We start from the raw sequence: 552,513 nt of genomic DNA on the forward strand, positions 1-552,513 counted from the left end.
GGGGAGAGGTTGAATGAAAAAAATTGATCTGGGAATTTAGCATTTAGACACAGTTTACAAAGCGATATGGAGGGGAGTCAAAAGAGCACAGGGGACCACAGGGGCCAGACACTTAACTTTACAATTGGTCATCTTCACCCAGCCGACTCAGCTGTAACTCCCATATGGAAATTGTATCCAAATATAGAAATAAGGTAAGCCTCATATTGGCTTTTCTTTCATGCTGTTTGTATGTACAGTGAACGGCTTTTCCCTCTAGCTTTTAAAACGGTTATTTGGTTTGACGATCAAGAGGCCGTGACGCGGCGCCGTGAAACGTACGTATCGTAGACGCAATGAAGACATATTATTGAGACGTCACGTCTCGTATGATTTTGTGCAGACGGCGAGGCTGTGCCGCTCAGAGATCGTGGATGAGAAGTTTTCTTCAGGCGTTTCCTCAACTATTGTTGGCTTCACACTGTTTCGCTCAGTCACACTTGCACACACAGCGACTAACAACAAAATAGAGGCGCACACGAAGTGTCCCTACTGCTGAAGGGAAAAAAAGAAAGAGAAAAAGGGAGAGAAAAAGAAATCGATCGCCGGGGATAGCGGTGCGCGTCGGAGGATCGTATCTTGTCAAAATAATATATTACCCTCATCCCCGGCTGATCGATGCGGTGGATTAGGGACGGAGGGCTCGCTCTCCCCTCCCCTTCTCTTTCTCTCTCTCTGTCCGCCGTTCCTTGCAGTTTAATATTTACCTCCGTGAAGGAACGGGCGCGACGGCGCTCACTCTTAATTGATTCCGACACTTGGGGCTCTGTGCGCGGGCTGCGGAAGAAGGCGGGAGTGGTGGCTGGAATGTAGAGAGTGTGAGAGGGAAGTGGTGAGGAACAAGCGAAAGAAACGAAGGTGAATAAAATAAGACGTAAAGGTATGAGTGTGAATACTAAAGGCCGATTCTCAGTTGATAAAACATGGATCCCAGAGGACGCAAATTATACAGGATGTTTAGAAGGAATTTTTGGTTTCATTTTTGTTTAAAGTGGTCAATTATATTAATTTATGTTACTTTTTATCTTGTGTAACTGTAATACAATTTGGGTATTTTTAATATTTATGTTTTTCATTTAAAGCGTAAGGGTTTTTATAAAGATCTTTAAGACAAACAGTTTAAATGTAAATTTTACCCAAAATGAAAATCTTTGCAACTCACCATTGAGTTTTTATCAGAATGTCCAAAATGCTTCAATCCAACAAAGAGTCTGATAATAGGTAGGGAAAATAAGAAAGGGCTATTGAGAAGAAACCTGTAGAGTAAACCGAGGAAATGGCAGAGAGCAAAGGAACTCGGAAAGGGAGAGAGATGAAGGGGGAATTCTGGCGAAGCGACAAAGATAAATAGCAAAATGTAAGATGCATGGGAAGAGAACAGAGGGCAACCATAAAAAAGAAAGCAAGAACAGTTGGGAGGGGGAGAACGAAATTGTGAGGTGACAGAGTAATATAAAGAAGGATAGACGGAGAACAGAAACGACAGAGGGAGAAGGAGAAAACAAGAGAGGCAACATATTTTTCGTTGAAGGAACTCGTGCAGCTGTCATCTTGTTCCGCCAGAGCGTAGCTATAAAATACAAGAGTCGGGCAGGCCACACTGAATGACTTATGAGTATATCTAGGCTTTGTCAATATTTCTTTCTGGCTTTCCGCTCTCTCCTTTTCTGTCTCACACATACATTCTTATAAAGGTTGTATGGGTGCCGTATTACCCTAAACTTCCATGCAAGAATGCCGTTGTGTTTTAATTAGGATAAGAAAAGTAGTAAAAAAGTATAAATGCTTAGAATTTGAACCCATGACCCCCAGCTATATGAAACATTCCAAAGTTTTACATTTTTTACGTGATTTTTGTATACTTTTAGCTCACACAACATAATTAATATTTATCTTCATCTGCACCTTACATATTTCATCTATAACTAAACAACTTCACCAGCTTAAACTGAGTGCACCCACTACATGTCCGGCCACACATCCTCCAAACTCCAGCCAACGTTCTCTCCCCTTGTGCTTCTATTAGTTTTGAAAACAGACCCAAGCTATTCCGAAACAAAGCAGATTGCTAACAAAATGCCGTCTTACATCCATCTACCTGACTTGTTGAGATTCTATTTCTCTTTGTCTTTTGTGTGCCTTCCATCTCCCTTTGTATATAAGCTTACACACCTCTATTCCCTCTATCCATTCATGCCCTACCGCCCCCCTCTACGTTCATCTTTCTCTGTATTTCCTCATCTCTGCTCGTATTTACCGCCGCTGCGGTTCTGGCTGTGGCAGCTCAGGGAGAGGTAACAGAAGTGTCAGGTGTCATTATTCATCTAATTCGGTAATCCGTCATCGCACACTCGCCATGTGTATGACGTATTATACATGGACACAGCGGGTGTAGTAGGCGCTGAGGTGGAGATTCGATTTGACACGCAGAGAGGTGGGCTGGTTGGTGGGGGATACAAGAGTGGAAATAATGTTCTGAGTTTGACTGAAGACAAAAGGTACTGAGAGTTAGGTTTTTGTGGCCAGATGCCAAAATCTGAGAGCAAAAAGTGACTTCTTTTATGGTCAAAAATGTACTTAATGTTTCATCTTTTCTACAATATACATTCAAATGCAGATTTCTTGTGTAACAATTTCTTATTCTAGGCCAGGCCCTTATAAATGAACCATGGTTTAAAATATCACAACATAAATTCAATTTTCCCCAAATGGAATAAAAAATAAAAAAAAAATTAGAAATAAACCATTTCATTTAATTTTTGTTTTGCTAACCCAAAACAGTGTAGATATGCAGTTTGTGTATAGTTTATTAGTTTTTTGGCTTATCTTGATTACTTTTTCCAAAGATATGGAGTTTATGAGGGTCACAAGCATTTTAATAAATTATCCCATCCTTACTTATTGTTTTGCCATAACCACAAAGGTTTAATTTCTTTTACATGTAAAGTGGCACAACGCTCAAATTTAACCATTAATACCGAAAGCTAAAATACCTTGTGTCAAAGAATACTATAGTCACATAGTGTCTAAAGAATAGGCCATGTTGGAGATGCATGCACAGTTCTGAACCCTTGTTAAAGAGTTTGTTGCAGATATGTTGCAGTCATTTTGTAACAGTCTGATTCTGCTCCTTTTGGAACCTACAGGTTTGTCATGCAAGTCTTCAAAAAAATCTTGTCCGGTTCCTACTTTGTGTGACCGACTGCCAGGTTACACAAACACAGATTTCGATCACAGGTTATGGTGAAATATGGTGAAGTTTACACAGGTCATTTGGATTTGTACCTTTCAGATTCACTGCACAAATTCACTAAGATGTTAGGGAATTAGTTAACTGTCCGAAAGGATAGAAAAAAAGAGGATAATGTTTTGCCTCCCTGCTGTGTACTCGCTCCATGCTGATTTTAGAATGAACATGAAGAACTAAAAATATTCTACTTTATAAAATGCTCCTAATTATTCCATGTTAGAACATATCTGCCTGTAAATAAGATCTACAAAGTTTTCTTCATTATGAATATGAAAACACAGACAAAAGACAAACCTCACCAACACACCCCATGTATTTGAACTCTATCTATTTCAAAGAGATAACTGTTTGAGAATTGAGTCGCAATTGCATCATAATTGACATACTGATTAATTTAAGACAACGAATATCCTCAGAAGGAAGTGAGGGGAAAAAAATCACTCTAACAGAATTTGTCATTATGAAATGACACGAGTATAGTACAAATAATATTAATTACAATAATACTTTTTGTGTGCCATATGCAGAAAGAACATCTAAAAGAAAGAAGTCAGGTTGAAAGCATTTTTCCCTAATTGAGAGGTTGAGAAGTTCAAACAAACATAGAGAGAGATAATAAATCAATATGTTTTCTGCCTGCATCAACTTTTTTAATTCCTATTAATTCCTATTCCTATTAATTTTAAACTATACAAACTAAACTTCTTATTAAAATAATTTTCTTTCAAATAATATGTTAAGCAGATTATACCTGATCTAACTAAACTGATATTGTGCAAGTCGAAATATAAAAACTGCAAAAGACTGAGGCAAAGACTTGAGCATCACTCTGTAAAGCAGCGGAAAGATTGATAGTTTGCGCTGAGTTTGGGGCAGAGCAGTCACTGTTTTAGCCCTCTGCGTAATCCAACACTTTATCACCATCATAATGACGGAGAACGCCAAAGAGAGAGGAGGGCAAAAGGAGAGCAAGGTTAAGTAGGTGCGGATTCGCCCGAGTTATTAGCATATGCTTGAGGAGAGAGCGCGGAAAATAAAGAGCAAGAGGGAGAGTGAAAAGGAGAGAGAATTTCTTCTACCATCAGGTATGAAAAAGCTAAGAGTGAAAAAGTGGATGAGGGAACCAGCATGAGCGACTAGAAGACAGGCGCATACGCCGAATGATGAAAGCTTGATTAAAGTAAATGAGCTAACTGAGCCCCCGGACTAACCTCTGTGACGCACACTGTCAAGAGGGGCAGAGACGGATGAGGTAGAGGTGGAGCTGAGGAGGAGGAGAGAAAGAAGAGTTTATAGAATAGAGATGTGTAAAGGGAAGTTCAGAGTGATGTTACTGACGCAAAGGAGTAGGCCTGCTCAGAAACTGCGGGGTGAAAAAAGATTTTTCCTTTCATTCCCATAGGAGTAGTTCGGGTTTTGTTCTTCACTGTAAAAACGTTATACAAAAGTCGAGCTTTGTTGGTTTAACAATGGGACACAATCCGCCAAAACATAATTTACACATTTATAAAACCGTGAATATTTTTTGTAAGGCTTACCCAATAAGTCGCTGACCGCTCACGTGCCAAATGGAAACTTCATAAATGTATAAAGCCATTGTTCACTGATTTTGAGAATAGAATTCTGATTTAAAACCATACAAATTTAAGTTACAGATGACATAACTTTATGGTTAAGCACAACAAACGGCATTTTGAGAAGATTATCTTCCTCCAATTAAATTACTTCGAATGTGTGGAACATATCATCATCTACACTTATGTACGAACTACGAAGTGTCTCTTCTTTACAAGAAGTTGTAACTGCAGAGCCACTTAAAATATCCACATTTAATTCGTTAATCGTACGTAGGGCTACTTTTAATATGTTGTCTAAATCCTTACAAATATCCTTCTAAACCCATATTTGTTTCGTGTTATTTGACAATAGGATATTTTATTAATATGTATCAAATTGTTACAATATGTACAATATATGTATATATTCACATTGCACACTATTTCCTTGTTTGGGGCAACAAAGTCCGGGACAAAGTGGTTTGTCATAACGGTGCACTTCAACGTTCTGAGGATGATTATGCTAAATGTTTTAACTACACAGAATGGTTAACCTATACAAAAAAATAGAAAAATAAGTGTAAAGGAAATGCTATTTTCTATTGGTTTATTTATTCCGTGTTTCTCTTATTAATTCAGTTCATAACGGGGCCTATTTATTTATTTGTTTATTTATTCTTGCCACCCCTCTTCCCTTTTTCATCTCTCTCTCTCTACAACGATTATCCTGCCGTCTAATTAGAAATCGATACAGTAAAGCCGGCGGGTATTTGCGATGTGTTTGTGAATGTTGAAAACAATTCCCTGGACAGAGGATAGAACAGGAAGAAAGTAAGCGCGCGCACACACAGCACCTCTGCCGAACAGAGACGCACTCAGCGCTCAAAGCTATTCGCTTTTTAAAAAAGCAGAGAAAGCCCAGGCTAAACAAGGCCAGAAAAGAAGAGCTTTCATTCTTTTGGCAACTACAAATGCTCGAGGGAGTCAGGCATATTCAAGTGGGATTTTGTGAGTGTAAATAAACGGTATGGCTGCCTTATGCGCACTGATGAATAATTTGATAAAATGAAAAGACGGGTCGTAAAGGGCGTGAAAGGCCCACTGGAAATGAATATTGACATTTCAAGAATCTCCTCTAGCTTTGACAGAGCGTTCATTCGACACCATTAAAGCTCAAATTAAAGTTATGGCTCATAAAAACCTCCTATTCCCCTGTTACAAAATACAATTTATCAACTAAAAAGTATCACTAAGTAATTAATGTTATGTTTAAAACTTAACTAAATAGTATTTTTATTATTTGGATCATTATTTACCAAATTACTATATTAAATACTGGCTAGTTTAATTGTGTATATATTACAACCATCATCCGTTACATAGAGTCGCTTCTTCCTTTCCCAATGAGATCTGATGTGAAGTCTCTGCAATACGGTAGACGGAGGCGACGGGTTAGCACTATTATTGCGCTACCAATCGAAGTTAAACGAATTAGCAGCTCGCGTCGCCAATGTGAAGAAAAGAAACTGAGAAAAGAATAGGACTGCGCACATTTATTAGTTTAGCGCGCACCGAATTCGTTTTTCACCCGTTTTCTCTTTATTTGCTCCCACCGTAATGTGTTTGTGTCTGTCCTTACTTGTGATTGCTATGTCTCTCTTACAAAATTGCTCTCTTTCTCCATGGGGAAATGTCGATTTAGATACCATACACCACTTTTTACAAGAGTTGTTTGTTTAAAAGGCGAGCCGGCCACTGCTATTACATTATATTTCATCAACCTATGCGACGGGGAAGCCTCGTTTCTCCACGTTTCTCTAGTTTCTACGGTAGTCGGAATGCGTCCGTGTGTCTTTCCACTTGAGCCTCTCATTAAACGTCTCTCTCTCTCTCTCTCTCTCTCTCTCTCTCTCTCTCTCTCTCTCTCTTTATGCTTCGCCATACTCCCTCTCTCTCCCTCATTTATACGCGCTTTACTCTCCCCTTGCCCATGGCTATATGATCGCAAAAATGTGTTTACAAAACTCGCTCTCGCGCAGATCAAACCGCTCCTGCGAATCAAAGAGTTTGAAGCGGAGACAGAGGGAAAGAGAGGCTGGAGAACGGGGAATATGAGCAGGGGCCCGTTCGTGTGTAATCTTCAAATTCTGTATGTGATTTGTGTGTGTGCATGTGTGTGTCTTCTGAGTATGTGAGATGATCAGCAAAAGACTGAAGGGGATGGGGGTGGTTGTGTGTGTGTGTGTGTGTGTGTGTGTGTGTGTGAGGGTCCATATGCATTTCCTTTGGCACAAATGACACCTCAAGCTTAAAATAACTTTCAAATTGCATCCTTAAACAGGAGACATATGAATGAAATATTCATTGACTTTTCTCTGTCAACACAATTTAGATATACTGGCTGGCACATTATATGCTGCCTTTGTAAAGCCTCCAGATCTTAAAGTTCATTATTACCTTTCAAGAGAACAAACACACTAAACCTATATGTTCAAATGTTAATTAAAAAAATGAACACTGTGTAATACACCTCTTAGTGTAGAGATAGCAGAATCATGCGAGAGTGTCAAGTGCAAGATTGACACATTTCAGTGGAAGTAAGGCCCAAAATGCCATTTCCGAGGTACATAGTATAGAAAGCTATGATGTATCACATACATTTTCTAAGTTATAAGATTAAATTGAGGTTTTAGGCCATATTTGTATACGAATGAAGGACAGGCAGTTATTAGAAGGAAACAAAAGGAGAGAGAGAGTGAGGCGACAGAAGAAATGTATTAAAGGAAGAACGAGAGGGCAACGAGGAATGAGGGGGCAGACAGACAGGCATGTGGAGCGATTATAGCAGGGTTTATGTATGAGCTATTGATTGAGTCGGTGGTGACTTCTTGAGTGGTTAATTCGGGAAGTGAGAGCGATAGAGAGAGTAACTCGCTGACCAGAGGGAGGAGGGATAAAGAGAGAGGGGGATAGAAAGTAGATAGAAATGAGGAGCAATGGCTTTTAAGGACGTTGACTGTATCTTTTATCATGCAGAACAGTAGCACAAAGGCTACATGTGTTCCATATTTTAAACGATAATGATATGAAGGACACATAAGGCATTTCGCCTTAAGCAGGACTCATTTACACACCAGAACTGGGTGATTTTTCTTTTAGAGTGTTTTGATGAAGAACTCACATTCACGTTTAAATTGCTTTGGTCACAAGACCTTGAGCATGCTCCCTTTTTCACTTCACTTTTCACTAGTCTCACTTTCCGCTCCCACTCTCATTTCTTCAATTATTACTTTACAGAAAGAACAATGTGTGTAGTTAACCAAATTAACCTGGTTTTGCTATAGTAACCAATTCAAGCATGATATTTTTAGTAAAACTACTGGTGATAAATTAAGTGTACCAAAATCATGGCTCTATTTCCCCAAGGGAAACAATAATTCAGGAGCATCTATTTATCTTGCAATTCGTTACAAACTGTATTTAACAATACAATGTGATACAGACATTTGGATCAAGTAGGAGTAACAATCACTATTGGTCAACATAAAATAGGCCTACACGTGTAGTGGTCCTGATATATAAGATTGAGTAAAACGAACCTTACCTATGAAATATGAGGAAGGATTAACGCAAAGAGACTTTTATATACTTGTAAAACATTGCCTTGTTATGAAGTGGGGAATCGCACAGCAATCTTTACATGAAGTATATACTATGCAGTAAAAACCTTTGTAATTAAATAATGCATATGACATGTATTTGCAAGTGAGAATCGGGGGATCATGCGTATATACAATAATATCGTGAAAATGTAAATGATCATGATCGAAAAATGTTTCACTGATGAACGATTACTGATTTAACGAACACCGAGCGAGTGAAGTTTTAAGGTCCGCGCGCTCTTTCGCGCATTTTCCGGTCCGTGCGCTCTTCTGCTCATTTTCCTTTTTCTCCTCTCACTCGCTCAGGTTTTGATCTCTCAGCCGCGAGATCAAAGGCGCTCTCTGGCTATTAGTCAGCGAGAGCCATTGATCCCACATCGATCCACGCGAGACACAGCCGCCCCGTGAACACCGTACGAGGCTCCCCAAAGCTCTCCCGCGCGTCGGGAGGGAGCGGGAGCAAGGAGAGAAAAAAAGATTTAAGGGGGGCGATGTGTGTATATTTTTCACTGGCGCGGGCAGAACCGAGCTCGAGCTTTTTCTTTGCCGCGGGACATGAAACAATGAGGCTCGAGCCGGTTTTAATAAAGCGCGCTTTCCCTCCTTTCAACTCTGGCGCGAGGCGGACGAGCCGGCAACGGAGAGCGATCGATAATTAATGACGATGAATAATTTAACCCTATCGATTGATACTTTTTCTTCGGTTTTTTCCGTTCTTTTCCTTGTATCTTTAGTCCGACGTTCTATAAGAAACTGAAAGCATATATCATGCCCGCTCCTATCACTCTGTTAAAGTTGAACAAGTTCTGTTCCACCTTTCTGACCAAGTTTCCCCAGCTCTGTCATTCATCCATGAGGTCCCAAACTCCTCTTCCATTCCATGCCTTCTACATTGTTATCTCAATTATGGGGTTCCATAAATAAACGTTGCTAGTTTGGTTTGGAAGATGATGCAGCACTGAACTTTTGATAAAAACATGAAACTTTATTCCTTATCCAATTGTAGTAGAGGACAATTTTGAGACATTATCAAATCTTCATAATGTGTTTAAATGTCCTTTATGGACTAAATATAAAGCGTCTACCAAATAAATGTAAACACTGCAGTCATATGCCTGTAAGGTATCACCTGTGTGCGTAAATATTTTTTAAACTTAAGAAAATGTTTGTATGCTATATTTTATTAAGCAGATGCAAATGACATATCCCTACAAGTCTGCCACTTAGTTTACATAGAAGCTGTCACTTTCTTCCTTTCTCTCTAACGTTCTCTGTTTGTTAGACCAGTCCCATCCCGAGTTCCCCATCTTGACCACCTCTCCTCTCACCCCTGTCTTCCTCTGCTCTCACTCTCCGCCTCCTTAACAAACACACAAGCCAGTCCCTCTGTTCTTTGACCCTGAGGCTGTGCAGACTGTCAGAGCAGAGTCAAGAGAGATCGAGAGAAAGTACAAGAAGGAAAGAGGAAGGAACAGTGGGGGAGAAAGAGAGAGATGGTGCTCAGTAAGTCCCTTTTCAATGGCAGCTCCAACCAAAAAGATGACACAGATACGGAGCGTTTGTTTCATGTCCTAGGAGAAGGGATTGAGAGGGACAAGACGAGGGACGGGAGGGCTGTCCATCTATCTGTATCCAGAACTAGAAATAACATCTGCCATCTGTTAGCCTGATTCTCTCTCCTTTCTTCCTTCCTTCACTCTTTAGTCAGCTTTTGGGGTATATCACCTTTATTTTATTTTGTGGTCCAGACACAAACCGGCAACCTTTCTTTTACTAGAAACATTAAAGTGCAATCAACAGCTTTTCTCTAAATGTAATTAATCACAGGGGTAAAAATGTTAACTCTGTAGGCCTTCGTTACTCCATAATGAATACACAATCAATGCATGTGTTTAAATGCTGTGAGGTTTGCAACCCAGTTTTATTTGATAAGATGAAGGAAAATTACTTTTTCAATTACTAATCAAACCTTGAACCCAACAAATATCAATTCAATAATTTGGATTCTACACAAATAAATCTTTGCATAATGCTTTTAAATTGACATCTTTATAAACATAACATGAATTACCTTTTTCATTTTTTATTGCGATTTGTATATGCACGCAAGAGCATTTGTATATTATGACCACTCTTTTTACATTTTATAACCTCGACGTGATACAGAAGTTTCATTAAAGCATGTTGTCTCGGGGACCGCTACTTTTTGTTGCCACGTCCATGTATCTTTTTCTGACTTTTCTTGTTTTGTGCGTGAGCATGTGGTGATTTCGCACACCCTGAATCAGTGTCTTCATATCTAGGAGATTGTGAGAAGATGTATTCCCTCGGCTGCTAGTTATAATGTTTCTGGGGGTGATAGGGAGAACTTGAAAGCCCTGTGCTGCCCAAATCAAAACTAACAAGGAAATGATGGGGGCTCCTTTATCTCCTCACTGGCCTGGAGGGGAAGTGCAGGGCGAAAGAAGGAGAACGAGAGAAGGGGGGCGTCCTGGCTTCCTCTTTGATTTGTAAAAAATGCATTACCTCCGAAATCAAACGGAAAATTACTGAGCAGCAGCAAAACATACAGAAGAGAGAAAGAGAGAGTGAGTGATGTTGGGTGCACGAGCAGGTAGGAAGGCAAGGTTTTCTTTGAATGGAGAGGCTGGACGATTATAGAGTATAGATTTCACGAAAGGTGGATGAGGAGAGGGGAATTAATTCTTACTGATCTTTCATTTACAGGTGCGATCCAATGCGGCAGGTTGAATTTATTACGGTGCAAATAGTTAATCTAAAGTTGATAGCCTTGTGCCACTATATAAAGAACTGTCCTGCGTTATACTGTTTTATTTCTAAAGGTAACTATAAATCAAAAACATGTGTTTTTATACCCTTAATAAACTAACAAAACATTGAAATGTGCAAAAGCTGTAGCAAGGAGACATTTAGACAGATTCTTTTATCTAAAAGCAACTTACAGTGCATTCCAACTCTACATTTTCTCAGTTTGTGCCGAGTCAAACTTCATGACTCTATGCAGTGGTAGCACCACACTTCAGAACTGAATTGATATTCACCAGCTTGATTAAGAAAGATACCGTAGTAAAGAAATAATGAAAGACGAATACTAAAAGAAAGATTGTGATATGTAGTCGGGGCCCAAGGTGGAGGGAAGAAATGGACAGTCCAACGAGTGAAAGCAACAAAGGGGATGTGTGTGTGCGCCTGTGTGTTTGTGAGAGAGAAGTGCCTGGAGTTAGCAATAATAATTTATACAAACACACCTCAATAATTCACGTTCCATTTCAATGCTGGAGGGAAGATCCAAAATTCACAGAGCATAATTAAATAGAGGGAGAGAGGAGAGGAGAGGAGAGGGGAGGGGAGAGGGAGAGGCCAGCATTAAAGATACTCTTGTACAGGCTGCTTTTTCTTCCACCCTAGCTTTGTAAAACAACCTTTATGAAATTGTGATGGCTGAAGAGAGATTGAATTTCTCCAGCCATGTATACTGAATTGCTGCATGGGGAGACGGATCTTTACTGAGGCTCCCAGTTGTTAGGATAGCAGATGCAATCTTCAATGATTTTTGATATCCTGCTTTGAAGTTATTTGTATGAGCATAACATCTGGAACAACAAACCAAGACTGCGTCTTATTTGTCTGTAGGAGTATTGCACATAGAAAATGCCTTTCAGTTTTGGTACATTACATTATGGGAATGTAGTTAATTTTGTTTTAAATAAAATTGGATAATAATCGTAAATGTCATCACTTTAAACTGTTTTCCCGTAATTCGGTCTGTTTTAAAATGCAACTAACAACCTATAAAAAAAGATGTATGGACTAAAGTATGGATGTTCTGTTCGAGACAGGTCTTTTTATCGTTGCTCTTTGTGAAAAAATGCCCAGTGATCTTCTGCATGGCTGAAGGGACGGCCTTCGGCGATCATATTTAAAGAAACCCTTCAAATAAAAAAGGCATTGATTGATTTCAGAGGCCACAGGAATGACATGCCCTCATGGTTTAGAAACGCTGTGTTCTGACACGCTGGTGTGTTGTGGGTCCGCAAGCACACGACACAAATTTGTTGAGCCAAAGTATTCTGCACTAGCCTTTAGCCTTGCTGTGCTTGTGTTCTATTCACTGACATCAAATGATTCTCACTCGCTTTTTCTTTTTTCTGTGTGTGTGAACGCAGGTGTAGTGGAGGTATGGACTGTAACTGTGTTAGTGACCTGCTGCTCACGCCACCTGTCCCAACCCTCTGGACACCAGGTGAGAAACTGGAAGAGCTGAGAGATGTTTATTATAACATTAGATGATTATAAGTTTGATTTTATTTGAATTTTTCTGTGTGACAAGATGGTAAAGATTTGGGCTGTCGTGATATCAGATTTTCACAACATGATTATTATCTGAAAAAATACTGTTTATTATTATAATACAATGATATATCGTGATCTATTGATTTTTGTCGGTCAAATTAATCTTTGGTTTTTGTTCATTTTATGTTATCAATCTTTTTAGACCAAAAATCTTGCAATAAAGCATTTAAACAGGTGCTGAATTATTAAAAATATGATCATATGTGAAGAATTAACACAATTTCGATAATCATGTTTTTTAATATCACGGTTATTGCCAATATACAGCTGTAGGCAAAACTAATAGACCATTACCAATTGTTGGTTAATCGGCATTATTGGTTACACTGTGACCATTCCGGTCCAGTGTCTGTTGAATTTAAACAAAATCCTCAGGAGTGACATAGTCATCCAACAGCGATGTGAAAGACTGACAGCATAACAAGACACATGAAAACTGTGATAAAGTGGACGTGTAAGCCTGGAAGCATTTCTCTGACCAACATGGCAGTGACAACAAAAATAGTTGAATTATATTGTAAATGTTTCAAAGATCCCCAGCAAAAGTTTATGGATGCTTCCTCGAATTCTATCACCTGTGCTGTTTTTGTATTAGCAACACAAACGTGCTGTTCTCTAGGCTGAAAATATCCCATTAACTCGCTATCTATCGCTTCATCAGTTATTTAGACAGGAATGCTCTAAGCAAGTAACAAAACCAACAGGCTTTATCCAAATCCTTTCGCTTACTTGCCTCACATTCCTCAGGCATCGCCTTCCCAGACTGGGCCTATAAACCGGAGTCAAGCCCAGGCTCCAGGCAGATCCAGCTGTGGCACTTTATCCTGGAGCTGCTGCAGAAGGAGGAGTACCAGGGGGTGATTGCCTGGCAAGGAGACTATGGTGAATTTGTGATCAAAGACCCAGACGAGGTGGCGAAGCTGTGGGGCCTTCGGAAGTGCAAACCTCACATGAACTACGACAAGCTCAGCCGAGCGCTGAGGTACAGTACGCAAGCCATTTCATATTCAGATCGGGGCTGTTTTCTGTGTGAATGCTTAATTGTTGCCTTTTATTGTTCTTTGAAGTCATATCAGCTGTTTATTCTAGATAATGGTCTTTTTTGGATATGCAACATTTTATTCTTCCCCGTCACGATGCTCAGTACCCGGCAAATGCCATAGGCCCTTCACCTTGTGAGGGGGATATTTAAAGTGCTACCTTGTCTCCAAAGAATATCAATACGGCCCATTTTGTGAAATCTTTAAACATTTAAATGGATTTTGGATGCTCTCTTACGCGAAGGTTCATAAGAATACTTTTTGAAATTAGTCCAAAATTATCCCACCTTATCCCACCAAACTTGCATCAAATCTCATCTTTAAATCTCAATGCACAATGTGAAATTTTTAAGGGTTGAACTTTGGCCTCGGGTGATGTGCGTTTTCCCTCCCTTCTGCTTTTCCTAATCCCGCAACTAACTTTTATGCATTTCTCATGGCTTCTCTTCTGTGGCTCTGGTCCTCCCCCCACTCCCTCTCTCTCTTTAATAGATGCTGTCGCTGGCCTCTAATTGTTATGAATAGGCGCCGGCCATAATTAGCCTCGTTGATTAGCCTTGCTTAATTGCTCAATTAAGAGGCACAATTGCCAAATAAAGTAAAAGCTTACAAATTATTGCTCCGGCAGATTGCATCACGGGTACTCGGGAAGGCTGCCTGACTGGCTATGGTGAAGTCAAGCATAAAGCACACTGAGATTAAAGAGCCTCCCTCTCATGCACAGGTGGACGTCCTCAAAGCACCGATGCTCACGATGAGTGCAAACACGTGATGGTCAGTGGAAATGACTCAAGAGTCCGGATAGATTATCTATCGCTTATTTCCAACTGGGCTCACATCTTGAGAGGCACGTACCCATGTGATGTTGAGGGAAATGTAAGCGGTTACTCATCACCATGTAGAACAGGAAGCTGACCCTAGAAAATGTATCTGTGGACGTGCTGGCAACCTTTACAGTCTGCAATTCATGTTGCGAATGATTCATCCGATGAGGATTTTAAAATCAAATTTTCTCATTGAAAGACAGCGCAGATTACATGAAAGATTTGCGAGACAAACATTTGTAGCATACTGTTATGTTCTCTTTTACTCTTTCATTTGTAAATTTTTCCATTCCTTTGTCATTTTCTACCCTGCAGGTATTACTACAATAAACGCATTTTGCACAAAACTAAAGGAAAGCGCTTTACCTACAAATTCAACTTCAGTAAGGTGGTCCTGGTGAATTACCCACTCTTGGACATGGCCAGTTCCCCCTTCCTGCTGGCACAGAACCACTTCAACGGGGGGACCGCCACGCCGGACTGCAGCCCCGTCACCCCCGAGGTATGAATAAGGAAAAGATGCATTGCACACATAGTATCTATGAATGTGTTAAAGAAAAAAATGTTACTGAATGAATTAAAACAGACAAAAACCTGAAGGGCTGACATGCACTGTGATTGCCGGTGTTTAATTATTACTATGTTTGTTTTGATCCATACTGTATAAAGCTCTCAGTATTTCCTTTGATGTGAGGGATCAAGCTATTGATTGTGTAGAGTCAATCAGTATGAAGGTTTATTTCCACATAGACTGAGGATGAAATGTATTCATTTGATTTCATACTCAATACTTTTGTTTATTGTGTGTACTTTCTCCAGTGTGGTATTATTTGCCCTAAATCCATATTAGAGCTTTAAGTGATCAATAAAAGTTTATATCTATAACCCAAAGTTACACTTTACATGATATATGTACTGGATACTGACGGAAAAATGTGTAATTATTTTAGCGCAAAGTTTGCCATTTCATCTTTATTTACGTTTTTTATTGAAATGATTACATGAAATGTTTTAACAATTTCGATAGAAGGTTAGGGGATTCTTACATCAAATACAGACAGCAAAACACACAGGTCTTTGAGAAAGTTATCTGTTGTACGTCTTGACTAGAGGTGACTGAAGGAGACAGATATAAATAAAGAGAAGGCAAAGAGAAAGCCAGAGGTGAGGAAGAAAGTAGAGAATGTCACCGAGGGCGTTAAGGGGCCTTAAAACAAAAGGAGACATTATCCCTTTCTCATCTCTCTCTTAGATGGCGTATTCATCACTGCCATTGATTGAAAATGAAAGAAATGTTAGAAATGAAAGGGAAGGTGGGGGTGTCAGATCGCTTTCGTGTAATTAAAGCAGTTTTGCTAAGCAATCGAGATTACGTAGAGCCTGGAAGTACAGTCCGTCTTTCTCGCTGACAGGAGGAGAGTGACAGAAATTATTGATCACCTTCATGTTGCTAATAAAACAGAAACGACATACAGGTTTCCTTTTTTTTTTTGAGTTATATTCCTGACCATCCTTTTCTGATCTGCTTCCAAAAGTCATCGCCCTGACGGTCACTTTGTTGAGTCTTTAGGAAAAAAAATGTCCCTTTCTTTTTAAGATCTTTTTTAGATGATCTTTTTTAAGGACAGACATCTTTATAGTTATCTTACTATTCATAATGATATACGATGGTGAATTTACACATGTTGTGTATACTTGATTGATTCAGTTTAGCTAGATCATTTATTTAGTGATTTTAATGGATTATCCTAATGGTTGAAAATAAACCAATAAAATTTGAATTACAAATAACCATCATAATTATGGTAATTTTATTCACTAAACTGATTTGATATTAGTAGTAGTATAATTGTAATTTTTATTATAAGCACTGTCATTTATTAATGATTTCTGTCATCTGTGTCCTTTTCTCTACTCGCTCTCATCTTTCTCAGGCCCTTCAGTCTTTATTCCCTCGTTTGCCCGAATCAGTGCGAGGACCCTCTCTGTTTGATCGTGCCGCAGGGGCCCCAGGACCTGATGGGGACAAGCTGAGACTGGATAGTTTTCCTTTTCTTGGCTCAGGTGAGACATATAGTATATAAGACAAATGTATTTTTTCAGTAGTTATCAGTCTTCTCTGGGTCACATTTCACCTAGAAAGGAAAATGATGTCATCAATAACTCGCCCTCAAGTTTTTCCAAATCTGTATAAATGTCTTTATTTGGTTAAACACAGAGAAGATATTTGGAAGGATGTTTGAATTCTTGGGCCCTATTGACTACCATAGTAGGAAACATACAATGGCAGTCAAAGTGCCCCAAAACTGTTTGCTTTAAAATATCGTCTTTTGTGTTCAACAGAACAAATACATTTATAAAGCAATTTTTCCCACCATGGTAGTCAATGGTGGCCAAGAACTATTTTGTTACAAGCATTCTTCCAAATATCTTTGATGAAAGAATGATTGCAGAATGTTTATTTTTGGGTGAACGGAGTGTGCTGAGTTCAGAAAAGTCATTAGTTTAATATGCGGGTGATAGATTTTGTTAAATGACTTGTCTGTAAATGAAAGATCCATGGATATTGCTTTGTATTTAAGAATGCTACTTCCCACTTAAATTCTGCATTTTCTGCTGTATTAAAGAACCCCCTTCTTGAGTGTTTACAGAATTCTGTGCGTGTGTACAGTACGCACGCCCTCCTTTGTCTTCGTCGAATGCTTTAAACATACATTGAAATATCAGTGTATCAGAATTTATGAGGGCATATGCGAACGTCTATATGACTCCCCACCCCACAAGACCCCCTCCCAACTTTGTTTGTCCTGAGGTCCTGTTTTGCCCTCCTCCTCTCCTTACCCCTTTCTGCTTCCCATGTGTACCCCCTGTCCTAATCCCTTCCCAAGCAGGAAGGCCCTAATTGAGGGTGCAGGCTTCAGTTTGTGGCCTGTGGGCGCCCATTACTGTGTTTTCATAAGCAAGTGAGGCCTGCCTGACTGATTCAATATTCATGTGTCTGCCAGCTACACTAGGCCCTACATACACACGCACACACACATACACTCCAGCACTGTCAAATTAGCCCTGCATAGCAAATAACACAGAGAGAGGGTGAGAAGATGAAAAGCAAGCGAGAGAAAAGGAAAGGAGAGTGAGAAGTGCATTAGGGAGGAATGAAAACCAGGATAGGTATCAGGATGAAAACTACAGTTAAAAAGGCTCTAATTTTCACGCTCTGATATATTTTTTATTTCATTTCTCTGTGGAAAAACAAACATACGTGTATTACGCTTTTATGATTCTCTTTCAGGATTTGGTTTACTTTACCGTAGTTTTCCAAAACTGCAGCATTCCCAGTTTTCCAGTCAATAATGTTCTCTGTAGAGGAACCCCAACATGTGATCTTAAGTATTAACCCCAGTTTCCTCTCCATGTTTGTCTGTTTCTCCCACAGGAGCTCCATGTTACTCCAAACCTCCCTCCCTGTTGGGTCCTTATCCACGGAACCCCTCTTTCGACTACCCCTGGGGCTTTAACCCATACCTCCCTGGGGCTTTCTCTCTCAACAACTGTCCCAAATTGCCCCCGGGCTCCCTTTACTCCTCGCACTTCTACCCCAACCCGCTGCAGTCAAGTCTGTCTCAGCTGCCACACCCCTTCTCCTCCCTCCTAACCCCTGGAGACACGACCGGAGCAGAACGCGCACAGACCGGAGGAACTAACGGCTCCGCAGGTGGTCAGCCTCCCAGACTCTGCATCCCGCCGTACCCAGGCATGCCAATTGGCCGGACTGAGCTGGGGAATGGGGGTATGAGCGACAGGGAAAGAGGAGAGACCATCCCCGGTGTCCCAGGAACAGGTGGGGGTCTCGGTCTGGGCTTGGGTCTAGGTTTGGGTGGTGTTGGAGTGGGAGGTCGCCAGAGCCCCTCTGAACGGAGAAAGGGTGTAAAACAGGATCCAGAGTCTGATTCTGACCTGGAGATCACAGACCTGAGCGATTGCAGCTCAGAGAATGAGAACGAGCCAGACTTCTCTTTGGGGAAGGAGCCAAGGCTAGGTGGTCGCTCGCACCTCCTAGATGCCAAATCCCGGGGTCTCGGGAGAGGTTTGCCCCCTCTCTCCTCTCTTCCTCCACCTGTGTCTCCGCATCCCCTTAAAAGCCTGGTGACTCCCCTGACTCCTCCACCTTCATCCCTACCTCCAGCCCTCTCTCCCTCGCTCAGTATGGTTGATAGGCACAGGGAAACAGAGACACTTAAACTTACTCAAAGTTAATATGTTCTGTCGTGTGATTTTTGACGTCTTGAAAGTTCTCTCGTTCTCTTATTGCATTTGTGAAATAATGCTGTATATTTCCATTTCATTTTGTCCCTCCCTTGTTCTGGTGACTCGAGGTGACTCCTCGCTCATGTGTTTCTACTCATCTTAATTTCAGTGAATTGCGCAGTGTTATAAATTATATACGTTGAGCCATTCTGAGACAATTGTTCAAAGTGATAGTGCAGCACAAAAAAGCTACTTTTCAAAGATTCTCATTCTCTGTTAAGATGAAAAGAGTAATGACGAGCTATTTTTATGTTAAGGCAGCACAGTAAAGGAATATGCATATCTTTTATTACAAACTTTCTGAATTACACTGCATTCTTGCCATGCTGAGATAGGCAGTAAGTTTGTTCTGCTTGGTGTACTTCACAGATCCTTTCAAAAGCTGTTAATGCTAAGCTCTGCAATACAGTACTGGCTGAACAGTTACACAAGCTAAATGCAATAATGGCAACACTGATAGTAGTCGCAATGTGATTCAGTTGTGTTGCAATAAAGCACTTATTTGTGTTACATTGTGCTGATTCAAAGAGATTTGGATGAATATGTGGTCAAACATTGCCATCTCGTGGTTGGTTAAATATATACGTATTGCAGCCCTGGAAAGAAACTTCTTATTTAAGAAAAAGTATTTATTTTAGTTATTTATCTTTGTTCATATTAAAATGTCTTTTTTTTAACTTTATAAGACTGAGAATGAGAGACAGAGTCAATACTACTCACGTCAGTGAATATATAAAGTTTGTATCTATTTCACTGTACATATTTTATTATTGTGTACATTGTTTAATAACATTTAATATGTGGGATAGTTGTATTGGTGTCATTTTACTCTGTACCTAAATGAAGACTGATCTTTACGACATGGAAATTGATAAGTATATATGTGTAGTGACCCAAAGTTGAACAAGAACGAGCACTTGTTTTAATACATTGCTAATCAGGATAGTTTAGACAGGGAAGTGTGCAAATGTTTGTCTGCTTTTTCCTAACCGTGCCCTATGAAAAATTTCCACAATAGATAATTTAACCGCACCAAGATGTCAATTCACGCACCTAATGTAATGTAGGCCTATCAGGTGTGAATATTAATAATAATTGCCTCATGTGTTGAGAAAACTGTTCATTTCTTAAAGCAATGTCCATTCAAATGTCTATGAAGTTTAATATTGAAGGTTGAACATCCAATTTGAATGTAAAGACAATAATAATAGGCTACACTGATGAGTTGAATGAAACATATGGATGAACAAATTAATAATTTAGACACTATTCCAAAACAATTATATTACTGGGCAAAAGTAGAAAAAGAGATTAAACTAGCCAGTGCCAACAATATTCCTTGGGTTCTAAGGAAGGATCTTAAATGGATTTAGATAATAAGAGTTGTTACATGATGGCTGGTCTGCTCCAGCCTCTGACTTGTCTGTACTAAAGATCGCAGCTGTACATAGACTTTGTGTATTTGTGTGTACACATTGAAAAGAAAATATACCATTTACCTTGCAGTTAAGCATTTTTCTTTTTCGTGTGAAATTTAAAACAGAAAGAATGACTGGAACAAAAAAATAGCAGAGTAATATCTTCAAGAGCAATAAACATTATTCTGGAGAATAAATTGTGCGAGTTTGGATTTTCTCTGTAGTTATGTGGATAGAATACATCCCACTTGCACATATTTTCTGTCTGTTATTGTGGTACCCCAACATTCACTTAAATGTTTCACACTCTAGAGAGTGATTGTAGTGATTAAATGTAAATAATATGATTCATTTGCAAGAGAAACTGCCCGCAGTTGAAAACTATGCATTTCCTAAGCATAGCGAAAATGACAGTGCAGGCATCAAGTGCACTATGCTTTGTAAAAAATAAATGTTAACCAATAAATAATATAAAATGAGCAAATGCCTGGTAATGACACACGTGCAGACAAACCGATAGCGGGGAGCAAATTTAGTGCAACACCACGCGGAACTATACGGTCGTACATGGAACGGATCTCGAGCTTTTAGCACATCTTTCGGCCTCTGGTGGTCGCAAGTCATACAGGAAGAGGCGGCGAAGCACAAAAAGTTACGTTTAAAACTCACAGTACATACTTTTTTTTTTTTGCGGGACTCATTCCCAAAACAACGGACATCTCTACATTAATGACCAGTCGCATGTTAATACTGCCAAAGTCGTGCTTATGAGTCTGTTGTCAAACATCGCGCTTCGTTTCCCCTTCACTTCCGCGTACAATGTTTTTTCCTAACGACCGACGACAACTTTAGATCAGGAAGCCTCCGCGGGCGCTTGTCACTTCGTCTCACCTTTTGTATAAGGTAAGTTTTAAGCTTAACGTCTCGGTTACAGATCGGTTAGCGTTTAACGTTTAAACAATGATGTGATTTGTCATCGAATGGAATTCGCACCCTTGGTTTGTATGATCCTGCCAGCTTGTGCTCAGCGAGAGGAATGTTGCGTTTGGCTACAAAATAACCTTTGCCAGCATTCCTGATGTTGCTGTGTTTTTCAACGAGAATATCTGAATTTCGCTTCATGGCGAAATAATGAGCAAATAAAACCGCCATCGATCTCTGACTACATGGGATGAAACGTCTCGAAGGGATATGCAAGAGCATTGTTGTCACAATACTCGTCCAGCCTTTGAAAACCAGCAAACCCTGGTTTCTTATATCACTTTGCATTACAAATAAACTGTCATTTATTACTTTATGCATTTATGATACGGTGATTGTCAACTGTATTTTTAATAGCGCTGGGAACAAATTTGAGTCCACTTTTAAGTCTCAGTTGTGTGTTTCTGCAATAGTTACATAAAGCAGATGTCAAGGTAAATTGATGCAGGCCATTGTTTACATTTTGCGTTTGTCTTAAATGCAATTTGTTGTGTAGAAATCACTGTAGTCCATTATACTTTTGGAGCACTTAAGGAACCTCGTTAGTCTTTATGTAGTTCTCAGCTACGACCATCTGACAGGTAGAGTGAACTGGGATTAGATTAGTTTAACCTTCATGGAGTGAGCCTTGTTCATATTTATTGGGTACATTTGAAGAGAAATTACAGTCATCAGTTAACTTGCCTGTCTCCCTTCTCATCCCACCGTTGTTGTAAATAAGACCGATATTCCATTTGCTTGTTTGTTGAATTCTGACCGTGTTTTTTATTACCGAGACTCAACAGAGAGCTATTCGCTTGAAACCAGTTTCAATGCAAAGTATTTTCCAGAACTGCTGTTACGATTTTCTAATCCTTTAAAATGTCATTACTGTTCAGATTAACCTGTTATGTGGTAAAACCGACGCGCAGAGTTCACAAGCAAATGCATTGTTACACTTGGAGCTGTTTTGTGGTATTGCTGAAGAACATAATAGAAAAACAGGAAGACGATACAAAGTCACCGAAAACAGGTTTAGATCAACGATAAAGGGCTTCAGGAATTGATGGCTTTAAGTGGTAAAGCTCTTCACAAAGATAATAATATTTTGTGGAAGATCTGGAATAGAGAAGCCAGTTGGATTAGTTGTGCAGATGAGCTGTGAAGTGTGGACTGTATGTAGTAAGAAACTCTATAATAAGAAGGCAAAAATGCTATTTTAGGATCCTGCAACTGTGCAATAATACTTGTTATACCATGGTCTGTTTGAATACTGGATATCTGATTGGCTGAAAGGTGTCCATTAAACGCCTTTAACGCACGGGTATATAATATATATAAAATATATTTTGACCAACGTTGGTAACCAAACAACATTGCCCCCATTGACTTTCATAGGATGGACACATTTCTCAAATGATCTTCTTTTATGTTGCTTAGAAGAAAGAGTCATATACATGTTTTGAATGACATGAGGGTGAATAAATTTGGGTGACCTATCCTATTAAGATGTCGTAGATGTGATCCAGCTGCTCACTTTAAATGTTTAGATTTGTTTGAATTAGGACAGATGTTGGAGACTTGTCTCCCACGTTTGTTTTTCAAGTCAAGTCAGGTTTAATTATAAAGCACATTTAAACATGGCGGAAGCCAACCAAAGTGCTGTACAACAGCAGTTTTAACATATAGCCGATATATATATACATCCAAGACTTAAAGAGAAATCACTGATAGATACAGAAGCTAAAATAGAATCATAAAACCATATTACAACGCACAACTCTAAGTATGAAAAGCCAGGGAGAACCGGTTGTTTTTGGGTCGGTATAACTGAAGCAATAGGTGCCTTACCGCTTCCTCTTCCTGTTCTGAAATCTATCATCTCTCTCTCTCTCTCTCTCTCTCTCTCTCTCTCTTGCTCTCTGTGTCGTTTTCAGTTTCACACTCAGAGGCAAGTACTATCTTGTCCAGCTACTGACTCTTTTAAAGGAATGTGGACTTTTAATTTGGGTGTCTTTTGTACATTCTTTCCTCTCTCTCACTTTCTGTCATGCACTGTGTTGTTTCACCACAGACCATTGATGACTGTGTTATTTCCTGCGCATTAGACAGTAGGAATCATTGAGTAATGCACATGACAATTTATTCGAAATAAAGTCCTACACATTAATATGGAACAAGTGAAAGGTGAAGTCAAATTCAAGTAAATAGACACACACCAGAAGTTCCATCTCCTTACTCATTTTATAATAGGTGGAGTCAGACTCAAGGCCAAGCAAGTGTTTTATATTTGTAGTTATTTTTCATTTTTATATAGTCTGGTCTGCTAAGTAAGAAATATAATTTTGATTTATAACATCCCTTTAAGGGAAATCTATTTAAGTGTGCGTAAATGCCTGTGAGGTGAGAAAACCACACAACAATTTCTTTTTTTATAGCAGATGACATACATTTGTTCCATGCAGCTATAAAGGAGCTTGTTGAGGTTTCTGGTGACATACTGTATGTTTACAGATAGTTACCAAAATAACAAGAGAGCAGGGTATTAACAGCAAGAAATGTTGTCCACATAGAGTGACTCCTATGTTTTGTATATATAATGTGACGTTTTTGGCACGCTTTGCTAAAGCAACAGAAACTGTTGGTTTTCCCAAACCCATTAACAAAGAACTACTATGTCTTGTAATGAGTAGAAGTAGCGGTGTATGTATGGGTTTGAAGTTTTTTTGGGGGAAGTGGTCAGTGGTTGTGTTCATTGTGATTGTATAATATGAATTAAAAGTGGGCGTGGTCACTTTGCCCTCATATTGATGCCGCCAGTTGAACGATGAAGAAAGTGACATGGTTGCAACACAAGAACATTTCGAGAGAAATTGTATTTCTGTTAGGGAGTTGTGGATATGAAGGGTTGATGTTTTATGAAGGATAGAAATGTAGAGTATACAGTTTTTATTTGCTTGAATTTCAAAATAGGAAAAATTCTAAATATTGACAGTCACTAACTTAACATTATGCCTAGCATCCTCTGTTGTGTTTAACAGAAAAAAATTAAGTTATCTAGGTTGTTTAATAGGGTGATGTATAAACCGATTAACTATTTGCTATCCCTTTAAGCTCATGAAAGAGAGCTGTCGTCTTACAATGAAAAAAGACAAAGATGATCTATTAAAATGTAATGAAATAAAAAGTTTAAAGAGACATAGTGGAGAAAAGACTGAGCAAAGCGACTACTGAGAACGGACTCTGTGAGTTGCTAACTTGTGACTGATAGCAGAGTTAAGATAATATAAACAGTAAGAGAGGGTATGACTTAGCACCTAGTCTTGTACAGACCAGACAATCCGAGAGGGTCCAGCCTAAAAATGTCTGTTTACAAAACTTTACAGCTGAAATCAACTATTTATTGCATCATTTGTGAAATTGCGAGTCACACAATAAACGTTTACCTAATAATCATTTAAAGGGTTAGTTGAAAACTCTATAACCGTTAACACATGTTTGTGTTCTAAACCAGTGTAACTTTTTTGTGTCCGTTCTTGACAGCCTCCAACCTCATTCACTTTCTTTCTTGTAGAAAAAGCAGTCGCAACATTCTTAAGAATTTTCCGTGTTGCGCTGAAGAGGTAAATGTGTCACAGTAGGTGAAAGACAACAGAATCTTTTTTGTGTGAACTACGCCTTTACATAATTTGTAACCCGGAATATTAAAGGACAGTTCACCCAAAAATGAAAATTCTATATTCATTTTCTCACCCTCCAGATGTTTCAAATCTGTATAAATTTCTTTGTTCTCAACTTCTGATGAACACACAGAAAGATATTAAAATGCTTGTAACCAAATTGTTCTTGGCCACCATTGACTAACATAGTAGGAAAAATGCTTAATGAATTTCTCGGTTTTGTTGAGCACAAAACAAGATATTTTGAAGAATAGGAAATCAAACGGGGTCCAAGAACTGTTTGGTTACAAACCTTCTTCCAAATATCTTTGCATGTGTTCATCAGAACAAAGAAATTTATACAGATTTGGAACAACTCAAAGGTCGAGTAAATGATGATTTTTTTTAGGGTGAACTATCCCTTTAATGCTTTTTTTAATGCATAAACATGTTGTATCATTTATAACGCTACCTTTCACTACCTTTTGGACAAATTAGAGTTAGTTCCAAGTTAAGCAAAATAAATAGTTAACCCAGGAGGAATTATTTATTGCCCTCCGTGTTTGTTTGATGTATAGGCATATGCCAGACAATGATGTGATGTTTTTTAGGATCCTTCTTCAGATGTCTGCCAATGTAGGCATGAACCAGTGAGGAGAAGCGGGTTGCAGTCAGGTTGAGTCAGATCGCCCAGGGTGGAGTGATGAACTGACAGAATGATGGATGCCGTGACGGGACCGCATAGGGAAAGGCGGCCGAGGATGGCGGAGGGCAGGAAAATGATTTGATGCAGTGATGCTGTCTGTGTTCACATCAGGAGCTGAGAGCTCTTGAGTATGGAGTGATCACCTGTCTCTGTTTTCACCAGATTTTTGGGGTATAAATATTGTTGTCTAGCTTTTGCATATTGTGTGGTTGGCTCTGGAAAAAGGGTGGGTTTATTTCTGGCTGTAGATCACAGCTTCCTGGCATTCCCTGCGCTCTAGCTCCCAACCACTGGATGTGAATGCGACATGATGTAAAGTTTCTGACAAACTGTGTTCCATTCAGAGATGTCCAATGTGAGAACACGCACAGACACGTGTACACAAAATAGCCAGCGTACACACTCGAACAGACTCGTATTCACACACACACACGTGCCAGTGGTGGAGCAGGTCTGTTGGGCAGTTGTACAGGCCAGGTTTGTGTGCAGTCAAAGGGCCCTGTGTTTAAACCAGGCTGATTACTCCTCATACTCAAGACCACATTTGGAAACAGTTAGAGGGAGATTGCAGGCTGCCATGGATTCTTTTACCAATCTGTGGTGCTTTGCTTCCCTGGTCGCACAGTACTTGCCTTTATTGCATCCAATGGACACTAGTTAACCCATATTAACTGTATCCTTACTCACCTGTAATGCAAATCAGCCCGTTAAAGGTAAGCCTAGCATGTTGGTGATGCATAACAGGCTCACATGCTGTTTTTGTAACACATTTATTTTGATCCCTTAACGGTTATTGTGTGTTATGCATGTGGCAGTTCTTACTCCGTTATAAGTTTAAAGGCTGAAGTATGGTCCCTCCGTTCGCATGACGCATTTTTAGTCATCAGAAGGGTGCTTGGTCGTCCACACACCATATCTGCGTGCAGGCCATGTTTTGGACTTCGCGGATGTGCCATGTACAACAGCACATGCGGGCAAAAAGTGCACTAGTCCACTAGGGGTAAATATACACACAGATAGTGTGCAGTGTGCCTTTGTAGAAGAAGAATGATACAAAACCAACACGCTTAAAAAAGGAGGCAAAGAAGCATATCCTTAGCCTTACTGATTCTTGTTGTCTTGCTGTTTGCTTGGATTGTTTGCAATGGCGAAAACACTTCCTCAATCATTTATTTACTGGGGGTCTGTGAATGACGTGACTAAGCCCTGCCCTCTGATGGTCTGGTAGAGCAACACATACTAATTTGTATTGCGCATGTGTTGAACTCGTATGTCCTCGCTTAACCCGTAATGAGTATACAGAGGAAGCTGTGCGGACGCGCTTGTGCGTGAGACCGATGCGGAAAGTCAAGTATGCCCGGGCCTTAATTTGCTCACATCAGCCCCCAGACAGAGCAGGCAGGTCACCGAGGGCACCTAAGAGAAGAGAAAGAGAGAGCTCTCGTGTTATTTAGTGGGTGGATGGTCATCAGGACATTTCTTGCATTGATGTTATTTTGGACGAGCTTGCTATAAGCCAACGGGTTTCGTTTATTCATATTTTGCTTATAGTTTGAGTGAAAAACAATGAATTTAATTTCGTTTTCTCAGTGTCATTTTGTCTACTGCATTGACATTAAAATGTATGAACAATTCAACACTTTCAACAACAACAACAAAAGGCAGAGCTAAATGACGTTATGTAGGAGAGATTAGTGGATTAGTAGTGTTGTTTTCACTATGCAGAGGCATATGGAGATCAACCATCATGTTCACGGACGAGGTAATGAATTCATTTTATTTTATGTCATCATAATGAATTAGGTTGCAATAAATGTTGAACGTAATGCTACGTTAGCCCGCGACTGATATTGGACTTTGTTGGTGCAGAGTCTCTGTCGAGTCCAAGTTGGTCGCAAAGCTCTCTCCATTTAGAAATCAACCCGCCGATATTAATCCTTGTTTTATTTCTTTATTTTTCCATAAGCCTGCTTGCCTCATTTGGCCTACGTTTACACTTTTTGGGGGGTTTCCTTTACTCACCAAAGAGTAATCGTGATCCATAATAACAGAACAACAGATGCTGTTTAACCACCTCCGCATGTGCGTGTTGCCGTAGTTTCTACAACCGGAAACTAAGAGCACCGGATATTAAGTCATTGATATGCAACACAAGGGAGACAAGGGACGGGCCATTGTTTTAAATAGGAATTTCATTTGATTTGCACATTCTTGGGAACATTTGGGATAATGTAAGTTGAGCACAATGTAAGTGTAAGTACACAACTGCATGAAATATATCACACTGTGCAAGTGATTTTGGATATTTCATAACAGAATTCTTCCATATTGTGGCTTTAAATTTAGAAGTGACAGTAGGTTAAAGGTTTTTTTTAGAACAGAGGTTGAAGGCATGTAAGAGGGTACTTTAAAGGTGTTGACCATTTGTTTCATTCTCACTAAAATAGGCTTTAGTTCATGTCTCACTTATGCAGTTTAAAAATTTCACTTGCACTCTTTTAAGTAACTTCACACAAAAACACAATTTTCACAGTGTCATGACCAAAAATGTTGCTATACAGTGACAAATGACAAAAGCATGATACTCTCTGCCCACCTTAACTCATTGGCCTTTAAGTTCTGGTTCACATATTAAAAATCAATGTTCTGCTTTCTTGAATATGTTCTCTTGCATCGCTTGTTGCTTAAGTCTTGTGTTGTTGCACCTTGTTAGGCCACAGTCTTTAGCTCAAATCCAGTTTTGTGGAGAAATGGTGTATAGGTAACCAGCCCCTGTCCTCGTTTTTATATAATTGAATTGCAGGCTGATTTAAGGTGTGGCCCTAAATTTTTTGTTTGCACTCCTAAAAATTTCAGTCAAGGGCTATAGTGCTCCTATTAAGTTAACAGTTAAAAGTTATTAAGTTAAAAAATTAAAAGTTAGTCTGGAGCCCTGCACTTAGATGAAAGTGGTGTAGAGAGGATGAATATGAAGGCAACGGCAAGATAAAGTGTTATATGTTAACACCTCTCAGCATCTCCGTTCTCTTCTGTGTTCACGTGGTCAGTGAGGCCAAATGCCTGAACGCCGCCCTTCCTCTGCAGCTGCCTCTGAGAGAAGCTAAAGATCTCTAATCTCCTGCAGTATTGAAATACCACACGGTCCAGAGAGAAACTGAGAGAGGGAGTCATTTCATAGTTTATGAAGAGATAGAGTTGGACATCATTAACCCTGCCTGTAACAGCCCAGCGCAGCAGTGTTCTCATTTTCAGTCCAGTCGAGATCCTCGCACATTATGGAGCAGGAGACTATCACCGTCACTATCTCTTCTTTATTGAAGAGAGGTTGCGTTTAATGCTCGCTGATTGGACTTGACAGCTGTTGAGATGATTTATTGAAAGCTGTGGGTGGATTAAAATGTCATTTAGGTCGTCATCTATCAAAATGACATTTTAGCATGTAATTCTCATAAAAGCCTGTTTTCATCTTGTGAATCGTACTGAAAGCTCATGGATTTCGCAGGCATCCATTATGCTTATGTTGAGAATAATGTAAAAAAAAGTTCTTACGTGAAGAAATGTATTTTTATAAAACTGTTAGTTGTGGTAATTTTTTTCCAATTGGTTGTGCTGCGTTTCGTAGCTGTTTTAAAATTCCCCAAAACTTGCAGCTGACCGCATGAGTTAACACTGCGCCACTGTATGTTGTTGCATCTTGCTCGGCAACAGCTTTGTTGTTTCTGTATCTGAGGAAGTACATGAGCTGTGTCCTTGAGTTCTCCACTTGAGGCTCCATCCTCTGAAGGATGCGGTACGGAGGGTCCTCAACCTACAATTAAACGAGACGTCCTTCTTAGAACATATTGGAAAAAAGGAAACAGGAAGTATGATGTTGCTATGCTCTTATGCATTGCGCTCTTAGCCCCGATTCAAGCTGCACTTCGTTCTCCTTTTTTTCCGAAGCGCCTGGACTTTGCGTCTCCTGGCGTCTGGTGTCGCTAAGCAACCATGGCCGCGATAGCCGTTGAGACGAGGAGGTAAAAGCAAAGGATATATGCATTTTTTCATCTCGATGAGGCGCGGACAATGCTGCAAAAAAGAGAGCGTGGCGTCGCTGCATATTTCTGTGAGACTGCTGCGCGTCTACATTTAAAATTACGAATATGCGTGCGGAAAAGACACAAAATGTGAATCGGGCCTTACACACTGACTACACCGGATGCGACGCGCCGCAGGAAACATGACACAACTAAGACGTAGAACCCATTATGATTGAAATTTTAGTCGACATGTGGCACGGTGTGACATGACACATAATGTGTTGTGTTGTGTCGCACCGCTCGCTTCTAGTGTAGACCGGGTGTTCCACCTCTCAAATGAATAAAAACGACTGACAGGATTTGGAGAAATTAAAAGTTGGTCAGTTTTACTCTAAACAATGGCAAAAGAGATTAAAAAAAAACTTCTTTCCTTACTGTTTTAAACGTTTAAAATCACCTCAAATCCTAATTTACTTCCTCTGTCTGCTGAGGAAATACTTGAAAACAGTTTTCTACACCCCATATATTTGTTTGAAAGTGCATCAAATAAAATAGCTTTGCTCGTGGCAACGCAAAGAATTGTGGGTTATCTCTAGGAATGAAGAATACACCTCATGCATCCTCCAAATTCCTGTGAAAGAAGGTGCCATTCGAAGGCCGCATTCAATGACCGGTGACCACAGCTTAATTTTTGGGTGTACTGTCCCTTTAAGCTGGTGTGAACTCCACAAGTTTGTGAGAAGCCTGATGTTATTTCAGCATGATTTGATAATATTTCAAAGAGCGTCTGATTTGTTCAGTGGACATGAGGAATTCTGCCCTTTTTGTGTTAACATCAACGTCACAAATTTGCTTATTTTAGCCTTTTTTTAATCCTAAACGTCTTTTTTTTTGTGTAAATTAGACTTTGTAAACCATCTTTGTGATTCTAGAATCAGAAAATTAATATTATTTTATTATCCTGTCATTAAAGACAAAAGATTATGGCTAGCTTGTTCTTTGTCTATAAATCTTTTCACTTTGTTATTTGACATGCACTTCTAACCTTTGTGTAGTGCTCTCTGTTACTCCGAACATGACTTTTACAGACAGGTTAACAAAAAATGTCTGATCGTTTCCTGAGGAAATTACACCCACTTCCTCTCTCTCTCTCTCTCTCTCTTCTCTCTCTCTCTCTCTGCGTCTCTGTCTCTTGCCCTCTCTCTCTCTTGCCTCCTTATGCTTGCCTGCACAGTAGACGCGGCTCTTAGGGGAGCTTTGAAGATCTCATAGCCCGGGCTGATGAAAGCAGCTGATAAACCCCAAACACAAACACAACTCCATTCGCAGTTATTTTAGGCCTGTGCTATCACACTTGCTCCAGTGCAGAGGACAAGGCCATTGTCTAAACAGCTGCATAGGGCAGTCTGGTATGCAAAGACATTCTGCTATCTGCTTTGTTGTCCCCAAGTTAGTGAACATGCACCACCGAGCTCAATCCAGTTGGGTTCAATGCCATTATTGATTCCCATTGAAATAGCTCTAGACTTAGATCATAAGAACCCTTTGTTTTATATTGGAGAGCTGGGGGACTAATACATCAGCAAAAAAACTGGCCAATGAACAAACCTTTTCTGATTCTCTCCAGCAGTGAAGATCTCATATACACGATTCCAAAGGCTGAAGATAATAAAGAAAGGGACACAAGGAATAAACAAAACAATGGCTCTTTTGCCCGCAAAGAACTAAAGCCACTGTTATCCATTCAAACCCGTTCTCATTGATGGAGCGTATCTGGGTCTGGTTGTTCCACACAGGTCTATCTGTTATTGATTTATTGGCCGGTTCTGATTTTGTCGTGCTTGGCTCTGTGTACTTGTTTCTTTTGCTGGCCTTTAGCGGTGCGTTAGTATGTATGTTAATTGTTTGTGTGTCTTCGTTTGATGATGACATTGCTCGAGTCATTCATGATCTCATGTCTTTGCAGGAGCTTGGTTAACCAGCGTTGGCCCGACATACGACAGCATGGATCGTGAAGACGCCCATAATGGGCTAAAGCCATCTGAGACTGCGTGTGTTTTTGCTTTGTCTCCATTCAGTGTCCAATTGGACTGCATTTCATTTGCAAACAGAAAAGGAATAATCCCAGTCTCCGATATCTTTTCCGCTATACCAAACAAACCAGCTTGCGTGCGTGTGTTTGAACTAAATGTATGGCTAATATATGAAAAATCCCCCCTCACTGCTTCATCACCCAGCCAGACTCCGCAATAAACAAATACCAAATATAGCCACTCGCATGAATACATCTTCACATGCATTCATTCTCATGCACACACCTTTCCAGACAATCACAATGAATAAGTAACTTATTTCTTATGGCTAAGTATTGGTGTCTGTCAGCATGACCGACCTAACCATACCCAATACCTACGTTTCCTTTTGGGTTATTAAGGGCTATCAACATAAACCATAGAAACTCCAGTCAATTCAATTAAACAGAACTTCATTCATTGTGTTTCACACTAAACAGACATACATAAACAGACATGCATAGCTGTCCATTTGGGATTAAATCATTTGTACACTGTAGTGTTTGTCAGCATCACCTCCTGAGAATTCAGTGTTTGTGTTTTTAGAATTGCAGGATTTTGAGTCTCTTTCCGTGGAGTTAATATTGTTGCACAACCCTGACAGAGGAAACTTGTTCTCAGCAGCACGAACAGTAGAACACTGTTACGCTCGCAGCCAATGGTTGGGTTCATTGGTCAGGCTTATGGAATATTGTAAAACAGATGGTGCTGATGCCTTCTGATCCCTTGATGCTGATTGGTCAATAATTGTGGTTTATTTACAATTACACACAACTGTGAACTTTTCACTTAAGGACTATTTGTTGCAGTGCTTAGCAGTTTTGTAACGGAAAGATGACGTTAAATGATTTAACTCATCAAAATATTGTTTTTAAGGTCCAGTGTATGACATTAAGTGACATTTTAGCGAACTGCAACCAACTGCTCAATCCTTCGCTTACAAAGATGTCAGCACATTTTCGCTTCTGTCCTGGTGGAGATAACTTTTTCACAAAATGTGCTCTGTAGAACAGTTTGTCCGTTAAGGGGCGACTGTAGAAACAACATCAAATATTCCATGCAAGGGCACCTGCAGCGTATGTAACAAAAACAACGCTTCGTTATGTAAGGTCTTTATACACCTCTAAAGACATAGTTATGTATATGATATTGATTTTCTATCAGTAGATTCTCCTTGATATCACAAAACCTTTGATTATACATTTAAATATATGTAAAAAGAGGTGTGGTATATTGTGCGATACACAGAATATTCTTCTGGGCAACCTGAGCTCCTGTTCACGACATAAATGTTTTAGTTAGCCTCGAGTCAAATATTTGTGGTGGCTGCTCAATATGTTCAATTGTGCTTTTTTATTTGGACCTGATCACAGTACAATTGCAGAAAAGTATTGTATGCGACATGTAACATTTTTGGTCTTCCTTTTAACGGCCATCTTCATAGTGTGTTGAGTGAAACCGTGTACTGAATACATCTCTTACGATAACTTTGTCTTCTTTATCGATCCTATTCTTATATTTGTTATGTTTGTTCTTATGTTTTATCTGCAGCGTGGGCTGTCTGGTGCTCAGTGTTTTAATCTAGCCATGAGTATAATAGGAGCAGAAGATGAAGACTTTGAGAATGATGAGCAACCTGTAAGTGACACAACCAAGCCACATGCTAACAAGTTCAATTAGTTGAAGATGTAAATAAATAAAACAAATAAACAATTTGACATATTATATTGACAAGGTATTTACAGTTTTGTTTAAAAAGTAATGTATAGGGGAGGTGGAGTATGTAAAAAGCTATAAATCCAATATCTTTTGTTTTTATTTTATCTTTTCCTGATCAGATGGTTGATGACAACTGCAGTCACTTTACCAGTATTGAACTGCTAAAGTCCAGACCCACCCACTTGCTGGTCTTCCTTCATCATGTCATGTTGCAGTTTGACTGTGCTCCCGTGGTAAGAACCAACATGAATTTATTTTTTATACTTGTAGAGAGCGTTCATGCTTGCATTTACTTTCGTCTGTCAGGATCTGTGAGTTTCCTTTTGTTTAGCTATGAACCCATGTCTGTTTTGTGTATGTTTACGGTGGGTGAAGGGGTATTGTGTATGTATTAGTACCTGTATTCAGATAAACCCCTTTCATATGATAACGCATGAGTATCTCTCCTTTTATTTGGCATGCAGCCAATGTGATCTACCCCAGGTACCGTCTCTATAAACCGAGTTCTCTTTCCTCGTTTGTGTGTATGCAACCCTAATTGATGCAGACATTCAGTGTAACCTTTGTTCCCATGCTTTGTTAAAGGAACAGTTCACGCAAAATTGAAAAAAAAAAATGTTATTTTGACCAGTGGATAGTGTCTACTTTGTAGTTTATTTACCCTTTTTACAAAAAGCTTTAATCTGTATGTCTGCTGCATTGCACATTTTTTAAAGAGAACATTTTCAGAGACGCACACAGAGCTATGACACGAGTACCACATGTACTAGTTTGTATATCTTGAGGCTGAGCAAATGATGACATCACAACTGTTCCTTTAATATTTCCTTGAGCAAGAAATGTTTTGTTTGGTTTGTCATCCAGCAATTCGGTCTCGCACCAAACAAACAGAATCAGTCCGTTTTCCCCCGTCTTCCCCAACACACTTTTCTCATTGATCAGCAAGTGTTCTGACACGGTGTGTAAAGTTTCCCTCTCCATCCAGTCAGTTATACCCACATCGGTGTCAACGCAGCACGTATTAATATCCCAACAGCCCTGTTAAAGTTCAATAGTATCAACACACTCACTTTCTCTGTTCTCATTGTCCAAATCCATCAGTTTTCTCCATTTTATTTCTCTTCTTTCTTTAATCTTTCAGCTGTGCTACCTTCATGCTGACCTCTTCAGGAACTTCAATGCCAAAGACACCAAGAAACACTTTGGAGAATTCTACAATACTTTTCTGGATAAAGGCGCGGTACGTGAAAGAGGAGCGTTCTGGACGCATGGCTGTCAGATTTGTTTATCACTGTACAAGTCTTGCTCTTTGTTCTGTCACAGCTTTCAGTCATACCTACCATTTATTGTGTAGTTTTTGTGTTGGGGTCCTGAAGGAATGTTCTGAAAGTGTTTTTTATTTATCATGTGGGGGATTTTCTGTCAATCAGTCAGAACTTTTAGCTGACTTGATAGTGGGTCAAGTGAGTGGATGCAGTATGCTAGAATAGTTGACAGAATTTTTTTTTCATAATTTATGTTCATTTCATCTTCTTCAGACACAGAGTGCTGTTATTTAAAAAATGATTAGGTTGTGGGCTTATTACGTGACAACAAAACAAGCTTATCTGTGGGCTAAATCCAAATATGGTGATGTCGGTTTCTTCATTTTTTATCTTCATTTATTTGGTCGTTCCCTCACCCTTCATACATCTATGTTCTCCAGACACTGTTTCCCTTTAAGTGTTTTCTTTGTCCTTTGCTCTCGGTCTCTCTTCCTGTCCCCTTAATCCAAATGTGCCATTTTTGTCAGTATCCTTTACTCTTCTTTTAGATTTTCTCTCTTTCCGTCTCAGCTGAGTGTTTGTCTGACCTTGACTTCCTGTTTGGGTCATGGGAATGACCTCACCGATGACCGCTTTTTTCTTTTTTCTCCATGTTGAGTCTTTCTCTATTTCTCTGTGCATGTTTTTTACGGGGTTGGCATTATGAGTGTAGACCTGTGTGAAATGATCTTAAACTTAAGATCTTAAACCTATTGGAGCTCCCTGGTTATTTGTATCATTGTGACCTCTGGTGGAGATGTGCTGTATTACAAATTGTGTTCCAAACAATGACAACGAGGGGTAACCCATTTTTCGGTGCCCTTTTTACACATTTTACATGTATTTACTATAAATGATACATTATCACATGTCACCTTAACAAAATCCTAACCATATCGTAAATGCAATAGCCTACACGTAATTTGAATACATTTGTGTACTATGTAACGAAATGTAGTACTGAAATGTATAATTACAGTGTAACACGGGCACTGTAAAATAAAGTGTAACCAAAAGGGGTAATGTGATGTTATAACAATCCAAATATGGCAAAATTGAATGACTGTCCTTCACAAAATTTGTATAATTTTGTATTATCCATTGAAATTAACAAGGAGAAATGGCTTTTCATACCGATTATTCTTATACATTGAGAGCCCATAAATACAATTATGTCACAAATATTTTAAGTTTAAATTGTGATTGTATAGAAAAGAGCTGTCTGAAGATTTTCCATATAAGAAGAAAAGTATATGTTATATAATGACATATTTGTTCTGTGTGGGTTTTATAGATTTAGGCTCGAAAATATTTTCTCTCTTTTTTCAGGTTCTCAGAGTAACCGTGCCAAGTAGTATAGCTTTTGAACTCGGTAAGACCTTTACCATCTTTGTTTTCTAGATTTAGTGTGAAACGCATCCATGCATGCAATGTCTGTTGTATTATTGTTGTATTGCCCCACTTAGCCCTCTGTCTCTCTTGTTATGCTCCTTCAGATCGTACACGTCCAGACATGATCAACGAAGAGCAACAGAAGCGCTGCACTCAGGAAGTTCAGATACAGCAGGCTCAAGAGGTACTGCGACAGCTGGAGGATTTCAGGTGAGATTTAGTGACCAGCCAGAGAATTTAGAGAACTCCTCACAGTCTCTTCCTTTTCAAAAAACTACATTTTATTGATCCCTAATAAGGTAATAGCTTATTTTAGTGGCACAGTAGTTGGCAAAAGTAAATGGGCCAGGTATGGTATTAAATCCTTCACAAAGCTGTGCTTCTGTCTTACAATTCAAGCACAACTTTTCAACAAGAATGCAACATTTTGGTCAGTTTTCCAAAATTATGCATCACTTTTCGTTATAATGTATGTGATCATAATGGTTTGTGTCTGTGATAGTTTTCATCTTTATTCCACTATACTATACTTTACTATAATGTCATCTCATCCCAATTGTTTTTGCACCACAGTATTAGTAGTTTCATTACTTGGCTTTTTGTAATTAGCGACTTTGAAATGCTTTGCATTCACATTCACATTTCTACAGTTTTCTACCGTCTACTGTTTGTTTGAATAGTATCAGTGGTGTCTGAGTATAAGATGGAAGTTGGTTGACTGCTTTGAGACCTCTGAAATGAACCGACTGTAAACACCATTTAAATCCAATTTCCATCTCCCATTTACTCATTTAATGCCTTTCATCAATGTAAGAATAAAAATGGAAAAGACTTAACATCGAAACCCCATAACAAGTAGCCTTACTCCATTATTTCTCGAATAGTAGAGGTGATCCAGTAACATTCCAGTCCTTCTTTCCTTCATTAGGCAGAAGAGGATGATGGGAATGACTCCTAATGACCGTGAGCTAAATGATGTGGAGTCTCATCGCCCCACTGACCGCATCCCCATGGAGATGAAGGAGAAGGCTGTAGCTGAAAGCTTGCTGGAAAGGATGGTTGAGGCCAAGTAAGCACTGTTTCTTGTGTTATTCTATTATTATACATACAATAATACATATTATTGTTTGGCACATGACTAGTGCACAAATGCTTTCCTGTGGACCATGTATTGGAAGCAGAATTTTATAGAAGCTTGGCCTGGTGTCTTATGTTTGGCCAGTTAGCAATTGTCCAGAATGCCTGTATTGTGCTTTTGTTAAAAATGTTTGGTTTATTTTCTGACATGGATTCTATCTAGGGAGATTACTGTTTAGTGCTTTGTTAGGTATCACATGTTTTTTTTTGGTGTCCAAATGAGTACAGATAAGTGAGCTCAGCATCAAAGCACAAATACTCTCATATTCACTATGAGTGAATTATGTGTAATTGTTTTTAACACTGGCAGAACTTCACAATTGAAGCCTTATGATGGACATAGCCTAGCATGTTATCGAACCCCGAACCCACTCTGACAATCTTCTTTGTGTTTTCCTGCTGAGACTTTCACCGTCTGCACAGTAGGGAAGAGGGTCGTTTGATCCAAACACTTCTCTTTTTGGACTAACTGTGACTGAACACAGCTATTGTCAAATCTGCATTCACAGCAGATCAGAACCCCTGAGCCTCTGTCGATATTCACTCACTGGCTCCAAAGTGATAGCTATTGAATGTGTCATACTGCACAGTGTCTTCTTGCTGCTGTGCCGTTTGACTCCTTGGAGTGAGTTCTATAATAGTCCTATCAGAATTCACACCACTCACTGTTGTGCTTCATGTGCACTTAGACCAACTCTGAGGAGTAGCTGATGTATCTATTTGGGCCTTCAAGGACTTGAACTTAATCCAGTTTTCTTGAAAAGAACATCATTAGTCTGTTTAAGTCTGTAGTCTGTATTTTGTCTTCCATAAAATTGTACCCCATAGAATAGGGTTTAAATTATCAAAATGTTTGAGAAATCATTAATTGAAGTCAATTAAAATCTGATTAAAAATTGAAATGTTACTTTAAAAGCAATAGCATTTGCAACATTTACATCATTTGAGGCTAAAAAATAACTTTTATTTAATTTTTACTGAAAATATTTGATATGTATGACAAATAAAGTAACAAAAGCACATAACAAAATAGCTAAAAATGAAACGCAAATAATATGAAACTACAAATTTAAAAATGTATAATCAGAAAAAGAATAATAATTCTCAGTCCTATTAACTTTATTTTTGCTAAAAGTAATTTAAATGTATTTAATTTTTTACTGAATATAAATACAAATGTATAAACAAATAATAAATTGACAAAAATGCATAACATAAAATAGTAAAAAATGAAACCAAAAACAACTAGGAAACTGAAGACAACTTTTAGAAATCTAAAGATATGAATTTCATAAAAATATAAGCATTTTATATAAGAAAATGTATAAGAATAAAACAAATACTCCGTCCTGCTACATCTTACTTAACACAAGACACAATAGAGTTTGTATATTTAATATTTTCTATCTTCTACTTGTATGGTGTTATATGCCATGCATGTCTATTTCTCTCTCCCATAAAGCTTGAAGTATGTTTTAAGAATACTTCAAAATCACTTTTTGTCCTTTTGGAGCTTAAAACTGTGTCCTCGCCAGATTCCAGTGTTTAGTCATTTGTGTATCCACACTTAAAACCAAAAAGGGGCGTGACATAACATTCAATTTATTACATTCATTATTTCAGTTAACTTTTCCTTGAATGCACATCAGTCTAAATGCCGTTAATTGCGCGGGTCAGTGAGTGCAGTCGGTTCATATTAAAGAGGTAACACGGGTCTCTAAGCATTAATATTACAGCCCGCAGGAAGTGAGATAGAAGGAGACTGTTGAGTCTTTTGTCTTCACTGAACACACACTGAAAATCTGGATTGAATTCATTATTTCTCCACAATGAGAGACAGCGGGGACACCGGTTCTCACTGCCGACTGTATACAGTCAAAGAGCCATGCATATCTACTACCTGAATACTAATACTATATAATGGCTGGATAATGGCCGTCTGAAATGTATATCAGCCTTCTTTTTTTTAAATTACACTTAAAAGTACTTATCACAAGAACTGTAAATGTCTTTAATGACACTGACTTAGGCTTTATGTGTTTTATTTTAAGTCACTGATTTCACAAAATGAGTCTGATGTTAGTTCCGTAATTGCTCTCACAAGTTTGAGTGAGCTTTAGTGAATGAGAAAAAAATTAGTTTCAGTCTTTTTGTGTCCAAAGTCATTCATTTGTTAATCCGTCTATACTACTAAAATTATATACTAACATACAGTAGTGTCATGGGTTTGATTTCCAGATAAAACTCATAAAATTAAAATGTGAACTTTGAATTCCCTGCAATTCGCATTGGAAAAGCGCGTTTGCCAAATGCATAAATGTAAGCGTTGGTCTTTGTATGCACTCAGTGAAGACAATTCACCGAATTTGCAGACTTTTCATCCTGTCGCATTAATTTCAGACTCCAGGTTCACGATACTTTAATAAACTTTAATAAAATGTAGTTTATTTTGCAGCTGTGCTAAAATTAACTTAAACAGGCTGAGAGAGCTGTATATATATATATATATGTCATGCCTGGCATCTGCTTATTTCGAAGAAAGACAGAGAAAATCAGAGAGGAAGTGGAAGAGAGAGGATGTCAGAAGTGCCACGCTGGCAGGAAGTCTCGGCTCTCTGGCTCTCTGCCAAAGAGAAAATGGCAAGAGGGATAAGGCAGAGGTCAGAGAGAAGAGACGAGTTTACAATCTATGCCTGACATTTTGATCACAAACAATAGCAGTGTCCAGTCACATTCATTCATTGTTAAAGTGATGTTATAAAGAGAAGCGAAATGAATGTAAACCAAAGTGTCTCACTCGTTTAATGTCTGTTTAGGGACTTGACACAGCACAATCTTCTCTTTATGTGTGGTTGTGTCAATATGGTTATTTAGTGTTCTTATGCACTCAAACAATCATCCTGTGTTTTCCTTGACACTGTCCTTTTAATCTCACTCTTTTTTGCTTCTTCATTCATTCTCCTCCCTTAGTTTAATGGCAATGACTTCACTTATAGAGCCTCTCATTGGCTGCAGTCACAGTCTGATAGGAGGGTCGAGGTTTTTGATTGGCCTGACATTGGAGATTCCTTATCACACTCCTCCTTTTTTATTTTTATAGAAAAACATAAGGCTCTGATTTTGATTTTCTTGCATGCTTGTTGCATCAGACAAAGATACAGTTAAATAGCAAGTTGCCGGATGCTTTGCTCGCTTTCTGGACATCGCTGTAGGACAGTCTTAGTGATTTAGTTCATTTTAAGATACTCTAGTTGTAGTAGATTGTTTTTAGTAAACTTCATTCTCTGCATTTTTATTTGACTTCACGTGTCATTCAAAACAGACTCGACTGGACTTCAGATTTTGATGCAGCACATTTTTTGTGTTTATTTCTTTTAGTTTTTTTTTGTTTGCAAGTGACAGAATATGTTCATTAGTTTATATTCTGAACAAAACAATACAGCAGTTAGTGTGATTTTGAATCAGGAGAAACTTGAACACTTCAGATTCCATCGTCCCAAAACAGAATTTAAAATAGGTCGAGAACGAGAAAGGAAAAATGTTACTTAACTTTAAGCGGTGAGTTCTTTATACCAGCATAACGTTGCATGTTTTCGTTCGTTTTAATCTTTAATTATTGCCTTTCTTACAGCCCCGCAATTGTCGCTGACAAGGACAAAAGGTAAGTTGTGATTTGCACGTCTTTTCTCAGTAGTTACTTTTGCAAAAATCATGTTTTAACACTGCCTCAAATTTTTTGCCTAAATATACCAGCAGTCACTTGCCTGCTGTTAAAAAAAGGGAAAAACATGCAATTCTTATTAAACAAGAGTCAAGCTTAAAGGGGTAGTTTACCCAAAAATGAAAATTCTGTCATCATTTACCCACCCCCAGATTGTTCCAAACCTGTAGACATTTTTGTTGTTTTGCTAAACACAAAGGAAGATATTAGGAAGAATGTCAATGTCAGTAACAAAACAGATCTCATCCCCAATCGACCTCCATGGTATTTATTTTCCCCTCTTTGGCAGTAAATGAGTGATGAGATTTGTTCGGTTACTGACATTTTCCCAAATACATTTCGTAGAGTTTAGCAGAACAACAAAATGTACACAGGTTCGGAAAAATCTGAGGTTGAGTAAATGATGACAGAATTTTTAGTGTTTGTCGACTTATCTCATTTAGTGAGTTGTGCACAAATGTGTCTGTGAGGAGGCTTGTGGTTGGATGCTTGCTGCATTGAAGTTTGTCATTCCGTCACTTAATCCATGTGTGTTATGAGAGACAATGCATGTGCCATGCTCCTCCCCCTGTCATAAGGACCTCCCCTTTCTTGTGGACTTGGGGAACAGCCCCCGTCCACTGAGGAACAGTAACAGTTTCATAGTATCATGATTTTTAATTCATAGAGTGAATTTATAGAGTCATAAAGTGAATTCATACAGTGAATTAGTGCTGGTCAACTCATGAAGTAACTTTATCTCTTTTATTAGTCACTCCATTTTTGGAGCAGTGGCCTTCTATATGAAGCACCTTGGAGTCAAGACTAGAGCACTTGACAACAAGAAGACTAAATCTGTATGGCGGCCATCCGTTCCTTCGGTGTTAAGGGTTAGTTGATTTTGTAGCAGAGCTATCTGTATATTGTTGTTCATGTATAATTTATTCTAATGTTTTCAATTTGAATGACCTTCTGTTTAACAGCCGTGGGGAGGTGGAAAACCCAGCAAACCAATCAAACCCCCCGCGATCAACAGTACGTATTCAGTAAAAGCCCTTCCTCAGACCCCACCCCCTTGCTTACGTCATATGTTTACTGACCAATCCTGCAGTATTATTTCTCAGCGCATAAACATATGCAACCAACCATTACGCTTATTATTTCAAACACATTTGGCCTCATTCATGAAACCTTTGTTAATATGAGTAAATTCCGAGTACTTTGCTTGTAAAAACATACATTCCCGAAAATTTCCTCTGGATCCTGTTGTGTATGATGGTTGGTCAATGTAGTGTTTGTCCCGCCTCTTCACCACTGTGATTGGACGCCTGTGTAAAAAAGGAATGTGACAAGCAGCTCTGCGTTTTACCCAAAGTTAAAAGGTAAAGACAGGGCAAAAAAACACATGAAATATTATTAAGATATATTGCTTCAATTTGCCATCAGTTTGTCCAAAAGAGTACAGAATGTATATTTTTACAAGGTCTGAAAGTTGGTCTTTCGTACCAACTAAGATTTTGGAAATACGAACATTTTTGTGAATACGAAAATTTACGTCGAAACGACTTTACGAACGATTTACAAAAAACGTTCTGATCCTGTTTCATGAATGAGGCCTGATGTGTCTGGCACCTGCATAAACCATTAAAACCCCCGCACACGAAACCACCCAAAGGGAGTTCAGTAGTTGCATAGTAAACCTTAGTTTCACACATTAGAATAGTAAACATCCGTTTTGTGTTGCTATTTTTCCCTCTTGCAGATGATGGTAAGCAATCTAGGTTGGACTTTGAAGGTATTATGGTCTGTTTTCTTTCGTGTAGAAAGTCTCCTCTTAGATGGTGCATTCCTTTACTAATAAAACCTAAATGCATGTTTATATGTTCCCCTTCAATCACTTGTTTGTGTTTTTTGTTTTCCTATCAATCAGATGTGGTATGGTTTTCTGTAGACTTTTCGTGATTAAAAGTCTTAATGCTTGGTTACAAATCGTCACGTGATCTCTGGTGTATTTGATGTAGTTTAATTGAAAAGCACAAATGAACACATAGATTTTAGATAATACTGTGTAGCATGAATCGTAGTCTTGCTGTATTTTTGTTCGGTGTTTTTCTGTCTTTCTTTCTCCTAACACTTTTTTGGAATGAAACTCTTAATTGCATTATATATCGCTTTAACAATCACACACCAATTATCTTTTATAATCATTGGGTGCTCTGTCTTTACTAAAGATGATTGATGTGTTGATCTCTCGTGCTCTCCAGCAAAGTCCACCAAACCTCCTCCACGAGTGTTGATAAATGACAGCATCAACAATTCAGGCCGAAAATCCACTGGGATCTGGTCAAGCAGCGTCTCAGAGAACCCTGATGTACCGAATATCCCCTCCAATGTGACTCCCAGCCCTGACTCTCAAATAGAAACTGGTGAGGAACACAAAACATTGTGGACCATATGGCACGTTTTGGGATGGAGAGAAATTGACATCCAAAAAAACCTGTCAAAGTAAATGGTTTTATGGTTGGAGATTTGTGTCTTTATTTCTGTAGGTGTCAACACAAGTCGCCTAGACCCCAAACCAGGGCCAGATGGGGGCAATGTGTCTCCTGTCAGCACTGGTCCAGGTCTCAGCATCAGTGAACCTCCCTCTTCCGATGACATCGTTGTGGAGGACAGTCAAGATGGCGCCAAGTAAGAGCTAGAAGAGTCTCGAAAAGATTATAAAAAGAGCACTTCCAGTTCCAGAATTTAGTGAGCTGCTTAAAGAGTTAAGATTTTCAAAGGTTTTCCCAAAAGATGCATTTTATTATGCAACCACCTTCCTTTGCAAAATTCATTGGCAGCATTGAATGTAGTCCCACAACTCATTGTATAAAGATGACGACTTGCAAACATAAATGACACCCACCTAAATAAGCGGTAGCCAGCGAGGCAGCTCACTATATTCTGGAACATAGTTTGTGTTTTAAATATAACAGAGACAGCTCAACTATTTAAACAGCTTAAAACACAAGTATTTAAATTGTGCAAGTTTAGTCGCAGTTTTACTATTGTGTTGTAACAAAGGGTGTGTGGTAAAACTCCTGTGCTGCTTTGACCTCAGTGGAGTGTGGTATGATACTCTGAGCGCTTTGTCTCTCCTTTGTGCTGCTGCTCCTGCTGCTGCCCGCAATATTCGCAAGCCTCCCTGTGGACAACGAAACCTACTTCAGGATAGTCCCTTATTGCATATACATACATACTTTCCTTGCCTGTCCTGAACCGTCTTTTCTTTACTGTATCATTATGTTTGTTTGTTCTTTGTCCCATCTCTTGTTCTGCTGTTTTGTTAGCTTTAGTTTGTGGTTTACCTGTCCTGCAGCTATTTTTTTGCCTGTGTAGTTTCCCGCCATGTCTAGATCTAGAGCTATCAAAATGTGCAGATATTAAAGAAAGTTGTCTGAATTTGTGAATATTGCTAGTTAGTTTTTATTATATTTTAAGTTGATAGTTGTTACAAGAAATCATGTATTCAATAGTTTGAAGCTTGAACTTTGTGGGGGTCGAATTGGCAACCTTTGGCCACTAGCCGTAAAGATTTAGGCAGTACGTCTCGCCACACTGCTTTGATAGGTTACATGTATGGTTGCACTATTAAATTATAAATTCTTGTAAAAAGCACTATAAAATTTTTTGCCTCAGATGTGATGCTTATGTTAAGAATATGGCAAGCAGTTGCCCAACACAACGTTAGTTTTTTTGTAAATTCTATCAGGTGAAGCCAAGCTTGTACTGCCCTTCTACGTTTCGCCAAAATAACAGTTGCTTGTACAGATTGTTGTGTACATTTCAAATTGTGTAACATCTGGTTTCATTATTGTTTACTTTGTCACAAAACAAGCAACTGTGCATTTTAATGTCCCTCTAACAACTGCCCTTCATGTGAAAGCATTGTTTGTTGTTGTCCAGCGTTCAACTGTAGCGTCATACTCTTTGTCATGCTTTGTTGTCGGTCTTGCGATAAGGATCTGGATGGTTCAGGGCAGTGTTGAGTTTAGCTGGCACAGGTTTGGTTCGGTGCTGTATGTTTATGTATGGTTTGTTCTAAGTTCTGATAAATGCAACAGGTAACTGTGCGTTGTCCTGTGTTTTTACAGAAGGACGACAAGGTGGGTGATTGTCACTGGGATTTTCTGCCAGACTCAACCTGCTACTAATTCACACATGCAACATACACTTCACTACAGTTTATGATTTATAACATTTATGATCAAATTTAGTTTTACCTTCTTTACCCTGTAATGATTCTAAGGGTGGCATATGAGAAACCTCGGAGTCTTTTAACATTTTTGTTTATAATGTCTTAGTCTTGCATGTCAAAATTTTGCAGTCAGAATGGATTTGCATACTCGATTTCAGTCAATAAATTCTCAGTGCGAATTTGGCATGATGTCTGGACAACGTTTATCCAAATTTACATCATTGATCAATACCAAGTTTTTTGGTTTCCCGTTGAGCCACACATTACAATTTAATTGACACCATGATTAAACTATCCTTTCTGAAATATAATAATATATTATTTTTGACCTTTTTAAAAAGAGCATAAAGAGGCTGCTTTTCAAGTAGATCATCATAAGACGGATGTAGATTAGGGTTGTCACAAGATACCGGTATCGACGAAACTTGTGATAATTGATGTTGTGATAATTCTATAATATTGTAAATAATTTAGCATCCTTTCAAAGTTTAGCCTTAAGACCACCTCACTGCAATTGCATTATGAGTGCGATTCATTTGCCAAAAAGAGGGGAAATCGCAAAATAACTTAAATAATAATACATTGATCTGTCAAATTCATCTTTTATTTATTTAATGAAAACATTTCAATTGATATCACAATAAAATTATTATTTCACATTTTTGTTGTCCTAGAGTAGATAATATTTAATTACTTCCTTAACAATTTTAAAGTCACTTCAGCTACTTTATCTGCAAACTCTTGTCATGCAAATTAGAAACAAATCGGACTGACACTCATACACACTGCATGGCTAAGTATGGTATATAGTTTTTCTCTGTGTCTACTTGGTCTCTGGGTTTTCTGTAAGTTAACCGTATGTATTGGGAACAGAAGTGCCTGCTGTTTATGTGAGCTCAGTTACCTGGCACTAATATTTTCTAAATGTAAATGGGGTGCAAATGATGCTTTACATAATCATATTTGGACAGTTAAGACATTAGAACGAGCTGCAGATGTTATGCGAAACCCAAAAGAGTCGCAGGTTGAGTTGGAGATGTTAAAAGTGGCTTAAATGACATATTTTTTTAGAATTTACTCTCATTCTTACTTTATCATTGTTCTATTTCTGTCATCTCTTCATGTCTGTGGTCTCTAACCGTTCGACCATCTGTCTATCCTTGTCTCTTATAAACCACCTTTGCTACCTCATTTCCTTTACTCTTCACTTTGATTTTCATCTCTCATCACTTCAACCCACCCTACTCTCCTCTTCTCTCTTACCCCTTGTTTCTTACCCCATTCCTTCTTCATCTCTATGTACCTTTCTCTTCCCCTGTCCCCTTCTCAACCCTCTCTCATGGGTGTTCAGGAACGTGCGCCGCAGCGAGAGCCTCTGTGTGGAGCGCCGTCACTCTCGCCGCAGCGGCTCCACCCGGGCCAAGCAGTCTCGCTCCCGTAGCGACGTGGACCTGCAGTCAACTTCCTCCTCCCACCCCCCCTCACCCTCCCCACAGACCTCGTAAGACAACAACTAACCATCACGCACATAATGCACATTCAGAAACTCATATTCATCCATCCACAGGAGACGGCAGCACAAGGGAGCTAATAGAGACTCATGGAGCTGTTGAAAACGTTTGTTGGTTGACAGGTGCTGTCATTCGACAATGAGAAGCAGCAAGGCGACAATGCACTGAACAGTAGCGAACCCTCAGGGCCCTCTAGGCCCTCTGTGGTGACCTAGACTATCGTAAAAACTAACATTTAAAAACGTTCAATTATTATTTTCAATAAATGTCAGATTTTCCCTATAAGATATGTATATTTGACTTCCTGGATGGATGCGGACTCTATCTACGTGCGATTTTCAAGTCCCACGAGAGTAATTCAAGATCACGGAGCAGTCGCAGTACTGCGATGTAATACGATGTTTGCGCAGCCTGAACGGTCATTTTGTGTTTTGCTAACTTTCCGCTATGTGAGGCGTTGTTCACCAGCAATCTTGTAAAGCGCAAAAAATAACTTTGTTATCAAGTCTCGGAAAAAAAGGACGTGGCGCGATGCGGCACGACAATACCATTAGAACAAGCCACGTGTCGCATCCGGTGTGGACATGGTTTCAGTCTTAAATTTAACCTATTGTGCATATTTGCTGTTGTTGCATAACAGTGACATTTTATCAGATAAATGGTAAATTAACTTCCGTCAGTTCCATACGTTTAGTTCACTGTAACGTGACCAGTTTAATATTAAGATTTATTATAATCATAGATTATTCGCTGGTGAATCTCTGTTTACTGTATGCTAGTGTAGGTTCTCTTTGCTGAGAGCGCTCTCGTGAAGTGTTGCTTTTTAAACTGTTATTGTGTATGTTAGTCTATGTTCGTTTCATGATCCGACTGGGAGGCAGTGTCGGTCATGTGTGTCTGCAACCTGGTGATTCCAGTTGAAGACCACAGACACGCCGATCATAATGCGTATGTGTAATAATGAGTTGTATTTGTATTGCGTGTTATCTTGGAGATAACAGTCTCTCTGTTGAACTGTCTGACTGCTGTTCGGCTTGTTGCGTTTCAAGTCCGGAGTAGCATTGTAAATGTATCATGTGGTAAGTGTGATGAAATAATGATGTATGCACACTTCTATTGGAAATCACAGTGAGGTAAAATAAGGTTAAGCGTGTGGGTTTGGGGGGCTGTTGTTGTGTTGCGTGTGCGCAGAGGGCCAGGGCTCAAACGTCACGGTTCGCTACTGGCACTGAATGACTTTTACTGCTGTAAACAGCTGTTAAACCTTTACAGGACGTCCTACATTTGTATCTCTTTTCACTTTGTTCTCTTTTGCATTTTTATTCGTCTCTCAGTGTGGAAGGTGGGCTTTTGCCTGACGGGCTCCTCGGTGGCCCCGCCTTTGGCCCCTTTCCTCAGCATGAGGAGATAGAGCCCCGCCTCCTGGAGCTTGAGCAGGATTCACCCAACTGGAGGGAACTTGCTGATGGTGACAATCTAAACAAACTGAGCAAGATGGAGATTAAGCGACAGGAAGTCATTAATGGTAAAGAGAGCAAAAACACACTTTTCCGGGCAAAATAAATAAGCGTAAACATGTGCCCACCAAAAGAAGATATTTTAAAGAAATTTGGTAAGCAAACAACACTGGTCCTCATTGACCTGCATTGTTTGGAAACAAAACCACTGAGATGTTTCTCAAAGTATCTTCTTTTGTGTTCCAATAGTATCCAGCAAAATCTTGGAGAGAAAAGTTTAGCTAAGTAATGGGCTTTCATGGTTTCTTTTGCTTGTTATCAGAAGCACTCTATTGTTTGTTCCGGAAGGTAAGGGCAGTCCACAAACGCGCATGTGTAGCAACGTTTGTTTATGTTGTCACTTTGAAACTGTTTTACAGGAAGGTAAACTTATTTTTCGAGTTTTTTTTTTTTTTACATTTTTAACACAATTTCACATGCCAGAGCATCAAGATGGTGCTCCCTGGTCATTATACCAAAGCAATGCTACAGCTGTCATTGAGCATGCAATGTGAAATGAGACTGAGATTCTTGGCACTTGTTTTTTTTCGTTGCTTTATCTCTTGCTGCATGTAGCAGGGGCAAATGGTGAAAGCTGTGAACATGTTTCTCTCTCTGTCTCTCAGAGTTGTTTGCAACCGAGCACGCACACGTTCGTATGCTGACCGTACTGCAGACCGTGTTTTATCGTCCACTGGAGAAGGGGGATATCATGTTGACGGAAGAAGTGTCTGCTATCTTTCCTAACCTTGATGAGATTATAGACATGCACTGTACGTTGACATAACTTCTTAAATATATTGATATATTGCAGGGTATTTTGTCTTATTGTCCAACATACATGCTTGAGTAGCCATGAACAGACATAACATATCTAAAATATTTGTATTTATTTTAGATGCTTTTTTTGAGAACCTGAAAAGACTGCGTCAAGAAGACAGTTACATTGTCAAGAACATAAGCATACCACTTCTAAACAGGGTAAACGGATTGCATTCCATCAAACACTAGTTTTAAAGACTCTGTCCGACTGTCAGAATTCCTCATGGTTGTATGAACTTGATTTCTTGAAATCTTGATCTCCGTAGTTCAGTGGCTCAGAAGGAGAGTGGTTTCAGAAGCTCACCGCACGTTTTTGTAGTCACCAATCCTGGGCTTTGGAGCAGATTAAAAGCAGACAGAAGAGGGATCCACGTTTTAATGCATTCATACTGGTACTTTAAACACTATGTTCAATGTTACCTAGACTTCTAAATAGTTAAAAAGTTGTGGCATGATATATTTACTGTATACTGGTGTAAATGCATTCCTTGTGCTGGGTTTTTTTAGGATGCAGAGAGTAAACCACAGTGTAGGAGACTGCAGTTGAAAGACATCATTCCTATCGAGATGCAAAGACTAACTAAGTATCCACTTCTGCTGGAGAACATTGCCAAGAACACAGGTGGGGATTTGAAATCTATTTCGTCTTTTTGTGACAAATTGCCACAAACAATTATTAAATAAATATAAATGACATTTAAAGTCCCACTGCAGTCGACAATTTATTCACTTAAAATTCATCTTTTAGCATCAAAATAGCATTTAGCACTTCATTCTTTAACATTACTTAGTGTTACTCTACCCTAATCTCGTTTAGTATTCGTAGATTCATGAATATGCATAAATAGGTCCCTGCCGCCAGGCAAGAGAACCCGCTAAAACCATAGATATGAATTTGCTAAAATGTCAAATGTTTTGACGTGATTGGTGGTTACAAGTTTATGATGTTGAAAACTACCTTAAAACAGCACTTTACCAAAAAATTCACAGTTTGTAACAATTTTGCAGTAAAAAATCCAATAGGCCAGTGTTATATATTTTGTTCAGCTGAGTTTCCAACTACTTGTTAATGGTAAGAAAGTCACCATTCTAAACAGTCTCACGGCCGTGCGCCCTCTAGGGGCGGTTTTACAAACTGTAGTTTTAATGGAGAAAATACTCAGCAATGGGTTTGAATAATAATTTTGCACTTATTTGTCTTAAAGCATATTAAAAACACCATAACGATATACGTACAAAATTAAACTTAGATCATCACAGAGGGACAATAATATTGAATACATGTATATTGATGAATGATACTGCATAAATAAAAGCAAAATAATTGATTTCTCACAGAGGATAAAACTGAAAAATCAAACATTACACAAGCAGCAGAATGTTGTCGCAAGATCCTCAACCACGTCAATGAAGAAGTTAAACAAATGGAAAACTTACTGGTAAGAGATAATACACAGACTTCGTTTTTTTATATAGTACTTATTTCTCTACAATTTGTTGAATGGGTCCTGTATTTGGTCGCATCTAAACAAATCGTGTAGACATCTAGACGTTTGTTTATGTTGTTAAGATGAAACCGTCTATAGAATGACCCAAGAAGATTTAAGTCCTCCCTATCATACATTTTTGTTCTAAATATCCACCCATGATTTGATTTTCTCAGATTTTGAAGGACTACCAGCGCAGACTGGACACCTCAGGACTAAAACCAAGCAATGATCTTTACGTTGAGTACAAGGTAAGATAAATCTTTATGTATCATATATGAATGTAAGCTACATATTCATAAACTCTCGAGTGAATTTTTATCTCTCTTCTTCAGAACGTAGATCTGACCACCAGGGAGATGCTGTATGAAGGCCCTTTAACATGGAAAGTGACCAAGGAGAAAGCAATCGGTAACCGCTGTTTTCATGCAGAAATATCTATCTCTCAATCTGTAAGCAATGCAGTATATAACAAATTAAAAAACAATCCTTTATCCTCCTGTGTTTGTGTATTTTTTCAGATGTTCACTGCGTGCTGCTGTCAGACCTTTTGGTCTTGATGCAAAAGCAGGATGATAAGATGGTTTTGAAGTGTCAGAGCAAAAGCAACATCGCCGTTCAGGAGGGCAAACAGATGTTGAGTCCGATTATCAAGCTGCAGTCGGTTTTCCTCAGAGATGTGGCCACAGGTCAGTAGAGTTTGACATTTTGGGTTAGAGAAGTACCAGTACTTCAGCAACAACCCAGTTGATACTAAAATGAAAGAAATGTAAAGACACTGTTGTTTCGGACCCCCAGATCCAAAGGCTCTATACGTTATCTTCACCTGGGACAGCGGAGCACAGATATATGAGTTAGTGGCTCAAACTGTCGGGGAAAGGAAAAAGTGAGTTTGTGAGGTGAAATTTAGCTTTTGATGTCCATTTGATCACGACTGGAAAAGCTAAATATTTTGTTTCAGCTGGACAGAAGGGATTAAGTCTGCAGTCGATGAGCTGAAGAAGATAAGAGGGAGTGGACTTGATAGACAGAGAGCCGGCAGCATGCCCGGCAGCGCTATTGGACCTGGATATGGACCGTTAGTTTGTTTTTAACAAATAGCAAAGCTCTACAGACCCTTTAAGACGAGTTTTTACCCTTTATGGTTCTGTTAATAAACACGTTTTGTTTTTCTCCTTTAGTTTCTGGAATCCTCCTCTTAGCCCCACAGAGAATGGTGCAGTTTTATTGAAAAGTAACAGTGGTGAGATTTTGTACATTTATTTTGCAATATTGGGATTTTTTTCTATTTTTTGCAATATGTTGGCTTATGACACTCTATTGATATTCAGAATATTTTTGGAAAAATGAGATGTACCAATATTCAAACCTATTATACAATATTCTGACCACTATTCTGACACAACAATAGCTAAATGTATTTAAGCATTATGTCAACGGATTCTCAAGTATCAGTTGTTTCATTTTTACCCGAATGCATATAAGGAATGAACTAAAAAAATATTTGCGCAAAGTATAAAAATAGAGTAAAATGTTGAAATAATCGTATTTACTACACACCATTTGAACACCAAATCTGCTTCTGTTTTTACTGTAGCACGATACAAGGACAATGGCGCTGATGAAAAGAGCAACATGTCTGAAGTTTCACTCATAGACTATCTAGCTGCCAATGGCATCGACCTGCTCACCCAAAGCCACATCCCTTCTGAAAAATTGGCTGCGGGTGCTTTGGATGAAAGTAAGCCTTTCTGATATTTTATGCCGTTCTATTTAATAAACTGCCCGTTCAAAAAAAGTCACCACCTGGATGTAACTCAGCAAATAGGTAAGAGCCTCCCATTGGATTGGAGGTCAAGGTTCAGCAGCGTAAGTGCGCAAAGAATGAGCCCAGCTGACTACCTGAATATAACACGGGTGTATTCCACGATGACAAATCCAGGATTCATCGTGCTCAAATTGTGAAAGAATGGTTCAGGGAGCACGAGACGTCGTTTCCACACATGGATTGGCCATTACAGAGTCCACACCGTAACCCCATTGAGAATCTTTGGGATGTGCTGGAGAAGACTTTGCGCAGCGGACGGGAATAAATGTTGGATGGGAATACAGTGCAGAAGCTTATCGAAACGATGCCACAGCGAATGCGTGCCGTAATCAAAGATAAAGACAGTCCAAAGAAATATAATAGTTTGATTTGATGGACGGGCAGTGTATATTATATCAAGCATGTACATAAACAAAGCATACTTACTTTTTAATAAATTAATTTAATTTCTGCCACAGTCATTTCTTTGAAGAGACTGCTGGTCGGGAGTATCAGCCTGTCGGATGATTCACTGGCTGATGGAGAGAATGAAGGGGCGGGGCCTGAAAGCCAGGAGACAGATGGCTGTCAATCATCAGGTACTGCACTTAATATATATGACCAAAGTATGCTTGCCAAAAATGTAATATTCACATTTTTTCATTTTATTATATTCATAAATGTAATGTTCCTTTGAGTGTCTCATTTCAGCGCAGATTGTTCTGTGAGCATGTCACAATGTGAATGCAGCTTTTGCCAAGTGGTTGAAAGATAGGGCAGTTATAACTTGATTGAATACAATATAACTAATTTCCCGTGAGGGCAGTTACACAAAAAGCTTAAATCTAAGGTTGAAAGTTGTCAAAAACTCAAATCCACCTGTTTGTTTTATTAAAACACTTTCCTGTTGCCGTGTATCTCAGGAAAAGAACAAATCAGATGCTGATTATACCACAGTATGGTAATATAGAGAGCTCTTTTTCCCTCAGTGGAAGAATCCAGCACAGATGACAAAACTGGAGGACAGGAGGGTGGAGGAGATGAAAGTAGTAAAGGAGAAGAAGAAAGAGGGATCAGCGCTCCTCTGGTGCTTTCTCAGGAGCGCATGGAGGAGGTGCAGAGGAAACTGCAGGTTCTTGAGGAACAACTGAAGAGACTGCAGGTCAGGGCATGAGTTTAAAGATGTATGAATGGAGGTCCAAGGGACAAGCTGCTTAAATGTTCAGGCCATAGATTATGAGGGCTGAAGAGAGGCTAAAAAAATGATAAATCTCTACTGTTCACAACAAAAGGGTTGGGAACAAGACATTCTTACTAATACAGTCGGTCTTTGTTGTGTGTTTTTAGAGTGTTGAGGATTACCATTATAAATTGCAAGAAGCACTTGGCAAATATTCACTTCAGGGGGGCCTTTACAACTGAGAAACATCACAACCTGCTGTTAAAGGTAAATGTAAAACTCCACGAACAAAATACATGAACATGTTTTATGCTTTAATGTCAATAAGGGTGATATTGAACATATTAATTAAAATACTATATTATTCTGCCATTGTTCTTTGGTTAAAATTATGTTTTATCTGATTTAATGTTACCAAATTTGGTTAGAGCATGACGCTAGCAACGCCAAGGGCGTTGGTTCGATCCCAGGGATTGCAAATACTCAGAAACCAATGTATAGTGCAATGCAATGTAAGTCGCTTTGGATAAGAGCGTCTGCCAAATGCATACATGTAAATGTAATGTGATGTATAAATCAACATCATCAAATATTGTCCAAATGCATCCCTCTTTAAAATGTTTACCTAAAAAATATGTGACAATTTAAGTTATTTGTGTTTAATTCTTATCTTCTGTTCTCTTCATTTTCAGATCACTGTGTGTGCTGGACTCTAGTCTCCAAGTGGCTTACAGAGGATTCAATGATTGACTATTACTGCCTACATTTGTCTGCTGTTCTCTTGTCTCAGCTCTACTTTCAGAAGATTGACCGCAGACTTCAGGCTGTTTCCAAGTCATTGAGACCTGAAATAGACCGGGCATTGTGAAATTATAGTGATCCATGAGCATGAATGCGTGCGTATGTGTGTCTGTTGAGTGACCGAAGAGTGACAGTCTTGCCAAAAGATGCCAAAGAAATGTATGACATCTAAAGAACGATTAAAGTAAGAAGTTAATGAAGTTAAACTTGTCAACGCATGTCAAGTTAGTTTAGTGCCAAGAGACTATCTATATTCATAAGAAACTTGCATCTCTGCAAATTTAGTTAGATATGATGCCGGCCCACAAGACAGTAGTTATAGAGTCAGGTTTTCTATCAGATTATACAAACAAATGATGTGCCATTTTGTTTATTGTTCAAATTAACAGTGAAGCTTCAAATTAGCTGCTAAATTTGATTTTTTGCCAATGAAACAATTGTCTCATCCAAAAAGACATGACTCTATTTTAAATAACAGAAATTAAAATGTTTGTGTGTGGAGTTCCTTGCAGAGCAATGTTCTATTTTGCAGTACCCTTGCATTGGTCAAACTAGTAAGACGAATAATGACATGCTGTTTGGTTTGAACAGGTTTGTAGATAAATTGAAAAATTCTGTCTCGTTTTACCAGAACGTCTGTGATTGTTCAAGAAAGAAAAGAAAAGTGTTAAGTTGAACAGTTCAGTACATGGATAGGAAGAGTAGATTTGGGTGAGTGTGAGGCTGGTTTACACACTTGACCTTCCAGAGTGAAGCTGAGATAGCTGGTGCAAGGTTCGATGTTAGGAGATCTAGTTGGAGTTTGATATGTGAAAATCTTGTATGAATCACTTCAAATGTACTACCTGCATAGACGGCTCAAGCATATTTGGGTTATAACATAGGAGGTCATGTATGACAGACTCGTGCATGTGTTTATTGGTCAAAGCAGATGTAGTCTGGTAGGTAGAGTCAGATCATATTCTTGTTTGTGTGTGCTCGATCTATGCAAAATCATGAGATGTGCGTATAAGGCATCAGTCATTTCCAGTCACGTCATCGCTTCTGAGTTTTGTTTTTAAGAGTAGTTTTGTCAGCCTAAGCTGGACCAAAGAGTTAAGACAGAGGAACATATACGATCATTTACTGGTTATGCATGAGCAAGTTAGATGAGAATCACTCATTGGGCTTAAACAGGGTTGGGGTTCGATCCGTTTACAGATTCCTCTCTAAACAGCTTCACCTCTCTGCTGGATCAACCATAAAGTGTTGAAGTGGTTTTGCTTGTAAAGGCAAGGAAGGCGAAGGAATTAAAAGTTGACTCAGAAATGAACTGCTGTATCTATTATAGAGAAGATGCTGGTCCTTATTATCTAATCATGTTTTTCGGTTTAAGGGACTTGCATATTCTCTCTGCACTCTTTGCCTTAAGTAACCACAGAAGACCACGTAAATCTGGGTGTTGATAGCATTTCAGAGTTTGGATGCGGTGCGTTTTCTCACCAGTACTGTAATTATGATCTTATGCAACATGCTTTTGTGATGTTATTCAACCCACTGCCTAGTTATGCAACATTGACCCGATTTGATATTGTAGTGTGAATTATATTGGTAGATCCAACTTATTCCTTTCGTTTTAAGTTGTTTTCTCGCTCTTTTATCAACCGTTTCCAAATGTTTTACTAATCTGAAGTCTTGCTTTCACATCAGAAGAACCAGCAATGTTGGTCCTAGTAGCTGTCAATCAGACCTGTTTTTCATCTTTTATTCTCTTTTAGAAGTAATGAATGAAATAACTTTTAAAGGTGGCTCAAGATGTTCGTCTCGCACTTTACCACCTAGCTGTCTTTCTGATCGCATAATTTTCCATTTGCTTGTGTGTTTTGTGTTGTTGTTTTGATGTTTTTTTAAACTTGTGTAATTGCAAGATGTACTATGCATTGCCTATTATAAAAGAGGGTAAGAGAGAGAAAACTAGGACATCCTTTGCCAGACTAAGCCTAGAAGGCCTCACTCAGTGTCACTTGGCAAGAGTCAGTTGCAGTTCATTTGCATGTGTGCAACTTAGAATGAAGAAATTATGTAATTGACAAGAGAGTTGTGGGTAAAGTATCTCTCTCGGCTTGTACACTTTTGATGTATCTATCTAATCACACATATATTATACATAGTGGTATAGCTGTATGTTTAAATCTATTTATAGGGTGCCTTGTGCAGATTTAGGTTTTCTTTATTCAAAGGGCTCCTTTAGTCCTCCTGGCCCTCTGTCCCTTCTCTTCGTTCAGCAGTGCTCTGTGTAATTTTACAAAATATTAGATGTGCCAAAAGCAGATCTGAAATTAACACTCACATCTTGAAGTGCATTGGACCATTGACTCCTACTGTTCAAAAAATTTCATTGCACCTATTTGTGGCTCTTAAAATTTGTTTTCTTTACCTCCCGACTCCCCAGCTAAAGTTTTGTTCAAATGATCTAAACCCTCATGCCTACATTTTATGTAATACTGTGTATAGAAGTTCACTGAATACAGGCATTCCATTAATGTCCGTCTATATAAATGATTATGCAAGAACTATTCTGTGTATTTGGGCTTTGATTTTATTTTGTAAGATACTTAAGAAAATGTAGGTACGTTTTTTAATATGTCTTTTTTAATAAATGAAGAAACATTATTTGAACTTTTATTGTGTTTATCAAATCATTTATTACATGATGCATGTATAAATGTATAATATTATTATAGCTGCTGTCCTTCTGGTACATTGTATGTCCATATTTTCTCATGTTATATTTTTTCCCATAAATACATATAAAATACATTTTATTTATATATATATATATATAAATATATATATATATATATATAAATATTTTAAACATTTATGTTTGTATTACTGTGCTGGTAACCAAAAGGGGAACAAGAAAAGTGGGTGTGTGTACACTACAGTAGATTATACAGGAAATGTCTGCAGTCTCTGAGAATTTGTAGAAGAGTTTACATTTCTGCCGTTGTGTTTAAGCATCAGCTTTGATTCAATTATCTGGTTTGGAAGATGGAGTTTGCATTGGTCCTGTCCTTGTCTTTTCTGGCAGGTAAATATAAAAATTTGTATCTGTTTATGTGACAATATTGTAAGTAAAATGTTTAAACAAACGGCGATAACATTTCTGATAGTTTGTACATTTTATGTTGACGAGTTCTGTTTTTTGTTAGTAATCATATGAGTTAAGGGTTATGTCATATTTTTACAAAACCTGTCATCATGATGATTCATTAAATTAAAAAGTACATACAGTTATGTTTAATCTACTACATAAGAACGAAGTCTCCATCTGCCCTTCTGTATGTTCTGCTTCAGTGGAGCTCATCTCCTACCCCAGCAGCTGTGATCTCAGTGCAAGCAGCATGAAGATTTGAGCTTAAAAAGCTGTTATTTTCATTTATTGTGATCTAAATTAATTTGAAAAGTTTTCTGTTAATTTTAACAGCAAAGTACCACATTTTCTGCTCAAAGTTTAGCTTAAAGATTTGGACATGCTGTTTGGGACAATATTGGAGATTTTGTTTGTAGATTAAACTGATGTGACATCATAGACTAGCCTGTAAGAAGAACGAAAGAACTCAAAAACGTTGTTTTGCTGCCACCACTGACACACACCCACACTATTTTATTATTTCATTGTTAGCTGTTGCCAATGGTAATCAAGCAATGGTGAAGCTGGACGCGGACCAGCCATTTCTGCGTGTTGCCTTGTCGCAAACGGCCTTAATCAAGTGCTGCTACAGTTGTAAGGAGAACCTCCATGTCACCTGGGTCATGAATACTCACATAGACAACGGAACCACAATGCAAAGATATATGAATCTATCAGATGAGGTGAAGACTGAGCCAATGACTGAAGTTGAAGGACTCAAATGCCATGGGTTGATTCTCAAGAACGTCCGTGTTGATGATACTGCCCTGTACCAGTGTTTCATCAATCTTACCTCTCCTCCCATATCCATCTATACTCATGGCACCTTCCTTCAAGTCTACAGTGAGTTAAAATTGCGATATACTGTGAGGGGAAAAATTATTCGATCCCTGATTTTGTATGTTTGCCTACTAACCATAAAAATGATGGACCCTTCATTTCTTTGTAAGTTTATTTTATCTGATAGAAACCGAATTAAAACCACAAAATCCAGAAAAACACATTATAAAAAGTTATCCATTCATTTGCATTTCCTTGAGTAAAATAATTATTTGATCCCTGAGCAAAAAATAACTTTGTACTTTGTGGAGAAACCCTTGCTGGAAAGCACAGAGGTAAGACGGTTCTTATAGGTCACCTGGTTTAAACACCTGTCATTTTGGTCCAATCCGCTTTAAATCTTTAAAGGTTCTTGGTTGTCGCTTGGCAACTTGAAGTTTTAGCATCCCTTACATATTTTCTAGGAGTAGTGTCTGGAGACTGGCTAGGACACTTAATGTGCTTGTCCTTGAGCCACTTCTTTGTTGACTTGGCGATATTTTGTATTTCTTTCCCAAATAATCGCACCAACAGCTGTCTCCTCACCAAGCTTGTGTCTGATATCCTTGAAGCCCATTCCAGCTTTGTGCAGTTCTACAATCTTGTCCCTGACATCATTTGACAGCTTTGGTCTTGACTGTGGTGGTTGAGAGGTTCAAATGGAAGATACAGGTTCTATTGACAGGCATCTTTTACATACATAATAAACTGACATTAGGAGTACTTTCTTAAATTGACAGGACTAATCTGTGTTCCATATAGACACATAACCGATCTGTGGAAGGTGGATGGTAGGGGACCAAATACTTATTTTTACTGAAATGCAAATAAATGTATAACCATTATGTCATGGTTTTTTTTCTGTTTTTTCTTGTTGATATTCTGTCTCTTATCAGTTTCAATACACCTAGCATTAAAAACCTACCTATTGGATCAAATAATTTTCCCTTCACTGTACCTCTTCATCCAACATGCTATATTTCTTATTTTTGTATGAGAGAATTCAGTTTTTCTCCATGCATTTCAAACAGGTATGCCATTAAAACTTAATGTCAAGTGACCAGATTTTGAGTGGTAGTATATAACACAATATTTATTCTCATGTTTAATGTGTTGTAGGCCTGCTGTCTAACATGGTACAGTCTTCACTATATCACTACAAAAGCCATAAACTTAACAACGTTTCCACTCTAGTGCACTGAAAGGCCACATTGTAAAATGAATGTTCTCCATAATTAAATCACTTTGCCGCTTTAGCCAAACAGAAGTAGCCCATTCAATGACATAACCCACTCTGAATGATAAAGTTTGTTAATAACTCTTGTTAGAGATCCAGAAGAGACCTATATTGTCAACTGAGATACAGGCATCAACTCTTTCAGTTTGTGTTTATTCTCACTTAATCTTTTCAAACTTTTGTTCCATAATCTGCTTTCAATGAAGTGTCTTGTCATCCCTAGAAGGTATCTTGTGATAACACATTCCAATTACTTCTCTTGCATTAGTACCGATGCAGAAGACCATCAACCTCAGCGAGAGTGTGAAGAACAGCATTATTACAGCAGAAGGGGTCTTACTGCTGCTGTGTGTGCTGATCCCTGGCACCATGCTCCTTTGTAAGGTGAGGCACACCTCTTACTTGAAGGCTTGGATGTAGATAAACAATATATGCTTTGACCTTGACATCATGATGTAAGTGACTGTGATGATTCAGTAATGATGACAGTGTATATTTACTGTACACTTTACAACTTTATTTCTCAAGTCAAAGAGGTTAAATGAACTGGAGAGGAAGAAAGACAGGGAGGAAGAAAATATCTATGAGGTATGTCCATTGCGTGTTCTTTTTGTATACTAATAAGATCTTTGCAAATCCTATGTGATGTTTTATGAGTTTCTACCTGTATATAAACTGTTAGGGCGAAGTGCTCTTGATGCTAAGCTCAATGCTCGTATAGCCAGTATAGCATCAATGCACTGTAATGCCCTTTAAATTATAGTGTCTACTAAAAGCATATGTAAATGCAATCCCTCTACAGGGTTTAAATCTGGATGACTGCAACTCCATTTACCATCAAATCCAACGCTCCCATGTGCAAGGCCCGTATCAAGATGTGGCCTGTGGAGAAATTCAGCTGGAGAAGCCCTAGATGAGCTGCGGATAAAAGAAAAAGTCAGATTCACAGAGAGGAAAGGGGAAAATAAGGAATAGGATGCGTCTCATCCTCTGTGCACTGTGGTTAAATACCTAAGTGTAACACTGTTTCATCAATTTTCATAGGCGTTGTTTTTATATAGGTATACAAATGTTTAAAAATCCAGCTGGCTTCATGTCGTTCAAGTCAAGTTTTGTTTAAATGCAATGTCATAGTAATAAAATAATATTAACATAAAGAACAAATGCTTAAATGCTTAGGTCTATCTCATACTTTACCAGTTACTCCATATGACCTGTTCACAGACTAATGTGTGATTTTAGCAATTTCAGTATGTCATTCTGTTTAACTGTTAGACAATCTGATAATAAAGTGAATAAATTATATATTAAATAAGTGTTTTGTTTCTATTTACTTCATTGTTTAACCCTGTCCTATGGAATAAATAAAAGTGAAAAATTGACTTACATATATTATTTTCAATGCATATGTCAGAATCCTGGACAACAAAACCAGTCTTTTGGGTAAATTTTCCGATATTGAGATTTTTACATAATCTGAAAGCTGAATAAATAAGCTTTCTATTGAGTTGTTAGAATATGACAATATTTGGCTGAAGTACAACAGTTTTAAACTCAGGAATCTGAGAGTGCAAAATGTGTATGTTGTTAAGAAAATAGCCTTTGAAGTTGGTATTCAGGGACACTGTGGTAGGCCATCCACTCACAAAAATATTGTTTGCATATATTTATGGTAGGGAATTTACAAAATATCTTCATGGAACATGATCTTTACTTTAGCATAAAAGAAAAATGGATAATTTTGACCCGTGCAATGTAATTCTGTCTATGTTCCCGTGCTACTTAACGGTTTTCTGATCCATGGTGACATATTATTATCATTAAGCTTTTATTATTATGTCTTTTCGTTACACAAGTACGTCACCTCACCACATATGGACAACATGATGGGCGTTACTCAGAATGAAATACGGTAAATTCACTGACGTGTTATAGGCTATAGGTCGTCGTGGGGGCGTGCCACTATGAAAGGTATGTCCAGACAAATGAGAGCGGGGAGGGGGATCGTTTTGTTTGAGGAAGATGGCGTCGGGGAAGAAGTCAGGGAGCGGTGTTCTTGAAAAAGCAGTTAACAGAAGGCGTTCGTCAAAACACAAAGAAGGTCCAATAGGTACATTTTGCTTTCATGGTTGTTCGGGGTCGAGCTGTTGCTTGTAAACGTCCGTCGCGCTGCTCGCTCGACTCTTCCAGAAGAACTGTCAAATAGAAGATTAAAGCGCGAGCGCTTACAGTAATGCGGTTACATTTGTTACACGTTTATCTTATGTTCTTATTCATTTGTAAGCCCACGATTAAATGTGCACCTATTTGTTCTTTCGAGTTGTGACAATGTCACCTGCTTTCTGTAAACCAACAGGCTTTTAATAGTGTGACATGTCTTTATAACTGTCACGATTTATGAACAGCGGCTGTATTATACAGTTATTGGTTATTCGCCAACGCCAGCTATTTTGTTAGTAAAGTTAGTCATGGATGTCATTGTAATTGCAGGAAGAGTATTCTGTTATGCTTTATGATATCTCAGATTAGAGAGAGCGTTATAAATGATAGAGACATGCCCAGGAGATATTTGCATACACTTTGCTATAAAGCATCAGTTAAATGTTACTTGTGAATATATGATGATAGCATGGTTAAGAGTACTTGGTTCATGAAGGTTATGCTATGATAGAGAGACATTTATTAATGTAATGGGGTTTTATTGTTAATATATGTTTTATTTATTCTGTATATACATGCACTTATTATTCTTCTAATTGCAAGTACTGTGAAAAATCATTAATAATAGCAGTCACAATAATGAAGTTTGTGATTCAAAAGCCATGTGCTTTTGAACTCTCTTTAGTATTGTTTTGTAGCGAATAATCGTTTTCCGTGAAGCTACCATTCAGGTGATTCGTGTTTGCTTTGGTAAGCATAGACCCTGTTCAACCCATCATATTTCTTGCCACAATAAGGAAGACACACAACTATGGATAGTAATTCAATGACTGACATCAAATCAGTCATCAATTATTTAAAAACTGTTTTTTTTCTTGTAAGTTGATTGATCTCGTGCTACATATTTTTTTAGGTAAGGAAGGTCCAGCGAACTGATATATTTGTGTAAACGCAACAGAGATTCTCTTGTTATTTTTAGTTGAATTTACAACACAAAATATCAGTGTATTACACAAAACAGCTTTCACAGTCGATTTTAAAGTCATGGAAGCTGTTACATGACGCTAGCAGGTTGGGTTCAGGATTTCACCATAGGCCCCTGCCTTGACTAAAGCTCAGAGGAAAATACATTTTTCAACTATTGGCAAATAAACTCGGGGATTATTACTCTCATAAAGGCACTATGTTCTCCATTCTCATAAAGAAGAAAGTTAACTACTATGTAAGAAATGTTTATACCTACTTATTGTCATGTTGATCAGATCATATACAGTATACTGTATGTGAAGGTCAGTGTCTACTCCTGTTTGGATGATAGTGGGGGAAACTCTGCTAACATGCATTGTTATTCCCTTCCTGTAGAGATGGTGTGACCACATTTACAAAGTAATGTGGGACAAAGGTCTGGTCTGGACTTTCCATTGTCTCTTGTTGCCAGATAAATTTATAAAGGATGTGGTCCTGTTACAGTACGTAGAACGACGAGAGAAAGTTTTTGGCTCTTTTCTTAATGTCTCAAGTATAAACATTTGAGGAACTATTGTGTGGTACTCTTGTGTGGTATACTGATCCTTGAGGATTTTAGGAAACACAACGACGTAAGATGTAAAATCCCCTTTTGTAGCTTATTCTAAATATAATACAGGTTTGTGCTAAAAAAAAAAAGACTAATCTTTGTAGCCCAGATATTGCATTATGCATAATACAAACACAATGTTCCAACATTTTTGTATGCAATTATATAATTATTTTATATAATAGGCAGTATAATTTGTATATATCTGCATTTATTAAAGTGATAGTTCACTCCAAAAATAAAAATTGTGTCATCATTTACTCCCCTTCGAGTTGTTCCAAATCTGTATAAATGTCTTTGTTCTGATAAACACAGAGAAAGATATTTTTGGAAGAATACTTGTCACCAAACAGTTCTTGGACCCCATTGAGTATCACAGTAGGAAACATTACTTTATGATTTTTTTATTCTATTGACAACAATATAAGATATTTTAAGGAATGTAGGAAAGCAAAAAGTTCTGGGGAACTTTTGATCACATTGTCATTTTTCCTACTATGGTAGTCAATGGGGTTGGGTTACAAGCATTCTTCCAAAAAATATCTCTGTGTTCAACCAAACAAAGAAATGTATACAGGTCTTGAAAAACTAGAGAGTGAGTCGGGGGAACTGTCTTTTTAAAGGGGTCATATGGTGGAAATATGTGTTTTTCTGTGTCTTTGGTGTGTTATAAGTTGCCCATGCATGTATTAGAAACGAAAAATTGCACAAATTTAAGTGTCGGAAACAAAAGATGCATTCTATCTAAAAGGGAATGCGAACTCAGACCTGCCTGAAATACCTCGTGTAACCACATCCCCACGTATCTACGTCACTCTAAGGTATGATTTGACTAAGACCGCCCAAATGATACGCAAGTAAGTTGGGCGTACTTGTAAATCTCATTGTATCTGCGGCGCCACAGCCATGTCGTGGAGATGCTGTGTGTTTAATTGCGGAAAGAAAGACTCTTTGTTTGCACTCCCAAAAGATGATACAACTAAAAATGAATTGTTACATTTTATTTACGACACGAAAATGCATGAAAGCTTTGTTTAAAAGGTGGGGCAATTCCATCCAATAAATCTTCACAGCCTGGCGCTTCAGATTCGCAGCCTATAAGTATATTTTTATTGTAAAAGACTTTGTTACGTACAAACGCGAGTTGAGTTTGTCGTGTGTTTGTGGCACATGTTTTTTCTTTGTGTGAACTGCAAATGCAGATAAGCGCGCAACGTGAAAAAAGACAACCTAAGTCATAATTATCAGTAATAATGCTCCAACTAGAGGCAACAAATGTTTTGTTTATAATGGGGTTGATTGTCTTTGTTGAGTCGCGACGAGACGTGGCGTTACACTGGTTGATCAAGAAGGGCCAACGCATTCACGTTATTTATGATGTTACCATTCCCTGCTGTAATGCGAGCTGTAAATCTCACACAAACTCTTTATAACGTTGTATATAAAAGGTAAAACAGTTAGCTATAGTTTTTAACTATTTAACGTAATATTTTTTTAATAAAACCTTGCCAATCCTTTACATTCCTGCCCGAGTCGCGGTTGCAAAGTTGAATCGGCTTGATCTTAATTTTCCGGATCAGATTCGAGCTCGAATTGATAAGGAAGTATCGATGCCATTTTATCACCTGTCAGTAGGTTTGGAACCTGATATTCCGAATACGGTAAGAGGTGTTACATTTCTGTGCATTATTCGACCAATCACTACGCACTAGTTAACTGGGCAATCATAGCAGACCGGCTTTTCAGAGCGATGAGCTTTGTAAAATATCAGCGCGTTTCAGAGAGGCGGAGCAAAGAGGAGATACAAACATGCATGGTATGTGAAAAATACATCGTTTTTTACCTTAAATCATCTATACACATTGTATTACATCTAAAGCAATAATATTTGTTTAATAGCTGCGTCAAATGAACCCTTTAAAGTGTTTCTATTGAAAAATGACAGACAAAGCATCTATCTTACTGATTAGAGCACAAGTTCATACAAAATTTTTACTATTAACTATTTTTATGTTAACTGACAGTTTTACAGTCTTACTTTTTTAATAACGTATCAAGAGTGGATCGTCCAGTTAGGGTGAAGGTCACTGGCCACCTCTGTCTAGCCAGCCAATAGAAGAAAAGGTTATTCAGACCATTAAGGCTTTGCATTTTAAGGAGCTGAGGGGTTGCAGGGGTCCCAGCTGTTGCAGGACACAGATACTATAGCATGAATCCTTCAGGATAAACTAAAGTGTGTGTGTGTGTAGCAGACGTTGAAATTTGTTTTCATTGTTAACTGGGTTAAAAGTCCTCCCACCAGAACAGAGGTAAGAGAGAAAATAACAAAGCTGTTCTCTCCAGGGAATGCCAGGAACAGGAATATAGGAAAGAGTTCACAAAAACTAACAATAGAACGATAAGACACTGACTTTAGCCCACCAGAATGAAGACAAAGTGACAGAATGTCACAACGTGATCCGAGAGATGAAGGGCTGGGCAAGAGTGGAAGAGAAAGTGTCCAATCAAAACACCCCCTTTCTAACTGTCTTACTGTCTTCCCCTTTTGTTTATCTTCCCATGTTTCTTCCTCACTTGCTCCGTGGCTGTGCTGGTGCTGTTTTTTGAGAGGACAGGACGAGCAAGGACTCCAGCATGAGTTCAGATGAGGGTAACGTTGAGTCATGGATCAGTCCCTGTGTGTGATCGTGTGTGTTTTGTGTGTATTTGCAGAATGTGCTCTGTTATACATGCTGGGATGTTTTTAGGTTGTTGATACTCACTTCAAGCTGCGTTTTACCCAATCTGTGAACATTAAAAATGTGACCATGTTCCTCTGCTGTGGGTTGTACTATACACTTTAAATAACAAACTTAAATGCTTTGTTTAAGCATTTAAGCGTTATTGAAAGAGCAGGTGTCGCATACACTACTTTGCGCTTAAGGGAAACAATGATATTGATACACTTGGTATGAAATAAGCTTCCTTATTGGTCCAATATTTTTTTTTTCTGGCTTTCACATCTGCTTTTCTTTAGTTGCTAGATAAGCACTTTGAGAGGCGTTGATTGATAAATGTCCAAATCTCTATTATCCGTTCCATAACTAAAATTGTACAAATTTGTTGCAAATCTGTTGGATCCTGATTTATTGGATACCTCCATAGAATTCCCTTGTAGAGGAAATTGACAGCATGCCACAAACGCACAGATCTCTAAAGCCTGGACATTCAACATGTTAATGTGTTAGTACAGTAATTGTGTAATTTTGTGCAGTAATTGTTGCTTTAAAGAATTGTCAGCCGCTTGTTAGTCTCCTTTATCCTTGTTATCTTGACTGTAGCTTGTTTACAAGTATATTTTGTGTGCGTTTCTTGATTTCTTGCTGTTAGCTGTATCTTGAGGTTTTTCATCAAGTAAAAGGATTTAGTGATAAATTCTCTAGTTGCACGTGGCAGTGTTTCCCCCCTGAAAGATTTAGATAATCCGCAAGTATTGTAGTTCAGTGAGTCAATACTCTGAACTGAAAGCCAGTGCATGACTGGAAGGAATTTCTAAACTTATTGCAAAACAGGATTTTATGCTATATTTACGCTTGCTGATTGATTTATGGCATTCAGTAGTCACTGTGACACAGAGATGATTGAAGAGTATTTCTTAAGGAAAGGGAGGTGGCTTGTTTGCTATTGTCATCAGAGAGAGATTACTGGCATGCTTTGGCAGAGGAGAAAAAAGAGACTTTGGAAAGTCTGAGAAGAAGCAACTGAGAATGGCCGGGTGATGGGAGGGGTTATTTAGTTTAAAAGGTAGAAAGATTAAGTCAGGGCAGCTTCAAACCCATATGTGCAGCAGATGGGAGAATATCTAGGGGATTTCGCTTGAAATAACAGGAAATGTATAATGCAACGGTTTGGTGGATCAGTAGCTCTCACACATACTTTTTAAGGGGTTGGATATGTGAAAAGCAAGGCTTTGAAATTGCCCAACTCAAACTAAACATTGACAATTAAACCACATTCAGATCGATAGAAACCTGATATATAAAATGGACTTAAATCATCCATTTTCAGAATTAGTGATATGACCTTGTCTCAACAAGTGACTTTGTCCCATTCCCCCAATCCAACTTTTCAACCTTTAGTTAATGTGTAAAGTTGCGGTTAGAGCATAAACAATACCTGCAAAATGATAAAGCTCAAAGTTCAGTGCCAAGTGAGATATTGTCTTTAACAGAATTCGCTATTCAAGGACTACAGAGAACGACTGGAATCGGACTACAGACCTCTACTTCCCGGGTAAAAGATGTCACTATTACCAGTGCTTTTAATAACCTCCACCCAAAGGAATACGCCAAGAATTCCGCTACACACATTCTAAGATAACCAACTCTCAGATAACAGCTTCCATGCCTTTAACATCGGCTGTGAAAGCTGTTCTGTGTAATGCACTGATATTGTGTGTGTGTGCGCATAGCCTACCTCTAAAACTCTTCTATGAAACGCCCTTTGAAGTCCTGCTTGCAAATGTCTCCTGGTCAATCTGCTTGTTTTATTATTCCAACTTGGGTCCAATATAAAAAGGAAACTAACGCATCTTTTATTAGTGTTAATTAATATAACCACCTGGCGCCATTGGGTTTGGTGTTATTTCCCTCGCCATAGTAGGAAAAACCGTAATCTCTAACAAAGAGTGACGTTTGCACATGCACTAGCAGACCTCCGTTACACTTCGATCGATCCGCATGTTTTTAACTGATAAAGTGAAGTTGACACCATTGAAGACAAAGTGTCCAGTCGTTTTGTTAGAAGAGGGACATTGGTTAACAATAGACTTGAAATATGTGAAATATAAAGCGTTTTTTTAAATTAGAAACATGAACATCCATTATTAAACACCCAAAAAACATAACCAAAGCCTCAAAAACAGCAAAAGAATGGCTCCTTATTTAATAAGAATTAGCATGTAAGTATAGCATTTATAAGGCTTTCCTGTAGCTCAGTGGTGATAGGATGGTGCTAGCAAGAACAAGGTCGATCCCAGGGATTGCACATACTCCGAATCAAGTGTATAGTATAATGCAATGCAATGCAATGCAAGTCCCTTTGGATAAAAGGGTCTGCCAAATGCAGAAATGTGCAGAGTTAATGTGTGACAGTACAGTAAAGCATTTGCTGGCTAACTTGTCACTCTGTCTGAAGTCTTAGGATCTTGGCTGCAGCTTCTGTCCCCTACTGGCCAGTAGTGTACAGCACAACCTGTTTTTTTCTATGTACATAAATGCAATGGCAGTTTTTGTAGCAGTCTGCTTTCTCACAATGAGAATGTACTATAGTAGTGTGTGTCCTTGTAGAGTTTATTTGTGGTATGGTTCTGTCTGTGTAAATTATAGGATCTGAGTGATGTTATAGACTGATGTACTTTTCCAGAGGCAGTTTTGTAATGCATTGATCTGTCTCTCTCTTTTTTGTCTTGGTGAGTGAGTATGTCATGTTTGTCTTTCTAAGAAGATTAGTTATGTGGTTGAGCTGTAACTACAGTCTATACAAATGCTGCATTTTTTATAATCTGTCCTGAGCTTAATCCTTCTCTATGCATTTAAAATAAAGTTAAATCATCATTTACTCACCCTGATGTCATTCTAAGATGTGTGACTTTGCCTGATTTCCAAAAGTCGTTGAACCACTGTTCTTTTCACACTGCATGACTGGGGTAGTATTAAGTTGCTGCAGTGTTCACATGAACGATGGATCGGCTACATGAGATTAAACACTGCATGACTTTACAATAGGTAAGAATCGCTAACAACTGTCTGGTCCGCAAACAACGTTTCACAACCAAACGCTTGCGAGAAGTGATACGTGATATCAGAGTTCTTGCGCGACATTGGAAGCCATGCTTGCTGATGTGGTCTCCTCCCCGAACCTCATTTTGCCTTGCCTTCCCATTGGCTGTAGGTTATCGCCGATTGTAATTTTTCAGTCAGAACTCCTTTCACACTGCAGGAGGTCAGTCTACATGTGGTCAGTTAGAAGTATGTCGGAAGTGGGCACCCGTCCATAGTACCAGAGTTCCCGACAGCTGCCGACTTTTATCCCAAAAATGTAATTCCACACCGCAAGAATCCGTATCGGTCCAGGGAATGCAGACCTCTAGTTCAAGTCTTGAGGCTGAAGTCATATGACAGTCACAAGTTATGTGGACTTTGGTGATACTTCTATAGAGTTTTTATTATAATTTTAGAGCCTCACTGCCTCAGTCCTTTTAAATAGAAGGAGTGGAAAGGATTTTCAACATTTGTGTTCCATTGCAAAATAAAGTCATACAGGTTTGGAACCACAGAGTGAGTAAACGAAATCAGAATTTTTATTTTGGGGTGAACTTTTCGATTAAAAGCATTGTTAGTGTATGCTTCAGTCTGAAGTAATTCACTTATCCTTAACTCATCTGATCCCTCTAGTGATGGACACCAAGGCAGTGTTCACTGCCCTCTATGATGTGTGTGAAGAGAACGCAGCCTTCTTTTCTGGGGGCATCAAGGCCCAAGCCGGGGACACGTCTCAGCGCCTGGTGGATTCCATGGCCACCATCCAGGAACACGCTCGCAGCCTGGAGCCCGTCATTACTGGATTTGCTGCCATCTACCACCATTTTGACTTTGACCCTCATGTTCCTGCCAATGGATATCGCTCCCTTGTTAAGGTAAATGTCAGACTGTCTTTAATGAGTTTAATGAGTTAGCTTAAGGGCGAGAGAAGCCTTTTACATTGTTTCTTCATTGCTGAAAATATCTGTTCCAAGTGCAATATTTTAAGCAGTAAGTCATCATGATTAAATGGTTTATTTAGTCAGTAGTTGTTGGGCTCATTCCTGACTATTTCTACAGTAATAGACTGCCAAGAGCATGTTTCCTTATCCTTCAGCTCGCTTCACTCTATTCCCCATTACCTCTCAAATCCAATGCCATTTTTTTTAATCAAATTGACATATTGAAGCTGTTGACAGTAGCAAAATCATATTTATTATATCTGTATTGATTTAGTATCTGTACCTTGGTACCAGAGGGTGGTATCGTCCCAAACTTTCTTATTGATCCAACTGTACTATGAATCGTGTTTGTTATTTGTATTGCTGTGTTTTATATTCACTCTTCTTCCACTTCCTCAGGTGGTGCGCTGTTGCCTCCTCCACATCATCCACAAAGGCCGCTATATTTCGTCCAACAGGCGGAGCATCTTTTTCCGTGCGAGCCACAACGCCGCAGAGATGGAGGCATACTGCAGCGCTTTGTGTCAGCTTAGGGCGCTGCTCTATCTAGCTCAGAGACTGCTCCATGACAACAGCCATGGGAACCTCTTTTTCCAGGAGGAAAGTGGCCTCAGTCAGAGCTTCCTCAGAGAGTACGCCTCAATGCACAAGGGCTGCTTCTACGGTCGCTGTGTTGGATTTCAGGTTGTGATTTTAGCCTGTGAATCGAAGAGGAATTTGAATCTGACTTTAATGAACAATTCTCAGGACACCATACAGTAAAAATGTAACATGTATGCTTACACTTAGGGTTGATATGGCTTTAAAATTTTAGTAAAACTTGTTGACTTTTAGGTACATCTTGTTTTACTATTTTAGGCGGAAAGTGACCCATATGCATCTTTTTTCTTGAATACCTTTTCTCTCTTGTCCCTTTTAGTTTACCCCTGCCATCCGTCCATGCCTGCAGTCAATTACTATAGGCCTGGTTGCCTTTGGAGAGAACTACAAGAAGCACCAGTCTGGCATAGGTCAGTTGCAGCTGTCAATTTCAGAAATTTCATGAGCCTCCTGTGTAACAAGAAGTACAGCCCCATGGGCACTATAGATTTGGGGCACATTGCAAAGACTCAACCTACATGCTAGCCTTTTGGTCCTTCTAAAATCCTCAAGAGAGTATATGTTCAATGTGAGGTCAAAAACGCTGACCCTCAGAGAGGCGTTCTAATACTATCTTTTGTGCTCAATGCTGGACCCTAGTGGAGGCAGGAGATATTGCACCATATGGTGAGTAGCTCCCACAGAGGGATGAGTATGGATGAGTAAACTCTTCTTTCCCAGACCTGTCCTGCTGCTAGATAACTCTTTGCTTCTTAATAGAGATCAAGACTGATGATTAGAAATTAGTTTCTGTCTATGACCCTATAGGGGGAAAAAAGGGCAATTCCAGCATTGCTGAAGTAACATTTACAGTAGAAACTTGAAATATAAATTCTTGAACCATCCTTATGTTTTCCTAGACCCCTGTTGACATAAAGACATCAGTATTTGTCTATACACATGCAAAAAATACATGCTTTAAGGACAGAGATTACATATTTTTTAAGATTTCTGTGAATTAAAATGCACAAACTTGAAGTAATAATGCCCAACAAATGGAGAAGATATTAGTCTTCATAGAACATGAATAGTTGTTATAATCTTATTTTCACGTGCCCTTTTATAAAGAAAGAAAGTGTTCTGAATGTGACACTTACCTAACAATAGAAAATCATGCTTTTAAAATCTTTAAGATAGGCCTCTACATGGGAATTTAAACAACCAATAAAGACGTCTGTGTGGTGAAAACTTTTTTTAAAGTTGACCACTGCATGGATTTGCCCTAAACATATTGTCTGGCCCTGTTTGTCAAGGTAAGAAGCTGAAGTTATTGAGTTATGTTTTCTCTTGCTGATAATTCACTTTTTTGCCTTTTCATTTCTGACTTTATTTTTTAAATGATGCCCGGGTGTGATATATCAGTTAAGCAATTAGATGAATAGTCTGTTTGTCTGTCTCTCAGGTGTAGCTGCCAGTTCATTTTTCACCTCGGGAAAGTATGCCATTGACCCTGAACTCAGAGGTCAGGAGTATGAGCGCATCACTCAGAATCTGGACGTTCATTTTTGGAAGGCCTTCTGGAACATTACAGAGACTGAAATTCTGTCGGTCAGTAATAAATATTTGTCTCTTTGCACTCTTCACGCATAGATAGACAGCAGAAATCTGAAGCAACCTTAAGGGCGTATTTCACCGGCTAATCAAAATGCATGTTTTACCCACCCTCAAGACATCCAAACTGAATATGGTTTTCTTCTTGAAGAATAATGCAGTCAAAGTTATAATACCACAAATCCTTTTGAGTAAAACATAGCATCTAGACCAGTGTTAGCTTAGACCAGTTTTTAACTTTCTGGTCTTAGGTATGCCAACAAGTATGCAGAGAGGAGAGAGTCATATACAGGTTTTGAACGGCATGCATGCTTTTTGTTTTGTTAAATTATGTATTTAATAAAATAAATGATATATTGTAACAAGATTCAAGTAGGGAAGGAAGGAGTCGGGAACCGGAAGACATTTCAAAACATTTAATAAAGTAATATAACAGCCGGCGGCCCCTCACGGACGACCGCCGGCGAACAACGACAGAGTAAAACATAAATACATATACAAACACTTCGGGCCCGGCCCTCTCTCCTCGACAGTCCGGTCGCTCGTTCCTTTTATATGCTTCCAATCTCCTACGTGATTCGAGCCCGGTGTGCACACAGCTGGCGCTCATTCACAATTACTTACCGGACTCGAACCACGGTCTCGCCCCGCCTACTCTACTGCATATATTAATAAATCAATACTCAATTGCACTGCCAGATCACACCCTTAACATCTGACAGACAATAAGAACCAACCGACCAGCTCTCGTATAGAAATTCAGTGCTATCTTTTATTAAACTTCAATTTGCATTGCAATGTAAGCTAAATTCATCTTTACTTTATGTCGTCTTCTTTCCTTTCTCCTTCTGAAGAGTCTGGTGAGTATGACGGCCACACAGGTGAAGGTGAATCGAGCTCTTTCCGTGCCTCCCGAGCCCTTCGACCTGCCATTGGCAGCGGATCCCACACGCATGGTGATGGTTTCTCCTCCAGCATCACACATCGGCCTGGGGCCTGTGCAGATGAGACTGATCTCTCATGAGCTTAGAGAGGGACAGGTACAAACAACCTCTTAATTCATCTTAAATCCTCTAAGGCTCACCTGCGTTCCTCCTCCTTACAATCTCAAGTGCTGCTTCTCATGTGAATTGTAATTAGACTCCTTTTTTGACACTCAAGTTCTTCCGCTCTTATCTCGACAGTAAATAAATAAATACGCTCCGATAGGGAGCGATGAATAACAGTGCCACAGGTTGTAATGAGGTGTGCTTAACTAAATAAAGCTGCTTGAGCTTGCGATAAGTGTAAATCCTTACTGTGTCTCTATTTATCCTTTACTTGAAGCCCTTTAATTCCTTATATACCTATCAGTCTCAGGAGAGAGGACTTGAGTTTGGTGTGATGTAGATGACTTGGATGTAATAGTGTTTTGAGTTTACAGGACTTCGGTTCACATACTTTGACCTCCTATTGATCAAACTGCAGCGCAAGTTGGTTTTATTCAAGAGCCAGTGGCCTGTGAAGTTTAATGAGTTGGCTGTTTTGTCTAAAAGAGGGTTTGCTTTTGTGTTGTTCATGAGTGAGTTATCTCCTTGTAAGTTTGCACTGAGAAGTTGTTAAGACATTGTTAAGGACGTTGTGTTAAAATGAAACAATCTTCACGGTTCTGTGGGCATACTGCTGTGTCTGTCACTTTTCCTTTTATTATTATTCATAGTTATTCTTCTTATAATCCATTTAATTTCATGTTTTTATCTCTTAGGACGGTGAGAAATTACTGGCAATGTGTCGCTCAGAGGGAGGTCCGATCTCTCTTTCTTTGAGCCTGAAGACAAAGCGAAGCCCGCCTTCACCCTGGCTGCTGGTTCATTTTCATGGAGGAGGTTTTGTGGCACAAACTTCCAAATCACATGAGGTATCTCCTTTTAGTTTCTTCCTTTACCCTTCACTACCCTCCTCTTATCTCTCCATTCTCAGGTGTATTGAATCTGACAAGTCGGGATTTTTTGATATTTGGCCATCTAGACACCCACCCAGAACACTTCAACATTGTAGTAGTGGCTTTTGCGTCAAGCACCACTAATTTTAGAAACTGTTCAAATGTACTTACAATTGCTTAATAACGTTTTTAGACCAGGGAGTAAGAATTTAAAAGGGAGGGGGGAGAAAACCGTATATAAAGCACATCGGCGGCTGACACTGGGCTAAGATATCAAATAATCTTTGCCGAAGGAGAATTTAAGATTTACGAAATGCACACTGTAGAGCAGGTTGTCCGTTTAGAGCTGATGTAGAAACAACACGGCCGATTCCATGTAAGGGGACCACGGTGTATGTAGATAGAAATAGCTCATTCTAAGGTAATATAAACATTATACTTCATTATGTAAGGTCTTAATACACCTCTCATAGTTATGTATATTATATTGCATCTCTGTCAATAGATCCTCCAAAAAATGACACACTGGACCTTAAAAAATTTAAAACAGCATATCTCTTAACCTTCAGCTTGACCATGTGACATGATCCTAGCATGTCTCTTTCTGTTTAAAAATACATTATCAAAAAGTCACAGCAATCACTTAAAAATTCCTCCTCTATGTCTGATAGTTCCTTTCGAAGCAATGAATAGTACCTGCTCTGTTGCATATTTAACAGTAGATTGTTTGCAAGAGGAATAAGAGATTGGTCATTCGTGTTTAATTGCATCTTGTGTCCGTAAGTATCAGTTAACACAGCACTCATGTAAAATTCACCATGCTGTGACACACGCTCGCCAGCGGCAGCTTGCAGTCTTGACAAAGTGCGTTAGATGCTTGAACGCGCCCCACTCAACAATGGGACTCTTGGACAAATGATATAACAGGGAGTTAGAGGAACATGTTGTGATGCCTGTCAGCACACATCAGGTCTTTAAACCAGCTAACAAAACTGAGAGAGAGTATAAAGACATTTTTCAGAAACAAAAGTGTTATTTACAATTATTCAGTATGTCTCAATTGGTAGTCCCCTCTGCATCATGCCTGACTTTTTATCATCTTCATTTTTTTTATTTTTTTCTCTATAGCCCTATCTAAGGAGCTGGTCACAAGAACTGAACGCACCCATCCTCTCAGTGGACTACTCGTTGGCCCCTGAGGCTCCGTTTCCCAGGGCTTTGGAGGAATGCTTCTATGCTTACTGCTGGGCCATTAAGAACCACAATTTGCTGGGTGAGAATACATGACACAGACAAGAGTCAGTCATTGTTATTTGTACGTATCTAGCATGCCTCCTTAATGAAGCGTTGCAAAGACTAATCCATATTATTGAAAGCTGATAAATGCCATTTCATCCATCACACAGACCGCTTTTAATTAAAGCTGTCAATTGATTCAAGGCTTAATTGATGTAATTGCATTATATGCCTATTAATGAATACAATTAATCACAATTAATTGCACGTATCAGCATTTTTTAGAAACAAAATGATATTATTATATACTGTATGAAACATGTCTATATATAGACAGAAAGTGGCTTTAGAATAGAGTTTTAATTCCATTCAATTCAATTATTGAACAAAAGCCAGTCACTAGCCTACTGTTACACAGGAAACCATTTCATAATCCAGTTTGTTTGTCCCTTTAAATGTGTTGGTGGCCCTTCGAACAGAACACGATTTTCTTGTTGTTTTTAACGTAATTTTGCGCTACATGGGTATCTTTTCACTGTTAAAATCAGTTTGTTTCAGTATATCACTTGAACAAGTTAAAAGTAGTTTAAAGGGATAGTTCATGCAAAAATGACTTACTTACCCTCTTGCCATGTTAAACCTGTATGGCTTTTTTCTTATATTTTTTTCTATCCAATGAATGTGTCAATTCACAGCATTTTAATGATATTATGCATTTAATTTATTTGTTTCATTTCATTCAGTCATTTAATGAATACACAACAAAACTTATTACGATACAAGACTAAAAAATGAACTGACTTTATGATTATGATTACGGTTACACTGCTATGCTGATTCCAAGATCCCACAAGGAACAGAGACATTGTGAATCTTATTGAAACTCCGATCACATTCAATCTGACTTGAGCAGCGTAAACATATTCATCATTCAACGTTCTCTCACCTCTGCTATCTATCTTCAAATCACACCGTGCATCACGCGCTGCTAATAACTCTCTTTGGTTGTCAGTGGTGTGAAATCCAAGGCAGAGTGTCTGAGAATAGCGATAAAAATGTGACCTCATTCTCAGTCGAGAATTATGCCCTGTATTTATCTTACCCGTTCTCTTGTTTTCCTAAATCATTTTTATTTGATCTTTTACTCACTCCCAGTTAATTTTCTGCTCTGCTCCCTCTTGAATTTCTGCCATTGCTCTCTGTGTTTCTCTGTGCTGTTATCAGGCTGGACCGGCGAGCGTGTGTGTTTGGCTGGTGACAGCGCGGGTGGAAACCTGTGCTTGACCGTGTCAATGAGAGCCGCGTCTCACGGCGTCCGCATGCCAGATGGTATCGTCGCCATATACCCCGCCACCCTGCTCACCGTGTACGCCTCGCCCTCCCGCCTTCTCTCCCTCATGGACCCTTTGCTGCCCCTCAGCGTGCTCTCACGCTGCCTGAGTGCATACGCAGGTCAGTCTGGAATGGGATTTCACTTCAAGGAGTGTTGTGACTCAGGTTATGACCGAGCTTGAATGGTAGGGGCTGATGGGTAATTTATTGGTGATAAAAGTTTGGCACGTTCACAGTCAGTTTAGTGAGAGTCTGGGCTCTTTAATGAAGATGAATGATTTCAACAAGTGAATTTAAGTGAAGCCACGGACGTCAGAGATAGATTAATAGGTTTGTATTTCATTATAAACGATTCGATTAGGACTGTTTTCTATCATAGAAAGGACAAAGTCAGATCAGTGGCCCATGGCTCATGTTTTTTGTTCTTTCCCAATGAACTACCTAATAATTGAACTAGAACAAGTATAAGTAATAGTGTTCAAAGTCTCTCCATGTTCTAGCCAACTCTTCTGACTTTTTCTTAGAGTAGTTCACCCAAAAATGAAAATTCTGTCATCATTTACTCGCCCTCTTGTCATTTCAAACCGGTTTGACTTTCTTTCTTCAGAAAAACTCGAAAGAAGACATTTGAAGAATGCTGGTAAACAAAATCTTTTGCTCTCCATTGACTTGTATTAGTTTTGTGTCCATACAATAGAAGTCAATGGGGACCAATGCTTTTTGGTTACCAACATTCTTTAAAATATCTTGTTTTGTGTTCTGCTGAAGAGAGAAAGTCACACAGGTTTGAAATGTCTAGAGGGTGAGTAAATGATGACTGAATTTTTGTTTTTGATTAAACTACTCCTTTAAAGAACTGTGCTATGTGTAGTGCTGTGATCAAATTTTGTTAAAATGAATAACATTCAAAGCATATGCATTTAATACATATTTTATGTCTAATGTGTGTGTAGGCACAGAGCCGCAGGTGGAGAAGCAGGTGGAGAAAGTGAGCACTTTGAGTATGGTGAGGAGAGATACTGCCCTGCTGCTCAGAGACTTCAAACAGGGGGCGTCCAATTGGATCCATTCCCTGCTGGACAGAGGAAGTGCAGGTACCCGCGCACGAGCGAAACGGAGCGTGCCGTGTTTTCTGTTCGCTGAGTGTGCCTAAACAGCATTTATCAAAACGTTTTTTTATGATCATAATTCCCCGTTGATGATGTCTTTGTAATACTGCAGCTTGCTAATTATTTGATCTGTTTTAATTAGGTTTAAATTAACGCACACAAATCCCTTGTAGCGCTTAGATAATTGGCTTCATGGCGATAATTGCCATTTGTTTAGAGCTATATGTGGTCGTTTCCAAACTGGCTTTCCAGCTTGTGGTGCGTGACCGCAGATGGTATTGTGGAAAATGGTCTGTCTGAGCACGTGCTGACTGAATTTGTCTGATCATCATTGAATGGAAGCGGTTTACCTCTTTAGTCCACTTCTTAGCTGACTAATGCGTCATTTCATGAAGGCTAATCTATGGAGACCGCCGGGCAGTTTATGGTGACTACTGTCCCATGATTCTTTCAGCAATCACTTGTGTCTCTGTATTTAATTTCACAGAAGGTAGCGGTTTCCTTTGGTATGCCGTCATGATTATTCTTGCCCCGCCTCACTGCTTTGATTGGCACCTGCTGCCCTGTTTTTTATTGCTGTAGACTGTTTCAGCTGCGACAATATAAACGTAATGTGGCCTAATCTTCCGGTCGTCATTGATGGCATATTGAAGGATGGATAAACTGAACGATAAAAAAGACAGCAATGATGAATAAATATATTCCCCTTTGACTTTCTCCACATTTTGATTCTTTCTACTTCGGTTTTATTATATTCTGACTGATAATAAACATCTCAATCAAGTCTATAAAATGGTTTCACAAGCTGCGTTGCGCCAAATGTCTGTTTTTCAAGTCAGTGGTTTAAATGGGCTGCTATCAGCCCGAGATCTCATGTCATTTGAGTTCATTAGCTCACACAGAGAGAGATGTTTATGCAGTGTGGCTAAAAGGCATCATTAGTGTAGTGTGACACACAACATAAAGTATTCTAATTTCTTTATGATGAATTCATTATTCACCATACTAACACAGTTTTTGTAGCTGAGAATAGCTTTTCACAAGATTATGGCTATGGGCAGAACAACTGTGGCAAATCTGTTTGTGTTGTAAGAGTGTGTGTATTTATGTGTGGCAGTTTAGAAGGCCCTAATATTTTCCTGAGTGTCCTCAATCTTTTCAATGCCACACATACTCCACATCTGCTAGTCACATGTCTTACCTCTCCCTGGCAACTGTTCCCTCGCCAACAGTTTCCACCAATGTCTGTTTGAGGGTCTTTGCGATTCCCCCACCCCTTTTGTTTGAATTCATACCCTATGCCAATTTGTATTATATTTATCAATGTTTTTAATTTCTTTTAACTTTTACAGTATTCGTTTTATTTGCTCTTCTTACATATTGATGTGTTTGAGGACTTTTTCTCTTCTTTGATTATTTTTTCCTGTAACTTGCTTTGGGGATTTTGTGGTTTTCCCCACCATCTGATTTTTTTGCCTTCTAATAACTAACGACAAACTATAAACTATTTTTTAGCAAAACAAAGTAGTTCGAAATTATCTTGTTGTGTGAAACACAAAGAAAGATATTTAGAAGAATGTTTGTAACCAAACATGGTAGTCAATGGTGACTCAGTACGATAGGTTTCACACGTTCTTCAAAATATCGTCTTTTGTGTTCAGAAGAACAAAGAAATTATATAGTTCTGGAAAAACTTCTAGGTGAGTAAATGATGACAAATTAAAATTTTTTGGTGAACCATCCCTACAACGAATAGGTCATATTGAATATTTAACAAGTTTTTTTAGTCATTTTTTTCATTTAGCAGTTTTTGATTCAGCAGTTCTTGCCAGTATCAGACAGATATTAGCACATCCTAAAATAAATCATTCATACAGCCTCACCAAGTGAATGACCTTGAAATGTTCTGAAACAACACACTCAGTACTTTACCTTCTTTTTCTTCTAGATTCAGTTCGACAGAGTGTCTCTGAGGCGACGCTGACCTCACCACATGCAGACCCTACGGTGCCCACTGAGCCTTCTAAATACTCCCTGGAGAAAGGGTCTCGGAGGAGCCAGACATGCCAAAACCTAGGCACCCACATGAACAGCGACACAAGCGAAGCAAAGAAAACTTCCAACCACCTTAGTGCCACCACAGCCAACCACAGCTCCATCCTCGACATCACGCTTACGCCCGAGAGCAAGGTACAACTCTTAAACTTCTCTAGAAGGCTTTAATCAAATTCCTGTTTTCATCGTGTCCCTAAAGCTCATGCGGTCTTGAAGGTCTCTGGTTTACAGGCTGTAACAGTGAGTCATATTAATCATCAGACTGATTTGCATTCTGAAAGGATGCCAATCTCGACTACACAGCATCCATCAGGCTGTTGATGTTTTTTTGACTGGCTAACAGCGTTGTGAGTGTGTGTGAAACATACGCTAAAATTTGCATGGATTAATTTGTTATTTCAAGCGAGAATGACCTAGCATTTAACAAGTGAAGTGTGTTTCTTATGCTTCATAGTCAGGCGTAATATTTAGAAGAACAGTTCACCCAAAAAAATCTGTCATCATTTACTCATCCTCGAGTTCTTCCAAATCTGTATAAATATCTTTGTTCTGATGAGCACAAAAGATGATATTTTGAAGAATCTAGGAAAGCGATCAGTTCTAAGGCACTTTTGACTACCATTTTCATGTTTCATGGTAGTCAATGGAGTCCAAGAACTGTTTGGTTACAACCATTTGTCCAAATATATTTCAATGTTTTCATCAGAACAAATATTTTCAAACAGGTTTGGAACAACATGAGGGTGAGAAAATGCTGACAGAATTTTTATTTTTGACTGAACTGTCCCTTTAACCAATAAACTGCCCCATTGTGAATGAAAATCTCGTACAGACGTTCTTAAAAAGTATCAAACATACATTGGTGGTAAACAATTAGTAAAGTAGCTGATGTTATAATTAGAAATGTACTGTCCTGTGAACATAAGCAACTGTTTAATGCACACAATGAACAGGGCTTGTAATAGTCCCTGAATAGCTCAAAGTAAATTGTTCTTTGTTTTTCAGTCTGGCACACAGTGTACAGATACATACATTTGCATTGCATTTTTGAATATGCATTTTAGTCCTTTTTCCTCAGCTTAGCGAAGTAAGAAAAGTCAATACAGAGTTCATTGTAATTTTGAAACTGAGAAAAAGTGCAGAGAATTTCGCAGGGATGGTTTTGCCATGCAGATTGCTCTTGCTCCGCACTGTTTGAAAATCCCGAGAGAATCCCATGATACGATGACGTCAGACGTGTGAATAATTGCGTAATTCGAAGCGCTAATTTGCACTGCCTGACTCAAATGAGTCATCTTATCCACTCTGTATTCCATCGAAATGGAAATTAAAGATATGGCCAGGGTGCCATAATGCTCATTATGGGAGTAATATTATGGAGAGAGAGAAGACATTGGAATTAGAGCTGCTAAGGTAATGGAGAAACGTTCATCTGTCCTGGATCCAATCTCACCCCCACATTCACATGTTATTGACTCTCATTTGCATTTTCTCCTTTCACTACTCTACCAGCCTGAGGACGTGAGTTTCTACCTTAGTAAAGAAGTGGATCCCTCAGTGTCGGAATCGTTTTCCTCTGTGGCCATTCCACCCCCTGGTGGTGAGGAGGACTCTGAGAACCCTCGGGAGTTTCCAGAGGGCTTTGAGCCTTTGCGCTCAGGACAGTTAGCAGAAATGATGGTAGAAAGTTCCCCCATCTTCAGGAACCCCTATATGTCCCCCCTTCTGGCTCCAGACAGCATGCTGAAGGGGCTTCCTCCAACACACATAGTGGTAAGTGGCAGCAAAAACTTCTGTTCACTCAAAAATAAAAAAAATGTCATCAACCTTGAGCTGTTCCAAATCTGTATAAATGTCTTTGTTCTGATGAACATATTATGTATGATATTTAGAAAAATGCTTGTAACCAAACAGTTCTTGGCCACCATTGTGTACCATTCCCACATAGTAGGAAAAAAGTCAATGGCAGTCAAAAGTGCCCTAGATCTGTTTGCTTTCTTACATTCTTTAAAATATCTTATTTTGTGTTCAACAGAACAAAGAAATTTAGAAAGCAAATTTCCCTAAGGTAAAAATGGCTTAAATTAAGCATATAATTTGAAGCAATAATTTGAAATAAATCAAATCAATAAAAGCAAAGCTATTATTAAAGCAAAACATATTAATATAACATAAGTTTTTTTGTTGTTGCTGTTATTTAGTTCATTTTAGGTCTGACAGAAAGTGACAATATCACAAACACAGTGAGGTAGTATATGTAATCTAGAATCATAGATAAACTATATAAATAACATATAACCATACATTAATTCATGAAAAAAAGGCAGGCATAGGTTTGATCAACATTAGTTGTTTTCTATTAAATTTTGTGGTTAAGAGGTAATACATTTCCAATCTTCTGCTTAATCATAACTGTTTAATTCAATGTAGGTATTTTAAACATTTTATAAAGATATATATATTATTTATAAAGCTAAAAGAAATTCGCATTTGAAAAAATACATTCTACACTTGGAAAAATACCCCTGAAAATGAAATCCAAGGGCAAATATCTTGTTTAATAAAAAGGAAAAGTTTTGACTGGTTCCATTTACTTTCATCTCATTCTTTGTCGTCTCTGTTGAGAAGTTTGCCTTCGGCAACTATGTTGCTGTACATATAAATATTTATCACATAACATTACTTTCAAATCCACATATACCCAAAATTCCTCAACATTTTCACCATTCTTCTACCCATTTAAAAATTTTCTTGTGTTTTTTTGTCTTTGCTGTCATTAACATAAATTCTTTCTTTTTTAGGCTTGTCATCTGGACCCCATGCTGGACGACTCTGTGATGTTTGCCAAAAGACTGCAAAATGTCGGTCAGCCGGTGACCCTCTGTGTCGTGGATGACCTTCCTCATGGCTTCCTCAGTCTATCGCAGCTCTCAAGAGAGACTCGAGAGGCAGCTAACATATGTATGGAGCGAATCAAGGATGTCTTCACCATGAAAGACCTGCCCCCGGAGATGCGGAAGCACCGCAAACTGGAACGGACCAATCAGAGGCTTTCTGCTACCAAAAGAGACCACACTCAGCTTTCTCAAGCCATGGCACAGGAAGGCGAAGGGGAGGGTTTTGTTGTTGGGGGAGGAGCTTCTGGTATAGGTGGGGAAGAGCTCGCTGGTTTTTCCCCGCCCACTAAATCTGATGCCGAAATGATTCAAGTGTAGATTTTGACCTCACAATGGTTTCATTACACATTTGAGCCAGAGAGAAGTCACATTATTTAATAAAAGCAATCAGGGCTGAATAAAGTAATGAGTGCAGTGGATAAGAGAGTATATAATTATTTTCCAGTTATATAGTTATTCAATTCTTAAATATATAGGACATCATTAAGTATTTAGTTAGAGAGTGAGAATTAGAAAACCTAAGCTTTATTATACAATCACGATCACACCCACATGCACACCTTTATACATTTACTGTATTTTACCCCTTTGCCTTTTGTGTTATACCACAAAACCAGCACAAAAACCACGTACAACCTGCCTTGTTGTCCAACAACATCCCAGATTGTGGATGATGTTGAAAGACGTTTTGAATAGATAGATAAATCCAGACCTTACTCATCCTAGCACAGACTATCATTACACATTCATCAAATCCACAAACTTTGTCGCAATATTAGGTTTAATTATACCTGTCTTCTAATATGTATGCTCAGAATGCACTGCTGCTAGGCGTCCCGGGGCTAACTGACAAAAGCATTTATTCATGTTTGATGTTTGTTTTATTTCATATACTAGCTTTTGAATTATTTATGACACAGATTTATAATGGTGTTATTGAGTATGTTAATCACCCTTTAATAATCTAGCTGCTTATTGGCTCTTAGAGGACAACCTGTGAGAGTAGTGTTTGAGCTTTCTAATGCTGTTGCAGAGTCCAATATTTGCAATCTATACAATTATAGCGATAAAGTTTTCACAGGGATTCAGTGGAAGCAAAGTTATACCAAAACAACACTGAGGTTGTGATGTAGTGTTTTAGTCAATGTATTTACTGTCACTTATTTAATGTCTTCATACAGTGATGTCGTCATGCAGAAATATGTATCCGTAAATGTTTACGTCACGGGTGGTGTCAATATGGCACGAACAGCCTCTAAGCATAAACTTTGTTTGTTTACTATTATCATTTACATTATAGGTATGTTACAGGATAAATATCAACTTGTCAAAATGACAGCTGGTTTGAAAACTGAAAGAGAACTTTGGTTTCATAATGCAGCTTGTCAGGAGAAACATAAGTTCTACCTCCCTCCAACTGCTTGATCTCCTTGACATGTCAACACCAACCTCTTTTATTTTCCTCGCTGGATTTCGCCCTCGTTCCCACACTCACTTTTGTCTTGTGTTAACATTCATGTCGTCTGTCCCTGTGTATGCTGACCCATTTTAAGCACACTCTTCAAATCTCACCCAGCCCGTCCTAGAGGTATTTTAAGCAGACTCCCTCAACACCCCCACAACCTTGAGCCAATGAAATCGCTCGATGCGCACATGTGTGATGCACGTCTCCATCATGCTGGCACTAATAGCGTCTTCATTTGAATCAGGTCGGCCCTTTCTCTTTTTGGCACCAATTGACTGTGGTGATTTTCCGGTGAGACACAAAATCTATTGAGTCCCCTAAATTTTGATACTTCATTAATGCTGTACAGGATGATTTGAGCTTGGACTAAACGGTGCACAGAATGAATGGTAGAAATCATCTGCAACTTGTTTTTTGCAAAAAACAAGAGGAAAACATAATGACTCGCACTATCGTGTTTATATAGTGATGTGCAGATGTTCTATTTAAAGTATCATCATGTCATAAGAAGTGCTCTAGAATAGATAGGTCTTGATTTTAGTGGATGAGGCTGATGTGTCTTTCGGGACTGTATTTCTTTCCAAGAAACTGGATCTGTCTTTATCTGTGTGTTTGGTATTGGATTAAGCCTCCGCAGTAGACAAGCTATAAAAGCAGTGAGAAAACAATATCCCTCTACTGCTGATTGCAGCATTCGAGAGAGAGAGAGAGTTTATAACAGAGCAGAAGTTAAAAAAAGATTTGCTAGCTCTGTACAGCGTGTCAAATCCAGCTTTCCATATTTGCTGGTGACAGCTTTGAAGTTACTCTGCAGTTTTACTAATGCGCCATCATGTGTCTTGTGAAATGTGTTTGTTTTTGTTCTGCATGTTAATGTAGGTGTTGTTTTACTGTCTGCTTAGTTTGTGTTAGTCTTTGTGATATAATTGTGTTCGCTCTGCATAGAAATGCCTCTAAGTGCCATTGTGCTTAAAGAAGACGTGTATATACAGGCCCATTCATGCAACCATGACTACCATGGCACATGGACGTCCTTTCCAATGAAATTGTCCTCACTTTTGATTGGTTGGAAGTCATGACCTTGAATGCACTGTTGACATTTCCATCTTGTTGGCGAGATGGACACTGTCGAATGGAACAAATATTATAGGTGTCTCTCATTGACCAATCTGGGGTCACCTTGTCCCTCTCTCTTTCTCTCCTTTCTTTTTTCATGACTCCCAAGCTGCTTCCTCAAGACATCTCGCAGGAGTTGAGTTGAATTACATGATGCACGAACATGGGTTTGATTCAAATGCATTGCTCAGTGCACTAAAAAACATCTAGGAAAATCACTGTGCTTCTTTATCCCTCCGTTCAAACACCAATCCGTACAGTACCTGCATTTATTAGCATAGCAGCCATAACACTGTACTCAATTGTGCTTCCTTAGAGATGCACGCCAACTGCCTTGAGTCTGTTCTTTAAACTACTAGTCAATCAGTTAAACTTGTAGTTTTACTCAATGAAACCAGTGTGTCCAAATGGATGTGCTGTAGCTCTTTACACAAGTGGTTCTGAACTCCTCTGTCCTCCTGAAGGCCACAGACGGAGATGTGGTCCGCTTTAAGTGCACCCTGTAATGAGCACTGCAGTATCATTTGCGAGGGTGCTGATAACTATTCTTCTGCCCTTGTTTTCACTGCAACCTTCACCGATCTAAGTTTTTCTTTTAATATGGTTGTACTGTATCTCCCATACGATCCTAATCGTGTTCGGTCCCAAGCTTGATTGTCTAGAAGATGCACTTTATATTCTGGTGTGTTTATCAGCGTGTGGGGTTGTATGTGGGGGACCTTCTCTTAACCCCTGCGATCATTCAGCCACTGAGTTGGCTTTTTTTACTATGATTTTCTCCTTAACGTAAAGAGACCACAAGAGCAAACTTTGAGTTATTATATAGGCACACATTTATTGAATAGAGACTATAATTTTACTTCAAAGTAAAGTACTACTTTATTTTCAGACATGTGAGAGTATTTTTCTGCAGTGTTTTCCCTGTAATGATTTATTAACTGTATGAATAAATATTTTTCTCTATGGCTACAGTGTTTGTAATTGTAATGAGATGGAGCGAACAACAAACATGGCCCCTTTTAGACCCATTTAATCTGTTAAACAGACCTAACAAATAGGAGTAGATATTGAATCAATAAAGCATTGCGACTGTAAGGGACAGCTATTTGTGTAATGCGTCGCAATAAAATGTCGGCGGCGCGCGTTTCACGCCGTCCTGTAAGAGAGCGTGTGAAAGGCGCGCTCCCGCCCAAAATACTGGGGATACATGCGTTGGAGAGCAAGAACGAGAACGCGCATCTGGAAGCCACACTGGGCAGATTCCGTTGAGTCCGCCAGCATTGCACAATACTTGAGGGAGAGGGAAGAAACGGTACGCGTTGCACAGGTGAAAATGGAGAAAGTATTAGGACTCGCTGTGGTGTCCAGTATTTTGTGCGTCGGGTCAGTTTTGGGGAAATACGTCAGAGGGATCGTCAACACAAAAGAGGTGAGCAGAGTGTTTACATTTTATACTGTTCAGCTGGTGATTCGTCATTGTTTGGCCAGGGTTTGCTGCGCATCTCCTCAGCCTCTGTTATTAATGGGCTGTTGTGCGCGCGTGTATTTTAACGCCTCTGCATTTGATCTCATCTGGACGCCTGGCGCGTGCTTTAATATCCTTGCCAAGAAGATCATCACACCCTGATAATAGTGAGCCAGTGAAAGCTTACTCCATCCCAAAACGGATAACAGCCACAAAAAACTACATTTTTAACAGTGTCAACTTGAAGCGTCGAACCAGCCATCCTGTCGTTACAGGTGTGCATCGACCATTATGCTCATCTTTCTAATATCATAATTCCATTACACACTCGTTATACAGGGTTTGGATATGGTGATGCTGGTGTGCAAACAGATTAAAGGCTGTGAGTGTGTGTTGTGTGCGAGAGTGTGTAATGAGGATTAATGTGTGTGTTGTGTCCAAATTGAACTCCCTGCGCCCAAAACTCGCATAGAAATAACGCGCAACACAGGCAGCAATGTTCACGATTAGAGTCACTTGTGATATTTGAATGTGCTTTTAATGAAATTGTTTCTTATTGGGGATATATTATAGCATTGCTTTGCGAGCTTGCGGAATGTCTTTACACAAAAAAGCTTTTTAAAAGGCTTTAAAAAAAGCACGGGGTTATTATTTGATAAACTCACGGGGCAAGAACTAGATATTGGCCTGAAGCAAAAAAATAACGAGACTGAGTTCATGTTAAAGCTTGCAGTTCTTTTATTTTATTGATTAAAAAAATACGTCATCAATAACTCACCAATTGTTCTGATGAACACAGAGAGATATTTGTAAGAATGCTTATAACCAAAAAGTTCTTGGACCCCATTGACTACCATAGGAAAAATACTTTATAATTACTATATATAAGATATTTTGAAGAATGGAGGACAGCTCTCGGAGACTTTTGACCACCGTTGTCGTTTTTCCTACAATGGTAGTCAATGGGCTCCAAGAACTATTTGGTTACAAGCATTCGTCCAAATACCTTTCGCTGTGTTCAACCAAACAAAGAAATGTATACAGGTTTGGAACAACTCTGAAGTGAGTAATTTGTGACCGGTGAACCATCCCTTTAAAGGGGAATATTTCCTCACAAAATCCATAGAGCAGCTTCTCTATATGTTTGACCCTCACAAATGAAGGTTTTATTTACTGACTCTCATGTTGTTTCAAACCAGTATGCTTGCTTTCTTTTGTGGAACATGCAAGAGGTCCATGTTCATCTTTACCAAACACTAAAAGTGAATGTGGGTATCGAATTCCAAATGCACAAAAAGTAATAAAAAAAGATTACGCATGCACTATATCCCAGCTTTGTATGAGAGACATTGTTATTCACTAAAAATCCACCACACACCTTTATCGCCATACATACTGTATGGAAAAGAATAATACAGACTGTTACTCTATCTTTCAGACAAATATGTCAATGCGATATAATTTATGCCGGCGATCTAATTAATGTTTTTGTCTGGCTTATGCAGTGCGAATCTGTTCAATAGTGTCTAAATGCTGATCTTGCTCTGTTTGAGGGGCTATGTATGAGACGGTTAAACAGTCCATTAATCTCACTTCTGTTTGTTTCCTTACAAGGTCGCTCTTTCACATTGCCATGCATACTCCTATGCACACACACACTTGTGCATTACTGTAAAAAGAAACTTGTGCTCAACTGGCACACATTCACTTGCATTGGTTTTGTATCCATACAATAGAAGTGAATGGGTGCCAGCGCTGTTCGGTCACAAGCTTTCTTCCAAATATTTTCTTTTGTTTTCTGCAGTAGAAAGAATGTCATTCAGGTTTGAAATGTTAAGAATTTAAATTTTTGGGTGAACTGTCTCTTTTAGAGATCAACCTACATGTGTTCTTCTAATATCTACAGAGAAAGGTGTTCTTTTGTTTTGTCATGTCCATTTTAAAAGTCACAGTGTAAAAGTATGATACCCAAACACTCAAACAGGCATATCTGCTCCAAACTTTATCCCAAAATGTTGTTATTTGGAGCAAACAGACCAATGTTTAACCTAAACACGTCTACAGGTTTCAGGCAAATAAACCTACAGACGATATAGTTATTGATCTTTATATCAAGAGTTAGGAGGATATTCGAACATAGAAAAAAATGGCAAACTTCACCTTTAACTGCTTGGGGATTTGATGCTCTGGTGTACATGAGTCATTCCAGCACATTCTGTGAAGTAAAGTTCAGGAACAACACACATCTATCATGGCCAGTTGGTTGTAAAGGTAACCGTCTATGGCTAACCAACAGCGCCAAAGGCGAATAAGACTCTTCCCTGAGGCACTCGGGTTGACGTAGATGTCTGTGTGTGTGTGTGTGTGTGTGTGTGTGAGTGCATGCAAGTATATTTATGGGTTGCTCCATTGTTCAACTTATGTAATGAATCATTTAAAAGCCCGATGGATCCGGGATGACATGACTAGTTGATTGGTAATTAATTCTTAATGAGGTTTAGCGAGCGGGACAGAGATCCAGAAAGACATAGTAAGGTGAGTCCACCACTGATTCGCTAAAGTGACCGGATATACTGCATGTGGATATAGTGTTTGATTAATGTAGTGTCTATATGCTCTGTATCTTTGCCTCCCTCTGACTGCTTCAACGACTTTGTATTACAATGCTGTATCTGTGGGGGTATAAGGCAGGTGGCAGGTATTAATAGGGGTGCTCTTTATGGCCCATTCGGCAACACAACACACACATTCTGTTCTGCAGACAATCGACATTCATCCATTAACAGGTCTGCGATGATACGGTATAAGTGTACCCTTATAAACAAATACACAAATCTTATCTGAAAGACCTCCGCAGAGGGACAACAACGGAGGACTTTCAACTGGTACTGGTCTCATTTGCAGAGAGAATTGCTGAGATACAAACTCAATAAAATGTGGCAGATGGGAATAAAAAAGAACAGACAACACACATAAAACATTGTCATGTAAGTTTTGTGCTTTAGTTATAAATCTGAGGATAGGATGGGTTGAGCGAGAGAGTTCGGTCTCTCGTGGTTTCTATAGCAGCTGCAAAGTGCAATGTGTCGCCATGACAATAGTCGGGAATTGTTTTTTTTTCCGGTGGGTGTTTGTTTAACTGTCTGATTGACCGTAGGTGTATGTTTGGACCCATTCTTATGGATACAAGGTGGTCTTTCACATGCTTGGTCACATGACTCCGGGCTCAGTTCTGGGTCAGGGAGTCTTAGGGTTGCTGGCCCGTATTGTCAAGGAGACCGGTTGTTATGGAAACCACCAACAGTGCAAAGGAAGTTAATATAGACAAGGGCCTAAGAGCTGAGCCAACTTTGTGCATTCTCACGCTTCATTGACTGTGTGTGTGTCTGTCAGTGTAAGTTTGGGAGAAGGGGAAAGAACGAGTATATGAGACGAGATCCAACCAAATCTATGAATACTAAACCTTATTAACCCCATGAACTATTGGGGTGCATTATGGAGGCCTTCAAATGGTTATCGGTGCATTAGATCAGATTTCATTTATGATATTAGGTGAATTTTCCTGGGTGGGGTGATGTAGGCATGGGCACTCAGGGATTTTAATCAGAAGGTTACTGGTTTAAACTGTGAAAGGAATTGTGTGACCTTGAGCAAGCTCCAGGGCCGTGCTTCATAAAAGCACGCTTAAATTGGATAAAAGCGTCTCCATGACCAACCCGGTCTTTTCTAAATACTGAATCTTTTCAGAGATTAAATGAAAAATGACATGAAAAATATTGGAGAGACAAGTTAAGCTAAGTAACGGTTCTTCTAGTATAACCATGTGGAGTAATGTTTGTTTATGTTTTTAAGATGAAACTGTCTATAAGATACTGTGTGCTTTTGATGCTTGCAGGGGTGTGATCAGAGTTACAGTTACAGTTGTTTTAAATAAACAGTGTATAAAGGCTTATAAATTGACAGCCCCTGGAAAGACTCCAGTTTTGTCTTTAATTAGCATTTCTACGTGTATTGTGACAATTCCAGTCCAGCATCTGTTGAATTTCAACAGAAACAAACCTCAAGAATGACATAATCTCACCTAACAACAGTGTAAACGATGGAAAGACGCATTACATTTTTGAAAAAAATCGATATTACATCCATCAACTTGAATGTGAACTTTTTTTCTGTGCAGTACTGGGTAGCTGAGAAATAAACCATACATGTGTCCTATAGTGTGAAATTACAAAAAAACTTGAATTTGAAAAACTAAAAATGAAGATGAATCTCTAGTATGCTATTTTATATTATAAATATGAATAAAATAAAAATAGCGGAGTGTCTATATACACTGAGCTTTGTTACTGGAGACTGGGGTTCTAATCCACCTCTCGCTGAAAGCGCTCTTTTACCATTTTCTATCACATTACAGATCATAAAGGGATTTGTTTTCAATAAAATTTATTTAAGACTTAAAATTCATTTTAATTCATAAAGTTTAGGTCTAGGGTAAGCTTAAGTTGACATCATTTAAATATTTGTTTATAAATATAATGATTTACACTCAGTTATTATTGACACAACGATACGGAGGCAAATAGTAACGTTATCTGCCATTATTTATAAGAACCAATATCATCTAAATACTATTTCTTCTAAATACAAAGACATTTTCGATCAGTGTAAATAGCATATCCATAGGAAATGCTGCTATTTTATTTGTTAAAAGAACCTACTGTTATTTAAACTTAATAGCATCTGTAGCTATTTTCACAAAAAGCCGCTCCCATAAATGACAGGCAATTATTAACAGTTTGTATTCAAAATTTTTGCTGTCACACCATTGGACAAACGGTACAGTTTACCCATCTGCAAGCATCGCACATTTTTGGTAATTTGGAACAGTTTATCCTGTTTCAGTTTTCTGCAAACACATGCAACTAAAAATTTAATTTGGAATTTGGTAGAAATGTTGACAGTATTTCAGAGAATAGAACAAAAATGATCATTTTACTTAAACACATACATACAAATAGTAAATGCAAAAAAACTGAATCCTTGTTTTTCTGTTGCCCTTGCTCTCTTCACAGGACTGGGTGTTTCTAACAAGGTTTTGCTTCCTAACTGATTTTGGTCGATTGGACTTTAGGTTCCGTTACCCCAAGGTAAGATTGAATTATACTTATATTTATTATATTCCTGATCACATACATTGAACAAATACTTTTGGTTCCAGCTGCTGTTTAATTAATTACAATTTTTTTTAGTTTTATTTTCATTGTTTATTCGTTTTATTTCCAAGCATTAAACACTGTAAAACACTATGAATAGTTTAAAAACAGCGGTGCTTGATCCTGATCCACCTTTCTGCAAAGTTTACATTCCAACCGAAACAAACCTGAAGCAGCTGATCACAATATTGAAGTTCACTTAAAATGACATGCGGGAGTGTTGTTAGAAGCAAACTCTTCAGGAAGGTACATCTCCTGATGCAGGATTGAGCACCTCTTGTCCAATATAAAGCAATATACTGTAAATTGATTTGTTGTCAGACTTATATTCTCTTTTCTGTATTTGTCAGCCATTTGTCAGTACAGTTAATCTCTCTCTTTCCCCTCTTTTTTCATCCCTCTGTCTGTCTGTCCGTCTCTGTCTTATTTCTCTGAAAGTCCCGTTGCTGTCAGAACATATTGCTGTACTTTGATGAAAGCTCTCAGTGGCCATCTGTGTACAAGAGTCTGGACAAGGTGAGACATAGACTGACATATCCTGTGTCTGTGTGTGTGAAAATACTGTGTACTGACACACTGTGTCTATGTGTGTAAGAATATAGTCCAAGTGCATGAACAGCACATTATTGAGGGCTTCAAAACTAGATAGTGTAAGGATTAAAAGAGATATGTCAGCAATGCCCTATGGATTAAGAGCCCACTGCATGGTCCAAAATGCATGGTGTCAGTGCATGTTTGTGTTAATATAAATCTAGGATCCTTCCTTCCATGTAGAAAATGTAGAAAACCAAACAACATTAGCTCTTATTGACCTTCATTGTATGGACACAAAACCTTTTTTAGTCAAATTATCATCTTTAGTTTTCCAAAGAAAATGAGTCATATACAGGTTTTAAGGGTGAATAAATGATGACATCATTTTTATTTCTGGGTAGATGAACACTTTAACATTGTTGTTGGGTGTTTTGAAATTGTGTTTGGAAGCACATATTTATTGACAGACTGTTTAATTGCAGGACTGTTATACAAAAGAATCAGTATTGAGGCCTGAAAACAACCAAGTCATCAACCTGACCACCAGCTACACCTGGTCTGGCTGTGTGGTAAGAAACAGTTTTCATGCCTAATATACTTGTTTGTGTATGTAAGAATTGATTTTTTCCAAAAACTTGATCCCACTTTCGGTTGAGTTAGTGTAGCTCTGTTGAGCCACTGAAATACAGTAAGCACTGTTGAAGACACCACAATGTTTACTTTTTTTCGTGAAAATGCTAAGCGATAATTGAGAAAAAAATTATTATTTTAACCCTGAAAATGATAGAACTTTAACCAGTGTTGCAGGTTCTATACTAATCAACATATTTTGGGTCTGTCTCTGTCAGATTGAAACAGAGGGAAATGAGGACATGCTGAGTTGTGTAGGAGGTCGAAGTTTTCGTTCAGTCCGAGAGAGATGGTGGTACATCGCGCTCAGCAAGTGCGGCGTAAGTGCTAACCATAAACTTTACTAGTAGCGTAAAAGGGATAGTTCACAAAAAATTTTTTTATCATTTACTCACCTTTATGTAATTTCATACCTTTATAAATGGCATTTTTCCCGGTGAACACAAAAAAAGATATTTGGAAGAATGTTTGTAATTTTCAGTTCCGGGACATCATTGACTACCATTGTAGGAAGAATTAAATGGTAGTCAAAGGTGCATGAGAACTCTTTGTTTTCCTAAATTCTTCAAAATATCTCATTGTGTCTTCAACAGAACAAGAAAGTACAATATATGTTTTCCTATTATGGTAGTGAATGTCCCAGAACTGAAAATCATTAAACGGTATATCTGCAATATATGCTTTGTATAATATATGCATGAAACTTATTGTTTGACTGCTTTTGTACATTATGGAAAATATGGCCTGTATGACAGAAGTTGGTACACAATTTAAAGGGACTTTAGCGGGTTAAATGGGACAAAATTTAAAGGGTTGTTCATGAACGTAGGCAGGCTGATGGACACGCCACTAAATCCTGTTGGACGGAAATTAAGCATTGTCTCCTTGCATTGTCCCTATGGGAGCTTCTCTGTGGCCGCTGCCAATTTCTCTTCTGTCTCCCTTGTACTTCCTTTCTCATTGCCCAGTCTTACATATCTGAACCTCCGGGCTTGTGTTACAGGCTTTGATTACTCACTTCTGCCTTTCGTGCTCATTCACTTTGTATCTAACGTCCTTTCCCCGTGCCTCTCGCACTCCATATCTTTGTGCTGCTCTCTCTCGCCTCTCCATCTCTGGCTACATTGATTTTGTGATAGACTATGCTTCATGCTCCTCACCCTTTTGATGGAGAGAGGGAGAGAGAATGGGTTTTTCCTGCCAAGTGAAATCAAAGTGTTTCTCTTTTATTAAGCCGGCCAAAATCCTCTCAACAGCTAGAAACTCTGCTGCTTTGAAGTCTTTTATAGCGTAAGATCTATTTGTACACTCTGTGTTTGTATGGCTCTCTCCGGCTCCCTGCTCGCTTTTACGCTCTTTCGTTTTGCACCTCCTGCTCTTGTCTCCTCTAAACTCAATCTTTTTTTGCTTTACCGTGTACTGTAGGGAGATGGGCTGCAGCTGGAATATGAAATGACATTAAGCAACGGACAGTCGTTCTGGACCCAGCATTTCTCAGCTGATGAATTTGGTGAGACAAATTCACAGAAATGTAATATAACTTCAAATTACATGTAGGCTACATAAAAAAATGTAATGCAAAAACAATCTATTTTAGTAATTTCACTATTGAATGTAAATTGTATTTATTTGCATAAAATTGCATTCAATTATGATTTTAAAAGTGTCTATAATATGCTTTATTTCTGTTTCAGGCATCCTGGAGACTGACATCACATTCCTGGTCATATTTGCTTTTGTGTTTACACTGTCTTGTTACTTTGCTTGTAAGTTTTAATGTCCTGGATGTAGACCGGCCTCAATTCTTTTCATCACATCATTTGCAAAACTTATTATTCAGAGATAAATTGAATGATATTTTTAGGCATCTCCTTCAAATAAGCAAATGTTGAAGTGCGTCTCTGCTTTTAGTCTCTTCGCTTTTATTAATCCATCTCCCCTAAATCTCTCTCTTGATCTCTTTGTAATTCTTTAAGATAATTTAAAGGGAAGACAGCTGCTCCATACCACCTATAAGATGTTTATGACTGCGGCTGGAGTCGAGGGTGAGAACGACCACTGCACACGCCTGCTCCACACTAACACACATTACTTTTATGACACTGCCGTTTGCATCAATAGATGCCTGACAATATCTCTTGTCTCCTTCTTCTTTATGTCTTCCTTATCTCCTCCTCACATTCCGCTCATGTCTTTTCCCTCTTGTTGCTGCTTCCACTGTGACATATATCTTTTTTCTCTTATCTTCATTCCTCTCTCTTTGATTCCTTTCTCCCAGTGTTGAGCCTGCTCTTCTTTTGCCTTTACTGGGGTCTTTATGCCAGGGATGGCGTCGGGAACGGCAGTCTGAAGATATTAGGTGAGGAAAGCACTGTATTTGAGGGGGATGTACAGTCAGACAGTCATCAATGCAGAATAAACCTTGACAGAGTGATGAGAGCCCCTGCACAAACCTCTTGTATCATCCTGAAGGGGTCTATTTTTGTGATAGTGACAAGCTGACTGTAAATTATTCAGATTACTACATGGATACTTGCTAAATAAGTAACTACATTGACATGAATTATTCATTTTTATTTTATTTTTGCATTATTGGAAAATGATAGTGCTGTCAAATGAATCACTTCGCGATGAATCAGTTCCAAATAAATGTTTTTTTATTATAATATAAATATATGTATCGTATATAATTGAGATTTATACATCATATGAAAGTTGAATAAATAAGCTTTTTATATGCTCTCCTACTATTAAGTTACTTTGGATAAAAGCTTCTGCCAAATGAATAAATGTAAATAATACTAAAACAGTGCTTTTGCATCCTCTTTATAGCTATAAATCCTTACTCTGCATTCAATGTATTTGCAAATTAAAAGCAACTAGTAAAATCTTACAAAATTCTGATAGTGCATCCACATTTTTGTGCCCCGCTCACGTGTGTATGACAGCACATATCCTTAAATACTGACCTGATTTCAGCGCTTACAATTTGATAGCGTAACCTACTTGCGGTCACCTCTCTAACTCTCAACGGGACTTTTCCTCTCACCAGGGAAATTACTCTTTTCCGTGAGCTTCCTGATTTTCCTGCTCATGCTGATTCTCTTGGGAAAGGGATTCACAGTTACCAGGTAGGGAGTCTCTTACTTGTCCACTAATGTGGGTAATGATTTACAAGGCTAATCATGGTAATGTGATCCAGGTTGTCATGCATCTGTCAAATACTGTGAACCACTGGAGAGAGTGACACTCATCACACATCTAATGTTTGTCACCCAGGGCAAGAATAAGCCACAGTGGGTCTGTCAAACTGTCCATTTATATGACAGTGTACACCATCACCTACATCATTCTCTTCATATACGAAGCAGAGGTAAGATTTAATGTCTTTTTCTTTATGGCTTTACAAGATTGATGATTCTTTTACAATTATTTAACTTTTAATTATAAAAAAAAAAATGCATTTCTGTCAATAGATCCTCCAAGAAATTACACACAGCATCTTTAAGGAATAAGCAGTAAAAGCAATTCTACACTGTAAAAAACTGAATTTTATTGTTATTTTTACAGATTTTTCGCATATAATTTAACAATTATATAAATATATAAAATTGTACCATTTTTATTAACAGATTATTCAGCTTTTTTTAAATAATACCAAAAACCGCCAAATTAAAGAAAAATAATGCAAATTTACAAGAAAAACAAAAAACGCATGTGACTACAAAAATGTTTAATTTTACGATATATTTCTTGCCCCCCAGCTGCCGGGAAATGTTTTTTTTTGTCCAATTTTGAGATACAGTCAAAAACAGTCGATTACCAAGACCGTAAATTTACAAGAAAAACATACAGAATTTTCCTTTATTTTTTCCTTTATTTTTTTTCTTTTATGGTGTGAGTGCGTGAGTGAATGAGTGAGTGTGTGTGCCCTGCGATGGGTTGGCACTCCATCCAGGGTGTATCCTGCCTTGATGCCCGATGACTCCTGAGATAGGCACAGGCTCCCCGTGACCCGAGGTAGTTCGGATAAGCGGTAGAAAATGGAATGGAATGGAATACCAAAAATGTTGCCGTTCATGTCATATTTCCATATTACCTTATGTGTAACAGTCACGTTTTCTCTATTGACTCTATGCCATGCTGCACCCTACTGCTAGTCTATATATAATGTAAGGCTACGAGATGGAGTTACTCAGTATGAGCATGTCGTTCTGCTGTAATGGAACCTGGCAGATAGAGGGATAGTTAAAGAGATGGATATAGAGAGTGACCCAGTTGTAAATAGACAGATGTGCGTTGTATCACAGAGGACCTCCTATTGCTTCTTCTGTCGATGTCACCTTTTGCTCTAATACAGCTGTGTTATGTGTTTGGATATGAGGAATGTTACACCAGTTTCCTCTCATGCAGCCTAACAGATTTGTGTCATGGTTGGATTTAAAACCATCAATCAAACAGATGGGATGCTAAGTGCAGTTGATTTCACCGCTCTCTGCTGTGTTTGTAGTTCTTTGATCCAGGTGAGGTGCTGTATGCGTATGACAGCCCCGCAGGCTACGGTTTAATGGGTCTGCAGCTTCTCGCATACGTATGGTTCTGCTACGCCGTTCTAGTGTCCCTCAAACACTACCCTGAAAAACAACCTTTCTACATCCCCTTCTTCACAGCCTACACACTGTGGTGAGTCCAGTAAATGCCATTTGCTTTGTGTGTACATTTGTGAATTTGGCAGATGCTCTTATCTAGTGTACATTTTTATAATTTCATCATTGTGTGCATTTTCTGGGGATCAAAGACATCAAGACATCAGCATCATTCTTTAGCTACAGGATCTATTATTGTTTGGGTTGTCAGTTGATTCAAATATGCACTTACTGTTGAATTCATATAGTTTATTTTCAGTGGCATTTTAGTGCATTTAAATCCATTTGGGGGGAAATGCAATAGTACATGAAGTTCAACAATACATGAAATTCAACACTGCTTTCCATGTCATCCATTGCTTTAGTTGTCACTGTTGCTCTAGCTGTTTCTATTGATCCAACCCTTAGGTTTTTTGCTGTGCCAGTCATGGCTCTTATTGCAAACTTTGGCATCCCTCGCTGGGCCAGGGAAAAGATTGTTAACGGGATCCAGCTTGGCATCCACCTCTATGCTCATGTTGTCTTTCTGGTATGTTTTTTGTTTATTGATTCCCTATGAAATAAATTGATTTCAGACATGACAATGTGACTAACACTGTGATTTCAGGCAATCACACGTCCATCAGCAGCCAATAAGAACTTTCCTTACCACGTACGGACGTCTCAGATAGGGATCCTTCTCTCCAGTCCCAAAGGCATGGGGGCAGAAAGTTTTCCTCATCATGCCTATGGGAACAGCTCCTTCGTAGGAGACTCTCAGCCAAACTTCACAGAGCTCTTTTCCATTCAGTCAGTGAGTATTTGAATGTTGTAGGGAAAAAAACTAAATTAACGTTCAGAAAATTACTGTTCAGTTCATAAATTTTCATGATCAGATAATCTGTCAGAACAATAATAGAATAACGCTGTTTCATATACTCATGTTTGCCTATTAAGGATCCTGTTAAGACGATCGATGAGACGGTGGCCCGAAAGGGACAGGAAGTGCCAAGGAACAGTGAGCATAAGATCATCACAACAACTGCAGACCTGACGTCCACATTTACCCCTCTTCCTCCTCCCATACCGCCTCGTACCTCCGCCCACTCCCCTCCTCCGCCTCGATTAACGTCCCATTTCACTGAGTATTTTAGTATGCAAGGGGCCACAAAGATGGGTTCCAATGCCTAGAGCATGCTGTAAAGGATTGGGAATGCAGAGAAGTGACACAACAAGAATATCTACTTTTGAGGGTTGAGAAAAGAGTTAAATATTTCAATATGTTCGATTGACGTAAGAGGGAAGCCATTTTCAAAAAGTTACCAAAACATATGTATCTTTGAATTTGTAAAAAGTAGTGCGAGCTGCTTAAACAAAGAGAGACGTTTAGAGGGAGAGGGCAGGAACCCGCTCACTCGGCGCCTAAAAAATAAGAAGCAATAAATATTTCAGCGAGTGTCAAGAGAGTCATTGGAGAAGGAGAGATAATATATAGACAGTGCAATAGAGTGACAGGAGACAACAGCGAATCTAGAGTATAGTTATTTAAAGCTTAATGTAAATAGGATAGCGATGTGTACAGTAACAGAACAGTACAATGAACATTTTACCTATTTTATAATGCTTCGTTCATTTCAAGTGGTGCCGTTACTATATGAATTTACATAATGAAAAAGAACAGCAGTGAGACATTTTTTATGTTTTTATTTTATTTATTAACACATTTTGTCTGTAAAGTTCAGATCATTTAGGATTTATATTTTTATTCACATTGAATATAGCTAGATACTTTGCAGACATATTAAACTGCAAGTTAACTGTGGAAAACTAGGCAGTATTTGTATACCATGCATGTTTGTGCTTTGACTACAGTACATTCTGATATATTCTGTGTAATTTTGGGTGTGCCTTGTTTTCAGAAAAAAAGGTGAAGTATGTCATTTTTGCTAAAATACGATCAAATGGATCGCTAAACAGGATCAACCGTAGATAAGCCATTTGATGGTTTAGACAAAGTGTCAGTTGCTATGTTTGACTCAATTGTATTTTCAACTTAGTTTTCAGATAACATGGTTGCAATGTCAGAATATGCATACACTGCAAAACATTGTGATAAAAACAGCATTTTATTCAGTATTTGACATGAGAAAAGGCAAACACAATTGACAAAATGCTTCTACTGAAATTCTTGTCCCATAAGGCCACAGTGTATTATTTTATCATGGAATTCAGAAAATACATCTTCACCCTCTAACATTGTATTTTTAGACTTCAAAATGTTTTATTAATTGTGTACTAGACTAATCTCTGTATGAGTGTTATGACAGAATTCAATTTACAACTTTATTACACAAATGTTGACCCACAGCTGTCAATCAGTCTACAAGGGTTGTCGTAATGTTTGTGTACTTTAGTTTCCCATGAAATATAATTACCCTTTCGACACACTTTGTATTAACTGCATGGAGCACTTTACTGTTTATACAAGTATTTGGTTACCATTGGTGTCCCTTGTAAATGCAACCATATTGCAATACAGTAAATTATTGCCACCTTTAATAATGTACTGAACAGATAAAATGTTTTATCTGTTAAAATCCCCTCCCCACTGTTGTATTTTTTTCCAGATTTTTTTGGCAAATGTTATGCATTAGACAATACATCTGAAATGAACCTGTTTTAAATATATTTCTGTTATGCACATAACGGCACATTTCAAACATGTTTTTAGGGGAACCCAACTTGAATCAGTGGATTTATTTTAAACCATTGCATTTTTACATGCTGAACTTGAGCTGACTGGAAGCCACCAAAAAACAGTTTCCTTTAAAAGGCATGGTTTTTCATCTCTTGAATGAGTGTGCACACAAAGCAAAGGGAGAGAGAGCACACATTTTGAATATATGATATTAGCACAGCACATTGGGGAGCACAGAGAGATCAAGTTAAGCACATTTCTGTTGCACTGTTCATACTGAATGGAATGCATTTTAAAGTGTCAAATGACTTGGCAGTACATACTCCTTTTGCCAAATTAAAATGCTTTGTTTTACTATAACGGCTCATTTGTCTGTTTTGTTTTTGGATAAAAAAACTGAGGAATCTCATCTCTGTGGTTTACATCAGCTGCTGTACAAATCTGACATATAAAATATATGCATAACACCTCCAGAATAAATACAGTCCTATGCCTTTCATTTATAATTCTTTGGATCTCCGACTCAGACATGAAGCATGGTTAAATATTTACAATATAACAGAATGATAGAGTTTCAAGGCTGCATGCATACAAATGCATTTGTTTAAAATACTGATATTTTAAATGGCTATCAATGGAGACAAATGCTTTTTTCATCCAGATGCTGTAGCAATGACATGCAGCTATAGTTGTTAGTGAGGCAACACTTAAAAATAAACCTGGGGACAGGAAAGTTGGACTTGAAGAACCATAAACACATTTTTTGAACATAACTGAATTTAATTATTTTGATGATAGGTACTGGTTTATTACAGAAATATAATACAAATACAGCGCATAAAGATTATAATTCCTTTTTCTTAAGGAGCATTTGATCCTTTTCTTCTCTGTATCCTTTCAGAAGTTGGTTTAATATGTTGAGTTCACTGACACGTTTGACGGGGTACAGGGGAGGAAAAGGGTTGCCCTTATACTCCAGTACAGACATATGAGCTCGATCCAGATTCTCTCTGTTGGGAATGCGGGCCATGCATGTGTAGCTCGTCTGGTTTTCGAATCTTGGCGCAAGAACTTTAAAAAGTTTTGGGATCAGATCTTTTTCCTGAATTGGAGAGTTGTGGAAAAATGTAAGACAAATGTTGCATTTTTTCTAATCGTGTGTTTGAATTGTTTAAGGAGTAAAGAGAAGTTGAGAAACTCACCGTGAGCCAGAAATCAGCCATTTTCATCGACTTTTCATTAGTATCCCCCTTTTTGGCATAATCAATCAACTAAAAGTAAAACAATAGGACGTAGATATAAGACATATATATATATCTTTTTTAAGTCCTTTAACTTAAAGCAGACCTTCAGGCTTGAATCAAAATTTCATCAAAATGTTTTACTTTCTTTAAGAATAATGCAGTCGGAGTTATAAAAACGTTTATCTTTTTACTTCAAAGCGGCAGAATGGGAGTGAATGGGGAAATTTTTTGAAGCTCCAAAAAGTGCATCCATCGATCAAAGAACTGCTTTTCTTTCGAGAAGAAAGTCACATTCACTTCATATGCTTTGAGGGTAAGTAAAAAAATGGGGAAATTTTGATTCAGGCCTGAAGTTTCACTTTAACGTCACCGATATCTAAATACATTGAAGAATAAACCAAAATAACGACTTTAATGTCTTGTCTATGGTACACGTTCACAAGAGCACTTCGATGCATGCGCATTCGGTTTATACATTTGGTTAGAAATCATCAGACATTTTGCGGAGATCAACTTTTATACTGCATGCATCTGCTTTTTACCTTTCCTTTAAGGGGTCATATTGCGCGAATACGTGTTTTTCTGTGTTTTGGTGTGTTATAAGTTGCCCATACATTAGACACGTAAAATTGTAAGAAATTAAAGTTTTGAAACAAAATATGCATTCTATCTTAAAGCGAATTCTCTCCCAGACCAGCCTGAAACGCATCGTGTAACCACACCCCCACTAATCTACGTCAGTTCGTGCTATGATTTGACTAAAGCCCTATTTGCATGGGATTAGTATTATCTCTGGACTAATATTATCACTTCGGCGTTCATCAAAATATGATAGGAAATTTTGGGGGTAATTTTGAGTATTCGACCAATCACTACACACTGGTTAACTGGCCAATCATAACACACCTCGCTTTTCAGACCGATGAGCTTTATAAAAAATCTGTGTATTAAACACGGTATTTGGAAAACACAGCAGTTTTAACCTTAAATCGTATATATACATTGCATTAAATCAAAAAAAATATTAGTTTTAGCCGTGCAATATGACCCCTTTAAGACTGATTAAGTGGTATTTACCCAAAGGTTCTTGTTCAGAAGTTTAAACACCCTAAGCTCACAGTTTGTTTTGTAACAGTTTCTTTTCCTTTTAAATTAATAGTCTAGACTGGAATTTCTGTGTATTATATTTGTGTATTTGTGTATATTATTATTGTGTCTATATATTTTGGAATATACTTGTCGTGGCAGTAGGCTGACAAAATTACCGGTAACACTTTACAGTAAGATTGTATTTGTTAATGTTAGTTAATGCATTATATGTTAGTTTTTCAGCATGCATAACTCTATTGTGTAGTTGTGCATAGGTCCACTGTGCATTAACTAATGTTAGCAGTAATAACTCTTAACTTAAAAAATGTATTTATCTTTCTTTTAAAACAACTGACATGGTAACACTTTACAGTAAGATTGTATTTGTTAATGTTAGTTAATGCATTATATGTTAGTTTTTCAGCTTGCATAACTCTATTGTGTAGTTGTGCATAGGTCCACTGTGCATTAACTCATGTTAGCAGTAACAACTCTTAATTTAAAAAAATGTATTTATCTTTCTTTTAAAACAACTGACATGTAAACTTAAATGCATAACTGTACAGTAACGTTAGGCCTATATAACAGCAGACTGAATCAGTCACCCTGTTCACTTACTTTTTCAGCGTAGAAGCGAACCTCATCGGCTCGGGCTTTAGTTGTTTCTATTCTCTCATGTCTGACCAGACCTGTGAGAATATTCCGAAGAATGTTAATTCTGGACTCTGGTCCGAGACCCATTTTACGGGCCACCCGGCCATGGGAAATAAACGCCCGCAAGGTGAGTCGCATCGCGAGAAAAAGTGAAGGACACTAACCCCAGATAATAATAAAAAACCTCTGATATATAACGTTATATATTACAAAATAAATATAACTCAGACGCACGGTACTACGATCACCGACTGCGTCCACTCTAAGCTATTATCGGCACACAAGTTATATATATATTCGAGTCAAAACAGCAGAGACTTCGTGAGCCTGTCATGTGTGACAGTTCTACAGTTTAAAGTGTCCGGACAGAAAAACAACATCAAAAGAGGTTCCGCATACTGGCGCTGACAGAAGGTTTTGACTAGAAGGGATACAGATACACTCTAATACCGCATAGTTTTTGTCACGCTGAAAACAATCGATGTTTTATTATTGTAAGGTTAGGTTTAGGGTTGGGGTAGGCAGGGGCATATCTAGGATATAAAACCATCAGGAACTGAGCCTAAAGCATTAGGGGCTAATGTAGGGAATTTGTATTAGGTTGTGAGGGGTATTTTTGTCAAGGAAAATATGCTTTGCATGAACTTTTTGATGCAATATAGTTTATCAGCAAACATAAAATAATCACATAAATTTAAATGTATTCTTCTCAAGGAAAATATGCATTGCATGAACACATTTATCACAAAACCCAAAATAATCATATGTAACTTTATACATCTGACCAGTGATGGGTAAATTACTCTGAAAAGGTTATTAATTACTAGTTACTCATTACATATTCAATAGTGTAATTAGATTACTATCCAAATTACTCTGTCCAAAAAGTATTTAGTTACTCAATACTAATTACTTTCTATATCCAACATCAACCTTGATTAGTTAAGTGATTCAAGAATATACATGAAAGGGCTTATTGAATTCATTCAAATAATATTATTAACTGACCAAATATTACAAATTACACTAACTATTTACTTAGTAACTAGTTACACCCAACACTGCATCTGACCCATTGTTATCTATGTCTAGCTACTCTACTGTACTTCATTCTCTTTTGGACTATTTAAGTTCCTTATGATATCATTTTTTTAAGGTGATATCATCACAGAGTGTCTTCGAGACTTGATTTGAGCAAAAAAAGCATATTGTTATGTTTGTAATGTTTTTTTACAACTTTAATGAATGTAAATAGCTATAATTCAATGCTTAACCTAATATAAAAACAAAATTAAAGGTTTTAAAGTATTTTTTAAGTAAACAAAAAGAGCCAGTTTCCTAACTGCTGGTGTGACTGAGCTGCTAGCACTTTAAGACTTCGGGAGAGAGGCTACTGTCAACATTGTGTACACAGCGTCAGCAGCAAGTTTTAAACGTCCAGTTATTGAATTCCTATTATTATATTTCCATGCCAAAACATTCGGGGCTAGATTACAAACAATCGGGACTAGAGCCCCGAATAAATCGTGCTAGCGATGTCCATGGGGGTAGGTGTAAGCATTAGCTAATGTAATTTATTGTGATTATATTAGATTTTTCAACACTTCCGGCCGCCAACAGTCATCTTCGGTGCCATACATTTTTTTTTAACGTTAAACAAATTGAATCAGATGATGACGGTGTTTAAACAAATATAGTCTAATTGTATTAATACAATTGATTACAAACAGATTCCATGAATTTCTAAAGAATACATTTTGTGCTCAATGGAACACAAAATCATAATGTTTGGAAAGAACAGCTTTAGTTTCGAATACAATAAAAAATGAATGGTTGGCTTTCACTTCCATTTATATTTTATATTTAGCACATTTTTTTAATCTAAAGTGACTTTTTATATTAACATGTAGACCTACTTTCATAAATGAATATTATTTATTCAATGTTTATCAACTAAAGGTGAATAAAATGATTACGGCAGGAGAAATGCTGTTAAATGCTTTTATTTTTGCACAGGTTCTTTAATCTCCAATACAAAACATATTGATGAATTGCAAAATTGGAGTTAACATCTGACTTTTCTGAAGGTATGGTTTTAGATCCTCTTCAGTTTGAATTAATGGTGGTATTGATCCAATTGTTGAAAATGCAGACCTTGAAGAAAAAAGAACGTTTGTTATTCAGATAGAAAAATTCCTTGAAAGGTTGTATTTAAAAAAAACTGCTATATTACCTTGGTATAAACACCAGGACGATTCCTCTCAGCACAGCCATAACCCCAGGACACAATACCCTGCAGCTGGTTATTGCACACCACAGGACCACCAGAGTCACCCTGAGAAAGGAAAATAATCTCATGAACTCGTTATTTTTACTTAAACAGTGATATTTGTGTTACGATGTCAGTCCTTGTTTATAAGTATACATCAAGTACTGAAATTCTTTACCTGGCAAGAGTCCTTTCCTCCCTCCAGGTATCCAGCGCAGAACATGGAGTTTGTGATCATGCCAGGGTAGGAGTTGTCACAGTCATTGTAAGACAAGATGGGGATTTGCAGACACTGCAGCTTGTCGGAATCAGCAGCTATAAAATGAATGAATTGTCAACATGCTCAACAAGTGTTATTTACGTGAGAGCATCGACATTTTATTTAATCTAAGGTGATGACAGGCGACTAAGAAAATGTCATCATTAAGTCTGTACTCACTGGAGCTCATGGTGTTTCCCCAGCCAGAGACTAAGCACATGGTGCCTGCAGGGGGGCAAGATGTGGGCAGGCCCACAGGCTGCACGTATGCATTGAGTGCAGCGGATTTGCTAAGCTTGATCAACATGATGTCATTATTAAGTTCATAGCTATCATAGTTGGGATGGGGAATGACGAGTGCAGAGGAGATGAACTGTTCAGTGTTTTCAGTAATAGCAATGTTGTGCTCGCCAAGACGGACCTGAATGCGTCTGAAAGATAACGTCAAATGTTGTTTATAATTAAAGGGAATATTTTTTTCTTAGTAAACTAGTCTGTAAAGGTCACTTACGACATGTAGCAGTGAGCAGCAGACACAACCCAAAGGTTATTAATCAGAGAGCCACCGCAGAAGTGATAGCCAGAGTTCAGAGACACCTGCCAGGGCTGAGAATTACGCTGGCACTCATATCCACCAACAATCTTGTCGTCATCCAGAGCAACTGCAGAAATAAAAGATCATCAGTATAGATTGACTCATTGATTCATAGTAAGTACAGTAAAATTTCTGAGATGTTTGCAGAATGCCGTCTCTACTCACAAGCGGCTCCGAGGAGCACCAGGAACACCAAAGACCTCATGACTGCTGATTGAACCTGTTCGATAATGGTCTCGCTGTATTATCTCAGTTTTTATAGGACAAAAAAAACCAAGATTCGGATAGATCCACGCCCATCTGCTTTAGCGATGACCAATCCACGATAAGTTCCAAAAGACCTACTTAAATTAAGTGATAAGCTGTTATTTAGTTTCCTTGAACAGGGACAATATCACATCTTGATTACTTGTATATATGTCAGGGTTGCAGAAAGTGGACGCCAGGTTTCCAGGGCCTACCAAGAAGCATTAAAAACTACTTCTAGGGGGGTTACAAGAGGTGACTTAAAATGAATGAAATTGAAACAAAACATGAATTACGATATTTCTCAGTGTTTGGTTAGTGCATGATTACCAAATATATAACCTTGTTATGCCAAGGTCTAGAAAATTTTATTGGATAAATATTGAAAGTGAGAGCCACGTTTGTTTCTGAACCATTACGCAATTTTTACTTACCAAATTAAATTTTAAGATAAATCATTCTAGGTTAAAAACTTCCTAATATCTGATTAATTTGGCAAGTAAAATATTTGGCAGTGACAAGCCACTTATATCATAAATTTAACATTGAGATATTAAACATACAAACAAACAACATTTAATTCAATTAATTTACAATGTGAATTATTATTATTTGGTATTTTTATGTTGATAGTGGGTTGATAAAACAATACATTAATTTCAGATTTAATCAGTTTTCTCCAACAGCTGTTGTTGAGTATTCATGTTTCAGGCTTAATTACATTGACAGCAGGTTTTACCTTTATACAGACTTTCAGCAGCTGTCTGACTTCTCACGCTGATATTCCATATTCGTAGAAAACTTACACATATATGTATATTTTTATTAAAACTGATGATATTTATAAATATAAAAATGGTGCTCATATTTTTAAACAATCAATATCTTACTTATTTTGAAGGGGTGTGTGAAGTTATAACCAGAGCAGTACAGTATACTGTATAATAGCAGACAGAATCAGTCACCCGATCACATGCCTTTTCAGAGTTAAAGCAGGGTGAAGGGTCTAACTACATTTATGTATTTGCCGCACACTTTTATCCAAAGCAACAACTCATTGAATCATAACTTTTTTATTTCTTTCCCTGTATCAAACCCATGACCTTTTACATTAATCTTTTTATTCAAACCAGTGTACAATGAGGAAGCATGACATGCAGTCAAAAGTATTTCAAGATGATGAACTTTGAACATTTATTTATAATTCAGTTTATTTGTTATTTAGTTCACATCTTTAGCCACCTAGCGAACATAGCATTTCAATTCCTATTTATAAGTTAAAAGTATCAGAGTAAATCTACATGTCCGCCTAATTTCATAAATTAATACTATTGTATTTATTTAATCAACAAATGTGAATAAAATGAAAAGTCAGGAAATGAGAATGTTACTATTTATTATTATTTAAATATATCTCCAATACAAAAAGTTATTGATGGATTGCAGAATTGGATGTGTGAATGCTTGAAGTGTTTTTAGAGACGATCAGTTTGAATTCATGGTGTCTTCAAGCCATTGGCTAAAATTGCAGACCTTTGAGAAAAGAAAATGTGATCATTCAACTGTTTCATGTTTGTTATTTAAAGATCTTGTTTAAAATAATCTACATTACCTTGGCATAGACACCAGGATGGTTCCTCTCAGCACAGCCATAACCCCAGGACACAATACCCTGCAGTTCGTTATTGCACACCACAGGACCACCAGAGTCACCCTGAAAGAAAGATGAAGAAAAGAACGTTTTATTGATAAATTGTGATCTCATTTCTTCTCAATAAATACTTTAATGAGTCAAATGCCCATTTTTACCTGGCAAGAGTCCTTTCCTCCCTGCAGATATCCAGCGCAGAACATAGATTTTGTGATCATGCCAGGGTAGGAGTTGTTACAGTCACTGTCGGACAGGATGGGGATTTGCAGACATTGAAGCTTGTTGGAATCAGCCGCTATAAGAAAATGAATGAAATAACAACAAAATGACAATAAATTAAGGATGTTACATTCATTCAAGGTAACACTGATAACAGCTCAGAGGAAATAATAACATCAAAGCTCTACTCACTGGAGCTCATGGTGTTTCCCCAGCCAGAGACTAAGCACATGGTGCCAGCGGGGGCACAAGATGTGGGCAGGGCCACAGGCTGCACGTATGCGTTGAGTTCAGCGGGCTTGCTAAGCTTGATCAACATGACGTCATTATCAATGTTCCAGGAGGTATACTGAGGATGGCGGATGACACGATCGGAGGAGATGAACTGCTCTGTATTTTCATTAACATTTATTTGGTGCTCGCCCAGACGAACCTCAATGCGTCTAAAAGAGAACATCACATTTCACAATTAAAGGAATCATTGTTTTACCATCCTGAACTAAATTAGTCTGTGCAGGTCACTTACGACTTGTAACAGTGAGCAGCAGACACAACCCAAAGATTATTAACCAGAGAGCCACCGCAGAAGTGATAGCCAGAGTTCAGAGACACCTGCCAGGGCTGAGAATGACGCTGGCACTCATATCCACCAACAATCTTATCATCATCCAGAGCAACTGGAGAAATAAAAGATCATCATTATTGATTGACTCAATCATATGAGAAGAGTAAAATAAAACGGGAAAATTCATTGTTGTGTGAAGAATGACGTCTCCACTCACAAGCAGCTCCACAGAGCACCAGGAACACCAAAGACCTCATGACTGCTGACTGAACCTCGATGATGGTCTCGCTTTACATTCACAGTATTTATAGGACAAAAAAGTTCCTCAACCTATAGATCTACGCCCAACCGGTTAGCCAATGATCAATCCACCATCAGTTTCAAAAGACCTTTTAAATTCTAAGTATTAATTTGTTATTTTGTTTCCTTGAAAAAATGCGAAAGCAACTTCATTTCATATGTCAGGGTTGCACACAATACAATTAATTCATGTCTTTTTGGCATACTTTAGATAATGTTTATAGTTTATACACTATTATTTTGCTTTTAGTTTGTAGTAAATTGTATAACATGACAAAATATCAAGTATGAGATGATATTTGGCAAATAGGGATATTCTGCAAACACCAAACAATACAAGCAATGTGCAATACAGAAGCATTTAGATGTGTGAATTAAACATTTTCTTAATTTTCTTAGAACGTTGGGTATCATGAATTCCTAAAATTGAATATTGTACAAATGTAAAGTATACCGTATATAGTGTGCTTATAGTGTTTATATAAAACCGTACGTTAATTTTGCATTTAATCATTGTCCAGCAGCTGTGTTGTCGAGTATGCATGTTTTAGGCTTCAAAACCTTGAGAAAGTTTTCCCTTGAAACATACTCACAGCAGCTGTCTGACTTCTCACTCGCTCTTCCACCTTTAGCTGTCCCTGACTGTTTCACAATGTACAGGAAAACATGACATATCTTTCTTGAAAACAATATTTGTATTAAAACTGCTGATTTTTACATATTCTAAGATGTATAGCAGTATTTCAAATAGTCTTGTTTTGAATGCAAAAAATATTTTGTTCAGACATGTATACACTATTGACTCTTGTGGGTTATCAGCTCGAGCAAAAAATAACTTAAAATCTTACATAGCAGTTTGTTTCCAACAACAATACTGTAGGTGTAGTCACAGAGTGCAGAGAATAAATTGCATGGTTGTATGGAGTTCGAAATGTAGATTTCCATATTTTCTCCACATGATAGCACCAAAATGCTATCCAAAGTTCATACATAAATGTATTGTGACTTTCTGCATGTATGGTTCAAAATTGTAAAATGTGCCCAACTGGGGTTCCCACAGCTGAACGATTGCACATAAATACAATTGTTCCACACAGTTAATAGAATATCATATTTAAGGTTGAATAAAGTACACATATATCGTAAAGACTTCTTGAATGATAATAGCAGAGTGACGCTACTACATTAGTAAAATAGCAACTGACACACAACCCTTAATTTTATAGATAATTTATGACTAAAGATGTCAAATTATAACATTCATTAGCCTACTCATACCGGTCAAAAGAGTCTTCACTTTATAATGCCTGCTTTTAGGCTATTATAAGTACAATGTTTGAAAGAAATACTGAGTAGGATCGACAGTTACGTTTTACTGTGTAAAGCGCATAATGCCGGATGGTGTTATATGTATTACCTAAAACACGTGATAAACATAAACAACGTTATATGGTACAAAATTATATCTTTTAAAATAAACACAACTTCATTATAAATAACATCTGCATTAACTTAATCCAAAGCATCATAAATAAAAATACAGAAGATTTTGTGTGAGTGAAGCGCTTGCAAGAGTTCTTCATAGGGCTGGGAATCGATTCGAAAACTAATTGACTCCTCGATTCGAAAAATAATCGATTCCAAGATTCCAAGGCATTGAGAATCGAGAGGCGATTCCAAGGGTAGGATTCAATTCTATTAACGGAATCGACTCCTCTTTAAGAGCCTTCATAAGAACAAGCCACGCCCCCAAGCTGAAGTCATTGGTCACCTTAATAGTAGCCAGCATGTTGTAACATTGTAAATAAGTCCGAATGCATAAAACACCTGTCTGCACTACTTGCATGTAATATAAATATTAATATGACAACTTATGAAATCATAACAATATAACAGTATCTTTAAGAATAATCTAACAATAGGTTGAACACTGTAAATGCAGCCAATATTTTGGTTCAAAATCGATTATTACACTCCAGGATGATTTTAATGAGCCTATGCATAGCTTACAAGAACCATTCTAGGCTTGTCTCTGTTCTGGCGTTGAAATGGGACTGGTACAAGACAAACAAAAAGAAAATGTTTGAGAAATTGTCATTGATTTTCTCTTATTTAAACTGTTGATGAACAGACAGTTTTCTTCAAACCACCAACTTTATACATTTTATACAATTAGTTGAAATATGAACCAAACTTGTGTTATTCTTTAAATCAGACAAAACATAGCACATTTTCTTTCTGTTAATATTTTTTTAATATAACCTATTTTAAATAACCTAATAAAAATAATTATGTTTGCAAAGTAGAGTCTCACAGGGATTATGTTATTTAGTATGTTGCTTCACTGGATCTGTCGACCGAAAGCCATTATATTTTTTTCCATAGACATTTGAAGATTGCAAAAAAATAAGATCTGCTATTAACAAAGGTTTGACAATTACTTGCTTTGTATATCAAGATACTCTTTACAAATTAACAGCACTTGTATGGAAGAGATACAAAACATGTTTAACACCACATGTATGAAGCCTAAATACAATCGGCAGAAATAAAATGCTAACATGAGGATATATGGGTACCGTAGTTGTGCGTGACAGCAAAATTTAGAAAAAAACCGGATAATTTTACATTATTTTATGCTATATTATAACATTTATGTTTATAATATAAAACAGTATAAGAGAAATTTATAGTTTTTTCGTAATGTTTGCCATAGGACATAGGACACATTTGCATATTAATTTAACAACTATACCCATAAGAGACTATAATAGACTATACCATGGTTGCTTGACATCAATGTCACCACCACCAAGCTTTCCAAAACACTTTCAAACTATAAAAAATAACGTGTTCCCTAAGTAAGGTAAAGCTTAAAAAAAATGTGAGCTGCTGTGTTGTATGTCATATAACAAGATATGAAAATATTTATAGGTTTTGTTAACCACATACCTTTTTTCCTTCACCCCATTAAAAACACTTGAATTTGGGGTAGATTATCTTAAATGTTAAAGGTGTCCTGATCGGAAACAACTAACAACACTAACATACTGTATCTTAAAAAAGATCATTGCCATTGTTTTCTCACAAAAGGCACATAAAACAACTTAAACATCCAAATTGAACAAAGGTCTAGTGCTGGTTTATTCTAATCCCTGTCCGGGAACCCGCCCCCAGAAGTAAAAGTTAAATGTTAGCAACAGGTTTGGCATACAAAAACACGTCATCCGTGACACTTGCTATGGTCGCCATAGAACTCAATGTATAGATTGCTCATATAAAGTGTATATTTTATATGTACTATTGCCATTGCATTGAATTACTCACCTCTGTACCATCACCTGCATATGCATGCTGATACAAAAAGTATAATTTGTCATTTTCTTTGGAAAAAACATACATTGGCAGATTGTTCAACTTTAATGTAAATCAAAGAGTCACCCAGAAATACTTAAAGTTTGTCAATTTGATTATACTGTACTTGTATTTAGCTGTTAAAGGTGTCATGAATTAAGAAATAAATTTTAACCTGAGCTTTTGTTATATAAAAGCTCATCGTATTCAAACAAACATCCTTTGAGTGTCAGAAACGAAGACGTCCTTGTTACTGAAATGACAACTTTATTGACAGCAATGCCAGGTCCTCGAATGTGGAATGATGTCATTGATAGGTTGAACACCGCCTCCACAGAAGAATATCAACTTCTCTAGCTCCGCCCACTGGTTTGTGAATAATTTAAGCGATGTACACATAGTACACACTCCCACATTTGTGATGCTTGACAAACTAGAAACCATAGCGACATATTTTTCGGCTAAAAATTCATTTTGTTCATCAGTTTAAACTAAACCGCTGATACGCTCTGTTTTGTGTTCACACAGCGCTCTTTTGCATTGTTGCTATATTCGTTATTAATAAACGCTTTTATACTTGTTGCTTGATCTTAGATTAAAAAGCCTCAGTATTTAGGTCTATTGCAGTATAGTATAAACGGTCAGTTGCAGATTTTGAGATTTTTTTGGTTTTATTAAATATATAAACAATTCGCATTTTAAGGTTTAATTTTGTCTTGTCTTTATTTGCTTATTTTTTTGTGAAGATCTGGCAATCCTGTCACTTTAGTGAAAGCGGCTAGCTTTTTGTAATATGTGCAAAAGTGGGGCCTCCTTATCTGTTATTTTTATTTAGAGCGACCAAGCAACAAACATGCAACACAGTCGCTTCCTTCGGATTGCCTTCCGTCCTTAGGTATGCGTGGTTTTTTTTCAAGACGTTACAGCTCACGTGGGTAAAACATTTAGTGTTTGTTTGCTTCATTTCACCGTGAATCCCTTGTAAACAAGGCACATATCGATCCTGGATTTGCAAAGAGACTAAGATTTAAATCAAAGCTGTGCCGGCAACATTAGATCCAACTGAAAATATATGTATGATGCAAAAATATATGTAGATGTCACTATTGCTTTTTTAAAGATTGCTTTATATGATGTGATTATGTGTAACCTACGTGTCTAACCAAGTTTACATAATTCTCAACTCAACTTTATTTATATAGCGCTTTTTACAATTTTCATGGTTACAAAACAGCTGTACATGAGACATATTGACAGCAAGTAAAACAACTAAAGTAATATACCTGTAAAAACAAGAAAACGGTGAAAACACAAAAGACAGACATACAAATGCTTCACAGACACAATATGCATACATACTTACACACATCAACATAGACGAATTCTCCAACTAAGCATGTAGCCTTTTAAACAGGCCCACAGAAATATACATCACAGGGCACACCTCTTTTGGAACTGTTATCCAATGAATCAATAAGGCATTTTATATCGCACTTTATTGTGTATTGTTGTACACCTAAAGCGCTTTACAATCATATGTGTGGGGTCTATCCTCAACCACCACCAATGTGCAGCATCCACCTGGATGATGCTACGGCAGCCACAGTACTACAGTGCCAGTGTGCTCACCACACACCAGCTATAGGTGGAGAGGGTAGAGATAGAGAGAAAATTCAGAGGGCGGGGAATATTAGAAGGCATTGATTGACAATGGCCAGTGGAGGGAATCTGGCCAGGACACCGGGGTAACACCCCTACTCTTAACAAGAAGTGCCATGGGATCTTTAATGACCACAGAGAGTCAGGACCTCGGTTTATCGTCTTATCCGAAGGACGGGTCTTATCAAAGCAGTGGGCGATTACTTCTAAGTCTTCAATGCTGCCTGCCCATAAAAACCCAGCGTTTCTTAAGCCCACTGCAAACCAGGGTAGAAAATAGACCATTACTTATCGATTTTGATGTTTTTGAATGTAAAAAAAATCTGAACGTCATAATTAGACCTCAGACAACAGTTTAAAATAATTAACAAAAAGGCCAATTCCCGACACCTTTAAAAAGTGCATTTTGTAGTTTTAATGTCTAGTTGTTGTGTGAAGTGCTTAAATGAACAGTAAACAGATGTTGACAACTTTCCATTTTTTTAAGTTTGCTTTACTTTCGTTGGCTTTGGAGAGATTGGTTAAAACATGATCCTAAAAAGTCTTGAGAGTAAACAGCAATCACACTGTTCCAGAAGGTCTGGAGAACAATCATTGTTAATTAATCAAGGAGGAGCTACAATTTCTGACTGATGATTTACAGAGTATATAAGACTAAACACACAACTTTTAGAGTGTCTGCTTGTGGTAGGATGGCTGGAACTACAGGGATGTTTTATCTGTTGGCTTTTTGTGTATGGTTTTGTGCTGTCTGTCATGCTGTTCCACAGTTTAGTAATTTTCCCCTGGAGCCTCCAGCTTCAAACTTCCAGCAAGGTGAACAACTGTTTTCTCAGAAGTTTCCACTTCAGAAGCCAGTGGTGCAGTCAGAACCTCTTGACAAGTGTGCTGTAGCTGATTATGAGCAGATCCAGTGTGGACAACCTGGTATTAGTGGTGCTGAGTGTGAAGCTATAAACTGCTGCTTTAATGGACAGCAGTGTTATTATGGGATGTCAGGTAAGAGTGTTTGACCATGAAATGTTTCTTGCCAAGCTCATTCTCTGATAACTTCCTCTGTCTCACTACAGTGACTGTCCAGTGTATAAGAGATGGTCAGTTTGTGTTAGTGGTGGCTAGAGATGTTACTCTGCCTCGTCTGAGTCTGGACACGGTCCGTCTGCTGGGTGGAAATGAAGCACCTTGTGGTCCTGTTGGTTCCACGCCTTTCTTTGCCATATACCAGTTTCCAGTCACTGCATGTGGCACCAGCATGATGGTGAGTTGGCTGTTGATGATTTGTATGGATGTCTAGAACAGATTTGATGTCAATCGTGTTTTTGCTTGCAGGAGGAAAATGGTTATGTGGTGTATGAGAACAGAATGACTTCATCCTATGAAGTGGAGATTGGACCTCTTGGCTCCATCACAAGGGACAGTCAATTTGAGTAGGTCATTTATGTTTCTCTGAGGACCGTGAACCCTTGAACAGATCACTGATCTGGAGCTCATTGTTTGTTGTCTAGACTTCTCTTCCAGTGTAGATATTCTGCCACTGCTGTGGAAGCTCTGGTTGTGGAGGTCAACACTGTTCCACCCCCTCCACCGGTAGCTGCTCCTGGACCCCTCAGGGTGGAGCTTAGACTGGCAAATGGCCAATGTGTCACTAAAGGCTGTGCAGAAGGTAACGATGTGCTAGTCTTAAAAAATAAAATGCCTCAAGAGTGGAGCTTGTAGTGCTGGACTCAAGCTCTAGATGGGGCAGTAACACGAGTGTTCATCTTCAGGAGATGAAGCGTACACATCCTACTATGGTGAGGATGAGTATCCAGTCACAAAAGTCCTGAGAGAGCCTGTGTATGTTGAGGTGCGTATTTTGGAGAGGACTGACCCTAATCTTGTCCTGATGTTGGGACGCTGCTGGGCGACATCAACCCCTAGTCCTCTCAGTCTTCCCCAGTGGGATCTTCTAGTTGATGGGTGAGTATAATCAAGCATTTGTCCAGATGGTGTGCTGTGAACAAGTCCTGACTGTCACTTCGATTTTAGATGTTCTTACCAGGATGACCGTTACCTGACCACACTGATTCCTGTATTTGGCTCGTCTGGTCTTCAGTTCCCAACCCACTACAAGCGCTTTTTTGTGAAGATGTTCACGTTTGTTGATCCATCATCACTGGCCCCTCTGCAGGAGACTGTATGATTTACTTGCAGCTTTCCGTATCTAAATTGCCTGTTTGAATTGGTTCTAAAGCTTATCTCTTTGTTGGTCAGATCTATATTCACTGTAGTACTGCGGTGTGCCACCCTGCTTCTGGTTCCTGTGAGCCGAGCTGTACCAGGAAAAGTATGTTTCACTTTGGTTTGTGTACAGTATCAAAAGACATCAGTTTAATCTTCTGACTCTTGTGTTCCAGGGAGAGCTCTTGCTGGAAAAAGGAACGAAGAAACTGTGGTTTCCAGTGGAGGTGTTCTTTACAATGTAAATTGAATTGCTGCTTTTAATAAAGTTATTAGACTCTACCTGTTATCTGCATTTGTTTACACCGTGGCGTTTTCCTATAATGATAATTGAAGTCTCATTGTCACTCTGTGACAAGCATGCAGAACATTCATTATGATTCATTTTGACTCAACTTTGATGGTAGAAGTTTTGGTTTCTACCTTCTACTCAAAATGTAGATTTGAGTTTTAGGGATGTCTAAACATGGAGCAATTTAACTTTTTTTAATTGGAACAAGTTTTGGATTTGTCTTTTTTTTTTTTTTGTGGGGAGTAGTTGAGTGACGGTTCACCTAAACTGTCATAAATCACCCTTTAATAGTTTCAAACCGTTCTGAATTTCTTCCACAGAACACAATGTTTTGTTTGTAACCAAACAGCACTGGCCCTGGTTACAACTAATGCGAATGGGTGCTGGTTGAAAACATTCAATATATTTTGTTCAGGTTTGAGGAGTTTATGATGGATGGTTTTTTTAGCTGAGAATTTAAAGTTTTGTGTAGCTGTTAGTTCTAATATGGTGATATTTTAATGTTTGCTGGACTTCATTTTTGTGTTGAGAAGGTAAAATTACAAAGTCTCCAATTTTGTCTAAATCAGTTTCTTGTCTAAACATTAGACTTCAGAAAAACTTGATTAAGTCTAGAACTGTGAAATGACGCTAAAATATTCTGCATGCATGAAAGGAAAAGCTTCGTTTGCACACATAATTATAGTTCCATGTTCAAACAAATAAGTATTTTGGTCTTTTCAGAGGGACTGTAGACACTAAACAGATCACTTTTTCTTACACTAACCATAAGCTCTGTATGTGTGTTAAGAGAGTTGCATGTATAAAGCACTCCGACATCTTCATTTGGACATCTGTTTAAAGCTCGACAGAGCTTTTTCAACACCTGTCTGAACTTTGTATTTAACATTAATTGAGAAGATTAGAATTATGCCAAAAAGTGTGAGTCTATTAAAGTAAAGAAAAATACTTATATGATCTCTAGAGATCTGTCTGTCATTTACACTTCTATGCATAGTACACTTAAATATTTTTAATACAATTTACTGATAATCGATCTGTCTATCTATATTCCTCAAGTATTTTTGTGTACACTCCTGAATAACTTTGTTATATATTATTAATAGTTCATAGTAATTTGACATGTGCTAGTGTACTTTAGCTAGTAAATAAATAAAGATGCATGGAAATTGCAGGACAAGATCGACACATTTGGTTTAGGTTTTTGTCATAGAAACAACAAACGATTAATAATGTAAAAAATCACAGCTTAGAATATTGTATTGCGTTTTAAAATGTGTATACTTTTAATTACAAATACAAATCTTTAGTAAAACCGGGAAATGAGTAGGAATCGAAAACAGCAGGTAGGAATTGATTCTTTGAAATTGATTCTTTCGATTCCCAAACCAGTAATTGGAATCGGAATCGACTCCCAAAAAATCTCAATCGAACAGTCTTAAATGTAGCAGCTAAATATTTGTTTTTTATAAATAATAGTTGTTTCTCAGTGTGCATCCTTAGCAACCAACTATAAGTTTAACCTAAAAGTATAATTTCAGTATAAATTGAATGTAAATCAATAAATGTAAATAAAATGATGAATGCACGGGAAAGCAGAATTTTATTAACTGTTTTTATTTTCACACAGATTTTCCCCTTCAATGATAAAACTGCCGATGGATTGCAGGATTGAAGGTGTGAATGCTGAAAGTGTTTTTAGGACTACTTCAGTTTGAATTCATGGTGTCTGCGAGCCACTGGCTGAAAATGCAGACCTGAAAGAAAGAGAATGTGATCATTATACTGTTTCATGTTTGAAATTCAGATAATACAAAATGTGATAATTCATGCTTTGAACCTTATATGAGATGTTGCTACATTACCTTGGCATAGACACCAGGACGATTCTTCTCAGCACAGCCATAACCCCATGAAACAACACCCTGCAACTGGTTATTGCACACCACGGGACCACCAGAGTCACCCTGAGAAAGAAACAAAATTGATATTGGTACATAAATAGTGTCCAATGAAATTAGTGAAATGCATTGCATTTATTGTATCTATTTTTTATTTGTGTATTATTTATGATGTACTGTGTTCATCATTCTTTACCTGGCAAGAGTCCTTTCCTCCCTCCAGGTATCCAGCGCAGAACATGGCGTTTGTGATCATGCCGGGGTAGGAGTTGTTGCAGGTAGTCTCGGACAAGATGGGGACTTGCACACACTGAAGCTTGTTGGAATCAGCAGCTTTAAGAAAATTGAGGAAATAACAACAGAATAACAATAAATTAAGGATGGTTCATTGATGAGAGCTCAGAGGAAATGACATCAAGTCTGAACTCACTGGAGCTCTGGGTGTTTCCCCAGCCAGAGACTAAGCACATGGTGCCAGCGGGGGCACAAGATGTGGGCAGGGCCACAGGCTGCACGTATGCGTTGAGTTCAGCGGGCTTGCTAAGCTTGATCAACATGATGTCATTATCAATGTTCCAGGAGTCGTACTGAGGATGGGGAATGACACGTTCGGAGGAGATGAACTGCTCAGTATTTTCAACAACATTAATTTGGTGCTCGCCCAGACGGACCTCAATGCGTCTAAAAGAGAAGATCACATTTCACAATTAAAGGAATCATTGTTTTACCATCCTGAACTAAATTAGTCTGTGCAGGTCACTTACGACATGTAACAGTGAGCAGCAGACACAACCCAAAGGTTATTAACCAGAGAGCCACCGCAGAAGTGATAGCCAGAGTTCAGAGACACCTGCCAGGGCTGAGAATGACGCTGGCACTCATATCCACCAACAATCTTGTCGTCATCCAGAGCAACTGGAGAAATAAAAGATCATCAGCATATATTTACTCAATCATATGAGAAAAGTACAGTAAAATGTATTGCTGTGTGCAGAATGCCTCCTCTACTCACAAGCGGCTCCGAGGAGCACCAGGAACACCAAAGACCTCATGACTGCTGATTGAACCTGTTCGATGATGGTCTCGCTTTACATTCACAGTATTTATAGGACAAAAAAGTTCCTCAACCTATAGATCCACGCCCAACCAGTAAGCCAATGATCAATCAACCATCAGTTTCAAAAGACCTTCATAAATTCCACGTAATAATCTATGCTTCCTTGAACATGCACAAAATCTTCACTACTTTCGTACATACACAGTTTATGCATTATTTTTGCTCATCTAATTATATTTTGAGACAAATCACATGTGACAGATTACCAAAATATAAGATGATATTTGGCATAAAAAAATTCTACACAAAACACATAACAGGAAAAGTCACATGCATCACAGAAACATTTGTAACAAATAAAAAACACAATTTCTTAACGTTTAAAGATGGGCACTACGTATTTTTACCTGCTGATAGTTTGTATATGAAATTTTAAGTTAAATTTTCATTCAATCATAATGGTTGTTGAGTATACATGTTTTAGGCTTCATAACCTTGAGCAAGTTTTACCTTTGAACAGACTTACAGCAGCTGTCTGACTTCTCACTCTACTTTTCCATCTGTACTTGTCCCTGACTGTGTAGCAATTTACTGCACTTCAGTTAATTCTACTTGTGTTAATGTAAACAAAATGTTTATAAGTATTCATACTTAGTAGTTTATACGATTATCATCATTGCCACGTGTTGCCAGCTTGAGCATCAGTCTTTCAGATTTTAGTTTTCAAATAAATACAATGAGAAATTTCAGTCTTGTTTAACGTGTATGCAGGGCAAGAAATTTTGGTGGGTGCGTGTTTGGTCTCAGGGGGTCTGAGTCTAAAGAGTGAATTTTAATCGACAGGCGTTCCAATTAAAAATGTAGATTTCTTCTTTTATCTATACATTTTGTGCATCTTTTAGGTGTGTCTTCCAGTTCCTCCACTGACTGTATGTATGCATCATTTAAAATACTGTATATTGTTTATTGTTAGTTTAGGCCTATGCCAGATAATTAATTATTTACTGTCAATGAATACAACCTTATTGTTTAAGTGTTACTCATTTACAAGGGAATAAAGAATGGACATTAAGAACAATCATGGCAGCCATATTGAGGGTTTGTTCCAAACTGATGTGCTGAAAATGGTACTCTTCAAAGGGCCCTTTTAGAATTTAGGAATTAAATAGGAACCACTGATGGAATCTGCTCCCACAAATCTTTGTGTGACAATGGCCTCTTATGGGCACAGGAGGATTGAAAAGAAGTGGTCCCCTGCACCCTTTACTGCTTCAAATCTCTCACTCTGGAGAGTAAACCCTTCAGAATGGACTGGGGCATAGGGGTAAGCCCTGCTGAATGGAATGCAGCCATGGACTTTGCATGAGTCTAGCGTCTGTGACAGATCTGCAAAGAACAAGACCTATAGAGGTTCTACATATGCAGTAGTGTTGACAGGAGCAACATTCTTTTTGTCATTTTTTAAATTTGGTTAAAAATATATGCTGTATATATGGGTCATTTTAAAGAATTCGTAGAAACTCCTGTCCTACATCACAAAAGCACATTTTAAGAGCATATCATAGCAAATTGGGCCCAATTTGGACATTTTCACTAAGGGGTGTACTTTGTTCTTTGTTGCCAGCAGTTTAGACATTAATGGCAGTCAGTTGAGTTATTTTGATTGTACAGCAAATTTATACTGTTGTACAAGCTGAACACTCACTTCCTCACATAACAATGTGTCATTTCTTAAGTAAAGTCACATGAAAACACATAATAACATATTTACAAAAATAGGAGGGGTGTACACACTTCTGTGAGATACCGTATATATATATTATGTTTATATATATGTATTTATATATATACATGTGTATGTATATGTATATATATGGACTATTGAACAGAATTGGTGCAAAATTTGAGTTTTTTTTCTACATTTGTTTATGAATGCAAATAGTTTAATATCAGAAGTACACATTTCTAGTAATCGTGCACATAATTTTCCTATTCTATTTTCATAACGTTTTGGAAAATTCTTCCTCTCCCAAAATTTTTACAAGTTTTGAATAGTTTGATGATGAACATCAATCAAATACACAAATCTGTTCAAACATGTTGTATTAAATACTATATCCTTAACATTTACTGTATGCAATTGGCAGACTTTTTTATCCAAAGCGAATTACATTGACTTACACTACACATTGTTTATGAGTACATTTAAAGAATATCTAAAGATACATTTAAAGCATATATAAAAATTAAATGTAAATAAAGACATATACATATTATGTAAGGGATAGTATACAGGCAGCAGGTTGTAATCACAGAAATAAGCCCCAACAGTGATCAGGTCTTGTATCACACTGAACGGCTTATTTCACGATAACTTGTACTGCTTGTACTGCTTGTACAAACCCCAATTCCAATGATATCGGAACACTGTGTAAAACGTAAATAAAAGGAGACTTGACTTGAACATTCTTTTTGACCCATATTTAATTGAATGCACCACAAAGATATTATATTTAAACTGATAAACTTTATTTTTTTTGCAAATATTCAACAGCCCGGCCTAATTACCATGTAACTCGAACTGCAAGCGAGGGGAAAAATAACGTACGTGTAGAATAAATGACAATATAAGCAGAAAATATCGATGAACACAAAATTAGTAAAACAACCAAGGAAAACATTATTTTGTGTGCGATTTGAACAACTTTGTCTTTATGTATTAATTTTGTGCAATGTAATTTAAAATGTGTTTAAAGTTCTGGACTCACAATTTTTTGATTTACGCTTATTATATTTTTAAATATGACCGCAATACTTATGGCGGGATTCTGATCCCATATTACTACATGGGCTCAGGAAGGAACACTTCGGAAAATCATTGTCATTTAACACATTTTGTCGCAGCATCTACAATTCCAAGTAAAATCAATACCATAAAAAACGAAAGCCATAGATTAGATTTAATATCAATTAAGAAGACAAAAGAACACCAAATGCGGTTTGAAACTGCGTCTCTTCCAATGGCTCGCTCTGCCGCTGATTAGATTCAGGCTGATATCTGTTTCTCTCCACCGTGCCCGGTATGCCCAGCAGATGGCAGTCGCATCTGCCATCAAGGAAAGAGAAACAATAGTAAAACGTAATTATAAAAGTGGCTCCAACACAGTTTATTACAGTTACATGCTGTAATAATGTGGCACTACACGAGAAAAAAACTGGACATGAAATGTGAATTAGAAATATTTTTTAGCTCATTTTTACCGCAATCAGAATCAAGCAAACGATGTGTGAAATGAATATGTATAAATAATATATATATATATATATATATATATGTATATATAAAGATATAAAAAAAAGATGTCTATATGTACTGATGCTCATATTTACTATTGCCCACATTAGTTCAAACCTGTATGACTCTCTTCTATGGAACACAAGGAGTATAATGTAATTTTGTCTTGCTGTAAATATCTAGTGTTTTTCAGAAATTCCATTTCAATTTGTATTTTATACAAAGCAGCTTACCACAAGGGAACAACCACAAGCAAGTTGCTTTTTTAAGTTGAGATTTTTTTTTGTTTATCAACACATGCACAAAAGCAACTGAGGAAAGCAGAATGTTTTTAAATGTTTTTATTTTCAGACAGATTTTTTATCTCCAATACAAGGTGTGAATTCCTGAAGTGTTTTTAGAGCTATTCAGTTTGAATTCATGGTGTCGGCAAGCCACTGGCTGAAAATGCAGACCTGTGAGAAAAGAGAATGTGGTCAATTAGTTAATAGATTTTTTTTAAACAATTTGAAAAGAGAAACACTTTAAAAAAAGTTGCTATATTACCTTGGCATATACACCAGGACGGTTCCTCTCAGCACAGCCATAACCCCATGACACAACACCATGCAGCTGGTTATTGCACACCACGGGACCACCAGAGTCACCCTGAGAAAGAAACAACGTTGTTAATATTAGGACATAAAACAGTGTCCAGTGAAATTAATAAAATGTGTTATGTCATTTATTGTATGTATCTACTTTTTATTTCAAAGGTGAAGTACTGTGTTCATCATTCTTTACCTGGCAAGAGTCTTTTCCTCCCTCCAGGTATCCAGCGCAGAACATGGATTTTGTGATCATGCCGGGGTAGGAGTTGTTGCAGTTAGTGTCGGACAAGATGGGGACTTGCACACACTGAAGCTTGTTGGAATCAGCAGCTATAAGAACATGGATAAAATAAAAACAGTATGATAAGAAATTATGGACGCTTCATTAATGAGAGCTCAGAGGAAATGACATCAAGCTGAACTCACTGGAGCTCTGGGTGTTTCCCCAGCCAGAGACTAAGCACATGGTGCCTGCAGGGGGGCAAGATGTGGGCAGGGCCACAGGCTGCACATATGCGTTGAGTTCAGCGGGCTTGCTAAGCTTGATCAACATGACGTCATTATCAATGGTCCTGGAGTCGTACTGAGGATGGCGGATGACACGATCGGAGGAGATGAACTGCTCAGTATTTTCAACAACATTAATTTGGTGCTCGCCCAGACGAACCTCAATGCGTCTAAAAGAGAACATCACATTTCACAATTAAAGGAATCATTGTTTAACCACTGAAACTGAACTAAATTAGTCTGTACAGGACACTTACGACTTGTAACAGTGAGCAGCAGACACAACCCAAAGGTTATTAACCAGAGAACCACCGCAGAAGTGATAGCCAGAGTTCAGAGACACCTGCCAGGGCTGAGAATGACGCTGGCACTCATATCCACCAACAATCTTATCATCATCCAGAGCAACTGCAGAAATAAAAGATCATCAGTATAGATTGACTCATTGATTCATATAAAAGTAAGCATAGTAAAATTCCTGTGATGTTTGCAGAATGCCGTCTCTACTCACAAGCGGCTCCGAGGAGCACCAGGAACACCAAAGACCTCATGACTGCTGATTGAACCTGTTCGATGATGGTCTCGCTTTACATTCACAGTATTTATAGGACAAAAAGTTCCTCAACCTATAGATAAACGCCCAACCAGTTAGCCAATGATCAATCAACCATCAGTTTCAAAAGACCTTTATAAATTCTCAGTATTAATCTGCTTCCTTGAAACGGGTACAAAATTACATCTTCATTATTTGTACATACAGTATGTCAGCATTTCAAAGAGTTTAATGGCATTCTCTAGGAGGTCCCCTGTTAAGTATGCTTTAAATCATGCACTGTATGAAGAAGAGTAGTGAATTATTTTCTCATCTAGTTATACTTTTGAGGAAAATCATTTGTGCCAGGTTACCAATGTGTGAAATGATATTTAAGAAATAAGAAATATTCAACAAAATGTCTAACAGCGAAATCCACCTATTTAAAGAACTATTAACAATTCAAACTATTTTATCTCTTCATGTTAAAAAAGTTGGTGTTATCTATTACTTTTTTATTATGTGATACATTTAAATTTATGTTGATAGTGTGTAGATCAAACAATACATTAATACTGTATTTGGTTTGAAGTCCAGAAGGTTTGTTGTTGAGTATACATGTTTTAGGCTTCATAACCTTGAGCAAGTTTTACCTTTAAACAGACATGCAGCAGCTGTCTGACTTCTCACTCTGCTTTTCCATCTGTAGCTGTCCCTGACTGTTTCACAATGTACAGGAAAATTGGCATGCCTCTGGAAAATATTCCCAATACAATTCCATTAAATCTGATGATCATTACATTAAAATAGCATTATGTCCCCTGCGCTTTAAGTTTATACTTGAGCAAAAGCAAAACATTTTCTGACAGAGACAGATATGAGAACTAATGCGAGAACTACTGAACTTGATTTAAACCTTAATTCTTTGTTTGCCTAATCTTAATTTCCTAATTTTGCCAAATTAATTGTATCTGGCATCTTGTTCCTTCTGTGCTCCAATATTTTTGTAAAGTAACCTTTTTACTGAGAAAGACTTTATACTAATGATATACATGTATTGTATTGCACTTCAGATTTTTTTACCCTGATATGAATAAACTATTGTTTTCTTAAAGATAGTCAAAAACATGCACAATTGCATGCTGTAGGTGTCAGTAGATCAAACTCAATGAAAACATTAGACTCTTACTTAGAAATCATTAGAAAAGAGAAATTAGAAAACATTAGAAATCTTACTATACAGATTTCTTCAATAATAAAATCGAAATATTTCTAAATAACTATTACGATCCCTGTCTGTGTTTCCCTGATTATTATAGACTTTTAGTTTGTATGTCTCAGTTCCTGTTTCCTGTCCAGTGTTGTAGTTTTTTGTAGTTCTTTTGTACATTGGTTTTGTGTCATGATCTGTTTGAGGTGTGTCTTTTTAGCCATCTCGTTACCTCGTGAATTTAAGCCCTTGACACTGAGTCAATAGAAATCTGTCTCATACAGAAGGATTCTAATGACTCATTTGAGCTTTTGCATTGGAGTGAAATGATAGCTGTGATTCGTTTCGGAGGCTGTTTCCTTTGTCTGGTGTCTGTCCTTGTTAGAGGTTTGGTCAGTCTTTGGTTTAAATTGTCTGGATTAGCCTTATGTTTTGTCGTGTTTACTTTGATAATTCCTTTTACTGCATCTCCTGCATCTCCTGTCTGGTTTCCCATTACACATTACAATTAGATTTAGATAAGATGTGATTTTTTATTTATTTTATTTTTATATTTCCAACAACAACAACTGATGTACTTCTTGCATCAAAGAGTGCAGAACAGTACTTTACTCTCAGACTGTTAAATACAATTTCAAAAATTTCAATCAACTTACTTTTTTTAGCTCTTTGACTCAGTTAAGTTTTATTTACTCTGTCTTCTAAATAATCTAAACTTAAAAGTTTAGCTGACAAGAATTTTTGGATTATTTTTTCAAGTAGCCTGGACTTGTTGATTGTACTAAAAATTAAGTTAATTCATCTTAAAGTAGGGTGTTTTACTAACTAGAAAATTAAAAATACACTTTTTCAATCAAATTACTTTTGTAAATTGTTGCCCTTAAAATAAAAAATGTAAAGGACAGAAACATCATACGTTTTGTTATACAACAGAACAAACAAGTCGATTTGTTTTTGGGCACAATAAAATGACATTGATGCATGGAAAATGTAACTGTTAATACACATAACAATAAAGCTGCAAGCAGAGATACGGGGAAAAGACCCTGAAGGTGCTGCAAGCGCAGTGCGGAGCCACGCAGGTGCAGAACCATGTCAGCGAAAATGGCAGAAACCGCACGTACATGGAAAATAAGGAAAGGTTGAAAACGAAACAGACTTTACATATAAATGATTACACGGTTCTCAGGGGACTCAAACCCAAAACCTCAATATTTCAGAGTATGGAGTTTAACAAGCTGTGCCACCCAGCTGCACACATAAACACTATCTAGAGCGATAGTAGAATATAACCAGAGCAGCACAGAGCAACAAGAGCAAAAACCATCAGATATAGAACCTACGTGTGAAGCAAATCGGTTATGAAGAATAGGCGAGAATGGAATAAGAGTATAGACAAATCATAGAGAATGAAATGCAGTTTTAGCGTTTGAGCAAAAGTAACAGGAATACAATGAACTAGAGAATTAGATATCAGAAGTGACAATGAACACAGGAATATAATTATTTTACAGTAATGCATAACACATTATAAACAGTCAGAATAGTTCAATACGAGAAAAGAGACAATGTCACAGGCATAGTCAACTTTGCAGAGGTATTTCTCAAAAAAATCCCAGAAATCGCCATTTATCAAATGTGCAAAAACATTAAATGTTAACAAAAACGTTTTTTCATGTGCTTTATAATAAGTTATGAACCGAATGTTAGAAAATGAAAAACTAGGCATCACTGAAATCCGCAGGGACCAGGAGAAATAATGACCTAGTCAGAAAAAAAATTCAGACAAAGTGTTCAAGAGTTACAAGCAATTATATAAAAAGCGTTATTCTTGTGAATTAGGTCATTATTTCTCCTGGTCCTTGCCGATTCCATTGATCCCTCGTTTGTCTCTGTCTTGAAACATCAAGTGTGCTTCCCGGACTGTAATTCAATGGCGCGTACCAAACACGGTTCAAAAGATATAACGATTTATGAGAAATCTAATCGTGATAGAATCCAAATCATCCAATCCGGCATAACCCGAGGAATCCGTCCACACAAAGATCGGAACCCATAGGTGGTGCTGTTCCCAGTCCGAGGTGACAGTGAAGCATACAAAGTTTTGTACTGATATATTGAAGAATGACCGAGATACAGCATCAGCATCAGACGTCTGTGATAGTCATGAAAATCGGCCCAGAGTACAGTATTGTGTTTTTTCGTTACTAGTCCTAAAAATTGTAACTGATTGTCAAAAAAATTGGTTCAGTCCAAAGATCGTCTGAGCCGATTTTCATAACAATCTGTAACAATTTCTAGGACTACCAAAGAAAAAACGCAAAACTGTGCTTTTCAAGATAGCCGCCACAGTAAGAGTAGAATTTCTAGATTTCAAGAAATTTCTAAAATTTCAGAGAGCCCATGACTGCTGAAGAACACATCTATGAGTGTGCCAAGTTTAATAATTTTCCCACGCACTGTTCATAGGGCTGCCATAGACTCCCATTGGTTAAGAAGAAGAATCCCAACAGAAGCAGTAAAGGCCTTAACAAGTCACACACTTACACTCACGCATTTGCCAGATGCTTTTATCCAAAATAACTAACAGTGCATTTAGCATCAGTATCTGTGTTCCGGTTGAAACCCACATCCTCTACCAATTGAGCTACAGCCACACATTTGACCTTTCTTAGAAGACAAGCACAGCACTAACCTTAAAGGTACTTAAGCAACTAATTTGTTGGTGTACTTTGGGACTGCAGTTATCAGATTCAGCTCCAATGTTCATGAACAGCCTCTGGGTGACATTTTAAGAGTTTTTCAACATAGTGTGATGCCCAGTTGTTTGTTTCTATGGAATTGATGCAACTACTATTGTTTTTGCATGTGCAAATTTATTAAGGGAATGGTGGTTCCGCCAGACCAACAGAGGGTCGTTGTGAGGGTGCATTGCATCTGCTGGGCTGCAGGACTATGGAAACAAGGCACAAACGGTACAATCCAACATGACAAGGTCATCCACTAGGCAAGGTTATCAGGAACACAATTTGAAAGACACGACTTGCAAGACTCGACTGGCAAGACACGAAAAAAGTTAAGACACAAGGTAAAACGAAACCGTACAGGACTGAAAGGGAGGCTAAAAAGGATAATAACAAAGGGACAGGTGTGGGGAATGAAACACTAAATGTGAGGGCAGGGCCAAAGACGAGACCAGAGAGAGCACATGTTATGTCAAAACAAACAATAATATGTCTCTCTTCACACGCAACATGAGGCTTCTGCCATGATTCTACCACAAGACCAAGAAAGACATGACATGATGAGGCAGAATCATCACATAAGTGGTCCTTTCAGCAGTTATGTGTGAATATCCGCGAACATTCAAATATAACATAAATTATGACCTTTTCACACGGTGAATACACATGTCTACCCATCCCTTACCTCATGATATAAAAATGATAAAAATAAACTTGTATAGCAACATTCATCATATGAAGAATTATAAAACAATAAAATTTAACCAAATCAAAGACTTAAGAGTTAATCACACAAGCCTTTGTGCTTGATTTAAGATAACAAACATTGTGAGAAAAGATAACAGGGCCTTTTAACTATACTGCAGACTGAGTCAATAGAAACCTGTTTCATACTTAAGAATTCTAATGACTCATTTGAGCTTTTTCATGGGAGTGAAATGATAGCTGTGTTTCGTTTCGAAGGCTGCTTCCTTTGTTTAAAGCTAAAGGAGAGACAACAAGACAGAAAATACAGTGACGAATAGCAAGCAGAGAATGAACTAATGAAAATCCAAAAGGAAACAACTGTAGATAAATCAGGAGACGTGGATACATCGAATGCCCTGAAACAAAAATGCCTTGAAAAGGAACAAACCAAAGCTGAAGATCTGTGTTCAGGGACCACGCCGATTTTTATACAAAAGAAAATCGAGAATCAATCCCAAATTTGCACTTCAGCTGACAAATGAAGAGCCAACAGGTGTGTTTAAACCAGAGAGTGCCATGGTTGAAGATCTTGACAAGAAACAGAAGGCCCTGAATGTCTCAAAATGGACAATGTAGAAGATTTGCATGATGCTATATAAAAAAACTTAAACTGACAAAAAAAGCTGGTGAGACAAACCCCACTGATGTCAGTCAAGCAAAGGATGGACCGAAGGCTACGGAGGGCTACGAAAATATGATAAAAACAGACAAGCCAGAACTGTTCGTTGCAAGATTGTTTCAGGATGCTGCCAGTGATGTCGGTAAATGCGGAGCAAATTAAATTACTGAAGAGAAAAATATTAACACAACACCTGGGACACAAGAATGTGAGCATTTGTATGAAGTGCCTGATGTTGTCCCACATTTAGAGCCAAGAAATATCTGAAAGAGGTGAGACTAGAAACCTATGACTTTTTTATCATCATCTCGTCCGAGAGATTCAAAGAAAATGACGTCATGCTGGCGAAAGCAATTAGAGAGAGAAAAAATATGTTTTATTTCCAGACGTGCATGTACAGTATATTTAAGTCCTAATATTGTTTGTACATTCTTTAATATTTACAAAATGGATATAGCCTACATAACAGTATTACTGCTGTTATAAATTCTGTTGTAATGTAATTATATTTCTTAGAGTGACCACTAGATGTCACTATGAAATGAATTACTGTCTTTGCCAGTGTTTAACAGTTATCTTTTCAAGGCACTTTAAGTAAGAAAGATTCAGTTCTTAAATAACGTTATGTGTAAAAATATTTGTATGTAAATCAAGGTTTCGAAGTTGATTTCTACGAATCATGAATACGGTCCCAGAAACATCCATCCATCCATTTTCTACCGCTTATCCAAACTACCTCGGGTCACGGGGAGCCTGCGCCTATCTCAGGAGTCGTCCCAGAAACATAGTAAGAAAATATTTTCAAGAGTCTGTTGTTGAACATTAGAACTGAGGTCGCCTTGTTCTACCTCCTTGATGCTTGATAATTGATAACTAAAACTGTTTTTAGTCATGCAGCATTGTATACAGCACAGAGTTTGGCAATAAAAATAATAATCATACATAAGAAACATTTTTGCCATTATTGATCATTTCGATTGACTTAGTTTGCCATATTACTAATTGTCACAGTATAGATTTAATTCACAACTGGTAACTAACTTGGACTATGAAGTATTTTTTTGCTGTACAAGGGCCATTGGTGATACTATGGGTGTATCATTTCCCAATTCTAATTCTCTTATTTAGGAAAAAACTTATCACTGACACTATGATAACTTACTCACATAAGCCTTATGCAAAATTTGCATAAACGTTAATATATATATATTCAGCTAAATTTTATTGTGCGGTGTTTTGTTAATGTTGTCTGCCTTTGGAGCATGTCCAATTTCATTGTGTGTCATCAAATGTGTACTGCTGTGTTTTTCTCATTCCCCTTAAATATTTATACATTTTCCATTTGATTAAGAGTGCTTAGAGGAATTGTACAAGTGTTGATATGATTGCTTTTAAGACAGAGGTTCTATTCATGTTTAATATAAAAATATAATTTTCATTTGTACTAGGAGTGCAATTTATCTACATGTTGAGAGAATCATCAACAATGACTTTTAATCTTTAATGTTGTTGTTGTTTTAATATTTAATGTTGTTGTACATTATAACATGTAGCCTACGTTGTGATTCTAATACAACACAGATATAAATTTATCTAGGTCCTATAACTTGGTAGCTGACGGTTGTGGTTCGATCCCAGGGAACATACATAAAAGATATGCAGTGTTAGTCGCTTTGGATAAAAGTGTCTGTCAAGTATATAACTGTAATGTAAATTAAGTTCAATGGTACATTAACTCTTTTGCTTCATCTTCTTTAAAGAAAACACTGCATGACATATAGCCTACATTTGAAAGAACCTTTTTTAAAGTGCACGGTGAATATTGCATATGTGTGTTCTCTGGGTATCAAACCCATGACCTACCAACGCAATCCTCTAACTGAAGCACATAAATGTTATTGATGATAAAAAAAATCCGAAAACAGACCACGTACTGTATGTATTTGTGTATTTGTTGCTTTTCACCGCTAAGGGGCGTCTTAACCACACAATTTAGCAATACGTGTGAAACTCATGCGTTTGTTTCGTTTTCGATTCGGGATAAAGGTGGTGGTGTTTGTAATGGAATCAAGGGTAGGACTGGTGACGTGACTTACCTGCTTTGTTGTATGCTATCGGCCAGTGAAACCGTAAACACCTTATTAAATCCGGGAAGCAATTTAACACTGGTGTTGCGGTCAGCGAGTAGGCCTAGTCACAAGGGCTTTGCGTCTGAATGCTCTGCAAGTGCATCTGTATGAAATATTAAGCTCGAGGTAAGTTCAAAACTCTACAACTAACTAGATAGTATCACAATAGCATGTATTGTCAAAGCAGTTTTACAAGTTAAGCTAACCTGATGGCATTTTCGAAAATTAATTTTTAAATATGTAGATTTATTTTAATAGAGATTGGTTGAACAGTTGTCTATGTTATCTGTTTTATAAATGGTGGTTTTATTTGATCCTGACAGGGCAGAAGAGCACAGAGGAAAATAAAAAATTCCACAGAGAAGGTCAGCAGAAAGATTCCAGCAATACTTTTCAAATATATCAACTGTTAAATGTCTGTTTTATCTTTTTTTTACTCAATTTTATTGTTGTCTTTTCATTGTTATACAGAAGTTTGCATTGCTTTGTACGATGAAAATGTTATAATCTTTTATTAATATATAAAACTCCTGGATTGGAAAAGCTTTCAGTTGAGTGATAAGTTCTAAGGTTGGGTCAGTTGTCAGAACTATAAATACATCCTTGATAGTGTTTGCACAACACAAGGTATACATTGTTTATTATATCATCAATTATTCATTTTGATGATTAGAACTTCAGTACTTCTGTGTGGGGCACTTGATTAACACAATTTTTTTATATTTTTTCGACTTTGACCATTGCTCAGCTACCGTGGCATCATGGGATAGAATAGTGTCCATCCGTGTATTTTTTTGCCTAGTAATTTTGGCTTTATGAGGTTTCTGACATATTACTCATGAGTTTCACATACTTTATAGTGCTAGGCGGTTTCAGACAGAGCTGGTTTATACAGTTTAATGTGACTCATGTTTGTGGGTGAGAAAGGACGTTTTTTTAATGTTATGTCTCTAACACCCAGAAGAAATGTAAATGAGCATGTTTGAATAGACTGAAAGAAGTTTTGTGCTGTCGTATTACACAGTAAAATGCTTTCATAAGCCTGCCAACAGTTATGATTAAAGCAGCAAAATCATGACAGCTGTATTTCCAAAAGCAGAAAAGCAATACCTGGACACACAGTAGAAATGTTAAAGTACTTTTGTAACTTTTGCAGCTTAAACCATGGAAACTCAAAACTCTGATGTTATGGAGGCAGTAAACGCATCAGGGGAGTCCACACTGGAGAAGGCAAAAGCAAGAGCTTTAGCTGAATTTGACCAGTTGATGAATGTTTCGCTTAACATTGCTGTGACAGGAAATACAGGATCTGGGAAATCTTCATTTATAAATGCACTTCGAGGTCTGAGTGATGATGATGAAGCTGCGGCTCCCACTGGAGTTACAGAAACTACAGTGGAGGTCACCAAGTATGAGCATCCTGGAATGCAAAATGTGAAAATCTGGGACCTGCCAGGAATAGGAACCCCAAACTTTAAAGCAAATAAATATCTTAAAGAGGTCAAATTCGATACCTATGATTTCTTCATTATCCTTAGCTCAGAGAGGTTCCGTGAGAACGACATCATGCTGGCTAAAGAAATAAAGAAGAAGAAGAAAAACTTTTACTTTGTTCGTTCCAAGATTGACAACGACATCTCATCAGAACAAAAGAAAAAAGGATTTGATGAGCAGAAAGTTCTCTCCAAAATAAGGGAGGACTGTAAAAACAACTTAAAGGAAATGGGAAACCCAAACATTTTCTTGATATCATCTTTCGAATTGGAGAAATATGATTTTGAAAAGCTTAGAAACACACTAGAAGCAGATCTACCCTCCCATAAGAGATCTGCTCTGCTACAAGCCTGGCCAGTGTGCTCTGCTGAATCTCTTGAACAGAAGATCAAGTTCTTTAAAGGGATAATCTGGGTTGCATCTCTTGCATCTGCTGGTATAGCAGTGATCCCTGTGCCTGGTCTATCAGTAGCATGTGATGCCGCAATTGTGTTTTCTTTCTTCATAAGGTGCTACTATGCATTCGGCTTGGATGATGGGTCACTGACCAGACTTTCTGAAAAAGTGAACATTTCGCTGACAGAATATGTGGCGAAGTCAAAAATTGCTTCTGCAATCCGGGAGAAAACAATGAGCAGGATTCAAGTCTCTTCCACATTAGCTTGGCTGGCTAGCGCTGAATATGTAATGAGTCTTGTTCCAATTGCGGGCAGTGTTGCTGCTGCAGGATTGTCCTTTAGTACCACAATGTACATTTTGAGAGAAGGTTTAAATGAATTGGCAGAGATGGCTCGAGAAATCAGAAAAGTGGCTGGGCTGGATGTAGTATGTGATAACTCTTAAGTTGGCCCAAGTGTGCATTTCTTTATTAAACTTTCATCATGTTTTATTTTTTGAATTTAAGCATACTAAAAGGGTTTTTTGTGGAGGTGGAGGTACAGTTAGGGGGTCTGCTAAAAGATCTTGAATACCACCTCTACTCCATAAGTGAATGTCTTGACTACCACCACGTCATCATAATTTCTGTTTTTGTTTTATTCATTTATAATAGTATTCATTTAACCTGCTGATATATGCAGTTTTTTCTTACATTATTTATTTCAAAATGTCCTTAAATTGCAAAGTATTTGTTGTTACATATAATTGTGTATAGTTACACACTGCTAAAAGATCTTGAATACCACCTTTACTCCATAAGTGAATGTCCTGACTACCACCACGTCATCATAATTTTGTTGGTTTTATTCATTATAGTATTCATTTAACTTCCTGAAATCTGCAGTTTTTCTTAATTACAGTGTGTCATTAAATTGAAAAGTATTTGTTGTCATATATAATCACACATTATAAAAATAAAAAAACATATTTTAATCACCTTTATTGACTTTTTTGTGATAAATGTTTGTGCACTTTAACGTTTCATTATTTAAAATAAATATATATGTATCATGACTTGCTGTTACACGTCATTTGAACCATGCGTTAATTTGACCTTATATAAGGTGTTATCTATTTCTCTTACAGTGAAGAACCAGGCATAATGGCCCATTGTTCTGCTTCCTCGGATTTCTCTGGAGCATTGCAGACACTAGGAGAACATGACCCAAGTGCAGCTGTTGCAAAAGCTAAAGAACAACTTGGTTTTCTTGACAATGTGACTCTCAACATCGCAGTCACTGGGGAAACAGGTGCAGGCAAATCTGCTTTCATTAACGCTATTCGTGGTCTGGATGATGATGAAGATATGTCTGCACCGACTGGAATAACCGAAACCACAAATGAAGTTACCATGTACACCCATCCCACAAAGCCAAATGTGAAACTCTGGGACCTGCCAGGGATTGGTATGCCAAGTCTCAAGGCAGACCAATACCTCAAAACAGTTAAATTTGAGACTTATGATTTATTTATCATCATTTCATCAACTAGGTTTAAGGAAAATGATGTCTTTTTGGCTAAGGAGATGAAAAAAAAGCACAAGCATTTTTATTTTGTCCGAAGCAAGATTGACAATGACATTAATGCAGCGACACGCAGCAAAAATTTCGATGAGCAGCAGGTGCTTTGCACAATCAGGGAAGACTGTCGTAGAAACTTGAAGGAAGTTGGAGACCCAGAGGTGTTCTTAATATCCTCTTATGACCTTGGGAAATATGATTTTCAAAACCTGATAGATACCATAGAGTCAGAGCTTTCTGAACAAAAGCAATTTGCTCTTCTTCAGTCCTTGCCAGTGTGCTCTCTGACTATGCTAAAGAAGAAGAAAATAAGCATGGAGAAGTTCATCATGCTTTCTGCAATTGTCTCAGGCATTGGTGGCTATTTCTCTATCCCTTTTGTGTCTTTGGCTTTTGAAAAGTCAGTAATTGTGGCGTTTTTCACGGGTTGCCACCAGGCGTTTGGGTTGAATGAGAAATCAATCGAGAAGCTTTCTGAGAGGGTGAACATGCCTGTCTCACATCTAAAATTACCAATAAAATCCCCTTTCACGTTAGCGCTGATGGACAAAAATAGGCTTGTGCCTCCTATCGCTCCAACATGCCCAGTTACAAGCTTGGAAAACTTGCTTGATATGAAACTTTTTGGGAAAAGGTTTCAAAATGCTACTCAGGCATTTAAACATACATATACTGTCCTGAGTCAAGGTCTAGATGAAATGGTAGAAGATATGACGGAAGTTCTCAGAGTGGCAGGTTTGGATGAATAAAAGTAAACTGGCACAACTATTGGAAAACTACAGGACCAGGCCAAAAATAAAACTGGTTGAACGGAGATCAATCGTGAAAAGATACTGAATATTGCGCAGTAGTGTGCTTCATATCTTGGGTGGTGGTTTTTGGATATACAGTATTTTCTAATAATCTAATAATGTTAACGTAGAATTTTTATTGAGCACAAATAACATTACTGTATGCTTGATTATTTTGGCTGCAATACTCTTCTCTTTACATTAACATAGGCTACTGTATTGCATTACATTTTTCATGTATTATTCTGTTGTTTGTGGTATAAACTTGTGGGCATATGTAGTTGGGTTAATGGTGTCAACAAATCTATTCTGATTGTCATTGTGATTGCTATGTTACATTAGCCATGTTTGAATGTTTACAAGCAACGTAGACTTTCAGATGATTCTTATAACTTAAATTTATATAGTATGTATATGTACATGCATATGTGAGAATATGAAGAAATATTAAGAAAGAAAATAAAGAAAAAACATTTACACCCCTTTGCTTGTAGTGATGTAGGTAAGAGCTTTTATCCTGGAAAACAACTCAACAATCATTTCAACTTTCACATAGTATGTGTGACTCAAAACATGCCCGAGCGAAGCAGTAAGAGGAATTTTACAAAGGAACAGTATGAAACAAGCCTATTCTTATCACTGACGCATGGTGTTTTGTCAGAGAATTTATTTGTATATTTTGTTGTCGATGACAACCTGACGCATGTGATAGTAAAGCTATACAAACTTGCTGGTAAACCCCAAATAATTCTTGCTGTTCTATGTACTGTAAAATAACAGTTAAGATAAATTGTGCATATATACAGTGGTATACAAAAGTTTACAAATCCCTTGCAGAATCTGGAATAAGCTGAAACTTTTGGAATAATAAAAGAGGTTTTGAAAATGAAGGTTTATTTTTTATTTAGTCCTGCCCTGAGCAAGTTATTTCTATACTTATCTTAGTATCTATAGTAATAGTTGTGTATGAGTCTCTTGATTGTCCTCAATGTAAAAAGAGGAATTGCAACATCATACAGTCACTACTGGACGTGAATCAAATATCCAGAAATGCTGAAAAAGCAAAGATTGTGGAGGACCTAGATAATTTTTATAAGATCACTGGACAGTCTAATGACTCATGAAAAACAATAAACCCTTAAACAACTATGACTAAACATAAAACTGTCATTAACTGTTTAGGTAACTTCATACAGTATTAAGAATCAGGGACGTCTAAACATTTGCACTGAGCTATTTTTAGAAATTCTGTTATTGTTCTTTAGTGTGAACTTTATGTTAACATTTCTTTAGTGAAATAACTTGCTCAGGGCAGGACTAAATAAAAAATAAACCTTAATTTAAAAAATGTGCTTAAAGAAAAAAAATGTACTTAAATTTAAAGTACTGTGTAGAATTATACTAACACCTTGAATATCAAAACAGGTCTCATTACAGATTATAACTCATTACATTGTTTAAAATAGTGTAAATTAACTAAGAGAAATGATAATGTACAAGATTAGTGCATTATTTACCATGGTGTCATAAATTCTGTCCTCTACCCTGTGTACCTGATACAGTAAATTGCTACATTTGACCTAAATATTTGCTTATTTGTGAAGAAACTATGTTCATGTTTAACATGTTTTCCCATCTTCAACTACTATTAAGGGGATACTTCCCTACTGATTTCATAATTTACTCACCTTCGAGCTGTTCCTAATCTGTGTACATTTCCTTGTTCTGAAGAACACGGAGAAATATTTTCTGATGAATACTTTTAAGAATGGTACCCCCCATATTGACTGCCGTAGTAGGAAAAATTACTTCATCGTTTTTTGTTCTCTTTAACACAAAAGAAGACATGTCTAAGAATTTAGGACAGCAAACAGTTCTCGGGCACTTTTGACTGCCATTGTATTTTTTCAAATATTCTTATTTGTTATTTTATCAACCAATTTCTTAAAGTATTACCCTGGGATGTGTCTGGGAAGTTATCCTCATGAATTCACTCATTGAACAGGTCTTTACCAAGAGAAAAAAGGTTTACTTAAGTCCCCACCTACAATCATTTCAACACACAATTTATATTACATCAGCTTTAAAGATGAACTTAACAGTTAATTTGAACAAACAACATGAAAAGAGTGCACCCCATATAGTGATGATAATAAGGGAGTTTTCACATCGTGTTTAAGAACTCTGTTTAGGTCAATATCTATAAAATAAATAATACATTTAATTCAAAAGGCATCAACAAACACCCTCTAATAGAAAGATTACATGGTGATCCTTTATATTGTCATTATATGTAGTGTCACAACTTAAAAGAACATCAAGAAATTTGCCACCTCATGCCAGCAACAAACACATTTTGGGGCTTTTTTCTTTAATTGTTGATGGGATAAAGGGTTGACAGGAATCAAAATATGCATTAACATCAGTCAACCAACAACACACAAACCATTTTAACTGACATCTCTGACATTTCATTATTTTATATACTTTTTTCTTTTACAGAAGCTTTCAAGTTCAAGAGACTTCACTTACAAAGGGACCCTAAACTTTTGAATAGTAGTGTACTGTACAGTATATATTACATACGTATGGATTATTTGCAAATCCCTTTCACATTAATGCATTAAATCACATTCCAGTTCTAAGATCAAAATGCTAATATCTTTCTCATTGGCATTAAAAGAAAGTAAAACACATAACAATGAACTTTAAATAGTGTGATGAGATAAGAAATTAAATCATTTTAAAGCACTTCATGGTATCATGCATGTACATTTACAATTTTTGATTTGAAAGACACTTAACCAAATCGACTTTAACATTTTGTCAACACCCTAACCAGGTTTGGTAGTTTACCAGGCCATGTTACTAGGACATGTTTCTGGGCTGTTACTTTTTTCAGAGTAGTTTTGCTATGTAATGTGCAAATGCGATGGTCCTGATTTCGTTGAGTTCAAAGGCCAGTGCACTCTCCAAATACGTAAAGTCCTGTCCATCTCTGTCGAGGCTGTTGATGAGAAAAATCTGCAGTTCCTGCAGGTTTGCCCTCTGAAGTTCTCTGGTATACTGTGCCCGAAGCCCATCAAGTATTTCGCTCTCAGTACAGCATTGATCTCCTTGACCCTGTAGATGACAGTCGATTTTTGTCTGGACCAAAAGGAAACGCCTCCGTAACTCAATGACAGTTTTGGCTAGTTTTATATGCCGTGCTTCCTTCCAGTCTGATACGACAATGATGAAGAAGTCATGATTACGCAAATCTTGTTTCATCTCATACATTGAGGCCATGAATCCTTCTACGCCAGATATGTCCCAGAACCGGACACCTCTGTATTCAGAACTCACTGCTGGGTTGCCGATGAACTCTGATGCTGCACCATACATGTCTTTCTCAATTCTAGTTAAGGCATTTACAAGAGTAGATGTTCCAGACCCCGTCTCACCCAAAACTGCAACATCCAGCTGAAAGTGATTCAGGGCGTCCAAGACTGCTTTGACTTTCACAGCTCCAAAGCCTGTCTCTTTATACATACTGTGTAAGTTTGCAATATCTTCAGCTTGTATTTTTCCAGTGTTTTTGGCATGTAGTGTAGCATTCCTGCATGTAATAAAAAATGCAAAAACGTTTAATCTTTATTGAAAACTGTTTTTAACATGAATTTACATGCAGTTAAAAAACTTACCCTGCTGTAAACCAACGATGAAATATTTTGTCCAGGAAACTTACAAACAATTCAGCCCTAATTTGAGGAACCTCAGTCTTGAAAGTGTCCATGAGCTTCGGCATGTCATAATTCAATGGCTCGTGTGCTGAAACTAGGAACACGTGGCAGTCCAGGTTCTTCTCCTTCAAATACTTCTCACAGTCCTCTTTCATTTTATTCAATGCATTTTCTTCAGAGAAGTTACGTTTCCGTCTCTGGGACCGCATATCATTATCGATTTTGGTTCTGATAACATAAAACGGCTTCTTTTGTTGCGAAATTGTATCAACCAAAAGAATGTTGTTTTCTCTGACTCTCTCAGATATGACTACTATAAACATGTCATATATGTCAAGGTTCATTTCCTTTACATAACTATTTGAATTAAAGGTGGGTGTGCCCATGCCTGGAAGATCCCACAGTCTGAACTGGGGGACATTTGGATGCTGAAAATGAGTTGCTCTCATTGTGGTTTCCGTTACTCCGGTCTGAGCTGCCCCGACATCATCAGGATGCAGTCCTAGGAATACATTGATGAGAGAAGACTTTCCAGAACCAGACTCTCCAGTCACAGCGATATCTATCTTAAAACAGCCATATAGCTGCAAAAGCTTAGCAATCTTTTGCGCAATTTGTGCAGGGTTTTCAGCGGCAAACAGCTCCTTGATTTTCCCAATGCAATCTTCTGGAATTTTTTCTGGCTTGTTAAATCTATGAAGTAATGAGTAAAAATTAATAATCTCAAAAAAGAAAGAAAAAGTCTAGTGGTTCCATTATTTTCCACTACTGATTGTTTGGATCGGACACCTCAATAATGTACATGTGATGATAATGTCATTATGCCCTTCTTGTTTCTGTCTTGTCTGTAGAATGTTTATTGTGTTTTTGTTACATGTTTAGGACTTTGCATGTTCAGTTTAGTAAATGAACATCCAGAGTGAGGAAAAGGGCTCAGAAAATCACCCTGGACCTCTCACATCCAAGCCATCATCTCTTCACAATGCTGCCATCTGGTCGACGCTACAGATCACTGAGCACAAAAACAACCAGACACAAAAACAGCTTCTTCCCTCAGGCCATCTACCTCTTGAACAGTTAAATGTTGTTTACCCACCGTGCAATGAATAACTCATTCTGCTGTATAAAGCATATGCTTTTTACAATCAGTGGCGGTTTTAGGCACGGGCGAACCGGGCAGCCGCCCGGGGCGCCAAATTTTCACGACACGTGGGGGGCGGCAAAAGCACTTAATAATCTGAAAATAATCTGCGCCGCTAAACGGGTTTCCATTATCTATAATATAACTGTCTGTGTGGGGAATTGGCGAATTGCCGCCCCTGCTTGCTGAGAAGCGCAGAAGCTGTGTGAAAAGTGTAAAGGGGAGGGGCCGCGCCCGCGATGGACAGGTCACCTCTCCCAAATGGAGCGTACAAGGAGGGGGGATCCACTTAGTGGGCTAAAGTCAGTCACACCTTGACTTTCTTCCAAATAACGCACATTTCAATCATAATATTAAAGCACTAGCCTATATTTTCCATGATTTTTTTCTGAATTGTGTGTGTGAAATGGCTAATAAAAAAAGGAAATCCAAAACGATTATGTGGAGGTGAAGTGGTTTAGTCTTGACTTCTGGTCGTGAGTGACAGTGTTGGGGGGATGTGAAATGTGTTGATTGTCGAGTGCCAGATAAACACAGCGACAGCGATGGAGAGAAAAAAGTTTAAGCCGTCAGGTGCCCAATATAGGAAAAGAATTAAAAGTAGAAGAGGAGAAAAGAGCAAAAGATAAAGGTATGCACTACGTTCTCTCTGTATGATTACGGTGACGTTATCCATGTCATCAATGAAGGGCTAATGTTAATGGGTGGTAACGTTAACTCTGACGTTTGTTAGCCTTCTTGCTATGATGCTTGCTATGCTTATACAACAATAATTCGGTTTTATCTCAACAAACACGAGATCTAATTTCACCATAAGATTGTGCTTTGCAACAAAACTGTAACAAGTAAAGTTATTATTTATTTCCATCATTGGGGTTAATGTTGGGCCCTGTAATAAGCCAACGAAATTAACATATGTTTAGGAAGTTTCAAAGACGAACATTTGCTATAACTCTGTTGCGTGACAAACCATATAATTCGAGGCAGTAACCAAGGAGCTAATTGTTCCTCCCTTAGATTAGATTATTATAGCGTATAATGAGTCATGACAGACATTTGGCATGTAAGGGCATGTTTATGTAAATTTGCAATTCATAAGAGTTATACTGTAGCCTACTGTCTTTTGATGTCAATTTCAATTGCAATTCAATTGCAAATTCAGGGGCACTTCTAAAGTATTTTGGAGAATCCTCTGTCACTGGTCAGCCATCAAAAACCATCAGCCTCCTTGAACTTATCACTTTTATGCATGATAAGGATCTATCAGAGATCTACTCCAACTTTTGGACTGCTCTCAGGATTGCATTTACTCTGCCAGTCACTGTGGCTCAAGCAGAGAGAAGCTTTTCAAAACTAAAGTTGATCAAGTCGTACTTGAGCTCAACCATGTCTCAGGAACGGCTCACTGGCCTTGCAATCATCAGTATCAATCACTCAATAGGGCAGCAGATTTGTAATGACAATACAGTTGAATCTAATCTAATCTAATCTAATCTAAGATTTCGTAAAATGACATTATTGATGATTTTGCATCAAGGAAGGCCAGAAAGGTCAGGTTTTAGTTTGTGTTTTCTGTTAGTGCACTAGTGTAATAATTAGATTTGCTTTTGTGTGATGAAGGATTTGTGCTATTTAGAATATTTATTCTACATTTTATTTGTATATTATTCTTAATATTTTATATTGTTGTTGTTCTCCGCTCGTGTTACATCATGATTGTACATATGTTGTCACTTTTATGTACAAAGAGTATAATTAAGTTATTATAACTTATACTGATTTGTGCAGAATTGTGTTTTTAAAATGTTCTGTTGAAGGATTCGTGCAATTGAGAAATATAAGGTTCGTCTTACACTTATATAGCTATGGTAAAACATGGCTTTTTTTTCTCTCGGATGGGTGGGAGTATGTGGGGGGGCACCCAGAGGGGATCTCGCCCGGGGAGTGATTCAATGTAGAACCGCCACTGTTTACAATAGTCTAACTGTTTGGGATTTCTGACTCCGCTCGCAGCATCATAATCACATCACTACTAGAGCAAGCTCCTGATTGGTTAACGCGGCGCGAATTTTCGCCAAAGTTCATATTTTTCAACTCGATTCGCGTCATTCACGTCATTCGCGAGGAGGTCTATCGCGTCTTTGCATTGACTTAACATGTAAATCACTCGCTCTTAACGCGCCATTCGCGTTTGGTCTTAACACAACATTACGCTGAGAAACTCAATAGCAGCGAGTGCAGCACTGCGTTACGTCGTTGAATTTAGCAATCACACTCGTTCAAAATGTATCGCTTTTACTTGTCTATAATCTATCATTAGAAAAGCCAGTCAGTACGATATAAACATTAAATGTCGACAACACTTACCCAGCCATTGCACTGCCTTCGGTGCCAGTTTCAGTTTACACGGAAGCGAAAGCAGTTGACAGATTGAGACAGAGGCAGAAAGGAAGGAGGGGCGTTCATCTCATAACATGTATTTTTAGCTGTTATTATCACCTCTGCATCCATGATATCTGTTTATTTCATTAAATGTGAGAGGGTTTAGGGTCAATCAAATTTTTTACTTGGTGACAGATTTGCTACATACATGCAACATAGATAAATGTACAAACAAATATTAGGCTTCATAGACAGATTGCTCCGCAGTAGTTTTAGGCTTTAGACTTTATTTTAAGACACAATATTTGTCACCTAAAAAAGTGTTTAACTAACACATTTAAATGCAATTAGGTAAACCACACAGATTAAGTGGAACGGGTTGAAATTCAACATACAAGGAACATGTAATATAGGCTAAGGAGCACAGATTCTTCATATCTTTTTCCAGTGTACACCCTTAACAATATTGCTGATAGCTTTTAAAGCGAATGCACTTTGGTCCAGATAAACTACTTTATTGAGAATCCTGTGGATACCAAAAAAGCAAACACAGAACTGAGGCAAAAACCTATTGCTACAAAGTGCTTAAAAATATATGAAAGTAAAAAAAAAAAATTGGCCAGATTTCAGTCTGGACTTGTTGCAGAAAGTCTGTGTCAGTCTACAGATTTGATCAGTTAGTGTGTTTCAATCTGAAACTTTAAAAAAGTCTGCAAGTGTATGATGTATATTTAAAAAAAAATCTGTTCAGATTTGAAAGTCTGCAAGTGTATTCCAGCCATTGGTAACACATAAGATTGTGGGTTGATTCCCAGCGAACACACATAGTTATAAAATGTACATGTTATATCCTGAATGCATTATAAGTTGCTTCGAATAAAAGCATCTGTCAAATTCATAAATGCAAAATGCAAGATATTACAGGTATTCAACCACATATTTTCTTACTTCAATTCAATATAATGAAATCCCTGATGTCACCCCATTAAAGTTTAAATTTATTCAGTATCAGTAAATATTCAGTGAGCATAAGCAGATCATGTTTTCACACAGAATGCTGTCACATCTCTTATCTGAAAATGTCTCTATTTTATATTGTAAACATAAATCTCCCAAGGATTTTGATTAAAAAAAATTACACAAAGCCTTGCAATAACATAAAGGGCACACCCAGAGACCACAATTTGTCTAAAAAGATTTAAAAGAAAAATATAACTAATGTGCAGCTTTTCTTAATAAAATAGTATACATGAGGTAGAATATAAAAGATGTTACAATGTAAAAATTGTAAAATTGATGTAATTGAGTCAGTAAGAGCAGATTTGCCAATATGAGAAGCTCAACTGTGAACATACAGGCTAGATTTGTTCTGAATTTGGTGATTATTGAATCAGTTAACTCTTTTTTTACAGTCCAAAGTTCCTATTTTAGACAATTGCCGATATTATGCCTATTTTACACTATAAAAGACTATATCTGATGTCACGATGAAGAGTCACTTTCAGGTTTGTTGGTGAAACAGATGTTGAATCCTCCGCTCTGCTCTCAGCATCTTTATAATTATCCCTTCTTTTCTCGTACTTCCTCTTTTTAACACTTTCTGAGGGTCCTTCCCAGGTCACCCCACCTAAGAAAAACAAGGGAATTAACCAAGGAATGACGTGGCGTCTCGTTGATCTTGGTCATCAAGCTGTAACCCCGTGTAATAGCAACGCTTACCACTAGATGTCAGTATAACAAAAGCAACAGCAAGGTGTTTAGCTTTTCAGTGGATATCAAAACTAAACCGTTGTTCATTAAATGGATAAACTCGTATAAGTTCACAAAAGAATCGCAGTTATGATACTTACTATGTGTCCTCGACGTTAAAGACGAGGTTTCTCCAGAGAAGTCCTCACTTCTAAAGGTAAGTTTGAATGGGATTCAATCAAAAATATAAGCAATACTTTTAAGGCATTGATTTTCCATGCTTATATTAAGAGTGTCTGACACTTAATAACAACTATGTGGGTCTAAAGAGGATGTGCACTTCGAAAAGCACCTGATAATAAATGATAATTGTCATGTGATGATTGTTATGTGTACCTGTCTGCACTGGTTTGAATTGGCTGGAAACTGTGTTTGACTTTCTGGGAAAATAATAAAATAAGCCTCTTTGAGCAGAGCTGGACAGGTAATAATGTAAGAAATATACATTGCCATGGTTCCCACTATAATACGTGTTTAAACTGTGAACTATTATCCACTGAGGGCGCTGCCCAGTATTAATTATCAGTATTGTTTATAGCCACACCCACCAAGCTGGACAGGGCCATGTTCTGAGTGCCCATGTCCAAAGATTTAGAGCGTGGTTTGGGAGATGGACTGGGTGATACACACTGTTTTGGAGGTAGAGGAGGAGGTGAAAGGCTGGCGCCGGGAACTTTGTACTCTTCCTGTGATATCTGTTAATAATAAGAAAGAAGCACTGTGTAGTCTAGGGTTTATTCATGATAAATGCCATATTTCAGTTTATACAAATAATAATAATTCCAGGACATCCACACCAGGCGGTGTATAAGGAAAGCCCGGAGGATCATTAGTGACTCCGGCCACCCGTCCCACATACTGCTCTCTGCTCCCCTCAGGAAGACTGGAGCATCCGATACACACTAGCCAACTGAGGGATAGCTTTTTCCCTCTGGCTATCTGCCTAATGAACTGTCAGAACTAACACACCCTACACCCTACTGCCACTTCACGATATGCCACACACTGCACTTACGTCTAACACAGTTCAAACTGGACTACAAGTACACACTGCACTATAACAACAATCTATCCACTACCACTGAATATCATCCAATGCACATCCATGACATTAGTGTATCCAGTTTATGTATAATCTGCCGCACCTCACATATTATTGTGTTTACATAATGCAGAATGTGTGTATATGGTGTATAATGTGTATTGATAACTGTAAGGATGTCTAACAGTACACTGTGTACATAGTGTACCAAGTATATTTATGTGTGTATTGCACACTGTCATGTATGTAAATAGCACTGCCTATATGTGACCCTGTATCACAAAACCAGTCTTAAATAGAACGGGAAGATTTTTAGTAATCGCCAAAAATACATTATAGGGTAAAAAATTACTGATTTTTCTTTGTGCCTAAAATAATTAGGATATTAAGTAAAGATCATGTTCCATGAAGATATTTTATAAATTTCCTATTATAAATGTATAAAAACTTTCTTTATGTGAGTGGATGGCCTGCGACAGTGCTTCAGATTAACAACTTCAAAGGTGATTTTCTCAATATTTAGCTTTTTTTTCCTCAAATTCCCGCTTTGTAAACAGTTGTTGGTCCGCCAGATGGTGTCCTATACAGCAAACCATATATCAATAGAAAGCTTATTTCTTTCTGATGTAAAAATCTCAATTTCAAAAAATGTACCCTTAAGACTGTTTTTTTCGTCCAGGGATACATAAATTATTTCTGCACTTTCTGGAGCAAGCTCTCAAGAATTTCCCTCACCAAGGCACTTGTGCTGTGGCGATGTGACAATAAATGTGATTTGATTATAAGTGATTTGATAAAAAGCCTGGGATCGTTTTTTTGCAGAGGCTGTATAGATAGATATTTGCATTTTGCTATGAAATTCATGCGTTTTCAAATGTCGCCTTAGTGTCTTAACACGTTTAGATAGATTAATAAACAAAAATGTATACACATTAAACCTTATTTAACTTTTAATCAATACAAGAGGGCATAAAAAGTCTGCAGAATCCACCTTTTTCATGCAAGCCAGTTTTTTCATCACCAGCTCTACGTCCTCATGATCCTCCTCTTCCTCCTCTTCCTCCTCCTCCTCCTCCCTTGATCCCTCGCTTCTGTCTCTCGCTGGCAGGTAGGGCTCAATGAGGATAGACTCCGTGCCTCTGATGTCACAGCGGCAGTAGGGGCATGAGTGTCCGTCAGACTTCTGTTAATGAGAGTGGATGTCACCAATTTTATCACGTCATAAACTACGTCACAAGATACGAGGGGCTGTGGTGTATTGTGAATTTAGTCACACAGTGTATATAGTCATGTTTATTAAATACCATAAAATCATTAAATACCATGGGTTCTATAGAGAATATATAGTCCCTGAAATGAATCGTGATTGTGGCCGTGGTTGTGCGCAGTTACTATCAATAGTAGCTCAGGGAGGTCACAGCTATGCAGAAATTTACATTTTAAATTCACATACGATAATTGCAATAGCTAACGGACAGGGCAACTACTACTTTATCGCCTAAGGGCATGGCACATCCTGCCACAATGCTTACGTCTTCTGACGGTTTAGCAGTTAGCATTTTTATTTGTAAGATGTGGCAGATTGTCTCCAAATGGTGTCAAGTGTGACTTAAGGTGGAAAAATAGCCTCACATATCAACTGATCAAACTCAGGCAGGAAGCTTGGGCCAGAATGTGAGATCACGCAGCCTCAAACTGTGGCAAACAGTACTTTACCCAAAATGCTGGCTCACCACTGTGTGAATGTTTGGGGAAAGTTCAACCACATCATTTTGTCATGTAAATTCTATTTTAAATATGTTTCAACTATGTATTTTTGACCAACAAGGCAAAGCTCAATCATGTAATGTGTACTGTTTATTTTCCTGTGGGTTTTTCGGTGTAACCTCACCATCATACAAAGTAGATCTAATGTTTTGAGCACAATAAGAATACGAAGAAGAATATACCTGCCATCCAGTCAGGCAGGGCTGGCAAAGCAGATGTCCACAGGGCTGAATGCGCGTGTCTTTGTCTCGTTCTGTGCAGATTTTGCATAGCTGAAAGGTGCTGCCAATCTCGCAGTATAACTCGTACTGTTCCTGAAGAGAGAACAGATAAACGATCGATGCTGAGAAAAAGAGGTCAAATTGCATAAAGGGGAAAAAAACATTGTGCATTTAAAAGAACGGTGTAAACCAGAGATAACATTTGCACCCATAATACCCATAATCTCCATGTTTTTATTCCAAGTTTTGTTTTTGTTGCAAAATAAACCCCAAAAGAGTAATAATCAACAGTGAATATTTTCGATAGACGTTATATGAATGCGTGTTCTGGTTTTATGATTATAAATTGTTACCTCTGTTACATTGACTCGACTCTTTTGAGTTGGACTGCACAGGCTGGTAAGGTCAGGGTTCACATCACGCCCATCAGGGTATAAGTAGCTAAGAATAAGTATTTTAAAAATATGTCAATATTATAATGACACTTATGATTTCATAGTATTTTCCTTTTAAACTACAGATTATGAACTCACCAGCCTTCCCTGAACCCTTTGATGAGTGCTTGAAACAAAGGTGTGTTCTGAGGAATGGTTTGCAGAATGTTGCCATCATTGGTCACGTGACCTATCGCCCACTGACCCATTTGTGTGCAACTGAGACGAAAGATGTAGCTGTGAACGCACATAAAGATAGAAACAAGAGAAACTGAACCATACAGTATACGTTTTTAAGTTCACAAAAATAAGACTGACAGAGATCTGTTTAGAGATGTGGTTTCCAAATGTCATGCCTACATAACATTTTATATAAGACCTCATATCTGCAGGTTTTTCTTCATTCACACCAATCGTCTTTCTGGGTGTCTTACCTGCCAGGACGATGTCTGTAGTGCTCTAGTCGAGCCTTGACTTGGTCGTATGTGAGAAATGCCATGTATCCAGGATGAGTTACTGCTAGGTGATTCCAGTTCCTTATCAAAGTTGACCAGGGCTAAATGCAGTATGCACACCAGAAATTATGTTACTTTATATTGGGAATGATCCCAACATGGCATTGCTTTGAATGTATATATACAGGCTCAAAAGTTTACACACCCCTTGCAGAATCTGGAAAAAGCTGAAACATTTGGAATTTTTGAAAATTGACGTTTATTTTACAAACGTTACTTAACTAAAGACATGTTAACATAAAGTTCACACTCAGGCAAAATAACAGAAAATGGTTTTGGTGTAAAAAATATATATATATTTTTCCTGAAAAACATGTATGTTTGTTTGAAAAAATAAGATGTATAAATGAAACTATAACAATATACACCAAAACATTTTCAGAGGTTTACACCCATCTGACTTTAAATGAATGGTGTTGACTTTGTGGGCAGCACTGAATGTTTCTATCTATTGTAATAGTTGTGTATGAGTCTCTTGATTGTCCTCAACGTAAAAAGAGGAATCTTGACATCATACAGTTACTGCTGGACATGAGTCAAATATCCAGAAATCTTGAAAAAGCAAAGATTGTGGAGGACCTGGGTGATTGTTTTGAAGATCAGTGGACAGTCTTATGACTCATGACAAACAAGAAACCCTTAAAGAACTATGACTAAACATTAAAACAGTCATTGATTGTTTAGGTAACATCATACAGTATTAAGAATCAGGGGCGTCTAAACTTTTGCACTGAGCTATTTTTTTGAAATTCTGTTATTGTTCTTTAGTGTGAACTTTATGTTAACATTTCTTTAGTGAAATAACTTTTTCAGGGCAGGACTAAATTAAAAATAAACCTTAATTTTCAAAAATCCTCTTATTTTTCCAAATGTTTCCGCGTTTTCCAGATTATGCAAGTGTATGTAAACTTTTAAGCACAATTTAAATTACCCTTTAGGATACCTGAAAAAGCCTGGTGAAAATATCAAACTCAAAAACCGATATGTGATCGTTACAAGTGAGATCAACTGTGGACTTCAAAGCCATAGCCTCCATCCCCTCTTCAAAGTAGTGAACCCTTTTAAGATGCAGTTTAAAAACATTCCATTCCACTATACACCTGAGAGAGAGAGAGAGAGAGAGAGAGAGAGAGAGAGACTTCATAGAGTTCAATTCTTCAAAGCTAGTTAGTAAACGTTTCCATATTTATTTTTGACTTACTTGTGTCCAAAGGCCTTCCTCCAGAAATCTTTCGCCTCTGTCTTGGTAACTCTAAAGGTATCACCCTGAAAACGCCCTCCAGGAAACATTGATCGCAGCTCAAACAACATGTGGCTGAACAGGAGTGACAGCTTAGTAAGGTTTCTCCTAAAAGAAATAATGCACCAATAATACCACAATACCAATAATGTTACATTTTTCTTTCCACTTACTTACACACAGTCAAGTTCAAGAGATCCAGTGTGCATAAAAAATATTCATTTTAATGCTCAAGAAGGAAACAAAGCAAATGACAACAGTACTTGAAAGTAATTGAAACCTGCACTTCCAAAACACCAAAGTAAAGCTTCTGAATTAATTTTAATTTAAATTATAGTTTGTATTTCTATGTGAATATAACGTGGGCAACATCCTGTGCACAGGAAAGCTGTGGTGTTTTTTGCTGATTTGTGCATATTATGCACAATTGTTTGTGGATGTGTGAAACAGAATTATATCAACAAACAAATGCACCATATTCTGACATGCATTAACACACATAACACAGAATTGGACAAAGCACAATGCACACAAACTACAAGCAGGAAGTAGCACTTTGATGCATCCTGTCCTGGGTCTTGTGGCGCGGTTGACAGAATTTTTCCATTACTAATTGGTAAAAGAAGTTGCCGTGGTAACAGCAGCATCTTCAACAGCAAGCCACAGAATGGATTTCTGTAATCTATTATACCAGTAATGCCCCAAATCTGCAAACTGGGTTTATTGAACTGAAAACCTTTCAATATAAAGCATTGTTTAGGTCATAAAAATTACCAGTGTTTAAACTATAAAACACTGAAGTAATAATTTTTGAAGATCGAAGTAATCGACTTTGTGATTCTGGTTACTGTAATAATGTCTAAAATAGTTAGCTTTGTGTATTCATAAACTCTCCTTATAATATTCTTAGACAACCCGATTGAAACCTAGTAACTTGTTATAGCACTTCTCGTATTATTGCATTCCTATGTTGAATCGCTTAACAGTTAGTTGCTTTGGCGTCTGCTAGATGCCTAAATCTATTTGTACATGCGAGACATCTTTTAGTGGCTGTTGGCTGCAGAGTTTTTCCATTCTATTATTACTTTTCTTCTACTTTTGTCACTGTCTGAAGGCTAGTAGTAGCTATGCCACAAACCCTTCATTTTGTCGTCTTACTTTTATCTGTGCTGCGGACGGAAAGTACACTGCTTCTGTGGCCTGAAGTTTCCTTTTGTCACGTTTCTAATTTTCCACCACACATTGACACCATCCTGTCCATTAACCCAAATCCTGAGCTAAATTTACCCACATAAATGTATGTACTGTGTTAAGTTTGTGTCATTATTTCTTACTTTGTAATAAATAACTGGTCACAGTTTACATAATGATGAATTGTGTTTCATCTAGGGCAGTGTGTAAGCTGATCATACGAGATGTGAAGAGAAGATATTAGTACTTAAAGTTACTCAAACTAACAAAATTAATAGATGACTTAACATGAATTTTATACAAAAGTGTTGATTAGATTGCTTCCTCTCTTTCTCTGTCAATACGTAAATTTTAAATAGGGACATATCTGTATCGGACGATAAATGGTCATTTTTTAATGTTATCTTTTCCGGCGATATATTATAGAACATAAATCATAAATAATTTGCTCTGGTTAAACTTCTTCAGCTGCGTACTGTTCACAGTTAAAATACAGCACAGTACTATCTTTCTGTCGTGATCATTAACTTTCTGCTGTTTGCAAAACATTGTTTATGTAGGTACTGTAAGTAGATACAGTCTTGAGACCTATTAGACATGTGGCTGGGTTGCTCTGAAAGAACGTCTATAATTTGTTTGTTAAATAAAAAATATACCAGAAAACTTTGAAGGTTAAAGAATCTTTAACTATAGTGCAAAGTAGGCTCGGTATACGATTTTCAGGTGAAAGAGAGAACTTATGGTTACATTGTTTCCTGCAGTGTATGTTTTCAAATAAAACAACTAACTACTTTTTGTCTTTCGTTTCAGTCTTATGGAACTTGATATAATTATTTAGATAGTGTATATCGGCCAAATATATCGGTTATCGGCTTCAAATGTTTGATCTTGTAATTGGGAGAAAAATAACTAAAACATAAAGTTTAGTTGCTGGCCTGCACTGCTTGATGGAATTTTCCTCTATTTCCATGATAATGGCACGCTGTAAACATTGGTCATTAGTATGCACATCAGACCAGGGAACGTGGTTGAGCTGGACAATGAGGGCTTAAGGGGCACGTCTATCTCTGGTTGGTTAAGATTTAAAATATATTTTTCTACCGAGGTTGTGGTGATGGTATCGGGATAAAGCGTTTTTTTTCTTCTGCAAACCGATGCAAATTCTCAAGACGTTGCAAATTACCTTCATTATATACTGTATGTTCAAAGGGACATTTCGCCCAAAACTGTAAATTCTGTCATCATTTATTCACCTTCGAGTTGTTCTTAATCGGTACAAATTTCTTTGTTCCGATGAGCACAGAGAAAGATATTTGGAAGAATGTTTGCAACCAAACTTTTCTTGGCCACCATTGACTACCATAGTAGGAAAAATGAAAATGGAAAATGCCCCAGAACTGTTTGCTTTGCCACTTTATTCAAAATATCTTCTTTTGCATTCAACAGAACAAAAAATGTATAAAGCATTTTTTTAATATGGTAGTCAATGGTGACTTAGAACTGTTTGGTTACAGATTTAGAGTTAGGGGTAGTTCCATTAGGCTTTCATCTCAGCTTTACAGTCTGTTTAAAATGAGAATAAAATGTCAAGAATCATACACTCTTGATTTGCTCTTTATTACATGAAAGTGTATTATGGCATAAAGTGTATTGGGAAAAAGATGGCTGACTCTATTTTAGAAAGCATGTTGACCCCTAGATTGTTCTAACCTTACATTAAACGGGTCGTTTAACATTCATTGATTGTGTCTGTGATTGCAAATGGACGACCTTGCAGCTGGTTTTCTAATGGACATACAATTGTACGCAATTCGGTTTAACATTATTGTTTAAGAAAAAAATTATGTTAAATTAAAAGGAAAAATAAATTTGGAGCTAATGGTCAGAAAAATGGTCAGGTCAAAGTGTCTGAATAATCTGGTCCCAAGTGTCTTTCAATTTTACTAGCAGTCCACTGTTTTTGGCTATAATATGTCACTGCATACTTTTTTCTATCCTCACTTACGTAAATGAACTACATTGTCCTGTACCCACTGATAAAAAAACATCAAAAATGATATCTGGTGTCTGAATAATTTATGGTTTGACTACATGATTATATTTGTAAATATGATTTAAATAACCTTGTCCGGCTACATCATACATTTAACAACCCAGTTTGCTTGCATTATTGAAAAGTGTAAAACATAAACATAAAACATATTATTCCAATATGACGCGCTCATACTAAAAAAGCTTCCAAACACTAACAGGATTCATATATTTTTTTTATCATTTAGCTTGTTTGGTTTCAGCACTGTAATTATCTTTAAACCAATCCTGATCAATTCTAATATGTCAAGTAATGGAATCTTCTAAATACATAGTGTATACAAATTTTTCGTACACAACTTTGGGCTCATTTTACCTGAAGCTCGAAGAATCTTCAAACATCTTCTCTCTTGCATTCTTAAACAGTAGCAAAGCTCTCTCCGCCTTGTCCACCAAGTGTTTAATATGGATCCTCAGATATTCGCCCTCGTCCCCTCGTGGCACGGCCATCACGGTTCCCCTGTAGGGAGCCCATATTTCTATTAGGAGGCTTGCGGTCTCCGACATAAGCTCAGGGAGGTACGGTGGGCTATTTTTAAGACCCAGCCTCGGGTCAGTGGAGAGTTTATGCAGTTTGTCCAGTCTCTTGATAGCTTTATTCAAGAGTTTACGGTCAGCGCTGGTTGGGCACTGGGACATAGAGTGAGAAGATTCAGGAATTAAGGTTCGGCTTACGGCCCCTGAATTTCTAGCCATTGCCATCATTGAAGCTCAGTCAGTGTGTAAACAGGCCTCATGTATCCAGTGGGTCACACGTGGAGTGTTTTCTGCTCCCCTTAATGCGCAGACATGCGCCTGAATCAACGGTCCTTTTAGATGGTATTGATGTCACTCATTTCCTTCACACATTTACAGAAGTGTTGGTCATGCTGATGTCTTCTTATGCGCTTGAATACATGAATGACTAGATATCCGTTTTTATCAGAGATGCCATGAATTGATGAAAGCACTTTGAAGCAATTACCTATTTAACAGTCAGATGCAATAACAAATGAATACTTTGTTTCTCCATTATTCTTCGAAGTAAGATCTATTTTTATGTAGAATGATTCTTGTGAAACCCCTTCCACAGTAACCCATTGGCCTTTTATGACTGGCTATATAGAGTTTAGAGAGCATGTTCAATAATTTGAATAATTACCTGTCGAAAAATCTTGTTTAGTCAATGTTAAGGTCCACAGGTAAGATCAGCTGCTATAAATCGATGCCAAACTTTTGTCCCCATTGTTACTCTGATACGTTCCACAAGTTGCAGAGCGTTGCGATACATTCTTCAACATGCAGAACAAGAAAAGAAAAAGTATGCTAATCCAAACACAAAAGCAACCCTTTACAATAATTACGTAGCTTGGTTCCATGTGTCTTCAAAAAATGTGTATCTCAAAAAAAGTTATCTTGTAATAAAAAACATATTTTGCGTTGTCCATTACAAATATGATATGAAGGGAACATGCAGTAACATCACATAGAAAGTTTGAAAGTACTTGAAATACCAACAGCCCGGTCCCACGATCTCTCAACTCATTCTGACACTCAGTGCTCTTTCTCAGCCATTATCTCTCCCTTCCATATGTTTTCTGTCACTCGGTGTGATTGTATCTCTTGTGTCCTAAATTTTGAAGAAGCACTCACACTACGTTGGTTAAGGACAGGAACTGCAGACTTGCAGATATTCTCTCTCGTTTTCTTTGATCAGTTTCCGGGTAGGTAAGAGGCAGACAAACAGGTTTGTTTTCTTTGTAGTTAGCAGTCAGAGAGTGAGCGAGTTGGGACGCTGTTCGAATAGGGGGGTATTGGGCCGACCATGTGTAAACAACTTCCTGATTACGTAACAAAAGACTATAGAAAGGGGAGCGAGAGAGTAAGAAAGAGAGTGCAGTAGAGTTGTTTTTTAGCTAAATTAAAAATGGTATTATACTTTACCATATTAATATTAGTATTAATTGATATTTAACAGTTTTCTGTTTGAATGCATAATTAATGTGTATTGAATTTTTATAAATAATATTATATTGTTATAATGTCTTCAGGATAGTTTAAAGCAGGGGTCTTCAACGTATTTCGGGGCAAGGACCCCTTAGATGAGAGATGAATGGAGCAGGGACCCCTTTATACTAAATGTGTAAATGGAGCTATTTAAACAACCCTATTTTCACAGCAATATTATGTCAAGACTTTACATAAGCACTATTATGTTATTGTTGCACAACGGCTAAACACATTTCTGTGTATATGTTTTATATAGATTGCTTGCTATTTTAAGGGTTTTGTAGCATCAAACTTTTTTATTTTACTGTGAGATGGATAATTAAACATTTATTTGAATCTTAGTTTTTATTAAGGCTTCAATGAGATGACTGACCCTGGTTATTGGCACAAAGACTAGTGGAGGTGAGTGGTTGTCTATGGATGCGAAAGAAGTACAGTTTTAACGCATTCTGATGTAAAATTAGTCCGTTTTAATAGTGTCATTATTTCTTTCGCTTCTCTGTGTATTGCAGACACACCGATATTTTATCATTCTGATCTCCGTTGTCTTTCTCGTGGATCAGCATTGTCTCGGCTGTTACATGAGAGCATCATATCAGACTTTAATTTAGAGCAACATGATGCAACCAGTCCGCGTTATTTTCGGGGCAACCTGTTTTAGAGCGCGTTTCATTGATTTTAAACACGTAACGTCACGATAGTTCAGTCAGAGTTTACAATGCAGAAGCGGTGTGGTGTCATTTGGCTGTCAAATTAGCGCTTTACAGTTTTAACCAATTTGAAATGAAGTTCAGAAACATATGAGAATGTATTTTATTTGCACACAACTCCTTTCATGCGTACTTTTATCGGAAGGGAGACATTGAATGCACTGATTCTTATCTACCGACTTTGCAACCCGGTCTCATCAATTGCGTATAAATAACACGCCATTGCATTATCGCGTAATGCGTACGTCAAAGTTCGACGTTGCGTGCATATGATATGATGCATGTGTAACGTTTCTTCCATTGCTTGCTTCCGCTGCCTGAATTGATGTTTTTGTCCGCACGCACGCAGGATCAAATTGGAATGCGCGGGAGCGTCAATGATTACGCGCGGCCGCGCACGTTCGCAGGTTAAAGAGAACATTGGTTGTTATATTTCTGTACCCATGCTTTACATTTTTTTTTTACAATGAAAGACCCCTGGTTTAAAGAATAGCTCAAAATTAAAATAAGAGAAAAAAGGCACAACGACATGGGATTTTGGTGGGTTAATAAACACATGTGGTGCACGCGTAAAATATGTGTTTTTGGAATATTTTGGTGTGAATTCCCATGTGAAACCCATGGGATACCATATATATATATATATATATATTAGTGGTGGGCATAGATTAATTTTTTTAATCTAGATTAATCTAGATTAATTCCAAAATTAATCTAGATTAATCTAGATTAAAATGGCTCATTTGAATTCTGCCGAAGGCATTCAGAATATGTGTGCTACCCAAATAATGACTAAAAGTAAGTCTTTGAGAACGGGTTTCTCAAGCCAGGTGGCGCATTAGACCAGGGGCTCATCTCCTGTTTCCAAAATGCATCACAAACTGCTTGAGAAAGCTGTTCTACTATGATAATTGGTGATGAAAATTAAATTATGTTCAATAAGATGAACTTGCGTTTACTTCCGCATTAGCTAAGGGATGATTTCCGTTTAGGTGGTACTTGAGACTGGAAGAGCTCCTACAGTACATTTACATTTAGTCATTTAGCAGACGCTTTTGTCCAAAGCGATTTACAAAGAGTGAGGGAGCAACAAGCGATATGTCATACAGGAGCCATAATACATTAGATCTCAATACAAAGTTACTGGTTTCAACTAAAGTTAGACCACTACCTGTTGAGAGAAAGTGTTTTTTTTTAAACCAATTCCGCATTGCACAAGGTGCAAACAACGTTAGTCTTGTCGATGTTCCTATTGGGAAGCTTCTTAAAAATTAATATTCCCTGAAGCAAACCCGGCGGCTTCATAGCTGCATCCATGTTAGCACGTCACGTTTGATGCGGTAATTTCACAGTAACGTTATGTTGTGTTCAGACCAAACGCGAATGGCGCCTCAAGCGCGAGTGATTTATATGAAAAGAGCCAATAGACCTACTTGCTGCGCGAATCGCGCGAATGAAGCCCTGGTTATGAGATGATGAGGCTGCGCTAAGGACGCGAATGAAGCCCTGGTTATGAGATGATGAGGCGGCGAGAATGAAGCCCTGGTTATGAGATGATGAGGCTGCTTCTGCTTACGCGAATGACGCGAATCACGCGAGTTGAAAAATCTCGTTCTCGCCCCGTACAGTGCAGTTAAGCGGGTATACATCCGCGCTAAAATATCAAGGTGAAAGTCATCATAGCTTGCGTAGTATAGACCCAGCTCACAACCCAACTTTGAGAATAGATTAACGGCGACATTTTTTTTAACGCGCGATAATAGTCTCACTGCGTTAACGCCGTTAACGCCGTTAACGGCCCACCACTAATATATATATATATATATGTATGATATTTCTCCACATGTGATGACATGTTCTTCCCATGTTGCACATGTCATCCCATGGGTTTTACATGAGATTCACACAAATATGATCCAAAAACACACATTCTCATGTGTTTTTTGCACATTGTAAAAACATGTTGCCTACATGTAATCACATGCGAAAAACATGTGAATTTCATGTGTCTTTAACACGAACTCTTTAAGGCAATTTAAATAACATAAATGAATAAAGATTAATTCCAAAATCAGCTTGACTGTTTGGTGAATGTCTGTCTAAATAAGATGCAAAGAGTCTATATTAAAAAGTTCAGAAGTGTGATTTTGTTTCAAATCACCAGAGGGCGCTGGTGCTACTGTTTTGAAAGCCTTTTCATCCTCTTGGCCATGAGAAAAGAAAACATCCGCAGGCAGCTCTCAGTGTTCTGGTATATAGGGATAGCTCACCCCAAATCATAATTTACTCACCCTCAAGTTGTTCCAAACCTGTGTAAATTACTTTGTTCTGTTAGACTCAAATGAAGATATTTGAAAAAACGTTAGCAATGTTCAGTTCTGGGACATCATTGACTAACATAATAAATGATGAACAGAGCAAACTTAAGTTATAGAGGTGTGAACAACGTTAGGGTGAGTAAATCCCTTTGATATACACAGTACAGTCTGTAGCGTCGATAATTTCTGGATGTCTATTCACATTTCATTTTAATAAGAATAGATTCAATCAGAAATTATAAGTTTATAATGTTTCACAGGAAAGTGTTGGCTATAATAAAGTAGCTTTACTATTCATTGATGTCAGTTTCAGACACAAAATCCAAGTTATCACATAATCACTTTTAACTTTATTGTTCTACAATGTCCTCATTTGTATATCCATATAGTTTATATGTACATATGGTTAAATCGTATTTATCTTTATTTCAACGTCTACTGTCAGTGTTTAATGTTATTTGTATGCACCAAGGGTCTGAGAGTAACGCAATTTCGATTCTCTGTATGTATGTACTGTACATGTGGAAGAATTGACAATAAAGCACACTTGACTTGACTTGACTGATCTTGTTTCTTTGCAGTATTTGAGATCTAAAAATACATTCTGTTATTTAGACCTGTTTCTCCAGTGTTCATTTTCTGAATGGCAAAAATAAACAAAATGTGTATTCTATATGTGGGAGAAATATGGTTGGTAGTTCATGAATGAAATAAAAATTATAATTTTACCTAAATAGAAAAGTCATAAAAACCGAAAATCATTTTGAAATGGTCTCTTTGCCACGACTGCATATATTTTTCACTTTTGGTCACTAAACACCATGCAGACCAAATGCCTCTTTGCTATTAAAAACGGTATAATATTCTACGTTTTGCATTTCAAACCTTTTAATTTGCATGTGAACTATAATGATGATATTGTATTACATCAACTGACCCCAAACTCTTCATGGTGTTTTAGGGACTTTAAACGCCAATTACTTTTTTCCGTTTGCACCCATATGATGAAGGAAAGTCCCAAACTGGCCCAGGTAACTTCAACCCCCTGGTGAGAGGCGGAATTGATGCTTGTGGGTGTAGGTAGGGGTGTGAAGGAATAGCCAAGATCTAAAGTGAACTTAGACTGATCGATTAATGTCATAAGGTGTCCTGTCTCAACCTGATTTGAGACTTCTTTAGTTATATGTCACCTCGTTTTATAATAACATGTCTTTTTAAATGTCATGTCTTTGCTTTATCTGTAAGATTGCTTGACAGAATGGAATATTAATTTAAACTATAGGCCCTTTATAGGGGATCTGATCAAACTCGATTGAGAGGTGTTTTCCAGACAAGATGCTGAAAAATCTTATGTTGTTGTTGTCAATGGTATGAGTCATAAGTTAAACCAACGTAACACTACATTGTCTAAGAACAGAACCTTTCTTATCAGTTAGTTATAGGTACTCCGATGATCTGACCCTCTGTGAATTTGCTAAAATACAGGAAGACAGGTTGAACCTGGCAGGTTTCCCGACAACAACTGAGGGAGATCCCCAGCGGAGATCCAACCGGTTTCCTGACAGGCACGAGCGTGAGGTTAAAAGGTGCTGCTGAAAGGAAAGCAAAACTGCACACCTGTTATTCAACAAGTTATCGTTCACGTCGCCGCATGCATGTATGACAAAGTCGCACTGAGCGATAAAAAGAAAAGGCTGTCAAATTCAGTGCCCAGACATGACGCATGAAACAACCATCGAACAAGCGAATCGAAACCGCACGCTTTCTATGCGGATCTAAAGCGAAACCATTGCCTTACTCTGCAGAAATAAATGCTATTAAAAGTGCCTAAAATATGAGTCGCACCTAAAGCAAAGTATCTCTGAATAAACGTTCACGAATGCAGTCAAAATCGTTTTGCAAATGGGTAACTGAAAGGCTTTCGAGTTGAACGGGGAAACCCCATCTATTACACGACTTCCTAATTTTCAGAGATAGAGACTCTGTAAAATTATTTCAGACTGAATCGGGTCGTGAAGGGAGCGAGCAGTACAGTCCCGCCTTCAAGACGACATCACGCCTTATTGGCATATTGACATAAGCCTACCCTAAAATTTCGCATCATTATTGTAATTAGGAAAGCCGACTGCACGGTTCCTGCGCTTTTGAAATGTATTCTGCGTTTTGTAATTTAATTGTTTTCAGCATTAAACTTTAAAATATCAGTCGATTACTATTAGGCGCTCCACTTAGCTGTGCTTAAACTTCTTAAACGAAGCATATGTAAGTATTGTTATTAATCAAGGCGATCTACGATCTGGGGATGATAGTGATTTTAGGTTATGAAAAAACGTTAGACTGACGAAATGTTGACAGAAGGATTGATCTAGAAAAGGACCTATATAGTTTACCAGAGGACAATGACCATGAGCGGCAGTAATCACACTGTGCCATCTGCACCGCTGGACCTGACCAACAAAACAAGAGAGCGCGTGAGCTGCAGTCAACGATCGACGGACGAAAAACAGGTGGAATCGGCGCACAGGTGCATCAATGGACAAGCAATTAATCCACGGGACACTTTTAATGGTTCGACGTCTCCATCAGACGATGCGAAAGTCATGGTACAAACCAGATCGATCACACCTCAGATGAAATGCGACAAATCGACGGACACTGCAGGAAAACTGGCAGATCACTCGTTTTCCAAACTTCCGATCAGGAAACGTCCTTTTCCTGTTGACCCATCCAGTGAGAGTGAACCGCAAAACAAACTTAAAGATGAGAGATGTGCCCCCGTTTCAAAAGCGCATAGAAACGAGAGTCATTCAGACAGGGATGCTCGGAGGACAGCGAATGATCATGAAAGGAACTCCCCGTTCTTGCAAGCTTTCCCTGCTTGTTGTAAGTTACTTTTTATGATCACTCGCATTGTTTGAAGTAATGTATTACGGTCGAGATGAATGTATTTATTAAAAATTGCCACCTGTGTTAGTTTATTGCTATACATAAAAGCTTCTTGTCATTTTGAAAGTGATGTGTCCACGCGCGTAACTGCGTTATGATTGCGCAGTCATGGTCAACCCAGTGAGCCAGCGATCCACAGTCAATGCGAAACCATTGCGCTTATCATTTAAGATGTGGTTCAGTAGCGTACTAAACGTTTCAGTGGGATAATATAATCGCCATTATTCTGCTGAAAACTACAACATAACACGTCATTATTTTACTTTATTTAAATAAAAAAATTGTTTATAACACTGTTATATATAATTAAAATGTTATATCGTAATTATCATGTGCAAAAGCCTACTTAGGCTATAGAAAAACATTTCATACAGCGAATCTTAAAGGGTTAGTCACCCAACATTTTAAGTCATGTCATCATTTACTCACCCTCAAGTTGTTTCAAACCTGTATACATTTTATTGTTTTGCTAAACACATATATTTGGAAGAATGCTTGTAACCAAACAGTTGTGGGTCACTATTGACCACCATAGTAGGAAATTAAACCACTATTGGTAGTCAATGGTGCCCCAGAACTGTTTGATTTCCAACATTCTTCAAAATGTCTTCTTTTGTGTTTAATAGAACGAAGAATTGTGTACAGGTTTAAAACTTGAGGGTGAGTAAATGATGACATAATTGTAATTTTTAAGTGAACTAACCCTTTAAGTTTGGTTTAAACGGGATAGTTCACCCACAAAAAGTAAAATCTTTCATAATTTATTCATCCTCATCTCATTCAAAACCTTACTCTCTTCCTTGGAACACAAAGATATTTTGAAGAATGTTGGTTATTAAAGGTCCAGTCAGTGAAATCTAGCGGCAAGGTGGCGAATTGCAACCAACTGCTCACTCCACCCCTCCCGTTCGAAACACTTCGATAGCTGACAGAACGGTGAATTACATGAAAGGGGACCCGCGTTGTTTGTAGATAGAAATAGCTCATTCTAAGGTAATAAAAACATAATGCTTCATTGTGTAAGCTCTTTATACACCTCTGAACCCACAGTTATGTATATTATATTGCATTTCTGTCAATACATCCTCCAAAAAAGGTCACACTGGACATTTAAACAACATTGCCTTCCACAAAAGAAAGTCAGGTAGTTTCGAATGACATTAAAAAAACATGACAGAAGTTTATTTTTGGGTGAACCTTCCGTTTAATGATAATAAACCCATTTAAAATCATAGTATGATTATAAGAAGACCTGATTTTATTGCTTTAAGTATGTCATGCTTTGTAAGCTAATGAACCATGATTCCATTATTACAGTAAATATAAAACTTTCTATAAAGCTTTCTCTTGTTACTTGTTTTTGGCACATCAAATGCTTTGTATATAATCCATTTCAGAGCAAGTAGTTTTGCAGCGATTGTTATGGTTTTGTTAATATTCGTGTTCCTCTGGAGTCTTTGCAGGCTGTCCGTATAACCAGTGGCCTCATCAACACACAGGTGGTCCATCGCTTTCATCTCCTCCTCCAGTGGAGAGCTCAGAGAGGCCGTTGGCAGATATTGCTGCAGCAACACATCAAGATGAAGATGGTGACACGTGAGTCATTTGCCCTTTTTTGAGTCATCTCAAACATAATTGTCGTTCAGGAATGGATTATGGTGAAACACGTGTGGTTCCAGAATGGCACCAATGCCTATGAGATTAGATCAAATGTTACTGTAAGTCTAAAATCCATTTAAGAACTCTGAACTGGAAACAGGAAACACATAAACAAATAAAATGCATACATTGAATGCATAGTATTTTTACAAACAAACATTTATATGCAAATAATTAAAGTTGAATTGCAAATGGCTTCATTACTAACGGTAATTATGTGTTTGCATTTGGCATAATGTCAATGTCATTTACTTTTGGAAACTCAGATTATCGCAGTTACATTTTGATAGTGTTAATTTTTTATCATCTTTTTTTATTTTAGTCTTTGTCTGACGACAAATATACTTTTACGTTTTTCTTATTTAGTCATCCTTATCCTGTTTTTGTTAAGTTTTAAGTTTAGTCGACTAAATGACTATGCATTTTCGTCTCGTTTTAGTCAATTCAAACTGAGTCACATTTTCGTCATACTGTTATGGTTAAAATGATAAAAAAATACAATTTGGCAAAAATTATAAATCACCGTGATTGTTGTCATTTGAGAAATTTGTTTTTATATTTCATTATGAGTAGCTCTCTCTTTTACCAATAAACACAAATCAATAGAATGTCAAATAATGTGCATAGTTTGTTCTACTTCATCTAGCTTCATAAAAAGTGCATAGGCCAATTTTTAGACATCCAACCTCTTCCTTAAGTTCTCACACAAATTACTAGCATTTTTCTGATGCCCGCAAAATATTGACAATTCCCCGGAAACAACTCGATTGACCGTGAAGAAGAACCCACGCGGTATTCACAGAGAGGGATGTCTTTATTCAGCAACCATAATCGCCAACAATGTAGTGAAGATCAACGCGGGTCGATCAGCTCATGAGAGAGCACAGACTGGCTGGAGATCGCCAAACTCTTGTTTATTGACTTGAGATCCTCAACGGCGCTTTCACAGTGAGACCATTTGTGTATGGTTTCCAAATTGCACAAATTACGTCACCCACTGGGCAGAAAACATATACTTTTTTATCCTTTCATCCCTGTTTGGGGGATCTGAACTCCTGTCATCTGTCGACAGCAAACATGAACGCTTATACAACAGAGGGTCACACAAAAAAATAATCTCGTCTTCGTCCTGGGAAAATAGTAGTTGACGAATATTTTTCGTCATTATTTTATTAACAAAATTAACAGTACATTTTGACTCATGCTTATTCAGTCATCCAACAAAATAGTGTAATCATAGTCCCAGTATTGATTCTCTAACACAAGTTATAACTGAGACACTGTGAAAAAAGAATAAAGTAAAGGACACACTCAGCACGTTCCGCTGTTTTATCTCTGAAAGTAATTGAGGGAATTGTGGGTATGAGTGAGAGTATTCTCACTGTATCGTGTGTGTGTTTTGGGGATGGCGTATATTTGTTTGCCATAGATGGACACTTTCAAGTTTGGCACTAACACAAGCACATTTACATTTACACTCTAATATCTGAACCTTTATAGTACAAGAATATAACTTCTCATGTGAGCGAAACTTCTCCAAAAGTGACACCTGCTGTCATGCAATACAGATATCAGTATGTAGTCAGCATGGGACTTTGCTTTAGCCTTTAATGCTTAGTAAGCAAAGTGAAAGATTGCGTTGAGATAAATCATGATAAAATATGGGACATTACAATTTCAATCTTGTTTTTGATGCAACTCACTTTGCACTTTTAAAAATACTAAACAATCCCATGTTTGATATATTAAATGTTTGATTTTAAATGTTTGTATTTAGATTGCGTTCTTTTTTTGTGATATTTCTAAACCACATGTTTCCCTGAGCTGTTGTCGATGACACTTCATAGAATAGCATTTAAAAAAACACACAGACAAACACAACATACAAACACACACATACACATCTTTCTATCTGTCTGTCTGTCTCTCTTACAAACATACACCCCTCCTTCCCCCCGGCTTTTACGTCAATGAGCGTCTCGTGCTCTCACCTTGTTTTTCTTCATAGCGCTTCATAGACCCTCACTTTCGGGAAAGCCTGCTATGAGCGCAAGCCTGTTGTGTGACTGCGGTTTTCTCAGGTGTCTTTCTCTCTCTCTCTCTCTCTTTAATCTTTTTTTCAGGGCTTTGTGTGATTAAAATGAATGGGCTCAAAAACCCAAACATCCGCTCCTCACTTCCTCCTTTACCGCTTTTTCTCTTTAACTTACCAGTCTCTCTCTGTCTCTCTCTCTCTCCCCTATTTCCCGGTTCGTAATGCTTATAAATTTCTGTGGCCTTTCTTCACTTATTACTATCATTATCTAATACCCTCTTTATCCCATTTTCTCTCTTTAACTCTATAGTCGGCACATGTTTAAAGATGGATTAGACATAGGCAATCATTTTTAGCTTCACTATAAAGTGCTAAGTAAATAAAGTGCACCCTAAAGCATTTTGCACCAAGGTCCTTGGTATGACCTGTGTGATTACCAATGTAGTTTCGTAGTTTGTGTATAATGTTAAATTCTCTTATTAGTTTTTTTAACAACTTTTTGTCTATTAAAAAAAACATGTAAAAAGGTTAAAGGGATAGTTTACCCATTTTTTTTAATTCTGTCTTCATTTACTCAACCTCGAGTTTTTTCAAACCTGTATACATTTCTTGGTTCTGTTCATCTGCTGAACACAAAAGAAGACATTATGAAGAATGTGGGACAGCAAGCGGTTCTGGGGCACCATAGTTTGAAACCACCCAAGTTTGAAACAACTTGAGGGCGAGTAAATGATGACATAACTTACATGTTTGGGTGAACTATCCCTTTCAGTATGTGACTTGTTACGTTACGTCACATCAGTTACACAAACAGCGGTTATCAGTTGGTTAGACAATTACATGAAGTGGCAACACAACACAGTACCAAACATTTTATTTAATGCAGAACTGTGTCATGTCAAACTTTAAACCTTTATTATAGGAATTTGCAATTATAGTGTGGTACAGTTCCAAATTTAAGTTTCTTTATCTCTATATATGCGTTCAAATTGAATTGCACATATAAACTTTGACATCAACAACCGAACATATGGGAACATCTTTTCCTATTCTTATATAAGTTTTAAGCAATATTGGATTTGCTATACTACTTATCCATTTTTAAATCTTTTTTCCTACATTCTCTCAGACTTACAGCCTGTCACTTACTATTAAAATTACTAACCTTAACAAGATGAAGCTGAATGTACCATCACTGGGTGTAGATGTAGCTTATGTATATTGTGATGGCCGTTCTCAGCTTTCAGGCTGTATGAGCTCATGGAGCAGCTTTGTGCTTTGACACAATGTAACCTTCACTCTTACCTTGTTTTAGAATTTAAGGTCCTTGCTGTAAGTGTAACAGTTTGTGTGTGTATTTGCAGTATGTTTTGCTGAGGTTGTTATGTCATACATCTATCTTGTTTGCTGCGGCAACAGGTCTGCGCTAGAGGGGATGTTAGAGGTTTGCTTTTCTGGGGTGCACAGGATGCCACACATGCGCCACTGCCCTGCCAAGAGCCCTTCATCTCATTCAGATGTGCAGGTTCCTACGTCAGTCTCAGCTAAAGCCTTATCTGGGGCTGCGGTCTAACTAACTCTCTGTCACTTCCAGGAACCCAAAGTTTCATCTGTAGAAGAGAAAGAGAGAGTGAATGAAAAACTGTACTTTAAACTGAACACTGACACCCAGGCCAATGATCATGACAGATAACAAAGATTTAGTTTTCGTTTGATTTGATTGGATCTGTTCAAACATGCACAAAATATCGCTTCTTGTGTTTAACATTAGCCTGTTCATTCGAATGATATAAATATGAAATGTCAAATTAACTTATCAGCCACAAAGTTGCAGACCCTGATCACTGTTGACAACAGATTTAAAGATTTTTTGCTGTGACTCAATGTGAGAGATTTCTAGAGTTACTGACACAAAATCTTTAAGTTCACACGTCCAAACCCTGTGTCCATCAGCATCTACAATAATTAATGACTGTACACTTTTTTTGTAAGGATGGAATTTAGTGCTTGCACAAGACCCCAGACCGGTCACACCACAGTAGCTGTGTAAATATACAGTCCTCAAATTTGATAAATACTCCATATCAAACAGGAATGACACAGGATCATGCACACAGTTCAGAAGAAGCACGATTTCCTGGAGTACACTGAGCATTGAGGTCATTTACAGGAAAGGAGGAGAATAAGTACTGAATTAAGTTACAAATAATCTCTTCTGCTTTCAGACTCAAAAGCAAGGAACAGAGAAGCTGTGACTTGGCAGATCAATCTGTTCTTGCGGGTCAAAGCATGAGTCAGGGTAGCTTGTATTCGGTTTGACTAAATTGATCGTCTCTTCCTCATTTAAGTTTTATGGAGTAATTTGTTTTAGTGGGGACTGTCAAATGCATTTTTCAGGAGGGCATAGTGCGGCTAACATGCTGTGACATCTGAATGAATCGACAGACATAGAGTAAATCTTGTATTGTATTCTAAATAGAGGTCTGTAATGAAAAACTGGCATTTTTAACATCATGTGTTTTGGAAACCACCTATAAGCAGGATGAACATGGCTCTTTGGTCATTTATTGAAATAAAAAGTTGTTATAAGTGGCTTTTGATTTTAGACCATCATCATTGTTGTCTTCCGAAAATATTGCAACAATCGAATTACCTACATTAGACAACAAGTGCAGAATAGGACAACATCTACAGTTTGTTGACAAAATAAATAATGACCTTTCCTGTTCTTCTTCAAAACAAATGTCCATCTTTAGACATTTAGACAGTCATGGTCTGATGCTTATTGAGTCAGACTCGTGACCAGAAGGTTGCTGGTTCGATTCTCAGGGCCGTCGGGTAATGACTCAGCCCTTGAGCTTGGCACCTTACCCCTACTTGCCCCTCGGGCGCTGCAGTGATAGCTGCCCACTGAGTGTAGATGTGTTCATGACTTGCTGTGCGTGTGTTCACTACTCACTGGATGGGATTAAGGCAGAGGTCACATTTCGGGTATGGGTCACCATTTCTGACAAATAGGTCACTTTCATATTCATAAATCTTGATGCAAAACATTGACATTTAACATCTACAAGATGATCATCTTCTGCAAGTCTGCAGGCTCATAAACCTTTAAATTCTTCAGTATTGTTTTGTTATGTAAAAGTTATGTAAGAGAATCTAGCATGATGAGCAATTCAGACAGTCTTGTAAGGCAACGTGCCCACTGGTTTGTCAATATAGTGTAAATATGCTTATATATAAAAAATATTGTTTTTCTTCGTAGAGGTTTCTCAGGGTTTCATGGGAAGTTCTGGTAGAGGAGTCTGAAAAGCCCCTAACGCAGCTGTAAATAAAATAATAATTACTATTTAAAACAGAAAGAACGATGCCATTGTCCCTGAGGGCAGGAAGTGACTTCAAACCAAAGTAGCTGTTACTGGAAGTTGTTTTAGAAAAAAACCATCACATAAAAATGTCATGCCGAGTTCCTCTCTCTCGTGCGGTTTTCTTCCTGTTCCCAAACTTTAGCCTCAATGCTCTCACCTCACATAGAGTGAGGTGTTCTGTGAAATGATAGGGAGATAAGCATTTCCCTGTTCTCACAGACATTTGTAAGAGGTTGCATTTAAAGCCACCGTGCACAAGATGAGTCATACACATAGTTGTTTTGCAAACCTTTAGTCACTCAATCAGGTGAAGGGTCAACAAGTGAACTAATAAGACTTCTACTGGTCAATCGAAAGAGAGAAACACCTGTTTTGGCTATAAACCCTGTTTTTAACTAAACAGCATTCTTTTTAGTCACCATTAAAGAAGGATGAATACATGAATATTTTATTTATTGTTGGTGCGTTTATAGGATTATGTGTTTGAAGTTTATTAACATTCTCTGCTTAACAATACTAGATTGAAATATAGCAGAAATTACAAACAAATATAATATATAAAATAAGATTTTAGTGGAGTAGGCGGGGCGAGACCGTGGTTCGAATCACGTAAGAGATCGGGAGCATATAAGAGAACGAGCGACCGGACCGTCGAAGAGAGAGGATCGGGCCCGAACATGTTTTACATTTGTATTTGTATTTATGTTTTGTTCGCTGGCGGTCGGCCGTGAGGGGCCGCCGGCTGTTACTACTTTATTAAATGTTTAAATGTTATCCGGTTCCCATCTCCTTCCTTCCTTTTAATGAACCTTGTTACAAAGATATAAAACAATAATAGAGATATGAAATATGCATCCATTCACTCACGCACATAGAGCATAAAAAAGTATAAAACATTCATGTACAACTGCAGATGTGGACCCTTAGCATCCGCATTACAATAATTGAAGTCTAATATAAAAAGCAATGGTAGAACTTGCATAACGTTTTGTCCTTGCTTGGGGTAATGTCAAATTGCTTTGCTTCCTAAGAAGCCGACCAGTTTTTTCAGCCATGGTTGGTGGAAAAAGATCATGGAGGGGATGATTATTCTGGGCCATCTTTTGCATGAGTTCATGTTTCTTTGTCTTTGTGGATGCATTTATAGGCCTCTTCACATTGCTGTGGTTAAGGAGAACGGTGAATTGGTCTGGTGGCTTATTGAAATATTTCGACGGGCACACAGAGACCTAGACATTTTCAATAACCTACGACAGGTGAGTCTATAAAAACACACAAACACACATATAAACAAGCAAATAAACTGTGTTTATTAGTAGATGTAATTACTATTGTAGAAAGAAACAGGAACGTTCAAAATGTAATGCTCAGAAGAATATAAAACTGAAACCTGCTTAAAGTGATAGTTCACCCCAAAATAAATCATTTACTCACTCTCTTGTCATTTCAAACCTGTATGACTTTCTTTCTATCACAAAAAAACAAAATAAGACTTTTTTTAGAATCGTATTAACTTGCCCCCATTCACTTGCATTGGTTTTGTGTCAGTGTTGTTCAGTTACCAACATTTTTCAAAATATCTTCTTTTGTGTTCTGCGGAAGAAAGACAAAGGTTTGAAATGACAAGAGTGTGAGTAAATTATGACAGAATGTTGGGTTTAACTATGACTTAAATATTGCTTTTATCTGGTTTCCCCACGTGGTCTAAAAGGGTGTTAGGCATCTAGCTGACAATAAAATAAATCGGTCACACTTTATCTTAATTTTCGATTCTCGGTATTAATAAACCATTAACTATTACTTTTGCCCCAGAAAAACTACTAATTTGTTGCTTATTAATAGTTAGTAAGGTAGTTGTTAGGTTTAGGTTTAGGTAGGATCAGGGAAGTAAAATATGGTCATGTTGAATATGTGCTTTATAAGTACTAATAAACAGCCAATATGCAAAAAATAGGCATCTAGTAAGAAACTAGTTAATAGTGAGAATTGATCCCTATACTAAAGTGTTACCAATTATGCATGCAATAAACTATGATTATATATTGTTTCCCAACCGAAGATTTCCCCCCAGTCAAGTCAGCCTTGTACCAGGCCTGTTTTTACTGGCTCAAGCTCCTTTTTCCCAGCATAATGCTCAGGTCTTGAGCAGAAGATGCAATCCTTGCACACGTTTTTCTCACAAGCAGGTCCTTTAGAGTTCGGTGGCTGCCACAAAACACACAGCCTCCGTCATCTGCCTGGCCTGTCTCATACGTCAGAGCTATTATGAATGCACAGACCCACCATACTGTTCCCAGGCTTTCACGTCCTGTTCTTCATTTTCTAGTTGTGTTAACGCACACTTCCACCATTCTCACCCATCTGCATTATCAATTACCGCCAATGCATGTCTAGCTTGACCTCAAAAATCACCTCAAATTGGTGTTTAGGTTTCACTCGGCTAACAGGCAGTCTTCACAAACACTTGTATGCACACACCATACAGTTACCAGAAGCTGCGCATGTGTCTCTCAGCTGCGGCCTGAAACTCTTTTACTGTCAGATTGCTGAGGTTAAGTTTTGTGTTATATCCTGTCTTCAATTGTTATTTCCCCAGAAATGTGAAGTACACATTAGCATGTCTTTGAAGCTTGGATTGAGCTTTGAGTTTGACGCACAGTCTGCAGCATTCTGCATTTGCTTTCTGTTCGGAGGAATTTTAATAATGATGATGCTATATATTCAATATTTTAAAGCCATCTAAGCGGTTCAGTCCTGCAGAAAGTGTTACTACAGATATTTTTATTACTACATCACTGTCTGTATCACTAGAACTGTTACATGCCAGAATGACTTGTATCAGAGTCTGCGTCTTTCTGCTCTTCACATCATGCCTCCCACTTGACTATTACAACCAACAATGACATTGACATTTGAAATGCAGATCCGAAGAACAATGTGTGAGTGAGTGAGTGAGTGAGTGTGTGTATGCATAATAACAAATGCATGATAGGTTCATATGATATGATAGGTTCAGTCAAGAGAACCATAAATAAGTTTGCATAATCAGTATAAGGTACATTTGTATGAACTTGTGTGCCAAGACAATTAAAGCGGCTCTATGTGTATGAAGTTATGTATCCTTGTTCCGAGAAGTCACATGACAGACTCGCACTTTTGGTTGTTTCTCAACATACCTTGTGTTGAGGTTTTCAGGGTATTAAAAGGGACTTTCCCTTTCTCTCTCTCTCTCTCTCTCTCTCTCTCTCTCTCTCTCGCTCACTCGCTCAGGCCCTCTCTGTGGTAACATATTCATCTCTTTAATTCTGAATAAGAAAATGTGTGTGTCTTCAGCACACATTGACCCATGGAAACTTTTACAGATATTACAGATATTTGTGTAGCTTTCATAACAAAACCCATTACATGCATTTAAATGCATGTTATAAGAAAGTGGCATATATGTTTATATGAACATATTTTTGTTTTACATGTCTTAACTTGTCATCATTGTTAAATCATGCTGGATTTAGTTTCAGTTTACTAGAATGTGTTCTTGGCTCACACCTCTGTGTCATGAGTCTTCCCCTTATTCAGCCAACATTTCCTTCTTTTTTTTTCTGTGTTTACACTCTGGAATGTGAATCTAAGGACAAACTGCAGGGGAAAGGAAAGGGATTTTCCCTTTCTGATCCATCTCTTCCCTTCATCATCCGTCCTCTCACTCCCTCGGCTCATTTCCGGCTCCTCCTGACCCTTTCTCTATCCCCTTCACAATTTCTCCCCCTCCCTTCAAAGCACTTACAGTTTAATTCGAAAACTTTAATGATTGTTTATTGGCCAGTTTTCAGGTTCAAATAACATGACAAAAGCCTGTTACAATAAGACAGTAACAAGTAACATCCTCTCTAATGCAGTTTTTCTAGTCTTGCATAAGAATGATCCATCACTGTTCCTGATTCCTCATGGTTTAGATTTATATATAATTTATCACACAAATTGTACATGTGTGGTAACATGTCATCTATCCTGCGCACATCAGCCAGTGTGTGATGTTGGGTGAGTCAGACAGGATTCAGGGAAATAGGAGCATTGTTTTCATAGGAAAGGGAGGGCCATAGGCATTGTGACACCAGAGGAATTTCTGTCTTCTGTCTCTGCGTACTTTTTTCAACTGTGCCTTACTGGAACATCATCTTTTCTTTGCCAAATCACACCCCTTTCCCCTAGTGCCAATATAGAGCTGACTCTACCTGCACCAACTGATGCTAATCTTTAGTAGATATTATTATAAACCACAACCCTCTTTCTGTATATTTAATGTCAACAAAACTCTATACCAAGCTTGTTGCTTTAAGTCATATTTGTTAAATGTAGAGTATTTAGGTTCAATATAAAAAAAGATAAAGGGAAAGTTCACCCTTAAAAAAGAAATCATCAATTATTCTGTCTCATGTCATTTAAAATCAGGAAGATACTATGAGAAATGTCTTACTGGGTTTGTGTCCTACATTGGGAGTCAATGTGGGCCGGTGTTGTTTGTTTACCAACGTTTGAAATAATGAAATAAATAACTTCTTTTTGGTGAACTATCCCTTTTATAGGCTCTACTGCAACGTATATGAAATGTCAAAGAAATGAACCTTGTAACAATTTTTTTATGTCTTGCCGTTTTCTCTTTCATTATTGTTTTGACTAATGAAATTGTTAGTTCATTTTGGTTTTATTGTGTTTCTGTCAACATGCAGTACTTTCATTCTTTGAACGAAAGCATTTACTCTTAGGTGAAGGAAGCAAAGTAAAGTTTTACATGGTTCAATAAACATCTGTCAAATGTTAGAAAGTTTCCAAAAATTCACTCTTGCATGCACAGTTTGTTTACTTAATAGACCATGTTTGTGCACAATGGATTGGTTTCCCCAGGGATGTTCTAAATGGGCCGTTTACCTAATTATCTTAAGATCTGCAAAACTGACCTTTAACCTGTTAGACAAGTTCCAGGTTAGCAGATGCATTTACAGGAATCCACACCAGGATATGACTCAACCTATCAGAGCAAATAAACCTGTACAGTTTATCAGACATTGGACTGATAGACTTCCCTAAAGCACTGAATAAATATTTATGCATATATCTATATACATAATTTACCTATAGATAAATACAGTATTATATACACATATTTATTCTGTATATATACATATGTCCATATGAAATAGAAGGTGGAATTTTGATCAAGTGCTCTAAATGTAGTTGCCTCTTTTGTGTATTCATTATTGACTAAATCAGTAAACCTTCTACTCTTACAGACACCATTGCACTTGGCTGTCATCACCCATCAGCTCAATTTGGTGAAAGCTCTGCTGGATGCAGGTGCTGATCCTGGAGCTCTGGACCGTCATGGGCAGACAGCGTTGCATCTGTGTTGTGAGCATGGAGAGGCCAACTGCCTCGATGTCATTCTCAGACACTACTTGCACAATCCCTCACCCCACCTGGAGATCAGGAACTATGAAGGTGAGTACTGGGGCACATCGGGTATAAGGGGCCTGATAAATTCGAAGTGAAAACTTATTTTTTTGCATGCAACCTATAAAATTAGTGAATTTACTATATTGTATTTGCATGTCAGACAGAGAGGGCTGTTGCTGTGTACTGTTTCACTAGGGGGCAGTAAACAAAACAATGCTTAATGGCCAAGTCTTGAATTCACATTTATGCATTTGGCAGACTTTTTTATCCAAAACGGACAATTACATCCATGAAAGTTGGGTTGCTTACTTACATTTGCAAAAATGTGTAGTATGTGAGCACACAACAATGTAACACAACTTTGAACTCTATGTTTAGAAATGATTATGCTGATCAGAATAGAGGGAAGTTAAGTATCTCTGTATATGCTATTTATTTATGTGTGGATTTAGGACAAATCAGATATTGTCATAAATAGACTTTATTACAGTACTTAATTTGATTTATATATAGTATTATTTATTATTTAGTATAACTAAACAGTTCTTGCAGTGTAGTTGGTATTAGTTTTATTCATGGGTGTGAAATGCAAGATGAGGCATTTCCTGTTCACTGACGTACAAGAGAAATACATCCTTTTAACGTCACCATTAAAAAAGCCCCCAGAACCACAGAAGAGGGGTATTGTTTATTAATGTGTTGCTCAATGAAACGTCATGCTTGCTTCAGTGGGTGATTTTTTTGTTAAATAACAGGTCTGACTCCCCTTCACCTTGCCGTACAGAACAGAGATAAAAAATTGGCAAAAATCTTATTGGACAGAGGAGCTGAGATCAATTCTGGGGTCAGTAAATTTGTCATTAATTCTTAAGCACCCTACATCCTGATCTGTTGTCATATGTGATTACATGTTTCCCCTTTGCATGAACTGTATGTTCGCCTCCCTGTCCTATTTCTCTATATAGTGATCTCAGGGGTTAATTAAACAAGAATTAATTGTTGTTTTTCCTCTTAAAACACAGGATAATAAGAGTGGCCGCAGTCCACTGATGCATGCTGTAGAAAATGACTGCATTGACATGGTCAGCTTACTGATCGAGGTATGTGCGTCAGCAAATATTTTTTGTCTCATACTACCCTCCCAAATACTTCAAAGGCTATGAGTCAGCTCTTTGGCAGAGCAAGTTCAGTTGAAGTCACCATTGTCCAACGCATTTGTGACAGTCTGTTCCTTTCATTATTTTTGTGAACTTCTCTGATAGAGGCATAGGAGGCAACGCGTAACTATGGGGCTTAAACTTTGTTGCCCCTTAAAGTAGTTTGACTAGAAAATGAAAATCCAGTTTAATTGTATTTACTCGTAATGTTTACACTCTCTCTCTTTGTGCTGTGTCTTTCAGAGTAGGTGTGATGTGAATGCACAGTCTTACAGTGGGAACACAGCTTTACACAGCGCCTGTGGCAGAGGTCGAATAGAGATTGTCAGGCTATTGCTGAAGAATGGAGCTGACAGTAGTTTAAAAAACAACCACAATGACACCGCCATCATGGTAGCAAATAATAAAAAGGTGAGAAATGAAAAATTGTAGGGAGGATTAGTGTATAGTCTTGATGGAAACATGTGTCCAAAAGATATTTAGTAGTTTGATGATGTGTTTAATTCTGAGTTATTATAGTTAAATATTAGTTTTATCATAGTTTTATTACAATTTTAGATGATTTTTTATTTTTTTATTTATTGTTTTTAACAAAACAATCCTAAAAAATACAGAGATAAAACAGTCAAATCATTTTTATTAAAACAGTCAATAGACAATATACAAAAAATACAAACACTGCCAACAAGTGGTAGTTCCCAAGACATGGTTTCATTTTTCTTGCAGAAATCAACATGCATCATAATTTCCATCTTAGTCAGATGACTGAACTTGTATAACTCCAGTGATTATGTGATTATATCTTAAAGGTGTCTGACGTGTTGCGAGGGAAAGGCAGTGTGAAAGCACTATCGAGCAATAACGGTAAGAACCAAACACAAATGACTTATCGTTATAACTTTTATTTTTGAGCTCAGTAAGTAATTTATTTTTTTTCTTCTAGGCTCTCTGTCCCCAGGCAGCTCAAATCATTCTCCACAGTTAACTCCCACTCATAAGAGCAGCACCTCACTTTCCCCTGTGCCTTCAGTTTCACACTTGCCCCGAAGTCAGTCAGTAGAGAACATTTCAGGACGTCAATCGCCAGTGAATGGGAATGAAAACACACGTATGCCCATGTTGCCAAGATCACTTCGTAATATAACGGCAGACAATGAAGCAACGTATGGAATGCAGCTCCATCCTTTTCTGTGGTTTTCGCCGTCTTTTCCACACATCCATAGAAGGACGTTAATCGCTGGGCCCTGCTATGATATTCACAATCCACTATATTACACCAACGCACACATCATCGGTATCCCAGTCCCTGTCTCTCCATCACAGGGTACTGTTAACCAATCACGACCCTCCAGTCACAGCAGTGACCAATCAGACATGTCTACTATGAGCATAAACAGTGAAGAAAGAGCTGCAAGTTGATAGTGGCTGAACCTTTTTGTTTGACTTTTTGTGTTTAAAACAGTGACTGAATTATTTTGTGTGTGTTTTTGAGCTTATTTCAGTTCTGTGTGAATTTTGATGTCAGTTTGTCTAAATCATTTAATTGTAAATGTGGCAGAGCCAATAATTTAAATGATTATGGTGTTTTTTAATATGGTGTTTTTTATAATGCAGATCAGTGGTGAAGTCCTAACAAAAAATGTGATGTACTATACTATACACCATTGGTTCTCAGTGGGGGTACCTCCAGGGGTACTGCAGGGGTACTGCAGGGGTACGTGAGAGAAACAGACATTAAGGAATAACTAATGAAAATCAATAAATTATGATACTAGTATTTTTATATGAAATTAGGACTAAACAAAGATGCATAAAATAAATTAATACATTTAGATATAATAACTGTTTGACTCTCATTTCACTGTATTTTACAGGAAAATGTTGTTGTCTGGTCGAGGGGTACTTGAAAAAATCTTAAAAAGAGGTACTTAAGCTAAAAAAAGTTTGAGAACCACTGCTATACAACATTACTCACAACCCCAAATGGCCTACAACGATAGAAGTCTGTGTGTTTTTTTCTAGTAACATGACATTTAGTACAGCTAAATATGCCATTTATTAATAAATATATACAGAAAATATAATATGCATGATTCTTCACTTATGCTTTGATTATGAAGTTATATCATTGGATATATGCAGGTCTATGCAATAACTGTTGACCACAATACAATATTTTTACAAAACTTTTTTTAACACATCACCTACACAAGATTACATAAAATCACATGCAAGATTTTGCTTAGTAGCCTACAGAACACAGGTGGAACTTTGCCAAAACTGCTATCTCTGTGAGAATACTTGTTGTTAATTTAAGGGGAAGATATAAAGGTTATGGTGCAAATAACTTATTTTAAACGTAGAATAAACATAACAAGAATGTTTAAAACAACTGTAAAGGGAATGAGGTTACAGAGGAAAATGCGATGATAAAGTAATCCTAGTGAGCTTTTAAATAGGGCTACGGAACTGCTTAAGATAGCTAGTATTAAAAGTTGTGAAGGATATTAAAGATTCCTGATGCATCTCAAAATCATAAAGAGATAACTCATCGCATACCCAGTGAATTCATTGTCAATCTCTCTCTCTCTCTTGTATTGCAAAAATATAAAATCATTAAATTTGGATTATTTATGTTGTTTAAATATCATTTGCAATTTCTATTTTCCTTTATTTATTTGGACATCGACAAGCACACTGCATTGCAAGGTGAGGTCCTACAATACACACACGACAGCCAATAGAAACAAGTGGCAATTTTAGCCTTCTGATAAAATTATACACACAGGCCCCTTAGTATTAAACTTTTCATGTATGCAATGGTATACAAAAGCCTAATTTACTTAAAATAAAAATCGTATTTTTATACACCGGCGTGTATTTCATGAACACTGTTTGTTTTTATTGCGTTGAAATCTGGGGGCCGAGTTTTACAATGGTACCGCCCCCTCAAATTCAAACTCTGAAATCTGACTGGTCGGTTTAGTTTCGTGCGTTTACGTCCTCTGAGATCGATTTAACGTACGGCCATGTTAAATCTCTAGACGGAAGAGACAAAAGCCAACAGCAACAAAGAATTTCTCAAGGAACTCTTGAAGAATTGACTTAATCAAATCCACGAAGATTCAAACATATCAAAATTAGAAGGTAAACGCTCGGATATAAACTTAATTGAACGGGGGGTTTATTTTCCTTTAGCTGTACGGTCTTATTAACGTCACGCTAAGCTAACGTCCTAACAATGTAACCACTGGCAGGTTGAGTTAGCATGCTGTTTAAAAAGATGTGAAATATACTTATTCAATCTGTCAGATTCCGTCAAACAAACTTAACGCTGTCTGTGAGATGGTGTGCTACGTCGAGTTGGTCTCATTTGAAGCTTAAAATCACACACGCGCACTACTGTGTTGAAACTGAAAAAAGTTCCTCGATAATGCACCTTTGTGGTCCTTCGTTAGCCCCGTTAGCTTAGCGCCGCGAGCAAATGCGTGGACACGTTTCACAAACTAATTGAGCTTCAGATTTCTACGTTAAATTCCTCCGACTAGTCTGCGAAATAATTGGATATAAAGTGAGGCTAATGTGCGAAATGTTTCCTAATAATCGTGTAAATTACGACGGTTCTCATACTTTAACAAGTGTTTAAACTGTTAGCTAAACGCGTGTGTTAGCTAACGTTAGATGTATTGTTGGTGTTCTTGTGCTATAATTATTTGATCCCTTATGTGTTGTTAAGTTTCTTTTAACCTGATTTAAATTGCATCATAATAGAAATCCTAGATTGTCAGTATTAGGAATACTCATTGTTTTTTTATGTTTGGCAGGTGGTAGATCACAGAGTCCAGAATTTCCTCAACTGAAGTGTTCAGGAACTTCGAGAGTAAAGTGAGAAAAGGCAAGACGAGAAGCCAAGAGGACTCATTTATGGACTGTCAATGTAGTGTTGGACATTTAATCCTGCATTGTCTTGGACTGTAATTCCTCAGTGTCATCGTGTCTCACAATTGTTCAGCTCTTTATATAAGTCCAAGTGACACACGAGGTTTGAAATTCCTCATACAGACGAGAATACAGGAATTTAAAGCGCACAGAAAGAACCATTAGCTGAGCCTTGTGCTTTTGAATGTATAAAGACTTTTTGGATACCAAAAGAAGTAAAGAAGGTACTACAGAATTTATGCAATCTGACAAGTAAAAAAATAGAGAAAAAAAGAGAAGCAAATATTTTGTAAATTTTCAGGGATAGTGTAAACATTTTTGAACAGCATTATTAGATTTTTGTATCACTTGCATTTTGAGATCCTTGTGCAAGACCTTCACGTACCTGTTTGCTAGTTATTTTGTACTTGGGCTCTAGGCTTTTGAAATATTTATTGATATAAATATAATTTTCTCCTATTTTAGGAGAGTGTTCTTATTAAAACATTTTTTACGCCAGGCACTCTTCTTTTTAAGAGGTCTGTACGTACCAGAAAGAGAAACTGTTTACAAAAACGCATTGAGCAGAACAGTTTGAAAAATAGCTAAGAAGTAGCAGAAACCATAATTTCATTGAAACTGTTGAGGAATACATCTTACAATGGCTACAGCAAGAACAGAGATCCCTGCTTCAGTCATGGCAATGACCAAACAAAATGGACAGTCTAAGCCCATGACCCTCCAGTCAGGGTCACTCACTTCCTCAACACAATCAGGAAAAGCACCGGTTGTGCCTCCGAAAGGAAGCAGTATACCCCAAAGCAGTGGTGGTATCAGGTACGTTCAAAGTTGAACCGTATGTATGAGCACATACTGTGAGTTTTGATCTCTCATATTGACCACATTCAGCGTGAAGAGCGGCAAGAGATGGAATTGATGTACAAATGTGTTTATTTGTGGACAATTGTCTTTAGGTTTGGAGATGACTGGAAGAAGTGCCTCCTGCTTCCACCGAAAGACACACGAGTGAGAACCACAGTAAGTTGTCAACTGAGAGTGCACATTTTGTTTCTTTTTGGGGTGCATTAAAATGGATTATACTATAATCAGCATTCTTGAAGAGAAAAATAATTTAAGTTCCTCTTCTCTTACAGGATGTGACTGCAACCAAGGGGAATGAGTTTGAGGATTACTGCCTTAAGCGTGAACTGCTAATGGGTATCTTTGAGATGGGCTGGGAGAAACCTTCCCCTATCCAGGTAGTACACATTTCCATCTTAATCCTAAACTACTACAAAATGATTCTCATTATCACTGCAAGTTTACATATTTGGATGTCTGATGATTTGTCATTTGTTTTCTTGGTTAACACCATGGGTCAGGAACCTTTTTTAACCAAAGATCCATTTTCCAGTTTAAGTTAATTCATATTTGCAAAAGAGCCATTGCGATCTTTCAATGACTTCAATACTAATAACTCTGTTTTTGTCCACAGACCACTTATGCTTTCTGTGGTGATCAATAGTTATTTTCCTTCGATAAGATAACATGTCCACAGACAACTCAAAATAAATGAAACAGTGCAAACATCTGGGGCTTCAAAAAATGATTTCCGTTACTTATAAACAACTTGGGCTACAGGTTTACATTAGGCATCCATTCAATAAAACTTCATTGTATCTAAAATAAAACGATTAAAAAAGTAAAAGTTCCTTTAGCACTGATACTCCCAAAATGCTGCATTTGTGTCTTCTGAATTTGCATTAGGTATGTTTGAGCAAGTTTCGAAAGCACACAGAGCTCTACTCTCGCCGCATTTTGATATCATATGGCGATCGGTCTGCGCAACACCTCATGAAAGAGATATAACAGGCGTCTTGCTAATAGCTTTGTAGTTCGGCTTGTACTTGGTCAAGACACTTACATACAGCATTAAACCCTTTTCTGTCAACGTTGACAGTTGTATGTATGGACTTCATATGCAAAGAAGACTGCTCACACGGAAATGATGAGGAGCTTAACACACTGCATCCATACTGACGCGATGCAGTTTGCTTCCATATGCTAACCAGATTCTTTCTGTTCGTACACTTCTCAGATCGTACACTACAGAGAGCCGTTACTTTCGATAAAAGCATGACACTTGCTCTTCTAAACTCCTTAGACTGGGTAGTTTCATCTGGTCTGCGGGCGCGAGGTTACCATAGAAATGTTGTTTGCCATTGATTAGAGTTGTGACACTTACGCATAGCACTGAATGCGTGTATTGGCCAGGACAACCAGAAATATTTGTATGTTTTATGATTTTCTTTTTTTTAACAATCAAATGGTGGTAAAGGCAAAGACACCAGGCGAGCCACATGGTTTTTGAAAAGAGCCACACTTTCCCGACCATTTGTTTATACCTTAGTCACACTCTTGTCGTTGTTGCCTATCGTTGTAGGAGGAGAGCATTCCCATTGCCTTGTCAGGAAGGGACATTCTCGCTCGAGCTAAAAATGGCACAGGGAAAAGCGGAGCCTACCTCATCCCACTCTTGGAAAGGATTGATCTGAAGAAAGACTACGTTCAAGGTTCAGTTCGCAATTGAATACTGCCCTTTTCCCCATCACTGGTTTAATCCATCATTAATAATGTATGCTGTTTCAGTAAAATGCTTTTTGTTCATTTTGTAGCCATAGTGTTGGTGCCAACTCGTGAGCTGGCTCTGCAGGTGAGCCAGATAAGTATCAACATGAGCAAGCATCTTGGTGGCGTCAAGGTTATGGCTACGACAGGTGGTACCAACCTAAGGGATGACATCATGCGTCTTGATGAGATCGGTAATATCTTGCGTATCCCGCAGCCTTGTTCTTTGTGACCTATAAATGTGTTCTAGAGTAAATAAACTGTATAGGTTTTGCATTTCGCATGGTGCCTGGTTGAACCGCCCAATATCTGCCTAATTTCCTTAATACATGTTTAAGAATTATTGAATTTTAAACTGAGATAGTTGTGAATTGCGGGGTTGTTTTTAAGCAGTGCTGTTTGAGCCTGATTGTGGTTTGTGTGCCTGTCTGTAAACACATTTTCCACAGTTAAACTTGTCTGCTGAACTACATAGCAGGCTACAGGTTTGGGCGATAGCGCTGAATAATTCATTAGGAGTTATTCAAGTGTTCATTATAGGGATAGTTCATCCAAAAATCACAATTATGTCATCATTTCAAACCTGTATGACTTTCTTCCACAGAACAAAAAAAAGATATTTTGAGAAGCTGGTAAATGAGCACTGGCTCCCATTCACTTCTATTGTATGGGCACAAAACCAATGCAAGTGAATGAGGGCCAGGTGACATCACTGTTCAAAATATCTACTTTTGTGTTTTTGTGTGAACTATCACTTTAAAGAAAACCATGTTGCATTTACATTAAGGGGATGATCTTTGAATCATACACCACACAAGTGTGTGCTTGTGGATGTGACCATATATTGTACGTGTAACTGGGTCGTGGGGGTTGATTTAAACAGCCTGCTTTGCCATACTACAAGTTAGTGAGCAATTCTTAGTTTTTTTCCTTGTTCCATCTCTTTCCATGTTGTGTACACAATTTACTTATAATTGCATTACATTTTATGAGCTACTCTAAGCTTTACATCAAATTTGAGGTGTCACTGGTTTTCTCTACTTCACTTTGATAGTTTTACATACAGGGGAGGTTAAGGCAGTTTAAAAAAGTAAATTATGTTGTCTGTTGACGAGCTTTTCATTTTTCCTCTCCAGTTCATGTTATAATTGCTACCCCGGGCAGAATCCTTGATTTGTTGAGGAAAGGTGTGGCCAAAGTTGACAAAGCTCAGATGATTGTGATGGATGAGGTAAGAGAAATGAGGCACAGATAGGCGATTTTCAGGTAAGCATCCTCTCTGGCATTTCATGACCTTACGGTTTCTTCACAGGCTGACAAGTTGCTTTCTCAAGACTTTGTGGTGCTTGTTGAGGACATCATCAGCTTTCTGCCCAAAAACCGTCAAGTTCTTCTGTATTCTGCCACTTTCCCGATCAGTGTGCAGAAGTTCATGGTGAGGATTCTTATTAACGTAACAAAACCAAAGATGAGTTTTGCTACGCTGTCCTTCATAGTTTTTTTTTATATTGATGAGATATTCTTACTTTATCCATGGTTGTTATTCTCTTTTACGTGTTTGTTTTAACAATGCACTTCATTATGTATTCTGCTTCCTAGACCAAACATCTACAAAAGCCATATGAAATCAATCTAATGGATGAGCTGACCCTGAAAGGCATCACTCAGTACTATGCCTATGTAACCGAAAGGCAGAAAGTGCACTGTCTCAACACGCTTTTCTCCAGGGTAAGGAACACTGCTTCCCGATTTGAGATTTTGTTATTACCGAGACTGTTTGGCATGCTACAGCTATACAACTGTAGTGCCAGTTTTTAGTCTGGTATTTTGTACACTTTGTACCATGCAGGAATAAAAAAATGTCTTGTCTCCATTTAATATTTTGCTTTTTCTCACCTAGCTCCAAATCAACCAATCAATCATCTTCTGTAACTCCACCCAAAGAGTGGAGCTCCTTGCCAAGAAAATCACTCAGCTTGGCTATTCCTGCTTTTACATCCATGCCAAGATGATGCAGGTTAGAGGCTTTTTTATTTCATATTTTTTTTGCATGCTCAGGTTTCAGTTTGTCTTATTTTAAATGACTTGTTCTAAATTTCACAGGAATACAGAAACCGGGTGTTCCATGACTTCAGGAATGGTCTGTGTAGGAACCTGGTCTGCACAGGTACATATCACCTTATTTGTTGTAGCACATTGCTATTCAAAGGATTTTTTTCTAAAACTTTTTTGCCCTCTCACAGATCTTTTCACGAGAGGAATTGACATCCAGGCTGTCAATGTAGTCATCAACTTTGACTTTCCCAAAAATGCAGAGACGTACTTGCATCGCATTGGCAGATCAGGTAAAACATAACAGTGGTATTGTGGCAGGATTTGCATTGTTATGCTTTGCACAGATGTTTTTAAACGTTTTCACTCTCTGTATTCAGGCAGGTATGGTCACCTGGGTTTGGCTATTAACCTGATCACCGCAGAAGATCGTTTCAACCTGAAGGGCATTGAGGACCAGCTGATCACTGACATCAAGCCCATTCCCAGCAGCATTGACAAGAGTCTGTATGTTGCAGAATTTCACTCCATACATCCAGATGAGGAGGAAGCCGCTCAAAAAGCAGCAGGGCTTAATTAACCTCTGACTGGTAAGAAATAAAGTGATAGGCCACTTTAATATACTCATTTGAAGTCTGTTCAAGCTTGTTCGGATGATACGTGACTAAAGTGTAGATTGAATGTACCAATATTTAATTTTATTTTTTTCAGGAGAATAAATGGACCGATGCTTGGCATTCTGCACATTTTCCTACTGAAGACAGGCGCAAAGATGTTTTAGTTTTTGTTTTGCTCAACTAATTGCTCCATTGGTCTGGAACTCCCAAAGTTAAATGTGATCAGCTGCTGAAAGTTAGGGGGCCAGTATAAAGTCATTCGATTTGTTGTGTGTAAACTCCCAGACGTCAAGCCAGGCAGCTTACCCATTCCTACTTGTAGCACAATAGAATATTGGAAAAGACCGCTCAAAGTCTGTATCTGCTGTTAGTTTAATTGGTCAGAACAATGACAGCTATGTTTAGAAGATGGGGATGACAAAATAAATGCCCAGGCTCAGTAAGCCCCAGTTCTTCAAGTTCTTTAACTAATTTGAGAGTTTTTGTGCATCTAATGAATAAGTTCTTTCTCCTCAAAGAACTAATTTGTTTCATGCATTGCAGTTGATCAGGGATAACCCGAAAATCTGTAAACCAATTCTAATGATCTTCTGTTGGTTGTTTATAGCCTTTTTGTACATATCTTTTTAGGAAAGGGTGAAAGCTGGTGCTTGTTTTTCTCGTCAGCGGACAATATTTAGTTTAATTTCATTGGCTTGCTTTTGAGTTTATGTTGACCCTCACCACCATGTCATCTTTACTTTCAAAAGCCCTGCAGCGCTCAGACATCAAGACTTCTTTAAAATGTTTGGTATGTACATTGCACCACTCTCACTTAACAGCTGTTTCTGTCTCAAAAAGTGCCTTAATCTCTTATATGCTTCCTCTGGATAGGAGGGAGCGCTCTAGGTGTGCGGTGCAAAAAAGGCTTTGTCAGAATTGACAGTGGAATAAACTGTTAGATTTGGATTTGCTTTAATACCTCAAACCCATAAATCAATTCTCTATTTTATTGGTAATGAATTAAACCTACCTCAGCATTGGCTGGGAGAGCAATAAATCCCTGTGTGTAAATGTCAGGCACATTTTTAATTGAGGCAGGATTACAATAGTTCATTTTTGAAATCATTTCAAGGATTGAGAGACAGTTTAGGTTTTTTGGCATCCTTTTCCCCCCTTTGAAACAAAGTTAGGTATGTGTGGGTTTGTAATATTTCATTGAGCAAGGTTATTCGATTCAGTCTTTCCTTTTTGGTCTAAGGCACAAAGCAAGTGATTAAACAACATATCAGCACACATGCTGTGATGAAATGGCAGCTGTAATAGATATCTTTCAGTGTAAACTTGTGTCCCATGTCCCCTGTTGTATGTGTTAAATTGTGCTCTCTTTGCCATGTGTTGTGTTAAATAGAAGCTGTTTGTTTTACTATGAGGATTTATGGGAGAATGGCCAAAGCTTTGTGCTCCAAATGTTAATGCCAGCCTATCCTGTCCCTTCTCTTATAAACAAAATAAAGTCCAGCATATTCTCCATGTGTGTTTGTTTTCTTTAAATACTAAATAAGAATAAGAAAAATGTGCAATTTTAACACTTCAGTGTCCTAATTAGATTAGGATTATGCTTTGAATACAAAGGAATACAAATTGTTCTCTGACTGGCAGGCAGTTTAATGGCATGTTTTCCCTGAACATCTAATTTACATTAAATTTAATGAAATTCCTCAAAGTAAGTTTTTATATAAACTTCGTTTTATTTGTGTGTTCTAATCCTGGTCCATCAGGAAGCAAATTCTCCATAAATTGTTTGGTGGTGAATTGAAACCTGCTTCATCTGACACATGTTTTTTTTTTTAAACCCGACAGTTACATGAGTACTGTTGCTGACTGGAAGGAAATGTCCAGACATCACTCTCTTAAGCACTTTAGCTTCTTTGGAAAAGCAGCTACTGCGAAAGATCTATACACATGAGGACATTTCCTAACCTGAAACCTTTTCAGTAGAGAAGTTTGTGGTCCGATTCTGATGAATTTCTTGTTGATGTAAGTGTGATGACACGCACATGACTAAATGTGGTTGACAACACAGTCCACATTTTGTCATTTTCGTGTTGAGACCAGCAGCCCAAACACACCATGTGAATTTTTGTGAAGATAAATGATCCAAACTTGCATTATTTCTTCATGAAGTTGTATTGCTTCATTTCGGAATTGAGTCTTGACAAGGTACAGTTGAAGAAAATGTTGCTTTAAAAAAAAATAGCCAAAAATGAATATTTCACCCAAACTTGGTCCCCATTGACTTTCCATAGTAGGAATAAAACGTAATATGGTCAAGTCAATGGGGACTATTTTTGGGTGAAATATTTCTTTAAGTGCCTCGAGGTAAATTAATTGCCACTTGTGATCCGGACTGGTAAAATGATTAATCTGAAAACATTACTTTTACTCATTAATTATTAGTGTTAATTATAATAGTTTAATATAATATAATTTATATAATAATTTGTTTTACATTCGGGATTTTTACAAGAAAACTGTTTCAAAGCCAAAACTTATATAAGTTAGTTTTTGTGATTAAACACACGACACCAGGCGTACCCTTGAAGTGCAACTTTGAAGGAGTATTCAACATACGTCTAGGAGCCTCGTATTTCCTGCAATGATGACATCAGAAGGACGCCATACCCAGTAGCCAATCATCACACAGTTATGCTGGTCTTTATCCAATCCCCTAATAATACAGCCGGAATGGGCGGGCAAAGATGTCGGTTACGTAGGTTGTTCATTACATCCTACCGGTGCCTCTCAGCCGTATAACTGGTCTGCATTGCTAAACGTGAGTATAACACGAGGCCTCCAAATAGTTACATAAATTGCATTTATGCATTTATTATGAATTACTGCGTCATATATTGATGCATGCGGTTTTATAGCTAGTATAGAATACAGGTTCCGTTGCGCGTCTCACTGAGATATATGTCTCGCTTTCATGCCTTACTGCTACCACCGTGTTAGCTAGCTAGCTAGCTAGCATCAACATTAGCCTACCTGCTATATAGTCAGGGTGAAGCATGAATCAAGCTCCACATGCTAGTGAGCTGCTATTCTCCAGCGTATCTCCATTGAATTGGTGCTATACGTAGACAAATGTCTTTTCATGTCTGGAGAATCGCAGCTTAACTGTTTGTCAACTGTATTGTGCTGAAGTCAAAGGTTAAGTGGGGTTTTGGCTCTTGGTGGTCTGTAGTAGAAATACGCTGTTTCTGTCAGTGTTAAGCCACTGAAGTGTTTTGTCAGTGGATATTTTGGTCACAGCAAAGCTATTGTTGACCGGGTTCTTTCATGTTAAACCTGGTTTAAACCAGGGACCTTGTTTTTGCTGTGTGGAGACATTGAAAATGTCCATGTGTTACCTGTACTAATGTAAAAACAATCTGGTCTAAATGTATCGCACAAAGAGCTCAAAATGACACTTAACATGAAATAAAGACACCAGTCATATTAGTTGCTTTATAAAAGCTGATTTATGTACAAAACATGTGTTACGGTGAAATGGTATTATCGCTGTAACCCCCGCATCATTGGACACATTTACTTGTGGAATAAATTAGTCATGAGATGGCTGCCTGAACAGGGATTTTTTACAAAAGCTTTGGTAACTGAAAACCATAACATCTGTGTGACACTGCATCTAAGCTATTAGGTATCAGTACAGTAAGATTGCCCCCCAAAAAGGTGCATCTTCAATTATTTTATTTCTGCCATTGGAAGACCCTCATTATAAATATTATTAATAGTCTTTTTTGTAGTAAGTCTTTTTATTCAGTTCAGTAATAAAATTGCCCTGTTCATTTCTCCTTCAGCATGGGCAGTGTGTTGGCTGCCAGCTCTCCAAACCCACCCCCAGCCTCAGGGGGTGGCAGTGCCCCAGGGGGGGCAGGTCTACTGACAGTACCTCCAGGTTTCACCATGCCCCCAGTGTCTTCAGTCCCACCCTCCGCAAGCACGCAGGGACAGTCTGGGGCGGACACAGAGGCTCTATCAAACCCTGGCACATTTGAGGAGTGTCATCGCAAGTGCAAAGGTTAGAGTAAGACTTGTTTCTTTCCTTGCTATTTGTTCTGCAGTGTAATAATCCGAGAACCTTTTTGTTTACTCAGAGGTCTTTCCTGTACAGATGGAGGGGGTACGTTTGGTTGTCAACAAGGGCTTGAGTAATCACTTCCAGGTTAGTCATGACAGCTTCAGCTTGATGGGGGTATCATGCATTTATATTAGCATTGAATAAAATAGGGTTGATTTAAGGTTGGATGTTGGAGGGAGTTCGATGTCAGAGATCACAACAGTGTCCCCTCTTCATTTGCTTCCTTAGGTCAGTCACACAGTTACTCTAAGCACTCTGGGGGACTCCGGTTACAGATTTGGATCCACATATGTGGGCAGCAAGCAAACAGGTCCTGCTGAGGTGAGTTGCTTTTTAAGTGGCAAAACAATTAATTTTGAAGACTGGTAAAGGACAAGCAGAGTTATATTTCTGTACTGTTTAGGTACTTAAACATCAGGTTTAAGGTAATGTCTTCATTCGTTGTCTTTCAGTCTTTTCCTGTCATGGTAGGCGACATGGACAACACAGGCAGTCTCAATGCACAGATCATCCATCAGCTTACCAGCCGTTTGCGCTCTAAAGTTGCCATGCAGGTATATATAGCTTTCCAGGCTTGTTTTCACCAATTTTAATCGTTAAAGAAAAAATGTAAATTAAAACAACAAAAGTGACACCCAGATGTACATAGTAACACCTACTATATGTTTAATTTAGTTTTGATTTAGTTTAGTTTAAATTTCAGTTTTGGTGCCTCCATTTATACATATTCCTGTTTATTACTAAGGCAATATTTATTGTCTTCATTTAGTTGAAGTTTTTTTAAATCCTATTTAGGGTGATATTTTATTTGATGTAAATTAAAATAAATGTTTTTCTACCTTTTTGTACACTATAATAACCTTGGCCTGAATCAATTGTGTGTTACAGACCCAGCAACACAAATTTGTAAACTGGCAGTGTGATGCAGAATACCGTGCTGATGACTTCACTGCCGCTGTAACCCTTGGCAACCCAGATGTTCTTGTTGGATCTGGTAGTGTACCTTGCATTTCAAGACACTTTTAGGCACTTTTCCCGTACAAAGTTCATTGACGGTTATCATGTTTTGTCTGCTAGGTATCCTAGTCGCACATTACCTCCAGTCCTTGACTCCATCTTTGGTGTTGGGGGGTGAGTTGGTCTATCACAAGAGACCAGGAGAAGAGGGCACAGTAACGTCATTTGTTGGCAGATACACAGGTAAAGATTTTGAGGTTTTTAACAAAATAAGCACATCACAATTGTGTCCCCAAGTGTGTCAGAATCATTAAAAGTATGATTTGAGTTCACCTGAGAACTTTTTATACTCAGGCAGTAATTATGTTGCTACGTTGACTGTTGGAGGAGCTGGTGCACATGCATCATACTACCACAAAGCCAATGACCAGGTATTTCATAACTACATCATATAATGCCTTTGGTTGTGGAATGTTTTTTTTACATATTTCAGAAAGTGTGTAAATATGTATTAATGGATAGATTTATGGCAGCTGTTTATTTATTAAGACAAGGCTCACTGTCTTTTGAACTCAAGTCTTGAATTGAAACATTTTTCGCAGCTTCAGATTGGGGTGGAGTTTGAGGCCAGCACACGGATGCAAGACACAAGTGTGTCCTTAGGTTATCAGTTGGATGTACCCAAAGCAAACCTGCTGTTTAAAGGTATTCTACCTCATATTTAAAAACTTTCTTGGCTTCCAAACGATAACACAACAACAACAGTTTGATTATACTCACATTTACAGATTTGAATCATATAACTGAGTTTCCCTGTCCTCTTCTTCCACCTTCAGGTTCTTTAGATAGTAACTGGGTGGTGGGAGCAACGCTGGAAAAGAAGCTGATTCCTCTTCCTCTATCATTAGCTCTAGGCGCCTTCCTTAACCATCGCAAGAACAAGTTTCAATGTGGCTTTGGCATCACCATTGGATAGGGCAGAAACAGGTGTTATTTAAGAATCTCAACAGATATAACCCTCCACCACGCTTGGACTGGTGCAGAGACACGGGGACAGAAACCAACACTGAAATGGACTCAGAGACTCCCAATTTTACTGCGCTTAACCTTCACAAGGATGGACCAGGACAAAGAGCACTCAGGGCCGCACAGGCCCAGTTGAGCTCTCGTCAATCTGTTACCTGGCATACCTGACAAATGTTAACAGTTAGATAAGGTTTGTTTTTTAAAGCACATCACGTATAGAAAATGACAGATACATTACTTGTTAAGTTTTGTGGCAAGAGGTACATATCCGTTTCATAATATGATTCATCCAAATACAATCTGTAAATGTGATGTCTTTGCTTTTTTTTTACTTTTTGTTAAAAAATATCTCTTTTATGGAACTTATTAGTAAAATAATCGTCTGGATTTATTTTTTACAAGTTCTACAAACATGAACTATTTGTTCAGTAAAATGTGTTGGGGTAGACGACTGCTCAGATTTTTTACTTAACGTTGATCATGCAATTATGACTTATTCTTTAATAATTCACCCCACTAATTGCTGTGCATGTCAAAAATATGAAAATTCAATGCATGGTAAGCTCTGGGTTTAGGGATTGGTTGTTTAAGCGAGTTAATGCCTGTGTCCCTTTGTCTCATAATAACTAGTCACACAAAACTGTTTGAGTTTCGACGGCGGTCCTTGTCCTGTATTTGTCTGTACGGTCCTAGGAACACATTTGAATGCTGGTTTCATATTGACAAGAGTTTACAACGCTGTCCTTTTTATGTGTCTCAACAAACAAAAAAAATCTAAATGCATCACTGAATTTTCCATGTGAAAGAATTTCCAAAGTTTGTATTATTTTAATTAGTTGTTGTACACAGAGGTTTTGGGGCAGTCAAAGGGTTGGATCAGATACTGTAATAAACCTGTAAAATTTAAGAAGGCCCATTGGAGTTTTTCCATTTCTGTGGGACATGAAGAGGTACTGTAAAGCAGGCTTTTGCCTAATTATATTGAATTATTTTACAATGCAGTTATGTTGAAAAAACATTTGGTTTGTGAAGTAAGTTTTGGAAAAAAAAGGTTTGAGTTGCAAGATTTATACAAGGAAGTTTATCTGAGGTTTCTCAGCAAGGTAGAAAATGGTTGAAAGTTTATTTAAAAAAAGATGCAAAATACAATAGTCATATGTACAAGCATTCAGCAAAACATAACGCTTTACTTATAACGTGAACCAAAACATGTAATAATGTTTAAATTTGTTTAACAAAAGTCTCTAGTTTTAAAAATTAACTTTTGAAAAATAGTTTTTACATTGTGAATCGATCATAATCACGTCTTTAGGTTTTCGCATTCTGTCTCTTCTGGTTCTGAATCTTTCTCTTCATAACAAAGTCCAATTCAAGGTCAGATTCCTGAAAATCTGAGTTTCCACAGCCAACGTTTGGACAGCTGTATGAAATGACACACGTCAAAGGCAACAATGGCTGTTACATTGCTACGTCTGCAGGTCAACACAAATTATTCTTCAATAATGTAATAAAGTTGATGCCCGGTGTTTTATAATGTAAACACATGTTTTACAACATGAAAATGCAAACAAGCAATGATTCAAACTTTATAGAAGCATATTTATTTATGTACGAGAAGCAGAAATCAGTGTCAACATACCGACATTTCTTCTTATTTCTGTGCCTTGCCCTTATCATTTCAAGTATAGCCTCTTGGTCAAAGTAATGCTGGCATTTCTTATTTTTCACTGGATTGACCATCTCAACCTGTCAGAGCAGGACAATATCTGAATCAATGATTTCATTTCACAATAGAATTTCATTATCTTTCTTATACACGTGTTAATAACATAAGAAAAAAATACACAAATTAGAAAACGATGTTGTTGTTTACCTTAGTGAGAGGGCAGATGAAATTAGTCTGGCTTTGTGTAAAAGCAATGTCATCATCCAGCTCCTCCTCTTCATTCTCAGTTGCTGCCTGACTAGCTGCGAATACATATGCACATATATACATGATATAAACAACGAAACCTCTATTCACACATGTTATTTGAAAATACTAATGCATATTTTATCCCTCTATTATAACTGTTAATTTAAACGTCTAAAACCTAGTTAAAAACGGAACAAGAATACCATTCTCTCACCTTGCATTGCATATTTCCTGATACTCTCTTTAAAGGCTATCACTTTGGTGTGCCTTTGGAGGTCTGCATCCGAAACTCCAGCCATAACCTGAGAGAACCTGTCCTTTACAGAAGCTCTCAGATTAAACATGGCATCTGGTGGTTGATGCCTGACCTGCATAACACAAGACAAAGTCTTATCAGTCAGTAGGTAATTTGACAAAGACAGTCACAATTAAGCAAAAAAAATCTGGTGTCCAGTAACACAGAAGGCGCTCTTTAAACACACAAAAATTGTTGACACTGTGTACAGTAAAAATACAGTCGCTGTGATGTCAATCAAAGGGAGTCAAATCAAAGTAAGGTAATATATTGATAGTGTGACTGGTTGACACAAATGTTGTTCAGGACCAAAATAACATCGACAAACAAACATGCTCTGCTTGGTGAAATCAGTCTAGTTCATGTTCAATGGAAAGAACCGCAAAAACACCCTGAACACGTGTGATCTGGCTCCAAATCAATACAGCAAACCTGAGCAGTCATCTCTTCTACCGATCCCACAAAACAATTTATTTCTCTGTCCAACTCTGAACATTGCAGCATCATCTTCTCCAGTTTCTTCAGAGCAGGGCTGTCGGTTGTACCTGAAATTAGGAGGTCGAGACAATTTCATGATGAGTACACACTAGATGTAAACTGTATCTACTGTTGGTTAAACACTTGTTGCTTACCTTCTGCTTCGACTATTCCCAGTGCAACGTCTGATACCACATCCATATACGCATCAATATCTCCTTGGCATGATTTAAGATTGGACAACGTGGACTGCACGGAACTTAAAGACATCTCTAAACTTTATGGCTACGTGAAGACAACAGAAATCAGCATAACGTTACGTACACATTCCCTATGCATGTAGTTTTACACAGGCGCCTTTAAATCATTTAACGTTATTTATTCACAACATAACTGATGACATTTATTATTATAATTTCAATCAAATAAATAATAAATCGACACGAAACCTGTCCTTCACCAAAAGCAGCGCCACAAACTCGCTTCCGGTTTCAATTAGCACTGGATCCGACTTCAATATAAAAGACGTAAATCTCTTTCAATATATCGTATTAAAACATTTGGTTGGTAAATTAAAACGAAACAAAAATCATCTAAAATTACAGATATCTGCGTAAAAGATAAATATTATATAAAAAAATGTATATATGTTTAAACACTCCCAATAGTTCTCTGCATGGCTATTAATTTGACAGTCAAATGTAACGACAATCGAGGATGCGCATGCGCGCTGCCACGTCACGTAAACTAAACGGGAAAGGAGTGCGTCCATCAGAGTAACCAAAATAGAAGACTGAAACAGCGTTTCTGCGTTGCGATCACAGATTGCTGTGTTGCACCTGCTATTTTCCCCAAAACCCGCATCGGCGGAGAACATACAGATACTTTCCTGGGTGTCAAATCATATGGCAAGATGTCAGATATCGGAGACTGGTTTAAAAACATACCTTTCATCACTCGATACTGGTTTGCTGGCTCAATAGCCGTGCCGCTTATAGGAAAGCTGGGATTAATCGGTCCTATGTACCTTGTGTTATGGCCGGAGGCATTCTTTCATAAATTTCAGGTACGTTTACTTGACATTTCAAAGCAGAGAAACTTAAAAAAACAGCAACGATGACTAAGGCCTTGTAGGCCTCATACAGGAGTAACGTTAACGTTACTTCAGTGCGACACATGGGCTACGGTTAAGAAAGATGTAACGTTACTTGAGTAACGTTAAACTGAAACGTTAGTTGTGAAATATTAGTGGTGCGGGTGGTTATTTGCTAATGGGTCTATGAAGCGTCCAAACTAAAAATCTCGTAATTTTAATAAAGCATAAACACTGCTTATGTTTTTGTTGAAGAAATTTGAACGCTAGATTTCAAAAGTTGTGGCTTAAAAGGTTTGTTTAAAGCTTCGTGATTATAGAGAATGTGCACGTTAGACACTGATCATGTTCTTTGGCGATTTTCTAGTTTTTATTTAAATTAGTCTTTGACCTTTACGTTATCACTAAGTGGGCTAAAGAATGCTGGTAATGTATTAAAATGTTGTTATATGTGTTCAACCCGCCCTTTAAATCAAAAATAGCCTACCCACAGAAAATGAGTCCCATGAAGCGTCTTTTGTTTCCAACCAATGATATTGAAGCACGCATCTGAGGTTACTTCCGGTTTCGTTGTGACATTAATCACGATATTTAAATATTTTCTATGCCTATTCGGAAAAACATTTACGTTTTACATAAAAATATACATATTTTAATATCCCACGCATAGCGTCATATTTTTACATTTTTGCCTTAACAATAAGTTTTTCATTGACATTAAACAGTCATTCATTTCATTTACGTCAGTTTGTTTCTTTTTCCACCAGGTGGCGCAAAACAACCGTTCTGTGCTAAAAGTATCAAAAAAGCGTTTGAGGAAAATGTGTTCAATATTATTAGGTATAAAAAAGTGGATAACTTAAATAACCAGAACAATCCCTTCAAAATAAGAGTCTATTTTTTCTTTTATCAGGCTTGGTGAAATGTCTGTGAAATAAGGCATGTTGTATCCGTAAACTGATGATGACACAACGGCACATTTGTCTTGTGAAGAAACAATTTAACTACTGAGAAGCAGCCAAATAAACATAGTCTCTTCCCCGTCCTCTCGCATAGGCGTAGCGATCCTGCTGTGTTTTTTAACCCACTTTTCTCTGTGCTGCAGTCCACAGAGGTCACCTCTCCACAAAAGTGAGCTGGCTTGATTTATGCTGCAGTGCGTGTGGGGGCCGCTTGACTGGCTGGCTACCGCAGAGCAGCTTCAGACGCCAACATTAAAGCGTTGCTGCTCAGCGGATTCACAGTTCCCTAGACTAACTCTGCTAGCTCAGAGTTTCAGCGTGTGCCAGGGGGAGGAGAGAATTAACTAGAAGCAAGGGGGGGGAGGAGAACAGAAAGAGACAGTCGGAGGCCGTAGTAAGCGATACGGTGTGCAGATGCACGATGAGAGCAAATTAAACACTGGAGAGAGTGTTGGGGCATGCGTGTTGTTTACTGACCCAATTTTACTGGCCCGGGAGTTACCCAACAAATCTGGATGACAGACCAGATGAGTGTCAGAGTGTGATGTCTGGGGCAACGCTGTCGCATACAGACACACTGATATCAATGAATCAAATCTGCAGTGCAAACATATAGTGAAAGCATCAAAGTTACTGATTATTCTTTTGTGCTCTTTTTAACAGCTATGGAGACCATTATCTGCAACATTGTATTTCCCAGTTGGCCCAGGGACAGGTTTTCTATACCTGGTCAATTTGTATTTCCTGTACCAGTACTCTTCGAGGCTTGAAACAGGTAGGTCACGTGCTGCATCTGACTGTATCTGACGTGCTGAATGTTTCTCAAACTGAAAGAACACTAAAAACAATTTAAGTTGTGTGTTTTCATTGTAATAAAAAATATTTTTGAAGGAAATCATCATCACATCTTATGTTACTAATCATTGGGTTTCTCTTTCATAGGAACTTTTGAAGGAAAACCAGCAGATTACATATTCATGCTTCTGTTCAACTGGATTTGCATTGTTGTATCCTTTCTGTCCCATACATTGCAAAAGATTAAATGTTTCATTCAGTACAGTGCAAACAAGTGATAAGTCAGTGCCATCAAATTGCATTTGTGCATCACACATACCTCCATTAACTGTGGATGAGTTCAGCCATTGAATGTGACATGCTGATTTCAGCAGTTCAGTGTTTTGCATTAAGTGATGTTAATATTCACGGATGACGTTTTTTTTGGATGTCATGTTCATTTACATTTGACAATCATATGTTGAGAGTAGTTGACCTTTAAAATGAAAATTCTGTTATCATTTACTCACCCCTTGTCATTCACTTCTATTGTATGAATATAAAACCAATGCAAGTGAGTGGGGGCCGTTAACAACATTCTTCAAAATATCTTCTTTTGTGTTTTGCGGAAGAAAGAAAGTCATACAGATTTGAAATGATAAGAGGGTGAGTAAATGATGATAGAATTTTCATTTTGAAGCTGAACTACTCCTTTAAATTGACATTTCCTTAGTTATGCATGTATCTTTCCTTGACATTTGTAATTAAGATAACAGGGTTAATGATGGATATGCAGGTTAGTTATTTTTCTCTTTCATACATTTTTTTAAATGTTGATTTATCATAAAACAAATCACAGGTTTTTGCATATGGCCTCTAAAGCCTTGTGTTGTCTTTTAAGGAGTCAAATAGTATAATAAAAAAAGATTTAGTTCACAACTATGCCTGTAAACTTTTTACTTAGTGAGATAATTTTAAGGTTGAAATGAGTTAAAGTATTTCTTTGCATATTGAATATTTTTTGTCTGAAGTGATATTGCCCTAAATTAACATTTCTATCTACTTTAGTGTTGGGGTTGTTTTCCTGTTTGACATCAATTACAATTACTAAAACAAAAAAACAACATTTTGATATGGCCAATTATTCATATGGCTATTTATTAATGGTTCAAATGTATGTACCATTTTTTACAGGTAAACATTATCTTGAATGTTATTCGTGTAAGCCTATTTTAAAAACATACTTTGGTGTTTTTATGTTTTATAACAGAAATCTATTATGTCATTCGAATTTCTTATTTTGTTTGTGAATATTGCATTGTTTGTGTTTTGCAGCTCCTGATGATCCCTTTGATAATGTCTGTTCTGTATGTCTGGGCACAACTAAATCGAGACACGATTGTATCTTTCTGGTTTGGCACCAGATTTAAGGTGTTGAATTCATTCTATGAATGCAATGTATTCATGATATAGTATGACTCATGTATTTTAAAAATCCACTTCTCACTACCACAGGCTTGTTATCTCCCTTGGGTCATTCTGGGATTTAACTACATCATTGGTGGCTCGTAAGTCTGTTTATTTCTTCCCACACAGATTTGCGGTCAGTCATTTTGGATGTTCATGTTGTATAACATGGAATCGTCACGATGACTTTTGTTCTTTCTTTGTCAGCGTTGTCAACGAGCTGATAGGAAATCTAGTGGGCCATCTTTACTTCTTTCTGATGTTCAAATACCCAATGGATCTGGGTGGCAGGTCATTTCTTTCCACACCCCAATTCCTGTGAGTTCATAGTTTGCACAGCTGTCCACAACGTGCTATATTTTGATGAGCAATGCTTAATTCTAAAGTTGTACAGATACATAGATCAATGTGGCAGGAAAATAAATGTTTATTAAACTCAAATGAACTAAAAGTGTTTTATTGTAATATTTGTCTGCCATCATTTAAATTGTCCCTTAGGTATAATTGGCTTCCCAATCGACGAGGTGGAGTTTCTGGATTTGGTGTTCCCCCAAGCAGGAGACCCATGCCTCAGGAACAGGCAGGAGGAGGAGGAGGTGGTGGTGGAGGTGGACGATATAACTGGGGTCAAGGTTTTCGCCTGGGGGACGACTGACCCCATTTTCTCTCGAGCCCATGGATAAATAATGACACTTCTAACGTCAATGCTGCAGAATACAGATTTTATATGTTTTGGAATTTATTTGTATTGTTTTTTTCTTCTGGTTCATAAGAAGAGAAATGTGAAGAAGTGGTTTCTCTTTTTTTTTTGCTTTTGATGTCACGTCACACTGTGATTTCAGTGTGGAAATCTCTACAAAACTCTGCAAATCACAATGATAGGAAGTTCAGAGGACTGTCTCTGATTGTCTATTGCCCACAATATAACCACATTCAGTGTATGCAGGCTTCATTTTACTTCACACAGTTGAAAACATATGGTCTCCATAGACAAGTAATGTATATAATGATCTTATTTGTTTTAATATCTTATTTGTTTCAAACTACTCATGTTGATTGATTATTCATCTCTAAAAATCACCAGGTTAATATTGTTGTAACTTTTTCCCCTGAACAATACATGTGCTTTACATTTGTAAATGAACTGAGCTAGCCGTCAGCCAGAACTTGCAGATAAAAGTCCTGTGCATGTTTTAGTTTGTTTGTTTCATACACGCAAGGTTTGATAAAGGCTATCAGTCAATGCAGTTACAGCATAACTGGTGTGCAGAAATCAAAGTTGGTTTTTTAATTGTTTGTACATTGAATGCATGTCTATATGGTTTCAGTCCTAAAGTTGAGTATAAATGTAGATACAATATAGTTTTGTGTCCCTCAACACACTGGTTTAGTAAAGATGTAAACATTTACATTTAGCAGACGCTAAGGAGGTAAACAGAAGCAATTGGATCAACAAATGCATACGTACAATAAAAACTGGTCTCAGTGAGCCTACCACAGTATACAAAACTAAGTACTTCTTTTGATGAAGCATTTCAATCCAGTTTCCTGGTTTATGGTGGTGTGACCTTGCCAAAATGTCTTTTATAATAATAACAGCGACTACTGTTCTAAATATGTTATACTAAAGGATTAGTTTACACTCTACTGCTTTGTTTTTGTTATTCAGTGCTCTTTTGATAAATAAAGCGACAAATAAATTGTAAAGAGCAAGCGCTCACTAATTTGATTATGTTTATTTCCGTGTCTTGAGGGACACACTCAGGATCCAGACGCCTTAAATTTGTATTTACACCATTTTACTTAAAGAAAATTTGCATTCTAACGTTTAGTCTGTTTAAATTTAGCTTTTTTGTGGGCACAATTGCTGTTTAGTGTAAACGATGGGTCGTTCAGCAGGATTTCAATCAGTTGTGTTTTATTGAGTTACAGCAGATTGGTTCTTATAAAGAGCAAGCAGGATTCTTGGTAGCAGTACAGTATTCCGGATACATGTCTGAACGGGACACTTATGCAGCTGCAGGAAAAAGAAATACACTGAAGCTTGCTGAAGCAGTTCACAGCAGAGTAGTGAAAATGGAACTACACCTTGGATACCAGAAAATGCAACATGTTAAAAGATCATTTTGTACTGTTACTGTAATATTGCCAAAGAATTAGCCTATAACAACAAATAAACATATGCTGTGCATCACTGTATTGTATTAGTTTCGGTTTTGATTACATCCACCATGTGGCACTGTCCCCTTGGCGAGAAAGAAGAGTATGAGACTCCAGTCCATAACATCACCTCATTTCTGGAATGAGGTGGTTTCTGTAGAAGCACTGCTTTTACGTGTCCACTTGAAATATTAAGTGCCATTGCAGATCACGTTGTGTTCTCTTGGATTTGACCGTGCCATCTTCGCCAGCAGGTTGATTAGTTTCGTCTCTTCTCGCACACAAAAAAACTTTTAAACATTCCATTATAGGGGATTAGGGGAAATGTCTTGGGACTCCTAATATAAACGTAACAAAAGTCTCATCTTCAAAAAGATCTTACAAATCTGTCAAAGTACAGAAAAAATATTTACAAGGGCCCTTTTAAAAAACAAACACACAAACACTTAATAACATAGCAGTCTAACTTTGGCACTCCGTGGTCACTCGGTGTTTCACAGAAGCTCCCAGTCCATCTTTTCTTTGATACCGTCAGAGGCCAGACATGAGATCATTGGTTCCATGTGCAACATTCCTTAAACATCAGGCCCGTCAAGTTCAGTCATAGCAGCCTGTTTACCTCTGCAATAGAAGAAGCAACAAATGCCACTTGACTCACATACATTATAGATGAAGGTCTGATAGAAAATCTAAAACTGACACACCGCCCCCCTTCCAACACACGCCAAACATCTCTCTCACTGCCAAGTTGTTTTATAAAAGACTAAATTACAGACTGCCGACATCCCATGTGTCTTAGAGCCACAGCTGCTACATTATTAGAAGAGGCGCAGGAAGACAACTCCTTCACTCCTTCTCTATTCAAAACAGCTAGTTTAATGCGTAGCCTCAGAGAAATACTATACCTTCACAACATCATCCCGTCACTCTGTGCTCTGCGGACAACACTTCAAGTTCTCGTGCCAGTTTCTGCCCGTCGAAGTCTTTGCTCTCGGTGTCGGGTGCTAAGGAAACCCACCTCCTACCGTCTACACTTGCCTGTCCGTGTTGGTCCTTGCTCTTGCTGATGTCAGGCATGTTGTTACCCAGCTTACTGGTGAACCAGTCAACTATGTCTTGGTTGGTTAGTTTTGACTGCTCTGCAAGTTTCTCAAAAGCCTCCCCCTTTTGTACCTTCGCTTCTTGGAAATGCCTTTGCAGAACACTCTGGGCTTGTTCCAAGATCACAGAGCTGTTCTGCCCGTTCTGTCTTTTGTTGCTAAGGTTTTGAAACTGCTCCATCCAATCCAAGGTTCCACTCTTCAGAGCAGATCTGTTCTCCTTGAACCAGCGGACGATTTCTGTACGAGCTAGCCCTGTTTGGATTTCAAGTTGGTTGTACTCCTCAGGCGAGGGCCACTGGGTCTGTGCAAACATATCTTTGAGAAGGCCCAGAGACTTTCCGTCGATTGCTTCTGGACACACCGATGAGGTGAGAATGGGAAGAGGCGAGTCCCTTACTCGGCTATCCTGCTCATGGACTCCATTCAAGGTTCCCCTTTGAAGGTGATGCTCGAGTCTTTTTGATCCCATGGAGTTGAGCAAGGCCTGCTCTAGGTTGTCTCGTAGTGCACGTCGTTCTGAAAACCAGCAATCGATTTCGTTTTTGGAGAGCCTGGTCTCGGCCACAAGGTGTTCTATCTCAGCATGTGTTGGATAGCTAGTCCTTTGAAAACTATCCTCCAGCTTTTTCATTTGCTCAGACGATTTGCCCTTTACTCTCTCTAGAAGTGGAAACTGTGTGGCAACAGGCTTATGAGGTTGGCCATCCCTTGAAGACATGTCTGCTTTAATCTGTTGTGCTGCCTTATGGTTTCCATGACGCTGATCACTGAACCATTTTTTGATCTCTCCCCAGGAGAGGCCAGTCATCTCAATGAGACGATAAACTTCTTCATCATCAGGAAACTGCCACTGAGCATAGCTGGCGGTCAGCTCTCTGATTTGATCAGGGGTTTTCTCACAATCTGAAGAAAGGCTTGGTGTTGGAGAGACAGACCTGGGAGTGCTTTGAACGGACTGGATTATTGAAGGCCTCTTTACCTCCGAAGCAACAAGTGGCGCTGTGTTGGGCCTTTTGACACCCTGTGCTATTTGATTTGCAACTGTTAGTGCAAGAGGAGAAGCAGTTGCAGTGGAGCCGTTGGCAATAGGTGCCAACACTAGACTGGATTGTCCAAGAACATGGCAAGGAACAGTCTGGATAAGGGACTGTGACGATTTAGTCGACTGAGTTAACTGAGCAGGTAAGACAGTGAAGGCCTGTTGAACAGGCTGAATAGTTCCATTGAACATTTTCTTTCGTGCTTCCTCAACCTCCTCTGGAGACCAGCTGATGCCTTGTTTCAGCCTTTGGGTAGTGAACCATACTTTAATTTGTTCTTCTGGGTGCTTAGACGCTGCAGTGAGCCATGAGAGCTCTGCTTGGGTAGGGTAGGGAAACTTGTTGAAGGACGTGATGAGGGTGAGGTTCCCATCCAACGAGGGGTTGTATTTTGAAGTGTTCAAGGGGACGGCGATTTTTGGTACCAAGTTGTAGTTAGGTGGGCGTTGAAGGGATGGCATGATGTGCGAGAATCCGTCTTTCAGTGTCGCATCCGGGATTATCACAGTCCCGTTCACGTTCAGCGCAGTGAATTGCTTTTTAGGTAGCTCTGGAGTGAATGTGTCTCTCTGGCTGTCTCCTTGCAACCGAATACTGTCTGCTTTTGGCTTGCCCATCTTAACTCCTGAGGATTTGCTCGGAGGGAAGGCCTCACCTGGTTGAAGGTTGGTGGCATCATAGATGACTGCGTAGTTTGAACCTTCGATTGTCTGTTCTAGAATGGTCTGATTGTTGAGTTTGATCCTTTTAAACTTGAAGTTGTTCTCCCCAGGATGGCACTTCTCGTTGTGTTCGGTCAAAGAATCAAACTTTTTTGTGTTGAAGTTGCAAACGGCACACAAGTACAGTGGGTTGAGTATAACATTGGGGTGATTGGAATCAACATGTTCTTTGAACTCGTTAAGGTTTTGTGTGGAAAACGGACAGTATTTGCATTCGTAGCCTCCCTGGAGCTTTCTTGGCGGTTGAGTTTTTGCTTCCGGTTTCTCCAGCTCTGTTGCCACCTGAATAGAGTTCATAGAACTCTTCCTGTCTGTCCACTCCTCAGCAGAAGAGACATGAGACGATCCATTCTCCTCTGTACCGTCAACACAGGAGTCCATGTCATCTGCATCGTCTGCCGCAACCATGTCATCTGGTCGGATCATACAGGGCGTTGAAGACTTTCTCCGACTAGCCATGGTCAGGGAGTAGGACAGTGCAGGGCACGGGGGCTTTGTTGATGGCCAATGGGCAGATCTTGTTCTGGTGGAGGATCAGTAAATGATGACTGCGCTGACTGTGAATGTCAGCTCCAATGGAAGGCTTCATCAGACTTCATCCCAAACCACACTGTCTAGAAAAATACAAATAAAATGTGACTGAGTAACAATACTAGACACCGATACAAAAGAATTGATGACCTGTAATATTGAGTATTAAGGCAATAGGAAACCATTAGGGTGCATAAACACTAGACCCTTGCCCAAGACAACTGAACAGTTTAAGTTAATATAGTTTTTAAGCACATTATAAATCCTAACGTATCAAGAAAAAAGTGAGGTGCAAAAGAGCACAAAATGAAAAAGATCACAACAGACTACTACAGAACTTCATTAAAAGCGTCCAATTGGTATGCTGTAGTTAAGGCTACAGCACAATACGTTTACACGCTTTAATTAGAAGCATCAGTAATATGGTGGACAGTCAGGATGGGAGGGGCAAAAACATCCTTTGCTAGGCCCAGCTTGTCCAGTCCAATAATAGCCTTCCTCAGGCTCGTGGTGCCCTCAGCAGATCTCAGTACATTGGAGACTGATTAAATATGGATGGGACCCTGAGCATCTCATATCACAGCCTCAACTCAATGTGAGTGCACCAGTCTAATGTAGCCATGGGTATTTTTTCTCTATGTGCTGTGAGAAAATGCCAAAGGGAAAAAGGACAAACGGAGGTTAAAGATGAAGTCTTTCATTAATTTGATTTACCATTTAGTTAAGGAGTAGCTAAAAGAAATGTTTTGGAAAGTAGCATTAAAAAAAATAGCATATTTATGTTGAGCCGATAGCCTTGTGGTAAGACCTCTTACATATGGCGCAGTTGCGCTCCAGGCAACCTGTGTTTGAGTCCCGGAGCATTGTCCTTCCCGATCCCGGAAAGTTCAATGTGACTAAGTGTTCAAAAATATTAGGTACACTTTACAATAAGGTTGTATTTGTTGTTAATGTTAATTGAACATGAAATATCAATGAACAACACAACGTTTATTAAATGTTACTTGATGTTAATTTCAGCATTTAAAAATACATTTCTAAATCAAAAGTTAAATCAAAACATTTGTTAAAGCAAAATTCATCCAATTAGTTCACCCAAAAATTATGTCATGATTTACTCACCCTTTTTTTTTACTCACTTGTCATTTCAAACCTGCAAGACTTTATGTTTTCCGCAGAACACAAAAGAAAATATTGTGAAAAACGTTGTTAACTAGCACCCATTCATTTGCATTGGCTTTGTGTCCACAATGTAAGCGAATGGGTGCCAGCGCTGTTCGGTTTACAACATTCTTCAAAATATCTTCTTTTGTGGTCTGCAGAACAAAGAAAGTCATACAGGATTGAACTGACATGAGGCCGAGTAAATGATTAAAGAATATATATTTTTGGATGAACCATAAATTTAACAAACATGAATATGAACTAATACATATATACTATATTATACTTCTATAACAATATTGCTCATGATTAGTTCACGTTATTTATTACATTTACTAATGTTAACAAATACAACCTTATTTGTAAAGTGTCACAATTTTTTTTATCGTTTGTAATTGATTAAATAATAACATACAGCCATATAAGAATTTAGACGGTTGCATTAGCACATCATAGCAGAACTCATGAGCTAAAACGTGCTTTCATCACCTTCATAGAAAATCTTTATGTAAAGAATAAAAGCAAGATGAAAGAAATGCATTCAGATATACAATCTGAACAGCAAGTGTTAGCTCAGGGCTTTCGGCTATTAAAAAACATGACATAAGTTGTAAGCACATAAATTACGTCTAAAGCCTTTTAAAAAAACACATTATTTGGCCTAAGGTTCCAATAGCTGTTATTGACACAAGACGGCAAAGAAAGTCTTTGGTGTACTTTTGGCTAAGACTGTGTTAAAGGAAAATGACAAAATCAACAAAAACCAACAATAAGAGGAAACTAAACATGTAACATGGTAAAGGCTCAAAACCACTAGTAAAAAGCAATAAAAAAGATGTTGAGTGTAAATGGTCTGTGTACATTCACTACTGACTGTTGCAATGAGCAAGTTTGAACAAATGTAAATAAACATAAGTGAGTGACACATCTAGTAAATACCAGTGCCAGAAAAACAGTGGGAGAACAGCAAAACAGACATCACTCTGCCTGCCTGATTTCGCATGCATTGACATGCACTTTTCCAAGAGAGGATGTTGCTGCGGAGCTGCTGTGAAGGGGCGGAGACAGAGCTCTGTTAATACTGTGAAGCACAGTGGGTGGGGGCTGAATTTGGGATCGGGCAGAATTAATTTAAATCTCATCAAATGGGCCTCTTTAAGGCTGCCGCATGGCAAAGAATCTACATAAACCGATTTCTCCATTCATCACCAATGTTATGGACCTTCAAAATGGGACCACCACTTTGGATATTGGGGTAACATCCAGACTGCAGAGTGAATCTCTGAATCATAGCAGAAATGATACTTGAAACTTATAATCTTAATCAATAAATAGTCCGACACAGATGCTGGCTGAAGGTTGCAGTAACAGAACCAGATGCTGTTGTTAGACTGAGAAAGAAGAGATGTTTCTGTGTAAATGTGGTAGAGGGCAGAGAAAAGACAGCGAGCTTAAACCAAAATGGGAAGGAGTCGAGGCTTCTCGTGATTTGGGGTACTCGTTAACAGGCCTCGAAAAATCTGGACTCATGCGTTGCCATGGAAACGGCCTAGCAGCAGGTGGGAGGGATTTTCTCCACAGAGATCCAGATGAGGAACGTTCCGCATTCCTATTTTTGGCAGAGCCCGTTCTTTATGGGTGAAACCCACACTGAGAGATGGATGAGAATCTTTTCCGCCCTAATATTTCCTTCCTTTCTACTACTGACAAACGATTCCTGATGTACGCTTGCTGTACTGTACATGCGATACATTTTTCATGAGCTATAATAAGTCGGTGCATCAATTATGCTTATTAAGAGGAAACAAAACTAAAACTAGAAAGCTGAAATGGGCGTGTTGTTGCTAGTGAGGACACAAAAACAAATGTTTATTCTTGTACTTACATAAGAACTCTTTTATCAGTGAAGAGGCTGAAGAATTAATAATTTGAAAGAAAATACAAACAAAAAAGAAGGATATTACAAATCATTGTGCATCATATTGAGTCTATAGAATAATAATCTACCCACTCTTGTGCAAGGAAATTATGGCTGGTAAGAAGTTGTGACCATGTAACCAAAGGGAGAGGACATGACATGCCTGCTAAAGCCATCTGTACAGGCCGAGCTGCTTAGCTGCGTACAGTATCTTCAAAAGAAACCAAATCCCTGTTGCCAGCCACAAACTTATATGGCAGCTGTCCCAGAGCGTTATGAAATACTGCAAAGAGTCAAGCCGAGGATTAACTAATCGGGGTCATTTTTAAGCAATGCTTCTATGAGATTTGGAAATAGTTTGTTTAATAAAATGCTAAACTGGTAACACCGGATTGTTGACATGATTTGGTGGCACTGGCAAATGTTATCATGAAACAAAGACCAGCCAGGTTTTAATTCTTACAGACAGACATTTGAATTTATAGAAAGATTTATGAAACACTTCAGGCCAGTTTAAGGATTGCTGGGCTTGTTAGACGTAGTCATATTGGGTATTTCAGGAAAAGCTTTTTGCAAACTCAAAAGGCAAGTCACTTGGACAGCCGAGTCTCTTTGTTCAATAGAAATACGAGTCATACCAAGTGGCAGTGATGACTGCTGTTGTCCATCTGCAACTTTGAGTCACGGCTCACAAGAGGCCTGAATCATAGATCTCACACTAACATCTAATGCTCTGCATGACACCAACCCGATCATTTGAAGGATGAGCGAAAAACAAGGACGGTAGAAACTTTTATGGATGAACTGTTTTTGCTTATAGCCTTCCCATCTGACCTAAAGCATTGATATCCAAGAGAAATTAAATCAAAATAGTTTTGTAATGCTGTGACGCCATAACTGACGTGAGCTACACAACAGTCTGTCTATATTCATTTAATACAGCATAAACTGAAGCATAAGTGCATTAGTTGGTAATTGATCTGCCTGAGATCTCAAAAATGACTATTTCAAAGTCTGGAATCCTCTACTAAATTAAAACAACTTAAATACAATATATGCCTTCTGCTTTTATAGTGAATTGTTGTTTATTGAAGATCAAAAAATAAAAAAGCCACAGACATGTGATGTTGAGAGAACTAATCTCCTGACACACGGTTGTCTCATATCAGTCATGCTCAGTTTTGACTCCATACAACTTTACTGTCATCACAAATCTTTTTAAATCACAGACCCACCTGTCAAAGACGGTCTCCTTCTCAAGTGTGCAACTTTCGGTAATATCACGGTCCTGTGTGAAAAGTTTTCCCTCTTCTGCTGCTTCTATTTTCAACGTTTCGTTTCTTCACCTAGAAAAAAAGTTGTACTGTTATCTTATAAGTTTATTTGAATCTCACAATCATTGCGGATGAGGGCTCAAAGGCACCAGTTCAAGCATAAACTTCCTTTCCAAATCAGAAACGGACACTCCTCATAACAGAGAATGTTGACTTAACTGAAATCCCTTATTTTATTTTATTCAAGGTTGAGAGAAAAACTGCTCGCAAAGCAGCAACAACCTGTGAATATCATGTCAGTGACCTGATACAATTTCTAGTAAGTGTCAACTTACATTTCTACAGGCCTAAATCATTTGTCACGTCCCTGTTGGAGCAAAACCAAAAGCTTTAACGTTGTGCTTTTGCAGTTTAGCTGGTCCAAAAGGGCAAAATAACAAAAATAACATTTGTGGTAATTATTCTGTGCCTGCAAGTAATATGTGCATTGACCAAAGAACTTTAGTTTCATCCCGTGTATAAATCCAGGTTCAAAGTTACAAAAAATCTGTTGTGCACAACAGACAAATCAAAGCCTTGAGGAGGAACTGTCAACACATTTTGTGATGTTGAGGTTTGAAGAGCTTGGTGCATTAGGTCTACCATCCAAAAAGAATGACTAACAATTTAGTACTGTTTAATGATTAATCGCATCCAGAATAAAAATGTACATTTCAATTTGCAAAGTACATAGACATATATATTTGCATGTGTATATTTATATGTCATTAAAATTAAGAGACTGTGACAAACACTGTGTGTGTGTGTGTGTTAGAATGGTGAGAGAACATTGTGCTTGGTACATTACATATCACAAACCAAACTTTTAAGACTTCAGCCGGCAAAGTTTATCCTGTCTGACTAGCGCGAGTCCCAAAATGTTTACAGTACGGATAATATCCAAAGTCTGAAAACGGTCTTTGTGGCTGTTTAAACACATGCACGTCTAACAGAGTAGTACAGTGCGGCATATAACTTTATGTATTCTAACAAGTGTAGCACGCATGCGATACAGTTTGGCAGGTGCATAATACAGAGCCGATTGTTTGTGTGAAGTGCGTTTGTCATTGTGCTTGTTTCTGTGTGACGTTAATCGATGGCACACCGCTATTTTACTCAGTTTAAGTCTATTTTGTGAGTGAAACTTGTTTTCCGGCTGCATTGTGTCCATATAAATAGATCCCTACTTGTGGATTCCGATTCCTGTTATTTAAACATGCCATCTGGCTGTTCTGCGTGTCTGAGTGAATGAACTGCACCAATATTAATGAATGCTGTTTCAGCGGTAAATAAGTACATTTTTCTAAAAAGGAAACAAATTAGTTGTTCAATTTAAGAGACCCGTCTTGTTTTCTCTTGTATATTTAGTATTGCTCTTTAATAAAGAAAAATAATTTATTATCCAAATACTCTATTAATCGGTGGAATAATTGGTCAAATACTCGATTACAAAAATAATCCTACCTGACTGATAACACATTTTCTGCTAATTTACAAATACTGCAGACAATTATAACTAACTAACCAAGAAAAACAGGAATTGTGATTGTGGTAAAATTAAGAATAATTCTGCAGCCGTACGTTCTTTATCTTTCTGAATCATCCGCATTATCATTCCGTTTTCCAATATTATAGTCTGTGTAGTTACATGCAGTCTTCTCCTTAATGTGCCTCCAAAAAGCTTGGCCAAGACTAAAAAAAGTAGGGCAGAGAATATTGGCAACATCGAACCAGTTCAACTGAGAGCAACGGCTAAAAGTTGCATACTTTCTCCTTCCAAGAAAACAAAGTTTCAAACTGATTTTCTTTCTTGGACTTTCGCAACTTTCTACAACACTAAGGCCAATGCGCATTACAGCCCAGCTGCTAACTCTATTCCGAAAATCATCCAGCACAAATATTCTCCAACATACATGATGAGTACGATTATAAGATACAGCTTATTAAGAATAGCGAGCCGTGAAAGGAATATGACCTCGCATAGTGATGAAACGCAACTTGCTGCGCTCGCATTACGCGGCAGTTGGGTTATAGAAGAGATCAGGGTGGTATATTCCACATTAACCTAAACTTAGTAGTGGCACACATCAGAAGTCCTTCTACCAGAACATGAACAGAGAAGGAAATTAATAGCTTTAGTAGTGATGACTAATAAATAACCCGGCTCCAATGTGAGGCCAGACTCGCTCACAAAGAGGCTCTGCTTTCAGAGTCATGACCACCAACACCGACTGAGAAAACACAGCTTTCATGGGAGCCCAGTCCACGGCTGTGACATCAGCGACTGTCGGCTTAGTCACCAACAGCTCGAGCTATGAGGCAGAGGCAGCAGCAACCACCTCCTCAAAGACGTCAGCTCCTCATGAATGCAGGCAGCCATTTTGAATCCAGCCAGTCACCTGGCACAAACCACATTTTGTGCCAAAGCTAGGCTGAGCATAGTTGTGGTCCTGAGTTTTACTTTTGTCAATGTGTCATTACTTCGTAACAGCTGCCTCTGCCACGCCAACGTCTTCATACTGTGATCCACGTTTTTCCAGGATTGCCAAGTATATGTTTGCCAGGCTAGGGATGTTTATCGTTTCAAAATGGGTTGAATCCAAAATCAACTCAACATTTTATCCAAATGTCAGTGATTCATATGCAATGAACACAATAGGACAAAACACTGAAGTAAACCTAATTTCCAATAGTGTAAACAGCAGCATATTAAAAAGATATTCTGTTTAGTTCTCACCAAGCCTTTCTACAGATCAGTTAGGCCAAACATCTACTCTGTTTAACAAACATTATAATCAACTGTTGTTCTGCTCGGTCATCAAGCAAACAAACGTGTTTAGGATTAGAGAAATAAACCAGTGCTTTGAATAAATCACTGTGCTTTTCTTTCCTTTGGCCCTATGCTGAAACCTCACAAACAAAACCTCAGATTATACCGGCTGCACGTGACACTACAGAAAAACAAAGGATCTACTTGTAGCCTACAGATAACATCATATTATCAGAGTGATGTGAGATGAGGAGAGATAAACATGCTAAAACTATTTAATACTAAACAATATATAGTATTAAATAACCATTCAATGTTGGTTAATGTTATGATCTTTAACGACGCATCACAAAAGCTGCAGCAAGATCTAAAGATAGACGTCCTTGATGAATTGAACTTATCAAACTCAGGAACCCCCTCCGCTCCTGTACATCCGTGTAAGCCCTATTGTACCCTCCAATCAAAACTCACAGGGGAAATATACTAAAACTGATTCTCCAGTAACCTGGTTACCTGGTCATAGGTAAAGAGCGTAGAAATGTGATCGGAGATCTGTACAGCATATGGTGTTTACTGTTTAGAGAATGAATGGCAGTTTATAAAGAAGGCCTGTGACTGAGATGTAAAGTCGCATCACCTGAGATGACACAGGGAAAATCCCCTCTCTGTCAAGAATGAATGCAATACGATTTTAAACGCAAACGCAATACGTGCTTTAAAAATGGCGATTTGGGGTCCGGACGCAAAAGCATGCAGTGAGCTTCTCATCGTGTGGATGCGACAATTTTGGGAAGTATAACAGACGTGTGCACAGTGCTGCAATGTGGCTCGCGTCGCGTCTGATGCGTGTGCCATGCAGTATGGTCGTGGAAGGCGTCACCGCTGCCTACATCCTACGAAAGCAACCCGAAATCAAAGTAGTTGCGTGCCATGCTCACTTCATTCAAGTGCGTGAATTAATCACTCGTACTTCGAGTAAGAATAGCGATCGTTACTTACTGAGGAAAAGCGGGTTTACTGAGACGAAACAGAGTCCAATAAAATCACTTGGACCGACGTAACGCCATGTCGACATTGGAAGCCATATTTTGCTGGTTATTTCGACATCAGAGAAGTAGACATGTTCGCGCGCCCATTCCCCTTTAACTTTAACCATCGTAAGAAACTTTTCACAACCCACACCTAAATCACAGCGTTGGAGACGTTAAAACCGAGGTTATCGGGTCAGGTCATTGCGGTTATTCAGGTGTTCGCTTTGTACGACATGGTTTAGCTAAACAAAGTTCAGTGGAAACAACAACTGACCTCAGATGCACTTTCGTGCACGTTTTGGTCTACAAACTTACTTCTCGCGTATTCAAACAACGTCTGTAACTTGCAGGCTTGTTTGCTAATTCTCTAGCCGAGATCAATTTTAATTCAGCCGTTCTTACCTGCCCACCACCAACGGAAAACCCCGCGACGTCAGCGAACTGACAGCTAAGATCCAAAATTGCTTACTTTTCCACGTGTGCGGCCAAAAGAAGCGTGCGATTGTAAAGATTCAACCGATTTCTAAAGACAACAGCCGAAAAAAATTCGCGATCACAGGGGGATCTACGCCAAAACCCACATGATCACCTACGTCAGCAGACGTATTTGCATACGATACGAGACGCCGTTCCATCCCGACTTTGCAAACGAATCCTCAAAAGTAAAAGTTTGAAAAAATCGCCGACGGCAAGCTGTGGCTTCAAGTGCAAGTGCTGTAGTTCACTTCACCCCCGTGCTTCCCTCTTTGAGATTAAAGCACTGTTGTTTTGACGTCCCCTGCGTTAGTTTGGATCACAGGTCATTGAATATTAAGCACTATATTGAAGACCAGTGGCTGAACGGATCTCTCGCACTTTCTTCTCTCCCTCCCCTCCCATTCTTGCCTCTGTCCCCTCTCTCCCTCCCCTTCTTTCCTCATCCCCTCCCACATTCGCCTGTATCCTTGTCCTGGCTGTGCATCACAACAAACAGGCCAACTTGCAAAAATAAACACATTACAACTGTCAGTGAAAAAAGTAAACAGACGTATGTTTTTCCTCCCAAACATAAGTATGTGATAGAAAGTCATAGGAAACAAGTCAAGTGCTAATATGACTCTAAGAAAAAACGTATTGATAAAACATGCAAAAAATTCAAATGGCAGTCACACATCTGAATGCTAGTTCATGACACCGGTTTCTATCATTTCTTTTGTACTTTTATTCTGTCCTTACTTGCGCATGCAGTACTTTGCTATGAATACTGCTGCAGAAGCTTATGAATTATTCATTAACCAGAGCGATCCGCCGGTGTTTAGACATATTTACATACAAATAAGCATCTATTGAATTATAAATGTACATTAACTCGCTCTTTGTCTTGTTCGTCGTTTAGTTGAACCTATTTGCAGATGTTTTATTCATCAATAAAGTTTCACACCTGCACATTTGCTTATTGTTCATGTATTTAGCGCCATCTACAGAGATATTAAGCAACTATAAAGTAATTATTTGTTGATGTTTGAAATTACTGTCATCAAAAATGACTGTAATATTTATGTCTGCCTAGTCTATTATCATATTTAAAATATTTATTTATAAATTACATCACACATAGTTTGCTAACGTACATTTTGTGATAGAGATCACTAATGACACATTGAATTGCACGGATAAGGCAAAGTGCTCATTAGAGTTAAGTCTTATTAATAAATAGAACTTATTAATCTTATTAGTTATACATAATAGTGAGATGTTTTCATTCATGATAAATGTAAACACACGCAGATATACAAACACAGGTGAACCTGGCCTTCATGAACGTGTATTGATTGGGAGGGCTAGGCAAAGTCCTGTTACCATGGAGACAAACGGATTGAGAGTAGACTTTGCCCGCACAAATCATAGAAGGAAGCAAACTGGTGCCAGGCTAAAAGGTAAGTGACGAACGAATCTAATACGATTGAAATTAAACGCTATTATAATTTAAGCATAAATACAAATGTACATACATACATACAGTTTACATCCTGATCGTTTTTTCATATAATCATTTCTATTCTTTGTTAATTACGTGTATCATAAGTTTTTGTGACGAGATCTATGATTACGGTTGATTTCCTCTATCAGTTCTTAACTTATGGTGTCATATTATGGTTTATTAGGTTTGTTGAGAGAGCCAATATGAGCAGTGGGCAGCCACCCCCTCAATACTCCTCCAACTACTATTATCCCCCGCAACACCCTAATGAAATGCAGGGCAAAGTTGGGGAGGCACCTGTTGGCATGATGCCCCCAGTTGATGAGAGGATCGATATGGGGATTCCAGACAGCGCTCCCCCGGAGTACAACCTGGGCTTTGATAATGTTAACTGCTTTTCAGATGCTGTCATAAGGAGAGGTGATCAAATCTTTTCTTCAATGACTTGATGTCATTACGATAAGATCATTTTTTTTAATGTTCTCTAATTTATAAAGAAATAAATCAATTTTAATTGTGCTCAAATCAGCTCAAAAATATGTCAAATAATTTATCTGGAAATAGAAATGAAAAGCAATGTCAATTACATAGCATATGGCTATACAGATTTATTTGACTAAAGCTAGACTGGTCAATTATAACAATTTGTATGTGTTGCATCCAGGTTTTATTAAAAAGGTGTACCTGACGCTTACGGTTCAATTATTAATAACAGTTGGAATTATCTGTGCTTTTATTTATTGGTGAGTAGACTGGTATTTATCCTACTACACCTACTTCATTTATTTTTCACAAAGGACAGACAATTACATGTTAAATTACTTCATAGCCTTAAGCACCTCAGCTTTATTGTTAAAAACATATTGAACTTATTCTTTGTACCCCACTGACTGAAAAGAATGTAATATTTTACATTAATGTGTTTATTACTTAAAGGGTGACACTCAGAGACTGGGTGAGAAACACAAGCTGGTTTCCATACACTATGCTGTGAGCATTACATTTTTCTTCTACTTTGAGCTTGTGGAGTGTGCAACTTTTTCCTTATTTGTATCACTAAATTGAATTTGATAGTCAATGACTGTTTTCAACCATTTCACCAATAATCTGCATGTATTGGGTCTATCTGTCCTAAACAGAATTCATACATAACAGTCATCATCTCTTTTGTGTTCATTTAAAATGACAAGGGCTGCAACATTCGTTCTTATCATTGTGCTTGCCTGTTGTGGTGACATACGTCGGAAGGTTCCCTTGAATTTCCTCTTCCTAGGATTATTTGTAAGTAATAGCAGAGAGAGCCCTACACATAGTATTCAAAAATAGTGAGTCAGTTGACAGTTTTGTAATTGCTAAACGTTGTTTTAACAGACGATTGTAGAGGGTTTGCTTCTTGGATCAATAACAGTGTAAGTAAAATTCATAATCCTAATGTACTTCCAACTTTAGTCATTACGGCCAATGTTATAGATTTGTGGTTAGGGTAAATAAGTGTAATAGTGTGCTAAAGTGTAAATAAACTGTCATTACTGTCCAGGTTCTATTCAGCAGAAGCAGTGCTTTGGGCAGCGGGTGCCACTGCTTTAGTGTCGCTTGCAATGAGTTTGTTTGCATTACAGTCTAAAGTAAGTGTATCTGCTTAAAATATTCAGAAATTTCAACTTTGGTACTATTGAACCGATCTGATGACTTCAATAAATAAACCATATTATAATTTGTTGAGTCTGCTTGGTTTTAGTGGGACTTCACAGCCGCTTATGGAACTATGTGGGCAATATGCTGGACACTGTTTTCTTTTGGATTGCTTTGTGCAATCTTGAGATCGCAGGTGAGCCATGTATACAATTTAATGTAATTCCTCCACTTATCAAAAATGTTCACTTGTTTATATTCATGTGTTAACTTGTGTGTTCCAAAGTATCTGTACATCACTTACGCATCGCTGGGAACATTGGTCTTCTCTGTGGTAGGTTCACTTCTTGACAACTGCACGACTTGCTTAATCATGCATTATTGTCAATAAGTAAATATGCGTAATCTATGCTTTAAATAGCGATCATGAGTCAGTGACATTATGTTAAATAGTACCTACTTACTGCTTTCATTATTTTGTGTTTGTAGTACCTAGTAATGGACACACAGCTCATACTGGGTGGAAAGCACAAATACAGCATCAGTCCAGAAGAATACATTTTTGCTGCACTCAACTTGTACCTTGACATTGTGTCAATTTTTCTCTTGTTACTTCAACTCATTGGAATTTGCCGTTGATGTGATTTATGTCTGTAGGTTTGAATGATCATGGTATACCCCATTGTGGCGGTAATGTTGCACTGTTTTTCATGAAGTCTCATGGACTCCTACTCCTGTACGTTGTAAGTTAAATACATTAAAGAGTACTATCCTCTATTTTATATTATCAGAACATTTTTGAGGACACTGAAGACCAAAATACAAAAGGCTTGCAATACTTTTCTCTAAACACATGGCAGTCTTCAGTGTGTTGGGTGTATAGAATAGCTCGACTGACCAATAACTTCACGAACTAGCCTGCTCAAATACAAAAAATAAATAAAATAAAATACATGGATTGATGATTAATGAAGACTGTCTAGATGGTGCCATGCAAATCTGTTATAAAAACGGTCAATGTAGGGTTTGCATTAATATGAATAAATATTAACATTATACACAGTTCCTGTCAATCAACCACCGGTATATTACCTATAGACAAAAACACCTAATAAGAGAAATTTACGTTACCCTCGGCGAACTTGCATGCGTGGAAACTTTTATTAAGCATCATAAAATAATACCGGAAGTTGATGACATCGTTACGTCGTCGCATTAAAAAGGTGTCATGGCGGACAATACTCGCGATAAAGAGAAGTCGCTGTTAAGAAACAGCAGGATTGCAAACGGCGAAATGCCGAAAACACAGATTCACAAATCTTGTTCTAAGGGCAAACAGGACACCTCCGTTGCGGTCACCACGACGGAATACTGCGAGAAATTACAGGAATGGATGTGGCAGTACTACTACAGCTATATGAACTGGCAAAGCTGGATAGCCATGTCTGCGTTTTCCTTCCCACCGTGTTTCCCGACACAAGGATCAAATGAAACCTCCGGAACGACTACGTGGGCTTATGATATGTCAAACGGAGACCTTCGCCACTGGTTAAGCAATCCGTTTGCCTTTCCATTACCAACCCTACCCGTTGCAGGTAACGGAGCAGCTCCGGGTGGAAGCGCGAGCGGACAGAGCTTTCGTGCGCATGCAACAACACCTGCGCCTCTGCCACAACAACAGCAGCAGAATGGAAATGCTCAACAGCCAGGTAATAATATCAAATACACAATTTATTACTTTTTTGATCTAAACAAACCGTCGTTGATGTCTATAATGTGTTTTGTCTAGGAAGAGAATATTATATCCCATCACCTCTGCAACGCTTCTTGGCGGAGATGGTGGATTTCTTTATTCTTTTCTTTATTAAAGCCACAATTATCCTTAGTATTGTCCACTTTAGTGGAATGAAGTGAGTTTCCCATTTTATTTATATTTCCTAACATATCACACATCAACAAAAGTTGGGTAATCTTAACCCCTTGAATGTCTTTTCAGGGACATTTCAAAGTTTGCCATGCACTTCATTGTAGAGGAGATAGATGAAGACACATCGATGGAGGAGCTACAGAAGATGATGCTTGTGGCTCTGGTGTACAGAATATTAGTTTGCATTTATGAGGTTAGTTCACATAATTAAACTCATCTGATGAAATGAACATTAAATCTCAACACGATCAGATTTAACTTTGAATAACTTTGGATGGTTTTCAGATAATATGTATATGGGGAGCTGGTGGGGCCACACCAGGGAAGTTCCTCGTTGGCTTACGAGTGGTCACTTGTGACAGCTCTGTCCTGGTGCAACCCAACAGAGTCCTTGTTGTACCGGCAACTAACGTCACTCTTTCTGCGTGAGTATTGCTATTTTAATTAACACATGTCATTTGCATACATATTCTCCACTGTTGTTTGGTTTGACACATGTTTTGTATAATTATATGTAAAATAATAAAGAAATGACCGTCATTCTTCTTCTTATAGGTCAACGGTGAGAGCCTTAAACAAGAACTTCTCCATCGCATTCTTCTTTCCAGCGTTCATCACACTTCTTTTCTTTCAGCACAACAGGACTGTATATGACATAGTGGCCGGGACCATTGTGGTCAAGAGAAACAGGCTTAGATGACTTTGTCATGAACTCAACATTGTAAATAAGCATAGAGCAAAAATGGGGAGAACCTAAGTGACACATACTGAACTGAACAAAAGCTATTTAGCCTTTTGGAGATCTGTCACTTTAAACACATGGACACAGTCATTCCAGTATTTCTCACTCCATTTCTTCTTGACATTATTTCTGTTCAAAGAATTTTGCATATTTTCCTCATGCCAAAGTTAATTAATTTATAAATGAGCTGCCTCACAATAACACCAACTTCTGGTACACTCATGTCACCGGTGTGTGTGGACACAGTATTGATTGAAATTAGTTAGAATATTGTTTGTGTGTCTTCAGAAAAAGAATGACCTATTTAATATTCATATTTAGTTCGGTTATATATTATAATCTGCTGACTGCGTTTGAATTTCATATTAATATTTTGAACATAAAAATGTATAAATATTTTATGGCCCTTAGAAGCTTAAATAACTAACAAAATACATTTTTAAGTGTTTTAATTTTCACTGCATGCCTTCTTCAGCTCTGTTTAATGCGTTGTCCTGAGCTGTTGAGTTTCAGTTCTACATTTGCCTTCTTTCATTTTTATCGTAGGTTTATTTTAACTGATAGAAACCGAATATCAACCAAAAATCAGGGGGAAAAATTATACAGAGGTTATAAATTGATTTGCATTTCCGTCAGTGAAATAAGTATTTGGTCCCCTAACAACCAGCAAGAATTCTGGCTCCAAAGTTTGGTTATGTGCCTATATGGATCGCAGATTAGTCCTGTCAATTTAAGAAAGAACTCCTAAATCAACTTGTTATGTGTATAAAAGATGCCTCACAACAAAATCTGTATCTTCCATTTCAAGCTCTCCACCACCACAGTCAAGAGCAAATAGGTTTCAAAGGATGTCAGGGACAAGATTGTTGACCTGCACAAACCTTGAATAGGCTACAGATAGAAGCTTGGTAAGGAGACATCTATTGGTGCGATTATTTTGAAGTAGAAAAAATACTTAATACCTCAATTGCCCTTGGTCTGAAAGGTTAAAATTCCACCCAAAACTACACGGAAGAAGCTTGTTAATCATTTCAAGACTGTTGGGACCACAGTTAACAAGCAGACCATTGGAAACACGCTATGCCACAATAGATTGAAATCCTGAAGCACCCGCAAGGTCCTCCTACCCAAGAGGGCCCGCCTGGCTCTTCTGAGCTCTGACAATGAACAACAAGATGTTTCAGAAAAGATTTGGAGAAAGGGCTGTGAGACCTATAGTGAAAGACCAAAACATTGACTTTTTTTGGAGGGAGAGAAATGCTGACTATGACCCCAAGAATTCCATCCCTACAGAGAAGCACAGTTTTGGAAACATTATGCTTTAGGGCACAGGATGACTTCACCGCATTCAGGGCTGAGGGACGGGCAAGTGTACCTTAAAAACTTGAACGAGAACCTTATCCCCTTAACTAGATCACTAAAGATGGGTCGTGAATGTGCCTATAACATGACAAAGACCCAAAACATGTTGCCAAGACAACCAAAGAGTGGCTTAAGGAGAACCAACCATCAGAAAGGTGTTGCCTCTGTGAGTGCCAACAAGAGTTTCTCCACCAAGTACAAAGTTATGTTTTGCTCCGGGATCAAAAAACGTATTTCACTGACTGAAATGCAAATCAATTTATAACCTTTATATATATTTTTTTTTGTGATATTCTGTCTTTAATCACCAGGCGATCAAATAATTATTTGCCTCACTATATGCTGTTTCTTTGGATTGCTTAGATATGGCCAAATCAGAAAAATGCAGTTATGCCCCAGAGAAGTCAGCTCATTTTATTTAAAAAGTTTGTTTTGCAATGAACATTGCAGTATTTTGGCAGTACTTGTATCTTATTTCCATAAAGTCCTCTTTATGCAATGAATTCAAAGTAGTCTTAAAGGTATATTTCACCAAAAACTGAAAATCTTTTCATAATTTCTTCACAACAGACATTTAGACTTTTATTTTATGAACACAAAGCCGCTGACACATTACTCAAAATATCTGTTTTTCATCATTAACACACATTTTTCAATTTTGGGTGAACAGTCCCTTAGAGAAAATCATTCTGTGTTGAATATGGAGCAACTTATTTATAGATTTAACAGTTAATAAATAACACTGTCTTAACTGATATTACATCTACCACACAGGGATGGACAGAATCCATCCATTACAATCCATCTAACCATATTAGTAACATATGCTATTTTTTCCCAGAAATTCACATGAATCACCAGTAGATGGAGCAAGAACACCGCAGTTTACGATGTGCATACTTGATGCTAGGTTTTAAAATTTGGGAATTTAATCCTTTCATCATTTATTTAGTCTTGTCATTCCAAACCTGGCTTTCTTCCGCAGAACCCAAAAAGAAGATATTTTTGAGAATGTTGATAACCAAACAACATTGGACCCTGTTTATTTATAATGTATGGAAACAAAACAATCTTTCTCAAAATATCCTCTTTGTATCCCACGGAAGTGGTGGATGAATAATCTGGGTGGATTTTCCCTATGAATCTGAAAATACTTGCATGTACCTGTTTTAGAATATGGGCTTTTGTACTGCATCCCTTCCGATAAAGAAAATTACAACTAAAAATGTAAATTCTAAAACTAAAATGACCGTTTTATTAGAATATTTCAGAACAGTTTTAGAATAATTGGGTTTGTTCAAATTATTTGTAAAGCACTTTACAAAGTTATTACTTACAATCAAGTCAGAGGTTTTAGTGAAAAAGAAAAACCAATGTGGGGAAACATGTACACGGTTTTATATAAAGCATACATTTGTGCATGCATACAAATTTTCATTTAAACAGATGCAATCCCAAAACACAGTATTAATGAAAAATGTTGACAAATTTGTTGTTTGATTAAATATCCGTATTGGTATCGGATTTATAAGAATCTTATTGTTTGGCCTGGCCTTGCTATTGTCAACTCTATTGGGCAGCTTTATGTCTGGCTTATCTGTGCATATGTTGATGAAGGTACAGATGAATCTTCCTCCACACAGATCTGTTTTGCTCTCTGTTTCTCTCTTTCTGCCTCTCTTTGACCCAACTGCCTTGTAAAACTCCCCCACACTATCAGACCTCTACCACTGATATTTTGTTGCAGTTATCAGCGAGCAGTGCTCAGTCATGCTCGACGTGACTTTGTTTATCTCACAAGTCTTATTGAGCATGCTGTGCCTATTATATGACGTCAGTGACTCGATGTGGGTAGGGGACACCGTATGACCTTCTCTTCTCAAATTGCTATTAGGATGGTGATGGGATATCATATATTATCTTTTTATATGAAATCCCCAAAAGTCTTGATTGTACATTTTGTAGTAAACAATATCAAGCCTTCATAAGGTATGTAGCCTGATCTGGTAGAATGAAAACATGACGTCTGTTGTCTGAATGTACTTTATTTGAGAACAGTCTGTACTTTAAAAGTTCAAGCATGCACTAATCTCAGCAAATGTGAGGTGTTTTGGAAGCGTGAGTAAAGACAGTTGTTTGAGTGGTCTTAAGGTAGGAGATGGAAAGGACACAGTCAGCCTCGTAGGCATGTTGTCAGGGTCATTTAAACAACCTTATTGGCGGATTGGGCAGCACTTGCTCATTAATTGGTGGTTTTACTTAATGTAGTGATGATGTCACCAGCAGCCTATAAAAGCCCATGGTGACTGTGATTGGTGTGATCTGATTGGCTGTTCAGTTGAAAATAAGAATGGGGTTGGGTTTCTTGTCATCCAAGATGTTCACTCTGAGGTTTTACAAAACGAGTCTGCTCATCCTAAAAAGATCGAAATATCCAAACAAACAATAGCGACAGTATTGTTCTATAAATCCATTTTATTCTCGTTTGATCTCTTTTTTTAGCTAAAGATTGCAGCATAGAGCAACATAGTGAGGAATTGTAGCTTTATGTGTTTATCTGGTGCTATGACTATTGCGTTGAGAGAAAATTCCTAGCTTGAGGCTTAAATAGGCAGTTCACCTGTATTTCTGACAGACCGTGTTTGACCGTCCAAAAATAAAAAAATAAACCGTACATACAACAACCATCTATGGCATTACAAAACACAGTACTTGCAGTTACAAGGGAAAACTTGTATAATGTTGTAGCAAAAATTTCTGAACAGTAATAAATTACAGCATTACACATGAAATTGTATGAAAAATGTATATGCGTTACATTATTCAACGGTAAAATGAGACCTATGATTTTTATTGCTTTACTAAAACACCTTACTCGATTTTAAAGCCCAGTCATCCTAGAATTTAGAACACTGTTATTACAGTTGAAAAGTGCTGACCAACCTTATCAATGTCCCAGTGTCTGTCTGTAAACTGATTAATGTTTTACCTCCCAGGTTACTTTGCTGGCATATATTACTTATTGCTTGCTGGCCTACATTTTAATTAGTGATCCAGCTGCGAGATGAAGACTTCTGTGTCCATGTAGGAAGGTGATGAGATGGAAATGGATGGGGGTTCAATGAAAGTGATTTGGTTGTTTTCCATGTCTATAAACTGGACTGTCTGTCTATTATGGGATGTTTTGATGTAGAGCAGTTATTAATTATTAATAAGCTGATTTTCAGAAAAAACTCTGAGTGGGAGCTCTATTCAGTGGCAGCTCACAGGTGAATCAAAGGATTTACAGCTTGTCTGTGCTACAGTATTGTAAAAGATAGGTTACATGTTTGTAGGAGACAGGGAGAAAGTGCTTGGTTGAACAGAAAAGTCATATGTATGGATTCTGGATGGTACGTTGTGTATGAAGGTGAGTGACCACTACATTCTCCTTTTCCGTACACTTTCACTATTTTATAACTACATTATTTTGATTAAAAAATATAGGGCATTGTCTTCAAAGAGGAGGGACTCAGTCAGGCTGCAATTTTTGTTTGGCTTACAAAGAGGGAAAGTTTCTGCCTGGCAACAGTGTCTCTGTTTACCAAACAATTCAAGCTCAACAAACTCACATCAATGTTGTGAAAGAAAGGGGAACTATGGGGAATAACTGAGGGACATTTTTCAGCTTTTGAAAAACTGACTGACTTCCTACGATGTTGTAATTGTTGCCATTACAGTTTGGACAGGTTTGAATGGATAAAGCAAAGAATCAAAGAATCCCAACAATACTAACATTAACTTTTTCAGAGAAAAATTACCACATAGAGAACGAACTGAAATGTTATGTCTGAACACATGTCTACAAATGTTGCTGCAGGGAAATACAAATATGTGCACTTGGTATAACCAAACTACTTTTACCTTAGTTTTTTCACCAAGAAATAAAATGGACTTTTTTCAATTTAATAAAGATAGAACTGAGTTGACGATCTTTGCCCCTGACAACATTACCCCAAAGACTAGGCAGGTTATGGGGGATTAATCTCTGACATGAGAAACTTGGGTGTCCAGTAAGGTCCAGTAGGTCCAGTAAGACTTCCCAACTTCTGCAGGTCCAGTAAGAGGTCCCTCATTACTCCAGGAAGACCTAGATTGGCTTTCTATTGTTTTTATAGTGCATTTTAAAATTCTAGTTGTTTCTTATAGAGCTTTGCATGGTCAGGCACCCTCTTATATCCAGGATCTATTATGTCCGCATTCTCCCGGTCAGTCTCTTAATGGGGAAAAAGTAGATCTTGCAGTCCCAAAAATCTCTTAGACAAAGAAGGTCCAGGAGTCAAAGAGTTAACTTTATTTGCTCTAATCAAATAAAGTGAGATGTTCCAAGTCATCTGAAAACTAAGTGTTTTCCAGCCTACATTTAGAGTAAAACTTCTGAAAGGTGGTCCCTTTATTTAGTTAATTTCCTGTTATCTCTTGTATATTAACCAATTATATTAACCTCTCTCTTTTTATTAACCAATTGTCGTTTTTCTGCCACAAATAAATCCCAGGCAACAAGGTACATATTCAATGGGGTGCGCTCACCATAACCTCATTTTCAATAAAGTTGTATACAAGGTCACCTCATGTGAAATCATCAAAAACAGCTGGACCATGTCCGTATCCTATCTGTAAACAAGGTCAGTGGAAAGAACCTATGTTTTTCATGTCTCAACTTCTTGAATTTAGGCCTCAGGCTTCTATGGCCCAAATACATGGATTTTATATTGTGCCATAGTACTCAAATGTGCTCTTAAACATGCTTAAAATGATATAAAGAGCATTTATGTGAACAATCATTGATAAGGTATACTGATTGTAACATTTAATCATCAAATCATCTTTATAATTTATATAATAATTTTGGTGATTTCAGATCATTCTACTTATATACTCAGCTATATAACGAACTTCTATAACTATCTTAAATGTATGCTTTTATATAAAAAAAAAGTCAAATATTTAGAAACTTTAAATGTAGTCTTTTATATAAGAAAACTCAGTAATATACTTAGAAAAACCACCATATTGTATGCTCTTTATACACCTCTGAAGGCATAGCTATGTATATTATATTGCATTTCTACCAATAGATCATCCCAAAAATTACACACCGTACTTATAAATGATTAACATGATGTATAACTTTCACAGCAAATAGCATATTTTTTTAAGCAAATGCAATAGGTAAAATTGCCATTTACAGGTTAACTCAGTTATTGCATAGTTCTCAAAGTCAAAATTTCTGCATAAGACCCTTTTCCAGAGCTCTTGACATGAGGCAAAGCACAGTGACAGTGATTAGAGATGGATGGGCTGGTAATGGTTTTATAATAGCGTATAATTACAGTTTGTGTGTTTGGCTTTCTGTTAGACTGCCAAATCCTCTATTAAGGTTGCAGTGCCCCTCCCTTGTGCCAGTATTAAACCTGCTTGTTGCTGCTTGACTTTTTGATAAAGAGATTGTTATTGCATTCCACACATGAAGCTTCAATTGTCTATAGTGACTGCTCTTGGTTTTCACTTTTATAAAGCTTTCAACACTTTTGCCCACTGCACTTGATCACTGTCCCTACTGACCCCTTAGCAACAGTTTAGGAAAACAAGGAAAATGTTGTTTGTGTCTGCGCTTGTAAACACTTGAGCTGCTTCTACAACTGCTCTTGTCCTCACTTCTCGAATTCTATTCTTGGCTGAATTGTGAGGGCCTGAGCTATTTTTTGGTTTATTGCGTGAAATACCTGGACATGGACATAGAAAAACTGTTTACTTTTGGGGACATTTGCCTGTCTATTTTTGTGGTCAGCCCTGTAGAAAAAGCTAATGGAGTACAAATGCCCACACTGTCACGGTGGAGGAGAGAGAACCCAAATCAGTGATGTTTCAAGTAAGAAAACTTTATTAATAAAAACCCACGATGGGGAAAACAAGAAAATAATCGTAACTGAAGACTTACAATAAACTCTAAGCAAAACACTTCTCTCGAGGGGGGCAAAACATAAAAAAAACTTGCAAAGATTCAGACTTACTCTAAAGGCAAGACAGAAACCACAGTAAAGACACCAGCTAGAATGAACCAGCACAGGACTGTAAACACAAGTGCATTAAATAGGGAAAACTAACGAGGTATAATTACAATGGGTAGGTATGGGGAATGAAACACTAAAAGGAAGAAAGATGGAAAATTGGAGGGGTGGGGCCAAGAGATGCGACAGGAGAGCACATGGCACTACGTAACAAAACAATGGCCATCTTGACCTTCTTCTGCTTCTTTAATTGACACGTGATGGATTTTTCACATGTAGATACTCCCTGCATTTTTCTCCATGTTCTCCATATTAGAAAAGGTTATTGGTCAGTAGTGCAAATAGCTCTGTGGCTATTTAAATACTAGAATAGTTTTTACATGCAGAATATTAAAAAAGTATGAAACTAAAACACTTTTTGTCTACATACAGTCGAACATTCAACACAACCTTCTGCCATTATGTATGTACTGCCCTTGTTACCTTAGCAACCCAGGCTCTGACATTATCTTCCCACATGCTCAGAGGAAATATAATAGCTAAATAAAGGGTCTTTCCAGTTTGAAGTATGTTTAGTACCTCACATAAAAGGGCACTGGACTAGACACTTTCCATAACTAAAGTCCCTTTAAGGAAAGTCAGTGGACTTGGCAGCCATATTGGAATTGCCCGGGAGCTATTTCCAGTCGTACAAGCATACCTCCTATTTACGTGAACAGGGAAACTGAAATCAAAGCAAAAACAATATGTTCAGGCTGCTTTTCCATCAAAAATCTTGAAAACATTTAAGTATAAAGTTCAACCATTCTTGTGAGCTGGTGACACTGTGGGGATTTCCAAACCAAAGCAATTTGTGATTGCTCTTTGCTAAGTCCCCCCAGTGACGAAACTATGAGGTGGTGATATTTTTCAAAGGAACAGGGCTTAGAAATGACCATTTGTAAAAAGTTTTTTTCCTTTACATGGACCTTTCCACATGTCTATCTTCACCTATTCCTGTTTTACTGTAACTCTAAACCCAAAACTGAACAGATCATTAGTCAGCCAAGACTGATGTAATTATTTTTCTTAATAGCAACATAAACTTATGTCTTACAAATGTTAACAAACAAAAACCCTGTTAAAATTTCTTTCGTTGTTATACATGCAAGCTAGTGTCCTGACTGTTTAAAGTTGTTTGAAATGTTCTATGAGCTGCTACATCATATCGCTGCTGTCCTTCTGAAACCTCATTATGTATCTCATTTATGATTTTTAATCATTTAAAAAGTAGTTTTTTTTCATTTTCTAAAAAACAACCAATCTGGACATCTGAGTTTTCTGAAGGATAGTGTTGGTATTCAAAACTTCATCGCAACTTTCAACACATCTTCTATGTAATATGCTTGTGTCCACTGCAGAGTTGATTTATCAGCACATGGCCTGGTCTCCCTCTTTTTACATTTTGGGACATGTTTGGACTTGTCTCACTTATCTCTGAGATGTTTGGGGAAAGCTTGCAGGACGTTCTGTGTGAAGAAGGAACAGGTGCTGTGTATTTAATACAGCTCACTAAACGTACTTATGAACCTGTGCTATATTTGTTCCTCTGGGGTTTTGGAGATGTGATTGTGAGACTGTGAGAAGAAAATGGACCTGATGATTGATCATTGTAAGTCTATTTTCTTTGTCAATAGATCCTTAGTGCAGTGTCATTTATGAGTGACACAGAGTAGATTTGGTAAATTTGAACCTCTTTAAAATGGCTTAACTGTTCTTCTTTGCAGCTTGGTGGTTCCCCTTTTAATCTTAGTTTTATGAATGCAGAAAGTGAAAGCAGAAACCGAAAAGCTAAGACTAGCAGGGAAAACGCGACAAAGTTCTTTCATCTCATCTCTCTAGTGAGTGAATAATGCAATATCTCACCAAACAGTAACATAGCAACCCGCCCCAAATCTCCTGTTATCAGAAGGAATGGAAATTTCAAAGACTGTATCTCTGCAAGGCTTTGTAGGTTTTAAATATTGAGCCATCCGGAGTAAAAACAGGACAGGCACTTTCTGATTTATCATCTCAGCTAAAATGGTCAGAGACTGTTTCTGACAGGCATGAAAATAATGAATAAAATAATCTCTGTTTTTGTCTCATAGTCCAGTTTTTTTAAAAGATTAATTGATTTCTGACTACCTCATGTTCAAATGTGCAAGATCGCTGTTATAAGAACGTTGGTAACCAAACAACAGTAGCCCTATTGACATCCATTGTATGGACACAAAAAATAAAAATAAGACGTTCCTCGAAATATATATCTTCTTTTGTGTTTCACAGTTGAAAGAGTCCCATCATTTTTTAACAACATAAATGTGAATACATGATGACGAAATTTTTGATTTTGTTTGAACTGTCCCTTAAGAAACAGTTTCTATTTGTGAGTGGATGACACTGAACCATCTATGATTTGGTTTAGATCTGCTGAGTTTTTGAAGATAGCTTTTTCAATGCGGTACAGAGAACTACTGAGAAACAGAGAGAGTAAACCAGCAGGCTAATATTAGAGGTTACACATTGCTGATGGAGTTTTCATGTTCCCAGCATTTCTCCTTGTTGACAGCACGTGTTTTGAACACAGTCTGTTTTTCGATCTCCCCAAGGTTATGCACGCAGATAACATTTTTGTCTGCTTGTATTAAAATGAGTGTGAGCTTGACTGAGAGCGTGATGTCTATTTGTACACGGGTGGGTCCACCCGAGGGTGTTACAACTGCTTTGCATGCGTAATCCAGCATGCATAGGCCTAGTTTGTGATTATGTAATGCATGTTTGTTTGCAATATGCGTTTAGTTTATTTGAGAATAGTATCAGAATAGTAAGTACAGATTGCTTTCTATGTCTATTTCAGAGATGTGTAGAGGAGGTTATCTGAGGCCAGCCCTGTACGCAAAAGTGCTTACTCTCGCATCACATGTAATGGGGGCGAGGCAGATGTGGGCAAATTAGTTTTCCTTTGAGGGAAAATAATTAGTCCTTGAGAGAGACACAACTCGCTGCGTGTCAGAAAACCTTTGCATATTTGTATTTATATATTTTTTGCTTTGTTGTTTTGCTGTTTCCGACGAGTGTGTTGTTGTAAACATGAGGAGGTGCTTGTATTGTGCTACGTGTTTCTTCAAGTGTGTGTTTCTTCAAGTGTGTTTGCCTCGTTGCCCACAATTTTTCCTTCCTCCCTTCCACCTCTCTCTCTCTCTCTCCATGTGTGCGTAGTCTGGGCGCCCTGCCAAGTGGAGTGTGTTTTTTGAATGAATACCTGATGAGGCTGCTGAGGCTGACTGGGGGGGGAGGAGCCGTGCTCTCCAGAGCGCTGTGTGTGTATGTGTGTGTGAGGAGCAAGAGAGGGTTGGAGAGGGAGAGAGCTGGCAGTCTATTTGCCTTGCATAACATACGCTGTAGCTCTCACACGTAGGGCTAGTGAAACAGCACAGACAAGGGGACTTCCTTTACCCCAGGCCCTGCGAGCGATCGTCAAAGGAAGCAGAGGAGAGTCGGGACAGGGGGAACACTGGACATGGAAGCCAATCTAAATCAGTGGATTGTGTATGTGACCTGATAGCAGAGCTAAACCTGGACAAAGGACAGCTTGCCAGTGGGTAGAGTGAGTTACACTAACAGAGCAGAGAGAGAGTTGTTAAAGAAAGGTAAGGCTCCTATTAAAGATATCCAAGAATGATATCATGACATGGAATATTTGCTTTGTTCAACTCTGCATACTATTTTCAGCCATTATATGAATGTATTTCAGTGATTATTATAGCTGTCTACAATCATCATGCATTGCAGAAATAGTTGAACACCATGTCCAATTATGTGCAAATGTGTCGGTCTGTATAATGTGCTCATTTGCTTATAGGGGGGGCTGAGAGAGAGTGAGAGCAAGCAGAGAAACAGGCTTTAGTCATTGTACAGGCAGCAACAGCTCTGTTTGGATTCATGTCTAGCTTAGGACTCCCTAGACTGCCTCTTAAAGTGACAGGCACACGTTTTAAAGGTCATTAAGTGCAGCGAGGAGCTTCTTATATACAAAACTACAGTGTAAATAAAAATCATTCAGCTTTTTTTTTTAAGGACATTAATACGAGTGTTTAATTTTAGAGCTTTTTTGTTTGTATCTGTGTACATCGTCAGTTTCCTCCGGTTCAGTCATCTCAGAGATGACATCATTGAAAAGGTGTCACAGCACCCTGCGAGTGTTTTTATGTTCCTGGATTAACGTTGATATATCAAACATGGAATTGACTTTGTTATGCATACAAAACGCATGTATTAATATTACAGCACAGGGTAATTTAGTCAACGGTTTGTATCAACAAGAAATCATCTGTTTATGTATTTTTGTGGGTGTGTTTATTCGTATGACTGTGTTGTGTATCGATCCCATCTAAACTGCAGCAGGCCTGCGGAGAATTAGATCTACTGTTAAAAGAACTAGATGGATACTGAAGGTTGTTAATCTTTCTGGCTACTCACGCTATGAGTGAATGTGTGTGTATGTGTGTGTGTGTGTGTGTGTGTGTGTGTTTTTGGGGGGGTTCTTGCAATAAGAAATCCATCTGTGCTTGACATGGACTATAGATCTATGACACTGGATAGGTCACTAACAGAAATAAAAAAGAAATGAGCAGCACCGCCACTATTGTATGTGTGCAGCAGCATTGGGTTGCAGAAGTAGTTTGGGTTAATTATTTTGAATTGCTTGTGGATTTCACCAGACTGATATAGCATCTAGGACAGGCTTCATGCATGCATAAATAATGTGTGTAAATAAAGCATTTGTGAAATTATTTTACTTCCTCTCTGAAGTACCACTATACATATACAAACTGTATGATATATTCAGCAAGCTGTTTCCTAATGGTAAGTGCTGTAGTACACGTTAGAAATACAAATTATAAATTCAAGATTTTATGATCTGTCAAGGGATTGTGATATTGTGCTGTGTTTTGACGAGTTGCTGTTCTATTAAAACAATTATTATTAGGTTATTGGCAAACAATATAATCTGTCTGTATTATCAGTGTTTATGTTTTTCATCCGGTTTAAACCCCTAATATTGCAACATTTTATAAGCATGTGTCTGAGGAAGGTTCTGAACGCATGAAATGATATAGATATAATGAATGCAACAAAATGTATGTACAGTTTTATTGTTAACATGCTGTGTGCACAATAATTCTATTGTTCTCTCATACGTGCGCTCTCTGCACCAAATCACATATGCATAAGTGCGTGTTAGTCCAAGGGATATGCTGCTGATGTTCGCGTGTGTATTGTGCTATGTGTACAATAGACCAAGCCATTTGATGGTTGTGTGTGGTGTAAGCTGTAGCATAGAAAAGTAGGATAGTGGTTGGTGCAGATCTACTGTGGTAAAGAGATCTCCCTCCCTCTTTCTCTCTCTCTCTCTCTCTGTTGCTCTTGCTCTCTCTCTCGCTCTTCCTTCTCCACCGTTATACTCTAACTCAATAACAACGTTTGCTTGCAGGCAGAGCTCAATGTGGGTCAGGAGAGCCAGTGTTTTCTAACTCTCTCACTGTCTGTCTATGCTTGTCTCTCCCTCTCTTCCTTTGTCTTTTCCGTGTTCACACACTCTTGCCGCATGCTAACTGTTACCTCATACATGTATATAGACTGGATTCATATGCAAACATTATGTGCTTGATGCATGTAGAAAAATATATTGAGCTCTTGTTTAAATAGTGTTAGCACAAGCATCACAAAAATGCAAGGCCTTGTTGCAGGATCAAAATGAGATGTTTTCTTTCTAAATGCATAAATGGTGGTTTAGCTCGCCCAACCATAGAAAATCAAAAGGAGGTCTATCAGGTATTCCTGTAGGTTTGTCATAGGAGTCATGGTTTGGTCTTGTTAGCTGGGCAAGTTAGCCTCTGCTGGTAGAGGACGTTATTACACCATAGTGCTTCCAAAAAGCAAATTTTCTTCATTGACAACTATCAGTGGTTTGATTGATGAAATGTTGTAATTTCATTATATTTATGCAGATGTTATGCGAGATACAGATTTTTTAGGGCATTTTAAAGCAACATTGGACCCCATTGACTGCTATTGTATGGAGTCGAAACAACAGAGACATTTCTGAGATCTTCCTATATTTTCTATAGATAAAAAAATTACATGAGGGTGAATAATTGATGACAGAATTTTTGAATATTTGCTGCCATGTAACTGTTGTGTTTCTGTATGTCTGGTGCAGGTTAGCACAGATAACCCCAAAAGATGATTCCACATGAAGCCCCTGGATTCCTTTATCAGAAGAGATATGACAATGGCCAAGACTGTGATCAAACAGGAGCAAAGCTGTAGAACAATGAGAATCTTGACAACTGAGTTCTACTTTAACATATCCTGATCAAGACGTGTCGTTAAAATACGGGACAAACTCCAAGACCATGAAGTCTAACCAGGAGCGCAGTAATGAGTGCCTTCCGCCAAAGAAGCGGGAGATCCTAGCTCTAGAAGAGAAGCAGGTGCTGGTGTCAGCTGCTGTAAGTGAGAGCCAGAGTGGAGAGAATTTGGCTTGGCTAGCTAGCGTTGCTACCATGGCTAGCGTCGCCCACGTCCCCAACAATGCAGGTAGTAACATTGCTGAGCCCGACAGCCCCCCACCATCAAATAAACCTCTCACTGTGGTCACAGAATATCCTCCAACGTCTACATCTGCTGGGTTTTCCATCTCTTCCAGTAGCACCACATACAGAGGAGTCTTTTCTGGGCCTACAGTGCTAACAGCCAATCCTGCTGTTCTCTCCACTAGCCTTCCTCAAACCATAGGCTCTGTCCAGTATACACAACTTCCCCCTAATCTCCAGCTCATAGGCCCCTATACAAGTTACATCTCTTCTCAGATTGTACCATCCACAACCAGTCAAATACAGCCACGGAGGACACCCCACGAGGTCTTGGCCACCACAGCCGTCATCTCCCAAGCTTCCAGTATCGATTCACACAGTCAACATGTAATTTCCGCTGGACCAAATGTTTCACATAGTCAGTGCTTTCAGGTGGATAGTGGCCCGCTGGGTTTAACAGTTTCTTCCCCTTCTGCTCAGTTGCCCCTTCAAATCCATCCACACTCTGCTGTTCTTGCCCCTCATGGCTTGGCTCTTGGCACCTCCCAAGTGGTCCTACACTACACTGATGGCTTCATTGCAAAGCAACAAGACTCCCATCCAAGAGAGCTGCAGAATGGTGCCCTTGGAGATGTTACTGTGGTCAAAAACACTACTACTATGGCTAAAGGCCAACCAGAGGCTCACCAGAACCACAAGCAAAATCACAACTTGGGTCTACAGACCCAAGCACAGGTTCTGTACCCGGCAGACTACAGCTCTCATGACAGAGCAGGCCTGCAGACATCAGTGATGTTGGTATCCAGTAGCCACCTTGCAGCAAACAGTAACTCAGAGCTCCAAAGCATTTTCGGTAAAGAGCATTCAGCTTTGCAGCTTACTGAGAGAGGAGGCATCTGCCTAGGCAAGCCGATGACCAGAGTGTCTGCTCTTGCATCCTCAGAAAACCAGATATCTCCAGCCTCCAGAATCTCCCCGCACACACTCCTACAAGCTCCTCACAACACTCCTCAACAGGAACTCCCAACCAGCCTTTACTCTGCCACACAGCTCCCAATCATTGGGTACATCACTAGTCCTGCTAGTGGGCCCCAGCAAGCAGTGGCTGGTTATCAGAGCAACCTGCCCCAGCATGTGGTGATCTCAGGCAGTCCTTCCCTGCTGATTCCAGTGAGTGCCACTAACATCAATCCATCTACCTGCTGAACCCGAGTTCACTCGCTGTTCTGTCATCCCCAGCATAGCCAATGCATCAACAGCTCTGCATCACTCCTTCATCAATACAGCCCCACCTGCAGCCGCAGTCCTGCCTAATGGCAAAGATATCACAGGGTCTGATGCAAGTCATGCACCCTGCAGCATTCAAAGTCCAACCCAAATACAGTTGCCTGTTCTTTCGGCAAGTGTAGTGAGATCTCCAGTTCCCATAACACCTCCAGCATCCACGAGTCCTCACAGCTCTTCGTCATCACCATCAGCGGGCCTTCCTCCGTTTTTCATGAAGGGCTCTATTATCCAATTGGCGGATGGCGAGCTGAAGCGTGTGGAGGATCTGCGGACAGAGGACTTTGTACAGAGTGCAGAGGTGAGCGGAGAGCTGAAAATCGACTCAAGCACTGTGGAGCGCATAGAATGCAGCCGAACACCCAATGCTGTATTCATACAATTCTCAGTGGGGGAAAACAAGGCACAGGTGAGTCAGTTACTTTTGAGTCACAATGCTTTTTGAGTTACGATTTTTTTGTAGCTATTGGTAGAACTTGGCACAAGCAATGAGTTTGGTCATAAGGTCATGAGTTTGATTCCCATAGAATTCCCCCTTAAGCAGTTAAGTTTATTAAAAATGTTTTCTTTTTTCGTTTTAGGTTTGTGTAGAAGTACTGGTGGAATATCCTTTCTTTGTGTTTGGTCAAGGTTGGTCGTCCTGTTGCCCTGACCGCACCACCCAGTTGCTAGCACTGTCTTGTGCCAAACTCTCTGTTGGTGATGTTTGTATCTCTCTCACTCTTAAAAGCTTAAAAAACAGCATTCAAAAGCAAGATTACTTTTCGGACTCCGTGATGAAACACAACAGCCCCCATCAAAAAGCAGCCAAAAGCAATGGGCCAACTTACGATACACAAACCCAGATGGAGAGTCGTAAGAGGGGATGTAAAGTTACATCAGGAGAGGAGAACAGTTTTGTAGGAACACTGGCCGGGGCTTCCAACCCTGGAAACGCTTTGACCCTCTCAAAGAATGGTGGCGTAAGCCCTCAGACAATGGTGAACCACCAGGACAAGGCAGTAATAACATACACATCTGGTGCTGACAGAGCAGTTAGCCGCAAAAGGAGATGGTCTGCCCCAGAGAGAGGGGAAGTGACAAAGTCACAGGAGGAACCTCAGATTTTACCCCAATTTTCCTTTCTCCCACACCAGGTGAAGGTCAGCATTGAGGGCCACTCCAGAACAGGTTCCTGAGGGGCCTTTGAACTCAACAGAGCAGTGGTGGGGAGCAAATGGGTCACTTACAACCAAGACATACAATTATAGCCTTACTCGACTAATCCAGACTTCAAGAGATGACAGTTTTAATTAATTGAATAAAATGTTTTTCTTGGTGCCCAAGAAAAGGCTTTACTTCAAGTACACAGAGACCCAGAAATCATTCCCCATTACTGCCATAGACCCACAATCAAAAAGGGACTTATTTTCCTTTCCTGTGACATTCGTATCCAGGTTACTGTGTTCATTTTACAAAAGAAAATGTGTGATTATTGGAGTTGTGTCAAACCTTTTTAATCAGCTTTACAATTTTGGGTTGCAGATTTTAGGTTTGTGAGTATTGCCAGTTCAATTTTCTCAGCCTGCTGTGTGTTTCGGGTTTAGTCTCTTGTTAGGTGTACTAAATTCATTCATAATCAGGTCCCTGGATGAGGACTGTTACAAGGATTGATGGCAAAAGGGTAACAGTGAGATAATTTATTTGTGTGAGTATGATCATGAGTGCAATTTAGTGAGCGATGAGTATTATTATCTCGACAAAAGGCACCTTCCAACTGTTACCATCCCCAATAGACCAAGATCAAGAATAGCATGAATATACAACATTGAATGTTCAATGATTTAGTTTTGTTTGAATTCAGCAGTTGTTAGTCTTCTAGATATGCAATACGGAGCTTACACATACCTCATATGTGCATTTAACAGATTGCCCAATCAGAAGGCCTGATCAAATCTGAGATTTCAGTTGTGAGCGAGAAAGCCTTGGAGAAATTTTCACATTGGCAATGTAACGAGAAGTTTCCAAACAAGTCAGAACATTAGCACTTTAAAGAAAGGGAAGTGAATGAATGAAGGAAATATTCCCACCTCTGTTTTGTTACTATAGCGTCAGACAGTTTTGAGTCCTGTTAGTCATTTTGTGCATTACAACCTTTTAGGTGAAATGCATTGCTCATTTAGATGTTTTTTTAAACCAATAATAATGTCATTTTAAGTATTTCGGTCCTTACTTAATCCAGCCGCAATAATGAACTCACTTTAGGACAAAAAAAAAATTGGTAGCATCCTTTGAAATCTGACCTGTTTTAGAACACTGAATAAATCTATTAAAATTCAAATAAAACCATACAGATCAAATGCAGGATAACATTTAACATTACACTAATATGTTCCGTTTCATTCAATCTAAATCTCAAGATTATTTTGACATAGTATAAAAAGAGCTTGTGAAGGAGATGGAAGAAGAGTGTGAATATGTTGTACTGTTGTCAATATTTCTACCGTTGAAAATAAATTTCTACATATTTTTAGTGAACAAAACAAACTACAGTCACAACCTCATGTTTGTTTGTATCAAATAAGGTCTATCAGCCTAATGCAGGTCACTGTAAGATTTTACCGTACATTACACATTTTGGTTTCTTTACACTTAGCAGTGTGTTAAGAGTGGTAAAAAATGCTTCACTGTGCCCATCCACAGTCATTCTTAATACAAACAAACAAACCTGACAACCAAAATGCTGAATGTTAAAGAACTATTTTAAAATTTTAGCATCTATTTTCTTTACTTCTTGATCTTTGCTGTGCTGTTCATATTAAACAAGAAATTTGTTGAATACATTCACAATTGCAGATAAGGTTAAAAACTATTTTAAATGATGGATATAATTGCTATATTATATTCCATAAATATAATTAAAAGCCTTATGGAATTGTTTTCAGATGCTTTCTGTACGTGAAACAACTTTTCTGACTGTTTAATAAACCCAAGTGCTGTTATACAGTCAGAAAAAGTATCGGAATACATATATTTTTTGCGATTTGCACAAGTAGAAATGTCTAAGTAGATTAAAGCCAATGTATTTGTATGGAGACTTCATATTGCCAGCTCTGTGGTTCATCTAAATGCTATACATTCTGATATGTGTGGTTGTCAACAGAAGTCACATTGTTGTGTGTCAAGAGTAACGTTCAGATGGAATCACAAAAGACCTCATACAGTAGAAGTTATGCTCGATTGCACATTCATTCCTATTTGGATAGGTTTATGCACTTTTGAAGAGAGAGGACAATGAAAGGGAGACATTAAAAGGATGGTTGATTGGCAGCCACCATTTACATGCAGCTACAATTTGTTCAATGCAGTCTATTGTAATGGTGATATTAGTAAGGCAGTAAAAAACTCAGCGCTATGATACAATAGACTAGAAACCATTACGAAAGTGTCTGTGTGTCTGGATTCCTCTTTATATGTACCATTTTTCTCTCTCTCTTTTCCCTTTGTAGCTATGTACATTTAAATCTCTGTGGAGAACTTCATTGAAAATAGTCAGGTATTTTATCTGGTGGGTTTTTTATTTTCGACCTGACAACAGCCATTTATTGTTTATCTAGGCTACATCGAATATATTATTAAGATGAATGTCAACCACTTGAAGGCATAAAGTCATCACAGAGAATTATACCATTGTCAGACTGCATTCTCAGGTTGAGAAACTGGCCCGATGACTGTTTTTGTTCCTGTATTCGTTTTTGCAAGAACCATTCAGAGTTACGTATGAAACTGAGCTGGAGTTCACTTTGGCCCCAGTGCTGTGATTCATGGGAACTAACTGGATGACTATTGCTCCCTCTACAGCCCATCACTGTACATGCACCCAATGTATAAAAAAGCATGACAAGTTGTGAAAGTAGCTGATGTGCTTGCTTCGAAAATGTGTTCGTATAGAAAATGCAACATTCTGTTGTATGTACAATGTTGGGCATCAACGATACAGCTTTTTTTGTAATATATATCCAAAGACTGTCAGAATTTTGCTGTATGCAAATGCCTCAATGATGTATAGCCAGGAATAGTTCTAGCAATAGCACAAGGCCTCATTATGGGTTGGGAGACCAAACTTGACGTCTAGAGATTGACCTTCTCAGAACACATGCAGTCACTGATCTCGTTGTTTCCGTTTTGAATATTGTTCTGGGGTAGATCTTTTATCTCCCGTTAAACCTCAATCGCCGGAGTGACACCTTAAAAAATAGCACATAACTGATTTCTCGTTTACTTATATATTGAGTGTAAAGTACTATATTTGTGTGACTCGTTGTACCTGTGATATTTTTCTCATTCTTTGGAAAGCTCCTTTTGTACAAACTGACAAAAAGCAATGATGACAAAAGTCAACCTCAACTTTTCTAACTGTGCCGTGTTTATGTGAACAGAGCATCCAGGACTGTTCCGTGGAGTCAGTGGTCATTTCTTTGGTGGTGCTTGCAAGTTTTTGTAGTTAGAGCTGTTTTGATTTTTATGAAATGGAAGGGAACTTTGGACTCGACTTTTGGCAAATATATCCAGTTCAATGACTTCCTGTATAGTACAAATCTATTGTATCTGTATAATCACTCGAATAAAATACTGTGCCAATTTTAGCTGCCTCTTTCATTTGATGCACTCCGATTTGACTTTGGATGAAATGGATATATAATTTAATCATTCAATCTCACAGATAAGATTCTGCTTGAACCCTGACATGCCGATTGTACATTTTGCATTCATCCTTCATACATGCACACAAAGGCAAAATGCCAAAAGGTTGACAGAGTGACTCTCAATAAAATGACTGCCCCATGTCACAGTGAACCGAGCATAAAGATAAGAGTACTCCTGAGACACTAACCTACTGGCAGACCGATGTCTTACATAAACCCCCAGCCACCCCTCTATGACATAACCACTGAACACACAGTTCAAAAGCAGTGAGCTACCTCAAAGTATAGATTCGTGCAAAAATAACTAATGAACTTCAGCTTGTAGGTTTGTCTGTGAGTCTATAGTCTACGCATAGTAGATCTATTTACAGAGAACATTTTGCACAGTGTTCCAGCACTTAACAGAACCTCCCAATATAGTACAGTAGTGCAGTTGAGGGGGCGTAAATTTACATTTTCTAAACAATTACTTCACAAATTATAATCTTACTAAAAATGATTCTATCAATTGCTAACTCTGTGTGCCATTTATAAATAATTTTAATCTAAATCATTATAAATTACATCTATTTATAGTTTTTTTAATACAGTACATTTAAGAAATCTTCAAATGGCAATGACTTATGAAGAAACTGTATTTGCTACCGTATAAAGAGTTTTATAAACTAATAAACTAATTTTCAAATGCCTACAAATGTTAAACACTTAATAATTGTTCTTTTCAAGACTGTCCAGAGTCATGATAAAATGCAGGTATAACCTTTGCAGTCAACACGTCAGTCACTACACGTCTGTACAGTGACACATACCAGTACAATTACACACACAGTATATCAGTACAGTACGTGCAAACACGTCTCAATATTACATTCAACAGCAGTTTACTGTACAGTAAAGCTCTGACACAATAACAATTGTGTGGACTTGGTACTTGTTAGAGGAAAAACATCTTTACAGCTCTTGTGTCATACTAATAATTCCTGAAAATCATAGTTTATAATTGATAACAAGGTTTGCACGAAATGTAATTTGTTAAAGATCACAGATATGATCAAATAATGCATCTATTTTCAAATGTGCCATGACAAAAAGGGCGTGTATGGCTTTCCACTCTGTATGAATTAGGTTGCAAATAAAGGTATGGAAAGGTGTGACAGACAGGTAAGTTTTAACAAACCGAGCAACAAATAAAGCTTAAGTAAACACACAAAGAATAGCACCAGGGCAAGAAGAACTTCCTGGTTTTAAAAAGCCTTTTATTTTATAGCAAAAAGGATGTTTTTGAATACTGCAGCAGGGTTAATAGAACTGAAATGTATTTTTGATGTTTTTTAAAACAAAACTGTAAACGTTCATAGTATATAACATATCCCATATATACACCTGAAAAATCCCTTTGTGCTGAAAGATATGTGGAGTGTTAACTATACATGTGTAGTTACTTTGCATTTTGAATTTGCAACAAAGTCAACTTTTAAACGCTTGCTAAAATCTTAAAATAAATAGGAATAAATCATTGATTTAAGGAAAAGCATATCAAATATATAGCTATACGTATGCTATTTTTTGGTTCACAGTAAAATGACAGTAGTTACATTTGTACACAACAGTGCTATATTCTACCTTATATCTAACAAAATAAGTCTTTATGCATTCAACAGTATGTCTGTCTCCACACTGAAAATGACAGTGAGATTAAAGGGATAGTTCACCCAAAAATGAAAATCTGTTATCATTTACTCACTCTAAGGTTGTTCCAAACCTGAAAAAATGTCTTTGTGTGGTCATAATTCCTGAGGTACCGACAGTCAGCCTCACTCAATACAGTTAAACTGACTATATCGAAAATGTAATCATATCATTTCTTCTATATTTTCAAAATAGTCTGTGGCCAAGTGTTCTTGTCCATGTGCAATGTGCAGTTATTTGTTTTACATTTTGGCAGGTCTTTTCTTCACAGCTAATCCTCTGAGGTGGCAGTCCCTCTGGGCGGACTGTAGGCTGTTTTGACCTCTGCCAGGGTAAGCAGACTGGCACAGGTGGGTAAATAGATGTGCTGAACACGGTCCACTTCTGAGCGACACACTGGGCAATACTGATAAAAAAATAAGAGTAAAATATAAATATTTCATCTGCCGCAGACATGCTAAAATTTAAATTAGACAATGTGCCATTTCAACTTTTCAATATAGCTGACTATTTTATGTACTACAAATAAAACACTATGATGTCGGTTGGGGTCACAAGCTGAATATGGAGACTCTCTGACTATTAAGATCTTCAGACAATGATGATTGATGACACATCGAGATATATATCAGCAGGGTAACCAGTATGTACTTTTAATTATTAACTTAACAATTTAGCACAAGTATGAAAAATGATTTCATTTTATATTTAAAGACACACAGTATCTTGATATCAATCCTGTACTCTATATAAGCGCCCCTATTGTAAACATTTTATTGATCTCAAAAACAAGTTCAGAACATATATATCGAGTGTTATGATGCATATTTTGTGATAGTTGTTTGAATAATAATGTAAAACAATGGTAATAAAAATGCAGACACAATACAAAATTCATTTTCCATGGGCCCAGTGCATTTTTTTAAAAATGCCATATACATCAAGAAATGTAAAGAAAAAAGTATTGTGGTTCATTAATATTTTAATGAGTTGTGTAGATAAGCATGGGAACAATATTAATACATTCTTTAGACATTTTCTATAATTTGTATAATAGTTACACAATAATCACCTGGAGTTGGCCGGCACAGTTGTAGCAGCAGAACATATGTCCACAAGGACAGAACGCAGCATTGATCTCTTGTTGGCAACACATGGCGCAGGTCAGGGCCTCTCGTAGCCTTTGGAGTTTCTCCCTCAGAACGTGCGTTTCTCTGCAGCTGACACATGTCGTCTCTTCTCTCTCAGCCCGCGGTGAGGGACAGGGTCCGCACACATCTCTCGGGCCCCCACATCCTGTGACAGCCATGCCTGCATTGAACAGGGCACGCCGGGCACGGTCGTACACTTCCTTGGATGTGCGCTGGATATCGAAGATGTACCTTTTACCGAGATCAATGCTTTCGTTGAGGAAGAGGGAAGCCAGGTGACCCTTGAAGTCACGACTATATTGCATCTTCACTGTGCTCATTACCGTATCACACCTGAGGAGTAAAGTTTCATCATTTACTTAAAATAAATAAATAAATCAAATTATTGAAAGAACTGTTTACTCTATGAAGTGTGTGTTAAACACCCAGTTAAAGTGTAAAGTTCATCCAAAATTATATCATCATTCATTCACCCTCATGTCATTTCAAACCTGTTTGACTTTCTTTCTTCAGCAGACCACAAAAGAAGATATTTTGAAAAGTGCTGTTCGCTTACCAACTTTCTTCAAAATATCTTCTGTTGTGTTCTGCGAAAGAAAGAAAGTCAAACAAGTTTAAAATGACAAGAGGGTGAGTAAATGATAGAATTATAATCACTTCAAGGCTGATTAAATTCCAGTAATATACACCTGTAGAAGGCATGGATCTCAGTAATAGCACGATATAATCCATTGGCAGCATTGGTGCTGATGAACTTAAATAGATGTACCACACTGTCCCCGTTGTCTTTGGTGATGGTGACATATACGTTCTTTCCAGACTGAGTGGCCATTTGAATGACTGGATATATGAGTCTGAAAGGGAAAAAATATCATTTGATCAAATCGAATGAAACATATTTCTGAATGAGTCACTTGTATGATGCTTGCCATCACATATTTGTACCTGTCAACAGGAGTGAAATCTGTTTTGCAGACGAGCAGGCCCTCTGGTCCAACACCAATGAGCAGCTCCTGTCCTTCAGAGTCATGGGCAGAGTGCCACTCCACACCATAGTTGCCGAGAGAGGAAACCAGCTGCAGGGCTTGATATTCCACCGAAGTCTGACTAACACCCTCCAAATCTTTATGCCTCATATAAATCCTATAAAAACAATAAAGTGAACGTTTATACCACAAAACAATTATCTGTACGATTGTTATTCAAAAGAAGAATTTGTGTTATTCTGACTGAGAACTCCAAATGTTCTTACTTGTTGATGGTGTCATGACTTGGGTCTTGACCATAGATCTGGGAGTACTTCGGTGTGTTATGGTTGTAATCTCCAAACTCCGCTTGAGCCAACAACGCAGAGAGCTCGATTGCCTGCTCCTTGTCCAACTGCAAGCTTCCTTTGAAAAGTTCCTCTTTCACATGCATCAGAAACAAATGTCTGCAGAGAAACATTACATACAAAACCTGTTAAAGGGATAGTTCACTCAAAAATGAAAACTGTCATCATTTACTTACCTCTTGTCTATTCAAACGTGTATGACTTTCTTTCTTCTGCACTACATAAAAGAAGATATTTTGAAGGAAGTTGGTAACCGAGGAACGGCGGTACCCATTCACTTCTATTGCACAGACACAAAACCAATGCAAGTCAATAGGCATTTTGTTTCGTTACCAACATTCTGCAAAATATCTTCTATATTCTGCTGAGGAAAGAAAACCATAAAGGTTTGAAATGACAAGAGGGATAGTAAATGATAAAACCATCTAGCATCTAAACCTTAAAATCAGTTTTAATTTCCAAATATTTTAATACAAACACGCTCTAATCTAACATTCAGCTCCATCACTCAGTGTCAGTATAGTCTATTTTTTGCAAACAAATCTCTTTTTTCAAAAATGTGCTGCGTGTCATCAGTCCAAGCTAAATATAGAACCCCGCTTGTGTGACTCAATGAGAGTAAACTTTCGCAACTCTATTACAGCTGACAACAAAGATGCCACAAATGATAAGACATATTCAGGCTAGCCACGTACAGTATGTTCACAGTACAGTATAACCTTGGTGCTACTGAGATGAGTACTGTAAATACATAATAATAATTCATAATAGGTCATAATAATAAGAATATTATTTAAAACCGAACAAAATGTATTGTGATGTAGGCTTTTTTAGTCACATTGTTATATGCCGAGACGCAGTTGTTGTGTCACAGCACACTTTTTTTTCATGCAAAATCTACATCTACAATACCTTTGAAAAAGGCTGGCTTGAAGCCAGGGTAACTCATTGAACTAAACTCGGTGAACTGGAGTAACAAAACCAGACTTGTGACATCTGGCACATATTTCTATGCTGTACCTCAACATAAATCACTTGTGCAGCCTTATACATTCACACACTATATACAGTATATAAACAGATCAAACATAAATATTGCTAAATGATGAATGAATCATAAAAAGTTACATCATTTAATAACAAACAGGTTGTATTTTAACGTTGTTTTAACAGCCACCATAATGCTATTTGTTTGCATTATTGAATGTGGTGTAAAAAGACAAAAAAGTAGAATAGAAAAGAATAACAAAGGCTGACTGACATGGGTCTGGATCTTTTTCCACCATTGTATAACATTATGTAAGAGGTGGAATCACATTACAACGTGTTTCAACTCAAAAACAGCCAGGCGTACTGACACCTCCCACCCCCACCCTCCAAACCCACAGCACTCATCCAACATACCCAAACCGCTTCACTACACTAGAACGCTCACTGGAACAAAGGGTTACTTTTCTAAAACTTGATGGCTCAAATGAAACAGATCCTGACATGCATATACAAATGCATGTGCCACATGTGAACACTTGCACACGTCGCTTAAATTAACTATTTTTTTTCCCAATTGTGTCTAAATACAAAAAGGCACTCCTTATCTGAAAGCATGCCAGCTTCAAGAACAAACAAGCAGCTCTGTTAACTCCCTGCCACCGAATCAGACCAGAGACATTATAGGAAAGATGTATGTAGATGTGGGTCAAAGGTAAAAAGACAAAACTGCTCCGCACTGCTGGGACATCTGTGCAACATACTTCCTGTTTGCGCTCTTGAGAAAAACAAATGAAAAAAAACAGAACGCTTACCCACGTGCCTCATGTTCTTGAAGGAAATCGCTTACTCAAACAACTTTGCGGACACAGACCATCTTGTTTTTGTAGCATAGACAAAATTAAGTTTTCTTCATGATCCATATATGGATGGACTAGGGGTTGTGAACGAACATATTATATGTTCACTGAAATATAACTTTACCTGGTTTGTTCTTGCAGAATTAGATGGGGCTCAACGAAGAACTTCACTCGCAGCTTCAGTTTGCAGGGAGACAGGTTGTCTACTTGTTGAGATATCCTGTTTCTGAGATTCAGCCACAAGATCTCTCCCTTTGTTCCTGTGAACTGGAGTCCAAAATAATCCACCTCTATGATACCCATTTTATGGCATACCTTAAAAATAAACAAATACAAAAACACTCAAATCATTTCTGGTTGCACGGGTCCTCTCATCTGAATAAGATATTTGGGCACTTTTACTCTCTTTTTACATTTTAAAAAGGTATTAGATTGGACCACATAAAAGTCAACTCAAGCTGTGACAGCACACAACCATCTTTTTATTAATTCGGTCGTATACAATACACAAAAGAAACCAACATTTTCTTAAGACTTGCAATTGTGACAAAAATTCCAAATGCATTTATTCTTTATAAACAACACAATAAGAATTAAAACACCAACTTTTTGTTGGATTAGGTTATTTTGCATGACAGTAATTGTGATATTTTGCAAATAATTTCACAATGAGAATGAATATGAACTCTGAAATAACTTTTGAAAACTAAACCTCTGAATTCGTGTTGCTCACCTTATTAAGAATTTCTTCTCCATTTGCTTTTGGATCCGCCTCCACCTCCAGAACAATAGAGTCCGGACGAGTAATGTGGAATAACATGATGACTACAGTTATTGTTTCACACGCTGTAGATCGCAGTAAAACTCCGCTGGGTCGCAACCCATTGGAAAGCCACATGCGGGAGAAGGCTTATGAAGCTCTGGTCGTGTATAGCTCCGCCCCTAACAGTGAACGAATCATTCTTTTTAAACGATTCCTTTGTAAGGATTTGGTCGAGCCGATTTGCGCATCGTTTGCAAATGATTCGACTGTAATATCGTTGATTAGGAGTAAACTGCGATGCATGACGAAAAAACGAAACACTTTTCTAGCATCAGCATGTCGAGTGGGGGTTTCTGGGGACATTACAGAAGGACAACCCACTGATTCAAAGAACCGTTCTTTAAAATGAAGCGTTTGAACGGACCGATTCGTCCTAAATGAATCAGACTTCATTTCGCTATGAACTGCGGAACAAGCACGCATGTCACTTTCAGTCTCAGATGTGGGTGTGTAAAATTGAACTTGAACAGGAAGTATTCACGTTAGTACAACAACATGACGATGGAGCTCGAGTCATAATTTTAACGTCAATTGGATGAGATAATAATATGGTGACCCTGATTCACTTTCGACTATTTCGCAAGTAAAACAGGGGCTGAAAACGAACCATCAAACCTAGCGCTGTCCGACGGAGCAAACCCCGTCACCTGACAGTCTGTAACGGGACAGCAGAGCATTGTCCTCCAAACGATGTCCGAAGCCCCTGCGTGAGACTGAAAGCACACACGGATCTAACCATCAGTGGCTAAATGTTATTTTTCAAGCCCGTGTTAAGGAAGTAAAACCGTTCAAGGACATGTTTGAGAATTTCAGAGAGAAGTTACAAACGGTGCAGCAGGATTTCACATCAGGGTATGTATCGACGTGTCTGTTTTCGTACTCTCCAGGATGTTAAGAAGATGTTTAGAGGGCAAAATATTATGACGTAAACGTTAATTTCAACATGTCAAGTATTCTCAAAAGTGATGCATCTCGACTTCTTCGTGGATGTGTTTAACGTCACAGCTCGCAGAGCCGCGGAGTCAATGCTAGCTAATTATCGTTAGCCGGCTAATCATCTATCTCGAAGCAACGTGTTTCTTTCGTTTTAAATGTTAGATATTATCAAAAGAAATAATGTTTTGTATGCACAGAAAGAAGGACAATATAATATGGTGCATTTTTGGCGTGAAATTACACATCTGAGATGTTTGGTTAGCGAAATGCTAACAACTGCCTTCTTAAATACACTACTGGATAATAACTTGCAGCTGACTGTCATGTGATGGGCGAGGGGCTGAAACAGTGGCTGTGTGTCAAAATTGACCTTGCATTTTTGAGCATTATGTCGAATAATTCCTAAGCAGGCTTTTACTGTGTAGTCATTGTGTGTTTAATGGGAAAAATGTGTTACACGGGATGTCAATAAACACTGTATGCTTCTTTTCAGAATTAAGACCTTGAGTGACAAATCTAAGGAGGCTAAAGTAAAGAAGAAACAAAGGTAAAGTATAATGTCGTTTTTAAGCTCTTCAATGATACTTTTGAAAACAATACAACATACATAACGTATTGTTTATGTGGTATGTTCCCTTAGAAGAGATGAGCACCTTCCCCAATATTCTGCTGGAGTGGAGCTACTCAGTCGGTATGTTACTTTCCTTTGATGATAATAAGTAGATCTGTACTCCTTTAAAGGGATAGTTCTACCAAAAATGAAAGTTCTGTCATCATTTCCTCACCCTCTTGTCATTTCAAACCTTACTATCTTTGGCAGAGCATAAAAGAAGATATTTTAAGAAAGTTGGTAACAGAACAGCGCTGTCACCCATTCACTTCTATTGTATGAACACAAAACCAATGCATGTTAATGGGTGTCGGTTAACAACTTCTTCAAAGTTCTTCAAAATGAAGAAATATAAAGAGGGTGAGTAAATGATGACATAATTTTCACTTTTGGATGGTGAACTATCACTTCGATGTTACAGATCGTGAAAATTACCATGAACATATATTGTTTACCAAAGGATTTTTCCATACTGATATTGGTTAATATTTGGTGGTTTAAATACACATTAGGACTGTTTTAAAGTTTTTAAAGCATTTCTTTTTCATTTTCAAAGTTATCACATCCCGAAATGGTCCATATTCCTTATTAATAGCCACATAAAAATGATTATATGGGTACTTGGGTAGTCAACAAATACACCGTAAATGTGTCCTATGGTGTGAGAGCAAAAATTTCGAAAAAAACAACCAATGAAAACAAATCACTAATGCTTTTTATATTAGATATACAAGGATTAATAATACAAATGTATTATTATTAACAGTTTGTTTTCTTAATTCTTGTCTTGTCTTAAATAGAAACCGTATATATAGACTGATTTCTTTCTTATGTCTGGAGTCAACAGAGGTTTAGAAAAATAAAACCAGATGGTGCTATACATTGTCTATAAAATAGTTCTCTGATCATTTATTTTTCATTTTTTGAAAATGTCACAGCCATAACACCAGGATTGTCCAATGAAATCTGTTTATCTGTAATATGTAGAAAATATTTTTAAATAAATATGTGGGGTATAGTGATGGTAAATGGATTCTAAATAACATGTTATTTTTCACCAGGTATGAAGACACTTGGGTCACTCTTCATAAACGCTCTAAAGAATGTGCTAAAGCCGGGGAGGTAGGTTCACAGTAAACAACTGTAATTCAGTGAACTGTACTGGTGCCGTGATAACTCAACACTGGTTGTGTCACTATGTCAGACTGTAGATGGGGATGTAGTGATGCTGTGTGCACATTGGGAGAAGAGGCGAGGAGCTGTGCTTGAGCTACAGGAACAACTCCAGCAGATTCCTGCTTTTCTCTCCAATCTGCAGACAATCACCTCACGCATTGGTAAGACACAGTTCACAGTCATCACACCTAAGAATCATTGTCAATAACAAAGCTATAGTAAAAAATATATGTTGTCTTTCAAGTTTACAGATAACTTTGGGTTATGCTTGAATGTCTAATGGACATTTCATGTGGCCTTAAGATAGGTTTACTGTGACATTAGAGAGGTAAAATCACCTTGACTGCCTTGGCAGAGCATCTGTCTGGGCATAAACCATCACGCTCTGAAACATGGCACTGTTGAGAATGACTCCTGTGGAGCTCCATCTGCTGATGTCACTTTCTGTTGTCCATGTTCTAATGTTGCAATTGTTGGCATCAGGCATTCACATTTAGACTTACAACAAATATGTTATGTTGACTGACTATACAATAGCCAGTGAACAATAATCAGTAAATAGTCTCTTGCCTGCTTGTTTGTTTCCCCAAAGCTGTTTTGAATATTGAATTTTTTTGCTTTTGTAATGTCATGGTCAGTTCTGTTTTTCTTTTTTGTCTATTCTGTTACAAGTGATGTAATATGAAATCCATTTGTCACCTCAGAATAAAGGTAATATGCGATTCGCTGATTTGATATTTATTTTCCAGGTAAAGATAAAATAACAAAGAACTGCAATAATTTCGTTTCAGAATGTTTAATTAAATGATTTTGATGTTCAGCGTCAAACATAATGTGTCAACAGATTCCATAGAGTTTTGCGTGAGTGCCTTAGGTAAATCTAAAGGGCTTTTAAATTGTTATGCCTTATACCAAAAGTTGAGCACTTGCTTTCCATTGTATGCCGAGATTAAATAATGCATATCACATTTCCTCTAAGGTTACAGAATGTAAATCATGGATTAATATCACAGGCACTTTTTACTGTTACCACTTGGTGGTGTAATTGCAGTTCCTGCCTTTGTGGAACTGACACCGTCACCAAACAATTTGTTTGTCTCTCAGTTTAAGCCATTTGTGCTCTTTTTATACTTTGTAGTTCAATTCAATTTCCACTTTCAGAATATAATTAACGTCATGTTGGCTTTCCATATGCACAGCTCATCTGGAGGCTGACTTTGAGGAGATGGAGGCTCGTCTTATCTACGTGGAGGATATGTGCGCTCAGTGTGAGCATCAGCGCTACAAGGACTTTCAGATTCTACAGCTGGAAAACTATAAAATGAAGAAAAGGTAAGTGTTTTTCTTTTCAACAAGATGAAGAAAGTAGATTTCATAGTCAAAGTTTTATCGTAGTTGTTTTAAGTGAGAACAATGGCAGGTGGTACTTGTTATTATCAGGCTGTTATATGCATGGCTATCATGGCATCAAAGATCGGAATCATGACAAGCTTTATCTCTTGAGCACTTGCTCAATTACAGATAAACATTCAGATTATTATGTAATCTGAATAAGACATTTCTGCGCACTGCATTTCATGTTAATTTTATCAACCAAATTGCACAACTGCACAACCGAAGGATTTGTTCATTCAGGGTTGGGTTGTCCATGTATTGTGTACAATGAAGAGAGTATTTGCATTGTAGTTGTTACGTTGCCTCTAGACAGGAATTATTTGTTGTCTATAGCCATTTTACATGCTGGCAATATTGGTTGGGTATTATAAAAGCCAAATTGAATGAAGGTTTGTAAAAGAAGCAACGCTACACCTGCGCTTTAGATTGTTCATCATTTTAATGAAATTGTACAATGTACAGTGCATTTTGAAGGTTTGCACAATAGCAGTGAATGGCCTTATCAGCAATATGCTTAATGGAAAAGGATATGAAAAGCATAACCAACATAAGATAATGGAAATCATTTACGTCTGTTGTATAACTATACAGGCATCTGTGATTCTTTTGAGGCTTAATGCTTTTACAGTTTATGCCTGCGGGTAAATTATACATCTCTGGCTTTGCCCAGTGAGCTGGAAAGCAGCTGCGCTCAGTTCTCATTGTCATATGCTTCTGCGTGCGGGTATTCATTATTATAAACACTCAGATGCAAAAGTTCAAGTGCCAATGAAAAGCACCAGGTTCTATCTTGGGAAGCAGTGCCCCTTATAAATGGGGCAGACTTAATGTGACATCTGCTGAATTAATAGGTGTGTTTGAGCAAACATTGATTCTCATTTATTTGTGTTTTAGGAAAGAACTCGAGGCTTTCAAAGGTAAGGAAAATCACATTCTTTTCAAGTCCAAAAGAACGTAGTTGCACAACATCTTCATAACAAATACACACTCTGCTTTCTTCCTTTCACTGAACATGGGCAAAAAGTCAAAGTGAACACTTTATCCCTGTTGAGATCCATTGTATGATCAAAATGGCGGGTTGTTCCAGGCGTCTTGGAGATGTGACCACCATTCTTATGGGTTTTTAAATGGTTTAATCTGTTATTTTTTTATAACCCTGGACTGAATCGATGATGGGTAAATCTGAGCCCTTGGTGGTCCATTTGTCTTTTGTAATCAAAGCAACATAAACAAATGTTACTTCGCACTTTTGTGACCCAAATTTAACTACCGGCATACATTCGCAAAGAATAAAACTCCTGTAGATTATTTCTGAAAACAAGCAAAAGAAATTACATTAACTAGCAAGTTAAATGTATGTCTAGCCAGTATTATTTTGATTTACCAGTAGGATAACTGTTACTCGGCTAAACTTAAATGTGACCAGGTTACATTATCCAGTCAACAAATTGTTTATTTAATAAAATAAATATACAAAAAAATTCAACAAATGGTTTATTTAACACTATTATTATACAATAAAATACGAATATTAATTAGATATTTTATTAGCCACTAGCCAGACCGATAAACAAACACAGACCGGAAGTTGACTTTGGGCCATGCGCGTGTGTTTAATGAAACAGTTGATACAAAACTTTCATTTGATTATTACAGTTATTGGCATAGAATGTATGGTCAATATTCGTTACCAGCTTCTTCACTAATACAAGAATTATAAATAACCTTAAAAAAAATTTGCTCAGACCTTTCCCACAGTTGCGATATTTAGTGAAATCAGCGAATTACAATAAGGTTTTTAAGAGACATGTTCTCTTCTGTTTAGTCCCTGACGCATATATTTTTAATCCATTTTATTTACCACATCAACCTCATTTAGTGCTCAACAGTAAGAATAAGTGTGTAGTAGTTATCCAGACGACACTGATTAACCTGAGGGAGGGCAGAAGTGCTCTAGTGAGTGGAGTCTTTATTTGGTCTCATGATGCCATTTATTCCACACTGACCTCCAAGGGGTGCTGCCTGCTCCATCTGTTCCTGCCTACGGCTGTTAAAATCAACAGTCAATTTTAATAGCATAGCTCCTATAGATTTTCTCTTACATCAACCATCTCTTTTGTTGAATGGCATCATGGACGTCACTGTCATTTTGTGCCGTTGAACTAAACCCAAATAACCTTCAGCCTTCACGTCATTGTTGTAATGGCCAAGAGCATTTTATATATAGAAAATTCAAGTCAGTTTTACCAAAAAATCATTGAGGTTGTGTTATTTTTTCGTTCTGCATCCTAAAATCCTAAATCTCTGTGTTTGCGGCAGAAGTGGTAAAGAATGTTTTCTTGGCTTGTGGGTGGTGTTTCTTGAGATTGGCTTCTCTTTAGAGTGGGCAGTGTTTTAAGACTTCACACCTCAGACTTGATTCTTTTTAAGGGATTATTTGTGCATTTGTTTATTTCTACCCATCTGTGAGGAAAAACCTGTAATGAGTTTTGTGATGTATGCGGCTCTTTACCAAAGCAGTTGCTTTTGTTCCTGTAGCTCAGTTGGTAGACAAAGTGTTTGCAACGGCAACATTATGGGTTTGATTTCCTCGAAACGAAAATGTTTACCAATCAGTTACTTGAAAAAGTGCATGTAAATTCTAGTAATGCATGGAATGCACGGTGCAGCATTTTGGTTAATAAATAATTAGTCGACGTAAAAAAGTGAAAAAAAAATATTGAGATGAGCTGATAAGTCCCAAAACGCAAAGAATTTCATATAAAACCATCTGTTACAAGACAGGTTTTTAAGCAGACCCTCACCCCTATATCAGGCGTGTGAATGGTACGTTCCCTGATTGCATCTCCTCACTCCAGCTGCATCTGTAGCTCTGTCCTCGAGCAGGCAATGCATCAACATCACTGGCCGTAGAGGAAACGCTTCAGGAATAGTAAAGCAGCTGAAAAAAAGATGTTCGTTTAGTTCTTCAACCTCTTTTTAACTGCGCTCTCTGGCTTTACCAGCCCTGCTTTCGGCTCATCCGCACTCCACGAGGAGAAATACAAAATGTCCACGTCGGGAACTCTGGACAGCAGCATGAGAGATTCCTGTAGGTTTCTTGGCACTCTCGTATTAAATTCTCTATTCTGTGTGAATGGTTTTGAGGTTTATTCAATGTGGATGTCATAAAGTTCAATGGAAATCTTGTCAGGCTTTAGTAGTGCTATTTTAGCACAGATTTGGATGTCTACTGTGAAATTTTGTATCGGAGACTCATGCTGATCTACTAACAGTAAAACACTGCTCACTGTCTTCAGCAACTTGTTAAATAATCATCAGTAAGATCATTCTGCACCTTTGGTTGCATTTTATGTTACAGTAACAATGTTACACAATACACATATTACTATGACTGTAGTAAAAACCATGACACCGTGTTACTAAAGCTAAGTACATGCAGTAATACATAAACATTAACAGTTTTTGTCTGTTTGAGCTTTTGACATATTTTCTTGGACTTTTTTGCATGGGTACAGTAGCAAGAGCATGTCAAGGATGTGCTGATTATTGGTCCAGAAGAGAAGCTAAAACGGCACATTTTTGTGACCGTGATTCATGTACACATTCTTAAACCTTTACTTCACCATACGTTTCTTTTTCTGTGAAAAATATTTTATACTTTTATACTCTCAGAGACTGTTTATGGCTCATTAGCCTGTTTCTGAAGCATTCATGTGTTGGATGAACTGTCAGTTCAGAAGAAAAAGTGTTTATGCTGTGGCTGTGTGTGGAGATGCTGTGGCTGTGTGTGGGGATGCTGTATGGAGGCAGGTCAGGTCATTAGAATGAGTCATTAACTTGTCTGTTCCATAAACCTGCATTTTCATCCGCTGCCAGATGCTCCACTGATAACCTTCAAGACACCTCTGTCATTCACACAGACTCTTATGAGTGCTATAATGTGTCTGCTGTATTCCTACTGCTTAATTCGCCGGAGAAACCTACATTTTATGCAAATCGTCATCATCATCGATTTACTCTGTTTCCAATACGTGGTAGCTGAGGTTCTCTGTTCATTGGCCTTCAAGAATTTTTTTTATGTGTTTTCCCTCCCTTCTGAAAAGCACCTGCAAGACGTGACAAGCCTGAGACCACTCCAGTGTCTTTATCACATACATGTAAAGAGAGATGAAAAACAAATCCATGCCAAATCGCACTCAAAATGCTGACTTGGGTAAAATGTGGATAGAACAAACATTGTATAAACAGTTAACCTATGCTAGGTTGGGTAACAACAGATATAGTGGCATCAACTAGCTGCTCACTCTACCCCTTCCTCTTGAAGCACTACGGTGGCTGTCACAGGACTTAGATGACATCACGTTTTCACTTCTTTGCCGAAGGAGATAGTGTATGTCTGAAACGTGTTCTTTAGAGCAGTTTGTCCTTTTAGGGCTACTGTAGAAACAACATGGTGAATTCAAAACAGGCTAAACAGACCCACTGAGGTCAACTTTTAACCCATTTAAAGACGCAAGTCATTTAACGAATAAAGAAATGAAAGAAATTAAGCATTTTAAGAGAAACGATAACTCCTTTGAACTATCTGAAGTTCATTGAATCAAGTGACATGCAGACATTTTGAACTTCCGTTGGCGCAACTCTCTCTCTATAAATGGCTCTGATTCTGAGGTAATAAAAACATAACACTTTATAATGTAAGGTCTTTATACACTTCTATATAATGTATATTATATTGCATTTCTGTCAGTAGATCCTCCTTAATTTCACACATTGCACCTGTGAAGTGAACTGAAAATATGATGAAATACTTTTGGACTGTCATAGCACCTGAAATGTATACTTCCCCTTGTATACATGTTTGCCTTAAATATGGATGTTAGTTTTTTGTGAACTTGCTCTTCACATTAAATGAATAAATGAATAAAAATTTTCAGAAAGAATAGAATAAAAGCATAGATGGGTAAATGTGGTTGACCTTAACAAATAACAAGGCTAATATTATGCTGAAATGGGTAACCGTGCTTTATAGCAGTTATGTAGTGCATATGCTCGCATTCAGTACAGCACTTTGGTTTAATACTCTTCGGCCTCTTGTCTGTTTAATAAAAGCATGTGACAGGACTGTGGTTAAGAGTGCATCCTAATAACAGAGGCACACTGAACTCTCAGCTCACTCAGCTCTTTCAAAAAACTTTTCCTCACACAATACACGGGAGGGTAACAGTAAACAAAATCTGCTGTGCAATACGAATGAGGAAGTTGAATATTTTCTATTTTGGGTGTGCTTGCATGCACTTGCATATAACAAAGTGTTTTTCTTTAGCAACGCGGACAGTTTTCTGCACGACCATGTCTTGAAATAAGGCAAGTAATATACAGGGAATAGGGTCTGCAAAGATGTTTTGTATAATACTAACAAGGACGTAGTAGAAAGAAGGATTGAAAGTTTAATGTGGAAATTAGATTTTGAACATCACACCTGTTTCTTTGACAGGATGTTTGTACCGCAAACTTAACACCATGCACATGAACACACAGTCAGTGGCATTCTGATGGTACAAACAGACTTCCTGCTACTTAAAAAAAAAAGGAGTATGCACTTCCTGTGAGAAGATTTATCTACACCGTTTATATGAATCACACACATAAGCATTGCATTCGCTGTCCACCATAAATAACAAGCAGCCTTACACTCTGTGGTAAGCCAACAGGCTTAAGTAAACACGATTATTAACAAAAGCTTAATATATAGTTAAATGTAAGCTAATTTTAAGTCCACTTTGGGTCTTTTGGGATCTTTTGCTTTTGCACAAATGCACTTTCAAGCAAACATTTTTCGGTTTTTAGGAAATGCATTGGGGTAGTTTGGTTTAAAGTGTTTCTGTATTTATTTGTAAAGCAGCTTTGTTTGAGTATTTAGAGTGTGTGGGGGTGGCTGGACATTGTAACTCTTAATCTAGTTTCATTTTTTGTTCATTTAGGTTTTTTTTGCGTTTTCTTTTTCCCTCACCGTCTCTCTCTCCAGCTTATCCCTGTCATGTTGTAACCTACTTGGTGTTTTTTGTGCGTGTATAGCTGAGCTCGATGCAGAACATGCTCAGAAAGTGTTGGAGATGGAGCATGCGCAGCAGGTCAAGCTGAAGGAGCGGCAGAAGTACTTTGAGGAGGCATTTCAGCAAGACATGGAGCAATACCTCTCCACAGGATACCTGCAGATCACCGATCGCAGAGGTCAGTTACTTATTTTATACACCCGTATGCACATACATGTTTTAATGTGTGAAATTGACTTTTTCTATTCATTTTTACTCATAATTATATGTAGCGGTATATGTGAGATATTCAGTCTGTAGTAACAAGTACATAAGACGTTTAAAACGTATAAAGAGTCGAAATGCAATGTTTTACATTTATTCTCTTTTTTTGCAAATAAAATTGTCATTTGCACTCTACCTTATATGATGCCCATATGCACTCTACCGTATATGATTAGTTTCTATAGACTGTGCCCTTCCCTTCATTAATATTTGACGTACGGTTGGTCTGTTAAATTGGAGTTTAAAGTGCCATTACAGAGATGTTGATGCTAAACTGATGGGCTTCTCTTTCCTCTCTTCTGTCTGTTAATGCTGTCCCGATGTGTGAGGTACGCTTTCCCCCTGTATCACCCTTTCTTTAGCACGTCCTCTCTCCCCGAACCCTCCCTTGGTGTGTGCCATTTTAAGAACCTTGCATGTGTGATGTGTAGAATATTTTATATTCCATAGCTAGATCTGATGAAGTGAAGCAGTGAGTATCATCTGTGGTTAGCCGGTTTTGTGAAGAAATAGTTACCTTTCTTTCTTTTATGGGTTAGATCCATTAGGCAGTATGTCCTCAATGGAGGTGAATGTTGACCTGCTGGAACAGATGGATCTTACGGACGTCTCCGATCACGAAGCCCTCGATGTGTTCCTCGGCTCTGTTGGAGAAGAAAGCAGCGCTCCAACTCCGGATACAGGTTGGGTTAAGTTTGATTCTTTTGGTCAAATTTGCTCGTTGTTTTAATGTTTGCCTTTGTTCTCTTTATTAGCTCAAACCAGATTTGTAGCTATATCTGAGTTAAACAACAATTTGTAAAATTGTCAACTGATTGATCGGAATACACATTTTTTCCTTTGGGAACTACATATATAAAGGGAGGACTACATACATGTTGCATTAGTTTCTGGGTAATGCCTCCTACATTGTTTATGTTTTTATGCCCAGACGTATTTTCATAAAAAAAATGATGTGGTGGTGCATGTAGATTGTAATTAAAGTTTTCAGTACATTCATAATTTTGCTAATTTCCCCTCAAATGTAAATAAATGCAGCTTCTATGTTTACTCATTTCAACATTCATACTGTATAAAAGTCGAGTGTTTTCAAGCCGAGAACATTAGATTCGCTCTGTCTCTCATCGCATGTTCAATTCAGGGTCATTACCAATCTTGGGACGCTTATTAATATTCTGAAATAGATAGCGTGACAATTTAACCTTGTTCAGCAGGTGGCCCAGCTCTGGAAACTGGCTCATCCCCATCAGAGATCAGCCTGAAGGTGCCCTCTCAGACAGAGCTACGACAAACCAACTTCTCCATCTCTTCCACCTGCACTGACAGCTTCAGCGGGATCACCGAGGGTCCAGACGATGAAGATGCCAGCGAGGAGAGCTGCCCTGGAGACTCACCACAGGTCCAGTCGGACGAGGAGGAGGTCCATGCGGACACGGCCCTCATGAGCCTCCTAGAAACGGAGGAGCCGCTCAAGAGCTCAGACGACAGCGACACGCAGGCCCCTTAGTGGCCGTGGAGGAGAACCACACTTGAGTCAAGTTGGTCTATTAAAGTGAAACCATTTACATCAGGGCTCAGACAGAAGCAGTGCTGGAGACTAGCCAAAAACGAGACTTTTTTTATGGCATAGTGTGATGCTTTGAAAGGAAGATTTTGGAGCCTTGTAGAATCCTGTTTGTGCTCCGCTTAGAGAGCAGCTCTTTCAGACTGGTAGCACTGTGATTTATGTTTGTTACTCAAAAGAACAGTACAATGTATGATACAATTCTTCATATTTGGATAAATCAGAATAATGGCTAAGTAATAAACATTTTACAGTGTTTCTGCTAATATCATACTTTAAATATGTTGCATGAGTTTGTAATGCAAAGGTCCGTTTTGCATATTACGTTAAAGAATACACTGAAATAAACTATAACTTAAAATAAGACAAGACACTCGGACAAGTCTAAATGTAGGGCTTATGATCAATAAAAATCTTTACATTTTAGTGGTCTTGGGAAAATATCTTGTGCCAAAAATTTCACAAAGCATATCTGTTTTAAAAATAGCTTTCAGCATTTGGACCATCTGGGATACAGACTCTCCATACAGCAAGCTATTACTCTAAATCACTTACCGCTGGGGAAAATTACCCAGTTTGCATCGTTGTAACTGGAGTAAAAGGCAATGAGTTGAACGGAGTAAATGTTTTTTTTAAACATACCATTTTTAAAAATCATATTTTTATTGTGTTAGTTGCTGTATTTAATGAGTTATTACTTAATCAAAACATCTTCTCCACTGCAGTTTGATTGATTTTACTTTTAACTTTCAAAAAAAACATTTTGTGCAATCCATCTGTTTTGCAAATGATCTCTTCAGATAGTTTTTTTACATCTTGCATATTGTCTAGTGACTAAAATTTATTCAAGAACTTCAGGCTAGTACATTTCTGTAAGGATTGACAAGTGATTTATTAAAACAAATGAAAATTTACAAACCAGAAAAGTAAAAAACAAATCTAGAAGTAACCAAAAAGGTCTCCACTGGACTGGAGGACTGAGTTAACAACAATACATATAAATAAACAGTACAGTAGGAGGATTACTGTATCAAATAGGGTGAAAAAGAACAGCAAATAAACAAAAAAACTAATTTAAGGCTTGAAAAGTATACAACCACGTTTTGGAAAACACTGTTCATTTTCAACCTTAAATACCAGTCAGTCATATGGAACGGAGTTAACCACCATATGATTACAGGACTCTGAAACAGTCAGTGCAATGGGTAGCTAAGCATACTAGTTTACTTTTGGGTAAAAGATTTGTCTCTTTTAATAAAAAAAAAGTAAAGCTAAAAAACTAGGGATCACCACTATGACATACTTCTTCAGTGATTTAAGCTGCACTTATCTGTATGTGTTTGTAGCAACCCTGTTAACATCTAACTTATATCAATGAAGAAACCAATATAGAAGTAAGGCTTTTTCCACATCTCGACTATCTCATCCAAACCCATATAGACCCAAACTCGAGGGCTCAATTTGAATGGCATATAAACATATTTTGGGGGGCTTTTTCTAGATATTTATTAGATATTTTGCAATAATATTCTATGTAAACAAATAGTTGAAGATTGAACATTGATAACCAATGACAAATATAAAGCCAGGAGACAAACGTTTATGGGATAAAAGGGAAAGTGCATTTTTTACTATTTCAAAATCATTTTAAAAATGCAAGTACAAATTGCTCTTTGCATCAAACTTTCTGCAGCTTTTTGTACTCCAAAGATTTCAGTTAAAGGCCTCAAAATGTGCTTTTAAGAACCAAGTTTCCAAGTGTAAGACCTTCAGATCTCCAGGTGAAATTGTAAATAGTGTCAAAAGCGGTAGACTTCTCATACAGTATTTGTAGCTGAAGAACTTCAATGCCAGCAGCTGCATGGGTTACAATCTGACATATGTCCTATTGTTCCTGATAGCATGTTAAGACTTTACAGGTGAGCCCAGGAGACAAACAGGCAGTAAGGGTCATGGAGAAAAGTGTCACTACAGCACCAGTTAAACACAAATGATAGGAATAGAATAGGATATATTTATATCTATGTTTACGCATTTCTATACTCAATTTAATGCTAAAACAACCCAAAAAATACTCATCTAAAAACCAATCTCAATACTAGTGCAAAAGATTTCGTGCTTGTCGGATGAGGCCCAACAGTCTTACTTATCTCAGGTGGCCCAAACAGTTGTGTATTTGCTTCTTGGGTTTGCATAAAACCCCATGTAACTCTTTTCCTCCATACATTCAATATTCTGAAACTAACCAGCCAGTAACTACATGTATCTTTAATATAAAAGTGCAATTTAACAGCTTGTTTTAATGCTGTACACTAGGTACAAAGATTATTGAAGAGTTTTTGTACACAAGTATTAGGAACACCTGATATAAAAGGAGACACTATGGCCTTAAATGTATTGTTGGAAGAGGAATGTCACTGAGGGTCTGGTTAGGAGCGGGCGCTGCGGGAGGAACAGGAGAGTGTCACCCGGGCGGAGCTCTTATTTCGGGGACTTCGTTTCGCTAGTGTCCTGCCGTCAGCTTTCGGTTTGTCTCCACCTCTCTCCAGTGCTTTGCCACACACACCATTTACCAGACTGTTGATTTGCTCCTGTGCAAAATATAAATGACTTAATGACATGTTTGACAGAAGACGTGGGAAAGAAATGTCCAGAATAGCATACTAATACTGAACCAAAAAGTATGCAAAATATACTGTTTGTGTGGAATACAATCGCTGATCTGCTACATTTGCCAAAAAGACAGAACAATGTGGGGAATACTTTTTGGAAAGTACAATTCGTATGCAAATGTCAGTTTTACCCAAGATTATGTGAAAATTATAAATAGGTGACTTCATTTACATTAGAGTTTGTAATTTATAGGGCAGTATATAAGGTACTATTTTTACATACTTCAATTTAAAAAATGTGCTAGTTGCACAAGATGGCGCCGGTGAGCATAATCTGCAGACTAACTTCCTGTAATATAACACTGTTATGGGAAAAGGAGGATTTTTGGCTGGCAAATATGGGTGTTTTTTGGAATAAAAGGAAGAAAGTAATATATCAGCGATATGACAGATCCTCTTTACATTGCTGAGTACTTTTTTAAGCCAAAACAGAAATTAGTTAGCCGACCCTGTCATCGCAAAAGCTCACCGGCGCCATCTTGTTCAACCAGCCTATAATAGTGTAAACTGTAAATAAAACTTTTACTTCTCAGTGTAGTTCCAACTTTATTCAAACATACCGGCCTTTGATTGTAAAAAGAACATCAAGACCTCAATGTGCTGAATTGAATATGTTTGATTAAAGTTGGATGTAAAACTCTGTAGGAAGGCTTTTAGGAGCACACAGTTAACTACTGTACCTCAGAGTAACGAAACATCATTTTGAGGCCACGTGGGGACCTTCGTTTCTGGATGTATCGAAGAGCACATTCAAGACAGAAAACCACATTATCGCTCTCGTGAACAACCTGTTGACATAGACACAGGTAAATAGTATAGTGCAGGAAAGTTGGTTATACCACAGCTTGATAACTGCAAAATTAGACTATGTTTAGGCCTGCCCATGAAAACATTTCATTGCTTAAAGGTTGGTCATTCAAGTACATTTCAATGAGGAAGTTTCTTCTAACATTCTAAAAACACAAACAAGCGAGACCACACAGTGTAGTGTAGATTACTACTAAGATCCATTTGTTTGAATAAAACAACGAGAAATGAGAATTCTCTGACTTGACAAATTATAAATGACAAAGTAAATCCATTTAATAGGATAAATCCTATTTCTAAGAGACTCAATTGAGATATTATTGATATTAAATCATGTTATTTGTTGTGCATCCCGAGTAATATCGATCAATCTGCAGTGGGGTTGTTTGATTAAGTAATCATAACTCAAAAAGTACCGCTAACTTGCATGATACAACTTTTAAATAAACTTTTAATTATACAAATGGTTTGTGTCATGGAAATGTAAACATGGAACGTGCCCGACCAGGTCAGGAATGATCAGAAATGTACCATAGAGAGATAACAGAGATGCTGACACGCATGGCAGCGTCTGTCCGCTGTGTCATCTGGAAATCTCGAGCGTTGCTGCTTCTTCTTGTCTGCGGGAGACTCGCACTGTGTGCCGTAACGTGCAGACAGACGAAGCCCAGCTTCAAAAAGATCCCTGCGTTGGCTTATCTCTGCATCCCTGAAAAACACGCAACAGAAACGTTACTCAAGATTGTGGGAGCATTTCTGAAGTTAAACCTCAGCCAATGTGCACACTTTTTAATTTCTATATAAGAATTTTAAATAAATACTCAGTGAACCAAAATAAATTGAAAACATTTGGAATTTGGAAATCAGAAATGACAGTGGATAATATGAAGGTACTTAAATGAACCACACATCCCATGACTCACTGCACGTTACAGGATCAAATAAAAGGATTACAGTGAGATGGGTCAAAATTCTTCTATTGGCATCAAACCATTGATGAAACAAATACGATTTTGAGGGAATTTCCACCCATTGATGCTCAATAAACTAGACGAAAAACTATGCTTCAAAGTGACAATAAACCCCACCTGAGCTCTTTGATAAGAACGGAGATGGCGTTCAGGAGCTGTTTGTTATCCCGCTCAGATGTAGCGATCTGATAGATGAGCTTCTCTGTGGAGAAAGGCTCCTCTATTTGCCGCCTTTTAAGATCCTGCAAAGCAAACATGACACACAAGCCTGAAAGTCAGAGGAAATGCCGTACCCGCGGGGGAAACAGGAAAAACCTCACTTACAAAAATTAAACTGTGAGTTAAACCAAGCCAAGTTCCAGCTGACTTTGTCCGTCCCTGCGTCGAGTCTCTCACCTTAGCTGCCTCGTAGCCCAATTTCATCCACTGGGGGTTGGCGAAGTGCACTGTCTCAGAGACACTGTAGCCACAACACACCTTAGACACAAAGGTTCCGGGGAAACATACCATGAACTGCCCGCTCTGTTGAACTGTCCGGTACACTTTCACCCCCTTTTGACGGAGCACATCTGGAGAAATCTGTGTGGCGAAAGTAAAATGCTTAGTGATATTATTTTGTTGCGGTTTATTGATTCAGCTAATTTCAAAAGAACAAGTGCAGTAGTGCCAATGTCTCTCTTGTACCATAATGTTCCTCTCTAGCATCTCCAGCCCTGGTGTCCCATTAGCCTGCAGCAGTGTGTGTACTATTTTGTCAAGTTTTGATTTCTCTTCAGCTGGAATACAGTACCTTGGAGAAAGAGACACATTTACTTGAAGATGCTATATAGATGCCATTTTGGTCAATTGACTTGCGATATCACAGCTGGATTTACGTTGTAAATATGGATACATACACTACAATAACATACTCCTGGAAAATCTTACCAAATGCAGTCAGCACCAGTGTGTAGGTAATCTATATACGGAAGGCTGTTTTGTTCCTGACACCAGCATGAGGTAGAAAAGACCATGCCTATGTTCAGCCAGGGGATGGTCACTCCTGGACAACACAAAGAGATGGTTTCTATCAACATCTCTCTGCATTAAACATACATACTATACAAACAGTTGTAAATGATGTTGAAATATACACTACAAGTAGTATATAGAGTAAGAGATAGATTCTAAAATGTAAGAACTCTTTTTTAGTTCTTTTCATAAATCATGTTTTTATTAGTTTATCATGTTTTTGTTGTGTTTATTGTGTTAGTTATCTGTAATTTTTAAATCAAAACATGATTTTTGTTCAAAATAAAAAACTGAGATATCTCATTTTGGAATCAAACTCTTCAAATATGACTCTATTCTAAAATGGTTGTATTTTAAGAAAGGGTTCAGTTTTGAAAGAAGAGAAGAGGATGTTACCTGGCACAGCACCAAGATGTCGTAAGATGGATCCTGAGTTATTGGAAAGGACAGTAAGATTCCACCCATGCCTTGAGTATGGGCCAAACAAAGGCAAAGTTAGATAAACCGAAAACAGATTTGATGTATTTTGTTTTTGTGGGTAACACTTTACCATAAGGTTGTATAAGACAACATAGATTTGTTTTGTTAAATAATATTAAATATTTATTCATGTTAAGTTCTGCATATATTAAAAACCATTTTATAAGACATAAACAACACACTGGTTGTTGAAGCACTTCCTGTTTCGTTTTTTTCACATTTATTTTTAAGTATTATAAATATTTGTATAATATTTCAAGTCAGTTCTAAATATTCTGTTGTTTATATTTTGTTCAAACATTTGCCTAATGTGGTGTTTATGCCTTGCAAAATGGACTGTATACACAATTTTGAAATTAAAAAACAACAACATTACCATGTACATTATAGGGATAGTTCAACCAAAAATGAAAATTGTGTCATGAATTACATACTTTCTTCTTGTTCCAAACCTGTATAATTATTTTTGACACATTCAGTTCTAAATATTCAGTTGTTTATATTGAGATCTACCATTTGCACAATGTGGTGTTTATGTCTTGCAAAATGGACTGTATACAAAATTTTTAAAATAAACAACAACAACATTTCCATGTATATTAAAGGGATACTTCAAGCAAAAATGGAAATTGTGACATGAATTACATACTTTCTAGTTGTTCCAAACCTGTATATTTTTTTTGTAACACAGAGAAGGATATTTGGAAGAACGCTTTTAACTCAACCCCACTGAACCCCGTTGACGACCTTAAAGGGCTCAGCATACTACATTTGAAATCGAAAAACGACCGCCTGTGACCTGATTTCGAACCAAATCTATGCCAAACGATAATTCTTTTCACTAGTTCGCTGCAGCAAGCCAAACAGAACTCTCTGGGAAAGTTTGTGTTGGCCAGTAAACACTCTCGAGCCACCATTGGTCCATGGCCATTACGTAATAGGTGGGTGTTTTATGTAGCGCCAGCCATTCTGTGGGAAATAACGCATCATTTTATTAAGCTGAGGTGATGTCAGATAAGGTCTGCAAAAAAACGATAACCCCGCCAAAAAAAACTCAATACCGTCTCTCAGAGTTTTCGAGCTTCGTTTTACCCTGAAACGCAGAACGAAAGCGCAATTCGCCTGAACTATGCCGAGCCCTTACATAGGAAAAATGACAATGGTAGTCAAAAGTGCCCCAGAACGGTTTGCTTTCCTAAAATCTTCAAAATATCTTCTTTGTGTTCAACAGAACAAAAGAAATATGATTATTAAAAAATATTTTCTTTCATTATTTGTTCATGATACGTCATACCCACCATGCCCATTTTGAAGCGTCAGATAATGTGTAACAAAAAAACCTCATCTTACTTTGAAAACGGCTCAGATTTGCCCACAGGAAATCCACTCCCATGAGTCTTTGTGTCAACCCTCCCACAATGCACAGCGACATGGCATTCCTTTTCCTCAACCAATTTCCAATACTCTCTCTGTATTAACAGTTAAAAAGATAAAAACACAATCAAGAAAGGTAAAAATCCTTTATTCTTGCTTATCAAAGCAAGGTTATTCCACAACAGCTTGTTAATACTCAACTCAACTTTATTTATATAGCGCTTTTTACAATTTCAATTGTTACAAAGCAGCTGTACATGACCTCACCTCAACTTCCGCTGTGTCTGGTTCTTTACTGAAGCACATGTTCATGGTATTCCTGGCTGCTCTGAAGAATGTTGTGAGAGAGAATGATTTTCCCTGTGAAACACGACAACACACAGAGAACAACCATTAAAGGCAGGGTGGGTGATACTGTCCAAAAACATTTTTTGTCATGTTGGTTAGAAATCTCTTTACATCCTGATAGCAATCAAGAAGTATAGTGGTCCAATAATATTTTTATAATTATATATCGTCTGTGAAAGGCGTAGGACCAAAAAACGTTCGCCCAATCAAAACGTTCTGGCCGAACGCTGTGACTGGTCATGTGTACATTTTCAGCCAACGTATTTTGCATACCACTGCGCACCCTGTTCACGCAGACATCATACGCCATCAGCGCGCTCACGTCCGCTGTGTCAATGTAGGGAGAATGGTGGACAATCAGCAACAATCAAAATTTCCTGCGGAACCGACAACAAGTAAATCTACAAAACGAAAGTCAGTTTTTGGTAAAGCAGTGACGAAAAAACGTCTGGATCATGAAAGAGGAAAAACTCGAATTAACATCGGTTCAGCTTTTACACGATGGAGACAGCTCCGGCAGGCAAAGGGTCTGAAAGACGATACCATGGTTGCTCTCTTTCTTTTGGACAGGTATGTACATGCTTCGAGTAGAATGAATTTAATGGATTTAGTTTGTAATTTGTTATTTGAATTTACGAAATAAATTCATGTGTTTGGAGGAGACATGACTTTGGACGGCGAATCGCATAGAGGGTGGGATTACAATTTCAGTGCTAGCAGGCTTAAGTTAGCACCTTTCAAAATCAACCACCCCACCTTTAAGTATATAAAATGCATAGCAAATGTTGAAGTACACAAAACAAGCATGGTTTCACTACTCTGGAATACCAGCAGTTGCTATCCCCATCACAAGTGTGAAACATGGGTTTAAAATTAAGTTAAAAAAATTACAAACTAGCTTTAAACAAAACACAACACTAATGTAAAGTAATATGATGACGATACCCTGTATATGCACTTGTACGGTTCACTTAGCACGCCCTCGTCCCCTCCTCTCTTCTCTAGTCTTCTCAGCCGGCTGTTCTTCGCTGTGGGATCCAGCTCTCGGAGATGTTCGCGTGTTCCGCTCCTGTGCAACGCCCCGTTCACCAAACCGTTTTTAGGCTCGCAGCGTGGAAGCAGTAGAGCAGCATGCTGTGATATGTCTCCCTGACCCTCCAGGGGTCCGCTTCTTCTCTCCAGGGACTGCTTTTCCGTCAGCACTTCTTTCTCCAGCTGAGACCTCTGAGTCGGTGAAAGGGAGTCATAGGAGAGCAGGTACTGGCAGTAAGCCTCCTGGAGCTTGGCGAGACGATCTTGAGCTGAGCGTGGGATGCCAAGCAGATCAGCAAGCCGGCCCCATGTTTTGAGGTCTGTCACCTGCTGCATGCCTCCCATATCATTTAGAAGCTGGAAGAATCGGGCCAGATCCAACTCACATCCACCTGATAGGAAGCAGAAGAGACACATGCAGATGAAAATTTTTGTAAAAGACTGTTTAGAAAATAACACACAGGGCAAGACTGAAGAGATGTGATAATCTTAATTCAGGCAGCACAGGCCAGCACTAATACAGACTGTCTGATTCAGTACACATTACTTACAAACCTTATGAAAATAAAAATGTTTTTTTGTGATCTGGCAAACTTTAATTTGATTGGCTGATGCAACTTCCAGGCACATACCATTTTGCAAGATGAGAACAACACTTTTCAACAATTTTTGAACAACAATTCAATTTATATCTTAAAGGTCCAAATGGTTTGTTGGTTGCATTTTACTCTAACATCTGTGAAATGTCAAAAAACTAAAATTTGTTTTGTCACCAGGGAACAAAAGTTGTATGAAAAGTCTATACAGTCAACACTAATAAATACAATTATTATGTAATTTGCCATGCTTGCTAGGTTTATATCACTTACAACACCAAATTCCAAATAATGTAATTTTTTTTCTTATTATCAGTAATAATAATAATAATAATAATTTTACGAATTAGTATAATTATTGTTGATGTAATTATTGATTAATTATTATTAATAATAATAATAAACAATTATAACATAATCATATTATTGCATAGTTTTTATTTTTATATTGTTATTTATAATAATAATAATAAATAATTTTCAAAGTACTTAAGACTAAGAAAATAGTTAAGTTAATACTAATTATTATGAATTATGAATACTAATAAAACCATCATGTATCCAACAATCTTATTTACCATGTTTTCCAGGTTAATGGCACTTACAACAACATATTCTACATAATGTTATTATTATTTTATTATAAGTAATTTTAATGATTTAAATTGTAATTCATGAAATATTAATAATACATATTTTACATCATTATTATTTTGTTAATATGATTAACAATAATAATAAGAATATAAATAAAATAATAATAATTTATAGTTTTATTAGTTAAAAACATAATAATAGTCATAATGATGAACCAAAAAAACAAATGCCATTTAGAAAACCATCTAGTTTCTAAAGTTCTCATCAATGCTGTTAAATTGTTTTTTGGTTCTCATCTCTTAATGTGTACTGTATACACACACTCCTTTATTCACAGGCATCCGAGAAGCTCATATGAGTGCCAGCCTGTTCTCTGCAGGGCACAACATGGTCACTGTTTGAGTGGCACACAGAAACTGGAGAAGGAATTGAAGTTGGCAGGAAGAAAGCAGTGCTGTCTGGCATCTGCGTGATGATTTTCCCACTCAGACAACAAGAAACGAGAGCGAGCTGCTTATTTGAGTTCTGGCTGTGTGACAGACGGCCAGAGATGCACTGTGTGATCTCCTTAAAGGGAAGCTTACCTAGCACCAGTTTGGAAATCAATCCACACTGGACTAGATGTGCACTTAAAACCGAGAGTTTCAGCAATACGTGAATATGCATTTGGATGTTGATAGAGCACAAAAAAGCCACTTATTGCTTGATGCAAGGTATATAAAAATAATAAACGACGGTAAATTTAACAAACTGTAGGAACTTTCGATTTTTTACTTGAAACAAAAGTATTGATTATAAAAACAGTAAATGCATGTCCATACCTATGAGTGGAGGCTCCTCTATATTAATGCCTTGTGTCCTCAAGTGTTTCCTGATGCAGGCCAGTTGCTGTACATTCGGTCCCCAGCGTCTGCCCAACTTGTGCACATGCTGCACGTACGACACAAAACGCATCTCCTCTTTAAGCTTGCACTCGGGACGCCAGCCTGCTGGCGGCACAACCCGGTACAACCCGAACGGTTCTGCTTGCTGCTGCACAAACTCCATGTAAGCCAGCGGGTCGTGAAACTCTTTCGTGCCAGGATGAAAAACGGGAACCTCTGTAACCGTCATCGTCTCAGTGACCGTACCACGCCTGCCCCGCTCTTTAGGCTCGACGGGGTCGAGGGGCTCAGGACTGATTTGTTTTACAGAAGAGTTTGTTTTTGGGGGGTTGGCTGGTTTTATAATGTCTTGCGTTGAGGTAGTGGGGCTGTTCTTGGCCTGAACCGTGGCTTTACAGTGTTTCTGTTTGGTGATCATAAGCTTCCCCGCAGTTGTCCGTTTGGGTCTCTGCGATCCCGCTGCTTGCGCTCGCGACCGTTTAGCATGGCTACCGGGTGCTGGTGTCTCCTGAGCTGCTTTCCTACTCCGTGTATTCAAGGGAAGGACTTGCAATTTGATCTTTTTCACCTCAACCTCTGCTCTGCTCAGACTGCTCTCCAGCTGCCTTTTTGACTGTCTCAGTCCATTTCGTCTGGGTGGAGACGCGTCGTTCTGGCTCAGCCTCCTGGTGGAGGCTGGTGATAGCACCTGTTTTTGCATCTTGGCGTGGCTGGTTTGGGCTTTTCCTGAGTTGGAGTGCTGAGGGTTGGTGTGCTGCGAGCTGAGCTGCCTTTCGTGTGTGCTCAGGCTGAGCTTGGCCTCTTTGAGCAGTCTGGCTTTGGTGTACGTCACATGGCCCTTGGGGTTTTTCACAGCTTTGGTCGGGGGAGTGCGGAGTTCTCTTGTCTTTCTCGAGTGGACAGCGGAGGTTCCCGATGTTCCGTTTATTTTGGAGGACTGGTGGATGAAGGAAGGAACAAAATCAGCACTTCTATAATTTCATTAATTTACCATATAATATCAAACCAAATGTTGTGTGGTGTACGTACAAGCAACCCAAAAGAGCATCAATGGCATTGGTGCTGAAAAAGCTGTTCGGAAATCGTCATTATTCTGTCAATACCATTTAATATCGCTATGAAATTACCAAAATTACACACCAAATGTTTAAAATCTTATCAAAATGTATTTTTATTCAGGTAAATCCGGTCACTTTTTGACAGTCATCTCAATGTCAAACTGTCCCAATTTTACCCAATTGGCTCTAAAAGTGACCACACTCTTCCACTAGGGGTCCTAGTGGAGTCACTCTTTCATTCTTCAGGAGCGCATGATGCACGTGACCTGGGGCATGTTCTGTGATTGTTCCATCTGCATGCTGTGGGGGATGGGAGGACATTAATTTGTCCAAAACCAAAGTTCTTGTTAGAAACCACAACCCATTTACAAATGGCCCACCAAACAGAGACATAGTTCATGTTTACTAAATTGGCCCTAATCCCGATTATGTGGTACTCCCACACTCGAATGGTTTGGACCGTGTGTGTGGGGGGTTGGGGAGAAGAGGAATGACATCATGTGTTGCTATAGGCCTGCTGAAGGATGGTAGGGAAGGGTAAACCGTACAGCGTGCTGCTCTGCGAGCCCATATGAAGCTTTGGCAGGAGGGGAGGAAATTTTGTTGGAGGTTCATAAATGGCTCTATATTATTAGTGACGGTGTATAGTGATGGAATAAATAGACACAGAGAGATATCATGTAATAAGGACAGTTCATTTGTTTGATAAGCCCGGTGTAGAAGTATTTTTTTTGTCTTGACAGTATTCACCCACAGTATGTAAGATTCAACGCAAGAGATTTTAGATAATAAAATATGTTATTGTACCTCTTCAAAACAACAAAAGGGTTTATTACATTTCAACAAAGTCTTTAGTTTTGAGTACCCCTTGACAGAGCTAAAATCCAAGTGCAGACCATAAAAACATACCTGTTGTTTTTTTTCCTGAACAGACCTGCTGGGCCGTAAATTGTGTGTTGTGGAGCTCCTAGCTAATGTTATGGAGTTTTTCTCCTTCCCCTGGATTCCTTCTTTCCCTTTGGCCCTCAAACTGCTCTCTTGTTCCACGGCAGCTCGCATCTGTCCATTAAACACTGGGAGAAGAAAGAGCACATAGCACTAAAAGTGAGAACTCCTATAACAGTGAGCACATTTTGCACAACTATGTACACGGCGATTTCATGGAAATCTCAACCTTAATCTTAAAAAATTAACCATATTGATGCATGTCATTATTTGGTGGTTTAATATCCATGTGAAGTGTCTCTTAAAGGTGCTTTGTAATTTATTTAGGCTCTATTGACAGAAATGCAATATAAAACTATACATAACTATGTCTTCAGATGTGAAGAAAGACCATCTGTAATGAAGCGTTATGTTTTATTATCTTCGAATGAGCTATTTCTATATTTACATATATCACAGGTTCCCTTACATGGAATTCACAATGTTGTTTCAACGGGAGCCCTAATCGGACAAACTATGGAAGCATATTGGTTGCTATTTACAATTTGAAATGCAAAACGCACAATGGCAATGCAGTATCTAAAATGATTTATATATATATATATATATATATATATATATATATATATACATTTTAAATAACATATGTGCAAACATTAAGTGCAAAATGAAAATAAAATTCAATTACATCAATTAGATTTGTCAGTTCCTGCACTAGTTTTAAAATGGTATTTAAATGGATATTTTTAAGGCTCTTTAAGTTACAAAATGGAAATGAAAATGCATCCCTGGATTGATTACATATGTTAAAGATAGTCAAGCAAAACTGTAGCAAAATGAAAATTTCGCTTCCATAACCAACTGCTCTACAGAACGCGTTTCGTAAATATGCTCTCCCATTCGGCATTGGAGCGATGGCATCTTTGTCTTGTGAGAGCCACCAAAGTGGTTGGTTGTAAATCGAAGCTAGATGCCGCTAAAAAAAAAAAAATTCCATGGTCAGGTAAGTCAACTGTCTCATCCATAATTGTCCATATTCCTCATAGATAGTTAAAAAAACTATATAATAACTATTAAATGTTCTATAAAGAGCCATCTGGTCTCCATTTGTTGGGCGTTGTTGCTTATGGTTTGCACATTTTAACTCACAGAAATCCTATACTATAAGTATGATGTAATTCAAAAATCTGTACTTAATCTGGGGTTTAGTAAAATATAAACAGATCGTTCAATATATTGGTAATAAATACATTCTCTGAGAATTTATATTTTAAGTCTTGACTAGAATGTCACATCCATAATCCTGGAATAGCCCACACATAACTATCATTTCCAAAAAAACTTAAAATGGCATATTGATATAAAAGCATACAGTGTGAATTGCAATTATATTCAATTAGAAGTGTTATTATGTGTTTTTTGGCTGAACAGTGCCCTAAATGTCTGTGCACTAAACCAAGCTATTTTCCTCCTATATGTGATTTAGTGGTATAGTGGAAAATAAACCCAAGCCCAGAGGTTTGCTACTGAATAGTAGGGCTGTACCTGTCTGCTCCGCTTTCCACTTTCTGAGCACTTGACTTGAAATATTGCTCTTATAAAACACTGCCAACAGCTAACAGTGTCTGCACACCAGAGTTTATAGGATTTTAAAGCTTATACATTGTAAAAGCAAAGCTGCTTATTGGTCTCAAACCAGCATCAACAAATTCCAACATAAAACATTAACACAAATTGTGAAATGCTAAAAGCCACTATAAGTGTGCACATATGAAATTAGAAAGATTGTGTTAAAGACTAATCTCTTGCTTTGACTGTAATATCAATATAATATAACATAAAAGATTGACTGGAACGGCTTTGGATTCTTTTTTCCTGAGACCACAGTGCCACCCACACTGCAGCGAGACAAAAGAAAGATTTAAAGTTTTGAGACTACCTTAACTTAACATATGGTGCGCTAAACATAGAGCCTATGTTAGCAATAAAAAAATACCAAACAAGTATTGAAAAGCTTGTTGGGTCACTCTGCTAAATGAAAGATACAGTCTGTTGCTTCTGGTGGGACCTACTTATCACTCAAACAGTTTGGAAATCGTCCAATGGCGCACATAAAAGTGACATATTTAGCTTGTGGCAATACTATATACATGAAGTGGCTCTGGTTTCGTCATAAAGTATGAATGCTCAACATGACTCCCAGTTTTATAAGGCATCACACAGAGTTTTCTTTCACCATGCTATGGCACACCGGCCACGCAGGACTGTCTGCAGAAACCAGATTCACCAAGTCTCAACTTCATTGAAGGCATTTTAAATAACCACACTTATTTTTAAGAATGCTATAAACACTGAAAGGAAGAATGTCAAATAAACCCCAGAAAGATGTTGAGGCACCAGTTCAGACACTACACATGTTCATCCAAGAAGATCACTTTGACCTGAAACCCCCGTGAGGGTGAGATTGGAAGAAAGGGTCTATGGGGGTAGATTGTCCAGAGCCTCTCAGACATGAGTATGTGGAGCAATATAAGGTGACTGAGGTATCTGATTACTCATATGTGCAACAGAATCCGGTTACAAGAGGGATAAAAATTGGGAAAAGTGGTGGAGTAGACTACAGTACCAAATCCAATATTTTGCTAAAAGGAATTAAAAATTCTGTAATCATTTCCTCCCCTACTGTCTTTTGTAAACTTGTATGCAGAACAGAAAATGAGATATTTTTTATTTCTTTACTGCTAAGAGTGTTGGTAACCGGTGGTACCCTTTCACTATTGTATGGACTCAAAACCAAGTCAATGGGTACTGCCGTTATTCGGTTGCCAACGTTCTTTAAAAATATCTTCTTTTGTGTTCTGCAGAAGAAAGAAAGCCATACAGATTTGAAATGACAAGAGGGTGAGTAAATGATGAGAGAATTTTCATTTATGGGTGAAGTATCCCTTTAATTTAGCTTGTTCTGCTTTTCTGTGTCAGCTATAATTTGGAGAGAAGGAAAACAAGCATAGTGATACCGTTATTAATATACAGCAAAAAAACACGTGAATTCCTTGTGGTATATGGTATACAACAAATGTAGGCAATCTGAAAGAGTGCTGTGTATAGACATGGCTCATAAACTGTATGGTGTGGAAAGAGGCAGGACCATAACTCACCTCATTGGGGTGCTAAAATGGAAACCAAATGTCCACCCTTTCTGCTACTACTGGCAGTGAAATAATACACTGACTGAACACTACAGAGACTACATGGTAAACTACATGGCTAAGCGTTATTTGAATTTAAAAACAACTAAAAAACAAACTGAGCAAAATTAAGTTAATAACAATAATCTGTACAGTATGTGGACTTGTGTTGGAGTGTGATTGTTTTCAATGTGTAAGTACCATAACCGTTGGCATTGCACTTGCTGGGTCCTCTTCTCTTGCGTGGAGTAGACGTGCAGGAGGCAGAAGCACTGCAAACACTCTCTTCTTCCTCTTCCTCATCCTCATCTACATCTGCCTCATCCTTAGAGCTACCAAAGTATGCTATGTTGCTGGGCAACGCAGCGGAGCCTGGACCAATAGGAAAGAGAATAAAGATGAAGTGAGGGAGTGTCACGCAAAGAGAAACGGAGATAGTAAGAGGGAGAAATACAAAAGACACTGGGAATGGCGTTCACCCAAAAACACAAATTCTGTGATTGTTTACATCATCAAAGCCAAAATGCTAATTCTTTCATTATTTAATCATCCTCATTTCATTGCAAACCCCTAGACTTTTTTCTGCAGAACACAAAAGAAAATATATAAATATATATTAACTAAGCAACACTGCACCCCAATGACTTTCATTGTGAGGACACAAAGAGATCTCTAAAAAAAAATCTTTCTTTGTTCTGTGATCCACAGGTTTTGAAAGACATGAGGTAAAAGGGGTCATATGACACGGCTTAAACAAATGTTATCGTTTGTTACAGATGTACGCAATGTGTATACACGATTTAAGATTTAAAACGCTGTATTTTCCACATACCGTCCCTGTTTGTATCTCCTCTTTGCCCCATCTATCTGAAATGTGCAGATTTTAAACAAAGCTCATCGCTCTGAAAAGCGAGGTGTGCTATGATTGGCCGGTTAACCCGTGCGTAGTGATTGGTCAAATACTGCAAGCAGAAATTTAATGCCTCTTACCATATTTGGATCATCATGTTCAAAAGCAATTGTACTGACAGGTATGCCCACCTTACTTGCGTATACATTTGGGCGGTCTTAGTCAAATCATACCCCCAACTGATGTAGATTAGTGGGGGTGTGGTTACACGAGACGTTTCAGGTAGGTCTGGGTGACCATTCGCTTTTACATAGAATTCCTCTTTTGTTCCGACACTTTCATTTTTGCAATTTTACATGTCTAATACATGCATGGGCAACTTATAACCCACCAAAGACACAGAAAAACACGTATTCGCGCCATATGACCCATCAGAATTTTTATTTTGGGTGAACTTTCCCTTTAAATGCTTATGCGCAAGTTTGCATTTGTGTTCCTCTTCAAAGTTCCATATCTCGCCTCTCGGCTATCCCAAATATTAATCGCTTTCTTTAACTAAGCACTGGGATAGCAGAGTGGTTCGCTGCAGTGTTCATCGTGCATGATCCTCACTGAAGGGTTCTGTGCTCACAATGAAGTGCCTGTTCAGAAGCTTCATTCCACATTCCCTCAATAGCCATTTATCTGCACCAAAGTCACTGGGTCCATTGGGCTCGCATGTGCTGTAGAATGTGATTGCGTGTGTGAGAGACCGTGTGTACGTGAGTGCTTGGGTAGGGGAGAGGATTATGGTGGAAGAGCGGCCGTATGGCTGCTTTAGTATTTAGTAATTCCAGCTAAACCTGTTTTGTGAATCTAAGAAGACCACAATAACTGACAGCGCACTAAATATCTATTGATACCCGACCGTATCTGCTATTATTCGATTTAAACAGATGATCTATGCGAAACGTCATTAGCATCTGATTGTGGATGGAGAGCTATAATTTTCAGGTGAAATAAGAGTTGGGTTGAATGATGAAAGAATGAAATTGGGCCCCAAGATTACTGGGAAAGGCTCTTTAAGCCAATCCTCGATCAACAAGGGCTTTATTATGGGCTCCTAGGGGCTTTGAGCTTCTGACTATTGTTCACAGCTCATGGGGTAACCGAACGATTCGTCTCTGTTCTATGATAATGCTGTAGAGCTAGGATTTGAAAGAGTCAGTAGAAATCTGGAAACGAATGCTGTGATTTCCATACCAACACAACTGGTACTGTTGAATCAGAACTCTATTTACGCCAATTAACTTTGATATTGATTATTGAGGAGACACTTATGAAGTCTATTTTCTTGAAAGGAGAATCAACATTATGACATTATATGTGAAAACATTATGACACATATTTGATTTCTTGCTCGAAGCAAAACGTGACGTTGCATGAGAAGTTTTGTGTTTTTTCTGTCCCTGATGGGGTGACGTAGAAAGAAGGAAAGAAACATATGCTGAAGGATTGTAATATACTTTGATAGTTTTAGTCATCTGGTCACAGCAAAGATTTTCACTTGAATGAGTGATGAGAGGAGTGTATGAATAAGTCTCTAAATACACCTGACCTAGAACGAACAAAGTATTATTAATATTTTTAATACAGATTTATGAGGGCCATAGGATTGTGAAGCTGAGTTATGACTGACATCATCTATAAAAACAGCCATGACTTTTTAAAAAGGCAATAAACCGATCCACAAACGTGCTCTCAGTACTGACCCAATAATGAAAACAGGTTCTGTATTATCACAGCGACGACTGAAACTCGGAAAAGATGTTCTCATTTACATTCTTTATGTCTGAAAATCCATTAACCCATTTTGCCCTCAGCCAAGAGTCCGTGGCAAATCTAATCAGTCTGTTCTGTGTCTTTAGCCGTGCGTGTGAAAAAGAAGACACAGTTAAACGTTTGCATAGCCTGGTAAAATAAGACCGAATGTGTAGTTAAAGGAGTAGTTCTGTCATGAAAATTCTGCCATTACACGCCCTCTTGTCATTTCAAACCTGTACAACATTCTTGTTTCTGTAGAACACAAGAGAAGATATTTTGAGAAATGTTGGTAACAGAACAGCACAGACCCCCCCATTCACTTCTATTGTAACTAATGCAAACCAACATTCTTCAAAATATCTTCTTTTCTGTTCTGCTGAAGAAAGAAACTCATACAGGTTTGAAATGACAAGAGGGTGAGTAAATGATGACAGAATTTTCATTTTGAAGGTGAACTACTCCTTTAACTCAATTTGTGTCCGGTTTCTTTACCGGCCAGTAAAGAAAATGTATGTAGTAAGAAAAATATGAGTACAACACTTACAGCTGTCAACAAGACAGATTGGGATTACATTATCACTGCTGCTGATACCCAACTCCTAACATCCTCTGCACGCACACAGTAAATGAAACCCAGTTACGACTAAACTGACATGATGCAGCAAAGCTGCTGTTTTCTTGACAGATGTTTAGATGTACTTGTTATCGTGCTCTGCAGTCCCACACCTTCCTGTCTTTCAAGAAACAACCTGCATTTATAGAGTGGAATTTCATTTTAAAATATTCCAGATATCCTCATGAACTCAAACTGCATTAAACCAATCCCAGAATTCTAGCATATAACACAATAAATCAATAATTGAAGTCAACGTTTTTTTTCCCTCTTTTTTTACTCGCATATATCAACTAATATCAACATTTTATGTCCATCTTTATGGATTTAGTTCGGTAAGCAAAGAACTGTAACTGTCAGGGTCCTCATTGCGCTGTGAGGGATTATGTTGTAAAAGTGACCGCCTCACTGAACATTATGCCTTCATTTATAATGCATCACCAATAATTAGGGGCAATAACTGGCAATAAATTGAAAAGCAAAGAGAGATACAGGCTTCTCAGTGGCAAGGATATCTTCAAGACCAGCGTAATATGAAAAGCCACAAAAACAACGTTATGGTCAAAGCAGACCTTGTGATTATATGTTTGTGTCTATAGAAGCGAAAGATTGGGGTTGAAGTAAGCACAGCTTTGAGGTTTGAGGTAAAAGCTGAGCCTTCACCAGAGTTCTGCGAGACAGGCTTTGACTGTAATGTGCCCTGGGACATTATCCAAACACAAATAATGTAAAGAATATCAGAGGAAGGAAAAATCACATACGAGATCTCTTTTATAGGCCTATATGGCTTTAATAGCTTTCAAGGCTTATGCTTCTCAGATTTCACCCCTGAGTTTTGCTATCCACATTCATTTTCTTTAAGCTATGCACAAGCAATAAAAGAGACTCCCATGAGATAAATAAATGTGTGCTACTAAGAATAATCGAGGATGTTTACATTTTTGGAGTTGAAGGAGTGCAACAAAAGGAAGAAGACAGTGATTGCATGGACCCACCTCGGAGACAAAGGAAGGTGAGAAAGTCTTCTGTTTTGGGTTTGCGCTTTGTGAGGGGGATGAGAAGGGCAGCAGGGCTTGGGGGTATGACCTCTAGCACCTTCAATGGGGTGGAGGTGGGAGAACAGGGATGAGACTGAGCAAACTTCCTCTGAGCCCGCAGTTTAGGCCTGGTGCGAGAAACCAGAGAGAGAGAGAGAGAGAGAGAGAGAGAGAGAGATGGGAAAATTCATTTGAAACATTTTTTAAATGCTGTATAATAATAAGCACTACTTCAGGAGGTTAATAATGAGACAATTCCAAATTTTCCTTTAATCAGCATTTTTAGATGTACTGTGTCCATTCCAGTCCAGTGTCTGTTGAATTTCAACAAAATCAATCCTCAGGAGTGACAAAGTCATCCAACAGCAATGTGAATGACTGATAACATGACAAGACACATGAAGACTGTGATAAAACAATCAATGTTATCACACAAAAAGTCACAATTCCTGTTGTATTGCTTAAAAGTCAATGTGAACTTGTTTTCTTTGCTGTATTTGAGGTCTGAAAAAATACAGAGCATCGTTTCTGTTATTTTTACTTGTTTCTACAGTTTTCATTTTCTACAAATAAAGGCAAATAGAAACAATATTTTTACTTACAATTTGGTAGGAAATATAATTTTCCCTAAACACATACCAAGTCAATTTGAAAATCAGAAAATCAGGTTTTGAAAAGGTATTTTTTATTTGACTTTTACAAACTAGATTTTCAAAGGCCAAGAGAGGAAAAATACAGAAGCAAGGTGCTTAAGAACACGCAAAGAACATCTGTACACAAACATAGGTCATGTTTTCTGAATTGCTCTTTTGGTGGGAAAAGAGATGTACTGTATTCTCATAGAGAAACTGTGGAGAGCAGCAGTTTTGTCTGTCATATAAAAGCTCAGCAAAATCTGTCTGTGTGAACAATTTTTCTTTGTTAAAAAACAGCATAATTGCATTTAAGCTGCTGCTCCCCACAACTGGAAGTCCACAGACTATCTTAACCAGCAAGACTTTCTTGATCAACCAGCAAACAATTACTAACTAACACAGACAATAGAGACGGAAAGGAAATTAATATCTTTTGTAATATACTCTACATACATACATTGAATACAATACAAGAGAATACAGTTGTGAACTATAACATGTAATAGAAGTGATATTTTTACACTTAATTCAAACTTTGTACATCTAGTCACCACAGCTTCTGTCTGGAGATCTTAAACAGCCACAGAAATAATCACGGTAAACTCACCTCTTTCTGACAGGCTCATCTATTGAATACTCATGGCTGCAGTCTTTGCTCTGAGTTGTATGCTGTGTCCTGTCTGACTTACAGCTTCCAGCATACAGCCCAGCCTTAGATCCCACACCATTTAAATGACCATTTGCAAAGGAGCCTGGGAAAGGAGGTACAGTTAAGGTAAAGCAATTGACGTAGACACATAGTACAGAAAATAGCAATTATCATCACCCTATTATTTCTATCCATTAAAAACTTCAAGTGTAACGGAAACAAATGTTAAGCAATTCAACTCTGTGCTGCTCCTCAAAGTCTCAGAGGTTTGATGCTGGACTGTTATTACTTCCAATAATTTATTCTAAGCTCTACAGTAAATGAACAAAGTGCACACGAACAGTGTTCTGCCAAGACACATTTATCCAAGGCATTATTCATGTCAAATGGCCCGAAAATGAGTCTTAACTTACAAACACAAAGCTATAGAAAAAGTATTATTATAATTTATCTGCCCTGTATTGTAGATCTGTCAAATTATGAATGACCCTATAAGAACCCTATAAACTCAACAAAAAATTGTGCAAATCAAATTAAATGTCAAAAATTAACTGAATGGTTTCTGGCTTGTGAATTGCAATAAAACTTTTCTGAATTCTGAAATTGACTGTAATTTTACTGCGTAAAATGTTCTCAAAACTCCTCATAGAAGCGATGCTTTCAACAACTCCTCTAGTGTTTGCTGCCGAACACACATACGTTAGGTGAGCTCAAGAGCGGTTCTCTTCATGCCCTTGACATTCTTTTCTAGATGATGCAGTGTACCATACACAAGCAGACAGGTCATTGAGTTCACCCCATAAGAGTGCAGTTATTTAGGCAGTGAGAACACAGCGCAGCCCTGACGTATGACACCCTTATAGAGAGGGTATTATTCAAGGCATAATTTACTTTGCTCACACATTTTCAGCGCAATCATGGCAGAACAATAAAAACCCTAATGGATCATTGAGATGCTGATGGAATAATGTTTAAGAGAGTCACAGCTAGATGCAAAAACATGAGCTGGAGAATCTGAGGTAAAATAACTTCAAATACTGTGCCGATGCCAATTCACCTTTAAAATAGCTCATGATAAGTTTACTTGACAGATTATATACACATCACTGCAAAAAATGACTTTCTTACCTTTCCAGTACAAATGTCTAAACATTCTTGAATCAAGATACATTTTCTTGATAAGTAAAGAAATAAGAAAAAGAAAATAAGTCTCGTTTTTAGTGAAAAAATATGAAATTTTAGTGAATTTGTGCTTAAAACAAGCAAAAAAATCTTTACCTTTTTCTTAGTCACCAAATTCAACATTATTTTTCTTACCCCATTGGCAGATTTTTTGCTTGTTTTAAGCACATATTAACTGAAATTTCATTTTTTTTACTAAAAACCAGACTTATTTTCTTAGGTCAGTTTGCTCATCACGAAAATGCTTCTTGATTCAAGAATGTTTAGACATTTTTACTGGAAAACAAGAAAAGTACGAAAGTCGTTTTTTGCTGTGAGATCGAGTTAAACTTGTGAGTCGACATTTTCTGTGGTGTAACATCTTAAAGTGAAAGTTCACCCACAAAGAAAATTTCTGTTATCCTTTACTCACTTGTTTTTTCAAAACTATATTGCTTTCTTTGTTCTGCAGAACACAAACGAAGAAATCTGGTTATAGAACAGCACTGGGACCTATTTACTTCTAATGGACACAAAACCAATGCAAGTGAACGGGTGCCGGTTACCAACTAAAAAAATCTTTCTTTTATGTTCTGTAGAAGGTCATATGACATGAGGCTGAGTAAATGATGACAGACATTTGTATTTATGGGTGAACTATCACTTTAAAATCATTTGCAACAGCATTTTATATTTATTATGCATGCAGTTCCTACGAACTCATACTGATCGAGACATATGAACTGTCGGACTGTGAGACTATTTGAAATGAATGAATGCAGACAAAAATTTGATAACATAGTGAAAACTAAAATAGAAATAGGAAATAGTAATAGTGTTCAGTCAAAGGAGTTATATGCCTTTCTTATATATAATGTTGTTGATGTTGATCAAAAAAAATGTATGCAACTACCCATTAAACCCATTGAAATTCTAGTGTTGCCTTAATGTTTCATTTTGTTACAACAGAACTAGATCATCTATAGTAAAAACCTATTACTTGAGTTAAAAAATTAAATACTTTGACATTATTATATAAGTGCAATATTTTCTATTCATATTGTGTAACATTAACTTTTTAAAGCAAATTTTCTGTCTAGTGTGTGTTAAGTACTCTAATAGGTTTCGAAAAGAAATGTCAGATGTTCGTGGTCATAAATGTGACAGCTGTTCCAAACATCAACATCTTCCTGTAGTCGAGAGCACTACAGGCAACTGCATCATAAAAACAACCGTATGCTGAATCTAAAAACAGCACATACAGTATGTGTTTGCACCGTTGTTACATTCACATTTAAACAACAAGAAAGAATCAATATTATAAATAATACTTTACACAGTATACTCACCATTAACCATTCCAGTGGAGCTCTCCACTTTTCTCTTCTGAGCTCTCTTGAACTCTTTAAGAGAGAGGTACAGGACCCTGCGGACCACTCTCTCTTCTGACCAAGGGATTCCATCATTATCATCCTGGAGAAAGAAAAAAATACAGTCAATTTTAAAGATGATAAACCAAAACTTTTCTAACTGTTGTGGGACCATTGTAAAAAATAGATATTTTTACTTGAATATTCACTCTTAAAAATAAAGGAGCTTAAAAGGTTTTACCATTTAGTAGAACCATTAGTTAAAGGTTCTATAAAGAACCATCTCTTTCTAACCTTTTATAATCTAAAGAAAGTTTTTAAAAGTCAGAAAGTTTCTTTGAACGTTAAAAGGTTCTTTATGGAACCATTTAGACAAAAAAGGTTATTCTTTGGCATCTTGAAGCACCATTATTTTTAAGAGTGTACATTGACTGACTAAAAGCTTCACAATCTTTGAACAGCTTGTGTCAAAAGGGCTTCAATTACTGAATGCTCCAAAGGCAACCACACTTCCGTTTTTTTTTTTTTTTTGCTGTTCTTACTATAACACTCGTTCTCCACAGGTTTTGTGCTATACACAGATGAGATGTGCTATACAGTAACACGTCTTTCACACAAGTCACTCACTTTTTCTGTGGTGGTGTCAAAACAAGAATTTGATCCTATAATGATATCTTTAACACTCTTAATTCGCATCACTGTTACTCAATCTGTCGCCAGCACAATGAAAAGGTAAACGTTTAGGCACATGCAACCAAGCTGTGCTTTCTGTCATGTCCCCTGGTCTAGAACTGTCATAATATTCCCAACCAACGGGCCATTCAACACATTGTCATAAAAAGGCAAAGATCCACAAAATATTTGATTTAACACCGTGAACATTCACGTTTAAGATCACCGTAACATTCACTTGTTTACCTAGAATCATATATTGAAATGAAATTACTTAAAGGAACAGTACACCCAAAAATTAAAATTCTGTCTCCATTTGCTCACACTCAAGATGTTCCAAATCTGTATAAATGTATTCGTTCTGATGAACACGGAGAAAGATATTTGGTAGAATGCTTGTAACCAAACAGAACACTTATCCAGTAGAAATATTTTGCAAGTGCTATATTATAAGACAGCTTTTCACCTACAGACTCCTATAACCACACCTGTAACTTTTGTTTGCGAACCGATAACGAGACAGATAGAGGCGCTTCATAAGCACGAATGCTCCCCTCCCCCAACGACAGCAATGTGAAACGCTTGAGATGATTAGAAGGATGTGAAGTGCTTGACTTGACCCCATCTTAGGGCCCCCTCATGGCACACGAAAAAGTGCCACTCTCTAGGAAACTTCTAGTTGCCATGGAGACAGTCTTCTACAGGTCCTCTGTGTCAGTCATGTGAAAGTCTCTGTCTGGTTGAACTCAACACGATATGACATTTTGAAAGCGAGGGGCATCCTATATTATTTACTAGATTACACATACAGGTGTAGAGGAAGCCACTATCAATAAACTGCATCATAAATCGTTAACACAAACGCACAAAACAAATCTAGTCAGCTTGATGTCGCGTAAACTTACAATGCACATGTAATTAACAATAATGCTTTGTAAAAAATAAAAATGTGTCAGGGAGTTATCTGTCAATAAGCATATGTTCTGCAAGCATGCAATAGCGTTTAATTGGTTGTTTATAACTCTGTTGGGTTGATGTGCTGCATGAAGTGCTGCCCGAACTGATGTCTTCTCAGTAAAAAAAAACATTCTGGTCCTTACAAGAGGTTGTGTGCATGAGACTGATAAAGCAGTTTTATATCCCACTAGTGTTAAAGTGGCTTCTCAGAGCTTGTGTATTACTGGAGTACGGCCACATTCTGAATCCGTGGCCAAATTCACCATCCAAATGCCAGCACAGTGAGCACACAGTGCTCTGCCAATATCAAAATGAAATTTGCTTGCTTGTTGATTGAAAATTGACAGTAAAGTAAAAGACTATTATGGTATAAATACATCCATTAACTCATGCAGGAGCCCAAGCAGGAAATAGTTAAAAAGCAACATACAGTATGCAATACACAGTAACTCCACAGTGTCCATTGTGACTAATTCAGCTTTTCTGTTTTTAAAATATACTATTCGTCTATAAGTAATATAAGTGTACATGTGTTTGGTAGCATGATCATTTTTGTTTCATTCTTTTAACTACTAACAATATTTGTCTACCAAATTTCAAATAAAAATATTGTTTCTATTTGTATTTATTTTCACAAAATGAAAACAGGAGAAACAGGTCAAAATAACAGAAAAGATGCTTTTTATTTTCAAATACAGCAAAGAAAACAAGCCCATATTCACTTTTAAGCAAACAGTAATATTTGTATGTATTTAGGAAAAGCTCAAAATGTATTATTCTGTGTGATAACCTCGATTTTTATCACAGTTTGCATGTGTCTTGACATAATGTCAGTCTTTCACATTGCTGTTGGATGACTTTATGTCACCCCTGGGGTTTGATTTTGTTGATATTTAACAGACACTGACACTGTATTTACAATACAAAAATTTGAAATGGTATCTTAATTCTTTCTCGGCTGTATATAAGCATATGGGCCCTGACAATATTGGATTTTCACTTCATGATTATCATGGCAAAAAGAATTCGCGGTCACAGCATTATCAAAGTATCTATTGAAAAGGACAATAAAAGATCTTACAATAACACCACCATCTCTCATCATCACAGATTTCTGATCAGTGAGCTACTCTTTATTATTGTCCCAGCGGCAATGTCTATTATTGATAAAGGTGTATTGTGTATGAAGCCATCTGGATAAGTCTATCATGGTACACGCACAAAGCAACTCTTTTAAGACAATGTACAATATACAAGGTATATATCGCAATAGAAGTAAAAGATTTTAGTCTAGCAACATTAAGGAATCTGTTTGTTTTTATATACTTTTGCTTTTATACAACAGGAGGCAATTGTAGAGTATGAATAGTAGGATGTAAATGGTATCAGGAAAGGATACCAATCCCATATATTCCTTCAGGTCATACCTATGATTGGAGGAATAGTTCAAAATAAAACTAAATATGTCAAATATGTGATGCGCAAAATACAGCTTGTTGTTTGCCATGACTGGTGGTCTACAACAGGGTGGGTTGCCATAAAAAATGCAAATAAAAAGCCACCAGCCTTTCGAATTGACTTCCCCTCGATCATGACCCCTGAGGTGATTACCTCACATTAACAACATCAGCAATCTTATAAGGTTAGTGGCAGCAAATCAATTTACAGCCCCTGGTTAAACATCACCATGTTTGCACGATTATTTTCAGGTTTTAAGTTTAGGATATTTTTATTTGTCAAAAGAAAACGTTGGTTATTATCGACCAAAGACAAGACATGACAGAAAGACCATCGACCTCAGGTACAAAAAGAGACTGGCGTTCTATCACTTATCAAGGACATCTATCAGCACTCGAATCAGTTTGATGAAATGAAACCAGGGGCCAGTCTCAATAAGGAGGTTCATCCAACACCCAGTTAAAATGTGAACTCTGAGTTGATTTACACTGAGATGCAAAACTTTGTCCTTTCAGGACAGCTGATTTGAGTCAGTTCAATCAACTCTGGGTGGGCTTACCTTGAGTTAAGCAAGTGCGCCATGACTACGAAAAGCCATGATCAATGGATCTCCGATATTACGATTCATCATGGCAACAGCACCAAAAAAGCAACATGGTGGGAGAAAGCTTTTGAGGGCGAGGCACACTTTCCTTACTGCTCTGCATGTGGATTTACTAATGTGATTAATTAGTCTGATTAATTAATAAATAAATACATGTACCAATAAACAAATAAATTAATACATTTTGGAGAGGTGCGCATCAGGCTACGCCGAAAGCTACTCCATAGGTTATGGCGTAGGTCCTAAGCGCAACTATAATTTACACTTAAGTTACTATGGTTACTGACTCGGGGTAGAAGTTACGTTTCTTTTAGAAAGCGGCTTGACTTACCCCTCTTTCTCGGGTTTGACATACCTCGCATTCTGAAACAGAAAACTCAGAGTTTCCCTCATTTCAGGGTAATACACTGAGAGTTTTCACTAAACCTCCTTTCTGAAACGGGCCCCTGTAGTAACAGTTTATGGTTTATGTTTAACAACACGTAAAATAATGAGCAAATTACACAAAAATTATATTATGTTCGACTGTGTTCTTTTGTGTTTTCATTATGCATGTGTTATGTGCTAATAATTGCATGTGCGCAGTATGGTCAACATTTGTATACTTTAACCACCTCCGAGGATAGTGGGGGTCTCGAGTCACTGTTATTTTGGGGATCGTGGGCTGTAAAATTTGGGAACCGCTGGTCTACAACACTGGAAAATGTTTACATTTAGTGTCTTCAATCCAGAGATCATGTAAAGGCACCAGAACAACAATCAATCAAATGTCAGAAAAGTAATTGCAAAATAATAGGATGCAGGCATGTTTTGCAGATTAAATTATAGTCTGCGGGTTTGATTTGCATACAGATAACTCCTTAAACTGCTTGTTTAAATCATGATGGCTTTGGTGAGTAAACTGGTCCCTCAAGCATAAGCAGCTTGTGGTGAAATCAGGAAATCCTTTGCAGCACAGCCTTAAATTAATGCTTTAACTCTATCTAAAGGTTTGAGCACTGATTTCTAATGAGCTCGTCTGAAGTACATGAGATGGATCTACAGATACAGATCAAATTTAAACACGGCTGCAGGAGCAACAAGGCTGCGAGCCAACCTGCCAACAGCTCACAACTGACCTTGCTACCCATCTGTCTCACACAAGACACTGGCCACTCTCTCTCACACACACACAGCTGACGACTACTAAAGTTTAAAGAAGCAAGCTGGCATGAAAGAGAAATAGATCTATTATTTACAAAGGGCCAAGAAGCTGACATTAAAGCTGCACTGGCTGGCCTATCGGCACGGTGCACGCTGGCAGGTGATTGTACACGACGTGACCGGCTGTGCTCGCAAGGAAATTTAACTCGCATAAGCTTCTCCAAAAAGCTATACAACGTGTCTCAATGTCACACAACCTGTCCAGCCAAAAAGGTGACCGTTAATTTGCGCTTCTTAAGTGCTATAACTGATTCCTCCTTACTGGTTAGAATTGAAAAAGATGTAAAGAAATGTGCCAGTGCTCAATGCATAATATTGCATGCTGTATTTGGATGAGAACCAGAAGACAGGAACAATCCTTATCATTTTAAAATTGCTTATTGGCAAAGTTTAAAGCTAAACTGCAGCCACCCCCCTTAAAAACAGCTGCTGATCTTTATACTTGCTTGGCAAATAAATTGCTCAAAATGTTGAAACCAAGTATTCAGAAAGCGATGCAATTTTTCATGCTGTGTACTTTAGAGCCCGCATACCTGTAAAATTATACTTAATGCTCTAGGGGGACTCCCCAGTCCCCACAATACTGTTTATGGCACCATATCCTATAGGTATGTCTATTGTCTATCAAGGACACTTTGTTTCCAGTGATGGCACCTCCACACATTCAGCTAGCTGTGAAGACAGATTGCTGCAGACAGAGCCAAGAAAGCACACACCCACCCCTCTCCTGCCATGAAAACTCCTTACCTTACGCTCTCCCTTTCCATGCATATTTTTTATGTATTTGGGATGCATCTTAAAACACAAATCTGGGTGAACCGAGAGACAACAGCTGCAAATTGAATTCACCTTGCACTAATTTGCACCCAATGTGATGCTGAGAATTAAAGGGACAGTTCACCCGAAAATTATCAATGTCATCATTTGCTCACCCTCGAGTTCCAAATCTGTGTCAATTTCTTTGTTCTGATGAACACAGAACGATATTTAGAAAATGGTTGTAACCAAGCAGTTCTTGGTCACCATTGACTACCATAGTAGGAAAAATTACAATGGTAGTTGAAAGTACCCCAGAATTGTTTTCATTCCTAAATTCTTCAAAATATCTTCTTTTGTGTTCAACAGAACATATAAATATATACAGCAAACATTCCTACTATGGTAGTCAATGGTGGCCAAGAACTGTTTGGTGACAAGCATTCTTCCAAAAATCTTTCTCCGTGTCCATCATTTAATCAAATTAATTTATACAGATTTGGAACAACATGATGATGAGTAAAGGAAGACAGAATTTTCATGTTTGGATAAACTGTTCCTTTAAGCTATCGGTTACATGTGAACGATGTAGAAGAACCTTTCTTTATCAGGCTTCAGAAATCAAACAGAAACACAGTAGAACCATGGTTCATACTCCATGCCAGCAAAAACCTAAATGCAGCAATGCTTACTCATCACAAGCGCTTTGAATACTCCAGAAGCAAATAATCTGTCACGCGAACAAATGACAGAGCTGTTAAATCAAACAACAATAAAGCCAAATACATCTCCGGATAATAACAATCTCTCGATAACAACGTCGCAGTAATAATCACAGTCTGTTAAGCAGGCCCATTGTAATACAGTGTCTATGGAGTTTGGGATGACTGCATCAATTAGAGCACAGCTGGACACGTCTGAGATGGAGGGATGGAGCAGCCATTACATGCTGCCTGCAGTTTTTACATCATCCTTTGTTTTATTTGAGAGCTGTAAGACAGCTACAAAATTTCATATCATGGATAAAGTGCAATAAGGCAGTGCAGCGGCAGCCTAGCCTATGTGATATGACCGATATGTTTCTAGACTTATTTTTCATCTCATGAATACTATTCAGTCATTGACGGTTGTTTAGGGCGGAAGTTTGAGAAAAACATTGTGAGTTTCCAGTCACCGCTAAACATGTTATTCATGATGTGCAATTTATTATTTCCCAAACCAAATACATTTCTGCGAACACGGTCATATTGTCGTGCTAGTCTTTGTAAATGTAGCTCTATCTAAAACTGGGTCAGTGTTGCATGAGCTTTAGTTCTCCATTACTGTGTGAAGCAAACTGATGCCAAGGATGAGTATGAGGGAGCTAAACATATCAAATATCTGACTACTGAAGCCAAAGAAAATGAGCAGGACATGAGAGCTCACGGTTTAGATGTTCTTCTCTGGCATGTGAAGCAGGCCTGTGGACATTGTAAACACTGTGCGATATACATCTGGCGGTTTTTACTCTGTTGTGATACTAAATAGATTGTTGGCCCTGGGAGAGTGCAAAACATGATTTCTTATAGCCTTCTGTATTTGTGCAACCTATTTGGTCAAATAACACTTCACATGAATAATATTACAAGAATCCATGCTATGTACTGTGACCTTATCTAGAGTGACTTATTTTATATTCCTTAACAGAAAGAAAAGGATTACATCACATAATGGGAACTTTAACACAAAGGGAACCACAGGTCGGTTTTCACTAGAAAGTGACATCGATTCAACTGCGGCCGATTCATTTAGGCCTACCCTTAAATCTTTTGATCCTTATGTTGATATAATATTCAAGAACATCCTGCTTGGCAAGCGAGCAGGAAGAATGTAAAATATTCCCAGTCTGAAATTGCAAAATGCGCTATTAATAACCACAGCCTTTTTTTTTGTTTAGTCATAACACTATACCTTCTGTTGAAGTGTTTGTGCTAGTAATGACTACTACACAACATCTTTTGTCCTGATAAAACACACAGTGAAAAGCACCTTCTTATCAACAGCTCTTATCAACAGCTATATGAACCAAAGCATTGGATTACAGTGAAATACCGACAAAGTTCATTATTGTTCCTATTGATCATTTTCAGCCTGTACTTCAAGCCATGTACAGGTATTAAAATAATTAGTGACAACAGTACAACTAGCCATTAAAACTGCAAAATTAAAGTCAAACTCCACCTGAATGAAAGCGTCTCATAAACCTTAAGTCTATTACAGTACAGTACATTTGCAAGTTTACAGATGACGCCTTCAATGGCAAAAATTCTCATCAATTCTTAAAAAAGGGGGATAAATGGCATTTCCATAACCAAAAGCACATAAATATTGGACACTGTACTGAAAGCAATTTAACAAAACCTATTATAGAGTTAAATGTCGCAGATTGAGATAAGATTAACACCAGTGATGCCACATGATAAGATGTAACCAGAACAGTTTTAGCATTTGTATGTTTGCTATAAAGGAACGACTACCCAATCGATAGAAGGTCAAAGATAGGTTGTGCCTTTACTACAAAGCAAACACAAGCCACGATCTCAATAGCGAAGTTCTTGTGACATTGAAAGGCAGACGCAGACAGACATCGCAAACACATACACGTCCACGTCCACAAAGTGACCCCGATGTAACGTCTCGCGTCTCAGCTCAGACTCGAGACACATCTAAGGCGGTCGGGATCCACAGAACAACATGACACACTAACCGGAAATGGGAAATGTATCAGTGTACACTTCAAATGCCCAAAGCATGTGGGTCAACAGCGAGATTTACATCGCCCATCATGTCCTTAACCTCAAATTCAAAGTCGACTATTAGATTGGTCATACTAACATTTGACCTAATTCTGTCATAAACCCGACGATGTATAAACACGGGCACACTGAATATATGGATAACATTAATGCAAATTAAAACTGGTCACGCGGACAATAAACGCGATTAAACGTCAAATATCAACTTACAAATTTCTTCTGGATGATATTTCTCTTCGGCCGTTCCCTATTCATTTTGCTCTCCTCATTAAAGGTCGGAAGGCCACATCAATTGCGATAAAAATCTTTCCGTTGTTGTAACACGTGATTATTTAAATCCCTGGTAGCAATATGTCGTGTTAGGCAGCAGAGTGTGTGTTATCCCGATCGGCGGAGCCTCTTCGTTTCACTGCTCGAACAGACCAAAGAGGTGCAAGAAACCGAATCTAAACATCCATGGCGATTAATAATGGTTTATGCAAAAAGCACAAGGGCAACATATCCACGGAAGCGAGCCGATCTTCCATATGAAAGCTGAAACGGCGTATTGTCAATTCTCCCCGCACGAGATTCTTGCAGTCAAAATAAAAGCCAGCGTTTGGCTTCTATCCACGTAGGTCGTAACGTGTCGTTTATTGTAACATTATGCGGATGCAAAATAGACAGTCGCACCAAAACGAAAGATGCGGAGTTGGGTTTTGGCTGCGTCTGCGCTCCTCATATTGTGTGAACTCGATGGCACCGATGTTAATGCGACCTAGTGGCGTCTTTCGTAGGAAGGTCCGTCCTATTACTCACGCCGAGCAAGTTTAGCGGTACATTTAAAAAGGCTGCCACACATTATTTCGCAAATCTTTGTCTTTGGTATTGTTCTCCTCGTGTTCCAAGAATTTGTATGATTTGTTTAAGAATTTATCTATTTGATTTAATAACTGTTATTTGTAAACAAAATCAATTATCTAAGATTTATCCAGATGATATTAGGAATGTCATGATTGTTTATTACTGTCATCTCTCTGACATGATAAACAATGTTTCATGAATGTGGCCATGTGTTTTGGTCAATGATGACAAAATAAAAGGCCTGACTAAATATATAAACGATATATTTATGAGTTAACTGCGTATTTGCAAAATTGAATGACTAGTTTATACTTAGTGAAGGTTGCATGTTTTTAATTGAATCGGTTACTTTAGAGACTTTAGATAATCAAAGGATGAACAAACACAAATGTTTTGCATGAAAAATCATACTTCAGGGCTGGTTTACCTATAGGTTATGTGAATGTACAAACAATTATACTGATAGTTTTTAAACCCACATTCCAGAATGCATTGCACTGTGCCATGTTGGTAACATCAAGGAGCCTTTAAGGATTATAGCAAACCCCACTGTGATAATCCACAGATTATTTCTAAAAATAAACATTATGATCAGCTATGCCTGTATAACAAATGGTGTACATTCTCTTATCATAGTGTTTAATGATTGTCATTCATTTGAATACGACCTAAAATTCTGTCTCAAAATGACATTTGTGTTGCCAGTTGTATCTTTTTTACAATGCTTATATTTTCAGAATGATCTCAGTTTTCTTACAAAATGGGAAAATACAGAAGAAATGTTATCATCAGAGCCAGGGGGCAGAAGGCCTCTTTAATTGGAATAGGGTTAAAAATAACCTCAAATTGTATCAGGGGTATATCACAGCACAAGAGACTATTTCATTCAACAGAACCGTCTGGTCAGATATGTGAAGACAAGGACAGGGAAACTGAAAAGAATTTTGGGCTATACATGTTATTTTAATATAGTAAATACTATAAAACCAATGCTTTTGCATAAAACTTTTTTGTTTAGAATGTCACACTAACTTTAGACACAAAGCAGTCAGTCATTGAATTGGTATGAATAGATGACTGTCTGTTTTATATAAAGAGGAACATGTGATTTTGTAGGACCCTTTGTTTTGTTAAATCACATGACTAAAATAAGACCTTTTTCTGAATTTTCTTCTGGTCAGTACTGAAAAATAGTGGTTAAAGTCGACAATGAATGCTTAAATATACTAATAATGGGCCACCCTGCTGGCAGGGGAATCGATTCATCAGTTTAAAACATGCCTGTCCCCGGGGCCAGAGTAAGAGATGGCTAATTGTGAAGCACTAGACATTGAAGGGAAGTGCTTAACAGAACCAAAGATTTTGGTTGATGGCCAAAGTAAACTCTCAGGAATAGTTTTCATACAAAGGCAGGACACAATTAAAGTTTTTAGAGATTGTTCTACTTTTGTAGATGATGCTTTTACTGCATCCACATTGTATGCATTGTTTAGTTGTTTTAAATCGACATGTCATGAATGAAATAATTGTATTATTTAAATAATATAATATTTCTGTTCACTTTTCACTTCCAGTGTAGCAAAAACATTTTTAGAATATGAATCATGACACCAATTTTTTTTAAAACATATAAAGAGGTATACTGAGTTGTGGAAAATGTACTCACAAATGGTTGTTGTGGACCTTTACTCTGTATTACCTGCCAGTTTAGCAGATGGACTTTGGGTGTTGACTGTGAAAACTCTGGCATCATCACATTAAAGTAGCCAATCCTAAAACACTTGACTGAATTATACCACAAATTCCTCTAGTGTTCCATGCTGAAAACTTACATTATAATGGTAATATAAGATAAACGATCAGATCCAGTTAATACATAACAAATTAAACAAGTTGTTTGTGTCTGAAGCTGAACCTCCACACACACACATATCAGAACAGATGGAAGCGACAGGAAACCTGGAGCACTGTAGCCAAATAACCCTGTACTAACTGTGCTGGAATTAATGCAATGCCTCTTATTCTGTCAAAGACTACAGGATAGTGTGTTCTTTTAAATGCTGTTGTTATTAAACTGTTATTTTACGTTTTAATGTTATTTTTTAATAAAATAATGAATCATGTGGTTTCCCAACACATATGGGTTGTTTTTCCAATTCAGCATTGTAAAGATTTGAATGGAAGTGATATACTATTGACAGCTAGATTTTCGAGGTCACAACAAATGACACAATTTCATGATATGGGTAAACTCGAAGTAAATGTCAACAAAATTGCTCTAAAGTAATTCATCTCGTGAAGAAATGTATATCATTGCCGGGCTTCTAACGCTCTCTTCTGGTTACTTGCGTGATTACAACACTTGTGGTCTTTTATAAAGTAGAAACGAAAGAGAAACAACGGATAGACTATTTGGAAAGTAACAGTCTCTTTGTCAGACATTTGATCATTTTTTGAGACGCTACAGCTACACATGAACGATTTACAGAATCGCACTTTTGATCCTAATCGGTACTAGATTAACCATGTCTAGGTGAAAAAGCAGGCTAGCGTTTTGCTCACAAATAGAGTCGTTTGTGGAAAGACTGGGTCGAGCGACTTTCACACAACTGGTGAGAAAGAAAGGTTGCTCATTTAAAATTAAATGCATAATCGTTACAAAAACGATTCGGGTTTTTTTTTACTTAAAAACATACATTTGTTTTCATTTATGTTTTTTTCACAGATTATGGAGAAAGCATGGGTTCTGGCTACCACATTTGGAACAAAATGGGGCATCTATCTATGTTTTGCCCCTCTTATCGAGAAACATTTCACTGTAATACCATACGATAAATTCGTGATGAGGAAAGAGGACTTCGCTGACAAAATCCAGGCAGTGATGGTGTGGGGTGTTAATATAAAGGTTGACCATGATCTGTTACAGTCCTTACCTAACCTCAAAATTGTAGTGAATGGTGGGGTAGGAGTGGATCATCTTGATATTCCTCTTATCAATAGCTTTGGAGTGAAAGTTTCCAACACCCCTCATGTGGTGGATAATGCAACAGCTGATATTGGAATGGGTTTGATGTTAGCATCTGCACGAAATATTGTCAAGGGTAAGAGCTGTAGTTTTTGTTCTTTACCTGCTTCATCATAGTTTTTGCTATAGTTATATTTCTTAATTCTATATTTTATTTGAATGTTTTTTTCTCGGCAGGTCACAACTATTCTAAGTTTCGGGAATCTGAAGATTTGCCAGAAGCTTATTTGGGCTGCGATGTCAGTGGAGCCACCCTTGGCATCATTGGCATGGGTAGAATTGGATACAAAGTAGCCAAGAGAGCTCAAGGGTTTGAGATGAAAATCCTTTACTACAATAGGAATCGACGGTGAGTCTGCTGGACCTTGATTCACTAGGTCACTACACAGTTTCTTTATTTAATTAATAAGTAAGCCAATCATTTTCGCCCTCTTCAGCATAACATGGGTAAGTTAAAAGGATACTCCACCTAAAAATGAACTTGCTGCCCTCAAGTTGGTCCAAACCTGCATACACTTTTTTTGTTCTGCTGAACATGGAGAAACATATTTGGAAAAATGGTAGCAGCTGACATTTCTTGGACAACATTGACTACCATAGGATAATTCACATAATAGCTGTTATCTTTTTCTTCCTTCTAATTCAAAATGTCTAATTTTGTGTTCAACAGAACAAAAAAAAATATATAATAGTTTTTCCTTTATGTTATTCAGTGATTTACCAGAAATGTCAGTTGCTAACATTTTTCCAAATATCTTTCTCTTCGTTCATCCGGACAATCAGAAATTTTCACAGATTTTGAGGGTGAGTAAATAATGAAAGACTTTTATTTAAATAAATAGTAAACAAATTACATTTTAGGACAGTGTTACTGTAGTAAGATCTAAACTGGCAACCAAAAAGTAACCAAAATTCCTTTATGAAGGAATGGATTAGATCATATATCACACTAAGAGTAACTGAATTTACAATTTACCCCTCAAGATGGTCAAAGGGTCATTTCAATGTTGTAGTCAGAACATTAAATAAAATGCATTTGGTCAAAACATTGACTAAATCTTTCATCATTTATTTACCCTCATGTCATTCCAGACCTTTAGTTCTCACTTCTGCAGAGCACAAACGAAGATATTTTAAAGAACATTGAACAACATTATGCCCCATTGACTTACATTGTATAGATACCAAATTGCTGAGACATTTCAAAACATATCTTTTGTGTTCCATGGGAGAAATATGAAGGGTTTGAATAACATGGGCGTGAATAAATTATGACTATGTTTTTTTTGTAGAGTAAACTATACCTTAATAAACTATACATGTAATTTCACATTGTTTTCTTCTGTATGTGCAGGCTGGAGAGTGAAGAAAAAGCAGTTGGGGCCACATATTGTAAAAGTATGGAAGAGCTGCTACAGAGGTCGGACTTCGTCATGGTGGTAGTCAATCTCTCCCCTCAGACACACAAACTGATTGGTGCAAAAGAGCTTTCAATGATGAAACCCAGTGCCATCCTTATCAACATCAGCAGAGGTAACAAATTGGTTGTATCATTTAAATTCAATTAAAGAAATACTTTCCTATTCAAGACCAATTCACATGTTATTGAAAACAGATTGAATGTATTTTTTTCTGTTACTTGCCTTTCTGCTTGTTGAGTGGAGATGATCCAGGCTTATATTTTTCCAACATTTCTTTTAGTATAAAAAGTCTCCATTACTCTTTTCTAGGTGTAGGTTACTTTAACCACACTAAATAGGAAGAGTTTGGTTCCAAAATGAGAGTCAAAATTAAACTTTGTTTTGATTTAAGCCATAATAAACTAAAAAAATACAGCTAACTAACACAATAAAACACAATAAAATACGTAATAAATAACATTAGTTTTGAAAATGTTTAAAAATGGAGTTATCTCATTTTGGAACCAAACTCTTCATATATTTTGATCAGTTTGTTAACATATTGTATACTTTTGTTGTTTTAGGTTTAGTAGTGGACCAAGATGCTTTAGTGGATGCTCTCCAAAAGAAAGTAATACGAGCTGCAGCTTTAGATGTCACCTATCCAGAACCACTGCCCAGGTTTGCTTGGCTTATCATGCTTTCATTCTATTGCACTTGCTGAAGCGTGTATGTAAAGGACTGTACAATTTCAAACCCTTCATTCAGCACATCACTGTTGCAGTATTACTGATACTATGTTTTATACAGGGACCATCCCCTGCTGTCCTGTCCAAATGTTATCATCCTGCCCCACCTGGGAACCCACACTTTGGAAACGTCTAAGGTTATGGTGGAGAGGATGGTGACCAATGCCTTGGCTGCGCTAGCTGGAGACCAGCCTCCTGATGAAGTCAAGGCATAAGGCCAGATCACAGAGCCATCTGTCTCTCCTTTCTTTTAACCCAGCTAAACACAAAAACTACTGATTAGATGTTAATTTAATTATATTGTAAAACTGTAAAAACACAGGAGATGTGATTATGTTTGTGTATGATTCACAACTTGAATAACAAAAAGGCTTTTTTTATTATATTATGTGTTATTAAAGCGTTGTGTAACACTTCTGTTCCTGCTGTTCAGAAAATGTAATCATCCTGCCACAAAAACATTACATCAATGAACTTTACAGTAAATAAAACAAAGTGTTTATAATTCATTATAGCTTGTTTATTATTTAAGTCTTTGTAAATGTAAAATGTATGAATAAGCGCATAATCTTAAATGCGTAACGATCTGCCGTAGAAAGCAAATAAATGTGACTAAAAAAGAACTACAACGAGCATATTATGTCGTCTTCATTCGTACATACTTTTGACAGAACATTTGCTGCTTTTCCGCTTACTCAGTGATGCGTAAAGCTATTTGGTCATGCAGAGCTAAACAAAACCCAAGTGGTTTGCGGAGATTGTGCAGTTGACTGCTCATCGGAGAACATGAACAAGACGCTTAAGTCGCAATCTCTGCGCTGCTGCTCTATCCTGGAGGTGAAAAGTAAAGTAAGTGAACCTGCACGTGCTTTTTCTTGTTATCATTGTGAAACGTCATTGACTTGTATGTGCGTGGCCGTGCGTTATTGTGCAAACATTGCTTGTTTTTTGGCTCTATGCATATTATAAATGTAAATTAATCAGGTTATATTAGTAATATGGTAAAATATAACATTATATTTATAAATAATTTTCGAAGTTCATTCACAGATTGTATTTATTAGGCTACAGAAATACATTTTGTAAACAAGGACCTGCACACTTCCACAATATGTCTATTGTGTCATCCCAATGAAGACCCTCTCACTTCTTCTGAGGCTCACTATACAAACCGTAATGCATGAAGACTGTTGCAAAATTGTATAATTTTGACAGATAAAGTCTTGTGTTATATAACCTTATTCATGTGTTCCCACAGTATGGTGCAGAATTCAGGAGGTTTTCCCTCGATCGTTCTGATCCCGGGAAATACAGAGATTTCCACCGACTCATTGTGGGTTTTCATCACTTATGGCAAATGGACGTCCTTATCGGATACGCGGATGTTCATGGAGAACTGTTGCCTATCAATAATGATGACAACTTTTGGAAAGCTGTGACCTCTACACAATATTTACTGCGCATCTTTATTCAGCTGCAAGGTACAGAAAGGGCCAAGGAGAAAATTTGAATCCTTTCTGTCTTGTATCTCGTATTCTCGTAACTCACAATAAAAAACCTTCTATTGGTGTATCTGTATAATAAGGGGTACATTTTTAACTAAGTAACATATACAATGTGTATAAAGATGTGTATTAGAAGGGCTTTCCCAGACTAGTTAGTCCAAATATGCATAGTATGAAAACCAGTTATGTACGATCAATTGAAAAACATTGTGTGCAATGTTTTAAGTATTTTAAGAAGCATTATGACAGATGAATGTTTCAGGCCAGTGTGCTTTATCTACATGATGGTAGGAAGGAAGAAACTTATCTTGGGCATCATGTACTTGAGCATAATTGCTTTTCCCAAATGGTACGCTTGTTTTGCCAGCTAGATGATCTTATTGCTTTCCGTCCAAGTTCATGTGATCTAGGGTTAATTCCTCAGTAAACAGTTTAAAAGGGCAAACTGTATAAAGTAGCTTTTATAGTGAAATGATCAAAACAAAGTCTTATGAGATTAGAAAATGATGATAACTGTCATGTCCTTGAATAATCTTTTTTTGTGAAATCACGATTATGGACTGTTTTTTACACACTGTTTTACAGATGAAGCGGAGCAGTGTATCATTGGAGTCGATGACATGTTAAAGCGAAAGAAATCTCCAGCAGCATTATGGGGCGACGTCAGCCACAGAAAATCTCAGTTTCAGATCAGCATGCCACACAACTTCCGCCCCGTTTCTTCCATCATTGATGTGGACATCCTACCAGAATGCCACAGAAGAGTCCGCCTCTACCACCAGGGCTCGGACAGACCTCTAGGATTTTGCATACGTGATGGTACTACTCTTAGAGTTACTCCTTACGGCTTAAAAAAAGTGCCAGGGATCTTTATCTCACGCATAGTACCCGGCGGACTGGCAGAGAGCACTGGACTTCTGGCCATCAATGATCAAGTTTTGGAGGTGAATGGTATTTATGTAATAGGAAAGTCTTTGGACCAGGTGACTGACATGATGATTGCCAACAGTCACAACCTCATCATCACCGTAAAACCCGCAAACCAGCATAACAACATAAGACGGAAAAGCTGTGGTTCCTCAAGACATATTCTTGATAACACGGACTCTGTAAGCTACCCAGGGCTACCAATGATAATGAAAGCTTACGGCTTGACAGGTAATGGGTCTCAGAGTGAAGAAGATGCAGATGTGATTGTCGAGAGGGCCATCAAATACAATTCCAGGCGCTCCAGTGCTTCAACAGATTCTTATACTTCTCATCCACATGTTTATTCTTCTCATAAACCCAATGTTTTTGCTAGACTACCCAACTCATTAATTTCTGCAGCCGCCTATCACTCTCAGCCTTGCCTCAACTATACAGCTCACGGTGAGCAAGACCTCCCAATTTACAGGCATAAGACCCCCCAAAAGCATTATGGCTATAAACCGTCCATCAGACAGAAAGGGTCGAGCTGTAGCACCCATGACCTTCTAAGCACATGGCACATAGATGTAAGTCAACATTTAATGTTGCACCAGGGAGAAATGGAGGAAGATGGAATTGTTGTCATTTTGTGAGGACATTGTGTGTACCCTCATGTTAACTTTACCCTGGATTTAGTTATCCCAAAACAAAAAATAATCTGTCATCATTTACTCAAGTTGTTCCAAACATGTATCAAATTCTTTGTTCTGTTGAACACAAGAAAGATATTTAAAAAAATGTAGCATCCATGGGGCACTATTGACTATCATAGTAGAAAAGATTTAAATGGTTGTCAGAGGTGCCCCAGGACGGTTGGTTTCCCTAAATTCTTCAAAATATCTTCTCTTGTGTTCAACAGAACAAAGAAATGATGCAATATTTTTCTACTGTGGTAGTCAAAGGTGCCCCAGAAATCTCAGTGGCTAACATTCTGCCAAATATCTACCTTTGTGTTCCACCAAACAAGGGTGAGTGATTCATGACAGTACTTTCATTTTTGGGTAATTTAAGATTTTTATTTTCCCTCAAGACCAAGAAACATAGTGATATGAGTTTTCAATGACAGTGGTAACCCTGCTTTTTGCATGCCACTTAAATTTAACATTACTATAAATATTACACTAAGTTTTAAGATTATTGCAGGTTCAAATGTAACACATTGTAGTGTAAATAACATTATGCACCACATGAGAAATCTGTTAATCTTAAACACTATGATAGACCGAAGACTTTCACAATCTGTATTTACTTGACTGTTTAAATCTTACCACTAAATAAAAGCCTAATTATGACATGAATGTTGCCATGTGCGAGTTACTTAATACAGTTATTTCATTTGACAACATTTATCAACAACTAATGCGTCACATTACATATTGGAGACACCTGCTTTGCGTACATAGTTTTTAAAGGTTAAAGATAACCATGTTATAAATTATGCTGACCTTAGATGAGCTACCTGAGTTGACATCAAATACTTAAACATCAACAGGTGTACATTGCATATCATAATGATTTAGCCAAACAGCACACCAATTACCTGTCAGCCAGTTATCAGCCATGACATGATTCCATCTCTCAGCCCATCATGCCACTGGCAAAAGTGAGGTGCAACAGGTGTGCCTACAACATCCACAGGTAAGGACCACAGACATGGTTCTGTCATTATTGATTCCTATAACCCATGGCTATCAAACTGATCAACTTTGTAAGATCAGCCCACCCTTCTTCCATTGGTTGAGCTGCACTATGCAATATGTAAATGAGACAACGTCACTTCCTGTCTTCCTGTGCGCCATGTTTTTCAGCAGGAGTAAGGGTGATGTTTAACTGAGGTACAATTAAAAGTGAGCAAATCTTGTGGACGGTTTAAATTTCAGCATACGATCGCGGATGTGATAAGGACGGCGGATCGAGCGCAACTCGGATGCCGCGGACTATGAAGTAGCAGATTCAATACCGCGCGCCATCCAGTGACGCCGGAAGAATCGGACGGACCTCCATCCACTCAAACGGCAGCGTTGTGCCAGAATATTGAAGGTAGACACAGGTTTATAATAGACGTCACAATCAGTTAAGCAACACAGCGTGATGTATGAATGACGGGTTGAGGAATTTCTCCCATTGATACAACTTAATGGCACGCCTGGTTTTTACAGAATATAATTTGTAGGAAGCGCATCACAGAAACGACAGGGACATAGTTACAACGAGCTACATATATTATAACCATGTTATAGACTCAATAACTTTGGAGGATCGTTTGGGAAATGGTCATATAAAATTGGTGTCTCAATAGCGATATATTGTGGCATAGATTTTTGTGTTCGTCAGCCTGTGCGTCAGTTTAATAGGATGTTATCATTTTAATTTAAGTTGTCACTCACAGGACCAGCAAAATGTATCAAATTCCGGTTAAGAACCTGACAAAACTCAGACGACCAAGAAAACGGGTCAAAAGCATTCTGTGTGACATTGGGATGCAGCAGTGTCAAGATCTGATAGAGGTAAAACAAACTAGAGATTATTTTTGACATGAGCATCTTTGGTATATGTGCTAATTTCTCTCCTCATTTCCAACAGACATACAAAGATTTTGATGCCGGGGAAGCAAGTTTCAACAACACAGAATGGGACAATTTCACCGATGGTCATGCTGGCAGAAAAAGAAAAAAGGTAGTTTTGTTTAAAAGTCCCTTAGTGCTTTTCTTCTTTCCTTCATATACTGTATTTCCAGTCATACACTGCCTGTCAAAAGTTTAGTGTCATCTGCTCATTGTTTATTAATACTTTTTCCACATTATATAAGCATAATATTACACTTAGCAAAACTATGTCATAACACAAATTAAGCTATAGAAGTTCTGGCCAATCCAGTATAAACGGAAAAACGAGTTATATATTGATACAAGCCACTTTTTGCCTAGAATTTGCAAAAAAAACTGCTTTTTATTAAAACACTTTATTTTAATTTTTGTCTGCAAAAATAATTTCAGACATTTAAGCATCTTCAGAAAATTCACCTTAAAAATATTTAGATTATGAGAAACTCAAAGTGAGTAATTAAAGTACCAAAAAGTGCTTGTCAACTTTGACAACACGGTATTTAATAGAAAAATAAAAAATGAAATAGTGGGATTATAACAATTAGTCCTATTAAGCGAATCTGAAATTAAAAAGTACAGCTTTTTTCCATTTCCTGGAAAACAGTGAATTGGAGATCCAAGGTTTCATAAGGAAAGCGATAATATATTACCAATATTTATCAACATACTCTAAACAAAAAAATCATCATAACATCACTTTTGTCTTGCAGTATCCATACCGGAGCCAGGCATTGTGCTGCAGTCTCTGCTGGTACTCCAGCCGGTCCGTGCCAACGTTCAGAAGTCATATTCATCGCTGCCATGGGGAGGAGCTGGACCTGGCCTGTCTGTTAATATGCCCCCACTGCTCTTTTGTTAGCACCCCGAAAGTAACAGATCAACACATTAAGTTTTTTCACACCCTGCCATCAAAAGGCCGGCCCATAGCTATTCAAAACATCCCTAGACACACTTTGGCCCACGCCCCCAAAACTGTATCCGTTACAGTCTCTGCTGATGCAGCCGACGACCGATACATATGTGCAACTTGTGGCTATCACGACTCTTTACTGTATGTGATGAAAAAGCATGTCTTAGTTAACCACTATGCTACAATGTTGGACCGTTACTTCGGGCTTGGCTCAGATAGTACACAAAAGAAGGAGGGCGAGAAAACACGGGATGTCACTTCTGTAAAATATCACTGTAAAATGTGCAAGCTGCCAGCCGAAACCATTGAGCATCTACTTTATCACATTTTGAGTTCGGAGAAGCACAAAGACCTGCACTGGCAGATAATGCCTTCCATAATCGAAAAGAGCTGCACAAGCCAATTTGCTAGACAACAGAATCTGCTAAGCCTCACGCCGAAAGCGATGCAGCAGGTCACTCTGGTTGCGAGACCAAACTACTTACAACAGCAATCGCAGCAAACAAACGGAAACGGCATCCAAGCCTCCAAGCCTAATGGCACCGTAGTCATGGCTGGGCCAAGCAACACAACTGCTTTGTTTTGCTCTCCCGGTGGAGGGCGGATGTTTCTGTCTCCACAAACGCAAGCCTTACTTTCAGGCACAGCAATGACTGCTCTTCAAAACACACAGCAGCAGCAGCAGCAACAACAGCAGCAAGTGTTGTCTACCTCTCCGGTAGTGAAGTCCATTAATATGGTGGTGCCACAGAACGCACCCAAGACAGTACCCATTACTATGGCTATGCCCAGGTTGCCCCACACTCAGCAAGGACAGAAGGTTCTTTTCCCGCCTGGGGTCCAGGTCAACCTCCCAGGCGAAAAGGCCCTGCGTCAACCCATTCTTGTTACTCCAGGTCTTCAGCTGAATCAGTCTTTGGCTTCTCAATCTGTGCGTCTCATTCCCACAGGCAACCAAGTCAACGGCGTTCCAACGTACACTTTAGCACCTATGCAGGTCACAATGCCTGTTCAGGGTGGTCCTGCTCAAATGGTTTTGAACACTTCCCACATCAGCCAGCCTCTGAATTCAGCAGTAGTGCCTGCTGGTCTTATGCCTGCTGTTCAGAGGGCAATAAACAGGAATTCTGCCCCAAACGAGTTGGCTGTGCTCGCTCCATTTTTGAAAAAATACGACAATCACACGGTCAGATGTCTGAGGTGCAAAATTTTACTGAAAGAGCAGGGGATTTTCCAGCACTTGTTACACGGCTTGAAATGTCTGTTCTGCCCTCAGATGTTCTATTCGTTCAAACAGGTAATGGAGCACACAAATAAAGATCACAGTCTCAAAATCAAGGAGAATCGCAATCGCATAAAAGAGCAGTTTGGTCTTGATTGTGACGATGAGGGCAACCTGATGTTCACTACCTTTAATCTAAACACAGATGTGCCCAAGGATCTGCTTGATAACAGAGAGCTCAACCTGGCATTGATCACAGGCTCGCAGGAGAAAATCTACATTAAAATGTATCCAGATAAGGCAGAATACTCCGCCACATTGAAGGCTATGGCTACTGACTGTCCATTCTGTCAGGCGGAGTTCAAGTCGTCGCCTGATGACTACGAGCGGCATCTTCAAACGAAACACCACGTCGTTCCCACCATTCACGCAATACTGAAAACCCCTGCTTTCAAATGCATATACTGTTTCGGAGTGTACACCGAAAAGTCGACACCAAAAACTATTTCCATTCACGTGCAGCGGTGTCGTTGTGCTCCCAAAGCAGTCAAAGAAGCTGAGAGGCAACTGAATCCAGATGTGATGGAACGCATTGATGGGGATTTATTTAATTCTATTAAAACCGAGAATTCTCCAGAACCTGTTACGGAGGATAAAGTGGATTGTGTCAAGCCAAAGAGAGTGTTTGTTTCAGAAAAGACCAGGAGGAGGAGAGCTACCAAAGTTATCAAGTCAGAAGACCCTCCAGCTACAATTGAACTCGTCTTGAACCCTACAGGGATGGAATTTACGTCTTTCGAAGACCGAAAAGAATTCCTTTCCAGATACTTCCACCGAAAGCCATACTTGTCAAAGACTGAAATGGAAATGCTTGCTTCACGTTTGTGGATAAACAAGGCTGATGTAAAGGCTCACTTTAATACCAAGCTTACGAAGTGCTTAAAAGCAATCCAGAAGAAAAAGACTCGGGTACTTCTTGGGTTTAAAATGAATGACGTGAACCGGATGCAACATAATCTGTTCATTCCGGTGGTACAACCTAAGAAAAGAATCAGTCAAACTCAACAGGGTTTATTAGATGACAGTGTATGTATACAGCATGTTCAGACTCTGATGTAAACCATTGCAAGGTATAATAGTTTGGATATACACATGATTTGAGGTGTTTTCTGAAAAGTAAAACTAACCAAATCCACCCTATTTTATTTGAATTTGTGTTGTATATAGTTTATGGAATAATTATGTTAATACTGTAAAAAAAATACAGATCTTTACTGTAAGATAAAAACACTCAATCTAACATATTTTATATTTTAGTCACATCTGTTTTTGCGTTGTTTTGTTTTTGGAAGGTTGTACTATATATTTGGGAAATTACGTAGTTAAATAGCTCTTCATCTTACATTTTATATCACAATTGTACAAAGTGAAGACGTGGTTAACCTACTACTCACTGGCAAAAGTCAAGAATTTAAAATCTGTATCACTGAGAGGGACACTTTTAGTATATTATGTTCGGTTTTTCCACTGTTTATCATTACAGACGTGAAAAGAAGTGCCTCCGTGTCCTCTTCAAGGTTTTAAGTTGTATTTGCATCCCGGAATAAACGTCACTTAATGTCATGCGTGTTTCTCTAACTAAGAAAAGTACTGTAAGTAACAAGTTCCTTTTTGTTTATACATTTTTATGAAATTAAAGGGATACTTCTCCCAAAAATTCTGTCATCATTTACTCACCTTCGAGTTGTTTCCAAATCTGTATACATTCCTTTGTTCTGATGAACACAGAAAGATATTTGGAAGAATGCTTATAACCAAACAGATCTTTCCCCCCACTGACTCCCATAGTAGGAAAAATTACTTTATCATTTTTTGGTTCTGTTGAACACAAAATAAGACATTTTAAAGAATATAGGAAAGCAAACAGTTCTGGGGAACAATTTAACAATTGCCAATGATTTTTTCGGTTTCTTTAATGTCGTTTCGGTCTGTTTATAAGCCTACTTCCAAATATCTTATACATTTTTACAGATTTGAAACAATTCGACGGTGAGTAAATAATGACAGAATGTTCATTTTTGTCTTTACTCAGAATTTACAAATGAAATAAAAAAAAATTCGACAATCGGCACATTGCGTCGAAGTACCGCGAGAACGACTCAAAAACATTGCTCTCGAATCGCTCTCGCGGTACTTTGATGTCAAACACCGATAGCGCCGCAAAGAACAAACGTAGAAAGTTCGATTTAATCTCCTTTCTATTACTTTTCCTGTCACATTGCATTCAGACGGATGTTGTCGATGTTAAGCATGTAACGTGAGCTCAAGTTGGCGAATATGTTGACGGTGAAGAGAATCCTTTGCTCTAAAGAATGGATATTAAGTCCATATACAAATGCAATAGCAAGAATGATGTGTCACATAACAGCACGACACGAGTTGTTGGCTGACCAGCACGTTTCCTGGCAAATGACCTTTACAGAAAGGTGCATTCATAGTTCAGCATGTCTATCTGGTGGTAATACACTGATGAAAATGCTGAACAATAAGAAGTAAGTGATCGTTTATTGTTTACATACAAAATGAAACAGAATCTCTAGTTCTGATCACAGTTACAAACTGTAAGTTGTCTATATGTTTTCTTACAGGAAGAAGCATTGGTATAAAACTCCCCTACAGGTAAGCAACCTAACCCTGCTGAAAAAAAGCAGTAGAATCACAAAATGACTTAATTGTTGTTATGGGGAATTGTTGTAATGTATATAGATTCATATACTTTGCCCGTTCAGTCCAGACCACTAGGTCTACCTGACTTTCTAAAACCGTCAAAGAAAAACCAGGAAGACAGTGTTCGTGTAAGAACTTTAAACAACATCATCTACAAAGCAGTGACCGACTTACTGAACTCGTACGAGGTCAACTCCGAGATTGCTGCCTACAACATACAGATATCCAAAGTAGGATTCTTTCTGCAATTGAAATGATATACAACTTATCTTTATGAGTGCTTTTCTTAATGCACCGTTTATACCCATGTGTAGGTTTCGCTACCACCAGATTTCTCCTCTTGTAGGATATACTGGAAGACAAGTCTGTCAGCTGAACAAGACAGTCAAATTCAGCATGCTTTAGACAAATGTGCTCCTCGTATACGGTATGCCTTTCTCTATGCACATTTAGATTTGGTTTTGAGGGATGAAGGTAATAACATATTTTGTTTTATTTGATCAGATACCTTCTCATCTCTCACCAAATCCTTGGTGGCCTCCCTGCTTTGGTTTTTATTAGAGATAAACAATATGCTGCGATGATGGAGGTAAACAGACTACATTGTGGTTCATACATTTTGGTGATGGAACTACCATTTGTATTTTTTCTTATTGCATTGCAAGGTTGAAAACCTTCTCAAGATCGCAGATTATGGGTCAGGTGAAGATGAAATAAACAATTCATCCATCAGTGACGTTGGGTAAGAAGAATTGAAAGAAAGCACAATACACTCCTTAAAATTAGTTTCCTTAAGCTTTTTGATGTTCAATCTCTCAAAGGGCCAGACTGCATCTGATGGACTCGGGAGAAAAGAAAAGACCAGTGTTGTTTGGTGTGGATCATGATGCACTCCACAAACAGATTGAAGCTTATAAACGAGAGAAGGGGTCGAGAGAGTCTCTCGCACAAAGTTCTGGAGCAGGAGGATTAACTCAAGAGCAGCTGAACACACTGGCAGAAATCAGGAAGCAGAAACTCATAGAGAAAAAGAAACTTAAATCCAAACGGACGAAAGATGATGACATCACTCCAAAAGACTACCTGCTGGCCAGGAGTCTTCAGAAAGAGGAACAAGAGGAGGTGGACAACAATGAAGACAGGCTGCTGGATAGCCAAATCTCACAACTGATGGCAGAAGACGACAGGGGGCACTAAAATGAACTGAATTTAAGGGTTAATGTCACACTGTTGACTTTGTAAAAAAAATTAAAATAAAATGAAATTGTTAGCACATGTTGACATAATGTGTCATTTGATCACTTGGGTAAATCTCAGAAATTCTTTAAAATGAGATTTGATGAAAACAAAGGTGTCTCAAAAACAATCGACAACATTCTTTAAATACATGTTTTTTTATTATATATAGCCATACACTGTATGGGAGCTTTGTATATAAAATCTACAAAAGGTTGATGAACAGAGTCACACAGTAACTCCATTGGAAGTATACATTCTTACAATCATATACCAAAAAACAAAAAAACACCTGCTTCATATGTAACGGACTACTACTTCAGATAGATGTCGTGAATGTGGAGAAAACAATTCAAGAACTGCCTTGGAATGGCTAGTACACTAAATGAGGTCCCAACGATCCGCAAATAACAAGGCTACAACAATAACAAGGTCCCTGTTCTTAATGGGTCTTATAATCCACAAGTATGACCATAATAGCAAAAACGATACAAGTATACTAGAGTGTTTTAGTTTGGACACTTCTATGCGTTTTACCAGCACACTCACTAAACTGAGGTGGACTCCTCAGATTGCACAGTCTCCTGAACCGCTTCCTGAACGTAGACTATAAACTGAGACGCATCTTCACCCTGTGTGTATACAGTGACCGTTTTGATGCCTTCCATGTCATCCGAAGACACCACTAGATGGTGCTCCTCTCCAAGGCCCACCGTTGCCTGCTGCAGTGCATCCTGGATCATCATGGCATGGTCGGTCTGCTGCTGCTGCTCCTCCTCCGACACCTCGAATGGCAAAACAAAAATATTACAAAAATCTGGTAGAGGTGAAACACTTTCCAGCCCATAATGAGTATTATTGAAACAATTCATGTAAGCTATTACTGAAATTAAATGGACAACAAAAAACAACTGCGATTTCCGTAAAAGACATAATGTTAGTTAAACCCTTTCATGAATGCAGGTGTCTAGAAAGTTGAATTTTTATGACACTTACCTGCTCTACGACAGTAACCGTACCAGGAGCCATAGTAACCACTGATGCCACAGTGGCATCATGGTTCTCTGAGCCCAGTTCAATTATCTGCTGGAGGATGTTGACTGATGTTTGGTCTAGTCTGTCTCCCGCTGATGCAGACACAACACCTGAAAACATAGGACAAGAGTTCAGCTCACATATGAATATTACAGAAATGGTTAGCTGACCCTATCTACACCGGACGCAACGTGTCACAATTTGACATGACAAAAGACAATAGAACCCATTAGAATCCATTATCATTTTAGATTTTGTCTAAAAGACGTGTCATGTCGCATTGCTCGAGTCTGGTGTAGACAGGATGTTAAGCTGTTTCTGTAGTTGCATGTTCTGACCATTCTGTGTGTTGAATCGCAGGTCCTGCAGCGCTGATACAGCAGTCTCTGTTCCCTGTGGATCTTCAGTCTCAGCTATATGAAGATACTGCATGGCCGGTTCCTCTACTGACTCCACTACCTAAATAAACACAAGCAATAAAGCCATAAGCAAGTCTGGAAGTAATACAATCCAACAATAAACATTATGGACCAAGACAATCTCATTGTCAGATTTATCAATGAGTCAAAGCAATTAAATGAATAGTTCACCCAAAGATGAAAATGACCAACAACATTTAATATTTGATTTACATTTACATTTATTCATTTGGCAGATGCTTTTATCCAAAGCGACTAACAAGTAGGAAAGTATATAAACATTTTGTCAAAACACTAAACAGTACAGTTAGTTTACAAAGCCGTGCTACTAGGAGGATTAGAGCTGGAGTAAGCAAAGGAAAGAACACATTTTTTTTTTTCGACAGACATACAGAGTTTTGGTTAGTCAAATAAATGCAGAACAGGTTAGTTTTACGCTGTTTTTTTAAACTTGTGAAGGATGCTGAAGTTTGGATGGAGGCTGGTAGCTCATTACACCAAAGGGGGAACCGAAAAAGTAAAGGTTTCCCCCTTATATTATTGAAAAGTCATAATGACATGAAAGTGAGAAAATTATGACAGAATATGTAGTTTAGTTAATCATCTCTTTTATTAACCGGAGAAATTGCTTTCTTACAAGTAAATGTATCATATCACAATGGAGAATCTTACCTCCCACTGATTTAGACCCAGACTGTCACATTCCACCATTTTGAGACCGTGTTTGCTTTTCAGATGTCTGTTCATTTCCCATTTAGTGCCATAAACGTAATTGCACACTGGACATTTCACTCCACCTGAAATCACACACTTGTTTTCAATTTTTTTTTTTTTTTGTCAGTTTTCAAATATATTTATTTATGTGTCAGGTGATGTTGTTTTTAATGAATATGTGTGACTGAAGGAAAATGAAAGACTTGCCTTGTTCAATCACAGTTTCTTCAGTGGCCGTCCCTGTTCCAGCATTGGTATATTGCACGTTGGGATGCTTCTTGTTGTAATGTCTTTTTAAGGAGCCCGAAATGTTGCATGAATAGTGGCAGTGCGCACAACGGAAAGGCTGTAACAGTAAGAACATTTTGGTCTTGGTGTTAGCCGCGGGACACATGACAGATGTGGTGATGAGGATTACTAGAAAGATGTATTCTGAAAAATAAGTGTTACTTTGAATGAGGCATGTTGCTCCATGTGACGGAGGAGATGTGGCCGCTGGGCAGCTGTGAAGTCGCACTCAGTGCATCTGAACTGTTTTCCTACAACATTAAGGATTTGTGATAAGACGACTTTTATTAAAGATACAACCAAAGCCGGTCAATGTGAAAAATGAACGAATCGGTTTCGGAGCAACAAGCAAACTAAACGTAATAACTTTCTGGACTTTCTGCACTCTTACATTGTCAGGCACACTCTTTCCCCCAATTTCTCCCCACCAGCCATCTGGCTACATTCGAGTATGAAACACCCAATTTCGCAGCTTAGTCATTTCCCAATGCGTTAACTCAAGTACAAACCCTCAAAAGTACAAAACAAAAAGTACAAACAAATTTTTCATTGAACATCCTGATTCACTTGGCACTACATTAGATTTACGGAAGTAAAATTGGTTGGAAGTGTCATTTCATGTTTATTTCACTTTAAATAGGGACAGCAGCGGCCCAAAAACCCAACCGAGTTAGAGACTCACCATCTGCTGTGTGCATAAGTTTATGGCTTTTCAGCGTGCATTTAGACTTGAACTTTTTTCCACAGAGATCGCAAAGATGTGTTTTCTCAGTACTGTGTCTGTTCATGTGAGCCTTGAGGTTGCTTTTACTTCTTGAGGCATAATCACACAGCGAACACTTGTATGGTTTCAATCCTGTAGATGTGAACAGAGCACCATTATTTATCATTCACTGACATTCTTCTTTCCAGTTGAGATAAAGGAAAACAAACAGTATTATTAAGGAGCTGAATTATTAAAATACAAGAATGAATACTAGGAGGGCACCTTCATGGGCCCATATGTGCTGCTGAAGATCTGACCCATTCCTTGTGAAGAAACAGTCACAGTATGGACACTTGGAAGCTCTTTTCCCAATCACTCCCTTCACATGCACACGTATCCCCAGCGTCTCCGACATGTAGTTCATCGACACGTCTATAGAGCAAGAACACATCCATTAATTAAATTCAGCGGTTTGCATGTTTGAGTATTGTTGGGTCCTTAAAGGGATAGTTCACCCCAAAATTTTAATTCTGTCATCATTTACATTTAAAAATATTTAAGAATGCTGGTAAACAAAAAACGTTGGTCCCCATTTCCTTTTTTTGGTATGGACACAAAAACAATGCAAGTCAAGGGGGACCAATGCTTTTCTGTTACCAACATTCTTCAAAATATCTTCTATTGTGTTCTGCAGAAGGAAGAAAGTACTATGGGTTTGAAATTACAAGAGGTTAAGTAAATGATGACAGAATTTTCATTTTGGGATGAACTGTCCCTTTGAGCAAAATGTTAATGCTCTCTCGCTTTGATAAAACATTTCTGCTAATAAATGTAAAATGTAACTGTGGGACATCACAAGAGTAGTTCATTGTTTTTCTCACCTGGATGGTTATTTTTGATATGAGTTCTCACTTTAGCCTCTGAAACTGACTCCTGACAAACAGGGCATGTAAAACTTTTCTTGACCTAAAAATACGAAATATGATTTAATACAGAAGGCTCATTTTTCATTCTACCACTGTTTCAAAAATATAGATACACACTCCTAGAACTCACAATGTCCGAATGAGTTTTGAGATGAGCCTGAAGCTTGTACTTGTCAGGCGTACAGTATTGGCATCCTTCAGAGGGACAGTTAAGCAGAATGTCAGAATGTCTCTGTATAACATGTCGCTTCAGGCAGTTTTTAGTGATGGAAGAATAACTGCACTGGGAACAGTAATGAAGGTGTTCCCTGGTGTGAGTTCGCACATGCATGTTGTAATGCACCTGATACCAGAAAAGCTTACCTGTTGAGAGAAGATTATAGAGAATTTATGAACAGAATGGAAACAGAAAGGATATTTTTAAGGGATGGTTCACCCAAAAATGAAAATTCTGTCACAAATTACACACCCTCTAGTTAAATGTTAAAACGTCTTTGTTTGGTTGAACACAAAGAAAAATATTTGGAAGATCGTAATTTTTTGGTTCTGTTGAACACAAAAGAAGATATTTTGAGGAATTTAGAAAAGCAAATAGTTCTTTGAGTACTATTTAAATTTGTCCTACTATGGTAGTCAGTGGTTCCTCAAAACTGTCAGTTACTAACATTCTTCTAAATATTTTTGGAACAACTAGAGGTTAGATCAACGATGACAACATTTTCAATTCTGGGTGAACTATTCCTTTAAACAGAAACTGTATTACCGCAGTATTCACATTCGAGGTCACCATAAACTTTCCGAATCCGTTCAAACACTTCCGTGTTAAGCTGTCTTTTTTGCATTTGCTCTACAATCTGTTTGAAAGCAGATTTTTCCTCCTGCTCCGGACCGGAGTCCTCCTCACCACTAAGAACGGCTGTAGTTTGTGGAACTTTTGCCTCTTCTGTAATTTGATGAGGTGAAAGAGGCTCTGCATCTTTTGATATGAGCTCCTCAGAGAGCGTTTGTGCTTTTTCAGTCTCAAAACTACTTTCTGAAGGCAACTTTTCTTTAGCAGGAATTTGGCCTTCTGCTACACTGCTATCTTCTTTAAGTGACTCTTCTTGGACATCCTCACAAGCCACCTCCTGTGTTTGTGTTACTGGAGAAGTGTCCGTCTCATTGGTCGGGCAAACGTTAATGCTGTCTGTATGTGGACAACCTTCATTTGAATTCTGTATGAGTAAACTATCAGAGGTTTGTGACTGAGATTCCTCCATGCAATTCACTTCTGTGCTTAACAACTCCTGGGCATTAAGTTGAGACAGCTCTTCTGTGATTTCCAGCTCATCCTGGTTTAGCATGTCCTTTTGAATATCGTCACCTGGTTTAAGCAGGCAAAAGCTGGACTTTATGGAGTCGGCAAAAGCAGACGGCTCATCCGTTTCCGGATGGATCTCGCTGAGATGCGATCTCAGTCGAACCGAGCTAACAAATTTCTGCTGGCAAATGGCACACACGTAAATGAAGGGGTGCTTTCGGATGTGGGCCTGCAGGGCCTGAAACTTGGTCGATCCGTGATCGCACAGCTCACAGCCAAAGGGTCTCTTGTTGCCGTGGACCATCATGTGACGATCGCGCTCAAGCTCGTTCTTGAACTTGCGGTCGCAGATCTGACAGTTGTAAAGAAGCTGTCTCTTGCCCGCCCTAGTCTGGAGGCAGTACTCATCATAAGACTCTTTTACTTTCTCATCAGTCATGTCGTGACTCTCACAGATGTGTTTGAGGAGGTTCTTGACATCAGAGTATTTCTTCTTGCAGAAACGGCAGTACTGCTTTATTTTCTTGTGCACTCGCTCCACGTGCACTTTGAGGTGTCCTTTACTGAGGCATTGAAATGAGCACAGCTCACAGCTGAATTTCTCCCCAGTGTGCTTTCGCATATGCACACTAAGATTAGCTTTAATAGCGCTGGCGTAGTCACACTGCATGCATTTGAAGGGTTTCTCATTGGTGTGGGTTCTTAGGTGGGCCTGCAGCGAATGTTTGAATTTGAAGACTTTATTGCAGTATTCACAGGTGAAGATTTTAAGATGGGTTTGTCCTAGCCTGTGCCAAGAGAAATCATTTGTCAGCATCAACATAGGGACTAACTCCAAAAGATCACTAAAAGTGCAAATATAAGATGTGCGTACAAAAGTTATGCAATATTTGATAGTACTTAAAATACAAAAAAAAATAGTAATATGAGTAGAACCTAAAGTAAAACATTTAGAACCTGTTGGATTTGAGAGGCACTTCAAAAGCAGCTTGCTGAATGGCATATTCCTGGTAACCCCTCTTCAATGCCTCCTCCTGGGAACCCGCAGGTGTGTCAGTCTGGGTGGATGGCTCAGCTGGGGCTGCTTCAATAGGAACGATCTTAGAAGCACCTGCATTAAAGCAACCCCTAGACTTTACTTTTTTTTACATTTATGCATTTGGCAGACGCTTGTATCCAAAACGACTTACACTACATTGTATTATACATTTGTTGTTTCTGTGCAGTCCCCTGGGATCGAACCTATGACATTGGCATTGCTAGTGCCATGCTCTAACCACCGAACCACAGGAAAGCTCACAGGAAAGACTTAGTGTAAATGTTTCACCCAGTCATTAGTGCACCTGAACTCACAAATATCTCACCTGGAATGGCCTCATGACTGGTAAGGACAACACTAACAATGGGGTTTTTGCTCCCATTTGTTGACTCGGGGACCTTTGCATTGACCATCTTATCCGTCCGCATTGCTCGAGCTTTCTTTGGAGTCCGCTCTCTGTCTTCCTCTCCGTCGTCCAGTTTATTTCCATCAGAATTATCTCCTAGTCAATTGGGTTAAGGGGTTAGTAATTAGTATAGAAATCTGTAAAATCTGTTCAATAACATTATATGAAGAAAATGGTACCATTGTTCTCTTCCTCATCAGCAGCCTCTTTGAGTCCTACAAAGCAAATGTGTTTGGAAATTTGCCGCTTGTTGCTGAACTTGCGATTACATTTCTTGCACTCCAGATCAGTGCCACAGTCCTCACTCGGTTCCTCAACTACAGTCACTGACTGAACATTAGTGGACTCCTGCTGATCAGAAGATTTCTGTAAGGTAACCTCTTCTGATCGGACTTTCTTTGTGGATCCTTTTGGTCTTCCGCGTTTTCTTTTTATGATAACATCTTTAAGGTTTAAAAAAACACCATGTTAAGGTTTGGCCCAATGTAGGTCAACAATTTGTTTGGGGTTCAAAGCTGCTTACCTGAGCTCTGTGGTTGCTGTGTTGTTAAAGGCTTCAGTGCTAAAATAAAATGATCAGGGTCACCTCCTTCACTAGTGTGAGTCTCAGTAACATGAGAAAGCAGCAGTGATTTACTGGGAGAAAACAGGTTGCATATTTTGCACATGAAGACCGAAGCACTTTCTGTAAATAAAAAACAGTGGGTTGATTTTTCAATTACTCAGTGTATGATTACACATTAATACATATGATTTACAGTCTTGTCATATATTTATATTATCTTAGGATATTGAAAAAAGCTTCAAATAAGATTTAGATATCTATTGCATTTATTCAGAACTCACAGGATGGGTTACATGCAGAGGTCACATTTCGGTTATGGGTCACCATTACTGACAAATAGGTCACTTTCACTTCAATGTTTTATAATATGTTTCAACCAAGTTTTAAATCTTGCTAGTTATAAAAACCGATATATACTGTGTGTGTATATATATATATATATATATATATATATATATATATATATATATATATGCTTATATTTAAAACATAAGCATTTGTTTATTGGTATTGACATAACATTGATATTGATATGAATGTTGATTCACATTTTTCTTATATAATTTAATTCATATTTGTAGTTTATTATTATGCAAATCTGTGTTCGATAAAAAGGCGTTTGTTTTAACAATTTACAATACTGTACATAATTTCCCTTATTGAAAAAATATCGTTTTATCATGCATTTAAAACAGTAAATACGTATTTAGGACACCAATGGTTCTGTGCCATGTATTGTAACGTAATTTATAACCTCGAGAACAGTTTCGCGTTCTTCTCTCAGGTTCTGGAATAATCAATAAACACGCTTGCTGAAGGTTAACGTTAGACTCAAAGATTAGGTGCAGGTCCTGTGCCATTTTAAACGATGTGTATGAATTTGCAATTGTAATTAACACAATTTTTAAGCTAAACTTGCATTTACTGCTGTGCTTTGATAGTTTTACCTAACTTATTCGATTCCCTATCGAATCATCAGAACTAGCCGTTTCTTTGGAGATGTGCAAACCAAATAATAATCTTTACACTTACCTTCATGCACTGGGTCCATTCTTATTTAAATGAATAATCAGTAAGATCTCACTGATAACGATTCTGTTCTGTTTTTATATCTAGATCTCAATTTATACGAATTCATTATACTTAAATTAGTTCTGCGATGTTTCTGTCGAATCTGCGTTAACAAAAATGGCGAATGGATCTTCGTCCTCAAGCAAAAATGTATCTGCGCACACGCGTGCGCCATCTGCTGCATGGCGGTCCTCTGGACCAAAATCTCCCTTTGATCCTAAAAGTTAGCCGATGTTGTTCTTTTAATCAATAATATAACATTCCAACATTTACACGCAATCAACATAATAGATACACCCGAATTAAAATGAAGACAAGTTATAAATCAACACTGTAAAGGCAACCTGACATTGTGCATCAATGTAATTAAAAATATGCTATAATAAAAGAAGACTACTCAAATATTATATTGAATAAGCACTACTCAGATTGAATTAAAACAGTAATCAGTTTGTTTATTATATTGAATTGAATTAAAGAGATAAAACAGGTTAAAACATTTTTATTGGTCTTCATCCCAGTTAATCATTCTTTTTTTTACATTCATCAAATAACTCGTTGCTTCTTCAGAGATGTTCCAGTCAATCACAGCAAACACCCTCCCCCAGCCTTGTTTGCAGATTACAGCTGAGTGTAGGATGTTTACAGCGACTAAACTGGAATATTACCAAATTTACTACAGGAAAACATAAGAGATATCAAAACATCCAGATTATATACCCGTCAGCTCCCGTTAGAACGTAATCAATGTTATTAAAGCACAACTAATTTCCCATACATTTAGGATGCTGTATTGTTAAATGGCAGGTAGTGAATAGTGATGCAACTGGATCCCAGAAGAAAGAGGCTAAAACTGGACGATGACAGCAAACATCCAACTGAAAGCCTTACGTACAGCCCAGCTTCCAGTCGGGGATGTTTACAATCATGAACAACCAGTTAAAGACATTTAAATACAACAAAAATACTTTCATGGCAAATCAATAAATATAATAAATATTAAAATCTATTTGACAAATTTATGTGGCGAGGTTGCTGCCCCCTACAGTCCACATGAGAACTGAAATACAGCAAAAGCCGAGTTGAAAGTTAAAGGTCCTCTCCTTCACGTCAATGACAAAGGGAGCGCGATGAGGATGAAGACCGTGCAGTTTTTTTACACTGTCATGGTCCGATCACAGACATTTAATGCAATCAAATCACATACATTTTACATCGACATCTTAAATATAATTGATTAAAAAACAACAACTCGAGGTGCAGTGTCAACACACATAAGCATCACCATAAATAACATGTGCGACCTGAGTTTAAGCCAACAAAATTAAAATACAAGAATTTTTAGACCGACGTCACCTAGCCTTATTTTCTTTGCTTTCACAAGCAATGTCCTGTCCGAATAAACATTTAAAGAGTTGTAATAAATAGAAGAACTTGAGGTAGTTGCTACCAGCTACCAAGTTGAGTGAAGAGGAAGCAAGCAGTTATTAAGCCATAGCTGTGCCGCACAGCTAAACTGCATTTAACCCTCACAAAATCAGCTCGGTCGTTTCGTTTGTACCTAATACAGCATTCATAGTCAGCAAAGGTCATCATGCTTCCAAGCACTAAAACAAACCACGGCTAACTAACGGTAGCTATGCTCCACAGCTTTGCTCAAATTTACAGACAAAACTAGCATGGAATGTCCTTTCCGCGCACGAGCAGTACCTCTTAGCACACGAGTATCCTGTTCAGTTTAGACAAACCAACGCCATTGACGCGATAACGCGATTAAGTCACAGTTTATAACTATGATTTCCTCCGGCTTTTGCTGCAAAAAACCTTTAGTCTCCGCCATTCCGAGCCTGTTTCCTTCCGTCTCTGGCTTGTCTTTAGTTTGACCTTTAGTTACCCGACACTAATATTGACGTAATTGTCATGGTAACAGGATCCCGCCTTCTACGTGCGGCCGTGTGCGTTCATGAAAGTTGCTGATGATGGAGGGGGAAAAGGAATCTATTCGCATTGAGATAAAAAAGGTCGAAACGTTGTGTAGTAATATGACATTGATATTCAACTTTGTAAATCTACAACTCAACAGTCGAGGAAAAATAACTGCTTGCGTGAAGATTGAAACAAAAATTGTTGAACACGATGACCTTTATTCGGAAGTGCGTTAACGCTGTACAGGAGCATTTAAATACATATTATGCAGTTAATTCAACATTGGTATTGTGTACACACATACAACATAAAAACAATATGAGAAACAAAATACATATTTATAACAGCATAAGTTTTTCCTGTAATACATTTTTTACATATTGGTAAATGCACCAACTGTCAGGTTATATCCAAACCTGTTCATTCTCTAGCTTAAAACTGAAATGATAAATGCGATAACGATTTACTATTCCGATACTCTAAGACCACATTGGCTCACTCACTTTAAGCTTTGTCATTAAATTAGCATAATCACCTGTGTGTGTTATTGCTAATTAACACCAATGCTATAAATAGGTTTTGTAGGCAAGAAAGAGACAAAAAAGGATGTGTAGTCAGCGTCAGTTTTGGCATAGCTTGTGTCAAATTCTCTCCAAACATGTATGCGTGACGTCATGTGTGTGTATATAGGTTAAGATAATGTATGTCTGGCTCTCAGGCAGTCAGTTCAATGGCATGTTCCTCCTCCCCGTCTCCTCGGTTTGCCCGAATCTCCATGAGAGTGTGGGCAAATTTGCTCCAGTCCTCTGTGTGTGGCGCGGCTAACTGCTAAAATAGAGATTTCACACATTGTTAGATTGATAATTTCAGTGGTAGAGCAGAGAAGTGGTAATAACTTGACACATTATCGTTGACTGGCATTGTTTGATTTGTTTATATCTGCCTATGAGTGCATCAACACATTCATCCAAATTTAAGAGAATGACTTATTTCTCCAAGCACAACATAAGCATAATTACCTCTCCAACATCGTAAATCCAAACACGACCTTCGGAATCACCCACTGCTATCTCTCTGCCCCCTGATGCCCATCTGACCCGGTTGAGGGCACATCCCCCTTCCACTGTCACACTTGCAGATGGCACCTGGTTAACACGGAAAATATTGACATAATAACAATTTAACTGTCATCTGTATCTACCTCAAGCACACAACGACAAAGGATAAATCAACAAGAAAAGACAATTTGCATACAAATGTGATATTGATGAATTATGAAATTTTGCAGAGTTAAATTTTGCAGCATCAAATATTGTGATATGGAACCTGCAAAAGTGCAAACAGATAAATTACATTTAGCAAAAGTAATCTTATTGTGTGGCGATCCATTAATATAGATGAATAAAGAACCGAAAATAAACTAAAGAATACAATGAATGGTTGTTTGGGCCTTCTGACCTCGGTATAGTTGTTCAGATTCCAAAGGTCCAAGCGACCCATGCCGTCCACTGTAGCAAAGACGGCTGGATGTACAGGAGACCACATTACATCGTACACATAGTCTGCATTGTCTTCAAAGGAATAGAGGGGCTTGTTATGCTACAACAGAAAAGAGAAGAAACACAAATGTCATAACATAATATATTATGCATAAAATTATGGAATATAATTAATAATGTTATGGAAAACAATTGAAATATGTATAAACCATATGTTTACGTACCTTGGTTGACCACAGTTTGACAGTCCAGTCAAATGATGACGTGGCAAAGAGATGGGAGAAGTCAACTGGTCCCACAGCATTATGACATGTGATTCCAGTCACAGGTCCTTGATGCCCATCAAACACTTCACCAATACCAGCCTTACTACATCAGACCAGACATGCAAGATTTGGTAATGAGCAAAGTTGTTACATTCACAGACATGATTTAAAGAGATTATGATGTTCTTGTTTTAATTTTTTCTTTTGATGTTATTCTGCCCTGCCTTCTATTCTTTATCTTCTGTCTCTTAAAGGGATAGTTCACCCAAAAAATGAAATTTCTGTCATCATTTACTTACGCTCAGATTGTTCCAAACCTGTATAAAACTCTTTGTTCTGCTGAACATATTTGGAAGAATGTCAGTAACAGATGTCATCCCCAATGTTCTGCCATCATAGGGAAAATAAATACTATTAGAGTAAATGGGAGATGAGATTTGTTTGTTTAATGACATTCCTCAAAATATCTTCCGTTGTGTTCACCAGACCAAAGAAATGTATACAGATTTGGAACGATCTGAGAGTGAGTGACCGATGACAGAATTAAAATTTTGGGTGAACTATCCCTTTAATACCTCCAAGAGTGACGCATGTAATTGTTTCTCGCTGTGCCTGGTGAGGCAGTGAGAAAGACATGACGGGAGAACATAGCAGCTGAGGAGTTGTAGTCTCAAGCGGGCTTTAAAAGTTGGCCTTGTACTTTCAAACTATTTTGGGTCTCCTGTTCTGAAGTTAATGTGTGTTTTGTTTTATATTAAGATTCATGGAGTTCGCGATGAAGCATCTCACTAATATGATCCAAGAGATCAGTTTATTCTCATTATATATCAAAATCAACCTCTTTTCACACAATCCCAGGGTGAGACCAAATAAAGGAGTGTTCACCAAACTGGAAAGGTGTGAAGAGATTTAAGGTAAGGCATGAAACCCTAAGATTATTATTACATTATGTGCATGGGTGTGTCCATGAGATTTTTCAGTAAAGACTTTTTAAGGTCCATTAAATATTTTGATCCTGGAACCACTGACCTTCCATGGCGGGAAGCTGTGTAAACTGTGCCCTCCTCACATCCTACAACAAAGTTATTCACATCACCTGCAGGGAAGCCCATACAAGTTACAGCTACAGGCTTTGACTTGTTGTAGATCAGCTCCATACTTTCCTGTTATCACGACAGACATACAATGAATTGTTTAATATCAGCCAAATCTCAAAACAGAAATGAAATACAAATGCTTTTGTGGTTTATGCACACCTGAGGCTGTGACAGCATGTCCAGACTCCAGGAGCACATCTTGCCATCTGTTGATACTGTGATCAGGTTGTTTGCATTTTGTGTTCCAACCACATTCACACAGTACACAGGATGCTGTAGAAATTCGAAAGATAACACACTGAATAAGTAATAGAATTAACCAAATATACTTTCAGATGAAAATGTGCTTCTTACAGTATGTGCAGAAGCAGACAGTGGTGTCCTTTGCACCGGGGTCCTTCTGTGGCTTCGATTGTCCCACAGTGCTATCTGCCCTGAGTAAGTGCCTCCAATCACCAAGTTAGGATGAAACTGAGCAAAGCCCACTGACATCACAGACGACTGTTAGAGAAAGCCATAAAATACATTGTCAAAGTTACCAATAACTATGTTAATGGTTTATGACGTTAATGGAAAGATGAATTCAGCTCGCTCTCTTTACTGGTAGGCTACCACTATGTGATTGAGTGCAGTCAATAAGCTAAACAATGGGAATGAATTTATCAGTGGGGTTCATTAGTGGTGCAAAAACAGAATTACGTACATTAGTGAAGAACACTTGTGCATTTTAAGAAAAGATACTGAATTACAATTTAAGCTTGTTCATTACATGGTCATTAAACAAACAATTAAATGAAAAGTATTTGCAAATTGGAGTATTTGCAGCAGAATGAAATGTAATGTTATTTAAGCTATTTCAATGAGAACAATTGGAATTCAAACCTGACAGTGGAATATGTACTCTGGGGTTGTCTTTTTAAACTTCATGTTCCAGACCAACACAACTCCATCCGGCTCATGAGGTGCATCCTCATTGGTGTTGTACGAGGCCACTAATAACTCGGGATACTAGAGAAAAAAACATGTGAGAAGAAATATAAAAACAAAAGTTTGCTTATTAGTTATACGTTAAAAATGAACTAACATGTTTCGACCTAGCCGTAGCATGTTTGGAATTGTGGCCATTATTGCATAAACACTAAGCATGTTTGCACTGAAAAAAACGTATAGGTTATAGGTGGTGTCAAAGCTAACAGTCATGGACTAAAATCCGTCATTCGGTCTTGTCATTTCAGAATACCATTTTTTTATGTTAGTACAAATAATGTACCTGTGGTGACCAGTCAAGAGATGTGACAACTCGATGTTTGGACCAATGCTCATCATAGAAATGTCGATTAAAAGACAAGTTTGATCCAGCTTGCATATCCCTAATAAGAAAACAAACCTTTTCATTGTGATACAATCTAAAATAGTGATTTAGTAAATACCATAATTATAGCTATGGAACATGACTAAAATTCTCATTTTAAAGCGGTGTGTATGACTATCATATAAAGACTCTGACCCTTCTTTGTCCTCCATATCACGGCCACTGTAGTCAAAGAAAATGTCTGTATCCTCAGCCAGGACTCTCTCTACTACACGGATGCTTCGGTCGAAGAAAAGCAGGAAATCCCCCGAGTGAATAATCTGTTCTTTCTCCTCATTGGTCAGTTCTCCAGGAGGAACTAAAGAACACATAATCATTCAATGTGTTATGCTCCATGGTAAAACCTCATATTTCTTCATAATATAATCAAATAATTGTAAACATTCTTGCCTTTCTCAGTCTCCTGAGGTGTTTCCTCCTCTAGTTGCTGTGGCACAGGCTCAGGTTTGGTCACCAATAACTCCTCATCTTCCTTCTCTATTGGAAATATTGTGGAAGCCTTAAATGGTTAGGTCAGCATAATAGCATCTGTTTAGCAATTTCATTTGTTAGTACACTTTATCAGTTAAATTGAAATGTTATTTCAAATACTCCGAAATATTTGATCCTTAACTTTTACCTTCAGACTGATGAGGTGCGACAGGAGTCTGTGTCTCTTTAGAATATGTCACCAGTTCTTTTGGCATGAAGTCAATCTGAACTATTTTTGATGCACCAAGCCTTTGCATCCTGCACCTAGAAAAGTAAGTCAAGATGTGAAGCATTTTTCTTTTTAATCATATATAAACTGCTTCTGGTTACTGGGTGGCAATCTCACCCATGCATAGAATCAGCGAGAAGCTGAAGAGCTGAGGGGTCTGTATCCCACTGCAATGTCCTGGAGAAATCAAAAGAATACAAGATATAATGATTTAGAGAGATGAAAGCTTCCACGATTAGGTCCTGGATCATAAGCAGAGGTCCATAACCCTCTTTCATGCATGACATGAGATCATGAGATTCAGTGTAATTTAGATAAAATACTGGGGGACAATATGATTGAACAGCAAGGTAAAACATAATCACGTCCACTGATGGGTGATTTATCAACTAATGCCAGAACCTACACACAAACAACGATAACATCAACATTTCTCCTTACCGATATCTGATGTCCCCATCAAAAGATGAAGGGAAAAGGAAAAACAGACTTAGATTTAAAAAGAAACTGCTTAGAAGAAAAATTATATTTGCGCTAAACGGATAAGATATTATGTTAGTAGTAGAATACTCTCAACTTAAAAAATGTATGTCTCTCATTTCATACCTTCCCGCTGTCCCTCCATCTATGGACTCCTGACTTCCCGTTTCACTGGGTGGGCTCACTGATTGCGAAGAGGGAGACATATGGGTTGGGACTAAATAATGAAAATAACAGGTATCCCATGTTAAAAGCTGCAGTGGCTGCACTGATGGAGAGCAGTGGCAGACACAGACAAATTAAAATGAACAGAATGAATTAAAGTGGTCAAATCATAAAGAAACAAAATCCAACAGGAAAAACAACAGGAGAAATTGTCAAGTGAATTCTACTGTAAATGTTGCTATGAATACATGTAAAATTACTAAATTTTTATTTTACTTCAACATTAACATTGAATATCTCTAATAAAAAATTCTACATTTTGTTCCAGAATACAATTTGTCCAGTCGTGCTTGTTTTGGGGATGAAAATGAAATTAAACTGTGGAACTGGTTCGGAACTAGAAACTATCAATTTGGATGCCCTAAGAGAAACAAACAAATCTAAACAAAATAAAATCTTATCATGTTTAAATCTAGCGAAGCCCAAAAGAGGATGACAAAAGGCATTCTTACAACAATCAAAAATGTAGAGCCTATATGTAAAAATGCAATATGCTATGGACGATTGCCATACATCTATAGAATACAGCAATAACCCTTTATGCCCTATAAATTAGTTCAAAACAAAACAATAAAGCAGAGCATCACTGAATGAAGCTTCAAGCCCTACTAAATGGCCACTTTACAATTACAAGTTATGCACAAATAAAGCATTTACTTCTAAGGGTTCTAAATGAAATGTAAAAAAGTTCTCTTTTGCATAATACAGACCAAAAAGGATTCCCTACATCATTTCACTCAATCGGGTGGCACGCACAAACATGTAACTCACACATGTGCATGCACAGACAAAGGTGTTTGTGCTGTATCAGGTACCTAAAGGTGGCTCTGGTGAAATTCCAATGCTCTGCAACAAAGCTTCTGTCTCCCGTCTCTTTCTGTCCAGATCGGAGTCTTCAGACACATTCTCTGCTCTCTGTAGCGTCTCAGACTGCATCACACATCAGTCATTGTTTTACTGAATTCTTGAAACATATATTTGCTGTTTATAAAACAGACATGAAGTTGAAACAGCACTAACCTCTTTCTTTTTTCTCTCTTCCTCCTTTTTCTTTTTCTCTTCTCGAATCTGGGCTAAGCGCTGTTTTTTGCGCTCAAGCTCAGCTTTCAGGTCACTTCTATCCGTCATCTTCTATGTGGTTTAATCTATGTATAGTATGGACAGTTCTGTTTAATATTGGTAGCAAAGCATGCATTTTGATATTCTTTAAAATACCCAAATGGATGTGACACACAAATCAGCCTTTCTTAGATAGCCAAATCATACAGGCAATACCTAAGATATATTTCTGCATGTGTTGTATAGTGCTGTATTTTATTTTACAAAATAGATGACAGCCAAAATTACAGCCTATAATTTGACTTGAAAAATTATGCAAAATATGTATGTAAAGAAGGAATGATCTCATTTAGTTCTGGCAAGAACATGATTAAGCCTATAAAGAATACTTATCATGGTATTTGCAGATCTACACTAAGGATTTGACATGAAATTATACATCTAGATGTACACTTATGACATTTATGAGGCCAATTAGTTTAACAGGCAGTAAATATGTCATGATATTATGATATAGTACCACGATATTGCGATTGCAACTCAACATAGAATACAGAACATATAACAATGTTATGATAAAATTCTACAGAACAGAATAATATAAAATACAGAAACGTCGGGAAACATAGAATTTATTTTAAAGCACAATGTAAAACAACAAAACGACAATAGGCTACCTGTGAAATGATAATTAACAAATTAACAAATATTTCAAAAATAAGAATGCAAGTAGCCTATAATCTGATCGTGTATTTCACAAGCAAAAATATAGCTAATAGACAGTATAAATAAAAATGTACTGCTGTTCATTAACAAGAGGATGGCGTTACATTTAATTTAATTAATACATCCATCCATCAATGTTGTCCGCAACAAAGGCTGTTGCAGGCTATAAAATCAAATGCAACAATTGAACAATCCGTTACCTTTGCTTATCTCGAATGCTTCTTGTGATGTTTCGCCTAAATTAGGAAATACCAGTCTAAACATCCATGCAGTAGCTTTAAAATCTAGATAAAACACAAAGCATCACCGGTTCACTTCTCGAGTCTCATCAGCACCCTAAGCCGGAAGTACCCAGATGACACGTCATCATCACCTCCCAGCAACAGCGGGAAACGTGCTGAGGACTGCGTTTAAACCTGCTTGAGTAACGCACACCGCCTACATTTCTTAGTGGCCATAATGTCTAAAACGATTTCTGTGTAGAAATTGTTAGCTAATTTATACATATTGATGACTTTTATACAAAAAAATTAAATAGGTTCTCGTTTTCTTAGCTTGTTCTTGGAATCGAACCAACCATCATACACTGATTTGGTGTTGTTAAATACACCAATTTAAATGCGAACACATTCAAAAATATTGTCATAATACAACATTTTATTTAAAATTGCATTTTCAATTTAAAATACAAAACATAAAAAATACAACTGACAATGTTTGCAATAACAATACATCAATTAATAAAATAACATTATGAATTTAATTGAACAAAAAAAATCTCTAAATATAAATAATTTAATCAAAACATCACAAAAACAAGAATAGCAATTCTACACTGACAGTGGCACTTGGAATGTTTAAAAACTAAAACTTTTAGTTTAACAAGGTGTAGTGTCATTTTAAAGCAAGGACAACATCTTGTACCGTCTAAAAACATTTTCTTTTTGAAGTCACATTAGTTCCGTCCAGGTGGTGATGGTGTGGGCAGTGAGTGTATGGAGCTGGTTGAGGGTGAGGTAAAGTCAGTCGCTCTCGCTCTGGCTGTTATTTTCTTTCTCAGTTCTCTGATTTCCTGCATCAACTCCCGTTCCTTACAGTCAAGCTCGCCACGTCCACGATCTAAAGAAACTAAAACCCAAAGCATACAATTTTAAAAGGCAATCAGTTATTACTAAAGTCACAAAACCTTTGTGTGATAAAGAGGCTGAAATACAAGTTATTCACATCAAATCTTGACATGCGTTCTTTTTTTTGGTGAAACACTTCCTCAAGATCTCTCATAAGTCATAGCACTTACAGTATGAAGAATCATCTGATGCAGACTTATGATTCATGGTGGTGTGCAACAGCCCTCTGGATGAGCAAGGAGATCTGAACCTCTTATTCTTCTGATGATCTATAAACACAGAAAACTCCCTTTCAACACATTGCACCTTGAGGCCTGAAACTACCCACTAAACAACTATTATTAAATGTTAGTGCGAGTTAATTTTTGGAGACTTCCATCTTAACTTATTTCTGTCTGACAAAAAAGGACTTTATATACACAACTGAAATGTAAATAAAAAGTATGTCAACATGATACATTTTGTTACAAAATAAAGTATTCAAGTGTGAACTCACTCTGTGAATCCTCAAGACTCTTTTGCAGTTTGTTGTAATGTTGCTCTTCTGTTTCCTGAAAGATAAGTGAAGTCCGGTGGGCGTTTACAGCTGTGGCCGTCTGTCTTTTCTCCACTAGTTCAGCTTGTTTAGCTACAACATCATCCCACTGAGACCAAGGGCACAAACTTCAAGTTATGATGTCAAAAATATTTTCAAGACACATCTACCTCTACTTATTATATCAAGCAAATTGACTACATGTTATAATTTACCTGCTTTCCTTCCACTTCCTGCATTAGATGGAATATTTCCTCTTCCTTAGCACGTGTTTGTTTCCCCAGGTACGCTAACTGCTCTTTCTGCTTTTCGTGCCCCTCCTCTGCTCCGTTCAATCGCCTAATCATCTCAGCCTGCCAATCAGTATCCACCTTCATCTGTCCCACCTCTGCCAAAGACTCTTCAAGCATCTGACAGTTTGATTTCTTGTCATTAGTTTCAACAAAATATATTCCAACACACAAGTTTGTTATTAAGAAGAAAGGAAATGCGAAAAACATACAGGAGAAGTGGACTAGAGGACAGCAGAGTTTAATCTTTGAATCTGTCATCTCCTGCCAAAAGTAAAAAGATGGATGTACCCGCTTGTTGGACTGGTTGAGATCGGCATCTGTCTGAGTGGGGTTTTGAAATGCAGAACCTTCCATCTCAGCCCTGCGTCTCCTTGTTTCCAACTCGGCTCTCACCTCCTGACTTACACACTCCTGCTCCCTTGCCAGTTGCTAGAACACAAAACACGATAATTATCAGGCAGTGCATATACAACATGCAAGAATTTGTCAAGATAATACAAGTTTTTGTCTGGACTGACCTGTTCAAACATTTGTCTCTTTGCATCCAGCTCCATCTGTCTCACTTCTATATCATGAACGGCAACAGCCGTCTCCTGATCTCTCAGGGCCATCTAAATATAACACAAATGACAAAATACAACTTTTCAATATGGGTTTCCATATAGGTTTGCCTATCTATATTAAAAATATGAATAATAAATACATAATGTACATTCGGACGGTCATTAATGCAAAAGAAACCCTGACAGGGTCACGTCAGGAGTCTTTTATCAACAAGTATTTATCTTTATCATAAATAATTGACCAGCTAAATAAGGAAAATATTAATTTGAGAAGACAAAGTGTACTGCGAGAGACACTTTCACAAACGTTTTTTTATTCATTATAACAAGATTGAACTGAATGTTGTGACCAATCAGAAATGAGAATTCCACAGAGCCGTCCAATTAAAAATCTATATACATTCACCTAAAGGATTATTAGGAACACCATACTAATACTGTGTTTGACCCCCTTTCGCCTTCAAACTGCCATAATTCTACATGGCTCGATTCAACAAGGTGCTGAAAGCATTCTTTAGAAATGTTGGCCCATAGTGATAGGATAGCATCTTGCAGTTGATGGAGATTTGTGGGATGCACGAAGCTCCCGTTCCACCACATCCCAGAGATGCTCTATTGGGTTGAGATCTGGTCACTGTGGGGGCCATTTTAGTACAGTGAACTCATTGTCATGTTCAAGAAACCAATTTGAAATGATTCGAGCTTTGTGACATGGTGCATTATCCTGCTGGAAGTAGCCATCAGAGGATGGGTACATGGTAGTCATAAAGGGATGGACATGGTCAGAAACAATGCTCAGGTAGGCCGTGGCATTTAAACGATGCCCAATTGGCACTAAGGGGCCTAAAGTGTGCCAAGAGAACATCCCCAACACCATTACACCACCACCATAATTGCATGAATGAGAAATTGAACAGGTGTTCCTAATAATCCTTTAGATGAGTGTATTTATATAATAGAAAAGGTAAAATGGGAAGTACAAAACAACCTTTCTCTGAATCTCATCATCAAGCCTTTGGAGCTGTATTCTGCGCTGATCCTGTTGGTGCTTAAGGAACCGTCTTTTAGTGGCGTCAATCAGATTGAGTTCCTTCACCTTCAGCTCCCGCTTCATAGCAGCCAATCTGTGCACAGGAAATTACATAAGGTGACTTGTGTGTTTGAAAAAATTGTAAATTGCAAAACTGGATATAGTCCAAGAGAAATCCTACACAATAATAAATACGAGCTACAAAAGGTGCGTTATACCAATGGCACAGATGAACCATTCTGGATCCCCGACCATTTCCTTATAAGAACCTTTCTTTCCAACTTTTTATAGTCTAAAGAACTTTAGTTTCTCCATAAAAAACCTTTTTGAACAGAAAAGTTTTTCTGATGTTCAAGGTTCTTTATGGCACAATTCAAACAAAATGGTTTTTCTTATAGGACATTGTGAAGCACCTTTTTCTAAAAGTGTAAGTAGACAGACAGACCTGGATCTTTGTTGTGCAAGTTTATTCTCCTCTTCCTGTAGAATCCTTCGACGTTGCTCCTCCCCCTGCAGTAGAAGCTCCTGCTGTTTGTACCAGGCCTCAAACTCGGCCTGCTGTCTGACTGCCTCAGCATGCAGCACCTGAACCTCTTGTCTATATAAATAAACAAAATATTTATTAAACGTGCCCTTAAAAGATGCCTATGTATTAACGAAATACAAAAATACTCTTGAAAATATGCTTAAATTTTTGGATAATAATGAGATTAAATTTCTTTAATACTTTTATTCACCTACATGGTGGCTGCTTTGTTTAGATCACATGACCAGGTAAATAACTTTATACCTCAGTAAAACTTTCTATAAGGTATCAGTTCTAATTTCAGTATCCACATATTTTTTTTTAATGGTGTGATAGTAAAAGTATAGGTTATACTTTATATAAACGTAATGTAACATTAGTAAATGCATTAGGTAACATGAACTAAGATTAATAAATGCTGTAAAAGTATTGTTAGTTCATGTCATAAATTAATGTAACTAATTATCAACAAATGTAAATCGGATTACACTTTATTTTAAGTGTTACAGTGTAATTATATATTTAAGTACTGAATTGTTACCAAAATATGTACTCCATTTAATGTTGCCATTGTTAGAAGCCCACATGGTATTCATTTAAAAAATAAATATAAAAGTTGCACCTTTCCCTCAGATATTCTACTTCTTGCTGACGGATCTTCTCACGTTCCTGGGACTGATACTCCACTACGAAGGTGGGATATTTGTTGAAGATGGGGTACTGGCCCTGTGTCAATGGTTCAAAGTCACTCAGCACGGAGCTGGGATGATTGTCTGCAGGTGTGCTGTCCATCAACCGATAGGTTTCCTTTAGCATGGCACCAATATCCAAACTATTCCGATGATGGAAAAAGTACTGTATTTGAAATTAACACAAGTGTATATCAATGAAAGCAAGAAAGAAAGAACACCAGTGAGATTGACTCTATAAAAACACTTGTAATACACAAACAAAGAACATTTCTAAGTAATACCTCAAAGTCTTTTTTGTCAGTACACAGCAGTAATGGTGTTCTGCAGCAGGTTACATAAGCCACCACAGCCATCAGAAGGAAAGAGGGATGATTGGAGAAAACATTGTCAAATAGTTTCAGCCACTCTTCTCTCATCAATACTTCAGAGAACAGCGTCTCCAGAAGGGGCCATGCATACATCTGCAGACAGAAAACGTGTGTGAGGCTTTGCACAATATTTGTTTGAAGATAGATTGCTCTACAACTATCAATACGAAGATCTTTTACCTGTGAGGTAACGCCACATGTGACGAAATGCTGAAGCAGTTCTTTATCATGATGGGCCAGAACATTCTCAGCCAGGTTAAGCACATTAAGCGGAGGGTTGGGAAAGTACTCGAACCAGTGCTGGCACCAGTTTCCTGTAAAAGAACCAGACTGGATGAATTATCAAATTACTGCAAATGGGATCATCGGTACATCACCCAGTTTCACACTGCAGCCTTCACTTACCGATGACAGTGGCCACAACTTCAAAGCAGATCATAGGATTGTTCTGGAACAGCTTGACGAATGGAAAGGCCAGCAGGGGGAGATAATCTGTCTCGCCAAAAACGGCGGCCCAGTGAGCAAGAGCAGATAGCACCCTGTCAGGTTACAAATAAAAGGACATCATGTCATTCAAGATTCTGTAAACATTAAATGTTCCTGTCAATTCAAACCAGTTTTTTTTTTCAATTATATATTTTTCTAGCTCCTGAAGGGCATTATAAATGAAAGATAAAAATGTTCACTCATCAATCTGTTCAAAACCTGACAACACAGTTGTCTTCAGTGTGCAAAGATGGATCTCAACATCTTACAGTCAATGTTAAGAGGGATCAAATTTGTATAAGATGCTGGAAAAATTGAGGCTGTAATCTTTTATGTACTCTATGGCAGTAACATCAACAATTGAATTGGCAATCAATGTCGTGTTTACCTCTGTAGGCCTCTCTGTAGTTTGTGGCTTTTGATGGGGTACCGTTCTTGAAGGCACAGGTATGCTGAGTGAAGGCCTTTGTCGGTCAGACTGCTAAAAGCTGCATGATTCTCCGGCAGATGCAACAGAGAACGCCAAATAAACATCCTGTTCAAAACAAACAAAACCCACACTATTTTTCACAAGACTGAACATTTTAAAATCAACTAAACATAATTGTTTTAAACACATTTTTCTGGTACCTGTATTTGTCTGGGTACTCTCCAAACGCTCTCAACAGACCTTGTAATCTTTTCTTGTTTAGGCCATTGGGCAAATCATTCTAAAGATTGTTATTAGATATAACATCAGAAATTAGAATTTATTTAAACTACAAGCAGTGTAAACATGAAAAACAACAAACCTCTTTGTCATCCATTGCAGAAACAGCAAGCGTTGGAGTACCTTTGGGTTGATTTCGACGCCCTGATGTTTTGACATGACGCTGACCTGCTCCAGTGTGCACCTTTACTTTCAAAGAAGATCCCTCGCTTATGTTGTTTTTAGTTACCATTTTCAACAAAGGCTGGGGTGGCTACAAATACAATTGTGGTTTTATTTTGAGAAAGAAAAAATATTCGGTAGCAACAGAGGGTTGAAAAATGGAATTTACCTTACTGATTTCTGGGCTAAGACTTCGCACTTCATAGATTTTAAGAGCACCACTGTCCACCACGGCAACAATATGGTGGCCTTTAGGACAAAAGCTTGCAGAGGTGATAGCATCCTCATAAGAACCTATTTCAAAGAGCTGCTTGCAAGTCTGAATGTTTAGGAAGCGCATGATGCCATCTTGACTTAAAACACCCAGAGTCTGACAAGAGACAAGTTCAAAAGTTTCAACACTATGCAACTCTTACCAATACAATAAATAAAAAATGCATGCAGATGTTTTCAATGTTGCATGCTAGTCATGTGTACCTGATTGGATCCGCCATCAAAACTATCAAGGAGGAAATCCAGATGTCTGACTGTCTTAACTTTCAAAGGCATCTGAACAACTCTCAAGAGCTGTTGGCTGTCCAGGCACCACAAATGCACCAAGTTGGAGCGTCCAGCAGCTGCAAGCGTTTTCCCATCTCTGTGAAGAAACAATGCACATTACATACATGCACTCAAGCGGAAGACACACCAAACGCTCAGGTCATAAGAGCAATAATCTTACTGTGTGACAGCATACGTCCTGTAATGTATTCGGGGCCCATCCTGTGGAACAGGCAACTGATACTTGCAAACAAGAGTGTCGCAGTCCCAAGCAAAAATGGAGTCATCACTGAAGCAGCTGAGAATGGTGTTGCTGCGGGGTAGGAAGAACACCTTAAACATGACAAAACACAAGTATGAGACAGCGAAAAACAAAGTGTGTGAATAATTGGTTTGGGATCAGTTTGTTTTGTGATGTCAAACCTTTTGTATGCCAACTGACTGACGAACATTGAGCTTCCTTTTTCTCTGGAAAGTGTCAAGGTTCCAGAGCTGTGCCGTGTCTGAAGATGTGCTGATGGCGAAGGTGCCTGAACTGTGGACAGACAGTGAAGAAACAGCACCCTCGTGACCCCGCATCCAGCTTACCAGCTGTCTGGTGTCTGGAACAATAGATGGGTGATGTTAGAAAACGTTATTTTAAATGTTTCAATGTATAAAAACAGACATCTTTTACCCTTGTCAAAGCACTTTATGGAGTAATCGGCAAGGGCAACCAGGAACTCGGTCGTTCTTCTCAAGTTGAAAGCTAAGGTAGTACAGGCTTGACTTGTTTTCTGGACCAGCTTAAATCTGTGCAAAGCAGTAAGTGTTAAAACCGTGCAGATGACTTGACAAATCAAAAGAAACGTTGTATAGGCCTACTACACCTGTTTCTGCTTATGTCAAACACATAAATATTGCCATGGTGGTCTCCAGCAAGAAACGACTCTCCTGTGGTGTCGAAAGCAACTTGCAGGAATCGAACCGTTTTACTTTGACGAGCAGATGCGCTTCGGATCACAGTAACCAAAACGCTAAAAACATTAAGCAGACATTGAGAAGAAAAACCTTTTCCTTTGGAAAACAAAAGACGTGTCAACATTGTAAAACAGTCATATTGTAAAACCAATCTTAGCAAAAACAGATGTTATTGAACGAACAATAACGTTAGTTAGCTTAACGTTACCCATGTTTTGTCGACGCTAGCTTTCGGTGCCATATTTTCCCTTCTTCTCTTGATCCGATATCTGTAACTTGCATTTTTAGGAGCAAGTGGGACCCTCGTTATCACAACAAACGCCGCAGACCTGCTAGGAAACAGCCTCCCGCCTTACATATGCATCGCAGCGGGAATTTAAGTGATAGCAAGCAGTGGGCATAAGTTTATTAAACTATGTTCCACTGCAATACTCATTATTTCATTCTAGTCTCGTGTTAAGATCACTTTATCTACGGGACAAAATAAGTTTTTAGAATAATTGATTTGTTCAATTGTACAGTGATTCAAACGTGGAACCGATGAGACCTAAGATTTAGTTAGAGGAAGTGACGCATGTAAACAATTCTTGGCGTTATGGGTATTGGAGTCCTTGAGGTCATGAGGACTAGTGCGATATGCTAAATAATCTTTATTTTGATAAACACTTTAAAAAGTCATAGAAATATACAAATTAAAAAATACATAGCTTTAAAAATATCAAGTGACATTAATAAGTAAACAACCAAGTAAAATGTTATAATAAAAATACATAGATATCACATTTGACTTGAGGTCTAGTTTAGTTGATAAAATAATAATTCAGACGTTATAATTTAAAATACATACATGTACCCAACCCTCACAGGAAAAAAAATGCACGTAGTCTCTCCAGAAACAACATTTGAATACATTAAATCATATCACAGATTTACGTACTAGTAGCTTTCCAGAGTCTTAGAGGCATACATTGAGCATATTTGACCGAATAACTACTGCAACATCAAATCCAAAATAAGCATTTTAAGCTTTTACACTTACATTTACACAAGACTGGAAACAGCTTATACTTTAAAAAAAGCATATACAAGTCTCATAATTTCAAGTAATGCAAAGTCAGCTCCGGAATGGTTCAAACACTTTTGTTTAGCACAAACAAATATTAAGCACTCAAAAACTAAATCGTTCCAGAGCAACCAGTGGAAAGATCATGGTACACATTTTAAGGAAGATAATGTATTATAACGTTTTACAGTGTCAATGTTTAGCAGCACCTACTGAGCACCTCATATGTGAATTTAAGGCATTTGCATCCACTCACACGTGCAAGCCCATGTAGAATCATAGACCAGGCAAACTGAGATGAATCTCTTCAAGCCACCATTTCACATCTTTTAAGCAATAAGCGGTTCTGGTTCAATCTCTGTGTCCTCCTCATCCTCTGAGTTTAAGGTCTCTGTGACTGTCATGCTGTTGTGGTCTCCTATGATGACATATTCTATCTGGGACCTCTCCATGTGAATTTCATTTTGACTTACTGGGTCCGGCGCTGGGATCAGCTGGTCATGGCTCTGACTGTCCTCCATTTCATCTACTGTTTGTAAAAAAGTAGAGTTCATCTTACAAATCGTTTTTATAATGCTATGTTGTTTGATAATTTTAATTTAATTTATACTTTTATTCGCGTTGTATTGTAATTTATTTGATGTCTGTTGAATTTACCCTATGTTCTCGTGAGGTAAAACAAAATAAAAATCTTGAATCTAAACGACTAATAAAAAGATAATTCTCAAAATAACTGTATTAACTGTTCTTATACATTATACAACTTTGTTCTACATAAATATATCAATTACAATGAACTGATCAGACATAGCACGTCATAGCCCTTACATGGAGCAATATAAGTAGAGATGTAGACCTATATTTCTTCCTTCAGAGCTCTTACCATTTATTGCATCATTCTGAGAGAGAAGAGAATGCTGGTCACAGGTAATGCATTGGCGATTGTTGTTTCCAAAAATACAATGTTGCACGGAAGAGTTGTGTATGTTTATAATACAAGTTGGAAATGAAGCTTGTTTTTCTAGAAAAGAGACCAACACAAAGGACACAAGTAATGAGCAAAAACAGGACAGATTACAACAGTCTTAGTAGGAAGTGAGAAATGATGCGGTTTTCCATTACAATGCTTATTTTAGTGAACATGTGTGAGGTAGTCATGTTTGAAGATGAAATGAAGTAATATGAGGAAGTGTCATTGATCCCCCATTCAGTATGAATGGAAAAATATTTCAATACCCTGACCAACACTATGCCACTTCCTATAATGCAAAACTGCTATTAAAAGAATGAGGTGCATCTATTCAGCCCAAGCAAATTATATGTAAATACTACGAGCATTTCAATCGGCTTAACTGAGTTGCAAATCAGTCAGTGGGGTGAATTAATCAAACAATGTATACCTGACGATGGGATGTCTTCTGAGTGGTGATGGTCCTTGTGGCTGAATGGTGCTAAATAACAAAAAATTAAGAATATATGAATGTGGATCATGAACAATGAGTCTTCCTTTAGCATTTGATTTTTAAAAGGTTGTCTAACCTGGATGTCCTGTAACACTTTCATACAACTTCGGGTCACAAATGCCTAGGCATGAAAGGAACGAGGTGCATGCCCTGCGACCTTTCCTAATGACGATCTCCATCAGCTTTGAGGCTTTTCCCACATCTGTGTTCTGAGATGTGACAACTTGTGCTTCATACTCCGTGATCGTGCGCGAACGACACAAACAGCTGGACATCCTCTGGACCAAAAACCCTGTCATACCCTTGCTGAGACATCTTAAATTTCGTTGCAATTGTTTTTCTGTTGGGATAAGAGAACAGGTGTTTGAAATACAGAAACGTACAAAAGCAACAGAATTAACAGCTGTACGTCTATTTACATGTCCAACAATACACGAATAGGTCAAGGGTTTGTTGGTGGAACCTAGTAATTACACCGATAGACAGCTATAGTTACTAGTTCAATTTTTTGTATTTTCCCCCAAACTGTATTATGACAATCGCACATTGAATGTAAGTTAAAAACTTACCAGAGCGTATAACAACGTCGGCGTCCATCTTTCAGAATCACAAATAACACAATCAACCCAAATTTGTAAACTGAGTGAACGCGAAAACGAAACACCGGCTGTTGTAACAGTGATATACGTAGCTGTGCGTACGCGCATGCGCTTTAAAAACGTAGTTTCCCAACAGGAATTCCCCTGTCTATTATTTTAGTATTATGCCATCTTGGTTAACTTTAATGTCAACTGATCAACAACAACTAACTAACATGAAAGGTATCTGTGTTTCTTGTTTTTCAAGTGTTTGTATTGAATAATTGCAATTTTAGCAACACGCGTTCATCTATGTCTTACCACTTATCAAAAAGAGAAATGTATGCAACTAAAATGGCTGAGTATATAAAGATCACCTTACGTAAATTAAACTGACCTGAATTAGCCATACAGTTTACTTTTTACGCAAGCAGCGCAACCCTGATCCATATCAAGCTGTCAAAAGCGTCAGTGGCACGAGGCTTAATGCCTATTGGTAGTTGCCGTTGTGACAGGGAGGGTCCATCTCACTAGTCGAGGAGCATCTGGAGCCGATGTCAGACGAACAGAGCTTAAAAATACGAATTTATGAGGTCAGTCCATCGGCTTATGGAGGCACATATTTATTGTTGCAGAAATGAAGATCTGGAGCACAGAACACATATTCAGGTACGAGCAACATTTAGGAGGAAAGCAGCGCTCGTGCGTACGAGATTCGAGCATCATCCGCTGAATCATGTTTTGCACCCTGATTCTCTTTAGCAGCTTTGGGTTGAGAAAACTGAATGGGTCGCTTCCAGACATTTCGCCTATTTTTTATTTCAAAGTATGGATTCACTCAAACAATATAATGCTATTCTGAATATTCATTTGCACATTTTCATTCATTTGGGCCTTTAGCCGGCTGTTCGTCAGAACACCAGAAGCATCATTCGGTCATTTACTGTACACTTGCGCAATGTTCATACTGCACCTGATCTGTTAAACAATCTTATTTAGCTTTCCCAAAATAGCTGTGAGGTAATTGTTATTACCATCCTTATAAGTCTCTGTAAAGTGCTATTGTGTATTTTCATAGCTATCCTTGGGAGACAGTGATCAAAGCCGCCATGAGGAAATATCCCAATCCAATGAATCCCAGTGTCGTTGGAGTGGATGTTCTTGATAGGAACTTGGACACTAATGGACGTCTACACAGTCATCGGCTCCTGAGCACAGAGTGGGGTCTTCCAGGGGTTGTCAGAGCGGTTAGTTATTCTTCTTCAATGTGAGACTTATTGTGACTAATGTGTGAGGTACACAGAAAATAAGATAATGTACGTAAAATCTGCATTTTGTTCTTACATGTCTTTTGTCTTGACATGTTTCATGTAATACACATTCAAAGACCAATGCAATGTTCGGCATACTAAAATCTATCATCTTTCCTTCCATAGATTTTAGGGACAAATCGAACCATGACATATGTAAAAGAACATTCCATTGTGGACCCAGACGAAAAGAAAATGGAACTTTCCTCAACAAACGTGAGGGTTTGTCTTATAAGGCCTTTAAGGGATATTTCGTGATTGAAAATTCCGTCATCATTTACTCACCCTCATGTTGTTCCAAATCTGTATGAATTTCTTTGTTCTGCTAAACACAACGGAAGAATGTCAGTAACCAAACCGATCTCATCCCCCATTTACTGCCATATAGAGAAAATAAATACTATGGGACTCAATGGGGGATGAGATCTGTTTGGTGACTGACATGAATCAATATACAGTATCTTACTTTGCGTTCAGCAGAACATATACAGGTTTGAAACAATCAAACACTATGTTCTTACCAAATGCGATGCGACACTACTACACTGACACTATTCAGCTTTCCGCAACGTCTCGCTAGACCCAAGCAAAAAGTTTCATGATTCATATCCAGAACATGATCCATGATGGGATATGCTTAGCCTTAATACCGCTCAGAAGCGGTATTCAAGCTAGTGTGGGTTTATTGTGCGTTATGCGCACTGCATTTTTAAGACATTTGACACACTTGCGTTCTTCCTTTTGTTGCTTGCACGCACTCTCAAGTGGCCAAGACCGTAAGTGGGGTTATTTGGACGCACCCATTGTTGCTTATAATCTAAACACAGTTTCACCCCTAGTTCACATTACAAGTGACAAAGCGACATGATCCCCTTCATCTTAATGCCGGTAAATGTTTATCCTCCGTTAAAGTTGAACTAAAGAAATGCATCTCTACTTTCAGATAACCCTAACAAATTTAATATCTGTTGACGAAAGGCTTGTCTACAGACCTCATCCAGAAAATCCAGAGGTGTAAGTTTGACATATGAACGTATTCCACCTACTTATTTTTTGCTATTTATTTTTAATATTCACATCTACACGCAGAAAGATAAGCAATTTAAATATAAAAAAAATACAATCAAAAGCAAATAAGCATAAAACTGTTTAAAAAAAGACCTCTGTTTTCTCACATAGAACGGTATTAACCCAAGAGGCGATTATCACAGTGAAAGGAGTCAGCCTCAGCAGTTACCTGGAGGGGTTAATGGCTCTAACAATGTCAGCCAATGCAAGGAAGGTAGGCTGTGCCTTTTGTGCTCACTCAGTAATAAAAATATTAATTTGACTAATGGAAACTCTGGGAATATTCCCTCTAACATCATGCTGTTATCATGTGGTGACACTACTACTGTTAATAAATGGGAACTTATGTGGTTACAGTAGTTCCTGTTTTTCTCCGACACAATCGGAGAAGTACCATGAATAATCTAGTTTCAAGGAGTTTAGTCTTTTTGCAATAACAAAAAACTGTTTGATTGACTCTACATTAGGGTATTCTTTAAAGATGATCACCAAAGCTAAATATAACATTGTTTGTCACAGGGATGGGATGCCATTGAGTGGATCATTCAAAACTCTGAAAGAGAGAATGTACCCCTGTGTGACCTGTGTTGAACAGTAATGATGTTTTCTCTAGCATCTGTTTTAGGTTGGTATAAAACAAAACATCAATGCATGTTTTTGCTAAAAATAGTTTGCTGGTATGAAAAAGTAGCAAGTATGACCACATTAAAATGTATGACGTCTGTTTCAATCCTGCTTTTAGAGCCTATGAATGATGAACATATGATTAGGACACAAACACACCAGCTCTGGAATCATGCACAGATGATCCGTCAAGACTTTAGTCCAGCTCTCTTTGTGTTAATGGGTGCACGCTACAAGGGAAATCACATGTGCTATTTTATGCACTGTTGTGAAAAAGGGTTTAAATCAAATAAATTTGCACTATTACAGAAAAATACTAAATAGAGTTTTGAATGTGGCAACAGAACATGTATGCACGGCACTGACTACCTCTTATTTGGGAGTTATTTTAATGTGATAATAGGGGGGTCAAATCGATTTTGAATTGTAATGGATCACATGATGCTATTAAGTTTAATGTCTTATAAATCTTTATTGTGTGAATGAGAGAGGTCAGTTTGTCTAAATAATATTCAAGTTTGTTTCAGGATTGTAAAATGTGCATGGAAAGTCTTAAAGTGTCATTTATTTATAATACCTCGCTAAATCCTGTAGGATGTGTACTTTTTGTAGTGTTTAATTTAAAGATATTTATTTTTGAATATTTTTTGATGAATCATAATTCCTCATTATTGGAAAATGTTACAATGTTTTTTAATTATTCGTTATAGCTGTTTTTATGTTCATTGTATCAGATTTAAAATAATTTTACAACTCACTTATTGCTTACAGTTACACTCAATTTCTTTGATTATTTAAAAAAACAAATGATTTTAAAATAGTCTACCTGTCATTTATATTTAAATGATTGTCAAGCTCTAACAGAGCCCCCTATTGGCAAGTATTTGTAAAGCAAATCAATTATTCATTTTCAGTGATTTTAAATTGCACATTTAAAAGAAATGTCTGCTTAAATGTGATATCTTGTCATCTTTTGTTGTTACTTGGCTTACAGCAGTGTAAGAACCTTATGTATGAACCTTATAAGTATCTTATTAGGGGCAATATTTGCCACATGGTACAGCTTTATAGGTGATTTTATTTCTTCCGATATATACAGAATATTATAGTTTTTGTCATACATTTCAAACCTGAAAACTTGCTTAAAATTTTAATACGAGCATATTTTCTAGTCTAGTGTAGAACAACTTGACCCGTCTGCATAAATCCCAGACCTGAACCCCACTTCTTTGGTATGACTTGCAGGCTTAAAAACAAACACTGCACTTAAACCCATGAATGATAGGGTAAAGTCATTTCAGAAAAGAAAAAGACCCTTCCACAACTGTTGCAAAAAAGATAGAAAACCAAATTCTAAATTAAGTATGGTATTGTATGCATTTGTACTTGTTTTGATCAGAATTACTAGAATTGATAAACAAACTTTTGTCCATATAGTGTATGACTTATTTCAAACTGAAATCCGCTTTCTCACTGATATTTTAATGCAAATCTAATTCATCTTGGTATGGGGGCATATAATAAGATATAATTAATATAATAGATCTAAGATAAAAAATAAAAAATAATAACACTAATAAAGTGTCTTAAATGACTCCAGAATTTTGTTATCCGCACTGGAAATTTGGATTTAATTGCTACATTAGGAATAAAACTATATTTAAAAAAAATGTTGATATTATTCTTAAAAATGCACATGCTGTATTAGAATGCCTACTCAATGTGTTGATACATCATTTTAAACAATAAATCCATAGCAAAAAAACAGGGGAACTTATTGATTTAATGGAATGCCAATAAATGCAATAAATATTTAGTGCAGATTATACAGTGCTTCTGCATGTAATATTTGAATAGTTACTTTTAACCCTTTAAAACATTTGATTTTGAAATCCCATTTAGTGCATAGTGTACCACCTGTCACACACTTTATGAATTTTAAAGCCATAAGATGGAAGTAAGTGTTACAAAGTACTTTTTGGTTTATTTCATCTACAGGACACGTGCAGCAGTATGTGTACGTGAACAAGCTTATATGCATTATATACAATTTAGCAATTCCACTGAACGAAAATGATTTTATTCAAATTTGCCATATGCACATGAAAATAACAAATGATTCCACCATCAGTATCAACCATCATTTGCTTTTGACCACTCAAAACGATAAGGCACATTAGACGAATCTGTGCTTCAGAACAGCTTACAAGTATTCATGTATTTATTGTATTTAGAAAAACAAGCACATTTAAAACACAAACCACTGAAAATATCAAATGTATAAAAGTGAAAAAAATAACATACTTGGAAAAAGTATTGCACCCCAGTGTTAAGGCCATTTTGGTAAACATACCCACATGCACTTTTTCGCTAAAGCACAAATATGCATCTTCAAATCAAATATGCATCTTCAAATCAACAGTCCAATAGAGTTTGCCAAAAAAACAAACCTATATTACATTCACAGAAGTAGGCAAGTAGGATCATTCGGATCCCAAACTTTCTTCGGAGTAAACATAATCCGTGCTAAATAAATATACATACATTCCTTATAAATAAACACAACCTTTGAATATTGCCGGAATACAACTTATCTTACATGTAGTTTCCATACTTGCTTCATCACAAAAATCTTTTAACGCTATCAGACACCTGCTTCTTCCCTGCCTCAAGTCATCCAGGAATCCTTATCACTATTGACACTATATACACATGGTAGCTAACGCAGTGCCTCCTAGAACTTGAAAAGGTTGATAAACCCCTGTGGAGAGACTGGCTTGCAGCAGGTCTCTGGATTATTGGCTGTGCAAGGGTGGTCTGTATCCTGTAGTGAACACACAAATAATACAACTTTAATGCTTACTGATATTAAAAAAAAATCAAAGCTAGTCTTGTATCACGATGAATCCTCATCTCACCTTCCAGAATAAGATGTGGCAGTGTGTGCAGAACTGTAGTGTGTCACTGTATTGCTCTTTATGTGGGTAGCACCGGCAGAGTTTGAAATACATCTTTTTCCATTCCAACTGGCCTTTATCTGACACCATTAGACGCTTGCGGATCTGTGTAAAAGGAAAAAGTATGCTGAATTTTGCCAAATTTAGTGTTCCTATACACAATAATGGAATTTCTAAGTAATAGTTAAAAGATTCTGTCATAATGAACCAGATTTTGGGTGAACTATTCAATTAAGAACTGGAAGTTGAATTTAAACAGGCATCTACCTGTCTGTCTGTAAAGTGATACTGGCAGAGCTTTTTCCAAAGCAGACGATCTTCTGTCAGCACACTTAGGTCTGGGCATACTTGACCCAGGCTGACCAGATCTCGTCCATCGGACAGACGGTGCATGATGTTCAGATGTAAGCTAGCTGGCAGGTCAAGGAATGTCATCCCTTTGTTTGTGGGCTAGGTAGATTGACAAAGAATAACATTGATTTACATTTGTGATCTTGAATCTCATAACAGTAGATTTTACATAGTTTTACATATTCCTGGGTCAACATTATAGACGGTCTTGGAACAGCGTTCCAGACAGCCAAATTCAAGGTTCAAGTGATAATTCACCCCCACCCCCCCAAAAAATCTGTCATCATTTACAGGGTGACTCTTGTAATTTCAAACCTTTATGGCTTTTTCTCTTCTGCAGAACACAAATAAGATAATTTGAAGACACTGGTTTGAAATGAGATGAGAGCAAGTAAACGATGACAGAATTTTCATCTCTTTAAGTTTAGCCTTAACGCTAGTATTATGTTTAAAACCCGGTTAGGGCTTGTACACCATTTCCTTATAATTTAGGGGTGATGTAATGGGGTAAAAACTGTGTTAGATCTTAATTTTCTGTTATAATAACTAAAGATTATAACCCGGGAACATGCCTCAGTTCCATCATTATGAACCATTATACCACCAAAGATCTGCAGATTGACATCAATAAAATGAATGCATGTGTTACATACAATTTATTCTTAAGCAGTTGCACTCACCCTGTTGATCTGAATGTTGTCGAGCTGCTGTTGCCATTGCAGTATGTTCTCCATGCGGTGCACCCACATGTTGATGTTGCCTACCAAGACAGACTTCCCCATGTCCTGAACCAGACTGCACAATGATGCATGTAGTGTCTGTAGAAGTTCTTTAATTGGTCGAACATTTTGCTGATCGTCTAGAACTGAGAAAGAATTAAGATTTAATTAAGTCTCAAGGACATAACACTATGGGTATTAGTGTTTACAGGATCCGTTTGTTATATAACCTTTTACGTTCTTGCCAAATGCACACGCGCACAAAACACTCAATGACAACCTATTTCTATCAGAAATTTTACAAGAGTAAGTGATCAAAGTTGGTAATAGTAGTGAAGAAGTAGCATTGCATGTTGTACTGCAAATCACTTGGTTCACCATAACAACCTGGAACTTTTGTTTGCTTGAAAGGACTTGTGGTTTATAGTATGGCAGAGATTTCTGTTTGCTCTCAAAGGTCTGTCACACTTTCCAGCGAAGGCTATGTGCTACATCCAAGCCCAGCAAAGTCATTTGTTGTTGTGAGAGACTCCAGATAAACAGCAAGTCATATGACAGACATTTACTAATTGTCCTAATAAACCCAATCAAAAGTTTGCCCCATTAACCAAAACAATATTTCAATGCAAGAAGTCTTTGGATAAATAACCAGATACTTTGTAAGCATAAAACATACACAATACTGATGTTTTACTAATAGCTCGGCAAATATGTGAGAGTTGAGCTTACCTTTTTGCACAACCCTTTCCAGAATGTTCATGTAGTTTTTCTGTGCCACTCCGCTAAGAGAAGGCAGCTGGGACTTGGCGATGAGCTCCAGCAGCTGAAATGTTAGACATAAATTTGAGAGGTCAGACTGAGAGACCCGGTGTTCCAGCATTACTAACAGACTGTTTTTTTCAATGCTCTCTAGCCTTGGCAAAAACAAAGACCCAATAACGCTCAGGGACGCTCACTCTCTCCCCTCAAATACGCTCTCTGGCTAATGTCCCTTTCCGCAGCGCTGTTTTGAAGTCCATGTTAAATCAGCAAAACATAACTCCCTCAAATCATAACACTTTAATGACCGATAACGCATTTTTAAGGGAACAATGTAAGGAAGTTTGGGCATTGGTTTTTTTGATAGACCTGAACATGTGCACTCTTGCAAAGTTGATCCAGGTGTGGATTTGCAACATCAAGTTAATCTTGAAAAGTCAGGACAGCCAAGAGCAGATAGTGAGGGCCGAGTTGTGCTCTGCATGTAAGAGAAGCACGATCCACATCACCAAGCAACAATGACCCACACTCGACCTAGAAGCATGTGAGCATTGTCATCCCCCCAGCACATAACAGCCGCTTCAAGTGCCTTTATGCGGTCGTCTCTATCCGTACCTTCTACCTAACAAACTTTCGACATCCACAACTGACTTGTTTGGCCTTAGACCAACTCACAAGTGGCTTAACAGGTTCATAAACTAAATGTTTATATTATTCAGCTGCTCTTTTGAAATGACATTGCATAATTACTCTCATTACTCAAAAACATGTTGTGGCAATGTTTAGTTGCTGTAAAGGCATGCAAATAGCTGTGTTTTGACACCATGACACAGCGTGACATCAGAGAGGTACATTCATGTTGGTAATGACAGGCTGTGATATTAAGTCGGTCTTTGTCGATCTGCGTTTTAAGTGGTCTAATGGAACTGTTTTTCCATTGCTCCTAAACCTGATCTCTGTAACTGAGCTCTGACACAACACCAGCACAAGGCCAGACAACCATGAGACTACAAGATAAACCTGACACTAATGTGTTTCAACACCATCCTTGAAATACAGAGATAAACAAACACTAATACGCAGACCCCATGTGATACAACACCGAGTTAGGTTTTTATCATAACCTACAAGAAAACAGCTATATTTACGTGACTTTGACTTTACGTTTTTAACGGTCATCTAAAATGATGCATTAATGACACAATTCAGGACCACCTGAAGCTCATCATAGTTTACACGAGATCACAGTTAGATCAGAATTCAGAGTCCCAATGCAGAAAGGCCTGTGGGGGTGGGGGGGATCAAACGGTCACCTAAGTCACTTGACTTTCCATTCTGGTTTCATAAGCTGTGGCCTTCTTTTCTCAACTCAGCTGTCTGTTGTGACAATGTGTGACAGCGACCTCAACAACAAACACAACATCAAAATGACCTTTAATTTTATCCCTAGATTGAGGAATTCAAAAACATCATAAGAAAAACATTTAGCGATCCTAAAGCAAGGTAAACCCGTCTGGCCATGTTGGGAGCAAAGTTTATATATATCAGATTAGACCAATTTATGTGTTTTTTCTCCAGGGAGGATATAGTAAATACATTGTGCCTTGCATCTGCTATGAAGCTGAGCTCTTGTCTTATCTGGTGTGCAATGATAAGAGTAAAACCACTGACAAACAGCCAGAGGACAAGACTTAACCCCTTCTTCTCATGAGTCTGGCTATTGTCACAGTTTCTTGAGCCCTCCATAAGTATATTGGGGGTACTTACCCTGACAACATAATTGAATCGCCTGGTATCCTTGATGGCACTGCAGAAGTCCAAGCGATTAAACGCTTCTCCCAAAGTACAATATCCATGACGCTGGGTAAAATGATCAGAATGTTACTCAACCACTTGTCTCTTGTATTCACACAGACTTCCACTATAAGATCATTGACAAGACCAGTGTTGAGGAAATTACTATGAAAAAGTAATGCATTACTAGTAACTAATTACATATTCAATTGTGTAATTAGATTACTGTACAAATTACTCTCTCGAAAAAGTATTTAATCACTTATTACTAATTACTTTCTATATCCTATATCGACCTTGATTAGTTAAATGATTCAAGGTTAGACATGAAATGACTCATAATTCATTCAAATAAATAACAGAAAGCTACATAAAGTACTCTTATTAACTTACTAAAATGTATTAAATGTCTTCGGTCAATTCCACTATTGAATACATTACACATTATTTAGTTCAATTACATCCATAGTAACTAATTAAATTACAGAAAAATAATTGTAATCCCTTACTATTTTTAAGGGAAAAGTAAGTTAATTACAGTAACTTTTTACTAAGTAACTAGTTACAGGCAACACTGGACAGGACTTACCTCCTTGGTACTTCCTTTGTGAACATATATCCATTTATCTCTGTGAAAATCTGCAAAGAAGAAACAAAACGTGATGTTTTCTGTTTTTGCTGTAACTGCTTGTTTTTTTGTCGCTTGTGTTTGTTGTAAAGTAAAGTAATGCTTACAAGGAATCTTGGTGTTGTTGTTCAGCAGGTCCTTTTTCCGCTTCTTCGCAGCCACGTCATAGTTGATGCTGAGGATCAAATTCTCCTTGTCATATTCTTCTTTGCAATAGCTGAAAGGAGAATCGAAAAGTTTTCTTTATGTTCCTCTTTCAGTAACATCTGTATGTATATCGCATGCATCCACAAAATATTACTCATATGAAACTATTTAGTATACAAAGTGAATCTATGCATCACTTTACTGCGACAGTTCTAGAAACGGTAAATATGACCTATCCCTCAATCGAGTTATTAATAGCAACTTGATAAACAGCTGACGAGTAAACACAAAGGCATACGCCAGCTATTTACTGCAATGCTGTAATTCGAGCTCCGCATCCCCAACATCCTTCCAAGTATTGATGTTGCTTTATGAAACACATATAAAGTCTTTTTGCGGCGGAAGTAAACAATCAACATTTTTCCGATATACAAGAAACATTTGTTCGTCTATGAATTTGACGTAGACATATGCGCCTGCATTTAAAACTACGCCATTTGTTTGACGCGCTTGTTAAAGCGATCCACACATGAAAAATCACTTCACACGCGTGACATGCCAATGTCGACTGACCTTTTCCTTTCCGAAACATTGTTATTCGTCTCGTTCTCATCTTTTGTTGTTTTCTTCCATCCATCCTCGGTTTTCACCCAGCTTTGACCAGGTGAACGCCAGTCTTGACCAAGAAATGGCATTGTTAAGATGTGAAGACGAGTGGGAAAAGGGATTTATAAAAAAACAAAAGCTGATAAAGTGATTTTATCTTAGTTGCTGCTATTTTAAATCATACTGTGAAAGTGTCTCTGTTGATAATAGTGCGCAGCTGTATTTATATTGTGAGGAGGAGAATCCGGAAGTTCTCCTGGCTCCGCCCACTTCGACAGCGTTCTTCAACACGTGGCTTTGTTTATCATCTTCCTTGATATTGCAAAACCTCAGGGGAAACATAATCACGCTTGAAAATTTCAGTATGTTACTGATCACCTGTCTTCCTGCGATTATGAAATATCATATGTAATTTGATAAAGATTTTTTTAAACATTTTAAAAATAACATAAAGGAATCAACAAAATGCCAACCTAAGGTAAAAATAGACCTTGACATTGCTGCTGATGAGTAAGGTTCAAACATTAATAATGGAATCTTTGCAAACGTATAGAAATTTTAGCACATATAAATGAGGTCAAAAGAGGAAAATAATTAGTTTATGTGTGTAAATGACTTTTATCTTCACCATTAATCAGAAGCTGTGCCAACTAAACAAATGTTAAGTATGATGCTTATTATTCTTTTCTGTGTTGCTTTTATCTTATCATTCAGCCTGTTCCTGAATTGAAACTTGATAGATCTGCACTGTGAAAAAGAACTACCTCTTTGAAGTTGATTTCGTCAAAACCAATTCACATTTGTATGGTAATGAATATCAAACTAACCATCAAATTTGTCCCACATCATTATGATTCAAGAGCTGATGGAAAGGAGAAACAAGCTACCTTTTATCATTTAATCTCTTTGGTCACACATAACCGTTGATTGTTTCCTTTCAGGTATAGGTTCATTCTCATCAGCTGAAACCTGTTGTGTGTGTAGGTTTCCCCCTGTGTTGTCATTGTATGTTATTGTTAAAAGGTGTGTATTACAGTATGACGCTTGACGAGCGTTTGCCGTCTTTTGACAATAGGAGGATATTTACAAAGGGCGAGAGGACACCATTTCCAATGCTTTACTACTCAAGGCTAATAAGTAATTCCATTCAACTGCTAAAAGGTCACTTGATATGATAAAGGTTACAGGAAACAACATTCAGCAAACGATTTGTCTCTTCATTGACTGATTTACCTCCACTGCCATGTTGAAATCAAAATTGGGAAGGTGAGGTGGGAAGAAAACCTGAAGGACAGATAGACTCCAATGGTTTGGACTACCATCGGGTGTCTGTGACATGAATAAACAAATTATGTGTTTGAAAACAACGTTAGAGTAGCTGTGTGCGCAAATGAAACCCTCTTATGGTAGTTTAAAAAGTAACTAATATGTGATGGCTTCAGTAATCCATGAAAACTGCTCAAGTGACATGCATCCTATGCTTATATTGTCAGATTAAAGATCATAAATCGATTTAATTACTCCAGGTTGGCTGTCCAAACCATTGCAGTCTATCTGTGCTTCCGGGTTTATTCCCACAATGTGAGAAGATTCCAGAACAGGTGTTTCTATTGCCTCATGGTCAGTCTGATAGATTATACTAAATGGGTGAAAAGAGTCATTTAACCGTCACCAAGTGTCTAATGGATTCTGTATCTGCAGGACCACATGACAAGGTGCATGAGCACATGTAAAGTGTGTGACTGTTGTCACGGTCATGCTGAGAACCATGTTGCTTAATAATCCTTACAGACCTCAGTGCTTCATACTTCCAAGCAATCTGCATCAAGTGAAGATGATATTTCACCTTAAAATCTTTAAAAGAAAATCTTGTCAACAGCTTCTTTAAAGGAAGAAATTGTGATGATATAATCAGACAAGGGTCAGTGTTAGTGTTGCCCTTCATCTTTGAGAACCTTCTAGCATGTTTCATAATCACATCAAGTGAGAAATCTCATCGGTGTCTCAACAGTGTTACTTAAGCACTACATTGTTGCTTAGATTATGGGTTGAGTTCCATTATAATATTTTCTTATTTTATATTATTATATTATATTCCAAATGGTTGTTGAGTCACATTAAGACAGCAATGTAGAAATTCAATAACGTGACATTTGTCCCTCTCCTAAAATATCCTTTTCCCAAGCTAAGCTTACTGATGGGCCTTCACACTGAGCCAAGACCTATGAGGGGATTTCCTAGATATATAGATCATATTTCCATTTTATGATTCCATGCGAAAAAATGCTTTTCCGATTCAACAGAAAGATTCATCAAAACAATATTAAGCTTTCATGTAACGGCAAGCAGTACACAATCTGTCCCAGACTGTTTTTGTTTTGTGTTTGTGCCATTGAACACGTACATGATGAGACATACTCAACATCACACCTGCTGCTGTTACTCTTGCACCAATTTCATCATTCCCTCATGGTTTATGGTTCACCATTTGAAATGTTCTGTATACATCTGCAACCTGGGCCAGCCACATGATTCTAGGGGTGTAATGTTCTCCCTTGTTTGTTTCTAAAAATAGCACAAGATTGCCTGCAAAGTTTGAACCTCATCATCCCTCATCTGACAGGACAATCTAAGGTAAAACATATTCAGGTTCGAACAGGAAAATGAACTTTGTTAACCAAGTGAAATCAAAGCAAATCCAGAAAGCACAGAGAATGCTATAGATCTCACTGTCTCTTGAGTAATCATAGCACATACACAGACTTAAGGTTTTTATTAGCGATTAGTTTCATGTTCATGTTTTTCTTGTACATAAAACAAATACTAAACATGTCTATAACATAGGCCTATCTGCTTTATGCACATGTCAAATCAGATTTAGCTTGAAGACTCTCCTTGTAATCTAAAAGCTTTAAACAGAAATATGTGTCTAATATTTATCACATTTATCACAACATTTATTTTAAAAATTATGTTCCATTTACATAACATATTCATGTAACACACACTATTATCCAAAGTGATTCATGAGTGAGTGAAGTACGTGACATATTACTGTGAAATCCATACACTTACAGAAAAGAAAGTAGCTACGTTCTTCCCTGTGATTCATTGTGTTATGTCTTAACATGCTGACACCTGTCTCAAAGTGTAAGCGAGAGTCACAGATGGATATGTGAGAGTCACTCAGGGCAGAAAAAAATACACTTAGACACACATGTCTCCTGCATCAGTTATTTTTATTAAACTTTATAGACTTTTTATTGAGTTTTTATAATGTAAAGCCTATATGCATATTCGTATTGAGTATACAACACATTTTATTAGATATATTACACTTCACATAAAATATACAGTATGTGACCCTGAATCACAAAACCAGTTTTAAGTAGCATGGGAACATTTTTAGCAAAAGCCAAAACAACGTTATATTGGTCAAAATTATTTATTTCTCTTTAACGCCAATTATTAAGATATTAAGTAAGGATCATTATCCATGAAGATATTTTGTAAATTTCCTTATTTTTGTGAGTGGATGGTCTGCTACACTGCCACTGGTTGGCAACTTCAAAGGCAAATTCTCAATATACCCTCAGATTCCAGAGTTTTAAACTGTATCTCTGCCAGATATTGTCCTATTCTATAACACTCTACATATCAATAGAAATGTTTTTATATTTTCATATGATGCAAAAATCTCAATTTAAATTTTTTTTACCCATAAGACTGGTTTTGTTGTCAAAGGGTCACATATTTTATTGAAGCTTTAAGCAACTTATACAGTAGAATACAATGAAATGTACAAAAATATACTATTTCAACTGAAACAACATACTGTGAACAAACGTTATGTGGACCAAACTTAACTTTCGAAAGACATCTGCAAAGAATCAATAACTTTTGAGTAGTTTTAATGTAATTCATTACACTACACAATAAAGTATTAATATAAATTCAATATACATTTTTATATATTATAACCAAAATCATGTCGGAAATTGACTTGCGGGCCAGCGTGTGCGTCCGATAAAACTGTCTATATAAACTGTCATCATGCTATGCAGATAATCTTAATTTACCATTGTGGTAGTACAATTTCATTTATTTAAAACTTTTTATACCAAACATTTTAGTCATTTGACATTTAAAATTGTTCCACTACGTAACTACATTGGAAAATAAATCACAAAATAAATGTACAAAATGAAGGAATGTGCTAAAATAAAAGAACATTTAACTTGGTGTGCTAGTCTGAAATTTGTAAAGTACTTAAAATAAATTTCTTCGTCTGTTTTGCAATATGTATATATATATGCAAAACTAATAAATAAATAAGAACCATTTCAAACTAATTTAAAATGCAATATGTGCAAAAACTTTTCCAAAAAACAATACCTCTATATATCTCCTCATGAATGTTAGTGATTGCAGTTTGTTTGAAGTTACTAAGCTACATTGAGTAAAGTGAGATAAATCCATTTATGTAGGCAGAGACTTATCAGAGAGATAGACTAGGGGTACTGAGCCATGGTCAAATAACTTAAATGGTAAAGTTCCCATTGATGCCCATGAGTCTGTCTTTGGATCATAGCAGTCAAAACCGTCAGAGTCTTCCACACTGTCCTGGGTATTAATGAACCGCCCCCCCGTGACATAAATCTTGTTTTTCACTACAGTGGCGGAGTGATGCATCTTCCTCAACTTCATATTCTCACATTTTTCAAACCTGTTGCTTTTTACATCATAGGCTACCATTCGCCTTGTATATCCTGTTAAAACAATACAAAATCAGGTAAATCCTAACATACTCATATTTTGACATAGCTAAGATTTCACAACTATCTTACCGCCTACAATGTAGATTTTGTCATCGATCACCGCTGCAGGTGCGCAAACATTCTTTACTGTTCTGGTCTCCATTCTACACCACAGATTTCTTCCGATGTGGTATATCTACAGTATAGGGACAGATTTTAACACCTATGATTCAATGTATGCTTTATAGAATTTTCCATCTCTTAATTCAATTGGCAAACCTGGATCATTCGAACGGGTTTCTGCATTGCGTCTTCCCCTCCAAACACATATATTCTCTGGTCATGTGCTGCCACAGCTGGGTGTAGAACCGGTGTGGGCACAGGTGCCATGACTTCCCACTGGTTGAACATGGTGTCGTATCGCTCAACCTGATTGGACAGCTGATGGTCAGCTGTCAATCCTCCCAGTACGAAAATAAAATGCAGATACGAAATACTCTGATGGGCATATCGAGGCGTCAACATAGGTTCTCCCATTCTCCACTGGTTTGATTTAAGAGAAAGTGTGTACACGGTGTTGCTGGCTGTGCACTCCCCTCCTGCTCTCATGGTTAAGCCCCCCAGCACATAAAGGATGCTGTGCATGCTGATGTAAGAGGGTCGGTAGAGTCTCAGTGGAATTTTCACCAGCAACTGCCAGCGCTGGGTCTGCTCATCGTAGAGCATTGCCTCACGAGACGTCTGCTCTCCGTTCTTGCGGCCTCCCACCACTACAAGCGCCTCCTTACAGTTCTGACGCCGTGGTGCCGCCCAGAGAGGCTCCAGGTCACCGGGACACAGAGTTCCAACAGAAAAGAGTAGACGACGAACGGATTCGATTATTTCTAAGCACAGTGAAGAGGACTGAACAAGAGGGTCATTGGCCATAAACCGGAAGAGGTAGGAAGGATGGATGTATCTCAGCCTCACACGACGGAACAAGTCATGGATGGTGCCGCGTCTGGAAAATGGTTCATGGTGGATCCAAGCTAAAAGAGTCTCGAATACCTGCTCCTCCTCAATGCATAGTCTATCGTCTTCGAGGTAGCTCAGCAGTTCAGGTAGAGAGAGTTCACAGAAGTCCTCGGAGACGACCACATCCGAGAAGCTCCTCATGGCCAACTCTCTGGCTTTTTCCTGCAAGCTGGAGCAATGCAGGATTTCTGAGAGACGGATCATGCTCAGGCAGTTGTCTGGACTAAGCTGAGTTTGAAGGAACGTCGAGCAGGCCTCAAATAATCTTCCATACTGAAGCATGGAGGCAGCTTGCATCAGCGGGAGAACCAGTTCCATGGTAATGCTGATGGCCCCTGTGTAAACGTAGTCCACAATACTCACGAGGATGTCGTGAGGAACATTCTGCAGCTCAATCTTGGGCTTCTGGCTCTCCAGGAAGCTGCTGCAAAACATGGCGTAGAAGTAAGGGCTGCTGGACACCAGAACATTTCGGTGACACGGAATCCCCTTGCCGTCGGAGCAAAGGATGACGTCAGTGAGAAGATGCGCCTTCCTTAAGTCGTTCAAATGCTGGTGGAGGATGGAAATGAATTCTTTGTCTTTATAGTGCAGGATGTCTGATATTGGACTATCTAAACTGTGGAAAAGAGACGAAAGATTTATGTTTACAGCATTTTGGGGGATAGGCACAATACTTTTCATTCTGCACATCTAAATATTATGTCTAGTATTTAAGGAAGAAAAAAGTAATATTTCATTTGTATAATATTTTAATGTATTTAAGAGACACATTGTTATCCAAAGTGACCTTCCTAATGCACTGGCATGCCTGTTCAAAGAATAGCTATCACATTCCTATAGGATGCTTGACTGCGCTTTTGCATGAGGCTGACTTTTTCAAAAGGGTTATGTCATTGGTCAGCTGTTTTTATTAGGGCATTTTGCCCTTGGAAATTGTAGCAATGAAAATTCAGATGCATTTCAATCACATGGCTTTAGTGAGCAATTCACATGGTTACACATAAATCCTATTCACAAACATACTATAATATACACCGAGGCAAAACGTCTGTTATACAGTACATGGCATTATCATCTAAAAGAACATTAGCCTATATGTTTATTAGAAGTTTATTTCTGACTGACAGCGCCTTATAATAGAAATCAAAGTGCAATTTATTAACATTTGCACACATAACATATCACAAGGGAATGCCTTTAATAAATGGAATTAAAATGAAATGATCCTTCATTTGCCAGACAACACGCACAGTAATTTAAATGTTATGCCACAACAGCAAAGTTTCTCTGCATACATTTCATTACAAATCACTTAAATTTCTTGCATTTATTAATAATCTACACAGGTGTGTGCTTGGAGACCTGAGTGTTAGCCGCTTCTTGACTTACCTCGTCTCAGCTGATTTGATGCACATTGTAAACAATCCTGCAATTAGCCTTGTATCATCAAAAATCTATCTATGACCCGTTGTTTTCTTAAACACTTCACTTCTGAAAGTTCTTCACTTTCTGAGTTTGTCAGGTGGATGTTTATAGAGACCGGGGCGACCGTGGAATGTTATTTGTTGTTTTGAAATCCTTCGAGAGGCCTCTGTGCACACCAGACTCCCTAAAAATAGAATGCTGTCCTCTCTGTCAGTACTGACGCTGTTTCCACTAACACCTATTCGTGGTACACCCTCTACTTTCTTTTTTCCACAACACAAGTTTATTATCACCGTCTCAATAGCATGTCCGAGTTGGAACATGCTTTACCATGTGTGCATGTTTACTGAGAGTGTAGACACTGCTTGTGCTCGAAAGCTATTCTAAGACTTTGCTTTGCACTTGGAAAGACCCTTTCGTTCCTAAGCTAAGCTTTCCAAAATCCAGCATTGTGTCACTGCAGCAGTTGACATCAAACAATGGACTGATGATGGAGGCTCGTGGTGAGGATATATACTGTAACAGCTGAAAGCTTTCAAACATTGTTTGTTTGATCACAACCCAGTGTTCACTGTCATTATCATTTAGTCTCTTTCAGTAGGATATGCAGTGATTCATGTGACATTGAAGTCTGTGAATTTTAGTGATTAAAGAAATACAACTACCTTTAACTTTTATCAGAAAGTAACTGTAAATATTTGGCAAAATCATAAAAAATGTTGTGTGGCATCATTTAAACAACATTTTACTGATCATTATTCATGCAGTTTTTATAAAAAAAATACCAAATACAAAAAGCCATGCTTCAAATACACAGGAATTTATATTTATATATTCATTTTATTTATATTTATATTTAAATATATATATATATATATATATATATATATATATATATATATATATATATATATATATATATATTAATATTATTTTATTATTTTATTTAATTTGTATTTATACTTTATAAAAATACATTTATATTTATTCATTATATTATTTTATTTCTCACATGCCAAACTCTAGAATACATTTATTGAGCAGAAATTGTAAGTTGGAGGAAATTGCTGTGGACTAAGGGAAAAAAAGCTTATTAAAGGTAAAGGGGTTGTTCAAGATTCAGAAAAATCTAAAACATAGAATTAGATCTAGGGCGCCATCTAGTGATAGTTCTCTGTACTGAGGAGCATTGCATACAAGCATTACGCAACAGTTGCACCTGTGCTGTCATCTGTTTCGCATAAGCTGCTATGTTGTTATAAAACAGTCTAAATACCTTGCCATAAAAATCTACAACATGCCATTAATTCCAATTACAAACAAACAGTCTCAATATTTGTAATTCAGGAAATAAATACAAAACACCATCATGTCGCCGTTATATATACATAAAAAATAAACAGTGCTAATTTTCATAGCATGGTGTCCTACAGCAACACACAGAAAATATTACTTGCTACAGCATGTTACATATGCTTTAGAAACTGATATACCTTTAAAAATCTCTGCTTGATTAACCTAAAAACCATTAAACACACTGAAGTAATGAGCCAGCTGTTTATTCTGCATTAAACCCGTTAAACTGGGCATGTCTTGCTGCATCTGCAACTGGAATTACACCATTCTATTACATCTGCAAATGTTTTCATACAGCAATTATAAAGATTATACAGATGTTATGATTTAATTGGTATGATTCTACTCTTTTCCCTAGAATCAAACAAAACAAACCCTCAAAGCAGACGGGCCTTGAATCACCCTGATGGGGTTTGTATTTTAAAATGATTGCTTGACTGTAAAGTCTCATCCTTAGTACTTACACATCGACCAAGAGACGGGCATGACTTATTGTTTTGAGCTGAACAAAATGGTAGAAAACCAGAATATCAAGTAAATCATTAAAGGGTTAGCACTTAAAATCAATATGGCAGACAATACATTAGGAGTACAATCACCAGAATGCTTTGTACTTCATATTTCTTTATGATTTGCTCTTTAGAAGTTCTGTACATAATACATAAAGCCTGTTGTGCACTTATTAATTATATCTCAAGCCAAGCGCTCACTTTCATAAAGCCTGTGCTTCATGAAAAATAGTTTCAAAGATTAACTGCTTATCACTCCATGAGTTAATGAAAGGTAACATTTACATGATGAGATGGAGGGTTATGACCTCTAGACAACCTCTAAAAATCTGCTCTGCTTACACTTTTTATTTGTCTTCATGTCTAATGCTTTAAACGTTAAATATGTACTTTATATCTTATTTATTTAACTTTTTATGTCTCATTTTTACATATGAGTAATAAGCAGAGTTAAGCATCATTAGACACGATAAGACTAAAGTCTGAGATTGCATCACTTTCATTTTTTGGTTCTTAAAATGGACCTTCTTTATAATCCCCCTTGAATGGCTTTTCAACATACCACCATAAAACAAGAGCCTCTCTCTACAGCACAAAAGAGAATTATACATGATATTTACAGTGAACATTATAGTTGCATTTTTTGTGCAAATGGAAAGCAGAACATTGATCTGGGTTCAGGCAAGTGCCGGTGTGTGTTTCTTCACAATATAATCACATCAGGTGGTCCCACTGAAATAGTTGCAATGGAAAATGCAATAAGGCATTTAGGAATAGCACTTGCTGAATGGTCACTGATCTTTAAAAGGCCAGGGCTGTATGTGTGACAATGATATATTACATAGTTTGCTTTGCTCATGTGCAAATTTAAGGGGACATGACAAATAGCGAGATAGCAAATTAGGTCACGGTGTGTCAGATCTGAATGACCTACTTCTTTCAGACATTTTTCTGATATGGTCTGGAGAGCATGTTCCACTTTCAGAGTGGTAGCAAAAACTTCTGATAGCAACACCACAAGGCAAATACCAAAGATAAGCAAACAAACCACCTGGATGGTCCATTGTACAGTGTTCACAAAAGTAATTACTCAAGTGAACTCTGTGTGAAATTAAACAACCAGACAGATCATGACATTACATTGTCTGCAGAAAGCTGTCAAATAAGCAGAGGCCTGCTGACCTGGTACTGGCCAAAATGTCATGTTCCTCTAGATGTCAGTACAGTATCTCATAAAATATGTGTTGATAAAGAAGCATGCTGAGATGAAATTATACTTTGTGAGTACTATGAATATGTGACTATATCATTTGTTCAATTCACACAAGTTGAATTAATTTGAGGACTGACTGTAGCATTCATTATTTCTTCCTTTGTCATGTTCATCTCAGTCACTTTTTTGTTTGTGATCTGACAATCACCACAGCTGTCTTTTCAATTCTCTCCTTACAACCACTTCGGTTTTCCGGTACGCTTCATTGGCGCAACACAAACAGACACAACCATGCACCTTCAGCAGTAATACACCTTTGATGGAGCGCAGTTGCCTTTGGAGACCCACGGAGAGAAAAAGGGGTCTTAAGGGGCTTACTATTAGCTGCTTAAAATTCTTCAGATGTAACCAGTACATACCCACTGGAAACAAAACGTGAACACATTCTTACCATTGTGCCACTTCCCCCATTTGTTTACTCTTGGTAGGTCCAACCTTTTCTTCCCGCATTCAAGGAAAATGAATACAAAGTGCTTTTACTGAGCGAGGCGGTGTGAAGACAAGACAGCAGGACTGTTTATCATTATTTTCTCTGCGGTGGCAGACAGCTTCATACAATGTCACAGGCATACTGACACAAGGAGTCTTGGAATTCAAGATGGCCACAGACATAAAAAAGGTCTTTGTGGAGTTTGAATACTCTGAGGAATTTCTGCGGGAGCCAAACTGAAATGTCTTAGATGCGAGGTGTGTGGATCTATATTTACATTTAATAATGTAGCGGACACTTTTATTTAAAGCAACTACAAGAGCGAGGGAAACAATAATGGAAGATTTGACTTGCTATCTCAAACTATTTAAAATATAAGCAAACTATTCTAATGAGATCGCAGCAAGCAAAATTCAAATATTGAAAGAGCAGGTGTGTCTGGTCTGTCATAGTATTTGTAATATTTTTTGTAACATTATAACATATGCCTTGCGGCAATAACCAGACTTCCATGCGCATGTCCCTGTAGTGGAGAGAATAAATACACAACAGACTCGTTGGACAGGTGTTACGTTAGGTAATTAAGAGACAGGCACGCATCTGGGGTGAGAAGCACTTGCACTGGGGGTGACAGACTGAGAGCCAGAGGATAGCTGTTCGGCAATCAACAATACTTAATACTGAGCTATATAGACACTGCCCACAACCTTAAAGGGATAGTTCACACAAAAACGAAAATGATGTGATGAATTACTCACTGTCTCGACTCACCTTTCTTTGTTTGGTCTAACACGGAGAAAGATATTTGGATGAATGCTTGTGACCAAACAGGTCTAGGACCCCAGTGACTATACCATAATAGGAAAAATGACGAAACTTTCTATAGATAAGGTGCCATGCCTGAATAAAAAAAGTGGTATAATGTTGTCAATTATTATTTCAGGTAGTCAAATGCCCCAGAAATGTTTGCTTTCCTACATTTTTCCAAATATATTTTCCTACTATGGTAGTCAAAACTGTTTGGTTATATTATATATATTCCAAATATCTTTCTTTGTGTTCATCAGAGAAAAGACACTGCTACAGATTTTGAACAACTAGAAGCGGAGTAAATGATGACAGAATTTTTATTTATATATCATGCTTTCAACAATAATAATACCCGACATTACTTACATTAATATGTTTAATTAATTTAAGTTAATTTATCATTTTAACATTATATCAAATAAGATCAAATAAAAAGTGTACAATATAATAAATAAAACAAATGAAAATATTTTTGGAAAAATATAAAGTAAAATCACCAAACTAATAAAATCCTTTACACAATTCTAATATAATAAAACGTAAGAAAAATAAATAATTGTGCCTTTATAATGTGTTAAGATTTTGTAAACGTATTGAAGACTTGACCAACCAATTAAAACCCTAGATTTCAGCTATGTTCTTATGTTTGAGTTCGTAATTTAAATATAAATACGTCTTACAACATATCTGCGTCTTACAAAAAATCTGCATTTTAAAAAATATCAGCGTTTTACCAGTCAAACTTAGTTCCGTCGTGTTGTTAATTTAGCTAACATTAGCATAAAGCAGGTTCAGTATAAATGTGTAATGTCTCTTTAACTGCGCGTGGCTTCACTGCCTTGTGTAAACATTACCGTGAGCTCTACTATTACACAGAGCGCTGCAACAGCCAGTGCCAGAAGTTCAGAAAGAAGTGGATGAGAAAGGAACAGAGAGGAGAGAAGTCGTCGAAAGTACAATTGATCATAGGAGGTCTTCTGCGAGCACGGGTCTCCCTGTGGATCCGTCGTTGTGTCTGATGGGATTCCCTGTCTGGAACCCTCACCAGGAAGTGGGCAGGTGAGACGCACCTGTTCCGAGCGCAGGCTGAAACTCAACACCGATTAAAGACAACCGTGCTGGGAAACGTTTTGGATGTCTGCGTGATATGCGGACACAAATAACGTGTGAAATCATACAAAACAGCTGTTCGTTGATAAAAAGAAGACATGGATATAAACCTTTAACTAGGCTTCAAAGCCGGATTACGCGTTGGGTTTTTAAAACCTCCCCTTCCTGATACCTACAGGTGGGACGTGAACGTGTAACACGAGTTTCAGGTACTGTTATGGGGAATCAAGTGGAAAAACTTACACATTTGACTTACGACGAATTACCCACGGCTGACCCTAATGGATTCGAGCCGGAGGATGACACGCCACGGATCGGAGTGTCTTATATTTTCTCGGCTGACGACGACGAGCAGGAGAACATTGACGAGAAGGAACGGGATCCGAATGAAGATGACACAAACTACGACTGCCTCAACGAATTACAATGTGCGGTGTATTATCGAGACGAGTGTGTCTATGAGAAAAGCAGTCTGTTCGTCGAAACGGGGAGCTTATCGGTGGAGAACTTGCTGAATAAGTGCAAACCCGGCGACCTGGTGGAGTTTGTGGCTCTCGGGCAGTACCCACACTGGGCAGTGTGTGTCGATCATCATTCACAGGTGGTTCATTTGTATAGAAATGAAATCAAACGCGACTTTCTTTACGAGGCAAGTCAAGGTAAACGAGGCAGAATTGTAAACGACCTTTATAAGTTTCGGGCGCTGTGCCCTGATGTTGTTGTGCATAATGCCATGGAGCAGGTCGGGATGAAAGACCGGGACATATGCTGGAAGAACTCGGAATGTTTCGCCGCTTGGTGCAAGTTTGGCAAACGTGAATTTAAAACCGGAGGCGAAATACGAATTGGGAAGCAGCCATACAAGATGAAGTTACAGCTGTCGGAGAAAAAGAGTCACGTTTTGGAGTTTCAATGTTTGGAGGATTTGATCATGGAAAAGAGGAGAAATGACCAAATGGGGAGAGATGCTTTCATCCAGGAGCTGGAGAATCATTTAAATTGCACTGATGACACACAAAATGACTACAATAGTAACTAATGGATCAAAAAGGGAGCTTCTCTTATTGACAAATAACAGTCTCATCATGGAGGATAGACTCTATTTGTGTGACATCATCCATGGCAGTGTTGTACTTTTTGGTCTAAAAAGTGTTTTTGTCTGAAGTAAATTGGACACTTTTACATACATGGAAATAAAATTCAGTATAAGTTATACTTTTTATAATCAGTACATCCTTCGCTTTGTCATATTAACATCCAAAGAAACATTCTGAGAGCGTTTCCAGTAATGACATCATTGAAAGTGTCTTGTTCAAGTAGCCTATTTTTTGTTTGACAACTTATTCCATCTCATCCTTACTGTTCCGTTCATATCGTATTTCAATGTGTCAATAAAATATATGTATTATTTCTACTTAAATTGTGTTTGCTACATTGCACAATATTATGACATTAATATGACTTCGTTGTTTAGCTTAGGCTGAATCAATTAGAGCTAATGAACTCAATGCATTGTGTAATTAATTAAGCTGTGTTTATTCTTTTTGTTTTTTTCTGAGGTTTCAACTGTTGTTGGGATTGGAACATGGTGATGACCTGATATGATTTATAATAACGTCCTGTTTGATTTATAACTTGGATCCAAGTATTTAATTATATTAAAATGAACACCCGGATGGGAACAGTAATCATTGATTTCATAAATATAATATAATAGATTTATCAAAAGTTTTAGGAATCGCACACTTGTGGTTGCTTGATGGTGACTTCTTAAAATCTTGGCCATACTCATTTTATAGTATATGTTCATGGGGCCAAAATTGGTCTTTTATGTTAGGTTGTTCAAACTTAGCCTAAGAGAATGAACATAGTGATCATAAAGAATTGTGAAAGTGAGTTTGTAGCTTCTTCAATTCATCATACCAGATTTGAAGATTCCTCCCGTTGGTATTATTTGTAAGATAATGTTTGTTAAGGAGGGTTTTGTTTAGCCAGAGGAAAGGATTTATTTAGATTTGCTGGAGAATTTGACTGCGTTCCAAAGATAAGACGTACAGATGCTCTGAAAAGATAACCGCCGCTTTTTGGAGTTATTCAAAGTGGAAGTATTAATTAGAATTAAGTCTCAATTTAAACTGTAGTGTCTAATCTACACTTTTGAAACATACTGACTGAAATCAAGTCAAGCATGAAATCACACGTTTTTAGGTTCATGTTCATCAAATAAAGAAATGTTGCCGGGTGAGACATAATTATGCCTTGTTCTTACGAGTATTTATGTTTCACTCAATGGGATCATTATGCGTGTACATCTGTGTGTGTCTGTGAGAGATCCTCAGCCGGTCACGCAGAGGAAACTCAACTACAAAATAGCTATTTTTAAAGAGCCTTTGCAGCAGCTCAGTGATTGACATTCATCCCCAAATCCTTTGCGAAAAGCCACAAAACTGTCTTTTACTTTGTTTATGCAGTATATCAAACTGCGTGTTGGGCCAACTTGTCGTCTTGTGTTCAAAGAATTTATGGACCAACAGAACCAGACTATGCCTGTTTAATGGTGTTTCACAAAGAATGTTGTCTAATTCATTTCCTACAGTAATGTTAGTTTTATTACACTGTAGGGGTTCAAGGGTTAGACTTAATGTTTACTCTTTTTACAACGGTTATCTTGCTAATCCTTTGCTTCTGCAATGCCATGTTGTGTTAGCGTGATGGCGGCATTGACTCCAGCGCCACTATAACCTCTATAAACATTTAGAATAGTGCTTACACTTAGGAGATCTGTTGATTTGTCTGTAGTAGTAGAAAAAACATTTTATCACTGTTTACACATTTTACAAAGAACGTCCTTGCCAGTTTGTTTGTCAGATCATTTAACCACAGTGACAGAAAATTATCTCTGCAGCTCTGGCGTGCTAATATTCGCTCTCAGTGTGAATGAGATAACTGGAGGTACTTAAGACCACACAACTGAGCACAATTATTTACAGCACTTTGATTTGATAACTATCAATTCTCTTCATACTAGTCCAGTTTTCATTTGCTGCTCATCCTCTGAAGTTCAAACGGATAATGTGAATTTAAATCACAGCGTAAGGAAGATGCCTTTCAATAATAATATGTTAATTGGGAAGAGTGTGCCTTTCATGGAAAAAGGCTAATGAAGGGGAATAATAAGCTTTATTGTCCTGATGATTTTTGCCATCTATAAGTCCGTTGCTGATGATGAGGGCTTGACCTCTCCTGTTGCAGATATGTAGGATGTGAAAGACGTCCTTCAAGGGATAGTTCACCCCAAAAAAATTCTGTCGTGAATTACTCTAGTTGTCTCTAGTTTGTTTTGGATGAATAGTTTTAACCAAACAGTTCTTGGACCCCATTAACTACCATAGTAGGAAAAATGAAAAAATACGTTTTACAGATAAGGTGCTATGGCTGAATAAAAAAGTGGTGTAATGTGGTCAATTATTATTTCATAAAATTATAATATTATTCTGTTACCTGTTAATGGTCTTCTGTAGATATGTGTAATATTTGTATAAACAAAATTTATAAATATGAAATAAAATATTCAATTAAATTGTATTACTTGCTGTTTAGTAGGCATTGTTTGTATGGATGTTAGAATACAAATCTACCAAACGTTATACATACAGACAAATCTGCCTTCAGCAGTAGAAGAAGCATGCACGTGCATTCACATAAATGCCTCCAATAGGATCAGCGGTCTTGAATTTATGGTAAATCATGGTAATGTCACCCCATAGGATAAGTGGTCTACTATTAAAAAGTCTGTGTGAATAAATAAATTCATAAATGGAAATAAACATTTTATGATAGCATCATTGGAATCAGATAATCTCTCCTGAATAGATTTCACGAGCAGGTGTGCACAGCGGTAAAAAACGGATTTATTGGGTCTAACAAGCAAATGGAAATTAACCAAGTTTTCTTGGAAATAAAAAACATTGCTGTGGGCTAGGTTTGTTTCCCAAAAGTGCAAATAAACAATGTGGCATTACATACTGTAGCCATGACGCACATCCTACCCAGCATGGCGAATTCTTTAAATTCAGTCAAATGTAAATTTGCATGCATTTTGAATGACAATTGGCAGATTAGACTACTTTAACATTTTATGGAATATAAATATATTTAGGAAACTCAAAATGAAAATAAATATTCACACTGAGCTAATAAGCATCTTTTAACTGATTTGAAACTGGTTTGGAATTGTGAGAGATAATGGAATGAAATGTATCAAAGGCTACATTTGACATGTCTTTAAACTAACTACGCCATAGCAAGCATTCTGTTTTGAAGAAATAATTTATCCCCGACTTTACAAAACCACAAATGACCTTTATGTTTATTGTTCACATAGTTTGAAAATGTTTTCCCCTCGTATCAAGATAAGGATAGTTTGACTTTTATCTGTTTTTTTTGGGCACAATAAGAGGAACAAGTGGAAGTCCTACACCCTTCCTTTGTATCCTCATGGGAATGCTTCAAACAATTGTGTATAATCTCTGTAGAAACTCAGAGAATCTCAGGGCCAGTGGCAAGATGTCTTATTAATTTTAAGAAATGGTATTTATGTAAATAGAACTTGGAATACATTTCTCTAACTTTTCACAACCTTCTCTACCATTTCTCAATATTATTTGTATAATTCAGTAATGAAATTTAATTTTCACAATGTTTAAGCAAGCATCTCTGGGACACATAATCCAAGAGAATAATTAAGTATTAAAACATAGCCATCAATCACACAAACTCCCTAAAAAGCAGCAATCGTTTCAAAAACATATCTCATCTAAACACATTGGATCCATCAGTTCTTTCGGAACGACAATATCTTCACTTTCACTGAAATGAGAATAACATTCTGTTCTTGAAAACATTCTTATCAGAGAGGTTGTACAGCTTCCAGGATTTCCTTGGCAACAGTATACTTTAGGCATTTGCATGGTACCAGTCAAGATCATTCTCCTAAAACAATTAGTTTTAATGTCTCTGTTGTTTGTAAATAGAACAGAACAGAATAGAATACACTGTAAGAAAAATCCCCTAAATATGGAAAAATACATTTTCACATTTTTTCTAGTAAATTTGCAGTCTTTTCTGTAATTTTAGGTTTTTGACATATTTAAAAAATTCATGAAAAATCGTTTTATACAAACGTTTTTATATAAGTTTTTACACTGTAGAATAAAATAGAATAGAAAAGAATGCGTTTTACCGTTGATCAATGTACAATTGGCTCACTGACTTGGTTACATAACACAAATGTGCCCATAATTTACATTTATTTCAAAATACAACACGGAAAAATGATGCAGAGATGAGATAAAAGGTTGCTGTTTCATATATAATTTCATAATATCCGTCTCAATGTTACACAATGCTGAGTCATTCTAGAACCTCAGCCATTCCTTCATGATGTGCTGTCCATGGCCTGCTGCACTCGGCTCACAAGCATCAGATGAGGTTTTAAATCCATCCATTGCTCTATTTTCCTGCTTCTGACACTCATCTTTCCCTTTTGTGTCATATCCTGAATCTCCTCTTATCCCATATTTACCACAGCACAGCCACCCGTTCAGCTCCATGTGCTTCTTGTCTGGCTAATTTGTGGCCAGTCACTAGCCAGCTATTGGTGACGCAGAGCAACACAGCGCTGTACGGTGCTCATTATGAATAGCTCTTAATATCCTCTGTGAAGAAAAGTGCCATATCCAGAGTCTAAATAATACAAAGCAGTATACAGAATGACGGAAAAAGGGCAACACATTTGGCCATCTCCTTAAATAAGCTTATATAATTCTGATGGACAAACATAAATCTGTACTTCATAGGATAGACACTTTATAAAGTTATATGAAACATACCACAGATGAAGTATAGTGTGCATCCCAATTTGCATCATAATGCACTATTCTATGCAATTCTGTAGCTGTAAAAACGTATAAAAGAGTGGCAGGAAAATGAGAGTGAGGAATAGTTACCACTCTGAATAAAACCCTCAGGCCCTGTCAGTTTGCACGGCTCCAGAATTCTAACTAGATAAGCGACTGACCCTGTTACTGAATTCTTTCAGGCCAGGGATCATCAATGTGACAAGTATTCGCTCAGTCTACTTTGACTGGCAGTTAAGTCACACAACACACCTTTACACAGCATCTCTGAACATGCACGTGATTCACAAATATATATCCTCACGCACACACTATGACAGGCATAAACTTGCCAGGGCAGATCAGGCCCAAATTATCCAATCCATTTACCCGTGCCTCAGAAAGTGACAAATGGGTTAGAATACACTGCCAGGAACTATTGCACTTACATCACTGACCACTTACTTGTGACATCTCGTAAATAAAATAAGAAAAGGCTGCATTGAAATGACACCGATCAGCTCATCTCAGTTATTCAACAAAGACAATAGGACTAAATAACCACTATTCGCTTGTGTTATAAGAGATGAAAATCCTCTCCCATTAGCACAGCGTTTCCTTTTTTGTTATCAACATCCGCCACCCGAGTGTTAAAACGGAGAGAGTTTGTTTGATTTGACACGGTGCCGAATCTTCATGTGGGGATCAGGCCTCATGTTATAGCAATGAGGAGGGCGAGAAGATAACAAGGCAGAAACTAATTACAACACATAAGATTTTACAGCACTGCATTCATTCGTCTTGACATAATCGGATTAATGGGAAATAGGCCTATTTGGTATTTAGCATAACATACACAAAAGAAGAGTTTGGATGAATACCATAAGTGAGATAGACTTGACAGGTGTTCAGGGCTTTGTTCACCCTGTACCCTGAATACCACATATTTGTGAAGTAAACTATTAGAACAACAATTGTGTAGCTGGTGGAGTAATAACATGGTTAACATGAAAATCAGTTTTATGAAGAGGTAGCAGCAATTTACCTACAAATAAAATTGTATGTTTATTTGACATTCAACTCAGTTTTCCCACGGGTGGACTACATAGTAGTCAGTGCCTGGATTCTAGTCGCTCTTATTGCAACTCGATGAACAAATTGGGGAATTAACAGTAGTTCAATATCAATGCAATATCAACTCTCCTAACCTAAACAATGCTACAGTATGTACTGAATAATAATGTTCATTTGTGACCCTGGACAACAAAACCAGTCTTAAGTAGCACAGAAACATTGTTAGTAATCGCCAAAAATAGCTAGGTAGGTAGGTAGGTAGGTAGGTAGGTAGGTAGGTAGGATAGATAGATAGATAGATAGATAGATAGATAGATAGATAGATAGATAGATAGATAGATAGATAGATAGATAGATAGATTGACGAGAACTAGAATTTGGAGTTTCTCTACATACACTTCAGTAAAATCCTATATATTAGGTTTAACCTTAACATACATCTAACAGAATGGAGAGCAGAATAGACGATTATCAACAAAGAACTTTGTTAAATAGACAGTAGCTGCAGTGACACACTGCAGAGGAAAGTGACACATGGTTAAGGCCGACCTTGCTCTGTTAAAATACTTTAGCTTCAAAGGGGGTTTGGATATTTTTTATCCTTTTTGTGCTTGTAGGTTCAGTTAAGGTATTTTGATGAAGCTGGTTCCCAAGGTCAGTTGATATCCCAACTGACCTACTATTTTATTATTGCTCAGTACATACCAACACCAAACACTATGACCTGATGTGTTTTCCTTAAAGTGGTCTTATATTTTTAATACTCCTAAAGAGATTCCAGATAAAAACTGAGCCAAATCTGTCAGAGAAGTCCAATCTAAATACAGTATATGTCAACACCAGGTCTACACCAGAATAATGAAATACATTCTGCTTTTCATGGTGTAAAGACTGCAAAATGCTTAGACTTAGCTACAGGTTGAGAGAATGACAAGGTGTGGTGTGTTATACACCCAATAGCACAAATGAACTGACTTAGTTGAATAGTGTAATTCCTCTCACAGGACACTTTCAGCAAATCCAATCCAAATTCAGAAAATAATTGGTTTCTGTCTCTGAATATGTTCCTGCTGTTTCTCTCTGTGTAGTTCTTCAAGCATGCCTGGGTTTGAGTAAATAGTGCACAGGAGGCAAAAGAAAGTGTTCGAAATCCTATTTAAAAAACCTGATGTAAGATTATTCAAAGATTAGCTTAACCTAGTTTCATCTGAACGGCCTCTTTGTTTGTCCGTGTGTCCTGCAAACAAATAGCTTTTGGACCGAATCAGGAAATGTGGTCATTCCACTGTTAATTGTTTGAAAATATTCTCTGTTTAGTTTGGATCTAACAAGAACTGCAGATCAAATACTAAGAGTATCATATGCAAATAAACTTGCTGTAAAATAGAATTAACGTATATGCAGAAATACCTGTTGTGCAGCCAGTATTTATACTTTAACATTTATTGTATCACTTAGTGGTACATTTCCCCAACATTCCACCTGTTGCTACAACTTGTCGCACTTAAAAATCACCACAAAAGCTGGATACACAGTTCAAAGCATTTGGATACTACATTGTAATTTAGTCGACTTTTGTCAGAGAATGATCTGAATGGGGTGCTTTGAAGCTGCACGGAGATAAAACTCTGGTAGGGGTTTCTTCGCCATCAAAACCTGTTTTCGATCTTTGATAAACAGCCTGAGGGGTCTGTCTTAGGGACACATGATGATAGACATGCATGAGGGGAAAACCTGCATGAGGAAAACATGCATGAGGTCTTGAAAACCACTGAAGAAATAAACGGTCTACACCTGTAGATGTGTCACTGTTGCTCAAAATATTCAGATCTCGGATTTAATGCAGTTCTACTGGTTGGGCACAAGGAATAAAAAATCTGGTGTAATTCAACAAGACAACATCTACATGATGAACTGTACATTACACTGAAGCCAGCTTCAAAATAAGACAATGAAAAACTGGTATGAGGATTTTAAGGTGACATAATATGGACACACTCTGAGATTAGACTGCACTCTTGTGGATACTGAAGGTAGTTGACCCAAAAAGAACAGTAACTTATCATTTTTTCTTGATAAATGATATAAATGTCTCTAGAAAAACAGCACTTGTGGAGTTTCATGAATCACCATAACAATAAAATCAGCTAAAAACTTAACTGTTTTCAAATAAAGTCACCCACATCTTTGGCTGAAGGGTGAGAAAATTAAAAATGTTCGTTTTGGGTAAAAGTTCTCTTTGAAACAAAATCCTCATTCAACTGCTTTCTATTAGCTCTCAATGAGCCAGGTCAAAAACTATTCTGTTTTAATCATTTAGGTATTCAATAAATAATAATAAAACATTGCACTAAAACTCTTTTGTGTAATTGTGTATGTATTGAGAGTATAAACATAAGGTGCATGCATGCCTAAGGAAGCATTTTCAGGAACGGATTAATCATAACAAGAAATGTCTCATTGGCCAAAAGGTCTATGGCCTTTATGTCCTTCATTTTTTGTTTGAAATGATTCATACCTCAGTCATGTGATTTCTAAATAGGTCGACCACATGGTGTCCACTTCCTTAGCTAAAAAAAATTATCTTGGTGGTTACATTGTTTATCTACACCCTGCTATGCCAGCAATAGAAGAATTGTCAAAAATCGTGGAAGCTTAATAAAACATATTTATTTCTGTATAGGTACAAAAACTGTTGTACAAAGTTGGACTATATACTAGTTTTGATCTTAAGGTTGTACTTAGTTGTACTATATACTAGTTTTGATCTGAAGGTATATTTTGAACATGGCAGATCAATTCAAAAGAATTTGAAAGTGGAATTATGTGCATCAAAACTCTTCATCTTTTATAAATGTCTGAAAATCATATACTGTATATACATATTTATATGTCACAATCACGTTATGGGATCATAACACATCAAAGTCCAAAAAAATACTACAGTTTATGATGCTACGCCCAACCATATTTTAGAATAAGAAACCCTGAACATCACTATTCATTGTCTGATAATTGCTGTCATTGTAGCACTCCAGAGGATTACAATTCTTTTTAAAAGATGATCTGACACTTCGGGGAAACCTTGAAACTTTAATGTGATTTCATTTCCGATACTGCTGAAGATCACTGTATATGTCTGACTGTACACCATAAAGCTCCTGTAAAATAACATTTCAATATGCTTATGGTTAACGTCACTATATAACAAATCATTTGCATTTTGATTACTAGTATTATTTTGAAATTCAACCAAAATCTGTATTAAATATCTGTATTCAATACTTTTTATGAATAGTGCTTTATTTGTAGTTTTCAACAGGAACTAGATCAATGTTAACATTTAAAGAAGTTGCTTACCTGATAAGGTGATTCCTCTTCAGTCGTTTTCAATCTCATTGATGGCTGGAGAGTTGAAGCTTTGCCTTGGATCATAAAAATATACTATAGGTTATTAATCCCAACTCATGCATTCTATCTCTCCTACAAACATCAAATACAGAACGTACTTGGACTGCAGCATCTGGTCTGTGGATGCGAACTGCCTGTCCTTTTCTGGTGAGACACAAACCAGTAGACTGAGAGTGCAATGAGGAGTGTAAGTAGGATGTCACCGGTAATGAACCCAACAGCCACTCCAATCTCCAGCTGAGAGCACGAACTACAGTCTGAGATCAGAAGAGACACTGACTTGCACAATATGAAAAAAAAACACTAAACTGTATTTCAGAGATGTGTGCAGACAGGAATTACTACCTTGATCCCCCTCAACTAAGACTGCTGATGAAACTAAAAAAGCAAAAAATATTAGGAACCGTATGTTCTGAAGTAAATCAATATGTAAAAGCCATTTTATCCTGATTACTTACATTAATTATTAAGCATATTCAAATGAAGTATGCTCAAAAGACAGCAGTCACTGAAAGCAGTCACTGATCAGTAATTTTATTTTTTACTCATAGATATTATATTATGATTTAAGTTCTTGTCATAGAGATAAAACAGTGTCCAAATACAGGGAAGCTTTACAGAAATATATCAAAATGAATCATTGAAATGCTTATGTTTGTATCGAAGAAATAATATATTTAAATTTAAAATGAAATTGAAAAGTGGGTATGATTGTAAAGTTTACTCACCAAATAATACAAACATAGGGCCAGTTAAGCATAGAATCCTTCCCATAATGAACACAAAAGAGAATTGCTTGGGTTCTTAAAAAAACAACGTCTTAAAGGGTTAGATCACGCTGAATATCAAAGCAAATGATATGGACATTATCTTTTGCTAAATAACACTGTGATGATGACTTATCAACATCCATCAAAACAGAACTGAAAGATGAGAGGGCGGAGTTTATCTACTTGTAGACTGGTAACATTGTAGACTCTATCTCTCTCTCTCTCTCTCTCTCTCTCTCTCTCTCTCTCTCTCTCTTAAAACCATATTAAATCACAATTTAGTGTGTGTAATTTTCTTTTGAATTTTTTTACACAAAATTGTCTTTTTATAAAAACCAAACAATTGAAATACTACAAAGCTTAAACCTAAAAATGTGCTTACAGGTCATATAGGTCACAGATTTGGGTAACACTTTACATTATGGTTCTGTAAGGGACCACCCTCTGCTTCAATGACGGTATCCAGAGGCGTGGCAAAGGCTTCAACGTGTTCTTGTCTTTCCTTTGTTTAGCGAAACAAAACTTGAATGAAAACAAAGTTCATTGAATCACCTCTGTTATATCTGACTCCAATTTAGATATATCATGATTTCTTATTTATTTAAAAAAAATACAATTAGGTAATTAAGGTTTATGTTTGATTATCCCTCTTTACTCTAAACTATATTCACTCATCCGATTCTCATGTCAATTAGTCTCGTGCCGGCCGTTTATACGCGGATCTCACGGTCACAAACTCAGTCTTGTTCATTGCCAGAGGTAAGAGACCAGTAACATTTAGGTGGCTGCCCCCTGCCACACATTGCTAAACACACCTTTTTGGTCAGCCTTGATAGATCTGGATAGAAACATACACTTGTTTCTTGTTTATTTCATTTTATTATTCTATTTCATTTATCCCATTTATTACAATATTTATTCATTCTTTTATTTTATCATTCACTTCTATTCATATTATTTGTTCCTTACTTTCCTGTTGTTTAACCTCATTGGGAGTTGTATTGTGTCTTATACTGACATGATTATCCGTTGGTCTCCATCTCAAGGTCCATAATAATGTCACGAGACAATGTTTTGAAACTATAATCTTGAATGGTTAAAAACACATATTGAATCTATTTCTAGTCAGACGAAGTTTGACAGAGCTTGACTGAGCATCAACGCACAACTGAGATTATTCAATAAATCATTTGTCTGTCTATTTAACATCACTTCGTCTCCTGCCTGCTGTTCTTCCCTTCATCTCTATATCTCCCTGGTGGTTGGGTTAAAGGATTGACTCACAATGGAGTTGATATTTCCAGGTTTCATTTGTTCCTGACGGAGAGAGACCTAGTGAAACTGGACTCAAAGTTTAGATCTATAAGATCTACAAAACATATCTCATAGTTGGATCTATCAGCCTAGATCAGTGGTTCTCAAACTTTGTCTTAAGTACCCCTTTATATGATTTTTTCAAATCTTGACCAGACAACAACATTTTACTTTAAAATACAGTCAAATGAGAGTCAAAAAGTTATTATATCTAAATGTATTAATTTATTTGTATGCATCTTTGTGTAGTCATAATTTCATATATAAATACAATTATCATAATTTTCATGATTTATTCCTAAATGTCAGTTTCTCTCACGTACCCCCTGCAGTACCCCTGGGGGTACGCGTACCCCCATTTGAGATCACCTGGCCTAGATTATTAACACCTAATCACAAGCAACAATTGTTTATATTTTTGCCAACCATCCTTAAATACCAAACCAGAACAAAACATTATGGAAATTCTTGGATTTGGCTTGGATTGGGTCTTGTGATTGCAGGGGCTGTACACAATCTACATACAGTAGGTGATTGGTGAGAGTAACCAAATGTGTGAGACATGTTCCAGTACTGAGGAAAGTTTGCTTAGTTCTTGCAAGACTTTGTCGTTACATTCTTTTGTTATGGGAGTGAGACCACATACACCAGTTACAGAGACCTTTTGGATGATACCAAACATGCATATGTTTTGTGTGTATGTGTAGTGTTCTTTTCTTGTGTAAGGTCCATGGGTGAGCTTTTGGGTGTCCTGCGTTGAGTGAGAGGGGAGGAATGGACCAGTTGGGAGTTCAGGGTGAGGTGAGCATTTTTGATTCAAGGGTAGGCATCGTTTGAGATGTAGATCTTATCTCAGTAGGGAGTTTGCTGTACTGGAGGAAGTCCGTTGTTTCTCAAAGGAAGGTGTCCTTTTGGTTCAGGTCTCCCACTGTACTGAGAGATGCTCTCTGTCTTTTCTCGAGAAGATGCTCTTTGATCAGGAGTGGGTGCGTTGTTTTTAATGAAGAGGGCGCCCCTTTGGTCTAGGTTCCCACTGTGCTTAGAAACATTCTTTGTTTCCATGGAGAAGAATAATGTCTCTGGTCGGGACATCTTGGCTCTGACCTTACAGTTCCCTTCATAAAGCTTTTATAAATGTGTTCATTAATGATTAATAAGTCAAATTCAAATCTATTATAAAGCAGTTATAACTGCGTAAATAAAAAGGGGATTCTAACGAAAAACCTGCCAAATAGTGAGCCATTTAGAACTCAAATCATGATGCTTATCCAAACATTTGATCACTTTTTAACACTAAATGCACCAAAGTTGTTGTAAACTTGTTCGTTCACGATGTTTTATTAATGATTCAATTTCTTTCAACAGTTAAGCAAAACCAGAAAACATCTATTTATTATTTATTGTAGAAACAGAATGCTTGCATCTCTGATGTGAATCATATATTTAGAAGTATTGACAACCCATGAAAGTGCACTTTATAGAAAAGTGGATGTCAGTGAAGTATTCACTTTTATTAAGCATTTATAATTTGTGAGTTAAATGGCTCACTATTCGGCAGGTATTTCGCTAGAATCCCTTTTTATTTAAATGACTTATTAATCGTTATTTGAACACATTAATAAAGGGAACCTTTATGTAAAGCGTAACCAAGATTTGTGCATTTGTCGCTTTCTTACCAACGAAGTTTCATTTACTCATAATTTAGGTGTATAAGAGCAAGAGGCCAGTTAGAGGAACTTGTTTGGGTGTTGTTGTGGTTAATGGCCTCGCAGCACAGGATGTGACTACTAAAGCCATTAACTGATAACCTCAGAAACAAAATCTACAGTTTGTCCCACTTCAACAACTTCATAAATGAGGATGTGTTATGAGGTGTGTGAATTTTCCGAAGTTGTTCTGATATTTTTATTTTAATGTTGGTGGTTTAATGATCAGGTTACTTCGCAAGGTTCAGTCCAGACAAATCATCTCTGTTTGTCTTGTTACTGTATAAAGTAGGGCTTTTGACCCGAAATAAGTCTAATACTATTACTATATACTATTTAACAAATACATGAAAAAAGTATTTATTGTTTTATAAAGCACGACAACACAGTGAGGCTACAGAAGTGTGATATTCTTTATTGGAATGGCATAAAAAAAAACAGTATGTGGATTTAAGTGTGTAGAAGTGAAGTGTAGATTCCGTGTCTGCATACAACTGAAGAAGTCATTTATGTGGTAAAAATTCCCTTGTGCTGAATCTTTTCCTTGTTGTTCTTCTTTTTTTGTAAAGAGTCACAGTCCGGTGCTTGTTTTGGACCAAAGTATTTCCAGGAGATTCCAGAGCACTCACTACACTCATTCGTCACAATAGCAACATAACAACACAGATGTTCCTTACTGACACACAAACGACAGAAGCCAAAAGTGGCCAATAACACTTATAGGCACATAAGAGATGTGGCAGATCAGCAGCCAGAAACAATCTCTTCTTGTGGTCAGTTATCAGATAAGAAGAGAATTGATTGCAACAGTTTAAGATCATTAGATAACACAATTGTCAAACTGCATATACAAATCTGCATTTTCCAGGGCTGGAAATGAATTTTAAGATCTGTAAGGGGGCGCTCCACTTCAAAAAGTACAGGATCTCTATCTTTTATCCACGTTATGGCCTCCAAATGCTAATTTCATACATAAATATAGATGGATTTTCTGCATGTGTGGTTTAATATTAGAAACTATCTCTCCAACTAGAGTCCGTCCAGAACTTTGTCCATTTCCAGCACTGCACTGAACACATACAATATAGAAACTTAAAGCCAATTTTTGTATTATATTAGGTAAAATATTATCAATGGCTTGTGGTAAAAGGATGAGGCAGATACAGATTCAATTATAGACTTCCTTATATAATAAATCTGTTCCAAACATGTGTGATATATGGGGTCTACATAGAGTCTTGTTCTGACAAGGACCCACAGCATTTTTTGTTACATAAATAGAAGGTTTCTTATAAAAAAAAACTAATCTCAGTAGGATAAAAAGATGGCACCTAAATTACCCACAAAATTACAGAGTTATGTATTTATTGCTGTTAAGACATTGAATGATTTCCTATTTCTGATCCTTTCATTTTATACATTTTTTATCCTTTCCATTTTCATTTAAACAGTTCATACAAAAATTAATTTACTCACCGGCAGGTTGCTTCAAACCTGAATAAATGTTTTTGTTCCAGTGAACACAGAGAAAGATATTTGGAAAAATGTTAGCAATTTTCAGTTCTGGGACTCCATTACCATAGTAGGCAAAAAAATATAGTTTTTGTTCTGCTGAACACATAATGATATATTTTAAAGAATTTAGGGAAACAAAGAGTTCTCAGGCTCCTTTGAATACCATTAATACTTCCTACTATGTTATTCAATGATGTCCTGGAACTGAAACTTACTAACATTCTTCAAAATATCTTTGTATTCATCGGAACAAAGTCATTTTTACAGGTTTGAAATAACATAAATAGCCTACCCATGCTGATTTCTTCATGACATAGACATTGTATGAAACACTGTCTCTTATTTACATGGAATAAATGATAGTAACCTTATTTAATTACATCATGTCCGAAAAAATCTTATTGAATGAATTGTTCATGTCAGTCTTCCAAAGATCTTCATGATTTGCAGTTTGCTCTGACATTCATGTAGACTTCATCAGCTAAAGAAACACATGAATATGTGAATGTTACATTTTCTCTTTCTATTTCACACTTGTTATCAGACAATTGTTAGTGTATGCATCAGGTCTTACCGTTTTCCCTCTTTTGTCTGCGTTTGCTGGCATACCAGTATGTGGTACAAACAACCAGGACCGTCAGGGCAACATCAGCAAATATAAAACCCACTACAGTGCCAGGGCTTATTCCATAACATGAGCCGCTGTCTATGGGAAAGATATAGCTGTTTAGATTTGTGATGTACCCAGTGAATTACAGTAGATTCCAATAAAATTCTATAAAATAATTACAATAGATTTAAAAACAGATAGAAATTCTTACCTTCTGTAGCATTGACCGCAGCTTACATAACACACAAAAGGAAAAATATAATGAATACATAAAATATTTACAGTACATCCCTTTTTATTATATTTTTCATGTGCAACACTGAAGAAATAACACGTTGCTACAATGTAAAGTAGTGAATGTACAGCTTGCAAAACAGTGTTAATTTGCTGTCCCCTCAAAATAACTCAACACACAGCCAATAATGTCTAAACCGCTGGCAACAAAAGAAAGTACAGGTAAGGGAAAATGTCCAAATTGGGCCCAGTTAGTAATTTTCCCTCTCGGTACAATGTGATTCTTAACTGTTACAAAGTCTCAGGTGTGAATGGGGAGCCGGTGTGTTAAATTTGGTGTTATCGCTCTCATGCTCTCATACTGGTCACTGGAAGTTCAACATGGCACCTCTCTGAGGATTTGAAAAAAGAATTGTTGCTCAACATAAAGATGGCCTAGGCTATAAGAAGATTGCCAAGACCCTGAAACTGAGCCAGCACGGTGGCCAAGACCATACAGCTGTTCAACAGGCATTAAAACCGGCAGCGAAAGCGCTTCTTCTGCGTGCTTAAATCCCATACATCCAATGCATTAGGGATGGGTATCCCTTGCTGCGTTGAGGGAGCCGCAGGTGGCAGGGCATGCACGTGACTGTGGTTCAGATGTAGCCGGATTGCTGCAGAGGTGGAAGGTGTCAGCCTGTCAGTGCTCAGACCATATGCCGCACACTGCATCAAATGTGTCTGCATGGCTTTCGTCCCGGAAGGAAGCCTCTATTAAAGATAATGCACAAGAAAGCCCGCAAACAGTTTGCTGAAGATAAGCAGATGAAGGACTTTGATTACTGGAACCATGTCCTGGGGTCTGATGAGACCAAGATAACCTTATTTGGTTCAGATGGTGTCAAGTGTGTGTGGCGGCAACGAGGCGAGGAGTACAAAGACAAGTGTGTCTTGCCTACATGGTGGTGGGAGTGTCATGGTCTGGGGCTGCATGAGTGCAGCTGGCACTGGGGAGCTACAGTTCATTGAGGGAACCATGAATGCCAACATGTACTGTGACATACTGACGCAGAGCATGATCCCCTCCCTTGGGAGACTGGGCCGCAGGGCAGTATTCCAACATGATAACGACCCCAAAAGAAGCTGAGGGAAAAGGTGATGGACTGATCCAACGTTAGTCAGTATTGTCATGATACTAAACTTCGGTACAAGTCGGTATTAAATTCGACGATACTTGCATTTCCCGATATCATTTTGAGCGCTGTTGAACAGATTATGAAAGACCTCTGATTGGCCATTATGTTTCCAAGCTCATCGGATATGTCTTCGAATGGCTCCTTACGAGCGCTTGCGCAACCAAACCCGATACACAGATACAGACGTAAGCGTTTGAAGGTCTATCAAAGTCAAAATCAAACGCTTCCTTGTGTATCTGTGTAAGCGCTCGGTAGAGAGTTCAATGTAATGAGCATTTCACGCGTTTCCGGGTTTGGTTAGGCGAGCGGAAGGTCTATAACATCCACCAGCTCCGTGATGTCGTCCAAGAGGACTCTGGTCGCAACCTGTGAAGCTCTGGTGAACTCCATGACCAAAAGGGTTTAGGCAGTGGTGGAAAATATTGGTGGCCACACAAAATATTGACACTTATTTTCACTTAGGGGTGTACACACTTTTGTTGCCAGCGGTCAAGACATAAATGGCTGTGTGTTGAGTTATTTTGAGGGGACAGAAAATGTACACATTTATACAAGGTGTACACTCACTACTTTAAATTGTAGCAAAGTGTCATTTCTTCAGTGTTGTCACATGAAAAGATATAATATTTTTTTTTAAATATGTAAAGGCTAAACTCACTTCTGTGAGATACTGTATAAAAATGAATAAAGCTTCTTATAAATTCTTAGATAAATAAAAGGTTTTTTATAAAATTTAGCAGTAAAATCTACTTTATGCCACAAAATAACTCAAAATGTAATCACAGCTAATATTTGCAGTTCCTGTCAGATAAATATTACATAATGACCTAAAACACCAAAGACCTTCCTGCTGCTAAATGGTGTCAGCGAGTCATTTAGATGAGGAAACCAACACACATGAAAAACACTCTTCCAGTCTGCTGTCAGTTATCATGCACCCCCATAATGTGCACACAATAATGAACAGGATATTGCTGCAAAACACACATTTTTTGCTTAGTGGTCGCAAACTAGCAGAGGGGTGAGAAAAGAGAGGTGGAAAAAAGTCTCACCTATCAGCAAAACGAACAAAACAGCAAGAGGACCTTTGATTGTCATTTCCTGTGTATTGTTGTGCCCTTTTGAGAAAAGAACAGAAAGTTCAGGCATGAAACATGCATATGCATTTATCCTATTAATGTAAAAACAATATATTTTGCACTATTATAGCGTTAACAGAACTCAACATTTACTGCAGCTTATTTGCAGTCATATGCAATAGTTTAAAGGAAAGCGGGTCTTTGCAATCGACTAAAATGAAACATTAACATACACTTCCTTTCATTCATTAAAATAGCATTAAAGTTATTAGTGCGACAGTATTGCTATCATTTTGTTGACATTCCAATAAAAACACTTTCATTTATACATGTTTTTTCATTTGACAAGTTATGCAAACGTGATCTGTGATGATGCGGCGATAATACACAGATTAAAACTTAATACATCTTTATTAAAATTACACAAAAGCCTGTTTAATACTGCACACGGAATATCACACACGCTGTGAAATGTGCAGAGTTTTATTGCGGTTTGAGGCAAGTGTTTGAAGCTAGCATAAATAAGAACACCAATCCTAGAAAAAAAAACATTCACTATTGCGTGACTGTGTCGACTCTAATACAATACAGTACTATGCTCTACTACAATAAGTCACAGGTGCAATGTTATAAGCAATATTTTAGCTTTTTAAGAACAATGAAGAGTAGCATATACAGCACTTACCAGTGGAGAGATGAGCTGCGATTGAGTCACCTTCGATTTTGACTGACATCAGTCATTGGAGTGTTAACCGTCTCAGCCCACAATGTTTTCCCCTTGTGAGCCATTTGAGTTGGTGTAGCCTTTGAGTATCATTTTCCGACTGCCCCCAAATTGGTAGAGCACCAAGTTGGGAAAAATTTATTTATACAACATAATTTTTTTACATATACAAAAATGATTTGAAATTAGCCATATAAGATGGGAACTGAAAAAAGTAAGTTTCCGTTTATACACTCTTTATACAGTGTAAATCGAGGGGGACAATTATGTTGCTTTTTTCTGCCCTAAATTATATATGAATGTAATTTAAAGCTATAATTTAATCTTTTCCTTTATGTAGGATTTCAATTAAATGAGAAAACACAAGTAAAATTATAAAGAACAGAAACAAAAGAGAACAGAGAACAGAAAATAAAACAAAACAAAACAAACAAACAAAACAAAACAATTAACTGAAGTAAAGACACGGGTCCTTGTAATTTACAACATACGAATATAGTAATGCCCTAAACATTATAATACTTTAATCTTTCATTAATTTAGCCTTTTTATATCAACTATACTCTTGAATATAAACTAAATACCCAAGTTGTCATTGGTGTTGGTCTACAGATTACAAGTATTGTTCTTTTATCGACAGTAAACTTTCAATCAATACTCTTTTTATTTTGAAAAGCAGCGGTTCATTTAGCCTTGTAGTTTGCATTTGATTTCTTGTTCTTAAGTACTAGACATAGTTTAGTCTGGCCCACCATTAAAACATTTGGCTATGAAAATAAAAAATGTTAACACTTTAGTTCCAATTCCTATGAGAAAGTAAGGGTAGAGGAAACAGTACATATTCACACTATATGATTCATTATCTGAAAAAGACTAAAGTGCAGGCTCGTCCCAACAACCCAACACAAAAGAGCCAACATAAAATATATTTAGATCAAACAAAGTTTACTATAAAACACATAACTTACAAAAAGAAAAACAGTATTAATAACAATAAAAGTAAAATGTAGTGTTTGCCGCTCTGCGGTTTCGAAATCATTTCAATGTGTCGCAGTGGAAAATTTGCAGCATATAATGAAACCTATTTCCACACGATTGTTAATTCTCTAATAACACTAGCTATAGTATGAACAAAACAAACGCTTTTCCCAATGTCCCAATCTACATTTATTGCAGCTTATTTGTGGGGTAAATGAACTGACATACAGTAAAATCAACGAATCAATAAAACACATTCAGTTTTATAATACATACTTTTTAGAGGGTAAAAAAATAAGAGAAAACTATTTACTTACTGAACGGAAAAGGTAGCAACATTACTCAAATGTTCCAATAAAAAATAATAAAAAGAAAGACTTTCTAGTGCAGAATTATAAGGTCAACATTATCACTCTTGAATTCATTATCAGAGCTCTGTTTCAGACCTTTGTCTTTTTCTTGGCGGGGTACATGAAGGGGATTGGTCTGTAGTGTGTGTGACACATTTATTAGGAGAGTCAGAGACCGCTGCATGCTTCATAAAATGTTGGATCATATCTTTTTCAGGAAGAACCTGTCCACAAGTCACACATTCATGAAGCTCACCCTCTGAAATATCCACTCCACTGTCTTCATCACCGATCTCCACTTCTTGATCCACTTCCACCTCTACATCACACATGTTTCCATCTTGCACGGTTGCTTTGCAAAGTCTCTCGTCTTCACTGGAATCTTTGAGCTGACCTTTATCAAAAGCAGTTTCCGAAGAACTAGAGACAAGGCTACTTGATACTGATGACTGAAGGGTTTGCTTCTCTGCTATTGTTGTTAAAGGGACAGTACCTTCTGCTAATAGAGGTGAAGAGTCAAAATCTTTAACATCCTCTGCCTCAGAATGAGCAGTAACATTCAGTCCCTGATTTAGTACAACCACATCTGCCGCCTGTTTACCAACATCAGAACTCTTATCTTCCAAGATGGTCCACATCTTTCTAGCGGTACCGTTATCGCCTTCCATTGGAATCAGTATATTTGCTGGAATGTTGGTTCCGCTCTGTCCTGCGTTGTCTTTCTGTGCCTCTTTACAAATAACAGGACTGGTTGGGACCACTGGCATGGATATAACACATGGAGCAGGAGATGGGGTTTTTAAGACTAGGGATGAGGGTAACATGTTTTGTGAGATTTTGGTAGGATCTGAGGTAGATAAGGACTGTGAAGCAGGAACTGGCAGAATCATGACCAAGGGAATGCCTGGAGGAGGGTCTTTAGGTAAAGCAAATTTCCACACACCATCAGCAGGCTGTTTTTGGTCCCCCATTGGGATAACGTGGGCCACCTTGTTATGAGACAATGTGATGAGGTTTGAGTCCTGACCGACAGTTTGGAAGACGACGTTAGGGATGATTAGTTTCGTTTGTTGTGGAGAGGAGATTTTCTTCAGTTTAGGTTTCTTTGCTGTAGGCTGTAAACAGAATTGCTGATTACTATACAGGGAAAGGTGATTGGAACAAATATAATTTTTATTAAAGGGATAGTTCACACGAAAAAATTATATCCTTTTATCATTTACTCAACCTCATGTCACTCTAAACCTGTATGACTATCTTGAGACTTTCTTGTGAACAATGGTAACTAAACAACATTGACCGTGGTTGACGTCCATCATATGGCACAAGACAACCAAGACATTCACACAGTTACACTGTATACAGGTTTTGAACATCACAAGGGTAAATAAATGATAGAATGTTGAAAAACTTTAACTATTAATACACAATATTTGTATGTAAATACACACAGCTATGGTCAAAGATGATGTCCAACTTGGAAAATGTATTTCTTGATTTATTAAATGCATAGTTGTGTATGGAGTATAAAGTTTTAAGAAAATTTTATAGAAGCTTGGCAAAAGATGACAAAACATGCACAAAGCTAACCGAGAGAAAAAAATTAAAAAAATACTACAAGAGATGTATGAATTGTAGTAAATGTTTACTTCATTTCCTGTCAGCTTTTTGTTATTATTTCGAAGGCATTCAAAGCAAATATTATACAAATGTGCTATATATTATGTATGAATATATATGTATAGCAAAAGGCACTTACCACTTGTGGAATCACCAGTCCACACGTTTTAAGGTGGCTGTCATAACCCTGTTGATGTGGAAAGCCCAAGCCACAGTCTTTACAGAGACAGGGCCGCTGCGCTGCATGTCCTCCCATGTGTGACATAAGCATGAGGGACGAACGGAAACCCATTCCACATTCAGCACACTTTAGGACCCTCTGGTGAGTGCTCCCGTGCTGCTTTAATTCCTCCACGCTCGCACACACCTGGCCACACTCCATGCACCGGATCTCGTCCGTTGTTGAAGACATGGCCCCCTGATGACCCCAGCATCCTGTGTCCTTCTTATGCTTGTCAAAGTCCTCCGAACTCTGAAAGAAAACCAAACAGGCCATGCACTGGGTGTGCTCTGGCTTACAATCGTGATTTCGGTAAAGAGACGGTAACCGAAAATGCCGTTTGCACTTTAGACACGTATACGGCAAGAGGCCCGAGTGGGAGAAGCTGTGGCGCAACAGGGAAGCCTTACTGGAGTACGTCCGGTCGCAGTCAGAGCACGAGAATACGCCTCTGCTGTGCCCTTCCAAGTGCCGAAGAAGAGACTTGCGCTTACGAAAACTAGAACCACATTTGAGACACATGTGTCTTTTTGCCTGTTGCCTGTGTTTGTCCACGTGATCTTGGCACACCTCTAGGTCAGTGAAAATCTGCTTGCAGAAATCACACTGATAGAACTCATCCTCGAAATGGTTCGTATCCAAATGCTTCTGGAGTTGTTCCTCTGTCTCAAAGGTGGTGGAGCAAACCTTACAGTGGATTGAGGCCTTTTGCGAGTGGGAACGGAGGTGTGCGCGGTAGTTGACTAACTGACAGAACTGCTTGCTGCATTCATCGCAGCGGTATGGTCGGACACCCGTGTGCATATTTAAGTGTTCTCGAAGTAAGAACAGAGAGGGAAAGATAGCGTCACACACATGACAGTAATTTTCCCCATTCTCTCCGGATCCAGGGGTCTCTGAAAAAAAAGAGATTTTTTTTATAAACGGTTATATAAACAGAAGCAGGAGTTAAAGAAATCATAAAAACTCACAAGCTATTCAAAATCATGTATTAAGGTTCTAAAAATACCTGAACATGAAATATCATCATCCCGTTCTTCTTCTTCTTCCTCCTCCTCCTCTTCTTCTTCTTCATCCTCCTGATCATCATCATCACTCAAAACGAATTCTGCATCCTCATCTGTTTTATCCTCAAAAGACATATGATCATCTATCTGAAGACTGTTTTTTTCCTCACTTTCCTCCTTATCATTGTTACTTGTATCGTCTTCTCTGGACTTCTGTTTGTCACTGTTTCTCCCCTCTGCAAACGTTCTTCTTTTTCTTCCCTTCCACTTATTAAAAATTATTTTCTCCCTATCCTCAAAGTTATCCGCTGTCAAATCCTCTTGAGGTTTTTCATTAATAATTGTAGTGTTCTGTCGTAGAGGAGAGGAATATTGATGGTCTTGTAGAACACTATTTTCAGCGGATCCACTCGGGACAATACTGGCATCCTCGTGGCTGTTTGGAGTCCCAGCTGATGACTTCTCGATGCTTGTCTGTGTTGGCAAAAATGTCTCTTTAACACTCTGCGGCTCGCAGAGAGGGAAATCCCAGCTTGAAAACCCCAACTCTGTCAACTGGATATCGAGAGTGAACTCTGAAGACATTATCTGCTTAAAAACACGCACAAATACTGTCAGTATGGGCTCGTGCACAAATCTGGGATAACGTTTTCCTAATATCGTCAAATATTTCAAGCTTCTGAATTTCTTATCCTACCCATGAGATTAGATTTGTCTGAACATGCTGCTCACTGAACTCAGTTGAACCGAGATTAAGACAAATACGCTCCTGCTTCCCTTGACATGCATGGTTTAACGTGCGGTGATATCTTATATTATAATAGCTTTTGGTTCATTTGTGTGCTATCAAACTTAATACTATAGTAAAGGGAGTAATTGGATTACCTAGCAGCCGTCGACACGAATTCCAGCACATTCGCTTCAGGGTGTTACGTTACTGTTCACAACAACAACGAAGCTCAAACCATTTAGTTGTTTTGGAAATTATCGACTACCATACATCGCGTTAAAAAACTGAAGGTGAGTGGGGTTGTAACTACCACCAACGTGGATTTTTTTTTTATGAGCGACTAACACCAAGCACAAATTAGGTTGCATGGGCACAGAGCATCACTGTATTGAAATGTGAATGACACAGTCCCGTCTGATCCTTCCGGTATCGATGGCCCGAGAGACGCGAGATTGCATATACTGCCACCTGTAGACGGGGAGAGATGTCACAGCTGAACACATTTGTGTCTTTTTGAGGGAATATGAGACATACTTGCATGTTTGAACTCGTCGTTTTTTTCAGCAAATGACAGATGTTTTTATCTATTTATTCTATATGTCAAGAAAACGCTTGTTGCAGACGTAAAGCGCCTGTGTATTCTTTCATGTTCTGTTTTTTTACGTTGGAAGGCGAAAGAAATCACGTTCGGTGGTATTTTAAAAGCGGCTATTGCGGCTAGCATTTGGATAACAAAATGGTAACTATGGTTACTGGGGTCAGTAGTTCAAAAGTATGTGATTTGATCCATTTTTTTTTTAATTACTTTTGTATGATTAGGATACATGGATGGATTTCAGCAACAAACATCTTAATTTTTTTATAAGAATTAATTTAATTTACTTTGACTGCTATAATGCATATTTAGAGGATATATTGGTGTACCAATTAAACCTTCCAGACAATTAAAAAAGTGCCTATAAATAATCCCCCAAACATTTAGCCTAGTTCCAATATATATCTGAATATTTGCAATAATTTGTTAGGGGTCAGATGAACAATCTGCATGTTAAATGAAATGGAAAAAGGAAGGGGGTGTTTTTTATTGTTTTATTGTCTTTGAAGTAAAAACACTTAGTGACCCCACATTCACCATACTATCTATTGTTTTTTTACATAGCTAATAGACCATATCGATATATGTGATGCTTTTAGAGAACTAGTAATCCAGGTTTGGTAATCTAAAAGTTTATCATGGTGGACCAGACACAAATTTAAACCAGATTTCCTGATTATGGATATTAAAGCATTGGATCTTCAAATCCAGATCATTCTCATCAAAATTAAAGTTTGGAACAACCGGGCGCAAGGCTACGTCCTTTCCGAAAGTGTGGAAGTCTGTGTGCTTTGAATTGACTTAAATGATTTATTAAATTGTCAAATAAGTATTAATACTAATTTTTTTAATTATTTTTGGTGAATTTTAACAATGCCCAAAGAGAATATCTAGTAATTTAAAACAACCACCATTGGCCCACATTTCTCTTGGCATAACACCAACTCCCATAGTCATTCATCATGAGTGAAATGTTTTATGACTGCACTAAAAATGGAAATAAATAAAACCAAAGACAGCAAATCAGTATACATTTAAAACGTTTCAATTAATTATTCAGACATTTAAAACATTTTATCTTGAGAAGTGTCACGATAGTGGGTAACATTAAAGTCAGATATCATGTAACACTGTATGCTACTATAGAAAATTGAAATTTTGAATCAAATTTAGTTAATGAGAATACAACCATTTAGTAGAATTTTCACCCACCATTATACACACTTCTAAAAATCATGTAAAAACAATAACACACATTAAATTCATAAAAAAAGATGTTAACATTAAAAAAAAAAAATAGTAAATGAAAAAGCCTTCAAACAATATATATTAAGGCTTTCGGTTGGGTTTCCGTTGATGGTATTAGTTACAACATGGTTATGCTAGAAACGTGAATTCAGGTATAAATTCCTTTAGCTAACCATGCGAAAGCTATGTACAGACATCATGAGACAGCCAAACATTGGGTTTCCAGTTTTCATGAACATGTTCACACATTATTAAACCGTATCCCTCCCACATCTGAACAATACTACTGTGTGTTGGAATTCTTTAAATCTAAAGCAAACCCTGACCCCAGCTACATTTCTATACACAAAATCTTGAAACTCTCTTCAACCCCCACATTTCTATTCTAAATTATCTCTTTCCAGCCGGCTTCTCTTCTTTTTCATGGGTCTGTTGATGTGCCTTCAGATTACTCTCTCTGCCAAAGCTTTTTCCACATGTGGGGCAGGTGTGCCGGTCAGCACTGTGGGCTCTAGCCATGTGGGCTTCTAGCTGATCAGGTCGGTTGAAACTCTCTTCACATTCTGCACAAGAATGAGGCTTCCTCTGCGTGTGCTTTTCTTTCTTATGTGCCCGGAGCTGTGCCAGGGCAGGGAAAGTGAGGTCACACTCAGAGCAAGGGATCTGCCGTGTTGGGTCTGGAACAGCTTTAGGTTTCTTTTCATCAATTTCTGCATCGTCATCTTCTGCCTTGGGCTCCAGGTCAGATTTAGGTGGGCGTCCTCGCCGGCCTCCCGTCTTTCCCTTTGCATCGGCAGAAGTTGGTGTTGCCGAAGCATTTTCTGAATCGTTTGCTTCCTCCGCCTCATCCTCCTTCTTCCGCTTTATTTTCTTTTCTCCGGTAACTGCACTGTCAGCCTTTGGGGGCCTCCCTCGACGTTTAACAGGGGTGCAACCATTGCAGTGACGTTCACCTGCGTGGTTCTCCTGATGTTGCAGTAGCTCTGCCTCTTCTTCAAAACCCTTACCGCATTTGCCACATCGATAGGTCTTGGCAGGATCATCTGCATCCTCTCCGTCCATGTGCACAGGGTGCTGGGCCAAACGGTGGTTACGCAAAAGTCCAGGACTTCTAAACATCTCGTTGCACTCTTTGCATGCAAACTGTCGTTCAGGACATACCTGTCGTCGATGTGTTGTCAGCTGGGAAAGGAAGACAAGTGAGATACAGAATTAAATGGTAAACAATGTAGCTAAAGCTGCATTTTCACTGTGAAGTTTAAAAAAATCCACACAAGCATGTGTAATTTCTTATATTCTCAAATCCATTTTAAGCCTTTTTCGTTTTTTTATTTAAGAGTTTATTTCCCATTCTTATAAAACTCCTCTCACCTCTGAGAATGTACGAAAGCTTTCTTGACAGTGTGCACATTTGAAGGGCTTGTCCTCCTTGTTGTGGGTCGACTGATGCTGTGTCAGCTCTTCAGAGGAGGGAAAGGTGCGGTCACACACATAGCAAGTGAACAGAGTATCGCACTGTTGATGCAAAAGGCAACAGATATCTCAGTATGCATTTCTTTCATATAAAAATAGATTAAAAACAATTATCTATAGCAAATATATGTGACAGGTTATAGTCATTAATTCAATTCTCAGTTTGACAATATCATCTTAATTTTAAAAGTTAGTTTATATTAGCAAATTTAATTGACAAATAAATATTGCTCATAGCAGAAGACTAGAGCCCAAATATTGGAGAAAACATGAATATCTGCATTTCTTAATGCTAACCTGCTGCAGTTGTTGTTTGTACTCTTCCCGATGACTCTTCTTCATGTGTCTTTCCTTGGCTTTTGAGTTGCAGAAAGTGATAAAACATTGAAAACACTGCAGGCTTTCATGCTGATCTAAATACAGAGAGAGAAGACAATTTCACAACACTGGTTTGGGACGGATACATACGATTTATTTATAAATAGCAGACATTAAATCGCAAGGTGTGTGAAATGCACTTCACAAAGGAAAAAGAAGTAGAAGGAAATGTGTTAACAGCATTTATAATTTAACTTATGTTTTTATTCTACCTGGAGTTGAAATGTTGGGACATTTTACTAGGCGTGATCTTTGCTGTACAGGTTAAGGTTACACTAAACAACACTTGATCACAATAATGCTAATGCATAATGCTTTCACAATTTTGATCTTTAGAAACTGGGGCAACATATATATTGGGTTTTAATGATTTGGTGCAAGACTCACATGATTGAAGTACAGGAGCTGGGTGAGGTTCCGGAATGATGATGGTAGTGAATGTGTCCTCTGTCTTCACGGGGGCCAGTTCAACATCAGCCGCAGTCTCTCCACCTCCCATGATCATTTCTTCCATCTTCAATACATCAGCGTCCATTCTGAGGACTTAAGGATTCAACGCACACCCGTTGTATCTACTGCAAATCTTACTGTAACACAAATGACAGACAGTTATTAAACAATTAGTTCTCTATACAAAACCTACACGACGTAGACTATGTGACGCAAACTAAAATTAAACATAATGAAACAAATAAACTGTTCCTACAATGAAACACGTGCGTTTGGCATTTACAATTACATTTGCACAACGCTGAATAAGCGAGGTATGTGCACCTGAGATATAATGGAAGATAACCTATATTTAGCTTCCATTGTAAGACAAACTAAGAAATTCACACCCGCAAAATGCCAAAAGTTTGTATATAAGTTAAATAAACAACGGTTTAGAGCGAAAAAGTGTTAGGAAATCAATGAGTATCCAAACAGGCGTTTTAGAGCCGCCTACCGTTTGTTTGTGTTAACTAAGCTAAGCTAACGTTAAGCTAAATGCTAACGAGGCCTTCTGGGCCCTAAAGCGGCTGTAAACCACTTCAACGCGGTGTAGCCTACGAGCTAACTCATCCCGTAATTGAATAATCCCCTCTACAAAAAACAATTATAATACAAAAGTCAAAACAAACATCAAGCAATAATAACAGTTATTACACGTGCCAGCCCGGAGAGCTCGAGGTTAAACTTGGAGCACACTAACAACCAAGTTCGCTGACTAAAGCCGCTTGAGACAAAGGCGGAAAATAAAGGGAATGTTCCTGTTTTTAAGGTAAAACACGTTAAACTTGACAGAATTCTTACCTTTGGGGAAAATACTTTTTCTGGTGGGAAAAAGCACATTCAATAAAGGGGGCGCAAACGCGAAACGTTAACGTTCCTCGGTGAATGACCCGCTCTCAGCCAATACAATTGAAAAACGTGCATCACGTGTCAACGGTCCGCTGTACTTTCCATTCTTGTCATAGAGAAGCAAGAAGAGGTACCGAGATGCCCTGTCTGACATGCAACATGTTTTAAACACTTTTAAAATAAATTATATATATATATATATATATTGAAATAAGGTTTACTTTTAAGTAGATGTATATGTTACTACATGTATTAAATAATTATTATCATATATTATAATTAGGCTAGATAGACTGCATAGACATGAATACAAAGGTTATTTGGTCATTGCAAAAAACTTGGGCCTTATTGTAAATTGTAAAAGCTTTTATTTAATAACAAATAAGGTGCTTTTGCAACACAATCAGTAGAATCACATTCTGAACATAAACTGAAAACAATGTCTATATCATCTTGTTCTACAGTTTGCGGGTGGAATACAATAAAATATATGTTGCTGGCCATATGAATGGAAAACAACATTTTAAATAACCATCCAAAATACACCAATGAGATGCAATTCATCACATTTACCACAGACCGCTGGCCTTAGGAAGCACCCTGACTGTGAAACTTAAGGAAGCAATTGTGGTTTTTCGAAATGCAAAGAAACACACAGCATTTGAGACATCGCACACGTGACGTTCGCTCACAGCCTCCAAATCTACACTTGGCCTCCTCGCTGTCGGCCAGTTGCTCCGGCCAGTGCCCAAAGCCATCATAGCGTGTAACTGCATCAGGCAAAGGGGTCTCAAGAACTGGAGAAGGTCTTGAGCTTGAATTTGGACATTGTCGTTTTGGAGCAGGATGGCAGGGGGGTGATGAGTCTTGGGCATCAACGCCGCTAGAGAGAATCAAAGCTTTGGCCACCTCTAAACGAAATGCCATAAGTGATAGCAAATCTGTAATGTGACTGTAATCTTGCTTGTACTGTATCCATGAATTAACCAATACCAGATCAATTAGGTCCCAGAGAACAGACTGTGGCCAAGCGTTGACTGCTGAGCTTGTGCTGGGAATACGATAAAGGCTTCTCAGGTCCCGGTTTAGATTTGCAGCTTTAATCACTCGCTCGAAGCCGCTGACAAGAGATGTTGAGCGTGGCTTTTCCTTTGACACTGACGAAAGGATGAACCCATGGTGACATCTGAACAGCTTGAGTTTTCCATCGGAGCTCACAAACTCGTCACCTATTTGCCCCCTCGCCCCGCCAACCTTGCCAGCGCTTTGCACACCTGCCTTTAAAAGATGCTCCAACATAGAAGGTGTGGACAGCTCTGGCTTGCAAAGAAACACCATCCCTTCGTTTCCGTCCTTACCTCTGGAGACCATTTTTTCAACTATGGTTTCCCTATGGGAATCATCTATACTCAAGTTAAAGTCCACAACCAACCCTTCACCGCTTACCACAACTGTGTGAAGTAATGAATGAGTTGGGTGTCTTTGAAAAGGGAGCGGGTACTGGTCCACCCCAAAGCTTCCATTTCGCTTTAGTGCCTGACAACAGTCTTGTACCCGTCTAATCAACATCGTTACCTTCCACAAAGGGTCCGTCTTTGACCCGGAGACATTTGCGCAACTATGTCCCTCTTCGTTACAGTGGGACTGGGAGAACAATCTGGATGTTTCTTCAGTCGGATTTTCACTATTTGTCTCCGGAAAAGGTCCACCAGCCCTTGCAAGCCTTAGTGTACGAGTGAGCTCACAGAATCTTGAAGCAGACATGGCATCAGAGATTAGAGGGACTCTGGTGAGGTCTTCCCAGTAGAGCTTTGTGCTGGGAAACTGTTTTTAAAAACAGGAAAAAAGAGGAAGAGGACATCTTTCTCAGTTACATTAGTTATACATAGTTCAAGCATTATAGGGATAGTACACCCAAAAATGAAAATTCATAATTTACTCACCCTCTTGCCATTTCAAACCTGTATGACTTTCTTTCTACTACAGAACACAAAAGAAGATATTTTGAACAATGTTGGTAACCGAACAATGGCGGTACCCATTCACTTCTAATGTATGGACACTAAACCAATGCAAGTCAATGGATACCGATGTTGTTCTGTTACCTAAAATATCTTATTTTGTGTTCTGAAAAAGAAAGCCATTCAAGTTTAAAACAACAAAAGGGTGAGTAAGTGATGACATAATGTACATTTTTGGGTTAACTTTCCTTTTAATATTAAAGGCCTACTTATATTTGGCAAATTTACCTTGAGAGTTCCCATTGCAATGTGGATTCCTACATACTGCGCAACCTCTTTTCCTGTAACAGGTTTTGGCGGTTTTGACATTTCTCGTGTGCAGACTGCAATTTCCGTCCATGTGTCCCAGCTAAAATATTGATTGAAGTAGTTAATGGGCTTCCAGTTTAGCTGTCTTCCTGCTTCTGTGTGGACTGTTTGAGACAGACACTCATTTCTAAAGAAAAGAAAAGAAAATGGTAAAACAATTATTGAAATATTAAAAAATATCCAGAGTATACCTCAGGTACATGTTAAGCCAGCAACACTCACCCTCTGCCACTAGGACCACCTTTCTCTACTTCGTTTGGATGTACTGTAGCACTATTCTGTAAACCATGGTAACAAGACATCAGAATGGTTTCAGCTTCTGGCTCAGAATGGACGATATCAGAATCACCAGCATCTGAATTCTGAGAGAGGAATTCTAAAAATCCTTGGGTGCTTTGGTGCTCGCCACTAACATCACCTACATAAAACAATAAAAAAATCATGTAAAGCACAAAGGACAGACCACATATGTTATTCTTTCTTTTCGCTTATTTACCATCTTCAGAGCTTGTGTACAGATGTGGCATTTCCATTTGTACCGATCCCATTTCCTCACATTCTTCTAATCCAGATGAAATCCCTGCGTGTTGTGAACAGGACCGATAATAATTATGGCATTCAATATAGAAAATATTAGGCATAAATTGTGATGTAAAAATTACATAATCCACCTTCCAGCCCCTCTGAACCCATGCACTTCTGATCTGTATGAGGAGTCTCCACCAGATGTTCTCTGTCTTCCTCTTTTACAGGATAAAAAATACACTGCTTGCTGTAGGACTGCAGGGGAACTACATGAGAGTCAGAAGAGATGCCGTCTGTGTTCTTACCAATGGGCTTATCTGCAAGAAAAACAGAAAGCCTTTAAACCCACATTCTTTTGAATCAAATGATGCAATGACGCACTTTTTAGAAAAAAATAAGTTGTTAATACTGCTAACCAACCTTGGCATGAAACATGGTGGATATCAGTGGGCTGGTGAGCCTGGAATATAACAGGATCATTCATAGACATGTGCTCTTCTGCTTTTACCAAAAACATTTGAACTCCACGCATGAAACCCCTCTCAGAAGAGGCCTGACCGAGAACAGCCTGATTTGAAGAACGTTCTTCTAACTTCACGTCAGCAGCTGTGCAAGCGGAGTTAGCCTTTAATGTAAATGCAGAATAATTTAAGTATTTCCTTGTTAATCTAAAACATTAAATACAATGCAAAATAAATAAATAAATTATGAACACAAGCATATATTTACATCAACACAACTTTTCTAGCATGACTGCAGACAGTTTTATCGGACACATGCGACTAGCCTAACTTAAGTTAACTTTAGTTTTTTTGTTTGTTTATCGGTCTACTGTATGTAATATAACTATATAAATAAATTATATCATATTCAACGCTACAGGGACTTTTTGCTGAGGTCTTCCAGAAGTTAAGTTTGGACAACATAACGTTTGTTTATGTTGTCTATAGTCTTAGCCTCAGACGTCACGCCCACGGACCGTTGGCTGAACGTCTGATGCATAAGGCACACTTTTCTGGAAACACTTCAGCACGTTCAAAGTCGTCATCTGATTGGTTGAATATCACAGGATTTCCCGGAGACGTGTATGTCGCATTTTTTAACGGTCCACCTGGAAACAGCACGAAGCAGTCTGACCTAAGAAGTAAGCTGTCGTGTTTACAACGGTTGCTATAAGAATTCATCACGATCGACTTAACGCTTAGTTCTTAAAAGTTTGTGAGGTTCACGTCATAAACTTATAATCATATGGTTGCTGTTAACTTTTGACACGTTTGTGAATTTGCACCGGTCTGTTGCTGTGGGGACATTTCCACTCCTCTTAACATTACGTGGCACAAAACGAAATGTGATTGGTTGCTTAACCTGTTTCTTGGACGGGCCTTGCCAAAGAAAGCAACGATAAGTTCCAGACCTTCAGTATGAAGGCTACACAAGACTATGTTGTCTATAAATGAACAATACTAAATATTTTAAATAAATATTTATACAAAGAACTGGAAAAAATAAATCGAATTGCTGTGTGAAAAGCATACAGAAGCAGTTACCCGTTTCCTCTCACTCTGGCTGTTAGGAGGTTCCGCATTTCTCTCACAAGCAGTCAAGAATTTTTCCAGTATGATTCCAGGAGACCTGTCATCTCTAGCCAGCTCTGCAGATTGCTCAATAAATGAACCATCTTGGGAATTTATCACCTCTGTTACACTCGTAGTAACAGAGTCCAACTCAAAAACTACCTGATCCTCAGGACTCTCCTCAGAAGATGACAATACGCAAGTTGCGGTTGTGTTACCTCCATTCATGTCTGTTTCTTTGACCTGTCCCTCTGGAGTATCCCTGAGTACACACAGCTGATAGACAACTTGACAATCCTGTGAATCTTTTTTTGCATCCATGTCCTTTTTACTTCTGTTCAATCTGCTGGACCTTTTCCCAACCACTCTCTTACCTTGCCCTCTACCAACACCTTTCTTACTCCTTGTCTCGGAACTTTTTCCTGTCGCTTTTTTCTGTTCATCAACTCTGTGTACAAGCACCTCCTCTTCTTCTTGCTTTATCTCTGGTTCGATAACACAGTGAACTACATTTTCAGTTAATACTACCTCGGCATCTTTTGCAGTCTGTTCAGGCTGAGAACATGGATGAGAATTGCTTAATTCTTCGGTCTCACATTCTTGAGAGGCACTTGAAAGATTGTTTATCTGAGGGCTATGATTCTCCTCATTTTCATCTCCAACCATGACTAAATTCACCTCTAGGGACAATTCTTCTTTAATTTCTTCCTCCACAGCATCTTTAAGTTCAGTGCCAGAGGTTTCTGTCATGATCCCTCCCACTCCGCCTGCTTCTTTGTCTAACAGATTGTCACTCGCTTCTATACTTTCTGTCACTACGGGCTGGACAATATTTTCGACTACGATTGGAAACTCTTCAGGATTATTTTCAGGGGGATGCTCGGTTCCAGAAAAAGTTCCTTCAATCTCTTTGTCTTCCTGTTCCTTTCCTTCTACACATTCTGAAGGAAGCATCAGTGAAGGAGATGGACTAAGCACTGGAAATGAAAGTCTCTGCTCTTCCCTGTCTCCCAAAATCTCACCCATTTCCCAATCTGTCGCTACTTGAATTTCAAAAACGTTATGTTGAACATGTTTTTCACTTTGTCTCATGTTGTCTTCCTTTGTCATGTCAACAGCCTCATCTTGTTGGGCCGTGTTATCAGCAGAGTGGAAAGATGCCATGTGTTCCTGTAAAGCGGACACTTCCGAGAACGTCTTCCCACAGTCTTGACACCCAAGAGTAAGTCTGGAATATGGAGGGCTCAGTGCAATTTCCTGATCTATCTTAGTAGGTGCTTTTCTTTTGCGTAAAATCTTCGGCTTTCCTGCAGAAGACGCAGAAGTTAAGATGCTGTCAACAGGAGACAATGTGTCACTGCATAATATTTTGTCTCCAGTTAATTTTGTTTTCTTTGGTTGCATAACATTGAGAGATTTACCCAAAGGCTCCTTTGCATCGTGCTTGTTTGGAGGGGATTTTTCTAGTTCAGTTGCATCCAATTTATGTACTTTCAGTTGAGGCTGCTTGTGGCCTTTCAATAACAGCAAAGCTTGTTGCTCTATTTGAGCTTGGTCTGCAGTGTTGAGTGTTCTTTTTTTCTTGGCTGCTTTATGCTTTGGAATTTTGTGAAGATTTTTCTGAAAATCAGTTGTTGTTTTTTTAACCTTAATCTGGAAATCATTATTTTGTCTTTTTTTAACCTTGACCTGAAAGTCATTTGTTTTTTGTTTTTTAACTTTGGATTTCTTGGGACCGTCTTCTCGAGACGTCTTGCTTTGCTTCTTCTTCTTTTGCGCAGGTGCCAACATTTCATCTTGTTGAGGCTCCTGGACAGTCTTAGTTTTCTTGGTTAAATTGTTCTGACTCTTCATTTTCCTTTTCTGGGGTTTCGTTTGTGTTACTTTTGGAACCGCTGAAACGTTGTTTTCCACACTGTTTGATTGACATGTTGATTTTATTTCTGATTTAGCTTCAACTCCCTTTTCTTTTTTATCCTGTTGTGATTGTTGTTTAAAATACATGTCATGCTTTGACAAAATAACAGCTTTGTTTTGCCCACTTTTTGGCTGGCTTTGGTTTTGTTTGGATTTGTTGGGTTTGGTCATTACCTTCTGCTTCGAGGGTTTTTTCTTTTTTCGTGGTTTTGGTTGCAAGGCCGTTGATGTGTCATTCGGCAAATTGTACAGGAGGGCCTGTTTAGTATGAGTTTGTTCAACACTAGACAGTTCTTTTTCTGAAACAACTTGGTCCTGTTGAGCTTGGTTTTGTTTAGGTTCTTGAGGCTCACTTATTTTGACTGTGTCACTCTGTCCAGACAGCACATTTGAGTATGATTCCAAATCTTGTATTGGTTCAGAACACAGCATGTCTGCCTTAGTGACAGCCTCCTCTGATACTGTTATGTCATTTGTCAGCGATGCATTTTCCTCTTCAACATCAAGAGGCGTTTCTGTTTCATTTAGTGGAACTGAAGTTGTTACGGTTATTGTCTCCAAATCAACATTGTCTTGTGTGCCTAGCAATTGCTCCAAACCTGCTGTTAGTGCCTGCACAGAAACCGAATCATTCTGCAGGGGTGTCTGATCCAGCAAATTTAAAGTTTCAGGCTCAACTGGTATAAGTTCTAGATGAATTACATCATTTGTGTCTGTTCCTCAGTCAGTACGGCAGGTGTCGTTTGAGTTTCAAGTCTTGAGTCCTGGTTTTCTGACGAAGTATTTGTTTTTTCCTCCTGTGACAGACTCACAGTTTCCTCTTGCTGCACATCTTCCATCTCTGTTGATATTTGGTGTTTATTTTGCTCTTTTGACAGATCTGTGACCATTTTCTTGCATTCTGATGGGTGAACTGTCGACTCAGTGAAATCTAAATGCAACGGCTGCATTAATCCTTGTGGATGATGCAGCCCAGCGCCTTGTGTCTGATAAGGAAGTATAACCAATTGGTTCACTTTTTTTACATTTTCAAATTTTTCGATTAATCTTTTAATTTGCTCAGCATCCAGCACATCTATTTGCTGTGGTATAGGCACAACAGCTTCTGCACACTGGGGTTGTCCAGCTGTTGTCTGGGTTATAATAAATCCTGGTTTTGGTTGTGCCACTGATGCAATGCTGCTTTGCGACTCCATCACTTTGTCCTGAGAATGTCTGTTTTTCATGTGAAGAAGTAGTGTTTTAGACGTCTTGAAGACTGTATCACACTGTGAACATTTGAATTTCCATTCATTTGTACCTGCTGAAAAACAAAACATTTGCCAAGATTAAGGATTTCACAATTATAAAATAATTGTCTAAGCACGGTTATTTTACTATTGCATTTAACCACAATTATTGCACATGTACACCTTTAGAATAGGAAAAGGACTTTTTAATGGTTAGATATTCATAAAACCCAGTGACAAAGAGTGAATCATAATAATGATTTATGGCAACTCAACAGGCAATTTATCGCCATAATCACAGTTATTTATCAGATAATTAATTGTAAATTGTATAATTATGAAAGCCCCAACTAACATACAGTAATAAATGGTCCATCCTTATTCTTCTAATAATGTTTTGTCTTTTAAAGCCAGTAATTAAGATATCTAAAAAGTCAAACAAGGCACAGTCTCAGAAAATCTTTAAAAAACACAAAGTTGTGATCACAGTATGCTCACCTTTATTCCGCTTTATCTTTGTGGTGGTCAAAGCCTTTTTCTGTTCAGCGGTACCCTCTGCATCATCTTCCTTATGTTTGTCTAAGTGTTTCAGAAGAGACTTAGGCGTGGTAAACCTCTTGCCACAGTTTTTCTGTAGGCAAATATAAGGCTTTTCGCCGGTGTGTACTCGCTGGTGGTATTTGAGCAGCGTGAGGGTTTTACATGGCTTGCCGCACTCTAAACAAGAGTAGCCCTGTTTGTTAATGTGGATTTTCTTGTGACTTGTTAGGTCGGTAGATCTTGTGAAGGCCTCATTACAGAGTGGGCACCTAAATCGCTCTTTCTCTGTGTGTGTGCTTTGATGGACCCTGAGATCCGCGGAGCAGGCGAAATGCCGATCACAGACATAGCAGGCAAAGAGAGCGTCGGTTAGCATGTTTTGAGCATACTCTGCGGGATGGCTTATTTTGATGTGCCGCCGCTTGCTTTTGTGGTCCTTGAAGATGATGTGACATTCCAGGCAATGTAGTGAGAGCTGAGATGCTAAAAACACGTGCATGAAAAACATAAAAAGTGCAGATTATAATAAAACAGTAGGAGCTTGTAGCTTCTATTTTCTTGTTAAATCCAAAACTATGCTATAAACATCTGATGAAATACAGATGTGCTTTGTATCTTAAAAGTATTCAAAAAAAGCGAAACAACTTACAGGAGAGATGCATTGGATGGATTTTTAGTGGTGCATATTTGTCCTTCTTTGCAGGGATGTTTTTTCTAACAGTGTCTTCTGTGCAGCCTCTGGATACATCTGTATTAGAATCTTTAGTTGAATCTGTTTCACATCTGGTCTCTTCGGAGAGTGCAGGATCAGAGGTTATTTCCTGGGTGACTTTAACAAATTCTTTCGCAAGAACATGGTCATTTGGTGCTACATTGGAGTCTGTGGGATCTACAAACACAGGTACTTGTAATGTACCACCGTCTGATGAGCTCGTAGTGTCAGGTGCTGGTTCACATGGCTCTACTGTGAGAGTTTCCGAGTTCGGCTGGGCCTGATTTGACCGACTTTCAAAAGGAAAGCCTGGGATGTCACAAGTTTCATATGTTTCTTCTTCAGTAGCTTCAGGTTGTGTGCTGGTTCCTTGTGTTTCCGTGGTAAACGCACATTGCTCCTCTGCAGGCGATATAGGTTCTATTAATGGATGCGCTGGAACGTAGAGGTTGAGTTTCAACTCAAGACCACTGTTCTGGGGTGTACCATCTATTCCATGTACAATGGGATCTGCTGGGGCTTCAGAGGCAGACAGACGCTCAGAGAGTGAAAGTGATCCATTGCCTGGAATTGCTACAGAGTAATCTTCAAGTTCCATGATGATCAGCTTCAGACGCAAAATCGATTTTCTCAATGTTGATATAAATATTCATCTAAGATCTCAGAAGTAAATCCTAAAATGAAAAAATTGAAAGAGTTTGCATGTTAAAATATGGAGGGAAGAAATAGACATGGCACACATACAATAGAAGTTTACACACTAGAATAATCTGGATGGATGGATTTTTAGTGGGGCATATTTGTCCTTTGCAGGGATGTTTTTTCTAACAGTGTCTTCTAGCTTTCCTGTAGCTCAGTGTTAAGCACAAATGGAAGGTAGTGGGTTCGATCCCAGGGGATTGCAAATACATATGTAAAATGTATAGGATAAAGCAGTGTAAATCGCTTTGGATTAAAGCGTCTGCCAAACGCCTAAATGTAAATGTAAATAATCTGACGGCAGAATGGCTACACTTATTCACTCTCTATAACCTCACACACCATTCAGGCACGATCTAAAATGTAAGGTAGGTCATACAATTTGCAATATCCATGGAATGTTCTTAAAAACTTCTGTAAAAATATAAACCAGCTTGGAAACGTCCCATGCACAGGTGTGGCAGCATGTTCAATTCACTCATAAAGTTTAAACAACATCAACACCGCAATACTGTACTATGTTAGTATGTAATCTGGTCTTGAAATTATTTAGTTTTTGCAAAGCAATTTACGTTTTAGCATTGAAATAACTGTGCATATACGCAAATAATTGGCAGAGGTGTGAAAGCAGTACTCAGAAAACACAGTATACAGTATGTCAGTTTTAAAAACTTCAACATAAAACAAATTTACAGTCCAGATGGTGTTACTGATGTCCTTTCGATGTGGAAATTTAAATTCACCTCATTAGTATCAACAAGTTTGTTGAAAGGTTCATTAATAGTATAATGTTAAATCCAAATATGAATACACCTACCAAATGAATACACAGTAAATAGACAGCATAGGGGTAAAAGCCCCCAAAACATACAAAACCATATTATTGTCTCTTTAAAAAAATCTAATTATATTGCTGTAAAGGTAAGATGATGTTTACATTCTTGTTTCAATTATATTTGACATACCACATATGACATCAAAGGCTACAGTCAGGTCGAGATTCTATCGCACGGATCTAGTTGCATTTCGCTAACTATATGAAATCTGATTTTTTTTCTGGCTCAAGCTAAAATGATGGGTTCGACCATAACGACCTTTTATTGCGTATATTACATGAGCTCTCGTAGGTATCTCATTGGCTTTCACAGTCCCTATACGAGACAATGAAAATTAAAAAAATAATTAAAAAAATTGAAAGTCAAAATTTAAGCATGTGAAAAAATATGTTTACAGTCGTTAATTGATTTGTAAGTCTACGTTTCATGTTTTTAACAGGCGACGAATTGTGCAATTCTAGCCCATTGTGTGCAGAACTGCTTTTAATATGGTGTGTATCTTCGCAATACGTGTAAGTAGAGCCCTTTATGTGTAAATGCACAGCATTGGGTGAATAATATAAGCTTCAAACTCACCGGTGCTTGATGTCTGTACCTCTGGCATCATCTCTGCTCAGCGGTTTCTTAACAATTCATTTTGCATGTATTTTCGCGATGAGCAAGCCCACCATAACGCAACACAGCGATGCAGACAGTGTGACGTCATGGGCCGACTGCGGATTTGTGGGAGTTGTAGTACATAGACGACTTTGGTCCCAGAAGTGAGACGGCTACACATCGTAGACTGGTGTGGTGGTGTTGGGTCAATGTATTTATGGTAAATATATCTGGTTATCACTACGCAGGCGTATATTGGCAAACTATTGAGATTTTATAGCATTCATACATCAAAAAATATATATTGTTTATTGGAATTATTATTATTGGAAATAATTTTACGCTTATTAATGTTTATTAATATTTTTATTGATCACATGTTGATGAAAGCAATAAAGTGGCCTCTAATAGACCGTTTAATATGAAGATAAATCAGTAGCAAAACTTGAGAGCATGTAGATTTTAGTATAGATTTAGTAGAAGTAACAAAAGTCAAGGCGGGAAGATTTAAAACTGCAGTGACAGATTTGAGAAGTTGTAGATGCCTGTAAACGTCTAAATATGTGCTATGCATTTATGTCTGCCAATGTATTTTGTAAATGCCAGTTTACACATTTGTGACTATTTTTCAGATTTGTGAGTTTTGACCACGAGTGCAAATCTCAACGTTCAGTTCAACTTCAGTTTTTTATTTTAGAAATTTTGACATTGGGGCTGCGAGTGTACATTTTATTGTATAGATACACATACTTCCTTTACAAGTTCCCAAATTAAAATCTACATGCTCTCACGTTTTGCGACTGATTTATCTTCATGGTTTAATGTCAGGGTCCAATAGTGACATCTTGTTTGTGTTATTGGGGTGTTTTCCTATATATTTTTGGCATTTGAAAGGTTGATTTCGTTATATTATGATAGAAAAGGTCATATCAATTCAATTTTAATTTGTTATTTCTTTATAGGCCTCATGATATGAATGATAACTGAAGGAAAAGTGTGTTCTCCTATAGAGTCAACATAAAATCTTAATCAAATTATTTTGAATACTTTTAAGAACTGTACATTTTCCATCACTCTCAGTTAAACCAGCACAAATCTGTCATTAGGGTGTCACTCTTTCAAAAAGTACACTTTTGTACCTGAAGAGTATACTAGTGGTAATCAAAGGAACACATTGATACCAAATTAATACAAATCTATAACTACTGGTAGGCTATATTTTAGCATCTTTTTAACAGTACTGTCCTACTGACAGCTTTCAGTATCTTCTTTTCTGATAATGATAAATGGATAAATTACCGAAATGGTAAAGGGATGATTTGGATATGATGAATCTCTAGTTAAAATGAATTTTGATTTGGTCACATACAACTTTTATCACACTATATAACATCTTATATATCTTAAAAAAGGGTTTTTTTACTATAGATTCCATTACAAAGATCAATTAAAGGGATAGTTCACACAAAAAAGGAAAAATCTGTCATCATTTACCCACCGTTTTGTCATTTCAATCCTGTATGACTTTCTTTTCACAAAAGAAGATATTTTAAAGAATGTTGGTAACAGAACAAAAGCAATACCCATCCACTATTGTATGGACACAAACCAATGCAAGTCAATAGGTACACCACCGTTGTTCGGTTACAAACATTCTTTAAAATATCTTCTTTTTTGTTCTGCAGAAGAAGGAAAGCCATAGAAACGACGAGAGGATGATTTAATCATTTTTTGGTGAACTATCCTTTTAAATCAGACTGCAAAATGTTTATTTCATAAACAATTTAATGCATATATAATATAAATGTAATGTATTATAATGCACAGTTTGGTTAAAAGCAATGCTAAAAACTCTAAATACATACTCTCCACATCAAAATAAAAGACATTAGATCATATACCTGTCCCAGGATGAATTTATTAATAGATATTTCAGAAATAAAATTAAATGATCTTGAATTACAAAGACCAACCAGGCTGAGCAAACATTTAGTTGCTAGCCATGGTGCTGTTGATCCAGTTAATGTAGCGGCACACCTCAGTATAAACCCCAGGATAGCCTGGCTGAGCGCAGCCATAGCCCCAGGAAACAACTCCTTGCAGTTTACCACTGCACACAAAAGGGCCACCAGAATCTCCCTAAAAAGAATTTTTGAAAAAGGAAAGGAGAAATGTTTTAAAACAGTTCAGAACAGCAGAGTTTATAAAAAAGTCATACAAAAGGGAGAAAATGATGCACCTTGCTGTGAAGCACATACCTGACATGAGTCTTTGCCCCCCTCCAAAAATCCAGCACAGAGCATATTAGTGCTAAATTTGGAACCATAAATGGATTGACACTGTTGTCTTGCGAGTACCGGCAAATTCAAACACTGCAGCACAGAAGCATAGTCAACTGGAAAAAAGAGCAAAATAACATGTTTAATAAATGTTACAGCTTGGCGTAGCTTTTTTTAACAGTTTTTTGTCATTTCAAGCATTTAAAGAACCTTTTCATTTATCGTCCATCTCACCTCCTGTGTTGATCTGATTGCCCCATCCAGAAACCAAGCATTGCTCCCCTGTGAAAGAGCAGCTGGTCGCCAGAGGGATTGCATTCACATAGCCGTTGAAGACGGCCGGCTGATTCAGCTTGATCAGCATGATGTCGTTGTCGTATGTGTTGGCATTGTAGTTTGGGTGAGGAATCACTTTCTCTGCGTAGAATCGCTGCTCTGTGCCTTCATCACTGAAGACGTTATGCTCTCCCATGTGGACAGCAAGTCGAGGAGGTCTATTTGACAAAGAATCTCAATATTACTACATTTTCTGGCAGCAACGACCTACAGAGTTCATTAGTAGGTTGGCAGTACAGTCATATTGCTTAAATAGTAAACAAGCACTGGCAACTGTCTCAATCTGTAGTGATGTTTAAACTAGACAAGATAAATACTCACGGAATGTAGCAGTGAGCAGCTGACACAAGCCAATATTCATTAATCAGAGATGCTCCACACCAACGTTCCCCATTATCATAAGTCAGGTAAGCCTGCCAGGGCTGGGAGTGAGCTGAGCATTCATAACCCCCGATGATTTTATTATCATCGGTGTTGGCGGCTTTATCAAAAAAATATTTTATTACAAAGTGCACATAATAACTGATGAAGCAAACTAAATCACTGTTTAAAGCTTGTCGAGGCTCTTGTGGTTAAACTTGATCACTGGAGCTGGCGTCATATAGAGTCCAGACCTATGACTATAAAACCTAAAGACCAGGGCTGGGTTTCCTGAACCTTCTAAACGCAACGTCATTTTTAATTTATACTCTAAGAGTGGTAGCGATATATTCTTAAGAATGACGTAGTGATACGAAGGGAAAGGGAAACCCAGCCCAGATCTAAGAAACAAATATATTTAACAGAAAAAATATTTATTGAGGGATCTGCTTACCCACAGCCACCACCAGTAAAGCAAACACAATAGTCTTCATTTCAAAAGTGGAGAACAAAAACAGCAGACACATTTATATAGAGCATTTTGCAAAGAACAGAAAAAGATTTATGTGCAGAGTCATCAATTTATCAACATTAACAGCCAATAAGATAATGACAAATCATTTAGAGGGAATTGTCCAGCTGTGAAAACAGTTCTTATCACAGTTCTCCAAAGACATGATAAATCCAAGGTAGTGTACACTCATGAAAGTATAAAGATGAATAAAATGCAGAGACTGGTCTCGGAAAACACCATTTTACAGCTGTGAAACTTAAGAAAGTGCCGTTGATTTGATTCATATATGTTTATTGATAACTGTTTGTGTTGACACGTTGAAATACCCATGTATCAAAATCATGTTTTGTGTTGGTCATGGGTTGACTCATCAATGTGCAAAATGAACTTGAAAAAACAACTAAGCATCACCTTATTTATAGCAATAAAGTAAACTGTAAAAAATCCAACCACCAAGACTTATACTAGAGATGTGAGTATATTATATAATAACACTGGACATAAACAGCACTAATTTAAGGCAATACCTAAGTGTTAAAAACTGCATCATATTTTAATGCTTACTAAACCAAGGACTTGAAGATTAAAGCGTATCGAAAATCATCTCATGTTTCACAAAAATATAAATCAGTAACCTGAAACAAATCATCATCTGAAAATAAAAACATTCATATTTTATAGTAAAAGGCATGTTATACTGTCATCAAGAATAACTGAAAGACTGTGTTTTGGAGTGATGAGTAAATCATACAAAAGGAAAACATGTTTTCAGCATGAAAAAGCTCTCATTGACAATACTATTAGGAATAATGCTGGTCTTAGGTTTAACTTCGACTTGATGTCCTAGAATACTGTTACACAATGTCAAACTGAAGATGTCATATTTCTCCCCTTGCATGTTTCATATAATGCATGTGAAGTTCAGCCTCTTCACGGAAATGTGCACCGCATTCAAAACACTCCCAGTCCTCAACTTCCAACGCCTCATTTGAAGGTTCCCGTTCTTCATCTAAAAACTCTGATGAAAAGTTAGTTTTGTCAGATGATTCACCTTCAAATAAAGAAAAGTTGTTGTCTAGTCCTTCTTGACAGACAACATTCGTTGTTCCCAAAATATATTTTTTCATTACCAATACTTGATTCTGTCCTATGAAAGCAATGTTGTTTTCCCCCAGGGGAACATCGTCTCCTTCCTTAAAGACTGTCAGATGCGTTTTCCGATGTGTAATCAGATTTCCTAGTTGTGCAAAAGCCTTGTGGCAAAAATTGCATGTGTAAGGTTTGGCACCGGTGTGAATGTTGTAATGGTACCGGAGTTCAGCTGGTACCCGAAAGGATTTCTGACAGATGTCACATTTGTATTTTTTGTTATCATGGCCAAGCAAGTGTCTTTTTAATCCTTCTGAACTGACGAAGCATTTAGAACATATGGCGCACCGGTGAGGCCTCAGCTTGTGCATTTCCTGATGGGCTTCAAATTTCCAGACAGAAGAGAAAGATTTATTGCACTGGTCACAGTGATGGTTGGTAGGTTCTTCGGAAACACACCGCTTGTTAAACTTTATGTGAATTGCGAGGCTGGATGGACCAGAGAACGTCTTCTAACATTTCTGACAACTGAACTCTGAAAGCTGGGCCTTTGAAATCATGTGCAGTTTCTGGTGATTTCTGAAAGACTCCAGGTAGGAATAGACCTTTCCACAGATGGGGCAGACATAGATCCTGTTTGTACGGTAAAGAGACTTTTCTTCTGCTGACCGCATAATAACACAAGGCTGGACGCTGGGGGTCTCTGAGGGTTTCACTTGACAGGAACTGTTAAAGCTTTCAAGGTTGTGTTGTTCTTCTTTAACTTTCTTCATCTTTTGTCCACACCTCAGACCACTTTCAGTTTTATAATAGATAGACTCCACCTGACTTCGGACAATCACTAGAAAGGACAGAAAGAGGATTCATAGCATTAACGCATGACCATGTTATGAATCCAATTCTAACATATCTATATAAACAGAGTTTTTGCACCGACTGCAACAGTATGCTACAAAATAATTTCACTCTGTAATATGTCACACAGTCACAACAGCAATGTTAAAGGTATAACTCAAAAAGTGGTATCTAGTTGATTTTGATTTCATTTTGCAAGATGAAAACACTGGCCAAGAGGCACTTCCGGTTTCATTAAAAAAAATCGTACATATATAATGAAATCCTCAAGATATTTGTTTAACATTTGTTTTAGACGTTTGTATAGTGTTCAGATTGTACAAAGTAAGTTATTCTCGACCAGCATCGCTTATGTTCTCCGAAGTGCTATATAGTATCTGATATGCAATACAGTTAATAAGTTTTAAGGTTTTCAACATTTTTAGAAAAGTAGAAAATGTATCAAAATAATTATAACACCACAAATTTATAACTATTTTGGGGAGTTCATCAAAATTGCATGGACTGTGGAGGAAACAGGAGAAGGAAACCCATGTCGACAGAAACTCATGGCTCTGACATGACTGGAATTACATTGTGACTACTAAAATACTGATACATCTTTGGTGGTCTCATATTGTTTTTCTTTCAAATCATCAATTTCAAAAAGAAATTCAATAGAAAGAATTTTTACTTGGTAATAAATGAAATAACTGTGTTAACATGATTACATTGATCTCCAAAAAACTAATTTCAAAAATGTGGATGCCTTTAATAGGCTTTAGTCATGCACTATTGACCAATAGTGTTCACCTCACATGCTGCCAAATAACTACAAGTACTACATAAAAATGCTATTACAAACGCAACACAACAAAACGATTGCTATAGGGGGTAAATAAATATGTAAATAATTTTGTTGTTCAGCTTAACTAAATGGAACAGATCTGTACTGTACTTGAGCAAGAATTTGTTGATCCAAGATTTAATATGCATACTGGTTAAAAGAGGCCACAGCTCTTGTCCTATCGATGAAAAAATAAACATGCAATTCCTATCGATAAAGGCAATGAAGAAACACAGTTTTACTGAAATTATGACCATTTTAATTGAACAATTATGAAGAATTTACATTCACTGTTTTGATAATAGATATACATGTGAACTCGCAAAAGCAGGTCAGATAAAGTACCATAAGAGCAAAATAAAACATTAGTAGTCATTAAGACATTCAGTACATAAAGTATGTCAGCAGGGAAATATGTACAATCTTTTGTACGCAACTCCTTGAGACCAGGTTTAATATACTGTTGGTCATAGTCAAATCTTGAGGATTGATATCTTGATGGTACTATTTTTGTGGCTTTAGAAGTCCACTCTTTGTGTGGCATTTACTTTTAATTCCTCTTCAAGCAAAACAATGTTTAATGTCTAAAAGATTCTCACTAATTTGGAATGTTTTCTAGGCAAAAGTCACTACACACCTAAACAAACAAATATCAAGATATCACATTCTTTACAAGTCAGTCTTTTATATTGCTTTAGTTCTTCAAATGGTCACTATTCTTATTTATGCTTCAACATGCTATGAATACAAATGAAAATGGGTTTTAATGCACTGGAACAAAGCACTGCCTTTGGCAGCAGTTGCAGCTTAGACATTCTTAATATCAATATCCAACCAGTATGTTGCAATGCATATTGATAAGAAAATTAACTTGTCCCAGTATCGTCGGTAAATTTTCAACAGAAATACTGTGCATGTCCTACAAGTGTGGAAAGACTTAAGGAAGACTTCACACAAAAATTCTGTCATTATTTATTCACCTTCAGGTTGTTCCAAAGTGCAAACCTGTATAAATTTGTTCTGCTAAACACGAAGGAAGATTTTTTTAAGAATGTCAATAATCAAACAAATCACACCCCCCATTACATTTATTATCCTTACTATGGCAGGAAATGGGGGATGAGATCTGTTTGGTTACTGACATTCTTATAAATATCTTCCTTTGTCTTAAGCAAGGAAAAGGAATGTATACACCTTAAGAACAATATGAGGTTGAGTAAATTATGACAGAATTTTCATTTTTGGGTGGACTGTCCCATTTTTGAAAATGTTATTAAAATATTCAAGGTCAGACTGTTTGGTTGTTAAGTGGACCCAGAAACAGTATTTGACCTTCCATATATGGTGTTGCGTGACATCAGGCTTAACATTGTACCATAAATAACATTAAGGGTACAATGCCACAATTTGTCAGATTGTGTATGACACAAAATATACAATCACAAATCAAAATCATAGATGAAAAGATTCAAGCATAATATTCAGATTTAATGGATGCTTAGAAAAAACATTTTAACAACTCCAACAACATTTACTAGCCATATTTAACAAACACCTTGTCAGTTTCAAATATTGAAAACTCTTTCAGGGTGACAACAAAGCAATAATATAGACATTAAACTGCAGGAAAACGTGAGGAAAATGTCTAAATACATATTAAGAAGAGTTACCTTGAGAACAGCATGGCCATCGGTTACATAACAGAGATCTAATAAGATTCAAAGTAACAACATAATTTTACATACTTATAGTAATGCTCTGATTTCAGCAGCCATGTTTCCATCTCCCTACCTCTATTTATGCAAAACAGTTAAAACTAAAAGCATCTTCCTTTTTCCTGTTTTCCAAACAGTTTTACTGTACTCAACAATCAACATTATATAACAATACAGTGGTTATAGTGTTAAAATAAACCAGTGAATATGTTCAATCTGTGATGGAGAAAAAGTATCACCATTCCATATTTATACATTACTTTATACATATATTTTCAGAACTCTCCACGTGCATGTGCAATATAATGCTGATGCAGCTCTTCCTCCTTGTTAAAGGAATGCCCACACTCAATGCACGTCAGGTTCCCAGCATCTCCTTCTGGAGGAATCAACTTACTGTCCTTTCTCTCCTTATCACCCAAACACTCCTGATGGTGGTCAATGAGATCTCGGATATCATGAAATATCTGTGGACACAGAGAACATTGAAACGGTTCCTCAGATTTGTGAACAGCCTGGTGCTGCTGTAAAGCTTCAGGTGACAAGAAGCTTTTCTCACAATCCTGACATTGAAAGTTGTGCTCTGGATTAGAAAGCACTGAGTAATTGACCTTGGATGTGGATTTATGAGGTAAAGCCTTCAGTTTGGACCCTGAAGTACCGAGTCTGTATCTCAGTTCGGTTGGGAGGCGACGGCGTACTTCATCGTGCCATGCGAGATGCTGCTGCAGCTGGCTTTCAGTCCAGTAACCACGGCAGCAAAGAGCACAAGTGTGTGGTCGACTTTTTGCCAGCTCCTTATGTGCATTTAACTGCTCCTCGCTGTGAAAATCTTTAGCACATTTGTGACATTTATAAAAATATTTGGTCGTTATGTTTTGAATAGGTTCCTCTTCTGTAGATGGTTTCAGCTTTTTCTTATTTGCATTGCAAGTGCTTTTGTGGTTATGAAGAGCCTCCTCAGAAGCGAAAAGCAACTTACATGGAGAGCAAGTAAAAACACGCTCCTCACGAGATGCAGTGGGTTGTTCTTCAACCTTGAGGTGTTTCTGCCATTTGTGTGCACGAAGGCCACGTTCATTCAAGAAACTTTTAGGGCAGTAAGGGCACTTATACTGCCACTTGGGCTTCTCTTTCTTGGTGATCATTTTGCACTTTTTTTGGAGAGGTGGACCTGATTCCCCAGTATCGGAGATCTCAGACTGCACTTTGTCAGTATTATCAAGCTTGCCATGCATGTTTGTAAAACGAGCCGTTAGAAGAGACCCACTCGAAACTCACGTTTTGCAACTGATATCATAGTGTCTGATATATCATAATGTCAGGTTCCCATAGTTACATCTTGTTTATGTTATTGGGGTGTATTCTTATATATTTTTAAAATAATAACCAATTAGCCTGGTAAATGGGCTTCTGAAAGGTTGATTTCATTATATTATGATAGAAAAGGTCATATAAATTCAATTTTAATTTGTAATTTCTTTATATGCCTCATGATATGAATGATAACTGAGTGAAAACTGTTTTCTCTTATAGAGTCAACATAAAACCTGAATCTAATTATTTTGAATACTTTTAAGAACTATGCATTTTCCATCACTCTTACAAAAACCGGCACAAATCTGTTAATAGGGTGTCACTCTTTCAAAAAGTACACTTTTTTTACCTGAAGAGTATACTAGTGGTAATCAAAGGAATATATTGATACCAAATTAATACAAATCTGTACCTACTGGTATGCTACATCTTAGCATCTTTTTAAGGGTACTGTCCTACTGACAGCTTTCAGTATCTTCTTTTCTGATAATGATCGAAAAGAGAAAGTGACATCTCTACTTGAGATGGATTTTGATTTGGTCACGTACAACTTTTATTACACTGTATAACATCTTATATATCTTAAAAAAGTTTTTTTTTCTGTAAGTTCCATTAGAAAGATCAATTAAAGGGATAGCTAACACAAAAAGGAAAATTCTGTCATCATTCACCCACCGTTTAGACATTTCAATCCTGTATGACTGTCTTTCTTCTGCAGAACACAAAATAAGATATTTTAAAGAATGTTGGTAACAGAATAAAAGCAATATCCATTCACTATTGTATGGACACAAACCAATGCAAGTCAATGGGGACACCACCGTTGTTCGGTTACCAACATTCTTTAAAATATATTATTTTGTGTTCTGCAGAAATAGGAAAGCCATAGAAATGGCTAGAGGATGTGTAAATGATTAAGTACTTTTTTGGTGAACTATCCTTTTAAATCAGACTGTAAAATGTTTATATCATACAAAATATATTGCATATATTATATAAATGTAATATATTATAATGCATAGTTTGGTTAAAATTAATGCTAAAAACTCTGAAGACATACGGTCCACATCTAAATAAAATATATTAGATCGTATATCTGTCCAAGGATTAATTTATTAATAGATATTTCAGAAATAAAATGATCTTGAATTACAAAGGCCAACCAGGCTGAGCAAACATTTAGTTGCTTTCCATGATGCTGTTGATCCAGTTAATGTAGCGGCACACCTCAGTATAAACCCCAGGATAGCCTGGCTGAGCGCAGCCATAGCCCCAGGAAACAACTCCTTGCAGTTGACCACTGCACACAAAAGGGCCACCAGAATCTCCCTAAAAAGAATTTTTGAAAAAGGAAAGGAGAAATATTTTAAAATAGTTATCAGTTCAGAGCAGCAAAGTTTATTAAAAAGTCATGCAAAAGGCAGAAAATGATGCACCTGTCTGTGAGAACATACCTGACATGAGTCTTTGCCCCCCCCCAAAAATCCTGCACAGAGCATATTAGTGCTAAATTTGGAACCATAAATGGATTGACACTGTTGTCTTGCGAGTACCGGCAAATTCAAACACTGCAGCACAGACGCATAGTCAACTGGAAAAAAACAGCAAAATAATATTTATAATAAATGTAACAGCTGTACGTAGCTTTTTTTAACAGTTTTTTGTCATTTCAAGCATTGAAAGAACTTTCATTTATCGTCCATCTCACCTCCTGGGCTGATCTGATTGCCCCATCCAGAAACCAAGCATTGCTCCCCTGTCAAAGAGCAGCTGGTCGCCACAGGGATTGCATTCACATAGCGGTTGAAGACGGCCGGCTGATTCAGCTTGATCATCATAATGTCGTTGTCGTATGTGTTGGCATTATAGTTTGGGTGAGTAATCGCTTTCTCTGGGTAGAATCGCTGCTCTGTGCCTTCATTAATGAGGACGTTATGCTCTCCCATGACGACTACAAGTCGAGGAGGTCTATTTGACAAAGAATCTCAATATTACTAGTTTCAGGCAGCAACGACCCAAAGAGTTTATTTGTAGGTTGGCAGTACAGACATATTGCTAAGATAGTATACGAGCATTGGCAACTGTCTCAATCTGTAGTGATGTTTAAACTAGACAATATAAATACTCACGGAATGTAGCAGTGAGCAGCTGACACAAGCCAATATTTATTAATCAGAGATGCTCCACACCAACGTTCCCCATTATCATAAGTCAGGTAAGCCTGCCAGGGCTGGGAGTGAGCTGAGCATTCATAACCCCCGATGATTTTATCATCATCTGTGTTGGCGGCTTTATCAAAAAAATATTTTATTACAAAGTGCACATAATAACTGATGAAGCAAACTAAATCACTGTTTAAAGCTTGTCGAGGCTCTTGTGGTTAAACTTGATCACTGGAGCTGGCGTCATATAGAGTCCAGACCTATGACTATAAAACCTAAAGACCAGGGCTGGGTTTCCTGAACCTTCTAAACGCAACGTCATTTTTAATTTATACTTTAAGAGTGGTAGCGATATATTCTTAAGAATGACGTAGTGATACGAAGGGAAAGGGAAACCCAGCCCAGATCTAAGAAACAAATATATTTAACAGAAAAATTATTTATTGAGAGATCTGCTTACCCACAGCCACCACCAGTAAAGCAAACACAATAGTCTTCATTTCAAAAGTGGAGAACAAAAACAGCAGACACATTTATATAGAGCATTGTGCAAAGAATAGAAAAAGATTAATGTGCAGAGTCATCAATTTATCAACATTAACAACCAATGAGAAAATGACAAATCATTTAGAGGGAATTGTCCAGCTGTGAAAACAGTTTTTATCACAGTTCTCCAAAGACATGATAAATCCAAGGTAGTGTACACTCATGAAAGTATAAAGATGAATAAAATGCAGAGACTGGTCTCGGAAAACACCATTTTACAGCTGTGAAACTTAAGAAAGTGCCGTTGATTTGATTAATATATGTTTATTGATAACTGTTTGTGTTGACACGTTGAAATACCCATGTATCAAAATCATGTTTTGTGTTGGTCATGGGTTGACTCATCAATGTGCAAAATGAACTCGAAAAAACAACTAAGCATCACCTTATTTATAGCAATAAAGTAAACTGTAAAAAATCCAACCACCAAGACTTATACTAGAGATGTGAGTATATTATATAATAACACTGGACATAAACAGCACTAATTTAAGGCAATACCTAAGTGTTAAAAACTGCATCATATTTTAATGCTTACTAAACCAAGGACTTGAAGATTAAAGCGTATCGAAAATCATCTCATGTTTCACAAAAATATAAATCAGTAACCTGAAACAAATCATCATCTGAAAATAAAAACATTCATATTTTATAGTAAAAGGCATGTTATACTGTCATCAAGAATAACTGAAAGACTGTGTTTTGGAGTGATGAGTAAATCATACAAAAGGAAAACATGTTTTCAGCATGAAAAAGCTCTCATTGACAATACTGTTAGGAATAACGCTGGTCTTAGGTTTAACTTCGACTTGATGTCCTAGAATACTGTTACACAATGTCAAACTGAAGATGTCATATTTCTCCCCTTGCATGTTTCATATAATGCATGTGAAGTTCAGCCTCTTCACGGAAATGTGCACCGCATTCAAAACACTCCCAGTCCTCAACTTCCAACGCCTCATTTGAAGGTTCCCGTTCTTCATCTAAAAACTCTGATGAAAAGTTAGTTTTGTCAGATGATTCACCTTCAAATAAAGAAAAGTTGTTGTCTAGTCCTTCTTGACAGACAACATTCGTTGTTCCCAAAATATCTTTTTTCATTACCAATACTTGATTCTGTCCTATGAAAACAGTGTTGTTTTCCCCCAGGGGAACATCGTCTCCTTCCTTAAAGACTGTCAGATGCGTTTTCCGATGTGTAATCAGATTTCCTAGTTGTGCAAAAGCCTTGTGGCAAAAATTGCATGTGTAAGGTTTGGCACCGGTGTGAATGTTGTAATGGTACCGGAGTTCAGCTGGTACCCGAAAGGATTTCTGACAGATGTCACATTGGTATTTTTTGTTATCATGGCCAAGCAAGTGTCTTTTTAATCCTTCTGAACTGACGAAGCATTTAGAACATATGGCGCACCGGTGAGGCCTCAGCTTGTGCATTTCCTGATGGGCTTCAAATTTCCAGACAGAAGAGAAAGATTTATTGCACTGGTCACAGCGATGGTTGGTAGGTTCTTCGGAAACACACCGCTTGTTAAACTTTATGTGAATTGCGAGGCTGGATGGACCAGAGAACGTTTTCTTACATTTCTGACAACTGAACTCTGAAAGCTGGGCCTTTGAAATCATGTGCAGTTTCTGGTGATTTCTGAAAGACTCCAGGTAGGAATAGACCTTTCCACAGATGGGGCAGACATAGATCCTGTTTGTACGGTAAAGAGACTTTTCTTCTGCTGACCGCATAATAACACAAGGCTGGACGGTGGGGGTCTCTGAGGGTTTCACTTGACAGGAACTGTTAAAGCTTTCAAGGTTGTGTTGTTCTTCTTTAACTTTCTTCATCTTTTGTCCACACCTCAGACCACTTTCAGTTTTATAATAGATAGACTCCACCTGACTTCGGACAATCACTAGAAAGGACAGAAAGAGGATTCATAGCATTAACACATGACCATGTTATGAATCCAATTCTAACATATCTATATAAACAGAGTTTTTGCACCGACTGCAACAGTATGCTACAAAATAATTTCACTCTGTAATATGTCACACAGTCACAACAGCAATGTTAAAGGTATAACTCAAAAAGTGGTATCTAGTTGATTTTGATTTCATTTTGCAAGATGAAAACACTGGCCAAGAGGCACTTCCGGTTTCATTAAAAAAATCGTACATATATAATGAAATCCTCAAGATATTTGTTTAACATTTGTTTTAGACGTTTGTATAGTGTTTAGATTGTACAAAGTAAGTTCTTCTCGACCAGCGTTGCTTATGTTCTCCGAAGTGCTATATAGTATCTGATATGCAATACAGTTAATAAGTTTTAAGGTTTTCAACATTTTTAGAAAAGTAGAAAATGTATCAAAATAATTATAACACCACAAATTTATAACTATTTTGGGGAGTTCATCAAAATTGCATGGACTGTGGAGGAAACAGGAAAAGGAAACCCATGTCGACAGAAACTCATGGCTCTGACATGACTGGAATTACATTGTGACTACTAAAATACTGATACATCTTTGGTGGTCTCATATTGTTTTTCTTTCAAATCATCAATTTCAAAAAGAAATTCAATAGAAAGAATTTTTACTTGGTAATAAATGAAATAACTGTGTTAACATGATTACATTGATCTCCAAAAAACTAATTTCAAAAATGTGGATGCCTTTAATAGGCTTTAGTCATGCACTATTGACCAATAGTGTTCACCTCACATGCTGCCAAATAACTACAAGTACTACATAAAAATGCTATTACAAACGCAACACAACAAAACGATTGCTATAGGGGGTAAATAAATATGTAAATAATTTTGTTGTTCAGCTTAACTAAATGGAACAGATCTGTACTGTACTTGAGCAAGAATTTGTTGATCCAAGATTTAATATGCATACTGGTTAAAAGAGGCCACAGCTCTTGTCCTATCGATGAAAAAATAAACATGCAATTCCTATCGATAAAGGCAATGAAGAAACACAGTTTTACTGAAATTATGACCATTTTAATTGAACAATTATGAAGAATTTACATTCACTGTTTTTATAATAGATATACATGTGAACTCGCAAAAGCAGGTCAGATAAAGTACCATAAGAGCAAAATAAAACATTAGTAGTCATTAAGACATTCAGTACATAAAGTATGTCAGCAGGGAAATATGTACAATATTTTGTGAGCGACTCCTTGAGACCGGGAAAATAAAACATCTGACAATGAGTGTCAGCAGGGAAATATGTACAATCTTTTGTACGCAACTCCTTGAGACCAGGTTTAATATACTGTTGGTCATAGTCAAATCTTGAGGATTGATATCTTGATGGTACTATTTTTGTGGCTTTAGAAGTCCACTCTTTGTGTGGCATTTACTTTTAATTCCTCTTCAAGCAAAACAATGTTTAATGTCTAAAAGATTCTCACTAATTTGGAATGTTTTCTAGGCAAAAGTCACTACACACCTAAACAAACAAATATCAAGATATCACATTCTTTACAAGTCAGTCTTTTATAATGCTTTAGTTCTTCAAATGGTCACTATTCTTAATTATGCTTCAACATGCCATGAATACAAATGAAAATGGGTTTTAATGCACTGGAACAAAGCACTGCCTTTGGCAGCAGTTGCAGCTTAGACATTCTTAATATCAATATCCAACCAGTATGTTGCAATGCATATTGATAAGAAAATTAACTTGTCCCAGTATCGTCGGTAAATTTTCAACAGAAATACTGTGCATGTCCTACAAGTGTGGAAAGACTTAAGGAAGACTTCACACAAAAATTCTGTCATTATTTATTCACCTTCAGGTTGTTCCAAAGTGCAAACCTGTATAAATTTGTTCTGCTAAACACGAAGGAAGATTTTTTTAAGAATGTCAATAATCAAACAAATCACACCCCCCATTACATTTATTATCCTTACTATGGCAGTAAATGGGGGATGAGATCTGTTTGGTTACTGACATTCTTATAAATATCTTCCTTTGTCTTAAGCAAGGAAAAGGAATGTATACACCTTAAGAACAATATGAGGTTGAGTAAATTATGACAGAATTTTCATTTTTGGGTGGACTGTCCCATTTTTGAAAATGTTATTAAAATATTCAAGGTCAGACTGTTTGGTTGTTAAGTGGACCCAGAAACAGTATTTGACCTTCCATATATGGTGTTGCGTGACATCAGGCTTAACATTGTACCATAAATAACATTAAGGGTACAATGCCACAATTTGTCAGATTGTGTATGACACAAAATATACAATCACAAATCAAAATCATAGATGAAAAGATTCAAGCATAATATTCAGATTTAATGGATGCTTAGAAAAAACATTTTAACAACTCCAACAACATTTACTAGCCATATTTAACAAACACCTTGTCAGTTTCAAATATTGAAAACTCTTTCAGGGTGACAACAAAGCAATAATATAGACATTAAACTGCAGGAAAACGTGAGGAAAATGTCTAAATACATATTAAGAAGAGTTACCTTGAGAACAGCATGGCCATCGGTTACATAACAGAGATCTAATAAGATTCAAAGTAACAACATAATTTTACATACTTATAGTAATGCTCTGATTTCAGCAGCCATGTTTTCATCTCCCTACCTCTATTTATGCAAAACAGTTAAAACTAAAAGCATCTTCCTTTTTCCTGTTTTCCAAACAGTTTTACTGTACTCAACAATCAACATTATATAACAATACAGTGGTTATAGTGTTAAAATAAACCAGTTAATATGTTCAATCTGTGATGGAGAAAAAGTATCACCATTCCATATTTATACATTACTTTATACATATATTTTCAGAACTCTCCACGTGCATGTGCAATATAATGCTGATGCAGCTCTTCTTCCTTGTTAAAGGAATGCCCACACTCAATGCACGTCAGGTTCCCAGCATCTCCTTCTGGAGGAATCAACTTACTGTCCTTTCTCTCCTTATCACCCAAACACTCCTGATGGTGGTCAATGAGATCTCGGATATCATGAAATATCTGTGGACACAGAGAACATTGAAACGGTTCCTCAGATTTGTGAACAGCCTGGTGCTGCTGTAAAGCTTCAGGTGACAAGAAGCTTTTCTCACAATCCTGACATTGAAAGTTGTGCTCTGGATTAGAAAGCACTGAGTAATTGACCTTGGATGTGGATTTATGAGGTAAAGCCTTCAGTTTGGACCCTGAAGTACCGAGTCTGTATCTCAGTTCGGTTGGGAGGCGACGGCGTACTTCATCGTGCCATGCGAGATGCTGCTGCAGCTGGCTTTCAGTCCAGTAACCACGGCAGCAAAGAGCACAAGTGTGTGGTCGACTTTTTGCCAGCTCCTTATGTGCATTTAACTGCTCCTCGCTGTGAAAATCTTTAGCACATTTGTGACATTTATAAAAACATTTGGTCGTTATGTTTTGAATAGGTTCCTCTTCTGTAGATGGTTTCAGCTTTTTCTTATTTGCATTGCAAGTGCTTTTGTGGTTATGAAGAGCCTCCTCAGAAGCGAAAAGCAACTTACATGGAGAGCAAGTAAAAACACGCTCCTCACGAGATGCAGTAGGTTGTTCTTCAACCTTGAGGTGTTTCTGCCATTTGTGTGCACGAAGACCACGTTCATTCAAGAAACTTTTAGGGCAGTAAGGGCACTTATACCGCGCCTTGCGCTTCTCTTTCTTGGTGATCATTTTGCACTTTTTTTGGAGAGGTGGACCTGATTCCCCAGTATCGGAGATCTCAGACTGCACTTTTTCAGTATGATCAAGCTTGCCATGCGTGTCTGTAAAATGAGCCGTTAGAAGAGACCCACTCGAGAAAAACATTGGACAATCTGGACAGGTGAAACGGTCCTTTGATTGTCGGTCAGCTTGCTCATGGTGTTGAGACTCCATCCGAGGGTGATGCAGCTGATGCCTGCGAAGAACACAAAGGTAGAAGAATCCCTTGCCACATAAATTGCACAAATAAGGTCCACCGTCCACACTTTTCCTTGAGCATTTCTTATAACTTCCTGACAGAAATCTGGCAAATTTTTTGTCTTTGTGCCAACGCTTATGTGTGCCAAGAGCTGAATTTGTGCTGAAGAATCTTCCGCATTCAGGACAAGTGAAAGGCGCGTTTGGTAAACTTGGCTCTAGTTTTACCCTTACAACCTTCGGCTGCCGTGCTGGTTCAGCTCTTAACTTCTTAGATGTATAACCTTTGACGTGAATCCTTTTGTGAAAGTTAAGCGCACCAACCACCGAAAAGCTTCTGTTACAGTCACGACACTTATACTTCAAACTGGCTAATGTTTTCTTCTGTTCTGTTGTGGTATCCGTGTTATGTACCACTACATTTTCAGCATTTTGAGACGATGCAACTTGCTCCTCTATTCCTGTTGTTTCACATTCTTGTGGATATTCCGCGTCTTTGTTGGGTTTTGAACACCTTTTTTGATGATTTTCTAGCAATAAATCACCCGTAAATGAAGCATTGGATGTTGGGCTTCGAAGCTTCTTAGGACTTAGTTGCAAATGAGCAGAATCAATCCCACGAAGGCCACTATCATAGCCATGGCACTTCATGTGAAACTGCAGTGCCATGGCACGGGAGAAACCCTTTCCACAGTCGGGACATTGGTACGAGTTCTTCTTCAAGTTTTCGAGTTGATAATCAAAAGACTTGACAGCACGCTGAAGACCATTGGCATCATGGGACAGCTTGTGTTTAAGGAAACAACCAAGCATGTGGTACGATTTACCACACACTTCACATTCATATTTCTCTTTGGAGTATTCTTTCCTATGGCCATGCCTACGGCCCCCCCGACTCTTCTTCCTGCGTCGAATATGACCAGTCTCAGGCTCAGATGTAGACCTCTCAACATCTGCACACTGTACGTGGTACTGCTTGTGATGATCAAAAGCACCCAAAGACCAAAAACCTTTGCCACATTTTTTACAGTGATGAACCTTTGGGCCCAAAAGTGACTTGGTTGGATTGAAATGTTTCGTCTTTTCTTCTTCTTTGACATTTTGAACGCTGGGTTTTCTCCCACAGCAAACTTTCTGATGATTGCATAGACCAGCTGCAGTTAAATAGCTTCTGTCACATTGCAAGCATGCAAATGTTTTTTCTGTAATCCTGTGACTTTGTTGGTGAGACTCCAATGCAGACAGTCTGGAAAAGCTTACGCCACACTCCTCATTTTTAATACCGTTCTTATCCAGATCTGAAAGCTGGTATGATTTGTGACCAAATCTGTCCTCATATTTTTCCTTTTTAAATTTATGGCAATCTTTTTGCCAAAGCATGTGGTGATGCAAGGACAAAGCTTTAACAAATGTTTGGGCACAACGTGGACAGGTATACAACCCAGAATCTTGAGGGGAACTTTTGCTCATTATTACATCGTTTTTTAACGTTTCTTCATTTAAATGCTCAAAATCAATCTGTACAATTTTTACATCATCTGGAGACAACTGCAAGGGGGACGCTGTAGATGCACCTGTCTGCATTAAGCTCAAACTAATTTCATCCTTTTCCTCTTGGTCAGATTCGCACAACAACACCAGGTCTGGATTTGGATCCTGACCACTATTGCTCACAACATAGTCTGAGGCTGTGACGCGGACGATTTCATAATCAACATCTATAGCCTCAACATCTAGAACCTCATCGGAGCTTTTCACTGTCTTTTCTTTGTGCTGAGAATACACGGTGGAGCCAAAAGCATAGTCTTCTTCCTCATCCTGGAATGTTTTAACTTCGCCCCTCTTTGCAATGTCATGGAAGACATCGGTATGATAGAGCTGATGAGACTGCAGAGCGGACAACCGCGAAAACCGGCGATCACATTCCTGACACTCAAACGCTTTCTTCTTAAGCTGGCAAACTTGATGAAGGAATGATTTTGCTGGAAGCTCTTTGCTGTGAAATTTTGTCTGGTGGTTATTGAGGAACGAGAGCGAAGTGAAGTTCTTGCCGCACTCTGTACATTTGTATAGCTGGCCATCGGCGACAGATCGTCTTTTATGCCAGTGCTGATGTGCTGTCAGAGCCGCAGTGCTAACAAAAGTCTTATCACATTCAGAGCATTCAAACTGATGTTTGACTTTCTCCTTTACCTTTACTTTTACCTTCCCATTTGAACAGGTGCGTGAGAATCTCTGGTGCGTTCCAAGGCCACCCATTGTCCGAAAAGATTTGCCACAGATGCACTGATACACATTTTGCTGATGATCGCCAGTCTGTTCAAGTTTTGCCTCACTGATTTCAGCTTGTTCTGGCTCATCAATAAGTGACGGAGGTTTTTCAGTTGTTTCAAAGCTTTTGGATTTCACCAGCTTCACTTCATGGCAGTGACGGTGTGCGTCAAGGGCCGAAGCGCGAGAGTAACAGCGTCCACAAGTGGGACACTGGAATGATTTTTTCTTTAAATGGGCAAGCTGATGAAACACAGATTTTGAGGCCTGTTTATGAGATCGCTGATGGTTGAGACACTGACCAATAGAGAAAAATGCTTTCCCACAATCCTTGCACTGAAATCTTTTCGGTTTTACCATACCCTTGCGGTAGTCAGCATCTACCTCCTGTTTGATCTCTTGATTCCGGTGCTCAAGTTGATGTTGAAAAAACTCTTTCGAGCTTGAACACCTCTGTCCGCACACAGCACAGCAAAATGTTCTCTGGCCTCCATCTGTTGAGACGAGCAGGTTATCCCATTGTGAATCTGTGTCCAGGCAGACTATGGGACCGTCGTGGATTTTCTCCCTATGTTGCTCTAGGTAACCCTCCTTGTTCCCAAAGGCCACACTGCTATCCTCACAGCAAAATAGCCAATCCCCTAAAAACAGAAAGGGGAGAATGGGAGGTCAGGTCGATGCCTGTTTCCAAAGGAAGGAGAAAGATAAAAATGTATAGAGCCAACAAATAATACTGTGTTAGGAAAGCTATTAATGTAAATAACCAAAGAAAAATAATACTGCGAAAAATTATTTATTTGGATACAGCACAACAGAAAATAATCATAACAAACACAAAAAAGTGTATAATAATCATTTCTGTTACAAAAAATTACTAGACCTCTTCACCCAAGCCATAAAACAATAAAACAATAGTTAAATTCATCAATTACATTTTGCTGTACACTGTAAATGAACACGTCGATCAAATTTGATATCGTAATCTGGCTTGCAGCTTTGTTGAGCAAACCTGTTGCCTAGCAACGATCATTTATTCCTGTTATTCTAATTCTCTGTTCCACCTTAAATAACTTGCAAACAACAAACCATTTTACGTTACATTTTTACAAGATAAAACAACCCACTAGTTATATTAATCAAAACACTGATAAGTCGTTGTTTAAAATGTTGTTGTTTATATTTTAAGTAGGCCTACTTGACGGGAATTTAACAGTAAAGCCTGCCATCTACCGGCAACAGAGCGAGACGGCAGTATCATTTAAGGAGGAACGCATTTCTTGATGCTGTCTGAAAACCTGTGTGATACAATAACTGCAGATCTGCTTAAAAAGACTGTTTTTAATTGAAGGCAAAAACACATGTCGTTGTGAAATCACACCAGTTCGCAAAGCCTCATGTCGAACAACCTGAAACTATTGAATAATATCAGACCGCATCCCAGTTTATAAAACTGAAAATCCACATTGGCATGCAGCACTGCTGATGTTTTGTCGCTATTTATTCATGACAACGCGTAATGTCCGTTTTAAAACAAAACAATACAACAAAACAACAACAACAAAAAATAAGGATTATGAGTGTTATTTTGGCGCATTACAAGTCTACAGTAATTGACATATTTTAGTTGTAACTGTGTGGTTACACAGACTCAAATGTTGTGTAAGCATAGGTCGATGTTAATAAGTGACCCTTAACGTTTACAGCAAGTATGACAAGCTAATAACTGGCTATATGCTAGCGAGTACAGCTAACCTGAATGTCTACAAAGGTTGTCAACAACAAAAAGTTGCTTACCATCGGCAATTTTATCTCTCTCGGACAAGTCTTCTTTATTGGTGGTCCTACCATCCGATCCTTCGTTGGCCTCGTCCAGATAAACAGAAACACGTTCATCTTCATCCACTTCTTCTATTTTAATCTTAACGGCTGGAACTGCAGCATTGGTTTCAACAACTTCGGCGTGGCCCTGGGCTTTCACTATTGGGCCACTGAGAGCTAATTCCATTTCTTCGGTGGTGTTTTCAGCATTAAATATTTTGATTTTGCTAACTGGATCAACGCTAACCTCTTGGACTGCGGCCGTCTCATATTCAGTGGACGATCTTTCATTATTTGATAGCAAACTACCCTCCTTTTCCGAATAAACAGCAGCCATTGTGGCTGTAGCCAGCCCAGGAACAGTACCGCACTTTTCGCGGCAAAGGACCGTATTGTTGGGAGGCAAACTTACGGATCATACTATGGTAAAAGATAGGATCATGAATATTAATGACGTTATGTGACGTCCGTGCAGAACGACTATTTTGATTGGCTGAAAAGCAGACGTTGGGCCCATGGATAACAATTTGGAAAATAATATCTATTTATGCGTTGTACATTTCAGTGTGCATTTTAATTAATTTGTTCTCATAAGGGGGTGAAAAATATTTTTCGCATCTTCTATAAAAAAGCACATGAATGGTGTGGTGTCAAGCACTTGTTATCATTGGTGATTACTGGATAAGAAATGATAAAATAACCAATAATCAATATGGGAGATTTAATTTTTATTAAGTCCAACCACTATAATAATATATTTAACATTTAATCGTATGTAATGTAAAATATTATGTTGCATACTTAAGGGGGACAGTTCACCCAAAAATCATCCTTTACTGACCCTCAGTTTGTTACTTACCTGTATACATTTCTTTGTTTCGATGAACACAGAGGAAGATATTTGGAAGAATGTCTCAGATCTCATCCCCCATTTACTGCCATAGTAGGGAAAATAAATACTATGGGAGTCAATGTGGGATGAGATTTGTTTGGTTACTGACATTTCCCTAATATCTTCCTTTGTGGTTAGCGGAACAATTTATACAGGTTTGGAACAATCTGAGGGTGTGTAAATGATGACAGAATTTTCATTTTTGGGTGAACTGTCCCTTAAAATTTATAAATAGTCTGTTTTTAACCCCCTCATATATTCTATATACATATATTATGTGCAATGTTTTGTTTCTATGGTTTCTTGGCAGTGTTTTACAGTGTCTTATTGCTTATTTGTAAATTTGTGTAGTTTTGTTTATTTACTATACAGTATGTGAAAAAAACATTCCTGGTTTATAATATTTATACCATCTTCTTATTGTCATAACTACCTATCCACCTCTATGAAAATCAACCAAAAAGTATAACTTTTATATTTTGTTAATAAAACCTTTAAGAGGATGGCAAGGACTCAGCTATTTAATACACATACAGTGTGTGTATATATATATATATATATATATATATAGTGGTGGTAAAAAATCAAGCATAAATTTGCAAACTGTGTGTGCTTTTACGCAGGTCAGTGTGTACCATATGTGCAAACAGCTAAGTCATCATTGCTGGTTTTGTGCCCTCAATGTTAACAGTATGAACTAAATATAAACATAATCTTGGACTGTATGATACAAGAAATAGGACAAAATATATAAAGCATTTCAGAAATAAAAAAATAGACATAGGCTATACCCACTGCACAGTTTTACTATGTTCCGTTTTGTGCTCCATAATTCACCTTTATAATTTACAAAACTGACTAATATTAACATTTTTAATGGATCAGACATACCAGCTAGCTTGTAAAATACTTTCTGTATTATTTCTTGATGTCAGCAACTTGATAGAAAAAACAGACTATGGGGTGGTTTCTCAGACAGGGATTATCTTAAACCAGGACAAGGTTTTAGTCTAATTAGGATATTTATGTCATTTTTGAAAGAAATTAAGGGTTAGGGTAACATTACTGGCGTGCATCTCGTGACAAAACAATCACACCAATATATTTGAAGATATATCAGTGAAAGTTGTTTTCGATCAACACACCTTCAGCATTTAAATTAGTCTGGGACTGGTCTTAAGGCCTGTCCCGGAAACCGCCCCTATGAGTTTGTGTTTATCATAGGGTAATCAAATATAATATTGTGTTACAATATTTTAAAAAAAACATAAATTGTATCAAAGGGTATCAATGATCGCGCCAACGTTTGGTTTGTAGAAAATAAAGCATGTGAAACAAAGATATGATCTACTGGAAATTTAATGAATGGATTAAAAACATTTTTTTTTACATCAACACACACATTCCATTACCTTAACGGCGCGTACAATAAAACAGCAACTGATCTATTAAACTGAGCTATTATTGTGTGTATAATGTTAAGTGATTTTTTTGTGTGTTTTGTGATAAAATTCAGACATCTCGCTGTGCATGTTGCATATAATGCATTTGTAATTCTAAGTCTCCGGGCAAGGAACAACCACAGATCATGCACTGGAACAGGTGATCTGGAGGAAATGGCATTTTATTGCCAATTTTTTGTGGCTCAGCTTGCTGGGCTAACTGATGTAAATTTGTCACTTGTGGTATGAGTGGGATCTCATTTATGGTTCCCTGTGAGGAAAAGAAAATGCCTTGCGGTAACGGACCTGGAAGTTGACTTCCAACAGAAAGCATTGGAAGAGGAGCTGATATATTAAGGGCTGGTGGAGGAAACGGAGAGGAGATAAAAGATGAGGGCTGGTTTAAAGGAATCTGCTGGCCAGAAATGAGGGCTATGTGCTGTGGCAGGCACATGTGGCCTTGTTGAACTGGTCCGTTTAGGAGCGCTTGGGAAACAACCGGAGCGGTTTGAAATCCCCATATAGGAGGTCTGTCTCCGAGAGGAAAGCGAGCTGTTGTATATGGCAAGTTTATCTGACCCATCTGGTTTGAAGGACCTGCACCAACCCAAGTGGGAGGTGTAGACATTTCAAAAGATGTTTTTGGTCCCCAGGGATTCGTGTTCTGCAAAGTGGAACCACCAGTGGACAGCATGATACCTCCAGTCTGACCCATTTCTGCTTTAGCAGGAGACTTCTGGTTCTGCAAATCCTCCTTTCTCACTTGAGTAGGTTCAGATTCGTTGGAGGTTGGTGGATCCAAGTCAATGGTTCCTTTGCCATCTTGCGTCGAGTTATTAAACTGCTCTGGCTTAGATGCTTGAACTGAATTGCAGGGAGCTGTCCACTGTGACTGCTGTGGGTCTTGAATATTAAGCAGCTGGTTTGATGGACTTTGACTGGATCTTGGTGACTTGGTTTTGACATCCAGTGAAGAAGGCCTTTGTGACTCTGGAGAGGTCTTCTGTTGACTGGAGTTTGGTGTATTCACCCAGGGAGAAGGATCATTGCCAGAAATTTTAATTTGACTTCCCGGCCACTGCATCTCAACATTAGTCGTCTTGGCTTCTAATAAACTCTTCTGAGCATGAAGCAGCTCTTCCGGCAGAGGAATTTGTAACGGCCATTCTTGTTGCATCTGAACTGTCTGGGAACAATTATCCGTCTGCAAGTGCTGTGATCCTAGCTGCATGCGCTCGCGCCCGTCCGCCTCAAACTGTTGTGGAACCACATTCGGCAACATTCTCGCCTGTACAATCTGACCAGACAGAGTGCCTTGTCGTAGAGACACAGTCCTTCCGTAGTCTCTAACTAACCTTGGCCTACCTCTTCGGCCAGTACTCACAAATTCTTTTACTCTGCCTCTCGAAGAATGTATAGATAAAGGATAACCGTGACCCGGACCTTGCCGCTTACGCGTGTGTATCTTTTGATGAACTAGCAGACTACTTAGCCAAGGGAAGGACTTGTGGCACTCCTGGCAACGATGGGGTCTCTCTCCTGTATGAGTATTGATGTGATCACGTAGCAAATAAGCCAAAGAGAAGCTTTTCACACAAAGATGGCATTTGTAAGGTTTTTCACCAGTATGAGAAAGCATGTGGCGCTGAAGCTGATTCTCTTCACTGTACCCCTTACGGCACTGCGTGCAGCGGAACGGCTTTTGTTGATGCAGCCTCTGGTGTGTTCTCATGTTATGATGGAATGCGAAATCCTTACCGCAGTCCGGACATTTGTATGGCTTCTTCCCTGTGTGAATAATCGAATGCTGTTGCAAATAGCTACTGAATCTAAAAGACTTTTTACACACCGGACACTGGTAACCCTTGTTGTGAACGCGCATGTGGAGCTCTAACACTGATCGGTAGCGAAAGCATTTGCCACAGTCTTTACACCTGAAAGGTTTCTTCTCTGTCTGGTCCCCCAATGCTCTTTCTGATGGACCATCTGCGTTGTCTGTATTCACAGGGTCCCGCTTCTCAGGGACCGCATTAGCAAGATTTGTGATGTGTGATGTGTTTACGCCCAAGACGTTGGTCTGATGCGTTTCCATGTGGGACTGCAGCGTATATTCTGTTGGGAATCTGAGAGGACAAAACCGACATGCATACATCATTTCAAAGCTCTTGCCGTTACTCATTCTTTCATACTCAGCTTCGTGGATTAACATGTGCGCTCTTAAATCGGCCGCTTTATGAAACGTCTGAGGGCACAGAGGACAATTGCGCTGCTGCTCGACATTATGGTTTGTGTTTTCTTTACCCCCATCACCGCCATATGATACTTTATGGTTTGTAATGCATGACTCCGAATCAGCCGTGTCAGAGACCTTCTTGTGCTGGCGACAGTGGGCTCGCTTGTTTTGTGCAAAAGCAAATCTTTTATCACAGTATGCGCAGTGGTACGGTTTTCTGCCGGTGTGAAGATACTTGTGCTGTTGCAAAAGGCTGCTGTATTTAAAGTTCTTCTGACATGTTTTGCACTGGTGTGGTTTTTCTTCCACATGTCTGCGTCGATGGTCCTCCATGACAGAGCGATGCCTGAAGACCATGTTACAATCTGGACACTCGTATGGTTTGAGAGCCGGATGGGATCGTTGGTGGATATGCATGGATTCCACACTTTGAAAGCCTTTGTTGCACTCTAGGCATCGATACGGACTGTCGAGTGAGTGGCTCTGCATGTGGGCATTTATGGACATCCTGTATTGGAACTCTTTGCGGCACAGCGGGCATCGAAAAGGCTTCTCCACATTGTGTTTACAAGCATGAAGATGTAACCTTACCATTGTTGAGAAACACATGCCGCAATGCTCACACATAAATTTTCTTTCGTATACTTTGTGACTTGACCTCCTTCTCTTACGGACTTTTGATACAAATGTAGGTTTGGTGTCTTCTTTATGTGTACTGCGGTGTTTGATGAGGTCGCTGCGATGCTGAAAGGTGACGCCGCATTCCTTACAAGCGAGGGAGGCCTCCTCATCCTGGTGCATGTGAAAGTGTCGGTGCAGGTTGTATGTTTCCCGACGGGTGAATTTTTTACCACATTCCTTACATACAAGGCGGCTTTTCTTTTGCTTGATAGTAGTTCCAGCATTTTGAGAGACACCCTCTCCTTCTTCTGTTTTGTGCTTATCCTTTGCCATGCTGTCGGGGTCAAGCGTCTCATCTCTCTCCTTTTGCGTTCCATCGCAATGAAACTCTGTTTTTTCATGTATGTTTTTGGTCTCTTTGATGGTATCCCTTGAGCTGGAGTTTTCTGGAGTATTTTCCTGTATTTCCTTGTTGGTTTCATGCACTGTGGAGTGACAACACAGCCATTAACTACAAGGTTTTAGAAGCGTAAGCCGTTCAATACCAAAACAGATAGACATATTTAGGTTTTCTCAAGCTTTAAAAAATAGTACATCCATAGCAAGTGTTTTTATTTTTAATAAGTCTTACAAAATACACTAACAAAGACATATAACATAATAAGCATGATTGTTTATTCTTATCATTTTTTTTCGTAAACAACAAATCATACAGGCATAATTGTACTTTACTGCTATCCCAATATTTGTCCAACATTGTATATTTTTCCCAAACTAAATAATATTAAATACCATAATATATTATATTCATATATTTATCTTGGTATTTAAAATGTTAATATTCCAAACTAATATGTTATTGCTCTGTGACAAATTATACAAAACAATGATGTGTGACTTGTTGAGGTTTGTTTTTGACGTATAAGATATTCAGAAAATACTTGCGATTCTGAATGTGAGCAATTTTGAGTAATAAAACGTCTCAAACGAATCCTGAGCTCCAAGCATGAAAGGGTTAAACTGGCAGATGTGTTTCTGATTGGGTTAGAACAGGCCAATTACAGAGTAATAATTGCTGCATGGTCTCTGTGTTAGGAGCAGCAGGGCTAATAATAGGTGTGAATTGCAACAGTACAACATTCAGAGAGCGAGAAGTGACGTTTACTGAGTGCCCTCGATTCAAAGTTGTGCTTACCTCTGTTTTCATTGTGCAGATCACCCGACGCGTCCTCGCGATCCTCTCCAGGCTCACTCGAAACGAGTTCACCGTTTTTACTTTGCAAGTCCTCATTTATCTTCTGCTCGTGCACCTTAGCTGTCGAATTACATGGCATTTCAGACGCATCTTTGTAGGTTGGTGAAAGAGCAGCGCCATGTGGAGGCGAATTTTCATTTGCTGCTGAAGACGGAACATCGGCGTCTGCAGTTTCTTCACGCTGCTGCCTTGTGCACAAACCTCCACGTTACGATCAACATCTGCATCAGAAGCAGGTTGTTGTTCTACTTTATCACCTGGGAATATACCGTTAACGAGTTCATTCTCTAATGGCTGCTCGGAGTCAGTCCGTACAGTGGCCATTTTCACATATTTTTATCTTTTCTCCACCCACAAAAACATGGAAGCGAGCGATTGATTGGAAGTGTGCGTGACGTCATGCGCGCCCTCTGCGGATGCATTTAAAGGGACACATTGAATTGTTTATTTTCATTATTAACTGTACATTTATTGTTGTATTGATTGAACATATTTACTGATAACGCATGTGACGTTACCGTGTGAACGTAGGCACGTCAGTCCTTTGTAAATTAACAATTGCATTAACAGTTACATGTCTGATTTTACAGAGCTCTGTAAAACACGCATGCATGGCAGGTATTGGTACACATACAACACATAACGAAAAGCGAAGCTTATATAGAACATATTCTTAGATACAGAGTTTTTATTCTTATATCTTAAATATTTTGATGACTATAATTGGAACACAATATTAGATGTTTTAGCTATCCAACAAATTAGCTATATGCATTTACAACCTGTTATAATAGGAAAAACATAATAAATGTATTGATTGTTTTTATTAAAACTTGTTTATGGACAATGGACATTTTTTCCAATTACAACTGTTTTTTGTTAACAGGTACTTAGTACAAAGTACTTTAAATATCTTGCATTGCATGCAGAGTGATTGGGCAATATTATACGTTATAAAATGAATTCTGATACACATGTATTTGCCACTGAATGACATAAAACGAACCTTTAAAGAGCGCCTAGATGCAATTCCTGTGATAACAAATGCAATTTTGCACCAAACTTTGGTGCCCGGAACAAAATGAACAATGTCTTACCACAGCATAATTGCTGGAGATGTTTAAACCTGCCTACTTCCTTCTAAAATTGCAATTATTATATTGAAACGTAAGCAAGTGCATTCTGTAAGATATCAGAAATGTACTTTTAGCAACAGAAAAGTGCAAAAATTAATTTAAAAATTTAGAGTGTGTGTTTGGGTACGCATACAGACACACTATTGTGTATTTGCGACAGGCATAAAAAAAGTGGTTGCTATGACATGGCACAATCTGCAACTAGTTAGTTTTATAAAACATTGCTTTAAAATAAATACATTTACTGTAACCAAATACAGTTCATTATGTCACATCTCTTGGCAACATCAACGCCTGCGTCTTCGTCTAAGGTCTACAGTCCTGCCACGACGTGGCCGTTGGGCTGTTGCATTAATGTCAGTCGGTGGTTCATTATGCCTAGTACCATCTAAAATATCTGGAGGTGGTGGTACAGGGGAAACCGCGGCCGGAATTTGCTGCTCTAGTTGTTGATTCTCCAATTGCTGCTGTTGCTGCAATGACTGTGGTTGATAAGGCTGTTGTTGTGGAGATTCCTGTTGATGCTGTGTGACTTGCTGCAATTGCTGTCTGAAGTTGTTGTTGTGGAATTTGTTGCTGTTGAGACTGCGGTTGCTGATGCTGCATCTCAAGTAGTCCCAATAGACGTTGCAAAAGCATATTATTCTGCTGCAAGCTATTTGTCAGGGCCTCCTGTGAAGCAACAAGTGTCTGCATATCACGTCGGAAGCCTTCTCCAAACTCACGCAGGTTCTGTTCCATGCGATCTCCAAGCTGCATGGCCGCTTCCCCCAGACCCCGAAGTTCATCTTCCAGCCAGGAACTGTGTGGAGGAGGCGGCTCCAGCGGGCCCTGATGGGTTCCTAAGGATGGTTGTGGGCTTGGCTGAGGAGTCCCATTAAGGAAGGGAGCGCTGTAAAGGGGCGAAGGAGGTAGCCAGCGCTCTGATGTCGGAGGTGGTACTATTCCCAAACCCAGGCCTAAACCCAGTTTATCTTCAATGCTGTTGTCCACACCCTCACAATCTCCATCTCCATCATCGCAATCTTGCTCACCAGCTTCTTCCTCTTTTTCAAAGCCATCCCTTTCAGAACCATCTCCTACTGTAACTGAAACACAGAAAACCTGGACATTCTTTTCTGCAGTAGCCTCTACAAAAACGATTTTTAATATTACCCACACTTAAGAAATGAGTTGAATAGTCACCAAAAAGCATACCTGGATCAGTGTCTGACAGGCAAGTGAAGCTTGCTTTTCCTCTAGTGCTTTGCTTTTGACGAGCCTGCTGGAGTCTGGGACTAAGTTGGGAGGACCTTCCCAAAATTGGAGCCCCTCTGCTGGATGGAAGGTAGCAGGTGCGGTGCCTTGCATCAGCAAGTCTGCCACCATTACGTCTCTTCAGGTCATCCCAGCGTTTCTTTACTTCTCGAAGAGTCCGTGGGACTCTAGACACAGCGTTTACACGCTCAAGAATACCAGCCCAAATGCGCTCTCTTTCACGGCGCCGAAGCCTTCCAGCTGGACCGAACAGCTCCCCCTCACACCGGGTCACCTCTGACACGAGAACCTCCAGCTCTGCTCCGCTAAAGCGACTCTTCCGTTTTCCTACGCCTCCTGCGGATAAAGCTGAAGAAACACACCTGCCTTTGATTTAAATCCACATTTAAAATTCACATTCACTTGCACTGTGTACATAAGATCTTGTTAAAAAATATATTATTGTATTTCTTCATCTTGCACAAATTGCACACTTAATTACTACTGATTTTTTTTGTTAAAAAAAGGAAATTCCAAAATTATCGATGTGACATTTTGTCAAAACTTAAAAAAATAAGTTCTCAGAGAATGTATTTATTACCAGTATTTTGAATCATCTGTTTATATTTTACTAAAGCCCTGTTGGTAGAGTCTAGACATCTGAATTTCTATTAAAAAAAACAAGCGTTATGGATGTTATGATAGAAAACATACTTTTGTAAGATTTCTGTAAATTACAATGCACCAACTAGAGAAATAATACCCAACAGATGGTAAAGGGATCCCTCTTCATAAAACAAAGTAGCTCATTTATTTTCATTTTTATGTGCCCCTTTATGAGGAATATGTAAAAAAATTATGTGACAATTTTGTCACAGTCATGACAAACATGCTTCAAAATAAAAAATGCTTTGAGGGAGAACAAACATGGCATTTAACAGCAAATTTTGAAATAAGAGCTATAAGTATGGTTAAACCTTTAGTGAAAACTTTGTTGTTTTCATAGGGAACTATTAAACAGAAATTTAACATCAGACTTTTAAGTGTTAGACCTTACTTTGTTCGATTGGGATGAGTTCATCTGAAGACATCCCAGGTGCAACTATGTTGGGATGCACAACCACAACGTTGAAGGGCAGGCTTCCAGGCAACCCTCCATTCTGCTGGTCACAACTTCCATCTGAGTCGTCATCCTCTCTGGGATAACCATCCTCTGAGACCCCGCCTCCAAAGGGACCCTCTGGAGACTCCACTTTGATGTGCATGGGAGGTGAGTGCTCATACAGCAAACCCCCTTCCTCATAATATTCAGTCATGGATATGTTGTGGTTTACTGACACACCAACTGGACTGATGGACAGCGTGCCATTCACAAGGAGTGTGAAAAGCCACCATGCCGTTCCATGGCAAGTCCCTCATTGCTTCATTGTCATGTCTAACAAAAATAGCTTAAATGATGGGCTCAATAATAAACCCAAGTAAAACAGATATTTTAACAGCGATAGGTTAACATAGCATTTTATAGAAGATTATTTAAAATGACTGTACGCAGTTGGTAAGGGTGCCTTTGCTTGCTGTATCTTAATAATGATACTTATGTCAACAAAAACCTGTGGCTTCCGTACACAAGCAAGACTCGGAGATGCTCTTCCGACATTATTCGACATAACTTGCACATTAAATTAATCACATGCAGGGTAAAGCTGTGGTTATCATGAGGTCTCCGCGCTCACTTGAAAACATATCTGAAAATAAAATGAAAACATTAAAATCTACATGGCAGCGATTTGGAAATAAATATAAAGAATGCATTGTCGACATAGTTGTTCTTACATTAAATTCAGTATTTATATTCTTGTATTATCTTTACCGCCAAGACCAAAATTACATTTGTCGCAGTAATGCGCATATATGGTGCACGACAACCGCAATGGATGCGCATTCCGCATATATTACGTTAGCCGACACTAGCTTTTCTCAAGCATATGATGCCTGCGTACAAAGTAAGATATGACACGTACCACTTTAACAACAGCAGTACGGGCCTGTAAGAATAATTGTTATCGCACAATAGTTCGATCTTACCGTCGACAACAGATAATTGGGAAAATAGTTAAAAATCGAGCATTGGGGCAAAGCTACCCTCTGAAAATCCTACATGTACACAGACCTCAGATCGTCGCTTGAATGTGACGTCACACCGAGATTTTTGTACTTTTTAATAGCAATGACTATTTTTAATTTTATTTGTTTTAATAGATATGACGATATCTTCCATGTACTATGATTAATGTTTTTTTTTTTTTTTTACTTTATTGTTTTATTTATTTATCTTTTCTTCTATACGTTCAGATGCCTTTTTGGTATATTTTATGCAACTATTGTCTGCAAAGTTGTATTTCATTATTGTTATCTCTGAATTGATTAAATAAAAAAAAAATGATTTCTAAAGTTCTTGTTTAAACCAAGCATTAAATCATTGTGCTGATACACAGATTACGGAACAAATATAGAATAAATAAAACAATTCATACATAAAAATGAAAAGGAGTACATGCTGTGGATTTAATTGAGCCAGTATCGACACTGAAGTTAAGTTAAATTTCTAATTTATACCTGTATAATTTCAATGACATATCACATAACTTTCTAGTTTATCGTGTTTACTTTTTTCTAAGTTAAGTGCACCAAAGTACACTTAATATTCTTTGATTAAGAAAAACATTTTACACCTGATTTTACTCTTACAGTAAAAGGGATAGCTTTCCAATTTAAGTCACTAATGGCCTAACATGTTTTGGGATTAAAAAGCACTGTATAATGGCAAGAATCTACAAAAACAGACATGGTGAGAGCAAAAATTAATTTATTTGTAATCTACAATCTCTCTGTTTAGTCTGTTTTTGGAATGTAACAACTTTGGTGTTTTACTAGACAAGTTATTTCAGAAATGCAAACCGAAAGATATAGCAAATTAAAGATATAGAAATGTAAAGTTTATTTGGTTATTTTTTAAGTTATCTAAAAAAATATCTAGTAGTATTTGTAGGGGAAAATAATGATTGAATTACTTTTTTAGAAAATAAATCTTAAAAAAAACATGGTTTTTACTAAATTCAGTTGCATGCTCAGTATATCCACATATAGTCTAACTTAACCCCTGACTCAGATCATTTTACCCTTATCATAGGGCAAACTGAGCCACAGGAGCTCTTTTTTTATTTTTGCACTCTCCGATTCCTGAGTTTTAAACGGTTGTATCTGAGCCAGATATTGTCCTATTCTAACAACTCATGCATCAATAGAAAGCTTATTTATTATATAAAAATATCAATTTCGAAAAATTTACCCAAGACTGGTTTTGTTGTCCAGGGTCACTTTTGTCATAGATGTTTTCTAATAATGTTGATTGGAAACACCCTTAAATGAGATTAAATAATTGTATTGTGCTTATGCCTCATTTTGTTACACCTTGAGGACCACATTAGTAAAATGATAGTTCATCTTATCCCACTCTCCCTACTGTTATGGCAAATTAAAAAAGCTGATATAAACAGCTGAACATGAATATGGTAGTCATAACGAAACATGTCAGATAAATAGATTATCATGAACTTTTTGTCTAATTCTAAAGAGTTCTAAAAACGTTCTAAAGAGCCAAAACACTTGCCAAAAACACAGTTCTATAAGTTGCTTAATTTAATAGAGAATTGCAATGGTTTTTAAAACGTTGGATGACCTTCCTGTGCCACCTGCATTTTCCCACAAGAGCTAATGAATAATCTGTAGCTTAGTTTAATTCTAAAATTACCATTAGAGTAAACATCATCTTTACCTTTACCACAAGAGTCATAACTTTTTCCATTTCCATACCTTTATGTCTAAAATGTTTTATTGTTTAAATTCAAATGATTGTTTTCAATAAAACAGTATTTACAAGAATCATAAACTTGAAAAGCTGTTAAATTGTTCACTGTTGATTTGTTTTAAAGATTTCCCTTGTCATGTTTTATATTTTATGTTTATTAGAATTTAATTATAGTTCAACATTTCAAACAAAATTGCCATCAGCAAGAATTAAAAGATTAACTAACTAATTTTATTCATAATCAATGGAAAATAGTATACATAAGTAACTCTAAGAATAAAGGTTTTCATTGATTCAGTGTCTAAAATCGTATTTGTAATATTCACTGATTAATCTGTAATGTTCATAAATAGGCTCATAATATTTATCATATGACATACATGAAAAAACAGAAATCGTCCACTTTTCAATAATCATCACAAATAATTCCAATAAAACAAAAAGGAAAAATTCTTTCAACAGATGACATACAAATATTGTTTCATTCTGGTTTAATACATTTTCAACCAATTGTATGTTAAAATATGTGAGAGAATCTTTTGTATGTCAAACCAAATGCTGGATTCACACACTGGTTGATACTTATGTTATCTACATATATATCCTTGAAATTTATCACAGCAGTGGAGTAAACACACAGTATATAAGGAGGGACCTAGAACATTTTAAACACAACACTGTTAGGTAGCATAAGGATGAAGGCTCTAATTATTCTGGCTCTCTTTGCTGCGGCCTGTGAGTAAAACGGGGCAGAAAAAATACTTTCTCATTTTTACAGACTGTTTGTAGTAGTTATATTTGTAAATAGTTACAGACTAAGCTATTTTAGGTTATGTGGATGGTTATTTATAATTAATACTAGTTAATTTTGTGTGTTTTGTATTTAATCATTAAACACATCATTAATGCATGATGTTTAACAATACCTACTATTTTCTTAGATGCCGCTCCTCTGAATGAGGATGATAAAATTGTCGGGGGCTATGAGTGCACTAAGAATGGTGTTCAATATCAGGTTTCTCTGAACAGTGGCTACCACTTTTGTGGTGGTTCTCTGATCAGCAACCTCTGGGTCGTGTCTGCTGCTCACTGTTACAAGTCGTGAGTAAAAACATTTTTTTCTAAAAGAAGTGAATACGATTTATATGGGGAGACTGGGGCTAGTTATCACATGGAGCAGTTGCCACAAGGTATATCTTAGTAACTGAGGAATTGTGCAATCGCAAAACATATTTTTTTATAATATATAATATATGTATTATTATAAGTTATTGTCTTCTGCCTAACAAATGTTCACACCCCTCTCTGTGTGCCTAGTCGTATCGAGGTGCGTCTTGGTGAGCATAACATTGATGCCAGTGAGGGCACAGAGCAGTTCATTAACTCTGTAAAGGTCATCAGACACCCCAGCTACAACAGCAATAATCTGGACAACGACATCATGCTGATTAAACTCAGCCAGGCCGCCATCCTGAACCAATATGTTAAGACCGTTGCTCTGCCTTCAGGCTGTGCTGCTGCTGGTTCCAACTGCCTGATCTCTGGATGGGGAAACACTAGCGCAACCGGAAGCAAGTGACATTAATCTCATGTGGAATGAAAGTTAACAAATATGATATAAATCATAAGGCCATATTCACGTAAACTTACAAATAGTGTTTTCTCATCAGGCAACTACCCCAGCCGTCTGATGTGCCTGCAAGCTCCTATCTTGAGCGACAGCACCTGTAGAAATGCCTACCCAGGTGAGATCACCTCCAACATGTTCTGCGCTGGCTTCATTGAGGGAGGCAAGGACTCCTGCCAGGTGAGATTCGTGTTATACATTTTGACAACATAGTAATCTATAATATAAATAATATTCTAAGGGACGCACAGAACGGCACATTTTGTATTTGTTATTTGACAAACCTTGTTCAAATTATGGAGCTCAGTGCTAACTGGTAATTTGAATTTGCTGTGGGGGAAAAAGTGCAGTTATAAGTAACCAATGTTGCAATTATTGTAACAATCACTGGCTTATGAAACTTTGTTTTTTTTGCAGGGTGACTCTGGTGGCCCAGTTGTATGCAGCGGTCAATTGCAGGGTATTGTGTCCTGGGGTTATGGTTGTGCCCAGAGAAACAGACCTGGTGTTTACACCAAGGTTTGCAACTACACCACCTGGATCAGAAACACCATGAGCTCCAATTAGACTTGCATCCATTTGATGAGAAATAAATGACTTATTGCACACCTTAATGGTTTCCCTTTGTGTTATATAATTGATTATAGTTTGATGAATTTTATTGGAACTTGGGTGCATTTATCTTCGTTTGTAGGGTCTTGGGATGTTGTGTTGCGTTCACATAAAAAAGCTAAATGGCAGGATGTGTTCAAAACTCGTTGCATTTGACAGGAATTTACAGAGAAGTTTCTGGAATATTCAAAAATAATGGAATTTTTGATCAAGTTTGAAAATCAGTCAAGACTTTAATTTCTTAATCTTCAGATAAGTCAATTACAAAACAAAGTCTAGTCCAACTGTTTTAAGATCTATCTTAAAGATGGTTTGTTTATAAAGAACATCAGCAATGTTTACATCACATGACTACCAAATTTTTCAAATGATGAAATACCGGACTTCTATATATTAAAAAACCTACAACTAACAACACATTCACTAAAAAAAAGGAAAATATACAACTATTTATTAACACTATATCAATATATCTCCTCTGGCATGTTCTAAATAATGACTATGCAATGCCAGAATGTCAGTAAAACAAGCGCTGCATTCTGTGCAAACTAAGCCAACAGTTGTCTCCTCTGTCTTTATTCCAGATGGCGGTTCCCTTGAACCATTACATTTTTGAACTGATAAAGATTTATCATTAGCATGTACTGCCATTTCATCCATTTCCACGTCATCAGCCGGATAATCAGGAATGGAATGGACATTTGATGGCAGTCGAGGTAATGTTGTAGTGCGACTCTGAGTATCTGCGTTTATTCTTCGCTGTAGCTGGAAACCAAGATGTGAAGAATTTTGTGATATTCCTGCACGTACGTCTGCTGTCAGATCAGCATATTGGCTGGAGGAATAGTCACGGCTGTGACGGCTGTAAAGAGATAGATTTGACTGCATGTAAGAATGATCATCTTTTGCATCTCGCTGCTTCCACAGACTCTTGCCTTGCCTTGCTTCTTTATTATCAGAGTTGTGGCTGAACTGATGTTGGAAAAGAGAGTCCAGGTTCTCAAAACTGGCACTGCATGTAGCACATTCGTAGGGACGCACAGTGGGCTGCATATCCACATTGAAATCCGTCTCCATTTGGCTGTTTGTATAGTGAACAACGTTGTGTCGCTTAAGCATGACCTCACTTGCAAAACCTTTTCCACAAATATCACAAATGTAAGGCATACTCGACCGATGCCACTCCTGTTGGTGATTTCTTAGACGTTGTGCAGTCGGGAAGGTGTGAGGACAGAACGGACAGGCGTGTGCATTAAGCTCTGGGTGTTTTTGCAAATGCTCCTTGTACAAGCCCACAAATCGAAATCCCTGACCGCACTTGGGACAAAAGAAACGTCCTCTTTTCTGTCTATGAAGCCTCTGATGAATCCAAAATTTATTCCAGGTTTTAAAAGTCCTGTTACAGTCAGCACAAGTGAAGCTTTGACCCCGTGCATGGGTAAGCATGTGGGCTCTCAGCCTTCCTACGTGCCCAAACATTCGTCCACACTGCGGACAGAAGTACTTTCTTGGGTCTCCTTTGTGGTCCTTGCTGTTGAACTGAGATACAAAATAGCTAAATTTGATTGGCTGACTGGGATAGAGGTTATTCTGCAGGTCAGGATCAGAAGAAGCCATGACCTTAGGAGGGCAAGCCAGCAATGAAAAGTATCTTTTGACCTTTTTTGGCCGGGAAAGATCTTTCCGGGTAGTGGTGGGAGATTTTACTGAAAGAAACAGTTTTGGACTTGCACTTCGTATGGTTTTTGGGGTCTGAGGGTTTTTGGGTTGTAACCTTTGAGATGAATTGGACCTGGAAGCATTTGTTTTTGGCAGGGAATTATCTTTCAAGGTAGTGGTGGGAGATTTTACTGCAAAGAAACAGTTTTGGACTTGCACTTCGGGTTGTTTTTGGCGACTGAGGGATTTTGGGTTGTAACCTTAGAGATGAATTGGACCTGGAAGCCTTTGTTTTTGTGAGTCGCATGTCAACACAATGCTTGCCGTGTGTGTTCAGCTCAGACTGGAGATTGAACCTCTGACCGCAACGGTCACACCTGTAACGCTGGGTATCCGTATGTCCTTGCAAATGTAATTCATACTCGTCTCTTGTGCCAAAGCTATTTTTGCAAAAGTGACACCTGTAGGATACAACACCAGCCAACTCCATTTCTTTAACGGTATTGTGTTGTTGTTTTTTACCCTCACAGGTGTGTACTTTTAGTGGTCCTATCTGAGAAAATCCCTTATTGCATTTTGAACAAAGGTACGGCTTGATGTGCCAGTGCACTTTCTCATGGACGCGGGCGGTACACGCCTGGGTAAAGGATTTGCCGCACACATTGCACGAATACGGTTTTTCTCCACTGTGAATTCGAAGGTGTATTTTAAGGACAGATTTGAAGGAAAATACTTTATGGCATATCGGACAAGCGTGGGCTTTCCCTCTGACTTTTCGTCTCGCCTTTCCTCTTCCTCTCCCTCTCCTCCTTTTAAAAGAAACGATTTGATTACTGCAGTCTTTTTCCTCAGTCACACTTTCCTCAGTTCCTTTTTTGTCAATCACACTCACTTGGGTCGCGTTCTCTGTAGGAGCTCTGCTTTGTTGTTTGTGTTTCCGTCTTTTATTTTTGTGGACTCTAGCGTGAGACCGAAGGTTGGAGAGTTGAGCGAAAGCTTTGTCACAGTCTGGGCACTTGAAGGGCTTTTCACCCGTGTGGACACGCCGGTGAATAATATATGCTGAGGAATGAGCGAACTGGCGGCCACAGTCCTCACACTTGATAACCTGTTTTTGTTTACGCGGCCGTCCCCGAGAATGGTTAGTATATGCAGATTTGTGTTGGGTCATTTCCATGGTGCTATCATCTGCACTTCCTTCACTCAAAGATTTCTGGTTGTCCTGCTCTGAAGTAGTCTCTTGTGAGGTAGGGGATACATTCTTCGAGGTGGTTTCTTCCATGGAGGGGTCTGTATGGACATTTATGGGTGTGACATGTGAGGCCCCTTGATTTTCAATGTCAGAAACTTTATCATCTGCGGTATCTTCATGGATTTTTGGGTCAGAATCTTCTTTGCATTGGCTACCTGCAGATGCATTAGGACAGGATATATCACTAGCTAAGTCAACTTCCTTTTCTAAACTGGTCTTCTGATCTTCCATAGACGTATGGAGTGTTGAAGGCCGGTCTTGGTTATTTTCAGACTCCTTTTCTGGTTTTCTTAAAGTTGCCTCATTATCTGTGGCGCTGGAATCATCTTTTGGTTCACCAGGATATTTTTTTATATCCATGTCAACTTCCGTAGCAGTTTTTGACTGTTCTGGAGATTTATTTCCATCTGTTTCACAGGAGACTTTTTCTCTCTCTTCTTTCGAGGGTAAGCACTCAGGTAGAGAATCAATAGCTGAGGTGAAGGTTTCTCTACTTCCCTGTCCTGGGAACTTAAAGGCAGACCTTTGGAAATTAAATTTCCCATTTCTCTTTTCAATAAAACATGGTCATTGCTTTCTGCCACTTCTGAGTTGGTTTCTTGGCTCTTAGCATCTCCTTCATGCATGATGTAGGAATCGTCTGCAGGTGTCTGAATTTTCCCCCCACTCAAGCTGAAACTACAAAAAAAGTTTAAACGGTATAAGCAACACAGAAAAATGATATAAGTGTTAAAACAGTCAAGATAGGTTGCATCAGCAGAACCCAAAGTACTTTTAACAAAATAATTGGAATTAAACCAACAACTGCATGTACTAACTTGTCAATAAATTACTAAATACCATTGTAATATTTTATTAAAACAGAGCATGTATGGTTTAAAATGTAATTTCCACTTCCACAAAACCGAATTATAAGGTTTTATCTGTATTCGGAGCGATTTGAGAGATTAAGCTTAAAAGGTTTTACAAAAGGTCCAAAATGAACACAATGTAAAGGAAAGAACATCACAATGTAGACAGAACCTTACAATTTCAAGGTGATACATGGATCTAGCAAATTTAACTGCATGAGATTTTAGTAAAAATCCTATATATTTTCAACCTTATGTGGATTTGTCTGTAAGAGTGAAACAAATAAAAAGTAGCCAGAACAGACATCATCCCTATTTACTGCCATATTGGGGGAAATAAATACCATGGGAGTCAAAGGGGTGAGAACTGCTTGGTTACTGACATTCTTACAAATATCTTCTTTTGTGTTCAGCAGGATAAATTTTGACAGAATTTTAATTTTCCCGTTCACTACAGGTGACAAAGTAAACATTCAAATCTTTCTTTATTGTCACAATGAAATTTGCCATATTTTCCAGGACTTTAGTAGACGCTAATTGGTATGGGTACCATCATTAGGTGAGCATTAAAATTGCGCCATAAAGGCGTTTTATAGCGAGCTGCATAAATTAAGCGGTTCTTCAAGATATGATGCATTACGCACAGATGCAATACTAGAGATTTCCCATTCGGTAGTGTTCATTTACTGCAGCAAACACACCGTTATTACGAGGACCGACATACGAGTCATTAAATCGTGAATACGATACTGTTTGCTTTGTTCGGGTAGCCAGCAAAGACTTCATTAGACTATACCGTCAATTCTGTTTATTGCCTTTCCATCACATTGCGCCACGCGACTGTTAAATGTTGCTCTGCATAACAGGAATGAACGCATGCATGTTCCATTACAGTCAGCTCTGGATCTCCATCTAAGAACGATGCTGCATGTGCAACATCCTTTCTTTACGCGATTCATTTATTAAGATAAACTAGCTTTGCTCACTCGCTGAATTTAACTATACCATAAATGTGGCTGGGTTAACTCAACGCCTTACCCGAAGCATTAACGTTACTTGACAAAGCATCACGTCAAAAGCCGAATAGTAATATCGATCTTTAAAACATCCACGTAGAATATTATTCTTTGTTAGCTCTGCGATACTAAGTGCTATTTTCCCTCTTGTTGAAAATACATTGTGAACATGCAATGCAACAACGCGCACACACCAACCTTTATGCTGTTTCTTTCCAGGACCAATAACGTTCCGAAACGCACATACACGAACGAGCTTCCGTTTCCGTTTTAATAAAAGCCGCTTGTCGACGCCAGCAGTGGCTGGACAAAACAAAACCACTTAGCACAAAAGAACGATAAAAAATATATTATATGAATGAATTTATAGATTTTCCGTTTTACTGCATTTAAATAGTTGCTTTTATTGTACAAATATCACTGACAAAAGCATTTTGTTTATTCATGTTTTAATGGCAACACAAATTCTAACAAAAATATGTTGCTAGAGATAAGATTCCAAATGTGAATAAACTACACTCTTAAATAGGATGTGTTACTTGTAACACATTGTTTGTGTTAACATTACCTTATCTTATTTAAAAGTATTTTGCGTTATGAAATAAGTTAAAGGGAAAACACAGGTTGTGTTAAAAGTAACACCAAGTGTGTTGTCCCAGAAATAACACATTTTGTTTAGTTCCATCTTAACACAACTAAACTGTTTTTAAGCGTGTGATCTTTGACAGACTTTTCTAAATAACATTAACATATAAGCAAAACCAGAATAGCAAAAGAACACTTGTTATTAATCTTGCTTAATGAAGAGTTTACTGTTTTACTTTGAAATGAAGTTGAAGAAACATACATTTAATAACAATTTAAGACTTGACCAAAAACTACCGCCATTAGATAAAAATGTAAGGTTGTTTACTCATCTCCCTTAAAGCGCAAAGTAAATGCACCCATTTCTACTTGTTAACTCGCATTCAAACAAAATATTCATATTCATTTTTAAAAAGAGAATGTTTAAAAGATGTTGAATAATGACAAATAACTTATTGAAAACGTTGTCATTGTTGTTTATTGAAGCAACATACAACATGTATGAATACATCATATTATTTACAAATCACTGACAATACACAACGACTCTCTAAAAAAAGGTTATCTACAGTGCTATTTTACAGTGTATTGAGCAAATAATAAGCAAAGCCACCTAAAATACAACAAAAAGAATTATGTAATGTAATAACTCATTAAACTATAACTCTACTGAACAGTTATGAAACATCATTGTTCAAACAATTTCAAATTCGAAATTCTTGACCACTCTGCTGATTTTCTATAATATGTCCACAGGAGTGTCCTGTATGTTGAAATAATGTACAAATGTAATTAAAGTAATTGCATCCAAAATAGTTTTAAGCAATAAAGTGAAGCCAGTAAACTCACATCCACTTTCATCACCTAATGCATAAACACTTAACAATCTATTCTAGCTGTACTGTATCTACAGGCAAGACTTAATCCTTTTTAGTGTCATTAAATCAAGATGGCTGCAAATTTGACACCTGCACTGATTGGGTTGGCTTTGCTGAGTGGTTCCCTAGCTCAAGACCTCCAAAGACACGATGGGCCGTCCTTTTGTGGTTTTGAAGGGCACTTATATCTGGATAGCTGCTTCCACATATCTGACACTGAAAGTGATCAGGTGTGCGATTTTGCTCAGTTCCCTTTGCCGACTGAAACACGCCACCTAAAATACGATGCACTCTCCTTCTATGATTTTTCAAGGATTTGATGTCAGGATATGCACGCATACAGATCTGACACTGAAACTGGCCAGAACGGAACGGGTCTACAACGGTCAGATTGATTGGTTTTGGCTGTTTGGGACGATGAACTTTTCTCACATGGTCCTTCAACGACTGAAGCTTAGGATAATAGCGCAGACAGATGTGACATTGAAAATCAGTGGGTGTGTTTTTTTGTGCGCTTTGTGCAACTTTGCACACTTGTTCTTGTTTAACATTCGCTGACACAATTCCAGGGTTTACTTTGTGAACATTTCTTTTATGCTCCTCAAGCGCCTGATAGCTCGGACAGTTCTGGCCGCACTGCTGACATGACAAAGTGGGTTGCCTGCTGTGTGAGACCAGGTGTCTCTTCAGCCCGTCAAGACAACTGAACCAACGCACACACACTGGGCAACGAAGAGGTTTGAACGTGGGTTTGGTGGCATTACTTGGAATCTGTACCGAGGGTTTCTTCGGACCTGCAGCATCACCCCTGCAACTCAACCGTAGGTGTCTTAACAAGGAACGGCGACCTGAAAAACTCTTTTTGCATCTATAGCACGTCACCGTTTCTGGATACGGACTGTGGTTTAATTTCTGTGGCGGCAGGAGTGCAGATGGCTGTGCTTTTGGGTTAATCTCTGATGTCTGAAACCCAGGAGGTTGTTGTAGCCCTGATGGAATATGTGATTGTAGCACTTGGGAAAATGGCAGAGGTTGCTGCTGAGTTGGAACATGTAATCGTGTCATCTGGGGAAATTGACGAGGGTGCATCTGTGGCCCTCTCTGCTCAACCACTTGGTTTTGAGATTGCCTGTGCACTTGTTGATGTGCTTCAAAATCCATCCAGGACTGCAAGTTCTCACCACAGTGAGGACAAATGTAGGACTCCTGTGCATGAAGTTGCAGATGTTCAAAGAGAAGTCTAGGACACGTGAAAGAGGCTCCACATTCGCAAGTCACTCTTCTTGGGAGCACTGGGGGCAGCGACATAATTCCCCAGTTGCTGCTGCTACTTCGACTGCTCTCAGGTCTGGCTGATGGGGTTTCTGTAGACGGTGACAACACAAATAAGTTTTCCTGAGCTGGTGGATTTTTGTTCTCCACGATGCTGGGCACAATTGGAGGATTGGGGATTGTTCCACTGCATCGTTTTCTGTGCATATTCATGTTGTCTTTGCGGCTGAAGAACTTGCCACACTGAGGACATGGAAACCTTCTAAGTGGTCCGGGGACACCGGATGATGTTTTTTCAAAAAGTTTTTGCTGTTTTAACTTCCTCGCCCCGCAAATGCTCAAGTGTTGCATCATAGTGAACCGCCGGGAGTAAGATCTCTGGCATCCGGCACAAACAAACCGCTTTATACCTTCATCACTCACATGCACATTAAACCCATTGCTAGGACACAGTGAGTCCATTTCCAAGTCATCAGGAGATTCCACAATGACAACATCCTCATCTTCATTCGAGTCTTTTTTGGCCACGTCTGCAAAATTGTCCTCATTATCCATGTCCTCTTGATCTCCATCTATTAATACATCAATTTCAGCATCGTCCAATGGCATGGTCCACTGCTTTTCTTCGTATTGATCTTGGTCCTCTGCTTCGGTTTCAACCACGTTGGCTGGCAATTCAACATTTTGCTCAGTTTTTGTTGACTCAGCTGGTTTGGAGTTAGACACAAAGGATGGTGAAGGTAACTGATCGAGTGGCTTGTGAGATGGCGAAGGTATCTTTAACAAGGTCAGATTTTTTCCTTCTATAGAAAATTCTGTGTTCAGCTCCTCAGTTTTTATAGTTTCTGTGCCAACTCCAACATTGACATGTTTTGAAATTTCATTTACTTTTGAGGCTTGCACCTCACTACTGGAATAATTTTTGGAGTGGAGCTTGATGGAGTTTGGAGGGAAATTGCCAGAGTTTGAAGGGGTTTGATGGAGCTTGAAGGGTGTTCGCTGGAGTTTAAAGCGGGGTTGCCATTGTCCTGGTTGACTGCAGTTGCAGAGCTTGAAAGAATAGGCGTACATTTACCTTTTAAGTTATGTCTTGTAAGGTTGCGCTTCCAGATGTACGCACGTTTGCATATAGAACACTGAAACTTTCTTTGTCTCTGTGCTGTTGCAGGGCTAGGGCTAGGCAATGTTGGAGACTTACTTTTAACAACAGCAGGACATTGACGGTTTCCAACAAATGTGCTGAAGCACTTGTGATTCTCGGCAGCACAGATAACAAATTGTTGGCAACGGAAACAAAATTTAACTCTTTCTTTCTTATGCTGTGCATGATGCATTATCAAGTTGTCTGGGTTCTGGAAAACCCTACGACAGATTCCACACTTGTGTCTGCCTTCAATTTTATCCTTCCCAAAAAGCTTTTGGCGAGTCTCAAGCATAACCACAGGGTAGAGAGTTTGTATCACAGATACAATCTTCTTCCGCTTTTTCTTTTTCTTCTTACCAGTTTTCATATTTAGAACAATGCTTGGGAAGGAAAGCACCCTTTCAGGCACAATTGGTATTGAACTCTTTTTTCTGTGGCTCAGACTTTGGCATTGTTATGGCAGGTGCAAACTGCATTGGTGCCCTTGGTGCAACTTTTCTGGGGGGTTGGTTCCTCTTGGCTGGTATTTGATTTAAATGGCCTGGCTGTCTATGACTCATATAGGCAGATGCCAGAATCTTTAGGATTGATTTTTTATCACAACCAGTTGATTCTTTGTGTGAACTTGCAGATTCTTCACTGTCATGCTCAGGATGGTTTGATGTGTTAGAGGATTCTAATGTATCGCTGTTATTCTCAAGGATAGGCTCCTTCTCCTTCACAGAGTGGGGTAGGAGAGACTCGTGTGGCTTTAGGATATCTTCATCTTGCTGATTTAAAATATTTTTTTCTGCAGGAATTGATCTGTCTGAAGTGGATGCCATGTCCTTGATTTCAGCTTCAGAAGCAGAAGACGGGCTTTTTACATCTACTTCCATTGGAACTGATCTGTCTGTAGTGGATGCCATCTTGATGTCAGCTTCAGAAGCAGAAGATGAGCTTTTTACATTTTCTTCCATTGGATCTGATGTGTGTGTGGCAGATGCCATCTCAATGTCAGCTTCAGAAGCAGATGCGCTTTTTACATTTTCTTTCGTTGGAATTGAAATCTCTGTAGATGATGCCATCTCAATGTCTGCTTCAGAAGCAGATGCACTTTTTACTTTTGCTTTCATTGGAATTGAAATCTCTGTAATGGATGCAGTCTCAATTTCTGCTTCAGAAGCAGATGTACTTTTTACATTTTCTTCAACCGTAGATGTGTCTGTAGTCGGTGCCATATCATTGATGTCAGTTTCAGAAGCAGAACATGTGCTTTTTACAAGAGGATCTTCATTAGAATGGCATGGTGAACAATTAGGAGAGGCCTGGTCTAAGACCGGGTGGCCGGAGTCTTTTTTGTTGTCTAGCTCCATTTCCAAGTGTCGAGGATTAATATCCAAGCTCATAATGACCTGTTCATCAGGCTTGTGTAACATTTTGTGTTCTTCAAGAGCAGATAAAGCATCAAACTCCTCACCACAGTCACACACATGCATCTCTTGAGCAGCTGGGGTTGGTACCGCCACGCAATTGTGTTTCTCGAGGAGATCCGCACTTGAAAATAAGGTACCACAGGTGACACAAGTTGGTAACGTTGACTCTTGCTGGCAAGAGATTTCATCAGCATGAGTGGCCTGGTGTACCAACAGTGATGCCAAACTCTGAAAAGTAGCTGAGCATGCAACGCAGCTATAAGTTTTGGAGGTAGGAGTCCCAGAAGATCTTGTTTCTTGAAGTCCAAGCATTTCTCTATTATTGGGTGCTTCCTGTAAAAAAAAGCAAATTGACTTTATTAGTGACAAGGCACACAACAAGGCATACTTAAATCATACATTACTAATAAAACATTAAGCCTAATAGTTTTTTCTGGAATGATTAATGCTATATATATATATATATATATAATTATATAATTAACATTATTAATGTTAATATTAGCTTTCCTATGGCTCAGTGGTCAGAGCATGGTGCTAGCAACTCCAATGTGATAGGTTCGATCCAGGGAGATTGCACATAGTCAGAAACAAATGTATAGCACAATGCAATGTAAGTCGCTTTGGGTAAAAGCATCTGCCAAATGAATACATGTAAATTTAAATCTGTCAAATTGACACTGACACTGATAAGTGTAAACAGTCCAAAATACTTTCATTAAAAAAGTGTGTGTTCTGTGTGTCTTAAGTTATTCAAATTATAATGCGAGTTAAATCCCTGAAAGCAAAGCATACATACATCTATATTGTTGATTGTTTGCTCATCTGCAATACATCACTGAGATTGTCTCCTGTCAGATGTCATGATACAGACATATCTAGAAGATATTAATAAGATGTTTATGATTTTATAAACTATGCATTTAAAACTGTCTTTTCTAAGACGTTTATCAGATTTGTACACAGCAGATGTTTTCCATATCTCCAGTTCTTTAGCGGACAGACGTACTGCAGAACAGATACAATAGAAACATCAAAAGGTAACATGTTTGACAGGGCGATCATATTTAACATTGTTTTCATGTTCGAAAACGCAAGGCGCGCCACACTGCTCTTTTGGTTGACTCTTTGAAAAGAGCAGCGTCCAGCGTTTTTTTATTTTGCTAGGTTACCACCGAAACAGCTGTGCTGTCAGTCAAGGATTATAGCGCGAGCGCTCTTGTTGCTGGTAACATTCAAGCACTGTAAAGTACTGTCATTGGAAGGTCCGCCTCTCCTTTCATTCGATTGGACAATACGAATAAAGGCGCATGACTCCAATGGTTTTCTGCTCAGAGTTTAGCTTTCCTGTAGCGCAGTGTTAAGAGCATTGCAAGGTTGTGGGTTCGATCCCAGGGGATCGCAAATACCTATGTAAAATGTAAAGGATAAAGCAATGTAAGTCGCTTTGGATAAAAGCGTCTGCCAAATGCCTAAAAATGTAAATGTAAAAAAAAGTGTAGTTATTTTCAACTTCAGGCACTCCACCAAAAATGCAAGGCACAACAGGCAAAGAAATACAATGCGCAACCAGCCAACTAAAAACAATTCAAAAGACGCGTCCTGTCTGATAGACCCCTCAGCCAACACAAGTTTCTCCATCATTATTGCAGTCTCTGGACGTTTCAAGCAACTGTAAATTTCCGTCGCCACATCGGAAGGTCCACCTCTCCTTTCATACGATTGGGCAATTGGAAAAAAGGGGCATGACTTCAAGGGCTTTTCTGCTAATTTTTCTACATTTCTGCACATTTCCTAACAACATGTCTTTAACCGTTTTAAGTTCACACAAAAATTACAATCAAGTCATCATTCACTCACCCCAAAGATGTTCCAAAGCTGTATATATTACTTTGTTCTGCTGAACACAAATACAGATATTTGGATGAACATCAGTTATTTTCAGTTCTGGGACATCATTGCCTATAGTAAGACAATTTAAAAAGGTAGTAAAAGGTGCAACAAAAATGTTTGCTTTCTTAAATTCTTCAAACATCTAATTTTGTGTTAAACGGAACAACACATATGTGACCCTGGATCACAAAACCAGTCTTAAGTAGCACGGGAACATTTTTAGTAAAAGACATAAATACATTGTATGGGTCGAAATTATTGATTTTTATTTTATGCCAAAAATCATTAGGATATTTAGTAAAGATCATGTTCCATGAAGATATTTTGTACATTTCCTACCTTAAATATATAAAAACGTGTGAATGGATAGCCTGCTACAGCATCTATGATTAACAACTTCAAAGGCCATTTTCTCAATATTTAGATTTTTCTGCACACTTTAAACCGCTTGTATCTCAGCCAGATATTGTACTATTCAAACAACTCATACATCAACAGAAAGTTTATTTATTCAGCTTTCAGATTATGTAAAAATCGACTGGTTTTGTTGTCCAGGGTCACATATGAGATTTTTTACTACTATGGTAGAGAATGATGTAGCAGAACTGAAAACAGCGAACATTCCTTTGAATCTTTGTGTTCAAGACATTTATACGAGTATTGAACAACTTCAGGTCGAGTAATTGGTGACAGATTGTTAATTTTTGGGTGAACTGTCCCTTTAAATGTATCTATTCAACTTGTCGTGCATTTATTTTGTAAGAAACATTCATACATTCCTAATAAATACCAAATAGGTCCTAATAGGACCAATTTTAAATACAAAATGTCCAAAAACAACGCAACTCTCGCGTATTTAAATGATTCACAGTGCAACTATGAACAGCGTGCTTACGTTTTTATGAAACTCGTTAACAAATTCGTACGTTTGAAGTGTAAAAGTAACCACATAGGATGACTGTGAAGAACAGACATGTCTTGATTTAGGTAACGTTAGGCCTGAGCACTTCCCGCGGTATCGCTTTCTTAATAACGTCCTTGAACAATGCTTCATCACAACAACAAAAAAACAGTAAAAGAACATTACGTAAACCCGTCATCTTCAATCGAGAAAACTTGAAGCATTAGCAACACAGCGTAATGTAACAGCGTCAAGGGTTGCAATGAATGCTTGCAATTTATCGTGCTTTTCAGACTAGACATGTATTAATGTTAAATAATCTGCTACATATGAACGTGAGGGGAAAATATATCGTTGAGATGCTTTGTAAACACATCTGCAGAACATAAGGACCATGCGGCACATGTCACTCGCGTCCTGCAGAGTTCAATACAATACAATTGCATTACATCTCCATATAAACATACTGCACCTAACGACTGTTTGTACGAACAAAAACGAATCCAATTCATTTTGATAAGAACATCATTGTCAAGCACTCACCTTGAATTAGTGCATTTCGAAAAACAGAACGAATTTACCGCAGAAAAGGTTTATCCAGATATGGGGAAAACACCATCTTTATTCTACGTTCCGTATAGTTGTCATTTTCACAGTGCCGATAGAGGGCAGTATGTCTCATCGTTCGCTCATTCCCTCCCATTCTCAACTGTAATAAAGGTATAATTCAACTAACGCCACCAACTGGTGTGGGGGACCTATCGTTTTCCCTCCAGAAATATTCATCGAATTATGAAACGTTTTAACCAGTTGCTCATTTTTAAAAGCACAGATATTGAAACCACGTGTGGTACATTAAATGTATTTTGCTATTAATAAAGAATAGACATTGAGAGTAACAGTCAGTCGGTTTTCCAGCCTGCTGCATTTATTTCACAAGTGAGTGCATCCTATAACATCATTTTTCTTATAAGATACGATTAATTAAGTTTTATGGTTTGTCTGAATTATGAGCCATAGTCACAAGAACATAAATATAATTAAGTTAAGGTATTTTGTGTGTATGTACACACACACATATATATATATACATATACATATATACATACATATACACATACACATATATATATATATATATATATATATATATATACATATACACATATATATATATATATACATACTGTATATTTAACTTTTTTTATAAAAACATAAAATAATACTATGTGAAGTTAGTATTGTAGAGGACATCTTAAACCTTTTTTCCCCAAGTTAACCGGTGGATTTATACTGGGATTTTGCAAATTTAAAACAACCTTTCCACCTTGCAAGTTTAATAAGGAATCATTAAGAATTTATGTAATCATTTTTTCTGCATCATGTATAAGCTATACTTACAATATAGTTTTACTGAATATCGGGGAAGTATTATGCAGAAAAAATTGTGGATATAGAGCTCTTTTTCAAATGTATTACATTTATTTTTATAGAAATTGATTAGCATGAAAACGTTTTTTTACCATTCTCTTTTATGATAAAATATTGCCATGACAATGTTTCATGGTTAAATGACTAGAAGCATGACATGCACGACGCAGTAAAAACCTTCTAAATCAAAGCATTTAAGACTCAATCCTGTAATGCAACACTTTCTCATGCAAAGTCAATTAATTCAAAGTCAAAGAATTTATTTGCTTGTTAAACAAATGTGAACATTGAAACATTGCTATACAATACAAAAGAAAATTGAACATAAGCTTTTCATAGCTATATATAAGCACTACTGTTGTTTTAAACTCAAAAGCAAACAATGCAATATTCTGCGTCCTTTATAAAGGTCCTTGTGAAAAGTGTTCTGGAGGAAAGCTACGAAAGACTTCTCATTAAAAAATTAAATCTGAATTCTTCAACATTACAGTTGAAACTCAAAATGGTATTCATACCAGATTAACGTGTTATCATAAACCTTTTGTTTGCTAATGTTTGGAGACACACATGGCTAGAAAAAAATACTTTACATTTAGAGGTAATTAAAATTTCAAATGTTTTTCAAGGATGTTTTTAAAACAGATTTTTCCAATGATGTTTAAAAATAGACATCAGGTAAATGTAACAAAGCCCAAAACTATATTAACAATGAAAAATTATGCAAGGTTTTATTTATAATCTTATTGTGGTTCATCTTTGCACTCTAATAGAACCTTATTCATGCAAATACACCTAGAATATCATACATCATGTAGATTGCATAAATTCAATATACAACTCAAGTCTGAGTACTGTACAAACAGAACAAAAAAGTGAGCAGTTCACAGAACTATAAAACAGTAGAAACTGTAGAAACATTAACAGACTGTTTCAGAACTAGGGTAAAACACCAATAGTGGATAAAAGCAGTCAGGCCTAAATAAAAGAACAATAATATACAGTATGTCTGCCATAAATATCGTTCAGAAAATTGAATGATTTTGAATAACCTGCACTGCAGGACATTAAGTCATCAAAAACCTGCCCTTTATTCATTAACCGGGCTTTGAAAAGGAAAATGGGTGGAAGGTTGGGGCTGTAGAGATTCTGTAGCAACAGCATGAGTTCTCTGATGTTCCTCCAAAAGACTCAAAAAAGCAAAGGCTTTGTCACACTCTGTGCATTCATAGATAACTTGCCCTACGTGCGTTTCCTGGTGCTTTGTCAGCTGAGAAAACATGCTAAAGGATTTACAGCACATATCACACCGGTACTCCTCACTGTCTTTATTCAAAGTGTGATGTCCTTGCTTCCGTTGATGTTTGTTAAGTTCATTAGCTGTAAAGTAGGATTTGTTGCATATCAAGCACTGGTGTTGTCGGTTTGTGTCATGCATTTTACGATGACATAGTAAAGCGGTTTCCGTTTTAAAGGATTCTGGGCAGGCATTACACTTGTAAGGCCGTTCGCTGTGAATTTGTTGGTGCTGCGTGAGGTACCGTTTCTTTGTGAAGCCTTTCCCACAAACCAGGCATTTGAAAGGACGTTCAGGATGTTCCGTTTTCTGGTGCTCCGCTAAACACTTATTGGAGGAGAACCGTTTTTGACAAATGGTGCACTTAATGAAGTCTTCCCCAACATCAACCTCCTCCTCCTCTTCATCATTATCTACAGTTTCGAATCGTCTCTCAGAACGTTGCTTTTTGAGGAAGGGGGAGATCGATGACTTGTTTGAAAACGGTAATTTGCGATTGCGACACTGGTGTTTGCGGAAAGCATCGCTCCCAAGAAAACTGTCGCCGCATTCAGTGCATTCATACTGGGTAGCAGCAGTCAAATGGCATTTTTCATGCTCCGCAAGGTCTTCTTTTGAGGGAAACGTCGTATTGCAGACCGTGCACAGATGAGAATGAACCGAGAGGTGATTTGCTAAATCCATAGCTTGGTAGAAACTCTCAGGACATATGGGGCATTGGTAAATTCTGTCAAGCTTTGCAAATCCAGCTTGAATCACCTTTTCACTACCCGAAACGTTTGTGCCTTCAGATGACTCCTTATCCTCATGGCTTCGTATATGAGTAAGATAATGATGGTGGTGACTGAAACTCATGCTGCAACGCTTACACTGATAAGATCGCCGGGCCGACAACTGATGACTAAGCTGATGCTTTTTTAGATGAGGACCGTGTAAGAAATGCTTGTTACATTCTGGACACGAGTATGGTCTATCTTTTGCTGGACTGCATCCATGTTCAGAGAGCTGCTCTGGGTCTGGAAATCTCACTTGACAAATTCCACAGCGATATTTGTACTGCTCAACATTACTGGAAAGGTTTCCACTAGACACAGCAGAAGTCATCTGCATTGTTTGAGAATCACCGGGTGGAATCAAAGGAGGAAGGTCTTCCTCTTGCTCCGTGTGCATCTTGCGATGTTCGGCCCGACTTGTTTTGCAAGAAAATGTTTCGTCACAAAGATCACATGGAAAATTTTCATCACGGTGCGTGACCATGTGCTCGGCTAGTTCTGCTGATCGAGTGAAGCTCAGGTGACACTTTGTGCATTTGTGAGGTGTATTTCTGACATGAGACTGCTTGTGTTTACGCAGGGCAAATAGGGAGACGAACCCTTTGCCACACATCTGACACTGAAACTCAGATTTGTGGCTACGCCTATGCTGTTGCAGGTTTACCAACTGAAAAAAGCATTTACCGCATTCCTCACACTCAAAAGGTTTTTCACCAAGATGACATCGTTGGTGATCCTCAAGTTTCTCTGATGTTAAGAATGTTTTACCGCAAACATGGCAAGGAAAGTATGGCGCTGAATCAGAGTCGTTTTCGCTGTCACCATCCTCAAAATTGTGGTTGGATTGATCGTTATCCGACTCTTGATTACCAGATGACTCATTATCAGGAATTGTTTTGACGGAATCCTCTTTATGTTTCGTTTTGCAGTGCTTCATGTATGACTTTTTCACTGTATAGACTTTGTCACATGGCTCACACTTGTACACTTCAGTTTGTGATTTAACGCTAGATTCTTTTGAATTACATGGGTCCTTGACTGAATGAACAAGTTTTTGGTGAATTGTCATGGCTCTAGTAGTCCAAAACCTCAATGAACATGTGTTACAGACAAAGGGACGACTGGGGTCATGAAAGACTTTATGGAGGTCCAAATCAGCAGGGCATCGAAAATTCTTAGAACATGTTGGACAGCTGTGTGTCTTTTTATTCTCATGTTGGGTTTTCAGATGCCTCTGCAAAACACCTGCTTGGCCGAACACTTTACTGCAAATATGGCAACGGTGCACATCACCTGATCGACGCTCTTGATCCTCACGACCGTGTTCCTCCAAATGACTGATGAGTCGAAGTCCATCTGTAAAACTCTGATCGCACTCAGAACACTGATACTTGTTAAGAGCCATGTCACCATTTTCTTGATCTTTACATGAGAACTTTGTCTGCAGCACTCCAGTTCCTGTTGTATTAGAACCCTTATTAAAGACTAAAACTGTGTCAGCTGAAGTGGAGTCTAATTCCCATGCACTTTCCGTGGTAGTCTCATTTTGTTTGATGACAATTTTGTGACCAGAACATCTTTTTCTGTGCTTCTCCATTGTCTTTTTGCTCCAAAAACCAACGTTACATTTTTTGCAAGAAAGAGGGTAGACTCCGGTATGAATGCGCATGTGCATACCCAGTCCAGCTTTGTTGGAAAACCGCATGTGGCAATGCAAGCATTTAAGAGGTTTGTCCAGTATCTTGATTGAATTGTTAAGATGCTCTTTGGCAGGTAGGTGACTGCTACTTGGCTGGCTCTGTTCATCACATGATTCATGCTTGACCATTTGCATGGGACGTAATTCCAGCGGCTGTTGCCCTTGATCAGATCTGTGCTTTGTTAAGAAATGTTGTTGAAGCTGCGAGAACAACAAAAAACGGTCGCTACAGTTAGCACAAGAGAAACCTTTTATCTTGGCTGGGCTGTCCTTTTTGGCCTTCTCAGAGGAACCAGATGATTTTGAGCTAACAACACAGGTCTTTTGGTGTATAAGCAATGCTTCCTGGGTAAACAAGTCACCACACTTGTCACAAAGTACTTTTATTTGTCTGTCTGCTTTTGCACTGCATTTAACCAAGTGTCGTTTCAGGTAGTCTCTTCTGATAAAATGCTCCCCACAGTCGGCACAGCCATAAGGTTTCTCCCCTGTGTGAAGACGTGTATGCACTGTCAGTTGTCCGAGCTGTTTAAAGCGGCGGGGACAAAACTTGCATTGGTATTTGAATTTATTCATGTAGTGCACCTGTATACGTTGCAGAAGTTTAGATGTTTCTCTGCATGGTTGGTCTTGAACATTGTTCTTGGGCGGCTGCACACTCTCCTTCGAAACTCTCTTGCATTTGACCATGAGGTTATGTCTTGCTAAAGACTTTTTGGTACTGTAGGTTTGACCACATCGCTTGCAGGGAAAAGGTTTGTCGGTTATATGTCGCATGGACATATGACGCTTCAGGTCGCTCGAGGTGGACAACTGCTTAGAGCAAATTTTGCACTGAAACTCGTTTTCCTGCTGAATTTCGTTTTGGCAGTTTGTATCCATCCTGTCTACACTCACCTTTACAACTCGCACCTCAAGTCGACGCTTTCCTTTGCAGCGATTTTGGTGAAGTTTCAAATGATCATAGCGTGAGAAACAACCTTCACAGGTCTTGCACCGATATGGCTTGACCTCTGTATGGGTGAGGATGTGGCGACGTAGATATCTTGGCCTTGAAAATGATTTTGTGCAAAATTTGCACTTTAATTCATCACTGTTTTCTCCTGGGACCACCTTGACCTCTTCCTCGCTTTTAACTTCAGCATACATTAAATTGGTGTTTCCTGATCCACTTGAATTTTCCAGTGTTTGTTCCTTGGTCACGGCATCACAAAAAGCCTCATGTTGCAGGCAGCGCTGCTGACTTTTGTATTTCTCTCCACAATGCATGCATGCAAATGGTTTTTCCCTTGAATGAACAGAAAGATGTCTGAGGAGATAACTTCTATATCTAAAGAATTTAAAGCATTGTGGACACTGCAGCTTAATTTTGACTTTTATTTTGGTTTCTTTCGGCAAGTTACCCGGGCAGTGTTTTTCATGGCCATTTCTGTAGTTTTGCCTGATGAAAGTTCTCCCACATTTTCGGCAAGCAGGAAACTCTTTACCTTGGCAGAAACTAGTGTGATCTTTAAGTTTTCTTTTTCTGAAATACTTCCCACACATTGGACATGGGAAAACTGTTTTTGCTAAGTGGGCTCTTTCATGGCCTTTCAAATTGTTGGAAAATCGAAATGACTGTGGGCAGTATGAGCAATTATATGGTTTGTTGGCCTTGTCTGATGCAGTCACTGCGGTGTCATCATCCTGAACTTGCTTAGCATTTGACTTCTGCAAAGCAGGCAATTGTGGCACCCCTGTACACTTATCACGATGCACTTTGGCAGCTTCATGTCTATGGAAGTGCTTTCCACATTTTCCACATGGAAAAGGCTTTTCACCAGTGTGAAGGCGGATGTGGCGAACCAGCCCAGTTCGATTTGAAAAACGTCGTTTGCAGAACTGACATTTGGACGCACAACGTTCAGGCTTGTGGGTTAAACAATGCTTGCTTAGTGCCTTTGAATCAGCAAAGGATTTTTGGCAGACAGCACATTGGAACTCCTCTTTATACATTTTTTTCAAATGTTCAGTTGTAGTCTTGGCCTGCAGGGGTTTGCGTTTTCTCTCGTGCACAACTACATGTCGCAGAAGAAACACAGGAAACTTGAACTGCATTGGGCATTCAGGACACTTAAGTGTGCCTTTTTCTGGATGGGACTGTCTGTGTTTTAACCAATCTCCAATAGATGGTAGAACTTCCTGACAGACTGAACACTGTATTTTTCGCTTATGTACATTTTTGTGAGCAATCAAGTGTGCATGCCTTGCAAAATTTTTACCACAGTCTAAACAGCGAAAAGGTCTGTTTCCTTTATGAATTTGTAAGTGCTTATCCAATATGAGAAGTGATGTGAAGATTCTCCCACAAAAGCGACAAGTGATAGGAGCGTTTTCGTTGTTGTCAGCAGATTCTGTCCTTGAACTTTTCAAATCTACATCTTTATTATTGAATTTAATCGCCTTTTTGTTGTTTGCGAGCAATTTATGCTTTGCAAGATGGGTGTAGTAACCAGACTTGCTGCTATATGTAGCTGGACAAAAAGGGCATTTGTAACGTGCCAAATTTTGAATGGGTCGAGTCAACGGCAAATCCACATTGGTTGTGATCTCCTTCTCAGGTTTTTCTTTCATTTTCCCTTTTGCTGTATACAGTTTTAGCTTAATGCAGGTGTTCTTTATGTGTCTATTGCGGTTACCGGACAGAGTAAATTTTTCCTTACACAAAGGGCACCAATACTTGTCACCAATTTTTCCTTTGCCTTTATGCATGTATTCCTTGAGACAATGTTCACGTAAATGGCGAGCTCGATTGTAGAAGTACTTGAACATATGAGAACAGATGGGGCATTTGAACTTGGCTGGAAGATTGCTATCAGTATCTGATGATTTTTTTGATGGGACGATACTTTGAGGGCATGCTTCTCTTTTATGCTTGGTAAGATTCCAGGAATACTTGAAATCTTTTTCACAGTTCTCACACTTGAAGGGCTTTTCTTCTGAGTGCGACATAAGATGTGATTTCAATTGTGCCCGGAGTCTAAAACTTTTCCCACAAATGTGACAATCAATTTTACTTGGTGACTCTTGTTGCTTGGATACATCTACAAGTTTCACATAACAATCACAGAGTTCTATATTGGAGACACCTGTGTCCAAGATCAAGTCCTCTGTTTTTAGCGTTTTGACAGCTGATTCTGAGTTGTCTTCCGTCTGTAAAGAAGGATCCAGAATCAAAGGTAGACAGTTCTTTTTCTTTTTGTGGCTTTGACATTTTTGAAAACTAGGAAAGTATAATCCACAACACTCACATCTATGCTGTGTGACAAGTCTGTGCCTTTGCTCATGTTCCTCATAATACGTCTGTCGATAAAAGGGTTTCCCACAGTATCTACATACGAACCTAATTTTTTCCTCTGTGAGCCCTTTGGGGTATACAGGTGAGGAGTTTGAATGATCCATCAGTTTGAATTTTTCACAGAAGTGCCCTACTATAGTGTCACCAGAAAAATAACACTCGCAAGTTGGACAATATTGAACTTTGTCCAAAGAATGTACATTATTGCAGTGCTCAATCAGCTCATCTAATGTTTGTGTTGACTCTTGGCATGCAAAACAATGATAATTCTGTCCGTCACAACCCCTCTGTTCAGTTGTTTTAAGGAGAACAACAGGCTGCAGTTTTCTCTTTTGTGTCTTGAAAGAGGTCTTGGATGTCTGGTAAGTACTGAGTACGGGTGGATCTTTTGATGTGTCTGCTTCAACACCAATATTTTCACTGTGAGATTCAAAGACAGATTTTAGAAGAACTGGTGGTTCAGTGTGATAAAGCAGACTGTCTTGAGGGATCTCGGTCACATTCTCAACAGGCATAATACCAGTTTCACCAGATTGGTCTACTTGTGCATGTTCCAGGCGTTCCTCAATGTTTTGGTCTAAACCTTTCAAACCAAAACAAGATTCAAGGAATCCAAAACTGCTCCGCTCAACGACTTGTTCATCATTGGAAGTTACGCTTTTCTGTTTATCAAACTGATGTGACTTTTCATAACCAGACAAGTCAAATGTCTTTCCATATTCAGGTGTTGTGGAGGTGTTTTCAGGCTGTGTTTTTTCTTCTTCCAACTGCCAGCCAACTAATGAATCGTCTCCATTGGTAGATATCAAAAGTGTCTCAGGTTTCAAGGATGTGTTTTCAAGATCAACTTTCTTTTGGTCGAAGAGGAAGCATTCTTTTGAATCCGTGGTTGGGCATTTATTTTCATCCCCAGTTGAAAAAGATGAGGTATCACTATTTGTGTTATTCAAGGTACAAGTGGACTCTTCCAGAGAGCTACCAGGATCTTTGCAATTCATCATGGGTTGATCCACAGAACATCCAGATTCAAGAACATTAACTGTTTGGCCTTCCACACTATTTAAATCTCCCACACCTTTAACTTCTGAAAATGTATCCTCCACATTTGTGGAAAGTGATCCATCTCTCCATTCACTACCCTCACTATTTTTATTTTCTTTGCTCTCGACAATGGCCATTGGAGTTGTAATTTGAACAGTGTCTTGCTGTTGATTTGTTGCATTGATATTTGCCTCATCAGCAGCACTGCAGACATCAGCTTTGGAAAAAGGCATGTTACTTGAATGTTGTTCCCCATCCTCTGATGACTGACCAGGCTGGTCGCCACCCATGTTAACTTTGACTGAAGAAATTAAATTACAATCAAGAGTTGCTTCTGTTTCAGAGCAGCTGCTGATATCAGAATAATGACTGTTATTTGTCAAAGCGGGTTTTAATACTGCATTGTCAGAATGTGCTTCCAACATAGCCTCAACTTCCACTGCGTTAAGCAAGTGACATGGTGTCATGTTACCTTCTCCTGGGTTAAGTAAGTGACATGGTGTCATGTTACCTTCTCCTGGGTTAAGCAAGTGACATGGTGTCATGTTACCTTCTCCTGGGTTAAGCAAGTGACATGGTGTCATGTTACCTTCTCCTGGGTTAAGCAAGTGACATGGTGTCATGCTACCATTACATTCTCTCTTATCCCATGTCTTGTCTTGTTTAATGTCAGCCGAATTTATTACTCCTTGCCAGGATGATTCAAAGCATGTGTCCTGCAGTGAATCTGACTCCGTGTTCAAATCATTTATGTCAGATTCATCAATGTCTTGCAAGTCCATCATTTCGGCAAGGTTCTCCTTCTCAATTAGCTCTTCAATATCATGAGCAAAGCTCTCAGATTCCATTTCAATTTCGTTATTTTCCATAGTTCCGCTAGAAGTTCAGGCTAGGTTATATGGAATCGGAGTTTGATAAGAGTGGATTCCATCCTTGAGCCATCTTGGTGTTCTTTAAGAGGTCCAAGGATTAGTTCTCACTCTGAAAGACAAAGTTTTCATGGAATTACCACAAAAGCACATGATCATTTTTAAATACAACAAAAAATAAAATACTTACCGCACTACATATCAGAGAGAACATTTTAGCTGATTTCCCAAGACCTGCATAAAGAGGAAAGCCGTTTCAAACACAGTTACTTACTACAATATTAGTACTATTGATAGTTTACTTGGTTCTGACGAACAAGTCATTAAAAAAAAATACTGTATATATTAACATGTCTAGACAAACACAACCCGCCAAAACAAATGGCAAACAACACTTCCAATTCTCAATGAGATCATCAAACAATCATCCATAATCCATAATGATCCATAGGGATCAGAGCATGTGAGCGGAGTGTGTGAAATATAGTCTGATCGCGGAGTGGGTTTTTATCAAAAGGCTGGAGCGATCACTTCGCTCCGATATCGCTCACACCATGAGTCTAGGGCATGCACAATTCCACCCAGAATTTTCTGTAGTGTTTGTTTGAAATAAATTTATGTTCTATTTTGACTGATGTTGCTGCGAGTAGACTGCATGGCAGACGCGTCGCAGAGCTGGTTTGCTGCATGTTGATTTTCCTTTACGCTCCTATGTTAACAGATTAGAGCAGCCACACTGGACGAGGCGTTGTCAAAAATAGTGACGGACTCCGTTTGAAGGAGTTAAGCACTGACAAATGCGACCTCAACAATCAGATGAATTAAACGTGTCCAGTTTGCGTGACTGGAATTTTAATCCGTTTCGAAAACGTATCGGGCGGCATTTACACCTGGTCGCAGGCTCCATGAGTTAACACATGTATACCGTATTTTTCTTTCACCATACAGAAAACTAAAAACATGTATGATCTTAAACTTCTTTAAGTGAAAGTGAAAGTGACTAATTTGTCAGTTATGCTGACCCATATCCGAGATATACCTCTGCTTTTAACCCATCCAGAGAGTAGTGAACCCACGCACAGCAAGTGGTGAACACACATACACCCAGAGCAGTGGGCAGCTATCGCTGCAGCGCCCGGGGAGCAAGTAGGGGTTAGGTGCCTTGCTCAAGGACACCTCAGTCGTTACCCGCCTGACCTGAGGATCGAACCGGCAACCTTCTGGTCACGAGTCCAACCCTCTAACCATTAGGCCACGACTGTTTAGAAACGTATTATTAAATTATTAATATAAAATATATTTAACTTGAATAAAACTACCTTTTCAACAGTTTAACTGATAGTATTAATCAGTAAAAATTTGTACTATCGGTTAATGGTTAAACGGTAGGGATATAACGATAGTTCATATTACGATATTTTGCGATGCAAAGATGTTACGATGCGCATCGTATAGAGATGGGGATATTTTATGATATGTTTAATTCTATTCGTTTAGCGGTCTAGACACTACCTACTCTGCACCAGCGCGTCACGTGTGCTTATCTCACATATGCGGTAGAGAGAGAAGTCTCTGGAAGAATGGGGAAGCACAAGACACAATCTGTGTCTCCAAGTGGTTTAAAATGAGTCATATTTTCCTTCACAATCGCCGGTAAAACACAGCAAACTTGAATCGTGACTGCAGGCGAGTCACTCCGAAGCTCATTACAAAGGCAGCACAAACGTTTTTAAAGCTACAGATTTCCTGTAGCTCCTGTAGCATTGCGTTAACAATGCAAAGTTGTGGGTTTGATCCCAGGGGATTGCAAACACCTATGTATAAATCCAAAAGCCAAAAGAAACCAGCGCTGTTACATTTACATTTATTCATTTGGCAGATGTTGTATCCAAAGCGACTTACAAGTGGGGTGCAGTCGGAAGCTACCACTGCCGAGCAAACAGGGGTAAGGTGCCTTGCTCAAGGGCACTTCAGTCATTTCCTGGTGGCACTGAGAATGGACCCAGCGACTTTCTGAGTACGTGTCCAACTCTTTAACAACTAGACCACAACTGTTCCGATCAGCGAAGCGATGCAGTGAGTTGTAATGTATACTGAAAAGATCGAATGACATGCTAGAAAACAAGTATGTGATTTGCATTATTGAAGAAATATTATACAGTTTATGTAATATGTCTTTTTGAAAGATTTTTCTCAGTCATTAGTGTTTCAAGCAAAGACAGCGCAGCATCAAAGAGACAGGAGCTAATAGTGCTTGAGTGTGAGCTCTGTCAGAGCGTTTCATTGGTTGATTGTACTGAATGAACATGTCCTTCACTGAACGAAAGAGTCAATCGAGTCAAAATAAGACTGAATGAAATGCTACATGTTGTCATGGTCTAATATTCTCTGTGTTACAATGCATATCCAGTAGTTACTCAACTTTTCTGAAAAATAAAAGGAAATGACTGTCAGATAGTATAACTTTAAACGTATTTATGCATGGGAGAATGAAGACAACCAAGACGACGACCAAGAACAAACTTAGATGTAAGTTAGCTAAAGATATTTATTTGCTGATGATTTTCAAATCGAATAATGTAAACAAATAATAAAAATAACAAAAAAAATGTTCAACAAACAAAGTATATTTAAACAATGAAAGAAAAACTGCTGTGAGAAGCAAAACTTAACCGACACTAAACAATGTCATTAAAGTCATGATTTGACTTTACCAGTCTCGTAGCAGACCTGGACTCCCACATGGAACTCTTTTGCACATTACAATGCACGCGTAAAACCCAAAGCCTTCGCGCCAAACATGAGATGGATTAAACCATTATGTAGGGCGAGTACCACCCATAATATACACTCTGTGTTTTGATTACGTTTAATAAATGTACATATACATGGTTTTGTTAACACGCATGATTACCTCAAATCATATATGAATACATTAACAATGTATGCAATATCACAATCACCACGCGTGTTGAAACCGATGGTACCGTCCAACATAAGGCAGGTTCTGGTTACGCACGCTCCCAGAACCCCACCAGAGTAGTAACAGAGTAAACAGGTAAGATTATGCCCACCAAATATCAATCCAAAATACAACGCGAAATCTAATGATTTCAGAAAAAGCGTTAATACTTCTTAAAGACATGAATGGAGCCGCATTGAGATCGCGATCCAGTCATGTCGTCATTATACAGTTACTGCATCACAATGACCTGGTTTAATTTAATTCCAAGGTAAAGTAAATCATGTCGAAACAGTTAAATCTTTGTGTGGAACATTTAATCACACCAATTAAATAAATAAATCCAGATAGATTTTAGTAGACTAATATGATGTAGATTTCGTTGACTAAAATTAGACTAAAACTATGATAATCGGGATGACTAAAACCATATCAAAATTTGCTGTCAAAATTGACATAGATCTCAATTCTAATTTCAGTTAATCCTTAAAATGTTAAAATTCTCCTTTAAATTGTATGTGCAACAAATTAAATTAAGGAAATAATTAAAATTTTGAAAATAAATGTCATGTGAATTACAGTTTCATTTATTAATTTGTTCAAAATATCGACATGTGTTTCATATCGTGAACCAAGCATCGAGTTATGTACCGAATCGTGAGTTGAGTGTATCGTTACACCCCTGTTAAACAGTCTATATTCACATCCCTAATCCAGAGTGCAGGCAGCAACAAACTGAGCTGGAATAACCTAAATCAACACTTCTTATAGCACCTTCTGACTTGTAAAACATTAAGGGTGAATTTGACCATTTCTCCCTACAGTCCTGTCAGGCTATCGATATTTTTTCTTAGTTTTTTGATTGCACAGAATATTTTAGGTTATGCCATAAGATCTTTATTGGAACAAGCTCCCGATTCGGCAATTCCAAAAACAAATAATCCTTTCCAGCCTGATTCACTCCTGCACTTTGGGTCAATGTCTTGATGTTAGACAACCATGATTTCCTTTTTTGTAGAATGGTTCACTTACAAAACACAATTCTTCTTTTGACATTCAAAAGGCAAGCTAAAGTCTTTAATTTTCTCAGTTCGTAGACAATGAATACAACCGTACAAAGCCCACTAATAGTTGTTGGCTTCAAGGCATGGTTCACACTTAACAAGCTGTTCTTGCCAACAAACATTGGTTGAGTAATCAGAATTTGCTATTACTAAATATCTTCAATATAAGTTTGAACAGCACATCTGTTTTCAAGTTGTTAGGTAAATAAGATACCCAATAATTGCAATATGAAGACCCTAACAGAGATTATAAAATAAATCAGAACAGACATCAAGGTGATTCCAAGAGGATCACTTCTGCAAATGTACAAAATCTCTTGTACAATAAAATATACACTGAGGCTGTCGTACACCAAAATGATAAAAGCATATCAAGGAAGAACACACAGCTTGTGTGCAATATTCCAAGTCATCTATACCCACATAAGCATTCTGTATAGAAAAGATCCTAATTAAAAAGCTCATTACTAAATGTTTATGATATACAGTGCAACTTCAAAATGGTAGCCTGTGTTTTTCCCTTTATCCAATTTAAATGTTTGTTCCAGAGACCAAGACCAACTGCTCTTTGACGGAGATTCCTATCCTTTCAGTGGTAATGCTTAATACATCCTAGTCTCTGTTTCTTCAAAGAAACAGAAGCTTACCACCTCATCTCGGAAACATCTCCCAGCAATAGGCTCATTGGCAAGGGCCATATTCTTCACTGATTCGAAAGATTTTCATTGGGCAGTCAACTAATCTAAATCCAGTCCTGTCTTTCTTTACAAGTACATGTTCGAATACATGAGCTTGGTATCAGTGCATCCATACATTGCCCTCCTTAAGATTTCAGCTCCAACCCCAAACAAACACGGCTGAAGCAGCTTATCAACTTTTTAAGGTTGCTTGATATTTAAAGGCAGGTGGTTGGGGCAGGGTTGGAGCTGCAGATAGAGATCCCTGCCGTAGGGTGTGGGGTAGAGAAATGGAGCATCTCCATTACAGTTAAGGTTGCTAATCATTCTGCTAGCATCTCTTGCAAGAACGTTTTTGGAAAAACAAAAATGTCTGTTCAACAGTACATCACAGCGCCACAGTTGTTGACAATAGCAATTATGTAATTTTGCAAAATAACATTGTATTACATTACTCTGTAGATTCAAATCCATTCTCAAAATCATGAGCAACAAATGTACACAAAAACCCTCATAATGTTGATTTTGGTTGGTTTATTTTCAGTTCTAATTAGTCATACCTGAACCAACTAATGAAGGCCTTCTGGGTTTGGAACAATGGTTGTTTTTGTACTTACTGATACACAACCCTAAGTGTGCTGATGACACTACTGTTGAACCGCTCCTTACCCACAGGCCTATTTATAGATCAGCAGGAACCCTGAAAATAACACCATGTTCTTCCAGCAAAGCTGTTGCCCCTTCAAGGGATTATTCCTTTGGCATAAACCATTAATAACACTGGGATGGAACAATGTGCCAACCAAGTGCATTATTAAAACAACACAGCAAAAACAGACAAGATTATATACTATAAGCAATGAATAAGAAGGAAGATTGGTTCTATTATTCTTAAATACCAAAATAAAAGAGATGTTGGCAAGTCAGCAAATTTCCTGCAGCCCTTCCTAGTCCAGTTATATAGCACCTTGCCATCAACAATTAATCAAAGACCTTTTAAACTTTACCCCCTTCACAAGACTGAAAACATGGGAAACAGTTACAGACAGGGCACTGGCTATTACAAACGCCACGTTTCTGGCCAACAAGATCTCATCAAAAACATCCCCAGAATCACCCAAAATAACTCAACATACAGCCATTAATGTCTAAACCACTGGCAACAAAAGTGAGTACACCCCTAAAGTAAAAAATTCCAAATTGTGCCCAATTAGCCATTTTCCCTCCCAGCGTCAAGTGATTCTTTAGTGTTACAAGGTTTCAGGTGTGAATGGGGAGCAGGTGTTTTAAATTTGGTGTTATCGCTCTCACTCTCATACTGGTCACTGGAAGTTCAGAATTGCACCTCATGGTAAAGAACTCTCTGAGGATCGGAAAAAAATAATTGTTGCTCTACATAAAGATGGCCTAGGCTATAAGAAGAATCCCAAGACACTGAAACTAAGCTGCAGCACAGTGGCCAAAACCAAACAGCGGTTTAACAAGACAGGTTCCACTCGGAACAGGCCTCCCCATGGTCGACCAAAGAAGTTGAGTGTACGTGTTCAGCATCATACCCAGAGGTTGTCTTTGGGAAATAGACTTATGAATGCTGCCACCATTGCTGCAGAGGTTGAATGGGTGGGGGGGGGGGTCAGGCTGTCAGTGCTGAGACAATACGCCACACACTGCATCAAATTGGTCTGCATGGCTGTGGTCACAGAAGGAAGCCTCTTCTAAAGATGATGTACAAGAAGGCCTTCAAACAGTTTGCTAAAGAAAAGCAGACTTAGGACATGGATTACTGGAACCATGCCCTGTGGTCTGATGAGACCAAGATAAACGTATTTGGTTCAGATGGTATCAAGCGTGTATGGCGGAAACCAGGTGAGGAGTACAAAGACCAGTGTGTCTTGCCTACAGTCAAGCATGGTGGTGGGAGTGTCATGGTCTGGGGCTGCATGAGTGCTGCCGGCACTGGGGAGCTAAAGTTCATTGTTCACCACAACCATGAACACCAACATGTACTGTGACATAATGAAGCAGAGCATGATCCCCTCCTTTCAGGGACTGGGCCACAGGGCAGTATTCCAACATGATAACGACCCCAAACACACCTCAAAGACGTCCACTGACTTGCTAAAAAAGCTGATGGTAAAGGTGAAGACCTAAACCCTATTGAGCATCTGTGGGGCACCCTCAAACGGAAGATGGAGGAGCGAAAGGTCTCTACCATCCACCAGCCCCATGATGTTATCATGGAGGAGTACTCCAGTGGCAACCTGTGAAGCTCTGGTGAACTCTATGCCCAAGAGGCTTAAGGCGGTGTTGGAAAATAATAGTGGCCACACAAAATATTGACACTGGGCCATATTTGGACATCTTCACTTTTATACATTATTGGCTATGTTTTGAGTTATTTTGAGGGGACAGAAAATGTACACGGTTATAAAAGCAGTACACTTACTACTTTACATTGTAGCAAAGTTTCATTTCTTTAGTGTTGTCACATGAAAAGATATAATAAAATATTTACAAAAATGTGAGGTGCGTACTCACTTCTGTGAGATACTGTTTAAGCCATTGGGTTTGTCCCTTTTTGAACAAAACATTTGTTGAACATAAACCAGCATTTTTACATTGAACATTTCCCACACAACAAATACAGCAAAACATAATCTCTGCATGTAAGAATTTGCAGTTTCACATTTAGACTAGTGCTCTTCCCCTCTCCTAATCCTCTTCTTGAAACCTAACCAATAAACTGATCAGCCACAACGGAGAGGTAAAAGGAAAACACGGATTATGTTGTGTCAATGGTACCAATATCTATATATTAGGCAGTAAGAAAACAGTTTTAGTTTCATAAAATATAGACGGTTTCATCTTAACCCCAACGTAACTTCCGGAACACATTCACAAACAATAGATTGCCTGTAGATTATTACTGATACCAATCAAAAGAAACCGAGAAGAACCTTTACTTTGCTAAACTTGTCTCGTCAATATTTTTGGAGAATTTTTTCCCCCATTTTCCTCAAACAGGACAATGTGTTTTGTAGCTTAGGGTGATGTCATTAACAATGTGATTTATTGGATAACTGCATTTTTTGGAGAAACACAGACACAGCTCTTATATATTGGATCCTGGGGGGACTTTTTAGCGGCGAGTTTAAGAATTGCAACCAATCTCTCAGTCCTGCGCTTACCCCTCCCTTTTGAAGCATGAGAGTGGCGCCATAGTACAAAAATATTTATTCTAAACTTACGCCCGTTTAACATCGCACGTGTAAACAGTTTGTAGTTGTAGCAGGAGCATCGTGTAGGGAGAGCGTTGGACCATTGTTATTTTACAACAGGCAAAGTGAGCATTGGACCATTGTTATTTTACAACAGGCATCGTGAGCATTGGCAGCGCGTGCCCATTGTCCTTTTACACCGGCAAATATGCACTGTATATCGAGTTGCCTGGGGACCATAGTACAACAATGCAATTTCACATAACGTTATATTAATAACATCAATGAGCAAAATATCTTCCACGACTTCATCAAAGCGCTTTTTAAGTAGATTGCAGTTGTATCTGCCTGCTTCATGTTCTTGTAGATCCACGTAGAACAAGTTTTAAATAAAAAGCCATCGTGCTTTGAAGGATATGAAGTAACTAAAGGGTTAAACCACCATAGGATTGATTGACTGACTTTTGAGGCTATTGCTTTTCTCTCAAACATACGCAATATACGCCCATAACATGATGTCTATGTAGCTTCTGTTTTTCAGAATCTTATGATGACAGTGGGCTACAGACAGTACACTGATAACGTAATGCATTTGTTTTCCACTCTTTCATATGCAATATAAGCGGACCATTTAGGCTATACCCGTTTCATAAATCATTTAAAAGTGCTGTTGTGGTTTTTGCCAAAAAAAATGTTTTTGAAAAACATGGCCAAACATTAGACTCCCCTTACATGCTTTAAAGGTCAAAGTGTTACTTTCTCCTGTCAAAACATGTGGATTCTGTCCGTAAAGAATGTGCTGTTGCTGTTGAGTGTGAGCAGTACAGCAAAATTAGACTCCGTGACGAAATGACCGCTGCACTGCTGCTTACGTGCCGCATCTGCTTTGTGAGCGCGATCTGCTTACGTGTGTGGCGAAAAAAATATGCACTGCTTACGCATGCGGCATGAAACAGGCGCTGCAAGGAAAATACGTTACTTCTCTCAAAAGTTATGCCCGTTTGCAGCAAAAGCTATCAAACCACAGTTTTCAATAAGGTTGGATTAGTTTATCGTTACCGGTCCAGCAGAAAACAGGCAACTTCAGTTTCGCTTTGAAAGAAAATTGTCTTTAATCAGCGTCTTCCAATTTGGGAATAGCTACACCGATGTTTATCCTGGATGTCTGCTGTCGTCTGTCCCTACTTCGTCTGGCAACATCACGTTTGCGCTACTTTGCCGACGAAGATTCACAGGCCCTGTCCCGAACGGCGCACTCCATGTGGACTTGCGATCTCGTGGACGTCTACAACTCTGTAGGGTGTACCATTTGTCTTTTTATCTCTCAGAAGTTACATGTCTCACATTATGATTTTGTCAAGTGTGCAGTTAAGCTGTGGTCACGATCCCTTTCAAACAAAATGGTTTGCTTGTCATTATTTTAAAAACGTACTGCAGCACTATATAATTTATTATGTAACGGTGTGTGCATTATCTTTGGAAGCTCTCGCTAACTTGCTCAGTTACTCCTCTCTGTACAATCAAAGTAATGATACATTTTTGATAGAGACATTGTTGTTCTCCCACAGCTATGACAAAAAAAGATAAATAGAAAACAATAGTCTAAATTGTTTATGAAGATAGATGGAGTACTTGCGATATGGTAATACTGATGCCATTTGTATACACTTACAACATATTTGTTTACAAAAACCTTCCTGAGATAAGAACTGTGGTAATGGGCGTTTCGTTTCTGACACGCAGCATATGAAAAAAGAGCAATCACAACTAATTGGGCCAGTTGGCCAATCGTAGCACACTGGACTCATAGTAGGGAGGAGCTTAGAGAAGCGAAAATTTTTAACAGCTTCAGAGGAATTGTTTGGGGATCTTTAAGAAATGGATAGACACTAACTGCATATTTTAAGAAAATAGCACCGTCTTTACCTTTGATGCATTTGAACATGTTGTTGGGGACTAATACCACACTAGGACACTTACAAAAACCTTTAAACCTGCTCTTTATATAACCACATAAATGCTTATTAAGAAGTGTATACAGAAGAATAGTGTATACAAACAAATAAATATACACAAGCAGTTGCATTTACGTCATGACAAATTAATGCATTTCAAACAAAACTATCTATTGCATAATGCTCGGGTGGCATATCAATATATGAAATACAGAACAATAAAAACCAGTAGCTCCAGTACCAAATAACTGAAACGGGACAACAAGTTTGATCGACTTCAAGCTGCACTGCGAAGAATGATCAGCAAATGACATCAAAGTACCGAGAGAGTGATTAGAAAGCACTGCTTGCTCTTTCCGGTGTGATGACCGTAAGTCTGTCCCAAAATGCACTCCCATGTACCCTTGTGGTCTCGTGTCTAGTGCCCTATAGGTCTGCCCTTCCTGACGTCACCAAGTGTGGACTCAGGAGGTCCACAATACCAGGGTGCACCATTTGGGACAAGGCCACACTCTGTCGGTTCTTATGCACAATACACATGGTCCTCCATTTGATCAAAACTTCTAAAAAAGAACAATTTATGTTTCGAATAAGCCAGACGACGACTACTTCTACTGGTACTTCTGCAACTACTACTACTTTGTGCTTCTTCAACGTAGTGACGATGCACATAGAAGAAAAATATCACATATACAAAATGCGTTTTGTAGAGCTGTTTGTACGTTTAGGGCTACTGTACAAAATATGGCGGCACATCATGGCAAATTCCATGTATATCGGCCCGCTCTGAATGTAGATATAAATAGCCTAATCTAAGGTAATACAAACATAATGGCTCATTACATATGGTATTTATACACCTCTGAAGACAAACTTTGTTATAATTACATTGCATTTCTGTCAATGGATCCTCTTAAAAATTCCACACTAGACCTTTAATATAGTAGGAGGTTGAATTATAAAACAAAATATGATGGGGGGATGGGGACAGTGTGGTACAATGTGAGTGTTATAACTTTTCTAACCACTTTGAATACAGACACGCAAAACAAGCGGATTACTTAAACCGCATCTGAATAATTGTAAAGTTTTACATAGCACTATTTACAGTTTCTTAGCTGTTCAACTCTACTTTCTGGTTAAGAAGTAATATATTTAATAATACAGATTCTGTGCCATTCCGTGTTATACAGCAAATTCCATTTTTATGCTGGATTCCACAATTCCATCCGTGTTTTCACATAGTAGAAATCATAGGGCCCTAAGTAAAGCAGCTTGCTACTAGGTAGACCACAAGTTCCTATTTTACCAAATAGCTGGTAAAGCAACATTAATGGCTAGCAAAAAGTGACAATAAGTTAATCATGGGAGTGTGTAAAATATATAAATGTTTGCATTGCATTGGGTTGCCAGCTAACAAGGGCAATTCTAGGATCTTTTCACTGGGAGTAGGGCAATTAAACAGAGGGGCCAACCCCGTTGTGCATTTATGTACGTATTATAATAGTTCAGTAAGCTTTAAAATAAGCAGTAAACAGTGATACCCTTTTAACATTTAATGGCATTTATTTACTTTTGTAAATAAGAACAGTTAAATACATTTTGTGTTAACTTTAATATTGCAAGATAATAATTTTGCATCGTGGGCAATTCACATTTTTCTTTACACAGAGCGTAAAGTTATATCAACTTTACACAAAACAATGCTTCACAACTTCTGCCAAAACATAAGACCAGTTATACAGAAATAAAAAACACTGTATGAACCATATGTACACGTCTGAGTTGTCCCAGCCGCAGATCTGCGTTTCTCGGGCGGCGTGTGACTGAACCAGCACATCACTGTTTGTAGCTCAGTGAAATAATCATTTAACTTACAGCTTACTTTATGGATCACAAGAAGCGATGTTGTTCTGGAGTGTAAATAACGGTTTGCAAGTCACTCATGTGATGCTCAAGTTAGAAGACAGGAGAATGTGCATGTAATGAAGAGTATGCCATGAAATAAAATAAACTGACAATAATCTTAACTATGTGGCCATCATTTTGTAAAATCAACAAATATAACTAATATATAAACCTTATTGACAATGTGCAACAATTCTTTGTCTTATTAAAATCAAGTGAACCTAAGGTAGATTTCATTTCTTACTCCTAAGCACAATTAATCTTTTCAAAAGGGAATTCATCATTTTGGCAGGAATTGAGATCAAACATGTTGATCAGCACATTTTGATGTTATGAAGATTAACTAAGAAACACAAAGTCCAAAAAAAACTTACCCTAAAATGTGTGTGCACGGTCCACAAACAAACTCAGTCCGGTCACCATGGTCAGTCTTTCCCTGTTGGTCAGGCACTCTGTAGGGAGACAGACAGACATCACAACCAAAAACGTAACAGCAATATATATTTTGGTTTACTGACTAAAGAGAAAACTTGTATATAAATACATTATACATAGAGTTTGTTATTACATCTTTTGACTATGCAAAAAACGTGTACGACAAAAACAGAGTTAATAGGAGCACCCCTTTTCACCAACTCCCTCCTGACAGGTGAGGAGTGACAAACCGGTGGCTCTGTTTAAGTAATGCAAGTTTCACTACCTTGAAAATCTGTGACTCGTCAATAAGTTAATTTTTGTGTCAAGTTATGTAAAACCATATAAAACAAATGTGCATTGGATTAAAACTTGAATAGTTATTTCAGATGTCATTCGATTGTTTACACACAATGCTCAGATGCTAACAGTAGGAGAAACGCGCGATGCTAAGCTGGTAGGTAACATGGAAGTCCACAGTCACAACACAAAACGGACTGCATGCAGGAGCCTAGAGCGTAAGCACACAGACAAGAACTAGAAATGTGAAAGCAACTACACATATCGTCGTTCTAATCTGAGGTTCAAATATATATCGAATGCATTAACACGCGTGTATTCCATTACGCATTAAACTGCGTGGAAACACAGTATGTAGTTCAGTCTCCTCCGGAGCTCATTCTCCCCTCTGAACGCCCCGTACTCACCGTCGTGCTTGGCTTCCTGCTGCTGTAGCCTTCCTTTGTGAGACTGCACGTCTTCCCGTTGCGCAACGCGCACGTTAAGTATTCCTGACTGCAATCCAAGTTAAAGACGAGCGAACATCATACTTTTGTGAAAAATCACGGTCGATTTAACGCTAGTTTGCACTAGCCGACGTACATTTCGCCAACAATGTGGCTCAAACCGGGATTTTTTTGTGACACCCGACAACATGAACCAATGAGAACAAGGGGATGAAAGGAAGATCCGCCTCCAGTTCTACGGGGCCACCATTTCAACGTCTGCAGTGTGGAAGCAGTTCTCGGCGCGTGGTAGCTATGAAACGTATCATAAAATGGCCTCCGAGGTTGTGGGAGGGGCTTGTAAGCACGTCCATGGACCGACCTAAGCTTTGGCTTTGAGGTTGTTTCAGGTCCCAGACCTGTCGTTCACACTTTTTGTCGAAGGAACGAAGTAAGCAGGTCACTAGGTCCAGTGTGGGCAGTTATTTGTGGTACAAGAAACGTGTGAAATTGGGAAAGGTTTTTGAACAAAGCAAGAGATTTTGGTGTGGCTCCATTGGCTTTTGGATCACCAAGTTAGAGCCCCACAACTATCCTTTGCTTTAACAAGTAACAAAATGGTTGGTTTATTAACCCTAAGGGGTGTCCTAGCAGAGATATATGCATACCCAACATATATGCTTCTCCTCTAGTGTATGTAGCCTACCCGGGGGAGCACTGCCACCCCTGCTGTTCTCTTACAGAATCTGTCTTGATGTCGAGATTCTTTTCACCTCAACACTCATTAACTATTGCGAATGGTTGATTATACGGATTTCTACATCCCCTACCAGAGATACCTATCAGAGGTGGCACAAACACAATGCTGCAAGTGACCTGGCACTTATAGTGTAAGGGAACTGAAAAAATAGTGTTCTTCAAATATGACTTTAAATACACTGCACATAACTAAAAATAATACTTACTATGTATTTTTTTTTACAGAAAAACAATGGGAATCAAGACAGTGACTTTGTGGGGAGGGGCATTGCATGTAAAAGTGATTTTAAAAACACCTGGAACAATTTTCTCTTTTAAGTCAAAATGTGGAATGCTGCTAACAAATTTAGGAGATCAATGTCAATTATCTATGTGTAGCCGCTGAAAGTCCATTGTTAGATATTTGATTTCCACATTGTTTCCTAGTGGTATTTTCTATAAGAAGTCTTTAAGGTCATTATGTACCTCATCGAAAACAACAGAAATATTTTAAAGTCAGAATTTGTAAAATCTGAATAAACACAGAATGCCAATTTGTAAAAATGTATTACTTTCAGATGAATTGGTACAGGTGCAACTTTTCATTTAGTTGGATTACCTGAATTCATGATGGGATCCTCATGCTTTGTGGTAATGTGACAAATCCAGGACATTTTTTCCATCCTGCATTTGTAGCGTGGTTTTAATCAGTGATTGTTATGAACAATGAAAGAGTTGACTCTAGGTGCTTATGAGTATGCTTTATATCGACTAAGATAAAAACAAAATTTGAAAGAAACTAAATTGAAAGGCGCCATGAATGAGTGGTGTGATCTTAATTTATGTGGCAATTAGACCTTCTTTGACACCTTAATGCCCATCCCTTTGTTAATAAGTACTCGACACATAAGGCTTGAGGGTATTTAATTAGGGTTAAACTAAAAAAACACAATAAAAATGGCTCAAGGTAAAACTTTGACTCACCTGAGAGAGCAAAAAAGAAGAGTAAAAACAGATATATGTCCGTCCTACTGGTATGCTCAAAGACCATACAATGCATTCATCAAGATCTTGTCCCAAAGCTGTTGCTTGGCTTCCTCCTGTTGTCAGAGCAAATCAGATTTTTGACAAAATCTGGAAGAGGTCTGTGTACTGTTCTTTACATTTGGGTTTTGTCCGACCCTTGGATAGTCAACTCACACTTAAACCTATTCTCGGTTTAAAAAAAAAACAGCTCCAAGTACCACTTTAAGAAAACAATATACTTACCCGAATAACAGTATTTAAAATAACAGAGATTTTCAGATGTTTCAGATGCGCCGTCAGTGTTTTAAACATTGAAACTGGAGACAAAAAGACCCATTATTACCTCCATTAATTTATTATCCTGGTGATTCGGGGAGTCTATATCAGAATGGTTTAATGTATCATCGGTTGCTATGCTAGTTTCTGATGCAAACAATACTCTATATAGTAATGAAATTCTTTGTGCCATCTGCCCACACAGTTAAGAGTAGGATATTTCCTTAAGTACTGTCTTTTACATTTATTTATTCATTAGAGACTACACAGTGATTTACAATTGAGGAACAGAAGCAACTACTCCAAGGTAGAGCTCAGCAGAAGTACATCACATCGTATATACAGTTTTCAAGCGGGTACAAGATAAATACAACACTAGGACAGAATTGTAGGTTTAGTTTCTGCAACAAGGTAAGCCCTATCCCAAGTGTGTATTTGCAGTAGACAGTAGAGCAGAGCTTTGCATTCCAGTCCTGGGACAACTGTCCCACAGTTTTGTGCCAATTCCAGTCAAGCACAACAGTCGTTCATGTCTTTCGGATTACTTGACAAATAGAGGCAGGTTGGTTTTTATTTGGGTTTAGTCTAAACTGTTAGTGGTCTTCAAGATTGTGAGTTCTACTGTTTAGCCATAGTTTGTCCCATAAGCTATTCCATTTTATGAATCTGAGGGAAAATCATGTGAAACTAAATAATGCCCTCTTTCCCAGCTCACACAGATGCAGAGTTGGTAGCAGACTATTATCCAACAGTCTAAATCTGCCAAAATACAGATTTGGAAGAGAATCACAAGAGTCCTACTCAAAATGGTGACTTTTCAGACATCGTCTCCAGACATTCTGTGAAGGTTGAGCGTTCCACCATTAAGAGATTTTGGAAAGGTTTTAGAATATAATCTTGTACCATGATGTGATAACAACCTGATGTCTCTTATTAAAAGATCACAAAGATGAGACGTACATCTAAAGAAGAGTGTATTAAGGTTAGATGGAGTACACACAGGCCTAGTATGCTAGCATCAATACCTTGAATTTGATATGGATGGGTACAGATATCCAGCAAAAATAGACCAAGAAGAGTGAAATGTACCTTCTCTTTGTCTGGCTAAACACCAAAATCCATTCTCGATTAGCTGTCTGGCTTGATTTAGCTTGCTGGAAGTATACAATGTGTTTGAACATAACCACCAGTATGAACATGTACAAGGTCAGTATGAAGATGTATAAGGTCAGAATGTGGTGTCGTAAGTAGTCATTTTGGGCCAATCGTAATATTGTGACAGATGGTGAGTTTTATTAGAACTGAAGAGTTCAGTAATTCAGTTTAAAATGGTTTTATATAATGTAGTTGAGTCAAGAGCAACATTATATATTGGCGCGTTTCCACCGCAGGAACTTTCCCCAGGAACTCAAGACTTTTGGCTGGTTCTCAGTTTGTTTTTTACTGCAGGAACCAGGATTAAATTAAAGTTCAGGTTTAAAAAAAGTCCCTCATAAAGTCCCTGCTTGCCAGGTGGTACTTTTTCAAACTTCAGGAAGTTTCGGGGGTGGGACTTGGGCACTGAACATGCTGATTGGTTGAGTTCACGCAGCATTTTATTGGTTGACTCTATGCAGCATTGTAAATTGCAGTGTCACACAAAAAATAATGATTGCCCCTTGCTTTGTATGACCTGATAGTCAGTGGCCGGCATTCTAAGTTAAAACATTACATTTTTATTTTAGTAAAATCTACATGTACTAAGTAACAGCCTTTGGTCACCATTCTTGCATTCCACTGAAACTGCGGCATAAACATTATCTGTTACGCACTTTTGGCTAAAGCAAAGTCACTAGATGGAAAGCCTACAACATTTAGCCAAAAAAGTCTAACAGCTAATGCTAACGCAGTGGCTTCAGCGAAACGCAGGAAAGGAGACAAGAGACTTGCTTTTGTAATTAATGTCAATGGGTGTTATTAACTGTTCCAGTTAATTTGGGTGAAAACGCGCCAGATGTAAACATTTGACACAAAAAAATAAAATAAAAAAATATGGGGGAAGTGCTGTGTTAAAAGGGCTATAGTAAAATGCAACAGACAGGCCATGCAGGATAAGTACAAAATACCTTGAGATACTTCTTGCCAGTTCTCAGGGTTCGGCAATGGAGACAAGGGCGGTTTCAACAGGGGGCCAGTATTTGAAGACTGATAAGCTTGTATCATGCATGTTGCTGTGAGAGAGAGTGCTTTGAATGCCTCTCTTTTAAGGTTTGGAACAGAACACTGCAAAGTTAAGGATTAAGAAGATTAGAGGGGATAGGCTCTAGAGACATGTACAGTAGTAGGTCGGCTGAAGAAAAGTTTGAAATTCAGTCTTCCAGAAGGACAGGTTTGTGTCTGGACTGGTTGCTTGGTTTGTTACGGTGTAAATGGAAAAGGGGCAAACCATTTGCAATCAGAGAGGTGGAGGAAAGGGGTAGCCAAGAACAGAGGAGAAAGAGTAGACCGAGATGATAGTAAATTGTCCTATACTGGGTGTACGTACAGTGTACATGATAGGTATGAATGAGGTACTACTAATTAAAATTCTGGCTCAAAACTGCAATCCTACCCCCTTTGTGTGGGGTACCCTCAAATCATTGAACAAAAGGTCAATACAACTAAAATGTAAAGTAATTTGACTACCCCAATCTTAAAAGAAGAAACAATATGGTATTGCTTGAATTCTGTAACGAGCTCTACCTTCCCATTGACATCCAGAAGCTATCTGCCATGTCCAGTCAAATCTAAGCTCTAGGTCAATCCTGTTCCTGGAGGCCTCATGTCCTGAAAAGTTTAGGTCCAACCTGCTCCAATGCACCAAGAGGTTCCAAAGACTTGAATGGTTTAGGTGAGTTTGATTAGGGCTGAACTCTGCAGGAGGAGGGTTGAAGACATTTGGTCTAAAAAACAGGTCCCGATAGGCTAACTACAAAGGAGATAATAGCATGCACTTCAAGATCACAAACAAATTCTACAGTTTTCCTGCTACACGACTCCAGAGTTTCTGAAGATCTTCACCATGGAAAGAGTTTTCAAAACGAATAAGCTGCTCCATTACAGACATCTTCAAACCTACTTGTACATGCCAATAAAAATCTCATTCTGACTTTAGCAAGATGTCAGTCATGGGACTTGGATGACTGAAAAAGGGCCATGTATGCATTGCAAGCATGGCTGCTGGCTGAGCGCTGCAATTTCCCTAAAGAGACTCTGAACCATTTAACTTAAGGCCTTAAGGAATAAATTCAAATGATAGCAAGGTCTATTAGAGCAGGGTTCAAATTTTATTCTGAACATATCTGGCATTCCAAATAAGTTTTCAATTTTGCTGCACGATATCAATTCTAAATTCCAGAGCACTTCAAGGCTACTGTCTCAAGAGATTAAACACATGTTTCACTTGTTGAATACATAACTTGTCAGTCAATTGAGGTTACTCTAATCTCCATTGACCTGACTTGATCCCATAAAACTGTAACAATTCTCTAAAAAGCATGCCTGTACCTTGAGAGAGGCTTTAAGAAATATGGCATGGGAAAGCAGTCCTTCTCTCCCTTTGTTTTATATATCTCCATTTGAATTTCAAAGGAACAAAGTTGATAATTTTAAGACAGACCAGCGTAGATAGTGCTGGAAGACTCACAACCTTTAGGAGAGACGCAGAAAAGGAAACAACTTTAAAAGAAAAGGCCACTATTCCAACATTCAAACAGTTGTTGATCTGGAGTGTTAAGGGTTACATCACAGATGTCAATAATGGTGCATGGCACAATGTAATCAGGAGGTTACAAAATCATTTTGAGGCACAACATTGAACACAGCTTTCAAGAGCTCCTTCTGTCAAATGGTCTTCCAGTAGCACACTACCTGTAAACACCAAATACTCACTTTTCTGAAAGTCATCAGTAGTACGTCCAGGTCTAGGTCCCACTTTGTACCAATGGAGATACCTGGAAAAGCAGCTAGAACAGTGGTTCTCAATTCCAGTTCTAGTGACCCATTTCTCTGTATGGCCCAGTGGTTACTGCAACCCAACAGCTAGGGTTTTCCATCATAGTCTCCAAGTAGGATTGAACATAACCTTGCTCTTGGGACCCATTGCTCTATATGACCCGGTTTTTGGTATAAAAAGGATGAACCCCACCACTGGGTTGTAAATGCACCTATGCTGGGTTGTGCAACCCATTGCTGGGTCAAATATAAAAAAATACTGGGTTACTTTAACCCAACAGCTGGGTTTGTTTAACATTGTCCCAAAGCTGGTTTGAAAATATCCCAGCATTGTATGACCCAGTGTTGGGTAAAAAAAAAGGACGAACCCAGCCACTGGGTTGTAAATGAACTTATGCTGGGTTAGTGTTGTCACGATACCAAACTTTGGTACCAAATGTGACGATACAAGCATTTCCCGCTAACATTTTGAGGGCTGTTGAACAGATTATGAAAGACCTCTGATTGGCCATTGTGTTTCCAAGCTCATCTGATATGTCTTTGAATGGCTTCTTACCGAGCACTTGTGCAACCAAACCCGGAAGAGCGTCAAATGATCATCGATTTGCAGTCTCTACAGAGCACCAGGGGTGTCCATTGTCGGTCCTGGAGGGCCACAGTCCTGCAGAGTTTAGCTCCAACTTGGCTCAACACACTTGTTTGGAAGTGTCTAGTCTGCTTTGTGAGACCTTGATTAGCTGTTCAGGTGTGATTGATTAGGGTTGAAGCTAAACTTTTCAGGACACCGACCCTCCAGTACTGACTTTGGACACCCCTGGCTGACACACATACACGTGGAAGCGTTGGATTTTGACTTTGTTAGACTTTTAAACGCTTCCGTTTGTATCTGTGTAAGGGCTCAGTTATTGGTATCATGACAACACTATGCTGGGTTGCTGCAACCCGTTGCTGGGTCAAATATAAACAATTTCCTGGGTTACTGTAAACCAACAGCTGAAAAATAAACCAGCAGTGTCAGAGACATGAAAAATTTAAAGATCAGTGGCCCCCCAGGATTAGAATTTAGAACAATGAAGATTAGAAAATAAATAGTGGTCCCATCTTTCATTGTTCATACAAACAGTTTGAACACTATTAAAAAGGGTAGCACATTCTCTGCTTCCTACTTTGTGCCTCCTTTTGTAATGTTCTTTTTTTTGTTTCAAAATGACACTGTTTCAGCACACAAAGCAAAGACCATACAAACATATAGGTGAATCCTGGTGTGAATGACTTTGACTGGCATGCAATAAGTTTAGGTCTAAACCCATGCTAAACACTTTTGGGATGAGTTGGAGTAGAAAGGCAGGCAAGATTATGCATTTTGATCATTTTCCGAGTTTCATCATAGATCTCAGCATGTGCACTTTAACAGCAGTTACCCCTAAGCCATGTTGAAGTGTATTAACCCACATCTTCTGAAATTGAAAAAGTGCTATACATTGTAAACCGCAGTACAAATGCTTTTAAACCATATATGGTAATTTCTTATTTACTAACAACCGCTACACCCCTAATTTCAATATCATGCTGGAAAAGAGCAGTCCCTTAAGAGTTGAAAAGCATGATTTTGTCATTGTACAGTCTAGGATTTGTTTCCTGACAGGAAGTAGAAATGCCAAACCTGTGAATCAGGGTCCATACTTTTACAGATTTCACACCAAATTTACACCTCTGACTGAACCAGAAGTTGACATTGTGTGTCAGTCAAGCAAATACAGAAATACAAAGGGGCGGCGTTTCCAGGAAAAGGCTTAAATTTAGTCCCAGACTAACTTAAAATTTCAGTGCAATTGTTTTGTCTCAAGATGCATAACAGTAATGTTTTTAAAAACAACTTACATATCCTGATTTAACTAAGGCCTAGTCCTGGCTAAAGCTTATCCCGATCTTGAAAATTAAATTCTGTCATAATTTACTTTTACCTCTTGTCATTTCAAACTTGATGACTATCTTCAGCAGAACACAACATAAGATATTTTGAAGAATGTAGGTAACCAATCAATGACATTACCCATTGACTTCTACTGTATGGACACAAAAATGTACCACCGCTTTTTGGTTACCAACATTCTTTAAAAAATATTTGTGATCTGCAGAAGAAAGTCATACAGGTTTGAAATTTCAAGAGGTTGAGTAAATTATTAGAGAATTTTCATTTTTCATGATTATCATTTTTGGGTGAACTATCCATTTATAACTGTTGATTTTTGGCTAATTAAAGACACTTTTTATTTGTCTAGTGAAATCTGGATGCATACGCAAGTGATTTAGTTTCATTGTAGAGGTTTAAGTAAATTTGAGGAACAAATCATGTCCAAACTACTTTGCTTGAGCCAACTCTTTCTATATCTTAGGTCAAAGAATAATATACTTATATTTGAGTGTCCAATAAACATATACCTTTATAAAACCTTTAAAATCCATAGGTTTCCGAGTAGTTTTTAAATTTTGGCACATTAATGTGCATGCATTGTACAAGAGTTTACAGATTTGGTGCACAAAACAGAATTCAGTATTTACAAGGCCTCTAAAAAGTACACACTTTTATTTAATCAAACATAAGCAGATATTTGCTGATGTTTGAATATAGTCAATATATGTCAACTTGCATTATGCTTTGTACAAAAAATACAATTTATACCATGAAAAAAACAGTATACAGTGTAGAGTCTGTGTAGTGACTTTGACTTGAATCACCAGTCATATACAGCTAAAACGTACATATTCATATGAACTACAACAGGAGTGTGCTGCTATATCAGAACCTTATGATATTCATTACTCTTGAAGTAACAATGTTCCGCTATGTGGTATCAGTACCTTAGAAATTACAGAGGTTCACAGTAAAAAAAATAGGCAAAAGAAAATAAGGTAAACAAATTAATCTGGGGGGATTTTAAACATGCCAAATAATAAAAACCTAAGAATATGACCTAAACCCAAAATGAAGTACAACTCTTAAAGACTAAGACCCAAGCCTATTGGCATAAAACTGTGTTGAGACACTATTCACTTATCATGAGCATTTCAGTGAGGTGTCACGGTTTGGGAACATTCATTGGATTAATTCAATACTTTCAATGGCAGGCTAACATTTTCATTTGTATTAGGCTCACCGGCATCAATAACCTTGTGCTGATTTTCAGGATCATCTACATTACTATTGGCAAGTTTTGCCTCATCCATTTTAAAACGTTCTTGATGACCTTCAATATGGCGATCCAAAGCAGAGCGGAAAGTGAAGCGGCTTGGACAGAAAGGGCATAAAAGCAATGTTCTTGCAGGATCCCGCTTGTGGTAATGCACATGTCGCTTAAAAGCGCTAAGCAGTGCAAACACTCTACTACATTCCTTGCATTTGTATGTCATCCTCGGCTTGGAAATGCCCTGTTCTTCAGAATCTAATGACAGCTTGTTGTCTACATTTGATGAGTGCTGAACTTCTTGCAGATCCCTTTGTTTATTACCCTCGTCGCCTACTATTTGTGTCGGTACTGTCACATTGTCCTGTTTGCTGCTTTTATTTGTCTTTAAGGCTTCATTAGCCTTAGGTTGAAGTGTTGAGCTGTGGAACATTGCCACATGTCTTGTGACATCACATCTTTGTGAGAAAAATCGTCCACAATAAACACAAACAGGCAGAGTGCCTTTGTGATAACGCATGTGGCGAGAGAGACTGCTTGAATGTAGGAATCCTCGATGGCAATATTTGCAGGAGAATAGTTTAGAATCGTGGTGGACTTTGCTAGCTCTTCTACGTCTCCTCCTTATCCCTGCCATTACTGGATTGAATCGCTGCATATGTTTTTTTGCCGACATTTGACGCATTTTACCATAGTGAGACGGCGACTCCTGTTTAATTTCAGCTGACAAATCAATGAAGTCATTGTCTTCATTCTCACCAGGATACTGGAGCGCATGATGTTTTTTTAATTGTGATGTAGTTCTTGCTTCATCCCTTCGCATTTCCTGTTGGTGCGAGACATTGCTGGGTGGCTTCTTGACACGAGAATGACTGTTTAGGTGGCTTTGCAAATCAGACAACCAAAAGAAACGTAAACCACAGACTTTGCAAGGATAGGACTTCTCCAAACTATTTTCTTGATCCTCCTGTAGTCTAGTTAAAGATTTGGAAGCTGGCGATCCATGCCACTGTTTCTTGTGCGACAGTAGTGCCTCTTGTCTCAAAAATCGCTTTCCACAGTGCCCACAGCTATAAAATCGTTCATGAGCATGGTTTTGAAGATGGCTCTGAAGACTCTCTCTGTCATTAAACACCTTGCAGCACAGGGTGCATCTGAAGCCCTGCTCAAGGACACGGTACTGCTGATGTAGCTGTAAGCTTTTCTGGCTTTTGAACGCTTGTCCACATCTCTCACATCTAAACTGAGCACACTCCTTTTCTGGCATCTTAGATGAGGTCAAGACAGCTTGGTTGGGGGTTGGACACCATGACAACTTGGGTGGAGGTTTTCCAAATAAGAAAGAAAAGTTAGACACCACGGATCGATCGACCACTGTGAGTGTGCCGTTTTCATGTAGAGCAAACTCAATGTGTGTGTTGTTAGTACCGTTAACACTTAAAGCATCAGGGAAAACCAAGCCATGAATGGCCATGTGTTCAACTAGCTTTGGGTAAAGACGAAACCCTTCGCCACACTCTGTGCAGATGAACATGTCTCCTCCGCCTGGAGCAAAATTCATTGAAGTGTATGCCATCTTGACCAAACTAAATCTTACTCTTTTCAGTTAGAAAATTGAATGGTATCGGAGACCAGAAGTGAGATGATTCAGTAAAGAGATTATATCATCTCAATAGCAAAATATGTGTTACTTGGACTTTTGTAACTACCTTAATCGCTTGTAAAATGCATCTAAAATGTATAAAATGGCCACATGGTCAATTTAGGCAAATAATACGATCACATTACAACAGGACTAAAACATATCTAAAAGATTAAGTCTTTGGGTGTTAATTAAGTGATCATCAATTTCCCAGTTTTGCATGAAAGTATGGCATTTGAGCATAATACATTGACGTAAACCTCGTCAGGTAGGGCCTGCGTTGTTCCAGCCGGTGTCCGATAATTTGGATTTTACAATCTAAAAAAAACAGAAAAGAACAGAGAACATTCAGATTATAATTCATACTACAGTTATGGCCAAAAGTATTGGCAGTGACATTAATTTTGTGTTTTGCAAGATTTGCTGCTTCTGTATTTGTAGATTATTTTGCCACGTTTCTATGTTATACTGAAGATCTTAAATTAGCATATCTTAAGTTTTAAAGGCATTTATTTGCATAAACATAATATATCTAAAGGGTCAATAATAACAGTGTTGGGTCTTGTTTATCATAACCTCTGCAATTTGCTCTGGCATGCTGGGTATCAGCTTCTGGGCCAAAACCTGACTGATGGCGACAGTTTCTTGCCTTATTCATGATCTGAGATGATCACATTTTGTGGGCTTCTGTTTATCCACTCGCCTTTTGAGGATTGACCATAGGTCCTCTACATTGGAGTTTTTTTTGGGGGTTTTTCAAATGCATCACTCTGCATAATTATCGATAAACAATGTGAATAAGCATCACAAAAATTTAGGTAGAAACTTCGCAAAACACAGCATATATCATTGCCAATACCTTTGACCAAGACTGTACATCCTGTTGATCATATAGATAAACTCACTGGATTTTCAAAAGTAATAATAATGGCAAAAAAAAAACAATGACAAATGATAACAACCAACCATATATTGTAAAATAATGAAAACATGATGCCTAACATGAAAAGAGCCTAAATTATTAATTAAATCGATTAAATATTCCAACACTAAAATGGTTCAGACAAGAAAAACGTTTATACTTTTACTCACCCCAATCTGGTTGCTACTCTGTCTTACTGAAGCTAGAGCTATCACCACAGACTACCCAGGACTTCTGAAGATTCACAAAAAAAAAAAATGTAAACAAGGTTGACAAAAAAGGACTGTCTAAAACATTAATGGAATGAAAAATATTACAACTCAGCACAGATGATAGCACATAATGTTTTATAAAATCTCTCAATAGGAAAATTAAAATATAAAATAAAACATATATAACAATATATTTAAAGGAAAACTTCACCCAAAAATGAAACTTTTGTCATCATTTACTGACCTTCGAGTTGTTCCAAATCAGTATGTATTTAGCTCTCCCAAACAGAAAAAGATATTTGGAGGAATGCTTATAACAAGACAGATCCCCCCCCCCCTTTTACTACCATAGTAGGAAAAAATACAATGTCAAAAGTCCCCGAGAACGGTTTGCTGTCCTACATTCTTCAAAATGTCTTCATTTGTGTTCAACGGAACAGCAACAAAAAAGTATTTCTCTACTATGGGAGTCAATGGAGGTCTGTTTGGTTAAAAGCATTCTTCCAAATCATCTTCTCTGTGTTCATCAGAACAAAGACACTTTCACAGATTTGGAACAACACGAAGGTCAGTAAATAATGACAGATTTTACATTGACAAGTATCCCTTTAAAATGACAGCTGTGTAAAACCACAGATCTTAAACAAACTGTAAATTATAAAACTAAAAATTAAACTATGTTCTGTAGACCCTGCACCATGTTGCTAAAACCCTTGTACTTATTTCCCACATGCAAGTTCCTGGTTTAAATATGCAAGAGTCTAAACATGAATCTATTAATTTGGCAGGAAGCAGTAATACTTACACTAAATAAAGGTCTAAACATCTAATAAATGCTCATCAAATGGCTCCCATGAAGTTTTCACACAGCTTTCAGAATGAGGTCCAGACAGTGTGAACACATTTATTATTATACGTGCAATGGTCTGTTTGACTTAAAATCAAAGGAAGTATGTAGTAACAAAACCATCAACTGGATAAGACATCAAACAAGATAATATATTTTAAATAAGTTTTCTTTTGACAATCTGAGTTTTAAGATGTTAGCGTGCTTAACAAATACGTGTTTTTAAATATGTTGCCTGTGTTTACCCAAATCGCAAAATGAAGTCCAACACAAAAAAGCTTACAATTATAATCAAAATATTTGTTGTCTTTAAAGCATCCCCCACTCAAACAATAGTATAAAAATGTCATTATATTTTGCAATGTTAATGTTGTGTATAGTTTGAGGGGGGAAACATTCAACCGGCCTCGTGGATCCTGGGGTAAGTTACTTAACCAGTAACGTTACGCAATGGATTTACAACGCTTCGTTATGATTTCAAGCAGAAGGAAAATGAGTGATTTATACAGTATAGCGTTACACAACAACACAAACCATGAAAAACGCCGTGCATGCTACAAACCCAAAACTACAAGCTAGCTTAGCAAAGCTGAGTTTGTCCCTATCTAGTTGGTAACATACAGGCTAACGGTAGTTACCTCAAGTAGCTAGTACCGACCCGAGTCAAATTAATTGAACAAAAACATCAATTCATTCTCAACCTCACAGTTTTTGCAAAAAAACTGCACACCGTATCACCCCCGTGTGTTACCTTGTAGGCTCAAAGACGGCCAAGCGTGCGTTGGTTGCCTTTTTGTGGTTATATTGTAGTTGTAAATCCAAATAATTGCGTCCTCAATGTTTATCGTACGTTAGGTTTCCTTTTTAGCTAGCTGACTTTAGTCAGGTGTTTAAATATTTTCTATAGAGGCGTATAATAGAAAAAACAAAGCTTCCTCTTCCCATTCTCCGCCCTGGATCTTATTCTAAGAATAAAAATGGGCGAAACACACTGGTAGGTAGATTACGGCCATCTACTGGAGATGTAGCTGTATTGCGTTTAGCGATATTGCTGGGAGTAGCATCCGACTGCAATATCGGAGGCTGCACTCTGGGGACGCATAGCTAGGACCATGCGACACCGGAAGTGACGAGTCGAGTGAATTTCAAGAATGGGCGACACTCTTAAAGAGAAATGGATTAATACAGCTAATGAAAACTCACCTTAGATGTCCATAGATTGTATAAATCTTTTTCCCCTTCAGGTACTAATACAAAAATAAGATTCATTTTTCAATACACACGTAAAATCTCTTCTAGAGGAAAACCATTTTGGAATGCTCAGATCCCAGATATTGATTGGAATATCAGTTCTCTATCAATAACAAAGTTAAAGAAGTTCACTTTAAACTAAATTTACCCTTGCAATTTATTTTTATCTAAACTTATGGATATTGGTAATAAATGTTCTTTTCGTAATATGCAGGAGGAAAATTTGGCTCATTTATTTTATAACTGTCATGTAACTCTTAAATTTTGGTCTGATGTTAGCTCATTTTTATTTGCCCATAAAAATTTGTGTACATGTTATCTCTTAAAGATATTATATGTTCATACACTAATGATTTTAAAATGTTTGATTATGTGGTGAACTTCTATTTCACATTGCAAATACTATATTCACACAAAAGTTTTTAAAATCTGCACTTATTTTTGTTTTAAAAAAATCGCTATTGCTGTTAAATAAATAAAAAATGACAAGTTGTTAAAATTTATGGAGAAGTTTTTTTCGAGTGAATATCCCACATTTTATCATATGTGTTTTAATGTATACTCTTGCCGTTCTTTTGTTTTTTGTATTTAGGATTCATAGGAAGGAGCAGAAATACATGTTTTTTTTCCCCTCTTTTCCTCTTTGTATGGTCCATTGTTGAATTTGTATAATATTGTAACTTTCAAAGATTACAGTGAAACAAAGTGTGAAATTATGGGACACATTTATGGGGCTAAACAAATATATGCTTAAGTCACTCAAGAATTGTCTAGTTAAAACACAATCATAAAATAAATGTGCGGCTTCCATAAGCAATTTTTATTAGTGTCAGAATATATGGAAATAGAAAAAAGAACAGGATATATTTTGTGAAGTAATTTGAAATTTACCTCCTTAACCTTGTTAGATATGCAAAATTTACCAGGTAAAAGCCAGGCTTTTCTCCAATTTACACTCAATACGAAAGAGCCCCAGTAGAATTTACCCCTTGGAGTTATTCTTCTTTTCATTTGAGAAATTCTACAAATGTGACTATTATTACATTTCCGATCCAGTAAGTCAAGAGCCCCTAAATAAAGGGAAGGATAAACACTGTGAACTTTACAAAATTTAAGGTGGTTACTGACTAATTGAATTTAGCATGATGGGATAGTTCTTATTAAAGAGTGGTTATTTCTTGTGGTTATTTCAGCATTATTCCAAAGAATAACCATATTGGGAGAAAAGTCAAGAACGAAACACAATTTCCATGAGACAAGGCATTGTTGATGAAAGTTATATAGACAACTGGTAATTTGGCAGGTAAATAATTAAACTTCAATAGGAAACATAAACCGCCGAGTTTGTTGAAGATAGTATTTGGGAAGAAAAACCATAGTGACAAGGGGTTTAAAAGACATCTTTTCAACAGTTCACTGTAAAAGTATTAACTGTATCAATATTATCTTTTACTATGCATGCCCCAAAACGCGCTCTCTTGAATATGTTGTTAATTTTTTTAATATGCAAAATTATTAATTCATAAACAAAAATGGCTGAAATCCCCTTTATATTTTCCAATTTTCAACAGTCAATTGTTTCATCTCTGAGACTTGTATACAACAATTTTTTTTTTAAACTAATTACTATGATTTATTTACAGATAGGACTCAATTTATTTTGGTTTTATTATTATTATTTATTTATGTGTTATTGTCAATATAATTATTATTATTTTGTTCTTTTATTTGACAGTTTTATATTTTATGTATGTAAACCTCGATTAATATATGATTTTCTGTTAATCATGTAATTATTTACAATTTGTAAAGTTATGAAGATGTTTTTCCCTGATCGTATGTAAATATGTGAGTTCTGCATTATAATAAAAAAGAAGTGTAGGGAACTTACAGTAAAAGAACAGTTGACCAGTTATGATGAAAGAAGACTCAGAGTCAGGAATATAATTAGAATCAAATTTAGTTAAGAAAAATAGTTTGTGGTTTTGCCAGCAGAAGTCAGCTTCAGCACTCTCAAGGAGCTCCACAGGCCGATCTGCCATACATCCAAAATGCAGTAGTATTTAAGCTAATAGAGTCAACTAACTACGTCATTACTTGGATAAATCAAGCTCACAAGATTGGTTATCAATAGATAGACAAGAACACAAAGCTCTAAACAATTCTGGAGTCATGAGACAGGACAGGTAGTCCTATAGACTATGAAAGATACTTTAATACGAATTAACACATGACGTTATGTCTGTCGTGATTTTAAAATACTTTGGTTTGAGCTGCTCTTGCTGACAAGAGTATCAATAAAACAGTCAAGGTTGATGTTACTTTTAAACATTGTTTGGTGTTGCGCTGTTTCCTGAGATATTCCCGTCACTGAGGAGTCCGGTCACATGACAAAGAAAGCTGATCCAGATTGTTTTTTTTATGTGCATTCAAATGCTGATTGGCTCTTGCAGATAGAATCTTATAGCACCAAATTATAATTCTATTTTTTAGATGGGAGGGTGAATTTGTTTTATAACTCACCCGTTTCACTTTATTTAACCTCAAAATTCTTCAAATTAGGTGCGTAGCCATTTGAGTGGTTTCAGAAACCAGGGGCCTCAGTTCCAACCAACATTTTTAAATGTAGCATTACGATGTGTTTACATGGTTGCCAATCCAAAATTTCTGTCACTGCAAAACTCGCCATTGCGATTCATTAACTTGCCGGGTTTCGATCTGAGGTCAGAAATATTGTCAAAGACGGGTTGTGTCGTTTATTATTTTAAAGCTGCTCATATTAGTTAACTTCAAATTGAGTAATTTTGTATTAGTATGGTTCTACATAGACTTATATATCTATCTATATAATCTTAATAATCACTTCAATAATTGTAATAATTGAGTTTGAGTAAATTTGAGTCATGATTTATACTGTAAATAATGATAGGGGGAGAAACAAAGCTGAATGTGTCCAAAATACCCAGCTGAGATGTTTATTATAATATCACAAAATAAATGATTAAAATGTTTTCCACTTGTATACTGTGCTAAGAAATCATTATTGATGTTAATTAAATTTTATAGCTTAGATTAATTGATGTGATGATTATTCATACTAAGATCAAAGGGCAAACTTCTCTTTTCTTCCGCTGTGAGTGAATGAAAGTCTCGCGGTACAAAGGTGCGCAAGCGTGGAATAGATCGTGCAGGGTCATAAATCGTCGCATAACAGAATTATCATTTGCGCATGCTCGATTTCTATTACGTCATTATGCGTATGCGCGGAAGGATCGTGCAAGCATCCCGGATCGTGTGCCGACAAGCTCCTCAGAAACCTACGTGTGACGCTACTGACACTACGTCCATGTCTGCTATGGCAGCACATAACAGAATAACACGAATATTTCATAAAACTTATTTCCAGGTCATGACACATTCCACAACACAAAATGGTACTGCACAACTTATAGCACAACTGTAATGGCTTGTGAGTTCCAGTAGAGGGAACCGGTGAATAATAATTTACATTTCATGTTTTTTTCCACACATAGTTAACATAGAAACAAACATATTAATAAATGTATTTATTGATAATTACTTTTATGCATGTTAAACATAATTTCAGGCTTAAGTGATTTCTTAAAGTTTGTAACATCTTAAGGTGCATATGACAGAATTACTCTTTACCTTTATGAATACCTTAAGATTTATTGAAACTTTAAAGTACAAACCATATTGAAGACTCCAAAATGTCCTGTGTAATAATATTGATGAGATTTTTTTTCAAAGATTGATATAGAAAGATCTACATCTCATTGAATACTATAATGGGGCTTAAAGTTTATTATTGCATGTGCATAACATGAAGTAGTTCATTTTACTTATTTTTAAAGTATACAATATGAAAATATAATTTGCAATACTTTACAGGTATATTAATAATGAAAATGTATACTTTTTCCATTATCACAAGGCAGTGTTGCAAAGCTTCAAACTAACTGTAATTATTTTTGTCCAGTTTTTCCAGCTAAAGCTTCTCAGTTTCAAATATGCTGACAGTAATTATGAGTATCTGCAAAGTCCTCTTTGATACATCAATGCCTCGTGCCTGTTAGCTATACTCTGCATCCGAGAAGGACTTACTCCCTTGCTCTTTGTTCCGAATGGTTTGCATTGAATTTGTGTGGGTGTTTGTGCGTGAAACCTCCTCTGTGAAAGCCGTTTCCAAGACCTTCAGTATTGATTTGCGCATCTTGTCTTTAAAGTCTTGTCCCATGAAAACATACAACAATGGGTTCAAGCAGCTATTTAGGAATGCCAAACTGGTTGCAATGGGAATTCCAAGAGTGTTGATGTACTGAAGGGGGGTTTCTGTATGGTTTACCATCTCAATGAGGACCAGAATATGGTACGGAGCCCAACACGAGAAAAAGACGGTGATCACAGCAGCAATGATCTTAAAGGGACGTCCCGTCCGGCCAGACATTGATCGTTTCTTTTGTAGACGACAGATTATAACAGCATAACAGGATACAATGATTGCAAAGGGCACCACAAAGCCTAACAAGAAACGTGTGATGATCATGGCACGATGCCGTAAAATACGAAGCGCCACCACTTCTGGTGTTTTATAATCATCAGAGAGTGCAAAGTTACTGAAGCAGTTGATTGTGTTTTTATCGGTGTGGGAAGGTGCAGTATCCTTGAAGACAAAGTAGGGTGAGCTCAACGCTAGCGCAAACAGCCAAACGGCGAAGCTCACAACCGAAGCACGACTCACATTCCGATGGTTTTGTGCCCAGATTGGCCACACCACAGACACACAGCGGTCAATGCTGATGACAACCAGGAGGTAAACGCTCGCAAACATGTTGAGAAAAGCAAGGGTGCTGTTGAATTTACACATGAACTGGCCGAAAGGCCAGTGGAAGTCCATTGCTGTATAAACCACGCTGAGAGGGAGAAAGGCTGTGAATAGGAAGTCTGCTACAGACAGGTTAAGAAACCAGACAGTGTTGACTGTTCTCTTCATTTTAAAGCCAGTTACCCAAATCACAATGCCATTGCCTACGACTCCAAGTACAAAAGCCAGACTGTAGACTATAAGTGACATTATGTTCAGAGATTTCTTGAGCTCCGTTTGCTCATCATCGTTATAGTAGTGTTCCTCGGTTGAGTTGCGATGGAGTGGACTCTCTGTGAAATTGGCTGGATCCATCATTGCAAATATCAATCTGAATTGACAGAAAAAAGATAGATTCAATACTGATATCCAAAAATAATCATAAATAGTCAGAAACCAAAACCAACAAACTTACACGTTGTTCTATTTTAGTCCACTAGAGGACAGAACATAACTAAGTTTGGCATAACGGGAAAGCTCTCAACATCATTCTGCTTTCTCAACCGCTATTTCACAAAGAAGTTCTTCATATATTAATGTGACTGACTTTTATAACGCGATGCTTATTGTACGGGCTACATCTGTTATGCCATCGCTCTGCATTAATGTATTTTAACTTTTATATTAGTATCTGATGTTTCTGCTTCCGCATCTTCTTTTCAACGAAGGTCAATGGACTTTAAAGGAAGTGTCGTTTTATATGAGACACATTTCACTCAACAATACACGTAAAAAATACGCCTACATAAAATAATGCTATTCATTACAGTATGTAAAATATACCAGATTTCCGATTTTTCTTCAAATCGGGCCTCTGATCGGAATTTTTTCAAAAACACTTTAACCTAGACAAAACTTCATCACACAGAATCAATGGACGACAAACAAAAGTAGACAGTCTGTTTTTATAACACATCTTATCGTCGATTATAAAATATTAAGATATTGGTTTCTTAACTCCAATGTAACAGCGAAAATTCTTTCATGCATTTGAAAAATGAAATTCAGTGATGACATAAGTGGCCCATTAATGATATTAAAACAAAATGCTTACCAAGAGTTGCCAAACAAGTAATTTCCACAGTATTATAAAGAGATTCGCTCACACCTGTGACTCGCGCGACCAAAACTGTAAGAATCCACTGATCGACAAGACGCTCAATCCCCGTCTGCGTGACGTCACCCCAGCTCCATCCTCTTCAGCCGACTCAGTTGTTGCTCTATCATATATCTTCGTTTCACTATATTTTGTAGTTCTTATGTTTAACAAACTGTATTATTTAAGTACACAAATTTTGCTTCAGCAAACTTTTGCAGTTTATTAATGGTGAATACTTTCTGTCTGTTCCATAGAATTGAGTGTGCAGTTTGAAGGAGGTATAGAGCAAGCAACCATTCCTCGACAGAGCGGAGAACAGAGTTGAGGCGAGCACCCACATAACATTGTGAACATTTCAATAAATAAAGACAACTGTTCCTAACTATATATGTAGTATTTATTGTGTTGTTTTCTTACTCTTTAATGTTTAAATTTTTATCATTTAGGTTCTGTAGGAGTTTTCAAGGAGAAGATGGTAAAACCTAATTCCATGACAAAGCCTGTTCTAAAACTGGATTAAAAACCATCATTCTAAGGGAATTTTCTTTCTCAACACCCCAACCCAAACGCATTTGGTTGGTCAAATGCCTAAGTGTTCATAACTCATAGTCACGCAATACTTCCATCCAACTTCTTTTAACTTTTAACTTGGGTTAAAAACAACCCAATTGGCAACTCAGCGCTGGGTAAGTTGGTAAATATTGGACAGAACACATGCTGGGTTAAAGTAACCCAGCACACTGGGCTACACATGTTAACCCAGCTTGCTGGGTTATTGAAAAAACCCAAAATGTTGTCATTTTAACTATTCATGTGTTTAATTCATGGGGCACGGTGGCTTAGTGGTTAGCACGTTCGCCTCACACCTCCAAGGTTGGGGGTTCGATTCCCACTTCCGACTTGTGTGTGTGGAGTTTGCATGTTCTCCCCGTGCCTCCGGGTACTCCAGTTTCCTCCCCTGGTCCAAAGACATGCATGGTAGGTTGATTGGCATCTCTGGAAAAATTTCCGTAGGGTGTGAGTGCGTGAGTGAATGAGTGAGTGCGTGTGCCCTGCGATGGGTTGGCACTCCATCCAGGTTGTATCCTGCCTTGATGCCTGATGACTCCTGAGATAGGCGCAGGCTCCCCGTGACCCGAGGTAGTTCGGATAAGCGGTAGAAAATGGATGGATGGATGGATGGATGGATGTGTTTAATTCTGGGTTATTCTTGCTGGGTTATTCTTAATTTCTTCTGTACTACATTGTCAATCAAGACAATGTAAAAATAATTGACTGTAAAAATAATTGTTAATAAATGTTTTAACTTTTACAGCCAGTAACAGATATATTTTTAGATTTGCATGATTAAAAGAAAATAGTTTAATTATAATAAATAAAAATGTTTCATATCAAACATCAACAAGCATTATAAATAACATTATAAATAACTAATAAAAATTCTCCACAATATGTAGCAACAAGTGTCAATTAATAAAAATAACTAAATACATATAAATTATGTATAATACACTATGAATTACACCACTTAATACATTAAGTGCAGCAAATCAACTCATTAAATACAGGCTACCACACTCGTCTTCCTTTATCATATGCACAAACCTTAAAATGTTTGGTTTAAAACAGAGGGTGCAATATAATTGACTGGCCGCTTAATATCCAGAGTGGACACCGAGAGAGGCGTTCCTGAATCGTGAAAAATTCTGCCCATTTCAACAAATATTCCCTTAAAACTTAAAAAACGTGCCCTTTCATTGCTCAAACCAGTGACTTTGCCCCTTTGTTCTTGAGACTCTTCAAATAACCCAGCGGTGGGCAGAAACAACCTGGTACATTAACCCAGCGGGTTTAACCCAACACCTTGAAAACTAAAACTACCCAAAAAGTGTTAAACATGTGGAAATATAACCCAGCAAAACAACCCAACGGACTCAACCCAGCGGTATGGGTTAAAAGATAACCCAGCCATTTTTAGAGTGTGCCTCCCCCACCATCCTACCTGCACTTAAGGTATGTGTAGAGGATGTGAACCGGGTCTTCAAGAAGCAAAAGACTGTTTTTCACCTGCTTGTTTAAAAATCTACACTAATCAAATTGCCCCCATCTTCACATAGATCTTCAAGAGATCTCTGGAGCTGTGCTAAGTTTCCCCAATGCTTCAAACACTCCACTATCATTCCGATCACCCCAAAAATCCTAGATCACTGGACTAAACGACTATAGACCAGTTGCTCTCACGTCTGTGGTTATGAAGTCGTTCGAGAGACTGGTCCTGGCCTACCTGAATGACATCACTGGACCCTTGATGGATCCCCTCCAGTTTCCCCACAGAGCAAACAAGTCTGTTCATGATTCAGTCAATATGGGGCAGCATTATGTTCTGCAACACCTTGACTGGCCTAGGAATTACGCAAGGATCTTATTAGTGCACTTCAGTTCGGCCTTTAATACCTGAATGCCTGACCTTCTCTCAGACAAACTGACCCAGCTCTCCGTCCCCACCCCAATCTGTCAATGCATCACTAACTTCCTAACAGACAGCAGCAACTAGTGAAGCTGGGTAAACTCACATCCAGGACTCTCGCATTGGTGCTCCTCAGGGATGCGTGCTCTTCGTACTGAGCTTCTGCCTGTATACAAGCCATTACAATGCAAAACGCTACTCTGTCAAACTCCTGAAATTTGCTGATGACACTACCATCATCAACTTCATCCACAATGGAGACAAGTCTGCCTACAGACAGGATGTTGCAGAGCTGGCTGCATAATGCAATCACAACAACCTAGCTCAACAAGCTCAAAACTGTTGAGAGGATAGTGGAGAAAGAGGAAATAACTATGTCATTGAAACTATGTCATTGACCTATTAATATTATTCACGTGGATTAGTTGCTTGTTCTTAGAACTTCTTAGAAGTAGGGGAGAGTGGGGTAAAGTGAGACGTTTTTTACATTTGCTCCCCTCTAAGCGAGCTAAAATGATATATTAGTAAAATTTACACATTTCCCATTAATTCAGGATGTTTCCTAGCAATGGAAATTACCAGAATGTATTCAGGACGAAGGGCAGTGAAAATATGATTGTTTTTAAAAAAGTGGTCTTGTGTCTCACTTTACCCCAGCTTAAGGGTAAACTGAGACAGACCAGAAAAATCAAGGGGGTTAAGTGAACCAGCTGGGGGTAAACTGATCCACTAACTTTTTCCACTCTGAAACTACCGTAACAACACATGTTGTAACAGTTAGAATCCTGACAGCTAGCTTGACAACCACACATTCCAGAACTAATGTTGGACTAGTAACAGAATCATGGCGATTGGTCAGTTAAGCACATTATTTTGAAAAAATAATTTGTGGCTTTTGTACTGTAAAGACGCCTGTTTCATCCACATTATAAATCATGTGTGGAGGGAATGTATGCCTGTTAAAGATGAGAGGCAAGAGAAGAACCTTATCAGAATCAAAACCAAATCTTACAGGTAAAGCCTCCATAAAACATTAGCAACTAAAGAATTAATGCTGTGACCTGTCCATCACTACAGCCAGATTGTCAAAGAACTCCCCGACTGTAGTTTTATTGAAGGCTGTAGCCCTTCCCAGGGATGTTGCCTCTGGAGTTCGGACAGAGAGATGGCGGCGTGCTAGGAAGCTGCCAAACCAATCTTCACTTAGAGTAAACAATTCATTATTATCAATACGATTTAGCTTTGTGGCAAGATCAGTTGGCCTTTGTTAACCTACAGAATCATGTGATCTCTTGCACACCCTAGCCTACCTGCACATTGTGTCTTTGTCCAATTGGCAGGGACAGGTATATAATTTTTCTCTGCGTATTCAAATGCCAGTTGACGGCACTTAATTGGAGGAAGGCCATGGAACTGTTCAGCGAGTTGTTTCAAGTGTTTGGCAAGCTCCTCCTCCATCTCATCTGTGAATATTCTCTTTGCCTCAGCTACTGCACCCCAGGCTACTGATTTTACTTCCCCTTTCTCTTTTTTCTTAATAAATCTTAGGAGGCTTGACTTATCAATATTTCTATCCCTTGCAGCTGCTCTTAGAGACTTCTTTCCTTCTTTGACCTCAGCGGCTGCACTCTCCATCTCCTCAAGGGGTGTTTTACCCCAGGTTGTCTTCCTGGTGTATTGCCTTGGCATGGTGGTTTTTCTGCAATGTTTATGAAATTAAAAATAAAACATATGTAATGTAATATTACATTAACATATGTTTTAGACTAAACTGAACTTGTGCCTCATGTCTCACTTTACCCCACAGCATTTGTCTCACTTTACCCCACCGCCATATTTTTGAAAAAAACTATCTCTCTTAGAAATTCAGGCTAATCTTCAGCTAGCATCATCACAAGGTTTTATATGTTGGTAGTTCATCAACATGTATGATATAAGTTTTTCTACCTGAATCAATTTGCTTTGGCACAACAGTTGATTAAGTTGACAGCAAGAAAATTTACTTTTACCAGCAAAAAATATTTTGTGAAAAAAACATGCTTACCACAGCAGCATGAGGTCTTCTTCTTCATGGCCAAGGGGAATTTTGAGGGGCTCAAAAACATAATGGTCACATGACCACAAATGTGTTCCGTTGCCTAGATACAGGGAGTGTCTCACATTACCCGATGTCTCGCTTTACCCCACTCTCCCCTACATTAGTATTTTTAGCAAAAGGCAGCAGGGTGTTCTGAACATTCTGTAAACTTGGTCAGCACTTGAACTCAAGTAAGGTTAGACATAATTCATGTACAATAATCTTTGCAATACATTTCACACAATATGTGTGGGACTCAGACAAAACCCAAATTCTCACAGTCTATATAGCTAATTTTACCCTTCATGACAACTGTGAGGAGGGTGAATTTTTTCAAAATTTAGCAAATTAGGTGAGTGGCCATTTGACCGTAGAGTGGTTTCAGCAACCAGGGGCCTCAGCTTCAACACGTCCCCCCCTTTGCCCATTTTCGATTAAAGTGACGAGTTTAGACGCACTGCTAAGCAGGCGACGACCGGCTCCGCCCACTTTAAGCTTCCAGGATGCCTGCACTATCCGTTCTGCGCAAAGCCAGACTTCAGAAAACGTCACGGTTTCCCTACACTATTGGTATCGCACATGCAATGTGGCTTAGTGGTTAGCACGTTCGCCTCACACCTCCAGGGTTGGGGGTTCGACTCCCGCTTCCGACCTGTGTGTGTGTGACATCTGGCAAGAGCAGGCAAAGGACGCAAAATCGATAAAGTTCATGTAGATTCTGTGAGGGACCTAAAAAAAGCAATCGGCAAAAGCAGGCTCTATATTGTCCCACGAGCAGAAGTGTTGCAGGTATTATTTCTTTTACACAGACATAGGTGCAGAAAAATACTAATTCTCAATAATATCCCTATTAGAACTGCCCTTTTTTAAATAACCTGATTTATGTTGTTCAGTTCACTGTTTGTTAGTTTGAAATCTTATCGTGATGTTTCTGCACTGAACATAATTCTTAAATTAAGTGACAGTGCAGGTTACTTAACAGTGCAGGAAGTAAAAAGTATTTTTGGCATTGCTATACTTGAACATTATTATACATAATGATTTTTCGTCTACCGTCAGGAAATGACACCATCTTCATCCATATCACAAAACCCAGTCCAAACATCCTGTACTACTGCAGCACTGGATGACACCTCCTTAGATGCAGAGATTACGGAAGCTGTAAATTTAGATGTGAGTTAAGTTTGCTATTGTGAGTTTTTTGAGAAGTATTTCTTTGTGACTGTATTGATTTGTGTGGATTTACTGTAGTCCCTGCAGGAATGGCGAGCAATGCGTTCCCAGCAAGATGAAGAATTTAATTTCTCCTTGATGGCAGATCAAGAAAAGGTCATTTTGAAAAATCATTGTATGCCCACTGTGATGGAACGAAAATGTTTGCAATTTCTTAAAATGTATTCTGGTTTTACAGGACTGGAGGAGACTGTGCTATGAGCTTTTGGAAGAAAAGGCAAAAAGGTAAGTGCTTCCATAACATTTTTTGTTGTTACATGTTTTTTTTTTTTAAATGTTAATGTTTTTTAGATCATTGAGGAAAGACGTCAGAGAATGGCTGCTCGTGTGGAACCCCTAGAGGGAGAGTTTTTGAAATTCAAGTATCCAGATGGGTATGTCAACAAGGGAAAATTCATCATGTCTGAGCCAATTCAGGTGAGAGAATCCGTGTAAAAGAGGACAACGTGTTTTTCATAGATTTGCTTTTTTTTTTTTTACAATTGCCATTATGTGTGTTCGCTTCCAGGTCTTGTTTGACTTTATTGGACAAAATGAAATGGCCAGTGAAGTTTTCCAAGTTCAGGAAGCTGCTTCTTCAAAAGCTATTGAGAGCTCTTCTTCTGGGTCAATTGCAGATCATGGCATAAAGTCATCCTCGACTTTATATGTTTTTTGGTTGTCATCTTTAGATGATCTGGTAAGTTAATGTAGAAAAATATAAAAATATTATATATTTTATAATATATTATATATTATAAAAATATACCTCAACAGACAGATTGTGTGACATTGCTTTTAGACAGCAGTTCTCCAAAAACACAATTATTTTAAACCCAGCATGTTATATGGCATATGTTATAAATTTATTCAGCATTTTTTCCCTGATATTCTTGCACAGGCTCCAGTAGCTCCATCACCCGCCCAGCCTTCAGTTGCTACGCCCCCTGTTCAACATCCAGCTGCTCCTTCTGCTCTGCCACCAGTGGCTCTGCCCTCTGTCCATCCTTCAATAAGTCCACCTCTTGCCCAGCCTTCAGTGCCTTCACATTCTGTCATTCCCCTATTGACTCTGCCCCCTATCCAACATCCAGCAGCTGCTTCTCCTGCCCAGCCTACAGCAGCCTCATCTCCTGCACTGCCTCCAGTGGCTCTGCCTTCTGCCCTGCCTTCAGTGGCTTCACTTTCTGCCATTCCCCTAGTGGCTCCATCTCCTGTCCAACATCCAGTGGCTCTGCCACCTGCCCAGTCCTCACTGGCACTGTCTTCTGTCCAGCTGCCATATGTAATATCTGAAGACCAACCATTACCCTGCCGCCCTTCTGCACAGCCAAATATTATTGACCTTGATATGCAGCCTACACTTGATTTGCACCCTCCATCTCCCCAGGGATCGCTTATTGATCTTTTAGATGATGCCCCTTCTTTCCACCAAGAATCCCCTCTACACTGGTAGGCACCTGTAGATGAGTATGTTCCTCTTCATAACTATAAGTACTTTTTTTTTAAACTTAAACAGTTCAATGTTCGTAGACTGAATGACTTCTTGGTATTCTTGCAGGGTTGACCTACAAACCATACTTAAAAAATTGCTCTGCAAAGTTGATAAAAGCTTTTGCCAGACAAGTAACCAAATAAATGTATGCAGAGATAACATACTACAGTGTAGCTTGCAAGCATTCAAGAGGCGGCGGTTCAATCCAGAAGCAAAGCTAGATATAGTTTTTGTCGATGCTGAGGAGAATGGTGAAGGGGCAGTGGATGAAGGCGGCCCAACAAGAGAATACCTCAGGCTGTTGATGCGAGCCATCCATCAGTCAAGTATCTTTCAGGGCCATGAGAAAGATCAGAGTTTGGCTCTTGACACTCAAGGTCAGGATGCCTACTAATGCTTTCATTACAAAATATTTACGGTCCTGGATACTGATCAGTTTTTAGAAGTGCTTTATTTGAAACACTCAGCGTGGTCTTTGTATTACTGAGCAGCTCCTGTGCAATGTTACTCTTGTAGTCGTGATCTGTTATTTCACATGTCAAGGACTGTATCGTCTATTCAAATAATTAAGCTGAATAAGCAGTTTATGCTAGTGTGCCACATTCTTCACCCATATAAATTACAATGTAAAACTCTATCTAATTTCACATGAATTTAATGCTTTTCACCTGTAATGAGATCAAAATTCCAATAGCAGGTGGAATTTTAAGAAAAATAAAGCCAGAGGTTTTTAGAATTATTTAATTCATAATGAGTATGGAGGAGGTTCTGATGTGGATGTTACTCTGTTTGTTTTCTTTAGCTTTACAGACTAGGTTATACTCCTTCATGGGTAAGATGATTGCTGTTTGTGTTGTCCATGGGGGAGTGTGCCCACATTTCTTCTCTGAAAGGCTTTTTCATCAGATCTGTGGTGTGCCAACATCCCCTGCCTCTGTGGATGAGGTTGGAGACCATACCTTTAGGGAGCAACTAATCAAGGCGAGGAAGTACTCTTGAGAATTAAATTGGTCACCACATGCATGGTTATTTTCACAACTATAAAATTGTATTCTAATTGCTGTTTTAGATACAGGATGCAAAAACTGTTCTAGAGGCAAACTGTGCCGTTGACGAGGCCGCAGACAGCTTAAGCATTATAGGTGCTTTAAGATACATATCAAACTTGACAGAAAAGAACTCTCTTGTACAGTCAGCTGTAGAGTTTTTTGTACATGGAAGACTGCAAGCAGCCTTAGACCAGTAAGTGACATTTTAGCCCTTCCTTCCTGATTGCATATAAGAATTGTAATAACCCAGAAATGTACAGTATATTAAATGTAATGTCTGTTTTACAGGTTTGTAGAAGGGTTGCAAACTCTTGGTTTACTAGAAGAGATGAAGAAGAATTCTGCACTATTTTATGATATGTTCGTCAATGAAGAAAAGCCCCTCCAGGCAAAGGACCTCTGCAGTCTTTTTAAGGTGAACTTCTCTCCACAAGGCAGCAACAGAAGGGCTAGAGAAAATAAGAACATATGCCACTGGAGAGACTGGTTAATAGATGTTGAAGGTATGTCTTGTTACAGTTTTACAGTGCTTTCACGATACATTATAAAGTAGTTAAAGTAATGCTTATAAAAAAGTGCTAGTTGTCATCTGAAAGAAAAGACAGAACTAAGCATGCAGACTCAAAAAACACATATTTTTTGTAGTAGTCAATGCCAAAGAACTGCACTTAACAAACCAGTATTTTCTGCCACACTTTACAGTAAGGTTGTATTTGTTGACATTAGTTGATTTATTAGCTTACATACACTAACAGTGAACATTATTTCTTCAGTATTTACTAATACAATTATTTTCAATAAAAATTGTAACCTAAAAGTTTTAATGTGTATTAAACTATCATGAACAATTGGCTTTTAACCAATAAAATAATAATAACCAAAGATAAATAAATAATAAATGCTGAAAAACAATATTGCTTATTGATATTTCATGTTAGCTAATGCATTAACTAATGTTAACAAATACAAACTTGTTGTAAAGTGTATTTTTTCTTTTTTTTGTCAGAAGGAGAGTGTAATGCAATCACCCTTCAGATGATAATGGAGTTCGCCACTGGAGCTTCATCAGTGCCGCCACTGGGTTTTCCATATTCTCCACAAATAGAGTTCCTTCATGATCATGGAAAAATCTTTCCAGAGGCCAATACTTGCCTTGTTGTACTTCGGCTGCCAATACACGCAGAATATGAAATGTTTAAAAGGTACATGACAGATGGAATTGTGCAAAGCCCAACTTTTGGTGTTGTCTAAAGTTAACTTTAGGTTTATTATTGATGGATCAAATCAGTTTTAGATCAGTGTTTTAAGACTCATCCGAAATGGTGTTATAGCTGTTGCAACATGCTGTATTTGTGAAAACAGTTAATTAAAAAATACATTTGTCATGATTTACTCCTGTAATGTTTCACTGATGTATATAAAGTTGTATTGTTAGATTTTAAATATCTAAAGGGATTTTAGATCCAGTCTAACACTTGCTGCATTTACAGATGACATGTTCATCCCAAAATAAAACTCATTGTTCCCCATTATGTGTATTCTTGCTCCTTGTTTGAACAATTGACAATTTTATTGAATGTTTCTACTTTTACATACAGGTGGTTCTGATTCACTGTCATTCTCCAACACCTTTATATTTAGTATCACTGTGTGCTTTAATTTTGACACATCTGACATTAATCCTTTTTCAAAAAGGTGCATATAAATGCAAAGACAGGTATGGGAGCACAGCAAAGTTGTAGTAAAAAATACATCTTACAGTACAAAAGAATACCATCGACTCCACTACATCACATTAATTTGATAAAACATTAGCAATTTCTGCACAGCATGCCTGAAACTTCATCTGCATATCCGTTATGTGGTCAATTGCATGTAAAACAGTCTCTAGTTGTTGCGGAGTGAGGTTTATTTGAGGTTGGTTTACTATTACAGCTGGGATCTCTTCATTTTCAGCTGTGGGCAATGATTCAATGCCATGCTGAGCAAGGAGTGCATTAAAATGTTCAGGTCTGTAGAGATTTTCTCCAAACACATTATTGATGGCTGTATTGTCAGTTTCCATCCTTGAAAGCATTCCTTCTGTCCAGATTTGAGTTGGGGTTTTATTGTTTTCTGTGCGCAGAGAATGGTTATTCCATGCCTCTTTAAAATGCTGTAGTTTAGCTTGAATTTGTGGAAGAAAAACTACTCTGAGTGAAACTTTGTGAATGTCATTTTCTGGTTCTAGAAGTTCAGAATCCTCAAGAGTGTAGAAAGTGTTGTAGAATGGTTGTAACACATGTAAAAACACATCCCTCCACAAACGCTCTATTCTTTGATTGTGGACTGATTCCCCAGTGATGTGACTCCGGCGTTGCAGTCCTAGGACAAGATTCATGAAAGGGCGAATTGTATATTCTCACCACCATGATCTGACCTGACCCTGGAGGGAATACCATAAAGACACGTTGCTTGTATAAACTGAGACAGGACAGTGCTGGAACAGTTGTCAGCGTTGCAGTTTAGATATGTGATGACCCGTGAATTTCCATCAATGGAGCCGTGAATAACAAATCCCCATCTAATAGGTGAACAAAAAGAAGTTAATTGTTAAAAATAAAGTATTCTTTATTCATATTTCAAAATGAGCAACTGATGAATATAGGCATGCTCTAATCAAGAAATTATGAAGTGCTTGTTTAACAACCACAATATCCTGTACAGAGTATTATAGTAAGAACAGCCAACTTAAATTTTAATATCACTTGGTATTTAAAAATATACTTTTCAATGTATTAGTAGTTAACTTGGGTTTGCACTTAGTTAATAACAACTAACCAGTCTGTGTGCTTATTTATAATTGGTTAATATATTAATTCACAAAATAAATAAACATTTGTACAGTCACAATAGTGTTACATGTAAACCGTAAAGTAACTTAACCTTCCAAATGATCATATGCAGGTGATAATGCAGGTTACAGCTAAACGCCTTATCATACCATATAATGGTGCATTAGCAGAACTAAAGGCTACCACAACTATTCTTAAACTAACCTTATGAGGCGCATATTTCCATCAATGTGCCAAAGACTGTTGGGGTAGGGCACATGATACACTCTTCTGGCCACTGTGCTACTCCATCTCCTCGCAGCAGCTGCTGGGTTGACACGGACCAACATCTCACGCACCCTTTGCCGTGAAACACTCAAACCTTCTGCAATGAGTAAGGCTCGCATAATCTAAAAGGGGTTTATTGAAAAGGTAATTCAGTCTGAAAAAACGAAAATAGCAGATTCTATAGTGAGACCACCAAGGCTTACCTCATTCCCAGAATTTGGAAACTCTACATGGAGTCGTCTTACTACATTTTCAAGCTCCTCCTCATCCACTGCTGCCATTCTTCTCCTGATGGGTTCACCAAGCAGCTTCGATCTCTTGTACAGAAATGACGAAGAGCACCCCAACATTCTGGCCATTCGTCTTACTGTGTGACCTTTCTTTATTAAAAATTCAATTTGGTCACGCGTTATATGAATGGCTGGTCTACCTCGTCTACCTAAAATTGAAAATCAGAAAACTTATTTGTCTTGCTGAATTGTAGCTCCTAATAATAACCAACAAATCATAAGAAAAACAGAATTTATCATATGTATAATTAGACAATGTACTGCTAAAAACAATATCAACAACAGAGAATATTGGGCTCTTGGAGTCGCTCTTTGTATTATTTTTAAAGGTGAAGTGTGATACAAAATATAGACCATAAGACTTCGAATTAATTTATATTTAAAGTTACTGATGAACTTGATGTATGTAACACTTTTGGCTTTTTCTCATCTCAAATAAATTGTAGATCTTTTCAGGCTTTTTTCTATTGTGATAAAATAACATTATATAGACCCACAGCTACATATACCATTAAAAGACGCATTTAATTTGGATGTTATATGTAAATAGACAGTAAGTTACTGCAATTGAATCAAAACCATTTCAAAAGGCTAAAACTCACCTGAGCTATTTCGAGAGACAGAGAAAGCACCAGTTCCCTCAACCCGTGAATGCGATGACACCATTGTTCGAAGATCGTCAAGACTTTTGTCAAGTTCTTCAAAAGTCTCTGGAGATAGTAAATGTGAAATACGCCGTGCGTTTATTAAGCAGTGATCAATCGCACGAAGTTCCCGCTCCGTACAAGTTCCCTGGCGTTGAGCTCTTTCAATATTTTGACATTTTCTTGCTATTTTGTCGAGAACTGTAGCCGCCATGCTTCCTAAATTCAGTATTAGTCTTCATTCACGTCATAGAAAACTGTTGTTATCCATTAGCAGTGCACTAGCATTAGGTAGGGACTGAGCGCTCTGGTGAAGGGGAGGAGCTGAGCAAATTAAGTCTCACGTCACACAACTATGGCAAGCCGTTTTGACATAAAATACCCTTGGCTGTACTAGTCATAATTTAGTTTTGACTAGTCAAAATTCCAATTCCAGATATCTCTTCTGTAATTTTGAGTCGTCACAATTGGAATTACTATATCTACAATGTGATTATGACTAGTCATAACAGGCAATGAAGATATCTATAATGTTATTTTGGCTATTCATAATATACATTTGAGATATCTACAATACTGTTTTGACTAGTCATACTCTTCCATTGAAGAATATTTTCAGATATCTACAAATGTGTTTTGACTAGTAGAAACTGCAATTAAAGATATCTATAATTCATTTTGTACTAGGCATAATTCCAATTAGAGATATCTTGAACTAATTTTTACTAGTGATAATTAAATTAGAGATATCTCTAACTGAGTTACCACCAGTAGAAATCATAATTAGAGATATCTGTAACTGGTCTTTGACTAGTCATAATCACATTTTAGATATCTTTAATGAACCATTTCTAAAGATATCCCAAAACACATTTGCAGATATCTGAAAGTAACTTATTACTAGTCTTATTTTAATTGTAGATATCTTGAATTGGATTTTTGACTTGACAAAACTAAATTAGAGATATCTTGAATTTAAATTCTTCTTAGTGATATCTCATTTAAAGATATCTGCAATTTAATTATGAATATCTCAGTCTGATTTTTAACTAGGAAGATCTTTCTTGCATATATCTTCATTTAGCTCGGCGACAGGAAGAATTTCAATACAGATATCTCTAAGTAACATTTTTACTAGTCAAAATTACTTTGTAGATATCTAAATCGTGCATGCAAATACACGTTTCCTAAGCCCCGCCTTTCTTTATTTCACAGCTATTTCGAGAGACAGAGAAAGCACCAGTTCCCTCAACCCGTGAATGCGATGACACCATTGTTCGAAGATCGTCAAGACTTTTGTCAAGTTCTTCAAAAGTCTCTGGAGATAGTAAATGTGAAATACGCCGTGCGTTTATTAAGCAGTGATCAATCGCACGAAGTTCCCGCTCCGTACAAGTTCCCTGGCGTTGAGCTCTTTCAATATTTTGACATTTTCTTGCTATTTTGTCGAGAACTGTAGCCGCCATGCTTCCTAAATTCAGTATTAGTCTTCATTCACGTCATAGAAAACTGTTGTTATCCATTAGCAGTGCACTAGCATTAGGTAGGGACTGAGCGCTCTGGTGAAGGGGAGGAGCTGAGCAAATTAAGTCTCACGTCACACAACAGCAGATTCGACTAGGAGCAGACACAATTCAGATATCTTTAAATATAATTGTGACTAGTCGAAACTGAATTCGAGATATCTTTAAATACTTTGCGTATGTGTGACGCGTTCATTTTAGATATCTATGACGTCATTACAGATATCTCAAATAGAGTTTTGACTAGTCAAAACATATTTACAGATATCTCGAATCAGATTTCTTACTAGTGCAATTATAATTGCAGATATCTCTAATTATCAATGTGACTAGTCAAATTATAATTATGACTCGTCGAAAACAACGGAAACTATCTACAATATATTTTATGGATAGTCAAACCAAAGGTTTTTATGTCAAAACGGCTTGCCATAGTGTGTGTGTGGAGTTTGCATGTTCTCCCCGTGCCTCCGGGTACTCCGGTTTCCTCCCCTGGTCCAAAGACATGCATGGTAGGTTGATTGGCATCTCTGGAAAAATTGTCCGTAGGGCGTGAGTGCGTGAGTGAGTGAGAGTGAGTGAGTGAGTGAGAGTGAGTGAGTGAGTGTGTGTGCCCTGCGATGTGTTGGCACTCCATCCAGGGTGTATCCTGCCTTGATGCCCGATGACTCCTGAGATAGGCGCAGGCTCCCCGTGACCCGAGGTAGTTCGGATAAGCGGTAGAAGATGGATGGATGGATATAGAAAGATCTACATCTCATTGAATACTATAATGGGGCTTAAAGTTTATTATTGCATGTGCATAACATGAAGTAGTTCATTTTACTTATTTTTAAAGTATACAATATGAAAATATAATTTGCAATACTTTACAGGTATATTAATAATGAAAATGTATACTTTTTCCATTATCACAAGGCAGTGTTTAATGCAAAGCTTCAAACTAACTTTAATTATTTTTGTCCAGTTTTTCCAGCTAAAGCTTCTCAGTTACAAATATGCTGACAGTAATTATGAGTATCTGCAAAGTCCTCTTTGATACATCAATGCCTCGTGCCTGTTAGCTATACTTCTGCATCCGAGAAGGACTTACTCCCTTGCTCTTTGTTCCGAATGGTTTGCATTGAATTTGTGTGGGTGTTTGTGCGTGAAACCTCCTCTGTGAAAGCCGTTTCCAAGACCTTCAGTATTGATTTGCGCATCTTGTCTTTAAAGTCTTGTCCCATGAAAACATACAACAATGGGTTCAAGCAGCTATTTAGGAATGCCAAACTGGTTGCAATGGGAATTCCAAGACTGTTGATGTACTGAAGGGTGGTTTCTGTATGGTTTACCATCTCAATGAGGACCAGAATATGGTACGGAGCCCAACACAAGAAAAAGACGGTGATCACAGCAGCAATGATCTTAAAGGGACGTCCAGTCCGGCCAGACATTGATCGGTTCTTTTGTAGACGACAGATTATAACAGCATAACAGGATACAATGATTGCAAAGGGCACCACAAAGCCTAACAAGAAACGTGTGATGATCATGGCACGATGCCGTAAAATACGAAGCGCCACCACTTCTGGTGTTTTATAATCATCAGAGAGTGCAAAGTTACTGAAGCAGTTGATTGTGTTTTTATCGGTGTGGGAAGGTGCAGTATCCTTGAAGACAAAGTAGGGTGAGCTCAACGCTAGCGCAAACAGCCAAACGCCGAAGCTCACAACCGAAGCACGACTCACATTCCGATGGTTTTGTGCCCAGATTGGCCGCACCACAGACACACAGCGGTCAATGCTGATGACAACCAGGAGGTAAACGCTCGCAAACATGTTGAGAAAAGCAAGGGTGCTGTTGAATTTACACATGAACTGGCCGAAAGGCCAGTGGAAGTCCATAGCTGTATAAACCACGCTGAGAGGGAGAAAGGCTGTGAATAGGAAGTCTGCTACAGACAGGTTAAGAAACCAGACAGTGTTGACTGTTCTCTTCATTTTAAAGCCAGTTACCCAAATCACAATGCCATTGCCTACGACTCCAAGTACAAAAGCCAGACTGTAGACTATAAGTGACATTATGTTCAGAGATTTCTTGAGCTCCGTTTGCTCATCATCGTAATAGTAGTATTCCTCGGTTGAGTTGAGATGGAGTGGACTCTCTGTGAAATTGGCTGGATCCATCATTGCAAATATCAATCTGAATTGACAGAAAAAAGATAGATTCAATACTGATATCCAAAAATAATCATAAATAGTCAGAAACCAAAACCAACAAACTTACACGTTGTTCTATTTTAGTCCACTAGAGGACAGAACATGACTAAGTTTGGCATAACGGGAAAGCTCTCAACATCATTCTGCTTTCTCAACCGCTATTTCACAAAGAAGTTCTTCATATATTAATGTGACTGACTTTTATAACGCGATGCTTATTGTACGGGCTACATCTGTTATGCCATCGCTCTGCATTAATGTATTTTAACTTTTATATTAGTCTCTGATGTTTCTGCTTCCGCATCTTCTTTTCAACGAAGGTCAATGGACTTTAAAGGAAGTGTCGTTTTATATGAGACACATTTCTCTTAACAAAACACATAAAAAATACGCCTACATAAAATAATGCTATCCATTACAGTATGTAAAATATACCAGATTTCCGATTTGTCAAAAGCATTTCTTCAAAAACACTTTAACCTAGACAAAACTTCATCACACAGAATCAATGGACGACAAACAAAAGTAGACAGTCTGTTTTTATAACACATCTTATCGTTGATTATAAAATATTAAGATATTGGTTTCTTAACTCCAATGTAACAGCGAAAATTCTTTCATGCATTTGAAAAATGAAATTCAGTGATGACATAAGTGGCCCATTAATGATATTAAAACAAAATGCTTACCAAGAGTTGCCAAACAAGTAATTTCCACAGTATTATAAAGAGATTCGCTCACACCTGTGACTCGCGCGACCAAAACTGTAAGAATCCACTGATCGACAAGACGCACAATCCCCGTCTGCGTGACGTCACCCCAGCTCCATCCTCTTCAGCCGACTCAGTTGTTGCTCTATCATATATCTTCGTTTCACTATATTTTGTAGTTCTTATGTTTAACAAACTGTATTATTTAAGTACACAAATTTTGCTTCAGCAAACTTTTGCAGTTTATTAATGGTGAATACTTTCTGTCTTTTCCATAGAATTGAGTGTGCGGTTTGAAGGAGGTATAGAGCAAGCAACCATTCCTCGACAGAGCGGAGAACAGAGTTGAGGCGAGCACCCACATAACATTGTGAACATTTCAATAAATAAAGACAAATGTACCTAACTACAAATGTAGTATTTATTGTGTTGTTTTCTTACTCTTTAATGTTTGAATTTTTACAATTTAGCCTCTGTAGGAGTTTTCAAGGAGAAGATGGTATTAAAACCGAATTCCATGACAAAGCCTGTTCTAAAACTGGAGTAAAAAACCATCATTCTAAGGGAATTTTCTCTCTCAACACCCCAAACCAAACGCATTTTGGTTGATCAAATAACTAAGTGTTCATAACTCATAGTCACGCAATACTTCCATCCAACTTCTTCAATTTTGGTGACATCATTCTGCACTTTAGCATTTCATCAAATTTCCTGTCCAATCGAATGCTCATGCAGTGCACTATAGGGGAAAGGGAGTGATTCGGACAATGAAACTATGCTATTCATAGAGGGAATCTGGTTATGTGTATGTGACCTGGTAAATCAGAAAACATTTTGAAAATGATGTATCCAACCCATTTAGATTCTACACAGAATAAAGGAGATCAAACATTGCCAATGTTTAACAACTGTGGCTGTCACACGCTGTCAAATGTGGTTTGGCCTGCTTGTGAAAAAAGCTACTTGAACACCGTTTTCCTATTTCAGTTAAAATTCCCAAAATTAATGAATGTGAATGAATGAATAAATAAAAAATATTTTTTTCCATGGAAAGGAAATATTTTCAAAGGTTAATTTGTTGGACCTTCATATTAAATATACAGTATATAAAAGCACAGCAATATGATGGAGGAAATTTAATATTTCAGTATAGGACCCTTAATTAATATCATATAAGGGAACTAAAAATCGGCAGTCATGATCATGTCAATGAGTATGTGTCTTGATTGATGTCATAGACTGCATCATAAGATTATTTTCTGAAAATAAATGATAATCAAAGCAATGCCAAGGTCATAGGTTTGATCCCGGGAGATTGCACATTGTGTGAAACTAAAGGTATAGTGCTTTGGCAATAAAAGCAATAAAATAGCATAACAGAATAATTTTTGCCTCACCTCTTTACAACGTTTCTTTGCAGACTCTGCAGATGTAAAAGTCTTTCAGAAGATGTGGACTCCTGCAACTGCTACTGAGTTTATCCAATTTAAGAAATGTTATTGAAATGGACAGTCTTCAGACCCTTTCCTCTGTATCCTATGCAGGATATAAAACACTTTATTTTGTGGGGGATCTCATTGCAATTAACCACAAAGAAATAAAAGTTAGCTTATCAAAATGCAACTTCAGTTTACAACAGCTTTAAAATGAAATAAATATCTCTGAAAGTTGACTGTGCATCGTTTGAAGTGTTCCTGACTTTTAATGAGGTTTTAAGATTTCATAATCTTTGAACAGCCGTAAAAAAACTTGAGAAGTAACTATGTCCTTGACGCAACTAGCCCAAAGCAAGGCTGCTGATCACTAGTTCTTCTATCTTCTTCTATTCTTCCAGTACGTGAGTGTGCAATGATCCTAGACAATTTAATCCAGACATAATAATCGTACACAACTGGTGCATTCGAAGAACTGTATTATACAGAACAACAATACGTATTACATACGTATCTGTAAGAATGAGTCTGGCTCTGAGATATAACACACAAGTTCTCAGATAAAGCCTAAATATTTTCTGAATAATCATAGTTATGAGTTTTTCAAAAGGCTTTGCACGTATTTAATGTTGACACAACTCACAAAAGGCCTTCTGTTAAAAACTGTTGAGCCTGGCCAAGCTAAACACTGGGATAAACAGACAGAGACATTTTATGTGTTCTGCTTATTTTGGAATACAAACAGAATGCTTTTTAAATGTGACATCCCAATGAGAGGGGAGTGTGTGTGTTTATTATGCTTAGCCGGAGTTATCACAGATACATTTTTCAACAAAAATAGACCGGCATGAAGAAATGAGTTAATGGCATGGAATGATAGTACAGAGAACACAGAAATAGTGGAACATTTTTGAAGACTCTCAGAACAAAACTCTTACTAACAAAAGTCGGCCAATTTTTTAATTCAACAAGACGATCAGCGCACAGACTCTGGTGCAGTCCGCAAACATGCAATATAGGGATGAGACTAGTCTTTATCACCGGTAAGTTTGTCTGTGACCTTTTTTCAAACTCATAATCATTTCAGCTGAATTTTTATGTCTGAGATTTACCATTTCCATGAATAACAACGTGCTTAATTATAAACAAAAATCAGATAAGCTTACTCAAAGCATGTTTGGGAGAATAACCTTTAAGATCTGCATTTGTCAAAGATGGAAAACACAGCTAAAATCGTGTTGAACATGGGAAAATCATAATCAGTTCAAGCTGCAGAAAGGCGCTGTGTAGGTGGAATACTGCTGTGAGATTAGCCATCCCTTTCTGGCCCGTCTTCCCTTGGATGTTAGCGAAACTGGATGACCTCTCTCAAGACACACCCAAGCAACAGAGATGAGGTCTAGCTCTGCACTTCACCGCCCACCCCCCAGCATGGCTTCATTTATTATACACCCTCACAGCCGAAACTTGTTGAGTTCTATGTGGGTGTGCGGGGAATATTGGCAGTCAGTATGTGAAACTTTTTAGTATAGGTTTCTCTGGGGTGTAGAATGAATTGTTGAGCTAGACAGCTGTGAGAATGGAACAATGTTACCATTGCTAAAAGTGGTCGCAGAACAAACTGATTGTGAATTATTGTTGTATATAATATTGAATTATATCCGCAAAAAGCTAAGAGTATTCATGTGTTCCAAGAGACATCTTCATCTCAACCACAAAGTATCCATTACTATCTGTTTTCAAACAAGGGCAAACAAAAAAACTCATTTGACTTAAGGTGGTACTAACCAGATGTTTTTTGGCCTGGAAAGAGACCAGGGGAACAAAAAAAGGAACGGAACAATTTTGAGTGATCCGGTATGTTGTTTTTATGATAGACATGCTTCCCTCGATTAATCATAAAACACAAGATTCTTGTGCTTTTATCACACATGATTTCCCAGGGCTCTAACTATACAACAATTTCTGGCAAACCACACAGCTGAAGTTTTCTCACAATGCAGTGCAAGTGTTTCATTTATCTCTTTCAACAAAGCTCTGTCAACCAAAGACATATTTAAAATTCTGTTAGGGTCAGCTCTCCAAGGGTCACTGTAGCCTCCAGCAATTATCCTCATCATCAAAAATCAACAAGATCTCCAAAATCACATACTTTTTACAGAAGCCCTATTGAAAAGACCACAGGAGATGGGCCGTGTGAAACCACAACCTAAAGCGTGACTTAAATCTATACAGAATTGTGGTCTTTCTAAGACAGAAAGTTTGCAAAATTCAAAGCCGGTTGTTATTCAAACATGCTCAAATACATACAAAATGAACACTGTAATCATTAAATCGCAAACCATTGATTTAAGCAAACTTTTCTTAGACACTTCACTTGATTTGAGATAGAGTGCACATGTCATGATTAAAATTATAGTTGTAAGACAGAGAGCATGAGCAACCAATCTGAAACTCCTGCACTTCGCCAATACAGATGTGTGGAGGAAGATAATAAAGTCAGAAACAAAAAAAGGGATGACAGGAAAAGGAGGGAGCATGAGGAATTGGAGGGTGTGAAACTTTAAGTGATTAAACGCACCATTTGTTTTGAAGAACACCACCTACAAGTTAATTAAAAGGCTAATAAATTGTATCACTTCCTTTTATTATTAATGTACTATTTCTATATGCAGAATTAAGCTGAAGAAGCTGATTTTGATTGTCTCAAGATTGAGGAAGGGAAATTAAAGAATAAAAAATCTTTCCTATACATGGCTCTAAACATTTGATTAAATACATTTAACAAATTCTTTGAGTATTGCAAATTGTTAGAAAATGAGTTGTAATTGTTTAAGACTGAAATGTGTTTCACTGGGCTACAAAGATATTAAATCCCATTATAAAGCATATATTCATAAAGTTTTGCTTTTAGGTAATTGATTTTAACTGAGCTGTGCCATAACGCTGTTGTGAGTCATTCATAATGATGCTGTCTGGAATGGGATATTAATAGATCCTATACTTTGTGGCAATCTAGTTCTCTCCGCATGCTTGATTGTACTAACCAAACTGCAATTTGGTTGGCCAACATAAATACCAATTTGGGTGTGTAAAACAACCAGTGGAACAAACAGTTGTGCCTGGGCTAGGGGATTGGTTGGAGTGGATTCCTTTGTGCAGATGAAGCCAGGGCGTGGTCATGAAATAAACAGATCCAAAAGGGTTCAAAATGAACTTGCTCTGCTCTCATTTTGTGGCAGTGAAAAGTCTAATGAGGCACAGCACAGACTTCAACCCTGTGTTTAAATAGCTGTGAGGGGAAAATCCTCACAACCCATTTTACATATTCCTTTAATTTACGGACCTGATTTAAGATGAGCAGAACATTAGTATTCATACAAGTACACAATTGGGATTTTTCTCTCTTTTTCTTTCTTTCTTTCTGTTTTTTTTTTCTTCTTTTTTTGCCGTCACCACCTTTTCCAGAAAGTAATGCTGACCAGAATATATTTTCTTCATTTGCTTTTATTAAATTAACAGCTCACATTAACAGTTTGGCAGCTTCAAGACTTAGGGTATTCGCTATTTTATTGTAAGACCTTTTTCTAGATTATTTGTTTAAAGCTATTTTTGATGTTATCATCTTGAACCACACACACCCACAAAAACATATAGCACATTCCACCATCTTTCAAACTTCTTGAGGTTTGTTGATGGAGAAGGTGGTAGGGGAAGTTACAGCTGTGGAGATGTCAAGAGTTTTGTTATTGGGTCAAACATTTCAGCGTTACCAGTCCAACCAAATTTCTACAGAGTGAGGATGTCTGCCAAACCCACTTCCTACTACTTGTCTCAATTTCCAACCAGTGTTTCTAAACCCCGAGACAGAACCTCCGTGCTGGCCAAAAGGCAGACAAATGTATAGATACAAAATAAGAAAATGGTAGCAGAACATATTTGATGGAAGAAGGTTACCGTCTCTTAGTGCAAAAAATACTTTGTTTTTCTGTTGAACACAGCCATAAGAAACCACAAGAGAATGCACATATGCACTTTTAAATACGGAAAAACAGAATGAGGCAGCTGGCGTACATCCTAAGTCAATAAACCTTGCCATATACACACAAGAGAGGACAGGAAAGTTTTGTCTTTCTCTTATTATTTTACTTCCTCCATTGACCACATTCAACAAACAGAGTTTCATCATCTGAAAGAGGCAGCATCTGCTGGGCACATGCTTCTTTTTTGTGGGAGCCATGAGGTACATTCCCATTTCAGTTCCACATCTGTGACATTCTTCCTGGGTGTTAATATTGAACTTAAACGCTGAATCTGTCTAGAACATCAGCGAACAAAAATGCATAATGAAAACATACGTTTTATTTTTTCCCATCATCTGGAATATAAGTGTTTCTCTAATGTCCACTAGGGGTCGCGAGTCTTTAGTTCTGCATTTCGTATAATTGTTTCATGATTAATAGAAATCTTAATCTATCAACAAATGAACTAATTTGCATTTGAATTAATGGAATCACATTCTCATATGTTTTTTTTTCAATGTTGTGCAATATTGGTTCACTGCTTCCAATTAATCACTTAATTTGTACATTTGGGTTTGCTAAATGCAACAAAATTGAAATGAACAGATTTTGTCTTGATGGTTACACACAATACAATTTACATTATCAGTTTTGTCTCTAAACATAGCAAATACCCTCCCCCCAAAAAGTACAAACAGCATTTATTTTATCATTATACAAATGCCCAGAACTTTTTGTACTAAACTTTGAAGTTCAACAAATAAAAGCAAGTCAGCTGTGACACAGAATCACAACTTGCCCATACTGGATGGGAATGCGTTATATTTAAACCTTAAGTACATGTAATCATGGGGTAAATTATATGTAGTCTTACATCTGACCATTTTAATGTCTGGTATTGATAAACACCTTGGCACATGGGATACCAGACAATCTGATGTCTAAAGCCTGCAACAATTAATACATGAATTAACAACTGTATTTATGCACCAGGCAATTTTTTTGGGGGGTGCAGTAACTCTGTTCAGCTTTTTACTCTCCTAGTAGAAAATAAAGACCACAGAGGCAGACAGATTTAAAAAAATAGAGAAATAATAATAATAAGCTAAAAAATATATTCAGTGGTTCTTTATAAATCTGACAAACTGGAAGATGAGGAGTTTGGATCCCCGCCAAACTGAAAGAATTCACAAATTTTGCAATTGTGTTAGTTAAGCTGATTCATTGTCATATTTCCTACAATCAGTATTTTGAGCTATTAAAATTACTCTACAATGTATGACACAGAGGCATTTCTCATTTTGTATGTCAAAAATGTGCTATTTTTAACCTCATGCTTTATTCTCCATCTGCTCAAGAACATCTGGATACAAATTATTTTGGTTTCAAAGGAAGATAGCAGTGACCATGACAGCTCTACCATGTGGATTTGGCGATATAAAGTGTTTTGTAAACTGCAATACATTTTTTAATGAATATTATGTTTCTTTCTAATATAGCCTTTTAGATTTGAAACCTTGGGTGCTGTGTGAGCAGGCTTGTAAGGGTGCACACATTTATGAAGATTAAATGTATATGATTGCATATTAGTTTTTCTAGAGATCACTGGATAGCATGATCACAACTCGCTATAAGAAAATTCAAGTGAATTTTGGTGGCTTCGAAGACATTTATTTTACACAAAAAATGAAAAAAGGTTCTTCATACAACAAAGCAGCTAGTAACTAGTTTGTGGTTTAACCCTTGACGATGTTGGGTAATAGTTGTACAATCCAATTTAAACTTCCTTTGAAATTTAATTTATAATCAGGAAACACATATTACCCAATACCGGTAACCCAAAACCATACAATCTCTGCTGACAATCTCGTTTAACACCACACCACATATTTCACAATGTAGCTTGACAATGTGAGGAAGATTTGAAGTTTTTTTTTTCAATGGTTTTGACCCAGATGACATATATATAACAGATGTTTTTAACAGCAATACAGTAATCAATAGTAATCACCAACAGTGCATGAATATAGAAATAACAGAAGCACACTTTACACTGATAAACATAAAGTGACCACTGTGTCATTTTGATTCTTTCAGCAGGTGGAGGGGCAAGAAGTGCATTGTTTTCTCATAGCTTAAGATACTTTCTTGTAGTTTAATGTATATTATTATAGGCTATGTATTCTATGACAGCGAGGAGTTTGTTCCTCTAACGTAGAGGCGCTTTGTAACATGAAGAGAAGAACTTAGAGTACTGGTGATGGAGTGCTGCCCTCTTCTGGTATAGTATGGTTATTCAGGCAAACTTTCATGCAATAACACTGAGGAGACATATCGAAACGAAAAACGGGTGTTACGACCTGCTGGAAAGAAATTAAAGATCAGATGTATTGTATCAAATCATCAGCGTCAAGAAATACTTTTTAGACTAAACGTTGTTTCCTCAGAAGGCAGAAGGTGATGTCTTCATAAATCTAAGCCCCAGTTTGCTATTTCCCAATCAAGTCTGTTATTGTGAAAGACAACATAACTAGAACATGTGACTAACGACACATTTTTCCTTGAACATCTTGATCAGCTGGTTCAGGTGTAATTGATTTAATCAAAGTGTGACACCTCTGGTTAAAAATATGTTGTGTGTCAAAGCAAAGTCTCCCTTACCCAACACACCTGTATCAAAACATTAAGAACTACAGCATTATGTCATGGGAAGAACATATTTTAAATTCTTATAGGATGATTACTTAGTTTCCCTTTGTAATTCTCCACTTTCATGCATTTTTCTTATCTGTCTCTTACTATTGTAATCTTTTTGGAACGATTAAAAACATATTAAGTTAACATGTATAATAATAATAATAATAATAAACAATATATACATTGTTGTATTTAAGTTAACACATACCTAATAAAAATCTAATTTGATGAAATCTGAAATACATTCTGTTGCTTTACCAACAGGATTCATTAACATACATTAAAATGTATTTATTGTGAGTTAATGATTTATTGCTGCTTTTTGTTAAAATTGTTACAATCTCTGCTTGTCATTTCAAATTTGTTTCAGCATTTTTGTCCATTCATTTAAGGTAAATGCATACTCTTTTATCCACTTCACAGTAATCATATATGTTTAATGAATAATTTAGCAGAACATATAATGGGAAGATTATGGTACAGTCCTTACTAAAACTTTATTTCCCTTTATAAGAATGTCCTTATAGCCCCAACCCTAATTTCCACTGCCTTACTGTCGAGGTATCTACTGTTTAATTTGGCAACCATCCTTGTTGTCCTGGTAGCTTCATCTTCAATTTCTTTCACACTTCAGATGTTAACAGCCCATATACTGTAGAAGTGACTCTAATGGGCTGGCTCTGGTAATGGCTCTGGTAATTAAAATTACTCTCAAAAACAGAGGATAATACATTATCAATAATAAGAAAAAATGTAGAAAAAAGAATTAAACACAATTGTTTCACAGATAAATTGACATATTGATGTTTCCAGAACTTATCTATTAGTTGTCCATTAGTTATCTAATAGGCAGAACGACAGAAGTTTCTCTTTTTCTACACCCTCATATTAATTGCGTGCAGTGATGACGGAGTTTTGTGCCTTACTTGATAAGATATTGCAAATGAGCAGTGACATCAATGACACTCCTAAGGAAAACTTATACAGTGACCATGCAAGTTCAGCAAAAAAAGAACACTTCTAAAAATGTAGGCTAACTGGAACACAAGACCAGTTTCAATTACTTATAGTTTAACAGTCATTACACAATCTCCAGCATATTTTGACCTCTTTCATTTATTCAGAGAGATAAAGTCATGCGTCCATAATATCATGGAAAACCATTGTATATAACATAAATAAAAATGTACAAACAATTTTTTTGTATATTGAACATTTTTACACAAATACAGTTGGAACATTCCAAACATTTCAATCAAGAGAGATTTACTCAGGATCAAGATGAACAAAAATGAAGAGCATTTAAGGTGAAGATACATAAGATACACAAACCAGTTCAAACAATTATAAAAGTATAAAGATAATAAGATATCTAAGTAGAGAAGTTTAATAAAGTTGTTTTTATGAATTATAATAACAGACAACTATATCCAGCCTCTAAAACAGTTTCAAGATAAATAAACAACACACAGATGCTGGCTTTTCAGCAATGCATTAAAATAAATGTTTTAATTATTTCATAATTTAAACATCTGTGACTTCATGAAAAACAAAAAGAAGACAAAAAGGAAGAATGCAGTAATGAGCCTGAAACTGGTCATCTAATTATAATGTGGCTGTACACCTGCACACCTTTAAAACGTGACTTTGAAAATACTTTAAACTTTGACCAACAAAAAAAACCCAACTTAAAAGTCAGTTGTAAATTGTCAGTTGACACACATGAACACCAAGTATGTCATGGAGAAAAAGGAGTATTCCTTAGTTTTGACGTACTGTGTGTGTGAGTCAGAGGAGGGAAGACGTGAGAGGAGGGTGTGACCTGAGCTAAGGCACATCTGTAGCCCATTACACATCTGCAGTGGGGCCGTTCCGTGAGCTCAGAGCCAGCATATAAATTTCCAGTCCCTGAACATGAGCATTTAGTTCAGGCCGAGGAGAGGTGCATAGAAAACCTTGGTGAAGTGTTATCTACAGGAGTCCAGTTTAACAGGTATGTTCATAGCTTCATTTCATTATTGACTGTGTTTTTACTATAGTTTGTTTGCATAAGCAATTTTTATTTATATTTATTACATCTCTATGATGACGTATTGATGATAACAGTGGTCATATGAACAGAAAAGAAATGCAATATTAAAATATATTACCTTATATTTAGTAAAAACAAAGTATGCTTTTTAATCAAATCATCCTTATTTTAAAGGTTCAAATGTTTTTTTAATGTCTCTTATTTTATCAGATAATGTATCTAAAAAACATTTTTTATCAATTTTTCAGAATTTCAATCCTAAAATGGACCTCAAGCCAATATTAAAAAAATGTGGCACAGGGGTTCGGGCAATATTCACATTTCTCTTCGCTTTCCTGGTCTTTGGGGTGATGTTATGGGCGTACATTAAAGGTTTCACGATAGCCACATCTCCATTCAACATAATCTCATTAGGTTTCTACGGAGTGCTACTCAGCCTCCACGTCCTTGTCCAAAGCTTTTTTGCCTTTGTGGAACATCGGCGGATGCGACGAAGAGAGCAAGTGTGCAGCTACACAAAAACAATCGGCTTTACCATCTCAGCCTATCAGGAGGACCCAAATTATCTGATGGAGTGCCTTAAGTCAGTACGTGGACTGGAGTACCCAATTGATAAGCTCCGCATTATCATGGTGGTGGATGGAAACTCGGAAGATGACCGCTATATGATGGAGATGTTCCGTGAGGTCTTCGCAGACCGGGACCCTGGCTGTTGTGTTTGGCAAAACAACTACCACTCTTGGGACCCCAGAGCCCAAGAATCGAACGCGGCTCAAGATAATGGCGGGATGGTTTTTGAGGACCCTCAGCGCTCGGAGGTTGAGGAGCTCATCAGGACGAAGAGTTGTGTGTGCATCATGCAAAAATGGGGAGGGAAGAGGGAAGTGATGTATACTGCATTCAAGGCACTTGGATCATCTGTGGATTATATACAGGTGAGTGATATTCGGAAGAACCACTTTCTTGCAGAGTTTAACTGCAACCTTCATCAAACACACCTTAACCAGCTAATAAGATCTAAAAGTTAACTTAAAAAAAATTACAGGCGTGTTGAAACAAGGTTAGAACAAAACTCTGCGGAAAGGACCCGGCTACCTATGATCATGATAAAGTATCCTTAGCAGACATCACATTTTTGGTCTTGTGTTTTCTTTTTTAAAAGGTATGTGACTCGGACACAAAATTAGACCCCCTGGCCACAGTGGAGCTGTGCAAAGTGTTGGAGAGTAACCCAAAGTATGGGGCTGTGGGAGGCGACGTGAAGATCCTCAACCTTAAAGAGTCTTATATTAGTTTCATGAGCAGCCTGCGCTACTGGATGGCGTTCAACATCGAGAGAGCCTGTCAGTCCTTCTTCAACTGTGTTTCCTGTATCAGCGGCCCCTTAGGTAACAGACAAATCAAGTTCTTCATGTTTAATGTAGGACTTTTAGAAATATGCCATTTCTAAGCACAGAGAATTACTCAGATTACTTGATCAATACTGTTTTAGTCTTTATTTTTTTGAGATTTTAATATTTGTCCATGTGTCCAATATTTGTCCAATATTTGTCCAATATTTGTACAGTATCACTAAGTTTCATGATCTTTCCTGCAGGTCTGTATAGGAATGATCTGCTACAGCAGTTTCTGGAATCCTGGTACAACCAGAAATTTCTTGGTACTCACTGCACCTTTGGGGATGACCGTCATCTCACCAATCGAATGCTGAGCATGGGCTATGCTACAAAGTAAGTGTATAGATCATTTACATTTTTGCAGCATTGATCTGTCTCTATGTCAAATATAAATTTGAAAGTTTGAATCTTTATCATTACTGTGTTTTAACATACGCTGGCAGGTCTGTTTAAAGCGAGCCACTTATAGAGTATATTATTTTGTATGATGTTTGAATTGCATTGTGCGTTTTGTGGTAAACAACAAATGTATTCATTTCGGTTATGACTTAATGTTCTAAATACAAGCTAGTCTTAATAAAATGCTTAGTCAGGTTAAATAATTTAATGCAATTAAATGACAATGTAGTCTTGGTTCTCCAATTTTATGTTTTGCAAACGGAGACGGCATGATGCACAGTGTGAATCAGTTACTTTCAATTCAGTCACATTTTTAACTTCAGCCGTTATAATTTCTGGCATTCAAGATTTAGACTTTCCAGGTCCTACACATTGACCGTCACTTTATTTTGGTGCATTAAAAGTACAGTTCACCCCAAAATGAAAATTCTCTCTTCATTTACTCACCCTCAAGTTGTTCCAAATCTGAAAAATTGCTTGATACATTTCTTTCTTCTGTTGAACACAAAGAAGATATTTTGAAGAATGTTGGAAAGCAAACAGTTCTGAGGCATTTTGACAAACATTGTCTTTTTTCCAACAATGGTGTTCAATTGTGGCCAAGAACTATTTGGTTACAAGCATTCTTTCAAACATCTTTCTTTGAGTTCATCAGAAAACAGAAATTTTCAAAGAAATGTATAAGGTTTGGGAAATCTCAAGGGTGCATAAACAAAGACTGAATATAAATATTTTGGGTAAACGGTTTCTTCCAGAGACAAACCTGAACTTACATACTTATTGAGAGAAACTCCGTTAACTGTTAAAAAAACACTTGTTTCAAATATGCTTTTCTTGTTCTTTAAAGGTACACTGCCCGTTCTAAGTGTTACACTGAGACCCCTGGTCAGTTTCTGCGCTGGCTGAACCAGCAGACCCGCTGGACCAAATCCTTCTTTCGCGAGTGGCTCTACAATGCTATGTGGTGGCACAAGCATTCCCTGTGGATGACATATGAATCCATCGTCTCGGGGATCTTTCCTTTCTTCGTCACGGCCACCATTATCAAGCTCTTCTGGACGGGCAGTCTATGGGACATCTTGTGGGTCTTGTGCTGCATCCAGCTGATTGGTTTGGTGAAAGCAGCGTATGCATGCTTCCTGCGACAAAACATGGTGATGATCTTTATGTCGTTGTACTCTGCCCTCTATATGACCAGCCTCCTGCCTGCCAAATACTTTGCCATTCTTACCATGACCAAAAGCAGCTGGGGCACATCAGGTCGCCGAAAGATGGTTGGCAACTATATCCCCCTGTTACCCCTGTCAGTGTGGGCAGCCATCTTGTTAGGAGGCCTTGCATACACAATCTACAAAGAAAGCAAGATGAACTGGTCAACAGCTGCAAAAAAAGAGGAGATCAAGTTTTTGATATTTGGATCTGTTGCTTACGTGTGCTACTGGCTGATCATGATCGGCCTCTATTGGATATGGTTTCGAAGGCTACTCAGAAAACGCTCACAGACTTATGCTGTGAACGTTTAAGATGGTTGTTTATTTATTTAAGAACATTTGCACATTTTTTAGAGCCATATTTTACATATAGTTTAAGAATAATGAAACTTGAGGTATTAATATTTAGTGTACATAATTGTACCAACAATATATTATTTATAATAATTTATAATTATAGAAATTAGAAAATAATCAGCAGTGACCAGTATTAAAATAAATCAAACGTATTTTTTATTGAGGCATAAAGGTTATCAAAACGCACGGAACCTTGATTCAGGTGTCAGGGTGCAAAAATATATAAATAGGAACTTTTTTTTTAATCATTTTACTGTATCTGAATGAGCTCCGTGAAGTGGCATTCATTTCTTGAGATCATGAACTGAAAAAGCCATAAAACGACGCATTTTGTTACAACACATCAGAACTTCAACATATCTGACACTGTAGAGATACATACCTGACACGATCTACTGCACCATTCACATGATATGGATGTTTTCATTATTTATCATCAAAATGACTACTGAAGGAAAATATGACGAAAATATAGAAGTATTTATTGATGAACAAATGTGCAAGAAATTTCAATGTTTTTTTATAAATGTGTTATCACGAGATTAAGTTATTAATGCTTTGTATGTAATGTGACAGGCCATTGTCTTGTGTCTTGTAAAAAAATATTTATTAGTATATTTATTGCACTGTTTGTCAGTGATATTTGTTAAATGTGAATTGTTATATTTGCTTTTTGTTTGTACCATAGTAGGATAATAAATCATTATTTTTCAAGAAAACATTATGTCCTGATCTTCATTAGATGGAACTGAATTTGAAACAATGTTTTGGGCCTAAAACAAAAATCCAGCAATATGGACTGATGCTATAAAGTATACTCTGATCAGTTGCAACCTCTACTGTATTACATAGTACATATATTTACTAGTATATTTCACCATGAATTATGTGATGAAAATAATGTGAAAAACCTCTGGTTAATCTAAACACATTTCTTTATCAATAGTGCAAACATTTCTATAAAGGCAGATTTCGAGGCAAAAGATTTAAAGCACACTCATTTGTAGCTTGAGTTTTATCATAAAATAAAGATGCTAGAAAGGTTTCTATGGGGTGATGCCATAAAAGTATAATTTATGGTCCCCAAAATAATATTTTGGTCAAAATTCTTAATGTCCCAGTAAAATAAAAAATGACAGTGTCTATTTATCATGAAATAATGCAGAGTCTATTGTAAATTGTTTATCAACTGGGGTTATTCGCTTTTTAAAGGAGCCATTCTTTTGCTGTTTTTGAAGCTTTTATCATGTTTTTGGGTGTTTAAAAATTGGTGTTCATGTTTCTAGTATCAAAAAACGCTTTATATTTCATGTCTAATGTTCACCGCTGTCCCTCTTCTAATAAAACGACTGGATTTATTCCAGTCTATTTAAAATCCCTCCATCCGAAATGCTCTGATTGGTAAAGCTGACCAGGTTCCCCGCTTAGAGCTTGTGTGTGAAGATGTCCAACCCATACCATATCAGCAAGCTTACACTTCTCTGGCTATTGTGATTGGTCAGCCCCCCTCTCAGTGCACGTGTATTCATTAACTTTGGCTTTTAGGAATAAACAGTAACAATGGCGTCAACTTCACTTCATCAGTTAAACACATGCGGATCAATCAAAGTGTAATTAGTGCATGTGCAAACGTCAATCTTTGATAGAGATCTCGAATTTTCCCTACCATGGCTGGAATTGACACCAGACCGATTGGGTCAGACCGGATATATTAATTAACACTAATAACAGAAGCTTTAGTTTTGTCTTTTTAAATTGGACCTAAAATGGATGATAAAACAAGCAGATTGACTAGAAAGCATTTGCAAGCAGGACTTCAAAGGACGCTTCATAGAAGTGTTTAATAGGTATGCGCACACACAATATCAGTGTATTACACAGAACAGCTTTCACAGCCGATGTTAAAGTCATGGAAGCTGTTAATTGACCGTTGGTTATCTTAGAATGTGTGTAGCGGAATTCTTATTTCCAGCTGTAGGTCTGTGTTGAAAGTGAAAGTGGTTTAGCGCGTAGCTCAGTCAACTCTGATAACCAAACACTACTCCAGCGGGTCTTCCTCTTCTCTAAGGAAGGCTCCGCCCCTTGTTTTGGCATGTTCCTTTGGGCGTCGGTTTTTCAAAATCTCGGAATGGTGACATCATTACCCGGGAAGTAGAGGGCTTTAGTCCAATTCCACCCGTTCTCTGTGGTCCTTGAAAAGCGAATTCTGGTAAAGGACTCATTAAATGAGCACTTTAAAAAGTTGATATGATTTATTAGGGTCTTCATGAAACGTCTGGAACATATTTTGCTTAAAAACACTCAATGGCTGTGTAAGGAAAACCCTTTTTGCCTCGTCAAAAACAGCTATGCTCACAGCAACCCGTGGCATGGCAATGGTTTAGCTAAATTATGTTTCTTGAATTACTCTGCGGTTAGTTTTTTTTTTAACATCTCAAATCATTCGTCCAGAAACTATATCTGTCACAGCATACCGCGCTCAAGTTTGCTTGCCTAAAATCCACGAAATTAGCACCTGCAGATCTCAGCAGAATTGCAGCAAAACAGCTTGCCGCAGCTGAACATAGTAACGCACATAATGTATTAACATACATACAGCTAAACTCCAAGTGTAAAAACAATGGCGGTGTTGTACCGAATTTCGACTCCCCATAAGATCTGATTGGTTCGTTCACTTAGGACGCTGCTTTGTGATTGCCAATATCTCTTAAACCCGCCCCCACACCTAATCCTTACCCTAACCTACCTAGGGGAAAACAGGGGAGTCATAATCTCACAGGGAGTCAGATTTTGATACGACAGCGGTAGCGCCGTTGGTGGAATTGTGTAGATTAAGAGGCTGTAATATTATAATAAGAGCCTGCGTCTATGTCACACCAGGAGCGAAATATGAACGGCTCGATTTCTCACATTCTTGCAGCCAAAGGCTTACCAAAACAAAGTTAGGCTACTGGGCTGCTATCTTGTTTTTCACATTTTCTGGGTTGCTAGATGCACTGTGTACACGATAATAGCATTTAAACACAGACATATTTTGACTTTCATTCAATGGGTCCTTTGAATGAAAATATCTAGCTTGGCATTGAACTTTAAGCTTTATCATTTTGCGGATATTGTTTATGCTCTAACAGCAAGAATACACACTAACTAATGTTTCACGCATTACTTTAAAATTTGAGTGCCCTAAAAATCCTCTCTTAAAATTTGAAAATGGAACCTGTCCTGTAATGACAATGCATCTTAAATGATGTATGTTAGACTGCTTAGGAGGAGCATCCGTTAACTCCTCCCCGGTCTGCTGCCAGTTCAATGTCAAAATGCAAAGGCTGTTTTTATACATCCAATCAAATTGCAAAGTCGAAAGCCACGCCTACTATTTTGTTCATTCTAAATTCCATCTCACTCTGAAATGCATCAAAATACGGAAGTAAAAACGATCACAACTTCCGGTTCACAAGAGCTGCGTCTGAATTCGCTCACTTGTTCACTCAATCACTATTCCCTAAATAGCGGGCTCTCCTGTTTTTGCCAAGTGGTTTATATCCATGGGACAACATTTAAATCAACCAATCAGATTTCAGAAATAAATTTACAGTTCATTTTAAGTTTAATTTTCCAATCAGGGTTAGGTGCTTCTAGACCATTGTTTTTCACTTAGCATTTCCCTCTGATTTTAGGGGTAAGTTATGGTTAGGGTTGGGGTTTGGTGTGGGTTGAGGATTTACTAATAAAAAAAATATCCGAAGGTCAACAAAATATGTTGTCCTGAGGACATCACCACTTGGCAAAATCAGGAAATATGGGGAAGTTTGGAAATGAGTGAACAATTTCGGACATTGGCGTTTACATCCTGTGGTTGGCAGTTCAGTTGCAGACATTCGTCATGACGCTTAGGCCTTTATTACACCTGTGTGGCTTTATGGATTGTTTTGTAAAATGGTAAAGTTAATTTTTACATCATTTGTCAAGTGATTGTTTTAGTTTTTAGTAAAGAGAACAAAACAAATGTTTGCAACATTCATTTAATATTACATTTATTACAATTGATAAAATGACTTAATATATCTAAAATTTAAACACTGCTATAGGCTATATAACATTTATTTTATCTGAAAATAACTGTCAACAAGAACAAACACACGTGTATAAACATTTGTGGCATTAACAGTCACTTTCTTCCAGCTGATTATTATCAGACGGTTGATTTGCGTTGTATCATGGGAAATGAGTGAGCGGATGTACACTCAAAATCAGAATGCATTGTGGGTAAGAAGTATTGAACAAATGTAGGGAATGAGTTGTTTACTCAGATTTCGGACAACACTACACAATGACGGACACACGATGTTGTGCACTATATAGGAGATGGGGGGCGAATTCCGACACAACTAGGGACTTTAAGAGCCATTTTCCCTTGAAGCTAATTCACATAGATCCAACACATTCAAAAATGTACAGTACATTAGGCCTATTAGTACTGTTGAAATTTAATTTCAACATTCATTTGTGTTTATTTGCTAGAGAAATTAAAGTTAGTCATTAGTTATTCTCATAAATGATAAAAAAAAAGAAAAAGGTGAAACTTGTTAGGTTCGACACAATGTTTTGTCAAATCCAAATATGATAGGAAATTAATCAATATATTGGACATGGTATGTGTCTACAGCACAACATCAATATTGACCAAACATGACATTTGTACAACTGACATAAATCACCACTGCACTTAACTATAGGCCGAATCAATAATACCTCAGGATAACAGCATACAAATACCTTATGATCACCCATCATTGACCTTTGGCATGAAGCATCAAGTACCAATGCAGTGTAAATTATTTACCTTTTCATGTTTTCTGGTCACGTGTAAACCAAGACTGAATCACAGAGAGGTGGATGTTGTTTGGGGCTAATTGCTCCATATTTAATGAGGAATGGCTGGGTGTTGTACGATGTATACACTGTTACTAAAGGCGACCAAAGATAGAAACCATTTATTGGGGGTTAATTATTGAAATTCATATTCAATAAGAAGACAAATGTTGAAGTAGAAGCTAAAATGTTCCACACTTTGGTAAATCATTAAAAAGGACATTTAAAATAAATTTCCCAAGAACACACTGAATACATTCTATAAAAGAAATTACTCTCTCCAGTTTTTGGTCTCTATCAAACTTTGAGTTTTCATAGCAGTTTACTATTCCCTCCTTAAGACGAATTGCTTCACTGTTTTCCTAATTTTTTCAAGTCGCGTACAAAATGTAAATGCAAACAATATAAAGCAAAAATACTGAAAAAAATCTAATGTTCATTTAATCAGCATTTCTAGATGTATTTTGGTCATTGCAGGTGTCTGTTGAATTTCAACAAAATCAAACCAAAGTCAAAGTCATCCAACAGCAATAAAAAAAACAGACACATGAAAACTGTGATAAAAACAAGGTTATCACATAAAAAGTACTTTTGAACTTTTTACTGAATACATTTTCAAATATTACTATTGTATGCTTAAAAGTGAACATGAACTTGTTTTCTTTAGTATTTAAGGTCCAAAAAACGGAGCATCTTATTATTTCGACCTGTTTTCATTTTCTGCAAACAAATGCAAAAAGAAACAATATTTGTGTTTGAAATTTGGGAGAAATATTGTTACAATTAGGATATATCAGGAAGACTGACATTAAGAATAAAGCACTTTTGTCCTTCCTAGGATCTAATGATTATCTGAAACAGCATAGTGAAAGAAGTTACTGCCATGTTTCTCACTTTACAATATTGTTTCATATAATCATTAGCTCCAATGGGAAAACACAAAAACACAATTTCTGCATGGCTCAGTGTTTTGACAAAAATACCTTATAAAAGCAGTCAAATTAAAGTTTAACTAAAATACCTTATAAAAAGCATTCAATTTAAAGTTTAACTCAAGATTCTGCGGTTCAAAACCCTGACCAATACTGATGGGCTCCAGTAATGACACAAGCAACTGTTTGCATTGAATATGGGCGGACTGGAGCTACTAATTCATGTTACATGTATGAAGAAATGATGTAATTGGTGACAGTGGCTCCCTTTTTAATGGCTTGGTAAAGTGTTTGATAATCCATTCATTAGACATGACCTGCAAATACACATGTCAACGTCATGTTTGTTTTAGGTTATACAGTATGTCTATATAACCTTGGGACCAAAGAGCAAGATCCATTTTCATTTTTGGTTGGTGGTTCAAACTGTTCTGTAATCTACAAGGAGTTTTAAAGAGGCTATAGAATTGATTATTTTTTGCAAGGGTCTTGACCACTGTTGTTAAACATTCTATCTATATGACGCTGCTACTTTCTGTGAATTGTTTCCTAATCAAGAAGAATACATAAATATCGGAGCTTTAAATATAAGCGTTTTTCAAATGTACCGCTGGTGAGTCATGCCACAAGATTCATCAATCAATCATAGCCTTACATATTACTGTAGCATTAAGATTGATTTTAATGGTACATTTGGAATGTGCTGAAATGATCGTTTGATATTTAGTGTTTTTATTTTAGACAAATCGGTACTGTAAATATATGGGATTATCATAAATTGTTATAATGAGCATCATTACCCAAATTACCTATTGAGCGATAATAATTACAGCAAGTTTCTTGAATAGGAAGACACACCTTTTTAATTTGTTTTTAAAGTTTTGCTATGAAGTCTGGTTGTTTATGTTCACATGTGATGTAGTTCTCAATTATTCAGACACTTTACTAATGTACAGTCAGATCAGATCATTTCAAAGCTGTTTTAATAGCATAAAAGTGAATTGTCCAAATGTAATGCCCTCACAGCATAAAAGACACACTGTACCAGGGCACTGAATAATATTGATTATTGATTATGATATTAATTTACCACTGCAGTACAGAAACATCTGAATAAGTTTGTAAGAAAAAGCCTTAAGCATTCTAAACAAAAAACACTGTCTGCCTATTTTTCTCTAAATTTAACATCTTATCCTTCTCATGCGATTAGTCCAGTCCAGTGCTGCATGCCATTTGATCTATTCACGCTTTTGAGCGGCTTAATGCAGTTCTTGATTTTGGCAAAGGTTAGAGTGAAATTCCAGGAACAGACCAGCCCCATCTGATTTTTAAGTACAATACAGTCATAACCAACATCACCCAAATTTTCCGACCAATGTTTACTTTAGTCATGTATTTTTTGTCTGATACAGATCAGTACTCATATAATGATGCAGAAACTCATACAATCATCATAATAAAACACGACAGAAATGTGGAAACCCCTGTCGGTTTCTTAGTTAACGAATGGCAAAAATGATGTTTTACCCTCAACGAATTACAATTAATCTGTTTCTCCCACCCAGTCTCTTTCACTGCTTGCGTCAGAGACCTAGACAGACTCACAGAAACATCTGGGAAAGATTAAAACAGGAAACAGAATTCTCTGACTAAGACGTCCACTGTGTAGACCTCATATTCTTGTCATTCCCGTTTCATGTTTCCCACACTGCACACTAGCTCACTTTGACACAACACAGCAACCACAACACTGACAACTAGAACTCCCTGCCTACTCCACAATAATGAGTCATGAACATTGATACAATTATTGCCATTATAACCTAAACCCCTTTTATTCACTGTGCCGATATTCATATACTATAAAGGAGACATGTCCTTAAATCCTGTGAACAAAAAGCTATTAACTTCCCCCATCATCTTTTGTCAACACCTTTTGTAAAAAATTTTGCTCATAGCAAGGGAATGCCATCACCCAGGTAAATGTATTCACTAAACACATTTCTTTGTTTTATAATGTGGATACAATCTTCACTTAACCCTTTTCTTTTGTTTGTCTAATGCAGGGTTTTTCAAACTATATGATGCCAAGGACCCCCAAATATGATTAACCTTTTGTGAGGGACCCCCTTTTCTAGAATATATATCAATCTATATTTTTTCTGTGTAATGAAACATTTAGAATTGGTTAGATAAACAGTAAATAGGATAATATAAGGACAACACATTGTTTCTAAACCTGTTTCCTTAGTCCCAAAAAATAAGTGAGAAAACTCAATAGAAAGATTTAAATATAAACAATTCTGGAGTGAAGGGTCTTTTGTTTTTGTTTATATTTAAATCAAGGATGGATAACTTTACTGACAATAATACCATATTGTTAATTTCATCATGTTTTATTTGTTACACACAAATATGAACTTAATACAGTTACCATGGATTTACTACACAACATTCAGATGACTGGGGTGGGGCACAGGTCTCCAAGAATATTAAAGTGAAACTTATGACACAGGTCACAGATGTGGTATGTGGCACATACTGTACCTTGTGGTAATAGTTTAGTTCAACTGAGTTCATGATGTCAAACAGGTGTTGACAGGTAATCTGTGGAGATCATATTAATAATTGAATACCTCATTTACACTGGCAACTGGAAGTGTTCAAATGTTTTTCATGTTTATGTGCATCAACAAAACATATTTTGAATAAAATAGAATTAAAATATTCGAAAAATTTGGAATAAATATAAATAAATAACTATCAAATCAACTATTTTTAGAATACATTTTAATATTGTATAGATTTTTTTTTCCTATCTGGTTTTTTGTCACTCTACACGGTCATTTACAATACTTGGTTTAATTTTAGGGCTCCTTGTAGTTAGTGGCTTTATGTTCTTCCAACCAGTAAATAAGAAAATCATTTAATTAGCTAAAACTATGTCTATGTTCTAACATAAAAATTCTGGACCACAGGCAGACCTTGAGTCTTTAAATAAAAATAACATTTTCCACATTTCTTCACTTTGGGTGTTTCCTTTGGGTTTCCTTCAAAGAATCATGACCTCAGCACTAACTGGTAGATAAGGTAAAGAGATGATAAGCAGAATCTTCTGCGATGAAGTCAAAACAGTTCGTCTTTAGTTGCTAACGTTCTAACAACTACTCCAATATTTAATTCTAAATTATGTATTTTACCTCTCTACAATTTATAATTTAATGTAAAAAAATATATGTGTAAGATGAGGCAGTGTAAATAAATATTTGAGGCCTACATCAATTGTATTGCTGTTTTATTGTTTCTTAAAATCCAAAGTTATCTTAAATCTTAAATCATTTGTCTTTTAAAGATACCTCTTATCTTTGTCAATCATTTTATGTAAAGAACTTTGAATTGCCCTTGTGTATGAATAAAGTTTATAAATAAACTTGCCTTGCCTAAATATCTACACAGCATAAATTTGAGATTTTGTAAACATCCGAACATTCGGCCAACTCTGTCGAAACGTCTAATACAAAAGGGAGGATGGAACCTAAACTTATCAATCACAATGATGATTTCAAACCCCAAATATTAGTGTCATAAAAAGTGGCACAACCTGGGGTGTTTCCTGTACAACGACATTACCTCTGTTGTGACTTAATTTCTCATGACGATGAAGTCGACTATTTTGTTTGGCAATTTTTTAAACAAACTATCAAACTACAATCTAAAAAAGCAGTGAAGTCTGTGAATTTTTTTCTCTTTTCATTTTCCGCTTCAAAGTATTTAGGTGTGGCTGTGTCTTTGTGTCTTTTACGTAAACCAAAGAACCAAACATCCACATTCGTCTTCTATTTTTTATCTAAAATCTGCTTTGTTAAATCAACGGTGGGATAAAAAACCTCGCACATTAGCAATAATCGCACGTGATCCAATATTTATTAAACCAGCAAAAATTCAGTGTACACCTTTCGTTAAGGCATCTAAAAGCAGAAAACCCATGTAAGCCTATTTGAATGCATATGGGGTGTGTCTTTTGTTGTTGTTTATACACTAATCAAGGATGAGCAACAATAATAGGCTACCGTATTTTATATATTTTAACACTTGCATTTCACTCTTGTTACAAGCAAATTAACTGTTTAATTAACCTTGAAGTAACATGATCCCAACGTTGATTTAACAAAGCAGATTTTAGATGAAAATAGAAGACGAATGCGGATGTTTGGTGCTTTATAAGATGCTTTTTGTTTACAAAATTGGCTAACAAAATAGTAGAACTCATCGTCATGAGAAATTTAGTCACCACAGAGGTAATGTCCAATAATACAGGAAACACCCCAAGTTGTGCCTCTTTGTATGGCACAACTATTTGGGCGGGTTGGAAATCAACATTGTGATTGATAAGTTTAGGTGCCATCCTCCCTTTCGCATTATACATTTTCACAGAATTTACCTAATGTTCGGATGCTTACACAATAACAATTTTATGCTGCGTATAGATATTTAGGCAAGCCAAGGCAAGGCAAGACAAGGCAAGTTTATTTATATAGCAAAGTTCATCAACAAGGGCGATTCAGATGACTGTGGTGAGGAATATTCAAGTGAAACCTTTACGTCATGTACCATATTTTATTTTCAAAAGTTCAGGGGGAACTGAGAGGTCATGACGTCAACCAGGTGTTGAAGGGTAATCTGTGGAGATTGATCTAGTAATCGAATAGCTATTTACATTGACAAAAGGAAGCTGTTCCTCATGTTATGGATGAACAAAAACATCTGGAATGAAACAGATGATAATTAAAAAATAAAGAGTTAATATAAATAAATATATAAATAACAAATTAAGATTAAATCAAAACTGTTCTCTGCAAGGATATATGGCCAGCTAATGGTACACAAGATAGAAAGCTGCTAGAGAAATTAGTAAACTTTAGAAGTTATAGACCTAAACATTATTATTTACTGCCAGTTTATTATGTAAGATAAAATGTCATAATAATGTTCTTGTGAATGAACTTCATTCTGTTGTATGTATGATTGCTTATAAGCCTTGTTTGTTTTTATCACATTTAGCCTGACGTATAGGCTTGGAGCAGCTGTTATAAAATCTAAATCCCAAAAGAATCCTGAAGGAGTCTCAAAAACCAGCTTCAAATCCAAGGTTGGGTTTCAGTTTTCAGGATAAAAAATCCAGCTTCCAGCTAAAGTTTCAATGATATAACCGGTTAATGTACCATGCGCAGCTTATGCTGGTGAAGCTGGTTTGTCCGGTACGACAACAGGTGGAGTGCTTCAACACCTGATGCTGTTTGCACTTGTTCGTTGAAACTTTATTTTTGCATGAGAACCCTAATAAATAATTTTGTAGTGACAGAAATAGATAGTGAATTTTTTTCCTAAGCGTCATAGGGTTGAATACATTTTGTTGGAATATGACAATGTAAGCTACTAAATCCAGTTACGACTTCATGTTTACCACACTTCAATCCATTCCATTCCATTTTCTACCGCTTATCCGAACTACCTCGGGTCACGGGGAGCCTGCGCCTATCTCAGGAGTCATCGGGCATCAAGGCAGGATACACCCTGGATGGAGTGCCAACCCATCGCAGGGCACACACACTCATTCACTCACGCACTCACACCCTACGGACAATTTTTTCAAGAGGCCACACTTCATATCAAAGCTAATTCTCCCAAAAATGGTTTTGCATTGACATTACCAGCACCATATTTATTTTATTCCTATCGGGAAGTCAATGGACATTTTTTTGATGAACTGTTCCTTGCATTCACGTGTTTATATAACAACTACATGCAATGATAAACAATGGTAATTGCAGTACTGTACAAAAAAGTATTTTCCGCGCCCTTTGGCATGAGTTATTAGAACAGCAGAAGGAAACATAACACTGAGTAATGACTATAAAAGGACTTACGGAGTTAAGTCATGTCTGGCTATATTTAGTAACTCAAAGAAGGCTTTATAATGTGAGCTAGCGGTACAGCTTTATTCACACACTCCCAATGCCGACTCCTCATGTGGTATTCTCATGTAAACCTTAAAACAACTCTTTTAAAAGTGTTCTGTAGTTTGATACTGTCAATACCTTTTCAAATGCATAATAAATCTAACTGTTGAATCATTTATTTGTATCTCAAATGTGTAAAACACGCTTTTGTCTTAATATTTTGTTTCTTTTTACATGTAGATGTTTTACTTTAGCAATGAATCAAATATATCTTTTCTGTGTATGTTTTGTCTTGAGCTGTATTACAGTTGCTGGTCTCTGTCTTACAGGACAACCAACACAGCACCCTATGAGCAGAGAAACAATCAATAAATACAAAAAAGACAGACCAAAAACAAAGAAATTAATACTATGAGTACAGTGCAACAGAACAAACATTGAATTACTGAGACAATTATTATTAGATAAGTTGAACTTTAGAGACATGATGAAACATGACCATTTAAACCTTGACTATATTTGTGTAATGTGGATTATAACGTAGAGTATATTACCCTAGACTAATGAAGATCAACAGGAGCACTGACGTCAGACACGTGGTGAGAAGTACAGGGCTAGGCAGCCACAAGGTAACTGGAACAGTCTCGGACAGGTGAGGGAACTGGCCAACCGGAAGAAGAGCCTGGTCAAAGACCTCTTGTAGTTCTGCATAACCTAACTGTGCCAAAGGGACCACTATGGTGAAGACCACAGACAGAGAGATTTGGTAATGGGATCCTTCTCTTATCACAAATAACTTGATGGTGCCATCCTTTTGTAATGGAGGTGTGTGGGCACCTGTGAGGTAGTAGTAGATGCGGACAAGAGAATGTTCCTGAGAGAATATCTCACACTGGTAGGTGCCTGAGTGCTCCAACCGGGCAGATGGGATGAAGTAAAGAGGATCCACACCAACAGTGACCTCCTTGAAATTATCCATCAACACTGTCTTTTCCTGAATGTTAAGTTCAAGCATGAAAAGCATTAGACATTTAGACTCCTAGAGCATATCTGAAAAAAGACACTTCTTAAAACGCTTTTCTTGTTAATTGTATAAGCAAACACTTCTTTGGTCGGACTTAATTCAGATCATATACAGCGCTTTTACTCTACTGTCATATCTTGAACAGGTTATTTTGTATAATCTTTTGTTCGATTGAATAATTTTTTGTTTTATATTTGTAAATAAATTTTAAAAACTGTCAAATGTACTTACTTGAACAGGTTATTTTGTAAAATCAATTATTCTATTGAATCATTTTTGTTTCATTTTTGTAAAAAAAAACTGTCAAATGTACTAACTTGAACAGGTTATTTTGTATTATTTGTTTTATTTTTGTAAAAAAAATATTGCTTGTTTCTGGTCATTTTACCCTTGTCACGTCAATAACGTTGTCTTGATTGTAGTTCTTAAAATTCTTGAAATCTAAATTAACAACTTTTTATGTAATATTTCAGTGTTTATTATAACTGATCTGTAAAATCTGTGCATGTCATTATTTGTTTTATTTGTGTGCCCTCATAAACTTCAATCCAACTCAAAAACTTCCCCTCCACCTCTAAACAACATCTCTGACCTATGATTCGGCCATTGCTAACTATTATAAGAACATTTACACTGATTTCATTTTCATACCAAACACTCTGAAAATGATTGGGTGCAATACTCTTTTGGCCAAGGTTCTCCTTACCATTGCATATCTCCAGACTATCTCTATGTCCGTGGGCAAGATGAATGGAACCTTACACCCCATCTGAGTCCTGTTGGTCTCCACTATTTTGATTTCCTTCACTGGAAAAGCCCACACACATCACACACTTAGCAATACACTAGACACAGATCTGTAACACTTCACCTTGCAATTGAATGCCTTTTGTCAACAGAAGAAAAGGGCCAGCCCTTTCTGCCTACCGTTCCCCTGATTATAATATTTAAACAGAGCCTCTGGGGAGAGCGGTAAAGGAAGCGATATGCTGAGCAGTAATTGTAGCTGCGCTGTGCGAAAATGAATACCACAGTGTGTGGGAGAGGGCCTGCCATCTTAGGTGACCCGAAGGGCTATTTGAGCAAAATGATATTATGTGGAAAAGTGTGTCAAGGCCCTAGGTTTCGTTTAACAACTCCGCCTCGCTTTTAAACACATTTCATGGAGTTAAAAGCTACGAATAGATGTTTGTGCTGTGGAAATGCTCTTACGTAATTATACAGACAGTTTTGTCAGGTCGAGTTATAACATATCCATCATGTCAAGTGTGGAGTGGGTGGGTGGGCAGGGGTGCATAGAATTACACATTATAGTAGACAAACCGAAATTGCTTGCATGTAAAGATGGCCATCAACTCACCAGGGCAGTCGAGCGGGAACTCGCAGGAATCAAACTGACAGGTCATGCAGTTATAAACAGCACCTTGCTCTTGGAAACCTAAACAAAACATTTGAAATTTATGTGGTAATATGATTTTAAAAGGCAATCACATGCTCTTCGGAACAATGTTTATAGCTGTTTGTGTATTATATTGTGGCAATTCCAGTCCAGTGTCTGTTAAATTTTAACAAATCTCAGGAATGAAAATGTCACCCAACAGCAGGGGTGTCCAATGTCGATCCTGGAGGGCCACAATCCTGCAGAGTTTAGCTCTAACTTGGCGCGACAGACCTGTTTGGAAGATTCTAGTCTGCTTTGTGAGACCTCGATTAGCTGTTCAGGTGTGTTTGATTAGGGTTGAAGCTAAACTTTCCAGGACACCGGCCCCCCAGGGCTGACTTTGGACACCCCTGCACACCAGCAATGTGAAAGACATTTGAGAGAATGCAGTTGTTTAAAAAAAACAGTCGTATTACATCACATATTCATTTATGAACTGATGCTGAATACCTGTTAAAACATTAGTATTCTACATCTGCAAGCATTGCATCTTTTTTGCTATTTGGACTAGTTTTTAGCATTTGGAAGAATTATTAGTTCACAGAATGAAACCACAATGACATTTTTCCCGCAGCTGTGTATAACATCATATATGGAAGTATATGTTTGTTAGTGTTTACAAGGGCTTGTGTAGTGTAAAGGGCTTTATTTTTGAGAGGACAGTAGAGAGAAACAAGAAGTGATAGGAAAGAAACACCACATGCTGACACTTGAATCGGGTTTCCAAAAATGCTGTGGCACTATGGGTCTGAAGGTTTCGACTACACAGCTACAGGTTTCGACTTCAGTGTACAATTTTTAAGGAAACATGAAGCATCATTTAAGGTCGGTGAACCATTTGGGGAACCTCTTTGCTTCCTTTCAAAAAAAGGGTGGACATATAACATCTACTGTATGTAGTTTATTCATTTCTGTAAAACTGTAATACGTTTCTCTAGTACCAAGCATTGGTAATATATATTAGTTTATTTAGAATGAACAGTAGGATTTTCAAAGGGCTGCTTAAAGGTTTTCCCTCATTGTGTAAGCAGTTTTTCATTTTTACTAGTGGTGGGCATAGATTAATTTTTTTAATCTAGATTAATCTAGATTAATTCCAAAATTAATCTAGATTAATCTAGATTAAAATGGCTCATTTGAATTCTGCCGAAGGCATTCAGAATATGTGTGCTACCCAAATAATGACTAAAAGTAAGTCTTTGAGAACGGGTTTTTCAAGCCAGGTGGCGCATTAGACCAGGGGCTCATCTCCTGTTTCCAAAATGCATCACAAACTGCTTGAGAAAGCTGTTCTACTATGATAATTGGTGATCAAAATTAAATTATGTTCAATAAGATGAACTTGTGTTTACTTCCGCATTAGCTAAGGGATGATTTGCGTTTAGGTGGTACTTGAGACTGGAAGGGCTCCTACAGTACATCTACATTTAGTCATTTAGCAGACGCTTTTATCCAAAGCGACTTACAAAGAGTGAGGGAGCAACAAGCGATATGTCATACAGGAGCCATAATACATTAGATCTCAATACAAAGTTACTGGTTTCAACTAAAGCTAGACCAGAACCTGTTGAGAGAAAGTTTTTTTTTTAAACCAATTCCGCATTGCACAAGGTGCAAACAACCTTAGTCTTGTCGATGTTTCTATTGGGAAGCTTCTTAAAAATTAATATTCCCTGAAGCAAACCCGGCGGCTTCATAGCTGCATCCATGTTAGCACGTCACGTTTGATGCGGTAATTTCACAGTAACGTTATGTTGTGTTCAGACTAAACGCGAATGGCGTGTCAAGCGCGAGTGATTTATATGTTAATGCAAAGACACTATAGACCTACTTGCTGCGCGAATCGCGCGAATGAAGCCCTGGTTATGAGATGATGAGGCGTTAACGCCGTTAACGGCCCACCACTAATTTTTACAGTAGGGCCATATGAGAGCAATGATGAAGGAATGTGTCACTCACCACAGGGGGGGAAGCATCCAGAGGCTGGAAGAAACAAAGAAAAGACTGCTAGATTAAACCTGCAGTTATGTTCATGCAGTACATCATAAATTTACTCACTTACACAAGACCGGAATGGACATTGTTGATGTTCCAGAGAAGAACATTTGCAATTAAGAAAACTGAAGAAAATGTGATTGAACAAGCTTGTGGGAAAAAGTGAGAACTGCAGTGCTAAAGATGAGGGATCGAGATAATTTTTTAATCCTTTACTGTACCTCTAGGTAGCTTTGAGGCCTCAGTGATGAAATTGTTTGCAGCTGCCTGTAACCTGATTTCATATACAGTGTCTGAAAATAAAGAACAGAGAGAGTCATTCTTCTCATGCACTCAAGGGTCCATCGCCAAAGACTAAATATCTGTTTCTATAAGACTCTTTTTTATGCTTTATGTCATCCTATGCCTGTTTCTGTTCAAAATTAGAGTTATAACATTTACATTTATTTAAAAACAAAGTTAGACAGTTAGAGATCAGTTAAGTGAAGGCAGAATTGATACTCACCATACTCAACACGTTATATCATATAATTAAAAATAACAAAATCTCTGAAACAGAACAGTTTTATAATCTGCCAATTTAATGTAGTCTATTCCTGGAGGTGGGAATATTAAGAAATCGCCTTAAATGATTATCAATACAGCGCACACTGTGAAGAAAAGGCTCATTTTTCTTTTATAAGCAATAAATCAGTATCAGTTCACCGATCACTGCCCCTCATACATCACAGTTAGTACTTATTTATTGAAGATTAGTGATAAAATGAATCTTAAATTACCTTCATTTGTGTTCATGTCAAACTCTTCCACTATTGGCATGATTTCCGACATCAAGATGTCCTTCAGCATCAAGTCAAAGCCTCTCCCTAAGCCACAAAACAATAAACAAAGTGACATGTTTTATTCTATTAATCTAAAATATAATTCATCATAATAAATATTGATGGAGTTCATTCTCACCAACTTTCCCCGCCTCAATTACTCTCATTTCATTGTTGAAAATTCGATCCAGAGTTGTGAAACAAAAATCTACATTCCTTGTATTGTATTCGGTAAGAATGTGGCCCCAACACAAACGAAGACTGTCTTCCACGTTGATAAAGCACTGATAACAGCCAAAAGCTAAATTTATAATAGTGCTAAAAAAGATCAGCTTCAACAAAAACATTTTTGTTATTTCTGGATCTGTAACTGAAAAAAAATAAAAAAAGAATGACATCATGATGACATGTTTCAAATCAAAACACAAGCACATCAATACAGAGAATAAAAATGCCGAAATGAAGCATTTATGTATCAATTAAGACAATCGTGTTGAATTGAGGATTCCTAACATGCTTGGCTTATGATTACTGTCATAACTTATAAGTCATCAAATTAGGCTTAATGTTCATTATGGCAATAGTTTGATTAAAAAACAACAACAAACAACACTTCACAAATATGTATGTGGTTTTAAGTCTTGTGCTGTGCTTCCCTACATTTTTGAACCCTTTTCCACCATTGTCTCCTCCACCTCCACCCATTAAGCACCTTTTTTCCTGAAAGGAGGTGTGAATGTGTGTGCGAGTGAGACAGAGAGTGGAGCACAATTATAGAGATGTATGTGCCTGTTGATGTCAGTGGTGGGATACTGTGATATTGCAAATTATCTAAATTGACCGGAACAAAGAGAAAAGACATTAAACGTGAACGATCACAAAGGAAATGAAGACAAAAATGCAAAAAACGAAATGATGGGTGCAATAATAAGACGTAAGAACAAGCATAATTGCCTCTTAAACTGTAAGGGTGGAAACACACATGTTGAAAAAAGATGTGACGCATTATAGGGGAATACACAGCATCGCCTCGATGTGTGTGTGTTTGTGTAATAGAAAGACTACCAATCAAGCCCACAAGCTCATTGCATCCCATTTCATATACCCATCCCCCATTCCATCACCCCAAAACCCCCGTCTCCTGCCTCCACCTCCCCTCCCAGTCTTTTCCAAGTGTCGCTATGGTAACGAGACAGGGTGCCTAATACATGAAGTTAATATATTTCCAGTGGCTGGAACGACTTGGGTACTAATGCATTCATCTGTCTCTGCAAAGACAAGACAATCAATAGTGAGTAGGAGCCACACCATGAGCCTGCCAGAAGGTGAAGGGGGTAGTCAGTCAACTGGACTATCAAAGCAAAGATCAGCATTGGATCGTGCTATCCTTAGCTTGCTCTCTGATGGGAAGACCAGGAAGTTCAAGCTCATCATTTCATTTTTTATACATCAATGTACATCATAAGGAGGAGATATTTCAATAACAGGCATATGAATATGGTATATTTTTATTTATCTAACCGGTTCAGGAATTTTCATTTCTTTTAATTCATATGCTATAAACAAATCTTTCTCTTATGGAATTTGCTTTGGAAGAAAAACACATGTATTAAATAAATAAAACTTACATCACAATATTATACAGTTTTATTTCAGAAACTGCTTTAGACTTAAAAACATGCTTAAGAATTTAAATGAAATTGTTGACAGACATAAGAATGACACCTCAATGATGCTCAGTAGTAAAGTGCATCAGGTAAAGAGTAAAAGGAGATGTTAAACAGTGACATCTGTAGACCATATGTCTCTATAAGTCCACTTCATTCTTCGCCCAAATGATAGACCAGTACCAATGATGATAATATTATGGGGTCACCACCCATAGCTGTCCTCTTATTGGATCATTTCTTTGTTAAGAACACAAAGACAGCCAATAGGGTGTGTCCCCAACATTCCAAACAGGGCACAGAGTGACATGTGGCCACAGGTATAATCAAAACTCAGTAGAAATGTGCAACTGCAAAAATATGTTTAATCAGTTTCAACGCATCAGAAATATAAGAGTTAATGTTTCTCCTTTGCTTGACTTTTGTAGATGACACCGCATGAAGCCCTGTTCCTGAGCACCTCACCTGTGACCTAGTTTGACCTCACAGGTTAAGGGTCTCAGGGACAAAGAGACACACTGTAAAAACAAGACCATGCTGTTGGAATTAAAAATACGTGACTACACCCCATGTCATGATTTCTGATATGTACAGTTTGTTTTTGCAACCGCGTTCAGAACATCACATTCCAAGCATTTAAAGCCCCTGGAAAAAATGTGCTCGGACTGCAATGCGCTGTTCAAATTCTGTGAAATTCATGTCGTTCGGACCGTCACAATGCACAAAGAGCATTAAACACATAATGTTTGCACTAAACCCTTGTGTCAGTCATAATAAACCCGTGGGGTGTTGCTGATGGGTACTTTGTACTGCAATATGTTTCACCGCAGAGGTTGTAAGCCTTTACATGCAGCCGTGCATGATCCGTTGCACGACTGTACCAGCAGCCTCAGTAAAACATCTGTTTAAGAAGCTTTTCCTTTAAAAAAGACTTTCGGCTGCCGACTCCTGAAATAGGGATGATTTTTTCTTAACATTACATAATAACCAAAAGCTTTGATTCAGAAAAGATCAAAGAGATTTCCAATATAAAAAATAAAAAGATACATAAGCCAGGACGAAGTTAGATATGAGAAAGAAATCCAATTTTTAAATTATATAAAAAGAAGCATCCACCATCACCGGGTGAAATAAGGACAGGGCAAAATGGAATACCTAGAGAAACAGCATCTGGAATAATCCAAATTTCCCTCAAATCTCCAGATTCATGAGTAAAACCTGTAAAAGATAAAAAAGAAAATTATGAACATACAAAGCTTAATATTTTTAAAGGTTGAATAATTAGGTTTAACACGTAGATGTTAACTATATAGAATACTAACTAAAAAGGGAAATGAAGGTAGTGGTAAAATGGTGCAACAGTGCCCCCTCTTGGTAGACAGCTGTTACAACTGACACAGTGACTGATCGAGTGAGACACAACTGTTCAAATGCTAACCATGCAGCACCAAAAGATAAGGTGAACATTTCTAATAATAAAAATCATCTACAGTTAAATGCACAAAAAAGTCTAAGCGCTGATGAACTGACCGATGTTTTATCGACTGGTCGTTGTAGAAATGTAATATTGCGGAACGGATACAGATTAGGAAAACCCTATGATGATGATAAAATGATTCTCAAACATCACAGTATCATGAATTACAAAAACGACCGCAGCAGTAATAAGCCCCACAGATCTTTTGTCTTGAAAAAAAAATCTGCACTTCGAAGCTTCAAAGAATTAACATCAGTCTTCCATACAACACACAAATGCAATATTCAGCAGATGCATGTGCACAGGTGTGCACACATACAAATGCTATGACAAAGATTTACAAGTCTCCACTCGGCCACAATGCCAAGGTGAATGTCCAAAAAATGCCAAAAGCAAGAGATTTACCTTATCGAGCGTCTTGCAGGCTTGGATGATGTCAACCTTTGAGCGATAAAAAGTACATGCTGATGTATGAAGTCTCTCGAAAACTAAGCGTGTACAATGCAATAATGACTGAAAACCAGTTCACACACTCTGACACGCAAGGCATGTGTAAGAATCTGACCCTAAAGTTAAACCGCATCAGACAAAGAAAAAACCTGATAAATGTATAGATAAAGCCCCCGAGCCATTGTTTCCCCTCATCTAAGTGTCTTTCCATCTCTCTGAATCAGACAACCAGACAGACAGACCCCAGTGGCAGGTAGACAATTACAGTGATCCAATAGGTAGCACACAACCAACCTCCCCTACAGCAATCCCACAGTCTACAACACGCACCTCACTCTGTGTCTCCTCTCATTTAGACACACACACACATGCATATTTTCTTCCCTTTCGTATATATCAGCACGAATGATCTCTTCCATCCTTTCTGTCTCTTCTCAGCATCCCTAGCATTCACATCCCTCGTACCCAATCTCAAACTCTCTTTCTCAATCCCTCAATCCCTCCCCAGCCAATGACATCCCTATTCTCTTCCACCTCTCTCTCTCTCTCTCTCTCTCTCGCTTCCTCTTTCCCTCGCTCACATTTTTCAGGCATCATGTCTCTGTTCCTCCCCCTGCCCCCCTTCTTTGGCGTTCTGTGCATTCGTGCGCCCTCGTGTCTGTGTGTGAGGGAGAGAGAAAGTGTGCGAGACAGCGGGAGCAGGGAGGGGGCAAAGGGGAAAGGAGAAAGGAGACGCGAGACTAGGAAGGAGCGGAGCGCAAAGGGGGAGGGTCAGAATCTCAAACAGGGTGAGAAGCCACAGAGCATCAGGCTAGCGAAAAGATAAAGTGATGGAAAATATTTCTCCCAGTGTTTGCCGCAATCTCCTCTTAATCAATCTGCGGGTACGCCTCATCAGATTACTCTCTCCCAGCGTGCCACGCTGCTCGCCTTGTGCAGCGATATTTGTAAGGTTTGTTCAGTTACTAATTTCTTGGCACTTGAGGTAAAGTAATGCCTCAATGCAAGATGTTAAAAAAGCACATGAACAGGACACACAACTGGATATAATCGTCCTTCGCTTATTGTTATGCAGCATGACATGACATGCAATATGAACGCTTTGTATTTTTAGCCCAAATATAACATCCTTTGACACTTAAGTTGCCTGTCTGTATATTTGATTCAATGGTTCACAGTATAAGACACACTACACCACATCAACAGTTCCTTTGAGTAAATCCAAAGTAGGAATCATATCAGACGCGTAAAACTATCTAGTTTCAAGTTGAACTATATCCTGAACAATACTGCATTGTCCTCGCATGGCCTCTTTAACAAGCCACACTATGGTCCCACAGCCTCGGCGGAGGTGTAGTCGTTTAAATATGATTTATGACACGCTGGTACAGTGAGTGGGGGTGGCTACTCGTTTTGCTTTGAGAAGGAACAGTAAAAAAAGACAAAGATAGGTGCAAACATCTGATCGGGGCACACTTGCTGTTACAGTATATCCCGTGCTAAGAGGGAACGGCCATTGCGGTCAGTGAAAGACACTTGTTCGAGAGCCAAGATGTCGGCTGCAGACGGGGTTCTTTGGACAGTCTGGGACAAAGACGTTCAGGCAGTGATGCGAGGAGGACATGAAAGAGCCACTTAAACAAGGGCACACGAGTATAAATCAGAGATACATTAGCTTCAGAGAAGATTACCCTCGAATGCAAAGGGAATGCCTAATAACCTTCACTTCTACATAAAGCCCTCCAACACAGAGGGATGGCAAAAGCTGTTATTAGTGCTGCTGTGTGTTCTGACTGGAGGCAGACTGGGAGTTGCTAAAGCCCGTGTCTTGTGCTTAATTTTTGACCAACTCCCTCTTATTTCCTTTTTTAAGATTTTTTGGCACTTAAAAATACATTATATTTGGTTAAATACAATAACTGCTGAGTCAACCTCTTAAAGATGTATATGAGCCAAACAGCAGCGAACATTCTGAAGGTAGAGAGAACATGCTCAAGATTTTTTGTGTGCAAAATTCATTACAGATTCAAGGCAACATCATTCCTGCAGCTTGCAAGGCAATGTAAAGATTGTGGGTTCGATTCCTGGTGAACACACAAAATGATAAAAATGTACACAGTATCTTGTAATGCACTGTAATTTAAAAAAGATGTTGTTTCCTGGGTTCAATTAAAAAAAATAGTTACCTGGTTACCTTAAAGATATTAGTTAACTCAACGAGATTTAGACAACTTGACAGGAAATTCGTTGAGTTACCAAATATTTTTAGCTTGAATTAACATAAAAATTTAAGGCAACCAGGTAACTTCTTTTTTGGTGCCAATGTAATGCAAACCATTGTACCTGCAGCTCAACTGTTAGGGCATGGCACTAGCAATATAGGTTTGTTTTGCGTTATGTACACAAACCTAAAAAAAAGGTAGACACTGAAGCTGCTTTGGTTAAAATTGCCAGAAAAAAGAATAAATGTTAAAGGTGCTTTAAAAATGTGTCATTTTTAAGCGGCATCTAGCAGTGAGATTGCAAAATCCAACAAACCGCTCACTCCCTCCTCCCTTTCAAAGCACTACGGAGGCTGAAAGGATTACGATGTCTTCACGTTTTCGCTTCTTTCCTGAAAGAGATAACGCATTCTGTTGAGCAGTTCGTCTGTTTAAGGCTACTCTAGTAAAACATGGTGAATACACCTGCGGTGTATGTAGATAGAACATTTTTTTTAGACAGACAGTTATTGGTTAGTCAAATATATGCGGAACAGGTGTGTTTTGAGTGTTTCTGTCAATAGATCCTCTTAAAAGCTACACACTGGTCCCTTAATATTACACAATGAATAAATACAAGTAATTCTACAAATACACTTTCCATTACAACTCTAAATCATTAACTGACAAATTAAAAACAGTTAGTCTCATAAAACAACTTTCATTCTGAGAGATTCCTATTTGATGCTCTAGTGCTGTTCAGCTGAAGTGTTGTGCATGTCTGCATGAAAGGAGCAAAATGAGACAAAGCACTGAGGTTCTCACTGAGGGATGACGTCACCATGCTTGGTGCAGGTCTCCCCATTTCAGAGCTGGCTAGCCACACTTCTTACTCACTTCCAATATAACCAACCGCTTGTCATTCAGCAAAACATCAGTTTTCTTTGAGTCACCAAAACAAATGTCATTAAAACCTTCCATGTGACAAAGGGTTTTGGTGCTAGCATATACAAACTCTCCCAGCCAACACAAGTTGTCATGTGGGCAATTCCGTGAAAATGTCAACATTTACACAAAAGAACCAGCGGTTTTTACTATGGTAACAGCACAGATTTTAACATTTGGTGGTTCAAATACCCATGTGAGATGTAAAGCATTTGTTTTATTTTTAGTGCATGATTTTTCATAGTCAAAGTAAGTGCCATTTTCAGGATTGTCACATCCATAATGCTACATATTCCTCATAAATGGACACATGAAAATTTATACATAGCAACTATTTTATGTTCTATAAAGAGGCGTCTCTTATTCATCCATTGGTTATTATTGCTTCCGGATTGTGCATTTTATTTGATAGAAATCCTACAAAGTTTATCGTCTCCCAAAAACCGCATCCTTTTTTTGTCACATGCTTATTTACATTTTTATCATAGACTGACATTTTTTATGTTTATTCTCTATCAACAAGCGTTCAGTAAAATATAAACAGATGGTTCAATATAATCGTAACAAATTAATTCTCTGAGCATTTTTATGAAACGTCCATAACGCAAAATGTCACGTCCATAACGCTGGAATTGCCAATGTACTTAACAGCATTTACAAGCACATGTACACCACACCACTGTTAAAATGTTGGATTCGTGCATAATGCCCTTGAGCAGCAGAAATGGAGAAAATTGGGGATTCGTTTTAGCAATGGAACAAAATATAATACTAATCCTGGAAAACATAACACCTGATTTTTTCCAAACAATGAAAGTATGGAGAGCAGAGACAGCCATGCTTACCATTAACTTTCATTGGACATTCTGCTGTTGTGTGTTTCGCAGGAAAAAAGGTCATAGCTGTCTAAAACTGGTGACAGAATTATTATTTGTGGGTCAATTATACCTATAAAGCACTGGAGCAGTCTGAAACTGTTCATTTTAAATGACACTTGGTGTGTGAGTACAACACACAATCCTACACATAGAGTACAACAGAAACTATGAATATCTGACCACAGAACAACCTCTCACCACACCTTCACTACAATATATGCTGATACAAGCCCTTTTCCCACCCTTTGGAGTTGAATAAAGAAGAAAAAGATTGAATGAGAGACACTGATAGAGAGAGAGAGAAAGAGATAGAAAGAAAGAAAGAAAGAAAGAAAGAGGGGGAGTAAGGGAGAGCAGCAACGCAATGCGGATGCTGGCTGTCTGAGCCACCAGCCAGACACACAGGAGGAGATGGGGAGGTGGAGGATGGGGTGACTTGGATGGTGATGCAGAGATACACACATACACACACTTAAAGACAGACGTGCACAAATAAGCAGTGAAATCATTTTGGTTATTAAAAGGTTTAGCTATTTAGAAATGTATTTAGAATTTGTGATAACTTGTAATAATTTTGTTATTTGTAAAAAAAATATTTGAACAATTCTAAGTGTAATATTTGAAAACCTGTAAGTGCACCAAGCCATAATCAGTAGAGGAATTTGCGTATCTAACAGCATGAAGTCAAAAACAAATCAGACCTTAAACAATTTTATAAAGCAAATATGCAATGCCGCATACCATTAGTCTGAAAGAAAGACCCAGTTGGCCGACAAACTAAGCTGAAAAAAATCATCTTAATAAATAATTTGCTTTCCTACGCAATTCACATTCCTAACCCACCAGGCAGAATAAAGCAACTGACTTCATAATGAACAAAGCCTTGATCTACCTGCTGTTGCCACCTGTGTGACATTTAAAGTGGTATTGAAGTGATTCTTAAACTGCTTATAAACGGTCTGATCTAAACTTTTTCTACATAACTTAATATCTTAGTGTATTTTTTAAAAACATATAAAAATAAATGTAGGTCTTACAGCTACAACGTTTAAATCTAATCCTTGCTCCCGGCTGTCTACTTGACATCTTCCCACGGCGCTCCAGGCATTTCCGTGGGTGCTGATAGCCGTAAGCGTGCAGCCGCAGGGAAAGCTAGAAGGTTGTACAGTTATCTCCGGGCTGTTTATTATGCGAAACCATACAACCAACTACCTCACACCGCAACGCACATGCAGGACCACGTACTTCTTCATGAAAAGCCCATTAGAGAGCTTTCTGGGGACCCCATTATGCTGTTGCCAGATAAATTGATGCAGCTCTTTCTCTTACCATCTGTGGGACCGGCATGCTTTGTCTAGCCTGGTATACTTTATGATTGACTTTGGCATCTCTACATTTAAGTCTGTCTTAAGCATGTGTACTACAATTAAGACTGAGTGTTTGTCAAAGAAATGTGTCACCATTTCTTTTATAGGGATGTCTGTTAAGGTTTTTTTATACATGGGCTTTTATAAGCATTAAAAAAGGTTTTCTAACATATGTTCACTACTGTATTTGAAAGCACTGTTGGCCAAATCTCAAAACAGCTCTGTTCATATAGACTCCCTAACAGAATGATATAAAATGCTCGCAGTTTAAAAGCTGTATAGAATTATAACATAATATACACACAGGCCTCATACAAAAAGATGGTAATTGTTGGGACATTGTTGCCCTCTGCTGGTGATACCCTGCACTGATCCTACACTGCCCTGCCTCCCACATCTCCTCTCTACCTCTGCTCATTAGATACTTCATGTATAATATTGACAGCGCATGACACAGGCCCACACACATACAGTTACACATATACACGCTCCATCATGAACACACACACTCACACAATCTGACCTCTTTCCTTCGCGACACCACCTACTCTCTGCAACTACTAAAATATTCATGCTGCCCTGATAATATTCTTATCCTTATATCATCATCTATCCAATTGTATTTCGTTTTTAATCAAACACACAAATCATCTCTGTCATTCTAATTCAAAATGATTTTTTACAAAACCCTATACAATCCTTACACGTCTGCATAAAGAGCGCTGTGTAAATCATACTAGCTGTGAGCTTGTATTCCATCAGTCTAGACTGAAACTGCAGGTCTGGCAATACTGAGGCTGGAGTCTGTCTGCTAACAGAGAAGCTTGTGCTAAATCAGCAGGAAAGAAGCGTTACAGCACTCCTCAGAGACCTCTCATTTCCACACACACAGACATCAAACGCCATAGGTTAAAGCTGTATTACTTTGCATGCCTGCTACACACACACACACACACCTCATGCATGTTTCACAGATGGCACACATGCAAAAGAATGCAAACGATCCACACCTGCATAATCCGCAATGTCTACAGTCTACCTGGTTTGTTTGTCAGTGCTCTCTGTGTTTGTTTGTAGTGATGACAATCAATCAGAGAGGTTTTGAGCTTAATATATTTATAGGTGCAGCTAATGAGATTATGAATGTAATGCTTAAATAAATATGTAACACGCATAAAATAGACACAGTCTAAAACGCATAAAAACAAGATCACAGCAAGTTATCATGTGAAGTCCTTTAATTCTGATCAAAACTACGTATAAAAACGTGTGGCAATGTGGCAGGCTACCATGGCAATACCACAGGACCCATTAGGGTGTTTCCTGGTGGATTATTTCCTCTGTCCTTTTCATCTCCAGCCTTTTGCCCTTTTATAATGAATGGTGTTCACACTGCCCATGAACGCAGTCCGCTTCACTCATTAATTCTTCCGGTTCCCTTTTCCCCACTGTGCCTCTTTCAATGCTTTTCTTCTGAACTGACCCACAAGGTCTCATCCGGCTGTCATTCTTAGACCCTCCCTTTCCTCAGTTATCTAATCCGATCAATTCACAGTCTTCGCTGACCTCTGTACCCCCAGTTTTTTCTTTAAAATCAAATCTAGCAGAAACGCAGCAAAGTCATGTTCGTGACAATTCAATCTTGTTCTCAGAAGACATATTCGTGTTTTTATAACACCTCTAGCGCATGTGTATTTCATTTTCTAAATCAAAGATCTCCTCCATTGCTCTTTTACCCATCCTGATCCCTGTGGTCACTTTAAGAATTGTTTTATTGTTGTGTCTTCCTGTTACTTTAAGAAGTAGGCTACTTGTTTTTCGAAGAGTTAACAATATTTCACCTGAATTCAAAATATGATTTAAATCTGGGAATAAACAGAGCACTACATGATTATGACTTGAAATAAGAAATATTTTCAGAATCGAAAGAAAAAGCTTATTTATGATGCTGACTGGCGCATGAAATGTATGATTTCCATGCTTCCATAGAAACACACAAACAGCTCTTTAAAACATTTTCAGATCTTTAGAAATTTACATTAAATCAAAAGAATGAATTACCAAATACAGAGTAATTTTTACAACTATGCTTTCAATAATTGAAAGAGTGATTTTATTTTTTTAATATTAAAAGCAGGATTTACTTGACAGGGAAGGCGACTTTCATTTAGATAGTTTAGTAAGTTTAATTTTATGAAAGAAAATATAACCATTTATAAATATTTATGTTTAAAACCAGCAAAGAAATCTACGGAGCCCTTTTTGAGACATGTTGGTGGAAAAAAATGAGAGGGAACAGAAAAATATTTTTTAAAGCTTTTGCGTTATCTTGCAAAACTTTTGCGTTCCTCCAGAAACATTGCGTTCCCTCGCAAAACCTTTGCATTCTCTCGAAAAGATATTTACGTTATCTCACAAAACATTCAAACGTCCTCTTGTCCCCCTCTGTATATTAAAAATGTAGCGGTTCATAGTAGATTCCCGGACCAATAGCTAGTGAGCTAAACGTTGTATTAACACAAATAACACAGAATTCCTTAGACAAGGATCTACAAGGTTTTGCAAGAATAAGCAAATATCTTTTCGAGGGAACGCAAAAGTTTTGAGAGATAACACACACACTTCAAAAATAGTTTTTTTTCTTCCCTCTAATTTTTCCCACCACCATGTCCCTAATAGGGCTCTGTAGAAATCCGACAATAGTTAATAAAAATATATTTTAATTTAGAAATAAGCTTTTTCATATTAATTAAGTTTATTTTCCTTACCCCATTGGCATTTTTTAGCTTGTTTTAAACATTAATGTAATTAAATACTTAAATATATCTTCTTTCATAAAACAAGATTAAATATCCTAGGTCATGTTCTTTTCAAGATAATGTATTATAATTTAAGAACTTTAAGATATTTGTACTAGAAAACTAGCAAAATGCTTTTTTATGGTGTGACGTTGCAAATTGGTCTTTGGGTACCTCACTAATCATTTTCTAATATATTAAATATTCCAAGATATTCTGTAATTTTACATCTTCCGCACAAATATCTTCATATATATCACTAACAATGTAATATTTTTTTATATAATTAAAAATATATATATTTTAA

General features: G+C 37.8%; 60 protein-coding genes across 109 annotated transcripts; 23 read left to right on the forward strand and 37 right to left on the reverse strand.

Moving 5' to 3' along the window:
- The first annotated feature begins 882 nt into the window (after positions 1 to 882).
- On the forward strand, positions 883 to 19,191 carry erfl1 (Ets2 repressor factor like 1). The gene is made up of 6 exons (XM_056763018.1): positions 883 to 897; positions 12,695 to 12,771; positions 13,629 to 13,863; positions 15,061 to 15,247; positions 16,680 to 16,809; positions 18,182 to 19,191. The coding sequence occupies exons 2-6, from the start codon at positions 12,708 to 12,710 to the stop codon at positions 19,000 to 19,002; spliced, it is 1,437 nt and encodes a 478-aa protein (XP_056618996.1). The 5' UTR covers positions 883 to 897; positions 12,695 to 12,707; the 3' UTR covers positions 19,003 to 19,191.
- A 1,859-nt stretch (positions 19,192 to 21,050) lies between these two features.
- On the forward strand, positions 21,051 to 57,141 carry arhgef1b (Rho guanine nucleotide exchange factor (GEF) 1b). Of its 4 annotated transcripts, XM_056762010.1 has the most exons (31): positions 21,051 to 21,374; positions 33,439 to 33,525; positions 33,726 to 33,839; positions 34,748 to 34,846; positions 36,240 to 36,282; positions 36,407 to 36,512; positions 37,231 to 37,371; positions 41,071 to 41,100; positions 41,912 to 42,029; positions 42,123 to 42,174; positions 42,902 to 42,934; positions 43,404 to 43,565; positions 43,689 to 43,830; positions 46,731 to 46,880; positions 48,225 to 48,415; positions 49,013 to 49,159; positions 49,285 to 49,367; positions 49,475 to 49,600; positions 49,716 to 49,830; positions 50,547 to 50,647; positions 50,872 to 50,946; positions 51,031 to 51,106; positions 51,217 to 51,384; positions 51,494 to 51,581; positions 51,657 to 51,773; positions 51,877 to 51,938; positions 52,293 to 52,436; positions 52,982 to 53,101; positions 53,492 to 53,664; positions 53,850 to 53,949; positions 54,375 to 57,141. In XM_056762010.1, exons 2-30 carry the CDS (start codon positions 33,475 to 33,477, stop codon positions 53,922 to 53,924), a joined length of 3,102 nt encoding a protein of 1,033 aa, XP_056617988.1. In that variant the 5' UTR covers positions 21,051 to 21,374; positions 33,439 to 33,474; the 3' UTR covers positions 53,925 to 53,949; positions 54,375 to 57,141. The 4 variants fall into 4 exon arrangements, with proteins under 4 accessions (XP_056617988.1, XP_056617990.1, XP_056617989.1 ...); XM_056762012.1 differs by lacking the exon at positions 46,731 to 46,880; XM_056762011.1 differs by lacking the exon at positions 42,902 to 42,934.
- A 281-nt stretch (positions 57,142 to 57,422) lies between these two features.
- Positions 57,423 to 61,096, forward strand: cd79a (CD79a molecule, immunoglobulin-associated alpha). The gene is made up of 5 exons (XM_056762786.1): positions 57,423 to 57,556; positions 58,151 to 58,501; positions 59,983 to 60,098; positions 60,243 to 60,302; positions 60,517 to 61,096. The coding sequence occupies exons 1-5, from the start codon at positions 57,517 to 57,519 to the stop codon at positions 60,625 to 60,627; spliced, it is 678 nt and encodes a 225-aa protein (XP_056618764.1). The 5' UTR covers positions 57,423 to 57,516; the 3' UTR covers positions 60,628 to 61,096.
- A 582-nt stretch (positions 61,097 to 61,678) lies between these two features.
- Positions 61,679 to 86,478, forward strand: lipeb (lipase, hormone-sensitive b). Of its 2 annotated transcripts, none has more exons than XM_056762306.1 (13): positions 61,679 to 61,824; positions 69,885 to 70,126; positions 70,592 to 70,876; positions 71,112 to 71,202; positions 72,234 to 72,379; positions 73,237 to 73,422; positions 74,127 to 74,279; positions 75,432 to 75,576; positions 76,764 to 76,991; positions 77,825 to 77,965; positions 79,929 to 80,170; positions 81,548 to 81,808; positions 82,837 to 86,478. In XM_056762306.1, exons 1-13 carry the CDS (start codon positions 61,737 to 61,739, stop codon positions 83,248 to 83,250), a joined length of 2,622 nt encoding a protein of 873 aa, XP_056618284.1. In that variant the 5' UTR covers positions 61,679 to 61,736; the 3' UTR covers positions 83,251 to 86,478. The 2 variants fall into 2 exon arrangements, with proteins under 2 accessions (XP_056618284.1, XP_056618285.1); XM_056762307.1 differs by lacking the exon at positions 61,679 to 61,824 and adding an exon at positions 65,819 to 66,100.
- A 267-nt stretch (positions 86,479 to 86,745) lies between these two features.
- Positions 86,746 to 99,947, forward strand: tmem145 (transmembrane protein 145). Its single transcript, XM_056763127.1, has 15 exons — positions 86,746 to 86,942; positions 92,051 to 92,125; positions 92,630 to 92,707; positions 93,208 to 93,294; positions 93,574 to 93,675; positions 94,781 to 94,865; positions 95,050 to 95,121; positions 95,332 to 95,400; positions 95,634 to 95,714; positions 96,408 to 96,486; positions 96,635 to 96,728; positions 97,866 to 98,038; positions 98,410 to 98,530; positions 98,609 to 98,794; positions 98,938 to 99,947. The coding sequence occupies exons 1-15, from the start codon at positions 86,847 to 86,849 to the stop codon at positions 99,169 to 99,171; spliced, it is 1,632 nt and encodes a 543-aa protein (XP_056619105.1). The 5' UTR covers positions 86,746 to 86,846; the 3' UTR covers positions 99,172 to 99,947.
- Positions 99,948 to 100,087: 140 nt separating this feature from the next.
- mrpl17 (mitochondrial ribosomal protein L17) lies at positions 100,088 to 104,005 on the reverse strand. Its single transcript, XM_056763128.1, has 3 exons — positions 103,630 to 104,005; positions 101,881 to 101,949; positions 100,088 to 101,780 (listed from the first exon to the last, which is right to left on the reverse strand). The coding sequence occupies exons 1-3, from the start codon at positions 103,801 to 103,803 to the stop codon at positions 101,523 to 101,525; spliced, it is 501 nt and encodes a 166-aa protein (XP_056619106.1). The 5' UTR covers positions 103,804 to 104,005; the 3' UTR covers positions 100,088 to 101,522.
- A 1,647-nt stretch (positions 104,006 to 105,652) lies between these two features.
- LOC130432318 (trypsin-2-like) lies at positions 105,653 to 107,012 on the reverse strand. Its single transcript, XM_056761627.1, has 6 exons — positions 106,954 to 107,012; positions 106,705 to 106,855; positions 106,374 to 106,624; positions 106,113 to 106,249; positions 105,899 to 106,000; positions 105,653 to 105,819 (listed from the first exon to the last, which is right to left on the reverse strand). Exons 1-6 carry the CDS (start codon positions 106,991 to 106,993, stop codon positions 105,772 to 105,774), a joined length of 729 nt encoding a protein of 242 aa, XP_056617605.1. The 5' UTR covers positions 106,994 to 107,012; the 3' UTR covers positions 105,653 to 105,771.
- A 1,464-nt stretch (positions 107,013 to 108,476) lies between these two features.
- LOC130432319 (trypsin-2-like) lies at positions 108,477 to 109,726 on the reverse strand. The gene is made up of 6 exons (XM_056761628.1): positions 109,687 to 109,726; positions 109,431 to 109,581; positions 109,097 to 109,347; positions 108,844 to 108,980; positions 108,647 to 108,748; positions 108,477 to 108,567 (listed from the first exon to the last, which is right to left on the reverse strand). The coding sequence occupies exons 1-6, from the start codon at positions 109,724 to 109,726 to the stop codon at positions 108,520 to 108,522; spliced, it is 729 nt and encodes a 242-aa protein (XP_056617606.1). The 3' UTR covers positions 108,477 to 108,519.
- Positions 109,727 to 115,474: 5,748 nt separating this feature from the next.
- LOC130432681 (zona pellucida sperm-binding protein 4-like) lies at positions 115,475 to 117,268 on the forward strand. Its single transcript, XM_056762172.1, has 8 exons — positions 115,475 to 115,781; positions 115,853 to 116,040; positions 116,112 to 116,209; positions 116,288 to 116,445; positions 116,549 to 116,741; positions 116,811 to 116,958; positions 117,036 to 117,108; positions 117,179 to 117,268. The coding sequence occupies exons 1-8, from the start codon at positions 115,475 to 115,477 to the stop codon at positions 117,250 to 117,252; spliced, it is 1,239 nt and encodes a 412-aa protein (XP_056618150.1). The 3' UTR covers positions 117,253 to 117,268.
- Positions 117,269 to 118,980: 1,712 nt separating this feature from the next.
- Positions 118,981 to 120,784, reverse strand: LOC130432572 (trypsin-2-like). The gene is made up of 7 exons (XM_056762001.1): positions 120,763 to 120,784; positions 120,208 to 120,281; positions 119,960 to 120,110; positions 119,626 to 119,876; positions 119,392 to 119,528; positions 119,160 to 119,261; positions 118,981 to 119,051 (listed from the first exon to the last, which is right to left on the reverse strand). Exons 2-7 carry the CDS (start codon positions 120,245 to 120,247, stop codon positions 119,004 to 119,006), a joined length of 729 nt encoding a protein of 242 aa, XP_056617979.1. The 5' UTR covers positions 120,248 to 120,281; positions 120,763 to 120,784; the 3' UTR covers positions 118,981 to 119,003.
- A 3,129-nt stretch (positions 120,785 to 123,913) lies between these two features.
- LOC130432682 (trypsin-2-like) lies at positions 123,914 to 125,195 on the reverse strand. The gene is made up of 6 exons (XM_056762173.1): positions 125,156 to 125,195; positions 124,902 to 125,061; positions 124,564 to 124,814; positions 124,331 to 124,467; positions 124,094 to 124,195; positions 123,914 to 124,002 (listed from the first exon to the last, which is right to left on the reverse strand). Exons 1-6 carry the CDS (start codon positions 125,193 to 125,195, stop codon positions 123,955 to 123,957), a joined length of 738 nt encoding a protein of 245 aa, XP_056618151.1. The 3' UTR covers positions 123,914 to 123,954.
- Positions 125,196 to 132,506: 7,311 nt separating this feature from the next.
- Positions 132,507 to 137,592, forward strand: irge4 (immunity-related GTPase family, e4). Of its 2 annotated transcripts, none has more exons than XM_056761985.1 (3): positions 132,507 to 132,751; positions 132,949 to 132,990; positions 135,644 to 137,592. In XM_056761985.1, exon 3 carries the CDS (start codon positions 135,660 to 135,662, stop codon positions 136,824 to 136,826), a length of 1,167 nt encoding a protein of 388 aa, XP_056617963.1. In that variant the 5' UTR covers positions 132,507 to 132,751; positions 132,949 to 132,990; positions 135,644 to 135,659; the 3' UTR covers positions 136,827 to 137,592. The 2 variants fall into 2 exon arrangements, with proteins under 2 accessions (XP_056617963.1, XP_056617962.1); XM_056761984.1 differs by lacking the exon at positions 135,644 to 137,592 and adding an exon at positions 133,782 to 135,495.
- A 1,326-nt stretch (positions 137,593 to 138,918) lies between these two features.
- On the reverse strand, positions 138,919 to 144,167 carry irgq1 (immunity-related GTPase family, q1). The gene is made up of 3 exons (XM_056761979.1): positions 144,099 to 144,167; positions 140,552 to 141,283; positions 138,919 to 140,466 (listed from the first exon to the last, which is right to left on the reverse strand). The coding sequence occupies exons 1-3, from the start codon at positions 144,104 to 144,106 to the stop codon at positions 139,767 to 139,769; spliced, it is 1,440 nt and encodes a 479-aa protein (XP_056617957.1). The 5' UTR covers positions 144,107 to 144,167; the 3' UTR covers positions 138,919 to 139,766.
- Positions 144,168 to 144,338: 171 nt separating this feature from the next.
- On the reverse strand, positions 144,339 to 156,461 carry cblc (Cbl proto-oncogene C, E3 ubiquitin protein ligase). Of its 10 annotated transcripts, none has more exons than XM_056761972.1 (14): positions 155,996 to 156,460; positions 155,505 to 155,634; positions 154,680 to 155,327; positions 151,043 to 151,189; positions 150,785 to 150,941; positions 149,761 to 149,882; positions 149,426 to 149,563; positions 149,246 to 149,333; positions 148,854 to 148,985; positions 147,896 to 148,087; positions 146,411 to 146,557; positions 146,199 to 146,242; positions 145,964 to 146,013; positions 144,340 to 145,740 (listed from the first exon to the last, which is right to left on the reverse strand). In XM_056761972.1, exons 3-14 carry the CDS (start codon positions 155,066 to 155,068, stop codon positions 145,574 to 145,576), a joined length of 1,773 nt encoding a protein of 590 aa, XP_056617950.1. In that variant the 5' UTR covers positions 155,069 to 155,327; positions 155,505 to 155,634; positions 155,996 to 156,460; the 3' UTR covers positions 144,340 to 145,573. The 10 variants fall into 10 exon arrangements, with proteins under 10 accessions (XP_056617952.1, XP_056617950.1, XP_056617949.1 ...); XM_056761971.1 differs by having other exon boundaries at positions 155,861 to 156,460; XM_056761970.1 differs by having other exon boundaries at positions 155,857 to 156,460.
- Positions 156,462 to 161,394: 4,933 nt separating this feature from the next.
- On the forward strand, positions 161,395 to 178,080 carry bcl3 (BCL3 transcription coactivator). The gene is made up of 9 exons (XM_056761966.1): positions 161,395 to 162,263; positions 163,781 to 163,922; positions 170,536 to 170,644; positions 174,677 to 174,884; positions 175,595 to 175,683; positions 175,862 to 175,939; positions 176,240 to 176,407; positions 176,806 to 176,860; positions 176,940 to 178,080. The coding sequence occupies exons 1-9, from the start codon at positions 161,780 to 161,782 to the stop codon at positions 177,413 to 177,415; spliced, it is 1,809 nt and encodes a 602-aa protein (XP_056617944.1). The 5' UTR covers positions 161,395 to 161,779; the 3' UTR covers positions 177,416 to 178,080.
- A 927-nt stretch (positions 178,081 to 179,007) lies between these two features.
- ddx61 (DEAD (Asp-Glu-Ala-Asp) box helicase 61) lies at positions 179,008 to 186,723 on the forward strand. The gene is made up of 14 exons (XM_056761978.1): positions 179,008 to 179,143; positions 179,821 to 180,751; positions 180,889 to 180,952; positions 181,069 to 181,173; positions 182,358 to 182,487; positions 182,590 to 182,736; positions 183,679 to 183,773; positions 183,855 to 183,977; positions 184,142 to 184,270; positions 184,443 to 184,559; positions 184,646 to 184,709; positions 184,786 to 184,887; positions 184,975 to 185,184; positions 185,306 to 186,723. Exons 2-13 carry the CDS (start codon positions 180,576 to 180,578, stop codon positions 185,172 to 185,174), a joined length of 1,452 nt encoding a protein of 483 aa, XP_056617956.1. The 5' UTR covers positions 179,008 to 179,143; positions 179,821 to 180,575; the 3' UTR covers positions 185,175 to 185,184; positions 185,306 to 186,723.
- Positions 186,724 to 187,922: 1,199 nt separating this feature from the next.
- Positions 187,923 to 192,224, forward strand: tomm40 (translocase of outer mitochondrial membrane 40 homolog (yeast)). Its single transcript, XM_056761993.1, has 10 exons — positions 187,923 to 188,026; positions 189,054 to 189,274; positions 189,351 to 189,418; positions 189,563 to 189,655; positions 189,787 to 189,888; positions 190,223 to 190,328; positions 190,412 to 190,534; positions 190,646 to 190,722; positions 190,894 to 190,996; positions 191,128 to 192,224. Exons 2-10 carry the CDS (start codon positions 189,055 to 189,057, stop codon positions 191,265 to 191,267), a joined length of 1,032 nt encoding a protein of 343 aa, XP_056617971.1. The 5' UTR covers positions 187,923 to 188,026; position 189,054; the 3' UTR covers positions 191,268 to 192,224.
- A 197-nt stretch (positions 192,225 to 192,421) lies between these two features.
- Positions 192,422 to 196,668, reverse strand: nsmce2 (NSE2 (MMS21) homolog, SMC5-SMC6 complex SUMO ligase). Of its 2 annotated transcripts, none has more exons than XM_056762003.1 (7): positions 195,585 to 196,668; positions 194,160 to 194,289; positions 193,960 to 194,072; positions 193,447 to 193,600; positions 193,191 to 193,285; positions 192,957 to 193,063; positions 192,422 to 192,737 (listed from the first exon to the last, which is right to left on the reverse strand). In XM_056762003.1, the coding sequence occupies exons 2-7, from the start codon at positions 194,272 to 194,274 to the stop codon at positions 192,626 to 192,628; spliced, it is 696 nt and encodes a 231-aa protein (XP_056617981.1). In that variant the 5' UTR covers positions 194,275 to 194,289; positions 195,585 to 196,668; the 3' UTR covers positions 192,422 to 192,625. The 2 variants fall into 2 exon arrangements, with proteins under 2 accessions (XP_056617981.1, XP_056617980.1); XM_056762002.1 differs by lacking the exon at positions 195,585 to 196,668 and adding an exon at positions 194,454 to 194,619.
- On the forward strand, positions 194,762 to 200,499 carry derl1 (derlin 1). The gene is made up of 8 exons (XM_056762000.1): positions 194,762 to 195,070; positions 196,723 to 196,834; positions 197,002 to 197,066; positions 197,603 to 197,629; positions 198,169 to 198,264; positions 198,349 to 198,401; positions 198,508 to 198,618; positions 198,799 to 200,499. The coding sequence occupies exons 1-8, from the start codon at positions 194,918 to 194,920 to the stop codon at positions 198,953 to 198,955; spliced, it is 774 nt and encodes a 257-aa protein (XP_056617978.1). The 5' UTR covers positions 194,762 to 194,917; the 3' UTR covers positions 198,956 to 200,499.
- zhx2a (zinc fingers and homeoboxes 2a) lies at positions 200,198 to 216,803 on the reverse strand. 6 transcript variants are annotated; one of them, XM_056761957.1, is made up of 4 exons: positions 216,776 to 216,803; positions 208,174 to 208,284; positions 201,366 to 203,939; positions 200,198 to 201,081 (listed from the first exon to the last, which is right to left on the reverse strand). In XM_056761957.1, the coding sequence occupies exon 3, from the start codon at positions 203,782 to 203,784 to the stop codon at positions 201,376 to 201,378; it is 2,409 nt and encodes an 802-aa protein (XP_056617935.1). In that variant the 5' UTR covers positions 203,785 to 203,939; positions 208,174 to 208,284; positions 216,776 to 216,803; the 3' UTR covers positions 200,198 to 201,081; positions 201,366 to 201,375. The 6 variants fall into 6 exon arrangements, with proteins under 6 accessions (XP_056617935.1, XP_056617936.1, XP_056617934.1 ...); XM_056761958.1 differs by lacking the exon at positions 216,776 to 216,803 and adding an exon at positions 212,646 to 212,892; XM_056761956.1 differs by lacking the exon at positions 216,776 to 216,803 and adding an exon at positions 212,455 to 212,636 and having other exon boundaries at positions 201,366 to 203,935.
- zgc:110410 (uncharacterized protein LOC553618 homolog) lies at positions 213,834 to 216,426 on the forward strand. The gene is made up of 10 exons (XM_056761996.1): positions 213,834 to 213,968; positions 214,197 to 214,432; positions 214,677 to 214,755; positions 214,949 to 215,002; positions 215,203 to 215,293; positions 215,384 to 215,421; positions 215,550 to 215,637; positions 215,751 to 215,840; positions 215,931 to 215,978; positions 216,134 to 216,426. The coding sequence occupies exons 2-10, from the start codon at positions 214,216 to 214,218 to the stop codon at positions 216,281 to 216,283; spliced, it is 855 nt and encodes a 284-aa protein (XP_056617974.1). The 5' UTR covers positions 213,834 to 213,968; positions 214,197 to 214,215; the 3' UTR covers positions 216,284 to 216,426.
- A 35-nt stretch (positions 216,804 to 216,838) lies between the features above and the next one.
- Positions 216,839 to 221,148, forward strand: fam8a1b (family with sequence similarity 8 member A1b). Its single transcript, XM_056761994.1, has 5 exons — positions 216,839 to 217,353; positions 217,434 to 217,554; positions 217,641 to 217,764; positions 217,857 to 217,996; positions 218,127 to 221,148. Exons 1-5 carry the CDS (start codon positions 216,873 to 216,875, stop codon positions 218,269 to 218,271), a joined length of 1,011 nt encoding a protein of 336 aa, XP_056617972.1. The 5' UTR covers positions 216,839 to 216,872; the 3' UTR covers positions 218,272 to 221,148.
- Positions 221,149 to 229,086: 7,938 nt separating this feature from the next.
- Positions 229,087 to 238,254, forward strand: atxn1b (ataxin 1b). Its single transcript, XM_056761954.1, is given in 4 exon segments — positions 229,087 to 229,396; positions 231,970 to 233,545; positions 233,547 to 234,038; positions 234,211 to 238,254. Coding segments are annotated over 3 exon segments (2,469 nt in total). The 5' UTR covers positions 229,087 to 229,396; positions 231,970 to 232,165; the 3' UTR covers positions 234,808 to 238,254.
- A 1,299-nt stretch (positions 238,255 to 239,553) lies between these two features.
- mylipb (myosin regulatory light chain interacting protein b) lies at positions 239,554 to 245,208 on the reverse strand. The gene is made up of 7 exons (XM_056761980.1): positions 245,068 to 245,208; positions 244,459 to 244,649; positions 242,407 to 242,586; positions 242,100 to 242,297; positions 241,844 to 242,008; positions 241,076 to 241,487; positions 239,554 to 240,409 (listed from the first exon to the last, which is right to left on the reverse strand). The coding sequence occupies exons 1-7, from the start codon at positions 245,152 to 245,154 to the stop codon at positions 240,275 to 240,277; spliced, it is 1,368 nt and encodes a 455-aa protein (XP_056617958.1). The 5' UTR covers positions 245,155 to 245,208; the 3' UTR covers positions 239,554 to 240,274.
- A 376-nt stretch (positions 245,209 to 245,584) lies between these two features.
- Positions 245,585 to 257,587, forward strand: dtnbp1a (dystrobrevin binding protein 1a). Of its 5 annotated transcripts, none has more exons than XM_056761990.1 (10): positions 245,585 to 246,009; positions 246,587 to 246,640; positions 246,734 to 246,784; positions 247,765 to 247,825; positions 247,908 to 248,040; positions 249,079 to 249,211; positions 250,169 to 250,191; positions 255,356 to 255,511; positions 256,146 to 256,280; positions 256,809 to 257,587. In XM_056761990.1, the coding sequence occupies exons 1-10, from the start codon at positions 245,954 to 245,956 to the stop codon at positions 257,102 to 257,104; spliced, it is 1,098 nt and encodes a 365-aa protein (XP_056617968.1). In that variant the 5' UTR covers positions 245,585 to 245,953; the 3' UTR covers positions 257,105 to 257,587. The 5 variants fall into 5 exon arrangements, with proteins under 5 accessions (XP_056617968.1, XP_056617966.1, XP_056617964.1 ...); XM_056761988.1 differs by having other exon boundaries at positions 246,737 to 246,784; positions 256,137 to 256,280; XM_056761986.1 differs by having other exon boundaries at positions 245,586 to 246,009; positions 256,137 to 256,280.
- Positions 257,588 to 258,028: 441 nt separating this feature from the next.
- On the reverse strand, positions 258,029 to 290,455 carry jarid2a (jumonji, AT rich interactive domain 2a). 2 transcript variants are annotated; one of them, XM_056761946.1, is made up of 18 exons: positions 289,898 to 290,455; positions 281,222 to 281,345; positions 278,670 to 278,814; positions 277,386 to 277,555; positions 273,326 to 273,496; positions 269,901 to 270,064; positions 267,871 to 268,870; positions 265,770 to 266,248; positions 264,744 to 264,836; positions 264,453 to 264,571; positions 263,019 to 263,089; positions 262,539 to 262,653; positions 262,296 to 262,401; positions 262,008 to 262,190; positions 261,729 to 261,853; positions 261,172 to 261,349; positions 260,514 to 260,621; positions 258,029 to 259,752 (listed from the first exon to the last, which is right to left on the reverse strand). In XM_056761946.1, exons 1-18 carry the CDS (start codon positions 289,940 to 289,942, stop codon positions 259,591 to 259,593), a joined length of 3,558 nt encoding a protein of 1,185 aa, XP_056617924.1. In that variant the 5' UTR covers positions 289,943 to 290,455; the 3' UTR covers positions 258,029 to 259,590. The 2 variants fall into 2 exon arrangements, with proteins under 2 accessions (XP_056617924.1, XP_056617923.1); XM_056761945.1 differs by having other exon boundaries at positions 261,936 to 262,190.
- Positions 290,456 to 292,912: 2,457 nt separating this feature from the next.
- zgc:136493 (uncharacterized protein LOC692276 homolog) lies at positions 292,913 to 296,213 on the forward strand. Its single transcript, XM_056761995.1, has 6 exons — positions 292,913 to 293,142; positions 293,256 to 293,631; positions 293,733 to 293,904; positions 294,910 to 295,088; positions 295,540 to 295,636; positions 295,766 to 296,213. The coding sequence occupies exons 2-6, from the start codon at positions 293,259 to 293,261 to the stop codon at positions 295,917 to 295,919; spliced, it is 975 nt and encodes a 324-aa protein (XP_056617973.1). The 5' UTR covers positions 292,913 to 293,142; positions 293,256 to 293,258; the 3' UTR covers positions 295,920 to 296,213.
- A 210-nt stretch (positions 296,214 to 296,423) lies between these two features.
- On the forward strand, positions 296,424 to 299,476 carry pard6ga (par-6 family cell polarity regulator gamma a). Its single transcript, XM_056761981.1, has 3 exons — positions 296,424 to 296,553; positions 296,963 to 297,185; positions 297,795 to 299,476. The coding sequence occupies exons 1-3, from the start codon at positions 296,491 to 296,493 to the stop codon at positions 298,769 to 298,771; spliced, it is 1,263 nt and encodes a 420-aa protein (XP_056617959.1). The 5' UTR covers positions 296,424 to 296,490; the 3' UTR covers positions 298,772 to 299,476.
- A 108-nt stretch (positions 299,477 to 299,584) lies between these two features.
- On the forward strand, positions 299,585 to 304,539 carry adnp2a (ADNP homeobox 2a). 2 transcript variants are annotated; one of them, XM_056761948.1, is made up of 4 exons: positions 299,585 to 300,218; positions 300,555 to 300,685; positions 300,762 to 300,854; positions 301,495 to 304,539. In XM_056761948.1, the coding sequence occupies exons 2-4, from the start codon at positions 300,578 to 300,580 to the stop codon at positions 304,033 to 304,035; spliced, it is 2,742 nt and encodes a 913-aa protein (XP_056617926.1). In that variant the 5' UTR covers positions 299,585 to 300,218; positions 300,555 to 300,577; the 3' UTR covers positions 304,036 to 304,539. The 2 variants fall into 2 exon arrangements, with proteins under 2 accessions (XP_056617926.1, XP_056617927.1); XM_056761949.1 differs by having other exon boundaries at positions 300,568 to 300,685.
- A 123-nt stretch (positions 304,540 to 304,662) lies between these two features.
- Positions 304,663 to 306,918, forward strand: rbfa (ribosome binding factor A). The gene is made up of 7 exons (XM_056761992.1): positions 304,663 to 305,468; positions 305,565 to 305,595; positions 305,706 to 305,873; positions 305,958 to 306,070; positions 306,148 to 306,232; positions 306,309 to 306,385; positions 306,465 to 306,918. Exons 1-7 carry the CDS (start codon positions 305,254 to 305,256, stop codon positions 306,838 to 306,840), a joined length of 1,065 nt encoding a protein of 354 aa, XP_056617970.1. The 5' UTR covers positions 304,663 to 305,253; the 3' UTR covers positions 306,841 to 306,918.
- Positions 306,919 to 307,056: 138 nt separating this feature from the next.
- Positions 307,057 to 315,773, reverse strand: LOC130432537 (zinc finger protein ZFAT-like). 2 transcript variants are annotated; one of them, XM_056761944.1, is made up of 16 exons: positions 315,310 to 315,773; positions 314,236 to 314,397; positions 313,892 to 314,155; positions 313,632 to 313,808; positions 313,225 to 313,378; positions 311,731 to 313,055; positions 311,098 to 311,330; positions 310,923 to 311,007; positions 310,324 to 310,473; positions 310,018 to 310,191; positions 309,498 to 309,586; positions 309,255 to 309,393; positions 309,006 to 309,130; positions 308,253 to 308,373; positions 307,876 to 308,024; positions 307,057 to 307,664 (listed from the first exon to the last, which is right to left on the reverse strand). In XM_056761944.1, exons 1-16 carry the CDS (start codon positions 315,326 to 315,328, stop codon positions 307,428 to 307,430), a joined length of 3,603 nt encoding a protein of 1,200 aa, XP_056617922.1. In that variant the 5' UTR covers positions 315,329 to 315,773; the 3' UTR covers positions 307,057 to 307,427. The 2 variants fall into 2 exon arrangements, with proteins under 2 accessions (XP_056617922.1, XP_056617921.1); XM_056761943.1 differs by lacking the exon at positions 315,310 to 315,773 and adding an exon at positions 315,032 to 315,229.
- A 1,715-nt stretch (positions 315,774 to 317,488) lies between these two features.
- Positions 317,489 to 325,240, reverse strand: dync1i1 (dynein, cytoplasmic 1, intermediate chain 1). 5 transcript variants are annotated; one of them, XM_056761965.1, is made up of 17 exons: positions 324,899 to 325,240; positions 323,934 to 324,058; positions 323,729 to 323,843; positions 322,815 to 322,872; positions 322,326 to 322,385; positions 322,128 to 322,243; positions 321,899 to 321,985; positions 321,644 to 321,806; positions 321,407 to 321,506; positions 321,019 to 321,144; positions 320,491 to 320,637; positions 320,296 to 320,409; positions 320,069 to 320,202; positions 318,998 to 319,142; positions 318,733 to 318,873; positions 318,294 to 318,419; positions 317,489 to 318,102 (listed from the first exon to the last, which is right to left on the reverse strand). In XM_056761965.1, exons 2-17 carry the CDS (start codon positions 324,039 to 324,041, stop codon positions 317,989 to 317,991), a joined length of 1,854 nt encoding a protein of 617 aa, XP_056617943.1. In that variant the 5' UTR covers positions 324,042 to 324,058; positions 324,899 to 325,240; the 3' UTR covers positions 317,489 to 317,988. The 5 variants fall into 5 exon arrangements, with proteins under 5 accessions (XP_056617943.1, XP_056617942.1, XP_056617941.1 ...); XM_056761964.1 differs by having other exon boundaries at positions 317,489 to 318,099; positions 322,815 to 322,905; XM_056761963.1 differs by having other exon boundaries at positions 322,815 to 322,905.
- Positions 325,241 to 325,335: 95 nt separating this feature from the next.
- Positions 325,336 to 333,241, reverse strand: tbc1d31 (TBC1 domain family, member 31). Its single transcript, XM_056761947.1, has 22 exons — positions 332,898 to 333,241; positions 332,599 to 332,745; positions 332,406 to 332,521; positions 332,153 to 332,331; positions 331,911 to 332,062; positions 331,667 to 331,826; positions 331,359 to 331,559; positions 331,110 to 331,280; positions 330,949 to 331,028; positions 330,707 to 330,853; positions 330,238 to 330,371; positions 330,013 to 330,146; positions 329,746 to 329,925; positions 329,395 to 329,627; positions 328,692 to 328,844; positions 328,205 to 328,340; positions 327,172 to 327,264; positions 326,942 to 327,082; positions 326,576 to 326,770; positions 326,322 to 326,469; positions 325,996 to 326,094; positions 325,336 to 325,826 (listed from the first exon to the last, which is right to left on the reverse strand). Exons 1-22 carry the CDS (start codon positions 332,969 to 332,971, stop codon positions 325,654 to 325,656), a joined length of 3,246 nt encoding a protein of 1,081 aa, XP_056617925.1. The 5' UTR covers positions 332,972 to 333,241; the 3' UTR covers positions 325,336 to 325,653.
- Positions 333,242 to 333,313: 72 nt separating this feature from the next.
- si:dkey-29h14.10 (uncharacterized) lies at positions 333,314 to 335,959 on the reverse strand. The gene is made up of 5 exons (XM_056762004.1): positions 335,785 to 335,959; positions 335,292 to 335,555; positions 335,153 to 335,203; positions 334,636 to 334,773; positions 333,314 to 334,281 (listed from the first exon to the last, which is right to left on the reverse strand). Exons 1-5 carry the CDS (start codon positions 335,810 to 335,812, stop codon positions 334,082 to 334,084), a joined length of 681 nt encoding a protein of 226 aa, XP_056617982.1. The 5' UTR covers positions 335,813 to 335,959; the 3' UTR covers positions 333,314 to 334,081.
- Positions 335,960 to 335,989: 30 nt separating this feature from the next.
- On the forward strand, positions 335,990 to 340,440 carry prelid3a (PRELI domain containing 3A). 3 transcript variants are annotated; one of them, XM_056762007.1, is made up of 7 exons: positions 335,990 to 336,036; positions 336,872 to 337,040; positions 337,230 to 337,319; positions 338,047 to 338,117; positions 338,283 to 338,385; positions 338,691 to 338,796; positions 338,914 to 340,439. In XM_056762007.1, exons 2-6 carry the CDS (start codon positions 336,903 to 336,905, stop codon positions 338,760 to 338,762), a joined length of 474 nt encoding a protein of 157 aa, XP_056617985.1. In that variant the 5' UTR covers positions 335,990 to 336,036; positions 336,872 to 336,902; the 3' UTR covers positions 338,763 to 338,796; positions 338,914 to 340,439. The 3 variants fall into 3 exon arrangements, with proteins under 3 accessions (XP_056617985.1, XP_056617984.1, XP_056617983.1); XM_056762006.1 differs by lacking the exon at positions 335,990 to 336,036 and adding an exon at positions 336,043 to 336,386 and having other exon boundaries at positions 338,914 to 340,440; XM_056762005.1 differs by lacking the exon at positions 335,990 to 336,036 and adding an exon at positions 336,043 to 336,462 and having other exon boundaries at positions 338,914 to 340,435.
- A 419-nt stretch (positions 340,441 to 340,859) lies between these two features.
- fbxo32 (F-box protein 32) lies at positions 340,860 to 346,978 on the reverse strand. Its single transcript, XM_056761991.1, has 9 exons — positions 346,724 to 346,978; positions 346,111 to 346,220; positions 345,965 to 346,014; positions 345,349 to 345,441; positions 343,552 to 343,645; positions 342,784 to 342,968; positions 342,020 to 342,202; positions 341,714 to 341,857; positions 340,860 to 341,619 (listed from the first exon to the last, which is right to left on the reverse strand). Exons 1-9 carry the CDS (start codon positions 346,843 to 346,845, stop codon positions 341,530 to 341,532), a joined length of 1,071 nt encoding a protein of 356 aa, XP_056617969.1. The 5' UTR covers positions 346,846 to 346,978; the 3' UTR covers positions 340,860 to 341,529.
- Positions 346,979 to 349,985: 3,007 nt separating this feature from the next.
- On the reverse strand, positions 349,986 to 354,296 carry klhl38b (kelch-like family member 38b). Its single transcript, XM_056761967.1, has 4 exons — positions 353,920 to 354,296; positions 351,793 to 353,146; positions 351,604 to 351,709; positions 349,986 to 351,525 (listed from the first exon to the last, which is right to left on the reverse strand). Exons 1-4 carry the CDS (start codon positions 353,943 to 353,945, stop codon positions 351,236 to 351,238), a joined length of 1,776 nt encoding a protein of 591 aa, XP_056617945.1. The 5' UTR covers positions 353,946 to 354,296; the 3' UTR covers positions 349,986 to 351,235.
- A 4,765-nt stretch (positions 354,297 to 359,061) lies between these two features.
- lratd2b (LRAT domain containing 2b) lies at positions 359,062 to 360,857 on the forward strand. The gene has a single exon (XM_056761997.1). It carries the CDS (start codon positions 359,661 to 359,663, stop codon positions 360,480 to 360,482), a length of 822 nt encoding a protein of 273 aa, XP_056617975.1. The 5' UTR covers positions 359,062 to 359,660; the 3' UTR covers positions 360,483 to 360,857.
- Positions 360,858 to 369,069: 8,212 nt separating this feature from the next.
- tyrobp (transmembrane immune signaling adaptor TYROBP) lies at positions 369,070 to 370,721 on the reverse strand. Its single transcript, XM_056762008.1, has 5 exons — positions 370,554 to 370,721; positions 370,171 to 370,203; positions 369,924 to 370,082; positions 369,775 to 369,839; positions 369,070 to 369,575 (listed from the first exon to the last, which is right to left on the reverse strand). Exons 1-5 carry the CDS (start codon positions 370,597 to 370,599, stop codon positions 369,519 to 369,521), a joined length of 360 nt encoding a protein of 119 aa, XP_056617986.1. The 5' UTR covers positions 370,600 to 370,721; the 3' UTR covers positions 369,070 to 369,518.
- Positions 370,722 to 374,010: 3,289 nt separating this feature from the next.
- hcst (hematopoietic cell signal transducer) lies at positions 374,011 to 379,293 on the reverse strand. The gene is made up of 5 exons (XM_056762009.1): positions 378,917 to 379,293; positions 378,205 to 378,270; positions 375,952 to 375,972; positions 375,705 to 375,836; positions 374,011 to 375,611 (listed from the first exon to the last, which is right to left on the reverse strand). Exons 1-5 carry the CDS (start codon positions 378,963 to 378,965, stop codon positions 375,568 to 375,570), a joined length of 312 nt encoding a protein of 103 aa, XP_056617987.1. The 5' UTR covers positions 378,966 to 379,293; the 3' UTR covers positions 374,011 to 375,567.
- Positions 379,294 to 379,513: 220 nt separating this feature from the next.
- On the reverse strand, positions 379,514 to 384,552 carry wu:fe05a04 (zinc finger protein 184). Of its 4 annotated transcripts, XM_056761951.1 has the most exons (5): positions 384,395 to 384,548; positions 384,016 to 384,328; positions 383,133 to 383,718; positions 382,043 to 383,019; positions 379,514 to 381,398 (listed from the first exon to the last, which is right to left on the reverse strand). In XM_056761951.1, exons 3-5 carry the CDS (start codon positions 383,713 to 383,715, stop codon positions 380,361 to 380,363), a joined length of 2,598 nt encoding a protein of 865 aa, XP_056617929.1. In that variant the 5' UTR covers positions 383,716 to 383,718; positions 384,016 to 384,328; positions 384,395 to 384,548; the 3' UTR covers positions 379,514 to 380,360. The 4 variants fall into 4 exon arrangements, with proteins under 4 accessions (XP_056617929.1, XP_056617928.1, XP_056617931.1 ...); XM_056761950.1 differs by having other exon boundaries at positions 384,016 to 384,552; XM_056761953.1 differs by having other exon boundaries at positions 383,133 to 383,721; positions 384,016 to 384,552.
- Positions 384,553 to 385,478: 926 nt separating this feature from the next.
- LOC130432556 (zinc finger protein 85-like) lies at positions 385,479 to 388,981 on the reverse strand. Of its 2 annotated transcripts, none has more exons than XM_056761983.1 (5): positions 388,848 to 388,981; positions 387,942 to 388,141; positions 387,474 to 387,589; positions 387,075 to 387,218; positions 385,479 to 386,885 (listed from the first exon to the last, which is right to left on the reverse strand). In XM_056761983.1, exons 2-5 carry the CDS (start codon positions 388,087 to 388,089, stop codon positions 386,094 to 386,096), a joined length of 1,200 nt encoding a protein of 399 aa, XP_056617961.1. In that variant the 5' UTR covers positions 388,090 to 388,141; positions 388,848 to 388,981; the 3' UTR covers positions 385,479 to 386,093. The 2 variants fall into 2 exon arrangements, with proteins under 2 accessions (XP_056617961.1, XP_056617960.1); XM_056761982.1 differs by having other exon boundaries at positions 387,942 to 388,137; positions 388,848 to 388,935.
- Positions 388,982 to 389,246: 265 nt separating this feature from the next.
- LOC130432535 (uncharacterized) lies at positions 389,247 to 399,941 on the reverse strand. 2 transcript variants are annotated; one of them, XM_056761942.1, is made up of 11 exons: positions 399,834 to 399,941; positions 397,660 to 398,396; positions 396,969 to 397,493; positions 394,746 to 396,544; positions 393,298 to 394,631; positions 392,171 to 392,375; positions 391,897 to 392,067; positions 391,722 to 391,805; positions 391,448 to 391,643; positions 391,145 to 391,352; positions 389,247 to 390,719 (listed from the first exon to the last, which is right to left on the reverse strand). In XM_056761942.1, exons 4-11 carry the CDS (start codon positions 395,671 to 395,673, stop codon positions 389,484 to 389,486), a joined length of 4,362 nt encoding a protein of 1,453 aa, XP_056617920.1. In that variant the 5' UTR covers positions 395,674 to 396,544; positions 396,969 to 397,493; positions 397,660 to 398,396; positions 399,834 to 399,941; the 3' UTR covers positions 389,247 to 389,483. The 2 variants fall into 2 exon arrangements, with proteins under 2 accessions (XP_056617920.1, XP_056617918.1); XM_056761940.1 differs by having other exon boundaries at positions 393,298 to 396,544.
- Positions 399,942 to 401,752: 1,811 nt separating this feature from the next.
- Positions 401,753 to 403,367, reverse strand: LOC130432568 (trypsin-like). Its single transcript, XM_056761998.1, has 5 exons — positions 403,284 to 403,367; positions 402,791 to 402,950; positions 402,368 to 402,627; positions 402,113 to 402,249; positions 401,753 to 401,993 (listed from the first exon to the last, which is right to left on the reverse strand). The coding sequence occupies exons 1-5, from the start codon at positions 403,354 to 403,356 to the stop codon at positions 401,844 to 401,846; spliced, it is 780 nt and encodes a 259-aa protein (XP_056617976.1). The 5' UTR covers positions 403,357 to 403,367; the 3' UTR covers positions 401,753 to 401,843.
- A 2,360-nt stretch (positions 403,368 to 405,727) lies between these two features.
- On the reverse strand, positions 405,728 to 409,066 carry LOC130432683 (zinc finger protein 429-like). The gene has a single exon (XM_056762174.1). It carries the CDS (start codon positions 409,064 to 409,066, stop codon positions 408,104 to 408,106), a length of 963 nt encoding a protein of 320 aa, XP_056618152.1. The 3' UTR covers positions 405,728 to 408,103.
- Positions 409,067 to 410,238: 1,172 nt separating this feature from the next.
- On the reverse strand, positions 410,239 to 411,855 carry LOC130432570 (trypsin-like). The gene is made up of 5 exons (XM_056761999.1): positions 411,768 to 411,855; positions 411,275 to 411,434; positions 410,854 to 411,113; positions 410,600 to 410,736; positions 410,239 to 410,474 (listed from the first exon to the last, which is right to left on the reverse strand). Exons 1-5 carry the CDS (start codon positions 411,838 to 411,840, stop codon positions 410,325 to 410,327), a joined length of 780 nt encoding a protein of 259 aa, XP_056617977.1. The 5' UTR covers positions 411,841 to 411,855; the 3' UTR covers positions 410,239 to 410,324.
- A 246-nt stretch (positions 411,856 to 412,101) lies between these two features.
- LOC130432534 (zinc finger protein 729-like) lies at positions 412,102 to 422,297 on the reverse strand. 2 transcript variants are annotated; one of them, XM_056761938.1, is made up of 3 exons: positions 421,828 to 422,297; positions 416,784 to 420,674; positions 412,102 to 413,757 (listed from the first exon to the last, which is right to left on the reverse strand). In XM_056761938.1, the coding sequence occupies exons 1-3, from the start codon at positions 422,186 to 422,188 to the stop codon at positions 412,706 to 412,708; spliced, it is 5,304 nt and encodes a 1,767-aa protein (XP_056617916.1). In that variant the 5' UTR covers positions 422,189 to 422,297; the 3' UTR covers positions 412,102 to 412,705. The 2 variants fall into 2 exon arrangements, with proteins under 2 accessions (XP_056617916.1, XP_056617917.1); XM_056761939.1 differs by lacking the exon at positions 412,102 to 413,757 and having other exon boundaries at positions 414,009 to 420,674.
- A 1,345-nt stretch (positions 422,298 to 423,642) lies between these two features.
- Positions 423,643 to 428,983, reverse strand: zgc:66448 (uncharacterized protein LOC327401 homolog). Its single transcript, XM_056763224.1, is given in 3 exon segments — positions 423,643 to 427,524; positions 428,235 to 428,468; positions 428,471 to 428,983. Coding segments are annotated over 3 exon segments (3,651 nt in total). The 5' UTR covers positions 428,619 to 428,983; the 3' UTR covers positions 423,643 to 424,255.
- A 120-nt stretch (positions 428,984 to 429,103) lies between these two features.
- Positions 429,104 to 432,841, reverse strand: si:ch211-261d7.3 (uncharacterized). 4 transcript variants are annotated; one of them, XM_056763230.1, is made up of 4 exons: positions 432,752 to 432,841; positions 431,724 to 432,411; positions 430,628 to 431,035; positions 429,104 to 430,518 (listed from the first exon to the last, which is right to left on the reverse strand). In XM_056763230.1, the coding sequence occupies exons 2-4, from the start codon at positions 431,980 to 431,982 to the stop codon at positions 429,809 to 429,811; spliced, it is 1,377 nt and encodes a 458-aa protein (XP_056619208.1). In that variant the 5' UTR covers positions 431,983 to 432,411; positions 432,752 to 432,841; the 3' UTR covers positions 429,104 to 429,808. The 4 variants fall into 4 exon arrangements, with proteins under 4 accessions (XP_056619208.1, XP_056619207.1, XP_056619209.1 ...); XM_056763229.1 differs by having other exon boundaries at positions 432,500 to 432,835; XM_056763231.1 differs by having other exon boundaries at positions 429,104 to 430,512; positions 431,724 to 432,835.
- A 2,345-nt stretch (positions 432,842 to 435,186) lies between these two features.
- On the forward strand, positions 435,187 to 436,775 carry prss1 (serine protease 1). Its single transcript, XM_056763232.1, has 5 exons — positions 435,187 to 435,269; positions 435,476 to 435,635; positions 435,852 to 436,105; positions 436,205 to 436,341; positions 436,579 to 436,775. Exons 1-5 carry the CDS (start codon positions 435,230 to 435,232, stop codon positions 436,726 to 436,728), a joined length of 741 nt encoding a protein of 246 aa, XP_056619210.1. The 5' UTR covers positions 435,187 to 435,229; the 3' UTR covers positions 436,729 to 436,775.
- Positions 436,776 to 438,582: 1,807 nt separating this feature from the next.
- On the reverse strand, positions 438,583 to 441,795 carry si:dkeyp-84f3.9 (zinc finger protein 227). Of its 2 annotated transcripts, none has more exons than XM_056763226.1 (2): positions 441,750 to 441,795; positions 438,583 to 440,362 (listed from the first exon to the last, which is right to left on the reverse strand). In XM_056763226.1, exon 2 carries the CDS (start codon positions 440,042 to 440,044, stop codon positions 438,593 to 438,595), a length of 1,452 nt encoding a protein of 483 aa, XP_056619204.1. In that variant the 5' UTR covers positions 440,045 to 440,362; positions 441,750 to 441,795; the 3' UTR covers positions 438,583 to 438,592. The 2 variants fall into 2 exon arrangements, with proteins under 2 accessions (XP_056619204.1, XP_056619203.1); XM_056763225.1 differs by lacking the exon at positions 441,750 to 441,795 and adding an exon at positions 441,574 to 441,743.
- Positions 441,796 to 442,596: 801 nt separating this feature from the next.
- Positions 442,597 to 445,488, reverse strand: LOC130432449 (zinc finger protein 425-like). The gene has a single exon (XM_056761795.1). The coding sequence runs from the start codon at positions 445,355 to 445,357 to the stop codon at positions 443,081 to 443,083; it is 2,277 nt and encodes a 758-aa protein (XP_056617773.1). The 5' UTR covers positions 445,358 to 445,488; the 3' UTR covers positions 442,597 to 443,080.
- Positions 445,489 to 445,797: 309 nt separating this feature from the next.
- Positions 445,798 to 450,298, reverse strand: LOC130432450 (gastrula zinc finger protein xFG20-1-like). Its single transcript, XM_056761796.1, has 2 exons — positions 450,183 to 450,298; positions 445,798 to 447,178 (listed from the first exon to the last, which is right to left on the reverse strand). The coding sequence occupies exon 2, from the start codon at positions 447,155 to 447,157 to the stop codon at positions 445,832 to 445,834; it is 1,326 nt and encodes a 441-aa protein (XP_056617774.1). The 5' UTR covers positions 447,158 to 447,178; positions 450,183 to 450,298; the 3' UTR covers positions 445,798 to 445,831.
- A 1,011-nt stretch (positions 450,299 to 451,309) lies between these two features.
- znf1035 (zinc finger protein 1035) lies at positions 451,310 to 473,264 on the reverse strand. Of its 2 annotated transcripts, XM_056761793.1 has the most exons (4): positions 472,989 to 473,264; positions 472,242 to 472,319; positions 460,274 to 460,317; positions 451,310 to 460,195 (listed from the first exon to the last, which is right to left on the reverse strand). In XM_056761793.1, the coding sequence occupies exon 4, from the start codon at positions 460,081 to 460,083 to the stop codon at positions 452,158 to 452,160; it is 7,926 nt and encodes a 2,641-aa protein (XP_056617771.1). In that variant the 5' UTR covers positions 460,084 to 460,195; positions 460,274 to 460,317; positions 472,242 to 472,319; positions 472,989 to 473,264; the 3' UTR covers positions 451,310 to 452,157. The 2 variants fall into 2 exon arrangements, with proteins under 2 accessions (XP_056617771.1, XP_056617772.1); XM_056761794.1 differs by lacking the exon at positions 460,274 to 460,317.
- An 8,219-nt stretch (positions 473,265 to 481,483) lies between these two features.
- si:dkeyp-84f3.5 (uncharacterized protein LOC334144 homolog) lies at positions 481,484 to 486,902 on the reverse strand. Of its 2 annotated transcripts, XM_056763565.1 has the most exons (4): positions 486,578 to 486,902; positions 484,938 to 485,001; positions 484,106 to 484,163; positions 481,484 to 483,518 (listed from the first exon to the last, which is right to left on the reverse strand). In XM_056763565.1, exon 4 carries the CDS (start codon positions 483,468 to 483,470, stop codon positions 482,124 to 482,126), a length of 1,347 nt encoding a protein of 448 aa, XP_056619543.1. In that variant the 5' UTR covers positions 483,471 to 483,518; positions 484,106 to 484,163; positions 484,938 to 485,001; positions 486,578 to 486,902; the 3' UTR covers positions 481,484 to 482,123. The 2 variants fall into 2 exon arrangements, with proteins under 2 accessions (XP_056619543.1, XP_056619542.1); XM_056763564.1 differs by having other exon boundaries at positions 481,484 to 484,163.
- Positions 486,903 to 490,671: 3,769 nt separating this feature from the next.
- Positions 490,672 to 497,595, reverse strand: LOC130432942 (chemerin-like receptor 1). Of its 4 annotated transcripts, XM_056762561.1 has the most exons (3): positions 497,573 to 497,595; positions 496,839 to 497,227; positions 490,672 to 492,293 (listed from the first exon to the last, which is right to left on the reverse strand). In XM_056762561.1, the coding sequence occupies exons 2-3, from the start codon at positions 496,844 to 496,846 to the stop codon at positions 491,171 to 491,173; spliced, it is 1,131 nt and encodes a 376-aa protein (XP_056618539.1). In that variant the 5' UTR covers positions 496,847 to 497,227; positions 497,573 to 497,595; the 3' UTR covers positions 490,672 to 491,170. The 4 variants fall into 4 exon arrangements, with proteins under 4 accessions (XP_056618539.1, XP_056618540.1, XP_056618538.1 ...); XM_056762562.1 differs by lacking the exon at positions 497,573 to 497,595 and having other exon boundaries at positions 496,839 to 497,246; XM_056762560.1 differs by lacking the exons at positions 496,839 to 497,227; positions 497,573 to 497,595 and adding an exon at positions 493,071 to 493,170.
- A 5,254-nt stretch (positions 497,596 to 502,849) lies between these two features.
- Positions 502,850 to 506,106, reverse strand: LOC130433086 (uncharacterized). The gene is made up of 4 exons (XM_056762774.1): positions 505,355 to 506,106; positions 504,666 to 504,901; positions 504,400 to 504,584; positions 502,850 to 503,924 (listed from the first exon to the last, which is right to left on the reverse strand). The coding sequence occupies exons 1-4, from the start codon at positions 505,608 to 505,610 to the stop codon at positions 503,738 to 503,740; spliced, it is 864 nt and encodes a 287-aa protein (XP_056618752.1). The 5' UTR covers positions 505,611 to 506,106; the 3' UTR covers positions 502,850 to 503,737.
- A 1,578-nt stretch (positions 506,107 to 507,684) lies between these two features.
- On the reverse strand, positions 507,685 to 509,963 carry LOC130433054 (chemerin-like receptor 1). Of its 2 annotated transcripts, none has more exons than XM_056762712.1 (2): positions 509,864 to 509,963; positions 507,685 to 509,103 (listed from the first exon to the last, which is right to left on the reverse strand). In XM_056762712.1, exon 2 carries the CDS (start codon positions 509,088 to 509,090, stop codon positions 507,984 to 507,986), a length of 1,107 nt encoding a protein of 368 aa, XP_056618690.1. In that variant the 5' UTR covers positions 509,091 to 509,103; positions 509,864 to 509,963; the 3' UTR covers positions 507,685 to 507,983. The 2 variants fall into 2 exon arrangements, with proteins under 2 accessions (XP_056618690.1, XP_056618689.1); XM_056762711.1 differs by having other exon boundaries at positions 509,810 to 509,929.
- Positions 509,964 to 519,843: 9,880 nt separating this feature from the next.
- On the forward strand, positions 519,844 to 523,468 carry has1 (hyaluronan synthase 1). The gene is made up of 5 exons (XM_056762628.1): positions 519,844 to 519,975; positions 520,263 to 520,949; positions 521,177 to 521,402; positions 521,612 to 521,744; positions 522,658 to 523,468. The coding sequence occupies exons 2-5, from the start codon at positions 520,278 to 520,280 to the stop codon at positions 523,331 to 523,333; spliced, it is 1,707 nt and encodes a 568-aa protein (XP_056618606.1). The 5' UTR covers positions 519,844 to 519,975; positions 520,263 to 520,277; the 3' UTR covers positions 523,334 to 523,468.
- Positions 523,469 to 535,115: 11,647 nt separating this feature from the next.
- On the reverse strand, positions 535,116 to 540,816 carry spaca6 (sperm acrosome associated 6). Its single transcript, XM_056762966.1, has 9 exons — positions 540,563 to 540,816; positions 540,382 to 540,468; positions 539,824 to 539,895; positions 539,567 to 539,590; positions 537,527 to 537,604; positions 536,873 to 536,973; positions 535,980 to 536,136; positions 535,697 to 535,877; positions 535,116 to 535,489 (listed from the first exon to the last, which is right to left on the reverse strand). Exons 1-9 carry the CDS (start codon positions 540,768 to 540,770, stop codon positions 535,393 to 535,395), a joined length of 1,005 nt encoding a protein of 334 aa, XP_056618944.1. The 5' UTR covers positions 540,771 to 540,816; the 3' UTR covers positions 535,116 to 535,392.
- Positions 540,817 to 552,513: the final 11,697 nt, after the last annotated feature.

The sequence above is a fragment of the Triplophysa dalaica genome, chromosome 12, assembly GCF_015846415.1.
Source record: "Triplophysa dalaica isolate WHDGS20190420 chromosome 12, ASM1584641v1, whole genome shotgun sequence".
NCBI lineage: Eukaryota > Metazoa > Chordata > Actinopteri > Cypriniformes > Nemacheilidae > Triplophysa > Triplophysa dalaica.

Bases quoted from the DNA above. Each gene is read 5' to 3' on its own strand.
- erfl1 (XM_056763018.1), top strand. From the start codon at position 12,708: ATGGACTGTAACTGTGTTAGTGACCTGCTGCTCACGCCACCTGTCCCA. The intron at 12,772-13,628 runs GTGAGAAACTGG...CACATTCCTCAG, and splicing joins CCCAACCCTCTGGACACCAG to GCATCGCCTTCCCAGACTGG. The intron at 15,248-16,679 runs GTATGAATAAGG...CATCTTTCTCAG, and splicing joins GCAGCCCCGTCACCCCCGAG to GCCCTTCAGTCTTTATTCCC.
- arhgef1b (XM_056762010.1), top strand. From the start codon at position 33,475: ATGAGTATAATAGGAGCAGAAGATGAAGACTTTGAGAATGATGAGCAA. The intron at 37,372-41,070 runs GTAAGCACTGTT...CCTTTCTTACAG, and splicing joins GAAAGGATGGTTGAGGCCAA to CCCCGCAATTGTCGCTGACA. The intron at 50,947-51,030 runs GTAAGATAAATC...TCTCTTCTTCAG, and splicing joins ATCTTTACGTTGAGTACAAG to AACGTAGATCTGACCACCAG.
- cd79a (XM_056762786.1), top strand. From the start codon at position 57,517: ATGGAGTTTGCATTGGTCCTGTCCTTGTCTTTTCTGGCAG. The intron at 58,502-59,982 runs GTGAGTTAAAAT...CTCTTGCATTAG, and splicing joins CACCTTCCTTCAAGTCTACA to TACCGATGCAGAAGACCATC. The intron at 60,303-60,516 runs GTATGTCCATTG...ATCCCTCTACAG, and splicing joins AGGAAGAAAATATCTATGAG to GGTTTAAATCTGGATGACTG.
- lipeb (XM_056762306.1), top strand. From the start codon at position 61,737: ATGGCGTCGGGGAAGAAGTCAGGGAGCGGTGTTCTTGAAAAAGCAGTT. The intron at 74,280-75,431 runs GTATCTCCTTTT...TTTTCTCTATAG, and splicing joins AAACTTCCAAATCACATGAG to CCCTATCTAAGGAGCTGGTC. The intron at 77,966-79,928 runs GTACCCGCGCAC...TTTTTCTTCTAG, and splicing joins GCTGGACAGAGGAAGTGCAG to ATTCAGTTCGACAGAGTGTC.
- tmem145 (XM_056763127.1), top strand. From the start codon at position 86,847: ATGGAGAAAGTATTAGGACTCGCTGTGGTGTCCAGTATTTTGTGCGTC. The intron at 95,715-96,407 runs GTGAGGAAAGCA...TCCTCTCACCAG, and splicing joins CGGCAGTCTGAAGATATTAG to GGAAATTACTCTTTTCCGTG. The intron at 98,795-98,937 runs GTGAGTATTTGA...TTGCCTATTAAG, and splicing joins AGCTCTTTTCCATTCAGTCA to GATCCTGTTAAGACGATCGA.
- mrpl17 (XM_056763128.1), bottom strand. From the start codon at position 103,803: ATGCGACTCACCTTGCGGGCGTTTATTTCCCATGGCCGGGTGGCCCGT. The intron at 101,950-103,629 runs GTAAGTGAACAG...TTTTACTTTTAG, and splicing joins TTCGCTTCTACGCTGAAAAA to TTGATTGATTATGCCAAAAA. The intron at 101,781-101,880 runs GTGAGTTTCTCA...TCTCCAATTCAG, and splicing joins TGGCTGATTTCTGGCTCACG to GAAAAAGATCTGATCCCAAA.
- LOC130432318 (XM_056761627.1), bottom strand. From the start codon at position 106,993: ATGAGGTCTTTGGTGTTCCTGGTGCTCCTCGGAGCCGCTT. The intron at 106,250-106,373 runs GTGAGTACAGAC...TTCATTTTATAG, and splicing joins GGGAAACACCATGAGCTCCA to CTGCTGATTCCGACAAGCTG. The intron at 105,820-105,898 runs GTAATATAGCAG...TTTTTCTTCAAG, and splicing joins GTCCTGGTGTTTATACCAAG to GTCTGCATTTTCAACAATTG.
- LOC130432319 (XM_056761628.1), bottom strand. From the start codon at position 109,726: ATGAGGTCTTTGGTGTTCCTGGTGCTCTGTGGAGCTGCTT. The intron at 109,582-109,686 runs GTGAGTGGAGAC...TTATTTCTCCAG, and splicing joins GGTGCTCTGTGGAGCTGCTT to TTGCTCTGGATGATGATAAG. The intron at 108,568-108,646 runs GTAATGTAGATT...CTTTTCTCAAAG, and splicing joins ATCCTGGTGTCTATGCCAAG to GTCTGCAATTTTAGCCAATG.
- LOC130432681 (XM_056762172.1), top strand. From the start codon at position 115,475: ATGGCTGGAACTACAGGGATGTTTTATCTGTTGGCTTTTTGTGTATGG. The intron at 116,742-116,810 runs GTGAGTATAATC...CTTCGATTTTAG, and splicing joins TGGGATCTTCTAGTTGATGG to ATGTTCTTACCAGGATGACC. The intron at 116,959-117,035 runs GTATGATTTACT...TTTGTTGGTCAG, and splicing joins TGGCCCCTCTGCAGGAGACT to ATCTATATTCACTGTAGTAC.
- LOC130432572 (XM_056762001.1), bottom strand. From the start codon at position 120,247: ATGAGGTCTTTGGTGTTCCTGGTGCTCCTCGGAGCCGCTT. The intron at 120,111-120,207 runs GTGAGTAGAGGA...TTATTTCTCCAG, and splicing joins GGTGCTCCTCGGAGCCGCTT to TTGCTCTGGATGACGACAAG. The intron at 119,262-119,391 runs GTAAAGAATGAT...TTTCTTTCTCAG, and splicing joins GAGGAAAGGACTCTTGCCAG to GGTGACTCTGGTGGTCCCGT.
- LOC130432682 (XM_056762173.1), bottom strand. From the start codon at position 125,195: ATGAGGTCTTTGGTGTTCCTGGTGCTCCTCGGAGCCGCTT. The intron at 125,062-125,155 runs GTGAGTAGAGAC...GATGATCTTTTA, and splicing joins GGTGCTCCTCGGAGCCGCTT to TTTCTGCAGTTGCTCTGGAT. The intron at 124,468-124,563 runs GTGAGTTCAGCT...ATGTTCTTATAG, and splicing joins GGGAAACACCCAGAGCTCCA to CTGCTGATTCCAACAAGCTT.
- irge4 (XM_056761984.1), top strand. From the start codon at position 133,790: ATGGAAACTCAAAACTCTGATGTTATGGAGGCAGTAAACGCATCAGGG.
- irgq1 (XM_056761979.1), bottom strand. The intron at 140,467-140,551 runs GTAAGTTTTTTA...TATTACATGCAG, and splicing joins CATCGTTGGTTTACAGCAGG to GAATGCTACACTACATGCCA.
- cblc (XM_056761972.1), bottom strand. From the start codon at position 155,068: ATGATGGCAATGGCTAGAAATTCAGGGGCCGTAAGCCGAACCTTAATT. The intron at 149,564-149,760 runs GTAAGACACCCA...GTGCGTTCACAG, and splicing joins TACAGACATCGTCCTGGCAG to CTACATCTTTCGTCTCAGTT. The intron at 146,558-147,895 runs GTGGATTCTGCA...TATTATTAACAG, and splicing joins AACTGGCTTGCATGAAAAAG to ATATCACAGGAAGAGTACAA.
- bcl3 (XM_056761966.1), top strand. From the start codon at position 161,780: ATGACCATGAGCGGCAGTAATCACACTGTGCCATCTGCACCGCTGGAC. The intron at 162,264-163,780 runs GTAAGTTACTTT...GTTCCTCTGGAG, and splicing joins GCAAGCTTTCCCTGCTTGTT to TCTTTGCAGGCTGTCCGTAT. The intron at 175,684-175,861 runs GTCAGTAAATTT...CTTAAAACACAG, and splicing joins GAGCTGAGATCAATTCTGGG to GATAATAAGAGTGGCCGCAG.
- ddx61 (XM_056761978.1), top strand. From the start codon at position 180,576: ATGGCTACAGCAAGAACAGAGATCCCTGCTTCAGTCATGGCAATGACC. The intron at 180,953-181,068 runs GTAAGTTGTCAA...CTTCTCTTACAG, and splicing joins ACACACGAGTGAGAACCACA to GATGTGACTGCAACCAAGGG. The intron at 184,888-184,974 runs GTAAAACATAAC...CTCTGTATTCAG, and splicing joins GCATCGCATTGGCAGATCAG to GCAGGTATGGTCACCTGGGT.
- tomm40 (XM_056761993.1), top strand. From the start codon at position 189,055: ATGGGCAGTGTGTTGGCTGCCAGCTCTCCAAACCCACCCCCAGCCTCA. The intron at 189,889-190,222 runs GTATATATAGCT...TGTGTGTTACAG, and splicing joins GCTCTAAAGTTGCCATGCAG to ACCCAGCAACACAAATTTGT. The intron at 190,723-190,893 runs GTATTTCATAAC...CATTTTTCGCAG, and splicing joins ACCACAAAGCCAATGACCAG to CTTCAGATTGGGGTGGAGTT.
- nsmce2 (XM_056762003.1), bottom strand. From the start codon at position 194,274: ATGTCTTTAAGTTCCGTGCAGTCCACGTTGTCCAATCTTAAATCATGC. The intron at 193,064-193,190 runs GTAAACAACAAC...CTGCTCTGACAG, and splicing joins TCATCTGCCCTCTCACTAAG to GTTGAGATGGTCAATCCAGT. The intron at 192,738-192,956 runs GTATGTTGACAC...CATTTCATACAG, and splicing joins AGAAATAAGAAGAAATGTCG to CTGTCCAAACGTTGGCTGTG.
- derl1 (XM_056762000.1), top strand. From the start codon at position 194,918: ATGTCAGATATCGGAGACTGGTTTAAAAACATACCTTTCATCACTCGA. The intron at 196,835-197,001 runs GTAGGTCACGTG...TCTCTTTCATAG, and splicing joins CTCTTCGAGGCTTGAAACAG to GAACTTTTGAAGGAAAACCA. The intron at 198,265-198,348 runs GTGTTGAATTCA...TCACTACCACAG, and splicing joins GGTTTGGCACCAGATTTAAG to GCTTGTTATCTCCCTTGGGT.
- zhx2a (XM_056761957.1), bottom strand. From the start codon at position 203,784: ATGGCTAGTCGGAGAAAGTCTTCAACGCCCTGTATGATCCGACCAGAT.
- zgc:110410 (XM_056761996.1), top strand. From the start codon at position 214,216: ATGAGCAGTGGGCAGCCACCCCCTCAATACTCCTCCAACTACTATTAT. The intron at 215,422-215,549 runs GTAAGTAAAATT...ATTACTGTCCAG, and splicing joins CTTCTTGGATCAATAACAGT to GTTCTATTCAGCAGAAGCAG. The intron at 215,979-216,133 runs GTAGGTTCACTT...TTGTGTTTGTAG, and splicing joins GAACATTGGTCTTCTCTGTG to TACCTAGTAATGGACACACA.
- fam8a1b (XM_056761994.1), top strand. From the start codon at position 216,873: ATGGCGGACAATACTCGCGATAAAGAGAAGTCGCTGTTAAGAAACAGC. The intron at 217,555-217,640 runs GTGAGTTTCCCA...ATGTCTTTTCAG, and splicing joins GTCCACTTTAGTGGAATGAA to GGACATTTCAAAGTTTGCCA. The intron at 217,765-217,856 runs GTTAGTTCACAT...GATGGTTTTCAG, and splicing joins TATTAGTTTGCATTTATGAG to ATAATATGTATATGGGGAGC.
- mylipb (XM_056761980.1), bottom strand. From the start codon at position 245,154: ATGTTATTCCACATTACTCGTCCGGACTCTATTGTTCTGGAGGTGGAG. The intron at 242,587-244,458 runs GTAAAGTTATAT...GTTTCTCTGCAG, and splicing joins ATTCTGCAAGAACAAACCAG to ACATTTGTTTCTGATGCATG. The intron at 241,488-241,843 runs GTGTATATTACT...TTTACTCCTCAG, and splicing joins GAGATCCATGCCTTCTACAG to GTGTGATACGGTAATGAGCA.
- dtnbp1a (XM_056761986.1), top strand. From the start codon at position 245,954: ATGTTTGAGAATTTCAGAGAGAAGTTACAAACGGTGCAGCAGGATTTC. The intron at 246,641-246,733 runs GTAAAGTATAAT...ATGTTCCCTTAG, and splicing joins AAAGTAAAGAAGAAACAAAG to AAGAGATGAGCACCTTCCCC. The intron at 256,281-256,808 runs GTTGGGTTAAGT...AACCTTGTTCAG, and splicing joins CGCTCCAACTCCGGATACAG to CAGGTGGCCCAGCTCTGGAA.
- jarid2a (XM_056761945.1), bottom strand. From the start codon at position 289,942: ATGAATAGGGAACGGCCGAAGAGAAATATCATCCAGAAGAAATTT. The intron at 270,065-273,325 runs GTACTTACACAT...TTCTTCTCCCAG, and splicing joins GTGCAATGCCAACGGTTATG to TGTTTAATGGACAGATGCGA. The intron at 261,350-261,728 runs GTGGGGTTTATT...CGTGTTTTTCAG, and splicing joins GTTCTTATCAAAGAGCTCAG to GGATGCAGAGATAAGCCAAC.
- zgc:136493 (XM_056761995.1), top strand. From the start codon at position 293,259: ATGGAGAAAGCATGGGTTCTGGCTACCACATTTGGAACAAAATGGGGC. The intron at 293,632-293,732 runs GTAAGAGCTGTA...TTTTCTCGGCAG, and splicing joins TGCACGAAATATTGTCAAGG to GTCACAACTATTCTAAGTTT. The intron at 295,089-295,539 runs GTAACAAATTGG...TTGTTGTTTTAG, and splicing joins CCTTATCAACATCAGCAGAG to GTTTAGTAGTGGACCAAGAT.
- pard6ga (XM_056761981.1), top strand. From the start codon at position 296,491: ATGAACAAGACGCTTAAGTCGCAATCTCTGCGCTGCTGCTCTATCCTG. The intron at 296,554-296,962 runs GTAAGTGAACCT...GTGTTCCCACAG, and splicing joins TCCTGGAGGTGAAAAGTAAA to TATGGTGCAGAATTCAGGAG. The intron at 297,186-297,794 runs GTACAGAAAGGG...ACTGTTTTACAG, and splicing joins CATCTTTATTCAGCTGCAAG to ATGAAGCGGAGCAGTGTATC.
- adnp2a (XM_056761948.1), top strand. From the start codon at position 300,578: ATGTATCAAATTCCGGTTAAGAACCTGACAAAACTCAGACGACCAAGA. The intron at 300,686-300,761 runs GTAAAACAAACT...CATTTCCAACAG, and splicing joins AGTGTCAAGATCTGATAGAG to ACATACAAAGATTTTGATGC. The intron at 300,855-301,494 runs GTAGTTTTGTTT...TTTGTCTTGCAG, and splicing joins CTGGCAGAAAAAGAAAAAAG to TATCCATACCGGAGCCAGGC.
- rbfa (XM_056761992.1), top strand. From the start codon at position 305,254: ATGTTGACGGTGAAGAGAATCCTTTGCTCTAAAGAATGGATATTAAGT. The intron at 306,071-306,147 runs GTATGCCTTTCT...TTATTTGATCAG, and splicing joins AAATGTGCTCCTCGTATACG to ATACCTTCTCATCTCTCACC. The intron at 306,233-306,308 runs GTAAACAGACTA...TTGCATTGCAAG, and splicing joins AATATGCTGCGATGATGGAG to GTTGAAAACCTTCTCAAGAT.
- LOC130432537 (XM_056761943.1), bottom strand. From the start codon at position 315,137: ATGGCACAGGACCTGCACCTAATCTTTGAGTCTAACGTTAACCTTCAG. The intron at 314,398-315,031 runs GTTATAAATTAC...TTTTATTTACAG, and splicing joins AACGCGAAACTGTTCTCGAG to AAAGTGCTTCGGTCTTCATG. The intron at 313,379-313,631 runs GTGAGATATTTG...GCTTTAATGCAG, and splicing joins CAGTCATGAGGCCATTCCAG to GTGCTTCTAAGATCGTTCCT.
- dync1i1 (XM_056761961.1), bottom strand. From the start codon at position 324,041: ATGACGGATAGAAGTGACCTGAAAGCTGAGCTTGAGCGCAAAAAACAG. The intron at 323,844-323,933 runs GTTAGTGCTGTT...TGTGTGATGCAG, and splicing joins AAGAGAGAAAAAAGAAAGAG to TCTGAGACGCTACAGAGAGC. The intron at 322,386-322,814 runs GTATGAAATGAG...TGATTTCTCCAG, and splicing joins GATGGAGGGACAGCGGGAAG to GACATTGCAGTGGGATACAG.
- tbc1d31 (XM_056761947.1), bottom strand. From the start codon at position 332,971: ATGCAAGTTACAGATATCGGATCAAGAGAAGAAGGGAAAATATGGCAC. The intron at 330,854-330,948 runs GTACCAGAAAAA...TGTTTTGAACAG, and splicing joins GAGTACCCAGACAAATACAG to GATGTTTATTTGGCGTTCTC. The intron at 330,372-330,706 runs GTAAACACGACA...GTAACCTGACAG, and splicing joins CTACAGAGAGGCCTACAGAG to GGTGCTATCTGCTCTTGCTC.
- si:dkey-29h14.10 (XM_056762004.1), bottom strand. From the start codon at position 335,812: ATGGACGCCGACGTTGTTATACGCTCTG. The intron at 335,204-335,291 runs GTTAGACAACCT...TTTGTTATTTAG, and splicing joins AAGTGTTACAGGACATCCAG to CACCATTCAGCCACAAGGAC. The intron at 334,774-335,152 runs GTATACATTGTT...TCTCTTTTCTAG, and splicing joins AGAAGACATCCCATCGTCAG to AAAAACAAGCTTCATTTCCA.
- prelid3a (XM_056762005.1), top strand. From the start codon at position 336,431: ATGAAGATCTGGAGCACAGAACACATATTCAG. The intron at 336,463-336,871 runs GTACGAGCAACA...GTATTTTCATAG, and splicing joins AGCACAGAACACATATTCAG to CTATCCTTGGGAGACAGTGA. The intron at 337,320-338,046 runs GTGAGGGTTTGT...CTCTACTTTCAG, and splicing joins TGGAACTTTCCTCAACAAAC to ATAACCCTAACAAATTTAAT.
- fbxo32 (XM_056761991.1), bottom strand. From the start codon at position 346,845: ATGCCATTTCTTGGTCAAGACTGGCGTTCACCTGGTCAAAGCTGGGTG. The intron at 346,015-346,110 runs GTAAGCATTACT...TCTTCTTTGCAG, and splicing joins CAACAACACCAAGATTCCTT to ATTTTCACAGAGATAAATGG. The intron at 342,203-342,783 runs GTGAGTGCAACT...CAATCTACCTAG, and splicing joins ACAACATTCAGATCAACAGG to CCCACAAACAAAGGGATGAC.
- klhl38b (XM_056761967.1), bottom strand. From the start codon at position 353,945: ATGTGCATCAAATCAGCTGAGACGAG. The intron at 353,147-353,919 runs GTAAGTCAAGAA...TCTTTTCCACAG, and splicing joins ATCAAATCAGCTGAGACGAG to TTTAGATAGTCCAATATCAG. The intron at 351,710-351,792 runs GTTTGCCAATTG...CCTATACTGTAG, and splicing joins AACCCGTTCGAATGATCCAG to ATATACCACATCGGAAGAAA.
- lratd2b (XM_056761997.1), top strand. From the start codon at position 359,661: ATGGGGAATCAAGTGGAAAAACTTACACATTTGACTTACGACGAATTA.
- tyrobp (XM_056762008.1), bottom strand. From the start codon at position 370,599: ATGGGAAGGATTCTATGCTTAACTGGCCCTATGTTTGTATTATTTG. The intron at 370,204-370,553 runs GTGAGTAAACTT...TTGCTTTTTTAG, and splicing joins CCCTATGTTTGTATTATTTG to TTTCATCAGCAGTCTTAGTT. The intron at 370,083-370,170 runs GTAGTAATTCCT...TTCTGATCTCAG, and splicing joins CTTAGTTGAGGGGGATCAAG to ACTGTAGTTCGTGCTCTCAG.
- hcst (XM_056762009.1), bottom strand. From the start codon at position 378,965: ATGTCAGTCAAAATCGAAGGTGACTCAATCGCAGCTCATCTCTCCACT. The intron at 378,271-378,916 runs GTAAGTGCTGTA...TTTTCTCAAAAG, and splicing joins CGCAGCTCATCTCTCCACTG to GGCACAACAATACACAGGAA. The intron at 375,973-378,204 runs GTGAGACTTTTT...GTGTTATGTAAG, and splicing joins TTTGTTCGTTTTGCTGATAG to CTGCGGTCAATGCTACAGAA.
- wu:fe05a04 (XM_056761950.1), bottom strand. From the start codon at position 383,715: ATGTCTTCAGAGTTCACTCTCGATATCCAGTTGACAGAGTTGGGGTTT. The intron at 383,020-383,132 runs GTATTTTTAGAA...CTTTTTTTTCAG, and splicing joins TGATGATATTTCATGTTCAG to AGACCCCTGGATCCGGAGAG. The intron at 381,399-382,042 runs GTAAGTGCCTTT...TTCTGTTTACAG, and splicing joins GACTGGTGATTCCACAAGTG to CCTACAGCAAAGAAACCTAA.
- LOC130432556 (XM_056761983.1), bottom strand. From the start codon at position 388,089: ATGGACGCTGATGTATTGAAGATGGAAGAAATGATCATGGGAGGTGGA. The intron at 387,590-387,941 runs GTGAGTCTTGCA...CTCTGTATTTAG, and splicing joins AGCTCCTGTACTTCAATCAT to ATCAGCATGAAAGCCTGCAG. The intron at 386,886-387,074 runs GTGAGAGGAGTT...TTCCTTTCCCAG, and splicing joins GCTTTCGTACATTCTCAGAG to CTGACAACACATCGACGACA.
- LOC130432535 (XM_056761940.1), bottom strand. From the start codon at position 395,673: ATGCTGTGTTCTGAACCAATACAAGATTTGGAATCATACTCAAATGTG. The intron at 391,644-391,721 runs GTAAATAAGCGA...TGTTTTATGTAG, and splicing joins GTACACAAGCTCTGAAGATG to GTGATGTTAGTGGCGAGCAC. The intron at 390,720-391,144 runs GTAAATTTGCCA...TTTTAAAAACAG, and splicing joins TTGCAATGGGAACTCTCAAG to TTTCCCAGCACAAAGCTCTA.
- LOC130432568 (XM_056761998.1), bottom strand. From the start codon at position 403,356: ATGTGTCTGCTGTTTTTGTTCTCCACTTTTGAAATGAAGACTATTGTG. The intron at 402,628-402,790 runs GTGAGTATTTAT...TTTGTCAAATAG, and splicing joins GCTGCTCACTGCTACATTCC to ACCTCCTCGACTTGCTGTCC. The intron at 402,250-402,367 runs GTGAGATGGACG...TCTTTTTTCCAG, and splicing joins CAATCAGATCAACACAGGAG to TTGACTATGCTTCTGTGCTG.
- LOC130432683 (XM_056762174.1), bottom strand. From the start codon at position 409,066: ATGCATGGCAAGCTTGATAATACTGACAAAGTGCAGTCTGAGATCTCC.
- LOC130432570 (XM_056761999.1), bottom strand. From the start codon at position 411,840: ATGTGTCTGCTGTTTTTGTTCTCCACTTTTGAAATGAAGACTATTGTG. The intron at 411,114-411,274 runs GTGAGTATTTAT...TTTGTCAAATAG, and splicing joins GCTGCTCACTGCTACATTCC to ACCTCCTCGACTTGTAGTCG. The intron at 410,737-410,853 runs GTGAGATGGACG...GTTTTTTTCCAG, and splicing joins CAATCAGATCAGCCCAGGAG to TTGACTATGCGTCTGTGCTG.
- LOC130432534 (XM_056761938.1), bottom strand. From the start codon at position 422,188: ATGGCTGCTGTTTATTCGGAAAAGGAGGGTAGTTTGCTATCAAATAAT. The intron at 420,675-421,827 runs GTAAGCAACTTT...TTCTGTTTTTAG, and splicing joins GAGAGATAAAATTGCCGATG to GGGATTGGCTATTTTGCTGT. The intron at 413,758-416,783 runs GTAAGTTGATTC...TGTCCTTTCTAG, and splicing joins TGATAAGGAGAGAAAGGACA to TGATTGTCCGAAGTCAGGTG.
- si:ch211-261d7.3 (XM_056763230.1), bottom strand. From the start codon at position 431,982: ATGACTGAATATTATGAGGAAGGGGGTTTGCTGTATGAGCACTCACCT. The intron at 431,036-431,723 runs GTAAGGTCTAAC...GTGTTTCTTCAG, and splicing joins ACTCATCCCAATCGAACAAA to CTTTATCCGCAGGAGGCGTA. The intron at 430,519-430,627 runs GTATGCTTTTTG...TCTGTGTTTCAG, and splicing joins CCTGTCAGACACTGATCCAG to TTACAGTAGGAGATGGTTCT.
- prss1 (XM_056763232.1), top strand. From the start codon at position 435,230: ATGAAGGCTCTAATTATTCTGGCTCTCTTTGCTGCGGCCT. The intron at 435,636-435,851 runs GTGAGTAAAAAC...CTGTGTGCCTAG, and splicing joins GCTGCTCACTGTTACAAGTC to TCGTATCGAGGTGCGTCTTG. The intron at 436,106-436,204 runs GCAAGTGACATT...TTTTCTCATCAG, and splicing joins AAACACTAGCGCAACCGGAA to GCAACTACCCCAGCCGTCTG.
- si:dkeyp-84f3.9 (XM_056763226.1), bottom strand. From the start codon at position 440,044: ATGGATATAAAAAAATATCCTGGTGAACCAAAAGATGATTCCAGCGCC.
- LOC130432449 (XM_056761795.1), bottom strand. From the start codon at position 445,357: ATGTACGCCTATTCTTTCAAGCTCTGCAACTGCAGTCAACCAGGACAA.
- LOC130432450 (XM_056761796.1), bottom strand. From the start codon at position 447,157: ATGCTTGGACTTCAAGAAACAAGATCTTCTGGGACTCCTACCTCCAAA.
- znf1035 (XM_056761794.1), bottom strand. From the start codon at position 460,083: ATGGAAAATAACGAAATTGAAATGGAATCTGAGAGCTTTGCTCATGAT.
- si:dkeyp-84f3.5 (XM_056763564.1), bottom strand. From the start codon at position 483,779: ATGGCATACACTTCAATGAATTTTGCTCCAGGCGGAGGAGACATGTTC.
- LOC130433086 (XM_056762774.1), bottom strand. From the start codon at position 505,610: ATGGCGGCTACAGTTCTCGACAAAATAGCAAGAAAATGTCAAAATATT. The intron at 504,902-505,354 runs GTGAGTTTTAGC...TTTCAATTTTAG, and splicing joins TGTCTCTCGAAATAGCTCAG to GTAGACGAGGTAGACCAGCC. The intron at 503,925-504,399 runs GTTAGTTTAAGA...TTCACCTATTAG, and splicing joins GGAAATATGCGCCTCATAAG to ATGGGGATTTGTTATTCACG.
- LOC130433054 (XM_056762712.1), bottom strand. From the start codon at position 509,090: ATGATGGATCCAGCCAATTTCACAGAGAGTCCACTCCATCTCAACTCA.
- has1 (XM_056762628.1), top strand. From the start codon at position 520,278: ATGGACCTCAAGCCAATATTAAAAAAATGTGGCACAGGGGTTCGGGCA. The intron at 521,403-521,611 runs GTAACAGACAAA...TCTTTCCTGCAG, and splicing joins CTGTATCAGCGGCCCCTTAG to GTCTGTATAGGAATGATCTG. The intron at 521,745-522,657 runs GTAAGTGTATAG...TGTTCTTTAAAG, and splicing joins AGCATGGGCTATGCTACAAA to GTACACTGCCCGTTCTAAGT.
- spaca6 (XM_056762966.1), bottom strand. From the start codon at position 540,770: ATGTTTTTGTTGAAGCTGATCTTTTTTAGCACTATTATAAATTTAGCT. The intron at 540,469-540,562 runs GTGAGAATGAAC...TTTGTGGCTTAG, and splicing joins AATTGAGGCGGGGAAAGTTG to GGAGAGGCTTTGACTTGATG. The intron at 539,591-539,823 runs GTACAGTAAAGG...TGTTTCTTCCAG, and splicing joins GGCCTCAAAGCTACCTAGAG to CCTCTGGATGCTTCCCCCCC.